At 31.9% G+C, this 530,081-nt stretch overlaps 10 protein-coding genes, 6 long non-coding RNA genes and 1 pseudogene across 19 annotated transcripts; 10 read left to right on the forward strand and 7 right to left on the reverse strand.

The window, feature by feature from the left end:
- Positions 1 to 1,172: 1,172 nt before the first annotated feature.
- LOC126735788 (uncharacterized) lies at positions 1,173 to 3,537 on the reverse strand. The gene is made up of 2 exons (XM_050439898.1): positions 2,945 to 3,537; positions 1,173 to 2,845 (listed from the first exon to the last, which is right to left on the reverse strand). The coding sequence occupies exon 2, from the start codon at positions 2,603 to 2,605 to the stop codon at positions 1,658 to 1,660; it is 948 nt and encodes a 315-aa protein (XP_050295855.1). The 5' UTR covers positions 2,606 to 2,845; positions 2,945 to 3,537; the 3' UTR covers positions 1,173 to 1,657.
- A 14,860-nt stretch (positions 3,538 to 18,397) lies between these two features.
- Positions 18,398 to 19,543, forward strand: LOC126735892 (adult-specific cuticular protein ACP-20-like). Its single transcript, XM_050439999.1, has 3 exons — positions 18,398 to 18,562; positions 18,873 to 19,079; positions 19,139 to 19,543. Exons 1-3 carry the CDS (start codon positions 18,554 to 18,556, stop codon positions 19,373 to 19,375), a joined length of 453 nt encoding a protein of 150 aa, XP_050295956.1. The 5' UTR covers positions 18,398 to 18,553; the 3' UTR covers positions 19,376 to 19,543.
- Positions 19,544 to 26,521: 6,978 nt separating this feature from the next.
- LOC126735911 (adult-specific cuticular protein ACP-20-like) lies at positions 26,522 to 27,484 on the forward strand. Its single transcript, XM_050440035.1, has 3 exons — positions 26,522 to 26,623; positions 27,003 to 27,086; positions 27,141 to 27,484. Exons 1-3 carry the CDS (start codon positions 26,615 to 26,617, stop codon positions 27,375 to 27,377), a joined length of 330 nt encoding a protein of 109 aa, XP_050295992.1. The 5' UTR covers positions 26,522 to 26,614; the 3' UTR covers positions 27,378 to 27,484.
- A 7,215-nt stretch (positions 27,485 to 34,699) lies between these two features.
- On the forward strand, positions 34,700 to 52,888 carry LOC126735698 (uncharacterized). Of its 3 annotated transcripts, none has more exons than XM_050439767.1 (6): positions 34,700 to 34,992; positions 40,250 to 40,397; positions 40,452 to 40,610; positions 51,968 to 52,287; positions 52,335 to 52,633; positions 52,682 to 52,888. In XM_050439767.1, exons 1-6 carry the CDS (start codon positions 34,825 to 34,827, stop codon positions 52,839 to 52,841), a joined length of 1,254 nt encoding a protein of 417 aa, XP_050295724.1. In that variant the 5' UTR covers positions 34,700 to 34,824; the 3' UTR covers positions 52,842 to 52,888. The 3 variants fall into 3 exon arrangements, with proteins under 3 accessions (XP_050295724.1, XP_050295740.1, XP_050295732.1); XM_050439783.1 differs by having other exon boundaries at positions 40,257 to 40,397; XM_050439775.1 differs by lacking the exon at positions 40,452 to 40,610.
- A 26,459-nt stretch (positions 52,889 to 79,347) lies between these two features.
- Positions 79,348 to 407,077, forward strand: LOC126735951 (uncharacterized). The gene is made up of 5 exons (XR_007660560.1): positions 79,348 to 79,709; positions 197,719 to 197,757; positions 264,785 to 264,955; positions 351,401 to 351,452; positions 406,496 to 407,077. It is a non-coding gene; the product is annotated as an uncharacterized LOC126735951 (long non-coding RNA).
- LOC126735958 (uncharacterized) lies at positions 163,569 to 166,420 on the reverse strand. The gene is made up of 3 exons (XR_007660564.1): positions 166,183 to 166,420; positions 165,619 to 166,121; positions 163,569 to 165,565 (listed from the first exon to the last, which is right to left on the reverse strand). It is a non-coding gene; the product is annotated as an uncharacterized LOC126735958 (long non-coding RNA).
- Positions 199,934 to 202,764, reverse strand: LOC126735946 (uncharacterized). Its single transcript, XR_007660558.1, has 5 exons — positions 202,535 to 202,764; positions 202,313 to 202,372; positions 201,956 to 202,252; positions 201,776 to 201,889; positions 199,934 to 201,720 (listed from the first exon to the last, which is right to left on the reverse strand). It is a non-coding gene; the product is annotated as an uncharacterized LOC126735946 (long non-coding RNA).
- On the reverse strand, positions 337,691 to 339,030 carry LOC126735964 (uncharacterized). Its single transcript, XR_007660569.1, has 2 exons — positions 338,939 to 339,030; positions 337,691 to 338,694 (listed from the first exon to the last, which is right to left on the reverse strand). It is a non-coding gene; the product is annotated as an uncharacterized LOC126735964 (long non-coding RNA).
- LOC126735933 (uncharacterized) lies at positions 390,643 to 391,215 on the reverse strand. The gene is made up of 2 exons (XR_007660553.1): positions 390,994 to 391,215; positions 390,643 to 390,938 (listed from the first exon to the last, which is right to left on the reverse strand). It is a non-coding gene; the product is annotated as an uncharacterized LOC126735933 (long non-coding RNA).
- Positions 407,078 to 412,002: 4,925 nt separating the features above from the next.
- Positions 412,003 to 413,847, forward strand: LOC126735819 (uncharacterized). Its single transcript, XM_050439904.1, has 2 exons — positions 412,003 to 412,353; positions 413,271 to 413,847. The coding sequence occupies exons 1-2, from the start codon at positions 412,003 to 412,005 to the stop codon at positions 413,835 to 413,837; spliced, it is 918 nt and encodes a 305-aa protein (XP_050295861.1). The 3' UTR covers positions 413,838 to 413,847.
- Positions 413,848 to 449,950: 36,103 nt separating this feature from the next.
- Positions 449,951 to 482,322, reverse strand: LOC126735624 (poly(A)-specific ribonuclease PARN-like). Its single transcript, XM_050439683.1, has 12 exons — positions 482,178 to 482,322; positions 475,477 to 475,672; positions 475,095 to 475,418; positions 465,371 to 465,653; positions 465,198 to 465,319; positions 464,989 to 465,107; positions 464,816 to 464,926; positions 464,684 to 464,759; positions 450,944 to 450,999; positions 450,717 to 450,803; positions 450,346 to 450,583; positions 449,951 to 450,113 (listed from the first exon to the last, which is right to left on the reverse strand). Exons 1-12 carry the CDS (start codon positions 482,194 to 482,196, stop codon positions 449,996 to 449,998), a joined length of 1,749 nt encoding a protein of 582 aa, XP_050295640.1. The 5' UTR covers positions 482,197 to 482,322; the 3' UTR covers positions 449,951 to 449,995.
- On the forward strand, positions 472,919 to 474,433 carry LOC126735920 (uncharacterized; annotated as a pseudogene).
- A 314-nt stretch (positions 482,323 to 482,636) lies between the features above and the next one.
- LOC126735855 (uncharacterized) lies at positions 482,637 to 493,651 on the forward strand. Its single transcript, XM_050439942.1, has 4 exons — positions 482,637 to 482,727; positions 482,780 to 482,976; positions 492,914 to 493,325; positions 493,508 to 493,651. Exons 2-4 carry the CDS (start codon positions 482,789 to 482,791, stop codon positions 493,580 to 493,582), a joined length of 675 nt encoding a protein of 224 aa, XP_050295899.1. The 5' UTR covers positions 482,637 to 482,727; positions 482,780 to 482,788; the 3' UTR covers positions 493,583 to 493,651.
- On the forward strand, positions 484,552 to 486,617 carry LOC126735981 (uncharacterized). Its single transcript, XR_007660577.1, has 3 exons — positions 484,552 to 485,385; positions 485,443 to 485,665; positions 485,823 to 486,617. It is a non-coding gene; the product is annotated as an uncharacterized LOC126735981 (long non-coding RNA).
- Positions 493,652 to 495,649: 1,998 nt separating the features above from the next.
- LOC126741887 (jerky protein homolog-like) lies at positions 495,650 to 498,147 on the forward strand. The gene is made up of 3 exons (XM_050448356.1): positions 495,650 to 495,747; positions 496,536 to 497,013; positions 497,473 to 498,147. The coding sequence occupies exons 1-3, from the start codon at positions 495,650 to 495,652 to the stop codon at positions 498,100 to 498,102; spliced, it is 1,206 nt and encodes a 401-aa protein (XP_050304313.1). The 3' UTR covers positions 498,103 to 498,147.
- A 1,502-nt stretch (positions 498,148 to 499,649) lies between these two features.
- On the reverse strand, positions 499,650 to 507,177 carry LOC126735833 (hydroxyacylglutathione hydrolase, mitochondrial). The gene is made up of 6 exons (XM_050439913.1): positions 507,010 to 507,177; positions 500,967 to 501,082; positions 500,784 to 500,905; positions 500,238 to 500,461; positions 499,929 to 500,161; positions 499,650 to 499,852 (listed from the first exon to the last, which is right to left on the reverse strand). The coding sequence occupies exons 1-6, from the start codon at positions 507,077 to 507,079 to the stop codon at positions 499,709 to 499,711; spliced, it is 909 nt and encodes a 302-aa protein (XP_050295870.1). The 5' UTR covers positions 507,080 to 507,177; the 3' UTR covers positions 499,650 to 499,708.
- A 14,256-nt stretch (positions 507,178 to 521,433) lies between these two features.
- On the forward strand, positions 521,434 to 527,730 carry LOC126735676 (CDP-diacylglycerol--glycerol-3-phosphate 3-phosphatidyltransferase, mitochondrial). Of its 2 annotated transcripts, XM_050439749.1 has the most exons (4): positions 521,618 to 521,763; positions 521,870 to 522,355; positions 524,538 to 524,910; positions 527,369 to 527,730. In XM_050439749.1, the coding sequence occupies exons 2-4, from the start codon at positions 521,911 to 521,913 to the stop codon at positions 527,610 to 527,612; spliced, it is 1,062 nt and encodes a 353-aa protein (XP_050295706.1). In that variant the 5' UTR covers positions 521,618 to 521,763; positions 521,870 to 521,910; the 3' UTR covers positions 527,613 to 527,730. The 2 variants fall into 2 exon arrangements, with proteins under 2 accessions (XP_050295700.1, XP_050295706.1); XM_050439743.1 differs by having other exon boundaries at positions 521,434 to 522,355.
- Positions 527,731 to 530,081: the final 2,351 nt, after the last annotated feature.

A 530,081-nucleotide genomic window follows, 5' to 3' on the forward strand; every position in this document is an offset into this window, starting at 1 on the left:
ATGTTATTAATGCAGTTTTAGGGTACATTAAAAACTTTCAGACAAAAACTGATTTTGCACATTTTTATGGAAGAAGCTTGAATGCCAGAATATCCATCCAATATTATGTAACAAAAAATTATGTAAGTTATTATTTTAATAAGTTTAGATTTTGCTTATACATTTTATTATGTAACATTTAAACGTAGAGATAGCGAGAAGCGAGAAGCTTACGTAAGTGTATCCACTTACGTTTGCCACTAAAAAAAAGAAATGCAATTTATCATATTTATATCCTTAAATGAAGTAACTTCAGACAATCCAATAGCCAGAAGTCTAAAGGCGATAAATTGCAAAAGCATGGAAATGACACTAACAGGAGCAAACTTATGCAAGATCACCAATGTATCAAGGACGGTTTTACATGTCGTCAAGATCAATAGTTTCCTAATGAAGCACAAAAACCTTTTTTGTTTTCAAAGAAACGTTCCACTTATTCCTCTAGATCAGCGTTATTTAAAGTGTGCTCCCTCCGGTAGGGCTCCGCTAGCAGTCATAATAAATGAGTGCATGTATTAAAGTGGACCCTATAAGAATAAAGTTACCTAAGATAAAAATTAACAACCAAAACGAAACGCCTACTTATAGGTGTTACTGGTACATATCTGAAAATTTAATATATGTATTATTAAATTAAAGCCCGATCTATTACATCGAAATGATTCAGCGTTACTCGTACGCCACCATTCGCCCCAGGACTATAAGCAATCGAATGACCTCGGAGTGTCGCGCTGTTTCTCGTGCTCGTGCGTCGACGCGTACTTCGGAGAAAATCGTCTGGCTCTCCGAAGTTTCTGAGGAATTCGAGATAATTCGATGGTTGCTGGTATAATGTAAAAAAATGTTTGGCGCTAAGAATTTATTAACCCTCGAGAAAACGCGTCTTAAAAAATGTACCACTAAGGAACGCGTTGGGTCTAATATACCCACGAAGGAAAAAAACTACATTTTTGTAAGTACAACCAAAAATTTATTTTTTTGTTAGAGATATTAATAGAACAAACAAAACGTAATATTCTAACAGCAATATTCTACTTAGTTAACCTAAGAAGTGAAAATTAAACTTGACACGCCCTCTATAATATTTATATGGCAATTTTTTCTTTGCAAACTTTACAAATAGGTAAAGTATGTTCGAGGCATATATACTTTTTTCAAAAACGGCAGGTATATTTTGTTTTACGATCTTTACAGAAGTTGCATGTTCCCAGTTTATTTTGAACGTTTTCGACAACTTCCACCAACTCAGTACCACTAATCCTCGCAGGAAGTTGTCGAATTTCACGTGGCAAGTATTGCGAGGTTACTCGACTCTTTATGTAGTCCAATATGAGATCCATACCAAGTTGTTTCAAAAAAATTCTTCTATCAATGCTGCTTTTATTAATATTATTGTTTCTATATATAACGAGAGCGTTAACACCAGCAACATTGAGCAGCCCATACAAGACTACCATAGGCCATCTACGCGTATTTCTGGCAACATTATACTTTGCGGTAAGTTGGTCGACAGTATCGACTCCACATTTGGTAGAATTATAAAAAGTAATGATTTCTGGCTTGACTGCTCCAAATAAAGCATCAATGGAATCGTCATGATGTAACGTCGATTGCAATATCACCTGCTTGTTTTTTTTGGGATATACGATACAATAGTTAAATCTTTAGTAAAGCCAAACATACTTGACTTTTCTGGTCGTACGGTAAAAAACTCTTTTTTTGTAATTTGACGCTTATTTTTCCTAAGGGTGCCCACTATGGTCAACTGATGATTATTTAGTAATCTGTTGGCCACTTCAACCGAGCTGAACCAATTATCCATTGTCACGTTCCTTCGTGATTTCGATATTGGTAGGCACAGCCTTTCAACCACATCGAAACCGTTGTTACTTACTGAATACGCCCCTGCAGGTTGTTTGCCACAATACATTTCCATATTTAGAGTATAAAAAGACTTTGGGTCTGTCAGTGAGAATTTGAGTCCATATCGGGCCGGCTTATTGGGTATATACATCCTAAAACGACAAGCCCACAGCATTTCGTCGATTGTTGTATGTTTTCCCACAGAGTAATGTTTTTGGCAATTTTGCATCACTGCTTCAAAAACTTTTCGAATTGGAGCTAGGTTGTCTTCACTTTTACGCTCTTCCCTTGTATGAATATCATCCATTCCCAAACACCTTAGTAAAAAACGAAATCTTCTTAGAGCCGTTATTGCTGGAAAAATTTCCACTCCTGTACCATCCCTCGACCAAAATTTAAAAATTAATGTCCTTTCTCCATGGTAAACTCCAGGTAGATAAAGTAAACCAATTAGTGCGCGCATCTCAATTACATCTGCCGGCCGTACATCAGATTTATTTTTGAATCGCTGAGAGATACTTTCAATATATATGTTTGTGCTGTTTACTAAATCCATAACGATATCATCATCGAAAAAAAGCTGCCACGTTTTGAATAGAGTTTGCGCATTTTGAGCTAGGCCAATTACTCCGGGTAATCTTACAATTATGTTTTCTTGTCGCGTTCTCACATTTTCAGGAAAGCATGTTTTATTCCACTTCATTCCGTCTTTTGAACTTAATTGTAAATGACTACGTCCACCTACTCTGGGTTGATCAAGTGGTTCTTCAATAAGTTCATCTCCTCTATCTCCTGCTCGCTATCAGACTGGTGATCACTGAAAATTTCATACTGTGGGTCCGCTTCTGAAGCCTCAGAATCTGAATAATTTTCAGGATCGGATGGAACTTCTTCATAAAGTTGGGTCAATTTTTGCACCTCTTTTTCATAAGGATTCATTTTTCTGTAAAAACAAACAAGCCGTAAATATCATTCATATTTTTTTCTAAACAGCAAACAAATCTTAAAATAAACCAAAATAATTAATAAAACTAAAACTTACCAAAAGAAACGCGTTGGGTCTGCGAGACCGAAATTAACTATAAAGAAGTTGTTTCTCACTTGACTGGGCCAAAACTACTGATAAATGCGTAGCGATGCAGCACTAAAAGGTACTAGAGCACGCACTAATTGGCGCGCTTTTTTTCAGAATTACAGAAATAAATATTTTTGTTTGGGTCTATTAGATCCGACGCGCTTACTGTAGGGTTAATCAAGTAACGTACCGCAAAATTTACTCACACCGCGCTCAGTACTTGATGTTCGTTTGTCTTGTTGTTCGTAGTGGTTGTAAAATCTTGTATTTCGTGCATCAAGAGATACCATTTGTCATAAAATTGGCCAAGCCAAATTAGTGTTAAAGAAGAATGGAGCGCTGGCTTAAAGGTGTTGCAAAAAATGTGGTTCGCTTGGATGATGCGTCAAATTAAAATCAAGGTGATATAACGGCGTCAAGTTCTAGTTTTATGGTTTTAAGTTCAAGTAGTAAAACATCTAATGACACACTGAAGGTGAAAAAACGAAAGTATGACGAATCATACATTAATCTCGGATTTGTTGATTCCAATGGCTCACCTCTTTGTATGTTGTGCAGCAAACTCCTTCCTAATAGTTCGATGATACCTTCTAAGATGCGCCGAGATTTAGAAACTGTACATCATGACTTCGAAACATAAGTAAATAATTTTTTCTACTTAAAAAAGAATAATTATTAAGAAGTTAAAAACTATGACGTGTGCGACTCAGACTGTGAATGAAAAGGCCACGGAAGCATCGTATTTGGCTAAGCAGGAGAAGCGCACACTATCGTTGAAAAGCTAATAAAACCAAGTGCGGTAGACATAACAAAATGTATGCTCGACGAAAAATCTGTAAAGCATCTTTCTACAGTGCCGCTTTCGAATGATACAGTTACGCGCCGAATTGGGGTATCGCAGCAAACATAAAACAAGAACTGGTTTTACGGCTTCAAAATAACAAATTCGCCTTGCAAATGGATGAGTGGACTGATGTTGCTGGACAGGCGACTGGTCATCTTGCTAGTAATTGTGCGATATCCATATAAACAGTCAGTCGAAGAAGACTTATGTGCTCATCGCTGCCTACTAACACACCCGGAGAAGAAATTTTTAACACGCGGGTGGCCGCTTTTGTGCTACACTGTGGAGGTGGAATTAACAACAACCCTGAACATGCGATTAGGGTTTTTATTCACTTCTTTACAACTTTTCTGATTAAGACTAAATTAACAAAAACAGAGAGAATTTCTCGAGATAAACAAACGTGACCGACTGACTTTTTTTTGACAATCCTGACCATTGACGTCTACGTGACATCGGCAAGGAGAAAAGACGGCAAGACGGCTAGAACTCGGGTCGCGGAATAAGCATTTGCTTGCGTTAGCAACGACTTTGTAGGGTGGCGCTGCTAGGCAGTGGCGCCACAAACCAACTCGATTGGAATGATTGCAAGCCAAGGCAATGACAGGTAGAAAAGCAGGAGCAATCAATCACGAATAAAAATGAAAGCGCCAAATTGTAATTCCAGCCACTGCATCCTGCATAGACAATCACTCGCGGTAAAGAAAATGCACCCAAATCTAAAATTGATTCTTGATGAGTCAGTAAAAATAATTAATTTTGTCAAGTCACGTCCACTACAATCCCGATTGTTCTCAATATTATGTGAAGATTATGGTAGCGATCATAAAACACTATTGCTCCATGCTGAAGTGAGATGGTTGTCTCAGGGTAAAACTTTGACAAGGCTTTTTGAACTAAGAACAGAATTAGAAGCTTTTCTTACAGATGTTCCTTTTAATCTAAAAGACCGTTTGTCCGATAAAAGCTGGTTATTTAGACTAGCATTTTTAGCAGATATGTTTGGAAAAACTTAACGAATTAAACCTGTCACTGCAAGGAAAACAAACAACAGTTTTCAATGCTAACAACAAAATAACTGCCTTTAAAAGAAAATTAGATTTTTGGATTATTTGTTTTGGAAGAAATCGAAAGATTTTCATTGCTAAGTGAGTTCCTTAGTCACTGTAGTCTTAGTGATACAAAAATATTTCAAAATGAAATATTTGTTGAATTGGTGCAATATCTTAATGATCTGCAAGGGACTTTTAAATCTTACTTTCCTGAAGAACAGAATACAAAATTGAAAATAAACTCATGGATTCAAAACCCTTTTTCATCTAAATTGCAGAAGCCAGAAAATATGTTAAATCAGATCTATGGATTATTTCTAGAAATGACATCGGATACAAGCATAGAACCATTGTTCAAAACAATTTCACTAAATGATTTTTGGTGCAGGGTTCGTGATGAATATCCACAACTTGCCACAGAAGCTTTAAATGTTCTTCTGCCGTTCACAACAACGTATTTGTGTAAAACGGGATTTTCAGCATATACAGCTACAAAAACGCAATAGACTAGATGCCGAACCAGACAGGAGAATTCAACTTTCTTCTATCAAGCCTGACATTACATAGTTGATGAGTAATAAAAAACAATTACATGCCTCGCATTAAATGAACTTAGTGTTTACTAACTACTTACTGTATTTACCTTTTTTTGTATGATTATTAACAAACAATTCACATATGACTGCTTTTGCTTTTAGTTTAGAGTTTAGGGTTCCATTAAAAATTTAGTTTTTTAAAAGGGTTCCGTCACGAAAAAAGTTTGAGTAACACTGCTCTAGATCATAGTGCACGGATGTACTGTTTTTTGATGAATTATTTGTGAAATTTCTAAGGTGCAAATGTGACAATTTTGGCCATTAACCAAGCCATCGAGGTGAAAATCGGCCTCATTTGGGAACATTATTTCGACCAAATATTGGACTCACTTCACGAAGAATAGCAACTAAACTTTCACAATTTTGATAATTTTTGACAATCAGATCGCATTGTTATACCGTGTAATGCTCCATCATAAAACACAATAAAGTATAGAGAAGTGGTCTGACAAATCTGCGAGCGTCCTCTTGCTACAGACAACGAAAGCTGTTGTAAATAACTTGACAGTTTAACGACTCAATTGTGCCAATCAAAATGGAAGAAAACAAATAGCGTTTAAAACAAATAAGAATTTACTTGAGGTATAATAGATTTTTTTTCTTTTCTTATGCCTAGAAGCTGAGGTTTAATCTATTAATCTCTAAGCTCGTTTCTTCTTTTTAATATCCTACCTAACTTTATTTTGAGTATTAAAATTAAAAAACGATAAAACCAACAAGACCTACTTTTTTAAAAAATACCTAATTTAAACCAACGCTTCGGTAGTTATATCTACTACCGTTATCAAGGTAATTAAGGTAAAAATTAAATTAAATTAAAAATAAAATATACTTATCTTGTAAATCTTCAGTTATACAATATTATTAAAATTTCTTCCTAATTCGAATATACTTTAAATATTTTTTTTAAATTTAAATACGTGAATAAATGTATTTTCTTCTTCTTTTCAATTTTTAAGTGTGTGTGATAAAACTTTCTAAATTGATTTTTTCTATAAGTGACATTAGTATTTGTATTATTACAAAGAACATCGCAGCAGTTAAATAGAGATTGTAATAATGGATTATATAAAAAGTATTTAGTCTTGGGTAGAATATGATCCTTTTGATTATGCAGACCTCTTAGACCCATATAAGCAAATTCGAGTTAAATTTTATTAGTTAAATTTAATATATATTATAGATCATAAAAAAAAGGCGAGATCAATTAGAATTCAATTTTAGATTAAGATTTTTGCATTATTTAAAAAGGTTAGAATTCGGAAAATAGAAATTTGAGATAAGAAATTAAGACGAAAAGCCGTATACAGTTGTAAATCATCAGCTATCAGCCATATATAAGAAAAATTATTAAGTTCCTTGAACAGAGCTTTGTAGCACTCTTATGGTGTTATTTAAAGGCATGTACATATAGTTTGATCTTCAAATTGAGTGTTGGCCTTAAATATGTATAACACGATTTATCAAAAAGATGAGAGCTTAATTGATTTAGTGTATTATTTAAAAAACCAAATTAGTGCAATTTTGCAAGTATCAACATTAATCAAATAATTAAGTATTTGAAATACTTTACCAAAGTCTAGACGACATAAATAACAACCGGTAAAATACTAATAGACCTTAAATTTAGCTTATAAATAGCTTTTTTAGACAAGTCAGAAAGTACATTTTCCAAAAAAATATGCGCATTATTAACATTTAAAGGCGTTTTTTTTGCCAAAAGGTAAGTTTGACGTGAAGTTTCTTAGAAAAAGATCATCTCCGATTTAGTTTAACTAGAATTGATTTATCCATCAACTTATTATTAATAACGTTAGAGATTATTGTAATAAAAATGAATGAGGAGATTTGAAATGCTGTTATTAAGTATCTCATTCTCATCAAGTATCTCATCATCATTAAGTATGTTAAAATTACTTAAATTATCAAGAATTTTAAAATTAGTACTATATACAACTTTTTTTTTGACAGTATTACAAAATCGTTCTATTTCGTATACCTCCTATTTCTAATACCTTGTGTTTCTGATAAACTTTTTAAGTAAGCATAGTTTACGGATTTTCTTTACGGACAAATTACGTTAGTAGTTTATATCTTTTTTCGTTTTTTACTTAAAGTATTGTTCTAAAATTTTATGTGCGTTATTCTTTAACTGAATAAGTATCTAATTTAATGTTAGTTATTATATTTTATGTTACTATTGATCCGTGGATTATGTGGCCTATCCGGTAATTTTTTAACTGCATATTCCTCATTTAGACTTTTTATATTGGGATTAAAATAAATTGAAAATATCTATTTTGACATTTATGGAATAGAAGATTTCCTGTGGTAACTGAGAAGCTTCTTTATTAAAAAGAGGACTGCTAATATTAATATAGTTCCTATACCTGAAATATTTTATTTTTGTGTAATGTTACATTGAATGTTGAATAAACCAAACAATGATCTGAGATTATATTTATATTTTTTTAAAGTAAATTCATTATTCGTCATTAGCAGTAATATTACTTTTAGTCTTCTTTTTCATATTTTGGGACAGAATAAATTTATTAAAAAAAATAATATTTTTGCCTTATATATTGCATTTCATTTTAAAATAAACCATTTTTAAAAACTTAAAAAAAAGACAAAAAACACCCAGAAAAACAATCTAGATATACAGCAGAACTACTAGTTTTAATTTTTAACAAAGTTCGCAAAAATCACCAGCTAATCTCACTTTGATATGTCAAATGGAAACCTTGTCGTGTGACATTACTTGACATAACATTCATATACATGCAAAAAAAATTAAATTGGTGGATGCACTAGCAAATTGTAAGCTAAAATGTCTAGTATAAGGAATATTTCAAGGACGTCATACTTTGGTAAGTCAAATAGCTATCCAATAGTGAGATACATCATTTTAAAAAGCCTACAGCTACCAGCCAACGATGTACGTAAAATCTAAGGTTATCGACTTATAAAAAGTAAGGGTCTAAAAAGGTGTTTAAAAAATAATCAATTTATTCAGTTAACAGAATTTATTAATAAAGTGTTGAAAATGTGCTCCTGTATTGGCGAGACAATAATAAAGTTTGTTTTGAAATTTGTCACAAACATTGGCAAGTATTTGTCCGCTAATATCTTCTCCTGATTTTTACATTCAGGTGGGTTTTTATAAACTTAAGGAAAAAATCTAGTGGTGTTAAGTCCGGCGACAGTGCGGGCCATTCAATGCACCACGCATTCCAATCCAGATCCCTAGAAACTGTTTATTAGGCCACTCTCGAATTGTTAAAGCGTAATGCGGAGGAGCCCCATCTTGTTAAAAATACAAATTATTTTCGTGTAGTATTTCAATACCATTTTCATACACTTTTCTTGTATACTCTTTCTCTTACGAGTTTCTAAAGAATGGATGATTGAAGAATATATTGTATTCTCGAGATGGCTTTTTTAAATTATTTGAAATCAATGTACTGTTTATTACCATACATTTTTACTGGTCAATCAACTTGCATCCATTTTTTTTTACGGAGTAAGATAGAGAATGGTTTGCTATTTAAAATAATATGTTACGCTATGCGGCAACTATTTGACTTACCAAAGTTTAAGTTGCTAAAATACCTTTTATTACCACAGATTTTTTGCTTAATATTGGCTTATACGTTACCCATTTTGTTTGGTTAGATGGAAAATTGTATACCCTTTCAAATGATGTATCATACTAAGGGCAACCATTTGAAATACAAAAGTTTGAGGTCGATAAAATATCAATTATGCCCAGACTTCTTAATCACTATTCGCTGGTACGTCAACCGATTTAATTTTTTTTTGACACTGTTGAATAGAAATTTTAATGCTGCTTACAATGATGGCCGTTCCCATTTGACATATTAAAGTGCGGTTAGCTGTAGCAAGGTATTAAAGGTGGTTCGTTTTAAAATAAAAGCACTATATAATTTTGACTTGTGTATACGCTAGTACGTATATTATTTACGCTATACTTATTTATTTATTCTTTATTTCTTGTTTACACGTCAGACTTACCAAAGGTTTTTAATTTATCAGAAATTCATCAGTATACCGACGATACGCAGTTTCTCCACTACTTTGATCCCAACGATAATTTAGTTGAATATAATTTAAATGCTGAACTTAATTCAATTTCAATCTACTCAAAGGAGCACAACTTAGTCATTAATCCAGCCAAGACTAAAATAATACTTTTTTTCAAATAAAAATACTCGTAAAAATATTGTTTCATCCGTTAAAATTTAATTAAATAATACATTAATTCCTTTTTCTGATAATATGAGGGTTCTTGGATTGACTTTAGATAGTTATTTGCGATTCTGAGAACATATCAGTATTCTGCTAAAAAGGTGTTATTCGAGAATGCGTATGCTTCAAGCTAACAAATTAATTTTAAATTATAAGACTAGAAAAAAACTTTTTAAGTTTTGTTTGATCCATTATCCAATATGGTTTAATAGTTATTTTCCCTGTTTAGATGAACAGGTACAGTTCCGTTTACAACGTGTTCAAAATACTTGTTGCCGATTTATTTTTAATTTAAGAAGGTTTGATCACGTCTCTCAAGGCATTTATAATTTAAAATAGCTCAAAATATTATATTTACTTAAGTTTTTATTTTCTACATTTCTATACCGTTTATATAATACCCGAAGCCCCAAATATCTATATGAAAAACTTTTACCTAGAAATCGAGTACATGGTCGAAATATTAGACATAATACCCTCACTATGTCACACCATTCAACTGCTCTGTTTACCCGTTCTTTTACATACAATATTGTTCTTTTTTATAATAGTCAAAAACCTATGTTTAATGACAGTTTGTATACATTTAAAAGAAATTTTCGAAATTTATTTTTCGAACAATCAATGGGATGAGGTATCTTGTTTTATGGTTTATTGGGGGACTGCTAGTATGGAAGTTGGTTGTTGTACTTATGGTGAACTATAATGTATAAGTATAGTTGCAATTAATATTTAATAAATTAATTAATTTGTTTTTTAGTTTTTTTAATGAAGGTTAAGAGTTTAAGAGTAGCTTGTAGCTAATCTTCGCCTTTGTAAGCAAATAGGCATTATTGTAACATTTGCTGAATAATTTATTATTATTATTATTATAGACGACTAAAACGTCGCTATATCGGGCACTATTTATCGGGAAGTGTAAGTCAGAGAAACAAACTCCCAAAGCACTTCTCTACTGAACAAGTCCAAAAGAAAAAGAAAATTATCCACAGACACCTTCATAGCTCTGGCGCTATTCGTTATACTCGAGTACCCTAGGTTTACCTGTTTGTGCTAGTGCATTCATTAAAAAAAAATCTTAATATATAATTATTCTTACTTAATTAGTTGAATTCACTTATGTAAAAAAGTATAATTTAAAGATTCATAGCAATCTTCCTTGATTTTAAGATAAATTTTCATGAAGAAAAACAGTCATTCTCAGTCATCTCAGGTAAAAAGTCATTTTCCGGTTGTTGCCAATTCTTATTTTTTCATCACGCCTCAAATTACTCTAGATCCTCAATATTTCTAGATCCGTTTTTGATTATAAAAGTTTCAGTTGATGCCTGTAACTGATGTTTAAATAAATTAAAAAAAAAAGCGTTAACCAAATATCAAAACCCCTTTAAAGTAAAATATTCATGACGGTCGGTCATGTATAAGTGTATGCAAATTAAATAAGTCATTCATTCAATACGCGTCAACATGACTTCCAGTTTTTAATTAAACTTTTATTGCAATCAATAAATAAATAAAATTGAAAAAAACCGGCTATGTGAAAAAAAATTGACAATCTTAATAAGAACTTTAATAACGACCTCATACAGAAGAAAAAATATGTGTACTTAACATGACCAGGAAGTGGCTAAACCTCCTGTAATCTCGACTAAATTACACGACCACTGACTTACGGCCCTCTTTTACTGACCGATCCGGCCGATCCGGCATCTGAATAATGGCTGCCGTCCTGTGTCTGTAATGGTTATGATGTACGGCACTAGTCGCGCTAAAATTAGCTTCGTACCGTGCACTTGGTTTATTTTTTTTTATTTTTTAGTAAAAACGAAAAAAATTAAATCATGCCGTATAGTCAGGGTGTCCGTATACATTTAATAGAACTTCGAGGTGATTCAGCAATTTCAGACCCAACGAGTTTTCGCTTTTTTCTTGGTATGTTTGTTTAGAAAGCCAACCTTAACACCTTATAACCTTAACAACACGTTGAGCGCCATGTTTATGAAACACTTTGTTAAAACTTTGTGTATCAAAAAAATTACACAAATACTATTTCGTTCTAAGTGCTGTTGTATCGTTTTGGCAGACGTATTTAATATAATTGAAACGGTTATTGTATAAAGGGAACAAGTCCGTAATAACTACTTTTAAGAAAAATTTAAAAAAAGTTTTAGTTTGTAAAGTTGAAAAGCTATCAATTGATCGTCTACAGATGAATTGTAGGTATGAATTAGCAGAATAATATGCGATAAAGTCAAATGTATTCAGAAAAATATTAAGGTCTGCAGGGTGTTTTTTAACACTTGGACTCGTTTCTTTTATAAAATAAACCCATAAAGATAAAAAAATAATGCTGCTGTTTTATTCATAATTTTTTATTAATAATAGGGAGATAAGTTAAATAGATAATAAAACCTAACCTACATCTTAAACACAAAAAAAACTAATCAGAGCCATATTCTCTATTGGTTGTAGGCCATTCCTTAAACTGCTCAAAAATCTGCTCAAAATTCTCTAAACTGCTCACTCATTTCTTCTTCTTCCTCAGGAATGTACATTAAAACTTTCATGGGATTCTTCAGTTTCTTATACTTGATAGCTACTTTTTCTTCATAAGCCCTTTCATTCGGAAACGGAAGAGCTGCAACATTCTTTGACAAATTAAATTTATTTAAGGCAAGGCCGTCTATAAAATCCCGTGCTACTACGAAACCAGGATTTTCGCTGGCATAAGTTAAATGTTTATATTTTGATATGCTAAAACTTTCTTTTAACTTTTCTTTAGTCACGACGATTTCTTTTGCGGTTTTTTAAAAATAAGCTGGCCACCATCCTTTAAAGTCTAGCACTTCATCTCTCCCCACCACTTTTACAGTGAAGCGCGGCATCAATGTTTTCGCATTTGCTATTACTGATACAGATTGCATTGGTGTATAAATCCGGTCATGGCGCCTAATAGCTCTTTTAATAAGTTCAAAATCTCTATCACATGGAGGATGCCCCCGAACAGGGAAATGTTGATGAACGACTGTAAATCTTCCACTCAGGTTAGATTTAGGAAAAATCGAATAAGAGTATGGTTTCGATTTCGACCCCCAGCAGCATCACTAAATACGTGCAATTCCGTGAATTTATCTGGAATTTGTTTAACATAATCATTCAGGAATGAAACTACCTCGTTTTGGCCACGATTGGCAGTGCCTTCATGATACGTGTAAAATTTTGCAGCATTAGTTTTTAAATCATGAATCCCAAAAACATATTGCCACACTTTTCGTAGGTGAAAGACATCATTTTTGGGCATAAAAAGTGATGGTAAATTTCGCATATAATCGAAAACGATAGCTTCTACATGCTCGTTGTTATTGCATAGATTTTTAACAAATTTAATTTTATTGTAAAACTTAGCAGCCCTTCTTTTATGAACAACTAATTCTCCAGCTGCTACTCTTTTTGCAGTATCGTTTAGTGTTTTTGACGTTAATTTCACCTAATTCCTCGCATTTTTGGCATACTTCTACCTGAGGTCTTCCAAACTTATATCCAAAATTTTCGTTAAAATGCCTTAGATAATACTCATATTTAACAGTTTTTTTCAAATCTGTATTTTCCGAGCAAAACATTTCGTACATCTTCTTTGCGGTCAAAGAAGCATCAAGGTAGGAAAGGGGTTACTACCATAATGAGTCTCTTTTTTTGGAAATTTCCTTATATGCTCATCTATTTTTAAAATGGCGGCGTCGGGTAAAGCATTGCCACGTTTAATGTGTTGACATTGTCTGTCAGTTGGCCTATCGCCATTTAATAGAAGCGAAGTTAAACAAAAAACTGCTTTTACTGACAAAGCATACAAACTAAGAAATGCTTTTTTGCATTCCTGGATACGTTCTTTTCCATGTAGTAAAATGTATGCCCGACGAAAAATCTGTAAAGCATCTTTTTACAGTGCCGCTTTCGAACGATGCAGTTACGCGCCAAATTGAGGATATCGCAGCAAACATAAACACAAAATTGCTTCGGCGTTCTTGCTTAGGCTCTTGATTCCTTGATTTTCGTCTCTTGACTTCTTTAGTATTAATAGGACCCATTAAAAAAGTGTCTTGTTCATTCTTTGGTTTTCCAGAATAAAGAAATACAAAAATGAATTTGTTTTCCTCTTCAAAAAATTTCTCTGTGCATTTAAACTTGCAGCTAAAAAAAACACAAAAATTACAAATCTATAATAAATTATATTATTATTATTATCAGAATTATATTATATTATTATTATAATATTATTAAAATATAGAAATATTACGTTAAATATTTGCGTCATTGAAATCTATGTAAAAAGATATGTATTTTTACTTTTATATTACCTATATAAATAACTTAAAAATAAATTAAAAAAAATACATTACAAAAACGATAACAAAAATTTCGTCTTCAAATGGCCACCCTGTATATACCGGGTGGTGCATCGAAAACGAAACAGAGCCAATTACGGGCAGTCAATTAACTTTTTAGAAGAACGCTCGGACCCGTCGATTTTATTTTCGAAGGTAACACTTAATAATCACAAAATCACTTTCCCATTTACAACCCCATAAGCGGGGGTGGCACTACCCGTAAAATCTTAAATGGGAAGGGGGCTCGAGTGATACCTCATTGGAAAGGTCTTTCAATTCTCTTTACAAGGCTACTTGGTTTGACGCAATTTAAGTAAGTACTTTTAAAAATGTTCGCATTTAAACCTTAAAAGGTAATTTTCAATATTTTTACTTTATCATAGACTACTAAAGGTACTTTTAAGAAAAACAATGCCAGGTAGTAGGACAAAACCATCAAGTATTATTAAATTATGAGACAAAAAATGAGATAGCTCTATCATATTACAGAATATATTGACTTTAAGTCTAGTCATTCAAAAAATTATCGCAAAAATAGATTTAAAAAGAATTTGCTTAAGTGTTAGCTTATAATAAATGTTCAAAATGGCCACCTCCATTCTCCATACAATAAACAAGATTTTGCTTAAAGCGTTGTCGCACGTTCTGCAATACTTCAGGCGTGATTTGAAGAAACTCATTTACAATTCTGCCTTGTAAATCTTCTAACGAAGTGGGTTCAGTCTCATAAACTTTGCTTTTTAAGTGACCCCAAAGAAAAAAGTCTAGAGGTGATAAATCCGGCGATCGTGAAGGCCATTCAATAGCACCTCTTCTTCCAATCCATCGTCCTGGAACCGTCCGATCCAAATATTCTCGCACGAATAACATATAATGTGGTGGGGCACCATCCTGCTAAAACATTAATCTATTCTCATCGAATCTGTCATTTTGAGTTTCAATGATAGCTGTCAATGCTGGATCAATGGTCTGTTGTAATAGCTCTAAGTACTTTTCACCTGTCAGATTTCCAGGTAAAAAAATGCACCAACTAAATTATCACCAAAGATACCAGCCCAGACATTTAACTTTTGTGTAGGTATTGGGTGTGTACCTCACGATACACTCTAGGATTATTGTCAGACCAATATCGGCAGTTATGACGATTGACCAAGCCATTCAAGAAAAAAGAGCTTTCATCAGAGAAATACGTATTAAACACAAAATTTGGGTCATTAATAATTCGTTCACTCATAATTTCACTAAATTGTGATCGCCGATCGAAATCATCTTCATTCAGCTCTTGCACAAGATGTATTTTGTTTGGATGAAACTTATGAGCTTTTAGAGTTTTTTGGCTAATACGTCGACTAATACCTGTGACAGTTTCCAATTGACAGGTACTTAATGTAGGATCTACATTAATATGCCCTAGTACAGCCACTTCCATACCTGCATTCCTTACAGGATTTTCAATATTGCGTTTGCGATTCGCCACTGATCCAGTTTCTCGAAATTTGGAAACAAGCCCCAATACATACTTTCGCTGCACCTTGCTGTTTTCATGTCGCTCATTAAATAATTCGGCCGTTCTATTAGCACATTGATTATTTCCGAAAAATAATTCAATTATTTCAACTCTTTCTGCCGTTGTATGCATCATTTTTATTTTTAAAAATAGGTATTACCTAAAAAAAACAAAGTCCTGCGAAATTGAGAATAATTTAATTTTTAGTTTTGGTCAACAATTTTACAAATATTTGTAAAATTTTTTGGCTGACCCGTTCTCTAGTTCATCCGTATTATTCTAATGATATTTATTACCTGTGGTAAATAAATTAATATTAATACCAACGTGGTTTGTGATTGCGATAGTGAACTAAAGCAAATTCTTTTTAAATGTATTTTTGCGATAATTTTTTAAATATCTAGACTTAAGGTCAAAATATTCTGTAATATGATAGAGCTATCTCATTTTTTTTCTCATAATTTCATAATACTTGATGGTTTTGTCCTGCTTCTTGGCATTGTTTTTCTTAAAAGAACCTTTAGTAGTCTATGATAAAGTAAAAATATTAAAAATTACCTTTTAAGGATTAAATGCGAAAATTTTAAAAAGTACTTACTTAAATTGCGCCAAACCAGTACCCTTGTAAAGAGAATTAAAAGGCGTTTCCAGTGAGGTATCACTCGACCCCCCTTCCCATTTAAGATTTTAGAAATAGTGCCACCCCCGCTTAGAGGATTGTAGGTGGGAAAGTGATTTTGTGATTATTAAGTGTCCCCCTCGAAAATAAAATCGACGGGTCCGAGCGTTTTTTTTAAAAGTCAATGGACTGCCCGTAATTGGCTCTGTTTCGTTTTCGATGCGCCACCCGGTATATAAATATGTATATATGTATGTAGTGCCAAGTAAAGCGTAGCTACGTACCTGCAATCTGGTCCTGTCTATCGAGCTGGTTTTGTAACGCCTTTTTGACTAACATAACTTTTACCAAGTAATCGGGATTTTATTCGTATATTATTTTTGTATTTTTCACAGTTTCGTACCCCCTTTTTTCGTTTCGGTTGTAATTCACTACTTCCCCCATAGGTATTAGACATTGTGCTAATAAATAAAGTTAAATAAAATATTTTTTGTTTATATTTACAAAATGGCAACTGTTAATAGAGCACACACTCACGCACATGTGCCGTCAACTAAATCAATAAACATCAAACCCAAAAATGGATGAGAGAATGAGAGATCGACGGAAACCCCTTTACCATTCATAGCGATGCTAGCGCCACGAGAATTACTGTATAAAAGTAACAAGTTTCGGAAAAATTCCCTTTATACAGTTAATCAAAATTTCATCCTATGATATTTTTCCTATCGCGAGCAGGAGAAGTTTCCTTTATAGACTAGGTGATCCGTTGACATTAATTCTACAATATCTGTATGTTAGTTTAATTTCGTCCAAATATGGACTTGTTCCCTTATGCAAAAATCGTCTGTTTTTAATTAATACCTATTATATTTAATTTCGTACAAATATCTTCAAAATATTAAATTCAATCTATTTACTTCTTATTAATAATAAACGTAAAAAAATCTCTATTGTTTGTCCAAATGTTTTGTGTACAGGGTGTCCTTAATACTGTCCTAAATACTATCCCTAATACTATCCTTAACTGCAATATGCCAGGTGTTCTATTTGCGATATGTAACTATTGCTATTTTCAAAATTATACGAAATACAAGGGCGGCTAAATTTAAAAAAAAGTTGCCTTTTACAGCATTGTAAAATTTTACAAAATTGCCACTCTTATATTATTTTAGCGTTTATAAGTATTTCTAAATAACGACCAAGAAGATAAACATTTAGTAAATAATTTACAATTTAAAAAAAATCAGGCGCGTATTAAGAAAAAGTTTCTGATGATGCTTCCTAATAAGTCAAACGTTATCTGTATCTCATAGGTTTCCCTATGAAATACATTATTTTAAAGGGAATAAAAAATGCTTTTAAAATAAGCTATAAAAATGCAAGTCCTAAATCTTAATATGGCGCCAATAATGAAACAAAGTTAATTATGGTCACAAGAATATGAAACATAACCACACCATTTTTAAATCATCTAGTTTTAGACATTTTAATAGGCTTTAAATTTTCGCAATTTTGCCTCAATTTAACCAACTTTATATCATTTTCAGTTTCCGGAATTCCAATGGTCACAATTCGGAATAACCTATACATTTTCTATAATATCCTTAAAAACATAAAATTCTCTATTTATTTTTTGGTTGCCCATTGAAAAAACATTCTTTTGATCTAGTATAGATTTTTTAAGGTATAATTAAAGGAATCAAAGGAATGTTCATATTTGAAAATTTCTATAAGGATATTTGCTACGCTAATTTTTATTATTCTAGGGAGAGTTTAGAAAAAATTAGCATGAAATCTTTTTTTTTATACTTAATAACTTAATGAGTGAATTTTGAATCTCTTCAACATTAAAAGAAATTATATAATTTTTTTAGTATTTTAAATTTGATGCATGTATATTAGTCATTTTTTCACACAAACCAGACATTAGGTATTATTTTTTTCATATTGACATTTAAAATAAATAATTAGCCAATACCATTTACACAAACAAGCACAAATACATACATTTACAAATTTTCAACTAATTTAATATCACGACGACTTTCAAATCAAATTTAAATATTAAAATCAGATGATTTTTTGCATTTATTTTTTTTCTCATAATGGGTATTTAGAGTAGCATATTTTCCGTTTACAGACTTTCGTATAATTATGAATACATTTAGGCATTTTTTGCAAATTAGTGTACAAATGACCCTATTTTAGTAGAGTTATATAAGACCGAGTTATCTAAGGCAAACGTATCAGTAACACTGCGTGAACTTACAATCACTCATACGCATTAGTTTAAATATTAATATGTTGAAGGTAAGTAGGACGGAAGTTTAATTAGGCCCTTTCATTATATTATTTTCTAATTAATATTTTATTGTTACTAAAATATATTTTTTATGTTTTTTTTAAATAAAAAATATTGAAATTTATATAAGGTATATTAATCTAAGATAATAAAAAAAAAGGATCAAAGTAACATTTGATAAACATGTAAAAAATTTCGGGTGATTTTGATATTAAAAAATTAAACCAAAGGATATAAATAAATCCTCATAATATATTTAAATAAACTTATTACAAAATAAATATAAAACAGATAAATAATTAGGATATTCCTCCTTAGTTTGTCGTCATTTCTGCCCTGGTGGCATGTGCTAGTGCCGCTATCTCCTTCAGCTCTGGAGGTCTTGGAGGTGGTCTTGGTGGACTCGGGGGAGGTCTTGGAGGTGGTCTTGGAGGACTCGGCGGAGGTGGTCATATAGGTCTTAGCTTAAGTGGCGGCGGTGGAGGTGGAGACTATGGACACGGATATAAAGACATTGACTATTACGTAAGTATTTACCATGAAATAAATATAGACAATGTGCTATGTTTGTTCTTTCATTCTAGACAAATCCTCACTACGAATTTAAATACGCTGTACATGACCCAAAACACCATGACGTCCACGAGCAAAAAGAAGAAAGGTATGGTGACAAGGTCAAAGGTGAATATTCCCTTCATGAACCCGATGGTACCATCAGAGTGGTGAAGTATGAAGCCGATAAGCATAACGGTTTTAATGCTATAGTAGAGAGAAAGGGGCACGCACAACACCCTCAACACTACAAGACTTATCACGATTAGATGAATTATTTGTTAAATATTTTTAATTGCGTTTTAGCGATTTATATTTGTTAATTTGTTTTAGCTTAGCTTATTATTTTGTACGGCTGTTTTGCTTTTTTTATATGAATTTGTTGTCATCCCCACTAAATTAGTTAAGGTTCTAAATAAAGAAGTATTACTACAGTTTTTATATTGTTATTTTTTTACAGGTTAATTCTCTTCTTGCAATAGGAAGAAAAAATAGTAAAATATAATGTAAAGCTTCTATAGTTCATTTAGCTTTAAGTTTTAAAATTTTAAGGCAGTTTTATGCAGGTAGATTGTTGAAAATTTCTATGGCAGTATTCGCTCAGTAATAATTTTGATATATTCATAGTTTAGTTCAATTAAACCCAAAGACCTAATTATAGAATGTAAAAGACATATATAAATAAGACTTCAGCTTTCAGCTATCAAATTAATTTAAAAAATCATTTACTTAGCTTTTTACAAAGTTACTCCAAAAAGGATAACACTTTGACAGCTATGAGTTTTTTAAATAAGAATGTTTAAAGAACATTAAAATTATAATAAAAAGTAAATCATATCCAATTAAGTTATGTATTTACATATTTTAAATTATTGTAATTTAACTAATACATTGTAAAGAGATTTAATTAGAAACCATAATATTAACTAATTTATCTTCTTGTAATAGTACTAAAGGGTTTATTATTAAAAAAAATATATATACAGGGTATTTTTTAGTTGTGACACAATTTATGGGCGTATTTTCTGAACGAAATGAAGTAAAAAAGTTCTCAAGAATAATGTCGTAAATGTTTTGGATTTTACACTTACTTATTACTACAGTTTTTATATTGTTATTATTTTACAGGTTAATCCTCTTCTTATAATAGGAAGAAAAAATGGAAAAATATAAAGTAGAGTGTCTACAGGGTGTTTCACAACTTATCTGAAAAATTTTAACCACATATGCGCTGTTGCGAAACAAGTTGATTTCTCAAAAAAAATTTAATAAAAGTCCTTCAGATATCGAGATAATAAAATAATACAGTTTAACAGTTCACTTACTTATAAAAGCTGTTCAAAATTGTTTCCATTGATTATAATGCAGGCTTGGGCATGTTTAATCCAATTTTGACGCACTAATTCAAATACACCTTCTTCCTGCTGTTCCTCAACTGTCAAATTATCGGCAGCCACTGTGATTCGGTCACGCAATTCTTCAATATTCTGAACTGGAGTACGGTATACCTCGTTTTTCAAGTGTCCCCATAAAAAGAAGTCCAGAGGATTTAGGTCGGGAGATCGTGGAGGCCATGCAATTGGTCCACCTCTTCCGATCCAGCGTATCTGGTGTACATGATTTAAAAAATCATGAATTTCTAAACGAAAATACGGAGGTGCTGCATCGTGCATAAACCACATCCGTGCTTGGACCGCCAATGGCACATTTACAAGAAGGACCGGCAAATCATTCCGAAGAAATTCCAAATACTGGTGACCATCCATCCGATCTGGTAATATGAACGGTCCAATTAGACGTTCATCGACAATACCTCCCACACGTTTAAAGACAAACGATGTTGGAAATTGTCTGGACCATTGCGTAAGGATTCTCAAAGGACCAAACGTGTGTATTATGAAGATTGGTTATACCATTACGAGTAAAAATAGCTTCATCGGTGGCCAAAATATCAGCTGTAAAACGCGCATTTCGAGCATTTCTACTCACAAAACGTTAGTCTTATGGGATAGTCTGTAGGTAGCAACGCCTGGACTCTCTGGACGTGATAAAGGTACAGTTGGGCCTCATCTAATATACGCCACGCTGTTGCATGTGACACTTCTGGGACCTGTTGGGCTAACCTCCTTGTGCTTATTCCTGGATTTTCTTCCACAATATCCAAAATTTCTTCTTCGGCATTTAAAACGCGTTGTGGGCGAACCCGATCCCCATCTACTCCACGTCTGGGGTGCAAATCTTCAATCGCACGTGCACGTCAAACAATTAAACTATTGTAAATGTTTCGTGATGTGGTATGTGCTTATTCGGAAATCGGTGTGCATACAAACGAGACGCCGCTAGCGAATTTTGCCTTGCTTCTCCGTACGCTACAACAATGTCCACTAACTCCTCATTAGTGTACACATGTGCCATTTTTATTAATAAATAACTAAAAATTAAACTAGCAAAATAAATTCACAAAAATTGACCGTACTTCATTCAGATCACCCATGATAGAGATTAAACCTTATTTACACGTTCTTATCGGTATGAAAACGCAAAAAATTCCTGGTATTTTGTTTTCGAAAGTTGTTTGGTACAACATTCGCTATAATAAATTATTAATGCGCATTCTAGTATCACGACGATGAACGCAAAATACAGATATTTATTTTTCAATTTTTTATTGAAACTCATGTTTATAACTTAATTTCTGTAGGACTTTTATTACATTTTTTTTTTGAGAAATCAACTTGTTTCGTAACAGCGCATATGTGGTTAAAATTTTTCGGTTAGTTCATTTGGCTTTAAGTTTTAAGATTTTAAGGCAGTTTTTTTCAGGACGTAGATTGTTTAAAATTTCTATGGCAAAACTGAAAATTAATATTTTAATAATAAGAGAGTTCTCTAGAAAATTTTGAATATTAAATAAAAAAAAAAAAACTTTAAAACAAAGTTTTTTAGTTAAATTTTAGTCAATTATAATTAAGAATATATGGTCAAAAATAAAGTAACTCTTTTGGTGCTTTTAAGTTCTCATAATTTTTCTTACTATCCACATAGGAGAAATGGGTTGCAATATAATCTTAGAAATTTCAGTGTCCAAAATGAGCAATAATTTTAAAAAAAAATCAAACTTATAGCAAAAAGTTCATCAGATCAATTAAAATTATATAAACTTTTTAATTCGTAAGTTCTTGATTTTTATACCTTTAGGTTGTCTTTAAGAAAACTTATTTGTTGCCTTCTTTTTTCTGTTAGTAATTATTTTGGTATATTCATATTTTGGTTCAATTAAACCCAAAGACCGAATTATAGAATGTAAAAGACATATATAAATAAGACTTCAGCTTTCAGCTATCAAATTAGTTTAAAAAAATATATATTAATGCAACTTTTTAAAAATTCATTTACTTAGATTTTTACAAGGTTATTTCAAAAAGGATAATACTTTGATCGGACCGCTATGAGTTTTTTAAATAAGAGTGTTTGAAGAACTTTAAAATTATAATAAAAAGTAAATCATATCCACTTAAGTTATGCAACTACATTTTTTAATTTATTGCTATTTAAGTTGAAGATATTTGTTTAGAAACCTAAATTTATTTTCTTGTAATAGCACTAGAGAGTTTAGTATTTAAAAAAATATATATGCAGGGTATTTTTAGTTGTGACACAATTCATGGTCGTATTTTCTGAACGAAATGAAGTAAAGAACTTCTCAAGAATAATGTCCTAACGTTTTAGATTTTAAACTTCGGGCTGGTAATGTTGCATGAAAAAAACATATTCTTTTCGATAAATTAGATACCCTGCAGATTTTTTTTGAAAATTGATACACAGTTTCTAAGTATCCATGCCGTTTTTTCTATATACAAATAAAATTTTTATATTGTCTATGTCCGTTTTTACGGGCTTCGAAAAAAAATTTTTTTTTTGAAAAAAGGGGTACGCTGTTGGTTTTTCATGTAATAAAAAGCATGTTTTGTCTCATGTAAATCACTTGAGGAGTTACGTGCATATAGAGACGCGTGCATAACCTGATATATCCGCTTTCAGAAAATTTTCAGGAAACACGTAAAACACCCTAGTATGTATTTATATTTAAAAATATTAATATTTTAAGAAAATAGCTTTAATTAAGCGGAGTTGACCAATTTATTAATATAAAAAGAATTAAAAAAAAAAATTAACAATTGGTCATTATCAGCAACAAAAGTTTGTATACCGGGTGGTGCGTCGCCGAGCGGAATATAAGAAATCCCATGTAAATTTTAAGGGGGTCAATTATTGGCTTCCCTGTACATTTTACAGATAAAATGTAAGATACCTTTTTGAAGAGACCAATCCGGCAAACGCTCGTGCAAAGTTTCAAAAAAATTTAATAAGCGAATCTTGAATTATTCAATTAAATTTAATTGCAAAATTACCAAATTTTCGGTTAATAGATGTCTTATAAACTTAAAACACTATAATAATAATAATAATAATAATAATAATAATAATACGTTTTTTTTCAAAATTACAAAATTTAAATACAAAATACTTATTCTACCTTACGTACAAGTACAAGGAAGAAATAAACGATTAGTACTGTAACTGCTCTATTTAGAAGCTTGTTGGTACTTTTTCTTTAGGGATATATATAGTCCAATTTGGGTTTAAAGGTCAATATCGGGTTTTTCTTGTCAAGTCCGAGAAAATATTCCATCAATGGTATTTCAATACATCACTCATAATTTATTTGTATCTGTCCATATTCAATTATTCTTATTGCCGGTTTTAAGACAACATTAAAAATAAGGACAACCACATCTTGCACAACACATACAATAAGAAAAGACAACACTATTTAAATTCAAATACTCACAGTAGCACATAGGAATCAACAAAAGAAGAACATGGGAATTATCAAATGTTTAATAAAAGTTATCGCTCTGTTATTACAAAAATAATAAGGACAAGCTACAAGTTATTCACCAAACGATGAAATATAGCCGCATCTGTTTGTTCAATCCATTGCCTTACATAAACTTTAAACGTTGCTGTAGACATTTTTTCCTACATGGGTCTTGGTATAATATTATATACTAAAAGAACACTTTTATTTGACTGGTCTTACAGGAGTTAAAAGCGCGTGGAATCACAACTCAACGTCCAAACAACAACTACTAGAATAAATAATAAAAAGTAAAATAGAATAGGAACAACTTGTTTATTTGAATATATCCGCTTTTGTTATCAAAATGTGGATATATCCGGTTTTGCTCCAAATGTCGAAGTTTACTTAACGTGTTCGGTTTTGCTTCCAAACAAATATATGAACCTATAGAAATGATAACAAAAAACCAAAAACCGTCAAAAAACGATTTTTGGTGAAAAGTGGATATATCCACACTCCTCACTTGTTCGGAAGTAAGGAATATTATTGTACAAGTAGATCGAGGAACAGAATTTTTAATCAATAATATAATTCTACAAAAACTATTAATTTTCACATACAAAGACAGTATTAATTGGTTTTTTTATTTGATAATTTTAATAACTTAGTGCACATAGGAGCAAGAAAGATTTACTTATAAGCTTCTTAATTCATATAAAACATTAAATGTTTAAAAAATTCCATTATAAATCTGCCTAATTTAAAATATGTTTCGTGACTTTCTACCCTCTGGAGGGTGTAGTGATACTATTTTAGGTGTGTTTTTGAATATATTGTTTCTTCTAGTTATGTACTAAGATATGCTTTATTAATTTGGTTAGGTGACGCCTTCTTTTTTTAATTTTTTATTCTAGAAATGTAATATATGTGTGTACGTATGTACAACACATAAATGTATTGTAATGTTACGAGTGTGCCGTTGTTTTTAACCCTTTATGGACATTTTGTGATAATATAATTTTTCTCCTCACAATGGTTTAACAACTGAGACGGGTCGGGATTTTTGAAATAAAGATTGTGAAGTAAACAGGACCCTTCGCCTATTATTTTGCCTTTCAATTATCTATTTGTTTATATTTCTTCTAAACATTGTTTATCGTGTGGTATGTTTTAACTGTAGTGGTAGTTTATTCAATATTTTGAGTCTATGTATATATAAATGATCGTTGGCCTTTAGTTTTAGATATTATTAGGGGAGCAGTTTAATTAAATTATGTGTAGCTTGAATTGTTAATTTATTTTTGGTAACGCAAATTAGTGTGTTTTTATAGTTATCATTATTGTAACATCTTAGTATAGTAAAGTAGTTTATCTGTACCATATTATATAGGCAATTTATAGCTGGTTTTAAGGATTCTTTTACGTACTATTTTAAGGATTTTATTATGTTCCCATATGCCCCACCCCAACGAATAATGCCATATGATAAAACGGACTGTACGAATTCATACTACACCATTTTTATTGTATGAATGTTTACTATTGTTGTGATTTAACTTAAACGAATATGATATAGATCTTAGCATTTTTGTACACGATTAATTATGCTTAATACACTTTTGACTATGATTGGGTCATTTTTAAACTTAGGATTAATGGTTATTTGGGTATATGATGGGAAGCCGGTAACGTAGATAGAGAATGAAACATACACTGTTTTTTCTGTGTTAATAGCTAATAGATTTTTGTCTAACCAGTGTATAATTTTTATGTCATTGTTTCTGTTTTATTTCACCTCTCATATATCACTCTTTATGTGGTAAATAGTATCATCTGCAAATTACTAAATTTTGCCCTTTAGATCAAGTTTTAGTGGGTCGTTTATGTAGATTATGAATAATATTGAAGCGATAACAGTACTGTTGGAAGCCCAAGGTTTAAACATTTTTTATTCAACGTACGTTCTCTGGTCTAAATAGCTTTTTATTAATTTAATTATTAAATATTTTTAGCTATCGCAAAAGCTTTCCATGACACATAGTATCGAAAGCCTTTTCTAAGTCTATAAATAGAGCAGCACCCTTTATAGATGTGTCATTTGATTGATATATCTTCTCTATTAAATTAAATAAGACAAAAAGTTTTTTACAAGTTTTTAAAATAATTATTGGTCGCTGCCATAGGTACTTTATTTTGGACATAGGTTTCTTGTTTTAAGTTTTTCCTGCATTGTCACTTTTGGCAGGATAAAAGCTTCGTTCACGAGTTGATATAATATTAGGATCATTTATATAAGTGTTTTTATTAAAAATATGCAAAAAAGCAATTAGTTAATAAATTTATTATATATAAAATTGCATAAATAAACCATATATTTTTAAGTAATATTAGTGTCAAATACCAGTGCTTTCGCCTGTAATGTAAAGCAGCTTTGTTGGCATAAATAATTTCGATTTTTCATATTATTATGGGCAGCCTTAATGAGATTAAATTAAATATATATTCATATGCCTACTCCAAAATATTATAAGTTAAGCAGTGATAGTAAGTTTGCGCTAATATAAAAGCCGACAACAAGTTGGTTTAATCAATATCACACTTAGTTTGAGAATAGTTCATTTGTGTTAAGCAAATATTTTTAAGTATGATGAAGGTAATTAGTAACAAATTAATAATTAGAAATTTGTGTTTACCAAGCTGTATAATGTAGTTAAAATTAAAAAATAACGAAAACAGCAAAAACGTGCATAATATGCATTTGAGTTATGCTCATCTGTTGTATTGTATTTTATAAGTCTTGTTTTGAAAAATTCTAGATAAGATCTATTAACTATTTAAATCTAATTAAAAAATTTGTAGAAAATTTTTGGATATTATAAATGAGTCATTTGAAAACGAATATTTAAATACTATAATTTTTGTAAAATATGTTTTAATTCTTTAGGTCTTTTAATTACTTAATTTTGTGAGAAGTCATTAACAAATAAAAATTTTTTTTTAAATTATTATTTATTATATCATTTCTATTTCAGCTTATGGTTCTTTTGTCAGTAGTATGTGCTGTTGTAATGGCACAAGATGGTCACCATCATGAATATAAAGATATTGATTACTACGTAAGTTTTAATAGTTAATAGTAGTAAGTTTTAAAGTAACAATATCATTTTCAGACTAACCCCCACTACCAATTTAAATACCATGTGCATGACCCCAAGCATCACGACGTGCATGAGCAAAAAGAAGAGAGGTATGGAGACAAAGTAAAAGGCGAATACTCCCTCCATGATCCCGATGGTACTATCAGAATAGTAAAATATGAAGCTGACAAGCATAATGGCTTTAATGCTCATGTTGAAAGGAAGGGACATGCTGTACATCCTCAACACTACAAAACATGGCACCATTAGGCAAAATATCTTAGACATTTTATAGTAAAATTGGTTATTTTGGAAATTGTTTCAAAATCTTAGTGTAATATATATATAATAAAAATAAAGCAAATAAAAATTAAAAAGCGTTAATTTATTAAAATTATTATATTTGACCAGTGCCTGTACTTCTTATAGCACCAGTTAATCTACCGTACATAAAAATTGACCAAAAAGTAACAAAAAATAATTAAGAATAAGCCAAACAATTTGGACATGAGATAAACATTTTATCTAAATTCACAATATTTATTCACATTCTATATAATTTCTTACACTTATACCCAATATACATAGAATCTTTATCGTTTCCACCATGCTCAATGCTATCACAACCTGAAAATCCTACTCTATGATAATTTCTTTTCATGCATCAAAGCTTCTACTTAATAGGACATAGCATAATACTCACTTCTAAAAACCAATAAGAAAAAAACATTTCTATACATTTTGTATCTGACACCATTCGATTGGTTTTCTATGGCATTTGTAAGGAATTGATTTCAATCTGTTTATTGTGGTCTGTGGCTTATCTGTTAAGTCGCTTCGTGGGTAAGATATAAAATACGTTCTTTTTAAAACATTTCTTTATTTAATTTTCTCTTATTCTAATTTATTAAGAGTCTAGAGGAAGTATTGTTTTAAAATCGATTATTTATTAATTAAATTATATACCGACAATCATTACAAAGCTAATTTTAAAATGTAATTTAATTTTAAAATAAGTAAGTACAACAACTTGTCTCGGCAGTGATTAATAAAAAAATTAGATCGGCATTTAAAAGAATTAATATTTATCTTAGCAGTGATTATGACCTTAATTATAAAACATAAATCTTATCAAAGAACCGAATTTGCTAATTTTGCAATTACATTTAATTAAATAATTGAAGATTTGTACAAGGATTTGCCAGATTGGTCTCTTCAAAAAGTTATCTTACATTTTTTTTTGTAAAATGTACAGGGAAGTCAATAATTGACCCCCTTAAAATTTACATGGATTTTCCTATGATCCGCTCGGCGACGCACCACCCGATATATACAGGGTGTTAATTTGAAAACTTCCCACCGCGGATTTATCGAAAACCACTGATTAAAAAAAATGCCGAAATACCTCAAAAGGCTTGTCAAGTGGGACAACTTTCTAACCTAAAATTACTTCACCCTCTGCCCCCAGGGGCATCACCTTAAAAAATTTTAAATGGCAAGGGGTATCGAGTAATAGCTTGTTTAAAATTTCTTTCAAAGTCTTTTATTTTAACGTTTGATTTTTTTAAATCGGTCGATTCGTTTTCGAGAAAATTAGAAAAATCTTTGTTTATCTTAATTTGTTCAGATAGAAAACAAAAACATGAAAATATCAGTTTTTATTTCAATAAGTGTTCAAAATGTTGCCCGTTTTTGGCCAAACAATGATATAGGCGATGTTCAAATTCCTGACGGATATTTTCAAAAACATTTTGTGGGATATCATGGCAGCTGTTGATGATGCGTTGACGAAGTTCATCCAAACTTTCAGGTTGGGGAGTAAACACAATAGACTTTAAATGACCCCATAGAAAAAAGTCTAACGGCGTTATATCAGGAGCTCTAGCAGGCCATTCTATAGGCCCCCTTCGCCCTATTCATTTCTCTGGAAACTCGACGTCTAGCCATTGCTGAATGGGAAGAATATAGTAAAGAGGAGCGCCGTCTTGCTGGAAATATATTTCAGACGACGAGTTTTTTGGCAGGAATTCTAGGTCAGCAAGTTATAAGTCTAATTTTCTTCGAAGAAAATTTAAATGACTTCCAGTTCTTACAAGAAGAACTAATTCTAAATCTAGCTTTTTTATTCCCTGATCCAATAGAAGCTGATATGCCGAATAGAAACATCTGGTTTCAGCAAGATGGTGTGCCCCTTATTTTGCAAGTTCAAAACTATCTGGATCCTTTTTTTTCAGGCAGATGGATTGGCAGGAGAGGTCCTTTTGAATGGCCACCAAGATCGCCCGATTTGACTCCGCTGGGTTTTTTCCTACGGGGATATTTGAAATCCAAAGTTTATGTAACCAAGCTGGCAAATATTGAGGAGTTGAAAACTAGAATAAAAAAAATCAGAGGTGTTTATGAAACATGAATTAAAAAAATAATTTTTTTTTATGAAAATTGTTAAAACAATAAGGTACACAAAGTGACAGTGACATTACATTTCAAACAAAATATGCGGGATTTACCTTCTCGAGGATGACTTGGTGGGACACTTGGATGATCGATTTTCCCCAATGGTTCCTGTGGCTCGGAAGCCTTTTTCTTTTAGGCTACACAAGAGGTTGTAGCTTGTAAAAAAGTTGTGAAAGAAAATAATGTGTCATTCAGGATTTTTTACAGTTTCCAGCATACTTGTTACGACTCTTGTCCCTAGAGGAATCTTGGGCTCTGCTGTTGATTTATTATCCTTGCCACAGTACAAAGCAAAGTTGTACCAATACCCATTATCACTACAAAGCGCCCATAATTTGTATCCAAACCGTATAGGCTTTTCTTTGATAAATTGCCATTAGGCCGTGGTGTCCAAAATATTTTACAATCATCCCATCAATCGATAAAAATGTATGGAAAACTCCGCATTGCTGAAATTTGGTATTTATTGCCCCAAATAATGGCTCTATTTTAAATGACTTGTCGTCTTTGTTATCATTTGCAAAGGATTTGTCAGCAAAGTGAAAACAAGATTTTATTTCTTTGTAGGCATTTCTAGAAAACGCATTTTTCACTAGAGGTACACCCAAATCTTCTCTTTCAGACCAATAACCTCTTTCACTTGGTAAGGCATGATAGCCAGAAAAAATCAAAAACCCGATAAAAATGTTGAGGTCCTCCGAAGTTACAAAAAAAACATGTTTATTTTTCTGTTGGGCGTATCTCATAGTCCCTGTTTGAAGAAGATTATAAAGATCGTCATCAAAAAACTTCTCAAATATTTGTAGTGGTGTTAATTCCTATAATTCCTCTTTTATTTTGTGGAAAGCTTTGGCACAACCTTCTTCTTCAATATTTTCATACATGGGTTCTTCCTTAGTCCATTTTGGTGTCCAGGATTTAGTGCTGCGTGCGACCTTTTTCCTTTTTATGAAACTTGACAGCGGTAGATCATCTTCCGATTCCCAATCATTTTGTTCTTTTACCTGTATCTCCACAACCCCTGGGATAGCCTGGACATCAACCGCCCCTAAGTCACCATCGTCGATATCGTCTACGTCCGTCAATTCATCCACCTCGGGAGGTAATAGCGCAATATCAGCATCTATTTAGTTAGAATAGAGATATTCCACCGCATCGTCTAAGTTCTTAAAACTATGTCTATTCATTTCTTGCCAGTCTGAAAATAATTTAAAAAAATATGTAATAACCCAGTGTCCTCATTTGAGGACACAGAGATTTAGGTTAGGTTTTCGGCTACAAAAATTCAACTAGAAATATCATAATATTTTTACAATATTTCTACATCTCTTTAGTTGTATAACACACTAAAGAAAGCATCTTACCTCTACTACTAAAGGAAATATGACCTATGGGCCTATAGCAGGTCTTTCTAGTCAAAATTTTTAAGAAACAACGTGATTTTCGCCGGACAAGTAAACACAAACACTAGTAAATACCACCTGCAAAATATTGCGCAGGCATTGCTCTAATGGGTTAAGCCGGGCTCAAACGACTCGTATACTTGACGAATATGCAAATAATTGAATATTTGGCAAGTATACGAGTAAGCAGGTAACTATAATTCACACGCCTTGGTAATTGAAGAAATATCAGAGCCAAGGTTACTCGTCAATTTTCAGTTAAAAGTACAAAACGAGCGGGTTTAATTCGTCTGCAGTCATCATGGAAAGTGATACTGACAAAGTTGTTGCTTGTGCTGCGTATGTAGTAATAAGTGGTGCTTATTTAAAATTACAACAAAAAAATAAGAGGCGATGGTGGATGGTGTCTTTAAATAAAAGTAAAAACAGGTACAAAAATAACTTACTTCTTTATACTTTAAAATAATGAAACTCTACTATGTGTTTTTTTAGATACAACGCTTCTGACATGTTGCAAGATTTAATCCGCGAACCTTCTGGACAGTTTGAAAATTTTTGTAGGATGTCCGCAGATGACTTCAACTTTTTTTAAATAAAATTGGTCCACTGATAAAGATACGAATATGAGAAAAGCAATCCCCATCCAAGAAAGATTTGCTGTTGCTCTAGCTTCTGGATAAAGTTTCAAAAGCCTTTCCTATCTCTTCAAGTTCTCAGCACAAACAGTTTCAACGTACGTATTTGACGTATATAATGCTTTGATAACTGTTCTACAGGATGAGATAAAGTTAAGTAATTTTTTTTCGTAATAATTATAAACTATTTTGTTACAAAAAAAAACTATATGAATATTTAAATCTTTAATGTCAAACGACAGAGAAAATCTTCAATTTAAATCAAATAAGTAAGATTATTAGGGTTATCGTTATCATACTGAGTCTGATAAGATTATGTCGGAGCTGGTAACAACCCTGTTGATTGTGTGGTACACTGTTTGGTTTCTGTATGTATTCCTCCTAGTGAAGATGGCTGAGGATCATAAGATCATTGCTGGTGAAGTTGGTTGTGAGAATAAAGTTAACTGTAAACCAGAATTCGGTCTGGTCACTGACATAAGCATTTGATCCTGAAGTGGCTGAGAATAGATGGTTGGTGAAGGTGATTGTGAAGTATAACTTAGAGGGGATGATTGTGGAGGGGATATCATGTAATATGACTGTTGACGTAACTGGTTAATTTTGGCCGGAAATAAAATATTGTCAATATCATGCATGATAGTGACGCGTGTAAATTCATCGAAGCCATCCAACTTCTCAGCTACTAGTTGTCCAAACAGCAGACACTGATTTGGTTTTGACTTCTTAGCATTACTGACATTTTTCATAAATTTGTATGCCTCATCCATACGTTGCTCTACTATATCCAAGGGCCTCTTCTTTGAATTTTTGCCTTTAAATGGTTCCTTGAAGGTTTCCTTCTGCAAACGCTCCTTCTCATCAATAAAAAATGGGGCATTTTCTTGAGTTTCTGAATGAACTTGACTTTGTTCATTAGAAGATTCAGCTTCCTCATAATCATTCGTTGAGTTTTCTTCATTTTCAGTAGTAATAACAATTGCCTCTATTTCCTGAAAAAAAATATATATTTAAAATTAATATGTTTTTTTTTTAAGTTTTACTATTAATGTAATTTTTTTTAGATGCCTAAAACATCGCAAAAATGGAAAGCAATAGCTCTCGAGTTTAATAAAAAATGGAACTTTTCCCACTGCTTAGGCGCCTTGGATAGGAAACGTATAGTTATCTAGTCTCCTATGAATAGTGCCTCTGAATTTTATAATTATAAACACAATTTTAGTATAGTTTTAATGGCCTTAGTAGATGCTAATTACTGCTTTACATTTGCTGACATCGGGTGCCAGGGACGAATTAGTGACGTTTTCAGTTAGCGATGTTTTCAGAAATACAATTTTATTTAAGAAATTAAACGCAGGAAATCTAATGATTCCCGAAGATGAGCCACTGCATATGACAGATATACCCATTCCATATGTATTTGTTGCAGATGATGCGTTTGCATTAGGACCTCATTTAATGAAACCATTTGCAGGAATTTATGAAAAAGGCACCAAAGAAAGAATTTTCAATTATCGTTTGTCGCGAGCCAGGCGAATAGTTGAAAACGTTTTTGGGATAATGGCAGCGATATTTAGAGTTTTTAGAAAACCAATGCAACTCGAACCCGAAAAGGCTTCAAAAATAGTTTTGACTTGTGTTTTGTTACATCATTTTTTAAGAGGAAGCAGATCCTCCACACGCACGTATATACTCCACCAGGAACTTTTGATACGGAAAAGGATGAACATACTGTTCCAGGATCATGGAGGCAAGACCAAAGGCTGGATTCATCTTTTTTGTCACTTAAAAAATTACGAAGAAAAGCTGGCCGCCAAGCGCAAGATATACGAAATTCATTTTCTGATTATTTTATAAGTGTTGAAAAAATACCATGGCAAGACAATTACTCATAAATATTTAGAAAAAAAATCTACTTACCTCTGTGTTTTCTGTAGTCCTAGGCTTATAAATTCCATGTAAAAAAATTTCCATTTTTTCATAGGCAAACCATACTGGCTTAAAATTTTGAAAAGCTCCACTACCGGTTCCTGAAGTAGCTCTTATTTTGCGGAATAAGGGCCGAAACGTGGCCATTAGTGAATCTTTCCTTTTTTTTAAATCTTTTACTGAATACTAATTTTTTCCTCAATTCTTTTCCATGCGTCCTGTACTTCGTTGCAATTTTTATTTTGTGGGTGTTTGGAAGACCATATAACTGGTTCTTGCTCATAAAGATCAAGAAATTCCATTATTACTTCGTTTGGCCACTCCATTACTGAATTCGTGTCTATTCGTATCCGCAAAAAGACTAAATAGTAAATAATACCAAAACTAACGTAACCACTTGTCGAAGCGTGCAAAATTATACGGCTTAACAAGTTCGGATTCGTCAAAAGCCGAAAAAATACTAAATAGTAAATAATACCAAAACTAACGTAGCCACTTGTCGAAGCGTGTGAGTGCTTAACTAGTCCGGACTCGTCAAATAAGCAATTAATCGCGTTTCTTTTGACTCGTAGTATTTTTACCGATAGGCAGTGGGAAAAACACGAGTACCGAATAATAATTGTCCACGTAAACTACTCACACGACTTGGCAAGTATTCGCTAGTGACAAATAATTGGCAAATACGCGAGTCGTTTGAGCCCGGCTTTAGACAGCCGTCGGCAATCGCCAACCTACTCGGGCGCTCTCATCCCCACCAATTTCTGGCGTCATCAAATGACGCTGGGCGCTAATGGGTTTAGTTACAATGGTTTGAGCGCAAAATAGGATTTTTTAATTACGTTAGAAACGTGCATTTTGAATCTTAAGTCCTCCTCGAAAATCACACCAAGATTCTTTATGTTATCAACTATTTTTAACTGCGTTCCCCCCACAAATAGTTGTAGATTATCCAAGACATTTTTTTTTCTTATTTTTTGAACAGAAGCACATTACAGAACACTTGCTAGGATTTAATTTTAAATTATTGATCGACAAGAAAGTTGAAATACATGACAAATCTTCATTTATGATAAACTTAATGATCAACGCATTACCGAGCGTTATCTTAAATAAACACCTTTTCCGCTTCCTTCAAAGTCATCTGGCTTGCCTCAAAGAGTTAAATGTCAAGCAGCCAGATGTCATGACATAAAAATATACATTAATTTTTTTTTTTAGTTTTTTTTTTCTGCGAAACTTAGTTCTTTCTGTTTTTTTTTAATATTTAATATCGCGATTTCATACCTGAAAAACTGAATGCTGAGTAAAATAAATGATTCTAAAATATCGGCGGGATTCACCATGTCGACACAGCCAGTACCATCGGAAAAGAAAATTAACATAGATTTTGGCGAAACGAGACGGAGAAGCTTTTTCCCAGAAGGTTTTGTAGATAACAAAGATCCTAATTTTCGATCCGTTAAGGTAACCGAATTTAAGTAATTTTTTTTGGCACAGTTTTTCAATTGTGTACAGAAATAATTTTATTTCACCATTCCTTAGTACAGTGTTACTCAAATTTTTTCCGTGATGGAACCCTTTAAAAAAACTAAATTTTTAACGGAACTCTAAACTCTAAACTAAAAGTAAAAGCAGTTATATGTGAATTGTTTATTAAAAATCATACAAAAAAAAGATAGATACAGTAAGTAGTGAGTTAGTAAGCAAATTTTAACACTAAGTTCATTTAATGCGAGGCATGTAATTGTTTTTAATTCCTCATCAACTGGGTAATGTAAAGGCTTGATAGAAGAAAGTTAAATTCTCCTGTCTGGTTCGGCATCCACTCTATTGCGGTATTTTGTTTTTGTAGCTGTATATGCTGAAAATCCCGTTTCACGTTATTGGGAACAGCAGAAGAACATTCAAAGCTTCTGTGGCAAGTTGTGGATATTCATCACGAACCCTGCACCACAAATCATTTAGTGAAATTGTTTTGAACAATGATTGTATGTTTGTATCCGATGTCATTTCTAGAAATGATTTATAGATCTGATTTGACATATTTTTAGGCTTCTGCAATTTAGATGAAAAGGGGTTTTGAATCCATGACTATTCTGTATTCTGAGTATTTTGTATTCTGTTCTTCAGGAAAGTAAGATTCAAAAGTCCCTTACAGATCATTGAAATATTGCACCAATTCAACAATTATTTCATTTTGAAATATTTCTGTATCACTAAGACTATGGTGACTAAAGAACTCACTTAGCAATAAAAAGTTTTCGATTTCTCTCTTACCAAAACAAGTAATCCAAAAATCTAATTTTCTTTTAAAGGCAGTTATTTTGTTGTTAGAATTGAAAACCGTTGTCTGTTTTCCTTGTAGTGAAGGGTTTAATTAGTTAAGTTTTCCAAAGATGTCTGCTAAAAATGCTAGTCTAAATAACCAGCTTTTATCGGACAAACGGTCTTTTAAATTAAAAGGAACATCTGTAAGAAAAGCTTCTAATTCTGTTCTTAGTTCAAAAAGCCTTGGCAAAGTTTTACCCCGAGACAACCATCTCATTTCAGTATGGAGCAATAGTATTTTATGATCGCTATAACCTTCACATAATATTGAGAACAATCGGGATTGTAGTGGACGTGACTTGACAAAATTAATTATTTTTACTGACTAATCAAGAACTAATTTTAGATTTGGTGGCATTTTCTTAACCGCGATTGATTGTTTATGCAGGATGCAGTGGCTAGAATTACAATTTGGCGCTTTCACTTTTATTCGTGATATTGCTCCTGCTGTTCTACCTGTCATTGCCTTGGCTTGCAATCATTCCAATCGAGTTGGTTTTCTTCAAAAAATATGTTAATCGTGTTAAAAATTTCTTCTCCTGTTGTGTTAGTAGGCAGCAATGAGCACATAAGCAAGTCTTTTTCGAGTGAATGTTTATATGGATATCGCACAAATACTAGCAAGATTACCAGTCCAGCAACATCAATCGACTCATCCATTTGCAAGACGAATTTGTTATTTTGAAGCCATGAAACCAGTTCTTGGTTTATGTTTGCTGCGATATCCTCAATTCGGCGCGTAACTGTATTGTTCGAAGCGGCACTGCTTTACAGATTTTTCGTCGAGCGTACATTTGGTTATGTCTACCACACATAATTTTATTAGCTTTTCAATGATAGTGTGCGCCTCCCCTGCTTAGGCAATGCGGTAACTAACCAAATACGATTCCTCCGTCGCCTTTTCATTCACAATCTGAGTCGCATACGTCATACTTTTTTGGCTTCTTAATAATTGTTCTTTTTACGTAGAAAAAACTCTTTACTTTTGTTTTTGAAGTTGGGATGTACAGTTTCTAAATGTCGGCGCATCTTAGCAGGTACCATCGAACTATTAGGAAGAAGTTTGCTGCACGACATACAAAGAGGTGAGCCGTTGGAATCGACAAATCCAAGATTAATGTATGATTCGTTATATAGGGTGTCTCAATAGGAACGCACGTTTCGAATTGCGCAGCATTCTTTTTTTATCGCAGTATGTCAAAAAAAAAACTGAAAAGAATAATGTAAACAGTTTGCAATTAGTAGCCATGGAACGATATGCGGTCGAACAACGAATTATTATTGTCAAAACACACTACAAATATGGAGAATGTTTTGCGGAAACAGTTTGTAAATTACGGGGCATTTCTGGTCGACACGATGCACCAAATCACACGACCATCCAAAGACTAATTGATAAATTTGAACAAAATGGTTCTGTCGTGGATGTAAAAACACCAGTGCGTCACCGTACTAGCCGTTCTATTAAAAATATTGCCGCAGTGCGTGAAAGTGTTGGCGAGAATCCGGGAACATCTATCCGTCATCGTGCACTGCAGTTGCACATTTCGAAGAGCACTACCCACCGAATTCTAACAAAAGATCTTTATTTACATGCCTATTAGATTCAATTGACCCAAAAATTAAAGCCAGTGGACCATGCGACGCGCCGTACATTTTCTTCTTGGGTATTGCAAAAACAACAAATGAATGTCGATTTTTCGAAAAAAATTTTGTTTACCGATGAGGCACACTTTCACCTTAATGGCTTTGTTAATAAACAAAATTGCCGAATTTGGGGCAAAGAGTCATTCATGAGAAGAAAATGCATCCGTTAAGAGTCACTGTTTGGTGCGGACTTTGAACAGGTGAAATATTTGGACCGTACTTCTTAGAGGACGAGGCTGAAAATGCAGTTACCGTGAACAACGAAGGCTATCGTAATATGCTCACTGAGTTTTTATGGCCTCAATTGGATGGTATGAATACGGGCGGTATGTGGTACCAACAGGATGGAGCGACATGTCACACTACACGTGAAGCAATTTAATTGTTGCAAAGAAAGTTTCCCGATCGTGTCATTTCACGAAATGGAGACCAGAACTGGCCCGCAAGATCATGCGATTTAACGCCTTGTGACTTTTTTCTTTGGGGTTTTTCAAAATCCCTCGTATCGCTAATAACCCAACAACAATTCCACAGTTGAAAAACGAAATTAGACGTATTATTGGCGAAATTGGGCCGGAATTATGTAAAAATGTAATTGAAAATTTCTCAAAACGAATAGGAGTCTGTCACGAAAGTCGAGGCGGCTATTTGCCAGATATTATTGCAGTGTATTAGCTTTACATTAAAATATAAATAACACTTAGTTTAAAATGAATTATGACTTTTATTTACCAATTAAAACGTGCGCTCTTATTGAGACACCCTTTACTTTAATTTTTTTACCTTCAATGTGTCATTAGATGTTTTACTACTTGAACTTGAAACCATACAACTAGAACTTGATGCCGTCATATCACCTTGATTTGAATTTGACGTATCATCCAAGCGAACGACATTTTTTGCAACATCTTTAAGCCAGCGCTCCATTCTTCTTTAACACTAATTTGATTTGGTCAATTTTATGACAAATAGTATCTCTTGACGCACGAAATACAAGATTTTGCAACCACTACGAACAACAATAAGACAAGCGAACATAAAGTACTTAGCGCGGTGTGAGTAAATTTTGCGGTACGTTGCTTGATTAATAAATTCTCCGCGCCAAACAATCCTCCTTTATATTATACCAGCAACCATCGAATCATCTCGAATTCCTGAGAAACTTCGAAGAGCCAGACGATTTTCTCCGAAGTACGCGTCGATGCACGAGCACGAGAAACAGCGCGATGAACCGAGGTCATTCGATTGCTTATAGTCCGGGGGCGAATGGTGGCGTACGAGTAACGCTGTAACATTTCGATGTAATAGGTCGGGCAGTTACTTAATAATACATATATTAAACATTCTTATATGTACCAGTAACACCTATAGGTAGGCGTTTCGTTTTGGTTGTTTATTTTTATCTTAGGTAACTTTATTCTTATAGGGTCCATTTTAATACATGCATTCATTTATTATGACTGCTGGCGGAGTCCTACTGGAGGTTTCGCGGAGCACACTTTGAGTAACGCTGCTTTAGTATATCTACTAATATACCTTACTGCAAAAGAAAATTGAAGACATACAAATTACTATTAAATACACTCTATTATAATTTAATAGCGATAAACAAAAACTAAAGTAAAATTGATTCAGTATTAGAACAGTACGCACTAATAGTGTTAACTATTAGGAAAATTATATTAATCAAATAAAGAGATATGTGTATCCTACAAAACAATATTAAATTTTCTATTTCCTTACAAACTTTAGCAAACAGAAATTCACCTACCAAAAATGCAGAGTAACCCAAATTGGATCTTTATTATTGGGGTCTCAAAAAATTTTTGGAGAACTTCGTTAGACGATTGCGTAATTTGACGTATATTTAAATTTAAAAAAATAAAGATTTTAGTTTTGGCATCCACCATTTCATCTTGTAGCATCAACTGAATCTTTTTTAATACAAACCTGTATTTTTATTAACCAGGTATTATTCTTATTATATGTTTTTGAAGTTAAGCCAAAAGGAGCTTATATACCAAAGTTATCTACGAAGTGTTCCGTTGTTCATGTTACAATGTTCTAGGGTAGATACATGAGTCCGGAAATACTTCCTCAAGGAGATTGAAGATAACCTTTATAAACTAGTTTTCGGTTTTATAGCTTCGGAACTACTTTAGCTACCGCAATCAATTTTGGGACATAAGTTATTGTTAGTGCGTTTATTTTTTTGAACCTACAAAACAAAAATATTTTTAACCAAGGGCGTCAAAACCAAGGGGATATTTGGTAAATTCAACACAATTTCTGCTCATTTGGGTATCAGATTATGATGCTCCTATGTATTTTACATAAAAAATGTCCTTTCAGAAAAAATCGCTAAATATCACCGTCATTGTTAAAATTGACTAAAAATAAATTAAAATACAACACCAGAATTAATTAGTGTATTAATAATAGTAGGGAAGCCCAAGCGGGGATTTTACGCGTTACTCCACAGACCTACGCGTAAGGCCGCTAGTTTTATAAAGAATAAAATAACGAGTTTTGATTAGTGATAAAACTTTGTTGTGTCTGAAAAATGTAAATTTTTTCCAAAACATTACCTTTATCATTATTAGGCTCTAGCATGTGCTCTAAATAAACCTCTTTTTCTCTATTTATGACATCAGTATAAAGAAGAACACTCTGAATCTTGTAGAAGTTGTATTTTCTAGCATAGTTGCGATAACAATTAAAAAAACATAATTTTATTTGCATTTAGGTTTTAGAATGTCAAGAAGACGACGATTTGTTTATGTATATGGGAGTGGAAACGGGCGACAGATCACTTAGAGACCAACCCCTTCGAAAATTTTGTACTGGTAGTAAATACGTAGGTCAATGGAATAAATTAGGAATAGCTGGAAAAGGTTAAACTGCTTTATTATTAAACTAATTAAAACTAAAGTTACTCTCATTTAAAGGAATATACAAGTTTCCACACGGCGTAATCTATGATGGTTTTTTTAATAAAAACGGCCAATTTCACGGAACAGGAGCCTTAGTATACCCTAACGGGTCAAGGATAGAAGGACTATGGAAAAAAGGAAAATTAACTGAAAATAAAAATTTTATTACAACAAGTATGCAAAAAAAATTTTTTAAACTTATCGTTAAGACAAATCAGTAATATCTTGTGAACCTTTCATCGGAATTTGTTCGTAAATAATTAACTTCTAGCAAGTCAAATCACAAATATTAACAATTTGCAGTAAAAAATTCAACGATCCAATTAAATATTAACTTGAATTAAAAATGGTTTAATATAGTTTTAAAGGGCATTTATTCCAGTAGTGATTTTAAAGTTTTGATTACTTGGAATCAGAATAAACTTTATTTTAGCCCCTTATAAGCTTAAAATTATTAAAATTTTTATTGCGGGATTCACTGCAAATCTTTCTCGATCCGTAAAATACGTATTTTGCATAAAAAAATTATTGAATTCACACTATGTTTTTTTTTTCATTTGTGCGCTAGCAAATGTCAAAATATTTATCTACTGATCTTTAGCTTTAATTATTGTTCCTTTAAAATTTTTACATCAACATTTTTAATTCCAAGAAATAGTCCATCTTTTCTCACAAAGAGACCGGCTTACATTAAATTATAATATTATTAGTTTGGGGACATTAAGAATATATTGTTCGAATGGAACGTACTCAAATTAAAACACACATTCTCTACTAAAACCAAAACTATATTATTTTCATTTAAGTATAATAACCTCTTGTTCGAACGATAGCTAACTTGCTTAGGCTATCATAATTAATCGACCTACTTATAGGCTAGAGGCACTTATTTCCTTTATGATTTCGCATAGAAACAATAAGCCATCACAGAACTTTTAAAAACTACTTTTAAGGGTCTTTAACCTATTGCATACTACTACACCTTTCCCGCTAAAAAAAAAAAACGATGTTACAAGTTAAATAAGTTTCCAACACGAGGGTGTTTTAAAAAACTTTTATTATGACAGGGTGTGACCGACTTACAAGACATACGAGCAAAGAGTTGTTAAACAATAGGTTACATGAGAATATATAAGCTTAAAGTGATTACAAAGCATAATAAATTGAATATAAAGCATAAGATAAATAATTAATTAATAAGCATATTTAAATATACAGGTCGTCAAAATTATACATATAACTCCTCCCGCCTAAGACGAAAACAACAGGGATGAAGGGCTGTTTTCGGGTTTACCATTGGTAGGGTTGTTAGCTTCTTCTTCTTTTTCTTCTTTCTTCTTAATTAGGAGTTCGTATACTGCAAAGGCAATAGTAAAAACAATTAGCAATAAACCAAGGGTAGTAGCGAAACTCCAAGTAATAGGGTGGACTGGGTCGTCATCTTCCGGAATGGTCTTCAGTAGTTTAGCTTGTTCCTGTAGTCTTTGGACATGTTTGAAATCAATGGAATCTAGTTGAATAGCATCGGAGTGAAGTTTAAATTCAATATTGTCGAAATTAATTTTTGGTAGATAGAAAGGGCTGCTTTCCACAGTGTCTTCCTTGTTCATTAATTTGGATCCAAGTAGACTAATACCACAATTATAAGGTATAGAAATTAGGCTTGGTTCTGTCACGAAGAGGATTTCTTTATTCTGGCACAGCTTCTGGATTTTAATCTTGGTAGAAGTAGGTATTACCAAAATATGTTGATTGGTAATAGGGCGTATAATTGGTGTGGTTACATTTACATTGAGTAGTTGGCATTTCGTCATCTCAGCTTTCTTGATGAGGGTAGTAACACAATCATTGAGTTCTGGATTTAAAGCATCTCGGCATACGTAGAGGTTTTCAATCTTGGGACAAGCTTCATCTTGGTATTGTTGTGAATAAGTGCCCATCAAAAGGTAGGGTGATTTGGGTACAATTAAGGATTGGTTTATAGGAATTGAGAACAGGTGAAACAATTCAAATGATTCTTTTACGAATATTGGAAAATAAATTGCAAAAATTATTTTATTTTTTGAAAAGCTGACTTGTAGTCCTGCTAATTGATAATAGTAATTAAGGTCCTCTAACATTAATATTTTATCGGTACCATAAAGGGTAGATAAATTTGAAACTATTAGTTCTAGTTGAGAAGCTGACAGTATTGTGCTGTGCAGGGTATTTAATTTTGCAAATGAGATTGCATCTTCAATGTTATCTAAAATTGTTATAAAACTTTGACAGTTAATAACTATATGGTTTATAGTATTTTGTAATTTTAGGAGTATTGAAATATCCGTTATTATTTTGTTCATTTGATTTTCAAATTGATTAACATGTGCCTGTAAAGATTTTTGATTTTTATTTAATATGCTTATAGTATTGTTGTAATTATTGATTAATTCTTTAGTTAAAGACATTTGTAAATTTAATTCTTTTTTATAAGTATTTTGATTATTACGTAATTCTTGAATAGCTTTTTCGTAGCGTTCTCCATCATCTGAGTCCAGAGTACCAAATAACCATTTTGAGGTTTTTCCTACAACGTTTAATAGTCCACGTTTCGTTCTATGCGGTTTGATATTATTTAATTTAATTTTTATTTCATTAATTAAATATTTTGCGTGCGTAAGCAAATTAAAAGTATTTATATGATGCATTAACATTAAATTGATTATATTGGTATTATTGCAAGAAGCATCTAAAATATTATAAGCGTTTTCTAAATTACTAAGTTCTAACAATAAGGGTTCTAAGTCTATAAAATTTATAAATGTATGCTTATTTTCTATTACTCGTGCATTACCAAGGTGGAATGGGAGTAAGGGCGTATTTATAGGGGTGACTGATAAGTCGTTCTTAGTCTGATCCGTCATCTGTTGTGTCGGTGCAGTTATCAGTAGTGCGATATATGTCATCATCAGGGGGTTCATTTTCCTGCGGAAAAGAAAGTCTTTTAGGTTTTTGAATCTGTGATTTATGTATGACTTTCTTTTTATTTGAAATTACTTTAGTTCCAATATCTTTCTTTACAATTTCTATTTTCTTTCTGGGTTTATCTTTTGATCTATGAGCTTGTTTGTCATTTACATAAATTTTACTACCAGAAGGAATGTCAACGGGGGTTTCACGTTTTTCATTTTGTTTTTGATTTTGTTTTATTTTAGTATTTAGGGATGTTTTAAATATATTGTCATATATTATTTTTAGGCGTTCTCTTCGATCAGTAATGTATTTATTCAGAATTATTTCATCAGTTAAATCGAAGGGGTCTAAAGATTTTACACGGCCATTAATGATGTCAAATGGTCTCTGTTTTGTAACACTCTAAGTTTCTTTTGTCGCCAAAACAATCAAATAAAGCGTTTTTAATTTGAAGCCATGTTACTAGTTCTAATCTACAACCTACTAGAATTTGAGCTCTTTCAATTAACTTCATGCGAATCGTACGTATCAAATAATTTTTTAATACTACGTCATTTTCATTTCCATAAGTTGCAAATAAGAAATCAGCGGCGGAAATAAAGCTATTTAAGGTATTTGGATTTCCGTTGTATGGTAGAATAGTGTCTACATACATTTTTAATAAAGTATAATTAACATTACTTGAAGCATTTGTTTCAGGCATTGTGAATTGATTTGATGTTTCAATACTTTCACGTATAGTTTCTTGATTTAATCTTAATGTTTGTGAAAATGTATTGATTAAACTATCAATATCTTCAAAATTAGTATTCATAAAATATTATTTTGACTAGAAATGTTTTCTTTAACTATTATATCTTAAATCTAAAATTCAAATTAAAATCGTCAAATTTAAATATGCTAAATAAAATGTGCAATTCAATATCGATTTGGAATATATCTTTTTCAATTTATAAAATCAATTAAAATAAAACTTAATACTAGACTATTAATTGCTCAATCGGAGAAATTAACAGAACTTTTCACCTGCTCAAACGGAGAAAATGAAAAGGGTTGATAGGAATTGGGCACTTACCGTTTGGTACTTTTCGGTCTTCTTCCTATCGGGTGAACACTGCTGCTTGCTTGCCAACCACAGCTGCCAGGAGTTCGTCTCGGTGCTGAAGAGTTGAAACTCACGTTCTGAAGCAATAATCGTCTCGATGACGTGAATTTTTATTGCCAAAACTGCCCCGATCCTACCGACTGCGCCAGTTAAATAAGTTTCCAACACGAGGGTGTTTTAAAAAACTTTTATTATGACAGGGTGTGACCGACTTACAAGACATACGAGCAAAGAGTTGTTAAACAATAGGTTACATGAGAATATATAAGCTTAAAGTGATTACAAAGCATAATAAATTGAATATAAAGCATAAGATAAATAATTAATTAATAAGCATATTTAAATATACAGGTCGTCAAAATTATACATATAACTTACATTGTTTTTTTTTTTTTTTACTAAAATCCAATAAACTTAAACTAGAACCTTATAACTAACTATTATAACCATAATAAACACCATTATAGCTCTACTTAATCTCATCACTATACAGTTTTACTCTATTTTTATGCACTTCCACACTTTTACCGTCAATGTCTAAAATAATGTTTACATCTCTTTCCTTAGTAACCGTATATGGTCCTTGGAACACTTTTTCACCTGGTTTATAACTAATTTGTTTACAGTTTTTATCAAAATTTTCCTTCCGCTTACATTTTGTTTCTAAAATATTAGCTCTTGCATCATTCCAAGCTTTTTGCAGTCTATACTTGATTTCCATAGGATAATTGTCAAAGTTATATAAGGGATCTATACCATGCTTAACATTACTTGGAATTATACAAGGCTTTCCAAAAACAAGTTCAAATGGTGTATATTTCGTACTTGTATTCACGCTGGTATTATACGAGAAAGACCAAAATGGAACCCAAGCACTCCAATTATTTAAACTTTTGGAAACTTGCATTCTAAGATATGCTGATAAATGTTTATGCGAGTTTTCCAAAGCTCCTAAGGTTTCATAGTGGTATGCGGTGGAATGTAATTGATTAATTTTTAATAACTGACAAGTTTCTTTAAAGATTTTTGACATAAATTCAGTTCCCTGATCAGTGATAATATCACGTGGGATACGATAACGCAATACAAACCCTTCTACGAATGCCTTAGCTGCAGTAATTGTTTCCTTATCTGTTAATGGATAACATTCGACAAACTTAGAAAGATCGCACTGGATTGTCAAAATGTATTTATTATTTTGTATGTCTTCAGGTAACGGACCTACTAAATCTAAGAAAACTCTTTCAAAAGCTGAAGTAGCTGTTGTAGTGATTGTCATTGGTTGTTTAATCATATTTGAATGTTTATACCTTTGACAGTCATCACACCGTTTAACAAAAGCTGCTACATCTTTCTTTAAGTTGGACCAAAAATAGTTTTTCCTAATATTTTTACACATTGTAGTTATACCTGCATGTCCACCTGTAGGTTGCATGTGGTAATCATTCATAATCAGTTGTTTTAATTCATTATTATCAACGCGTTGTTTATCCTTTATAACTATAATTTTTAGTGCACTATTTTTTAAAATATTTTTCTTTTTTCTTAAGTCATTTAAAATTTTTTCTGAACGTTCATTTCGTAAAATAACGACTTCCGGAATATTATATTCATTGCAAAATCTTATCAGACGTCCCAACGAATTATCTAAGTCATACGTTGGTCGACCATTCTGGATAATATAAATAATTTGCATATCGACGTCATATACTATATTATTGTTGCCTATCTTCTTCGTTTTATTACTAGCTAGTTTTTTGTTTTCTATTTTTAAATATTCTGTAGATGATATAGGTTGTAGTTCTAATAATTTAGCTGGACGTTTAAGCAACTCGACAATAACTGGTTGATCAGGCCTATTATTTATAGAATAACTTTCCACTTCTAAGCAATTTTCTTGTTCCTTATATTGTGCTCGAATCATCACATTCATAATACCCCTCACGTTTTCATTCATACTTTTTAATTCGTCAACATCTATACACACACGAGATAGGGCATCTAAAGTTACATTTTCCGATCCCGGCACGTAATGAATAGAAAATTGGTATTCTTCTAGAACTAATCTAAATTTGGTTAATCTGCTAGATGGATTAGTCATATTAAATAAATATAATAATGGTTTGTGGTCAGTTAATATTTTAAACTTTTTACCAAACAAGTATGGACGAAAATGCTGTACCGCCCACACTATCGCCAGAAGTCCTTTTTCTCTTATACAATAATTCTTCTCAGCATTGCTAAGTGACCGTGATGCAAAAGCTACGGGTTTGTCATCGAAATTTGACAAAATCGCTCCCAATGCAAATCCGCTAGCATCGGTACGTAAAATAAATTCATGATTTGGCGAAAAAATTGGGTATTGTAAAGTGGGTGGATTTATAAGAGAATTTTTTAATTTCGTTTCCACTTTTAGGAATAGGCAAATTTATGACAGCCTTGGTCTTTTCAGGATCCAGTAGTATACCTTCAGAAGATATTAGGTGACCTAAATATAAAATTTCTTTCTTCAAAAATTTGCACTTTTTAGGATTAAGCTTCAAATTATGATGTTGAAGGGAATTCCCAGAAATGCAAAGGTCATCTAAATAGACAAAACAGGCATCATTTAACCCTGACATCGCTATAGTCATGAGTCTTGAAAAAGCGCTAGGGCTAATTTTCAATCCCATTGGTAGCTGTTTAATTTGGAATTGACCTTGATTTGTTGTGAAAGATGTTACAGGTCTACTACTTTATTTAAGCTCTAATTGAAAATAAGATTGAGCTAAATCCAAATGAGAAAAATAAATAGAACCCGAAAGAGAGTCCAAAATTTCGGCAATATTTGGGAGAGGAAATTTTTCACCTTGAATTTGCCTATTTAATAATCGGTAATCTATTACAACTCTGTATTTTTTCTCACCGTTGGAATAAGCTTTCTTTGGAACCAGTAATAGTGGTGAAGAATATTCCGAGTTAATTGATGGTTCAATTATATCTTCTTTTAACATTTTTGTAATTTGGTTATCCAATTCTTGCTTTTGAGAGTGAGGTAACCTATATGGTTCAACATATACCGGAGATGAATTCTCTTTTACTCGAATTTTTTGCTTATAAATATTGGTTACTGTTAAGGGGTCATTGTCTAGATGAAAAATATCTGCAAATTTGGCACATATCTTATCGATTGAAAGTTTCTCTTCCTTGTTAAGTGACTTTGTATTAATTAAATTTAAAATTTTTTCTACACGTTCAACATATATGTTTGTTTTTTTAAATTAACATACGTCATAATCTTGTATATTTTGTACTCTAGGATGAAAATTTTTTAGTTTAATTTCCTTTTCACTTACATTTAATATTCGAACTGGCATTCTATTCTCTTTAACATTCACTATCATACTTACTACCAATACTCCTTCGCATAATTCTTTATTTGCAACTAGCCATTCACCCTCTAAGTTAGTGTCAATATATTTAATTATTTCACATCTCGGGGGAAGAAAAATAAAATTATCGTCTTTTGATTCCAAAGGAATACTAATTTTCCTATTATTTACCCATAAGGAAAAAGTAAAATTTTCATAGTTAATTGTAGAATTACATTTTTCGAAAAAATCCGATCCCATAACATAAAAGTCGTAACTAATATTTACATTGTTTACCGAAAATAAAATATTTGCTGATCCTCGCGAAACGGTAGACCCAGAGAATCCTATTATTTTTATCTTTTTTGTTTCGTCAGTATAATTTGATAAATTATTCAATGCATTTGAAAAAATACAACTTAAGCTTGCTCCAGTGTCACATAAAAATAATAAATCTCTTAAAACCACATTTTACTCGAATAGTATTTAATCCATTTATGCTATTTAAATTTAGATTTAAATCCTATGTTCGCATTTAAATTAGACTCGAAAAAACAATTTACTTGTAGGGTCATCGCCATCGCTACCTGCATTTTTTGCACTCTCAGTAAGATATACGCGACCTATATTATTCCTGATGCTGGTAAAATTTCCGCCTTGTGGTCTCCTAGAAAAATTTCTACCCCGACCTTGGTTTCGATTTATTGCTCACTGGTTAGTTTGATAATTTCGGTTTGCATAATAATTATTACTATTATTTCCCGGAGTAAAGTGCCTTGTACCTTGTCTACCCCTAAAATAACTATTAAATCTACCCCTATTAATATTAGTATTTCCACGAAAATATTGGGTACGACCACGAGTATAAAATAGATTGGACGAAGGGACACTCGAAAAATTTGGAACTTCATCTTTTGCTCCTGTTATAGCGTCTTTTAGATTCTCGTAATTTCTAGCTCTTATTATGGTTTTTAAATTACTGTCTCGCAAACCATTCGTAAAAGCATTTATAGCGTGTTTTTCATTTACCGACCTAAGAATTTGTAACGAATTATTATTGTCAGCTTCTGAGATGGTTAAATCAATAATTAATTTTTCTATATTACGCCCATAATCATCAATACTTTTATGACCTTGTTTTGAGTTAAATAATTGGGTTGCAAAAGCAGCCGATGATTTTTTCGTAAAAAGGTGTTTTTTCATATCATAAATTAACTCTTCGATAGTGTTATAGGTTGGTTCCAAGCGTATTTTAGCATTTTGTGTTAATTTTACCTTAAGCACATATTTGATAAGTACAGCTTTACCCTCATTACCTAGCATTTCGCTATACATCTCAATTGCATCAATTAGCTGTTTGGTGGAATCTTCCGATCCATCCATGTTAGGTAATGTGGATGCTGCTGTTTTTATGTCAAATGTGTCTGTTATTTTGGTCACTTATTTTTCGCCTATAACACTACTCTCTTCGACCACTTCCGTAGTTGCTCGTATATTAAATTTTAATGCATTAATGATTTCTACTCTTCCTAACAAAACTTCCTTACACTCATTAATATTTAAAGTAATTTCTTTAACAAATTCACTTAAACACATCTTTCTGGTGTTCAGATTTGTCAAAATTAATTTTTAACTCGTTAAATTGATTATCAAGTTTTTTTAACTTATTAAGAAATTTGTTTACGCGCTCAATATTTTCTCTACGTCCTTGAGGCTCTTTTCTAATATTACGTCTTAACTGTACAATATTTCCTAATAATTCTTTAAATTCGCTAACCATTGATAATTACTTGAGAAAAGAATATATAAAAATAAGCGTATATACTACTAAAACATTTAATCTGCTCTTACTCTTTAACCTGCATATAGACCATTCTACTAGAATCCATAACTATAGACTTCTCCATATTTACCTACTTAACACTAAAACTCACTAACTACTAAACTCATTAAACTAGTTCTTGACTTCGCGTAATTTCACGTCTTATTTTAGTCTTTAAGGTTTTCTTTGCCCGGCGACAGCAGTACTAAAGGATACAGATTACTACGACTCCAAAACTTCCATTGCCGATACGCCATTACGTCCATTAGCAGTAACGCCGCCGCTATTTCCACTTTGTGCTATTATAACTTCTTCCTTGGAATGTGTTTTACCCTTTTTAAGTATCGTTTTTAACTTTCTTTTCAGGGAATGTAGACTCTTTTCAAATGGAACCACAAATAGCAAACTTTTTAGCTAGTAGTCTTTTTAATCTGTGATGGAAATTGGAACTGTAGGCATTGTGCTACCACTATAAAACTTAACTTAAGCACCTGCGGCTGGCAGGGTCGCCATATAATATTCTTAGTTTGGGAACATTAAGAATATATTGTTCGAATGGAACGTACTCAAATTAAAACACACATTCTCTACTAAAACCAAAATTATATTATTTCCATTAATGAAATATTCCAGTAATGAAATTAACTCTTAGTCATAGGTCTCAAATTTATTAAATTAAGGTCAAAGGATTACACGTGTTGCGCTTTACTAGGTATTATCAGATCCACTTGTGTAAACACTAATAATAAGAAAAAAAAGCAGAGAACAAAATTATGACAAAAAACAGAGATATGTAGTAACTAGTCTCCGTCCGATTTTACCAATTTTACCTTAATTTCTACCCTTGGCTTGTATCATGCAGGGTTGTTCTTGTTAAAATAATCATCACTTCAAGTTTTTTGGTTAGAATTTTGCTAGTAATTAAGAATCTGGTTTTTGTAAAAAAAAGGAAAATCTCTTTTGTGCTTTTTTTATTTTCTTGATTATACAGGGAGTCAATTTAATATCGGGGTGCTCGATTGCGGCTAAATCTTGAAACGGAAAAAAACTTTAATAGGGGATATGTTAATTAAGTTAGAAGGGCTATTTTTTAGAATTAGTTTAATTGATACAGGGTGTGAGACAAAAGCGTGGTACTCAATTTGATATTTTTTTAATGAAACCACCTATATTTTTTTTCCGAAATAGGAGTCGCATTTGACTCTTTAACCTAATTTTACTAATTTCTTCACTATTTTTAATTAATGTTGTTAATGTTTTTGATGAATTCTTGCTGTAAATGAAATTAATGGGGGTGATTTAAATTTTTCTTGTGGCATTTTCTAACGGACATATTTGTAAGTCATTTTTTATCTTACTGTAATTTTCGGATTTTCTCCAACGGACTTGGTGAATGCCAATTTAATTTTTTCATTTAAAATTGTTTCTGTTCTAGTCTGTTTTGTGTACTCTACACTTACAGTATACTTTAATAATTCTCAAGTAAAATTAAACGTTGTAATGCCTATGAAAAAAATATGTAATTTTTCCTTAGAACGAATTTTGATAAAACAGTAAAAGGTAATGGAAAATTTATTGATATCAAATTAAAGATAAAAGAATGTTCTATCAAAACGCGTTACTAAATTTAGGGTGTTTCATTTAAAAAAATAGCGTAAAATTGAATTTAAAATATCATTATTTGAGTAACTGCATAAAAAAAATGAATTTTGTAATTTCAAAAGATAACATAAACTTAGCCAAGGACTATACATAGATTTTTCAAAAAGATAAAAAACGTCGGTGAGAAATATTAAAATTTTAGTGAAACTTTGATAAATCGTTGAGTGTGTACCTTACTTAAATATGCAGCGTGCAACCAATGTAACATAGCCCAAAAAGTGACAATTGACTTTTGACAAACAAGAACTTCAATTTTGGTTAGAATTTTGTTAGTAATTAAGAATCACGTTTTTGTAAAAAAAGGAAAATCTCTTTTTGCTATTTTTATTTTCTTGATTATATAATAAATAAACCAGTAAATGTGTTTAATTTAAAGCTCGGCAAATATCCATATTTATCAGTTCTCTGCTTCTTTTTTCATTATTTTTATTAGTGAATACACAAGTGGATCTGATGATGCCTAGTATGGGCAAAACACGCGTAATCCTTTAACTTTAATTTAATACATTTTAGACTAGTGACTTCAAGATTATTTTATTACTATTTAAGATTTTTAATATCTAGACGTATTCTCAACAACCCATTTAAATTATCTACAAAACTCGCTGTAATTATATCTCATATTCAACTTACCTTTTAGGTGGTGTAACGATGACTAAAAACTACTGCGTAATGCCAGATCGCCGATTCCAAATTGAGATCGAAAATGATTTTCGACCACCCGGGCAGGAATATTTAACCAACGAGCCCCCACCTGCCAGAGAAATACCCCCGGAATGCTACGATGTGGTTGAAGGCTATTTCGATCCAAGAACAAAAACTATTTATTCGTATTCCAAAGAAATGAGGAGTAGATCTAAGCTTAGTCAAACAGAAGATGCTTTGAAACGTACAAAATCAATGTCCGCTAGTGCCTTTATTTATGCCGGAGATGATAAAAAAGCTGAAGCCATAAGAAAAGTAATCGTTTACATTTTTATTGCCTAATTATATCTTTTGTATTACAGGTATCGCACAAAACAGAGAGTGATGTTGATTTCAAATATATGATGAAGCGAAAAATGTGTCAATCTAAAAAGGTGGTATCCTGGATCCCGTCACCTGTACAAGAAGATTGGGTATTAAAGAACTGTAGAAAAGCTTGGGATACAACAACCGGATACCGACCAGATCTTTTCGAAGAATGGACAAAAGGTGGAACAGGATTCGTAACGTTGAATAACATCGATGAAAATGTATCCAATTTCCAATCAAAACTGGAATATTTAAAATTGTCGATAAATCCATCGGAGGAACGCAATGAAAAGTAAGCAATATTTCTATTAAATAGTTTGGAATTAATTATTTATTTTAGGTTACTAGTAAGTTTTGTTAAAAATAATAGAGAAACGCAAGAGAACGTTCATGTGAATATACTTTCGAAAATGTTTTTGGAAAAAAATCAAACGAAAGAAGAACGGCCGCCTCGAGTGGATGAAATTGACAACTCGTACTACGATCAAGATTTAATATAAGATTTAAATATAAAACTAAATTTTATTAATAAAATTTGTGTACTTAAGTCTTTCTTGCATAAACATCTCTTAAACAAAATGTATTCTTAATGGTTGGTGGCACAACTTTCGTTGCTTAGCTTGGAAGCTTCCTCAACCGATTCATGCATTATTAAACCCACATAGTATGCGATATCGACTCTTTATACCTATAAAGTCGAGAAAGTGCAAAAAATAACGTGTATGTTCTATGATATATATTACACATTGAGATTAACTATTTATTTTTTATGTTCAAGTACAAGTACAAAAGTCTTTTATTTTGACGTTTGATTTTTTTGCGAGAAAATTAGAAAAATCTTTGTTTATCTTAATTTGTTCAGATAGAAAACAAAAACATGAAAATATCAGTTTTTATTTCAATAAGTAATCAAAATGTTGCCCGTTTTTGGCCAAACAATGATATAGACGATGTTCAAATTCCTGACGGACATTTTCAAAAACATGTTGTGGGATATCGTGGCAGCCTGCCGATGATGCGTTGACGAAGTTCATCCAAACTTTCAGGTTGAGGAGTAAACACAATAGATTTCAAATGACCCCATAGAAAAAAGTCTAACGGCGTTATATCAGGAGATCTAGCAGGCCATTCTATAGGCACCCTTCGTCCTATCCATTTATGTGGAAACTCGTCGTTTAGCCATTGCTGAACGGGAAGAACATAGTGAGGAGGAGCGCCGTCTTGCTGGAAATATATTTCAGCCTCATCAAGTATAGGGTTTCCATCATCATCGATTTAGTTTTCAATAGATTCAGTGATAAGCGGATTGATGGTATTTTCCAACATATCCAAATAAATGTCTCCATTTAAATTTCCGGTAATAAATAATGGCCCAATCACTTTATTTCCTAAAATGCCTGCACATACATTAATTTTTTGAGGGTACTGGGTATGCCCTTCTACAAATGCATGAGGATTTTTATTGCTCCAATATCTACAGTTATGCTTATTTTCATTTAAATAAACTGTGCATTCATCGCTGAAGCAGATATTCTTCACATGAATAGTAAAGGGTGGGCCATCTATTGGTTCGATTTTGACAGCCTGTCGATAGTGGCGCTGTTAACTTTAGCACCATACGTTGTTGATTATAGGTTAGTTCTAACCTTCCGCTGAACGAATATAATTTGGTTTTCTTTAGAACAATACTTTGAAATACTGAAAATTTATTTTGAATGTCGGTCTCTCATGAGTGAAACAGTGCGAAAATTGCGTAAAAAATTTGGAAGAAATGAAGCGCCCACCGCGCGTGCTATTGGAAAATTGGTGCGTAAAGTTCGTAAAACTGGGATGCTGGTCGATGCCAGACGTGTGCCGCATACATGTCCGATGCGTACAGCTGAAGCAATAGCTGCAGTGACTGAAAGTGTTCGTCAAAACCCCAGAACATCGACCCGGCGCAGAAGTCAACAAGTGGCCATTTCACGAACCACTCTAAGGAGGATTTTGCACAAAGACCTCGGTATGTTTGCATACAAAATCCAACTCATTCAGGAATTGAAACCGAATGATCTTCCACAACGTTTACGCTTTGCAGAGTGGGCTTTAAATGAGTTGAACGATAAACCAAATTTCGCACGAAAAATCATCTTTTCTGACGAAGCGCATTTTCACCTCGGCGGCTATGTTAACAAACAAAATTGCAGAATTTGGGGAACGGACAATCCACACGTCGTCGTACAGAAACCAATGCATCCAGCCCGAGTCACTGTGTGGTGGCGTGATTGGTCCTTTCTTTTTCGAAAATACGGAGGGTCGCACCGTGACAGTCGATGGTGAACGTTATCGATAACTAACTTCTTGTGGCAAGAATTGGAAGATATCGATCTCGACGGATTAGGGTTTTAACAAGATGGCGCAACTTGTCATACCGCCGGGCTTAGCATCAACCTTCTGCACACAATATTCAACAACCATGTGATTAGCCATTTCGGCGATGTCCATTGGCCTGCTCGCAGCTACGATTTGACGCCGCTAGACTTTTTTTTGTAGGGTGCATTAAAGAGTGCAGTTTATGCCAACAATCCCCAAACAATTGATCACTAATATTCATGCCGCAATTACCCAAATTGACCAGTGGATAAAGTGCTTAAATATTGGTGTTCCGGGATGATCTACTGCCGAGCCAACATTTGAATGAAATCATTTTCCATAGTTAATCGGAAGAAATACTATATCAAATAAAGCGAAATTCGTTGAAAAAAAAACAACTTTTGTCTATTTAATAATCTAATCAAAATGGGATCAATAGATGGCTCAACCTTTATTATCATTAATCGCTTCAGTCATTTTTTTCACAAAACTCAACTCGTCTATCGAAATCGTCTTCGGTTAACTCTTGTAATATTTTCATTTTGAATGGATGAAATTTATGAAGTTTGGTAACTGTGAATAAAGCCTAATGAAATACCAGTGGCAGCAACAATTTTGCGTAATGAAGTATTAGGATTTATTCCAAAATGACCCAAAACTTCTACTTGAGCGGCTTCATCCAAAATTCGCCAATGATCACGTTTTTTATTTGCAACGGATCCAGTTTCAGTGAACTTAGTAACAAGGTCCAAAATATACCTATTAAAAAACTTAATTGAGGTCACCTTGTATAAAATGAAAACGATATACAACAATGAACCCCAGTGTTGCATAACAAGAACAAGTAAGAATGCATCTGCAATACCTCGCTCGGGGGCACTAGTAGTTCCTACACTTCGCGAATAACTACTATCATATAAACAATACGACCGTTAACCAAAGGCAACTTTTTTTATGAAAACCCCCACAGACCCATAAGTTATTTGGCGATATCGCATGGTAAAATCTATTTTCAAAAAGGCACCGTATAAGAAGTAAGTTGTATGGTGCTCTATGTTGGTGCTCCGAGGTATGGGCGTATCATAAAAATATCAAATAGGGAACAAATTTGCATTCTCAATAAGTAATGAGGTGGAAAAGCAGTAACGATGGTTAACTTTATAAGACAAAACTTTTAAAATACCATCGTTTGTATTCAAGTGTTTAATACTCACGTTATTTCTTTTTAAAAGAGCGTGAACGTTATGTTATTATCTTTAAAAGTTTTTTTTATTAGTACTTTTATAATTAGCTTCAATGACTGGCCGAATTTGGATGTTCGGATATTTAAAACAAGATTTTTATACATCCCATTACCTACTTCTAGTGCTTCTATGATGGAACCTACTGATTTTATTTGTGTCGACCTCCTACCGTTTAATGTATATTTATTTTAATTAAATCGCAAATAAAAGTTTTTTTTTCTTGGGACACGATTTACTCGAAGCATCTTAATGGTTCATATTACTGTTAAAGAGCAATTATTTACAAATTAATAGATATTCTTAGAACATTGAATACACTAGAATAAACATCGGCGGCTTTAAATTAGAATAATTTTAATTTAGATTTTTTTAATTACCAAATTTCCACACACAGCGGCAACGCTGTAGATTTTGCCCAGATATATTCTCGCGATAAAAGTATTTGGCAACTGCGCTCATTGTTTACTTTTGGATATTTACATTTTACATTTATTATTTTTACATTTTTATTATATTTTGATTGTTTAGTGTACGAAAGGTGCACCATCCGAAAGTAAGCAACGAGCGCAGTTGCCAAATACCTTTATCGCAAGAATATTTCTGAGCAAAATCTACAGCGTTGCCGTTGTGTGTGGAAATTTGGTGATTTAAGGAATCCATATTAAAATTATTAATTATTATTAGTGTTTAGTGTAAATATACAAAATAGTTGTGATTATTTAACGCATTTTACTCTTTCTTTTGCTTTATAATAAAGAATGCAACTGAGTTTCTGCTATTTATATTAATTTATTATATATTAATAAATAATAATAAATAAATTTATTTGCCAGTAATAGTACAAGTTTAGAATGCATTATTGATATACATTCTTCATACATGATAAATGTATTACTGCAAAATGGAGTTTAAGGCAGTAAAACTGATATTGAATAAACTTCATAAAAATTTTGTAACTGTAACTAACAACAAAGAATATTAAATTAATATATAGATTCAATGTTAGCACAATAGCAAATCATAAGTAGTATGTAGTTTTTAAATTTCAACATAAGTAAATTACAACACTGGTTTTACCTAAAAAATTCTAAGAGTTCCTAGTTCTTATACTTATAGTAGACGTTTGTAAGTACACTATATCGTATAAAGAAATAAACAAAAAACAACAACAAGACTTAGTAGTGTGTCAGCAAGTTATTTTTATATAGATATTTGAATTTTGTTGGGGTAAGTATTTTCATTTCGAGAGGAATATGATTGTATAATGTATAATAGGTAAACATTATAAGAGAAAGATCTTGCAAACAAGGCAGTCTTATGGAAAGGAGGAGATATTAAGCCCCTATACCTTAGGTTTAAGTTGTGAATTTCTGTTCTAAACTTTATTTTGTTGTACAAATATGGTGGACTTTTATTAAATATTATTCTGTGGGATAAGACAGCGGAGTGAAATATACGGCGATTTTCCATATCCAACCAATTGCAAGTTTTGAGTTTGTGAATTACTGGCTCAAACTTCCTTACGCCAAATGCAAACCGCAAACACGACCTCTGAACTCTCTGTATCCTGTCCCTATCCTGTTTGGTTAGGCATGGACCATACAATGCATCACAATAATTAAAGTGACTTAACACAAGAGCATCTGACAATGTTAATTTTAGTTTTTGACTTAGTGCACGCCTATGTGGATATAACAACTTTAAATTTGCATACGCCCTCTGTACACACGCAGATACATGTTCGCTGAATCATAAATCTGTATCTAAAATTACCCCCAAATTCCTAGATTTTTTTTCAAAGGTAAGCTCTGAGTTCTTTAAATTAATTTTAAGTTGATTTTCTAAGTCAATTTTTTGTTTTCCAAAAGCAAGTATTTTAGTTTTATAGCAAAGCGAACAGGACTTGGTGGTTTACTTTATCAAACGCTCTTGTGTAGTCTAACAATATCAAAACACATGAGTCCAACAATGCTGTACAGCAACTGTAGCCTTTCCTAAATCCCGATTGTCTCAAGGGAAGGATATTGTGTTTATTCAGGTGTTCTATTATTCTAGCGGTTAAGATTTTTTCAAATATTTTCGAGCAGGGTGATAAAATGGATATGGGTCTTAATTCTGAAGGTTTGTGGGCTCGTTTTTAGTTTTTGGAAACGGAAGAACCCTAATAATTTTCCAAGAGTCTGGAAATTCAGATACGAGAATACACGAGTTATAAATATTAACAAAAATATTTAGAATCTGAGGGCAGCATAATTTTAGCATTTCACTGTTAAGACCATCCGGACCAACGGCATTTGATTTTATTAATGATAAGGCAGTGTAAACTTCCTGTTTATCCGTCAATCTAAATGAAAAAAGCTCAATAAAGTTTTTTACCGTACTAGTAGTAGGTATATAATAAAATCAAGTCCGGATCTGGTGGTTTAAGTTGAGAAAATTGAAGAAAAAAGTTGTTTATTTCATTCGGATTATTAAGATTTTTGGGAATGGTATCACCGGACTTTTTTGTTTAAAATATTAAGATTCTTGAGAGTTTTCCATAAAATTTTTCCGTTGCCATTGTTATTCTCTAGTAAGTGTTCTAGGCAGGCTCTTTTTTCTCTATTTATAACACAAGTAGTTTCGTTTTTAATGTATTTATAGTAATTCCAATTTAGAGGGGTTTTATTTTTTTTTTAATTTGCTATAAGCCTGATCCTTTCGCTTGATAAAACATTGAACAGCATAAGTACTTCATGGCTGGTTTCTATGTTTATAGTTAATTGTTTTATAGGGAGCTAATTGATCAAATAAGTTAAGTATTGTATTAGTAAAAAAATTAACTTTCAACACATGATTATTTATATAATAACTATTATTTAAAGGAGATACAGCCAGGCAATCGGGCACGCTTTGCTTATCTATTTTCCTTAAGCATCTTGTTCTTATAGATTTGTAGGTGTTTACTACATTTTTTAAAATAAGACTGGCCAAATACTAAATAATGATCAGAGAGATTATTTACTTTATTAGTACCGTAAAAATCTTGCCTGCCTTTCTGCGTAGAAACCAAAATAATATCGATTAGTGTTGAGCTATTATTTAAGATTCTAGTTGGACTATTAATTGTTTGTTTTAGATCAAAGAGTTCTATTGTTTTCATGAAATTCTGTGATTTTGTGTCCTCTATATTTAGCAGGTCTATATTTATATCTCCACCACATATAATATCATGGCAATTTGTATAAAGTTGTGATAAACTATTCTCAAGGGTATCCAGAAAATCTGAGACAAAGCCTGAAGAAGGCCTGTATACAGTGCCTATTATAACGTTTTTGTTTTTAAGTTTAATTTTAAGCCAAACCTCCTCTAGTACTGACGAACAATTTAAATGTAGCTGCTCGAATTCAATTGAATTTAAAATAAATATACCAATACCTCCGCCTCTGCCTGCACTGCGATCCAATCTTAAAAATCTATAACCCTCAACATTTAAAACATCGTCCGGTATACCACAATGCAACCATGTCTCACACAGACCAACAAAGTCAAATTTTTTTTTCCAACAAAAATGTTTTAAATTCCGCCAAGTAAGGTACCAATGATCTTATATTATAAAATGCGAATGAGAATTTTTTCATTTTTTTTCCCACTAAATCCGATTAACTCTTGGAAACTCTTCAAAAAATGGCAAATGTAATCATGTTAATAGTTAAATTTGTTAATTAAATTGAGTACTTCAGTAACGTATTTATGCAAAGAACGAGAGAAGAATACAAAAAAATTTTCTTTCTTTTTTCTTTTCTTCCCTTAAATAAAAAACGATAAGTTGATATAAATTACAGATTTGTGGCTACGTACATTGGATGTTCGGCAAATAATGTAGCTTTAACATGATGGTTTTCCGGCACACTATGATCGCGTTGTCAGGGAATATTTGAACCAAAGATATCTTAGACGTTGGATTGGGAGGGGAGGCCCAGTGGCTTGGCCAGCGCGCTCCCCCGATTTAAATCCCTGTGATTTTTATTTGTGGGGTCATTTGGACCAACTTATTTATTCTACACCTGTGCCAGATGAACATGATCTTTTGGCTCGCATTGCAGTAGCTGCAGACGAAATTAAAGATAGAGGCGAAGTTATTCAGAAAATTCACGACAATTTAACATTACGCTGCAGGCTCTGTATCCAACAAAATGGCGGCCAATTTGAGCACCTTTTAAATTAATTATTAATTATTATTATTTATTATTGAGTATTTTTTAGCGTTATCCAATACTTTTTTTCCTGTTATTAATTTTTAAATTCTGATAAAATGGTACCTTTTGGGAAAAAGATGCAGGATACCTTTTTTTCTGTTAAATAAACCAAGGATTCTTAAAATTTTTGATTATCAGTGGCGTACTATTTTTTTTTATTAAAAAATTACTCTAATGCCTAGCTGATCTACGCCACTGGTTAAAACTAAAACATTGTACTTTTTACATTTAAAGCATCTTTATTAGGTAGCTTTATTGAGAAAATTTGACACCGATATCTTATACAGTCAAAAACCTAAAAATTAATTTCTTAATTTTTTTAAAAACTTTAACCCCGTGTATTTTGCTTCTGAGGCATTTCCGACCCATAGTGTCTTATATCAAAAGTTATATTTGAACGTCCCCTATCATCCCCCAAAAGCATGACCTTCTTATAAAAATCACCCTGTATATAAAAAAACAGGATATGAACAAAAGTGCCAAAGAAAAAAAAAGAAATAAAAAATTCTTACTAAGTTAACGCATTTCACCTTTTTACCCCTAAAAAATTACAATGAATGTTCCAATTGTTTCTCAGTTTTTATTATTTCACTTTTTCTATTTTTCGTTACATAAATTTTCCCACTTTTTGACCAGGCATTTTCTTTTCCGAATTTCTCTTTAGCTAGCTGCAACAGATGGTACTTGTGGTTTGTTAGTTCTTTAACAACGACCATATTGGATCCTTTAAGTATTTGTTTCTTGAAAACAACTTCTTGCCTGGCTGCCACGGAGTTAAAAAACATTCTTACCGGCCGCGGTTTGCTGTTTTTCTATCCTATTCTATGACATGCATCTATATCTAAATCATCTATTTTCAATTTAACACCAAGGGTTTGCTGGACTTTTTCTTTTAGTTTTTCACCATTGGATTCCTTTAATCCATAGAGCCTAAGCTGTTTAGCTTTCGAATTTTGTTCTAAATTGTCTGCCTTTAAATGCAGCTCCGAAACTTCATTTTGACTTTCCTCCAATTTTCTGTTTAGATCGGTGACTTGCGCTTGTAGTTTATCTATTTTCTCCGAGAATGACTTCGAAATTATCTCGGCAACTGCAGTGGTCAAGGTCGCTATGAAATTCTTGTCGTATAAACATTCAGATATACACTGTTTAATATCGTCTTTTTGATTTTTGGTTAAAGGCATTTTTATGTTCATTACAGCTAATTACCTTTACTTTTTTCTCTGAAATTAACTCTGTTTTGCTAGCCTATCACTCTGGAGAACATTTATGTTTTTAAACTTGCAATAAACTGTAGATATTTGCTGTAATTTAGGAGCGGTGTAAAACACGTTCACTCTGCACCGAACATCAAATACTCTCACTTTATATCACTTTATTTTCTTCTGTTAAAATTGAGTAATCACTGGCAACATGTAATACGAAGCATGTTTATCAACAAAATATCCCCCCTGTATAGATGATGCGCTCAATCCAATGCAGCCAATGTTCATTCCAGTGTATTCAATGTTCTAATCCTTTATAGCGAAAAAAATCATTTCAATTTTGCACTAGCGACAGTGGAAGATATTGATACCAATTTAAGATCTATAAAAATAAACGCGTTGGGATTAGATGTCGTTAATATCAAAATGCTTAAGCTACGTAGTTCTTGTATTAAACATGTAATTTTTTATTTGGTAAATAACTGCGTTGAATATGGTCCTTAGAATGTTTACTTGCTGCACAGAAATTCTCGGATTTTCGGCTCTTAATAAATAAATAAATAAATAAATAAAAATTTGTATTTTACTTAAGTTAATAACTTCAAAGGTTTTAGTTTTTTATTTCTTTTGTAATTGACCAGAAATTATTGCCATTTTAGTTTTTTTAGATAACAAAAATTCCCAACGATGTTGCCATACCATAGGAAAACTAACAGGCAATCCTGGAGTGAGGAAGCAATGGATGCAGCTATAGAATCAGTTTCATCTGGACAATATGGATACCTGAAAGCGTTAAAAGTTTTTTCGGTTCCAAAGAGTACACTAGAAAGAAGAGATAAAAATTTTAATAAAGTTGTTCAAGGTTCAAAAAAAGTCCTGGGTAGCCGACAAATGACTTTTCCTCCAGAAATTGAACGTGATTTGGTATCGTATATAAAAAATATGGAATCAATGCTATTTGGCTTGACTACAAGTGCTGTGAGAACACTGGCTTACCAACTAGCAGTCCGTAATAATTTAAAAAACTTTTTTAATCCCGCTAAAGAAAAAAGAGGCTGGGTGTGGCTTAACTCATTTCTGAGAAGAAATAATTTATCTCTGTGGGTACCAGAACGAACACCGGCGGCAAGAGCCAGGGGATTCAATAAACAAAATGTATATTCCTTTTTTGACATGTATGAGGCCTTACAAGACAAACATAATTTTTCTGCTGCTAGAGTGTGGAATGTAGATGAGACAGGGGTTACCACTGTGCAAGGCCGTCAATCAAAAGTGATCGCTTTAAGAGGAAGAAAACAAGTAGGAACGCTAACTTCCGCCGAGAGAGGTACGCTTTGCACCGCAGTTATTTGCATGAATGCTGAAGGTTTATATATTCCCCCAATGGTTATTTATCCTCGAGCTCGAATGAAGGCGGAGTTTCTTAATGGGGCTCCCCCAGGTTCCATAGCAGTCTGTTACCCGTCCGGCTGGATGCAGTTTCATTTATTTGAGAAATGGTTTGACCATACTTCTTCGTCAAAAGAAAATCCATCGCTGCTAATTTTGGACGGTCACAAAACACATACGCAAAACATAGCTGTCATTGACAAAGCAAGAGAACATGGTGTGACTATAGTGTGTCTTCCACCACACTGCAGCCATAAAATGCAACCCCTGGATGTTTCATTTATGGCCCCTCTTCCTACTTTTTATAGTCAGGAAGTTGAAACTTACCTACGAAACAACCCAGGACATGTTATATCAATTTATCATGTGCCAAAATTGTTTGGAAGAGCATATTTAAAGGCTGCAAATCCTTTAACAGCAATCCATGGTTTCGAAAAAAGCGGCATTTTTCCGATTAATAGACATGTGTTTACGGAAGACATGTTTGCTCCAGCAGTTCCCACTGATGTTCCAGAGCCTGATCAGAATTTAGTGTTTGCTCCAGAAAATCCCACTGATGTTCCCGAGCCCGAACAGAGTTCATTGTTTGCTGGAACAGATAGCACTGAAGTTTCAGCGCCTGATGATCAGAGTTTAGCGATTTTACCTTCATGCAGTAGAGTCAACATAATTAGTGATGTAATAATACCGAATCCTATAACAAAATCTGAGCAAAACTTACAAACTGTTAACAACAATTCAACCTCACCTAAATCTAGAAATTGCGTTACTCCACCTCCTTCTACGTCCCAAACAGGCTTACATACCGAGAAGGCACACACAGAATATAATAATAATTTTAGAAGAGAATCAGATAGTGATGATGATAACCAACCCCTGGCCAACCTAAAAAAACCAACTGTATTTCTCCTGTTGCTATTTGCCCTTACCCTAAAGCGACCGAAAGAAAAAGAACTTTTATTAGGAAGAACAGAGGAAAAGCTGCAATTTTAACCAGCACACCCTATAAAGAGGAACTAAATGCCAGTTTGGAAGGAAGGGCTAAAAACAAAAAGTTAAAGGAAAAGCCAAAAGAGTCAGCAGAGCCGTATTTAAGAAGAAACCTCAAGCAGTTCAGAGAATGATGACGACCCCACATGTTTTTACTGCAAGAGGTCTTACTCCAAAGACACAAAGGGAGAAGGGTGGATTCAATGCACCGCATGTAAAAAGTGGCTTCACGAAGTATGTGGAAACGCGGATAGTGACGATGACTTTTTCATATGTACACGTTGTTTTTGTTAAGAAAAACGTATCCCATTTTAAAAATATGGGCTATCCCATTTTAGCGCCACTATGTTTCTAAAACGGGAAATATTCTTCATATTTACCTATTTTTTTTTTTTTTTGGAAGAATGTACTGTTATTTTTGTACGTTTTTTTTACGTTTAATAAAGTATTGTCACAAAAATTAAATGGCAGTCTCACTTCGCCTTTAATTTAATTTATGAAAAAAATTGTCACGCCCAAGTCTTAAGTATCCCATTTTAGGTAGACTTCCCCTACAAGTACTACGGTTTTGATAAAAATTCAAGAAAAATGTGTGTCGCTTACAAACTATTGAAAAAATGCTAGGTGCCAAGGCGGAAATTTGATGACTTGGGCTGGAATTTCAATAGTTTTATTGTTCCTACACGCTCTATAGAATGTAATTAACATTTTATTCTTATGCATGACAATGTATATTCCATATTGCAAGAATCCATGCCCAGGGTAATACACTGACTTAAATCCTATCGAGACGTTTGGTAAAGGTTGCAAAGGTGTTACTTAAATTAAGCAATAAAGTTCCAGATAAGAAGACAGTTTTTGAATCTATGGCTACAAACTAAGACAAACGACATTAGCAGTTTAACTAGGAGTATGCTAAACAAATGTCCAGCTGCTAACAATGTGGACATAAATTCTATTAAAAGGGACTTTTTATTTTTTATTAAGTTTTCTTTTATTTATGTTATTCTGAGTGTTCGATATTTTATTTCTTCAAATTGTTATAGAATAATAATCTGTGGGTATACTACAAATAATTTTTTAATTTTTAATGTCGAAAGTTTAGCAGTATTTCCAAAATCAGTTTTAATGCATTATTTTAGTTTTATCTCTTTGAATATTTTGACGTATGTATATAATAATAAAAACAATGCTAATTTAGCATGAAATCAGTAACACTATATAATTAAATGCTTAAAAGATTGCCTCTCTTCTACAACTCGGTGTATTTTTATATTATACTAAATAATTTTATTCTATTTTATGTTTATGATTTTTATATGGAAATTCTCTTATACTTAATTCATTTAACAGTCAGCAATAACAACAAAATAATAGGGTTTGCGATAATTAAATTACCATTTTTTACGAATTCAGGTCCGGCTATTAATATACAAATGATCTATTAATAAATTTAAATTTTAGAAGGACAGGGAAGCAAAAAAGGATAGAGAAAATGCGTTTCTAAACAAAACGTAGGGTGAGCTTAATTGAATTAAAGCAGGTTGCTGACGTACGTAACTGTTGATATTTATATAAATCATACCTTATTAAACAGTATAATTACGAGAATTTCAAATATCCGTATATTTAAAAAATATGATAAAATAGTTCATATTAGGTTAGAATTACAGTATATTATAGTATATTTATACTTTTGTTGCTACTCGCATTGGGAATATTAATATAGTGCATATAAAACTGATATTTGTTTGTCTACCATTTTTGGCTGTAATAAATGAACCGTGTTTAACCCCCTAAGCATTCCCCTCTAGGTAGCTTTAAGCACATCATCACGTCAAAAAAATGCAAAAATGACGAGTCCATTCACCCCCTTAACCAGTTACATTTAAAATTTAATTGCAGTAATAAAAAATCTTGCGTAAAGCGTAAATTTCGCAACACCTGGTATGCAAATGCGATTTAATCTCTTGGGGTGTCCGTTGTCCACTCTATCACTTGCCACATCTGCTGCCGTCCACCCTTCTCTTAGGGCATCTTGAATTAAAAATAGTAAAATAGGAAAAGAAAAAATATACGAGATCCCATTGCGAGTTTTCAGGACCCCCTTGTACAGGGTGTCCCAAATTCGAGGGTGACCATTGGGATCTCGGAAAACGTATGAGTTACAGGGTCGGTTAAATGGAGGCAAAGTTGCCCAACTTGGAGCTTAATAAAAGTTGAAAATTACGGATACTTCCGGAGTTATCCGAAAAAAATCGAAAATTGTCAAAATCGTTTTTACCTTCTACCGATTTTATTTAATGAGACATCGAAAAACTGAAAACAGTTTTTCATTGCCAATTTTATGCTCTATAACATGACGCAAAAAAAAGTTAATCCGACGTTTCGTTTTTTTTTGATCATCATCAACTTTATTTTTTCTTATAAGCGTTATATTGGATTTTCTCATTTTTCAAAAGTATTTTTAATTGCCTTTAAAATTAGTGCATGTCCGATTACTCCTTCTAGTACTTCCCATAAGAACTCTATGAGTGCAAGAGATAAAAATATATCAATGTGATTTCCAAATAAATTTATTTGTTCTTGTATACTGTGTTTTGTTAATAATAAATTATTTTCTATTATCCACCTTTCAATAAAGCCTTTAAAATAATCAAAATTATCTTTAATTTTTAACAACTCTAACATATTAAAGTTCTAACATGGTGATAAATAATAATGTAACATGTCCATTAAGATACTATTAGTAGATTTAAATAAATGACTATCGATTTAGTACTGGCCACTGGTTTTTTCTCAAAAATATTAATTACAATGTTTCGCCTTTATAATTAATGATAACATATGAATAAGTAATTAGTAAAATTTATATTTCTAAAAGTAATTAGGCCACCCGATAAATAGTTGAGAGCAATTAATGCCAGGATATACGCTAGGCGGAAAGTTGATAATATCTGCGAGAATAATATTAATAAGAACGATTAAAGAAGACATTTTTATTAAAAAAATAGCATTATTTATGCATTATGTATTTGATATAGCGTTAAAGTAAAAAAAAAACATTTTCTGGTTTCCAAACTTTTTATTTTAGCGTCCAAATTTGAAAAATTAATGGAAGTCTTAAGTAGATTTTTTCAAGAAGTTTAAATACTACATTTTTTTTCCACAAATCGGCAATAAAGGTCCACAATAGTAGCAATTCTAGTAATAATAGAATCAAGAATTTCGAACATATAGAAACTTTTTCAGGAATCACCCATTGAAATATCTCCGTCTATTTTTCGAACACCCTGTATAGGTGCAATCTTATGTGACTTCTCCAAGGGCTACGTTTATATATATGACATCATATATCCCATGATTTTTTAATCTTATGCTCATAAAATACTATAGATTTTATGGGCTAAATTTTGAGAAAAATTTAAATTGATAACAAAAATTAGTCTGAATAAATTTGAAATTAAAAAATAGACCGAAAGAGTGTAGGAAACCCTTTTAAGAGGCATTTTATTTAATCCACTAATAGTTAAACGTTAGGGGTTTCTTAAATTTCTCTTCTTTTATTAGTAAATTTTAATGACATCGAATAATAATGAGTTTGTTTTTTTTTTGCTAATAATATAACCGCACTTGCAAAATGTAAAAAAAAAATTTAGTTAGCGAAATGAAAAAGTGCTTGGATCAGATTCAATAATTGCTAGTAAAACTGAGATAATAATTTTTAGTCTGAAAAAGATTCAACGTAGAGGGTAGACCAGATAATTTTGGTACATATTTGAACTTTTGAGTGTTAGTATTTCAAGTGACCAGCAATCCAAATTTAACATCACATTTTTTGTTAAGGAGGGAATTTTGTCAACTGTTTATCATTACTTATTTCATTTACATGGTAACTATGCCATACTTATCTAGGGGCATTCAAGGCTTCAAGTTAAAAGGATTTTTAAACACTATAAATAAGCAGTTTAATCCCTAAAAGAACTATATTTTGGGAATGATTGAAATAAGATTTTATTGGTCTTATTACCATTAGCAAAAAATATGGACAGAATATCCTGATGCATCTATTTGCTATTTATTACAAATGTTGCCTTAAAGAGTGTACGTTTTCATAAGTATTAATGTAGTGATAGACTTGATAATTGTTCAATGTGTCTAAGTTTTTTATACACATTGATGCTGCTGCAATGTACTTGTAAACAAATACATGAAAAACATGCTTTTTCACATAATTTTCAAGTTCAACATAGCGTTGCTTTGTCGCGTGGGTAGTTAGTTGCTTAATATTTTATCAATAAATTAAGCTTGCCTATGTAGCTTTTTCATATTTTTGTACACTTTAGGTTGTTCTGTTTTTGGAGTTTGTGGTTTTCAGTCCTTTGCTTTTTTTACAAGTGAACCTTCACAAATGAGTTACATATCTACTGCGAATATGCGGAAATGTACTATGTTTATTGGTTTTATAATGGAAACGCTCCTCCTGCTACCCAAAAATATAGCAGATGTTTTCTCCATTGAAATCGCTATCCTAAGCAAAGAGTATTCGTAAATGTGCATCAGTATTATTTGAAAGGTAACATACCTGCTCACCTACGAAAAGTAGGAAGGCTAATGGATGATAACGATGAAAAAGACAATGTGGAGATTACAACAGGAAATTCAGTAATAAGTATTCATTGCATATCAAGACGTTCAGGTCTTATATCTTTATCATGTGCAATGTGCTCAAGCACTTCTGGTCAGTGACTATGACAGGGTGTATCTAGAGCATATTTTTAGAGGAGGACATTTTTTTCCAAAATTTATATAAATATATCAATTTACGATTAAAGCATTTTTTTGCTTTTAAAATAATTAATTAAAGAAAAAATATAGATTGAGGAAACCAGTTTTAAATATAATATACACAAATTACATTACTGGACTAGATTAATCGTAAAATAGTAAGAAATGATCATGTTCAGCATCAGTATTCAGTTAATTCAGTCAACTTATGGGCAAAGATCATTAAAGGCAAATTAGTTGGACTATTCGAGCTACCAGAAATGACTAAACGGTGAGGTATATTATGTATTTCTTGGAGACGTATCTCTAGCAACACGTCAAGGCTTGTTGCTGCACCACTATGGTATTCCTCCTCACTCTGCCCGAATAGTACGGCGCAAAATCCCGATATTACTTTTAGTAATCAATGGGTTAAAGGGAGAGGAAGCATCTAATGGCCGCCGCGTTCACCTGACCTAAGCTCGATGGACTTTTTTCCATAAATAAATTTAAAAGAAGTTGTTTTCATCAAGAAAATCTAGACTAAAGTAGAATTGCGAAGAAAAATAAGGCAAGCGGGCAACGTTATTACTAACAATGAAAGAGTCTTCCGGCGCATAAAAAGTAATTTCGTCCGTCATTACCGAATGTTATTAAGGCAAGAGATACACATTTTGAGCATTTCATCAATTTTTAAATAAGGGTGCCATAAATACGATGAAAGTTTTAATTTTTAATTAAGTAATTACTTCAAACTTATACACGCTTATTTAAAATGTCCAAACCAGTAATTTTGGCATTTACTTAATTTTTTTAAATACCACTTTATTAAGCACAACCACTTTTGAAATACAGATATTTTATACCATATTATTTAATAATATTTATATAATAAGATAAATAATATTTTATAAATAAGTCTATAAGAAGTAAAAACTAAATAACATAAATAAAGGCATTTAATTAATAAAAATAGCATAAAAGGCTTTGATTTTTTGGATCAGAGGGTGCGTTTTGAGGCATTCTTCAATTAGTTTTCAATTGGCATAATACATAACATATTGTCAAGTGAAATTTTAGTGTTTACCAATATTTGAAATATTAATGATTGCATTTGAAAAGTGGTTGTCCATAATAACATGCTATTTAAAAATACAATGAATATTTTATCATAATTATTTAATTGAAACTTTCAACGCCTTCATAGCGCCCTATTTTAAAATTTGAAAAACCGTTTTTTTCTATAAGTATAAAACAAAAAGTACCAAATGCGGTATCATTATTCTCAGAATATTATTTTCTATCACAATACATAATAATATACCCATTGTCCCATTTAAAATAAAAAACTTAGTGTCACTTACTGTTAAACTGGAAGTAACAAAAACTAACAAAATATGACAAAAGATGCTTTTGTAACTATTCTATCGATATACCAAATTTAATTGCTTTATCTTGAAAAGTAAAAAAGTTAATAAGTGTGCCCTTTTTCCTGTGTCACCCGGTATAGACGAGGTGGTCATTTCCAAAACTTACTGTCAATTACCTAATAATACTGTATTTATTTGTTATTGCTTTTTGTTAACTTTGTTTGTATTTTGTAATACCACTTGTTTAATTATAATAAAGTAAAGAGGCCTTCTATGTTTATAATTGATTGATAGCTATTACAAAAGCATAATTTTTTTGCTCGCCAGTCACTAGTCAGCAATGGTTACTAAAAAAAGTGAAATAAAAAAAATCAATTTAATTTTTCAAAATGTCTTTGAAAACTTATAAAACACGGTAAATAAAATAAAATTTTAATACCCTATATCTTAAAAACTAAGTTCTTTGCAAAATGGTAGGGTTCGTCGGAACTTACGAGTAGGAATAAAACACTATTAATTTAGTGCGACGTTTCGCCGGTTTAATTTTAGCTTCCTGAAATAAAGACGTGTTATGTCGGATGTGTCTATGTACATACAGAGAATTGACCTATGATCCAACCAATAGGCTCCAAGCTAAGGCGCATTCTTTCCTCACAACTCTGAGGGAACGTGATTATATTAGTGAGTTCAGGGAAAAATAATCAAAAATTTATAATTCAGTTTCTCCTAAAATGTATGACTTATGAAAAACAAGGTTGGAAGTTGTATAGGTTCCATTTGTTATAATTTAGCGAAACTTTGTTACCTACGAGAACGACTTTCAAGCACAATGTTAGGAACTCCTATGAGTTTGTTGAGTCGCTTAGAGATATAAAAGTGCCGAATGATCATGTCTTAGTGTCTCTTGATGTAAAATCGTTGTTTACTAATATCCCAAAATCCCTAGTTATAGATGTAGTAAATAAGCAATAGAGGTACATTTTATCTTATACTCTTGTGAATAAGGAACTACTAATTAAAATCATTAACTTTTGTTTTGAGTTCAGCTATTTTAGTTATAAAAGTGTCGTTTTTAATCAATTGGATGCTAGCGCGATAGGAAATCCAGCTAGTCTCATCCTAGTAAATCTTCAAATGAATGATCTTGTTTCAAGCATATGAGAAAAATTACTCAACAAAATACCTTTTATTAAATATTATGTTGACGACTCTAATAATTCCTAAGGATAAGTTACCTTGACATTCTTCACCACAGGTATCATAATAACGGAGGAGAATGACTCCATCCCTTTTCTCGACAATATGGTGACTAGAAATACGGATGGCATGATAAGTACGTTAAACCAACAGCGTTGATTGAATATTTGGAAATTTTGTGTTGTGTTGAATTTTCCACATGTTTTTGCTATTAACTGAGCACATTGTCCAAGGAAAATAAATAGTTCTATCAAAACTATATTTAGATAGTTAATATTAGTGCAAGGTTGCAATCGCCTTGCTACCTACTTGCGAGTTATTACAGCAGAAACCAATAATTAACAAATCTCAAAAACACATTCATAAAATTTTACCACTGTTGATTAAATTCACTGACTAATCTTGTTCTTTTAAAGCTTTAAGAAATGTTGACTTGTTTTCATGTAGAAGTATTCTTTTATATGTAAAAACAAATTTATTCTTAGTCATTTGCTTACCATTTATGGTTATTTGTTGTGCAGCATTATTAAAAGTAAACGATACTAAAACTTAACTATTTACATATTTAAAAATAACAATAGAGCGACTCGGTCTTGATTATATTTTAAAAATGTAATACTAAAATCACCAGTTGTCAATATTTTTTACCTTCATCAATAATGTTAATTAAGATATTTTCGGCATGTATCCATGTTTCCTAAAGGTTGTCAATAATTAATAAAACTATGTCATTTACAATTGATACAATTGATAATTTATTTATATTATTTCTAGATTTATAGTCATATCTCATATTCTCAATCAACGCCAACAGTTACATTGTTGTTTTTTAGTACAACTATACAACGTTGGTAATAGTAAGCATCTGACTTTAGTGGGAGTAAGTATATTATTTCGAAAAATATTACGATAAAGTTCAGGCGTTCAGGAGCAGGCTTTCAAACATAGGAGACCATTTAATATCGCCAGTCTCACTAAAGCATCTATTACACAGGGCGAGATTACTAGCCAGTCGCCGGCGAATTTACTTGCTGCTATAAAAGTCGCCAAATGTAGTCGCGGCTGCTAGTAAACTCGCGGCACGTTTTTCCCAGCGAGTAAAGTTGAACACTGGCCTACTTTTCTCGCTACTTGCTCGCAATTTTTCTCTCTGGCGAGTGAAAACGCTATGTGTAATTTAAAACAGGACTAGTACTAGTTGGATAAAATGGCGGATATAGTGCGTGCAGGAATTATTGTTGTATTTGAATTTATTAAACACTAGTAATTGTCTGCTTATATATTATAGGTATATAAAGAATTAATAATACTTTTTATTCTAAGGAAATAATGCATTCTGCGACTATAATTTTGACAATCTGTTTTAAATTAAGAACATTCTAAAATTCTAAAATAATTCGTTTATTCGTTTATATATTCATATAATACAATTACATATACGAAATAAGCATTTAAGTAACTTAATACTTGTTCATGCTTATGTTCTAATTACAATATCAGAAAAATCAAATTATACTTTAAAAAAAAATGATTGGATTCCAACTCTTTCCTGAACAATCAAAATAAACTTATTAACAGAATAATATACTTATTATACACAAGAATAAACTAGTAAGAAATATAACAGAATACATGTTTTAAATCAATTCAATACCAATAATCAAAAACAAAATTGAACCTAAATGAAAATAACGTAATTTCAGATAAATCTGTTACATTTAAAAATATACACTATTTACATTAAAACCACGAAAAGAAAAAATCAAACATAATACGCTGTTGAACCAGTAAATTCAATTAATCATTGGTCTAAATTTATTAAAATTAATATATACACTATCGGACAAAAGTAGAGAAACTTTTTAAATTTGCGTTTTATTTGAATACTTCAAAACTAATGCAGTTCTACACATAATGAAAATCAACAATAATTGTTAAGACTTAATTTGTATAAAGTAAAATAAATTGTAGAAGAAAATCCTAAGATTTAATTTAATTAAACAAAATATTTATGAGACAAAAGTAGAGAAACTAAATTTTATTCCAAAAGTACAAGTTATTTCTTATTTCTATCTTAGAAAAATTAATAGTAAGTAGAGTATCCCTTATTGGCAATCACCTCGCGGCATCGATTTGGCATGGATTCCAAGAGTTTTATAATGGTTTCCTCTCCAATAGAATTCCAGGAATCTTGTAAAACTTTTATAAGATCATTTTTATTACTGATCTGATGTTGCCTTACACGCCGGTCTAGTTCCTCCCAGAGGTTTTCAATCGGGTTAAGATCGGGACTTTGCGCAGGAAAGTCCATAACCCTAATATTTTCCGATAAAAACCAATCTTTGACAACCTTTGATTTATGTTTGGGGTCGTTATCTTGTAGGAATATCCAAGTCAAAGGTAAATTATCCTCAGCAAAGGGTAGCATTACATTTTGTAGGATGTCTAAATACACAAATCGATCCATGATACCCTCAATGATGTGTAATGGTCCTGTACCGAACCCAGAGAAGCAACCCCATACCATGCAGGAGCCACCACCATGCTTTACCGTAGGCTGTGTATATCTTGGATCGAATCTTTTGCCTTGTGGTCGATGTACCCATGAGATTCCATCGGACCCAAACAAATTGAACTTACTTTCATCAGTAAAAAGAACTTTTTTCCAGTCGTTGGTTGTCCAATGCAAATATTTTTGTGCAAAGTTGAGTCGGGCCTTCTGATTCTTCTTGCTAATAAACGGCTTTTTAGCGGCTCTTCTACTAAATAATCCTCCTTCCCTCAGTCGTCTTTGTATGGTCTTAGAACTAACATTAACACCAGGTAATTCACTTAAAATTTTATTTGCTGATTTGTGAGGATCAGACTGGGCAATTCTTTTTATCATCATTTCCATGTGTTTGGTTGTTTTTCTTGGGCGGCCACTTTTTTTAATGCTTTTTGTTGAATTTCGTGTTTTAAAATTAGAAATTGTCTTGCTAACAACGGACTTATGCAAATTAAGCGTTTTACTAATGTCCACTTGTCGTATACCACTCTTGTGTGCATCAACTATTTTTCTACGAAGGTCTTCAGACAAATATCTTCCGCGAGGCATGTTGATTAAAAAAACTATGCAAAACTATCAACAGAACTCACGTAAAGCGAACTAAATACTAAATTTGGACGATTGATATTTAGGTTTCTCTACTTATGTCCATCCGAAAATATTTGAATTCTTTTATTGTAAATAAACAACTGATAAGAGGCATGTAAAATGCGGTAAAAAAACGCAGTTGTTGAGAACTACAATATTTGTAGTAAATATTTAATTTAAATACATGGTTTCCGTAAATCAAAGAATTTTTAGAAGTTTCTCTACTTTTGTCCGAGAGTGTATGTAGTTTTTTATTTCTCTATTGAATATTCTATGGTTTTTTATATTTTTAATATAAGGAGGAAGTAAGTTATAAAATTTTGGCCCTAAATAATCTATAAAATGAAGGTTTATTTGCTTATGATTTTGTGGTAAATTCAAATTGTTGTACATATTACTTCTGGTACATTGGGAATGCGTGATTTGTCTCTTTGCTATATCAGTTTTATGTACAAAAGAGCATACGTTTTGTACATACAGATGACTTATATCACTAATATTTTCATTATAAAGTAACTCGGTAGAGCAGAGCTTATTTTTCCTATGAATGACCCTAAGAATGTAGTTTTGTACTACTTTTAAAAGTTGAAGAATAGTTTTATAAGTAACCATCAAGGAAAAACCATCAAGAAAAGTTAAACCAGAAAAAAAGAAAAGCAAGACGGGTGCGGGTCAGGAATTGGATTTCAAAACGCGACACATATGGGGCTTTTAATATTTTATTGAAACAATTAAAGGATGAGGATCCTGTGGCGTACAGAAATGTTTTAAGAATGAGCAATGAACAGTTAATAATTTATTGCAAATGGTTGACGAAACAATCCGCAAAAAAAAATACAAAAATGAGGATGGCGATACCAACTGCTACAAAACTAGAAATAACCCTGCGCTTTTTGGCAACTGGTGATTCGTTTAAATCACTAAAATATTTATTCCGAGTGCCTGAATGTACAATGTCACTGTGTGTACCCGAAGTACTTACATCAATTTGTCAGGTTCTAAAGCCATATATAAAGTTAGGCATAAATTAATAATCAATTTATTTTTCACACTCTGTTTATGAAACAAGTTACTTATTTATAAAAAATATTATTTATTCGTTAACAATTAAAATTGTGCCGAAAATGTATTTATAAGTGCTTGATGAAGAACATCGTGACCATATCCGTTATCTTCGTTATTTTGGATTTGGGTATGTGTTTCATATGTGGTTGAGGCAGGGCTGGGATCACTTGGGGAGGATAACGAAGAAGAGGTTTGCAGTCGAAGGGGTTTTCCGTAGTAAGTATTTACGTGTAATACCGTGTAATAGAATTCTGGATTTCTTGCTCCAATAAAATAGCCTGACGTTGCGGCAATTGACGTAGCTCTGCAGCTACATACTTCCCAAATTCGTCGTACAGTTTTACCTGTGATACATTTTCAGCAATTCTATTTAGCTGACAGCAGTCATCAGTAATTTCTGGATCTGCTTGTTTTTTCACCCTTTTTTTAGGTTTAGGAGGTCCCATCGCCTGTGAGAGTTTTACATTTTGTTCCTTGGGCGGTGTATCGGATTCTTCATCATCAGGCTGTTCAATTTGAGAGTTAAAGACTTTTTCAGATATATTCCGTGTGCAGGGTAGAGTCTGAAAAATTTAGAACAAATCTATAAAAAATGTGTTTACCTTTTGCTTGATTTAAGAAGTAAACAAATTTTCTAAAATATATATTTTTCTTCCAGATGCCTACAACAAGCAATGAATAGAAGAAAATACAAAGCAATTTTCTTCTTCGTTGGAATTTTCCGAAATGTTGTGGAGCGATTGGTGGCAAGCACGTTCTGATTAAAAAACCTCCCAGGCCTGGGTCAGTGTACTTTAATTACAAAAAAACCTATAGTATAGTGTTATTTGCAATGGTGGACGCAGATTATTGCTTTACTTACATTGATATTGGAGCAAACGGCCGAGCTAGTGAGCGAGTGCAATATTTAGAGATAGTACTTTAAACATCGCTATGGAAAATAACACTCTTAATATGCCTGAAAATTCGGTCATTGTAGGGGACGATGCCTTTCCATTAAGAACCAACTTAATGAAGCCGTACAGTAAGTCACAGCTTAATAATAATGAAAGGATATTCAACTATCGACTCTCTCGAGCAAGACGAGTATCAGAAAATGCATTTGGTATTCTTTTGTGGCGCTTCAGAATATTTTCAAGACCAATTCAATTAAAAGAAGCAACAATTGACGATGATATTTTTGCAGCATGTAGTCTCCACAACTGGCTGAGAAAAAGCAGCCCCGATACTTATGTTCCTAAAAATGCTGTGGATAGAGAGGATTTGAACACGGGAAATATTACTTTTGGACCATGGAGAAACCACGTGGATAATCTTTCATCGGTTGGTCATTTGGGAAGTAATAATTACAAAAATTCCGCAGAGGAAGTAAGACGCACGTACGCCAAGTATTTTATGAAAGAAAATCCTTTACCGTGGCAATGGAAAGAAGTGCGATTGGAATTATCTTGAATAATACTTTTTTATATTTTTAAGTAAATACAATTTATTATTTTCCAACGTAATTTTGCCCAAAACGTATGAGAAACTTAGACTTTATTTTTTATGCACAATTTACTTATGTAAAAATAAAAAATATCTAGCTCTAAAATCTACTCACCAAGTTTGAATTACTCTGCCTTGTTGACAAAACTTCTGCGAAAAAATGGGCAGCCTCAAACCATGTTAACTTTGGGGTGTAAATATCTTCTGTTCCACAGCCACTTTTTCGCTTCTTTCTATTTTGGCCAGTTTTTGACGAAACACATCTTTCAAATTTTTAATTTTGTTTTTCAATTGTTTTTCATCCATTCCTTTTAGAAGCCCTTTATCAACTAATTGTTCATGCATGTTCTTAAATAATACGTCTTGCAGTCTAATATTTAGATAATCATTGTGTTTAATATTTCATAATTCTGGAAATTGTTCATAAATATTTAAAAACTCTATAATTTGATTATTATTCCATTTAACAGACATTTTGAATTTTCGAACGAAAAATACAAAACACACAACTTCCAAAAATTCAATACCCTGCGAGTAAAGCGATTTAACTAGCCTGGTGTAGTTTGCGCTTGCTGAGCGTGTTCTAACTCGCTTACTCGCTTTAAATTTTACTCGCCGGCGACTGGCTAGTAATCTCGCCCTGTGTAATAGATGCTTTATATGATGGTTAGAAAAAGTATTTGTTAAAAATGCTATTACCATAACCGCATTATGATCAGGAGAGGCGTCTTGTTAAATATAGACCAATCCTAGGCTTAAATTAGGGAGGATTTGAATGGTAGGAATAACTTGGTTTTGCAGCAACTCAAGGTATTTTTACGATCAATTTATTAATAACAACAGTAGAACAGGGAGAGTAACATATTACGTTATAAAAATAAAAATGTTCTCTCTTTTAATAGTTTTTGGAATTTTTTATGTGCAGTAGAAAATGTTTGGGTTCGGTGCTAATCCATCTAAAAAAAGCCAATTTTTTAATCGCCAAATTTTTAGAGTGTTTGGAAGTAAGCAATTTTAATTGAATTAATATGGGTTCTGAAAATTTTAGTTTTGATTTTAAAAATACGTTAGGATATGGCATTTCACAAAAAAATTATAAATATTTCATAGAACGTATACACCCTATTGTTACTAACATTTGACAGTCACCAAATGTAATAAATAGTTTGACCAACTGTCTGCTGTTATTACTGTTCCCAAAGTACCATAGTAAATTCCGACAAATTAATATAGTACCTGTTTATGAAAAACTTCTTGAATTTTGTCTAAAAGAGCTTTAACTCCTAAATTACTTTAACAAAAATTCTATAATTAATAAAAATGAGTCCGCTTTTCGTACGTGTCACTCATGTGACTCTATTGTCGTTAATATATGTGATAGCTTTTTCAGAGCCATTGACGAAAATAAATATATTTTAGAAATCATCTTAGATTTTAAACGAATGGTTGAAACTATATACAGAGAAATTCCACTTAATAAATTAAAAAGTGGAAGAATTATAAATTGTTATTCTAGACATCTCATGGGTAACAAGGTGGAAACTGTGATGAGACTAGTCCATAGATTGAAATAAATTTTTGAAATAATACATCGTTATACCCCAGTTGTGTCTATGTTAAACGTCCTAGGTATGTTGTCTGTGAACCAAAGAATTATGTTTAATGTTTATCTGTTTATTTTTAAATTAAAACATCGTATTTTAAAATGAGGGATTTCTTCCTATTTTGTAAATCCATGTCTATATTTCAGTGCCTGAGGAAGCTGGAATTAAACCGGAGAAACGTCGCACTAAACTATAGTAGTGTTTCATTTCTAATCCTAAGTTCCGACGAACCCGGCCATTTCGCAAAGAAGTTAATCTAAGGGACGAAACTTTATAATTACAATATTAAAAACTAATTTTAGGACCCACTTTATATGATCTTCTGGGCTTAAGATCAGTTCAGGAATGCTCTCTTAAAACTATGAAATACCACTAAATAACCGACCGAATGTACAAATCAACTGAATGCCTTTGTTTTTGCTCTTATACCAGATTTTATTTAACTATTAAATCCTTTGTAAGTAGTAATTATCTGGTAAATATAATAAGTTCTAATTTATGGAGAGAGATTTAATTATACATTATCGGAATCTTTTTAGCGATCATTATTCCATAAATCTCAATAATTTATAAACTAATTTAAAATATTATATTAAATCTTGTATTTTAAATAGAAAATATTGCACATATGCACATATTTCCAAGGCAATTTTTTATGCTTTAAGAACGTAATTAGCTTAAAAAATGGCAAAATGCCAGCAATGCGAAAGCATATAACATATCCACGAACAATTAAGAATGATTATTTATAACGGTAATTATGATTGCAAACTGTACGTAAATACCGCCAATCTAAAGGCGAGATTATGCGCGGTACAGCAGCCCTCATCCCGATAAAAACTAGCCGGCAAGTAGAGTAATTCGCCACTCCCCTTACCCTACCCCTTGCTTGACCACTGACCACCACCTTCTACCCATACCATCATTAGAATACCTAATATAATTATTATTCGAATATAGAGTGCTGGGTGCACGGTAGTGGCGGGAGACCAGCTGAGATGCAGCAAAGAGGCCCGCGTTTGTTTTCTTCACTCGATGTGATTCTGCACAACGCGCAAGAGCATAAAGTTGAAAGAGTTTCTACGTACTATCGAGAGAAGTACCCGCGCGAGAAATGAAGAAACGAATTATTTTCAAAATTTTCGTATCAACGAGGCCACCAGATTTCTAAATGCGCCTTTTCGTCATGGCTTCAAAAGTCGCGAAGACGTCCTCTACGGTAATAATTTATTTTTTTTTTTGCGGGGTATAGTTTAAAAATTGGCTGATGTTAGTGAGAAGACTTTAAAAAAACTTTGAGTTGGTTCTATTTTAAAATATAAAAAGGTAAGTTTTTTTTAAATATTTCAATTAATTTTTTTATGTTATTACGACTTATTGAACGTCTCGCTTAAACAACTCTAGGATATCTGTATAGCCCTTTAATATACAACTTGTTCCACCAACATCATAGTCTAAGCTGAAGAAGTCAGTTCAAATCTAGTAAAGATATTTATATAACATTCGAGTCATTCCTCATAGTTTGTAAGTAATTCTGAGCAGATTAGCGCAAAATTCATGATTAGCAGCAAATTGAATAATTTTCACCATTTCCATTATAAACTATGTAAAAAAACCATTCAATTTGACCAGCAGAGTAAGCTGACTAAAAAACCGTTCTTTGCTTCAATTTTGCGAAGATGTTTAATAATTTCATTTTTTTTGAGTAATATTTAACATCTAAAATGGATGGTCAATTTGAAATCAAATGTGATCATCCAAAATTTAATTTTAAATTACTACTAACGCTACTAATAAATATTCTATAATTTATTTTTCATCACATCCCTGGAATGCTCCAAAAAATTTGAATAATTAATATTATATGTTAAAACGATTTTTATTAAACATGCCTCAGAAAACCTCCATATACCATAAATAAACGGGATGTCTCAAAATTCTAAATTAATGTTCAAATTGAAGGAAGTGATAAAAGAAGACATTTGTAATTAAAAAGTTAATATAGCATGATCAGATCTCATGTAAAATAGGAGTCTTTAAGTAATCAGGTTAGAATAAAATTTATAATTAAGATAAAATATAGTGTCATAAAGGAAGCGTGGTGGCTTTTGGCTTAGTTCTTTAAATTATTGCGTATTTTTACAGGAAAGAAATTAATAAAAAAACACAATAAGATTTTATGGAACCTATGGCATTATTACAAGCCGCAATGCAACAACTAGGCCAGCGGCAAGCCGACTTTTGCGTGCACTAACCCAATATTGAAGTATAACCAATTGTCACCAATACTAGTCGATTAAGCATGTCTTTTTACACAAAAAATGTTAATATGCCGACGTTCGCAGTTGGTCGAGACCATAGTTAGTAGAAAAACTTCAAAAATACGGGGTTTAAGAAATACTTACTTTTTAATATAAAATTTATAATATCGCCGAAAGTATTCGATATATCCTTCTAAATTTTTTTTTTATATTAAAGGGCATACATAAGCGCTGCAAACTATCATAAAATATTTACAAAAATTGTTTTTTTTTTCTGAAAAAATATTAAGTTGTAAATGTTTGAAAAATTTGAACTAAATTTTTCAGCAATCGAGAAACTTTTTTATTTGAAACATTATCAATATAAGGTCAGGGAGGAAGTTGCACAAAAAACTGCAGAAAAGTTAAAAAAAAAAACTAGAGTTCTCTATTTATAATACTTTACGAGAAAGGAGCATTCAAACTTGCAGCGCAAAATTCTATTACCGCGCAGTGGTCGCCTATGCAGCATTTACTGCTGCTCCAAAAATGGATAGGGTATTTGTTGCCAAATTTTAATTTTTTTTTAATCCCAATTTTAAATGTTAAAAAAGTTACTTTAAAGCAAATAAAACAAAAAGGCATTTTTGGGACACACCTTCCTAAGTGAAACTAAATAATAAATTATTGCACTTTCTATTTAGTAGGTACCAAAAAAATATTCCAAAAGTAACATAATAGTGTAGTTATAAACAACATAAAACATTTTATTAAATTATATTGTCTTCTATATCTATGATTTCTGTTACATTTTTGCATTCCATTTTGCATTTGCATTCAAGAGAGCATTGCACGCCCTCATTTTTGCACACACACTTATTGCTATTGCAGTCTTTTTCATTAGAAAAAAGACTTATAATTTTCCGTAGTCCTTGGGGTATTGGATCATTAGTAGAATACTTTGGCACTAAAATATAATTTTCATACCTTTTAACATGCAAATAAAATGATGCTTCAGTGGGAGGAATTTCTTTGGCTGATTTTGTAGTTTCCTTTGTCAACCTAAGTCTAACTTCATTTAAATCTGTACATTTTTCATTGCGGTAAAGATACAAAAAAAAAATTCTCGCAATGCTTACACTTTCATCTATAGTATTTTTTCCAAAATATCGCAAATCCAGAATTTCGTGATATCGAGAATATATTTGCCATGCAGATTTTTTTCCAATTTTAAAAAAAGAATTAGTTGTATCGCAGCCTGTGAGTGCATGAAAAGCTAGTAATTCACATACTGCTTTTCCAAAATGATTCGCTATAAAGTGAATTGGAATAAATCGTTTTTTGTTTGTCGAAGATGTGGCGTGTCCCTTTTCCATAATTATTTCCAATGAATTCATTTTGTCTTTATATGTATAAGTTATAAAACAATGATGGTCGCACTTGTCGGATCGATATCTGGTAATCGGTTGCACCTAAAAAGCATTCTTTTTTAAACTTCCTTGTAATGTTATTTACATTTCCTTCGCAGATTGTGTGTCAAAATTCCTTTAAATAAAAAAGTTTCTTCCTTGTTCAAAAATTCAGTACCAAAAATACAATCTATATTAATTATTATTATTTTTTATTATCAAAAACAAAAATACTTGGAAATCATTTTGGCTAGATATTAGCGCTTAAGTATGCTCTTTATAATAATTTTTAAAAAAATCGCATGCGTCAAGTAGTTTGCAAGATTTGACAAATTAATGTTAAAAAATCAATTTTTGGAATTTATGCTGTTTTTTTAGTTTTTTCGCTGTCAAGAACGCCCCGACCAATTGCCAACGTCGCCATAACAATTTTTATATGTAAAATGACCCAATATATCAAACGGTTATAATAGTCTCAATAAGTTACACCGTGATATTGGGTTTAGTCCTAAAACGACGACTTTTGTGAGCTCTGCCGCCGGTTTAAACTTACCTTGTAAAAAAATAATTAGAAATGGAATTGTAGAATTGTTTTAACAGAAAAATTAAATTTTTAAAAATGGTGAAAATTCCAAAAATCTCTATACCGAAAAAATTTGATAAAAATAAATGACATAAATAAAATAATCAAAAATTAAAGACACGCTAAAAAATTAAACACGTTCGGCACCATACGGATTAAGTTTTATAATTAATCAAATAAAAAAAAAAAAAACTTTTGGAAAGTCATCATAAAAATTGTAGACGAATAATTTGTTAACAAAAGTATACTACATTAGAAAAAATACGTAAGTAAACATTTTTAATTTTTTCAAACCCCATATGACCTTTCCAAAATTCTTAGTTATCCACAAAACCGAAATTGCTTTAGAATTACTTTGAAAATTCTCTTATAAAAATAATATAACGTCCAGTTTGAACTCATAATTGAGAGGAATAAAACCTTAAAAACCAGCAAAAGTATTTGAAAGAAAACATTTAAATTTGTTCTTGTAAAGAATGATTTTAAAAACAGTTTTATCTCAAAAAAAGTGCGGCTCCATTATAAAATGTGTAACATTAATAGAAATATGTTCATTTTTTAATGGACTTAATTCGTTTTGCTTAATTGGAATGCGGATTTATGTCATTTTGCTTAGTTAGTGTGGATTTATTTCTTTGTGCTCAATTCTTTTTTGGATTTATTGCGTTTTGTACAAAACAAATATTTCATATTATTTACAAGGTTAATAAAATCTGAAATTTTAGGGAAAAACTTATTTTATTAAGAAAATTACAAAGAAATCAAATAAGTCACAGGTAGCTCCAGCATTGTCGTGTTGTTCTTCCTCTATTTTATTTCCACTGGTTTCCAAAATAGTTTTGTACCATTCCAGTTCATCTTCTTGCTCCCATTCTTCACCAAACTCTTAAGCCAATAAATGTTTTAAAGATTTTTTTCTTTTTTTCCTTAAGAGGTCTTCCAAGTTCAAGTAGTTCCATTTGTAGCTGAGAGTCCTTTTTACCTTTCTTAAACAGAGTTTTTGAAGTTTCAGAAGTATTTTCATACCTAAAGTTTTCGAAGAGTGTTATGGAGATGGGTGAAGCTTGATTCTTTCGCAACACGACCCTTTTCATGTCGGATATACGGTCAGTCTTTTTTAGAAATTCTTGTAGGTGTTTGATGTCATAAAGTAGTCAGTCTTCCCCAAGATATTTTACTTCTGCAAACTCACTATATATATTGTTGTATTCTTCTGTAGTCTTGATTGTTGTTTGTTTTCTTAAGACTTTCTCTACTCGGCCAAATATCCTATCGGCAGGTAAGAAACTATGTACTCTTACTAGAAAGGTAATATTTATTTCTTTTAAACTCTTGGGTGATTGTTTTTTTTAAAAAGTAATAAAGGGCATGGGCATTTTTGTTTTGCCCTCCATACCAGCCATATTTTCGGTCCATGTATAAAACGTGGGTTTTCTTGTATTCATACCTTGTATGAAACTGGACTGTCAGGATAACAGGTTGTCTAAAATACAGGAAATTTTAATATTCACCTGAAAAATGTTAAGAAATGGATTTAATGCGTTTTGGATAGTTGCTCCTCAATTATGGTTATAAGTAATCATTCCGAATTGTTTGTGGATTTGATACATTTAGCGATTTTTAAAGTAATAACGTTCTTAAGGCATCAAATATTTTCTTGAAAATATATGTATATAATTTATTTTTTTTGCGAGGTATAGTTTACAAATTGGCTAATGTTAATGAGAAGAGTTTTAAAAATTTTGAGTTGGTTCTATTTTAAAATATAAAAAGGTAAGTTTTTTTAAAATATTTTAATTATTTTTTTATGTCATTGCGACTTATAACTACTTGAATGTCTCGCTTAAGTAATTCTAGGATATCTGTATAGCCCATTAATATACAGCTTGTTCTACCAACATCATAGTCCAAGCTGAAGAAGAAAACAAATAAGTTCAAATCTAGTAAAGATATTTATATAACATTAGAGTCATTTCTCATAGTTTGCAAGTAATTCCGAGCAGATTAGCGCAAAATTCATGATTAGCAGCAAATTGAATAATTTTCACCATTTCCATTCTAAATTATTAAAAAAAGTGTTCAATTTGACCAGCAGAGTAAGCTGACTAAAAAACCGTTCTTTGCTTCAATTTTGCGAAGATGTTTAATAATTTTCACGTTTGAATAAAATTGATAATTAAGATAAAATATAGTGTCATAAAGAAGGCGTGGTAAATTTTGAAAATTGTTTTGTCTTTAGGCTTAGTTCTTTAAATTATTGCTTATTTTTACAGGAGACAAATTAATAAAAAAACAAAATAAGATTTTCTGGAACATCTGGCATTATTACAACAACTTACCTTATAAAAAATTGATTAGAAATGGAATTGTAAAATTGTTTTAACAGAAAAATTATATCTTTAAAAATGGTAAAAATTCGAAAAACTCTATACCGAAAAGAAATTAATAAAATAATTAAAAATTAAGGAAATGTTAAAAAATTAAACATGTTGGGCATTATAAGGACTAAGTTTTGTAATTATTAATGAAATTAAAAAGGAAAAGATATTTTCTAAAATGATCATGAAAACTGTAGACTAATAATTGATTTAAAAAAGTATACTCCATCGAAAAAAATACGTAATTAAAAATTTAAAATTCATTAAAAAAATTAAATTTTTACTGTTTTTTAAACCCAAATATGAACTTTTATAAATTCTTATTTACAAAAAATCGCAAAAACCGAAATTACTTTAGAACTATGAAAATTCTCTCCTAAAAATAATATTACATCTAGTTCGAAATCATAATTACGGTTATCTTTAATTAATCGTTCTTAATTGTTTATGGATTTAATACATTTTGCGATTTTTAGAGTAATAACGTTCATATGGGTTAACGTGCGTCCTTTATTTAAAATCGCAAAGTCGTTCATTAGTTATTTAAAAATGTTAAATTATTTTTCAATTTAATATGGTTGTAAGTTTGTATTTTTTTTATTTAATTAAACCTTGATTATGTTTTAAAATATACCGTTTTTTATAAATTACTAAATTTGCTACCTGAAATTATCAATTTAAAATCAAATTTAATATTCATATTAAATTCGAATTAATATTCAAGTTAATTCTAAATTACAGCTAACGCTTAGTCTATCTTATCTATCTATAGACATTTGTGGGGTGACACAAAAAAAGTTCGATTATTCGTTAGTATAATTCAAAAATAATATGTTCGTTACATATGGTTCTATATATTCTTCGAGAAACCTGCATATAATATAAAGATACAAGGTTTCTTATTAGGGCAACTTAATATTCAAAGGGAAGAAAGAGTTAGAAAAAACATTTCTGATAAAAAAAAGTTTATTTAATATGATCAGAGCATATGCAGCCCATTAGAAATGTTCTCCTCTATCGCAATATTTGAGTAATCAGGAATAAAAAATATAAACGGGCCTAAATATAATATATTTTTACCCTCTTATCATCTTGCCTTTAGGTTTAATACTTTAACTTATTGTTTGTTGTTAAACGACAGATATTCAAAAAAATCAAATTAAGACTTTCTAGGAACCATGGAGTTATTTGCAAGCCGCACATAAAAAACCATACAATGCAGCAACTTACTTATAATAGCTAATAATACTCATTTTTATATTTACTTAGTTAAAAAAACGTTTTCAAAGTTAGAAACTGTATAATTCAAGCGAATAATTAATTATAATAAGTAATGTAATTGACAAAAAAAAACACTTGTTACAAAATTGTGAATTTTCTTTTAAAATATTTTAATTTTGACCTTTTTCAGACCCTTTATTACCATAGTAATTCATATATATGAAGATTCTTCAGATACGAAATTACTTTGAAAATTCTCCGGAATATTACGTCCAGCTTACAAACATAATTACCGATATAAATAATCATTCTTAATTATTCGTGGATACGTTTTATGCTTTTGAATTGCTGGCATTTTGCGATTTTTTAAGCTAGTAACGTTCTTAAGGCATAAATAATTACCTTGAAAAAATAAACATATATGCAGTAATATGTATTTAAAATATGGCATTTAATAATATAATATATTAAATTACTTTATAATTATTGAAATTTACAGAATAATGACTGCTAAAAGGATACAGATAATGTATAATTAAGTCTTTCTTCATAAATTATAACTTTAGTTATTTTCCTGATAATAACTTGTTAAAGAGGATATAATAATTAAATAAAATCTGGTGCTTAACAAAATTATTGGTTTAATTGGTGACTTAAGTCTTGCATCTTTTCAATGAAATTATTGCAGTTACTTTATCGGTTATAAATTGAAAATGCATATTTTTTAGACTTAAAAATAGGCAAATATTGGTTCTATTTAAGCTTTCAAATCAAGGAGCTACTAGATATTTTATGATTGTGTATTCTGGGGTTATCATTCTTTTATATTGCTTCTAATTTACGGACACTTTTTATAATAACATAATAAAATTATCAATCTGTATCATTTGCAAAGTAGACAGTGTATCACATTTAAATTTTTTAAAAGCACCAAAATTATATCATCTATCAGTTTTGAGCCATTTTTATTCAGTGTATAGAGCATAATCTTTGTATAGTACAAAATTGGTTGAATCAAAATTTATTGACAATAAATTTATACGTTTTTCTTAATCTCTACCGATCAACCAATAAAAACTCAACTTTTGGTTAATAATTCCAAAGTTTATTAACAAAATTATATAGTATATTTTTATTTCATAAGGGTAATGAAATAAGATTCTTTAATAAAAAAAGTTATGCTGACTTTTTTTTAACTTCTGTGTAAAAACAAACGCTTTAATTTTAATTTTTTATAAATAGATTATAAATTAAGTTATTTTTTATTTTAATTATTTAATAATTTATTTAAAAAATTTCGTTTAAATTTTTTTTAAATTCGGAGAATTTATCATAAATTAAGAAAATCTCTAAATTTTTAAATAACTAATATACTTAGCCAGTCTAAAATTTTGACGTTTTTATCAAAAATAACTAATTATTTTTAAGTTCAATATTAGTTTATAAAAATTCTCTAAAAGATAAACGTTATATATAAGGGTCATTCTTGTCAAAACCAAAACATTTTACTTTTTTTTTCATAATACATACATATATCTTTTTACATATATTTTTATAGTATTAGATAGAGTAATATGTCGTTTAAAAATGTTGATATGTTTACCAGCTTCCAAATAACAATTTCATACAAATCAAATCAAAATTTTCAAATTTATTTACAATAATTTACAATAATTTTACAAAACTCACAAAAGTATAAATAGATGTACACCTAGATTAGAATCTGTGTGTGTACAAAACAAAAGTAATTAAGAAGATAATATATATAATTCACAATTCACTTAAAGTTATATACTATATACCAAATATACCAACATACCATATACTATATTATACTATATACTAACTATATTAAAACCAAAGAATAAACCAAAATAATGATTAAATGAACTAATGATTTAAATCGCCCTAGTCAGAATAACAGATCTTAACCACAAATATACTGATAAAGCTGCATATACCCTATATTTAATCTGCAAATAAATAATTATCTACGCAACACCGTAGCAAAAACTTCAAAGTTTTCATGAAGCAACCTATTTATTTCTCTACTAAACATATGTATATTTCGAACTTCTCTAATACTACTTGGAAGAAGGTTAAAAAATTTTGGGCCAAGGTATGTTAAAAACCTTTGAGTAGTCGCTCTTGTCAGAAAAGGCACACTAACAGAATGCACTACTTGGCTTCTAGTATAGCAACCCAAGTTCTCTATCGGTCGCCGCAAATCAGGATATTTATAGACAAATATTAGCACTGACTTTGCATACATTTGCTGTATTGTAAAAACGCGCGCTTCTTGGTATAAACGGTTTGAGGAGTATCTGGGATGTTTTCTTAAAATTACTCGTAAAAGGTATTTTTGAGTAATGTTTAAAATATTTATGGTACTGGCAAATGATCCTCCCCATATTGGTATTCCATATCTAATGACTGATTCAGCCAAGGATGTATATAACATTTTTAAAATGTGGAGAGGCATACAATTTCTAAGATGATAAAATTTAAAAATTAGTTTACGAATTTTTATATTAATACTTTCTATATGTTTTTCCCATTTAATATTTTGATCGATAAAAATACCCAAATACTTTATACATGGAGTCCTACTTAAGGTTTCCATGCAAGCACATGGCTTCTCCTTTAATATGCACTGATATGTGTGTATTTTTAGTACATCTGTATTAATTTGATGGTTATCGAGAATGCTAAAACTCATAATTTTTGTTTTTTCAATATTTACTGCTAAACGATTTTCTTCCAGCCACCGACGAACCATTGCAAAATCTGAAGTTGCTCTCTCCACAGCATTCGCCCAGTTATCACCCTTTACCAACAAAACAGTGTCGTCCGCGTATGATACAAGTTTTCCAGATGTACTAAGAAAAAGAAGTTCATTAATATAGAGGGTGATAAGAAGACGCCCCAGTACAGTACCTTGTGGAACACCACAATTTATTGTTTCAAAAACACTATACTCATCCTCCACCCTAACACATTGCTTTCTTTCAGTAAGATAATTTTTTATAAGAGTCCAGCTTAATCCCCTTATCCCGTAGTCGTCTAATTTATCAAGTAGAATATCGTGTGATACCGAGTCGAAGGCTTTAGCCAAATCTAAAAATATAGCTAACGGTTTTTGATTTTTTTCAATAGTTTTACAAATATGATTTGTTACCTCAAATAGTGCCTCTTCAGTTGGCTTACCCTCTCTAAAACCATATTGGTTGGGAGATAAAATGTTTTTTTTCTGTAAGTGTTTTGAAAACCTAATGCGTATACAAGCTTCAAGTATTTTTGCTATATTACTAATAAGTGATATTGGGCGATAGTTGCCTGGACAACACACGTCATTTCCCTTATATACCGGAACAACCACTGACTTCTTTAGTTCATTTGGAATTATTCCTGTTAAAATAATACAATTAAAAACATGGGTCAAGGGTTTTGCAATATTATTCCGTATTTGCTTAAGTAAGGTACTCTTTAATCCATCTAACCCCGGTGCAGAATAGTTTTTTAGAGCATTTATATTTTTTAGAACTTCATCCTCAGTAAAAGGCGTTAAAAACATAGTGGTACAATTTAAGCGGGAAAACTTATTTTTTTTATTACAATTTAATTTACTTGACATTGTTTTTCCTACGTTTATAAAAAATGTATTAAAAATATTTGCTACATCTTTTTTATCAGATTGAATCGTGTTATTTTCACATCTAAGTGATATTTTGTTTTTATTCATATTTTGATTAGTATTCAGTTCCTCATTTATAATTTTCCACATTTTTTTAGGATTTTGTTTAGTTTCATTAAACTTTTTTTGAAAGTACGAGTTTTTTGTTTGTTTTATTAGCATATTTAAAATATTACGGTAACTCTTATGCTCATTCAACAGAGTTATATTATTTTTATTTTTTAGATAAGATATTTTTAATTTGTCTCGGTGTCGGATGGAATTAATTAAACCAGATGTGACCCAGGGTTTTAGTTTTTTATTTTTTGATGTAAAATTTACCTTTGTACTTGCCAATTGTATAGCATTTTTTATTATATTTTGAAAAAGTTCATATGTCTCCTCGCTTTGGTCTTTATCGTAAACAACTTCCCAGTTTGCCTCTTCCAGAGTTTTATTTAATTTATTATAGTCTATAGATATAACAAAAGTTTTATCGCATGATTTTTTTGAATTGTTATCAATTTTTTGTAGTTTCAGTGCAATAGGAAAATGATCCGTTACATCACTCTTTAGTATAAATGGTAAAAAGGTCAAATTATTTTTTATTTTGTTGGGACAGTAGATAAAAAAGTGGTCAATACAGGATTCACAATCTGATGTTACTCTAGTAGGTCTATTTATATAACTAAGAAAACCATTTTCAGTTAAAATATTTTTATAGTTATTTATTGTTACATTTTCGCTAAGCAAATTTAAGTTTATATCTCCCCCAAAAATACAAATGGCTTCATTATTTTTGTATTGCAATAATAAATGGTTTAGGTCATTTAAGAAAGCAGTGGTATCCGATGCAGGTGATTTATATAGAGCAAATATTTGATATTTGTTTTCCTTAAATTTAAAATTAAGATGTGTAAAAGTTACTTCATTATATTTGATATTAACAACATTTTCCACCAATATACCCTTTCTGACATAGACAAGCACTCCATCGTTTTGATTAAACCTTCCTTCAGAATAAAATACCTCATAATTTAAAATTTTAAAATATATTCAAGCAGGTAATTTTCCAAGTTTCGGTTAATAAAATGATATCAAAGGTGCAACCGAGGCTTTCAACAAATACCAAAAACTCTTCAAAGTTTTTACCAGCGCTGCGTATGTTTATATGAATGAAGTTCAGTAGATCATTTGCATCAGAATAATACTCAATCGGACTAATATCTGAGGTTATAACATTCGCATAATTGCTCAGTTCGTTATGATAGTCTATAACAGCATTCATCTATAGTATAAAAATTTTATATATGATTTACCCAATGCAACTAAAACAAGCATTACTCCCATGATTAGTTAAATAAAAGTAAAAAGAATAAATTAATTTAGCATATTATTTAAGTTTATATTAGTGTATATCACCATGTATATTTACCGATACTTTACAATTACCATTGGCAAAAATACCATTTTAGGTTTAGATGCGTGAACTACATTGCAATTTTTTTTTTTTTTTTTTTTTTTTCCTTTTTTTTTTACAAACATTTCTATTATTATTATTATTTGTATCTACCTAGAAATACCTAATACATGCTTCCAACCTTAAATAGCCAATGAGCGGGACCTGACCAGTGTTAATATTAGAGAGCCTCCGCCGCCGCTGCCTCCGTGTTTAACAAATTGATTGCAATTTTCTTTCTCGTTGTAGCATTCCAAGCGAAAATTCTACCGTTTTCCGTCCATGCCATATTTTTTCCATATTTTTCCTTGGTTGACATTAATAGGTTATATCTAAGTCGAGTTAAGTCTTCGAAAATAGAAACAGTAGTGTTCTTCAATTGTTTCTTCGCTAAGTAAATCTTATTCCGCATCATATTGTTTACAAAATTTATAACTATTGGGGCTGGTGCATTTGTCTTACGATTTTTTGGCTTTAATCGAAAGACATAGTCAATATCTTTTTGTGATATTTCTATATTTAATTTATCTGAGAAAAGGCTAGTTAAGATCTCTGATAGGTCTTCATTATCGGCTTCCTCAATTCCACAGATACGTATAGAGTTAGCCTTTGATTTTTGCTCTAAATGGTCAACACGAAACTGTAATTCAGTAATTTCTTTTTTATTACTTACTACTTTTGCATCAATGACTTTTAGGGATTCACAGAACTGATCAATTTTTGACTCTATTTTCTTGATTTTTTTATTTAATTCACTTTTTATTTCATTAGAAAAGGTTTCACATACCTTCCTAATCAACTTTTCCAAATCGTCATCAGATTTTCCATCGGTTTTGTATGCACCTCTCGTGTTAGGTCCAGAGGTAATGTCGTTACGTCCCATACAAAAACAGAAAATGTTAATTTTTGGACTTAACGGAGTAGAGGTTCGATGTAACGGAGTAGAGAATTAAGGTAACGGAGGTGAGAAGGATGGTAACGGAGGAAACTGTGAAAGAAAATACACAATTTTTTATGTATGTTATAAATGTATTTAAACAAAACACACTTTATTTTTCATGAACACAAGATTCAGTTCCTAAAGAAAATGTTTTAACAAAAATTTTAAAAAATTAATGGAAATTAAGCACTTTATAACTTAATATAAATTATCAAAATCTTTTATAATATAATTTTTAAAAGAGTATCTTTAAATTCATTAATATTCCACTTAGTTAAAATTTTCATAATGTCATTTTTATCGATTGTAGAAATGTCAGGTTTATCAGGAAATTCAAGAAAGAAAAAGATTATTACCGACTTTTTTCATAAACGAGACTGTGTATTCGTTATCTTGATCCACTGAAATTATTTTACCTACATAATGCCTAATTATTTCTTTTCCACAAAGTTTCACCACAACAAAAGTTTCTTGCCTAATGAGTTCTACAAGAATTTTATTTTTGTAATACTGTTGCAGAGGAATATCTTCATCGCTTGAACCATCGTAGTCTTCTTTTGCTGCAGGAACTTCCTCATGAGAAGATGGGTAGATGTCTTCATATCTTAGCCGATCTCTGCCTGTTGCAGTAGTACCTAAAAATTAAAGTCATACATAATATGACTTAATTTTATTATGATTATCATGTCCTTACCATCGCTAGATAAAAGCAGAATTTGACCAAGATGTAGATTGTAGTGTAGACACCAACATATTTCGTGACATTTCATTGTTCCTTTAAACAAATTATAGGTAGAAGAGTTTCGATTTTCAATATAGCATTCTTGTCCAGTCCCAACACTTTTACTTTTGAAGATCCATTAAAAACCTCTACCATTGCCGCGAAATTTGAAACACTTTCGCCGTAATGCCATCTTAAGATATCTACGTTCATTTGTTTTGTAAGATAACGAGCCATTAAGTAAAACATTTTTTTGTTCTGATATTGCGTTGTAGGATCGTCGCTTAAAAAATGCACTGTTGTTATTTGCGATACTATTTTCTTCATTTCTGTTATGATTAGATCGAAATGAGCACAAATAGCAACTGGATCATGTCGTAGATCATCCGACATGGTACAGAATGATAAGGGAATAATAGCTTCATTAAAAACAGGTCTGTAATATACGATTACAGTATTTAATGATATTTGAGGTTTCGAAGCTCCGAAGTGCGCAGACTGAACTTCTTCGCCATACTTACACACGTAATTTTTAGAAAAATTAACATGTATTAGTATCTCATCTGTAGATAGATTTTTAAAAATGTTGGTATAATGTCCTGAAGAATAGAGCATAGTTCTTTTTTGGTGCATAATACTCTCTCTTTGACAGTCTTGGTAGAGATTTTTTCTTGTCCCTTTATTATTAAGGTTTCTCTTTTCATTAGCCATTTTTGGTAGTTCGTATATTCATTTTCGTTGAATGGTAAAAATTTTACTTTCTTAGCTATGCATTCGAAACACTTTCTTTCCAAGCATAATTCCCTTTTTTCACTTGTGCAACATAAATTATTTACAAGGTCTTCTGGAGTGCCCTCATTAATTATTTTCAAATGCTTTAATTTTGAAATAATTAAACTTGTATTAGCATGAATCACACATGTGCAAGTGTTGCGATCTTTAACAATTTACAAAACGTTGTATATGACATTTTATTTGCAAGATAATTTGGCTTGAACTTCAAATATAGGTTTTTCAGGGTATCACTAAGGTATCTTTTTGGTTTTTTTATTTTTTTTTTAAGATAATAAATAAATAAATCAATCAATAAATAAATATGCCTTTTATTTTTACAATTACATAAACATAGCTGAGAAAAAAAAAACATTATTAAAAAAAAAGTAGCATAAACCACTGGCGCAGTTTAGCTTTAAAGAGCTACTCTACTGAACCAGAAGCTATACTTTACCATCAGTAAATAAATTAGGTAGTTAAAAAAAAAATTATCTTAGGGAAATTAATTAGTAAATTACAATAAATTATTAATTAAATATTACAATTAGAAGAAACTAGAAGAAACTTGCATAACAAACATTAAATTTGCCAGAAAAATTGCACAAATAACAAAAGCCACTAAAAAAAATCTCCATTAGTTTGCAAATTAAATAGATGTTCCTTGAATTTTATTTTAAAAGATTGAATTGATAAATTAATTAGGTTTGTTGGTACTTTATTAAAAATATTTGCTGCATTATAAGAATATGACCTCTGAAACATGGCACTATGATGAAGTGGAACCGTAATTCTTTTAGAAAACCTTATATTTAAACCATGAACAGTGTCCCGAAAAATTAGTCTTTCTTTAAGGGAGACAGGGGAAGATGTGTCATTAATTATTTTCAATAAAAACACTGCAAAATGCAATATGCTGCGCATATCCATTTTAAGCCATCTAATATCTCTATATAACTAAGATACATGGTCAAATTTTCGGAGTCCATAAACAAATCGAACGCAAGCATTTTGGACCCTTTGAATTCTTACCCGACTTTCCAAATCTAGACAAAACCCATAAACTACGTCAGCATAATTAAAATGAGACAGTACAAGGGATTCACATAATTGTTTTCTTAACTTTACATTTAACATATGGCGGTTATTATACAATGTTTTCAGGGATATAAAAGTTCTTTGAAAAATTTTTTTAAGGTGTTCCTTAAATCTTAATTGTTCATCCAAAATAACCCCCAAGTTTTTACCGTTGTTTACAAATTCCAATCTTGTATTATCGAAATTAATATTTATATTAGATTTTAAAAACTCTCTTTGATTTTTGTTACCAAATATCATAAGCTGGGACTTATTAGGATTTAATTTTAAATTGTGATTTTTTGAGTTTAAGCCTAGTGCTTGCAGGTCTTCATTTATGAGTGATTCGGCCTCTTTATAGTCGCTGTAATCAAAACAATAATAAATTTGCGTATCATCTGCAAATGCCTGAAGCTAAAAATATTTAAGCGATTTTAAAACATCTGAGGTATACATTATAAAAAGCAAAGGACCCAAAATAGAACCCTGCGGTACTCCACAACTAATATTTACTTGTTCAGACTTTCTGTTATCGGAAAAAATCGTTTGATATCTATTAGACAAATAGGATTTTAAAAGCAAATAGGAGTTATTATTAAAACCGTAATACTTAAGGTTAGCGCACAACAAATTATGGTTAATGGTGTCAAACGCCTTAGAATAATCCAACAGCACTAAAACGGTATGCATGTTTTTATCACAAGCTCTAAATAAGTCATCAGTTACATTACAAAGTGCTACCGAAGTGTTGAAATGTTTCCTAAACCTACATTATGAATTTGGTATTATTTCATTAGATAAGCAATAGTTATATATCTGATTATAAAGAATTCTTTCAAAAATTTTCGAAACGGCAGGCAAAATACTTGTAATGCGAATGTCATTAAGAGTTGTAGGAGTAGACATTTTAGGCAAAGGTTTTCCCATTGAAGTTTTCCATTGATCAGGAAAGTAACTTATCTCTATGCAACAATTTATAATGTGGGTTAAGTACAAGTCAACAAAGGGGCTACAATACTTAAGCATTAATGAAGAAATTTCATCGGTACCTATCGCAATTGTTTTTATATTATTTAAAATTTTGTTAACCTCATCCGGACTCGTTAAATGGAAACTAAACATATTCGCATCTCTATAAAAGTTATTATTATAATAAGACGTTTTTTCCTCACAGCCTAGATTGACTTGCGCAGTTAAGTAAAAAAAATTACTTATCTCATTGGGATCAGAGAGAAACGACGGAATTAGACCATCCTTATTCTTACAAATATTAAAACTTTTTAGTGCATTCCACAGCTGACTCGGTTCTCTCTTATTTAAAAAAAGTGAATCAATATACTTCCTCTTCTCTCTCCGAACCCGAGACAAAGTAAAATTTCTTAAACCTTTGTAAGTATTCCAATCTTCCAATAGTTTTGACTGTTTGAATATACGCAAGGCATCGTCCCTTTGTCTCATAAAGATTTTTAGGTTTTCTGTGAGCCATGGTGCTTTAGGCTTAGTAATGCGAGATTCTCGGACAGGCGCATGCCTATCGAAAAGGGTTAAAATAAAATTATTAAACATAGATATCTTCATATTAATGTCATTTTCGTAAAAAATATTATCCCACGGCAAATTGTGCATGTCTGCATTGAAATTGTATACATTAAAATTTTTAAAACAACGGTACCTAACAATTTTTTGACTGCAATTTATTTTTGCTAAATTTAATTCACAATATATAATTTTATGGTCGGATACGGCATCAGCCGATAACACACCCTTATTAGAAACCAACAGCACATTAGAAACAAATATGACATCTAAAAGAGTACTTACATTTGCCGTTACTCGTGTGGGCTCTTCATTTACTTGATGTAGGTTGTAGTTTTCAAAAAGTGTAGTAAGTGGATTTTGAAAACTCAATAAGTTAATATTAAAGTCCCCTAAACAAAAAGTTTCTTCTACAGCAGGATAAAGACATGAAAATATATTATCAAAGTCAGCGGTTAATGCACTAAAATTTAGCATTGGTGGCTTGTAAAAAACACAAAAGCCATAATACTTATTTCCCAACCTAATCTTAAAAACAAGGTATTCAAGTTTAGGATTTATATTAAAATCAAAAGTCAATATATCAACTTGATTATACATTTAACAAAAGCAGCCACACCTCCCCCCCTGCCGACCCTATCTTTTCTAAACATTTGGTAACCCGGAATCTTAAATGCGTCAGAATCATCCCCCTCAGACAGCCAAGTTTCAGACAACAAAAATATCTTAAAATTATTTGCTTCTATCATATCACGTAATTCAGCAAAACCCGTAAAGATAGATCTTACGTTTAAGTGGCCAACTTTGAATTTACTAGTAGTCATCATCCAGTAACCAATTTGATTCTTATTAACAATAATATATGTATGTATAATTATAGGAAAAATGCGGAAAAATTTAATGTTATGCAAGCTCGAAAACATATCAGTGTTTCCCTATACAGGTATATATAGATAATAAATAGCTTAGCCTAAAAACAAAACAATAGAAAACAAAATAGAAAAAACAGCGCTTCCACACAATGCCCCGGGATTATTTTGTAAAAAATAATAATTATTCATATAGAACCAAAACCAAGCAAAAAAATTAAGCAAAAATCGTAATAACTTCATGCAATTAAATAAATTAAACAACAAAAAAAAAAGAGAAAAACTGTTTCTTATCCCAAACAACACAAAATAAAATTGTAATTATGATTAAGTTATTGGTTAAAAAGTATTTTCTTACCGAAAATCGAAATTGCATGAGTATTGATAACAATAACAAAACGTATTAAATTACTGTCCATTATTAAGCTAAGCAGACTTTATTTTAATTAAGTCACTTTCACTGGGTATACGATGCACTTTATTGTTAAACTTAGTATAAATAACTCCATTTAGGACCCATGTGTTTTTGACACCAAACGAGTCAATGGCCTTATTAAGTAGAAAAAGGCGATTTTTAGTTAAATCTTCCTTTATAAATATATTACTGTTTTTCAAATTTTTGCGACCTTTTAGTACCGAAACACGAGCCATATCACTACCGAAGTTCACGAGAACTGCAGGAGGACTATCATTGCGTGCCTTGGCCAAAACACGGTAATTGTGTCTCGTTTTCCGGGACAAAGTCGGCTATTATCATCTTGCGTCAAAAAGTCACTCACAAGTCTTTTAATACGTAGAACTTTGTCAATAATGGATTTATTTTTTATTTTCTGTTTGCTATAAAATATATTGGTTGAAGCAATTTTACAAAGGTACCTGGTGTATCCATATTGACGGATACGGATATCACCAGAAATATTAAGTAAAAATTTCCTTGTTGGCTAAAGTTTTCTTTAAGCTGGAAGTAAGTATTTCTCCAAATTAAAGCCTCTTTTTTATTTTTTTGTCAACTTTTAATGAATCGACCAACTTCATGACTCGTTTTTTTTTCAGAACTTCCGTTTTCACTTTTATTTTTAGACCTTAATCTATAATAACGCTTTCTATATTTCCTAGCACGCTTTTCAGACTCTTCTAGTTTTTTAGTTAGTAGTTCAATTTTCATATTTAGTCCTTGTCTATTCTTGCGTCTTATTTTTTTTCCAGTCAAACTTTGTCTGCTGCCTGATCGAGAAGGACCTGCATCTACATCTTCTAAATTATTGTCCCTCGGAGTAATAGTTTCATCTAATAATGGGCTGCGTCTTGGAGTACTAGAAGGCGTGGTTTCATCTAAATAGGTCTCTAAACGTTGGTTTTCTTTATTTCGTTCATATCGCGCCTTGAATTTACTACGCCATATTTTCCTAACTCGTCGTTGATCCCTTGGGTTCAGATCGTTAATGCTTTCGACGCATTGATTCTTTGCTCTTCTCTCTCTTTTTTTAATGTCCGATTAACTTTTATTTTTTGTTTTTACCATTCTGCAACAGCAAAGGTATAAGAAATTTTAAAATAGTAAAATGACAACATAATAATCAATTTATTAGCAATTATCTCCACTCCGTTACAGTTACTCCCCTCCGTTACTAATAAAAGTAATGGAGGAGAGAAATTTTAAATGTCCCGGCATTTCTACAAAAATGGATGAGGTTATGTATATTCTAGAATAACATTACAACGGTTGTTTATGATTGGAATTCTCACTAATTATTAAATACTCTAAAATTATATTTAATAATTTACTACATAGGGTAACGGAGGGGCGTTCCATGCATGACAAAAACACTTTTATTTAAAAAACATCCTCAAATTTGCACTAATTACTCCAACTGAACGACTTAGCACAGATATAACTAGCTAACGCAACAGATAAATACTCCAATAGTAAAAATGCGGGCCCCGAAATGTCAGCCGGCTTTTTGAGCGGGCTGACCATCGAGGAATTACGCAGCCCTTGTTGTCAAGTTTAGGTGAAGCAGGCAGCAGACCGCGGTCAGCCGAGTAAAAATTTAAATAAATAGGGCGCTTTTGGGACTTAAAGGTAGTTTGACTTTGCCGTTGTGGTTAAGTGTTTTGCGCTGATCGAATGAGTTTCTTATTTCTGTTAATGCGTTGTTTTTTAATATTTAAGACTTATTATTTACCAAATTCCATGTTTTTCGATTTAAAAATTATATTAAAATGATGGAGACTCTTCCAAAAAAACGAACTGGTGGTTCTAGATGTGAATATTTTAATTGTCGAAATTCATGAAGAAACTCTTCAATTAGAATGTTTAGGTTTCCAGTGAAAATAAAGGATTTATGCGATAAATGGATAATAAATTCTGGTAAGTAAATTTTATAATTACTTCCGACATTACTTTATTAAGTTCTTTTTTACACTAAACTAAATTGAATTAACACCTTTACTTACGTTTTACTAAACTAAATAATAGTTAAGAAAAAAAATATAATAGTTAAGCAATAATAACAACTCAATTAACTCATGAGTACTTATACAACCAAAAAATTTATTTTTTGACATTTCAAATTGTTCAACAGCTACCTAGAAACTTAGAAACTACCGTCCTAATACAAAACTCTAATTTAGCAAATTTTGCAATACTAAATAAATTTAAAAAAAAGGTAATTAGGATGAAGATTTGAAGATCTTCTTTTCACGCGACGCTTCGTGTTTTGGCCACTACAATCAAATTCATATTGGCCCCATATTTATTTTTTGCATTTTTAAAACAAATAAATGCTTTAATAGTTTAACGTTATTTTTTTCTTAATATTAACAATCGAACAAAAAATGGAAAAAAAATAAAAAAAAGCAAAAAGTTATCTTTTATTTGTCTTTTGGCTACCTTGAATCCCAAATAAAAGTAAACAAATAATTTACTTTAAATACAAAAATATTTTTTCTTTGCTTTATATAGGAAACGCTACATTGGCTACAATTTTCGAAGAAACCGTACGCAATAAATACCTTTGTATGGATCACTTCACGAGTGAGGACTTTCGTACATCCAAGCAGTTTTACCTGAAAAAAGATGCCGTTCCCAGAAACTATGCGCTTAATGAAACCAGTCCTTTTGCTACTGACTGCCCAGATAGTCTAAAAGTGTTGACTCCAAAAAGAACATATGCAGAACAGGAAACATCACTACTTGATTTTAGTCCAAAAAGTTCTTCAACAAAACGAAGAAAACATAATAACAGTGTAGAATCCGAGTTTGTCAGCAATTTATGTTCGTTACCAGACAAAATTGCGACTCCAAGAAAATTAAAATTAAAAAAAAAAATTAGACGTGTTACTAAAAAGAATAAGAATTTAAAAAAAATAATTTTTAGATTACACAGAAAAACACAAAAATCCAAACTTGCAATGTCGTCGCCCTTACCGCTTTTAAGTTTCATCTCCAGTGGCAAAAACTTTTGTTGAAATGCAATTAAGAGGTAAGAAACGTGTGATTTGGAATCAAAAAGAAAGAGAATTTTGAAAAAATGAAAAAAAAAATGTCTTGTAGCATTTGATGAAATAAGTTTGAAAGAAAATTTGGAATTTAATAAGAAATTAGATTTAATAGAGGGTTTGAGGACTTGGGCCCTTTTGGTAGGACTCAAAATAAAGCCAACCACGCTCTCGTTTTTTCCATGAGAGGAATATATTCTTCCTGGAAATTTCCACTAGGTTATTTTTTTTTCAAAAAATGCAGTCTGTAAAGAAAACTTAAAAAATATTATTTTGTACGTTCTAACTGTTCTAGACAAAATGAGCTTTTTACTACTACTAGTACCAATAATAGAGGCGCAATGAAACTGTTGAGTGTTACGGCAGAAAAGCCTTACTTTTATTTAAAAGAAAAAAAGATCATTTCTTTATATGATGTCCCTCATCTTTTCAAAAGCGTCAGGAATAACTGGCACTCTTTAATAAGGTTTGAACTTTTAAATGAAAGTATCTGCTTTGATGTTATTAAAAAAATATACGAAATTGACAAAGCATCTCAATCAACGCTTGAATGCTTCCAAAAATAACAGATAAGCATATAAATCCTGACGCCTTTGAAAAGATGTCCTGCAAATTGGCACTACAATTATTCTCAAATACGATGGCTGCAGCTGTAAAGACATCCGTTCAAAAATCTATAGTTGATGAAAAAATTGGTACTAATACCTCAAATTTTATAACCATGATGAACAATTTATTTGATGCTCTTAATAGCAAACGTTTATATACTAAAAATCCTTATAACTGTGGAGTGAGTTTTAAAAACTCATTAGTTATAGATGTTTTGCAAAAAGGTAAACAGGTTTTTGAATCCATAATAAAAGTTAGCGAGGTCTTAAAAAAACACAATTAAAAGAAATATCCAAAAGTAAGCCACCATGTTTTAAAGGGTTAGTTCAAACTATAAATGCCATAGAAATCCTTTATGCAGACCAAAAAAAAGAAAATAATAATTTTTTATTAACTAACAGATTAAACCAAGATTTTTTGGAAAATTTCTTTTCCTTAGCTCGACAAAGCGGTGATTGTAATCTTAACCCAACGGCCAGATCTTTTCGATTTTAGAATTAAAAGTGTAACAGATTTACTAACTCCTTCAAAATTATCCAATTGTGAGAATGATGTCGACAAACAATTAATTTTAAATAATATCCCTAAAAAAGAGGCACATCAAACGACATCGAAAAATCATATTGAAATTTTAGATTCCGAAAAAATTAATAACATTCCAACAGTTAAAAGCAAAGAGCCCATTATCAAACACCATGCTTTGGAAGAGTGTGCAAATTCATATTATGCCGGATACTTAGTTAATAAAGTTTTGAAAAAATTCAATTGCAAAAATTGTGCCTCTATTTTAAAATCTGATTCTTATTTAACCGATCCATCCGAAATATTTATACTAAATAAGAATTACGGTGGCCACGAAAACAACTATCTGATAAGTCCTTCTGCAGATGTTACCAATGTTGTAGAAAAATGTATGTACATTTTTGCAAACGAGTTTGAAAAAATTAAGCAACAGGAATTTGTGGGTACCAAAATAAGAAACTAAATTTCAACTAAAAATATGAAGTGGTTGGGACCATCTGATCATAATTGTTACGAGCATAAGGTATTTTTCTTAACAAAACTTGTTTATATTAATTTATATGAATTTTGTAAATGGAACCGAAAAAATTTGCACAATAAAACCCAAAAAATTAAAAATTTAAAACATAAATAATAAATAAAAAACAATAAATTATACAGCGCATTTCAGGTTAAAGGCACAAACTCTAATGGCAACTATTAGGTCTTGCAAAAAGAAATTTACATTAACCTAGGCTCAGACATGGTTCGATTGGTACTTTTAGTACAGGGGTGTTAAAAGGGAAAACAATTTTAATTGGACAAAAAAAACGATACACTGATTTTTTTTCTAATTAAAAATTATTTCCGTAATCTCCAGTTATTTTCTAACAAAAATTACATTCTAGCTTTATTTTGCCAGCCAAACTGTTTTTGACTAGTTGATTTGTGTAATATTATACTTTCTTTAGTATAATATTACACAAATCTTATTTATTTTTTAAGTTATTATTCGATTTTTAGTTTTAAGTTAAAACCTTAATATATTTTTGATTATCTTTACACTATAATTTTGCAAGGGTTTTAAGTGTAGTTCTTAGCTTTAAAAATATTTTCATAACGCATGCTAAAGTAATAGTAAATAAAATGTTAGGTAGGTTAATAAATATAAAACAAAATTCGCTTTCTTTGATTCAGCATATCGTCCTTACGTCTTTACTTAATATAAAATGATCACTTACTTAAATTTTGAACACTTACTAAACCACCATGCTAAAAGTTTTATTGTGCCTCTTCTGTTATTTTGCCCATAAGTTTGTATTAAATAGGTAGTAATTTATAGTTTTGTATGTATTATAATGTGCTTTTATATACCTCCTATTCTAAGAAACTATATACGATATATAATTTTGTTTTTCTGGCACAGGCTTTTTGTATTAAATGCGGATTTATTATAACATACGGCAACGTTGCGCCACATTTCAGTATATTCTATTAGGCGCTCGAGTCTCGGTCAGGTGCGACCGTCGATTTTACGGGGGACAAGCTTTGCTATTCGAATATTTATCTGTTGCGTTAGCTAGTTATATCTGTGCTTAAAGTGTAAATTAAATCTTAGTGTTTTATGATATGTTTCACAAATTGGGTAAAGAATACTAAAATATTTAGAGCATGAATAAATTACAAGTTTATTATAAAGCATATAGTGAGACAACTAACAGAGGGGAGTTTTTGGATGCTTTTATTAAAAGATTTTTAGTGTATAATCTTTTTTTTATGTGGATTTTATTATTTGATGAAAAGAAGTCTAAATATAAGAGTATTAAATTACTTTTAATAAATGTGATTTATAAAAATATTATCATAAAAATCTTGAGGAGACCTAAATGTTTTGAATTTTTTTAGAATGACCCATAAGATTATGTTTATAACAAAATTAAAACTTTATCAACAAATCTTCCTGTACTACTAAATTATTTTGTATAATTTGGGTTGCAAAAATTAAAAAAAAAATAGTATTCCTTAAATCTAAATGCTGTATTTCGCTTAAATAAAATATATTTGTTATTTAACATAAATACACATGTTCAAGAAGATCCAATAAAAAATGTGACATTTTTAACTAAACCTTTCCTGTCGGCTAAATTATTTTATGTAAGATTTTAGGATAGACATTAATAAATTAAAACAAAATAGAGGAATCTACAAAGAAATCTCACAACATGTTTTTAATTAAATTTAAATTGATATTCAGAGACTACATTAATAAATTATCTAAAACTAGTATATATTTATCTAATATAAAATAATAATTTTTTACATGTGTCAGTAATTTAATGATTTTTCAAAACCTAAAATTATATTTTTTGCGAGAACTACTGAAATAAAAAAAAAATTATTATTAAAATGTATGAAACATTTTTGTCAGTAATTAATTAATCTAAAACCATTCTGCTCATAATGTAGAACAATAATTTATTTAAAAAATAGTGATCGTGATCGTAAATAGAATGAAAGAATATATTAAAATTATTATTAATATTTAAAAAAAAACTCTTTTTTTATAACATAGTGGCTTATACAATAGTTTAAATAATTTTAAATCTTAAACTAGTTTATTTGAAAATAAAATTTTCCTTTTAAAATATCACTTATTCAATTATTATACATTTATTACGGTAATTAATAGTTTTTTAAAATATATTTACTTAACAACAATTTTTTTTGTAAAAAGAAACTTATCGCTTGCCTTATGATTATTTAATTAATATATTTTTTCTATGTAATACTAATCCTAAAAATTACTATGCTCCAAGAAGTAAATAAAACCGTTTAAATCCTATTATCTTTTATGCAGGTAATTATAATTGTTATCGTAATAAAACAGCTTAATAATGAAAGTTTACTCATTTATAATTTGCGTTCAATTAAAATGGTATGGTCGGTAAAACGTGTGTATACTTTTTAAGTTTTTAAGGCCGGTAATTAGTTTGATAATATAAGATTAATAACGAACTTAATTATGATGGCACAGATTTGCTACCAGTTTTTATTTAAATCATATTCACTTATATTAATTAGGAAAAAGTCATTTCTTGGTATGTTTTGCATACACCCTGTATAAATATTTGTTACACACAATGAAGCAAAGAAATATCTGCTATTGTGTCTCGTTATCGGAACGCCTTGTACTATGGGGCAAAATACTGCGACTTAACGAGTACTTTGCCGTACTGTTAGACAGCATGGAAGTGATATATAGGTTATAATGCAGGTACTTTTGCCTAAGCCGTTTTTTATGCTTCGTCAACTTGCCTGAAGAAAGCAATTGAAAAGTCGAATGTAGACTATGCAGGGCGTGAAGGTGCCATGAACGAAACGAATAGAAGATTCTTTATAAATTTTATCTGACTTTGATCATTTACTTTGATCACAAATTTAAATGTTAAAGGAATTTTATTTTTTAATATAATTTTGGAAGCAAAAATAAGGATTCAAGTTTATACATTTTTCTTTTAAAGTATTACAGTTTATTTTAAAAAATTTGAATTTTTTTTTGCCAATCTGAAATTTGGATATTTTTAATCACAAAAAGCACTGACACTTAATTTTTTGTCGCATAAAACTTCAAAAATTTCACATAATTTAAAACTTTAGTGCCAATTCAAACATTTTACTTATCACATACCTCTAAAGGATCAATTGCATTGATAGGATCAAATAACACTCGTTGAAATCACAAATTACTAAATTCGTTTAAGGCAAATCATTAAACAAACAATTTAAAAAGGAAATCGAGAAGCTATCGAGTCGAGTTTAAATGAAATTTACTCGCTTCTGCTATTGGTCGAAGTGTTACCACGTGATGTTTCCATTCTACCTTTAACTGAATCCAAGTATAGCAAATATCGGGTGCAATAATTTGGCACCTTGCAGAGAATGAAGATATAATTTAATTAATCTGTTGTGTATTTCATGAAAGGTTAATTATTTCCGCTTGAAAAATTATTTAATTCTTAATTTAGGCACTGAAAATATATTTGTGAGAACATTATATGTAATTATAATAACAGATTTTATTGACACAAAGCCAGCTGAAAATTTTGGTTCAGTCACTATTTATATTAGTTACCATCTGATCAATATTGTTTCCTATTATATAAATCATTGTGTCATCTATAAATAACACAGTTTTAAATTTCTGCATAACTTTTACCATATCATTTATATCTAATAAGAACAATAATGGACCCAAAACTGTTCACTGGGGAACACCAAATATAACATTAAGTACCTGAAAGAGACTATTCCCATACTTTACACGTTGGACTCTATTACGCAAATAAGATTCAAACCAGTTCAAGACCTCTAATTCCCAATTGGTTTAATTTATATAGCAGAAATTTCTCTGTCTATCGTTTCGAATGCTCGTTTAAAATCTAAGAATAACGCTAAAATATATTTATTATTATCAATGGCTCTGAGAAAATTATCACATATATTAACAACAGACTCACACTCACGAAAACCAGACTGATTTTCAATAATTATCGAGTTTTCGTTACAGTAATTTAGGAGTTGCTCTTTTACATATACCTCAAGGAGCTTTTCATAGACAGGCACCGTATTAATTGGTCGGAACTCATTATGATTGATGGTATTTGGTACTTTGGGAACAGCAACAACAGTAGACAGTTTCCATGATTCCGGGAAGACTCCATTTTTTAAAGAAGTGTTAATAACATCCAAGACACGATCACCGACAGCACAAGATACATCACACAAAACTTGCTTAGATATGCCATTTTGCACACCTCCAACATTTTTTAAATGTTTAAGAATTTCTTTCATTTTTTTCATTGATACTTGACCAAACTTGGAAAATAGTTTACTAGGTTCAGAAGCTCTGGTACCATTATTTATTACATTTGGTGACTATGGGATGTTGGTGACAATAATGTGTAAGGTACTGTTGGGTAATAAGGCCGGGTAATAATCAGGAGTATTTTTGTTATAACCAAATAAAAAATATTTTTATTACAAAGTAAGATACAAAAGATAAATCAACATGTATTCTTTTAAAAAACATAACTAAAAAATGAAAACAAGAATTTTTAAACATTCATAATGCAAAAAAATAAAAACAACTCTTTTGGCCTTATTACCAGCATAGGCAGGTAATATGGCCACGGAGTAAAATTTGTAGAAGGTAATAAGGCCGATTTTTAAAATTTCCTCAGGGCATGCATTCAGGGCAAATAAATGCTTCTTTATCTTCTGAAGTTAGTCTGTTAGTCCAACACATTCTTCGTAAACCCAAGTACCACAAGATGAACATGCTCTCATATCGGCTACAAAGTCAAGCAGGCAAACAGAACACATCCATACAGCTGAAAGGCTCGTAGTTGGCGTATTGGCGGACTTCCTCTTCACAACAGAACCCTTTTTTGAGATATTGGTAACCTTTTTACCAGAACTACGATCCTTAAATATGTGCCTTTTGACCTCTTGAGCACGATAATTCAAAGCCTTTCTTCGATTGGAGGTTTTTATTGGTGCCATATTAGGTGTAACTAAAACTTCAGAGAAAGAGTTTTGATGTGAAGTTTCTCCTTTTTCAGCTAAATCTTCTGACTGAGTTGATTGAGACTGAGACTGATCTGCAGGGCTGGTACTGGAATGTACTGTTGAATTATCCTTAGTTGTCTTAAATAATGTTGCTAATGGAATATCATCTTCCGAATCCCAAAGTTCTTCCCTTACTATGGCACTTTCCTCACTATTTTCAGCTGCAATATTTTGACCACGATGAGTTGGAAGACTTGGGGCGAATGCATGTTCAGGAATGGCGTTTCTACTGAACGGGTAGATACCAGTTGATCTAAAACCATTGCAGATGTTATTAATAGTCATGCACTTTCCCCAGACTGGCGTGAATACATCAGAAAATCTCCCTTTACTCAACCTTCTATCAGGATGTTGACTCCAATATTCAAGAAGCTGTTGATCCCAGTGGGATTCAAAAGACCGGAAAACGGATTTGTCCATTGGCTGGAGCTCGTGAGTCGTATTACTGGATAGGCATAAAAGCTCAATTCCTAAAGTTTCTGCCTTTTCAGCAATGGACTCATCTAGGTGACTTGACGCTCCATCAAAAATTAAAATTGTTGGAGGGGAAGACATAAATTGTGAGAAGTGCTCCAGCCATTTGATAAATATCTCAGTCGTCATGCTGCCCTTTGCGGTCATGTGTACAGCTGAGCCTGCTGGTAAACCATCAGAATAGCAAGGTTTTCCACGTTGCCCTTTGAATAAAATCATAGGTGGTATGACATGTCCTAGGGCATTTGCACAAGCGAGTACTGTGACGTTTTCCGCATGTTCAGGCGCCACTAAGTGCACTCTTTTGGCACCTTTTTGGGCTAGTACTAGCTGCTGGTGATGAAGGGTTAATCTGCAACCCTTCTCATCCATGTTGTAAATTTTTTCGGGGCTATGTTTTAATCCGGTTCTACACAGCAGAGCATCCAATTTATCAAAATAATCATTTACAATGAAATGATTCAATTTCTGAGCTCGGGCAGGATTTAATTGCTGTGCTTTGAGTTGAGCTATTTGTGGATGACGTCTTAGAAAGGCACGGTACCATTCTTTACCCGCCAATTTTTTTTCCCGGTTAAATTTATGTTTAACGCTCATTTTCTCACAATAATTGAAAACACTTCGGCGTAAAACTTTCGAAGTTAACGGAAAGCCTCTGCTAGAAAATCTCAATATTTTCCTTTCTAAGTCCGTTTCCTGTTCCATATTTAATACTGGTTTTGCTTTCAATGACCTGTTTGAGGAACCGGATTTAAGGTGATTCCTTAAGGTACGACGCGGAATCCCAGATTGCTGTTCCACCCATTCTTGAGACCGACCACTCCTTAATAGCTGAAGGGCCTCTTCCATCATTTCTTCGGTCCAATTTGCTCGTATTCCTCGATTTTTTTTCCCCATAACTGAAAAATAAAAAAGTATTTTCTACTGCGTATGTAGGAGACAGATAATATGGCCGGAACATTATAGCTACAGCTATAATACTTACCTAAGCTAGAAAACTGCTCCGCGCTGTAACTGTTGCTGACACGTTGGTATAAAAAACTATTTTCTAAGACTTCCGCAGGAATCCTACATGGAAAAACAACTTTTAGACCATCTTGTAATAGGCCTTATTACCTGGCTAGAAACTTAAAGGTAACCATTTCGGCAGGCAATAAGGCCGGGAGCTCATTGCATTGAGATAAGGTGGGAAATTTCTTTAAAAAAATATATAAGTAAGTAAAAAATATATAAGTAATGGGATTATTTTTTTAAGACTTTTGCCAGCGTAAACAATTAAGATAAATTTACAAAAAATTACGCATTATTTTGTAGCCGGCTTTATTATCTGCAAACAAATTTAATGGTAAGGCAGGTAATAAGGCCGCGGCCTTGTTACAAGTCTGGCATCCATTTTCTTTTTGAGGTTAGATGTAACAAAAAAAGAGTAAATAAAACGAAACAACTATGTTAAGTTAATCTATATACCAACACAATTTGGAAAATATAATGCAAACAATACTCTAATCAAACTACCAAAAAATGTTACTCACCTTTTGCAGGTATTTTTTACAACACGGGCACGAAAACACTTCCAAATTTTTAAACACGTGCATGTAGGTAAAATGGAGGAATGTATACTAGCTCGCAAAGCGCCAACTGTTTTGTGTTAGATCTGTCTACACCTAGATGGTGCCACTAGGACCACAGAATATTAAGGTATCCGTTGGGATAACTTTGGCTTTATTACCTGCCCGGCCTTATTACCCAACAGTACCTTATACTTTCTATAAAATATGATCGAATATATGTACAAATTTAAATCATATAAATAGAGAAATATTAAGATTTTTCCGCTTGTTTGCTACAGTAAAAAAAACCTATTTTAAATGTAACACATTGATTATTATAAGATTTTTAAATTATTCAAAATTCTTTTAAAAAGTGCTTTCTTCCTGTTAAATAAAGCAAATAGTAAATAGTGCATGGATGGCATTATGTTGCAAGGGGAAAGTTGGTTTTAAGATTGGTGACCAATTTAAATTATAGATTTTTACATACATTTAGTTAAGAATTCCGCCACAAGGTTGTCAAACATAAAAAATTACTATTTTTAAAGGTTTTTCTATAAATAATTAATCAACCTTTAACGAGGACTAAGAGTAGTCTTAATATATTAAAAGCAATAGCTCTCTCTCAATCACTTTGACACATTTTCTGATTTCATTGTAGCAAAATGTGCCACTCAGTATTGGACTAATTACCATTTGACGAGTTTATAATACTGTCAGGTTTGCTTTTATATGCTCATGGGATTACTTGTTACAAATAAGACAAAATTTCGTAAAAAAAGGGCGACGCAACATAGTAGTCAAAAATACAAAGGCATTTTTTACAGTGTAACTTCCTTAATATACATTTTCCGCCCTATACTTATAGGATTGTTTTTTTACTATTTTTAGGAGTACCATCACGCCCCGAATTTTCTTTGAACTAATTCAATGACACTGCAAATTGATAAAGATATTGACATTTAATTGCTTAAGTAATAGTTTTTAATATATAAACATGCTAATCGTTAATGGATAAATTAATAAAATCTAGATAGGCACATCCTTATAGCGTCTGCGTTCGACTCTTAACTCATCAAAATCCCCGGCGCCAGAATTACATAATTAATTAACGGAAAATAAATTTTAAAAAAAGACCCTTTAATACCGAGCAAGCAACGACCTTTTTCAGTAAACGACTTCGGCGGCCGTGCGGCTCGCGTAAAGTTTGATGACTCTTTATGGCATCTCGGATGACCGATGTGGTCAGATATTATTAAGCAGGAAAGAAACAGGTTCGAGAATAAGAAATCTTGTATGAAGTCTGTTCTATTTTCGAATAACCGGAGCGGATCGGTTCCTCTCCAGCCGATCGAGGGATCGTCTTACGCAAGACGCTATTATCAACCCGACCTACGGATCGGTTACTTTTTTTGGTTTAATTTTACAACCAATTGTGACAGCCCACGGATCACACTATTTTATTTCTTGATTCCCAATAAAGAGCGTACATTATTCTACGTAATTTATGGCGCATCCTCATATTGCGAGAATATTGTGACCTATCTAAACCTGAGAGATGTGTAGTAATAAAATAAATGAGATTTAAAATAATTGAAGCAAAAGGGGGGCAGCTCCATTTTTATTACGTTGTCAGAAACTAAAAAAAAATGTTTTAAAATTTTAAAAAATATAGGAGATAAAAAAAAACGTTTTTAGTGCTATAGATAATTATATTACTGATAAGATAATGGATATTTAATTTTTTTTTATTAGGATTTTTTCAAATGTCATCATCAGTACCAGACACTAGAGCTGCTGTAGCTTCTGCGGAAATATTTTCGCTTTTTAAACGTCATAAAAATTTCATTTTATCAGGAGGAACATAGTTATTGGCTGGATCACGTCTTTATATTTCGCATTTTTAACGGGTAAAATGGAAAAATGCGAAAATAAAGACAAGCCTATAGATATACTAACACTGATCACGTCTGCATTGTCCTTACTGTACTAAAAAAGACGATATGTGGAAATTTTATTCGTTCCTAATTGTCATAATCAATTAATAATCACTTTTTTAAAATGTTTCTCATAATGCTTACTAAAGTCCAAAATCATATATTGAGTAACCATGATAGTAAAAAATGATTTAGATGCCTGTTGAATATATTTGGAGTATTCAGTAGGAGAAAAGACGTAATCTTTTTTCTTTAGAAATTTATTAGGGGTTATTAGGTTATGTCTGAACCTTGTGTTTACAAAAATTTTGCCCTATTATTTTTGGGAGTTTTTTAACTTTGACTAAAAAAGTATGTAATCAGTAATATTTTGTATCCTGCTACAGCACAGCTACTAGCGTACAGGATCTATAAGTATTTTTGGAGTTTTGTAAAAGTGTGGTTAGGAAGGCGAAAACATGGTCAATTTATGCAACACTTGCAATGAATCCATACCAGACGGATCTAAAATAGTGGTTTGTGACAGCTGCCACATAGTTATGCACAACACGGAAGGGTGCACTGGGTTAAATGCATCAGAGCTAAGGGCTGTTGTCATTCAGAAACAAACTATGCTGTATTTCTGTAAACCATGCAGAGAAGCATTTAAAAGCGCCCAAGCCCTATTAAGACAAGTGGGAGAGCTAAATAAAGAAATTGTATAACTTCAATTTCTTATTCTTAACTTCAAAAGGGAGCTGCAATCAGTAAAAAATCAGAAGTGTAAGCATGAATCTGCTGAGTTGGTTACCGAGCAGTTATTCAATGAGATGCAGGAAAGATCAACTAGATCTAGAAATTTATTAATTTATGGTGCAAATGAGTCTAATCGAACCGATTTAACTGATCGAAGATGACAAGAAAGCGTTACAAGATGTCTTTAAGCTGATGAAGGTAGATCGAGGACTCGATAAAGTTGAAAAAGTTCTTAGAATTGGCACTAAAAAGACAGGCTCATGCAGGCCATTAAAAGTTAAGTAAAAATTGTCAAGGACTAAGTACAGCATTAATCTAGATCAGATGATGATGCAAAGAGACCAGTTTAGGAAGGTAAAAACTGAGCTGCAAGAGAGGAATGCCGAAGAAAATGATAGTTACATCATTAGGTACATTAATGGATGTCCCAAAGTTGTAAGGAAAGACAGCCTGAGAGATAACACATGTAACACGAGAAAAAACTAGCCAATACCCCATTACAAATGTATTACCGGAATGTGGGAGGGCTTCGTACCAAAATTGCTGAGTTGAACTTAATGTTGGATTGTTCAAGTTATGATATTATTGTTATTACGGAGAGTTGGTTGAATGAGGACATTTTTTCGGAAGAACTTAGTTGCTGTAATTACAGTATATTTCGTGCTGATAGAAATGTGCAGATTACATCAAAGAGTAGAGGTGGTAGTGGAGTGTTAATACTGGTAAAAAATCACATACAAGCTTTAATCATTAAAAAGACAGAATCGCACTTTGAACAGCTGTTTTTGTTATGTAAATGTTCAGGATCAAGTTTTGTAGTTGGCGGTGTATATATTCCCCCAGGGTCCTCTGATGATATCTATAGTGATCACTGCATCACAATTTAAGAAATCTGTTCTATGTATCCTAGCACTAAGTTTTACATGATGGGTGACTTTAATTTGCCAGGGATACATTGGTCAAATGCTTATAATGGGGTACAAGTAGACTGTCCAACAAATTTATCAGCCGTGTTTCTAGCACAAATATATAGTTTTTTTAATATGTACCAAATGATTAATATGCCAAATAGCAGGGATGTGTTCCTGGATCTTCTGTTTACCAACGATAGCGCCATAAAATGTTTTAAGTCTCCAGATCCACTTTTTTGTGACTCAATTCATCATATTTCTTATACCTGTAATTTTAGAGTAGACAACAATGTAATGTTGGATTCACTTAAAGTTAAGGAATTTTATTTTGATTTTAAAAATGGGAACTATCAGGGTTTAAATGATTATTTTTTTTCTATAAATTGGGTTACTATTTTTAATGATAGCGATATTAACATTATGGTGTCAGAGTTCTATAACATTATAAATTTTGGTATACAATGTTTTGTGCCTCAAAAAAGATATAAGACATCTAGCTTTCCTCCATATTTTTCTACCGAATTAAGAAGATTGGTATTTCTTAAAAAAAATAAGCATAAAAAATACCAACTATCCCGTGATGAAAGAGATTATCATGAATTTACCGTTCTGAGAGCTCAGTGTAAAAGGTTAAGTCAAGAGTGCTACAGAAATTATCTTGCTACTTTGAATGAGAACTTGACTAGTAATCCGAAAAATTTTTGGAAGTTCGTTAATAAGAAAAGAGCATCTAACATTGTGCCAAGGGAAATGTTTTTAGATAATAGTGTTGCAACTGATGGTCAGCAGATTGTTGATTTATTCGCTACTCACTTTTCTGCAGTCTATTCAGATGCAAACACAACCCCACCTGAAAAGTCTTTTAGCCAAATTAATATTGACTGTCCTGTCATAAGTCTGGCTGAGGTGTTTGATAAGCTGGGGGCTTTGCCTAATAAGTTAATGATTGCTCCAGATGGAATCCCCAATATTCTTTTAAAAAACTGTCGATATGCACTATCATAGCCACTATGTAAACTTTTTAACTTATCTCTTATTTCTGGAACATTTCCAGACATATGGAAGGAAGGTTATATTTCTCCTATTTTTAAATCAGGGTCGAGGGATGATGTCAGAAATTATCGTAGTGTGTCCATAGTGTCATCCATCCCCAAAATTTTAGACAGCCTTATGTTTGCCCATTTAAATTGGCAATGTAGAGAAATTATTATTGAGGAACAGCATGGTTTTAGAGGTGGTCGGTCCACTCTTACAAATTTACTCATATACCACAACAAGGCATTGTCGGATGCCTTGGAGAGGGGGTATCAAATTGATGCTGTAAAAATCATTTGTTATTAATTGAAAAATTGAGAAATATAGGTTTTTCTGATAGATTGCTAAAATGGATGCTTAGCTTTCTTAATGATAGAAAGCAAGTGATTAAACTTGGTAATTTTATGTCTAGGGTGATTGAAGTTTGTTCTGGAGTGCCACAAGGCGGACACTGCTCTCCTTTGCTATTTAGTTTGTTTGTTAATGACCTTAGGGATGTCTTGGAGTATTGTGAATTTTTAATGTTTGCTGATGACCTCAAACTTATCTTGATTATTATGAATGAACTTGATATCAGCCTCTTACAGAAAGATCTTGATGGCCTTTCTCTGTGGTGCCAAAATAATTTGTTGGATTTGAATATTAATAAATGCTTCCAAATTTCATTTCATAGGAAAAAAAGTAGGATACCATCATTTTACATAATTAACGGCCAGAAACTTCAATTAAAGGATGTTGCTAAGGATTTAGGAATACTGTTTGATACGAAATTAAACTTCTGCAATCATATAGACCAAATAGTAGTAAAAGCTAATTGAATGTTGGGTTTTACGCTTAGAAATTGTAAGGGGTTATCATTGCGAGCTGTCAAATCTGTATATGTGGGATTGGTACGATCACAGCTTGAGTATGGCTCAATTATCTGGACTCCCCAGTATGTCTATAATGTCTATAAGTCATTACTGGAGAGTGCGCAAAACAAATTTTTAAGATATTATAACTACATGTTTAATTTGGATCTTATTGCTAATCATGATTATTCCCAAATATTGAATTATGTTAAAGTTTTGTCTTTGGATAAAAGAAGAACAATGTTTGACATCTGTTTTATCTATAAGTTGTTGAATGGTATTATATCCTGTCCGGATTTACTTTCCCAAGTTAAATTTTCTATTTTTTTTTTTTGGATCGGGAGGAGAGGCTAGATGTTTTTGGCAATTCATATGGGTCTTTTAAGGGTAGTTTAATGAAAATTTTGAATACTTAGTATTGTTCAATTAATATTTTTAATTAATATGTTGTTTGATCGGTAAACCAAGTGAGAATTTATGTTCCTAATCTGTTAGTTGATACAAAGATATTTTTTTTTTGTTTATATACTTTAGAGTCTTTTTTTTTAGTTAAGTACTTTAACTCTTAATAGTTTAAGTAAGGATTATTAATTATTGACATAACTGTATTTTATATTTTTTTTTGTAATGGGGGTTTCCCGTTTAATGATTAAAAAAAAAAAAAAAAGAAATGTCTCGATTACTCCAAAACAGCGGTCGCAGGAGACAAAACTGGCTCAGTTCAGAAAAACGGTATATATTCATTTCAATAACTGTAGTAGATTTAATAAGCAGATGAAAAAACTGTACTATGGTCATTTTTTTATTTTGGTCGGTGGCATTGTCGGATAACAGATATAACGATGATATAAGTTCATATCATGATGTCAGTTCAATTCGAGAGCATTTTGACGTGATTTCACTTATTCAGGAAAACAAATCATGGTCAGAACTCTTCATTATGTAGAATAACAAAAAGTTATAATTTGTACTGCCGTTCATTGGACGTTTTTAACATGTCACTTAGTACAGTCAAAAATACTTTAAAACGAAATATTATCTTTGGAAGTTTATGCGGCTAATGTAGAAATTTAGCATTAGAAAGTTGCTTTTTTATAAATTATGCAAATACATTTGATAATGATCTATTGCACTTAGAGCTTAATCTAAGATAACCCTTAACAAAATAACAATGATGTAATTCGTGTTAAAATAGTAAGTTGTTTAAATTGTAAGCCATCAAATTTCTGTAGTCGTTATGGTTTTATGAAATTATTTTTTTCATGTATAAGTCCTATTAAATAGATGTATTTTCAAATTGTGAAATCGGAAAATAGCAAAAAAATTTAATTTTGTTTTTATATAGTAGACTTTAAGTAAAGTTGTTTTGAGCCTGATTTACTCCTGCTTTTAAAATTCTTACTACTTGGTTTGTTCTGAAAGTTTTATTATTTAAATAAAATACTTGTCTAAAAGTGTTTGTTTAAATAGCTTGTTCAATAGACAAATATTGACATTTACTCCGTAGACGAAAATACCACTTCATAAAAAAATTAATGCGTCATTTTTGTTAAAATTTTAGCAGACAGATCGATCTGAAATTTGCTCATATACATCAATTTTATATCTAAAACAAAACTGTTTCAGACAACATTTTTATTTGACCTTTTCTCACTGAAATCTTGAAGTTCTTGAACAACTGCACTGATTTATTATTTAATAAAGCTTTAAAACCATAAAAACATATTTTTACTTTAATTTATTTTCAAATCTCCATTTAATACTCATAAATATAAAAGCTACACCATCTTCATGATTAAGACTAGTATCGCTAGTTTCGAGCGAAGTATTATGTATGTCACTTAGCACACACTGTACAAGATAGTCCAATGGTACTTGACCAACAAAACATGACACAAAATACCTATCAGTATCTCTTTCATACCTCGGCAATGTCGTACTTATCGGAAAAAGGACAAAAGATGTAAATGAAGCCGCGTGTCGGGACATTACTGTGAATTACAGAACAATAAGTGTCGTTTTTACATATACCGACAAGATTCCAACTATCTTAGCTCGTGGTGTGGGTTAGGCCCTAGTCGGATATATATATATACAGGGTGTTCAAAAAATAGACGGAGATATTTTAATGGGTGATTCCTTGTAAAAAAAAATATGAGAAGAAGTTTCTATGAACATGGGTCCGGAAATGCACAGTTTTCAAGATACAGGGTGATAAATTGTTTTAAAAATATTAATTTTTTATTAATATTAATTATTTTTCTAGGAAAACTGACACTTGTCAATGTCAAACCTTCATGCAGAAATGATTTTTGTTTTCCAAGGCACTTGTGATTTTTTTACCAAAAATTAATAAACCAATTTTGTCCAGTGGCATGCAATAAATAAATGCATGCAAAAATTTTTTTTTGTCGAAAACAAAGTGAGACACAAGATTTTCTGCAATTTGGTTTTGCTTGATATGAAAAGCTTTGAAGACTTTAGCAATAACGGGCAATTCAATATCTTTATTTTCCGTTATGGGTTTTCTTTTAAGATCCATGTTGTACTCAATAATTCAGGTTTCTTCAAATTGAGCCAACAGTCTTTCAAAAGTGGCCTTAGTTGGGTGATTTTTTTTTGGGAAGCCTTTCAGCCAATAAGCTATTTTGAAGACATTCACTAATAATAAATACCATGTCAATTCGTTCTTCTCTAGAATAAAACGTACTTATTTTTAATAAGGTAATTTAAGCAAAAAGAGCTGTTAAAAGCCTATTAAACGAAAATTGAAAAATGGCATTTAAATAACTGACAAACAAATTACAAACGCTATGTTTGTAAGTATTGAATAATTAGCAAAAATCAACATGTATTTTAAAAAATGTAATTTTCATAAAAATGTTAATGTTGAGGTGTAGGTAGGGACGCCATAGGCAAGTATTTTGAGCATAGGAACCCATGTCCGGAAAAGCCCCCATTCGGAGATGGGGCTGTTTTAAAATTGAACCCTTTGCGGCAGGTGGGTAGGCAACCCAACGTACACGAATAGTTTTTTTTTACTTTTTCTGAATACCATGTATAGTTTGTCAAATGTCAGGTTGACTTTGAAATCGCCTATTTGGCGGTTAAGGAAGTAATCACTGATTTATATCCGCACAGACCGCACTAGTCGGATCAAGTGTTGTGAATTGAGCGGTTCTTTTAAAATTGAAATTTTTGCGCGAGATGGGAAAGCAATAAGGCAATCCTGGCAACCTATCGTACACGAGCCACAAATAAAACGCGTTAGTTTAAAAACAAAAAGATGTAATAATTGCAATAAAGCTCTCCACGAAAAATACTTAGAGATAACTCATAAAACTAAAATTATTGTAATTAATTAAGTAAAAGTAGTTTTAAATTAACAGGATTAAAATAAAACGAAGAAAATAAAACAAAAACAAAGTGATGGACAGGGGCACTACAACAGATGTGATCAAAGTGCTGCCCGTTCTCCTAGATGCATTTATCGATCCGTTGGTGCCATGAAGTTCGCATTTGAGCGAAAACACCCTGCTGCTCTCGAATGAACTCTGCGGCCATTACGATTAGCGCAATTAAGTCCTCCTCTGAATCCAGTGGTGCTTAATACACCATTTGTTCCATGGTGCCCCACAAAAAGAAATCTGGTGGCGTAAGATCAGGAGACCTCGGTGGCCACGCTATGGAACCCCCACGTCCTATCCAACGATTGGGGAAAATTTCATCTAAATAGTCCCGGATCGGCCTTGGCCAGTGCGCAGGACAACAATCGTGCTGCCACCACATGTTATTAATAATCTGTAGGGGCAAATTTTTTAAATATTACTGTAACTGGCCTTGGAGAAATATCAAATAATTTTCTGCATTCAAGCGGTCGGGTAGAACGTATGGACCAAGCAAGTGGTCGCCGACAATGCCAGCCCAACATTAACAAAAAACTTCTTTTGATATCCTCGGACATGCATGGCATGCGGGTTCTTTTCCGACCAGAAGTGGTTGTTGTGGGCGTTGAACATACCTTATCTAGAAAAGCCCTTTTCGTCAATGGAACAAACATACCGCAGGAAATCAGGATTTTCCCCAATGCGTTGGCAGTAGTGAAGGCGCCGAGGGGGATCGTCAGGAAAAAGATGATGAACTTTCTTCAATTTAAATGGGTGTAAATTGTTGTCGTGAAAGATATTCCATACCGTCCCGTGGCTGCAACCCACTTCGGAAGCGACCTGACAAATGCCCTTTTGGGGATTGTCGGCAATACGTGCCATTACAGCATCTTCAAGTCCATTACGTGCCAGACGCAGTCGTCCTCGCTCCTGCTGTACGTAGTTAACAGTCCCGTATAAACGACTTACAATAAATTTATACTTTGGCAATAAAAAAATACTTTTAAAGAACAAGACTTACTTGAAATGATTCATCCCGTTTCCCGTAGTGTGCGGTCGACATTTACAAACACGCTGCGGTGTACCTGGTCACGCTGTGGAAATCGCTGAGCGTACAAGCGCTGAGCCGCCAATGCATTGCTGCCTGTAGCTCCATAAACTAGATGCACATCAGCAAGCTCGCGGAAAGTTAGCCGGTTAATCGTCTACTTTTTCTCATACAAACGTGCAAGAAACAGATTGTCTTTGACAAAAAAAATAAATGGTATTCAGAAAAAGTAAAAAAAACTTTTCGTGTACGTTGGGTTGCCTACCCACCTGCCGCGAAGGGTCCAATTTTAAAATAGCCCCATCTCCGAATGGGGGCTTTTCCGAACATGGGTTCCTATGCTCAAAATACTTGCCTATGGAGCCTCTACCTACCCTACAATTTTTGCCAAAGTTACCGTGGTCACCCCTGTATAATTCTAAAGAGTTATCATTGTCACATTTATTGTTGCTATAAAATATAGGATGTTCCATTTAAATCAAGCAACTTATTTCTTTGTAAAATCTGTTATAGAAATTTAAATTTAATAATTATTGAGTTCTCCTTAATGCAATTAAGAGAAAACTTATTAAAGAATTTATCATCGAAATTCTCTTAGTATTTTCACAAAACACAAAATATTTGGAAAGCTTTAATGCTTAGGCTGGGTAAACCGTAAAAAAATCTGCCTTTATTTACGATATCAAATCCAAACATCGAAAAATCTATAGGGTGTTCTATTAAAAAAAACTCAACTTTGATATGTTTCTGCACTTTGGAACACGCCGTATTTCATTAAAATAATTTAAAAAAATACTTCTCAAACTTCTTTGATATTCCTAATTTTTATTTTTTTTACTCTATATTTTAGCCAAAATATTCCGTGTCGTATGTTTTGAATAGCCCTAAACTGTAAATACTAGCTTCATAGATAACAAAATTAAATTGTGCATAACTTAAATCAACATGATTCTCACTTTTTTATAATAAGAAAAAATATCAATTAATGCTATTGTCTCTTCTTTCAAATTTTATTTTTAACGTGTATTCCTTTTTTGCGAAAAAAACGCATGTTTTTGAAACTCTTAACAATAAAATGTTCATCTTCATGACCGAATAAACGGCGCCGTACTGATACTCCACTAAGATCCAAATATTTATTAGGATCATTCGGATTTGTAGGTACAAGAATTGCCATTTAAATGCATGGTGGTCATTAACTTTTATGAAGACTTGATTTTACCTTTATGGAGAGGAAAACATGAGTTTTGGCTAGTGTTAATAAAACTCCGACAAGAGGTTGTGGGCGAGCGTGAAAATTAAACGTTTTTGTTGTCGGTAAAAAAATGCTAATGGGCTTGGGTTACATAGCATTTCTTGTAAATGATTAGATAAAAAACAACTATACTCGGATTTATTATACAAGCGTTACATTTTGACATATATTAAATCAGGATAGTAATGATGCTACCTATTAGAACGTACAAAAAATTAAACTACAAGGGTTTATCAAAATTTTAAAGTGCATAAATAAACAATGAGTTAATTTATGGTATTAGCTGTTAAGCAACTTAAATAAAACTGCTGATTCCCATACCTTAAATTTTTATAGTCCTTTAATATATACTAAAATTTACACTAAACTGGGGCACACTAAACACTGATGAGTTATTAAGTCAATCAGTTAAAAACAATAGTTTTGTAAATGTTTTTTTTTATGTTAATGAGTGTAATGAGTCAAGTAAACTAAAATTCAATATTAGTACTTACACTCATACATTGTTAACATCAACATGCTTAAAACCATACTCAGAAAGAAGTTTTAATTAAAAATGTAAAACATTAGTGTCGCGGAACAGAACTTAAAATTCACAAATAATTATTATGTTCATACAAAACAACAATTAAAATTACGCTTACATCAATAAGCCGTTAAATTTTGTTTTGAAGTAACTAACATTTTAAAGAAAAAAATACAAATTAAAAAGTAATGAGGACAAAACGATAGTAACATATAAATTAGTTAAGGAATATTACAGAAGATATAAACCAATATGAGGAATACATAAATAATATTCAAGGAGCATGCAAAGATTTGTATATACCTTTTTATATTACCTTAGTTTAACAATCGTTAATTATACTGTTTAAAGGTGCCTTTAATGTCTAATACCCTTTATTATATGAAAATATGAATAATTACTTAAATTACTGATAACTTTCTTTTTGTTAAAATGTTAAGGATCTTTCTTTTTTTCCATAATTTTACAGAGCAGTTTTTTTATAGTTTTGTTGTCTTATTAAAAAGTATGGTGTAAGTAAGTATAGTGTTGGTTGCTTGCTTACTAAGTCTAGTTTCACCTAGGTATGTTGATCTCATTTATATTTTAAACCATAAAACTAAAAATACGGGTACAGTAAATAAATCTATGAATTGGACACCAACGATATCCATGAATCGGACGTCCGATTTAAGGGAACCGGAGTGTCCGATTCAAGGAAACAAAGAATAAAGTTCTGGGTAAAATAGTTGACCGATTTTTTTCTTTTAGGCTTGGCATATTATTTTTTTTTTTTTTTTTTTTTTTTTCGAGTTGGCATATTATGTCAAAGCGAACAAGAAAGACTGACGAAGAAATTCGTGAAGCTGTAGATACAGTTGTAAACCAAGATTTGTCGATTCGGAGTGCAGCTAAAAACTTCGGCATTTCAAAGTCTTTATTAGCTGTACTAGTAAGAAAAGCGAAAAGTGCGCCTGGTAATGAATTTGTTTACAACCGCAATATTGGAAACAGAAGAACTTTCGGCAGAACAGGAACAATTATTAGTTTCTTATATACCAGTTTGCATTGGCGAACAACATATCTATTCCACCACAATGGAAAAAAAATTTTAAAGCTGGAATTCACTGGCTTCATGGGTTTATGAAACGCAATAAGGATTTGTCGCTCCGTAAGCCAGAAAATACGTCTTTAAGCAGAGCATCTAGTTTTAACCCTTTAACTGCTCCAGGCGTATATATACGGTATGCATAAAATTGCTCCTGACGTATATAAACGGTTGCGTCAAAGAAATTATTTAACGACAAGCTGCTCTGGCCGTATAAACACGATTAAAAATGGTGATATTTAAAGACGCATTGGAACCGCCTAGAGCCATCCACGCGCCGAAATATTTCAGTGGGGGGTGGGGTTACTTTTTAACTTGTGCGAACCGTCTCGATCTTATTTGTTTAGTATGCTGATTGAATTATTGAAGGGAGGTTAATGTTTTGCTGTTTCAAAATACCATTTAAACCAAAATTTTATACGGACGATGAGTTGTATCAAATTCTGGCTAACAGCGAAAGTGAAGATGATGATGTCGTCAGCAATTCAGGCGATTATGGCTGGTTAGACGACAGTGAACCTACTGCTGGTCCAAGTACTTCAAGTAAGCAAAATTACGTGGAAGAAGATAATTTACCGAGTATTATATCCTCATCTGATTCCGAGTCGGAAAAAGAAGATCTGGTTGTACCCACTAAAAAATTTAAATCAGATTACATTTGGAAATTATCTGATCTGTCTCCTGTAGTACATAATTTTGATAACAGTACGTCTGGCTGTCAGATTCCCCAGTTAGACATGTCTAGTACGGCACTGGATTGTTTCAAAATTTTTTTTGATGAAAATGTAACCCAATACGTTGCGGATTAAACAAACCTTTACTTCATATTCGTTACAGAGTTGTCCAAAAGTTCAAGGGTAAATCGTTGGAAAAATACCGATTCCAGCGAAATTTACTGCTTTATAGCAACAAATTTTCTTATGTCGCAAGTGAAAAAAAATTCAAGAAATAGTTATTAGACGAATGACAAACTTTTAGCCACTCCTATTTTTTCGCAAATAATGCCCAGGGATAGATTCCTTTTGCTTCTTTGAATGTTACATTTTACAGATAATAACAAAAAACCGGAGAATGACGTTTTATGGAAACTAAGATACATCATTGACCATTTGAGGGACGTATTTACTAAAACCTTATATCAGTTTCAAAACTTATGCATAGACGAAAGCTTGCTGCTGTTCAAGGGACGGGTATTTTTCAAGCAATACATACCTTCCAAACGACATCGGCTTGAAATAAAAATTTTTCTTCTATGTGACTGTGAAACGGGGTACGTTTTAGACTTTATTATTTATGTCGGAGCTACAACAGAAATAAAAAAAAAAATTAATATCTTGACAAGGATATTGGAATATCTGGTAATATTGTTCTAACTTTTCTTGAGCGATATTTGAGCAAAGGTCATTCGTTGTACGTAGACAACTGGTATACAAGTCCCGCGTTGTTTACCTATTTACATAAAAATAAGACAAACGCATGTGGAACCTTCAGGAAAAATAGGAGAAATTTACCGAATCTGTCTAAAAACCTAAAGTCAGGAGAAATTGAATATATGTCGACGGATCGGCTTTTAGCTCTAAAGTGGAAGGACAAACGAGAAGTTCGAATGCTTTCGACTTTTCACAACAGTGACATGAAGGATTCTGGAAAAGTAAACAGAACCACAAAAGAAGAAATAAGGAAACCAGTATGTGTACTAAACTACAATGAAAATATGGGAGCGGTAGATCGCAGCGATATGTTACTAAGTTCGGTAGAATGCGTACGTAAAACCGTAAAGTGGTACAAAAAACTTTTTTTTCATTTACTGGACTTAAGTTTATTGAACTCACATGCTGTTTACAAAATGGTAACCGGTAAAAACATTTCTCTGCTAGATTTTCAAGGGCAGCTCATAAAGCAGATTTTAGAAGCACATCATCTTCCACAGCAGCACAGCAGAAGTGGAAGAAGGTCAGCAGATGGAGATAACCCTTTACGACTAACTGAGCGTCATTTTGTTTCCATGATTCCCGCAACCGCTGCCAAAAAATTTGCACAAAGAAAATGCACTGTGTATTCAAAACATGGAAAAAGAAGCGATACGCGTTACATGTGTGCACTATGCGATGTGCCGCTTTGCCTTTTGATTTGTTTCGAAAGATACCATTCCTGCAAATATTACTGACTTTTGTAAAATATCATAGGAATTTATAAAGTTTTTTTATTTTGTTTTATTTGATGGTTTTTCTAACCTCCCAGAATGTATATTTTTTGTTTAGTTGTTTATTTTGTTTATAAATTTGATTTTTTGTTATTATAAATTTTTTGCATGGAATAGGTTTTTTTTATTCCCTAGCAAAAAAAAATTAAAAAGATGTTTTACAAATTTTTAACTTATACCAGGGTATTTTCAAAGTTGAGTATTTCAGTGAGAGTAACTCAACTTCTTTTGGCGAGTTCTACAAGCTGGTAAAATAAATATAATATATAAATAAATAAAAAAAAAAATACTAATTTAAATTAGCCATACGCTGCTCCGGACGTAGATATGCGTTTCGAGCTAGAAAGTGCCGCACGGCCGGCACGGCGTAAAAAGCTAACTTAGCAGTGAAAGGGTTAATAAATCAAACGTAGGCACCTTTTCTCCGAATTAGAAAGGTTGTACAAGAAATATGGGTTTTCAGCCAACATGATTTGGAACCTGGATGAAACCGGTTGTATGACAGTTACAAAATCACCAAAAGTTATAGCAGTAAGAGGTTCCAAATAGGTTGGTCAAATTGCATCTGCCGAAAGAGGAACGCTTATCACCACACTTTTTTTTATAAATGCTGCCGGCAGATCACTGCCACCTGTAATCGTGTTTCCTCGGGTTTATTTTAAGGACATTTTGCTTAAAGATGCACCGACAGGGTCTAAAGGGTTTGCAAATCCATCTGGGTGGATTACAGAAGAAATATTTGTAGAGTCTCTAAACCCACAAGTGAAGATAAGCCACATTACTCATGTGAATATACAAGTAATTAATTTTGCAAGGGAAAATAATATAATCATTTTAACACTCCCTCCCTACTGCAGTTACCGTATGCAACCACTTAATGTGATAGTAAACGGCCCTTTTAAGGCAAGGTACAAAGTGGCATTAAATAATTGGCTTGTCTCAAATCCTGGCAAAACCGTTAGTCTCTACGAAGTTGCAGGATTTGCTAATGTTGTTATCTTTTTCAATAAACAATATTTGTAAGAGCTTTCTGAAAATAGGAATATATCCATTTAATTCATCAATATTTACTAAAGACGACTTTCTGGCATCATCTGTAACCGACAGGCAAAATCCTTACAACAAAGAAATCCAAGAACAAGACAAGAAGTCCAATGAATTATCTGAAGTTGGAGGATTGAACATAGTTTCTCAGTCAACTTCTAACTTGAACACTTCAAATTCCTGTGGGCAGACCGCCAAGTTTAACAGCACCTGTTTGGAATTTATCCCCTAAACTAGCTCTGACCATTCTAGAGCTTGCTGTTCTAAAAGTGTGGAGAACTTAATTCGATCAATTACATTATAAGGTCGAGCTGAACTAAATCTAATTTCACCTGAAGTTCTTAGACCCTATCCAAAAGCAATGCCACGGAAATCAGTCCGAAGTAAAAGAAAAAAAGGAAAAAGTGCTGTTATAACTGACACTTCCGAAAAAGATGAACTTATGAGAGCATTTGAGGAAAAGGCGAAGAAACAAAAAACAAATATAGGCTCCCAAAAAGCAAAAGTATCAGCAAAGAAAACTAAAATGAATATAAAGTCACCAAAAGTTGCTAAAAATGATTACCATTCTGATACTGATATATTCTCGGAAATATCACTACACGATGAGTCTCCGATACCTGCTAACCCAGAAGAATTGTGTGAAGAAATGGTGGAAAAGAATAAAAATGATTCATGTGATTGAGCAGAAGAAAAGGAAAATTCGGTTTGTCTAATCTGTCAAGGTGAATATCAAAACAGCAAAGAAGAATGGCTCCAGTGCACAAAATGGGTTCACAATTCTTGTGGAGTTCTGGGAAAGTTAAATTTTTTCTGTTACAAATGTCTTTAAATTTTTATACAGTATTGTAATCAGTTAATTATGAAAACCGTATAAAAATCGTCTAGTGTCCATTTCATGGGAACAACCGTCCGTTTCATAGAAACCTGTTCATTAATCGGACACTTGGAAAACAATAAGAAAAATAAAATTTAAACATCTTGACTTACCTTTTTATAACTTTTAAGTGTAAAAATATAAAGCCTGATTTTCTGACAAGTGTTGATATAAATATTTCAATTCCTAAATGAATCGTTTAGCCACTAGAGCCATTCCAATAAAAATGAACTCTCCCCTACGCTTTTCTCCATACTGGGCTATTACATTTCGACCTGTGCGATTAATAAGTACCTACTTTTTTTTATTCGTTAGTTCAACTATTAAAGATGCCTTATGCACTACAGGAATATGCAGAAATGCATTATGTCTACGGGTTTTGTGACGGTAATGCTCGGGCTGCTGCTAGAGAGTATTATAGGGCACGATTTCCTAACAGAGCACATTATTTTGATTACAGAGTGTTTAAAAATGTTCATATTATATACGTGAATGGTCAAATTCCTGACCAGCATTTGCCCAGAGAAGTAAGGCCTAGAGTTGATATTGGTAAAGATGAGAGAATAAATATGGTAGCAGAAAATCCGACCATTAGTATTCGTCGTATAGCAAGACGTTTGGGATTATCATCTTCATCGGTGCATCGTATTTTGAGAAGATCTCTATTACATCCATATGATGTGCAACGGGTGCAAGCATTGTTACCCGGAGACTACCCCACTAGAGTACGATTTTGCAAGGATATGTTACGTCGCAACAGAACCGACCCTCAGTTTTTCCAAAGAATTTTGTGGAGCGACGAATCATTGTTTCAAAGGATAGGAATATTTAATATTCACAATTTACATCAAACATGTGGGCTGGAATAATTGGTGTAAGTTAATTGGCCCTTTTGAATTACCAAGACGACTCAATGGCAAAAGCTACCTCAATTTTTTACAAAATTATTTAAATAGCTTACTAGAAGACGTATCCTTAGAAACACGTCGAAACATGTGGCTGCAGCATGATGGAGCTCCTATACACTACGCTCGAATAGTGAGAGTTTATATCAACCAACAGTTTCCAAATCGTTGGACTTCTTTTTGTGGGGTTATTTTAAAGAATTAGTTTACGCTACAGAAAGTCGCACTAAACAGGAATTGCGTCAAAAAATAGAAGAAGCGATCAGAGTGATTAATAACAACCAGCGGGGATTCCAACGGTTAAAAAGAAATTATTTTATTCGACGATGTAGATTATGTGTAAGGGTAGGCGGCAGACATTTTAAGCATTTAATGTAATTAATACCTTATTAATAATTAAATAAAAAAAAATATCACAATTTCTTGTATTTTTGAAAAAATGTGGTAATGGTACAAATAAAGTATTTTCCATTAGAAATTGGGTAAGACAAATCTGTATTCAAGCTTTTAATTATGTTATGAAACTACAGCTCGGAAATATCGAAATAGCCAGTGAAATTTGGGTGCGCAGTGGTTAAATCCGCGAAAGCCCATTTTGGGCCGTTGGTTTATCATTTTGTATCTTCATCGCACACTGACTCTCTCACTCTTTCTTCCGGCATATCAATGGCCATTTCGATATGGGCGAGTTGTACATTAATTTCTCAAGATTTTCTAAGGACGGGTCAGTTTTTTAAAGATTAATTTCATTGAATCAGCCTCCATTAAATAAAATTGTTCATATTTTTTGAAAACAAAACTCGTTTTTAAGATCATATTTTTCTTGACTAGAAGAGAACAGAGTTTTTGAAACTATTTTAAAATTAAAAGGACACTCCTAAGAATTAAACATGACTAAAAACAAATCAGTAGAATAATCCGTTTATTTTGCATAACTTTTTTATTGTTGCCAGCATTCAATTTTAATAAAAAGTACAAAATATTAAATAACTTTTTAACTGTCAACAATTGGATGACAACATATATAGGTATTTTAATTAAAAATGACCTCCCCCTTCTCCCCTTTAAGTTTGATCGTCGACTTTTGGGACACCCTGTATATATTTTTAAAATTGTCTAATATAATAAATCTATAATATTTTAAGTACCTATTATATCTTAGTATTTCGTTTTAATGTATGGAAGTACTTAGAAAATGCGAGATGATAGAATACAGGGAAAAGATTGTCTAATAACGATTTAACAAATATTGATTATGTAAAGTTAAGCTTAGATCACAAAAACTACTGAAAAAAAAGTGTTTCTTAACGTTATAGTACTGTTAACATATTTATATTTGCAGTGATTTTGATGCTTCTTTAGTATTTTTTCTCAAAATTCTCAAAGTTCAATATCGTGGACAGGATATTACATTCTTATAAAAAATATATTTAGCAAGAAATAAAAAAACTGAGAACAATTACACTAATTACGTAATCCAGATAAATAAACGTAATTCGTGTTTTAAGATCGGTACGTGTTTATGGTACAGCATCACCTACACAATGCCGTATGTAAAATGGCTGGCGGAATAACTAATTTAAATGAGATGTGTGGCTGAAACGGTCGTATTTTTAGTGCTTCGTGAGAATCCCAAGAATTCAAGCATAAGATAGAAAACCAACATTGGCATGTTGCTTATTTATACGTTCGTAGTGATTTAAATGAGTTTTACGAATATCTTTAGGCTCCTTTGCATGTTGACTTACGTGAGGTTATACAACCAGGAGCCGGTAAACGTACCGCCAAGACTTTTATAAATTAACCGGTCATCAGGGGACCTGACTGATTTTTTTTTATTGAATGTATAAAGGAGGTTTAATTACTCATACGAGGGTGGTCCCAGAAGTACCCGACTCAAGAAAGAGAACACGAAAATTTTGGAAAAAAATGTATTTATTTTTCAATATAATCTTCTCTCAGCTCTATATACTTTTCCCAGCGATGTTTTATAAGTTCGATACCCTTTTTATAATAAGAACTGACTTGCGCCTCGAAATAGCCATTAACTGCAGACATCACTTCTTCATCCTTGGAAAATCTTTGACCACTGAGCCAGTTTTTTAAGTTTGGAACTAGAAAATAATCTGAGGGGGCTAAATCTGGCAAATAGGGTGCATGAGATAGCAATTCAAACTTTAATTCGTTAATTTTGGCCATTGCAATAACGGATTTGTGAGCTGGTGCATTGTCTTGATGAAACAACACTTTCTTCTTAACCAAATGCGGCCGTTTTCGCTTGATTTCTTCGCTCAAACGTTGCAACAAGTTCGCATTATACTTGCCGTTGATAGTTTTACCTTTTTCAAGATAGTCAATGAAAATTATCCCTCGCGCATCCCAAAAAACCGACGCCATGACCTTGCCTGCAAATGAAACGGTTTTCGCCTTCTTTGGAGCCGGTTCTCCCTTTTGAGTCTATTGTTTTGATTGTTCTTTTGTCTCAAGTGTGAAGTGATGGACCCATGTTTCATTTATGGTTATGAAACGACGCAAAAATTCTGCTTTGTTGCTATTAAATTTCGCTAAACACTCTTCACGACACTGTTTTTACTCGAGTGTGAGCAAACGCAACACCCATCTTGCACACAGCTTTCTCATTCTGCAGTTTAGCGGCTTTTGTTAAAACTAACGAAAAATGGTCGGGTTTCTTGCAAAATGGGTGGATTTGGATATATATTTTTCACTAAGAGTGGCGGAACGCCAAATTTTATCACGAAGAGGGTATTATCACGCACTAAATCACTCACTATGGGACATGAATAGAATAACGTCATTAGAATAACCCTGTATTTGATTAGTTTTGTCAGTAGGTGTATTAGTAGGTGTGGTGTTGCCAGTTCTGTCGTCTATTGCGTTTTGTCAGTCTGCAGATTCAGCCTTGTCCCCAGTGTGGCTGACTCATGATTGCCTTTTCTAAAGTGGCGAATTCACTCTATATTTTTTTAGTCACGTGAAATGTTAGGTATTATGCGTAAAATAAATTCACAAAAACTTAAAAACGTTTTTACCTTTTCTTGTAACTAAATCTGTTATTTTCGTGCAACAAACATACCGAAGACACCCATAATGTATTATTATTTTAGTAATTTTTAGATTTTGGTCCGAATTAAAAATAATACGATGCCGCAGCTTAGCGGCTTTTATCAAATTTGGCGTATTTTCACCGGTTTTCTTTTTTAAATAGCTTAATTTTATCTGGAAAAAATTGGTTGGGTTTGATTGGGTTGGGTTGCGTTGGGTTGAGTTGGGTTGGGTTGGGTAGGATTGAGTTGAATGAACTAATGTGGAAAGCAAATGAAGCATCTCCATACAATAGAGATGTGGATGATGGCAAAGAAGCTTCAAATTGCGCCTGAAAAAACAGAAGCTATTCTTCTGGGACATAAATGGCAAAAGGATATATACTTCAGACTAGGAAGAGAGAATGTCACACCACAAAAGCAGGTAAGGTACCTAGGAATAATCCTCGATAGACGACTGCAATTCGGCAAGCACATTGAGGTCACATGCAACAAGGCCAAAAAAGTAATAAGGGCACTAAATGCTGTTCTCCCTAATATTGGAGGGCCGACATACCAAAAAAGAAAAATATTGGCAATGGCTGTACAGTCCGTGATCTTGTACGGGGCACCAATATGGCGCGCATCATTAGCAAGCCAAAGAATACTCAGGGCAACAAAAACTATACAAAGGCCTATGGCTCTCAGAGTATGCAGCGCCTATTGCACCGTTTCAACAGATGCTATTTTGGTACTGGCAGGATTACCCCCACTCCATCTCTTGGCTGAAGAGAGAGCCAGACTTTTCCGATATGGAAGAACAACCACAGCTGCCGAAAAGGCGACTGAAAGAAATGACACGATGCGATTATGGCAACAAGAATGGGACATTTCGACAAATGGCCAATGGACACGAAGACTTATAAGAAATATTATGACATGGATCCATAGAAAATGGGGGAAATTAAACTACCACTTGACACAATGCTTCACGGGTCATGGCACCTTCGGCAATTATCTAAAAAAAAATAAAAAAGAAACAAAATGCACTTTTCTTTTGTGAACAAGAAGACAGCGCAGAGCACACGATATTTATATGCACAAAGTTTACACAAATGAGGACTACTTTGATAAATAACATTGGGACAATTAACCCAGAAAATCTAATTGAAAAAATGTCTGAGTGAGCTCCAACCCCACACTCCTCTGGGCGATAGAACAGCAATGCTCAGAGGGTCGTCTGATTGGGTTGGGTTGGGTTGAGTGGAGTTGAGTTGAGTTGAGTTGAGTTGAGTTGAGTTGAGTTGAGTTGAGTTGAGTTGAGTTGAGTTGAGTTGAGTTGAGTTGAGTTGAGTTGAGTTGAGTTGAGTTGAGTTGAGTTGAGTTGAGTTGAGTTGAGTTGAGTTGAGTTGAGTTGAGTTGAGTTGAGTTGAGTTGAGTTGAGTTGAGTTGAGTTGAGTTGAGTTGAGTTGAGTTGAGTTGGGTTTGGTTTAGTTGGGTTGGGTTGGGTTGGGTTGGGTTGGATTGAGTTGGGTTTGGTTGGGTTAGATTGGATTAGATTGGGTTGGGTTGGGTTGGATCTCAAATTGCTCAAGCACGGCTTATCAAATTTTGCATATTTTTACAATTTTTTTAAAATTTACTCTAATTTTTTTTTTAAATTTACCCCAAAAAAAAAAGTGGCGGAATGATACGATATAATTCACCGCGAATCTGTGAATTTTAATAGAACTTTAAAAAAAAGAAATTTAAAAAATGATGTACTCCTAAAAATAAATTTTCAATTCAAACAAAATTGTGTTTCTTACATGTAATTGACATTTTAAGTGATATGTAATGAAACTAGTGTATAATGTTATGATTATACACTAGTTTCATTCATCATGTTTTATATATTATGATAATGAATGACAAATACTAACTAAAAATAGTAAATACAAAGTGAATTCTCCACTTTAGAGAAAGCACTCATGAGTCAGAGTGACAAAACGCAGTTGACGACAAAACTGGCAACACCATACCTAACCTCACCTCAGTTGTCACCTATTTGTTGACAAAACTAATGGAATACAAGGTTATTCTAATGATTAATCGTGTCCTATAGTGAGTGATTTAGTGCGTGATAACACCCTCTTCGTGATAAAATTTGGCTTTTCGCCACTCTTAGTGAAAAATATATATCCAAATCCACCCATTTTGCAAAAAACCCGACCATTTTTCGTTAGTTTTGACAAAAGCCGCTAAACTGCAGAATTACCAACATTTTCAGTTAATATGCGATGTACCGCACTTTTGGAAATGCCTTCTATGTCCGCTAGCTCGCGCACTTTCAGTCGATGATCATCCAGTACCACTTTGTGAATTTTCTTTAAAATTTCTGGAGTCGTCAGCTCATTTGGTCGACCACTGCGATGCTCGTTTTGGCAGCTCGTATGGCCTCGTTTAAACTCTGCTACCCAATAGTTTACTGTTGTTAACGAAGGAGCAGATTCACCCTGAGTAGAATCCAGTTCAGCTTTTATATTGGTTGGGCTGAGGCCTTTCAAATAAAAGTATTGTATCACATAACGATGACCAATTTTCTCCATTTTCACAAATTAACTGAAAACGTTCACTATTGATGGCTGCCAAACAAGTACTAAACAATGTGACGTCTTCAAACATGACACATATGCTTTATAGATTGTATACTTTCTAATACATTGATATTTTTCAAACTACTTCCGACATCTCTAGGCTAGGCCGGGTACTTCTGAGACCACCCTCGTATATAGAAGTATCACATATCGGATTATTGTTGTTTTTATGCCTAGTTTGACACTTGACATATTATTGGTCAAAGTATAATCTATTTCACCATAATAAGAACTGTTTTTTCCACATAATTTACGATTTTCTCGCTTAATTCTCTCCTTACGTTTATAGCCTTATACTTATCTCGATCTAAATAAACATCTTGGCTATTTTATATACATGTAATTCACATTCTACTTTCAGGATATTTCCGAGGTTTTGTAGAAATACGATCCGCCAAAATTCTTTGTTTTGACAATAAACGTGTAGTTATTGTTGTATAGATCACTTCGGGTAATCTTAATACCGGAAATGTTTTAGCGCGTATAAAGGTGATGACATGTATTAGGTTTATTGTGGTTATAAACTAGAAGACTAAAACTAGATTTTTAACTCTCTTTAAATGAACTTACGTTAATCGTAAATATATTTTTCCTGAATAAATTTCGTATCATCTAGACATTTAGTTTATTATATGATTGATAATATTTCTCACATAAAACTAGTGAATTGCACTCACATCGCAGTTCTGAAAAATAAACTGAATTATCTTTCATTATTTTTGCTACCAGGAAAATAGCTGATAATTAAACTTAAAAAAACTAAAAGAATCTCTAAAATATTCAAAATCTTGAATACGTTTTTTGGTGGATTACGCTTTAGACCTCACAAAGGCTTTCGATTATGTCAAAAATTATCTGAACTAATAAATTGACTAAATACGCCTGAATTTTAACAAAAATGACTGTTTGGCGGATAATGAATGCAAATAGTTTTTTTTTTCCAAATGTTGCAACGCTCCTGACTTGTATAGGGTATCCTAACTTACAAAGGAATGAAATAATTCATTCATATATGGTATTGCCTTAACTTTTAATGCTGTTCTTTAAGTAACTTAAAAGAACAGGTTGAAATAACGACTTTACTATATATCTTAACCCGTATAAAACTAATTAAATTAAGTATCTAATAAAGTTTCAAGTTTATTGTGGCAATAAACTATAGAACTAAGCTTAGATTATTTAAAATGTTAAAAAAAAAAGTTATTTAAAACTCTGGTGCATAGGGATAATATGGCATCTGATGTAGAAAGACTGGCTCTGAACTTATACTGACTCATAAGACAGAATACTAAAAGCATTCAGAAAGGCTACAAGCCGTTTTTTAAGGTCTTTTTAAGAACTATAGAAAAAACAGATAACAAAGCAATAGGCTTGTATTTTTTAACAAGAGATGCCTCGCCTTTCTTATGCAGAGGTATTACTATGGATGCCTTGAGTTCCTCTGGAAAATACTCACATTGACGTAATGCATTAATAAAGAAAAGTCAAGTCAGAAAGGATACTTTTATAATATAGAACAAGGAACTTCATCAACACCACAAGACTTTTTGATTGAGGCAGATTTGATAATATTAAGTACTTCATCGTTAGATGCATTTGCGATGTTCATATTTCCAGCTATGGTACTTCCATTTGCAGTAAACTTTTTAAGAATAACCTTCTCGTTTGATTGCAGAAATTGCTGCTTGTATTTATAAGGTTCGTTGTTGAAGGTCGAAATTTTGTTTCAATTATAGGTTCGAAGTAAAGATTTTCTAGCACAGGCACGTAGTTCTCTTTTAATAGCAGTTAGTTGAAATAATCGATATTTTCATGAGAAAAAGATCTAGCAGTAACAGAACTAGATTGAAGGGCATCACCACAGGTCACGCGGTCTAAGTTAAAAATCTGTGATACTTAACCCTGGAATGCTACACTTATTTCCGACTCTGCATCTGCTACACAGGGGTACAACCGTACCCCAAATAAAACACGTATTTTAGAAAAACGAAAAATTTATTTACTTATAGAAAAATAATAACTTAAACCGAGTCTCTAAGAACACTTTTAACGTACATCCATAATAAAATGTTCATACGGCACACACTGAGCATATTTTTTTTTGATGTTGCAAACACACGAACTTTTTGCATACAGCACAGCTTACTCTCGATTTTCGATCCTCTCTTCTGGGACAAAGCACAAACCTACCCACTGTTGTTGTAAGCCTAGTAGGTATTTCTTCTGAAGTGGTTATCTTGGGGACTCTACATATAGTTTCACGGAGTTTGCGCCTCAAAATTGGAGCTTCCAAACGACTCATCATGTGCGGTCTGGACCAGGTCAAGGGCAAGCTTCTTGAGGTATTCTCTCCTGTGCTTTACAATTTCTTTATTCACTTTACCAGAGCCACGCAAAAGAATCATTGAATTATATCCCAGAATATCCAACAAATTATAGAACAGACATAATAGCCAGCGATGTGTTTTTCTACCAGTAGAATAAGTGTGGCACAACTGGTCTAAAGTATCCACTCCTCCTTTTGTAGAATTATAAAATTGAATAATTTCTGGTAACTTGATCGTAAATGGCTCATCACCTTTTTCGTGCATTGTCGAAAGCATAATTACTGCCTTTTTAGCACTCTTGGGTGGACAGTATGATAACAGTGTCAGATGTCCACTGTAGCAAAACATGGCAGAATTTTGATTCCTTTCTTTGAGTTCTAAAAACGACTTAGGAATTTCTTTTTTATTTCTTCTCACAATGGTAATTTTCCTCTCCAAAAGATGTTTCACGGTCTTAATAGAAGTAAACCAGTTATCCATGGTCAAGTTCCTATTTATTCCTTGGACTGAACTGGTTAGCTTATTACAGTAATACTGAGCTACAGGAACATCAGTTGGTGTGGAACCTTTTCCTATATAAATTTCAGCATCAAGTGCAAAAGCTGTTTTGGCATCACAGGACAACACAATTTTGATTCCGTATTTATTGGGCTTTGAAGGGATGTACATTTTAATAGGACATCGCCCTCTAAAACCAACCAATTTTTCATCAATTCTAATATATTCTGAAGGAGTATATAGGTTTTTCCTTTTAACAATTGACTTCTCAAATACCTCTCGAAAAGCTGCAAGCTTATCAATTTCTTTTCTTTCAGCTCTGGACTGCTTATCATCAAAGTGAAGACAGTTTATCAAAAACCTGAAACGTGCCTCGGGCATGGTAGTACGAAATATTGGAATTCCTGTGTCTTTATCAAATAGTTCCATGGTCAAAACTCCGGCCATTTTCATAACACCGGCATAATAAAATAGCTTGAAAAGTGCTTGGAGTTCAATGCTGTTTGTATCCTTAGTCCAAGAGGGTCTCTTACCTACTGGCGTAATAACAGGTGCATCAGTATCTTGGTCATCGTTCTTATTTGAATATTTCAATCCTTGAACTTGGATCTCGTTATTAGTATATTGGGTAATTTTATCGAGAGTGAAACATAATTTCCAAGCTTCAGTTCCCGATGTTATATGTTTTGCTTCGTTTTTGTTTCTAAGTAAATGCAAAACCAGATTTCGTTTTGGTGTACGATGAATTGCGCCTTTCTTACCTGACCACATAAACCCATTTTTACCCCTTAATTTGGTAGGCACTGGTAAAATTTCCACCATATCTCTGTTAATCGCCTGTATTTCTGCCAATGGTATATTGTCATCTTCCGAATCTGTATCAGATGGAAAGGTATCCTGAGTCTGTTTTGGTGCAATAAAAGAATTAAGATTGATTTGATTGCCGTGTATTTCAACCTCTTCTGGCTCCTCTCTAAAATCAGGTATAACGGCATCTTCCTCCTCGCTGTCATCCGAAAAACTGTCTGAATCAGATTCATAGAGAATGCGATGAATTTATCTTCAGGCTTTGTTAGGTCGAAGAACTTTTTCTGCCCAGCCATTATTCGTGCAGCCTAACATAGAAAATTAATAATAACTTAAAAATCAAAGAAAAATATAATAACTTAAAAAAAAAACTAAAATATTTTAAAAATATTATAAACATATTTTAGAAATATTTTTCAAAAAAAAAGTTACTTACTCATATGACTTATTTAGAGCTTGTGATAAAAACATGCATACCGTTTTAGTGCTGTTGGATTATTCTAAGGCGTTTAACACCATTAACCATAATTTGTTGTGCGCTAAGCTTAAGTATTACGGTTTTAATAATAACTCCTATTTGCTTTTAAAATCCTATTTGTCTAATAGATATCAAACGATTTTTTCCGATAACAGAAAGTCTGAACGAGTAAGTATTAGTTGTGGAGTACCGCAGGGTTCTATTTTGGGTCCTTTGCTTTTTATAATGTATACCTCAGATGTTTTAAAATCGCTTAAATATTGTAAGCTTCAGGCATTTGCTGATGATACGCAAATTTATTATTGTTTTGATTACAGCGACTATAAAGAGGCCGAATCACTCATAAATGAAGACCTGCAAGCACTAGGCTTAAACTCAAAAAATCACAATTTAAAATTAAATCCTAATAAGTCCCAGCTTATGATATTTGGTAACAAAAATCAAAGAGAGTTTTTAAAATCTAATATAAATATTAATTTCGATAATACAAGATTGGAATTTGTAAACAACGGTAAAAACTTGGGGGTTATTTTGGATGAACAATTAAGATTTAAGGAACACCTTAAAAAAATTTTTCAAAGAACTTTTATGTCCCTGAAAACATTGTATAATAACCGCCATATGTTAAATGTAAAGTTAAGAAAACAATTATGTAAATCCCTTGTACTGTCTCATTTTAATTATGCTGACGTAGTTTATGGGTTTTGTCTAGATTTGGAAAGTCGGGTAAGAATTCAAAGGGTCCAAAATGCTTGCGTTCGATTTGTTTATGGACTCCGAAAATTTGACCATGTATCTTATTTATATAGAGATATTAGATGGCTTAAAATGGATATGCGCAGGATATTACATTTTGCAGTGTTTTTATTGAAAATAATTAATGACACATCTTCCCCTGTCTCCCTTAAAGAAAGACTAATTTTTCGGGACACTGTTCATGGTTTAAATATAAGGTTTTCTAAAAGAATTACGGTTCCACTTCATCATAGTGCCATGTTTCAGAGGTCATATTCTTATAATGCAGCAAATATTTTTAATAAAGTACCAACAAACCTAATTAATTTATCAATTCAATCTTTTAAAATAAAATTCAAGGAACATCTATTTAATTTGCAAACCAATGGAGATTTTTTTTAGTGGCTTTTGTTATTTGTGCAATTTTTCTGGCAAATTTAATGTTTGTTATGCAAGTTTCTTCTAATTGTAATATTTAATTAATAATTTATTGTAATTTACTAATTAATTTGCCTAAGATAAATTTTTTTTTTAACTACCTAATTTATTTACTGATGGTAAAGTATAGCTTCTGGTTCAGTAGAGTAGCTCTTTAAAGCTAGACTGCGCCAGTGGTTTATGCTACTTTTTTTTTTTAATAATGTTTTTTTTTTCAGCTTTTTAATAATGTTTTTTTTTTCTCAGCTATGTTTATGTAATTTTAAAAATAAAAGGCATATTTATTTATTTATTTATATAATAATAATCACCAAAATCTACTGAGAAGCGAAATAATCACAGAGTATATTAAAGGACTTTACTAGTATTAGTAAAAATATTGTCAATTAAAGTGCGGTTGTTAACGTATATACAGAGAATAAAAATATATATTGTTTAATTTAACGTGAATAGCGAAAAAAAAAGAAAAATAACTTTAATATTAGGAAACGTAGAATTACCACGGGAATTGGTGATTTCTTCTACAAAGAAACCTAATTTTTTCTAACATAAGATAATATAATTAATGATAAGGCCCAATACTTAACTTTTTAAAACAATTAATAAAGCTTTTTTTTGATGGTACTAATTTAATACTTTTTTATTATTACTCAAATTTTTATAAATCCTATTTCTTGGTTTATATACTACATTTCCCAAAATGATAAAAACCCCTTCAGTGGCTAATTTTTTTTTATTTAGGCATAATTTTTATTACCATAGACATCTGGTAACAAAAAAATCTTATATTCTTTAGTATAGTATGATACATTGTGAATGGATTTTTTAATTATAGAAAAAAAAATTACAAAATGGACTTCTTGTAATATCTCGGTTATAAGATCTGGTCAAAGAAACTAGTAGTTCGCAAAGTAATACCCCATAAAATATACTTGGATCCTTGCACCACAGATTTTTTTCTGGCGATTAATTTAATTTATTTCATCATTTAAATCAGTGGTAAGCTTCAAAATACATTTCCTTATTTTTTCAAAGCAAATTACCATTCATGGCTGTTACGTTTTTAAAACAATTTAATATAAAAAAATATAATTTTTTGCGACTTTTGAAAAAAGATATTCAATAATAAACAATATGACAATTAACAGCTGAGATAATTCTTATTTTATTAAGCTCCAATTAGAGCTTAAAAACATAAATTTATTAAATTGATTAATTAAATGTGAGTTAACTATAGTCTGTATATTTAGCTACATATAAACCTATTTAAAAAACATGTCTCCATACATTTTTTTAAATTATTCTAGCACAAACAAGAATTTGACATTTTCATTTATGGAAATTCATTTGGTATTTATTTCCGGGTAACCTATTTCTAATACACAAACAACTATTGCGAAAATAATTGCGTGGATAAGAGCACATTTGTCATTTGTTCCATTACAAATCCTGACAGCAAGCGTCTATATAATAACACACTTATTACAATTCGTTATTCTAAAAATACTTAAGATATCTTAAAAAGGTGTTTCCAAGCGTTGACCCAATCGATTTTATCGAATATCTCTACATAAATTTGAATGGCTAATGTATTTTCCTCTCGATGGTCATTCGCTTAGCTCCTGTTCTCATCTTTTTTTTTCCACTTCTTTTTCAATAATTTCGTCTTTTTTCTAATCAAGTCTGGTCGCGCTTGATTTATTTCTAGTCCCTGCCAGCTGAGAATTAATTTTGCATTCGATGCGCCGATCAGTGCCGTGTAAGATTCATTTTTACTTGAATTTATTGGTTACAGTTGAAAGAACACCATGCTGCACGTGAAGTGAATATAACATAGGTTTCTAAGCCACTGAAGATCTCTGTATAGTTTAAGATTTTACGAAAAATTAAGAATATCTCTGAATGTTTTTTAAGGTTTAAATTTTTTGTACAATTAAATTTATTGAACGTGATTTACCAATGCACATCAAAGATCAAAGTGAACGAAAATAATGTGCAGGGTTGTAGGGTCATAGATCCGACCTTTATTTAGTTAGGTCAGGAATGCCAAAGTAGTCCAGGACGATTAGACTTTCCGTGCTGAAAAAATCCCATCTGGCTGAATTTTTTACCAGAGCTTCTTTTTGACATTAAAAATGATCCCTTAAAAGTCCCCATGAATCCAAGTGGAGCTTTTTTTTTATGGGGGGTCAAAGGTCACAAAAAACACATTTTTTTACAAATAACATCGAAACTATCAATCCTACGATAAAATGAGCTATTACCTTTTTTGTTCAGTATGAAATTCTCCACAAAAAAGGTCTTATGCATTTTTTTCGTAGAGGTCATTTATTATAGAAATTTTACTTTCAATGTTGGACATTGAAAAAATTGTACTTTTTTCCACATCACCATAGAGGTAAAGTACCAGACGCGTTTTTTTTCATGTGGTCTCCCCAATAGGCCTAATCCACGAAGATACAACACAAATATGAAGTAAATAGGATTTTTTTTTAGTCATCAGTGTGACATGATGCGGCATCTTCCAAGTCTTCCCCAACTTCAGTGTTGAGCACAAAAAATTCATTGGATCTAAATTTTCATCAAATTCAATGTTTTTGGACTCTTCATTGTCCGATTTTATGTTTAAACAGGATTGTCCATGGCAGTAGCCGCAAATCGGAGAGCAGTGTAGTCCAAGTTTCCTACATCCGCAATTAGCTCCACAACCTTTCGTACAATTACAAAAGATTGTGTTTAATAAAACATCAGGAGCAGGTGGCAATAATGTTTGTATTGGCTGTAAATAATTATCAACCATGGTCCATCCCCAAGCCAATGGATTCAAATTCTTGCCAAGCCATTTCTGGATTTGATAATAAACACGATATAAATGTGATTGAGCTGCACTCGATGTCAGCATTGAAAGTTTAATAGCTTTATCATATCTTGTCGACTTCGCGAAGCAATTATATCGATGATGGTCAAGAGATTCTTTGCGCGGTGGAGCACCATATATCCCTAATAACGCTTTGATACCGCTTGTGAAAATATTATCTGAGGAGCATTGTTCCTTGAACATTTGATTTGTAGGAGGATAGTAATCGCTATTAATAGGTGTGGATTGAATATCTTCGCGAATGATTGCTGCAGCGGCCTTTAAACTTCTGAAACGTTCTTCTTTTATATCGTATTTTCGATTTTCATACCAGGTTTTGTTCAAGATATCATGACGAACATCGGAGAAGCAAATCATAGTCGAACTTCAACTTTTCGTGGTAATGCCGATTTTTTTACCGTACTTTTCAACGAGTCTTGATTTCACGGTAACATCGTCAGAAACTGTACATACCTTTTTCAATTCAGATAACATGAATTGACAGTCATCATTATTTTCGATGTAATGAAAAATTTCTTCCATTGCTGACGAGATCCTCATATCTTGGGGTCTCCCATGCTTTTGGAATGATAAAGGTCGCGCGAAAGAGACGTAGCACTCACTATGATATTTCGCATTTACTGCTACTAAATCTTCTTCATAAGTAATACGATTCTTAACTAGCCTACCAAGAGAATCATTACGCTTTTGAGCTGTAGCAAGCACTGTCGATGTGGAGACCTGCTTGATTTTTCGCCGACGACTCATAAGAGCTCGTCTTTCATGTTCTTCAGAACACTACAATCCACAAAATAAACAATTTTTGTCGAATTCAAATTGCTCGCTCTCGGAAAAACGCATTCTTCGCCGAGGAGGGCTAGCAGTCGAGGTACTGGGAACAGCATCTCGCTCCCTTTTAGCCGCAGTAATACTACTTGCACGAGTATATTCCTTGCGACACACCGCGTGTACTTTTATCGAATCGACACTACGCAAAAATGCAATTTTTCCATCATTTCGCTCGATATTGGCGTCACGTTAAAACCTTGCGTTAAAACCTCACCGCAGTCGCTCCGTCTGACAGCGATTTGTCGCAAATTATGCAATTTTTGGTAATTTCTCGATAACTAGGTGAATAATATCACCAAAAAACTGTGAGAAATTATTCAACAGGTCTGTTTACAACTGAGAATAACAGAATACTGGCCTGAAGACTGGTCAAATGACGTCAATGTCCCACAGCTAGGTATACAGTGACGCACATACGACCATAGAAAAAAAAGGCCAGCTGTGCTCTAGGTCACAAGGGGGAAAACCTATAGAGCCCTTACCATAAATATTCAACGAGAAAACAATTTTAAAACACATTTCGACTCGAATTTTATGATTTTTGACAGTCACGACACTTTGACCGCAATTTTCTGCAAGTCGAAGGTCTCTACAAAAAAAATGCATAAGACCTTTTTTGTTGAGAATTTCATACTGAACAAAAAAGGTAATAACTCATTTTATCGTAGGATTGATAGTTTCGACGATATTTGTAAAAAAGTGTTTTTTGTGACCTTTGATCCCCCATAAAAAAAAAGCTCCACTTGGATTCATGGGGACTTTTAAGGGATGATTTGTAATGTCGAAAAGAAGCTCTGGTAAAAAATTCAGCCAGATGGGATTTTTTCAGCAGATTGATCTTCTTTTCGTCTAATAGTCCTGGACTAAAAAGGGCTCGGTACTAGGGCTCTTCCTATTCAATTTTCCTACTCAATTTTAAAAGACTATTTTAATATTTGGCTAAAAAAATGATACAGGGGGGTCAAAAACTATCATTAAAAGCTAAATGAAAAAATCATTAAAAGTCAATCTTTTTAGATAGAAATCCCCCATTTTTATTATTTTTTCATAAAGATAACTAAAAGTAAGGTTAACTTTCTATAAGGTTATCTTGTGATCAGTGTATCAAAAATGGCTATACTCTATTTCAGAAGTGTATAGAGCAATAAACTGGGGAATTCCGTTCTGTTTGGCTACATTTCGTGGTAGTTCATAGGCGCAGGTACTTATAATATTTATGAATTTAATTTTCACGGATTAAATGCCTTTATTTTGAAAGAGATTAAATACTAAATAAATACTTTTAATCCTTTTGTATAGGTACCTATCTTTTAACGCTTTGTAACATGCAAAAATGGGGTCAGGTAATATATACAGACTATAAATACTTTTAAATCATATTTTAAACGTTAGTAGTCACTGCTACGCTGCTTGTAGTGTAATCACAATATTATTATCCCAATATTTAAAAAATGGAGGTATTCAGTCCAACGAAAAGATGTACTAAAAATTCTCCACTATCGCTGAGTGAAAAAGTTATTATTTTAAATGTACATGATTGCATAAAACACGATTACCCTAGTTTTACTGTGCAAGAAATTGTTGAAAAATGTTCTCGAATGAGTGGAATTGGAAAGTCCACCATTTTCAAATTGTTGCGGGAAAGAAAAGTAGCAGGTCAAGTGGAATCTCCCAAGCAAAAGCCAGGACGACCTACAAAAGTCCTTGATGAAAATGCTAAATGTATAATTCGAAGAAAAGTTCACTCTTTTTATTTTAAAAAGGAAATACCCACCATAGACAAAATTTTAATGGAGCTTGGCCGAGATGACAGTATTCCGTTGATAAGTAGAAAACTTTTATGGAAAACTTTAAAAAAATATGGATTTTGCCTGGGAAAAGCATAACCGCAAAGCACTTTTACTGGAGAGCGACGAAATTGTTTGTTGGAGACGACAATACTTGAGAAGTATCAAGCAGTACCGCAGGGAGCAAAAGAAAGTTTTTTATCTTGATGAGACGTGGATTAACGAAGGTTATATAGTCCAAAAAATGTGGCAAGACAAAAATATAACCAGTGCTCGCCAAGCTTTCATAGAAGGCCTGTCTACGGGTATTAAAGTACCTTCGGGAAAAGGAAAAAGACTTATAATCACAGATATTGGAAGCGAAGAGGGATTTTTAAAAGAAGTTCTGCTAACCTTTGAGTCGACTCGCACAGGAGATTACCATGAAGACATGAACTCAGACGTTTTCGAGGACTATTTTGGTGAAATGATAAAATTTCTTCCGGCTATTTCGGTGGTGGTTATGGATAACGCAAGCTATCATTCACGGCGAATAGAGAAGACGCCAACTTCAAGTTGGAGAAAGCAAGAAATTATCGATTGGCTGACTGCAAAAGGTATTGCGTTTGAAGCAAATTTGATAAAAAAAAGAACTGCTGGCAATAGCAAACTTACACAAAACTCGTTTCATGAAATACGCCGTGGAAGATATAGCCGAAAAATATAATATAACTGTACTGCGCTTACCGCCATATCATTGCGAACTAAATCCTATAGAACTGATATGGGCGCAGGTAAAAGGATTTGTAGCAAGACAAAACACGACTTTTAAAATGAAAGATGTTAAGCTACTGTTTGATCAAGCCATTACGGAAGCGACACCAGAGAATTGGCGAAAAGCAGTCCAGCATGTAATTAAGCAAGAGGACAAAATCTTGACAACCTCATTGATCAGACAGTCGATCCTTTAATTATAATGTCAAGAGGTGATGACAGTTCGTCAGATGACGAAGAAGACTACAATCTATTATAATTTAAAATTGTTATACACTGTTCAAAAAGTGCCAGATCCAAAAGTGACATTTTCAACTGTTTTACTCTACATATTATGTTCAATAAATTTGTGAAAAAAATATATTATTCCATTTAAACAAAAGTAACTTTCTAAAATGAAATAGCATTTAAGTACATTAATTATAAGGTAAAAAACAAGTCCCAGTTGCACGCCTTTGGCGAACCGTTTTCAGTGTTTATCAGTGGGTAACAATGGGCAAAACTCATAAATTGACCCAAAACCGGGTGGCACTACCTGCAATCAACGAAAAGAAAGAATTTTACATTGAAACTAATACCCAACTAAGGTAGTGGCATAAAATATTGGTGGATCACCAGGTACCACTTTTGCATACCTAATGAAGTTTTATTGCTCTACACACTTCTGAAATAGAGTATAGTTTCCGAAATATTGACATTTTAAATTTGATCTCATATTAAAAGGCTCAAGAATTGTTAATGAGTTGGCTTTGACGGTTTTCCTAGCAACCGCTAGAAGCGCCAGTTTCAAATTAATTTATTATCTATGAAGAATGTAACAAAGTTTTATCGAGAACATGCCAATTATTTGCAGATAGATTCCCAGAAAAACAGAAACCATTATATTGCGCTGTTAGCCGAATAATAGAAAATTTTAAAAATGTTGATACTGTTAAGGCGAAAGCGTGAAAAAGGAAACCACTTGTTGACAATGAAAATATTAAAATTGCAATTTTGGGATATTTATGCAGCATATCCTATGACGTCCTTAAGACAAGTAGCTTCATAAACTAGATTCTCCAAAGACACAATACATAGGATTTTGTTAAAGCATAACTTCCACCCTTATTTAATATCTTTAGTATATTAATAGCTTAGAGAAACAGATTTGCCCAAAATAATTCAGTTTTGTGAATTTGTCTTAACATTGGTACAGTTTTTGAATATGGACTGATGAGGCAAAATTTTTAAAAAATGGTAGCGGGTTAACCAATTGGAGGTTGGCTAAGTACAACCCTGCCGTTTGACACCTGTCAGAAATAAACGACCGTAAGAAATAACCATATATGGTTATTTCTTAAATTCATTATTCTAAAAATTTTTGATCTATTCCGCACTCTAGCAACTTATTCGAGTACCATCTACAGAATTGAAGCCTCACCTCACCATCCACTGGAAATAAATCCTGGACTTTTTTCAAATGAAACGGATGCAAATTATGGGGTTGCCGTCTATTATAAATTAATTATATAATTGAGGGGCTTAGATGCTAAGGGGTACAAGCGTCAAAATATTGTTTTTGAAAAAATCGAGGTAAAAGTTATTTTTAAATAAAAAATTCTGCATTAAAGCAATTACATAGAATTTTTGTTACAATATTTTCGAACATTTTTTTTATTTTACGGTAAAAACTTTTTGAAATATGGTGTTTGTTTTTATAAAAAAATTTTAGAATTTTGAAAAAACGTTTGCACTTGTACCCCTTTGCATAAAAATTAATACTTGTTTCCCTTTGCCACTAAAGTATTTTGAAAATTCCAAAATACAAAAACAAAAATAAAATTAACTCAGACACATTTATTTTTTAGAAAAGAAACATTTTTTTAATCGTAATCTGATTCCAGCTCTTGTTCGATATTTTCTTCATTCTCCGAGGGAACATCCACCTGGGCTTCCTGAGAGTTTCATTCAACTTGAAGAATATTATTGCGTTGGCGAGTTAGAACTTCGTCGTGTCTTAGGTTGCGGTAAAAATCGTGGTGTATCGGGGGTACAAAGGGTAAAAGCTCCAATAAATTCTTATATTTTGGAAGCTTTATTTTAACGGGCCCTTGGCGGAGAGGCGGGAGTTCAATCGCCGAGGGAATTTGTGCAGGTCGTCCTATCGTTTTCGTCTTTTTCAAGTCAACAATAGTAAAAGGACATTCATCAGTGTGTCCTTAAAAAACAAAGTACAAGGTGTCTGCTCTGCTTTTCAAAGTGAAGCCATTGCATTTTTCGTAAGCCCTTTACATTATCATTCATAATATTGCACAAGGGAGCAATACTTTTGAAGTCATTTTCATTCATTTTGGTAACCAAGAATTTCTTACTAGACTTTGCTACAACATCCATCCATTCAGTGGGGACAAAAACAAACGATTTTTTTTCTTTGCTTTTTCAATGAGGCCAGAGTCTTGGTCACATTCCATGAATGAGTGACCTGACACCAAAAATCTGTGATCTATAGTTTCAATTTGGGTATATAATACAATATAGTTCCAAAATTTAATAATGTGCTTGTTTTTGTTCTGTCTCCCTGCATTGTCACTAAACGCATCAATGTGTTTGTCGGTGCGCGGTAAGCTTAAAATAAACTTTAGGAGACATGAAATTATTTCCCCAGCCCCTCTTGATGCCTCTCCTTCATGCCACATAAACATCTGTCCTTGACTCTTAGCAAGGCCATGTATACCAAAATTATAGGTCCACAACTGCCTTAGGTAAAATACTTTGCTATTAGTCAGTAAAGGCGTCGGTAGGGTCTTTTGCAGATCGAAGCAAATGGCTACTCGATCAGCAGAACTTGCAGGTTCAGCTTTTGCTTTATTTTTAGCCTGTCGAGCTATCTCTGCTTTCTTAAGATTAACTTCTTTATTGAGTTTTGCAACCGCGGTATCCTCTAGTTTTTCCTTTTTTTTTATTGTATTACTAAGCTGGTTACATAATGTACAAGTATCTGTATAAGGTCTATGGAAGCCTAAATTAAAGCAAGTATTAAAGATATGGCGATAATAGCTGATCTTTACAGGCGTTTTATTGTGTTGATTACAAAACTCTTTGTACAGGACATACATTTTGTTGACATTTAAAGCAGAATCCAGATATTTTCGATTTGGATTATAATGACTTGTGTAATGGCTCTTAAATTTGGGAAACGAGGTAATATGTTTTTTTACAAAGTTTGTTACAGAAATAACAAACTTGTTAGAAGGGGAATGTTTGCCTCTTTTGTCAGTGTTACCAGTGATACCATCAGATTTTTTTTTTCATAACGTTGGTAAACCGTTTGTTACTTATATTCAAAGTACGCAAAAAAAACTGTTTGCATACACGTTTCCCGGTTAATTTTATTGTTGTGCTGACCGTCTTATGACTTATGGCTCCTTGAAGTCTGCGGCGAGGAGCACTTACTCCAATACATGAATACAAAAAAGAAGTCTGAAGATTCCAGTTTTGCAATTCCCAAAATTTTGTAAAAATAGCTAGTCGCTCATTTTCAGAAAAGTCCTTACATTTATAACGACAGGAATGGGGATAAGGTTGCACTTGCTTACAAACCTGAACTTCCCCTTTTTGTCCCACATACTCTAGGCCACTATTTCTTCTTTTTTTAGCTTGCAAACGTTTCCATTGTTCCGGATTTATCCTTCTTTTACTAGGTTTTCTGGTTTCCTCCGAAATGGTTGAATTGTCTGAATTTGCTTCAGTACCGTGGTCAGAACTACTTGAACTTGTTTTATCCTTATCAGAGCTGTATGGTAGGAAATTGATGTCGCGATCGGAATCATCTTGTTCTTGATCACCTAAAAAATATGAGACTACAGAAAGAAACAGCAAACAGCAGCAGGCAGTTGCTAGCATACAAAGAAGCGAAATTATGCATAATTGCATAATGTACCTAAGTATTATTTTATAATATTTTTCTAGATTCAAAAAATCTTTCTTTTTTTTATATCCAAAATTTTGATCCTATATAAGTTTACTTGCAAACTAGCATATATATAGTCGAATAAATTCTTAACTTGCGGGTCCAAGAACATTATTGATATGAATAAAGTTAAAAGGAGTGCCCTAAAATTCTGCATAAAATAAAAGAGGTTCCTGTTTTGCCAACACTCTTATTTTGAAGAAAAAGTTTCTTAAATCTAACACCATTTGCATAAGTTTAAACCCTAATTACAAATTAATAAAATCTGACTAACATCAACATGTCAATAAAAACATAAAATATTGACTCTGTCAATAGATGCCTTTGTTTAAATATAAGCTTTAGATTTAGGAATGCTCTCTTAATACACATGCTGACATGCTCAGTAAACCTCAAATCACTGTTCAGAACCAGCCCTAGATTTTTAGCGTGGTCAACAAGTGTAAGTTTATTATTATTATTTAAATTTATTTGAATGCTATCCTTATGCAACTGTCGTGATTGAATTCTGCCAAATACCTGAGACTTGGAGGGGTTAAGAGTGACGCAGTGCTTATGAGAAATTAAGAGCAGTGACTCCAAATCTTTATTTATTTCATTTATGCACTCGAGAATACGACCCGGATTAAAAGATTTGTAGACCTGCGTATCATCTGCATAAAAATGTACATTACAAGATTCAATGTATTTTGCCATTTGGGAAGTATATAAGGTAAAAAGAAGAGGCCCCAAAACATAATGGCACGGATTCAGATACTTCGCCATTGACTTTAACCTAACTAGATTGCAAGCGGTAGTGTCGAATCCCAGATATTTTAAAATCGCCAAAAGAAAATTATGATTTATTCTATCAAACGCTTTTGAATAGTCTAAAAGGACTAAAATAGTTAATTCGTTATTCTCGATAGCTTGAAATATATCATCTGTTACTTTCAAAAGCGCTGTTGAACAACTATACCCTGGTCGAAATCCAGACTGGGTGGCTGGTAATAAATTGTACTGTTGAACATATTCTCGCATTTGATTGTTAAGAATACGTTCTAAAGTTTTAGACAGAGTAGGGAGAATGCTTACTGGCCGTAAGTCCTTTAGTTTAGTTAAATTATTTACCTTAGGTACAGGTATTACAATGGAACACTTCCAATGATCGGGAAAGCATGATGTTTCTATAGAGAAGTTCAGTAGGTGTGTAATTATAGGTAATATTAGCAAGCAGCAAAAGAGTAGCATCTCAATGCCAATGTCATCATTTCCAATGGCCTTGGATTTAACTAAAAATAAAGCATCTTTAACTTTCTCAATATTAGCCAATTTAAAACGAAAAATTTCCCGATTTGAGAATGTATTAGTTAAGTACAAATTTAGAATATCTTCATCTGGATCAATCTGCGGAATATTAACAAAGTAGTTATTGATTTCATCTGCTGACCAGCGACCGCTAGGAATTTCCCTACCACATTTCCCATAAACGTCCCCATAAGTTTCCAGTTTTCTTTAGATCCATTTGTTCTTATTTGATGCTCCAGAGAATCTTTCTGTTCCCTCCTGGTTGTTGCAGTAACTTGATTTCTTAGCTGTCTATAAGATTCCCAGTCTTCAGGAGAATTGCTTTTTTTGTATTTGGTCAATGCTCGATTTCCAAAGACATTAGATATTTTAAATTAGGCGTTATCCAACGAAGTTTTTTCTTGGTAATCCGTGCCGATCTTTTAGGAGCGTTAATATCAAAGGTATCAATTAAAAAGTTACTAAAAGCTTCCACCTTGGCATTTATATCTGGTAAATAATATATTAGATTAAAAGATTTCAAGAAAAGCGGGCCTATTAAAGTTTTTAAAATCTCTTTACGTGTAAATGAAAGGTTCTGGTTTCGATACTTTAATGCAATATGCTATTTGTTCAAGGCTTCTCTGATGGAAATTTGTGGAGTTATTGTGTTAGGGAAGATAGATCTATAAGTACTCACCGCATTGGTGCTCAAAAGATCAAGAAATTTAAAGTTTGAAAATTTTCAATTTTTGGGGTTGTCTTTCTTTTGCCCATGATATTGCTGCCCAAGCAAATAGCTAGCATAAAAGAAAGTATATCATTGGAAAGCATATTAAATGCTGTAGTTTTTACTGAAAAAAAAACATGTCCCTATTTACCAAATTTTAGAAAAACGACAACGAAGAAGATACTACTAATTTTGCACATTTCCCAAATGTTACATTTAACTTCTAATAACACCCGATATGAAAAACTACTCAAAAACTTAAATATACCCATCTTATAGCAAATTTAATTCTCCTTCAGATGGTATATCTAAATTTTATGTGCTGGTAAGAATAACGGCGATATTCTTGTTTATGTGAAAAAAAACAAAGAAATTTGATAAAATCAAAAAATGTTAAATACCAAAAGAACTAACAACTTTTCGAAAAAATGTTATATGACTTTTTTGTTGCAAATGACTTGTATAATCATCTCTTAAAGTTTGGCGGTTATTATAGTAGACACCCTGTATAATCTTTTCAATTATTTTGTATATCCGCTAAAAATCTTATGAAATTTTATTAAATACTCCAAAAATTCAATTTTCTTATTGTATGTATTTATTAATATTTTTTAGGCTTCTGAAGTAATTTTGTACGAATTTTTGGGAAACTAATATATTATTTGTTATGTCTTTGCGGCACTGAAACTGATTTTTCAAGTTTTTAAAGTATTTTTTATGCCCTTTAGATACTATAAATAATCGACTCTATTATTTAAAATGTTAAAATACTTTCTTTGTGACTTAAAAATTGAAAAAAAAACTATTTAGGATTTTATTTCTCTTGTGGAATAATTTATTTTTTTAACTTATCCTTAAAGTTTGATAAAAAAGAACCCGTGAAATTGGGACAAATAGGTAAATCAGCAGTAGCGAAACGAGCATTTCAAAAGTTAATTACTTAAGAAAAACCATAATTAACAAATACGGAAATGGAAAGCCGTACAAACAACTCAGCAGCTGATGATAATTGAATTTTAAAGCTTATATCAATAAGTTTCTCGACTACATTATTGAGCCGCTTCCAGCTTTTTCTCTGCTGATAATGTTGAGTCTCGAAAAGAAACTAAATTTATGACAAAACCTCATAAAAGAGATGTAAAAGCTATTTTCTTATCTAATGAAGCTTATAGACTTATATTATAATAAAAAATTCTTTTATTTAAATAAAAAAAAGTTCTACAGTGTTCCTTTAGCCCATAACTATAATTTACTACAGGATATTTTCATAGTTGAATTATTTATTTTAACTACTTGTAAGACTGGTAAAAAGGAGTTGATACGGATAGGAGAGTATACTAAAACCCTATATAAACATTTGTATCAAAGACTTATCTGATTTACCATATGCGTACAGAAATAAATTTATTCAAATCGCGTTTTAAAAGCTATAACATCGGTGTAACAAAATAATACAAACCGATATTGACTTAACTACTTAAAATTTTTTTAAATTTAAATTAAATCATTTTTTATAGTGGATAATCAATTCTTACGCTTCTCAACGCGGTAGTATCCAACTCTCTCTCAAACTTGTAATTAGTTTTATTTTACTACTGCACTTCAATCTAATCACGGCACGTCTATCTTCTTTTTAATTAGATTGATTTTAAAGTCAGACGTGTCAATCTAGAAACGACTAACAATGACTGTGATTCGATGAGGTGCAGAGGTGGATTTAAATAAATTTTTATATAATGGTTCTCGGTTAATTTATTCATATATTTCAGGTTTTAATTATTCACGGATCACAAATTCTGATATCACTTCGGTTAGTAATAAAAATATTAAAAAAAAGTAGTGATTTCTTATAATCGGTCTTTGCGCTTTCGCGCGTAGGCTTGCATCGTCATTTCTTATAATTATTTATTTATTTGGTGACTATATACAACAGGCTAAAAGCCCAAAAAAGTATCCACAAACTTAACTAACCTAACTATATTATTTTATTAAGAATAATATAAAGACTAAATGGTTAAGTACATAAATCAAAATAATTTGATTATAAAAAATATACTTAAAGAATATACTTAAAAAAAAAGTAATTTTTTAATGCTAAATTTCTACATTAGCCTCATAAACTTTAAAAGACAATATTTCATTTTAAAGTATTTTTGACTGTACTAAGTGACATGTTAAAAACGTCCAATGAACAGCAGTACAAATTATAACTTTTTGTTATTCTACATAATGCAGAGTTCTGACCATAATTTGTTTTTCTGAAGGGAATAAAAAATAATTCGCTCGATCTGATGTTGACTTGAAGAATGTCAAATTTAAAAAGTGACAAAATAGGAGGAGTGTTTGGCTGAGAATTCATTACTTTATATAAAAACGAAACATCAGTTATCAAACGTCTTTCGAGAAGTGAAGTCACACCAAAAAGCTCTCGAATTGAATTGACATCTGATATTATGAACTGAAGCGGGTTTTAAAAGAAAGAAATCTTAAAAATTTGTTTTGGATGCTCTCCAATCGATCAATTTAAATTCCATACCTCCAAATAATGCTTCCAAAGTTCAATTTGCCAAGAATAAATATATTAAATAAACATTTAGTAGCTCGAAAACTAGAAAACATTTCACATTTACGAAAAATATAACCCAACAGTTTAGAAGATTTTGTTACTATTAGATCAATATGAATTAGTTTAGAGTTCAATGTAATTCCCAAATCGTGTACGTAGTTCAATTTAGGTAAGCAAATATCATTAAATTTATATTGGTAATTTATTCCTTGAGAAGGTTATACTTTGAAATTTTTTAATGTTAAGCAAGAGACTATTTTCATCACAGTAGGCTCGTTGTCGATACAGATCACTTTGGATTTAAAAAAAAAAATATAAAAAACAAGAATAAAATAAACTTTATTGTATGACATAAAATAAGAATATCATACAAAGGTGGAAAGTACCGCTACGCGTATTTTAATAACCACCGTGCTTAAATATCCAAACCTAAAACTAAGACTGCTAATATTCCTACCTATTTATTCATACATATGTATATATTCAGTAAAATAATTATGTGTCACAATAAATTATTTGATATATTGCTCTCCCTTATTTATACTTAAAAGTAGTGTAACCTACTTCCTTAAAACTCACAGGCAAGATATTATAAGTATAGATCCCTGTGTAGGCAAAACAAGATTTAAAAAATTCAGTGCGATGCTGAGGAATAGAAAAAATATTTTTATGGCGAATATCTACTGAATGGGCATCTCCACGGCCCATCAAAAACTCCGACAAATAAGCAGGCTCTTTGAGATTTTTTACTTCAAATACTAGACTGCTAAGATTTGCAAATCTTCTCTCTGCCATATCTAAAGTGAAAAGATCTTTAGTAAACCGCACACATGAATTTTGTATTTTTTGAATTTTATATTTGTTAATTTCAGTTAGGAATGGACCGTATACAATATTAAGGTAGGCAGGTATACTAAGTACTAGGCTTTCAGTAAGAATTTTTTTACTAATTAGGGGTTTGGACATTTTTGAATTCATACAGAATTTTAAGTTTGTGATATGATTTTTGACAAACATGAGTTACATGAGCATCAAATGCAATGCATGTGCAAACCAAGGTTTTTTACTTGATTAGTCCAATTAATTTTAGAATCGTTAATTTTAAGTTTTACAGCTGTGGCAGTTTCTAAGTTTATCTCATTTTTAGAAAACAATATAGCCTGTGTTTTTTTTAGAATTAATAAATAAGGAGTTTTGACTAGCCCAAAGAGAGATACGCTCCAAGTCATCATTAATGAAGGCTAAAGCAGTGGACAACTCATTAGCCGGGGTTGAACTATAGATTTGTAAATCGTCTGCATACATATGGTATTTACAGTGTTTTATGTGTTGAATCAAATCTGATGTAAAAAGTGTAAATAAAAGTGGCCCCAGGATAGAGCCCTGAGGCACACCCCTGCCCACAACCCTCCAGCTTGAGATGCTCACTGCTCCCTCAGCATTTGTAATTCTTACTGCCTGTTTCCTATTTCCCAGATAGCTGCCAAACCATCCATTAGCCTTTAGGTTATAATGATTTAGCTACTAAAAGATCACTGTTTAAAGTATCAAAAGCTTTGGTCGTGTCAATGAGCACTGTTGGGCAAGAGTGACCATTATCAAAGGACCTTGCGATATTACTAGTTATTTTCAACAAGGCCGTGGCACAACTGTGGTTAGCCCTAAGTCCCGACTGATATTTAGGTATTATACATTTAGGAAGAAGATAATCTAATAATCTAGTATTTGGGTTTTTACAATTTTTTCCATTATTTTGGATGGAGTTGGCAGTATACTAATTGGCTGTAATTCACCCACAGAAGTTGGGCTGGATACTTTAGGAACAGGCATTATGAGAGCCCTTTTCCAGATATCAGGAACAACGCCAGCCATGAAAGACGAGTTTATAATATTAACAAGAGGGCCTAGACACGTCGAAATACAAGACTTTAACATGCGTATAGAAACTCCGTCTATCCCAACCGCACCGCTCCCAACACTGTTCAAGGCCCTAAGCACCTCAAGTTCTGTTACAAGTCTAAATGTAAATGGATCAGAATTTATAGATGTGCTGAGAAAATCATTTAAAAGAACAGGATCAACCTGCGCAGCAGGTGTAGTATCTATAAAATAATTATTTATTATATTTGGTTCTTTAATGCTACTTAGAATGGGAGTAAATTCATTATTAATAATTCTCCAATTAGCAACTTTTTTCCAAAAATCTGTACTAGAACCTTTACATTTATTTATTTCATTGGAAAAATATGCCTTCTTTTCTAATTTTATAGCCTTATTGGCATAATTTTTTAGATCAATATAATAAATTCTACTAGAAGCAGTTTTTACTGAGATATATTTTTTAAAGGCTTTATTTTTCATGGTGAACTGGTACTTCCAGATTTTCTCAGCTTTAATGGACAAAACATATCAAACAAATCTAACAGTTTAGAATGAAGTATTTCTACTTTAGTATTAACATCGTCAGTCTTATCGTCGTTCTTTAACTCACGCCAATCTAGATGCTCTAAATAATATTTAAATTCTTCAGAGTTAGTCAGTGTAAAATCTCTTTTATATATCATAGTCTTAATCGGCTTCAGTTTATCACATTTTATAGTACAGAATACAGCCTCATAATCTATCTGTATTGGATCACAGGGTATCACACCATGATCCTTGACTAGGTTAATATTATTTACAAAGATGAGGTCGATTAGAGATTCACTATTTAGTGTTATTCTAGTAGGCTTATCAATAATTCGAGTCAAATTAAAAGTCGTAAAAATATTATATAAAAATTTACATTCTACAGCGGTGCTATTCAAAATATTAATATTAAAATCTCTTGTACATATAAAGACGTCACAGGTACAAATCACTTCTGGAATTAAGTCATGCAAGTATTTTAATTCAGAGTATGCCACTGCTGGTGGCCTATAAACTACTCCCACAGTTATGTTTTGCCCCTCATGCTTAAAACTTATCCAAAGATGGTCAATGCCATATCCTGAGTAAGGCAGATCAATAAGAGTTGTTTTTAATTTATTAGTTACATAAATTGCAACAACAACTCCCCTACCCTCCCTGTCTTTTCTATATAACTTGAAATTTTTTATTGAAAAAGATTCAGAAAGGAGTTTATTGTTAAGCCATGTTTCAGAGAGTGTAATTATATCATACTTAGATTTTTCTATAAAGTGCCTAATATCTGAAAAATTATTACATAAAGACCAGGGATTTATATGAACTATATTTAATTTGTGCTTACAATTAGGTGTGGCTGGGTAAGGGTCAGCTTCTTTGGGCAGTGATGGAGTGGGGATTCCTAGAACTATTTTCTGCGTTGGTATTGGGTTCTCCTGTGAAAATTTCCACTGGTAGGTGGTTTAGCTTTATGAGAAGCCACTGAGCTTTGTGTCCTAAAACGATCCACGTAGCAGCCATCCGGCCAAAAGCTTTCGGAAAGGTATGTTGATTCCAGCTCTTCAGGTATTCCAAGTTTAAATGCAGCGCTATTTGGGTTTTTATACTTTGACTGAAGTTTTACATACTGATAAACACCAGCATATTTTGGGTTTAGGACTGCAATTATATCTTGGGGAATAGTGTTCACATCCGGGTTGAAGAGATAAATCCAAGTTAATTTAGCTATTCTCTTACCAATATATTTATTTGCCACGCGTAACTTCGGTTGCTCTGGACCTGTGCATATCTTTCCAGATGATGCATTGGATAGGTTAGTCTTGCTACTAGGTGAATTTCTACTAACTTGTGTGTCTTTTTGTTTTGGCACATCATCATTGACAAATATAAGCTCATTCATTTTAGTATTTTGGGCCTCGAGCAGTTTGGATGTTGGAGTTGGCCTTTTAGGTATCTCTGATGCATAGTTTGTTTGATTTTGATGTTCCAGATTCTTGGTTGTATCAGTTTTGTCAATTGGCTCACTTATTTGTGTGTGCTGCTTCCCTATGTTGTTTAGATTGGCGGAAATTTGGGAAATAGAAACTTTTATTTCACTCAAAGACTGATCTACAGTGGTAGTGAAAGTCTTAAAACAATTTTCAAGTTTCTGATTTTTAGAGAAAATCTTGCCTCCACCAATCACAATCGAATTTTCCTCCAAAGCTTTGGTTTTATCAGTTGACTTCAAAATTCGAAGAGTTTCAGTTGCTTCCATAATAGACTTTTTGTTTTTGTTAACTTCGCCTTTTAAGGATTCAACTTCAGCCTCTAGATGTGCAATTGTTCCATTAAGAAGCGGCAACTTTTTTACTAAGAGCCTACAATCTATGCAGATATGAATCAAAACACGACTTACTGATGGGATAACTCGGATCTCCGAAGCCAGAGCACCTGAACAGTTTCTACACACCACTTGCTCGCAGATGTCACATGGATATCCGAAGAGTGCATTTTTGTCCTCTTTTAAAATGCAATCCGCGTTATATTTAAAACACTTTGACATGTCAGTATAAATAATGAAACAAACAATCAAACTGGAACGCAGCTATGATCTCCAAATGTAAACATAAAAGATGGCGCAGGACAATTACAGATAAAAACTTTTGTTTTTTAGGTTGAAATGTGCGTTTTTCGATGAAATAAACACTCACAGGGAGTAAAAACTGTTAACAACCCTATACACACTATTTTCTATAATTATTTTGAAGTAATTCTATAAAAAATATGAGAAAACTTAGGAGCGTTTACTGGTACGTTGTATTGCGACTACGTTCGTATATCAAAACTTTTTAAGGCAGTCGGGGCGATGCTAAATATCGTACGGTAGATTTTAAGATCATCGGCGTATAATAGAAATTTATTGTAACGTAAACAAGATTTTATATTATTAATATATATAATAAAAAAAGGACTTAAGTGGGAGAGAAACTTTCTTTGATCCCTATATATAATTAATATATAATTATAATTATAATTACGATATAATTATTATATCTATATTTCACATACAAATTAAATTTTTCTTCGGCAGAATTTTTAAAAATGATTGCTTTAACTGTTTCTCAGTATATAATTTTTTTCTAATTAACATCGAAGTAAACTTTTAAATTTTCTTATGTTTTTCGTATTAAGTCCTATCCTGGCTTGACAAACCCGGTCTTATTTTTTCAAGATGTCCGTATATTTATGTCGGAAAGCATCCAATTTGTTGGAGAGATATTGATGAAGCTAGTTAAAAGTTATGCTGATTAAATCTTGAGAGCGCTGCGTGTATTTATTATTGTACGTACAAGGCAAGGGAAGTGCTCATGTATCCGACTAATTTCGTGCTTTCAAATTATACACTTTTCTTCTATAACGAGATCGCGATCGATTTTTTAAAAATAAGACGTTTTTTATTCTTTCGTTAGTGCTTTACCGCTTCGCTTATTGGTGCTATCGATGTGTCTTTCTGTCAGGAAAACCCATAAATATAAAGTAATATAATGTAGTTTTACAAATTTATTTTCTATTAACGATTGAAACTTGTGGTTAATATTTACTATTAGTTACTTATTTTATTGGTTATTAGGTCACTTATAGCAAAAATCAATTTATCGCTCAAAAAATTGAAAAAAGAAGAAGAAGAAAATAGACTTATTTACATATTTAAAAGAAATATGAATGAAATCTGTAATGATACCGTTCGATATACTTAATTTAAGTTCATTAAGTTTTAAGTACAATAATTTACTTGAAGTATAATAGATTTTTTATATACCTAGGAGCTGAGGTTCAATCTATTAAACTCTGAGCTCGTTTCTTCTTTTCAATATTCTACCTAACTTTGTTATGAATATTAAAATTAAAAAAAAATAAAAATAACAAGAAGACCTACTTTTTAAATAATACCTAATTTGAACCAACGTTTCGGTAGTTATATCTACTACTGTTATCAAGGTAATTAAATTAAATTAAAACTATAAGTAAAATATACTTATCTTGCTAATTTTCAGCTATGTAATACCATCAAAACTTCTTTTTAATTCGAAAATACTTCAATTACTTTTTTTTTTAATTGATGGTTTATTAATAGTTTGTCAAAATAAAAATTAAAATTTTTGTCAAAAATGGTTGATTATAGTTCCTTCTAATAAAATTAAATCATTTTTATTTTATCCAATTTTTTTAAAGCAGAATTTTTTGCAAAAAACTTGGGTCCTTTTAAAAGGTCGCCAGTAATATGGGGTACTAATAATACAACTAAAACTTTTTAAATCATTTATCAAGATAAAATATTCTATAGTATGTACTTAAATTTGTAAATAAAAAATTTAATAAACGAGATGTTGGAAAGAAAGAATAGGTCGAAAAATATTATAATATAATTAATAATAATTTATAATGTAAATGAGTCAAAAGCAAAAACTCAGACAGAACGGAATCTTGAGGATAGCAACACAATCAGGGACATATTGAAGAATTTTAATTTTAACAAGGATGGTGTGAGAAATGTTCGACTTGGTAAATTTGCGGCAGATAGGAATCGTCCTATTAAAGTTATTTTGGAGTCAGAGGAAGATGCCAAAAGTGTGCTAAAAAATAGGAATCATATAAACATTCCGTGTGTTCGGATAAATAGTGACCAAACAATTATGCAAAGGGACTACTATAAAAGTATCAAGGCAGAGTTACAAAAGCTTATTGAAGGTGGTCAAACTAACAAAATAATTAAATTTGTCAACAATAAACCAACTATTGTGGCATATTTTACCTTAATGCACAGAGTATTTTAAAAAATATAAATCAAATACGACAGAGCATTGCGTCTTTTAATCCAAAAGTTATCTTGCTAAGTGAAACACGGACAACAACAGACATTGACGATAGCGAATTGTATATTGAAAAGTATACATGTGTTAGGTGTGACTCAAACAGCAGACATACAGGTGGTGTTTTGATTTAGATTAATGATAACTATACATTTTCAAACATTAAAAAAATTGAGCTGAAGGATAACTTTTGGTGTAAATTTATTAAGGTGAATTTAGGATCTCTTGTCTGGGTTATTGGCTGCATTTATCATTCTCCATCAAGCTCAGATTCACAGTTCATTGAGGGATTTGAAGATATATGTGATTCTGTACTTTCTAAAAATAATAAGTGTGTTTTAGTGGGTGATTTTAATGTTAATTTTCTTAATAACAGCTTTTATAGTATTAAGTTGAAAAATTTGTTTACATCCTATGGAATGAGTCAATTAATCACTGTACCAACTAGAATAACGGATGTTAGTGCTACCTTGGTTGATTATGTGCTCACGAATCAAAATAACTTATTGGTGGAGGTGCATGATACTTCAAAAATTACTGACCATTCTGTTATTAGTGTTATATGTACATGGACAGGTCAAAAAGTATAGAAATATAAGTGAGAAAAATCTCAGCTAAAATTGTTTGAATGTAATTGGAATTTGAACTCTGTCAATGTTGAAGTTATTTTTAACGAATTATTGGAAAATTGTTATAAGGTGATTAATGACATTGCTTCTATCAAGAATTGCAAATACAAATCTAATTTGCCTTGGTTTGATAATGAGGTTTTTGATAAAATTAAAATTCGTGACAAGGCATATAAAATTTTTATAAATTCAAATGATATTGAAAGGCCAAATAAATGGCAGGAGTTCAAAGCTCATAGGAATAATGTTGTTAATCTTTTGAGATTGAAGAAAGAACATTACTATTTTGAAAAGATAGACATGTTTAAGGGTAATCCCAAAAAAATGTAAAGGACATTGAAGAGTGTAATTAATGGAGGGGTTTCTAAAGTTCCAAATTCAATTTTCTTTAATGGTGAGGGTGAATAGAGAGTCTTTACAGATAGCTCGGAAATTGCAAAAAGTTAAATTTTTATTTTGTTGCTAGTATTAAACAAATTAATGAAAGTATACCAAGCCAACAGAAATGGAATAATATTGATGCCAATTTAAATTTCGAAATGTCTAAATTTAAGTTATTGACTTTATCTGATGCTCAAAAAATAATTAATAATATTGCGGAGGGTTGTTGGGTGGGGTCAGAAATAAAACAGAAACCTGTTTACCTAAATGTCGACGTTTCGACTTATATTAAGTCATCCTCAGGACACTGAAATGGATTCAAGCAATTACAGAGATAAAACAAAGTAATTTCAAGTACATAAAAAACACTATTAAAATAAATGTTCTTTAAGTTACAAAAATTAAAACAACAAAAAACAAAAACCACGACACAGTTAAAATTACATTCAGTTACAATCCGTTAAAAAAAAAATTATAAAAAAAAACAATATAAAATATTTTTTTTTTTTTTTTTTTTTTTTTTTTTTATATATTCATTACACCTCTTACCTAAGTCTAGGTTTCTTAAGTTATAATTAAAACACATTTATAAGCGTAGAATTATTTTTAACATGGGTTAAATTGTAGGTGTTACTGTGGGCAAACTAGAATCAACAATAAGCCAAGAAACAAATGTTTTTATTCTTCCGAGCGTTTATTTATTTAATTTTTATGATTCAATGTTATGTTGATAAGTTAAGGATTAGTAGATAAGGAAGATGTATGTAAACGTCGACATTTAGGTAAACATTTGGAAATTGGCGAATTAGGGCAATAAACTAATGTGGTTGGTGGAAATTCATTGCGGCCCCTTTTTAAAGGTCTCTTTTATGTTTCCAGGAAATTAGTGGCAATTGCTCTTCGGAATGTAAGTTGATCCATTTTCCCCCCTTGGAGTCGGTGAATTTGCCATGCATTCTGTACAGCCATATTAATACAGTGAGAAAAGAGAGGAAAGTTTTCCATTCTTTCATTCCTCGTTTCATTGTGTGATACTTTGTAGATTTAAGTATTTATTTTTACCAATAGTATTAATTTGTTGATAATTGTGACATTTAAACGTGAAATAAACAGTTTTCTTTCTCTCAGCTGTGAATTCTAGTTTTTCGTTATTATATGTCTATTTTTACCTTTTTAACATTTAATTTATTACTAAAACTTCTTAATTTAAGTCTGAAATTTAAGCTTATAAAACTTGATTTTCTCTCATTTTTCTTTTACTTTCACATGTGTAAATACTATGTAAAAAGTATGAATAAACAAAATAATATTTGAATAATTAATAATAGTTATTTACACACTATTCGACTATTAATATTAATAAAAATAGTTAATGAAAACTTGATAAATTTGCCCACAGATTTTAATTAACACCTAATAACGTGATTAAATTGGTGCAACTTTTTAGATCGAACGACTGTTTCATCCTTTTTAACAAGCCAGATTTAATGACTTTCTTAATATGAATAATGTAATGCGTTATTTATTTTGTGTTTTATAAATTATTAATCAAACCCAAGCGAGTTATTCCCACACCAGATCACTCGCAGCTGTCAATCAGTACGGCTGTGATACAGTTATATTGACCACGCATTGCGGCCCCAATGATACATGCACATAGGTAAAGCCAGTTGATCAAATAACTTGATTATGACTTAAATTTTTATTTTTATCTTATGTAACCATCTTTGTACGCGATGTTGCTATGTCAATTATTTTTTTGTTAATTATCTAGATTAATGTTGATCGGCTTTATGCAAGGTAATATCTTGTTTATCTCATGGTAATCTGAACTAAAATTTACATATGAGCATAAAAACTCTAAGTTAGAGAAATTTAGTAACTGTATTAAGTCAAAAAGTAAAAATAGTGAAAAAATGTTTTAGGTGCCAAGTAAATCTGTTGAATATGTAATTTTCTTTTAATTGAGAATGAAGAGTCTTATCCTCGTAATCTCTATACACTAGATCTTAGCCTCACTAAATCTGAACACAGCTAATGAGAAAATTAGTGTTTTTTCAAAAGTTAGTTTCTAGCATCAACTATTCGATTTTTCTAAAGCTTTTAACTTAATTACTTATTTAATAATGGTTTTGAGAATGACAAGCAAATATTATTGCATAAAAAATTATAACAGACATTTTAGTGTCTTATTTGGCTGCTGCATTTATTGATTACTCTATATGTATAAAACAAGTCTAGCTTAACAAGTATTTTAATCTCTTAAGAAAAATAGTTATAGTTCTTTAAAATTTAAATCATCCTGGAGTAACTGTGCCTTCACATAATACGTTGAGTGACATGGCGAATTCCGGAAAACCGCCCTAGGAAACCAACTTCAACCATTTAACTTAACATATTGTTTTAAATGTTTCTGACATATTTTTTGTCTGGTAAACTGACTTTGACTATTTCTAAGCTTACTAGTAGCTGTCCAGTAAACTAGACATAGATTTATTTACAAAAGAAAAGACAGTAACAATTTGGTCAGGTGGTTTAATCAAAATTTAAAAACACACATCGTCGGCCCAATGCCAAAACCATGAATGTGAAAAATCGTGATTTGGAGATATTTGGGTTTGGAGGTTTTGATACTCTGTGAAAATTCAGATTTTTGTCGGAATAATTTAATTTCTTGGAAGACATAGGATCTACTTTGACAGTTTATAACTTGCTTATTATTTTTTCTATTTTTTAGCCCCCACCTTCCAAAACGTCACATTCGTGGACTTGGCATTGCAAAATTTTCTTTCAAATCACTTACAGTACAATAAAAAAACCTAAAGACACAATGATTTTTATAATTTTTATTGATTTGAAATATCAATAAATAAACATGTGTATTTTCATTGGGAAACTAGGATAAACTCTGGATCTATAAATCTAACAAAACAAAACTACTTAAACTTCTAAATCATTGGCAAAAAAAAACTATAAAACCGAAAAAGGTTTTCTCAAAAAATACTGTAAATACAAAAGGAACTAAATTCATATGCTTAAATGAGCTTGAGTATAAAGTGAAATGGTTTAATTTTCATCTGAGTCAGTATTTTCACTGTCATCTGGTTCTGGTAATCTATCCCTAATATTATTATTAATTTTTAGCGACTTGTAAAAACTGTGATGAACTTTTGGGATTGTTAAATCAGAACACATTTTTTGTAAATCCTGATATTTTGGCTTCGCAATGGGTAACTCACATTCATATGATTTTTTTAACTTCGCTGTTTTTGGTCGACCTCGAAATTTTTTCATGCAGTTTATGTAATGAAATTCTTGTTCAAAATCCATTTTGTAAAACACCTTCGTCATGTTCGATTTAAGATAACGAATCCAGCAAACCTTACGCCATGGTATTTTGTTCATCTTAAATTTTTGCGCTGCAAATTCTTTAAAATCATACACATCATCAAAACTTCTGCTCCTCACTTCAATAATTGGCGTGGTTTAATACGAGCATCTCGTATTGCTTGCGCCCAACCTTCAGGAATGTATACAGGAACATGCTTAGCTTTCTGCTCAATTTTGGAATGTATGGAATCGCATTCCATTTCAGTGTGTCCGCTTTCGAAAAATGTATGATCTATAATTTTCAAGCTAGGATGAACAGAAATGAGCTGCATACACATAGCAGCAAAATTAAAATTTTTTGCTGGCCACCACAGCCATCTGACATCATTCTAACTGTTACTTCTGGATTAGATAATACGTATTCATAGATACAAGAAGCGATTTCATTTGAACCCCTTTTGCCCTGGGTTTCATCCCATAGATAGCAAATGCCATCTTGATTTCCAATATTATAAACTGTCAAGTTATAAACAGCTAACTTGCGCAAGTAAAATATCTGTCCTGCAGATCCTTTTGGATTTGTGAGTACAGCTTCAAGGTCAAAATTGAATGCTAATATAGTAGAATTGTTTATTGCTTCCAGTTTATCAGCACTACGAGCCTTGCGTGCCAATTCCTTTCATCTCAAGTGTTGCTGAAACGTTTGTTCTTGCGCTTCTTTTTCTTCTCCAGTCATATTTTTCTGTGCCAAACATATCTTGCCCTGGTCCTTCTTTGGCTTGAAAACCCCCGCTATATTCTTTAAAAACTTGTCTGTATCTTTCGATTGAACCAGAGCGAATATTTTTTTCTTTGCATTGTGGTTTGTACAACATATTGTGCATTATGTACAAGTTTAGGGTAGGGTGCAAATATTTTTTAAAGCCCTGCAGTAGTGGGACTCAACTGCAGGAAATGATAAAATGTGATCACGTACCATTTGCAAACAATCCTCAGTTAACTTATTAGTAGGAGTATGTTTGCCATGGCGGTCTTTTTCTATTGTTCCAGTAGAAGATCGTTTTTGTAAAGATATTCTTATGAATGAATCTGTTACATTAAGTGTAGATATGAAAAATTCGCGGCACACTTTATTTTTTTGTCCATCAACGGTAAGAAAATAATTACAGGTGTTGACCCTTATCCGCTGATCATCTAATGATGAGAGTTGCCGAAATTCTTCATAAATGTTTGCCTATTCTCTTCTGAAACAGATTCGCGGCATTTATGTTTCGCTTTGCCACCACAAGGGCATGGTAGTAACGGCCTTGCTGGTTTCTCTATATTTTTAACACTTAAGTATGCCTCTCCTCTAAGTCTTTTTTGTTTTCTGATATTTTTTTTCCAAGTTCCAATGTTTTTCTTCTTCCTCTTTAGTGGAAGTTTTTCTGAAATAAAAAGCAATGAGTATTTTTATTTTTAAATATTTTTTTTAACGTACTTGTTTCTTCGCTTGTGTCCTTAGAAGAACTGGAAGAGCTTGAGGATGTAGAGCAAGTGGAGCAACTAGAAGAACTGCTTGTACTATCATATTTGTCACGTCATCTTGAACGACGTCTGTCAGAGCTATCAGTTTTTATTTTATTATTTTTCGGTCGGTTTTATATTCTCGGGGCCGGGTTAATAGGTTTTTTGCTTTTTCTGATTTTTATTTAATTTTCATACATTACATAGTCTTTAACCATCTTAAAACTGCCTGATTTTTGTTTGATAATATAAGTGTTTTTTTTTGTCTAAAGTTTTTGGCTTTTATTATTGGACCGAACCGCGTATTGTGTACGACGGGTAGTTTTACATTAATACGCACCCTACAATATTCATTTTCAGGATTATAATTATCTGACGACGATGCTCTGTTGTCATAATCACTATCAAATTCAGTTATTACAACATTTTGTTCTTTAACATGAGATAGTGTTTCTTTTTCATCTTCTGGACATTCAACTAAGATAATAAAATTAACTTGGTCAAAAAAATACACCTAAAACAATAATAAAAAAATTACCTGCTATATTATTGATTGTATGATTTTCATTGCTAGCAAGTATTGATTTGGTAGTTGAAACATTTTGAATTTCAGCCAGAGGTAGTATGTGTTCTTGAGCATCGGTGCCAGAAATTGAATCTAAAACAATATCTTGGCTTTCAAAATAATTCACTTATATCAAAAAATATTATCTCTACTTGTTATATAATTCGGTATTGGTAGGAGAGTGTCATAAATTTTAATGTCTCCTGCATCGCAGGCCACCTAAGAAAATTAAATAAAATAATATTTTCTATTTTGATGTAAAGTCAACCATAATTATTATTACCTTAGTTCCATTTTGGTCCATACTTTGCTTATCTCTTTCATGTTTAGACCTAACGCTATCTATTATTTTTTGTGTTCTAGATGTCACGTTTATCATTTTATAATTGATTTTTTACTACTCAAAATCTATACACGAATGTTATAAAGTATACTACCATATACTTACAATGTCAAAATAACGAATGTACCACATTCACTGTCTTGGAACTTTTAATGCAAGGCCAAAACCACAAAAGTGTCACATACACGATACGCGCGTTGCGACAGTCGAATACAAACTAAGATACGTCAAAGGCAGTACAGCTACCTCCACCAAAACCATGATGCTTGCAGACTCGTTGGTTTGGCATTGTCAAGAACTGGTTCAAGCACCTCTAGCTTGAAAATGTAGATAGGTAAAAATTGCCAATTTTGCACATTCATGGTTTTGTCTTGGGACTGACGACATGATATTTTAATAAATGTAAATATAAGTCTAAGTAGATTGCCCTCATGCCAATCTTTAAAGCAAGGATGCACACAAAGGCCTGGTTTTTCAGGACAGACGGGACAAAAATATCTTGTTTTTCTTGAAACTTTTACGGCTGTACACTGGCGACATCTTCTCATTGTGTATTTTTCTTTTTCAGTTGGAGGATTTGGCTCCAAAAAGTGAAATTTGCCTCTAATATCTGCCTCATTATCCATCACTTGCAAATTACTTCCTTTGATAAGGCGCATAATAATCTTTTCTCTAAAGTTTAAAAGTCTTATATTTTCTTTTTAGTGAAGATTGTATAATTATATAAAATCGATTAAATGGAAAAATATTTTGCGATAACTAACTGTTTTACGAGGCGTAGAGTAGTACGCCATCATCTGGTCGGATCGGTCAATTCCCGACATATGTTTGTTATAGTCGATTACAAATGCAGGTTTAATTTTTTTATTGTTAGCCCTTCTACCTTGAACTTCAACCATTACATGCTTGTGGATAGTACTTATCATCCTAACATAACGTTTATCCTTTCAATTTGTAAGTAAAACTGGTCCTTTTCTTTTCCAAACTGCCTCACCCTTTTTTGGCTTCGCTTTCATAGTGTCCTTATGGTTTCTCTTTCTGCCTTCACGAAGAGTTCCCACCATTCCCGTTTTTTTCTTAAATAAAAATTCAGCCAAACGAACACTTGTGTAAAAATTGTCAAGGTAAATTGTGTGGCCTTTATTCAAATAATCTTTTAATAGTTCTTTTACCACACTTTCTACGTGTGTAGAACCTTCGAAGACTAACGTTCTCTTTCCCGTATAAATAATAACGTTTAGAAAAAACCCATCATCCGTTGTTAGCTCATATAATTTTATACCGTATTTGTGGCTCTTATTTGATATATATTGTCGAAATGGCAATCTACCCTTCCAACCAATTATGGCTTCATCATTGGATAAATGCTTTCCAGGACTTTTTTAATATTTTCTAGTATTTTTTCTAAAATAGGCCGAATATAAGCGAATCATAGCGTTATTGTAAATCTAAATTTTTTTTAAATATTTTGAAACCGATTTCTAGATATAGTCTTTCCAAATACAGGATGAAAGTATAAAATATCTCGACTCCACTGCTTAGCTAAAAGAGGAAACTTTACAGTTCCAGATAAACACCATAATCCTACAATTTTTTTCATTTCATCGATAGAAATATCTTTCTACTTTGTATCTCTACTTGATCTCGTTTTCTTAGAAGCAAATACTAAATTTGCTCTTCTATTAGTCTCGGTGATAATTATTTTAAAAATATCTTCATCAAAAAAAAGACCAAAGTAATCTAATGGATCTGGATTGGGCGGAAGATCACTAACCCTAATTTCCTTTGCACCAGCAAAAGGAAACTCCGTTGGATCTTCTTCAACATCCGTCCACTCTTCTTCTGTAGTGGTTGGCACTTCCGGTGTCCTTACGTTTCTTGATATATCATCTAGGCTACTATATTCTACATTTTCTTCAGACTCTGAACTACTTTCTTCTCTATCCGGATTAAACGAACGGTCCTTATCATCATCGCTGGAAAACTCAAAATCACTTTTCTCTGAGTCATTCAAACACGCCTCCAATTTAGCACTCGTCAGCGGCCTTTTATTCTCATCAACATCCCTTTATCGTTTTCGGAGACCACTGCAATTAAAAAAAAAATTAACTTAATTTTACGAAATCACAAAGACTTGATAACAGCGCATTTTAGATGGTAACCCGCTTGTAATAAAACGAACCTAAACAGAACATTGCTAAAAAAAACCACGCCATAAATAAAACAATATTACAAAGTTGTGCACATATTTGTTGTAAACATATTTAAAATATATTTTATTCTACCGCGAAGCTGCAATGCCAAAAATATTGAATCCCGATAGTTGCCCCAAAATGTATCGACGACAATAAAAAACAATGAGAGTTATAAACAACACCACTTATAAACTTCTTTAATTTGACAACAAGAATTACGAAATAATGTACTAATGATAACATAAATAAACATTAAAACACGCCTTACCTGGGAGTTTCTTCATTCACATTCATATTAAAAACCCAAAACTAGTACACTTGTATAAAACCCGCCAAAACCAAAATATAAACACTTTCTTCAAAAAACCACAACAAACTAGGGTTAAAAACATGCCCGGCAGCGATACGCACGAAATAACTTCGTTCGTACTCGACGTTGCCATATTGTGCCTAATATGAGTTTGAGAAGTAAAATCATAAAATATTTACGTAAATCATATACTATAGCCCACACTTGACAATTCTAATCCATTCACATAGCCCGAAAACAAATCGGTATATCTACATTAAAGCGCGATTGTAAAATGTCCAGTTAACTGGACGCGGGCTATGAGTAAGAAACTGCCATGTCCAGTAAACTGGACGGTGGCACTCAACGTGATAAAAAAAAATGAAGAAGAAGTCTTTATTTTAATCTATGAAATTACAAGTTACTCATTCAAAAAGTAGACGAAAACAGTTCAAATGAACTAAAAGAGATAATATAATAGATTTAAATCAATTTAAACAAGTTTCTTCTTATGGATCTGATAACACTCTTGACGATAGTAAAACGTAATGGTTTATCTAAACAATTCAAAATACCGAGCACGTGTCTGTTACAATTGTTGATCTTTCCAAAGAGGATGACTCCATCTACATTAAATTCATTAAATCTAAAAAGTTGGCAGTATGAATTGAATTGGCTTTTCTTGCTTTGTTAGTTAGGTCTTGTATCTTTCAGTGCAATTAAGTTAAAATAGCATAGGTATGAAATCATTGTGAAAAAAAAATATTAAAAAATGTCACAATTACTCAAGAACTCAGGTGCTATAAGCACATTGAAATATATTGCAGATATAAACAGAGATCCTTTAATTAAGTTAACTTTTTTACCATCCTAAATTTAAAATTTGTTTAAAATACCCTAAAAGTATGTTTCTTCTTTTTTATTTGAAGAGACTAATTTCAATAAATCTCAATTAAATCAAAAGAGCTTCGCGAAGAAAGTTTGGCCTGTACAGGAAATGGCAACTTTAGACCAAAAGGATGCAATAAAAAAAGTATTTGCGTGTCTACGGTTACATTAAAATAATAAATTCTAATAAGTGGTAACATACAAATATAGTGGTTGCATTGATGTGCGTAATTATAAGTATGGCCGTCTCTGTGAAGATTGTGCGTGCCGATTGTGTTTACTCCATCTTATGTGCGATAAGCGTACATAGATTTCTCGCTTTTACCAAGGTGCAATTAATTTAGTTTTTTTCATTTTATGTATCTATTTAAAGCGGCAGACACGCTAAATATGTGGTAGTTAAGGAGAAACTACCGGACATTTGGTCACATTCTTTAGGATTTTTTTTGTTTTTGAAAACGGTTCATTTATGAGGTAGGTATTTTAAACTACTTTAGTTATGCAGGTATATAATAAAATAGTTAGACGAGTTATTTTACTATTATAAAGTCCATATTATAAATCAGTTTGGTACAAGTGTAAAAGTATTTAAAAGTCATAAAATTTTTCACTTCAAAGATTTTATGAGTAACGAGATAAGATTTGTGTTTTAAGAGTTATATATTCATTTAAAACTAACTACTCAGACTAAAATTAAAGAACTAAAATTTTCTTTGCTTTCTCAGGTTTTATGAAAAAAAAAACTTAAATTTTTGACCAATAATTATTGGTAACGGCATAGACATATTAAAATCTTAATTTCGATAGTAATTTTAAAAATCCAACAGGAATAGTTTTATCATTATTTTTTTATTTTTCTGACTGCTTTGGATATGAAAAACAATTGTCTTGACATATAATTACAAGAAACCGGTTATTTGAAAAAATTAATAAACTGTGTTTTTTTTTGGTTATTGGTTTAGAGCTGCAAAAAAATACTATCAAAAATAAAAAAATAATGTCTTTATTATACTAAAATATTTATACGCAAAGTCTTGCTAAAGGCTAATCAACGTAACCTACAATTAATTAAAGAGCGAAAAATACCAAATTAAATATACAGCAATTATGAAAAACACATAGATAATATTACTGATAAGAATTCATAAAATTTATTTTGGGTTTGAACAAAATAAATGACAAACAAAAAATACATTAAATCATAAGAGGATTTTCTGTAAAGCGCAAAAATACGACTTTGACGAAAACGCTACGGCACAAAATTAAAAAGAAAGCATGTATGAAATAAGGCTAAACGAGGAATCAACATTTCTTCAAAAACTGAATTTTCCACGAAGGTAAGCAAAAGAAGATGTACCAAGAAATTCACGCACAAAATAGCAAATAGATGAAAAAAATTCTCTACTAACGTTATCGTCCAAGAGTACCATTGTTTTCCATGACCCATTAAAATTCATATACAGATAGTGTTATCGTGAGCTACGTATTACCCAAAATAATGGCAACACCGCTTGGTTGCGGCTTGCAGGCGGCGGAATTTTTCGTTTTTTATTTTTTGAACCGGGAGTCAGCAGACCTCACTTTGCTGTGTTACTGCACGTTGCATTAATAATTTTTGAACGTTATTTTCGTGTTTTTTTTACCATGGCTGTTTATACCCCTTTCGAAAGAGTTCAACTAATTAAATGGTTTTATGGAGGCAATTCGGCAGTACAATGTAGAGATTTGTTTTCAGTGACATTTGAGAATAGACCGATTTTCAGTGACATTTGAGAATAGACCGATTCCTTGTGCAAAAAACGGTTTTTAAATGTGGTTACAAAATTTTGAGACATCTTTTTGTCTTCAAGATTCTAAAAAAATGCCACACAAAAACGTCAAGAACCACCTGTTGAAGTGGTCCAGGATATAGAACGGCGGGAAGAAATGAGTTGCAATACCCTAGAACTTGATTCGACACGGTCCACTAGAAGTGTTGGAGAGGAACTGGGAATGAGCAATAAAACTGTTGCTCGTATCTGGAAAAAAATATGGCTACAAATGTTTCAAGTATTCAAAAACTCAGGAAATATTTCCTGAAGACCAGTGGCGAAGAATGGAATTTTGTAAAAGCATGATGGAAAAGGCAAATGAAAACGAATATTTTTTTAAAAAAATATTTTTGTTTTCTGATGAATCTTTCTTTTCCATTACATGGCAAAACACAATCCTTCCATTGTTCGTTATTGGTCTCAGAAAAACGAGCACAGAAGTTTTCATTTTTCGTACCCAGTATCCTCAGAAATTGAATGTTTTAGGCAGGTATTTTGGACTCTCACGAGATGTGTCTGCAAAACCAAGTTCTTCCTGCCATTCAAATCCTACCTGATGTAGATCTGGGATCGGTTTATTTTCAGCAAGATGGCTGTCCTGCTCATAACGCGGCTAGGGTAAAAGAATTTTTAACAAATACTTTTCCTAAGCGCCTTATTAGTGGGACTGACGATATTAAATGGCCTCCTAGATCTCCAGATTTGTCTCTTAATGACTTTTATCTGTGGGGTTACCTTAAGCAGACCATTTAGAAGCATGAATTTAGTAGGCCAACAAATTCAGAGAAATTGCGAAATAAAATTGCCGAAGGTGCCAATTCCATTTTACCTAAAACTCTTTGTGCGAAATAGCTTTTACGATAAGTTAAGTTTTTGTTTAGTGAAAGAAGGCGGTTTATTTGAGCCTTTTATTTAACAAAATGATATGTTGTTAAATTTGTTTGTTAGCGTTTTATTTTTGATTCTTTTATTATATTTTTATCAGAGTTGATATTTTATTTTTTATTAGAATAACGCTTTAATTTTCATTATGCAAAACAAAGCATATTAAACATTCTAAGATTAAAATTCTTTGCGGGCTTTCCACATTGTCATGTCTGTAAAACCCGCATTAGAATAAATATTTTAAAAATGCCTGAATTTTCGCGTAATATTTTAGGACATTTTGTCGCCAAATTACGCAGCTCTCAGGAAAGTCAGATGTTTACTAATCCCGTCCTCGGGCCGGCCGGGGCGGTGCTCTGTCGCAGGCACTCGTACACGCGCGACGTTGCAAAATTTCGCCTCTATGCGGTTTCCTATAAGTAACGAACGAAAACACGATCTGTATAAGATTTTACACTAAATTTCTATTATACGCCGATGATCTTAAAATCTACCGTACAATATTTAACATCGCCGACTGTCTTAAAATCTAAAGTGATCTGGATCGACTACGAGCCTACTGCGATGAAAATAGCCTCTTTCTTAACATTAAAGAATGTCAAAGTATAACCTTTTCAAGAAATAAAAATAAAATATATGATCAATATAAATTTAATGATATTTGCTAAGGTTAAACACAAAATTAATTTTATACTCTAAACACGTACATAATTTTTTTTCTCATCACACCACATTATCTTCGGAATTGATATCGCTTAATTCAGCATCATTTGATTCTACCAAACGTAGGGCATTATGAAATATGGTATATTCTATTTTACTTTGTATATTCTTGATAGTCTCCAGGTCTTTTATTTTTAATGGATTTATTGGTAAAGAAGTTCATTCGATAGAGATATTTCACTTCAAAGTATGGATTGTCTCCAAGGTCCACTCTAATGGTTGACTATAATAATATAATTTATCCAATCAACGCTATTACTGTCCTTTATTTCCAAAAACTTGTTGGGCGCCTGAATTCGTTACATTCTAAACAATTTTAGCTTAACTGCAGGCCGAGAGTTCTTAAGAAAAAATTCATCTGTGAATAATTTTATGTTAAAAATGTTCGGGAATCTCTGCTATTTCAACTGCTTTTCGTTTTAAAATAACTGAAAAATCTTGATCGTTAGGTAGAAAAGAATGGCCACGTATACTAAATATATAAAAAATATTATGAAATAACTTTAATTAGTGGACTAATAATAAAAAATGCACCATAATATAATTTTTGCATTATCCGGGGCAACTATCATTTATTAGCACCAAGTTTCGAGAAGTGACGTCAAGCACGTGTGTAAAATAATAAAAAAGCAACGAAGTAACTTCATTTTGACCTTTTTTTGCAATTGTTTCATCATAGGTGTACATTGTTGCACTACCATCTTAGATTTTTGAAGCCAAAAATGTTATTCTAAAGCTGAAGGCATCTAAATGCTAAGTTGTCTCTAATATTATGCTATTATGCTAACCATATTTACAGTCTTGATAAGGTCCAAAATAAATTTCTCAGGGCTTGTGCCTGGCGGTTAAATGTACGAGATGGGTCTTTATCGGAACTTAAATCAAGGCTAAATATGAATTCTCTTGAGGACTATCAAACTAGGTGTGATATGACATTTCTTCACAAGTTGATTAATAATGCTATTAATTGCCCTGAATTGTTATTGCGGATAAACTTTAGGTGCAATACCAGAGTCCTTGGAGGGACGTCCCTTTTTCTGTTTGAATGTCACCATACAAACTATGGTAAATTTTTTTCAATTAGTCGACTCTACATGTTGAGAAATAAATTTAATCAGGCTTTTGACTTAGTGGATTTAAAGCCTTCAAAACTAAAAAAGGTATCTGAGTTAGTTTAGTCGTTAAGTACTATGTGTTAAGTATCAAATAAATTTGATTGCTTTTACTTTTCTTATTTTAATTATTTTCCTTAACGGTATGTTTTTAGTTGTTTTATTATTTTTCTTTTACTCAACTGGGGAAAACTATATATTGTTGTATTAATTTTTTTTTGGCCAAGGTTAGTTTGTGCTTAAATTTTTTTTGGAAGTTTTATCTTATTTGTATATCTTGAGCTGCTACATATTAATATACATTTAGATAGATATATTGTTGATTTATAGAAAATTTCGATATTTAATAGATTAGAAGTTCATTATGTATCTTATTAATATATTTGTTCATGGCAGAATAATTATATACATTTAGGGTTAGGATCTAATTTATTTTGTAATTTTGTTAGAATGGGGACATCCCGTAAATAAACAAATAAAGAAATAAATATGCGGTAAAGGAAAATTTTGCATAAAGTCAAAACAAATAACTATTGCCTCTTCATTTCTAGCATTTTCTTGTAATTTTTCAAGAAATTATAAAATTATTTCACTTTTCTTAAATGAAGTTCCTTTTTCGCTAGTGGGGAAACACTTGATTCCTTATTTTTTGCTGCAGAAATTTTTTGTAACAGAGTCGCAAGTTGAACATGTGTCAGTTCTCGGCATTCCAAATTTTATATCTTTTTTTATAAAAAAACTGTCCAATAAGCTTTATAGCTAACAATAATATAATAATCATTTAAAAATTATCTGTACAATTGATTTAAATGATTTAATGTGATCTTCCACTAAATTTTACAATTCACAAGGTAAAGCATTGGGCCTATTATGATGTTAACCGCTGTCATACAGTGATTTCGCTGTTTTTACTCCTTACATACGGGCACTTCCCTATAACAATCATCAGTTTGCTTTATTCGAACTTTAAAAGCATAAGAACTTGACTTTTCATAATTTGGTAAAGTCACATCTTCTTCTGAGTCGGAATAATAAACGAGCACGTTATTTCTTACAGGTTTTCGCGACCTTCTTTGCTTCACTGCTTGTAATGTAATAAGGCCAGACAGGTGTGAATCTTGTAAAGCTTTTGTAGGAATATAATAAACACTTTCCAGAATTTCTTGCCTTTGCTCTGGCAGCACTGAAGTATTTCTTACAAAAACACCTATGACCGATTTTGAGGTTAGAAAGGATAAACAAGAAAAAAAGCGTTCAAAACTTGCTTGATATCGTCACCAATTTGCTTTTCTGGAGCAAAAACACCTTTATGATTCAAATAGGCAGTACTTTTAGCTTTGTTACGTATTTTGCCACTTTTTTTGCTCTAACTGTCGGTACAACGTTTTGCCACTCGTCCATTCTTAAAAACTGCAACTAATCTTTAATTTCCAGCAAAAATACCACCATGGCAAGACAAGTGCGGTTTTTACCGAACGATCCATATCAGGTAAATGTACGATAATTTCTTAATATAATGTTGCCATAATTCAAAAGTGGACAAATTTAACAATATTAATAATAAAGTTTATTAAACAATATATGTAATATACTTATTAACCAATACAATAAATAAAAAATATAAACGTTTAGAAATATCACTGAAGCACACTATAAGCACTTGTGCGTGATTTGTGGTTATATAATCGGATAAATGTTAAATTTAGGTAATTATGTCCTTATTGGGTAAACAGACTATAACCGGCTAATATAAATCTTCAAAACACTCTGAAACAAAAAGCATCTATTAGATGTATTTAAGATTTATTAAATCATTAAAAACTTCTCTACCCTTCAAAAATATCCAGTTTTTGGCTTTGCGTTTAAAAGAGTTAAAGGGTTAAAGCCTTCAACCATCCTTATATCATTTGGGAGCATATTATACAATCTCGGAGCAAAATATTTTAAGCTCCTCTGTCCATGAGTTTTACGAGTCGTGGTTAGATATGCCAAGTTGTTTTGTCTACAAGATGAATTTTGGTTGATATTTAACTCTATCTTGTTTTTATTTATATATATATTTAAGGATTTCTAAATAATAGAGTTGACGCAAATCTAATATCTCACTTTCAGAAAAGAGGTTATCAGTGGGATATATTCTGTCTCTGCCAAAAATGATTTTTAAAACCCATTTTTGAATTGATTTTAATTTTTGTATATGTGTTTCAGAAATGCTTCCCCATCTCGAAATACCATAAACTAAATGACTTTATACAAGAGACATATATACAATTTTTAGAGGTTCGGTAGTCAAAAAGTCTCGAAGGTACATACATTTTGAGAGAAGTCCCCTTAATTTCTGAATCATTTCATCGACATGAAGGTCCCATTTCAACAAATTGTTAATTTTAATACCGAGATATTTAAAAGATGTGGCTTCGAGTATTTCACAATCCCCAATCTTAATGTTGCCAAGCCTTTGAAGGGAAGTTCTGTAAGTTGCAAAAGACATGTAGTTAGTTTTTTGTATATTTAAAGTTAATTTATTGTGTTGAAACCAGTTTTTTAATTCCACAAAGTCTTTTTTAATTTGGGTTGTTATAATTTGCCAAGGCTTTGATCTACAGAGTAAAACGGTGTCATCTGCAAAACTAACCAGCGTTCCATTTAGTTTAGGCTTAAGCATCTCGTTTACATAAACCGTAAAAAGTAAAGGACCCAACACAGTTTCCTGGGATACTCCATACCTAACATCTCTTTCACTGCTTATGGTTCCATTAAAGTCAACACGCTGCATTCTATTTGTCAGGTAGCTTTTAACCAAATCGAAAACTTTGCCTCGGAGTCCACAGCTGTGTAGTTTCTTTATAAGTATCTCATCACAGACAGTATCAAATGCCTTAGAAAGATCCACGAACAAGCATAAACAAGTTTCACTATTATCTAGTGCAACAGATATTTGTGATGTTAAAATTTTAATTGCATCCTGCGTAGATTTTCTGTCCCTGAAACCAAATTGCAAGTCTGATAATACATTAAATTTAGTTAAGAAATTTGCCCTTTTTTTATAATAATTCGTTCAAAAACTTTTGAAAATGTTGACAAAAGTAAGACAGGTCTGTAATTTGATATTTCTGTTTTATCGCCATTTTTATATAAGGGTTTAATAGCTCCGATTTTAAGACAGTCCGGAAAGCACCCTGTATCAAACGACTTATTTATTATCCAGGTCAAAATCGGTGAAATTTCGGTCGATATTTGTTTTAGGCATTCACTTCTTATATTGTCCCATCCAGTAGATTTTTTTTATCTTAAGGTTCATTATAGTTCTATTGACTTCAAAGATTGACACGTACCTTAAAACCATAGAATTTTCTAGATATTGAATGTCGTTCTTATAGTTTGGCAAGTTTTTAATCTTTTTAGCGAGATTCTCACTTAGGTCGCTATAGAAGTTATTGAATTCATTTGAAATAGTCTGTTTCTCAGTGTATACATTACCATTTGTTGTTTTTATTTGGCGTATTTCAGTCTTAAAAAAAAAAACATTATTACAGAATATACAAAACAAAATTCCATGAATATACAAATAATTAAAAATTACAACAATTTGTTTGATAATCGGAGTGCAACGCGATTTTTATAAAAAAACCGATACACATGCAAGTACATAGATTACTTGTACATGTGCTGTACAACCCGTGTTCCTAGATAAACTATTTTCTAAAAAACGTAATATTATGTATTTACAATAAGGTCCATACCAAAATCAACAGGGACAATATGTGTATTTTTACAGTGAACTAGCGAGTGGCTATGAAGCTGGGCAAAAAGAAAAAACAGAACGGTATAGGGGCGAGCACGGAGGGTAGATAACAGGCGAGTGAGAATTCAATTCTAATGTAAATATTTACAATTAGCAAGATCAGGTGTGCAGAACATTAATTAAAACAAAAATACCATTTTATAAAATACGGTCACATTAGGTTACCATAATTTGCGTGTTTAAGAGATATTTTTTTAAGTTTATAATAATTTTTTTAGGCGAACATTCCTTTATATAAATAGGTAGTTCATTCCACATCCGAACGCCCATATATAAAAAAGATTTTCCAAAGGTTGCTGTTCTATGTAAGGGAATTCTAAGCAAATGGAGATTTCTTGTATTATAAGGAATATCTTGATTAAAAAATAAATTTCTTAAATTTGTCTTTGGTTTAGTTTTATTACAAATTTTGTTTATGCAATCCCAAAGTTTTGTTTTTGACGAAGAATTTTGGTTTATTTGCATTTGAAAATATTGTTTCTTACTATTTTTTATTTGGATTTTTAATTTATTTTTATATGCGTATATATTTATTTTAAATATCTATATTATTTGGTTGTTAAAGTAAGTCATTGTATAGTATTTTTTTCCATAATAGTTTTTTGTAGATTGGAGTTCATCCATTCTTTCCGAAAATGGTTTTTGTTTTGTTTAAATTTTACAACCGTGGTATTCCTTTCTAAATAGAATTGCAGTTTATCTACAAAAACTTTCATACTTGCACTTCCATCATATGTGGCATAAACTTGATTCCATGTTTCTAGTATCAAATCATTCCTAAGGTTAGTGAAGCGTTTAATTTGAACTGGTTTTATTTCATTAAAATGTTGTGTAAAAGGAACAAATAATAAATTAAAATTAATTTTGAAATACAAATGATTTGGAATTTTCTAGTAATGTACTTTGACCTTTAAAAAAGATATGATCAAGACAAGTAGTCTAGACTAGGTCGTGTGATTTTGTTTATCAACGACTTAAACTGAAATTGCGCTAAAATATTTTTGTAGCTCTCAATATTTTGATCTGTTATGTTAAATAAATTCATGTTAATGTCTCCTATTAGAAGGTGTGTTTTGTATTTTTTACATTTGTCCAAGTATATGAGCAAACTGTTATTAAATGATTCTTTTTCTATTTGTGGAAATTTGTATAGTCCTGTTATAAGAATTTGTTTGTTTTCATAGAGTGCGAGAACTTCCAAAACCTTTACAATGCCAACTTGTACAATATTATAATTATACTGCAGATCAGAACGAATATATACTACTACCCCATCATTTTTTATTATAGTCACCGTGATTGTATAACATACTATAGTTCTTTATTGCAAAGGGTGTGTTGTTTAAATTAGCATGATTAAAGGTTTCTGTTTAGATAATGATGTCAAAATGTACAGTTAAACTATTTAAAAATACGCAAAGTTGGTCAAAGTTTTGGCTTAAACTAGATATATTAGGATGGAAGATTTTTAGATCCCTTGTTGGCCTTGAATATTTCTTATTAAAAATTTTAGTGCCTTACAGTTTTGCATCAAATTTAATGAAATTTGGAATACCCCCGTTATTTTAGGCGGTCTATTTACTTTTTATCTTAGAAAAGGTGTAAAACTAATTTTGAGGGGTAAACTGAGGGACTGCACACTTTTGACGGCCAAAATTTTATGTGTACATATTTTTTTTTTTAAATTAAGCTAGACCAAAAAATAAACTATACAAAAATTTAAATTTTTGGTCTCTTGCATTTTTTTCATACGACTATTAGTTTTAGAGAAAATCGCTGGTGAATAAAAGGATAGCAATATCGTAAATTAAAAATCAAAGAAAAAATTTAGGAAGTAGGCTGTGTTTGTTTTTGTTGTTTTTTTTTGTAATTTGTTTTTGTTGTAATTTGTTTTAGACATTTTTTTAACTTGTTTGACATTTGGTGTAAAATAAATTTACTGTCATTGTTGACTTTGTTTAATTCAAGTAGTTTACTTCCCGTTTTAGATTTAAAGTGTAGTTTTTATTCCCATGTTTTATTTCTAAACGCTAACATTGCTAAAATGGAAAATGAACCTTATTCATTCGAACATCTTGCAGACATCCATTTTGTTTATGGTCTTGCTGATGGTAACGCGTATAAAGCTCAAAGATTGTTAAGGTTTCCTAATTGCCGACTCCCGAATGTACGAACACTTTCAGAGTCACATCGGCATCTTAGGGAATACGGTAGTTTTCGGACCCCCAGGAATAATGCAGGCAGACCGCAACAAGCACGAAACCCAGTGACCGAGGAGCAAATTTTAAATGCCATCGACGACGATCCTGGCCTAAGTACCCGACAAATAGCTCGGACTTTGGATGTTTCTCATGCAACTGTCTGGCGGGTTTTGCACGAAAATAGCTTGTATCCATACCATATTCAAAGAGTTCAAGCTTTGCTACCTCAAGATTTCCCAAGGCGCTTACAGTTTGCAAGGTGGTTACTTTACAGATGCGCGAGAGATAATAGAGGAATTAGGCAATCTTACCACCAGGAGCACTTTAGCCTTAATGTATGGGCAGGTTTAGTGGAAGATGAGTTAATTGGTCCTTTCTTTTTTCCTAGAATATTAGTACTAGCGACACTTATTTAGACTTTCTACAGCACCATTTAAATGGTTTATTAGACAATGTACCTTTAAATGTGCGAGCGAACATGTGGTTTATGCATGACGGTGCCCCCCCCTCATTTCCGTATAACAGTGCGTGACTATTTGAACTTTGTGTTTCCTGAGAGATAGATTGGTAGAGCAGGCCCAATACCATGACTTCCACGCTCCCCGGACTGCAATCCTCTGGATTTTTTTTTCTAGGGATATGTAAAAAGCCTCGTCTATAATCCTGGTCAAGTGCCTTCGCTCGAGGTCCTAAGGCAAAGAATTATTGATGCCTTTGAAACAATAAGAAAACTCCCGGAATTTTAGAGCGAGTAAGACAATTTATGAGAAGACGAATGGAGGCTTGTATTGCAGCGGGGGGTGCGCATTTCGAGCACTTTTTAAAAAAAAAATATTTGTTTCTCAGAAGCTTATTGCTTATTTAAAAAATAATTAATTACTATGTTAATAAATGTTACATAATTTTTTAACCAATTTTTGTATTTTTATAAACCGTCATTCTTTAACGTAAATAATTGTTAATCAATTTATTGAAAAAACCCCAATAACAAAGTTTCAACAATAGCAAAACCAGTCTACCTATTTATTATTAAATGTCGTGCCGCTTAAAAAATGTCCTAAAACAAATAGTCACATCCTACTACTTAATATTATCTGTTTAAATTTTAATTATTACGTTATTGGTAGCGTTTTATTAATCGGTGATTTTTTCAAAAACTATTCGTATTATCAAAAAAATGTAAGAGACATAAAATTTAGATTTTTGTATGGCCCAAATTCTGGTGTAGCTTAATTTACAAAAAAATGTATGCGTACATAAAATTTTGGACGTCAAAAGTGTGCACCCCCTCAGTTTACCCTTTAAAATTAGTTTTACGCCTTTTCTAAGATAAAAAGTAAATAGACCGCCTAAAATAACGGGGGTATTCCAAATTTCTTTAAATTTGATGCAAAACAGTAGATACAGTTTTAAAAAGTCGATTTTTTTTACACTTCTTGCGATGGCTGTAGCTTGAAGGAAGTGCATTTTAGGACCCATGTTTATAGGAAAAAAAAGTCTTATTTTGACCTCAGGAATACGCCCTTAAAATATATGTAGTGAATTTTGAAACGCCCTGTATATCTTAATAAAATCCACTAAAGGTTCCAAAAATGTAGTTTTGTCCAACCTTTTTAGTGTTTCGACTGTACATTCGTCGTTTCCAATAATAAGCTAAATAACATAATTGATATTTGTTAGAAACCCTTTATATGTCCTGGTTTCTTTACTCAACTCTGCTTCTAACTTAAAGTAGTTAATTTACTTTTTTATAAATTAATTATTTTTAACTTGAGAGCTATTTTTTAAAGAATGTACTACATGTTGCTCAAGCTCTTGAGAAAATTTGTTCTAGAGATTTAGTATTTGTCTTTTTTATATTTATACTGTGTTATATCATTATACGTTTTATTTTATATGTTTAAATTATTTTATGTCATGTTAAGTTTTATTTATTATTTATTTTTTTTCACAAAAATATTTATTTAAAGCATCTGCATTTGCTAATTTATTTGTAATTTTTTCTGGAATGTAATAATTAAACTTCATCAATATTAATTTTTGAAATGGCTATTGGCATATGTGGTTTACGCGGCTTCGTTTTGATTTAAAGTACAGTAGAACCTCGATTATCCGGGCCAGCCGGGACCGAGCCTTCGCCGGATAATCGAAAACACGGATAATCCAAAGACTCAATTTTATTTTTTTAATACATAATTTATTTAAACAAATACATGTGCCAGACGAAGAGAAACAACGTGATAAAACATAATGCATCAAAAAAAATGTTTTATTACCTATTTAGACATAATGTATTTGCTATGTATAAACGTATACATACATTATAAAAAATATTATGTAGGTTATACATATTATATTACATATTATATGTATATACATACATATGTACATATATAAAAAAATCACTTAAAAAAATCACTAATTTTTGTTTGTTTTTGGGCCTCGTAACTTCTACACCCTATAATTTCCTTCATTTTTCTAAGCTGAAGTACATGAATGTCATCAGTTACAGGCTGTTCTTCAAAATATTGAATAAGTATGTTTACTGCATCCCTTGCTTCTCGATGACTCGTCATAATGACGCAATCATTTTTATCAAAACTCTCATTCTCATCACTACTTTTGTCAGAACTTTCTGCAGAGCTCTTGTTATGTAGATAATCGTCATCTATGATCTGATACCCTGTTTCTTGGTGATCACATTCTATCCATTCTTGTATTTCTTTATTGTCTATTTGTTCTAAACCTTTGATTTGTGAGGCAATAGTTGCTATATTTCGGACGGACAGCTCACCTTCATTTAAGTGATTTTCATCTTCAGAACCGTCTTCATGTTCTAAAGTCATTATTTTATAAAATGATTTTTTAATGTGATCCATTTTCACATCACTCTAAGCACGAGCTACAGCATAAATTGCTTCTTTCAAATTTAGACGTTTCCAAAATCCCACAATGTCATCTTCTCCCAACAGTTGCAGCATGAGGTCTTTTCTGTAAAGTCTCTTCATAGTCTCTATAACACCTTGGTCCATTGGCTGGGCAATAGATGTTACATTCGGAGGAAAATATGCTACGAATATGTTCCCATCTGTTGACTTTAGTTGCTCTACATCAGGATGCGATGGCGCATTATCCAGTAACAGTACAGCCTTTGGTGGAAGATTATTTTCTTTGAGATAAGCTCTAACTTGAGGTATAAATTTTTCGAAAATCCACTTTTTAAAAATTACTCGATCCACCAAGTAAGTATCCTTTTCGGCATTGCTTTCCAATAGAGTCCAGTTTCATCTCCGTTGTACACCTGCTCAGGTTTTAGGTCATGCTCTATTATGAGATTTTCCAAATCATAGCAAAATTCTACCATAGCTACATCATTAGCACTTAATTTCTCCCCTTGAACAGCTAATTCTCGTATTCCATGACGTTTTTTAAATCTGTAAAGCCAACCAGAAGATGCCGAGAAATTGCCTTTAATTTTCAACTGCTTGTGAAACTTTTCAGCTTGCCTAGTACACATAGGTCCTGATATCGGAACCCCCACTGATCTTTTCTGCAAGAACCACTTGGTCATAGCATCATCAAGTTCTCGAAACGTAGACCCTTTTAGAGATTTCCTGTCAGAAATAGCTTTTGCACTATCCTAAATTAAAATCCACTATCCTAATAGGAAAAAAAAGTATTATTTTGACATCAGGAATACGCCCTTAAAATATATGTAGTGAATTTTGAAACACCCTGTATATCTAAATAAAATTATAGTTTTAAAATCATAGAAGAAGATCCTAAAATATTAATGTCTAAAGGGCAGGTACAGTAAAATGAACATTGCAAAAAATATTAAAATTATATGCACAAGGTTACAATGGATTCAAAATAAAAATACCTCAACAATAGAAAAACGTACCAACGCTTACACACAAAAATCTTTCTTCGGTTTTTTGGTGTTTGGTTTTTTATTTTCGGACTACTCCTCGTTTGGTCGTTAAGGTCTTGTTTTGATGTTATTTCAGCTTCTTCGGTTTTCTTTTTATTTTCCTCCTTTGGGAGAGATTTTGGATTTCGGTAGTTCCGTCTTCGCTCGAGTCTTCAATCTGGTAACTCCTTAGGGCTGGAGTTGATGGCGCACTTGTGTTTGAAAATAAGACACTCTTATCCACTAAAGGTTCCAAAAATGTAGTTTTGTCCAACCTTTTTAGTGTTTCGACTGTATATTCGTCGTTTCCAATAATAAGCTAAATAACACAATCGATATTTGTTAGAAACCCTTTATATGTCCTGGTTTCTTTACTCAACTCTGCTTCTAACTTAAAGTAGTTAATTTACTTTTTTATAAATTAATTATTTTTAACTTGAGAGCTATTTTTTAAAGAATGTACTACATGTTGCTCAAGCTCTTGAGAAAATTTGTTCTAGAGATTTAGTATTTGTCTTTTTTATCTTTATACTGTTTTATATCATTATACGTTTTATTTTATATGTTTAAATTAAATGTCATGTTAAAATATGTCATGTTAAGTTTTATTTATTTTTTATTTTTTTTCACAAAAATATTTATTTAAAGCATCTGCATTCGCTAATTTATTTGTAATTTTTTTTTGGAATGTAATAATTAAACTTCATCAATATTAATTTTTGAAATGGCTATTGGCATATGTGGTTTACGCGGCTTCGTTTTGATTTAAAGTACAGTAGAACCTCGATTATCCGGGCCAGCCGGGACCGAGCCTTCGCCGGATAATCGAAAACACGGATAATCCAAAGACTCATTTTTATTTTTTTATTACATAATTTATTTAAACAAATACATGTGCCAGACGAAAAGAAACAACGTGATAAAACATAATGCAATAAAAAAATGTTTTATTACCTATTTAGACATAATGTATTTGCTATGTATAAACGTATACATACATTATAAAAAATATTATGTAGGTTATACATATTATATGTATATACATACATATGTACATATATAAAAAAATCACTAATTTTTGTTTGTTTTTGGGCCTCGTAACTTCTACACCCTATAATTTCCTTCATTTTTCTAAGCTGAAGTACATGAATGTCATCAGTTACAGGCTGTTCTTCAAAATATTGAATAAGTATGTTTACTGCATCCCTTGCTTCTCGATGACTCGTCATAATGACGCAATCATTTTTATCAGAACTCTCATTCTCATCACTACTTTTGTCAGAACTTTATGCAGAGCTCTTGTTATGTAGATAATCGTCATCTATGATCTGATACCCTGTTTCTTGGTGATCACATTCTATCCATTCTTGTATTTCTTTATTGTCTATTTCTTCTAAACCTTTGATTTGTGAGGCAATAGTTGCTATATTTCCGACGGACAGCTCACCTTCATTTAAGTGATTTTCATCTTCAGAACCGTCTTCATGTTCTAAAGTCATTATTTTATAAAATGATTTTTTAATGTGATCAACTTTCACATCACTCCAAGCACGAGCTACAGCATAAATTGCTTCTTTCAAATTTAGACGTTTCCAAAATCCCACAATGTCATCTTCTCCCAACAGTTGCAGCATGAGGTCTTTTCTGTAAAGTCTCTTCATAGTCTCTATAACACCTTGGTCCATTGGCTGGGCAATAGATGTTACATTCGGAGGAAAATATGCTACGAATATGTTCCCATCTGTTGACTTTAGTTGCTCTACATCAGGATGCGATGGCGCATTATCCAGTAACAGTACAGCCTTTGGTGGAAGATTATTTTCTTTGAGATAAGCTCTAACTTGAGGTATAAATTTTTCGAAAATCCACTTTTTAAAAATTACTCGATCCACCAAGTAAGTATCCTTCTCGGCATTGCTTTCCAATAGAGTCCAGTTTCATCTCCGTTGTACACCTGCTCAGGTTTTAGGTCATGCTCTATTATGAGATTTTCCAAATCATAGCAAAATTCTACCATAGCTACATCATTAGCACTTAATTTCTCCCCTTGAACAGCTAATTCTCGTATTCCATGACGTTTTTTAAATCTGTAAAGCCAACCAGAAGATGCCGAGAAATTGCCTTTAATTTTCAACTGCTTGTGAAACTTTTCAGCTTGCCTAGTACACATAGGTCCTGATATCGGAACCCCCACTGATCTTTTCTGCAAGAACCACTTGGTCATAGTATCATCAAGTTCTCGAAACGTAGACCCTTAAAATATATGTAGTGAATTTTGAAACACCCTGTATATCTAAATAAAATTAGAGTTTTAAAATCATAGTGAAGAAGATCCTAAAATATTAATGTCTAAAGGGCAGGTACAGTAATTTGAACATTGCAAAATATATTAAAGTTATATACACAAGGTTACAATGGATTTAAAATAAAAATACCTTAACAATAGAAAAACGTACCAACGCTTACACACAAAAATCTTTCTTCGGTTTTTTTGGTATTTGGTTTTTTATTTTTGGACTACTCCTCGTTTGGTCGTTAAGGTCTTGTTTTGATGTTATTTCGGCTTCTTCGGTTTTCTTTTTATTTGCCTCCTTTGGGAGAGATTTTGGATTTCGGTAGTTTCGTCTTCGCTCGAGTCTTCAATCTCGTAACTCCTTGGTGCTGGAGTTGATGGCGCACTTGTGTTTGAAAATAAGACACTCTTATCCACTAAAGGTTCCAAAAATGTAGCTTTGTCCAACCTTTTTAGTGTTTCGACTGTACATTCGTCGATTCAAATAATAAGCTAAATAACATAATCGATATTTGCTAGAAACCCTTCATATGTCCTGGTTTCTTTACTCAACTCTGCTTCTAACTTAAAGTAGTTAATTTACTTTTTTATAAATTAATTATTTTTAACTTGAGAGCTATTTTTTAAAGAATGTACTACATGTTGCTCAAGCTCTTGAGAAAATTTGTTCTAGAGATTTAGTATTTGTCTTTTTTATATTTATACTGTGTTATATCATTATACGTTTTATTTTATATGTTTAAATTATTTTATGTCATGTTAAGTTTTATTTATTTTTTTTTTCACAAAAATATTTATTTAAAGCATCTGCATTTGCTAATTTATTTGTAATTTTTTTTTGGAATGTAATAATTAAACTTCATCAATATTAATTTTTGAAATGGCTATTGGCATATGTGGTTTACGCGGCTTTGTTTTAATTTGAAGTAGTTAATTTAGTTAGTTTTAAACTCATTAATTTTTTCTATTTTTCTACTTAGTTTATTTACATTCGCTGTATTTTTAATAATTTTTCTTTTTTAATATTTGTTATTAATTTGATACACCTAAGTTTATATTAGTAAACATATGAAGAGTTTTTAGCGAAAACCGCATTTGTTAAAAAATAGCTTTTAACAGGAAATGAAAAAAAAATTTTATTATATTATGTTTGTTTTTCTTACCTTTTTGTATATTCCTACTCATATGTGAATGCATAATCTTAAACATGTTTATTTGCCGACAATACTCGTACCTCATACCAGCACTATTATTGTAATATTATTCTTATTTTTCGGTTTTGTTTTGGTTTTTTGATTTTAGATTATTGCTTTTTAATATTATATTAAATACCATACTACGTATTTTATTTTAATGCAAAAAATTTTGCTACATAAAGAAACATTGAGATTTAGTTCAAAAAAAAATAATGTAAAGGCACTTAGATATCAGCCTGTTATTTTATAGTAGGTAATAAATTAATGCATTTCTTCAAACTAATTTTTATCTTAACTTCATAAAATTTTTAGCAAAACCTGTAACATAACACAACACTGTAACACATAACAATTTAAATTATTGAAAGACCAAAAATTAATTTACAAACCAATATAGGAGCGATATAGGGTAACTTTTTCAATAAATTTTTTAATTGAAAATTACTACATATACGGGCGCTCAGATCTCGTCTAGTCTAGTCGATAATTAAATTTTAAATCATGTGAACTAGTTGACTATGCAAAAACTGTTCGCTCGAGCATCAGCTAAAATTAAAGCCGAGAACCAGCCCTGATTATAGTCGGTTAATTAATCAACATGCCTTTTGTAATTAAGGCTGAAGGAACGGTCAGATTGCATGCAAGATTCCGCAAAAGCCGCAAAAACTTCCTATGATGATATTCTCGTTTCTCCTTATTTTGTCTTGACTGAGTAAATATTTTAAAACGTGTTAAGGAAACTGAAGATATTTGGTTTTGATTCGTTTTATTACCGACGTTTTTGTTGGTTTTATAAGCCGGGAATTCTAACGATAACAGCATCGCGTGTCCTGTTGCCTGAGAACTTTTTCTCCAATATGTAACTCAAATTAGTCGAAAATTTCTATTCAAATAACAGTATTGAATCAGAAATGCAAATTGAAAAACAAATAAAGAAATCATCAATTTAACGCCACAAAGCCACGGATTTGCGGTTTCAGAGGCAATATTTGTTGGTTCTTTAAGTGCATTCAAAGCTGGGATTTGGTATAACGTTATATCACTTTTGTGCTACATTCGGAAAATGTATTTTATTATTTTATGCATTATATCTCTATAATTGCATCGTGTAAAAAAAAAGAAATAAAATTGTAATAATTTTTATAATCTATATAGGCTTTACTTATTTCAACCCATATTAGTAAATAATAAACTCAATTAATTAGCCTTTAAATTAACTATTAGAAAACATGGAACGGTGCATAAATATAAATTAATTTTTTTCACAAATGAAACACAAAATGGTAATTTTTAAATGTTTAACTTAAATTGACAATTAAATTTAGATCATTCTCCAACTTTTACAGTTTATTAAAGACATTAACATAATTAAATACATTAAGGGCAAAAAACAAAAATAAAATTAATACGATATACGCTGTCGAAATATTAACAATACCACTTATATATTTTCAATACAATATACTTAGTAAAGAAATAGAATTCTAACTTGCAAGAGTAATTGTCTACACGTAAATAAATAGTAGAGTAACGTTATAAAAATCGCTTCTCGCGTTTTAATATTGTCTACTAAACAGAATTCTGCATTTTTTATTAATTGTTGATTGCTTCTCGCGCAATCTTCAATTTTTGTTATAACAAAATTTGAAAATTCATAAATGATTTTATAAAATCAATAACGGTCGCCACCAAATGAAATAAAAAAACTTGAAAAATTCTACATCAAATAATATATAATATAGTCTAGGTATATAGTTATATTATGTTTGCATATTAATTTGTCCATATATCTGTCTTAATTTGTCCAAATGTATAGTTTTAATTACAATACCACACCTAATATTTTGAGTTGTTACAATTTAGTAGACAGTTCACTTTTGTTTGAGTGTATTATAGACCTTTTGTATGTAAGTACTCAACACTTTAGAATTTTTAAATTTGCCTTTTTAAAATTTTCAGTAACTAATATTTTATTAAAATCGTTAAAATGTTATCACAAGAGGTGCATATTATTGTAGCCTCAGACGGCGTGATAATGGGATGGATGTAAGTGTTAGTAAGACCCGAAACTAGAAGCGATTAAAGGAGGGATTGTGAGAAAAGACCATTTCATGTTTAATTTGTAAAAAAATATAAGAAATATTATACATGATATAATAATCATTTTTGTTACTAGCCGCATCAGTTAAGGGCAAGATCAAAATTAATTAAGAAAAAATAAAAAAATATAAGAATCTCATGCAAAGTGATCAAATCAGCTCAACCTCATAAAACCATTTTTTAAAATTACCTGGATAAAGAAATCACAAGCTGCAAATTTTAAATTGAACATTTTTCATAACCATTACTTAAAAAAGGTAAAAGAGACGAACTCAAACCCAAGTTTTGTTATTAAAATTTATTAATATTTAAAAAAATAACTATTTTTTATACTAATGGGTTAAAGTTCTTAAATTGCACTAATAGCATAATTGTTGTGCATTCTGCCAAATTATTATCACGCTCTAATTTATTTTCAACAATATTTCAAGTTTTATCAACTGGTGGACATTAGGAAAAAAGGATGGGTGAATCAAAATTATTTATGTATGGAGATAAAGTGTTTAGGATATTTTGTACAAGAGGTACTAAATAATTATGCTTTTAACTATAGGTCTTAAGGAAATATTATTAAGAGTGATGTTTTTCTTTTATGTGCAGTTAACTTGTTAATATTAAAATAGTTATTTATGTAACAAGTGTGTAAAATGATCCTTTTTTGATGAATGAGAAACATGTGCGACAATTCCCATAAATGCAAAAAGGGGATTTTACACACGTGTAATATAAAACATTTTTTCTACTACCAAAGAAAACATCAAAAAAATCAAATTACTTTATGCACTTAAACGACGTTACGTTAAAAAAAACGCAAAAATATTTGTTGAAAAACTATAAATTAAATGTGAAATAGACTCCAAATTAATTTTCGCACTAGTGCGTAAAAAGTGAAACTTTACACACCCTGGGAAGTGTGTAAAGTGAGCACTTTACGCACGGTATTAAAAAAAATAAGTTCTATTTTCTAAGTAGGCTCAGTTATGTTTTCCGAATAAGTGCTTGCAAAAAATAGTCTTTCTGGGATTTTTTCTGAGATAATTTAAAATAATTACTATCATTAATTAATAAATTTAATTTATTTTCGTTAATGCTAATATATAATAGAAAAATTGCATCTGTAAAAAATATTGTTTTTTTTAGTTTCAATTTTTTTACTTATTCTAAATTTTGTGTTCTTGATTTTTTAATAAATGTTAAAAATTATTTTACCAAATAATACGTCACTTGCTCTTTCTATGATTTGATATTATATATTTTACTATTTTCACTATGAGATATAGGTTAATATACAATAATATACTATGTTAAATATCTTACCATAACTTTGATTTAATTAAATCTACACATATTATCATAATGAATTTAAAATTACTTTTTTTAAAATATTTATTGTTTGTAGAGTTTCTTCTATTAAAAAATAAATGTGTTGCTTTGTATTTATTTTAACAATGTTGTATAAAGATGAAATTTAAATGATTGAAACTACGGAACTGGCTAACAAATGGAATACTCAACCAGAATTCAGGCAAAAACGTCAACCTAAAATTAAAAAACACTTTGACGAACTTTTAAGTAATTAAAGATTTATTAACACCGAAGTGTTATTTAAAGTGAATGTTGTTCTGGACCCAATAGATTTAAGAGCATGAAAAAAATAAATAATTTGTTCGATTTACTTACTTCAACGAAACATCTATTAAAAATAAATGTACATCCATTTATAACAAATATTCAGAAATATTTAATTTAAATAATTTAATATTTCAGTACACCAATTTGTTAAATATTTTTAAGACGGACCTTAACAATGATCTATCAATTAAGGAATATTTTAATATTATATTAGACAAGTATGGTGTACTTGAAAGCGACTTAAGTCTACTTAATGTTTTTCTATTTTTTACGTTGTCTTTAACAACTGCAACTGTTAAAAGATCATTTAATAAGATAAAACTTATAATATAAAACTATATAATAAAAAACTATGTTAGGTCTACTATAGGCCAAAGTAGGTTAAGCGAGCTTAGTTTACTCTCCATAGAGAATGAAGAAGCCCAAAATCTCGATATAAAAGATTTTATCAATGTACTTGCAAATAGAAAAGCACGAAAAAGGGATTTTTAATTTTATTTTTCTTAATTTTGGACTTTTGTTGTTTCTTTATTTTAAGTTTTTGTTTTTATAACAATAAATGCTTTTTTTATTATAACATAATATTTTTTATTTTTCAACATACTTATGAGGGCCTCCAAAAAAAAATTTTCCCGGGGCCTTATGAGTTCTAGCTACGCCACTGGTAAGGTAAATAACCAATTATTGACAGTACAAGGGGGGTACTTCATGAAAATCATGATAAATATTTTTTATATAATATTTTGCAGTAAAATTTTGCTACAACATATAGTTTAATGTTTCCTTTAAGCAATTAATACAACGAAACGCTTTAAAAATATAAATGTGCGTTGCAAAAAATATTAAAAATCAGTTTTATCAAAATACCTGTTATTGACATCATCATATCCAAAAAAACCAATGATTGACAGCCAGTATTAGACACTAATAAAAGACTAGTTAAAAGTACTGTGATATTGTATATTTTGGAAATATACTACAAAAGCTTCATTTAAACATACTGAAATACAAACATCTATGCGCATGCATACAATGACATGCATTGGCCTTGATATATTAATTTGTTTTAGTACTTAAGCTTCAAAAACATCCACAAGTGATTTGAATTTATATTCAATTCGCTCAGCAGAAGATAATAAATCAGGGGTAGGCAACACACCAATGACACAATTTTTTTTATATATAGCACATCATTTACATCACACACAAACTTTTTTTTGTCTCCACCCAAAGATTTCATTGACATTACCCTAATGTCATCATTGTCAACTAGTTCCTGCACAATACAAACATATCGGTATGTAGTGCTCTTTCTTTTGCCGCCAAGAAACTTCAATAAAATAAAATTTATTTGAATGTCTTCGTTAGAAACTTGGCAAAATGATTTGTTTGGATCTTCAAAGGGGTCTACATCATCCGAAATATTTCCACTCTCTATCTATTCTTTTTCCTTACCAGAACTCTCTTCTTGTGGCTTCTCTTTCTTCTTTAAAAGTTTTTGTTCTCTTTCGAATTTTCTTTTTTCTTTTTCTTCTAGTTTTTTTATTTTCTCGTTGCTGCTGCAACAATTATTTCCCGTGTCTAAAGTTAAATTTTTATATTTATACATTGGCAATACTTGGTTGGCACCTGGATGCGCAGACGACTTAGCAGTCTTGCGACTGAAGCGCCACAAGTCGTCTCTCTCTCCAAGTATATTAAAAAAGTAATTCTCAAAAGGTAGTTCTTCGCAAGTTCTTTTTCGCAGAAGTCTACATTGTTTTTAAGAAAATCTAATTTAAGTGAATGCCTTGAAACAAGCAGAATCCAGTCAAGTTCTCCAGAGGAAATTAGGGATCCCTGCGACACTCACATCCAGAAATTCCAAAGGTAAGGTGCCATTCATCATTTTTATTGCCAAATTATACCCTTTTCGCCTCGAATCTCAACAAAAAATTTGTCTTTTAATAGGAACCACCTTTTCGCGACACTCGTTTTCTTTTTTGGCGTGATACCTTCGCAATGTGTCAGACATGACAACAGATCGAATTTTTTCCTTCATTTTCCTTTTTTTTGTTTGAGGTTTTGGGTCGGGCCCAAATAACGCCTTCTTAAAAGGAGTTGGAACATTTGATGCATCAACGGTTTGAAAGGAGGTGCTTGGCTGGTCATCAGTTATTTTTGTTGGAGTGCAAATATCTTCGGCAACAGAAGCAGGAGTAAGATTAATGGGAGAATGGCTAAATTGATTATCTGCAACTGAGTCCATGGCCCCCTTTTCATTTGTTCCTTCTGCATGTTGAACATTTGAACATGCTTCTAGTGTCCAATTTTTCCAAATTTCGAATAAATGCTTATCTTCCACTGGACCATCACAAGAATGTTGGTTTAAGGAGTTCCTGAATGTAGTTAGCTTTTCTTGGTCAAACCTGCTCTCAAAATTTTTCAAGGCAAGCAGGGACTTATATTTTGTAGCGTTTGAAGCCATAGCAGCTACAGGGATGTCACTTGAATCGTCATTTTTAGGAGAAATTTTACTAAAATGTATATTGTCAACATTAAAGGAGTGTGAACCTGAAGATTTAAAACCATTTTGAATGGTTTCTGGTTTAATGTGTTCCAGGGCCTTTTTAAACACACCTCCAAAGTGCATCTTCTGAAGCCTATTGCCAAAGTTCTCCATCCTCCAATTCTGTAACGCAGCTAATTTAAGGGGTCTAAATACTGCAATGTCCATAGGCTAAAGGATGTGTGTAGAATTGGGATATAAAGCTATCAACTCAATGCCATTATCACTGCAGAATGTTGATAAATGGCGAGTTAAGTAGGACACATGGCCATCTAGTGAGTGTTCATCCAAAAAAGAGTGTTGAATCCCCTCTTTTATGAGCCATGGATTGAATATATTGGTGATATATTTATAAAAATTGCTTGAACACATCCACCCATTTTCGGATGTACCTAATGCCCAATCTTTAGGCACACTTGAACCTATGGCAGATGGAATTCGCTCATAGGCCAAAACTATCATCGGCGGTGCAATATTACCAGCTGCATTAGCTGATAAATGTTTTTGTCTCCTTTTTTTGCTAACACTTTTCCTTCTTTGGGTGAGAGGTAAAACGCGTTTTCGTCAGCACTGAATACCCTTTTGGGGTATTCAATGCTTGATAGAGATCATGGGACGTTAGATACTCCTTTATTTCCTGAAACCATTACACTTTCTCTGGATGTTGTCAAATTTTGTGATATTCTTTGTGAAATTTCCGGATGTCTCCTCGACAATAGCAGAAACCATTTGTCGCTAGGACGATTATTGTTAGTAAACGATTTTGCCCGTTCTGAATGACTCATGAATTTTTGAACTGAATCTAAAAGCTGCATTTTTAAAACAGAAAAATGTCTTTCAGATAGTTCAATAATCCATTTAACTAATAGGGATTCCTCATGCTTGCTAAGGCCCCATGGTCCAAACAACTTCAGATTTTCCTTGCATCTTATGAAGTAGGGTTGTCCGTGGAACATGGTGGTTTCGAGCAGCCACGGCAACTGGTACATCATTTCTTACTTCCGCCAGTGCAGCTGTCATTTGTATATAATTTGGTATAATTTCTTCTAGGCGACATTTCTGAAAAAGCTGAGGGACTTAAATATATTTAGTTTTGGCTCATTCAAATATTGTCATCATTAAAACAGTAATTCCCTATTTTGTTTGAAAAAAATGAAATATTGGCAACATTGTCTTGAGACGTATTTCACACTCAAAATGTGATTGGCCAAAAGTATTAAAAACTAATAGTTGACAGTTGTGTCGATAACTGGTGGAAGGAATAGTCCTTGAAACCAGTTATTGACACCTCCATTTTCTTGTAAACAAATAAATATAAGGAGATTTTTTAATTAATTTTATCCACTTTTAACTTGTTAAACAAAAATAAACCATAGAAAATAACAATACATACTAATGCTAAATTTTTAAAATGGGTCACAAAAATTTACTTACCTTATTTTTTACACTAAGAAGCACAAAAAACACCAAAAATTTGGAACACGGGTTTACAACATGAACTGATCTGATAAAATGACTGACCAGAAAATTCTGGAAATATGTGCCAGATTTACAGAGGATTGTATAGGTTTCACATTTAATATGAAATTCAAATTTTAGGGAAAATTGTAGAATGGTGTCAATGATTGGTGAAATGTCAATAACTGGTTGTTTACCTTACTATCCTGTATCATACCCGCTCGTAACTGTGTTTTACGATTAAAATCTTCCCTTTACATATTAATATTATAATTAAAATATTTAAAAAAATTGTCACTATACTCAAAAAGTTGTACTAAATATGTTTTTTAATTTAGCAAATATGCCTTGAAGAATTTAAACTATTTATTTGATATCAGCAAGAATATTTTAATATAATAAATGTGCAACAAAAATGTCCAACAAACAATAAACATATTTTATCTTCAAAACACACGAAATATGGTATTTTCTAAATATTTACAAATATTTATTTAAATAGTACCTAATAAAATAGGCAATACTCAATAAAATAGGAACCTTAAATTATACTAATAAACGAGAACCGTGATTAACTAAAATAATATAACCAGAAAAAATGAGAATGACCACACGTGGGTATCTACTTCTTAATCTAAAATACAACTTAATAAAAGCTATAAAGGAGCTATCTTACAAGAATCTTACACGGGTCCAATGAATTATACAACTCGTATGAGGTAGTAAGGATCACGCTTACGTAGTACCTAATAAGCTATTATGTGGTACGACCATTTTACTTTTTTTTTCTTTATAAAAAATATATTGTACAGTAAAATTTTAATACCGAAATGAAACAGTTACATAATTAACTACAAAAATCTAAGAAGTAAAGCGATTTACGATTTTTCAAAATGATCAACCAATAATATTCTGATTGATCTATAATAATGATCGATCGGTGCATGCAGACGGTTACTTTAGATGAGTTGCAAAACACATTGAGATCACTGGTAAAAAAGTGCGATTCTTGAGATTAAGAAAAATGCTTGATCGGTCGGTATGCAAGTATCATGATCAACTACAATGGCTTGAATACTAAAGCCTTTCTTTAATGGCGATGGATTTGATGAAGGTATTGTATAATTGATATTAGCTTTGCTTGAATTGGTTTTCTTCAAAGGTATTTTTTTGGCAATTACTGAGTAAAAAGCGGTCAATGGTCACTGGTCATATTCTTAAGGAATATATTTTAGAAAATAAATAAAAGTTCATGCTTATTAATATTAAAACTACTAATGGAAGATAAATGAAATCGGATGTAGTGCTGCTTACAATGACTTGACTGAACAATATTATTTCATTATAGTACAGTCTAGTTTCATCGAATAAACTTTACTTGATTTGATTTTCTTTGGTAATTAAGTATTTTCTTGATAATCACTGGATGGTCAAAGATCGTATGCTTAAAGAACAAAGAAAAAAAAAGCTTATTTCCTCTTACACTGATCAAAAAAAAAATGCATAAAAAGGGATAAACATGGTTCATAGAAGTAGTAAGTTTACGTAATACGACTTGTTAGGGCTGGTTTTTCACTATCAGTTCCAATGAGAATATAAGAGATAAAAACACAGTATGCTGAGTCGAGAGTACCAGTATCTATTATGTTAATAATCAATTTAACCGAGATTGACTTGATTAAGAATAAGTAATAAATGAGAATTTTTTCTCTGTATTTTAGTTTAGACTAGAGTCTAAATCTTTTTTTTTTTAGTGGCCTTGTGTCGATCAACATTTTTTTTTCTAATATAATAAAATAAGTATACATTTGCTTTTTAATATTGTTTTAGATATTCTCAAGATTTTTAAATAGAAGAGATAAATACCCAATGAAATTGATAAGAATCTGGACTAATAAAATTGACCAAAAAAATGATTATGATGTGCATAATTTTAGTGGATACATTGGGCAATAATTTCTAAATACATTTCATTATTTTTTCTATATTTTTAAAGTGGCACAATAGTGTAATGTGAAGGATAATTAGGAGTTTAAAACCACGTATTATAATAATTAATTTAGTCAAGTTTATACACACAACCATGCAATGTTTAATATATATTTTTTTAATTTCAGATTGAGGATAAGGAGTAGGCAGCCATGCTCTTCTTAAAGGTATGTATTATTAAAAATTAACAAAAAAAAATAAAATTGAATAAATAGGAAAATATATTTTTTATTATATTATATATATATTTGTTCTTTAATATTAGGGATACAAACAAATATACACCCCACCAAAATACCCACTAACAATATTAAAATATACTTAAATAATTATTATACGAATGAATATTTTAATTAAAAAGTAATAAATTACAAAATCTTTTACGATGGATCTCGCTTCAAAATTATTTTTAGCTGCCTTTGTGTAATAAAATAAAGATCTATATTTTTATTTTGATAGCATTCTAATTTTATGAAATCTTATATAATTTATTGACATAAAATTTAATAATCTCCTATTTTTCCTTAAAAAAGATACCTTACAATACCTGTTAAGTAAGTTTATTATTTTATATTTTGGGTTAAAAAAGTAAATCTAAAACCTCTCGTTTGCAGACTTTCCGATCTATTTTTATATACTAAAAAATACACAAAGGGCACCCAAAAATACCTTAGTTAGTATTAATAATAAATAATAAAATAAAATCTATGATAAAAGATATTAGGATTTTTGTTTATTGATTATTAAATCCCAAAAAAAAAACTATTATGAGCTTGTAACTAAATTATTTATATATTTATCAACAACTAACTTTTCATCAATCGTAAATTCCAGATCTTTTTCAAGATTGCTGCAGTTGCTTAAAAATTATTTGAACATGTAATCCTGTTGATCAAAATATGAAATCTCTGTCCTTTAATATAAGTTTATACACACCGGCTTGCCCTATGGTTATTTTAATATTTTTGTTGTTATCTAAAATATCTATAACTCTATATCAACTATTTTCGCTATTAAAAACTGCAAAATTTTGTTTGTGAAAATCTTCGTAGATTCATTGATATGTGAATTAAATCGATAAGACTGTAAAATGTCAAAAAGTTGTGGTGTGCGTGAGTTAGTTGGTCGCGTGAAAGTTCAGCGTGAATGCTAAGATCAAAAAATTATAATTTTTCTCTAGTTCCTATTAACAAATAACAATATTGTTTGAAATATAAATAGAAACTTCTCAAAATCATTTTGTGAGTCACCAGTTTTACCAGAGGGCCTTTAAATTACTACAACACATATCTCTGCAGACAGCGCAATGCCAGTACATTCGATAATACACTTGCATGTTAAATTTTTATCTGTGGAATTTTCTCACAAAATGTTAGGTAACGCATAGATAGCTACGCCTCCTTTAAGATTATTAAGCCTGCCACAGTAATTTATAATTATTTAAAAATATGTTTTTAATATTGTTTTTGAGAGCCTAGTACACAGATAAACACACAATCATTTTTAACAAAAATTAACTTTTGTAAAAATTCTTGACAATTGAAGTGAAAAAAGCACTATTTGACATCTTGTATAACATCTATTGCGTTTTTTACGCTGGTGGGTCCTGTGGAAAATTTATTCTAAATGATGTAAGAATTCAAAGGAAGAGTGACCACTATCCGTTTTGACTACGGATGTAGAACATTTATAACATAGTTCTTACTAAAGACTATTAAATATAGAGCTTTATTGTTATAATTTTTTATATTGCATAAGGCTATTTAAAAATAATGTATCTAAAATATATGAATAATCTGTGTTTCTCTATTGCAGTTATTTTTTCTTTAGTAATATTAGCCTTACAGATAGCTCCAGATAAATGAAAAAAGAACTATGGTAAGCCAAGGAAAGAAAAAATACCTATTACTTTACTTGATCCTTTTATGGGTTTTTTAAATTGACATTTTTGTAATATTTAAAAATGTGTAAAATTTGCTAAATATTGATCTATTATCGAGTGCCAAAAGAAATTGTATTGTATATAGATTATATATGTGCAGAACATATTTCCGTAAGAATTGAAGCTATTAATGCAAGAAGGTGTTAACTAACAAATTACACATTTTGAGATAATTAGGGTCAAAGTTTATTGAATAGAACTTTTTTGCTATTAATTTAATTTTCATTTTACAAAAACAAGTGTTAAGTAAATAAGGCCAACATTTTTTTATAGCACACAAACTTTTATTATTCAAGAAAGTCAGAGGATAGTCATAAAAATTAGGAAAAAAATGTAAGATAACACCTTTTTGCATAAACATATATTTACATTTGAAAATCAAATAAAAACAAAAAGGAGTTCAAAAAATTTATTTTTCAAAAAAAAGCTACAAAAGTGTAATTTAAAGTAAATAAGTAAAATAGTTAATCTTCGTCTTCTTTTCTGAGGCCAAGGTAAAAAGCACGGAAGTTTTCAGGAATGTATGCCATTTGCTGTTGGATATTTTCGTATTTTTTAGATGCTATCGGCCTACTTTTATCAACGGGCGATAATAGCTCACGTGTAGTTGAAGTTGACTGGCGAGTTGTAGTACCTTTGCCTTTTAGAATGGAAACTTCTTTCCAACTTTCTTCTTCACTTAGGGAATATCTATACTTTGTTTTACCAAATTCTGAAATTTTCATCCAGTTTACATCCTTAAACAATATTTTTTCACTACTCTGAGTTTTTTTTTATTTACTAATTTTAATTTATTAGCCAGTTGTTTAATATCCACAAACTTATCCTCCATTCTAATGAATTGAAATGGAGTTTTTTTTCTGCACTCTATCATGGTGTTTACATACTGATCAACTGTGTAAATATTCTGATGTTTTCTTACTTCTTTTTCAACAACCGACAAAATCTCGATCAGAATCCATAAATGTGTGGTTCACTTCAGGAAACTTATGTTCTATTGTTTCAAAAACTCCTTGCTGTATAAGGTAATGCCAAAGACATATAATAAACCAGTTTTTGTTTTGACCGCCTGCTGAGTCACTCCAGGCTACAAGATGTTTTTGTCGTGGTTCCAGATTAGTTAGGAACGCTAGTAGAGAACTTCCAACTTTCTCAGATTTACGACCTCCCTTGTCTTCTGTCCAAAGATGAAAATACCCCCTGCCGTTTGTCTCGTTTGTGCTAATAATGTGCACTCCATACCTGTCTCAAATAAAATGCAATGCTAGTTGAAATTTTGGGCAACGGCATAGTTTTCTGCATGTCAAAAGTAATGTATAGAATATTGTTAATAGTCTTGGCCAGCTCCCGATCTTTTTTTTGTTGTTCAAAGGCTTTCTTAAATTTCGCAGAATGTTCATCTGTTGCTTCACCAGAGTCGCACACTTTGCGAGTATCCGATCGAGGAGTACCAAATCCTAAGTTGAAATCTTCAAAAAATATTTTTCTGTAGATAACTTTTGACACAACAGTCTCCAGATTTCTTTTAACACAGTAGGCTTTGTATAACTCGTACATTTTATTTATTGATAAGGTGGGTGATAAATACAGCCAAAAAGGGTTCTTATTACAAGAATAGTGGGACATTTCTGCTAAGAATTACTTGATATGTTCATGAATAATCATTTTGGTTTCTGCAGGTATGGCTTCAGGCCGATTGTAGTGATGACCTCTTTCATCTCTTTTTGGAGTTGTTTTACCAGCTATTATTTGATTTCGAATCAAATCAATTTTTTTTCTGCCAATGTCAAGCTTAGATAAAACCGCATTTTTACAAACCTTTCGAGACTCTCCATTTATTTTTAAAAAATACTCGGAAGATTTGGAGCGAACTGCATGTAATGTGGGCCTCTTTACTTCAGTGGGTTTCATCAAACTAAATAAGTATAAGTTTTTCTTGTCAGTTCGTAATGCATAGTACTCGTTAAACAGTAAGCTTCTGTCTTCATCCGTGAAACGTGAATCGCATTTTAGTCGATAATTTTCTTTACACAATATCTTACCTACACTTGACACTTTAGCTGGCTGCACCTGACCTTTATAGTCTGTATATGATTTTTCAGCAGCCTTATTATTTTTTTTTTCATTTCTCTTTCAAGTTTCTGGTTTTGCTCTAACTTTTCTAGATTTTTTTTTGTTCGAGTCGAATCTAAAATTGCGTTTTAAATAATACCTGCTACGTTTAATTTTGTAAAAAAAAATACCTTGTATGATAAAATTATTTGCCTCTTCAGCAGAAACCACTAACTCTTCCATATCTAAAAAAATACGTTCAACGTTCTGTCTATCTTCAACAAAAGGAGCTATTTCTTGCATATCTAAAAATATTAAATTATTCTTAAAAATCACTATTCTAGAATTAGTTTTTCCTCAAAAAAAATTACCTTGTATTTCAAAGTTAAGTTCTTCAGCAGGAAAACCATTTCTTCCATTTTGGAAAAATATTTAATTTAATTTATTTTTCATTTAAAGATCAAGTTAAAGAAATATTTTTTAGTTTTGTTTATAAGTTTTTGCTTATTATAGAGAACTAAGAATTTAAAACATTTTTATATAAGAATTACCATTATCGTTCCCAATTTCCTGAGTAATTAGAAGACCTTCATCTGTATAATCGTTTTCCTTGTCGAGTGCTTGAACAGATTTACGAGTAATTTCAATATTACAAGAATTTCCAGTATCTAATAAAAAAAACTAATAAGAAAAGTGTCTTTTTGCAATACTTACTACAATCAACATACCCAAAAAATATCTTGCTCTTTTTACTCCTAAAACGGGCACTTCCTCAGATGAACTAGATTCTGAAAACAAAAAACTAAACTGGATAGGCGGTAATAATATCTCCTATCTATAACAATCGTTACCAAAGCAAATAAAAAAATATTATTACAGATATGTATAAAAAATGTAAACTTACAAAAAATAAAAACCGAGTTGTTATACATACATATTTAAAAACTTACCATGGTCTGCTTCAGGAATATATTCAGAACCAGAATCTTGAAACGGTTCCTCTTCTTGATATTCCCGAAGTGCCAGCGCTAAGATACGCTTGGTTCTGCTATTTTGGTTCATTCTCTTACTAATTTTGCGATCAAAATTAGGTTAGAAATATTTAATATTTATCTTCACCAAAACAGATTTGCACCAAAAGCAAATACAACAGTACGGGGGACTACGTGCTAAACGACTAACGAATAATGCTTCTGCGTGTTCTGCAAAAAGGTGTTAACTACTCTGTTGACACCTTCTTGCAGAAACGATGCTAGTTAATACCTTTATGCGCTTTAGAAGGTGCGATAATGGGATATTAACTCCTTTTTTATATAATTTTTTGGGGTTATTACTGCCATCTCTTGAAAAAAACTTTTTACTAACTGATAGAAATGGATGTTAACACCTTTTTGCACAATATAAAAACAAATTCACAAAAAATGTGAGTTAACACCTTTTTGCATTAATAGCTTTAATTTTTTAGAATTACTATATGCAATTAGTAAAACAACTCTTTTTTTTGTAAAATTGTTGAACTCAATCACGTGAAAAAATTGTGTTCTTATTCAAATAGAAAAAAGTTCTCCATCAGAGCTTTCCTAAGTTAATGAGTTGTAAATAGGTTTTTACTAATTTTAAAGTTGGACGAAACCAAAAACCTCTCTTTCCAAAACTGAAAGGCTACTGTTGATAAATTTTTATTTATAGGCCTCTGGGCACCAGCTAGCAAAAAACCAGAATCATTTGTCAGTAGCACACTCATCACTCTTTTTTAATACAGTAAATTATAAATTTTAGCTGATCATTATTACAGCAATATCAATTATGATTCTTAAATATTTTTTTTATTCCTTATTAACTTCTATTTACTCTTATGCAAAATTACATTAAATATATCCAGTAAAAGTTATTAAAGCCTATAAAACTTTGACAGCTGATGAAAATCGATAATAAAACAACTGGCCATAAATATACCTATATAAGTATAAAGATAAGCATCTATTAGTAATAATTATATGGAAAATTTTATTTAATATGCAAATCGAGCCTTCAACCTCTCTCGTAAATCTTAAGTAGATTCATATCTTAGAAACAGACATGACTCTTTTTAAATAAATTATTTTATAAATCTGATAGATAAGATAAACCAGATTAGAAACTTCTTAACAAAAAAACGAACAAAAAACGGTTTTATATAGGTTTAACCCATCAGAAGAAGTAACAGGCAGGTATTAAAATTACAGAATTCTTAAGTTGTATGATGTGTGAAGGTGTCAGTTGATGTTAGTCTCTTACGGTTAAGTTAGTGCATTCATTTATATTTAATTAGCATTAACGTAGAGCAATATTTCCTTAAGTTGTATAGATAAAAACATTTATTTCGCCTTTCTACTATAAATCTTGGATTTCCATCAATAAATTCCAATTTAGGTTTATTTGCATAGCTTTAAAATATAGTAATGCGATTTGATCAGGCCTAACCAGTCCTTTTAACAACTTTATTTTAATAAAACGTCGTTTCACTGCTACCATTTAAGGCATCTGCATCAGACATATCACGATGATTCATTGCAATATAGGCAATAAGATTTGCTTGAATATTACATATTTATGAAAACTTGTAGATATGCCTTTGTTGTATTTTAATTAAAATACACAAAATTGAATAAAACACAATTCCTTTTTTTAAGTAACAATTAAATTAAAGTGCTTCGTATCCACTTAGGTTATGCTCTAAAAGATATGTAGATTAGCATTAATTTGTTTTTCAGAAGAGCATATTTTAGTATAAATTTAATAAGTTTAAATTTAGGTCAAAACTGGACGTCGAGGTTGTTAACATGCCCCCCTTTAAGAAAACAGGCGTAACAGCTAAATTTATAAGAAAAGCGTAAACGTAACCAGCCATCATTTAAATAGGCCTTTTTTGCGTCGGTCTAACTTGCTTTTCATACATATATTTTACATTTTACTGCATATAAGTGTAAAATTTGCATATAATTTCAAGATTTAATGAGGTCTCGAGCCGTTTTAGAGCTTAGATGAAAACAACTTCGATCAAGCCATATTTCGTTTTACCTTTTGCGTTTTAAAATTATTAAATTATTAATGGCGGAAGATAATTATTATACGGCAATCAATTGCTGTATAATAATTATCAATACTGTATAATGCTTAAATTACCGTTAATTTATAACTTGAATAATTTTCATCTAAAAGCAAGGTGTTCGTTAAAAGGATATTTTTAGAATATTTGTTTGCGTTTGAATTAAGCATTCTATTTATTTCAGTTACAGCTTTTTACAATTTCAACCTAAGCTAATACACTCTAACAATTATGTAATCACTATTACGTGTGTGAACTCATGATAATACGCATGAATTTATCAAATGAGTAATATGTGGTAATATAAATGGACAACAGAGCAATATAAGCTCCAACTTTAAATTATCATGACCAATTGCTTTTGACTTAAGTTTTCCTAAAATTGTATTGATGGTATTTTGTGACTGAACATTAAACTTAAATGAATTATGCGTTAGACTATTCTGCCGTGTTAAGAAAAAACGCCTTACCTGTTGAAAAGGAAAATGTCCAGGAGAGAGTGAAACATATATAAAGTTGTAGCATCCATATTTTTAAACAAAAATAGTTTGAGACTAATTTTAAAAAATTGTTTAAAGAGAATGTTTCTTAATTTGGGCAGTTTTAGATCCTATTTAATTACCAAGTTTAATAATTATAGATAAGGCATTTTTGATACTTGTGTTAATTGACTTAAAACGCCTTATGTACGCATGAGAAGTTTTCATATCATATTATTAGGTTTTTAGACCTGCATTTGTTGCTTAAAAAGACCTTATCTATCATAAGGAAGTTTTTAAAAATTCATTTAATAATGCAAAAAACTGTTTTATACACGCCGCTTTAATTGAATACATCTAAACAGGGTGATCATAAAATAATAACAAAATAGGAAAAATAACTGGAACCATTTATCAGTCAATATCCTGAGACAAGTCTGTAGCTTTATTGGAAACCGGCAGTTCCTCCCAAAAATGTCTTTGATTCTCAGGCATCAAAAGACATAACTTTTTTATAATATCTGCCTTTCTCGATTTAGTGACAACTCGAAATTGTGATCTCACATTTGGTTCGGTTAAATTTTTCAGATATTTTGCTGTTAAAAAATTTACCTCGGTGTAATGAGAATTGTATTCGTTAGAATACCTCTTTCAAATTTTAGTTTGACAATATCACTAAGGTATGGTCTTGGTGAATACTTCTTAATTTTCATTAATGAGCTGTGGTCTTTCCAACCTCTAAAGTCACTTAGCTCCATTGATAGGACTTTTACATTTTTCATCTTGACTTGCTCGATGACACCTTGAAAATCATTAAAGTCTTAAATCTTCCCTCCAGCTCCGGTATTTAAAGACGAACCATAAGAGTTCATAGACTGCTCCACCTGATGGTGGAAACTGTCAGCAGACATAAAAGAATGAGTTAATGATATGTGCCAAAAAAGAAAATAAAGTCCAATTTTTATTCTGTGCAGCACAATTATCAAGCCAGATTTTAATCAAACTTATAATAATTATCAATTGATAATTATCAAACCAGACAAAACATCACGTTGCATAAGCAAATATTTATGAAAAGCGCTGCAAAGTTCGTCCTTTTTGCGTCCCGCTAATCCCTCATGCCATATTACAGCTGATGCCCACTGCGACAAAACTCTCATTAAACGCAATAATTCTTTGGGTGAACAATACCTAAAAAATATTATGTTTAAAAACTTTTTAACGACCTTTTTCACAAATGGATATTTGGGTAAATTTATTAAACTACCAGAAAAGAACTACTAAAATTTTGTAGTTCCTCCTTTTAGTTTAATTAAATGGGAAGAACATATAAATACAACTACTAAAGAGAAGAAAAACACAAACAAGAATAAAAAGAAACACATTTTTATAAATACCTGCTTAAATGTATCGATGCGAGGAAGCATTATGACTTTTTGGAGGTCTGCGGAAACACATATTTTTATTGGCGTCCATTCTGTAGTAGACTCGGTATCTTTTCTATATTTTTTTCTGTTATTTTTGGTATGAGTTAAGTGATGTTGTCCGAACGCCTCACACTGCTCGCATTCTTCGTGGCTCAGCTTTGCAAACGAAATCTTCATTTGGTCTCTAACAAAAGCTCTGTAGGTATAATAAGAACAATCAACATTATTATGCTTTTCTATAAAATCTTTATGCATTTGTGTAATAGTGATATCAGAAGGAAGATATTTACGAAGTGGCGCATGCTCTCTACGGTAATGAGAAACGCACAGATGAAACGAATTAACATGTCTTTCTAGCAATTCTCGGTCAACAATTTTTCTGTTTGAATGTTTACCTCGATTATCATTTATTGTTATGGAAGTCAATGAGTTTTTAGAGGATATTGATGATTTAATAATTGTATTATTATTTTTGGTGTAACCAAAGGTCGTTAGGAAAAATGTGCGACAAACGAAAATCAATATTCCTTTTTTATCTTTAAGCAAAAAATTATGTGTATTGTTCCTTTTTGATATGCTGTCCTCAGATGAAACAATAGTGGTGGTTTGCCGTTTAACAGCAATTTGCTCGATGCTTTGATTCACAAACATATGTCTCTCTTTCCACGTAGGGTAAGGTTCCAGTATTCTTGATTTACCTGATGTCTCGTTCCTGGTCTACTTTCGTAAAGCATTTTTTCTTACACGTATTTGTACATGGGGGCAATAAAGGATGAGAGTCTCGCAACTTGTCTTCCATTTTTTGTACCTCTTTATTCACCGCATCTCTTTCTTTTACGCAAAATTCCGTTTTTTGTGTACAACAAAATTCTGTCTTCGTCTTGCCCCGTATCTTTTTCGTTTTGATTTTCCCCCATGTCTGAGTTTTCTTTGTTTTCCTTTGTGCTTGCTTGAGTTTCATCTTTCCTTATCTCCGCTGCGATTTCCTGATGTTTCTCTACATTTATTTCGTCCTGATTTTCTGCTATGTCTGTTTCGTGTTCAATTTCCTCTATAATGATTTTCTCTTTAGTTTCACCCTTGATTACCCCTGTGTCATATTCATTTGTATTTAAATGACTTTCGAAGATAACACCTCCTTGACCATCACTCAGTAGAGTAAGATATATATTTTTCTTCTTTTCCAAGTTGCCTCCTAATGTCTCATCAACTACTGTAAAATCATGAACACTGCAGGTTCAATAAGAGCTATTTGATTTTCACCTAGGCCAACATTGTCGGCAAATAATTCTTCAAATTCTTGTTCTATTATATTACATACTTCAATATCTTTTTCCATTTCATCTGTCTTTTCGGACATATCTGGTAATTATTTATCATTAAAATTTAAATTAATATACTCAAATCTGCTGTCAGGATATGCAACCATATTTTGCAAAGTCAAAATATGGTGATTTTCGCTACAAGCAATTGTGTCTTCTTCATAACTATTTTTTAATTTGACATTATCATGAATAATAATTTTTGGGCACTGAACATTGTTATAATCGTTGCATAATGGTTGTTGGGACATGGTGTTTAGGTTTCTTTGTTAAAGTATATTTCTAGCAGGAGACATACTTTTACTACGAATTGGCATTGGTGGATCACTGTCCTCAAAAATCATATCCGAAGGTTCAAAATTTTCAATGAAATCAAGCTGATGTTCGCGATATTCTGGTTCAATCGCATTATCCCTAATCACTGCCAGTTTTGCCATTTCTAAGATTTTCTTGGCACTTGACATTCTACAAGTTTAATATCGATAATCAGTTGTTAAAATCTTTTATTACGGTCAAAAGCAAATTTTAGAAGAAAAAAAAATAGAAACTGTATTAACTAATTAAAAATTTTAGATAATATAACAATTGTATTTTTTAAGGTGGGTTCATACAGAAATTTAATATTATTTTTCCGTTAATCCAATTTAGGACTTGATTTTATTTAATTTTTAAGTGTTTATGCAGAGATATTATATTGATTTGATTTAATATTTCTTCCAATGAAATAAATATATTCTGGTCACATGGCCGCTGCCAAGGGAACTGCTGATTTTATAGCTTTTAAAACCAGCAGTTCCCTTTTCCCCAGCAGTTAGAATTAGTTAACTTTTAAATTACTTCTTAAATTAAATTAGATTTAGCCTTTATTAAATACCATTGGTCTAACCTTTAAAATAAAGTTAAACTAAATGCTAAATTAAATTCGCCGTAAATGAACCCACCTTTAGTTCCAACAATGACAAAAATATGCTTCATGCAAACAATTAATAGCATGAAACATTTACCTGTCTGATTCCTTATGGTGAACAAGTCACAAATTAATAATAGTTACAACACTTACAACAACTTTATTTTAAACTTTTGATAAATTAGCAAACATTCAATAAAGTCAAACTCGTTCGTAGTCAAAACGATTCCTATGTTTTGAGGCAAATGCGCCTTAACTGCAGAGTATACACGATTATTACGCATGCGTCGTAAGATAAGGCATTTTAAATTAACACGGTTCTTAATGCAGCGTTGACTTGAGGCGTTATTGTAACAAGTTGAGGTCTTTTTCTGCACTCTTAAATAACATAAATGTTAGATTTACACTTAAGGTGGATTTTTAAATGGCCATTATTCCCAAACCAAGGCAAGATAAGGTGTTTTTGTTTCTCATTTAGTTAGAAAATACCTTAATTTTTTAATGGCACTTAAGTCTCAATTTTGAAAAAAAATGTAGTTAAGGCGTTTTTTCTTAACACGGCAGTATTAGTACGGTAATAATTAAGAAGCCCTGTATCGATGTTAAGTGGCTGGATAGAAATATTGGAAAAATGGGAATTTGCGTCATTCAAGTTTTTTAATAAATTCTCAGGTAATGTAGAGTTTTTGGACTTTTCAATGAGAAAAATAGGAATTTGGAAAAACTTTTTGACAAATTCCTATTTTTTTCTCATTAAGTTCCACTTGTCCTTAGTATTACTATGTTTTAGTTCATGGTTAAGAAAAAAGCCTTTTTTTCAGCACGAATAATAGAAGTAGTATAATTTCTTGTAAGTATAAGTTGTTTGTAATACGACCAGTGATTATAATTTTTTGTCTGTCGAAACCTATTTAAAGCTTTATTTCATAGTTTAATCATTACCCGAATATTCTCAGTTATCTACGGTGCATACGGTTTCTTTTTACCTTTGATGGTTCTTGTTGGCGCATTACGATTAAAAAGCTAAAGCAATTTGTCTGTAAAGAAATTCACCTTTTCGTCAATATCGTTTGTATCATAAAAAATATTCCGTAAATCAAACTGTAATTTATCTTTATCAATATTTCGGATGTCACGATAAGTAAAACTCTAGGTTGGAGGTTTAACAATTTTTTCAGAATGCAAACTACAATATATTAAGAAGTGGTCCGAAACATTAGGGTCTCTAGTCCCAACCGCTCCACACAGGCGAATTTCAGCAAATTCCTGGCCAAAATGTATTATGAGATTTTTTGGGGCTTTAAAATGTTTATAACTTCGACAAAAAAATAAAAAATTTATTAAACAGATCAATTTTGTTAAAATATACAGGGTATACCAAAAAACTGTTCCCTTAATAAAATTATAAACGCAAAAAACATTAATTATAATTAATTATAACTGATTCCAGGGATTTTGGTATCTTATTTAAGTACCCAAAATTTTACAATATTATAAAATTAAGGAAAAATGATACAAATATTTGAGTTCTAGTATTTCTTATAATTTCACCTTTTTTTTAATATACAGGGTTTAATACAAAAGCAATATATACATACTTATAATACAATAAAAGTCTCAAAAGTACACTCAAGAATACATTCACTCACTGTCACTTTCTGAATCGGTTTTTTCTTCCTTTCTTTCTTCTTCTACTTCCTTTATCGGAAAGTGGGGCTCTTTAAAAAATATAATTATCTCCTGAGAAAAAGTCGTGAGTTTCTTTGTTTCGTTTTTTCTAAAACTGCTAATCTATGGATCAGATAAAATTAGTAAATTATGGAAAACATCTTCCATGTTTTGAAGTCTTGAAAACTTTCTGGAAAAGTCTTCCCTACATCTTTTAATGTCTTTATTTCTGCTTTCCTGTGCCTCTTCTCCGAGTTGGCCCATAGGTAAAATCGCTAATGAAATAATGTCAGAACTATGCAATAACATTTTATGTACTGTTGTTGGCATATTGTACCATGAATAGAGTGCTACATATTTTCTAACTATTTCAAGACAAAAATTTTTGAAAAAATTAACGTCTATTGAAAATCCAGAGGAAATGGTTGTTAGTATAACTTTATATCTTTTTATTATATCAATGTCTACTCCTGTTACTTTGGAGGAAATCTCTGAGTTTTCAAAAAAACGACGAGCAGTGTTCCCATCATTGCTGCTCCCGAAATCTGGTTTTGGTTTATCTACCAACAAACCCATTTCCAATCGAAAAGCCTCCTGAATTTTTTTCTTCTGTTCGGCAACTTTTTGCTTATTGTCTTCTCCGCGTGCTTGCCATTGACGAATTGATAGTTTGTACGCCAGGTGAAGAAGACTTTCAAAAAACCTTATCCAGGCATGAAATGACGACAATACAAAACGCAATTTAGATTTGTCAATATCTTTAGTTAGGATAAACCACATGAATAACATTTTTGCGTACAAGAATTTTCACTTACTGCATTACAGATTTTGTAATCGTCAATCATTGTAAAAAAGCTTATTATGTTTGACACAAACTTCATTTTCATTTACTTCGATTTTACTTGCAGCTAGTAAAGCAATTTGATTTTCAATATGAGAAACTTCCTGCTTGGTAAGCTCAGTAGTCTCTTTGACAAATTTTATTCTTATAGGCCTACAATACCTAGTTGAAGAAGTTCGTGGATTTTGCCAGATAACTACTTTATCATCACTGACTGGATCTCCTGATATTAACTAAATGGGCACCAGCGATGAAAGAAAAATACTTGCATCGGATACCGTAGGATCGGTAAATCTTTGCTTGTATTCAGTTAGACCTTGGCTTCCATCACAACCCCATTTTAAAATTAAACAAAGATTATCTAAATGGTTGCATGCTTGCAACACTTCTTTTAGGGATTTACTCAAATGAGTAATTGTGTGGTCAAGCAAATTCTGCAACGGAACTACAGCCAAACTTTCAGTAATAATTAAATCCGAAGAATAACACCGCTTTTTTGCTTGAGTTACTGCTTCATAATTTGGGTAGATATTAGCATTATGCTCTTTTGACGAGTTTCTAATTGTAAAGAGTGTTTTTTTAGAGGTTTGGATTTTAAGTTGTCAAAACTGTTTCTGGTGATTGTCAATTTGACAATTGGTGGTGTATTCGTGGTCAGTACAGTTTGTCATTTCACAATGAATAGACTTACTCCAGAACAACGCTTTTAAATGGTGCAAATATATTTTGAAAATCATAGTTCAATTCGCGAAACTTACCGTGCGCTGCGTCCATTTTACGGTCGACATAATCGGCCATCCGAGCAAGTTATTCGAAAAACCATGGATCATTTTCGTACCACGCATACTCTAGTTAGCATCCACAAAGACGCCATACAGTGCGCACAGAAGAAGTTATTGCTGCTGTGGAGCATAGTGTTGAAGAGGATCCGAATGAATTGATTCGCCATCGTGCACAACAACTGGGGCTGTGCCCATCCACTTTGTGGAAGATTTTGCGGCAAGATCTTGGCTTGCGAGCTTACAAGATCCAACTTGTGCAAGAACTGAAACCGCGTGACCATTATGCGCGCCGTACGTTTGGTGAATGGGCGGAAAACAGTATTCAGCTTGACCTATTTTTTCAATCCAAAATTTTGTTCAGTGATGAGGCTCATTTTTGGTTGAACGGCTTCGTCAATAAGCAAAATTGCCGAATTTGGAGTGGAGAAAATCCAGAAGCTTTTGTTGAGACGCCCTTACATCCATTAAAAGTCACAGTTTAGTGCGCTTTACGGTCAGGAGGAATCATTGGCCCATATTTTTTTAAAGATGATAACGACCAGAATGTTACAGTCAATGGAGAACGTTATAGAGCCATGATTGCCGACTTTTTTGTTCCTCAGTTGAACCGACTTGATGTGGCAGAGCTTTGGTTTTAACAAGATGGTGCAACATGCTACACAGCGCGTGACACTATCAATTTATTGCGAAAAACATTCCATGATCGCATAATTTCACACCCCTGGATTACTTTCTTTGGGGATATGTGAAGTCACATGTCTTCAAAGATAAACCACAGATGTTGGATCACTTGGAAGCAAACATTCGCCACGTTATTGCCGAGATACGGCCCCAGATGCTTGAAAAAGTGGTCGAAAATTGGCCTTCCCGATTACGCTACATTCGAACCAGCCGTGGCGCTCATATGCCCGAAATCATTTTTAAGCACTAATGGCATAACAATATCTTTTAAATAAAACCAATACCATGTCAATATTTTTTTTTTATAGTTTTATTTCACTTCAAATTTGTATACCTCTCAAAAAAACACCCTTTATTATACTGAAACTTAGTTAATTTTGCTTCAACCACAAGTAACTGGCAAATTTATTTAATTATTATATTATTAATTATTAATGCCTCGTCAGAAGAAAGCGGAATAAGTTTTATTTTAGAATAATAGGCTTTTTTATATTTTTTAGCACGAGCCGGTGTTGAAAAAACCACTTCTTTAATGACGTTTGAAACATTCAATTCTCCTTTTGCTCGATGTTGCATTTGAGCAGCAAAACTCAACTCTTGTACCGTAAAGGTGCTTCGTAAAGTTTCGGTCTTTCTTCTTTTTGAGCGGTCACTTGAGGCTGCAAAGTCAACGTTTTTTCTTCCACCAATACTAGGTGTCGCTGCTGTCGATATTTCTGCCTTGGAAGAAAAATTGATGCTTCCTGTTAGCCAGTTTTCATTCTGTTTCTCAAATCTGAACATAATATATCGGTGCGCATTTTCCCATTTTACTTTATAGACTTTGATAAAATTATCTATCGTGTCTACATCCTCTGCTGATAATGACTTGCATTCAATTGCCATTTTCACTTGCTGACGTAAAGAGTCATATCTCATCTTAATATCGCGCGAGGGACCACTTTGAATGAAGTCAACCAGTTGCCTCCTTGTTAAAGATTTAACTTTTTTTTGAGACCCTGCAACGAAAAAAATTGATAAGTAAAAAAATATTGTTTTTTTATTTATTTTATTTGTTTTTGTCATGTTTTATTGCTTTTGTAATGTTTTAAAATATAAAACACGCTTAATATTATATTTCTGCCCAGAAACTATAAAAACCAGGGAAACCGTCGCCCCGATAAAATATATCAAAGGTAACAAGATTGCTACACAAACTAATACCAATAAAGTCTCATTGAAATCGAGGCAAAGTTATGCGGTACCGACGCTATCTCAAATCAAAATCACGATCCGTCTTGTTTCGAACTCTCAATGAACCTGAAATAAATCCGTATCAAAGCAGATATGCCGCACTGAAATTGTTAAAAAGTGCAAAGCGAATGCGTCCGACCTGAAAAAAAAATCGATCGTTGATGGAAAAAGTTGTGATCGTTCGAGTAAAATGTTTAGCGGATGTACTTAAGATGAATCAAATATCAATTTTTTTTTTTAAATTTGAACAAGAAACGGAAATACGGTAATCGAGGATTTTTTGTAAAATTCTACTCACATAATATTGTATATGCAGGCTCCGAATAGATGCAATGAATGTTATTATACCAGATTATCATTAATCGTAAAAGAACTTGGAGACTTTGACCAAACTTGTAGTCTTTTGTAAGAAGTCTCTTAAAAAAAAATGGACGACTACTTTCAATTTTCTCCTAATATACTTATACGTATTATTGAAGAATAATTCTACAATCATCTTAACTTCACAGGATGGTCTTGGATATCAACAGACTACAATAAGACTAGTTAGAATCAAAATTTAAGATTAAGTTATCAGTTAACTATAGAAATAAATCATTAATATTTTATCTCTTTTAACTGCTAGAAGTCTGGATCATTACTCAATTTTTTTCCACTAAGAAACTTATTGGATCCAGTTACGTGTTTCTGATATTGCACTCATGAAGACTTAAAAGTCAAAAGAGACATAATAATTAAGAAAAATTGCCTGTATTGAATTTTATACAAATATCATGTACTTTTAATAATGTCCAAGATATTATAAAACTAAATTCTCGAAAAAAGAATTCCTTCCAAGGGTGTCTTCTTGAATGTTTTTCCCATGACTCAATTGCCTTTACTCTGACAATTTATTTATATGAAAACTAATAATAATTAAATTTCCTTTCCTCCGGGCATTAAATTCTCATAAGAAGAATTTCTTTCAGGAATATCGTCATAAATGTTTTGCTCCATAACTCAATAGTCTTTGCTCCTACAACTATTTATCTAATATGAGAATTAGAAAGAATAAAATTTCCTTTATATAGTTTCCATATAATTTAAATGCTATCCAAGATATCCAGGGATTAAACTGGTACAAAACTAATTCCCTCTAGGGGTGTCAACCCAAAACTTACCGGTCATTATTTTAACTATTGTTATTCTCATTAGTGTAACTATGGCAGCTTTACAGTCTCGAGACACAACTAATAATTCAACTTTTTAGTGCAGCTTTCAAAATTGTACGTACAGCTGAAGTTGACGAAAATATCTTAGATGCTGTCTTTGAAAATTCTATAGTTGAGGTTTGGACTGTAGCTCAAGACTTTAAAGTTTCCAAATAAAACAATAAATAAAAAAAACAAATAATAATACTTTAGTCTATATAATATATACTATAAATTCAAACTAAATATTGAGCTTATTATAGAATAGTATAGTATCCAAGTTAAACAAGTTGCGCTACTTATCGGTTAATGTTTTAATTCCAATTTTTTCTCGAATCTAAGCGGCTTACACATAGATATTTTTGTGCTCAATATTTACATTTTATTCTCAATATTTAAGAGGCTTTGGTATAACAATTTTATAAATATAATACACGCCTAAAAAATCTTTCCGGTCCAATATTCATACTTTTAGCTGTAAAGGACCGGATTTAAAATCTTCGTCGTTTAATTCATATATTTATTTCGATTCGATTTCATTACAAATGGATACATTATGAATTTAAACTAAAAATCTTTAAAATCTTAAACTAAAAAAAAGTAAATTTTTCTTAAGGTATAAATACAGGGTGTCCGAGGCAAAATAGTCCACCCTGCAAATCCTAATAAATAAATTATTTAGCCAAACTCGTCAAATTTAATATTCAGAGAGACATTTATTGAAAGAAATGGCGTTTCTCTGACGTCAACTTCTCACCCCCAGAGCTTCCACGTCAATTTTTTTTAATAGGAATAGGGGTCAAATGATACCTTGAATTAACGGTAATTTTATTCTTTACTCCTTTTTATTTTATTAAGTCGTTCTCAAGAAATATGAATATAAGTGGCTGACATTTTTCAAAAGTTTATTTCCTCCCATTTTATGGCCTGCATATTTTTTTACCAACCAGGTATTATCTCTAATCAAGAAAAAAAGTACATTGTGAAAATTGAAATTATTTTGACGAAAACGACAAATTTGCAGCAAATACCTGCATATTTCGACATTTTTGTTGATTTAGTTATTTTCATTTTGATATTGTCGTTTTTTTGAAGTGAGCAATAACAACAGTAGCACAAAGTATTTATTTAATCTGGTCCTAGTCATCTTGATAGTATTGATAAGTACTGTTAATACGCTGCATGAAAGAATTAAGCTAGTGGGTTTTTATTATCAACAAAATAAGTCTGTTAGAGCAGTAGCACCTACTTTTAATGATAATCATAAAAGGATAAATCATCCTTATATAATGTGATGATGTTAATTAAGAAATAGGATCAGTTTAAAAGAGAAAAAATGAAGTTCGCATCTAGTGAGAAATGAAGTTGTAGAAATTGCAGTGTTGGGTCATGTTGGGATGGAACCTAATACATCTTTTTTTCTAAATAATTTATTTTTTAAGATTTTATTATTAATGATTATATTTATATAAGTATTAAAAGAAACGTATTAAATTAGGATCGAACATAAAATAGAATTTAAAATTCGATGTGAAAAATCTTTTATAATTATATATTATACAGTCGCCGGCACAAAATTCCGCCACCCTGAAATATTGGCCAAGTTTGATGTTTTATAAATGTTTTTATTTTTTATCAGATTCTCACGATTTTGACATCAGTTTTTAGATACATTTGTTGTGATTTTTTAAAATCATTTTGTAAAGTAGTATTTTTCGATTAGGCTATATTATACAGGAGTAAAACAAACTGTTGTTTTTTCTCCTAATTTCAAAAGAACCTGTAGGAAAATTAAGGTGGATAATTCTGTTTACATACTATTTACAAGGAATCTTTGATGTACTCTAAACATTTCAATTTTTGATTCATTCCATTATCTCATTTCTGCTGCGAGCTGCAATTTTTTTATTAAAACGCTGATTTGAAGCGTATTTTTATTAGGAGAAACAAATACTAGGTATATCATAAAGTTAATTAAAAAAAACAAATTTAATAACGTGTATTTCCCCCTCTCGCAGCAATAACAGTTTGCAGTCTTCGCGGCATCGAATTAATAAGGTTCCTTATTCTTTTCCAAAAATCTCATCCATTTTTCTCTAAGAGACCAACATACAAAATTGACGAAAAACAAAGAAAAACACAAAGTCACGGTCTCACAACATGTAATTAAACGGCCTACACGTGTTTCGCTCTAGTTAGAGCATCATCAGGGCTTTAGAAGCCATCCACACACTTCACAGTATAGCCTCATATTCTTCACAGAATAGCCTCATATTCTTCGATCAGCGCTAGTCGTAAGTCTTGCAAGGTTTGTGGTTGTACAGGACGACGACGAACGGCCCTTTTAAGTTGATTCCAAAGATGTTCTATTGGGTTGAGATCCGGGCTACATGCGGGCCATTCCAATCTTGGGAGTCCAACAGACATTCCAGATATTCGCTTACTACATGTGCAACGTGAGGTCTAGCATTATCATGCATTAATGTAAATTGGTTCCCAATGAATGGAGCAAATGGGACAACAACTTCTTGAAGGATTTCGTCAATGTAACGGTGGGCCGTTAGGGCTTCTTTTCCAATAAATACAAGATTGGTGCGTGCTTCGGTAGAAATACCCGCCCAAATCATGACTGAACCGCCACGATATGAGATTTGTTCTGAAATGGTGCAGTCGGCATATCTTTCATTTCTACGTATGTATACCCGCTCACGACCATCCGGCGTCCTTAAACAAACCCTGGATTCATCTGTGAATAGTACGTTTGCCCATTGTTCTAGAGTCCACTCAAAATGCGATCTTGCAAACCTCAGTCGGTGTTGTCGATGCCGAGGAAGTAATTGCGGACATTTTGCTGGCCTTCGTGAATAAAGTCCAGCTTTTGCTAATCTTCTACGTATCGTTCTTTCACTTACACTTACTCCATGAAGTATTCGCAAGTCATTTTTTAGACACACAGCAGTAGATCTTCGATCTCTTAAAGAACTAATGGTGACAAAGTGATCATCAGCTGCAGTGGTCATTCTCCTTCTGCCAGATCCTTGTCGTCTAGTAAAAATTCCCGTCTGTAAATACCTATTTCAGGCATCTTGAACTGTAGACCGCGGAAATCTCAGAGTACGGGCGACATAACTTTTACTACGGCCATCGCAACAATTCTACCCACGTCTGCTGGAGTTAATACCATAATGATACACAACAAATTATAATAGTGACACTGTCAAACTTTATGTCACATTAATTGCGTCCTTAGCCAACGTCGATAATTTTTAACCGAAAACTTGACTTTAATTATCTAAAAATAGGCTTCATATCAGCGTTTTAATAAAAAATTTGCAGCTCGCAGCAGAAATGAGATAATGGAATGAATCAAAAATCGAAATGTTTAGAATACATCAAAGATTCCTTGTAAACAGTATGTAAACAGAATTATCCACCTTAATTTTTCTACAGGGTGTTTTGAAATTACGAGAAAAAACAACAGTTTGTTTTACTTCTGTATAATATAGCCTAATCATAAATAGATAAAATGTATCTAAAAGCTGATGGCAAAATCGTGAGAATCTGATAAAAAATAAAAAATTTATAAAACATCAAACTTGGCCAATATTTCAGGGTAGCGGAATTTTGTGCCGGCAAGTATATTTTTAATTTAATTTAATTTTATTTTATTTTATTTACCTTGATAACGGTAGTTGAAAAATAAATACGTTTTTTTCATTCTCTTCAATTTCAATAATCATAATAAAATTAGGTGAAATTCAGCTCCTGGGTATATAAAAAAATCTGTTATACCTCAAGTAAATTATTCTATTTAAGATTTATTGAACTTACATTAAATTAAATATAAGGAAAGGACTCGTTAAAGATTTAAGTTCAGATTTCTTTTAAATACGTGAATAAGTCTATTTTCATATTGTTTTCAATATTTGAGCATATCGTCGCCTTAAAGTGTAAACGTGCTAAGTCCATTTTTGGCTAAAATGCTTTTTCTCGAAAAACCGGCAGCACTATATATTCTACGTTTAGTTGACCTGCCAACTACAAATGTGTAATAATAATCCTTATTTTATATGATGAGAATAACAGCTAACTCCCGCCGACTCAAATCCACTTTGTAAACACAGCTAAATCCACACAGCCATTTGTGCATTTTCAATGGTGATCTTGTGAGAACGTGTCGCAATTGAGTTTAATGTGCATTATTTTAAGTTACCTCTAGTATTTTGGATGTTTGGAATATTTTTCTTATTTAATGACACAAGAGATAAGTTGTTAAAACATTGTTATCCAAATTGCATGCAGTAATTATTTTTTATTCAGCGGTAATTATCGTTTATTGTTTTAGTAAGACTTGGCAGTATTTCTTAAATGTTGTTTTAAATATCATGAGGAGAAAACAGTTTTTCTACTTGACAAAAAACTTACAAAATTAAATAATTTTATTAATTAATTTTCTTACAATTAGATAAATTAAATAAAACATAATATTTTAGTACAGCAATAAGTTACTGTTATGGTATTTACTTTTATAGAAAAGCGTGTTAACCACAATAAGCAATAAATTGTTTGCCAAAAAATTTATATTTATGTAAACCCTTTTTAAATTATAATAGATGATGAATGAAAGTTTTTTTTTAAATTTAAGATGTCACGTGCCAAACGAATCCTTGATATGGCCATCGGCCAAACAGCAAATGAAACCGAAGACTCAGAGCTGGGAGAAGACTCTGAGCATAATAATGGGAGTATTCTTTTGGGGAAAGTAGTGGTGTAAACTCAATTCCCCTGTCGTTGGAGTTACCAATGGATATATTAGACTCTCCCATAAAAGAAAATCAACCCTTTAAAAACTTCCAAATAGCCGAAAATGTGCAAAAATTAGATAATTGTGAAGAAGTTATTGTACTGAATGAAATTCCTTTACTGGACAATTTAAATGAAGCTCCTTGTGCTTTTACATCAAGAATCAATCATATTAAAAAACAATCCAATATAGAATCTACAATTTCTGATATTTCCGATGACGAAGCTAGCAGGTTGGTACCATATTCAGATTCCGACTTAGGCTCATCTTATAGTTACCCGACAAAAAGTAAAAGACGTAAAAAGCGCTTTTAAGTACAAGAATCAACGTGGTTTGCTGAAAAAAATAGAAAGTTAAGAGAAAGGGGTCAAAAACCTTGTACAATGAAGGAAAGGTGCAAATGTAAACAAAACCCTAAAGAAATGTTAAAATGCTCTGCAGTAAATGAAGGACAAAGGCAACTTATTTTTAACAACTTTTGGAAAATGGCTTGGGCGGAAAAAAAAAGTTTATGTAAACACTCTTGTCTTTTCTATACCATTTAAAAAACACAGAAACCGACAAAAAAAAGTGAAAGTAAAAGGGGACAAACCCTTCAATATTTTGTAAGAGTAGGAGAAGAAAACCTTAGAGTTTGTAGGACAATGTTCATTACCACTTTAGGAATAGGTCGCTGGACGATACTCCATTGGAAACGGTCTTTTCATTCCCGTTCGCCTAATGTTCAAAGAGAAACGTCAATGGAAGGTCAAAAAAAGCCATTCGAATTGCGTCGTGAATGTTTACTGCAATTTTTCAAATTATTGCCAGTCATGGAGTCTCATTACTGCAGATTAACATCAGAAAAAAATATAAATACCTTTTAGCTGAGTGGTAATCTAAACAAAGTCTTTATGATTTTTACATCAATAATTGGTGCGAATCAAAAAATGTGAAGCCGCTTTGTATAGCAACATTTTCCAAGGCTTTTGAAGAAAAAAATTATGCCATTTTTCACCCGAAAAAAGATCAATGTGAAAAATGCGTTAGTTACAAGGTTGACAACATCTCGGAAGATGAATACAAGAGTCACATACAAAAAAAAAATGCGGCAAGGTAGGAAAAGAAAAAGGATAAAAATACACAAAATTATTATGTATTTACGGTGGATTTGCAAGCTGTGCTAATGTGTCCCGTATCTAAAGTGTCTACTTTATATTATAAAACAAAACTTCAAGTGCACAATCTTTCTTTTATAATTTAATGAATTCAGACTCTTATTGCTTTCTATGGAATGAATCTGAAGGTGAACTTAAAGCTGAAGAATTTGCAAGCATATGGTTATTTTTTTTAGAAAAAAAAATATTGCCAAATATTACACCTTCAGAAGATCCTAATGAAAAAGTCACCCTTATTATATATTCTGATGGATGTGAGTACCAAAATTGCAACTGCACCATGTCGAATGTTTTACTTAACATTGCTATTGCCCAATACCTGCGCCGTATGATGTAAACTATCTTACTTACGACTTTTTTAAAAGTCTTAATTGTGTGCAATTTTATAAAAAAAATCAGACCTGGTAATGTTAAAGGAGACCTGAAAGTTACTGATATTCGTGCTCTGAGATACATGCCGGAAGGAGATATTTTCTATAAAATTCATTTTTCGGACTCGTGGGAAATTCTTCCACAAAGGAAAAGCCGAATATCTAGAACATATTTATGGAAAGATTTAAGTCCGCTTTCCTTAAAATAGCTTCCCGAAAATATGAAGATCTACAGGCTATAAAAAAAACTTTGCTCTGGGACTACCACACATTTTATGATGACTTGCCCCATAAAACAAAGTAATTTAGGAAAAAAAATATGTAAAGAATATAATATAATTTTTCACTTATTTTTTACTTTGTTACTTCAAATAATTTTAGTATTTTTTTGTAATAAAATATTAAACGATTACTAGTATTTTGGTTTTATTTAATATTAAGGTATTAATTATTATTATGGGGATAACCTGCCAAGTCCAGCCAAAATTTGAGTTCACAAAATGCAAACCTGCCTATTTTTATTTATTGACTTAAAACAGTTTGTTATACACAGTTTTATATTGTTTCTATTAGATTATCATTTATTTAATAAAAACCAATAAAACAAGGCAAGCATACAATAATTTAGGTAAAATATAGTTGATTTAGGCAGTTTTTTGACTTTTCTGTAAAATAGGTAAAATGTGACTTGGCAGGTTTACACTTTATGGCGATGATATGAGGTAGTATCTTCTAAATTGATTGTTACTACAAGTGACGTAATACCCAACAAAATAAGCAATCCATTATGAATTCGTCACAACAATACATATTTAACAAAACTCTTTTCTTTACATGTAGATGCCTACCCTATCTTTACCATTAAAATTTTATGTACATAAATATTCTTATGCAATTTACATTACGTTTGAAATAGATCAGGTTTTACGATGGTAATCGCACCTTTTATTTTAACCGGCATTAAATGATATTTTTATTAATTAGTTGTTATGCTTTTATGAGTATCTGGCGTTTTATACAGTGATTAATACGAAAGCTATTCACATTATTTATTTACAAAAATTATATCCATCCGGTAAATCAAATTTAGCTAAAAAAAACCCAAAACCTAATGGGAAATTAAATATTTGCTTCTATTCTCATTCTTGCTTTTGTCAATCAAACTATAGTTAATAAAAATAGAATAGAATTAGTTATGTAAATAGGTTCAATCGTATTTAAAAATTTTTGGGAGAGAAATTAGGGGAATTTTGGAGTTAAAGTTTTCAGGGCTGTCTCAAATAAGAAATTTAGAATAAATATTCTTGCATAAACAATCTACACGCACTTTATTATTCTTTACAAAATCAAATATTAGATTCAGATTCTTAGGGGACCCCAATGAGCAGAGATAATGAAATGATAAATGGATTCTAAGAATGAATAATTCAGGATTTGCGTAGCATTAAAACCTTTATCGTCATGATGTATCAAATCAAATTTATTCCACACAAATCTTGCTGACTTATTACATATTAAAGCAAAATTATTTTATAAAATTCTAGAGTAAATAAATTTAAATATTAAATTTAATCTAATTCATAGGTTAGAATTAACTTGGATTAATAATTAATCAATTATAGACGTGGTTAGCTTTAGAAATCTTATAGGAATACATAAGTTTTTTGACGTGGTAACGTAGTTTGCAGTTCCACTAGGATGTCATTTATTGAAATATTTTAATAATAAAAGATTTAAAATTTATTAGCTGAAAGACGAAGATATAATCAAATATTCCTTTCTATATTAACCATTTAATTCACGAGCAAGACTGTTGACAAAGACGCCTCCCAGATTGTTCGGTTGTTATCTTTTTTATCGGTTTCGCGTTCTTCTTAACGCACGGAGCGTCGATTAGTTTCGGTCGGGTGGTTCTTCTCCAGCTATATTACCATGACAACCAACGGTGCAAGCAGGTTATGCAGTCATTTTTTTTCTATGAAGCTGTCGCAATAGTTGTTCTTAGTTCATACTATGTTGTTGATGGTTTTGTAATAATGAGCAATAATGAGTCAAGGATTTTATTTTCTATATTAGCATTCAACAGGGCGTAGTTTTATTCTCTATATATATCAATAGATTATTTGATTTGTTTGATAGCAGTTTTAGAGTTTCATATTATGTTTATCTTACAGTTTATCATGGCTTACTGAACCTGCAAAAATATATTAAAATAATACTAAATATCTAAAATTGATGAAAACAAAGAAAGTTACTTATTTTAATGGGTATTACGTCGCTTATAGCAAAAATCAATTTGGTCAAACATCAACTATCTCATACGTTCAAAAAATTGAAAAGAAGAAGACAATAGACTTATTCACGTATTTAAAAGAAATATGAACTCAAATCTGTAATGATACCGTTCAATGTACTTAATTTAATTTAAGTTTAATAAGTTTTAAATACAATAATTCACTTGAGGTATAATAGATTTTTTATATACCTAGGATCTGAGGTTTAATTTATTAATCTCTAAGCTCGTTTCTTCTTTTCAATATCCTACCTAACTTTATTATGAATATTAAGACCCCGGTAAAGTTAAAGGGACGTCTAAAAATTGATTTTTTTTTGAAAATTATTACATAGAATGTTGAGTTTGAACATTTTATTGATAAAAAAGTGAGGATAAAGTAAAAAAATGCAAAATTTTAAAAATTATAAAGGATTTTCTACTTACGTATAATTCACAATTACACCCGGCTTAACTACACTCTATTTGCGACTAGGCATCACGTTGACCATTATATATGCTATTCATTTAAATTTAAGGCCTTAAGTAACAAAATTCTGTAACTTTTAACTTTAAGGATTTACATGACTTCTTTAGGTCATAAACACAAATTTCCACACGCGAATCAGGAATATCAAATATGTAAATACGGATTTATTCATAAATAAAAAAGAATGTCAAATGTCACCTACGTCAACTAATATTATTTATTGGGAGTAGCTTCTGTACTAGTACGATTATCGTAATTTTCTGTCCTGTTTCATTATAGGTAAGTATTTGTTTATTTATATAATCATAAAATATGCACACGGGGCTACCGCCCCGGTGGTTCACGGTAGCCCCGTGTGCGCATACAAGGCAAACGCACATGGGACTGTGTGGTTGGCGCACATGTGGAGTTGGGATTGGAACCTTGGGTTGGCGCTACATAGTGGGTTAGGTAGTCGTTTGAGCCCTACTTAGAGAATAGGATAATAGTTAGAAAATGGGAATATATATATATATATATACAGTATATAATTCCTATGTCTTATTCCTATTCCTAATCCCTATAATGAATTTAAAGATATTTACTGTTTTGACTATAAGTTAATGTATATTAAACCTCATTGTTATTATTTACCTATTAATAATTAAATATCTTAAATTATGGTTTCTTTTTTTTTAATTTAAACTTATTATATATTAAATTATACAAAATATCAAATAATTTAAATAAATAATAGCTATTTTTTAAGACCTGTTCATGTAATGTAAAATCTAACTAATTATGCCTTTATTATCTAAAATTGAGTTCACAACCAACCCATCTAACTAAAAAGTGTTCCAAGATAAAACCAAAAAATACTACTGGGGACATACTGAAGCCACTGCTATTTGTGTCAATAAGGTTGTTGTTTTATTTTTCTTGTGTGTAAATTACAAAATATGTAATTTACAATAATAGCCTCCAAAAAGTTCCAAAATTGCCCCAATATATATATTTTTTAAATATAGCAAAATTAAGAGCTAAAAAACATTGTGCAAGCCGGAAATAATTACGTATTTAACGTATGTAGAAAAATCTTCATGATTTCCAAAGTTTTTGTATTTTTTTCCAATCATCCTCACTTTTTTATCAATGTTTTGACCAGAATTTAAAATCTCGTCCCTTTAACTTTACCGGACCCGTTTAAAAAAACCTGATTTTTTTAACGTTTAACACTTTGTAGCTCACTTACAATACCTGCTGTACTAAGAAAGGTTTATTTAAATCGATTAATTTTTAACTGCACTTTATCTCGACTTCATCTTTGATTCACTCTGACAATTTATTTTAATTTATATCAACTTTAACATTTGTATCATCATTAGATGCGTTTTTCTCAAAAACTGGTGCTTTTATGTAGAAAGTGTACTTTCTTAAAGTAAAAAAGTTGTAAAAAATTTTTTTTCGCCTGAATCTAAAATACGAGAGTTATCGAAAAATATTAAGAAAAATGTGATATACTTTTTCAAGTGCAACACTCTGTATATCGGTTATTATCAAGTTTTAAACTAAGACAAGTAAGGTCAAATCGATCTTTTTTTGACTCCCTGTATAATCTCACATAAACATTTACCAACAAAAGTTAACATCCCAGTTTAACGTGCTGTCTCTAAGCCTTCCTAATGTATAATTTATTAAATCTATAAGTTATCTTAAGAGGTGGCACATTTTTATCATTTATCATAATTTTACCAATTTTATCATTTATCATAGGTACAATTTTATCATTTCACATCATAAAAGGTAATTGGATTCATGTGTCTCTGTGTTCTCAGCTGAAATAAACCTTTTAAACCTTCAATAGGAGTTTTTTTACATTATTAAAAAACAAACTAGATTCAAATCAATTTACTGAATTTTTATTAAAATTTTGAAAGTTAGGACCAAGAAAGTAAAATTTTATTATCTTAACATAACTGTTAAAAAAAAAAAAAAAAAAAAAAAGCTTGTTGACAGCTTGTTGAACCGTGGCGCTGCCATAATTACCAAAAGTTTTAATTTTACAGTTGTACTAAGGTGCCAAGATCTGGGCTATCACTCTCTATAAGAAGACTTTCTGAAATAAAAGACTTTTGCATCAACTTCGTTTAATAAACACAGAGTACTAATATCTATACAATATAAATGGCTTGTTACGTAGACAGCGTATTAAACCACTTACTATTGCCAGAAAATCATCCTAATTTTGAACACACTGTATAAAAGTACTTCCAGTAGTATTCAACATGAGTATGTAGCCTTTTGTAATAGTATAGGCGCCAACAGAGAAATACTCAACCACTTTTAACGTAGCGCAAAGCAAAAGGGAAAACCGGTAATCGGGATGCATAAAACACAATGAGTTACAATAATTGAATTAGTTATCATTATCAACAAAAGACGCATTAGAATATTACAATACAATGGAGATCGGGCATTAATAGGAATTACCATATCTCCTATAGAGAACAATATTCAGGTCTCTGATACCGGCAGTACCAATTACAGTGTAATGGGTGGTTATTGGAGGAATATCTATAGTACGTTTACTCCTAATTAGGACTTTACAATCGGATTATCATCTACTTGGTAATTAATGTGCAAATGGTAGTGCATTCGTGCATTTAATTATTTTAGTCATGAATTATTTACAAATTTGGTTTATTGAGAGTTATACATAACTAGATGCTTAAGAAATAGATTTCTTGCGTAATAAAGGTTACAGTATATAAACTAATATGCTTTTTGTACTGTATAAATAAATATTCGTCGTTTTTGAATTTTTTCTTAGTAATATCATTATGAAGTTTCTCATAAACTAGAAACAGCTATACCATGTAAGCAGTTGCTTCTTTTATGGAAATTTTAGGTCATGGGTTTAATGACCCTGTGAAGAAAATAATGCTAAAATAAAATAAGAAAATAATGAAAATAAATAATAATAATAATACGGTAAACCTAAAAAATATACTATAACTTTTCTAGAGCCTTAGAAGACCAAACATCAGCAGCTTTGAGCATAAAACCACAGAACAACTAAGTCATTTTCACGATAAATGCACGCCAGTGAGATTTGAAAATTATAAGAGCCGACTTGCCTCTAAACTCAACAACCCTGGTGAAGATGGGTATTACGTCACTGATAGCAAATATTAATTTAGAAATTACTATCTCGTACGCTTAAAAAAATAAAAAGAAGAAGAAATTAGCCTTATTTACGTATTTAAAAGAAATATGAACATGATATCTGTAATCATACCGTTCGATATACTTAATTTAATTTGAGTTCAACAAGTTTTAAATACAATAATTTACTTGAGGCATAATAGATTTTTTATATACCTAGGAGCTGAGGTTTAATCTATTATTCTCTGAACTTGTTTCTTTTTTTCAATATCCTACATAAATTTGTTATGATTATTAAAATTAAACAACGATAAAAATAATGAGAAGACCTACTTTTTAAAAAATACCCAATTTAAACCAACGCAACGTTTTGGTAGTTATATCTACTATCGTTAAGGTAATTAAAGTAAAATTAAACTAAATTAAAAATATAAACATAATATACTTATCTTATAAATTTTCAGCTATATAATATCATCAAAACTTCTTCCTAATTTGAAAATACTTTAAATACTTTTTTTATATGATTTTACGGTTTATTAATAGTTTGACAAAATATTTTGAAAGTTATATAACTATTAAATTTAATTTATTTAAAAAAATATATAAAAAAATTGAATAAATTAAATTTACAAATATTTAAATTTTTAAATATTTCTGAAAAATTGCTTTAACGAGTTTGATACTCCACGTTTAACATTGAATTTACCAATTCTTACGATAAATCTTATTATGCCATTTATTCCAGGTTTTTCTTATAAGATAAAAAGAATTGCTAAAAAATTTAATAAAAGAACTATTTTAAAATCGCAAAAGACATTACGATACTTATTAACAGAAAACTAAACCTTTCAATAAAAATGAATTTATTAAAAATGTAATCTATAAAATTCCTTGTACTTGTGGTAAATTTTACATAGAATATAAATGCAATCGAAGATAAATGCTTAGTTCGGTTGATTTTAATAATACATGAATTCCTTTGCTAAAAAGAGAGGTAGAACAGGGTATTCAATGATTTAAAATATTTGATATTCATATATTTTCACTATCATTAATTTACATTAAGATCACACCCCTTTAATTTTAAAGAAGTAACCTTTGAATTTTTTATTATCTTTTAAAATAGTTTGTCAAAGTATTAATAAACCGCGAAATCATATAAAAAATAATTTAAAATATTTTCGAATTAGGAAGAAGTTTTAATGGCATTATATAGCTAAAGATTTGCAAGATAAGTATATTTTGTTTAGAAATTTTAATTTTTAGACGTCCCTTTAACTTTGCCGGAGCCTTTTAAACTTTTATCAAATTTTACGAATATTGTAAATTATAACCTTGAATTAAGAATGTTAAATTTTGTAGATTAAAACATTTTACTATTTTGTACTGTAATCTTACAATTTTGTTTTTTTATTTAAGAGATTATAGTTTTGGAAAAATTTGATCATATTGATCTTTACGTGATGCATCCATCATTGAGAAAATTGAATTACAATTTATAGCCCATGTCAGAATTTTTTTCTAAAGGAAAACCTCCAAAAGTATCTAAAAATGCTACGCCGAATGTTCTATTAGAAACGAAGAATATTTCCCATATGGCGATTAATAAAATTTCCAAGAATTGGAATTTATGCGTACGATCGGTGGCAAAAATACGCCGTGTAAATAATAATAGTAATAATAATAATAATAACATTTATTAATTCCCAATACAATTAACAATTCAATATTTATATTGCTGTAAAAGAAATAACAATAATATAAGTAATATAACTATGCGGGCTTAAATGGCCTTATTTTCAGCATCCTAAATTGGTTATCTAATTTTTTTTTAATTACATATATAAGAATCCATTTACAAAATAAAGAGGGAAAAACAGAGTGAGATCGAAAAAAAAGAAGACGTAAGAGAAAAAGAAGAGATGACACTATAAATGCAGCGCTACGTCACATATTGTATAACTAAATAGGTTACATGTTAAACAAAGATTTTTTTCCAACTTGAGTTTTCAAATGAACGGACTGACGGTGTTTTTAATTATACTTATTTATCAGCTTGGCAGCATTGTAGGAAAAAGATGATTTAAAAATTTCCTTGTGATGTTCTGGAATGTCAACCTTATCTTGGTCTTAAGTTTACATGATGTGCTGAAGTTCTTAGTTTAATTTTATTAAAGAGGTAGTAAGTGCGATTTTTTAAAATTTTATAATAAAAAGAAACTTAATGTAGCTCTCTACGTGTTACCATATCTAACCATTTTACATTTTTAAGCCGTTTGAACGAACTTGAATTCGACGTTTTGTTTCATTATCAAGGCATGGGCCATAAATTGAGTCACAAAAGTTAAACTGAGATGAGACTAAGGATTTTTAGGGTTGAACAGGCTATTTTAAGTTTCGTAGTGATGTTAAATTGTATTTTATGATCTATAATTAGACCCAAGTTTTTTACAATATCTTTAATTCTTATCTTTTTCTTTCCTATTTTTAAGTGTGGTTCATTAAGTATATTTGTACGGTGAATGTCACTGGCAAAGACAATTCCTACGGATTTGGCTGGATTAACTTTGAGCCGCATATTGGTCGATTTTTCATATAAATACTAAAGGTCACTATTTATTTTTAAATTGGCTTGCTCAGTACCAGGAACAATAAAGCTGTAAATTAATTAGTTATTATCAGCATAAATATGGTGATCACAGTATTGAAGACATTTATAGATGTTACAAGTATAAATAGAATATAAGAGAGGGCCCAGAATGCTTCCTTGAGGAACACCAGCTGTTTTTTTACACTACTTGAAACAGAGTCACCGATGCACGCCCTTTGAAACCTTTGTGTTAAATATGATTTAATTAGCCTTAATGCCATGTCAGACAACCCAATATACTGCAGTACTGCCAACAACAGTTTATAATTGCATTTTGTCCAAATTGGACAAAATTGAGCTTGAAGCGGATTTGCAAATTAATTATTGTGTTCTACAATCCTGTAAAAATGAAACGTTTCAAACGGCATTATGTCACTGTGTAATCGACGTGCAAAGTATAGGGTTCACATCAAAATGCATTTTATCCACAGATGTACTAGTAGTCGAATCAAAACGCTCGCTTTATGTTATTTCGCCATTAGAAGGCGCTGTCTCGAACAAAACAGCTGATATAAAAAGCTAGTGTTGTGTTAGTTTTGTTTGTTATAATCTGCAATTCAGTAAGTTGCTGCAGTGGAACAGGTGTATATTGTCCAGTTACATTCTTTAAATAAAATATTTAGGAACTAGAAAGTGTAGGTGCTAAAGTGCGTTATAATGGAAAACCTCGATAACAGTGTTATTGTGGGCAACTATAATGAAGGGTCAAGGAAAAGGTAACGACAAAAGACAAAAGGGAAATGGATTATAAGAAGAGCCTTTGTTGCTTAATTTTCAACCACCCTGCCTCCACGGAGAAGGAAAATTTTACTGTCTCAGTATTTCAAGAAGCATCCTAGCAAAAGCAAAGAGAAAAGTTTTTTATAAACCAGACAGAAAGGAGCAAGATAAAAGACTGTCCTTTTTAATGGATGTTGCTCAACCAAAACGCAGCCGAGTTCGTGGTTAGGTGAGAAAAAACAAGCCACATCGCGTTGCAGTAAAACATTTCTTGATATCTACAGAAAAACAAAGACTACCTGTATGCTCCAAGTTTTTTGCTAAGTTGTTTGGGGTCGGTCAGCGAAGACTAAACGCAATTGCTGACGGAATTTTATCTGGAATCGGGATCGTAGAGAAACGAGACTTTACTTGCATTCATCTTTGAACATAAATCGACTTTTTCACCTTTATAATACTACCATTAAAGACGAGTTGAAAGTAAAAAAAAACGTTTTTCGTAATAATTTTTGAGACAAAGTTTAATCTAGGGTTTGGCTCTCCCGCTTCCGATACCTGTAGCTATTGCGCTAGACTTAAAAGTGAAATTCTGTCTGTAAAAATGGTGTTATCAAAGAAGGTTTAATTTCAAATATCGTAATTCACAAAAAGAGAGCTAAAGCTTTCCATACTTTGATGAAGCAAATCCCAGAGCCAGCATAACGTACGTGTTTGACTTGCAACAAGTGCAAGCAATTCCCAAAGTCAGTATTGGTGAGGCTTTCTATTCCAGACAAATTTCACTTTACTCTTTTTGTGTGACTGATGTTGCAACTAAAAACCCAAATTTTTATGTCTGGAACAAGACACAAGGTGCAAGAGGTGCTCAAGAAATTTCTTCAGCTTCGATAGACTTTTTAGAAAAAGTACATATTGAAGATTCGGTAACGCAAATTAGGCTTTTTGCGGACGGCTGCGCAGGCCAAAACAAAAACCAACACGTCATCCATGCCTTAACATACTGGCTACATAAAAAGTCCCCAAGAAACATAAAACAGATAGTAATATATTTCCCAGTTCGCGGCCACTCCTATTTACCTGCTGACAGGGTATTCGGTCGAGTTGAGAAACATCTACGAAAAACTGAAGAGGTGTTGAGCCCATAGTTTATATCAAAATTTACCTACAACACGGAATTGTCAGAGTTTTAGGCAAAGACTGAATCCTTAAAAACTACTAAGATCTCAGAGAAATAATGAAAAAAATTGATGGAATTAGTGACATGAAAAGTATATTTTTACAAAAAATTATAAAAAACAGCTACGTTGATATTAAGATAAAACTTGAGCCCACCTATATGTTTGACGACGCTTCGAAGCACCCAATGGTAATAACAAAACGTGGCTAAACTTTGATAAGGGGTATGCAGGATCGCTGTAACATACTACTGATAAATAATATCAAAGAAAAAAAGAAAACTGAGGTGCGAAAGCTGCTTTGTGCAAGATTTGGACAAGACTGGGAATTTAAAGTCCCGCTTTCTTCGCTCTTGTTTTTTGATCATGCCCTAAACACCACGAAGGAACCAGAAACTGAAATTCCAGATCCTGCAGATGATGTAGGTGAAGACAGTCCCATGTGCGACTGCCTCGAAGAAAACCCTAACCAGGAACAAATTTGATTTTTTTTTCAAGTGGATTTTGTATGTTGTCAACATTAGTATTATTTTGTAAGCTTGCATTTTTGAAGAAATTAAACAAAAACAAAAAAAAACATATTCCTGGTACTTAGTTGACATTTTATCCTTAAAGTCCTAATCCTAAAACAAACAACATTATGTTCAATTTTGAATGAAACAAAACGAATTTTATACATTATTACGAATCAACACGCATTAAGTCCAAACATTTTGTCGATTTTTCCAGATTTTCTTATAAATATTGATTTAACTGAGATAACTTAATGGGTTTTTTATGTTAATTTCTATCAAACCAACTCCATGTTGTAAAAATATATAGCAGGGTTTAAAAGAACATCGTTTTTCGTCAAAAACTCAAAAAAGTATTTTTTGGACAAAATGCGATTTGAAAAGTTGGACAACAGTATCAGATAAGATTTAAATTTAATTTGTCTTGGCCAATTGCATTTGATTTTAGGTTTTAAACTACTTTTAATATTTCCCTATTTGCCACAGAAGTAGAAATGAATTTGTGATATTGAGCTTGTTATTTAGATAGGATAATAAACATAACATAACTTTTTGAAAAGACTAATCTGGCAAACCCTTGTGCAAAGTTTCAAAAAAATGTAATAAGCGAATCTTGAATTATTCGGTTAAATGTAATTGCAAAATTAGCTAATTTTCGGTTCAGGTAAAACCAAACGGGCACCAGTAAAATGAATATTGTCACTGACGTGAGAAAAAGTGTCAATAGATCGGTGACAGTCGATATTTAAAAAAAACAAGTATGAATTATTCAATCGACGAAAAAATAGCCATAATTACGTGGCATTATGCGGGAAACAGTTTTAGAGCAGTATCTGAAATGTTTTCATTTTATGAATGTATAGTTGTGAGATTGATAAAACGAAAAAAAAACAATTCTTGTATTCATCTGTACGTCAGATTTGACAAAGCCTTATAACAAATTGTTTGCTGGTGGCTGATGTCTGGTTTTACCTGAACCGAAAAATTGGTAATTTTGCAATTACATTTAATTGAATAATTCAAGATTCGCTTATTAAAATTTTTTGAAACTTTGCACGAGGTTTTGCCAGATTGGTCTCTTCAAAAAGTTATCTTACATTTTTTCTATAAAATGTACAGGGAAGCCAATAATTGAGCCCCTTAAAATTTACATGGGATTTCCTAAAAATCCACTCGGCGACGCACCACCCGGGATATTGCGGTGAGTTGTTGGATGGAGTCAGAAATAAAACTGAAACCCCTTTACTTTAATGTCGACATTTCGAATTATATTAAGTAATTCTTAGGACACTGAAATAGATGAAAACCACAAAAATTACATTCATATACAATTCGTTAAAAAAAATTTAATAAAAAAAAATATTTTTTATACATTGCATCTCTTACCTAAGTCTAGGTTTCTTTAATTATAATTAAAATACATTTATAAGAGGAGCGGATTTATAAGAGGAGCTCGGAATCTATTAAGAGCTTTATTGCGAAGTTTTATCAGAGAAAAACAAACCACCGAGAAGCGACAAACCCCGCATTTACCGTTGATTTTCTGGGGTCCAATTTTGGTGCCCTTGAGCGGGCTTAAATGACTGGCGCTACATATTAAGTAACGGAGAAAAATCGTTTTAATATCGTATTAAATTCGCAATTTAATATTTCCGTACACGGAGAGAAATACAATTAATAGATTAAAAATTTTATTGGGAATTTGAAATCAAAACTATTACATTATTTTACTGTTGGTATAGTTAAGTTATAGGTATACCTAAACTATACCGGGTGATACAGGAAAAAGGGAACACGCAACAACTTTTTTATTTTTCAAGATAAAACAATTGAATACGTCAAAATATGCCTTTATAACCATTCTATTGACATACCAAATTTCATTTGTTTATCTTCAAAAATAAAAAAGTTATTGCGTGTTCCCTTTTTCCTGTGTCACCCAGTATAGTGCCAATTATAAAAATTACCATTTAGGATAAATAATGTAAAACAAAAAATCTTCTAAACAAACTTTTATTTTTTGAGGAAATAATATTGGCTCATTGTATAATGAAACACAAAAATACATTGGCAATAATTAAATTAAACCTAGGTACATTTATACATTCCGCAAAATTTTTAGTTTTCAAACATTTTTCTCCTTATTTGTTTTTAAGACCCTATTATTATATTTAATGGTGTAAAATATTTTCAAGCTTATAAATAATTTTAAGATAAAGGTTTTTGGAAAATGTGCACAAGGGTGTTCATAATTAATAGTTTTCATTATGTTAAATAAATTGTTAGATATTCCCTGGTTTATGCACATTTTCTCAAAATTACAATTGAATATTTCCTCTAATTTAAACATATATGAAATAAATTCTTCTCGAGGAGATTGTAAGCCACCAAAGTTGCATATACGGGAATTATAAGCCTTAAAATGAAGAAATAATCTATTTATATCCATTTCATCACACATTTTGCCGAAATTGGTGCAGGTATCACAGTTAATATGAACTTCAAGTGTTCTTTTCATAATATAGCCACAAACATACCGAAAGGCATTTTCTGTGGGAATATGGTCGGTCCGATAACTATAGTTTTGAAGTGTAATACCTTTTGCAACTTCAAATTTTTTTTATTGAAAATTTCGGGTCTATTGATGGATTTGACGTTCATCAATATACTATCCAAATCATTTTTCAATTCATTCTTTCCGAATGTAAGTAATTCTGACAGAATAGCTTTTTAAACGCTCTTTGAAATTGCAGTGGTGTTGGATTAACATTATTCCCACTTTGCTGCCTTACAGCACCAAAGAAATTTTCGATACAATCTGTATTTAACCTCCTAGTCTTGAGATACTTGTAACCCAATGTTGATAATTTTTCCCATATTTTTATCGTGCTTCTGATTGTAACCATCCAGCAATTATGAAATTTCACAGAATTTGTGATATCTTTATTGCTAGAGTTAAAAATTTTTAATTTGTTTAAAAAAAGTAACATCTCATGGAAAAATTCTATTTGGTATGGTGATCTATCATAAACATTTTTAAATTTACAGGTATCTCCCAAGGATATTGAGTTTAATAAATCAAAGAGGTTATTGAATTTCTTAATTACCTCTATGGTTCCAAATGCATCGGCAGGGAGTGCACCTACAGTTACATAAGTATTCATCCCACTTGCCACAGTATGGCTAAGAACTTGGCTAGCGAGACCTACTTTCATTTTTTCAAATGCTGAGGGACATATATGGGAATCTGTAAACTTTGGGGCACATCTATAAAACTGTTGTTTATCTGCACGATAGAAATCATTTATGAAAGTCCATGATGTTTTTTTTTCGTCAAAGTGAAATGAATGATTAAATAGACTATTTCTTGTTGCTTTGACTAGATGACATGGATCAAAAATATAAAACAAGTTTTGGTCTCCGAATTGAAATTCTGGGTTTTCATGTGTCACACCTAACAATTTAGAAAGTTCAATAAAATTTGACCCCATATCACTAGCAATACCTTCTATTTTAAGTCCAATTTCCAGTAATTTAGGAATAAGCTCCCCCATAATGGTTTTTAATTTGGAAGCTTTTAATTGTGAACCTACTAAAAAATACGCTAAAGGCTGCTTCCAGGAAGAATATATTCCTCTAGCCATAATAACTAACGCATTTTTACAAATAAATGGTTCTTCGGTTTGTTCACCAAGATCTGCAAATCCCACAATTTTATCTTGTGTAACGTTAAAAGCAATATTAGCCTTTAAAGATATTTCATCAATGCACAAAATGCTTGTCTTGCTCAAGCAGGGTGTTAAGTTTGATTTGAAGAGCTTTATATAAAACTGCATTATTAATACCAGGCTGGCAAGAAATATTTTCTGTAATTCTATGCAAACAACGCAATTTCTTTTTGTTGGTAGAGTAAGCAAACTACCTATGAATTTATATGCTTTGGGGCTTAAAAAATGCAATGTTAAGGCAAATTGTTTTAATTCCATAGAAAATCTATGAGATTTGCGTCTCTTGCCCTTTAGTGCAACATGAGTTTTAATAACACATGCCAAAGGTTTACTTAGAAATTTGTCACATAACCTGTTAAAATTTCTTACATCAGGATCTTCTTTTAGGCGTGCTTTAGCAGTTACACCAAACTTTCTCATTTTTTTAATTTGAAGTCGAAGTTTTCGCTTTCCGGGAGTGTTACTACTCAGCTGAGAAGAAGTCTGAGTAGAAGCTGACGGAGAAAGAAGGCCTGGTGGAGAATTCTCGGACGGTTTATCTATTTCGATAGATAGGAGGTTACCGAGGGGCTCGCACACTGAATATTGTGAAGTGCTTGGGCCTGCAAATAATAAAAAAATGCTTTAACATTTTAAAACTTTACATCTTTAATATGAATAAAATCAGAAAGTAAAACTGATAGACTATATGGTTAACTAAAATAAATTTGGAAATTCTGCTCAGGTAAAACTACCTATGTATTTGGATTTCAAACTTTAAATAAATTATAAATAAGTGATTGTGAAGTTGTTTTTCATAGAAATGGAAACAAAGACAAAGGGTATTATTTTACCCATTTTATATGGGGTCCAGACATTTTGGTACCTAATCCTAATCCTGGTACCTGTCCCAGACAAGTTTTGTATAACCATTTTATAACAAGACCTTGTCTGGGCCTTGTTATAAAATGGTATAAAACTAATTAGGGTTTAGTTTTCTGAAGAATAATCCATTCTTACTGAAATCTTATTCCAACCTACTAAACTGAAAGAAGAGAGTCTTACCAGAAAAAATATCCAATAATGGGTGTTTTTCAGGCGTCTTAGTTCTTTCATAAGGAGAATTTTTTTCGGCAATACTTTGCTGGGCCAACGTTGCTGGTTTCATAATTGCAGGCTGTATTAAAATCTAAAAAGAAGAAATATAATATATACAGAATATATTTTTATGTGCACAATAGGGTTGTAATATAGGTATAGGGGTGGTTTCAAGCATAAAATTAATATTAGTTAGTAGGTAAAAATTATAGTTAAGTTAACCGATCAAAAGCTAACCTGAAAGAATTTTTATGTCATTTTCCTTTGAGACTTTTTTTGGCGGTCCATCCTCAAGCTGTTCACCTTCACAAGTCCTTTTTGTGGGATTAGGAAATAATGTTGGTAACGCGTTAAATAACAAACGCTTTCTTGAGGGCCCTGCACTATAAAACTTCTCATCAAAATGGTACTCACAGAGCTTATAGTTCCTGGTTAGTTGTTCTCTAGGTATCGAAAACAAGTCTGTTCTATAGCAAGCTGCCAGCCATAACTTGGCACTGAAAGTCATAAAATTACACGTTTAATTCAAAAGCTAAATTTATGTTTTTTTTTTTTAATTAGGTACTGCATAGATAAATAACTCTAATTACTGTAATTACGAATTTAATAAAAAATAAATAATGAATTCCTGTAATTACGAAAAACAAAAAAAGAAACAACTTATTTTGAGTGGAAACAATTAAAAGAAAAGTTGAACAACATCCACGAAAAGCACAGGTATAAGGCATATTATAAAAGTTTTTAATAAAATAAAGAGCACAATGACAACACACACAAAAAATAAACATAGAGAAAAATTCAGGCAACACTTGACTAGACTAAAGTAGGCGTCGAATATTACCGGACTAACCGACGGCTGGGAGGGGACCGGCAATAAGACAGGTATACCAAATAAGCTCGCACATGCGCAAGAAAAATCGGTCCCGGCTTTGTCCCTTCTCGGTGGTTTGTTTTTCTCTGGTTTTATCATGAGACGAATATTTTCTATAATTCATGGTGAGTATAAAAGACATATTTGTCAAAGAATCTTAATAAACCTAAAGTTAGAAAATTTACTTTTTCGTTGACGTCATTTAATTCATAAAAAATGTTCCAGGGAATGTTTTCAAGGTCGCGTTCAAAGAGTTCTTTATTAATTAGGTTAAGACGTCGAATATTCGAGACGTGAATATTAGCAAAAGATTAGGTTATGATCTGTATATCCTTGGTGCAAACATCAATATTTCCACCAAGTGCAGTTTTGTGAGCAGATTCTTGAGGCTAACAACGACAATCGCAATTTCATTTAAAATAGAGTTTTTTCTAATGAGGCTGCATTTAAATTAAATAGACACGTTGATAAAATTGTAGATATTCAGCAATAAAAAACCTCATTGGATCTTAGAATACCATACAATACCAAACACGGCGTCTTTAAAAAATTAATGTGTGGGCAGGTACTGTAAAAAATCTAATCCTTGCACCCTTTTCTTCGAAGAAATATTAAACGCAGAGCACTACTTGGACTTTGTACAGTTTGAACTTATCCTTGCTTTAGTTGTTTTATTTTCTAATCTACAAGAGGCTGATTTAACGAGATATAGTTTCAACAAGACGAAGCAACTCCTCACTTTACCATCGTCGTTTATAATTTCTTAATACAATTTTTCCTAACACATATAGTACAAATTGAATAGCTGCCAAGGTCACTGGATATATCCTCATTAGATATTTCATTTTTCTTATAGGGCTTTTAAGCTTTTTGATTTTTTTTTATATGAATATACCAAATAATGTTAATGATTGATGATTAATGATGAATAATTTATTTTTATTTAATGATGATTTAAAGCCAGGAATTTAACAAGAAATTAGACTAATCGATCCGCAAGTGATTCAAAATGTGTAATTGAAGGTTCTGACTTCAAAAATGCATTGAATCAAATGGACAACAAATTTCACATTAATTTATATAAATCTATTTTTATGTTTTAATTTTCTATGTTTTGTTAGTCCGTAATGTCAAAGTCGACAAACCGCTGTATTTAGGCATATAGTATGCTATACAAAAAGTATTCAGAATATATCGTACAATTGTAAAATATCATCAAATATAGGGTGTTCTATTAAAAAAAAATGTTGACGCCAAAATTTCTACTTGAGGTCCCATTTATATAAAATTTTAGTAAAAGAACACGCAAGTTTTAAACGAATTTGTTCCTTTCATCGTGAATGCACTGTATATAAAGATAAAAAGTAAGTGTCGGATATGATACAGATCCTTGCAAAAGTAGGTTCTTCTGGCTCTCAACAAGTATTATCTAATTCAGATAGTCAAAAGCTTTTGAACAAACCCCACCATTAAACCTTAAAAAGGGCCGTTGCAAAAAAAGCGCGACATTTGCCAATTCCTACTCTATACTCCGCTTCGTTACTACCACAAAATGTTACACAAGTAAATTATTTAATAACTGATTGATCTTCAAAATCGTATCACCCAGTATAAACGAGTATCCAGGAAATCGCCATAATTTACAAAACTGCCCGTGGAGTCTTGCTCGATCTCTTTAACATGATTTTCTTGAAGCGAAAGATTCTGGGTGCGGAACACCGCGATTCCGAAAAGGTAAATATGATCTTGAGGCACACGCGTGCTCGTCCGTACATAAATTCTGCTCGCGATTGGCTCGTCCGCATCATACATGCGCTGGTTTCGTGTCGCCATTTATCTTTCTCCTTTGGCGGTCGTCTAACAACTCCCATAAACTTACTTCTCGAATCTGGAAAAATATAGACGACATCGGAGAAATTTTCTTTAATATCGGGACATTTCTTGCGCCGTATTTTTTAGTTTTTTTTTTTATAAATTGTTGCTCTCGTGGGAATTTCGAATCGGATATAAATTTGCTGGAAAATTATGATTTATGGGAGCTTCGGCTTCGGTAAATTAAATTAGTTTAATATGAGACTTACATAATTTTTTTTTATACAACCGCAGTTTTAAGAATGTTTTAAAGCTCTTTAATTTTTCGCTATAACAGGAAATGTAAAATGTTCAAAGGATGGTTATAAAATGAAGATCTGCGTATGAAGTACGACCAACTACATTAGAAAAATGCAATTTTCAGAGGATCCAAGCTATAGGACTAAAGTAAAATAGATTAGGAAAAAAAATGAGTTTTATCAAAATTGCATGAAAAAGTAAGTTTTTCAAAATTTTGAGGACAAATGTAAATTCACGGCTTTACAAACAAATTGTCGTTCCTTGTCCTAAAGTTATGGTTTTAACATACAAACTTTGCTTCTATACTAACTGTAATAGGTTATATTACTCATTTTAGAGTTTTTATAGGAATTTAAATTAATTCAAATTTCATTTAAAAAGACCGCAATATAAATATGGGTTTTTATATTCACATGTTGATTCTTACCAATTAAAAAAAATGCATTACAATTGCAAAAAGTTATACAGGGTGTCCCTAATTAATAATAATAATAATAATAATAATAATAATAATAATAATAATAATAATAATAATAATAATAATAATAATAATAATAATAAATGCATTTATATTACGAAAATAGTTACAAAACTTATTAACCAAAAATGCGGCGAGATCTAGCCTGGGGCTACTCTATTTAACCGCATACGAAAGTATAACAATGTAAATAATAAATAAATTGAATAAGTTTTAACATTATGAAGAACATACAGAACAAAAATAAGAAGAGAAGCCTAAAATTATAAGAAGCCTAAAATAGAATTTTCCTTAAATCACATGACGTAATTAATTATTAAAATAATTATAAATATATCTAGTTTATAAAAGAAATAAAAAAAAAGAAAAAAGTAATAAGTACGTTATTGTGATATAACTTAAAATTAAATGAAATAGATTTTTTATATTTTAGGTATTAGTTCGCAGTGTTAGAAAAGTAAGATTTGACAGCTGTTCGAAATAAGACAGCTGAGGTTTTAGCTTTAAGGTTATTTGGCAATGAATTATATACCTTAACCGCACTATAACTGAAAGACCCTTGGAATTTGGAAGTTCTATGATTTGGTATCAAAAGGTTTGCAGAGTGGCGCATTTCACGGCCATGTATGCTGTTATGACTGGATAATTTGTCATATAGATATTGGGGAAGTTTATTATGGAGTACCTTATAAGCAAGAACAGCCATATTGATTTTATACGGTCATCCAAATTCAACCAGCCAGAGGCAAGAAATAACGGGGTGACGTGGTCAAATTTTCTTCTATCGTAGCAAAACTTTAGGCAAGCATTTTGTAGGCTTAACTTGTCCTTTTGAGCAAGAGCTGGCCAGAAGAGTACACTACCATAGCTAATTAAAGAGAAAACCAGCGAATCACTTAATTTGAGTTTAACATCAGAAGATAAAATATCTTTATGCATGTATAGAATTTTCAATTAATAATAGGCTTTTTGTAAAATACTGGAAATATGTTTTACAAAATTAAGCTGATTATCAAGAAGAATGCCTAGGTTTCTTTCGCAGTCAGATGGTTGTATAATATTTCCATCGATAATAACATTTAAATTCAAATGATAAGATTTAGGCATTCCAAAAATTAATAGTTTATATTTAGTACCATTGAGAACCTGTACAATTTGATTTAAATCGGTATTAATGCGTGCTAAGCCTGTATTCAGTTCATTTACCGGAAAAACTGAGTAGAGTTGGACTTCATCTGCATATTGGTGAGACTTGCAGTTATGCAGAATTCAGAAAAATCACAAGTATAAATCGAAAATAGTAGTGGCCCCAAAATGCTGCCTTTAGGAACTCCCTGATTAATATTTAAATATTCTGAAAAGGTGGAATTTAAGCGCACTCTATTACTTAAGTAATCACAAAGTAGACTCAGCGCCGACTCGTGTAATCCAAAATATTTTAGTTTGGTAAGAAGAAGAGAGTGATCCAGAGTATCAAACGCTTTGCTATATTCCAGCAGCACTAATGCAGTAACCTCTCTATTATCCAAAGCACTAAAAATATCATCACATACATGCAATAGTACTGTCGTGGTACCATGCTGCGATCGAAACCCTGACTGAGTAATAGGAATTAAAAAATAATTTAATTGCATATACATGGCCTTTTCCAATATTTTAGAAAAGGTTGGTAATAGGTCGATAATGAGAAAATTCCGTAGGAGTATTATTTTTTTGGGTTGGGCAGTAAATCAGCATTCTTCCATTCAGATGGAAATTTTGATAATACAAGTGCTTTATTAATTATAAAAGTTATGTAGGGTGTTAAATTAGGAACTAAAAGTGAAATCATTTTAATGCCTATGCCATCAAAACCAGTTGCTGTAGATTTTATACTACAAATTATTTTTTCAACTTGCTTTTCAGAAATTTCTTTAAATTGAAATAGTTTCTTAACATTAGGGTGTACTTTATTGGTATATTTAGTTTTAAGGCCATTGTTAGTGCATACCATATTTACCTTGGGAATGCTAATAATAAAAAAGAATTAAGTCTATCAGGTGCGTTTCGAGAATCGCTAATAATTGTGGAAGGAGAAGCTTTAGATGTTATGTTAAAGTAGGGTTTGATTTAAATTGTTCATTCAAGTAGGCTTTCTTTTCGCTACGTACTGCACCCGTTACAAAATTCCTAATTTGTTTGTATTCATTAAGCGCAGCATCAGTTTTTAGTTTTTTATACTTCGTGAGGGCTTTTTGTCTAAGTTTCATCATAAATCGTATATTGTCAGTAATCCATGGAGCTTTACTTTTAGTGGACTTGGAGGTTTTAAAGGGCGCATGAATATCAAATACATCAATAACGTTTTTTTGGAAAAAAGATACCATTTCATCAATATCAGTAAAGTTAAATATATTTTGCCAGTTAATTTTTAAAATGTCATTAAGAAAATCTACGAAAACAAAATTTGAATAGTCCCTGTAAGTACGTAAAGACTTTGATGTACAGGTTTTTTCAAGTTTTAATTTACTTAATACTAAACAATGATCGGATATGTCATCCATATTAATAACCTGCACATTCGTGATTAAGCCAGGAGCCGAAGTAACAAAAACATCAATTAACTTGGCTCCAATGCTTGAAATTCGAGTTGGAGACTGAACTACTTGGGTTAAATTATATTTATTTAAAACACTATTAACACAAATATACCCAGGGCTGCCAGTATCCAACATATCTACATTCAAACCTCCCCCAAAAACTACATTATCAGAATGAGTTAAAAAACTAACTATAGAATTTTCCAAATCGTCCAAACAAGAACCAAGATTAATAGATGGTGGTCGGTAAAGTGAACCAAAGATTATAACTTTGCCATTAATTTTTGCGCGGAAGCATATTTGCTCTAAAGCACTAATTTGTGGTGGGGCATCTACAACTTCAAATTTTAAAGAACTACGTATATAAAAAGCGACACCACCGCCACGTCCATTTCTATCTTTACGAATAATATTGTAATTAGAAAGATTAATAACACCATTTTTAATCGAATCGTTTAACCAAACTTCGGATAGTCCAATTATATCATATTCCTCGGCCTCCAAAAACTCGTAAAAGCTGTCAAACTGTGAACAAAGTGAACGAACATTAAAGTGAGAAAAATAATAATTATTTTTTTGTTGCATGCTTCAGACATATATACATTTAGAAGCATTAAAGTTTTCTCCGCCAACTGCGATACAGTAAAATAACCAATGCTATATATGTAATAATATAGTATTCTTTAAAAAAGCGAGTTTTGTAGTTGATTAAGACTGGTTTCTTTTAAAAAACAACTTTAATATACAGGACGACTTTTTAATGTACAAAGGTTGATACAAGAAAGAGAAGTGTTTTCAAAATTAGTTTAAGGTATATTTATAAGTTTAAAAAGGCGTTGGGTACATAAGCATAAAAGTTACTAGCTAAGGTCCGGTTAACATGCTTGGTAAGGGCTACTGGTCACGTAACTAGCGAACAATCCATATAATATGTATATCTTGTAAATAAATACAAAAATCACTCAAAAAAAAAAAAAGAAAAAACAACTTTGCGAAAAAACTAAATTATATGCATTCTTTAAGTTTGAAAAGCCAAGTAGTTTTATATATAGAGATATACTATTCTAACCGATAACCTTATTTTACATCGTCAATTTTATTAATACATATTGTTTGTGAAGTTGCCGGGTTCCAGCAAAATATCTTACCAGATGTGGACCAGACGTTATTGTGACCATATTTTCGTTTAGCTTCCAGAAGCAAATGGTATCTACGAGACGTTAAATCTTCAAACAAGGATACGGGATGATTTTTCAGCATTTTCTTCTGCATAAAAATCTGGTTCCTTTTAATTTGCTAATAAAACCGGATATAATTGGGGAAGGGTGATCATCGTTGCCTTTAGGAAGACGAAAGACATAATTGAAATCATCAATCCTACATGAGACGCCTAAATTTTCTTAAAAGAATTTTGATAGATCGACACCCAGGTATTCATTCGCCAACTCTCTAAAGCCGCAAATTCTTAGGGAATCTCGTTTTGAAGCTTGCTCCAGATCATCCAAACGAGTTTTGACGTTATCGATTTCCTTACTGTTGTTTGTTACCGAATCTTCTATCTTCTTAATCGCATCACAGAGCCTGTTTAACTTAGTCTCCAAGGCTCCAATTTTAGTATCAAATTTTTCTTCAATTTTCTTCAAAAAACTAGCACAAACCTTGAAAATCAGTTTTTCGATTTGATCTTCTTCCAGGCGATTAGCGCTTCCGCTACAGGTTGTAGTACCACCTCCCATAATGCAAGTACTCTCTAATATTAACCAGCAGTCAAATCTCAAATAATTGGTACTTTAATTCAATAAAATTACTAATTATTAGCGAGTATGTTCTACATATATAGCAAAAGTATGCGGAGCTGAAAATGTGCTTCTACTCGGACGTAAACATCGCAACGCGTCTCAAATTCAAGGGTGACCATTGGAATCTCGGAAACTGTAAGAGTTACAGGGTCGGTTAAATAGAGGCAAAGTTGCGCAGTTTGGAGCTTAATAAAATGACGTTTAAATAATTGTAAAATTCCGGACACTTCCGGAGATATCCAAAAAAAACCGAAATTTGTCAAAATCGTTTTTACCTTCTACCGACTTTATTTAAAGAGATATCGGAAAACTAAAAATAATTTTTCATTGCCACTTTTTATGTATTACAACATGACGTAAAAGAAAAAACAATCCGACGTTTCGTTTTTTTTCGATCATCATCAACTTAATTTTTTCTTATGGCCGCCATATTAAATTTTCTTATTTTTAAAAAGTATTTTTAATTGCCTTTAAAATGAGGTATCGCACTTGCATGTCCGATTACTCCTTCTAGTACTTCCCATAAGAACTCCATGAGTGCAAGAGAAAAAGATATATCAGTGGGATTTCCAAATAAATTGATTTTATATAAACTGAAGCTAAAAAATACTCTGTATTTGATATAAAATCCAATATAGTATCCATAAGAAAAAATAAAGTTGATGATGATCGAAAAAAAAACGAAACGTCGGATTGTTTTTTTTTTTTTACGTCATGTTGTAATACATAAAAAGTAGTAATGAAAAATTAGTTTCAGTTTTCCGATATCTTTCTAAATAAAGTCGGTAGAAGGTAAAAACGATTTTGACAAATTTCAATTTTTCCAATCCTCTTATGGTTTCCGAGATTCCAATGGTCACCCTCGAATTTGGGACACCCTGTACATCTATCTTTAAAAACGTAGGTAAAATGTTACGATCCGATTTATATCTATGAAAGTTTTGCTTTCTAAATAAGTATTTATTTAAATTTAAGTCTTACATATCTACATTACTAGAAAATGTATTGCTCGAAGACTTACAATGACCAAAAAGTCATCTTTGTATATGTGTATATTTTATTTATTTTAAGCCATACAGCACAACAGTAAAAATCATTTACAAAGGTTACAATGATGTTTTAACAATTTCTAAGATATAATAAAGACATAAATAAATTAAAACTAAGATATTCTCCGCGACATCATAGTATAAACTAAATTTTAACATTTTATAGCAACAATCTAAGGCCTTCTATATAAAAATAAGCAACCATAAATTATAAACCCTAAACAAAATAAATACCTAATTTCAAAGAGAGAAAATAAAACATTAACAATACAAACAGCAAAGTTAATTGGATAATCCCAAAAACGCTCTTACAACTTTAGCATCAAAGCATACAAATAAATCACAATATTGTGAGACTCTATTAGCGTTATTGCACATTACATACAGGGGTGAATATAACAATATATTCGTATTTGCCTTGGTACAGTAAAAGGTTTTTAGTATTCCTAGAATTTAATCGTGGTACACAAAAATGTAATTTATGTAGCAATTCAGAACAGTCAACATCCCCACGCAAAATTCTATGCAACAACACAACTGAGGCTTTGTTTCTCCTGAATTCAAGTGATTCCACGGAGAATCGAGTTAAAAGCAGATTATATGAAATGCCCTGTGGAGGGTAGAAACCATCAACTTGAAAGGATAGATACTTTAGAAGAAATTGCTTTCGTTGAATTTTTTCCATCGAATTCTTATGAATTTCATAGTAAGGGCTCCATATAACAGAAGAGTATTCAAGTTTAGAACGTACGAAGCTAAAAAATTAAGTTCTAATTGCTTTTATGTTGTTAAAACCCCGACAGTTGCGTACTATAAAGCCCAGTGCCCTACCAGCGCGATCCGAGACAGACTCGACCTGATCCACAAAGGTTAATCCGATCCCAAATCCGAAATGGATTCACACCGATTTAGATTTGTTGATAAAATATATTTAAATTCAATTGGATTTTTCTTCCGCTAAAAAGTAGGCACTTTACATTTCGAGACATTAAGATTTAATTTGTTTTTAGTGCACCACAAACCAACACAAATCAAGTCGTTCTGCAAGGAACAACAATCATTTATGTTTACGATAGTGGAAAATATCTTGAGGTCATCGGCAAATAGGAGTTTCTTATTGATAATAATAATAATAATAATAATAATAATAATAATAATAATAATAATAATAATAATATGTCTTTATTTAAAAAAAAAACAATATTAATCTTACAATATTACTTAATACTACATTGCTAAAAAAGGCCAAAATTAGCTTAGCTAGCTACTCTTTAACTCTTCCTAACATTCACAAATAATTAAAAAGAAACAAGTATATATAAGTATTTATCTTCTAGAAAACTAGACTATATTTTGGATTGATTTAAAAACAAAAGTTTATAATATTTCCTATACACATTTAACAAAGTATTAAATATTGGTTTATAAGTATTAAAGAACTTAAAGCATTATAAGTAAAAGATCGCTCGAACAGAGCCGTGGAATGGTGCGGCATGGTCAAGATATTGTATCTAATATTTCGAGTGTGAACCTGGTTTCTTGGTATTAACTTTTTCAAAAAGATATTCAGGACTTTGAGAAACATATGATCGATAAAGAAAAGTAGAAGTGAAGAATTTGAATAGGTAAGGTAGCGTTAACCACCTCAACTGAAATATAGAGTCTGATACATGATCAAACTTTCCAAGGTTACAAATAAATCTACAGCAAGTATTCTGCAGGTGGTAACGACTTATTTGGTCTAAGCAAGGATAATAAACTATAAGGCAGTAATTTAAAATTAATAAAACAAGAGCCACTACCAGTTTTTTCCTAGTTTGAAAATTTAAAATGTGTTTATTGGCATAAAGTATCCGCATGCGTAAATAACACCTCTGCAGAAGGGTATTAAAATGTTTCTTAAACCTTAAAGAGTTGTCTATTTTAAGTCCCAGAACCTTCACAGTATCAGAGAACAAAATAGTTTCGTTATCCAATTGAATGTGAACAGTTTCCATTATATTTTTATGTGATCCTCCAAAACCATTTTTGTTTTATTAGGATTAATGACAAGGTTATGCTCTTTTGAAAATTGATTTATTACGTTCAGATCAGCGTTAATAGTATCAGCCACGTTATCAAAATTAGTAGAGTCAAAATAATGTATGTGTTGAGTGTCATCAGCATGCTGATGTATTTCAGAATCTTCAACTAGACCGAGTAAATCTGAAGTATATATAAGAAATAATAATGGGCCTAGGATCGACCCTTGTGGGACACCAGAAATAATATTTTTCGAAGCAGAATATTGATTATTCACCCTCACTTTCTGGGTTCTACGCCACAAGTAAGTTTTAAAAAAGGACAAAACAACCTCACTACAGCCATAATATTTTAGTTTCGCTACAAGAGATTACGGGAATTCGAGAATTTTGGAGATTACGGGAAGCAAACTTATCGGACACAAATCTTGAACACTTTCAGGACTGAAGGATTCGGAACTCGGACATACCACTGACTCACGCCAGGCCCTGAGAAAATATCCTACCTCCAAACAACAATTTATAGTAAGAGTGACATGATCCAGAATATCAGGAGACATAAGTGTAACATACGTCGAGTTATGTTATTCACACCAGAGGCATTGGACCTAATATTTTTTATAGTTTTTTTCGACAGTATTTTGGTTTACTAAAGAAAAATGAAAATTAACCTCGGTAAATTTATTACTGGAGTAAAAGTTAATTTTGTTTACACATTTATCAGATTTATTAAAGACGCTTACAAAAAAATCGTTTATTTGACTTGGATCAGATATATTAAACGGCAGCTCGTTACTATTCTTGGTTGTTTTAATATTTAAAGTTTCTAGACCTTTCCAAAGTTTTTTACCAGTTTTGTCAAGCTTGGAGAAGCTTGCAAGATATGTAGCTTTTTCTCGTCTTATTGATGCCAACGCAAAATTACGACACTCCGTGTAATATCTCCAATTTTCTAAACACTTGTGATTTTTGTATTTAGTCAAGTCTTATCACGTTCCTTTAAAATAAGTCTGTCAACCAGGTGTCTATCAACCAAGGAGCTGGTTTTTACTGACTCTTATAGTTCTGTAGGGTACATGAAAATTAAATAAACAATTAATATTTTGTTCTGAATATTGAACTTTTTTATTTATGTCCTCATGAAAATATTATCCCCGTAAATATGATAAATCGATCCTAAAATATATATCACTGAAATATTTAAAATTGCGAATGGTTATAAATTTTTATTTTTGTCTTTTAACTACTAATTTTAAAGTGCAAAAAGGTATTTGGCTGTGATCACTTAAACCCAAAAGCATTTAAACATTCCGGTATAGGATTTGACGCTTAGGCGAATTTGATTGGTCCATTTCAAATAATCAACTAATCACGAAGTTGTGCTGAAAACGATGGCAGAATGTTGAACGGTGCTTAAATGCAGGTCAGAATGTTGCGCATTACTTTTTGCATATACAAATGTTAAAATAATAATAATAATAATAATAATAATAAATGCGTTTATATTACGAAAATAGTTACAAAAGTTATTATCCAAAAATGCGGCGAGATCTAGCCTGGGGCTACTCTATCTAACCGCACTGCTAACTTAACATACGAAAGCATAACAATGTAAATAATAAATAAATTGAATAAGTTTTAACCATTATGAAAAATATACAGAAAAAAAAAAGAAAAAAAAAGAGAAGCCTAAAATTATAAGAAACCTAAAATAGAATTTTGCTTATACCACATGACGTAATTAATTATTAAAATAATTATAATTATATCTAGTTTATAAAAGAAAAAAGTAATTAGTGATATAACTTAAAATTAAATGAAATATATATTTTTTATATTTTAGTTATTAGTTCGCAGTGTTAGAAAAGTAAAATTTGACAGCTTTTCGAAATAAGACAGCCGAGGTTTTAGCTTTAAGGTTATTTGGCAATGAATTATATACCTTAACCGCACTATAACTGAAAGACCCTTGGAATTTGGCAGTTCTATGATTTGGTATCAAAAGGTTTGCAGAGTGGCGCATTTCACGGCCATGTATGCTGTTATGACTGAAAATAAACAGCTTATCTAAACAGCTAATCGTAGCTGCTCTTATTAAAAACAAATAATTATTTAATATCTATATTTTAATAAGAACCGTTAAAGTAGTTTGTCATAGTTTTTGGCAAATAGCACAACAATGTTTTTTCTTTTTTTTTTTTTTTTTTTTTTTTTTTTTTGGGTCGGTGGAGAAATTCTTTATGAACACTGGTTACGCGGCGCCGCCCCCAGTAGTGTGGGACTCAGTGTCGAGTCTGTCTCGTCCTATACCCACTAAAACTCCACCGCTGGGTGGTGCCTTGTGGCTCCCTACACTGCGGTCTGCTAAGAAGCAGTCCTATTGTGTCCCATATGTTTAGTCCCACAGGTTCAATTCTGTAGCTTCAAGGAAGTCCAGGATTGTGCCCAGTGGTAGATTTCTTATACCCTCTGGTGCGGGTTTCTCTTCCCCCAGGAGTGTTGCCCTGGTTTGATTAAATGCTTCACAGAAGCACAGTATGTGAAGAGTTGTTTCGTCCTCCTCATTGCATCCCCTACATAGCGAGGTAACTGATTTCCCTAGCGTATGCAGGTGTTTCCTGCTGGGTGCATGGCCTGTAAGTAGCCCTGCAACCTTTCGCAGTTGTTGTCTGGAGAGGCCCAGTATGTTCTCACCCTTCTTGAAGGGTGGGCTGCCTATAAGTTGTTTGTTGTTCCATCTTTGGCAGCTGCTTCCAGTAGAATTTGTTCTGGTTTGTTAGCCAGTTGCCGATTTCCCTCTTCCAGGTCTTATCGCTGACATAACATGTTGGTTCAGGGCCTACCAGGCTGTTGCTGGCTCCCTGGGTTGCAAGTTGGATAGCCCTTCTTGCAGCCTTATTGTTGCCCATATTCTCTGCTAGGATTATCTCTGGCCTATTTTGCGCTTCGGCGAGGTTCCTGAGATCCTCCCAGCAGCTTTACACAATCCTTGACTTAGTCTCGAACTGTTGTAGTGCAAGTGTCGCAGCCTGGTCTCCTGTGAAAATTGCGAAGGTTTTGCCTCTTGGCAGCCCTTCTCTCATCAGTTGGACACAGGTTTGAATTCCTATTATGCTTGCCTGTAAATTGATGTTTTTTCTTTATGCTAGGTATATGCTGACGCTATATGAAATGACTAGGCTTTTCATGAATTGACAAATTTAACTATAAGACTTATACATAAATATTCTTGAATTGAATCTCAAGGATATACAGGGTGTTTGGTAACATAATGCAAAGCCGAAAAGAGGTGATAGTCTAAGCCATTTAAAACAGTTTGATTTTATATAAGATATAGATATTTTAGTTTTTTTATAATCAAAAAAAACACACAAAAAGACAACTTTATTGTGATGATTAGTTGTGCTTGACATCCTGTATTTTTTGACTTTCCTCTTTTATTGTTTTCCATCTTAATTCTCTTATAGCTATTGTGATGGCAAATAAAAGTTTTTCTGAAAGTTAATTATTATTTACTGAGAAATATTATTAAAGGAGTTATGTACTTTCAATTGGCCTCCAGTTTATATTTTGAGTAAGTCGGCAAATTAATTACCGTTTTAAATAATCATAGATGGTAATTGTATTTTATGTAAAATATATCGTTAGATCGTGTAATATCTACAAAATTATTTACTGGATACAATAAAAATAATTATTTAAACACAGAACAGCACATTAAATTTTAAGAGGACTATCGTTTGCAAAATTTCAAATTAAAATTACTAATCAATGTAGTAAATATTTATAGTAAATATACAGGGTGTATCATTCATGACTACAAATATTTTAAGGGGTGAAAATACATTAAATTTTAAGCAAAAAAGTCAAATAACTTTTTTTAAATAAATAAAATAATTCGCCAACGGTTTTTTTTCAAATGGATTTAAAATTAAAATCTTTGCGAGTCACTATTTAAAGATTTATTGAAAATTTTTCATTTATTCATATTAATATCGAAAAAGTAATCAATTTAGCACAATTTAAAAAAAAATTCAGTTACTATGGTTAGACAGAGAAAGAGAATTTTTTAATGTTATTTAAAAAAAACCGTGGCGAATAAAAAAAAAGTTATTTGACTTTTTTGCTTAACTTTTGATGTAGTTTCACCATTTAAAATATTTGTAGTCATGAGTGATACACCCTGTATAATAATATAAAATAAATATAGTAGTGCATTATTATATCATTCTTATATTCACCTCTTACTGATACGTCATTATTCGAATTATATCAACAGAAAAATTTAAAAAAATCAAAAAAATTGAATAATAACAATTAGTTATTGTTTTAACATCGAACTAAGTGCTAACCCATTTTTGATACGACGTTTTTCCAATCATAAATAAAAAATGGTTCCTTCAATCAGAATAGAACGCTAACCTCTAATTCATTGTACTAAAACCAATTCTTGTTAAAAGGTCTTCATAAAATGCGTTTACTGCCAAGAAACCTTGTAAACGATAGTATACCGCTTATACCAATTAATAACTTATTACATACATTATTGGGAAGTTTTAGCTAAGAAATATTTAGATTACCTGTATGCAAATTTTTTAGCATTTTTAATACTGGACTTATAACGCCATGACGAAAATGTCTTGTGTCTTAGCACCATCCAACATTCTGACCCTAATTTTGGCACTTCGCATTTATTGGCGAAACGAACTCAAATCGACCAATTAAATTCGCTTGGGTGTCAAATCCTATACCGGAATGTTAAAATGCAACCCGAAACAACGGTGCCACTTTTATGACAAATATCTTTAGTATTAATAAGAATGGGATCTAAGCATGTTGCAGTAGTATTTGTTATACGAGTTGGTTCATTTATTAATTGTACATACCCAAAAGAGTTAAGCATAGAATGTAATGAATTGGGTTGTAACATATCAATATTTAGATCTCCGAGAATTATTGATTAATTATAGGTCACTAAAAGATGTGGAACAACTTCTTCCAGGAAATTTATAGTTTCAAACGCTTTCGATTTAGGGGGCCTGTATATTATAAGTATTGCAATATTGTGTATACCATAGACGGTGTGTATACCAATTTTAACATTTAGGAGCATAAATTCAAAGTTTACATTATTAACATTATTATTTACAATTTCGCACTGAAACATTGACCTGACATAGATGCCAACAGCACCCCCAACTCTGTCTAATCTATCCTTTCTAAAAAAATTATTACCTGGCATAGAAACTAAACTGCTTAATATAATAATAATAATAATAATAATAATATAATAATAATCCTTATAAGGATAGTAATTAAATCATTTATAAATATTAGAAAGAATAACGGTCCCAAGTTAGAGCCCTGTGGCACGCCCGAAGATGCAATATATTTATGTGAACGAAAGCCCCTGTGAAAAACATATTGTTTTCTGCCTAACAAATAACTTTTAAATAAGGACTTAAAATTAGATAAAAATCCATAGCTTTAAAGTTTTTTTAAAAGAAGACTATTTTTCAATCGATCAAAAGCTTTAGAAAATTCCAGGTAAATTATGTCTACTCGGCCTTGTTTGTCCAATGCTTCCGCTATATACTGCGTTACAAGGGTCAAATTTATAACCGTCGATATTCCTTTTAAGAAACCATGTTGATATTCCGAAAAGTCTTTTGAGATAAATGGTTAAATGCGCCAGTAAAGAATTTTTTCTAGTACCTTAGTAAAATTACACAGAATGGAAATTGGTCTGTAGTTTTTAATGGACTCACGGCACCCACTCTTGAAAACAGGACATACGCGTGCCTCTTTCCATAGTTCAGGAAATTTTTTTGTTGACAAGCAAAGATTGAATATTATTTTTAATGGTGTAATAATGGCGTGCGTATAGTATATATACCAGAAAAGATGGAATACCGTCCGAGCCAACGGTAGGTTTATTTTTAAGTGACCGTATTGCAATGAAGACTTCATGGTCTGTTACCAGTGAAATTTGAAAAGTGTTACATGCACCAAGATGTGATAGATTAAAAATTGTTCAATAGTCTACCAGACCAAACAAAGAACGTTAATTCTATCAACAAGTCCAGGTTGGAAAGTTATTAGTAAAAAAGGCTAGTTAGGCTACTCAATGCGTATTGTAAAAACTAATTTTAAGTTTGTTGCATTTTGTGAGCGTTTTCTTCTCGTTTCAACTTTACTTCATTTCCGATGCATGAATTGACTTTAATTAAAGCAGTTATTATTTAAAACAAATTCTTCCATTTTCAGAAGCCGAAATACAGATCGCATGTTAACCAAAAGTAGTTAATCTTTAAAGAAAAAAATTATTTTATATGTGGTGGTGCTACGTCTTGGTACTTCGTACTGCGTATCGGGAACTGGGCAGAGCTTCTGAAATTAGCTTCGGTCTGCGTTAACAGCATTAAATCAGCGCGATAATTATTTCAGGGGGCCCCAGGGGGCCGGCTCTCATAAATCGACCGTTTCCGCTATTTTGCTTAACGCGACACAGCAAGATGCGGCCGCGGCGAATCTAAAGAATACCCAAGTGATATATGCAAGGTTATTGGACACGACATTGCCTTATTGCATGTACACTTGGTACTCACACTCACCATAATTGATTCTTTTATTTTCGGTAATGGTCTTTAAAATTTATTTCATTTTATTCATTATTTCATATTATGAATCTATTGTTTTTGTCGCTTTCAATTTCTATCAAAATATTTAAATTTACCATCTTTTACATGTTCTCCAGGTTTATCTTATATTCACAGAGCAATAATTTTCTTATTATCATGTTGACCAACCTATTTAAATATGAATAAGACATATACAGGGTGTTCTTTAAAGACGTGCTAATATTTAAGGGAGTGATTCCTGAATTCATTTTAAGAAAAAAATATTCGATTAATATATGTCCTAAACGTCTTAACTTTTGAGATACAGGGTGTTAAAGCTTGCAAAAAAAATCAATTTTTTAATAATAACTTAAACAATATTGTAGACATTTTTATGAAAATTGGTACATGTATTCTATGTATCAAGATGCATTTTTTAATTTGCAAAAAAAAAATTCCGCTGCCAATGGCGTCTCTACAGGTCTTCTATGGAATATTTTTGGTGAAAAAAATACAACGGCTTTAAAAACCTTAATCACATTTTAGCAACTTTGATCTCCTGTTCTTTCGTCCGACGCATGGTGTTCGCTTCAAAACATAAAAACAATTTTAGTTCCCCAAAAAATCTGATGTGGTGTGAAAATGTTTGTTCGTCAATTGCGATCAAATTAAGGGATCAGATTTATTACAAGAAGTATGAAAAGTGAAAAAAGTTAAATAATTTAAAAAATACTCATGTTTCTAACGCGTTTAAAAAGTAAATGAGAGTAAAAAAGTGCCGTAACGCGTCTTTATTTAACGCAAATAAAGTCGCGGGGACGCCTATGCATGTTTTTTATTGCTCGTTTGCTACGGGCAACGAGCTGTGATTTTAAATGTCAAATTGTTAAAAACCATCACAGCGCGTCACTTATTTGATTTTTAACTATTTATTGAAGTTATTTCGTGTCCACGCTATTTTTCTTAATATCAGTAATGGCAAATTATACCAATGAAGAAATGGCAGCAATACATTTCGTATAACATGGCCTCGCCGATGGTAACGCAACAGAAGCTAGATGTTGTTGTACTTGGTCTGTCAAGCACAAAGCCAAATGCACAAAATCCCGGTTAAGGTTATTATTGATTTCATGAAACTACGAACCCAATTATAGCCAGCAAAGACACTAGCAGTATCTTCATCTCAAACTGGACATAATAACAAACAGTTTCATAATTTCAGGCAGTCCTCCCAGAAAAATACGATTTCCACATTATCCGAATAGGAATGGAAAAATTCAATGATGTTATTAAAAACGTGGATCTACATTTATTTTTATATAATTTTTAGAGTATTATAGCCTAATTGTTCCAATAATACTGATTTATATTTATAAAGTAACTATAAAGAGTGACTGCAGATTAAGTCGGCACTATTGATACCTATCATTGTTAATATTTTAGTATACAGACTTGGTTAAATGAGAAAACTGGTAGGATTTGTCTGTTGATTAAAATGGTAAAAATAGAAAAAATTAGTGTTTTGAGTCATAAGTCAAGTGATAAAAATTTTCTTAATAAAAAGGTGTAGTTCTTCTTCTTCCAAGTCATTAATATCAGCATGTTGATTTGGAAAACACGCGTCTTTGTAGCTGAGAATAAGATCGAAATTCCATGTACTGATCTGATTTTTGATACACTTCATTCTGTATGTAACCCCAAAAATAAAAGTCGAGACGGGTTAGGTCTGGTGGCCTACTTGGCCAAAGAATTGGGCCACGTGTCGCAATCCATTTATCGTGCGGTCAACAATTAACATATCTCCTTCCTGTTAAAGTTTCCTATTAAGCTGCACCAAATGTTTAAGCTAAATAGAACCTTTTAGAAAAAAAATTTCTTGTATTGAACCCAGTAGAAAAAAAATATAAAAAATAACTTATCCTAGTACCAGAGAGATATACTTGACTTTATGTAAAGAATATAATAAAATATGTGTGACACCCCACTATAATGTAGGTAACGCATCCAGAATAAAAAAATAAACAAATTTAAATTAATTCCCAATTAATTAATTACTAAAGAAATTAATTTACGAATTAACACAATTCAATCATTCAAATTAAATAATTTACATATTAATGATCAAAGTATGACCATTACAAATTCTGATCATACTTATAATTATTACTATAGAATAAAATTAGTTACGGTAAAACCATACTAATAGTTAAAACAAATTAGATTCTCACAAATAAGTAAGCGTCATGTGTCTTCAAATGAATGGGCAGCACAAGATCATAAATATTTCCTCTTTTCAGCTATAACCCAACATCAACATAAATATACCTTGTTAATTAGGACAATAAGTAGGACGATAATTTAAAAGGAGAAAGAAAAAAAGAAACGTTCTGCAAAAGTACCTTAAAATATACCAACTGAATATTCATGGTCAACATTGTTGCCATCCGGAACCAACCCATTATACTTCATTAAGCTGTCAAATTTATTGTAGTTTTCACTATTTCAGTTTTCAATATTGTTCACAAACACCTTAGTACCCCCATGAAGCACAAACACTCTTCCTTGCCTTGTCCAACAGGAATTCTTATAAAAACCGCGAGCTCTCTTAAAAATGCTGAAGGTTTCACTCGTAAGAAGTTCTGAAATCATTATCGTTGAACCTTTTAAGTTTCTCTTTAGATAGAACACCCGATCGCGAACCCACCGCTGAACAAAACTTACAGCAACAGCTCTCGGTGTTCTCGCAGTCGAATTCTTTCTTCCCAATCGGTAGCAGGAATTGATATCGGATTTTTTAACTGGAATGCCGATTTTCGTGGTCAATAATAGAACGATGGCCTCGCTGATATTTTGTGTTTTCTCGTCAATGCCATATACGAGTAATGTGTTTTAATAACTCGCAGCGCTTCCAAGATAGATTTTTTGAATATGGAAAATCTGTCTTCTAAATTGGATAATTCTCCTACCTTGGTTGTTAGGGACTTTAAGTTAGATTTACCACTATTTTTATCACCCAGCTCCTTTTTGAAATGTGATAGCTCTGACGTAAATTTGGCGGCCATGTCCTCTATACGTGCACTAAGCGATTGAAAATCCATGACTGGAGTTCCCTCAGGCTTTGAAGGTGTCCCACCAGACTCGCAACCCTTTCTGGACATTATTAACAATCAGGAAAATTACAACAATTTTATTACAAACCAATTTTTGAGGATGGTTTGTAACTCTTAGATCAGTGATTTAACTATTAGATTAATAAATTAGTTAGCTTTTCTCTTATAATTAAATATGAATAAAAAAATTAACTGGTACACAAAACGTAAAAATCAAAGTAGGCCTATGGTTATGAAATTCAGTATTCGGGCCTAATTTTGCATTCTAAAGAACTTTTTCTTATAAACTTTTATTATATCTTGCTTAGAAATACTACTTTACCTACTCATAAAATTTTGAAAATGGCTGGATGCCAAACGGTCAAATTTCAACTTCAAAATCTTTTGTAATTTTTACGTATAAATTCGCTCATCCCGGGACACATTGTATAAATTATAAATTTTATGGTATATTCCTTATTAAGTAAGGACTCTCATAACTTTATTGCAAAATCTAACGGCAGAAATATAAGAGAAAATGTATACTAGTATTGTCTTTCATAAAAGAAACCGATTTTGTTAAATATGTGGCAACAGTGCCAGCATCAAGCACATGAGTACTGAGCTGATGGAGTGTGTGCAGACCATAAATAATAAAATTAAAGAGAAGTGGAGGTTGCATATAAACCAATCTGAAAAATCTGGTAGCGTCCTCTTGCTTGGAAACGGAAACTGTTATAACTAACTTGACAGTGTGACGTGCCTAATACGACCAATGAAAATGTAGAAGGGCCTGGGGATATTACGGCGAGCGAATCACATTTATTTTAATAAGAAATTTCATAATTTTATTTAATCCATAATCAGTCGAAACAAAAGCTGTTCACTATTTAAATACCATGGAGAATATTAATTTTCAAAAATCGTAATTTTATTGTCACCAATAAAAAAGTTATATGGTTTTAAAGGCGACATTTTAAGTAATTTGAGAAAAAACATTAAAAAATGAATATCTTCGTAACAGTAACCCAAGGTTTTAAGGTTTCAAATGACCTCAAGTATATGTCAAAAAAATTTGTCGGTTTATGTGCCGAACACCCTGTATAAAAATTTGGAAATTTAAGGATTTTATGTAAAAAAAAAAACAAAAAAATTAGTTTTGCTATTTAAAAATAAAGAAATTTGAGGCATTTTATATAGAAAAATGCATTTTATCTACGTGGAAGTGTAAAAAACATTTAAGTAATTTAACTCATTTGGCCAAATAAATTTTAATGGATCGTTTTTTTTATATATAATTTGAACGCAAACTTGATCTTTAATTTAAGAAGAAATAAAAAAAGAAGATATTTTATGTATCTGTATTAGTTAATAATTTTACATATAATATGTTTTTTTTTAATAAAGACAAACAGATAAGGGAATAAAGAATATCTTTTAAAAAAAAAAAAGTTTAATATATTTTTTTTAATATATGAAGAAAGAAAGTAAATGTATGAAGTTATAAATGTTGCAAAAATTTATTTAAAAATGGAGAAAAGATCACTATTTGCAACCGTCTTAAAAACAATTTGATGTTAAAAACGCGTTATTGATTTATGATTATAGGTTAGGATTACATATAATAATAATAATAATAATAATGTTTATTTCAAAAAAATAATAATACAAAGTAACCTTCAGTTCAGACAAAATAAAATCTAATATTATTTGAACAGTATAGTGATTACAAGCTAGCAACAAATAACATTAACCAAACAATTGCTCAATATTAATATGAATGATCCAAGTTTTTATTCTATACTTGACCCTGACAAAAGGTTTATCTCTTAAATCAAGAGGCATCATATTATAAAATTTTGGAGCTATATAAATAAATTAACGATCTTTTAGTAAAAGTAAAATTTATTTTAGAAAAGGATAGAGGATTGTTACTTTGAAACCTGGTTGCCAAAGGCAATACTGGTCTACTTTTAGCTTCTTTATTATTACAAAGAAGTCTTGTAACTAAATTTACATAAATGTGATGCAGCTGAAAAACTCCTGCCTCATTAAACAAATCAGTTGATGGGTACAAATTAATTTAAATAAACAAACTTTCAGCAATGCTTTTTGAGCAACAACAAGAGGGTCAAGAACAGACCTATAAGAAGCACTTATACCATAACCAAGTACAGACTCCGCTAGAGTTTTATACAATGACAAGATTGTCTTTTTTAACCAAGAATGCCTTAATATGTAAAACTTATACAACAATTTACGTATTTTACCAATTATGTAATCAATATGTACATTCCATTTTAGTAAGTTGTCAAAAAATACTCCCAAATATTTTACACTATTGACACAATCAATTTTAGTGTTACACTGGTAAAAATTGTAATTTTGGCAATCAGAGTTATGAATTCTTAATGTAGTGTAACCTGGTAGACCAGAATTATTTTTGGCATAACACATAAACTTTGTTTTGTCGGTATTTAAAGTTAGCAGACTGAAATCAAACCAATTTTTTACCCTTGATATTAATGACTCAGCTTTATTTTTGACTCCCTCCCAACTGCTAATAATAATCTTCAATTATTAAGCATGTGTCATCGGCAAAACACACCACACTATCTTTTGGGACAACTAAAAAAAGACCATTGATGTACAGTGTAAATAAAAGAGACCCAAGCACAGTACCCTGAGGCACACCATACTCCACCGCACGTCCAGAACTCACTGTTTCATTAATTTTTACCTGCCGTTGCCTATTCTCTAAAAACGATTTTAATAATTGATATGGTAATCCAATTATACCCAGATCACTTAGACGTTTCAGCAAAATATGGTGGGACACAGTGTCAAAGGCTTTGGCTAAATCAATAAAAATGCCCATGCATTTCATACCCGAGTTTAAACCAGAGAAAATGTGGTTGGTTACCTTTGTAAGTGCATCCTCTGTACTGCAATTTTCCCTAAAGCCATACTGCTCATTAGATAACAAATGATATTTATTTATAAATTGAGTGAGTCGTAATTTTAGGCATTTTTCAATTAATTTACTAACTGAATTAGTAAGAGCAATCGGTCTACAATTAGACGGTTCTTCCCTACTACCAGCCTTGAAAAGAGGGATAATAATTGTTTTTTTTAAGAATATCAGGATAAATGCCAGATGAAAAAAATTGGTTTATTAAATAAGTCAAAGATTTTAAGAGAGGTTTATAATTTAGTTCAATTATTTCATTAGAAATATTATCAATAGTGCTAGAGGTTTTGTACTTTAATAAATTAACAATTTTTATAAGATCACTAGGCAGAATAGGATTTAAAAAGAAGTTACTGGTGGCCTTTATACTAGGAAAGTTGTAGTCATTAGAATTATTTATTTTGCTAGCCAAGTTAGACCCCACAGAACTAAAGAATTTATTAAACTCCTCAGCAATTAATGGATCAGTAGTAAGAGAATGGCCTGCTTTAATTTTAATATGTTTAATGTTATTATTGCCACCAGAAAAGTCTTCATTTGTACATCTTTTGATAGTCTGCCAGGACAACCTAGGATCTCTGAGTGAGAGGAAAAGAAGCCTTTAAAATAAGAAGCTCTAGCAACATTTAACACTTTAGTAAGCATTTTTCGATATTCTATAAATTGGGTTTTATAATCAATATTTAGAGGATTTAATGATAAACATTTCTTTAAATAATCCTGTCTTCTTATTGAATTCAAAATGCCCCTTGCTACCCAAGGTTTTAAAATTCTGTGCTTGCATTTGACATACTTCTCAGAACTACATAATTTAATATGGTTAGTTATTTTATTAATAAAATTTGAAGCACAAACATTTGGGCTTTTCTCACTCAAAACATCCTGACAGTTTTCAGAATTAAGTCTTAGACTAAGTTGAGACTTATCCAAATGTTTAATTAGTCTTGAACCAATGTTATTACCACTTAACAGAGGAATATTTAACAAGGTAGGGAATTGGTCTGAGTACCCTCCTCTCAAAACAACAGCTTCGGAGGTGAATTTTGACCTGACAAAAATGTGATTAAGACAAGTCAGACAATGACCCTGTTCCCTAGTACCAACATTAATTTGACTCAAAAATCCTTTTGATAACATTAAGTTTAAATAATTATTAACAATACTACACTTTTTATTTAAGAGATTCAAATTAATATCACCGCAGAAAATTTCTATTGCACATATTTGGCTATGGCTATGAAGATAATTCTCCAAGTTCAATAAAAAATCTAATTTTTCTATATTATGACAATGATAAAAGCCAGTAATACCAATATTAATACCATTTTTAACCAACACAGCCCTTAAGAAACTACAATCATTTACCTTTTTTATTTCAGCACTAACAAAAAACTTACTTCTTATGTAAAAAAACAAACACATCACACTTACTAACACAACTTTCATTATAGCAAAGGCGATATCCTGGAATTTTTTAAAATTTTGTGTTTTATGCTTAATATTATTAGTTTCTGATAATCCAATTATGTCAAAGTCTTTATTAAGGAATTAAAGATATGTTGTAAGGCTATTAAAGTTTTTACAGATACTGCGTACATTGATATGAATAATATTAAGATCACATTGTGATTTATTAAATATAGTAATATTAGTTAAATCATCATAATAATCAGTTTTATATTCAGAAACATCATCGCATAGAACATTTACAGCCATTTTATGTTTAGTAACTACAATTTTGTTTACGCACCTGTAGAAGCAACTTATTACTGTTTAAGTTCCCTAAAAATATCCTGAGAGTGGTACACACTAAGTATTTTAATGGGTTTGTCACCCTCTTTCATCCTAGCATAAATACATCCGTTTTTACTCCAAACAAAACTATACCCTACCTTTTTTAACTTATTAGCTTCCTGTAAAATATTTAATGAAATAGGAGTGAGATGTTCATTAACATAAATATTGTTAGCACCTTGGATCCTACACTTAACACCATTCAATGCACCAGCCGCTTTTTTCTTTTTCATTATCTGATTCTTTAATTCCCAGCTAGACAGAGTTACCAGAGTTAAGGGCTTGTCTTCCTTGGTTTTTTGCAACTTGACCAGGCTACTTGCATCCTCATTCAAGGAGCCGTCTATAACTTTCAGCACCTTCAAAACATTTCCCTTAACGACACTTTCATTTTGCTTCATATTATTACAGATTCCAGTTATGGCCAAATTATTGGCTATCTTTTTATGTTCTAAGTTAATCACAAAACCTGAAACAAAACTCGCATCACGTCTAAGAGCTATATTTTTTGTCCTGAGATCATCAACCAATTCTGAAAGAACTTGGGTTTTGATTTTCTCAGTTTCCAAGAGAGAATTCAAAAAGTTTAATGACTCCTTCATTTTTGAGATATTCGATCTTAGCTCCTTTACATAGCATAGTTAGCTCCAATATGCTGCCTTCCTCCTTACTACTATGCTGTTGTGGAATTATCTTTTTTACCGATGTGGATTGATTTTTATCTGAGTTGGTTTGCTTAAGTTTATCATTGCCACTATTAGCATGGCTTTCCAAACATCGAAAACAATTCCAAGATTTTTTTGCTTATAAAGAACCGTAGTTTCTACTTCTGTTATTTTTGCACAAGGAAGGTGGAACCAATCACTACAAATTCCACATTTCATTTTATAAACTGATTTACCAATTGTATTCTTACAAGCCTTGCATAAAATCGGCGGAGACATTTTGCGTTTAACGTTTAATTTTTGAAGATCCCTAAAGTAAAAATTCGATGTCGAGATCAAATCAATACAATGGAGCCAAGAATTTTCAAACACTTGGATTAATTCTATTGTTCATTAACAATGGTAACAATTGATTTGAAATAAAAAAGTATTACCCGAAGAGTAATTTATAATACGTCGCGTAATTTTAGGACTGTGGAACTGTTAATTTTCCACAACTTTTGATGTAAAACACAACACAATTAGATTTATATAACACACGAAAATTTAGCAAACACTGTAAAAATGAAAAATATGTGGTTTCCTTTTTTTTTTAGTTTTTAGTAATTTTTATTAAATTTTTTTAAAGTGTGAGTTACTTAATTGTAGTTTAAAATGATCCAAAACTTATTACACTGATTTAAAAAATGTATCTACAGGCCTGTTTAATATTATTTATAATATTTTCATTTTTTTTGTTTTTAAAACAAAAGATATTTTTAATGCAGCAATACCGTAACCAAAATTTAATAATTATACTGCTTTAAGATTTATATTTAATCTCTATTCTTTAATTTTTTATTGTCTGAAAAAACGACATTTTTATTTATATTATTTTTTTATATTGTATTCAGTAAAATACCTAAACATAACTTTAGTAGTAGGTAATAAAGTGTCCTAGGATTTTATAAAATCTTTTCTTTCCGAAAAATATTCCTGGCATTAAGGACAAATTACTAAGCATAAAATATGCATATAAAAAGATGCATTAGGAATCTCAATAACAGCATAATTTCGCAATTTTAATCAAACAAAATAACCAATTTAAATGTTTAAAAGGCCATAAAACAGTGGGGAGATATTTTATATTTAACATAAAACCGAAAAGAGACATTGTATTTAACTGCATTCAGCCATGGAATAAACTTAAGATATACTACTATACGGCCACTAATTTCCAATATTTACATTTTTATTATTATATTTTGCTAATTAAAGTGGTGAAAGCGGAAAATGACACTTTTAGTTTATTAAAACCACCGTATTTGGATGTGCATATGACTCAATTATTAGTACATATTTATAACTGATTTCAAGCATATCCTAATAAAAATCACATTTTTAACTCATTAGTGTATTTTTTCTGTAATAATTGTATGTTCTTTATTTCAGAATACTCTTAGCTGAGGACCAACAGACAATAGAAATATACATAGTGTTTTTAAAGAAAAGTCATATATTTTTACAGCTTGTAAAACGCAGAAAAAGAAGATTTATTTTAAGACTTAACTTTAAAAACACTCTGAATATACATATATGAGCTGAGAAGACTATAAAAATTAGGTAAGTTTCTAATAAAGAATATTTTACTGGAAGCAATATATAGAATTCCATCTATAGGTTATCGAGGCTCTCTTTCTAGCGTAATAGCATTGATTTATTGATAGCAACGAAACTGTTCGACCGTTCAGAATTAATCTCACAATTACTCATTAAAATCTAGCTTAAAGTAATTAAACGGAGGCCCGCAGAGTTGAATAGAGACCCTCCCATAAGGCCGTATGTACTCTTATATTTTAGATGGCCGCATCCGATAGCATCTGCGAGGTTATTTGAAAAATCGAGATGAAATTTTATATTATGTGGTGTATTCAGTCGGATAATTGTTTCCCTAATGCCATAGATGGTATGTTTTAAGAGGATGTGGCGTTTATTAATAAAATTTTATATTAATTAACTTTAGGCAATATAAAACAATAGAATGACTAAATTGATTGGGGCAAAATAAATAATTTTGTCTAAGAAAAATGAATTAAATATACATAATACAATTAAATTTTGAAACGTTGCGTTTGAACTTCATTTGCGAAATATCAAGAATTTATGGCACTGCTGAGGTTGCATCGCATAGTCAGCTCATGTTGATACTTTAAGTGTGTTACGACACATGTTTTCTAGGTGATATATGTTGACCAAGGCTAAACAGGACATCTCGGTTAATTTCCAGAGAGATATTAGGTACCATTCCGGTATTTCTTGGATAATCTCAGCCTCTGGTTTTCCAGAAATATCCCGTCAAGGCGTTAGGTCACAAGCCAAGTTTAGGGTAAATCGAAAAGCAACAAATTACAATAATTATTTATTAAATGCCCTCGAATTTATTAGTGATGCTAATATAATTTCAAACTTTTTAATACTTTCTGATTCACAATCAGTTTTGCAATCACTGAAAAATGGACACAATTTTAAACACCCAGTTATTTTTAAGATTCGAGAGGCTATCAGTAATCTTGATAAACATAATACTAAGGTAGCATTCATTTGGTTAAAAGGACACACAGGATTGCTAGGAAATGAACTGGCAGATAAAGAAGCCAAGGAAACAATTAAGGCAGATAGGATTCTTTCCAAAGTACACTTTAGTGATATAGTTCCAATTATCCGAAAGAGGTCTTCAGAAACTTAGAAAAGAAAATATCTTGCATATTTAGCAAATACTTTAAATAAATTCACTTTAATAAAAGCGTCCCTTAGCAGTTATAGTATGGTTTCCAAATGTAACTTTCGAAGATATTTGACAACACCTTTCTTCAGATTTCTAGTGGGTCATGGTAATTTTAATAAATATTTGCATAAATTAGGAATAAATGACTCTTATATATGTAATTGTGACAACCAGTCAATTGATGATTTGAACCATATTTTATTTGAATGTAAAAATAATATTGACGCAGTGATGTTTCTGCATAATAAATTGAAAGAGCTTGGCTTGCTTCCTATGTGTAATACTTCACTTATGGCAAACGTAATTGCGGACGATAGAATGGAGTCTAGTTTCATGAAATTTTTGAAATTGTCCAAAAGAAAAATATAACTTGAACGTATATGCACTAGTTAATAATTTTAGTTATTTGGAGATCCCTTTGTTTTTTCCCTATTGTTTACCTACCTATCCGAGCCCCCTATGTTCTGTCTTTTAAAAAATGTCCTGCATTGGCTCCAGGACGAGAAGCGTGTGACCCTGTCTAAGATTCCTAGTATTTATCTTGCTTGCACTATTCCCTTTTTTATACTCTTATTAGATGCAATGTCATACTACCCAATAATTTTTTAAATACTATTTTAGCAACCTGTTCTATTACGAATGAGTTCCTATATTGGAACACGTGGCTAAATATGCCAAGCACAAGGCCAAAAAACGAAAAAAAAACAATAATTATAATTTAAAAACTTAGTTACCAACTCCTTATACAAAGTAATAGTAGATCACTTATTAACTAAAAAAGTCAATTTCGCCAGGAGCATTTTAAGCTTTATAATTTTAAGGTATGAATTGTCATAGTTTTCGATATTCGTGGGCAAATTTGTAAATTTTATTAAGTGTTTGATAAGAACTAAGGTGAGCATTCGGGTCATATTACATCTATTGACCCCGATAAAGTCTGCACGATTTATTGTATAATAATTATGTTCATCTGAAAGTTGTCATCTTTTTTAACTTTTTTACATATTCAGACAGCTTTTGATCTTTGCTGAATCTGAGTTAATTTTTTTAGTTTACAGACATCATCCATAAAACACGTAACATGGATAAAACCGCTGTATAATGATTACATTTTAAGATTAGTCTCATTTGATCTAATCTATATTTTTTTTAGGTTAATTAATCTTGTATCGTTTGTAGAGCAACATTTTGTACGCAGCGACAAATTTTTACCTATTCTTGTCAAGAAACCAACATTTTTGATGGCATGTGAAATTGTGATCAAGTATTTAATTGCGCGTTCATGTTTTACCCATTTACAGTTATTCCCATATCGTCAACAATAACCAAATCCACCCTAGACATTTTGCCAAAAATACGAAATGCATTTGAAATCAATTTATTGTCGCAGAGCCAGGAAAATCAATTATTTAGTTTAATGCTCATGTCCTGTTGTATCTCAAGATCCCACCCACTTCACACAACATTGTGCAAATAGCAACACTTTTAAATTACATATACCATATCATTAAGAGCCTAAAACCATTCCTTATGACACATCATATTTAATATTATTAATATTGACAGGTGCGCTATTTTTATACACTTATTAAACTTAATCAGTCTATTTAGAAGTAATACCGAAACCACTTTGAAAACATAATTTCTATCTCCCTTTATGTTCTTATGGTGCCGTATCAGGTGCTGAGCTATCTTCCGTAAATCTAAAGAGCTATTCTGAACTTCGAATTCTATTTCACTCTCTGAGATTCCATAACCACGAGTTTAGTTTGCGGATGGCGTTTGCTCTATTTAAGACCAGAGCATACAATAGTATGGACTATATGTAACACTTCATAACTAACTATTTAATAAACTGTAAACTCTCAACTCCCAAATGCTCTAATGTTTTATCAATATCTACCTACTCACTGTTTTAAATCAGGACTCTACAAAGATATATCAGTTCTCAATATAGTATTAATAATATCTCAAAACAATCACCAATAGCATAAGTCACAACACATAAAAACTACTTTAAAATACTAGTGTTCCCTTTACCAATATTTTTTAGGTATTTAAGTATTTCTTTCATTCTTGCCATGGAAATTTTAATTGATTTTGTACAGGAGTTCCTGTAAAATCAGTTAGCCCATTAGCAGCTTGAATAGCTTCAATATTTTGTTCAATACCATTAACAAAATATTTATTGAATCTTTGTGCAATGTCATTTTCCTGTGTGCATGTGATACCGTTAAAAATTATTTCATTGAGCAAGTTTTGGTTCTTTCCGGGATTCAAGTTTATCCAGAGTTTCTGTGGATTATTTTTATTCGAATACATCCATTGTACGTAAAGTCTCTCATCATTTATATTTATTTTGTTAGCAATAATATTTCTTAGATTCTTATATTCATTTCTTATGATCACTATTTTCCATTGCAGCCTTTTTGTCGGTCCTATTGCTGCATTGAACATTTGGGCACATACTGTCAAAAATATTTCAAATATTCCCAACAAAACTATTAGCTAGTAAGTTGACACATGTATAATTTTTATTCCAATTGGTTGTACACACTTGTTCCTCAAGTTTATCACGTTTATAATTTTTAACCTATCTAGTTGGTTTCTTTATTATTTGAATAAATCTACTATTTACAATTTTGTTATCACAATTTTTCCAAACTAAAATTTTTATATAATAATGTTATTACCATCAAAATCATTAACTTGTACTCAGTAATATTCAAAAATCTTTATTCTGAGGTGAATGAAACAATACTGAACACAAATATTTAATGCCATTCATAGACAGCTCAATAGACAACAACCAAACATAACCTCCATCAGAAACTACAGTGTTACCTTCCTGTTAATAGTTAAAAAAATTGTTTTTTATAACTTCGACCCATCAATGGTCAGCTCACATGGTTCAATTTCAGGCGTTAGATGAGTCTCGCTCAATAGTAAGATTTTGGACTTATAATTAATTCCTAATAAGACAGTGTTATCACCATATCCGTACAACAAAGCTTAAAACACCTTCGAATCCCATGTTCGTTAATAACAGGTCGACGAAACAATGCATGCAATGCATGGAATTTTCGATTGTATTGATTGCATCGTATTAATATCGCATAAGAGGTTTTAAGGAATAATTATACTAAATCTTAAATTAAACCGTTAAATAAAGTCATGAAATTAAAATGAAATGTGAAAGACTTTATTATTTTTCCTAATTTTGTGTTTTGAACTAGGTAATAAAAATATAAAGTCAGGAATATCTAGATAGATTTTAAAGAGTGAGTGAGAGGATAAAAGGTAAAAGAATATAATTACCATAATAACTATTCATAAGAAAAATTAAAGTTAAAAAATTAAAATAGCTTTAAAAGAAATTAATGAAAAGAATAATAGAAAATAGATTTAAATTTTCAGCTGCTTAAATTACATAAAAACATAAATGTAATTGAGGAACATTCAGCAAGAAACCATCTTAAAAAAAAGCGTGATCAGATGAACGGAGAAAATAGAATAGTTACAATTTTCTTTATGACTACAAATTGAATAGAAACGAGAAAATTTTAAAAATATTTCGAAAAAAGTTGTTAAAAAAAAAAGTAAGAAAGACGAAAAATAAAACCAAAAATACAGTTTTTTTAACACGCTTCATTAAGTATCCATAGTTCCTATTTATAGCTATTATTTAATACAAGCTTTCACAAAAAATATTAAGCAAAATAAAAAATCACTTCTTTTTCCTGTAAATAATCCTAAATTTAAAGAAAAAAAGTCTTTCTAAGCCTACATGACACGTAGACTATAATTCATGTTTAGCCCTGGAGGCGTCTTCATATTTAGCAATACTCATACGCGCGCATACTATAATGTCTAAGATTTCCTAAGATACAGGTGCACTAAACAAAGTAGTAAATAATCTGTGTTTATTGAGCCTAACGTCCACTATATTTAAGGCATTATCAGATTAAAATACAATAATTTACCTGCTTTATTTGCGGAATGCACAGCTTGCACGACCGCTGCTATAGAAACCAGGCCAAAAATCTACATGCATGGGGATATCGTGGAGTTTGTTAAAGCCAAATTAATGAATAATGTTATTCCGATTTTTTTTGACTGAATCATATTTTCAGTTGTTATTATATTTGTTGATTAGTATTAGAATTTAGTATTTGACTACTTAAAACCTAATTGATGATCTCTTATACAGTGAAGGACAAAAGTATTGGCACACCATAAATTTTTAAAGTAATTTATTAATGTTTACTATATTTATGTAACCCAATAATAACTATCTAACTAAAAACATATAAAAGATTTAGTACAATAATAATAATGAAAAATAAAACAAATTTCCTTAAGCATAACGAGAGCATAACAAAAAAATAAAAATTACATTCTATTTAAAATGGACATAACTATTGGCACACCAAATAAAAATATAATTTAATACCAGTTCTAATATTTTGTAGGACCTCCTTTTCTTTTTATAATATGAGTGAGCCTCCTTTTCATTGAATGGACCACCTTTTGCATATAGGAAGGCTCAAAACTATTCCATTCTTGCAGCAAAACACGTTTAAGCTCTTCCTTACTGGAAATATGGTGTTTCCTTATTCGGTTTCCTAGCTCACTCCGAAGATTTTCGGTCGGGTTGACATCTGGAGATTGAGGAGGTGTATTTAAAGTATGAGGGACATTAAACGCAACCCAGTGCTTGACTATATAGGCTGTATGTTTCGGATCGTTGTCCTGTTGAAAGTAATAATCATTAGCCAAATTAAGTTTTTCCGCACTAGCCCTTAAGTTTTTTTATAGAATATTTAAATATACATTTTTGTCCATAATACCATCTATAAAAACCAGAATTCCGACCCCTCCCGATGACACTCCTAGTACACTGCCACCACCATGTTCCACAGTCTTATGCAGTTTTTGTGCATCTAGTTCACAATTGGGCTTACACAGGGCTCTACACAGTCACTTTCCCATCTGAATGAAAAATGTTGAATTTACTTTCATCAGAGAATATTACTTTGTCCCAAAATATATAATCTTGATGAAAGTGTGCATTCGCAAATTCAAGACGCTTTTTTTGGTTAACCTTATTAATAAATGGTTTATTCCGAGCTACTCTGGCACTATATCCAGCCCTATGAAGAACTCTTCGTACTGTTTTTGAGCTCACGTTGATGCTATCTTCTTTTGTCAATATAGCCGCAATTTCAGAAGCGCTAGTTCGAGAATTTAGCTTAATTTTATTGACAATTTTTCTTTCTTGCCTCTCCGTTAACTTTGGCGGACGTCCAGTTCTAGGCTTATTTTTGAAATTTTCTGCAGTTTCAAACCTTTTTAAGACACTACGCATCGTAAATCGACTTTTCTTCACAATTTGGGCAATCGCCGAATACGATTTACCGTATTTTCGCTGCTGTATAATTATTTTTCGCTCGGATTCCGTCGTTTCTTGGCCTTTGCGACCCATATTTGCAATGTATGCACTTAAAATAAGCACTAAACCTAAAGAAATATTTTACTTTATATAAATATTCTGTTAAAGAATGTAAAAAAAAACTGCTTCAAAATTCTCACATACAAGGCACCTATTTTTAAACACTTTGTAAACATGTGTGCCAATACTTTTGTACATGGCATTTTTGATAGAATTTTAATATGGGTTTTTTGGTAAAGCCTTTATTTATTAAATTTGTATTAAATATTAAGAAACGAATGCTCTTGGGTATACGCTTTAAATTAGAAAATATTTAAATGTAATAGGTCTAGTAGCTTAAGAGGACAGATACGAATTTTAATAAAAATCAATATGTGCCAATACATTTGTCCCTCACTGTATATCATAGCAATATTGGAATATTAGGCTCATTTACTTTCATAGTTTTTAATTTAATTTTTAAATTTGCCTAATACACTTCATCATTCCTTATTGTAATTTTTTCAATATTAAAAATATATTTTTCATTCTTAACAAAATCTTAAGATATTTCTATGTCCTGAAATTTTTTGTTATGTTTATGCATAACTAAAACGACTATTATGACACTTTTTTATATTCTCTGATATCACCGCACACTGAGAATCTTTTTTTTCATTTTCATAAAACGTCTTGTCTTTTACAAAAAAAGGATTCAGTCTTTTGACAGCATCGGAGCATACTCGATAAACAGTTGACAATATCGCAGTTCAGTGTATTATATTAGGCTTTTATAAAACCGATATTTATTTTTATCGGATCGAATATTTCTATCTCACTTCATGTCTTTAGGAGATGCTCCTCTGAACCTTTACATCAAATTTAGAATCCTTGTGAGCCCTACATAATACATGCCAAGTATTTTTAGTAAAATAATATATTTATGATACAGTGTTCCGCAAGTAAAGTTTCGCATAAATTCGATAAAAAATAGAGACATGATTTTTTGAGAAAACGCTCTGACTCGTCGATTTTTATTTTAAGTTGTCACATCATTTCACATAAATTTTTGCATACAGGATGGAACAAACAAAAAATCTAATACTATTTTTCTTCTAAATCTTCTACATTGTTTGGCTTCTCAATATAAAATTTACTTTTCAGGTATCCCCATAGAAAATAGTCGCAGGGATTTAGGTCTGGTGATCTGACCGGCCACTCTATTGGCCCTCTTCGTCTTCCTGGGAACACTGTATCCAAGTAATTACGGACATCTCGAAAGAAATGTGGTGGTGCGCCCTCTTGCTGAAACCACAAATTATCTGTCGGGGCAGCAGGGTTTTGTTCGTCTAGGTATAGAGCAGCCAAAGCAGGGATAAGATCTTCTTGAAGAAAATTCAAATAGCGTTGTCCTGTTAAGTTTTCTTTGAAAAAGTATGGCCCTGTTACTTTATTTTCCACGATACCAGGCCAAATATAATAGATTTACGGTACTAGGTACGTAGCCTCAGTTGCCCATTCTGGATTTGACACTGACCAGTACCGACAATTTTGCCAATTTACGACACCGTTTAAACAAAAATTTGCTTCATCCGAAAACAAAATTCGTAACACAAACTGACGGTTATTATTGCAAATGTTTATAATTTTCTCGCAAAATTGGTTTCTTCGATCAGGATCATCCTCATTTAGTTCGTGTAGTAGTCTAATTTTACAAGGGTGGTATTCATTTGTATTTTTAAGATGCGTCTTATTGACGTTCCGGCTACATTATTATCAACTGAAATTTGTGAAGTTGCATTGTTTGAATTTTCTTCGACGGAGAGCAGAACGTTTAATTTTGTTTCTTCAGAAATTTTTGGACGACCTGATTTTGGTAAATCCCCAACATGACCTTGTCGCGTCTTAGGGCCGTAGTGGCATAGTGACATATTTCCGGACATGGGTTCCTATACTCAAATGGATTCTACTGTTGCACTGAACCACCCCTAGAAGTTTGATCCCATAGTTCTGAAACACACTGTATATTGCAATGCAAAACAATAATTTTATAAAAGTCACAAAAGTATAAATAAATGTACACCTAGATTAAAATCTGTGTGTGTACAAACCAAAAGTAATTAAGAAAAGAATATATATAATTCACAATTTACTTAAAGTTGTATACTATATACCAAATATACTACATACTATATTATACTATATACTAACTATATTAAAACCAAGGAATGAACTAAAATAAACTAATGATTTAAAACGCCCTAGTATACCCTAAAAACACCAAAAGTTATCGGCTAATCTTTAAGCAATATCGCGGTTTCATGATGTGTCAATAAGTTCAACACTGTCAAGTAAATATAAGATCTCTATTTCCTGAATATATATTGTGTCGTCCTTAATATTTGGAAAAGATGCTGGTCTAAAACTATTAATTAAATTTAAAATTATTATGAGCTTTATATGTGAGCGCTAAATTATTATAATAAAATTATATAAATTAGTAATAAATATAAAAACATTAATGGGCTTTGGAACACTTTCTAATAAAGAAAAAAATATTTATTAAAAAACTGCTTGCAAAAAAAAGCCAAACATATATGCTAATCACTTGGCAGTAGCGGCGTTAATTGTGTTTCAAGTTTGTGATCTCAGTTGTCAAGATAAGAATATCATAAATGTCTACCTGTAATGTTATTTGTGAGCCTAACTTGACTTTAAGCTAAAAACTAAATTTTTATGTTATTTTACATAAATAACACAAAAATTAGGGAATTTGAGAATACTATACAGGGTGTCCTATTTGGTATGTGTGACTATTGCTATTCTATATGAGATACGAAATAGGCAGCTAAATTAGAACAAACTTTCCAATTTTAATGCTTGTTCTAAATCTTTTTACAACGTTGCAACATTAATTACCTAGTCTCATAATTTTTTGCGCTTTACAAAACTTTCCCTTTCATTATTTCTATGACGTTTGGTATCTTGGCAACGGCTATCCACTTAATTTTTTTAAATACGGACCTGCATTTTTTATAACTTATTTTAAAAGCATTTTTTATTCCCTTTAAAATGATATATTGCTTTTATATATTTGTCAACGTTTTAATTTATTCATGACCATCATCCGAATTTTTTCCTTAAGGCAAGTCTGATTTTTTAAAAATTGTCACTTAATTACTTATTTATACGGTAAAAAGTTTATCTTTTTGCCGCATTCTTGTTACCTAAAAGATATGTAAACGCTAAAATAATATAAAAGTGGGAATATTAATAATAATTTCATTTAAGACATAAAATAACTTGGTTTTTGAAATAACCTTTAAAGAGCGTTCAATTTGTTTAGCTGTAAGAAATTTATTATCCTCTATCGTTGGACTTAGGGTAATCAACATTTTCATCAAGAAACGGCTTTTCAAGAGAGATTCGGCACAAATGTTTGGCTGGGAATACTCGACACACGAGTAGTTGAATCTTTTTTTTCAATGAACATTTAACTGGACATTCTCTGCAAGATCTTTTGGATGATATCCCTCTTGGTGTTATAAGAAACTTTAAATATTTTCAACATGACGTTGCACCTGCACATCGAGATTTGTTAAAGCACATCGTTGGATTGGTAATAACGGTTCTATATATTGGCCCGCAAGATCGCCTAATAGAACCAAGAACACCCATGGTTTTTTTCATATGAGGTTTTATTAGGAACCAGGATTATTAACTACGCCTCAAAATTTAGAGTACCACCTTAGTTTAAAAATAAGAGAAGCGTGCAATAAAATTTCAATTTAACATTCAAAGAAAAATTGTCCCCAATGCGCAAAAATGCTTACAAATAAAATAATAAATGTCAAAAAAATAATTTAAAAAAATGGTGGTAAAAAAAAATAATGGTGGTCATTTCAAACATTTAAATTAATAGTAATTTATTTCATAATTGAACCCTATGCAAACGTTGTAACCGCCAAATATTGTTTTGTTGGGAAATCGAAAAAAACGAAAAATAACCGATTGCTGAATCAAATGAATTTAATATATGGCTAATATCAATAACACTAAAGAACTTAACCATAGAGAGGCATTGCAGACTTGACCACATACAGAATTCGGATTTACGAGAATATTTTCCTTATTTCAATAAAACAACATTGTATATCCACGTCGGTTACAACATTGTTTTAGGGAAATAAGGCTGTTACAACGTTGTTTTAGGATTAAAAATAAAGTTAAAGTTAAAGTGAAAAAATAATTTTTATTTTGCATGTCAATCAAAAATAAAACGAAACTACATATTTTCAGGCACCGGTTTTATTATTATGATAGAAATTGATATATTTTAATGGAATATAATCACACATATGTAATAAGTTGGCAAGTTTCTCTTTTTTGATTAGAAGAGGTTCATGATAGGCCTCCCGTAGGTCATTCAGAGATACTTCAACCATCGTTTTCTTGGGTGATTTAAGCGAATACGACATCCATGGTTGAATTATGTTATCGGATTTTCTTATCCGGATACTGTTCGAGTCATCCAATGTTATTTGAATACACACTCCCTGTGTTATTTTGCATTTAGGATCCTTCCAAATTGAATTTTCTGCATTAGTAAAATCTTTAAAAAATGTCTAATGCATGTAAATAACTGTGAAGGAATTGTTTACTTTTGATTTGGCGATCACATCTGCCCACTGGAATGGAACATAAACCGAGGAAAGTTTTTTGACCCTTTCAATCTGAGCAAAGTCTCTATCACAGGGTAAAAAGCTATGTCCACTAATCAAAAACTTTTGCTTCACCTGGGTAAAATATGTTTCTTTCAGTAATAGTCCAAACAATGTTATTATCTTCCAATTGTTATTTTGTCCTACGCATCGGTCTGACCAAACCACAAGTTTTCTTTCCTGCCCTCGACTAAGACGACTGAAATTTTGGGTGACATAAAATAGTAATGCCCATGCAATCTCAGTAGAACCTCGATATGCTATTACTTCATGCCATAACATCATTGTAGCTATACTATTTTCCATGTTATTAACACAATAGTTATAGGTAGAAAATTGCCTCTGATAGAAAATGGACGAATAATTTAGGTTTGGGCAAAAAAGTACTTGCTGCAAATCTGTGCATAAAACCAAATAATTAGGATTTATCTTAGCCATTTCGGTATCTTGTCTTAATGCCTGATAGCCTGTTTCTGCTCGCATGTGATGGATTTTACTTTCATTTTCGATTTCCCTTATTTCGTGGTTATCGTTCGTTGAGCAAAGTTTCATGAACAGCTTGTCACAGTATGAACAGGTGTCTGATCTGGGAAGTCCAAAACGTAGGTTAAATTTACTTTTAAATATATCATGATAAGTCCTTAATGAGACTTTACTTTGTGGGTATTTTTCCAAGAACAGTCTATACATTTTTGAGATGCTCAAATCAGCTTGGAGGCAGTTCTTTGTGGATGCATTTCTGCTATAATGATTTTCCTGCTGTGGAAATGAATTAATATGTTCACATATTTTCTCTGCATCTGTTAGCTTTAGTTTTTTTGGGCGATTCATATGCTTTCCACGTTGGTCATTTATATTTGCACCAGATTTTATTTTATCCACAAGGCACTGAAGTCGTCTCTGGGTGATTGAGAATATATAAGAAACTATTGATTTGCATACGGGTATATTATTTATGGCGTATTTGACAGTGGTTTGGCGGCGGGATATTGCCTCCTCAACCCTCCTTCTCTTCGGCTCTTGAATAGAAATAATTTGTGATAGGTATTGTGATTGACTATCATAACTTAGCTGCCTGAAATTTTGGAATAATATTTGGTGCTTTTCTATTAATAATTCCGCAGAGCATTCATTAAGCGACTGAGAACACTTGCATACACGTCTCTAAAAATTAACACTGTTACTGAATTTTAAATGGTAGGTACTTTAAATTAACTTACTTCATCTGGGCGTTTTAAAGCTTCTTTAGAGACATTTCTAGATGAAACGTAAGCGTCTCCACTGTCTCTGCACCGTTTTCTGGCATTCTGCTTCCAATTGTCAATCTGCATCTTTCGCCTTTTTCCCCTATTAATCTGTGTCATCACAGAGCTTGTCAAAGAAACATCCATTTCGGCTTATAACAATGAACAGCGCACCTAACACACGTATTAATAAAACACGTGTCTGAAACTTTAAAACGTTGGCGGCACATACAACGTTGTTCCACAGAACGAATGAATTAGACTAATTAAAATGGCGCCTAAAAACCACCAGAAAATTGTCCTATGTCCCCACTACTTTGTCGACGGATTATTTAGGTCGCATACAACGTTGTTCCAGCATAGGGTTAAATTATGTACATATTATTAAATAGCCTTTATTTATTTTAAATAAGTTCTGGTTTTATTTTTGTTCATTATTAGATCGTTTGTTAAAAATACATTTATTATATAGTTAGTCAGATCAATGCTGTAATATTTATTTTATTTAAATACCTCCTTTTGATATTGATGTTTAACATGTAGTAGCAATAATGTTATTCAGCAGATGATTAATAAATTAATAAATTTGATGACAGCTAAACAAATTGTACACTCTTAAAAGGTTATTTGAAAAACTAAGTTTAAATTCCTGATGATGGCTATTAATACGTCGTAACGTTGAGAAACATGTGAATGAGAAACATCATTTTAAAGGGAATAAAAAATGCTTTTAAAATAGGTTATATAAAAAATGCAGGTCCGTATTTAAAAAAAGAAGTTGATACAAAAAGTTATAAAAAGGTGAATTTTTGTGGAGCACAAAAAATTATAAAACTTTGTAATTAAAAGTAAATTTCTAAAATCAATAGTTTTAGATATAAAAATAAAAATATAATTTGGCGTTTTTTATAAATCACCCTGTCACTCACGAACTAAAAAACATTTTGCATTCGCTGTATAAGGATTTAGAATAAACATCAAAATTGGCAACTTTTTTCTAATTTAACCGCCCTCGTATCTCATATAATTTCGGAAATAGCAATAGTCGCACATGGCAAATAGGACACCCTGTATAGAAAGTAGAAGTTATTATAATTTTTGTGCTTGCAATTAAAGCAAGGTAATTTTGCATAACGTTACAACTGATAAGGCTTAATACTAAAATAGTTTTTAATAAACTTGTTTGCTATCATTAGGCAAAATCACAGATTATTTCGCGGTATAATTTTTCTCTAGACACAAGTCTGTAAAAAAATTCCGAACTGAAACCTTAAATCAAAAGTAAAATTACTTCGAGAGTCATACGTTGGGCGCCAAAATGTGCGACTAAATATAAAATACTATAAATTACCGAGTTATTCCAGTACATACATAAAAATTAGTAAACAAAAATTATTATTACAACATAAAAGTTGCCTTTTATCGCTCTAATACCACAATTAAGTCCTTCATTAAAATTTAAATTCAGCTGACAATCCCAGTCGCCTTACCTAAAAGCAAAACGGCATTAAACTGCGGCAACAGCAGGAGTCAGACTATAATTAATAGTAATTACCTTTTCCATGATCTATTTTTGCACCTGTACTAAGCTAGGCACTAAATAACCATATATCAATTGAGGATTTTTAATTGACTGTTACAAACCAAGAAACTGATCCTGCGAGGTATAAAGAAGATAATTCTACGGCGAATAAATCTTCTCTATCTTCGGACTTGAAGATAACTACTTGAAGGCATCGCGCATCGGTTCCGCTTTATAATTAGAGTATAAGAAAAATTTACATTTCTTATAATTCTGTTTTTTAGAAATAAATTTGTTAAAGGATGAATCTTATAGTATTTCTTGATAGTATCCTTTCTGAGTTTTAATATAAAATTGTGTATTTAATCTGAGCTGCTAAAAAATTTCCACTTTCATTTGAAGTCTGTTAAGATATTTAAAAAATTATAATACAAGGTGATTTTAGGATGTGATATGTTGTAAAAAGTTGTTATTTGATATAAAATTTTGGTGTCCACCTACAGTTGAATCAAATACCTTGAAAAATTCAATCTATGGCAATCAAGAATATTGTGAAAAAATAAAATGTGATGAAGGTAAAATGAAAATTCCGCAGTTTTCCACCACTAATTTATTGAACATCATTCAGTTTTTGAAAATTAAAGACATGTTTTGTACACAGCGGTATCCATCATCAGGAGATAAAAAGTTTAAAATCGGTACCAGTTATCCATCCCAGGGTTTGAGTTCATGTAAAAAAAATTTTTTCTTGATTATTTCTAATTTTATTTATTTACATTCTGTTTTTGACAAGGATAAATAGAGTCGTCAATAATTGGAAGTCGTCAATATAGTAAGTATAGCTTATACAGGGTATTACAAAATTCTCTAAATCTCTCTTCATTAACAAATTGCCATTATGCATCAATTCTTCTAAAAATTTGCATGTCTCTCTCTTTGCGTAATGGTGTAAATCCAATTTTAGGGAAAGATTTAAGGAAGCTTACCCTTCTGATGGCCTGTACCTTATGTTTCCAATAAGAAATTTAAAAATCTAAACACCATCTAGTTAGCCATGAAAAAATATAAATTTGTTGTCTCTTGCATTTTTTTGATATAATTAAGCGTTTTGGAAAAAAATCGGTGATAAAGGAAAGGGAGTATTATTAAACCCGATTAATCTATTAAATTAGAAAAAACCGAATGGGCAGTGACTGTTTTATTTTTTTATCAAATCAAGTTAATTTTATCCAACAATGCAATGAATATTTATTATAGAATTTTTCAAAAATAATTAGATGGTGTTCTACATTTTCAAGTTTCTTATTAGAACCATAAGATATGGGCCATCAAAAGGATAAGCCTCCCTGAATCCTTTCCTAAAATTGAAAACCAACATAAATTTAACTCCAACAATACGCTCTTAAAATATTTGCACCGAATTTCGTAACACCCTGTATGACGGGAATTTAAAAACTGAATGATGCTTAATAAATAAATAGAGGGAGACTGCAGGATTTTCATTTTACCTTAATTTACGACTCCACTGCAAGTATGGACTATTTCTTCACTATTAACATATAATGGCCTATGACTTTTAAATTATGCCTCCCGTCTGTAGTTAATTAAAATATGGTTAAAAAAATAGTTTAACGTCTTCCGGAATCTTGTTGGAATGTAATTTGCGATAGAATGTAATTAATTGACTTTTAAGCACTAATTTGGCATAAATAGATCATAGTCTGAGGTCCAGAAATTATGGTCCAGTGATATAAAGTTATATTGGTTTAAATATTTTGTAAATGTAATAACTCAGGGCGATCCAGAATCCTTATAGAAAGTGAATTGCTTAGTAGAATATAAACAATGGACTTTTAACCTCTGATTCGGCATAAATAACCGACTGAGGTACAAAAATCGTTGCCGTATATTATTAAATTATGCTTTGCACTCATAGCTTAAAATACCCTTGAATAATATTAATTCAAGATGATACAGAATTTTCTTCGAAAGCGAGATGCAGTAGAAAAATGCATTTTTATATATAACTCGACAATTGAGCTCCAAATCAAAGAAATTGATGATAGGTGTAAAACAATGCATACTATAATGAGGCGTCACAATTACTCAAAATAAAATATAGTAAAAACATAAAGAATTAATTATTTTAACTTTAATTTATTAACATATTTACCGGAAGATCCGGCACTATTACTGATGGAAATTAAACAGAAACTATGAAGTTAAAAAAATAATGAAAACAATGATTTCTCGATTTAAAGTCGACTTGTAGCTGACTTAGGCTGGACGCACACAGAAAGAGCAAGACAGTTTTAGTTAAAAACGTTTTTGACTAAAATTTTTCCATGTTGTTGTTCCCATGCAAATTAAATGAGTCGACACACACTGGTTAGTCGTGTGCCTTAAGGCACTGTTAGGCTCATTCCGTCATAGTTAGGCTGCTCGACGTCGATCGCTGGATCCTCGTTTTGGGTTAAAACATTGTGCACAGAATTGTTTGCTTTCAGTTTATTGTTGGATGGCTGCACGAGCAGTGCGAATTAGTACGTGTTATTTACCTTTTAATTATGGAAGTGGACGCAGAAAAACTTATTGTCTTAGTAGAGGCTAGACCACCTTTATACAACTACCAACTAAAAGATCACCATAATTGGGACTTGATAGATAAAATTATGGGAGGACATTTCAGTAGATATGAAAGCAACAGGTAAAAAAATATAACAAAGTAAACTTGAACGGTTTATTATTACTATAAAGGTGACAACTTAAGGGGGCACACTATAATATATATATATATACTCATAACGCAAAACGTATGCGTTTAATTCAATATTTATTCATTTATAAAAGCAAATTTGTTTTGCCATGGTACAGACCCTTCTGGCGCATTAAAGTATTGCATAAATGCATTACGTGTTCTCAGAGCAGCGTTTGAAGCTCTTCTCCAGTTAGGTTGTTTCGGCAGCTGGTTTCTTTCGTCTTGTTCAAGTTATAACAATTCTTCATGAATATCATTAACACTACCTTCCCTTGCTCAAATCATGTTATGAAGTACACAGCCGGCTAATGTAACCAATTCTACTTTTTCTGGAGAAAGTAACATAGTAGTTCAAATACGCGAAACTTTTTTGTCAACAATCCAAAGGCACATTCGACTATTCGACGAGCTCTTGAATGACGGTAGTCGTATATACGTTTATCAATAGTCAAAGGGTCTCATTAAATGTTTTGAAAGGGGATATGGTTCGTCTCCAATGAAAACAAAAGGATATTGTATATTATTAATACTTTCCGACATTTTTCGGGACTGTGGATTATTTAACTCATCCCTGAGAAATAATTTTCTAAAATTTGATTCACTAAAAACTCCACTATCACTGTATTTCGACCAAAATCACCAACATCGACTGCTATAAACCTTACATCAGCATCTACAACTGAATCTTGAAGAATAATGGAATTAAAATGTTGGCACTGCATTCGAAAATGCTTCCCATCTATAGATCGTAAGCAATTGGGATAGTTCCAAAGTTGCTCAAATTTTCTCGCAATTGCTAACCATTTGTCTGTTGTAGAAGTAGTCATATAAATTGGTGACAAATTATCCCAAATCGCCTTGCATGTCTCCATTACTGTTTGTCCTATAGTCGTTGCCCCAACTCGAAAGTAATAATGAAACGATTGAAGAATGAACGATTTGAAGTGCTCACCGGTCGCGAGAAATTTGAAAAAAAATTAAATTTTTATTTCTATTAGTTGCAGATTACAAATTAAAATGAAATTCATTGCGAAATTCATATGCACGACAGATACGAGAAATGAAAAATACACCTAGTGGTGCAGCTTGTCCTAAAAAGAAGAAATGGTACCTTTTTGATGATCTGTCATTTTTAAAATATTTCATGGGTCAACACAAAAAAACGAAGAGTAATTATCTTGAAACGTCAACTCTTACAGAAGATAATACGAATGACAATCTCACTGAAAGTATTGATGATCTTGAAGACAATAATAACTCCCAGCTTTCTGTCATATCCACGCCGACCTCCACGCCTTCCATCACACCTAATCAAAATCCACCTAAGAAGTTGAGAAAAGAAAGTGCGGCAGAGTTAGAAGCTGAACCAATGGTTGCGTTTTTGAAATCCAAAATGAAGACATTAATAATAGTGATTTAAATTTCTCCTGCTTCCACGGAAAGCTATATGTTTAGTACTGAAAGAAATATACAACCAATGCCAGATCAAAATAGAGAGTTTTCGATTTTCCCTAGTGAAGTTAATAATTATGAATACTTATAAACATAATTAAATTAATGTAATGTACCTAATATTATGTTGTAAATAAAAGCTTACCTGAGTGTAATCAATAGCCTTTCTTCCGGTGTTATGCTTGACCTCCAATTTGTACTTTTTTTCCTAATTTTATCAGATATCAGTTCCAATAGGTAGTCATAAAAAGCGGAGCTCATTCTAGTGAAATTTTTAAATTTTTTTCATCTGCCCTTAGTTCGTTCAGGAAAGATTGAAGAGTTTTTTCGAAATTTCTTATCTCATTTACTGAATGCTCCCACAATTGTATGTTAGGTGCTGTTTCATCTTGAAGTAACAACCGGTGCCAGAAAATAAGTGCAATCTCAACTGATTCGTCGTTCTCAGTCGACATCTTGACTTAAACTGGTTGTAGAAACATTTTGTTTCTGTTTTAAGCAAAATGTTACATGTAGAAACTAAAACGTTTTCATCTGAAGCAAAAACGTTTTTGACTAAAACTGTTTTGCTCTTTCTGTGTGCGTCCAGCCTTAGCGTGTGGCGGGATAGAGCAAAAAGCCAAAGACCGCGGCGTGAGGTAACATTAAGGACCAATTAATTGGCGTGATGCGGGGTCACGACCCGCGCCGCTCCAAGCCGCCGAAGAAGCAACTTTAACGAGAAGAACCCGTACCACTGCGGTACCGGCCGTCAGTACTCGGATGATGAGTTTCATTTTTTTTTTGGCCCATTGCCTCGTGCAACGGAATGTCTTATTTAAATAAGGTTTAAGAGAACAATAAGAAAAAATGCCATTAGGAAGGTGTGTGTTTTCACTTGTAGACCATATAAATATTTAAATTGTTTTTGTATACGATCTTTTCTTTCTTTTTCTTTCTCAGGTATTGCTTGTCCACTCCTGAGTGGAGGCCTTTCCAACTTCCTTGCATATCCTGTTCTATCTGACACAAGTTTTTACCTGCAAATTTATTTACATCAGAGAAATTTGGATCAATCTCCATCTTGTTAGTCTCGATGTCCAGCTATCTATGTCACTTCTTGCTATATGCCTTGCCCCTTATCATTTAAGTTATTTTTGTATCTATTTATTTTATTTATGGTTTATTTTTTCCCAAGTATACATGCTTATAAATGAAATAATACATAATAAAACTATTAACTATTCGGAATAAAAAGCAACATCAGCTTACCTCTAAAAATTATATAAAAAAATACATGGCCCCAAAGTTTTCAATTTACAAATTACAAGAGAAATTAAAGAGAAGAGAAAGAGAGCGAGAGATGGAGAGAGATTAATTCAAATAAAACAGAAGGTAACTAAGAGCAGATAGAAATGAAATAGCATAGTGAGATAATGTGCAAATTAATGCTCTTCAACCAGTTTGACTTTAAACTTTCTTTTGAAGACTGGTATCGATAAAGAAAAGTCCATTATTTTGTATTTATTAAATAGAGGCAATTTGATAGATAAATGACTTCTTAAATGTTTCAGTTTTCATGAGGTGGTATAGTTAAAAGGTTTAATTTTCGGATATTGATGTTATGAACATCGGTGCGATATTTAATTTTGCGGTGGAGATATGGAGGACATTGAAATTTAATAATTTTATAAAAAAATATTTCTCTCACTCATATTAAGCCATCCTATTTCAGACAATTTGTGAGATATTCTTTGCCTACGTCTTATGCCAAATATGAGTCTCAGGCAGCAATTTTGCACTTTTTGAACCCTTCCTATGTCCATGCTGTCCAAAAAAGGCCCATATACGTGATCAACAAAGTTGGAAAATAATAAAATGAGTGTTTCGCATAGCATAGCCTTATTAATACAGTAGAACCTCGATTATCCGGCACTCGATTATTCGTCAACTTCTGTTATTCGTCACCCCCACCTTGTTGTTGAAAACAAATTCGGAGAATTAAATTCGCAGCCCGGCGCCAAAGATTTAACAGAGCCGGACCGCGCGACCTACTAATTTGTTTTAACCTGCATGTATAATTCGGTTCGGAGATCTACTAGAATCTTTGATGTGCCGCCAATAGTCCGTGTGCCGGTGTTGCTTGTATTGTCACATGACATGCATGCTAAATCACTGTCCAGATCACTCTTATTGTTTTCATCACAAATGTTATTGTCTTTCTTGTGCACCCACGGTCTCCATAAGCCGGCACAAACACTTTCCTCTTCATTTGCACAATTTTCCTGGCTATTTTTCTAGGGTCGAAGCATTTTAAGGTCCTTAGTTATAATACCAAAACAAATCCACAAACACAAATTAAAGAAAAACACTTCCTTACAGTAAAAACTGCAAAAAATTTAGATAAATACATCAGGCCAAATTCTAAATTCTCCACTTTCACGAACATGTAAAAAGCAAAACCGGCAGAACCATAGATAGACCCATCCTTAAAGATCTCTTTAAAAACACGTCAAAAGTAATAAGGGATAGAGAGAGATACACAATCACTTGCACAGCCTAAAGTAGGAATCGCCAGAACGCAGGTGTTTTATATTTATTTAAAAGACTGGCTAAAAAGAGGTGACAAGTCTGTGAGTGCTAAAAGTGTTTAAAATATTTTGTAAGATGCTTAAATTTTAGTCCGCCATCAATTTTTTTATACTATTTTCTTGTGATATTATCTTCTTTCTAAAAATTGACATTTTCGAAAGAAAAATAAAAAATAGTATAAAACGTGGGGTTTTACTTATATTTAAAACGATTTCATAGATAAACTATATAAAATTTTGCCATTTAAACATGTATATCATGCGACAATAAATACGACAGAGGCGCACGGACTAGTTAGTCACACATCAAAGATTCTAATAGATCTCTGTTTCAATATTTAAGGTATAGGGTGCATTGTTGTACAGTGTTTGTGTATGTAAAACTGTTTTGTTTCACGTTTTACAATATCTGATAATAAAAGAAAGCGCGTAATGCTGGATTTGGCTAAAAAATATGAAATTGTGTGTCGATTAAGAAAGGGAGAAAGCGCTACAGCACTATCAAAAATTTATTAATGTTCCGCGAACTACAATTAATGATTTAAAAAAATTAGATGAGGTTGTTTTTAACTGGTTTGCCCAGCAGCGAAGTCAAGGAATACCAATATGATTATTCAAAAAAAGCATTAGAATTCAACAAAAAATTGCCAAATACCGACCAGTTTTTTAAAGTAAGCACAGGATCGTCGGACAAATTTAAAATTCGACACAGAATAAGGGATTTATTCACCCAAAACTACAACTATTTATATCAGCTTAAACTAACAATTCGTGGTAATTTTCAAAACTAAGATGTTTTCTCTTTACAATACTTCCTACATTCCCAATGATAAAACCTTGCAAATTGTTTTAAAAAACTAACGGGTGACAGACCTGTGTTTTTATAAACTATACTACGCACCTTGACGGACTAACATAAACAGTTTTATACAGGGTGTTTCAGAGTTGTGGTGCCAAAACCTTAGGGGAGATTCCGCTCAGCAAAATAAGAAAAAAAGTTTATATGAACATGGGTCCGGAAATGTTTCGTTTCCGAGATACAGGGTGTCAACTTTTTTCCAAAAATTAAGTTTTTTATTAATAACTTAGAAATGCGTTAGTCGATTTCATTGAATTTTTTACAGTTTATTTAAACCATTATCAGACATCTACTGAAGCAATTAAATTCGATCCGAAATTTCCAGGGGCGTACCAATAGAGCAAGTATTTTGTCTTTTTGTAGAAAAAAATATCACCCTGCAACTTTTTTGCGGTTTTTATTTACTTATTTTAAAAAACCCACTAAAATACAACTTTTTGGTCTCTTGACTTTTTTTAGTGTCTCGCTTCGTTTTTGAGAAAAAATTACAATACGGCTCCACGGCACGTCTCTGAACTCCATAAGGAAAAACAAAAATGCTTAGGAATTATCCAAAAATGTATCGCAGTGCGTTTGAAAACTAAAAAAAACATTACAACGTAGATAACATCGAAATCGTAAATAATCGTAACTAACATCGAAAATACCGAAATTACATTCCTATCCATTCTAAAAATTATTTTTGTATCAAAGTAAGTGTTTTTGTTTACAACGCTCTGCATTTGTTAAAGTTTAAATTTAACAGTGTTAGTTCTAAAATACCTATCTTGGTAGTTGGTGGTGAAAAAAAATGGAATACACTTTTGCTGACCTAACAGATATGCTTCTTGTGTATGGTGAGGCCCGTTGCAATTCTCGAGAAGCCGAACGAATTTATCGTCGAAAATTTCCCAATAGGCGACATCCCAGCAGAAAAATATTTCCAAATATCGAAAGGCGAATACGAGAAACTGGTACATTGAGTGTAACACGGCCTGATGTTGCTCCCAGAAGAACTGCCCGAACTGTGGCTGCCGAGGAGGAAATTTTGGAAAGAGTGGAAAATGCTCCATTCGTTAGCACTCGTAAAATAGCTAATGCTATGGGAATTGGACACAGTTCAGTCTGGAGAATATTGCATGAGCAGCTGCTGCATCCCTACCATTTGCAAAAAGTCCATGCATTGATTCCAGCCGACTATCCACTCCGTGTTTTTTTCTGCCAGTGGTATCTTCGTAGCCTTATAAACAATCCACAGTTTAATAGGAACATTTTATTTTCCGATGAAGCGTTGTTTACCAGAAATGGATATTTTAATAGCCATAATTATCATGTTTGGCATGAAGAAAATCCTCATGCAACGCACGTTACAGGCCACCAGCAGCGTTTTCATCTAAATATCTGGGCAGGAATTGTAGCTGATCAATTGATTGGCCCATTTGTATTACCACCGCGCTTAAATGAAGATGTTTACTTAGATTTTTTACGCAATACTCTTCCAGGACTCCTAGAAGAAGTTCCATTAAATAGCAGGCAGCAAATGATATTTCAGCATGACGGTGCACCGGCTCATTTTTACCGAGAAGTAAGAAACTATTTGGATGAAGCTTACCCTGGACGATGGATAGGTAGAGGAGGACCCATTGCATGGCCTCCTCGCTCACCAGATCTTACATCTTTAGATTTTTTCCTTTGGGGTTACCTAAAAAACCTTGTTTATGCTACCCCCGTGGAAACAGTGGAACAATTACAGCAAAGAATTTTCGATTCTTGTTGGACAACAAAGTATGGTGAGACGGTGCAATGCTTGCATCGAAGCAGGAGGTTGTCAGTTTGAACATTTATTGTAATTTTGTTATCAGTGATTACTTTAACAAAAATGTATTCTCGTACCTACTAAGAAAATTGAGAAATAATGTATTATTTTAGAGAAAATTTTATTTGATATTTTTTTTTAGTTTTCAAAAATAAACACACTGCGAAACATTTTTGGATAATTCCTAAGCATTTTTATTTTTCCTTATGGAGTTCAGAGACGCGCCGTGATGCCGTATTGTAATTTTTTCTCAAAAACGAAGCGAGACACTAAAAAAAGTCAGGAGACCAAAAAGTTGTATTTTAGTGGGTTTTTTAAAATAAGTAAATAAAAACCGCAAAAAAGTTGCAAGGTGATATTTTTTTCTACAAAAAGACAAAATACTTGCTCTATTGGTACGCTCCTGGAAATTTCGGATCGAATTTAATTGCTTCAGTAGATGTCTGATAATGGTTTAAATAAACTGTAAAAAATTCAATGAAATCGACTAACGTATTTCTAAGTTATTAATAAAAAACTTAATTTTTGGAAAAAAGTTGACACCCTGTATCTCGGAAACGAAACATTTCCGGACCCATGTTCATATAAACTTTTTTTCTTATTTTGCTGAGCGGAATCTCCCCTAAGGTTTTGGCACCACAACTCTGAAACACCCTGTATACTTAAGTAAAAAATAGAAATTTTAAATGTCGATTAGACAATTATTTTGTCCTATTTTAGTAAAATATTTGTTTAATTGGTCAACGTAAACAATGTGTGATCTGAAATTGTTTTATTTTTATTTTTAAGAACACTTAATTTTTTAAGCTCAGCCCATCTCTTTTTCAAACTACAATTCTTAAACTTGTTATTAACGGTATCCACTAATTTTACAAAAATAAAATAATACAAAAGATAATAATATTAATACAACTTAAGCTACATAATAATGAGACATAAATTAATTAAAACATCTTGTCGAACTTGATTGTCTTATTTATTTAATGTAACACGACGTTTCGGTTGGTAAGTATCTCCAACCGTTATCAAGTGTAAACTGACAGCAAACTACTATTCTATAGGCTTATATACTAGATGTGTGCAGCGATGTGGAAAGGAAAGTCATCCCTGAAAAGAGTTGGGAAGAGGACACGCCTCTCTCTAGATCCTACACTGTCCTGAGAGTAGAATCTTCCAGATGTTGGGTACATCGACGCTTGGCTGGCTGAAGATCTCCTGATTCCGTGAAATGAAAACTGCCTCTACGAACTTCCTCTTCCGCCAGTGCTGTTCCTTATGCAGAATCTTGGCTTCTGACCAATGGATATTGTGTCCATTATGCCACGCGTGCTCTGCTATTCCGGATTTGGAAACCTCTCCTCTTTGGGTCCAGCTGCGATGTTCCTTCACTCTGACTTCTTGGGGGCGCTTCGTTTCACCTATTTATGAGTCACCGCACTCAATTTTTGGTATCCAACAGGCCATCTGGTTTGGTCTTTGATACCACGCTTCTGATAGTGGTGCTAGATCTAAAGGCAGTTCTAATATTGTACTTGCTGGCAATGCGTCGGATTTGTTCCAATGTACCCCTAATGTAAGGTATGGTTAGAAGTCTGGTTGTCGTGGTGCCCTCGTCTCTAATTTGATTTGGACGCGTCCTTTGGATGGTTCTACTTATTAGCTTCTTTAGATGGACAAATTTCGTTTAAAAAAAAGTAATTTTTTTGAAAAACTTAAATTTCTTGAAAAATTGCTAGTGTATAGTACTGAAAAAAATAAAGATTCTTTAGGGTACTAAAGGGTATATTTATACCAAGTTTTATGAAAATTGCATAATTTTTGGATAAATGAAAAATAAAAAATGAAAAAAAAAATTTTCGCAATTTTTGCATTTATCTTAAACATTTTGAGGTTATGTTCAAAAGTGCCCTCTACAAAAATCATAGATTTTTATATTGTCTACAACTTTGCTATTAAGCACTTTTCAATAGGTCGTCAACTTTCGCCGGAAATGGCGATAGAAAAATGCTCCAGCTGTTTTTCTCAGTTTTCACCCCCGCAAAACCACCCCGCAACTACTCCAGGTATAAATTTATTTTTTTTGTATTTCTTATGAACCCCTTTACCATATCCAGTCATTCGTTTGCGGGTTGCAATTTTTTTTTTTCATGAAATATGGTACAGATTCCCCGGACTATTAGGTTTTATTATCTATTTAACCTATCTCCCTATTATTAATAAAAAATTATGAATAAAACAGCAGCATTTTTTTTTATCTTTATGGGTTTATTTTATAAAGGAAACAAGTCCAAGTGTTAAAAAACATCCTGCAGACCTTAATATTTTTTTGAATACATTTGGCTTTATCGCATATTATTCTGCTAATTCATACCTACAATTAATCTGTAGACCATAAATTGATAGCTTTTGAACTTTACAAACTAAATGGTTTTTTTTATTTTTCTCAAAAGTAGTTATTACGGACTTGTTTCCTTTATACAATAACCGCTTCAATTAAGAAATAATGCCGTATAAAGAGGATAAAAATTATCCAAAAAATCGTAAAGATATAATTTTTTTTTTTAAATATTTGACATGACTTGAAAAATAGTTTTCAACATCTTAAAGATTAAAAAATTTTCTCGAAATCTAACAAAGATTTCTGTAAAAACAAGCTGGATACAAGAATAATAATACCTGAGACAAAATTTGTTATTATATTAAGATTTGAATTGTTTGCATCAAAAATGCATATAAAATTACTCGCACATTGACTTTGAAAAATAACAGTCTTGAATAATTTATTATTCAATATTAATTTGATAAATAATTAATTGTCAAGGGTTGAAAATTTTAAAAGATAATATATTGCATACATTAGGAGGAAACCCGCAATATGAATAATGTAGTAATAAAAACTGTTACATCTATGTACTACTGCATATAGATATCTATATAATCCTTTACCTAGAAAATATTTTTGCTCCCATCTGGATAATTAAGACATATATATTTACTGGATTTCAAGAAGGCAACATAATAAAGAACCATAAAAAAGTAAACTAAATAGATAATATCAAATAAATTATGGTACTTAATCAACTAACTGCTAACTAAGCTATGTCCTTCGGTAAGTAACAATGGCAGAAACTTTTATGGTAGCCCTAATGAAAATTTAAGAGGCTTTTACTGCTCTTATTCGCTCTTAAGATAAGCTAAGTGGCTACTTTGGTAGCCGTAACTCAGGGCGTTAATCTTAAACACCTTTGGCTACCGAACGCCCAGTATTTATGTCCCTATATGACGAAACGGTATGTTTACTAATCTGCCTCGTTTAAGAATGATCATGGTCTCTATCTAGAATCGTGAATTCCTTCGGATGTATTTATGGAAAAACATTTGCATACTACACAATTGTTCACTATGGTATTACGGGTCAAATCGGTAAATAAGGAAATATTTCCTTAATTAGATATTTTATCAAGCATTTAGACTATTTAATTAAAATCTATATACATAAAGGACAATAATGGGATCGATTTTATATAACCCATTAAAAAAATTGGATGTGGCACTATAAATTATTATTCATAGTTGTAGGACACTAAAGTTCTAGACGTGATCGGAATTTATTCTCAATAAATAATAATTCTATGTACATTTTGAATGTACTCTCAGCAAATGTGTAATAAATACTGCGTTGGATTTTACAGCTGTCCTCTCCCAGTTGTATTAAACATTGAATGTGTGGGCGTCGAATAGTGACGTTTAAGAGTTCCATTTTCTACCACTTTATCATGGGTGCCTTATATTTAGTAAATGGCAATCTGGGGCGTTTTATTACATTCTGGTTGGCAACTTGTTGTAAGTAATAGAATTTTAATTTAATTATTAAACAGGGTGTTCCTTAATTTAAAACTCAAAACAAGTTTATTTTTAATTGATCATATAAAACGCGAACACATATTGGGAAATTTGGAGTTCATTTTTTAAATACCAAAAAATTATATTATCTTAGCACCTTCTATAGAAATCGCCCGTATAGGAAATAAATGAAATTGACTTAATCAACTTAATACCGGTAGCGATTATAGGGCAATAAGAGCAATTTTTGAAAATTAAACCGCAATTTGAGAGGAAGAAACTCTGTACAAAACCAACAAATAAAAAATTATTAAATAATAAGGACAAATATAAAGATCTAAATATATATTACTTATCTAAATTGATAATAGAAGCATCCAAGTTTGACTTAACCAAATCTGCCCCCAAAGAGAAGGATCAAGAAAGAAATCATAGAGTTAATGATCAAAAAAAAAGATGCAGGAAAGGTACATATTGACATCGGCAGCTTTTGTACTGCGGTCTGCTCTGTTGCAGTTTTGTTGTGCCACTTAGATCCTACATATTCAGTTGTTGCTTCGAGGAAGCCCAGTATTTTGCCTAGTGGTGCAGTTCTTATACTCGAGTTAAAATAACCTGAAATGTCTGAAAATGACCTCAAATGCTTATTAGAAATGACTCGAGAAAAGTTGCAGCTTCTCTTGTAGGTCTGTAAAGTAAACTTCCATTTAATTCCAGACATTTCAAGTAATTTATTGTACTTTGCAGACACTCTCCTCTTTGGGTCCAGCTGCGATGTTCCTTCGCTCTGACTAGGACATAAGCCTATAGAATAGTAGTTTGCTGTCAGTTTACACTTGATAACGGTTGGAGATACTTACCAACCGAAACGTCGTGTTACATTAAATAAATAAGACAATGCAAGTTTGACAAGATGTTTTCACCGTACCATTGTCTACCACCTGAAGACAATGGTAGAAAACTGCCAGAAACTAAGAGAAAAGCTAAGAGCAGGCCACCTTTCAAAACTCCAAAACCTTAAATCCAGACGAACCAACAGCACTCAACCAGCACCAACCTCTAACCTCCCCGCCACCATCATTTATGTGTCAAAAAGAACCCTTACCGATGCTGAACAAAAGGTGTTAAGCAGAGGACTAAACTTCGCCATATCCTCAAAACCACCATTTATAGACATAGTGTCTTCAGTAGAATCAATCCACCTACCACGTCCTGAGGCCGATGAATTTCGACACGAGGTAAGGGTTGCTCTGGACTCACTCAAAAAACAGAAACCTTCGCAGAACATCAGCAAAGAAGAGGAAACAGCTCTCAGGAATCTCAAAAGTGAAAAGAACATCAAAATTCTTCCTGCAGATAAGGGCAATGCAACTGTGGTTATGGACCTGGAAACCTACGAAAACAAGGTTAAGGAAGTTTTGAACAAAGGCGAATAAACGCTACTATCTAAGGATCCGACGACAACCATAGAATGTCGAATTTACAGAGCACTTAAGAAGTACTTCTCAACATTGTCGGATGCGGTACGCTCTAGGCTGACACCACATTATAGCAAACCTCCACACCTATACGGACTACCCAAGATTCATAAGGAGCAAATGCCTCTGCGGCCCATCATGAGCTCTAGAAATTCGCCGACATCAGAAGTCTCGAAATTCCTTTTGGAGATCATTAGACCGATCCAGGGAAATGCAGCGTCTTTCGTGCGAAACTCTGCCCACTTTGTAGACTTTCCTGGAGAGATCGAAGTCGAGACCAATGACAGATTGGTGAGTTTTGATGTCGAAAGTCTCTACACCAATGTACCCATAGGAGAGTCTCTTAACATCATCCGAGACCAACTAAGCAAGGATGCAGCTTTCTCAACTCGGACCACACTGCCTCTGGACGGGGTGATGGAACTTTTAAAGATCTGTCTTCGTAATTCTTACTTTCAGGTCAAGGATAGATTCTACGCCCAAGACGAAGGACTTCCGATGGGTTCATCTCTTTCCCCAGTAATAGCAAACATCTTCATGGAATGGTTCGAGGAACATGCAATAGATGCCTCCCATTGCAAACCCAAGCTCTGGCTTCGATATGTGGACGATACCTTCATCATCTGGGACAAAGAGGAAAAAGCACTTCAGGAGTTTCTGCTTCACGTCAACAACCTCAGACCAACAATCAAGTTCACGATAGAGACAGAGAAGGACTCAGCTCTACCTTTCCTAGATGTCCTCGTTAAAAAGGTCGGTGGAAATCTACGAACTTCAGTTTATAGAAAACCAACAAACACGGGCCAGTATCTTCACTATGAGTCCAACCATCCTGCAACCACCAAAGTAGGTATCATAAGATCCCTCTACAATAGAGCTCGAACCATCTGTAGAGGCGACGAGGATCTCAAGACTGAAGTGGATACCATCTACAAAGACCTACAACAGAATGGTTTTTCAAGATGGTTTAAAAATTTCATCAACTTTAAATATTTTCAACAATTTTTCAGTTACCAGATCTCCAATAATGACTACATTCCCGAACTTATACCACATTTTGTGGCTTCGCGTATTCTGGGATCTGAGATTTACGCGCGACTTATATACCACAAAATTTTTGGTCCGCATGTTTTGGTTTCTGTCATTTCATTTTTATCCTATTAAAATTAGATACATATACTTCGATTATGCATTTTAAAATTTGCCAAATAAAATGTAAGTAATTAGTATGATAGATAACAGATTTACCTATGTATGGCTTTTTATGTTTTTTTAGGTTACCAATTTTACTAAAATATTTAATATCATGAAACGGTTTTTGAAACCTGTCGAAAAGCAAATAGATTCAAACAGAGAAGAGCCTGACACTAGTTCCTCTGCCAGTTCCATCTACTTCCGCTTTGGACTCATCTGATTCTAATTTATCAGACACCAATGATGCAGAAGAGACTCCACAGAAAAAGAAATGCTCTGCTCACAAATATTATTCAACTTGGGAGCAACATAATGATTTTAAGCATGGGATTCAGAAAAGTACTCTAGGTCACACTTATTTTAAATGTAAAGTTTGTAACAAGGATTTTGATTTGCAGCATTGGGGCAGTAAAAAAACAAAACGCCTCAAAAAAACAAAGCTTAGTTTAAAAAACCAGTCCGATTTGCATAAGAACTTGCTTTTTCAAACTAATGAAAAAATTGTTAAACAAAATGAAATAAGAATAGCGGGGTTTATTAAAGAACACAATATTCCTATCAATGTAGCGGATCATTTGTCGAGTTGGTCAAAAGTATATGTAATTCTGGAATGAACTCTTCCCAAGTATCAAGACTATCATATAGCAAAACCGAGCGTACTGCAATAATTAATAATGTAATAGGTAAAGTAAGCTTTGAAACTTTAGTAGACACACTAAAAAAAGAAAAATTCTCGTTGCTTGTTGATGAATCTACTGATAATTTCGCGGTAAAAAATTTAGCAATGGTGGTACGCTTTAATAGTAAAGATTTGACAATTTTGCGTTAATTCCCGTGACCGAAGGTCTATATAATAGTATTATATATTTTTTTAATAATTACGAAATACCGTACAAAACAAATATGGTTGGTACTCATATCCATTTGAGCGATGCATAATTTTGCAGCAGGTTCAAAATACATGCTTCTATTCAATAAAATTACTGATAACTCTAAAAATTGGAAATCTTCAACAAAAATAATCGATTTATAAATTTAAAAAAAATTCCAGGCAGTTGAAGTATTTTTTTTCTAATTTCAACTGCCTGGTCAAAATAAAACATCCCTAGAATATTAAAAAATCAAATATCGAAAAAAAAACTAAATAAAAAATGTGTGTATCGTATTTATTTAAGTTATGCCAACTCTCTGGAAAATTATGTTTTTTTTTAATAGTCTTGATATTTAGAGTATTAATACTTTTTGAATATTTCCTTCAGGTAGTTGAATGATGTTTTTCTGATTCTAACTTCCTGGAAGAAATAAAATATTCCTAAAAATGTAACTGTCTATAAAAAATGGTGAAAAATAAAACACGGTGCTAATACCATGATGGGGCGAAAAAGTTCTCTGAAAACTCATTTACCGAAAGGCATTCCCCATTTATTCATTATGAAATGTATTTGCCATTCATTAGCACTATGCGTGTGAGAAGTTACCCAATGCATTAGAAAAATTTTGTTAGAAATACTTACATCCAGCACAAACGAGATAGTTGTCCTTAAATGTAGCAATATTAAGAGTAAAATACTTTTCAGAAATATTTATCACATTGAAAAATCAAAATTTATTTTGTTAAAAAATATCGGAGTTCTTATAATTCCTTGCGTAAATAAAAGTAATTCAAAATCACACAGTAACATCAGGGAAAATTTATTCAATTTGTATATTAGGTTATGTGCTAATAAAATTAAAATTTTACTAGCTTCGCTATCTCGTATCAAAAAAATTATAGTGAATTGCGTTTTATCAAACAACTTAATTACTAAGTTGTACACACACGTTAAAGATGCATTTTCTTTAATTAGATCTAGTAATACAGCTTTAAAAATAAAGTTTTAAAATTTCAGGTGATTTTTTTAAATCTGGTGATTTTTTATTTTTTATTGGTGAATTTTATTTTTTTGACCTGGCAACACTGCTTAGACGTTGGTGTAAACGCGTAAATATGGAATGATGAGGAATAACACGATTCGGGTAACGTTCAGCATAAATACGCAAGGCTTCTCATGCGTTTCCGTTAGCCAGCCCATAAATGAAGTGCATATCGCACATTTCATTATTTGTGTAATTGTTAGCAATTTTTTTAACAAATTAATCTTGTCAACTGGCGGACAGTGACTATGATTTAAAATTTAAAATATCACAAAATCTTACAAATATAAACTTTATCGTGGGCAGAGGAAGAATGTGGTAAAAAGATTAAACTCTTAAACAAGAATGTGATTATCGTTGCGGCGGCGTTGTCCGTAGTTACGTTAAAAAAAATTATGTTCACAGGCTGTTACTTCGCGATTTTGGAAGCGTGAAATATTAACACGTTACTCATATGTCACTTTTTTTAACGTGGTAAATAAAGTGACATATTATGAACTACAATGAAATTTAAAAAAAAAAAAACTTACTTTTTATAACGATCATAGAAAAAATACATTTTAGCGATCAGTCAAAGTAGAAAAATGTTTTTTAATTTTTTGTGCGAAAACCGTGCATCTAACGGAAAAGGGATCAAAAAGGTTGCAAATAAAACGGGGAATTTAAAATTATTTTTTAATACAAGAAAAACCAGTGGCGTACCATTTTTCTTTATAAAAGTATTCAGCGGAAAACCTGTACACACGCCACTGAAGAACATAAAAATGTTAAAAGTATGTTAGTAAATTGCTCTGGATACACAGACCCTGCATACCAATCTTTGGACAAATATCGACAGGGGTATTTAAGTTATCGAAAAAAAATCATGTTTTTGTTAAAACTTTACCACCCTGTAGCTCAAAATCTAAAAGGTTTAGAACCTATGTTTATAAGAACGTTTTTGCGAATTTTTGTCCAAAGAATACGTTCCTGAATTTTGTCGCAATATATAAAAAACACCCTGTATAAATACAACTATACATATAAAAATATAAATAGGTCTTAAAAAGACCCCATGTAAACCAGTTTCACTCTGCTATAGTTTAAAATATTATCTAATTAAGATTATTAACTGCAGAGAAGAACAATAAAGAATACACAAGTCATCTTTACCGCTAAAAAGCGGTCGCATTTTATCGGAATGATCAATTTTTGTAATAAGGCTGACAATCTCGTTGCATTAGATGACGGTGCTGTTGGCATTCAACTTGAAAAAAGACGTTCTCGCGATAACTTCGTTAATAGGGAGAATTCGTTGAATTCTTTAAGAAAATTGCAAAATGACTCTCAAAGGTAATAAGCACTTCTTATAGAGTAATTAAGAGGTTTATAATTTAGCCTTCTAAAAAACTCTTTAATTAGTTTAAGCACATGAATCTGTTAAAACCCTATTATGAATTTATATTGATACAGTTAACTGAGAAATAAAGTATATTTCTATCTCAAAACAAAAAAAATATATATAAACTCGGCCAAGCCTCCAAACATATTGTTCGCGGCGATTATGTGACGATAGAGTCAGAAAACGCGCCGTATCTTAAACGGACCATTTGTCTTTGTAAACCTTTCTTCTCTCATTCCCGTGCAATTTCATAAATCATTGCGGAACGTAGCATTTGCAGATTATTTACTATCATAATAAAATAAATGTATCTTTCCGCGTATATACGTTGAGTTGAACCTTATATGTTCGGTCAGGCCAGAGGAGTTTGTTAATTCATCCGTAAATTTTCTTGTTTGTCTTTGGTTGGATGTAATCAGTCATTATGAATATTATTTGTCATGTTTTACTCGAGTGTCCGCTTTAGGTCATTATCTTTGCATGTGGCATAATTCTTAAATGAACTAATGACAGTTTTCCAGGTCTGGTCATATCAATACCTTTAGTTTTAGTTATTAGTAATCTTTAGATAAAATGACTATTACAAACTTCTTATTTGAAAAAAAATTCTCTCTCTTGTCTTTTGAAATATAGGAGAATTTTAGCTCAAAAACAGAATAATCTTTCTAATGATTTCATGTTTAATTAATGGCATCCCACTTTTGTATGAAGTTATTAGTTATTACTTAGAAACTGTATCTGTAGAAAAAACCTGAATAAAGCTAAGAATAAAGTATGAACCATAAATTGCTCTTAATGGTTTTCTTCAGTAAATTCCTCTAGTTCTTAAAATCTTTCTTACAGTATTCCAGGTATACTAGTATTAGATCTACTTAATTTGGAAATCCAGAAAATCATGCAAAATAATTCCACGTGCCTGAATTACGTAAAAAATTACTCTTAAAGCCAATGACTACAAATTCTCGTATAGAATAAATAAAGAAATGGGAAAATAATTTTAAATGACTTAAAAATTATTTAAAATCTCCGAACCACATAAAAAATTACGTGAAATGCCTAGAATCCAATGAAAATACTTAAAAGAAATAAAAAATTATTTTCCATATCTAAAAACTGACGTTTTTAGATAACCATTAATTGATAAAAAAATTTTAATAAATTAATGGTTTTAACGTTTTTAATATTTAATTAATTAAGCAGGAGTGCGTAATATTGTTTTTTTTTTATGTATTTTAATCAATCAATGTTGCGTCTATATAAAAACATGTGTGTTTTTATGAATACGTTTTATGTTAAGCTTCACAACGTCAACTTCTGTTTATACATAATTTGGTGAGTGACTACTTTTTATATTTTTAATATTTTACTGCCCTGTGGTTTGTTCAAGCAATCACGTATTATTTTCAGCCTTAAAGAAGGAGTCAATATTAGTGAGTAAATTTTTATTGTTACTAATTCGCTACTTCTCAAGAACCGACAACGAATCAAGATCAGTTTAGATGCCTCGATTAAATGAAAAATTATTTCAACTAGCAAAATACGAAAATTTACGTAAAACCTCTGAAACACATAAAGGGTACAGGTTAAAAAAGAGGGAATGTCAAAAATCGTTGATTTTCAGGAAATCAATTTTTAATTTTAAAACCCAATAACTTATTATTTTATTACTTTGTATTGAATGTATTAATGGATTTAGTTTGTTATGTCTATTTGGGATTGAAATTGAGAAAATATTAATGAAATTCCATTTAAAAAAATTTTTAGAGCACAAAAGAAGAAGAAAGTACAGATTGTAACGAACAAGAAAGGGGAATGTCACATATTTTCACTGTAGTTTTGTGGTATCATCAGTTTTTTATACACAAGCAATTCTAAAGCAAAACAGCAAAGGTTAATTCGAATTTCTCATTTAATGGGGAACACTTTTTTTTGCGCTTTTTACACACGAAGCTTTTAGAAAGGAAGCCTTGTCTTTGACATTTCTGGTATGTTTTAATGTAGAGAAATATTTTCTAGCGGCTGGATTGCGATAAAATTTCATTAAGCACTGCAGGTCATTGTACTTGGCTAGTGTTATAGGCAGTAGTCCTGCAAATAGATAAAACATCCTTAACATTGGAAAATAATATTATGTGTATAGTTAGGTACTTTGTATAATTGGCCTGGTAATTCGAACAAATTGTTTGGTAAATTATTAATACATTTTTTCTTCGGTTCAATCAAAACAGCCGATTCCCACATACCATTCCATGTTGATCGATGGTAGACAAGCCTGGGATGATCTTTAACGACTTTTAGTTCATGTATGGGCTGGATCTTCATTAGACACTAATTTTTGTAAAATGTAGAAAAATGTGTAGTCCAGCATTTAAAAAAATCGAAAGTGATTTCCCTAACATCAAAAGGATTTGGTTTAACTCGTGTAGCTCTGAAAACTTCAGCCCATTCATTTGGCACGCGACTTTTGCTGAACTAGTCCAAAATCCTTGTCGCATTCCATAAATGAATGTCCTCTAATGGAAAAACTGATCTTGATTTCATCAAATCTTTTTTGCACATGCACTAAGTGATGGAGGTAACGGATAACTGTGTAATTCTTATTCTGTCCCCCACATGAGTCGCAAAATATATCGAGGACTCGAACACTACTAGGTGGAAAGTTGTAAACAAAATGATGCAACATCGAACATACATCGTTAGAGCCTTTTCGACCGTTTGTTTCAGGATAAGTATAGAAAATACTTTGACTAGTCGAGAAAACATGAATATTAAAAGAGAATACAGGTAACTGTCTCTTATAATAAACATCATTTGTGCTGATGTTGGGCACTGGCAGATTTTTAGCAAAATCCATGCATGTTTCTCCTTTGTTCTCATTTACCCGACTAGATAATTTTGCAGCCTTTTTTCTTGAATAAAACACTTCAGCTTTATGCTTGTGAAGTAGATTTTCCTGTTGGAGGGTAGTTTTTTTTTTTTTTTTTTTTTTTATGGTAAGCACAAGCACAAGAGGAAAGTTCTATGTCACTCTTAAAGTGGTGCTTGCGCGAAGATATTTGTGGGCATTTATCATGAATTGCTGTAGGTTGTATGCGTCGGGAAATATGTGAGGTGGAAGCCCGTTCCACAAAGAAGATGTTCTCCAGATGAATGAGTCCCGATACAGCGACGTCCTTGGGGTAGGCAGGTGGACTCGATGTTGATGAGCCGTAACTGCTAGACGCGTCCTTCTTGCCGGAACAGCCCTGGGTGGAATCAGGCCTGCCAGCTCAGAGGAGCACTTACCGTGATAATAACGGTAGAATAAACAGAGATCAGCCACCTTTCTCCTGTGCTCCAGACTATCCAGACTCTTTGTCAGTTCTGGTTTGTCGATGAGACGAATAGCTATCTTCTGTATAGAATTTAGCAGGTTTAAACTATGCTTGGATGCAGAGCTCCAGACATGCGAGCAATACTCGAGAGAAGGGCGTATTTGAGCCTTATAAAGAGTCAGCAGCTGTTCTGGTGTATACAGTTTTTTCGTTTTGAAAAGCACTCCGAGTTTTTTGGAAGCCATCCTGGCGACCTCGGCAACGTGGTCATGCCAGGACACACTGTTGGTGACCTCGACTCCTAGAAGATGTAAAGATGATTTCATTGGCAATGTTTTCCCTGCCATAACCAGCTCTGAGCCACCAAGGTTAGTCTTCATCGTAAATACTGCAGCCTGCGTTTTTTTAGCGTTAAAATTGACCAAATTGTTATCGCCCCACTCCAAGATTGCTCTAATATCGTTGTTGGTTAAAGCTACCTGTTGCTGCCTAAGATTCTGAGAACTTGCGGCTGTCGTTGGTTTAGCGGACTTAAATGTGGAAATAAGTGTGCTATCGTCCGCAAAGCTGTAAATTGGATTGACAGTGGTTCCTAGCAAATCGTTGATATATACCAAGAAAAGGGTGGGGGGATAGAATGCATCCTTGAGGGACTCCAGCGTTAATGTTAAATTTGTCGGAGAGGTATCCATCGCCGGCTACTTGAATTATTCGTTGTTCAAGAAAACTTTTGATCCAATTCAATAATGAGTGTTCGGAACTTTTGATATTCTTAGTTTTACCCTGCCCGGACTAACAATTTAGCAACCATTTATCGACCGGACTAATACAACGACGTCACCGTCGCGAGGTTTTATGCGCACTTTTCGGCCGGTTCACGCTGGGCAAAAAGAAAAAATATTGCGTCAGTTGGCTGGATGATTTGTCAGGGACCATACGTTCTCCGTGCCCAGTCAAAACACAAAACGTGGTTTATTTTTTATGTATTTATATATTTAAATTAATATTAAGTAGTAAGTCATTCCCTTCAATATATTATGGCTTTGTGTGTTTATAAAACTGCGTTTTATTAAAAGGGAATATGAAAAACCACAAGTGAAAATACAGTCCACTAAGATTCCAAAAAGGGGAGCAATCCCCCACATTTTTTGGTCCTTCGAGCCGGATAGAGTGAATTTGCGAATTGGTGAAGCTATTTTAATTGGCAGAAGCAAGTGGGTAAGTCCTGTTTATCACATCCTTTGCTTAAGTGGATTCGAAGTTGCTAATAAAGTTACTTTATTTTGTGTGTTGTAAATTGGTTTTAGTCTATTTTGTGTTTTTAAAATGGAGGAAAAACAAAAGTTTATTAAGAGTAGAAGTTCCTTTAAGGGGCAGTTAACTATTTTTAAAAAGGTTTTTGAGGGGTTTCAGGGTAAAACCTCCTTAAGTGATGTTGAACTAAGTGAGGTACAAGAAAGGCTGACTAAATTAGATATTCTTTACGATAAGTTTGAAAATGTTCAAAATGAGTTAGAGATGCTGGCTGAAGACATAGACGTAGAGCTAAAAGAAAGATCCATGTTTGAGGATGGATATTTTGCGTTAAAATCTCAAGCTAAAGTTATGTTAAAAGGTTTTACACTCGAAGTGGATGATTCTTCTAGTTTAAATGGTAGTGGTAGTCACAGGAGCAGTCACAGATCTAATAACAGTCACCGGTCAATGTCAGCTGATTTAAGGGGGGTTAAATTACCTGTAATAACATTGCCTAAGTTCTCGGGGGACTACAAAGCTTGGCTAGAGTTTCGTGATATTTTTAGTAGTCTTATACACGAAAATGAAACTTTAACATTAATTCAGAAGTTTCACTACCTACGTGCATCACTGGAGGGCGTTGCAGCACAAGTTATAAGTTCTTTAGATTTTTGTAGCACTAATTACAGCATAGCTTGGACAACTTTGTGCGACAGGTTTAATAACAACAAATTACTTGTTCATTTGCATTTAAAATCTTTATTTGATCTTGAACCGATAAATAAAGAGTCCGCAGAGAAAATACGGTTTTTAATTGACAGCGTGTCAAAAAGTTTAAATGCTTTAACCGCGTTAAAACAAGAAACAGAGCACTGGGGTACTTTAATTATGTACTTGGTTAGTACTAAGCTAGATCCAATAACAGATCGTGAGTGGGAAGAATTTAAGGGCTCTAAAGATGAAATTCTTTCGTGGGAAGATTTAAAGGGTTTTTTGAAGTCGCGTGCTGATTTATTAGAGACTTTGGAGCGAAAAGGGGGTCTAGAAGTACACAATAAAAAGGATTCGTCTAAGTTTCAGGAAAAAAGAAGGTACGGTCCTGGATCTAAAACTTTTCATGCTAATGAGGTAAAGTGTGTTTCTTGTAAGGGTAACCATTCGATTCTAAATTGCTCTGACTTCTTAAAGATGTCAGTAAATGACCGTGTTGACAAGGTAAAGCAATTAAGGTTGTGTATAAACTGTTTGAAAGGTGGGCATTACAGTAGATTTTGTCGGTTTAATGCGTGTAATAAGTGTAAATTAAAGCATAATATATTATTACATTTTGACACTCCAAAGGCTGCGGAGCCAGAGGTTAGTGCAGACCAACACCAGCAGCAGGTGTCGCTTTCTTCTTTTAATTCTGATGTGCATGTGCTTTTGTCTACAGTTTTATTGGAAATTCAGGATATTAATGGATCTTGGCATGTTGCTCGTGCACTTCTCGATTGTGGGAGTCAGTCAAACTTTATCTCTTTAGAGTTGTGTGAAAGATTGAAAATAAATAAAGAGGACATACACATCACTGTAGGAGGGTTAGGCCAGTCTTCTTCTAGGGTAAAATATAGGTGCAATGTAAGTGTTCAGTCTTTACACAATGGTTTTAGTACGAATTTGAATTGTTTAGTGTTGCCTGAGATAACTGGGTATATACCGAGTGTAAAGCTTGATGTCAGTAGTCTGGATATTCCAAAGAACATTACTTTAGCTGATCCTTCATATCATAGACCTGGAAAAGTCGATTTATTAATTGGGAATGAGTTATTTTATCAGTTGCTTTGTATTGGACAAGTAAATTTGGGTTCTAACAAGCCTATTTTGCAGAAAACTAGGTTTGGGTGGGTGATTTCAGGTCCTATAGTGGGCTTAAGTAAAAATCCCGAAGTGTTTTGCAATTTTAGTATGAATTCTTCCCAATCGAGTGTTGAGTTTGATTTACAGAGGTTCTGGGAGGTAGAGCACGATTTTTCGAGTGTTAAAAGGGTGTGGTCAGAGGAGGAGAGCGCTTGTGAGGCTCACTTTAAAGAAACATTCCAAAGGGACATCGATGGGCGTTTTATTGTTTCAATGCCTTTAAAAGGTCCAATAGATAGCTTGGGTGATTCGTGGGAAAGGGCACGCCATCGATTCCTATCTTTGGAGCGTAAGTTGCAGTCAAATGCTGATTTTAAGAGAATGTACCAGGGTTTTATGGATGAATATAGGGACCTGGGTCATATGAGTGAAGTTGTCTTAGAAGATGTGAATAAGTTTGCTTATTACATGCCACACCATGGTGTAATGAAGAAAGAGAGTTTGACAACAAAATTGCGAGTTGTTTTTGACTGTAGTATGCAAACTTCAACTGGTGTATCACTTAATGACTTACAGATGGTAGGGCCTGTAATTCAACCCGATTTGATCAGCATTTTATTAAGATTTAGGGAGTTTCAGTTTGTTGTATCTGCAGACGTAGCTAAAATGTATAGGCAGGTTTTGATAGCTCCCAACCAACGTAATCTGCAGAGAATTCTTTGGCGCGACTCGACCTCAGATCCTATTAAAATCTACAATTTGAACACCGTGACTTATGGCCAGGCATCGGCCAGTTATTTGGCAGTGCGGTGTATATCTCAGCTTGCTGATGACTGTGAAGCGGAAAGCCCAGGTGTATCTAAAGTAATCAGGAATTCATTCTACGTGGATGATTACCTCTGTTCTTTTGCTTCAGTAGAAGAAGCTATAGCTATGTCCAAGGCAGTTTCTGCAGTATTGGAAACTGGAAAGTTTCAGCTGCGAAAATGGATGTCTAATGACAAGGAAATTTTGAGTGGTATGAGTCACGATGATAAAGAGTTTAATGTGATAGAATTTGGTGAGAACGAAAACGCAAAAACCTTGGGTTTAACTTGGTCATGTGCGTCAGACTATTTGACTTATACCATAGGGAAATATGACATATGTAATAAGGTTTCTAAGAGGACAATTTTGTCTAGTATCGCTCAGGTTTTTGACCCGCTAGGGCTGCTATCACCGTGTGTGATCATTGTTAAAATTTTAATTCAAAAGCTGTGGCTGGAAAAGTTGTCGTGGGATGAAGCGTTGCCATCAAATCTCCATAATGTATGGTTGAAGTTTCGTATGGAGTTATACAGTATAAATGATCTTAAAATTCCGCGACACGCGTCGTGTCCAAAGGCTCTAGTGGTAGAATTGCATGGATTTTCTGACGCAAGCGACGATGCCTATGGGGGTGCTATTTATTTGCGCACTATAGATAGTGAGGGTACTATTACTGTGAGGCTTTTGTGCGCCAAAAGTAAAGTGAGTCCTTTAAAGCGATTAACAACGCCGCGCTTAGAAATTTGTGGAGCTCTAGTGTTAGCGCGTTTACTGGACAAAGTTTTGAAGTCATTAAATATGAAAATAAATAGATGTGTTCTCTGGACTGATTCAACGATAGTGATAGGGTGGCTTAGAACTTCTCCAAACATGCTTCAAACCTTTATTAGTAGCAGGGTGTCAGAAATTCAATCGTTGACTGCTAACCAGGAATGGAGGCATATTTCATCCAAACTTAATCCAGCGGATGTCTTATCACGCGGTGTTTCTCCAAAGCAAATCTTAAATTTGGATTTATGGTGGAATGGTCCACAATTTTTGGGAGGAGATGAAGATACTTGGCCCCAGTCTATCGTTAAGCCGGAAAATCTACCTGACTTGCGCACAAAAAAGAAAATTTTTTCTCTCATGTCTATTGAGTTTGATGAGTATATTTTTAGTAAGTTTTCTAGCTACAGTAAATTGGTTCGAGTGACGGCTTGGGTGTTGAGATTTCGTCAAAATTGTGTGGCTGAGAAAAACGGATATAATCTTCTTAAGGGTTCTCTTTCTACAAAGGAAATTAACAACGCAATATCATGCTTAGTGAGGGCTTCTCAAAAATTAAGTTTTTCTGAGGAATATAGTTGTTTAGAACAGGGAATACCTCTTGAGAACAAGAGCCGCCTTTTGTCTTTAAATCCTTTTCTAGACGGAAAAGGACTTTTACGGGTAGGAGGTCGACTGCGACATGCAGATTTTAGCTTTAACAAAAGACATCCCATGTTAATTTCTCCTAAGCATCCAATTGCCAAATTGATTTGTGATTACGAACACAAAAGGTTGATGCATGCCGGACCTCAATTATTGCTAGCATCAATAAGGAATAAGTATTGGCCAGTGTCAGGAAGAAATTTGGTAAGGGCTACAGTTAAAAAATGTCTAAGGTGTTGCCGGTTTAGCCCTCAAGCCATAAGGCCTATCATGGGTGATCTTCCTGCTGATAGATTAAATTCTCGAAGTGTTTTTGAAATTGTCGGTGTCGATTACATGGGACCTCTTCATATTAAAGATAAAAAAGGTCGAGGTGCTAAGATGTCCAAGTGCTATGTTAGTGTTTTTGTGTGCTTTTTAACTAAGGCACTGCACTTGGAAGTTGTAACCGATCTTACTAGCGATGCATTTTTATTAACGTTTAGACGATTCGTGGCTCGCCGCGGCAAACCTAGTCAGGTTTTTTCGGATAATGGTCTAAACTTTGTAGGTGCCAACCGAGAACTGAAAGAGTTGGGTTATTTTTTAAGGGAAAATGAGAAAAGGTTGGGTGATATGTTTGCGCAAGAAGGAGTGCAATGGCATTTTATACCAGCCCAATCCCCTCACTTTGGAGGATTATGGGAGGCGGGTGTAAAATCCACAAAGCATCATTTAAGGAGGGTTGCGGGAAATGCGAATTTGACATTTGAGGAAATGACAACTTTATTAGCTCAGATCGAGTCCATCTTAAACTCCCGTCCCCTTACCCCTCTCTCACCCGATCCAAACGATTATTGTCCTTTGACTCCCGCCCACTTTTTGATTGGGAAGAGCCTAGAGGAGCTGCCAGATCCAGAAGTTCTCCATATTCCTGAATCCCGGTTGACAGCCTTTCAACGGATCCAGCAGATGAAACAACACTTCTGGTCCAGGTGGAGTAAAGAATACGTCAGCGAACTTCAGCAACGTGTTAAGTGGAAGCAGACGCAGTCAGATGTGCAGCTGGGCGGTTTGGTGCTAGTCAAGGAGGATAATACTCCTGCGTTGAGGTGGCGTCTGGGGCGAATCGTTCGAGTATTTCCTGGTGCTGACAAGGTGAACCGAGTCGCGGAAATCAAAACTTCAAATGGAACTATTAAACGTTCTTTTGCTAAGATATGTCCGTTGCCCGTAGAAACTCAAAGTGACTAATTCAGTTTAGTGGGGTTGAACACAGTGCAGTGCTTCAAGGTGGGGGGCATGTTCGGAACTTTTGATATTCTTAGTTTTACCCTGCCCGGACTAACAATTTAGCAACCATTTATCGACCGGACTAATACAACGACGTCACCGTCGCGAGGTTTTATGCGCACTTTTCGGCCGGTTCACGCTGGGCAAAAAGAAAAAATATTGCGTCAGTTGGCTGGATGATTTGTCAGGGACCATACGTTCTCCGTGCCCAGTCAAAACACAAAACGTGGTTTATTTTTTATGTATTTATATATTTAAATTAATATTAAGTAGTAAGTCATTCCCTTCAATATATTATGGCTTTGTGTGTTTATAAAACTGCGTTTTATTAAAAGGGAATATGAAAAACCACAAGTGAAAATACAGTCCACTAAGATTCCAAAAAGGGGAGCAATCCCCCACAATGAGTTTTGTATGCCGATTGAGGAGAGCTTGGTTAGTAGTCCCTCATGCCACACTCTGTCAAAAGCCTTGGAAATGTCAAGAGCGACTGAGCGGGACTCGCCGTGCTTCTCCATGGCCTCCGTCCACAAGTGTGTGATGTAGGCCAGAAGATCGCCGGTGGATCTAAGCTTTCGGAAGCCGTATTGATGATCGCTGATTAGTCCAGATGATTCCAAATATCTTAACAGTTGTTGGTTGACTGTTTTCTCCATAATCTTCGATATTACTAGAACTAGTGCAATTGGGCGGTAATTGGAGGGCATCGTCTTCTTACCCTTTTTGGGTACAGCTTGCACTCGAGCAGTTTTCCAGCTTGTTAAAATTGGCCCTGTTTATACGATGCCGTGAACAGTCTACATAAGGGAGGAGTCAATTCGTCTGCACAACGTTTTAGTATTAGGGCTGGAATTCCATCGGGTTCAGAAGCTTTGTTGGTGTTTACGCTTTTAAGAATTTTTTTTATAATTCGTTGGGGAAACGAAATTTTTCCCATCGATGAATTCATCCTTGGCAAATATGGCGGTGTTTTGCCTTGCGAGTGCAGAGTAGAATTGGACGCGAAGAGTTTACCCAGTAAGTTGGCTTTTTCCCTAGTGATTTTGTCATCTAGTTGTTTTTTTTCTATGGCATTTTTTGAGACCTAGGGACCTAATATTTGCCAAGTATTCGTCACAGATACTGCACGTATCCGACCTTGGGTAACCAAATGAAATGTTGAAGTCTCGTGAGAAAATAGATCTATATATTTCATATGACACACAATATTTTTGATCTGTAGCGGTATTTTTGTACATATTGTACATTTTTCTGATATTTAAATCTTCGGGCAGGTAGGTTTTTGAAGAATCCTTTAGGCTGTAATGGCTTTGGCTAGATCTTTAGCTTCCTGTTTCAGCTTGAGAGGCCTATTTAAGTGTTTTTCTCGTTTATCAATTGGGGCGCTACCAATCATTTTTTAAGACTTCTGGATAATTTCAAGCTTTTTTTTGGTTATGCCATGTGAGGAAAGAAAAGCCTTAAAACAAACTGGTACTTCTGTTGTCTCACCATCTAAAGAGATTCTGACACGATAAGCAAACTATTTCTCATGTAATCTTGCGACCTCTTCTGCGTTACGTGGACGTCGCTTTTGTACAGGACAGAATAAGTTCACACCAATAGATGTTTTGCTCATCCACGGATTTTAATAAATTAAACTTGCTTATTATCTTTTGTCTTGCACTAAGTGGAACTTTATCAAAACACTTGAGACGTTTACATTGGCAGTCGCTTCCTGTCACGTGGCTTTGTAGGTTATGTTTTTTAGAAACATCGGTTAGTCTTCCGTAACTTTTTCTCTTTTTTCCCTGAACTGGCATCACAACAGCAAAGTCTTTACTTTCACTGATACTTGGATTCTTCACTTATATTGGACTTGTCACTTATATTTCCACAAGTTTGACGAACAATAAATAAACACCAGAACCGGTAAACACAATCAGAAAATAAAAGTAACTGCAGTCAAGAGAGCCTTCTGACAGTTCCTGAATAACGTGCATTTGTAACGTTCCCCCTTCTTAGCATGTGGCGCGCGGACTCTCCTCATTTTTAGCCAGTACAGCTTAATTTAAATTGTCGATATCTGGCGACTCTTCCCTTTTTTTGCCTGTATAATTTTACGGTGATACTTCTGTCTATTAAAAGTTGAACGGACTGAACAGCTCAAAATGAGCAACAAGTGACTTTCCCCCTTTTATCCTGTACCCTTAACATTAAAACTGCCCGGAACAAAATAAAAATTTAGGAATTACATAATTTACACAATTTATTTTTTATGCCGGAAATACATAAGAAGTTGTTCTAGAAGCTCACAAAATATGGAAAAAAAATGAAGTCTCTAAAACACAAAAAAAAAACGTTTAATGCCTAAAATAAATAATAAATATGAAGATTATCTTAAATGCTTTGGAAAAATTAAAAATTACTTTAAGAGCTTGAGCAAGAGAAAAAATGGAAATTGTTTCAATTCTCTCCAAATGATAAGAAAATAATGTCACATTCATGATATACAAAAAATACTTTAAATAAATATAATAATTATTAAAGCATATAAGAAGACTTATAAAATACAAATAATGAACTCTGAATAATGCCTATTTGATGATTATTAAATAAATGTAGATATTGTCTTTTAGTAAAATTATGAAACTAAAGTTCGGGAGTCTCTTGTAATGTTTTTATTTGATAAATATCAAGGGTTAAAAATGTAAAAATACAATAAATGCTTATTTATGATAATGAATAATTCAAGTCAAGTCTTATCTCAAGATAATGAAAGCAGCACCCGTATTAGTAAAACGGTTTTTAACGTCTAAAATAGGATATTCTATTTAAGTGGGCGTGCAAACCATTATTTGCGGAATCTTAAATATCCAATCAAGATTCTTGGTTTTGTTTTTGTATTTTATAGGTTAGGTAGTTTAAAGGTTTATTTATTGGTTCAGTTTTCTTAACATATAATTGGAATCGTTGTATATGACCTAAAATATATTATATTAGTATCGTATCAGGAACAAGATAATGATAAATAAGATGTTAGGTATAATGACTATTATTAAATGTATTAGAATTTTGCTTCTTAGTCGGCATTGTATAGAATTGCAAAAATTTTATTTTTATTTTTTGAGTTCATTCTTGCAGTGGAGTTAATAGATCAATAAGCAACTAAAAATATTTCGGTCATCGTCCACTTAATTTATTTGAAAAACTATTAATCCAACATGTTTTGGACATATAACATGTCCATCAATAGGGATAACAAATTAAGGGGCTCTATTAATTCTCTATTACTGTAAATACATGAGAATATCGTTAACTAGATAGTTGTATTATTATTGACCTATTGTTAATTATGTAGTTTTAAGATTTTGTAAAGTTGTTTGCCCCATATCCGTTTCTCATATATTTAAATGTATTTTAACCTTTTAACCTTGTCATGTTATATGTCCGAAACATCTTGGATTAATAGTTTTTTAAATAAATTTAACGCAGGATGACTGAAACACTTTTAGTTACCCATTGTTTTATTTTTTGTTTAAATAGCGATGAGTTGAGTTACTGCAAGAGTATATTTAATATAAAATGAGACTTGAAAACTGCTTTTTGTACATGATCTTAAAGTGTTTACTTACTTAATAATTATTTTCGATTTTTTAAATATTTTGTCGTGTCTTTCTGCTTGAATATATTAATTTTACTTTAATTTATTAATATTTTTTTAATTTTATTTATTAAAAAATTTATTTGGACCATTGTCGCTATAAAGCTAAAGGTTTAAGGCCACTATTTACGTAATCGTTATAGTTTTAAATAGATAATTTAAAAAAGCTGGTAGGTTTTTTTGGCACTATAATAAATCGGATACAAAATTATCGGTAAAGGAAAAATATGTACATATATTGTAATAAATTAATTATTTTGAAAGATATTTCATTAAGTTATTAATTATAAAATTAAATACAGTAATTTTTTATGCATTGCTTATAATATCTTATTCCTCAGTAATATAAAGTAATTTTTCATAAATTTTTTAAGCATTTGACATATCTTTCAGGTATTAATACTTATTTTCATAATATCATATTTATTCCAGGAACTTAAAGTAATTTTAAGAATGTTTAAGTAATTAGGGTCTTAATTAGGCATTATACCTAAATCTTTTATGTTTCAGGCATAGGATATCCCATTTTTCATGCTTTTCCACCATTCGAAGTACTTTCTATTTGATTCAATACAGAAAATTTAAATAAATTTATATTTATATCAAAGATTTCAAATCATTTTAAAATTCTTTTAGGCAGTTAAAGCTTTTTTTCTAAAAAGTTTATTTAAATTTTAAAGGTTATCTTCTTTCTAACTATCTTCATTAATAATTAAAAATATTTAATTTAAAATGGTATTTTACATATTAATTTAATTTATTGATTTAAATTTAAATATTTCTTTAAACTTTAATTATCCATTATATTAGGTTTCATATTTGTAAAATAAAAACAAACCCATCAAATAAAAAATATCAAAATTTCAAATTTTTTTTTTTTAGTATTAATTTAAAAATCATTTTTGAATTATATGTTAAATGCATTTTTTTTATTTTTGTGTTTTTCTACTTAAATATATCAATTTAAATTTTAATGTACTTTACAATTGTAATTTAAGTAGAATATTATAAGATATTTCTAATTTATTTTTTTTTAAATATAACTAAGAGATATCAAAATATAGCAGTAATACAATGAATAATAATTAAGCCTTTATATGGGAAATTAATGGGATATCCCAAAAATGTATATTATATTTGTTGTAATATTTAATATTTCATATACCATATATAAAAAAAAAATTAAAAATTAATGACTACACTTAATGCTCTTTATAATATGACTTAGGATAATCGTAAATTATGATTCTAAATAAGTGGATATACAGGGTGTTTCAAAATTCACTACATATATTTTAAGGGCGTATTCCTCAGGTCAAAATAAGACTTTTTTTCCTATAAACATGGGTCCTAAAATGCACCTCCTTCAAGCTACAGCCATCGCAAAAAGTGTAAAAAAAATCGATTTTTTAAAACTGTGTCTACAGTTTTGCAGCAAATTTAACGAAATTTGGAATACCCCTGTTATTTTAGGCGGTCTATTTACTCTTTATCTTAGAAAAGGCGTAAAACTAATTTTAAGGGGTAAACTGAGGGGGTGCACACTTTTGACAGCCAAAATTTTATGTACGCATATTTTTTTTTGAAAATTAAGCTACACCAAAAAATAGACCATACAAAAATTGAAATTTTTGGTCTCTTGCATTTTTCATACGACTATTAGTTTGTGAGAAAATCGCCGGTGAATAAAAGGATAGTAATATCGTAAATTAAAAATCAAAGAAAAAATTTAGGAAGTAGGCTATGTTTCGCAATTGTTGACATTTTTATTTTTGAGGTTTTAGTAGTAGGCTGTGAGTGTTTTAGACATTTTTTAACTTGCTTGACATTTGGTGTAAAATAAATTTACTGTCATTGTTAACTTTGTTTAATTCCAGTAGTGTACTTCCCGTTTTAGATTTAAAGTGTAGTTTTTATTCCCATGTTTTATTTCTAAACGCTGCTAAAATGGAAATAAACGTTATTCATTCGAACATCTTGCAGACATCCATTTTGTTTATGGTCTTGCTGATGGTAACGCGTATGAAGCTCAAAGATTGTATCAGTTAAGGTTTCCTAATCGCCGACTCCCGAATGTACGAACATTTTCAGAGTCACATCGGCATCTTAGGGAATACGGTAGTTTTCGGACCCCCAGGAACAATGCAGGCAGACCGCAACAAGCACGAAACTAGCACCCGAGGAGCTTTAATTGCATCATTAATTATTATTTGATCAGCTTTAAAAATTTTAAAACTAATCTTATTAACTTTTTTGTAGCGAATAACATTTTTCAGGAAATCTTACTTACGACAAACAACAGTATCACATAATAAACTTTTTGAAGTTTTCGTTTTGAAGGAAAATTGTTTTTTTTTTTTTAATTAAGAAATACTATAAAAATAATCAAAATCTTCTGTTGGCACTCAATTTCATTTGAAATTTTAAAATATTCGTTTTTCTTAACAAAAAAATAATAAAAAATAATCATGTCCATTTAGGTTATGCATTATTTAAGTATTATTAAGTTATGCATTAGTAAACGATATTGTAAAATTACCAACAAAATAAGTTAAGAAACTAAAACTTTTCCTACACATCAATTACTTACATCAAACTACTAATATAGGGACATTAGTAATTTGATGCAGCAAGCTATTACTTGTTACAACTGCAAACTTAAATATTCCATGTCTTTTATGCACTAAAAATCTAGTTTTCTTTATGTTTTCGATACAAAAAAGAAATAAATAAATAAGTTTAGCAAAAATAGTAACAATTAACAATGGACTTTAGAGGTATTTACTGTCTTTAAACATAGTTAAAACGGTACTAATGACTTTATATTCTGCGGACATATAAATTTCTTTTAAAGTTTTAGCAAGAGTTTAAATTGTATCCGGAGTAGAAGTCGTCGAGATCAGGAAATGAGTCACATAAACAACACCTTTTAAGAGCTGCCCACTAATCACACACATATCTTCTTTTACAGTGCCCATTGCGGTCTGCACATTCCTTACCAGACCGTGAGAATATTCGTTTATTTGATCAAATTGCTTTTAACTCTTTTTCTGCTACTCTGTCTACTCTCTGCCGATAGTATTACTGGTTATTTCTCGAATGAGAATTGGGTTAATTAACTTATTTTGATTTTATAAAATATTTACTCTATACTATATGAAAAATATATTTTTTACGTGTTATCATTACTGATACGTATTTCTAGATTAAATCGAATATTTGTCATTATTATATTTATTATTGATATGAAACATATATAGATTGTAAAAATTTACGAGAATTTTTAATGCAAATTAATATATGTAATTTTTAATGAAAGCCTTTATAAGCTTCTTTTTTACAGCCAAAAAAGTTATAAATTTTTTGTTTGATTATTAATTTCTGTTAATTAATTAATGTTAATTTAAGGAATGCAGATTGAATTTTCATTTTAAAAATCAATTTAAAAAAATATAATGTCAATAATTATCCTAAATTAAATAAGCTCTCCATACCATCAAACTTAAAGACACGAAAGCAGGAATATTAATTTAGAAAGAATATTGCAAAAAAATTTGTAATATTCTTATTCAGGGAATAACCAACCGAAAATTGCATATAACCAAATTTACCCTAATTCCTAGTTTTAGTGCAAAAGACCCGCATAAAGTTTTAATTTTTAGCCTAGATGTAGAATTGTATTGAATTTTAGATTATGATTTCCATCGTCAATGTACAGAAGATTTAAAAACGAAATAATTTCTTACAAATTTTAATACAATACCTTTGCATACAAGGATCACCAATATATTTAGCCTTATTTTTATTGAGTCACGTACCGAGCTAATTTTTTAAATTAAAATGTCTCTCCAAATCCTTTAAGTACCAATGATGTGTACTTGCTTGGACAAGAAAAAGAAAAAGTTAAGCTTTCTCACGCCGCACCACATGTCAATGAAAAAGATATATTTTTTACATTAATTATGAATACAAACGCGATTTCTAAGAAGAATAGATTTTTTTAATTTAGTCATGGAAACTTAAGAGCCACGGAACCCATAGGATAAAGTTATACTCAAAACAGAGACAGACGCTTTATTATAAAAGATCAACTAAGAACTAAACAGCTTAACCCGAAAGAAGAAGAAGAAGAAGAAGGCATAATCAAAATCTGTTTAGAAATTCAACGTATTTTCTACGTCAAAGAAAACACTCAAACATTTACCACCGAAGTTAAACACGTCATGGAAACCAATAACATCAGATCGATTTTTTCCAAATCTTTAAGCTACATACCCTTAAGGCTACCAATCTTCAAATCCACAAATCTTTAGGCAAATATTTATTTAGTTAATATTAATTGAATAAACGGAATAAAATGAGAATTTTTAGTACTTGTAAGAAAAATTAAATTTAGATTTATTCATAAAAAATAAAGCAATAATTTAGGAAAATTGCGCTTTTTGTAAATTTTAAAATTTGATTAGTTACACATTCTAAAACCATTTTAATCAGAATTAAAGTATTTTAATGAGAACTATTTAGAATAATGTAAAAAATTCCCTACTCATTTGATAAATTCTTAGAATATTTAATCACGGCAACACGGAAATGTACAAAAACTATTATTCGTATTTTTTGTACTGATATTATTGTCACTGTCAACAAAAAAAAACCAAAACACACTTTTATCGAAATTATCGCTCTCGCTGTAGATACGGCAGAGAATAACAATTATTTGTAGAGATATGCATGCCAGTGTTTTGGTATTCAGGTAATTATTTAATGTACCACCTTTTTGTAGTAAAGTTGTGGTAAAGATATTGAATTTATATTCTACGGATATAAAGTACTCTACTTAAATTCTACTCCTACTCGTACTAATGTTTTTTCCAAGATGGCGCGTAGCAGCCATCTTGAAATTTTCATGTGTCAATTTTGCTTTAAAACATAGTATTCATTCATCAATTGCATTACCTCAAGTTTCAATTTTTAGCGTTATCAAGCGTTATTTTCGTATTTTTTTCACTATGGCTGTTTATACCCCTTCCGAAAGAGTTTAATTAATTAAATGATTTTATGGAGGCAATTCGGCAGTACAATGTAGAGATTTGTTTTCAGTGACATATTTTGAGAATAGACCTATTCCTTGTGCAAAAACGGTTTTAAACATGGTTACAAATTTTGAGACATCTTTTTGTCTTCAACATTGGAAAAAATGCCACACGAAACGTCAAGAACCAGCTGTTTATTTGAGCCTTTTTAATAATTAACAATATTAATTACTTTATTACCAATTTCAAATTGGAACAATTTCATAGCACGCGCAATGAAAGTTTACTATAGCTATTTCCTCCTAAAATACGAGCCTTTTCCCCGTTTTTTCTTAAAGTTGCTGATTTTAAAAGTATATTGATCAATTGAGGGGGTCAGTGGAAAAGTGATATAAGTAACACCGACATGATTTTGAGTAATCTAAGGCCAAAGTTAATGGCTAATAGTAAAATCCTAGTAAAAGTAAATCTAAGAATGGTTACGTATATCTATATAAAAAATTCTAATGTTTTCTGGACTTATATATCCGGGTTTTAAAAATATTGGATTTTTCTAAACAACCTAGTTTTTCTCACTTGTACCATTTTGCCATACATGATGATTTGGGGTAAAAGAAGTATAAGTGACATAACAGATACTTTATTTAAACAATCTGAAACAAAGAAGTGAAAAAAAAGTATAATGAATACAGTTTGTCTTATCTAATCTTCATCAGATTCTAAAATAATCCTGTCACTTTCATCTACTATATCTTTGTCGCTGTCACGTCGCTCTTCTGTACTGCCAGCACCTGCTTTGGTTTTCTTTTTAGGTGCCGTTTCTTGCCTGCTCCGTTTTTTACTTTTTGAATCTTCATGTGCCAAATTCTTGTAAAAATTGTGGTATACCGGAGGTACAAACTGCAACAGCTCTTGAAGATTTTGCCATTTAAGAAATTTTATTTTTGGTGCCTCATTATACAAGGGGTAAAGTTTTGTGCCGATGGTCTTCCTTTGCTTCTTAGGGCCCAATCTGCTTTATAAAATTCAATTATTGCACTTAGAGTGTCTTTAAATTTCATTGTAAATGGTTGACCTTTTTCAAGTCTTATCCATCTAATTTGTATCCAGGCAATCTTCCTTTTTTCTTTGTCATTGCGAACAATGGTAGTTATTCAAAGCTCTGAAAAGCAAAAAAAGTCAGCCGATGTCATTTGTGTTACAGAGAATTTCTTGCAACTCTCTTTAATGTAGAAGTGAAGTATAGCGGGTTAAGGACAGAAATCAAACCTCAAGATTTGAAATTAGCCGACGTTTCGACGTTTATTTACGTCTTTTTCAAGGCTGAAAAAGATACAATTGCTACAAAATGGTGAAAGCAATAGTTATTAATATAATAGTTAATAAACCACCAAACAAAAACACAAATAAAACGGAGAACAAAGCATAAAAGTTAAAATTAAGATGACTTACCAAATTTACATTAGAGGTTTACGTAATAATTAAAACCCAATAACATCTCCATCATACATACACCACAGATACGATCGTTATACATTAAAATATGCAGCACAACCATTAAGTAAAACCAAAAAAAAACACACAGTATACATAAAATAAAATTGGCTTATATCACAGATTGATTCACAATGAATAAGTAGTGCGTATAATAATTATAGTAAAAAATAGCACCTTCTAAGTCAGTGTTTAGTAGTAACTGTACACAGAATTTATTGTTATAAAGCAGGAATGATGCACATTCTTTTTATGTCTGTAAAATAGGTTTAATATTACCTGGGCTCGTTGAAAAGTTAAGTACTTTACAGTTTGGATTTATACAGCTTTAAAATGTGATTATATTGTGTACTTAGGCCCTGAGTATCGGTTTGGTGATTAACAGAATTATGCAGTTGGATGTGTATCATTTCACTGATATTGCGTTTAAGATAGTGCCTCTCTCTATCAACTATGCTAACATCATCAAAATTGAAGTTATGCCCTGTGGAAAAGTGATGCTGTGCTAAAGCGGTCTTATCTTTTTTGTTCATATTTATGACTTTACAATCATATTGATGCTGTTATAGTCTGTTCTTTAAATGCTGCCTAGTGATACCTAACACTGTTCACAATTACGACAAGGTATACGGTATACCAAACCTGAGCTCAACTCAAGGGGAGTACGATCTTTTAATTGGGAAAACAATACACTACTTGAGTTTATGTTGTAAAAAGCCAGTTTAAAATTGTAATTTTTTTCACGGATATGTCGTTGGATTTGTTCTGAAAATGTTTTTACATATGGAAATCTGAAATATTTTGTTTCTTTATTCCTTACCAGTTGTGTATCTGTTAAAAGTTTAAAATTATTGATAACTCTATTTACTAATGTTGTGGGGTAATTGTTATTTCTTAAGAAAATTTTAATTTTCATTGTATTAGATTCATGATACTTCGGGCTACTCAATTTATAGGATCTAAACAATAGGTTTTTAATTATTCCTATTTTGTTTGACATTGGATGTGACGATAGGTAATTAATTACTCTGCCTGAAGATGAAGGTTTTGTGTACCAATTAGTTGTTCCGTTCTACCATAATATCCAAAAATGGTATACAATTATTATTTTCTAATTCCATGGTAAACTTAAGCTTGTCATGATAATCATTAAAATGATTTAAAAGTTCCTTTGTTTTGTTAGATGGGCACGCCAAAATTGTGTCATCAACATATATTTTAATAAAAGCTAATTTAAAAGGTAAATTAGGAACTATGTTAGTTAGGAGTTCGTTCATCACCAAATTTGCCACCAACTGGGCTGGCAGGGTTGCCCATAGCTGAACCATCCAGTTGTTGGTAGAACTGACCACCGAAAGAAAAGTAACTGCTATCGAATAAATATTCAATAATTCTCAGCAAAAGACTTTTAGGTATATCTGTGTAAGCGGATATAGTGCCCCATTTATTTTTTATAATATTTAAAACTAACGATTTAGGAATATTTGTGAACAATGACGTAACATCCAAGGACACTAAAATATAATTTTCTGGTATTGACACACTTTGTGAGAATTCTACAAAATCAAAAGAATTTTTTATGTTAAAACAAAAAGTTGATGTAACTTGGTTTAGAATACCATGAACAAAGACAGCTAAATTATATGATGGAGAATCAATACAACTGACCACTGGTCTTAGGCTCAGATTTGGTTTGTGTGTTTTCCGCAAACAATAAAGTTTAGGAAACACACTATTATTTGTACGTAACTTTCTGAAGAATGACTCATTAATGTAATTGTTATCTAATAATTCTTTAGCGATTTTATTTGCTTGATTTTGAAACCTCATAGTAGGATCAGATTTTAAGGTTTTATAAGTATTGTCATCACTTAATAAATCACGCACACCAGCTAAATATTCATTCTTATACATGACGACAGTGGAGCCACCCTTGTCAGAGCGCATAACAACTATTTCAGGATGTTGTCTTAAAAAATTCTTACATAATGCAAAATCTTTTTTAATTTTATTCAAGTATGGTTGTTGATTAAAACAAGAACCATTTGTAGATGTTATAAAATTGGTTAGACTAGGGATACATTTGGACCTTAAATTTTCTTGTTCTTCTTCACTTCTCTCTTTAATGGCTTTATTCCATTCAGTAGGTACATATACGTACTGAACGTGGCGCTTGTGCTTCTCAATTAATGCAAAGTCTTCATCGCACTTCATATAAGTGTGCCCTGGCTCTAAGAATTTATGGTCCACAGATTGTATGTCAAAATTTTAAACAACGTACATCTAAAATACTTTAATACATTCTTATTCTTATTTTGGCCCCCGCAGGAGTCACTGAAGGCTATAATATTTTTTGTCGTCTTTGGCAGTTGCTTAACAAACTTCAATACATAACACGCAACCTCGGAAGATCCTCTGCAAGCGATGCTTTTGTCCCATGTATACATAAAAGCCTTATTACTGCCAAGGTTGTGGACAGCAAAATTGTAAGTCCATAGAGTTCTCAGGTAACATACTTTATTCATCGTTAAACCAGGAGTTGGTAGTATTTTTTGAAGGTCGAAGCAAATGGCCACAGTTTCACCTGCAGACTCTTGAGCAAGCTTCTTCGCCCGTCTTTTTTCTTCCTGTGCATTCTCTGCTTTTCGTTGATGAACGTCTTTTTCTATTTGTACCTTCCTTCTCCGTTCCTCATCTCCAGATTTCAGTAAAATATCAACACTGTTGCATTTATTGCATGTATCAGTGTGCGGTTGATGAAATGAGAGATTAAATTCCGTGTTAAAAATCTCACGATAAAGCCACTCTTTAACCGGACGTTTCTCTTGTTCTTCACTAAACTGCAAATAGCATTTGTACATTTTTTTGACATTTAGGTAAGAAGGCAGGTATTTTTTATTGGGGCTATCCTTTCTACAATAGTGACTTGTATATCTTGGAAATCGGTTAATATGATCTTTGGCTAGATCGCGGCCTTCGTCTAAAATTCTACTAGGATTTGGCGCCTTTCCTCTTCCATCAAGTATGACAAACCCGACATCTGTCTTTTTGTTAACAACTCGTGAGTATCTTCCGTTACTCATTTTTAACGTTTTTAAAAAGAAATCCTTGCAAACCCTTTGATTTTTCAAGGTCACACTAATAGGTTTTAACTTATGGGATACTGCATTAGTTTTCTTTCTCAGGGGAGTTTCAATTTTAATGCAAGACGAGATAAATGCAGTCTGTAAATCCCAATTACCCAGTTCCCAAAAACCGTCAAAAATTCGCCGTGCGTCTACTTCAGAGATGTTATTACACTTGTATTGACAATCGTGGACAAAGTAAGTAACATTTTTAGCACCTTTGGGCTGATTCCGATATCCCACGTATGCTTTGCCGCTATTCCGCAACTTTTTTTGTACTTGCTTCTTATGGCCTTCTGGCTTTCTAACTCTCTTCTTTCCTTTATTTTTTATACCTTCAATAGTTGGACTGTTTGTGTGGCTCAGTGCTGTCAGTGGCAAATCGTCACTGTTCTCAGAACCTCCATCGCTTGAATCATTACCAGGAAAATATGTTTTGTCAGCATCGGAATCGTCAAACTCTGAAAAATCTGAAAGTAAAGTTAGAAATTAATAGTTTTATTTTACGATTTTAAATTTGGATCTGTCCACTGTCATGGATAAATCCCTGGGATTCGAACCCATCGAATTTCTAGAATGCAAGTCTAACATTTTACCCAAAACACCGTTTCACTTCAAACGAGGTTGCAGGCAAACAAAGTTTTTAAACCTTATACATGCTGCTGTAAGGGCAGACACTTTCTTTAAATTTACAACTTTAAACTTTACCTTCAACACTTGGACCTTGTCGGTTTCTTAATACTGATAATGGCAAATCGTCACTGTCTTGAGTATTCCCATTGTTAGATTTTCTTTCAGGAAAATTTGTTTTGGAAGTACCAGGCTCGTTAAAAATCGAAAACTCTAAAAGTAAGGTTAGAAAAAAATTTCGGCAATTTAAATTTTTACACGAACATGTGATGATTACAAATTAGTTAATAAAACAAACTTAGCATTCTCCATTTTAGTAAAAAATACCAAGATTATTATTTGAAAGTCACTTTAGTCACTGGCAAAACACTAGAACGTATTCATATATGCAAGCACTGTTTACTAATTTACGAAATAGATAAATGGTATAAGTGGATCGTCACCTAAGAACAGAACTAGCCTAAGTCACATTTTAGAGATTTTTCAGGAGGAGGTTTTTTTGAATACATTGAAATGTTTTAATTTAATTTTTGTTGAAATATGGGAAACGAAATTAATAAGCAAACTTGATCAAAATACATTATAAATAGTTATAAAGTTTCTACTGTATTTCTAAAATAATGGACATAGGCTACTCGAGTCATTTTGGTTATATATTCAATGTCCATTAAGAAACATAGGCTAATCTATAATTGGGTCTATCAGTGGACATAGAATAGTTTAAATAAAAAGGTTAAAAAAATATATTTGCAATTTTTTTGAGCATAAAATTAGACATTGATGTACTTACCGAGCAATGTATTTTGTACCCATGGGTACATATGTAAAGGGGATTTTATATATTTAATTTCAGTTTATTAATTTATTATTGAAACAAAATATTTATTAACGAAACAACATTCATACATTTTGGCTTAAATTAACCTTAAAGAAAAATTTTTTACTCTTTGGTACAAAAATAAACGTTTAAAAATTAAAAAATAAATCTAAACACTATTCACTGTCAGAGTCCTTATTTAAATCAGAGTCTGCTTGATTGGAATGTGGCAAATTACGAAAGAAGTCGTGATATGGTTTAGCAATAACGCTTTTCTGGCACAGATACTGAAGATGATCGTATTTTTTTTCGTCAGTGGAATTGCGTTACTATACAAGATTTTTAGCTGGTATTCTTTGGTGATGCTAGTCATTTTTTTTCTACCCTTCTCTAGAAGATTTAATATTTTAAATGACTCTTGTTTGTAGTTATATTTGATTAAAATGCAATCAGGGTGAATCGGAGTAGTTCTTATGATTTTAATATTATTCCAGTTGACCCTTTCATTATCTGTGTCTTTCTCACAATTTAAATTTGTTTTTGACTGTAAGTCCTTTAAATCATAGACTAAATCCTGAGATATTTCATGGACAATATAAGGCTGCTTTCTTTTGGCAGTCCTCACTAGGGTATACCATTGATCAGGGGTTGCTATAGGGAGACTTCGGGCTGCTTTTTCGATTACGCTATGAACGCAATCTCCTTCTGATTGGGTATGGCCACGTTCAAGGTAAGTATGATTTATTGTTATCTTATATTTTTGTGAAAGGTAGTTATAAAGGGCATACAAATTTTTGTTTCTATTCTGCCCTGCACAATTATCCGAATAGAAACAGAATTCATTGACACCCTTTTTAATATTATCTGTTATAAACATTAGAAGACAGCTCTTCCTATTTCCGAGGACCCTCTTTTTGCGATACATTCATACCACATAAAGCAGTTGCAGTCCTTCGTAGCCAAATCAAATATAGTAAAATTAAATGTCGATAACTTAAGCTTATAATAAGCAAGGTAAAAAACACGAAATCTACAGCATCACAAATACATTTAATAAAATAACGAAGGTTACATGTTTCGCTCGACTAGAGCATCATCAGACCTAAACAATAATTAAAATTATGTAACCCGAAAACAGGAGAATTCAACAAAAACTTACCATAACATACACAAAACACCTAATATCTAAGTAAACAAAGATTACAATAAAGTGGCACTATCTATGTACAAAGAACTCAACTAAACAATCAAATCCTTTATACATTTCAGAAATCTAACCATCATTTAAGAGTCTAGAACTACTTGAGGTTATTAAAAACTAGGTGGCCATCAAAATCAAACCTTTCATTAACACAGGACAGATCTGGGCTTTTAAAAGCTTTACTAATCTCCATTGTCTCCAACAAGTCTAGTTTTTTACTTTTGTTGCATTGATGCAGTATTTTTATATTTTGGCTGTCAGGAAAATCATGTCTGGAGTCGAGAAGGTGATTAGCAAAAGCTGATCTGGTCACTGTGATTTCGGTATTTTTAAATTTATTGTATTGGGCCTTGTGTTCACTAATCCTAGTAGAAATCTTCCTACCAGACTGGCCGACGTACACTGCAGGGCACTCTTTACACCTAATCTCATAAACTCCTGGAGAAGATAGTGGGGGTAGTTTATCTTTAGTTTTAATTAGATGTCTATTTAAGGTATTATTGGTTTTAAAAGCTGCGGTTATGCCTTTCTACTAGGATTAGTGAACACAAGGCCCAATACAATAAATTTAAAAATACCGAAATCACAGTGACCAGATCAGCTTTTGCTAATCACCTTCTCGACTCCAAACATGATTTTCCTGACAGCCAAAATATAAAAATACTGCATCAATGCAACAAAAGTAAAAAACTAGACTTGTTGGAGACAATGGAGATTAGTAAAGCTTTTAAAAGCCCAGATCTGTCCTGTGTTAATGAAAGGTTTGATTTTGATGGCCACCTAGTTTTTAATAACCTCAAGTAGTTCTAGACTCTTAAATGATGGTTAGATTTCTGAAATGTATAAAGGATTTGATTGTTTAGTTGAGTTCTTTGTACATAGATAGTGCCACTTTATTGTAATCTTTGTTTACTTAAATATTAGGTGTTTTGTGTATGTTATGGTAAGTTTTTGTTGAATTCTCCTGTTTTCGGGTTTCATAATTTTAATTATTGTTTAGGTCTGATGATGCTCTAGTCGAGCGAAACATGTAACCTTCGTTATTTTATTAAATGTATTTGTGATGCTGTAGATTTCGTGTTTTTTACCTTTTATAAAAGTGTATGACCAGCATCTTTGGGATAATGGATGAGTTTTTCGAGTTATAATAAGCAAGGCCTACCTCTGATTTTGGAACGGGCAATATCTGTTGCAGATCGAAAACAGCCACACACATTTGAGAATTAACTTTTGCATTTTCTTTATCAGAATTCTTTAAATCCCTTGCAATATTTTTGTTCTCTATATGATTCTGATATTGCACCTCCAACTCTATCTTTTCCTCGGATGTAGAATTTTGATATTTGTAGCAAATATCACACAGGTCTTTCTTTGGGCGATGAAACGACATGTTGAATTCCGTATTAAATATGTGTCTATACATGCTTTCTGTAGCAGGCGGAGATATATTATTTTCTTCACAATACTCAACATAAAGGCTATACATTTTTAGCACATTAAGTGACGCTGGTAAATACAATCTTGAAGAGTTTTTACGACAATAGTGACTTTCAATGGTCTCGAAGGAATTGATATGTTGCTTAATAGTTTGCTTCACTGCCTCATCTACGATGTTATTTTTGGATGCCCGGCCTCTTTTGTCATCTTGAACTACACCTGCACTTCCTAGTTTCTTAAAAACTGTTTTGACTACCTGAGGACTTATGTTTAATGTGTTGATGAAAAAGGTTTTGCAAACTTGAATGTTGCTGTTTTCAAATAGTAAAAAATAACGGAACGTAAATGATCGTCTGCTATCGGCAGCTTCATCAGCAGCGGTACCTCTTTTTCGTTGTCTTACTTTGCTTTTACGCTCAACGTACTTTGCTAGAAAATCTCTTTGTCTATTGATATCCCCCATAGACCAGTATTCCTCAAATACAACGACTCTTTGGTCCTCTGTAATTTTTTCGGTACATTTCATTCGACAATTTTGGCAAGCAACTTTTATACTTCGATTGGGTTGAGCATTTCCTTTCCAATTTCTATATGACTTTCCGGAGTTTCGACATTTTTTTATTATTGATCTTTTCCAGCTTTCTGTATTGCGCTTTCTTTTTCGTGACGATTTTGCTTGCTCACTGACATTTTCTTTTTCATTTTCTTCACTTTCTTCCACTTTGGAAGAGTTTTCCTTGTAGTCGGGATAATTTGATTCGTTATCACTCTTAAAAGGATCAGACTCTGAGGAAGATAAGTCTAAATCCATTTCAAGCTGTGTATTCTGTTGAAGCGGTCGAAGATTACTTGTGGAAGGTAAAACCGAGGGCAAAACTATCATTTCCTTCTCTTTAGGAGATTGTGCCAAATTTGCAGGGCTCCTAATAGCAGGATGATGAGAAGTATCATCAGGCAACATCTGTCTTCTTATTTCTTCAATTGTCTTTATATCTGGAGCAAAAATCGAATTGAAATAAGTGAAAGTTTCGATTATGTCAACTTCGGAAGGTGGTACCAAATCCGCACTTTTGGCCATTATAGATTCCATTGTCAAGGAGCTATTGCATTTAGTAGCTAAACATTCCATAGTCTCCAAACGTGTACCGAGGTCTCTTAATACATCTTTACATTTTGAATCTGAAAGCAAAATGAAGACTTATTAAGAGACTATTCAATATTCGTATAGGATAACACTAAAATTGTTTGCCTTTTTAATATACAGGGTGTTTGGCAGATGGTTGAACAAAAAAAAACAGCAAAAAGGTGTGGCGATAATATGCTACTTACTTAGCCTATAAATGTGCCTTAGGCTCAAAGGTTTAGAACTTTTATAAAAATGAATAAAAAAATCCGAAACACATCACCTAAAGCCAAATAACTTATAAAAATGCGGAAGTACACACAGTAGTGATCACATAAATAGCACACCCTAAAATTTGTAAAAAAAAATCTGTACCAATTATTATAAAGAACCAATACCGCATTTTAAAACTTCAATCCGTTTCTCAGTTGACGTGTTTCGGCAATTTTTTTATAAAGTTTTTATAGTGCCTTTTTGTCACCATTAAAAAAAAAGTATAAAAATAAAACTTTTTTTTGTGAAATTTTAGGTAAAATACTACTGTAAAATAACTTTAAGAATTTCAAGAGCTCTACCTATTTAATCGGAAATAATGAGTATAGTTATTATTTTTTTAAAAAATTAGTTTTTTTGCATGCGCACTCAAAAATTCTATAGGTTGTACTTACCTGTTTGTCTTGTAGATTCGAGGTTTTGCACTGCACCGACCATTCTTTGCGTCCGTTTCTTGTACATTATAGCTCAAATTTATTAAACACTTTTTAAAAAGTAAGGAAAACCTTTCCCTTTCTTTCTGCAAATTATGAACTTGTCAGATCAGAAGAAGCTTAAGTCCACTATTATGTTTATTGCTTAAATAGCCTAATTGTGTTACCAGAAGTAGCCTATGTCCACATTTATAATTTATTATATTCACATAGGCTTTAATTTGTAGTTAGACTCCTTCTGCACCAAATATTATTTTGTTTTGAGACTTAGGCTATTTATTTTTTCCTGACGCGCGGACTTGTGTATCGTTCGGGAGTTACGCTACTTCTGCACTGAACCCGGGCGGCCCGACTCGATGCGGTGGTGGGAGAATGTCATTTTTGGGAATTTTGGACATAGGCCAGTTCTGATCTGAAGTGACGACTTGTACTTTTTTCTCCTAAACAGATATGCCCTTTAACTATACAGTAGTGCACTTATCTCCAATTATGGAAAAATTTTACTTATACCACTTTTACACTGACCCCCTCAATTTTGGCTTAACTTTGATAATTTGAGAGAGGTTTAAGTTTTTTTAACAAACAAAACAATAATTCATAACTTTGTTGAAGATTTATCATCACACATTCCATAGTACATAATCATCACATGTAGGAATATTAGCTATTTCTTTTCAAACTTAGCTCCAAGTATTCAAATACGAATTGTCGCTTGTTGATGCACCCAACTTTCAGGCACTACAATAACGCATCAAATGCTTTAATAAAAAATGTTTCGACCAAAAACTATAGAAAATTCTATGCTCAACCATTTTGTTCAAATTATTTTTTTTCCATATAATAATTTATTGCTTTTGAAATATGCGAAACATCATCAATATAAACTGAGACAGCTGCTTTTTTCCTTCAAAAATGATATTGGCTACTTTTTTGATAAAATAAATACCATGGCTGTCATAAGCGATGTAAAATTTTACCCCTTCATGTAAGATGGCGGATAGCCTGCAAGGAGTTGATGGTCCAAACCTCGAATTTAAGCTTTTTAAATTATACCTTAACGATAACAAATAAATTCATTCTTATCCTATAAAATTGCAAATATAAATACTAAGTATACTGGACTACAGAAACATGAAATACCTGGAAGTTATTGCAGCCAAAAGATCTCATAACAATATCTATTTCTTCCAGACATGTAATGTCGCTTTTTATTACCTGTAAATAGTCAAAAAAATCGGGGGATGCTACCTCAACTGCCTGAAAAAAATAACATACGACCTTAAATGCTTAAATGTCTTGCACATTCCTTTAATTCGGCATAAAACAACTTATTAAAACAACATTCATTCTCCAATGTTAAAACTATAATTTTTAATTATTTTAATTTTAATTATCACTTTATATAAAATTATCATCATTAAAGTTTTATTTATCCACAAATCGGCCGCGCCCAATCATTTTTCATCCGTAAATGATTTATCGCGAAAAAAATTAGCCAATCGGTAGCACTTGAAAGAAATATGAAGGAGGCCTTCATTAATCTTTGTCAGTTATGTCATGTTGAATTTGACGTCATTATTTAACACTTAAAGCGGCCTCACTTATCAATCAGTGCAGTGGAACAAATGCAAGCTGATAGGATTGTTAAATATAATATTATGTAAACGTAAATAAGTTATCGATTCGATTATATATGTATTGGACAATCAGAATTTGCATTTTGTTTTTCTGAACACAACTGAGTGTGCTTCTTAAACGTAAATAATAGGAACCACTAGCATCCTATGTAATCAGAGATTTTACGCGTTTACTGTATAATAACGATAATATACCCTTAAGCCGTTACCGGTAAAGGTAGGTAGTACTTAAAAATAGTGGTCAGTTGCAGCAGCATCCTAACAATAGAATAAGGTTCCGGCCAGAGTGGGCGAGATACAGATCTCTAAAGATGCGGCTTAAGATAAGCTTTGCAAAGAGTCATTATTCTACTACGGTCTTGAGGTGCATACCGGTACACTTTACTTGATAGTAACAATGTTACATTGTTGCTTGCGATGCTAATGGGGAGAAGCAAGAAGTTGTAATGTCCTTTTCGTTTAAAAACCTCTGTAATGTTGACTTTTTTTTAGTTAAAATAATTTTGCATTGCTTCGAGGATGTTAACTTAAAATGCAATTGGTTTATTATTTAAATGGTAATTGGTCAGTGGTTCAGGAATTAATTAACTGAGATCAGCAGAAACTTGTCCAACCTGAGTAGGACTAAGAACTCCAAAAATAAAGTACACCATACTAAAGTTTTAGATCCTAATAATATATCCAAAAATGATACCAAAAGAAAATATCTTTTTTCCTAAAGTAAAGTGTTTTTTTTTGTAAGAAATTAAAAATTTTTTAAAAGCTAGAATTTTGTAATTTAAGAGAAGTATTAAATTGCATTAGATGTACCTGGACATCTTTATTTAATAAAATAAAGGCTGAAGATCTTTCCCAAGGATGCAAAGCGATATTACCGTAATATAACACAATTGGGAAAAAAATGTTACTGGAAAGAAATCAAGAATTTCAGGAAATTAAAGTAATTTTTTAAACTAACAGGCAGTTGTAATTAACAATATCTAGCACTTTTAGACTAGGAAGGTAATATTATGCAGCAGCAATTAATAGTCAAGAGAAGATTAATCAAAAAAGATTATCTCAATTGCCTGTAACTTATAGTTATCACGCCATTTTGCCAGCACTCTCTAAGTGCTAATGGCCCAATATTGGATTTGAAGATTGAAGATCTCTCTAAGCGTGCGAAGCCGTATTAATATAAAATAACATAAAATAATAACTAACAAAAAATTCCTTAAAGATCTCAGAAAATCTGCAATTTCGCCAGAAGAAGTCAAGAAATCCATGTAATTGAAGTGATTTTTTCTTTATGCAGTTGCAATTATTGAACACTAAAAAGAAATTACTTAATAAGCTTAGAACTTAAAACTTAGAAGATATTAGACATTCTGGGCTCCCTTATTTATAATGGAATTAAAGGTCTGATTTACTGATGGCACCTTTAGACTCGGAAACGAAGGAGATAATAAGCAGAAACTGGCCATAACCAAAGAGGATCATCTCAATTGTCTAAAATTGATTGAGAAAAAGCCAAGAATTTCAAGGAATTAAAGTAATAAGCCTGTAATTTATAGTTATCACGTCATTTTACCAGCACTTTCAAGTGATGATGGCCGAATATTGGATTTGAAGATTGAAGATCTCTTCGCACCCTCTTCTAAGGCTGCGAAGCGGTATTAACATAAAATAACATATGGAAAAGGACTACTAACCAGGCAAGCAATTCATGTAATTAAAGTCATTTTATCTATTTCCATGCAGTTGAAAATAAATAACTGAGTGTCTTTTCAAAAGGGGATATTCACATTTTTGGGTTTGGTTATACTAAGCCTTGAATCCATTTGTCAGTGCTAAACTTCATATTTTGCCCATCATAAATCGAAACAAAACGTGATATATCCTTAGTAAATTACATTGAAAAAATTGTGTTCTTTTCAAAAGGGGATTTACTACTTTGATTTTTCTCAAATGGTGAGATTTACATAAATTAATATTTACATTTAATTTTTTACATGTTTGGTTTAAATTTTATTATACTTTAAACTAATTATGTAAAAAAGAACAGATTATATTTAATAAGGGGCTTATAGGTCCTACGTTCTAGGCAGTGCAGTCTTGCGTTCCAACTGTCATTTACGTATCTATAATGTTGCAGTCAGAGGCACGATACTGTGCTCTTAACCACTCTGTAAATTAATAATAAAGTGAGAATGTGAGGATATAGTTAGTGTGATGTGGCGAATATACATAACAGGTTAATTCGCCCTAAATCTGATTGGCTGCAGAAGTCCGGCAACAACCAGCTGTTATTTGTCTTGTCAACGGTAGACGGCTGACAAGTGACGGTACACGGGAGGCTCTCCCGCGCATTCCGACCGACGACACGTATCGAACATTACTCGTGTTCTTTTTATAATTTAGGATTGTTATTAAGTGCAATTAGGTTATTTAAGGGTAATAAATTAAGTTCTTAAACAAGTGTGCCTTATTTGCTGACAGCAACAGCCACAGTGATAATGCTTTCATTGTTTTTTGGTTAGTTTGCATATAAAATCAATAATATTGAAGACAAAATATTGATAGAAAATGGAAGATAAAACGGTAGAGGCTTCAAATACTGGTGGTAGAAAGCAGAGGAGTATAAAGAAACTTCGAAAAAGGAAATTGTAAGTGTATAAAATAGTTCGCGTTTTGATTTGTTTGTCTGTTTTGTTTATAGTACTAGTGATATATTTTTTTATAGATACGTTGATAAAGATCCTCTGTGTACGGATTTCAAAAAAACTTATTTACATTGTTCTGGTAAAACTAAATTTAAGTGTGCTACTATTCATTTCTCATTGGTGATGAAAAATAAAAAAAAAGCTTTACGAATGGGAAACGAAGGTAGAACAAGATATATTTTTATCCCGATTAATAACGCCTTATGATGCACAAAAAAGGGAAACTATGCGGCAAAATCAAATATCAAGAATAGGAATATGAGCTGCCAGTATTACTTATTTTCAAAGAAAAAACGTGTGATTGTAGTGTGTAAACAATTTTTTATTATTGCTTTTGGAATTACAAAAAGAAGATTAAAGAACCTGTGTAAAACATTACATAAAGGAAAAACGCCGGCAGAAAACCGAGGTGGAAATAGGTATGGTAATCGCAACGAAAACAAAAAGCAAAGCCTTCGTTTATTTTTAAATAAAATGCCTACACAAGAAAATCATTATGGCCGACAAAAGTCAAAAAGGATTTACTTGTCATCACAATTAAATGCAAAGAAATTATGGCAACTTTATAATAGTTTTGTGACGGATGATTTGAAAGTTAAGAAAACAATGTTTTATAAAATTTTTATAGGAGAATTCAATATCGGATTTGCATCTCCAGCTACGGATGCTTGCAATGTCTGGGTGTTATGGCGTAATAAAATAAAAAATGGGAAAGATAACGCCAAAAAGCAACAGTTAAAAACAGAACAGAGGACGCATAAACTCCGTGCAAATGCATTTTACGACTATATGAGAAAAAAAGAGGACAACAGTCGTTCTGTATGTTTTGACCTACAACAGGTTCAGTGTTTGCCTAGGGCCCCCATACAAGATGCCTTTTTTCTGTAAGTTTAAAGAATGTTGTAATTCAATAGACTGGAATGGTATCATACTTAACAACGGTGATCCTTTTAAGAGTTTCCATTCAACTTTAGTGAATGTTTTTGAGGCAACTTTTCCCATGGTGACAATTAGGGAAAAAAGGAGAAGACCCTGGTATAGCAGGGGTCTATTAGTTTCTGATAAAAATCTTCGGTGTTTGCACTCCATAAGAAAGTTTGCCTTGGACAACTCCAAATTCATATCCTACTTTAATAGATATCGCAAAATTTACCGTAATACAGTGAAATTGGCAAAAAACTTATACTACTCAAGTAAAATAAACCAATCAAGAAATAAGTCTAGAGAGTCTTGGAAAATTGTTAATGACTTATGTGGCGAACATGGGAACCCTTCTGTTTCTAATAGCACGGTGTCGGCCGAAACACTCAATCATTTTTTCCAGGGTGTTGCTTTGGGTCTATCAATATTATTGCCTCAGTCTGTTGGAGATCCGCGCTCATACTTACACAAGATTAAGGTGCCTGAAACATTTTTCTTTAGACCAACAGATTCTAGTGAAATAATGGAAGCTCTATCCTCAATGAAAAACAAGAACTCCTCTGGATGGGATGGGCTGTCACTAAAGGTCCTAACAGCGCTACCGCTACCAACCCTTGATTCTTTGGCTGAGGTGTTAAATGTTTCACTTTCAAGTGGGTCCTTTCCACATTTACTCAAGGATGCCTTGATTATACCATTATTTAAGGGTGGAAACTGTAATGACCTATCAAATTTCAGACCCATAGCCCTGCTTCCCACGCTTGGCAAGCTTGTAGAAAGATTGGTAAAAACTAGGATGATGGAATTTCTGAAACGGCATAATGTTCTTAACCATCAGCAATTTGGATTCCGGACGAAACTGGGTACATCTGATGCTATTTTCAATTTTTTAGAGAGTCTGTACATGGGGTTGAACGCTGGGGAGAGTGCGGCGGCGGTGTTCTGTGACTTATCTAAGGCGTGTGACTGTGTAAGTCACAGAATACTGCTACAGAAGCTAGAAACCTATGGATTCAGAGGAGTTGCTCTCGACTGGTTTCGTTCTTACCTATCTGGAAGAACACAAAGGGTATTCTTTGACAATGATATGTCATCCCGTCTGAATATGGACGCTGGTGTACCCCAGGGTTCTGTTCTTGGACCAATATTGTTCCCGCTATATGTCAATGATATCTCTCAAATTCCAATTAGGGGCAAATTTACTATCTTTGCGGATGATACAACATTACTTTGGCATGACACTGACACCAAGAGATTAAGGAATATTGTTGATGAAAATTTAATTCTTGTAAAGTCATGGTGTAAATCTAATAGATTAACTTTTAATATTTCTAAAACTAATATTTTAACTTTTAAATGTAACCTTGGAACTGTCACTTTGCAAAATGAAACAATAAGTCCTTCTGAAACATGCAAATTTTTAGGCCTGACGATTGATAAGCAATTAAAATTTGAAAATCATATCTCCTCTTTATTAGGGAAGTTATCATCCAACTGTTATGCTATTAGAGTAATAACACATTCTCTGGGACGTGATGTGGCCAAAATTGCCTACCATGCTCTTATAGAGTCTTATCTGAGATACGGTATTGTATTTTGGGGTGTGTGCTCTCAGTATTTGTTCAGTTCTCTATTTATTTTGCAAAAAAGAGCCATACGCTATATGTGTGCAGCTCCCTTTCGTAGCCCCTGTAGGCCATTGTTTTTAAAACACTCTGTCCTGACATTGCCATGCTTTTTTATTTTAGAGACTGTTTGTCTTATGCACAAAAAATATCGCCATCAACTTGGCCCCCCCTCCTCGGGTTACAATCTCCGAACAATCTTCTCTTTACCTCTACCTATCCCAAAAAGTGAGCAGATTAAGTCCTCTTTTGTATATGGGGGCAGAAGGCTTTTTAACCCCCTACCCCTTTATATAAGGCTAATAAATTATGAAAAACGTTTTAGGAAAAATATAAAGAAACTCTTGCTTGCTAAAGCATTTTATTCTGTAGACGAGTTTTTAAATACAATCTTTTGACAGTGAAGAATTTTGCACAGCGTAATGTGAATTCTTACTACCCTTTCTTTGGGTATGTTCTATATTCTATGTATGTAAGAATTGTTAAAATTTTTATATTTTTGTAAAAGATTATGTTGTCAACTATCTTTAAGATTTTATATAATGCTTTGTTAACAACAGATGATGTTATGTAACAATAAAGCTATTTTTGACTTTGACTTTGACTTTTATGCCAGACAGCCCAGTGTATACAATTCTTGTCTTGTACCTTTAGATTCAAAAGATCCTGTTTTTTACTCATGGGATGAGTCACAATCAGCAAGAGGTTCTACCGAAGTGGAATCTGCTGTGTATGACTATTTAAAGAAATTAACACTAGAAGCTGATGTATTTCACCTAAGACTGTTTTGCGATGGTTGCGGAGGGCAAAACAAGAATAGCCACATTATACACATGCTCCTATTCTACCTTTTGAATGACTCCGCAAGACATCTTAAGGATATAAAATTATTTTTTCCAGTATGAGGCCTCAGGAGACCGGGTTTTTGGGTCGACTGGAGAAAGAAATTAGAAAGTATGTTGTAATAACCACCGAAGAGAATTATAATGACATTTTTAAAAAATTTGGCACACTAAGATTATTGGGGCACGATTGGATTCTAAAAGATGTAAAAAGCTTAGAGGAATATTATAAAAAAAGTGGATGGTATCCAGAAATTTAAACGAATAATTTTTACTAAAAAAAGGTTCGAGGTCATTACTCCGTTGATTTAAAAAGCTATGAGAATCCGTTGGAAAAACCTGTAACAATTCTTAAAAAGGGAAAAAGGCATCCTTTGTCATGGGATAATTTGAATTTGGGGTTACGTTCATTAAGCGAGAACAAAAAAAGGACATAAAAAACTTGCTGAACAAACAGTTTGGTGATGAGTGATTTAATTTAAAAGAACTACAGTGGTACAAAAAATTAATAATTGATGATCCAAATAGTGCTTCCGAGGTACAATCAAACCCCGAAATGGAAAATATGTGTGATTTTCTTACAGATGATATAGGTGAAATAAAAGTTTAACAAATTTTCAACTTCTGATCACTAATATTTTGTTGTTTTGACCTAGAATTTGTGTTTTGTTTTTTTTTATAGCGTCTAAGATATTTGTAATAAAAAATATTAAAGATCTGCTCCATTTTTTATTATCCTGATAAAATGTAGTTAAAACAAAAACTTCTTACTAAAAATATACTTCTTACTAAAAATAAACAAAACAAAAGGGGATATTTACAATTAGTTCAAGACAAAAGGGGATTAATTGAAATGGATTTTTCAAAAGAGGATATTCAACATTTTTGGAAATTTCTAACATCAAAATTAAAAGGCATGATTTTTTTCTGAACATTGTGTTTTAATAGTAGGTTTATGTACTTTCTAAACAGTAAAACCACTTATCCGCAAATATTTTCGTATTTGTTCTAAAAATTTTTTTGATTTCCTGAAAAAAAAAGATAAGATGTAGATATCCCCATTTGAAGACACTTCTCAACTCTAGTTTGACTTCCTGAAACTAACAAAAAATTACATAAGCAACTTATAACCTTAAAGATTTCAGAAAATCTGCAATTTCCCCAGAAGTAATTGAAGTGATTTTCTCTTCATGCAGTTGCAATTATTGAACTCTAAAAGTAAATTACTTTATAAGCTTAAAACTCAAAATTCAGAAGGTCTTAGAAATTTAGGGCTCCCTTAATGCCATTGGAAAAAAAGGCAAAAAAAACAGCAATTTATGATATTGATAATATGTCATAGGGACTGCAATATTTCAACATTAGTGGTGATCCTTTATCTACTCCAGTAGCATTACTCTTTATATTATTTAATATTCTATTAACTGTCGATGCGTCTGATACTTGAATTTTAAATTATTGTCGTAAAAATTATTTGAATAAAAGTTGATGTTATTTGTGCAGTTCGATTGATTTTCTAAGTATGTGCTAAATAGTTATTGAGATCATTGGGATTTGCCAAATTTTGTGGTATTTCAACATTTTTTTGTGTGCAACCATTTAAGTTTTTTAAGGCTGCCCAAGATTTCTTTGAATTGCCACTCATCGAGTCCAAGTACTTCTTCTTTTCTTTATTATTGCACCTAGAATCTCTTAACTTTTTGTATGTTACCCAGTCCAAATGAAGTTCAGATCTTTTAAATGTTTGTAATGCCTTATCCCTTTGTGTCATAAATATTTTTAAATTGTCATTTATCCATGGAGCCTTAGGCTTTGTTATAAGAGACTGTTAACCTTTAACCACTCGCGCACTTTTTTTTACGCTACTACTCGCGCGGTGTATTTTGTACACCATTGCATTTTATGGTCTAAATTTGTTTTTGTTTTATTTTATTTTCTCTATGAATTATAAATATACGTGTAATAGATAATTGCCTAATTTAAGTGCATATTTTTGGCAAAAAATCAGTAACTATGAACAGAAATAATATTACACAAGTAGTAACTCTATTCTTTTTTCTGCCGCAGATAAAGCATCTTCCTCTGATTTTTCTGGGTGGCTCTTCCTCTACGTCGTTTACTTGAGTTTTTCTATACCTAGATAGAAAATGTCTGATATCTATAGGTAAAGTAGATATTGTAGCTCTTTCAGACAATTGAGGTCTCATCAATGACAGAGAAAGCGATTTTAGGAAAAGTCTTCTGTATTTGTGAGGAGAATAAGGATGAGTGGCGTTAAATAAAATTTGGCTATTGATTCCTGCTATATTTAGTAACTGAAAGAAAAAAGCCAATGGCCATCTCCTTGTTCTTCTTCCAATAGAAAACGTATTGCACATTTTGTCCACTGTGTCCACACCCCCCTTTGTGATATTATAATCTAATATAATTTCAGGTTTGTTGGTATCTGGGTCCATGGAAGAGTCGTCGTGCATAGTGGAAATCAAAACAACGCATTTATTTTTTTTTGGACACTTGAAACTATGGTTACATCCTTTTGAAATCCGAAAATGGGTGACCCAACCAATCTATTTTTATTTGGCAAAAACTCTATTGGAGTCCCGATAAATGTTATTTTATCTTGTAACAGCTCCAGTGCCAAAGGGTAACTTGAATACCAATTGTCGCAAGTTAAATTCCGGTTACTTCCTTTCTGTTCTTCCAACAATCGATGAACTATGGCAGTTGGCGAGTTTAATTGATTGTATTGACCGTCTGGTTGTTTTCCACAGTAGAGCTCTAATTTACTGACATAAAATGTTTTAGCATCACAAAGCGCAAACACCTTCAACCCATATTTGGCAGGTTTGTTGGGTATGTACTGGACAAAGCTGCACCTCCCTCTAAATGCAATCAACATTTTATCTATGGTCATAAATTCACCAAGAGCGTAGTTTTTTCCTGAATTATAAACAAATTTGTCCAAAATAAATCGCACCGGGGCCAGCTTATCGGTTTTTTTCTTTCGTTCCTTGTTCCTTTGTCATCAAATCTAATATTTGCAAGCAAAAAAAGAAATCTTTCCGTTTTTGTAACGTCCTTTGCGTCTCTTTCTCGATTAAAATTTGCCCGAACTTTTGAAATTTCCAAATTAGTATACTGAATGATATGTTCAATCATTTCATCATCAACAATTTTTGAGAAAGCACTCATCTCATCAGTTATGTCACGGGCGCATTGCTTTGGCCCTGGTAGTATTTTTATTATATTTTTGCTTTTGGATTTAGTAGATTTACACATAGGGTTACATAACTTTTATACCAAATAGTTGTTTTATCCTTGCCAACATACTGACCTTCTCTATTTGCCACTAACACGGAGAGAGGAACATCTTCAGAGCCTGAACTTTGATCACCTTCCACTTCATCTTGTTCTTCTTGCTCGCTTATTTCTTGTTCGGAGTTTGAATTGTGTTTATCTTCCTCTATATCTTCATTTTCATCAGATATGTCACCTTACCCGCCAATTTCTTCTTCGGAATCCGTATCACATATAACCTGGGCCACAGCTTTCAATTCATTTTGGGTTAAGCTTTTCGGATTTTTTATCTTTATTCGGTGCCTGAAAATAAAAAATATATAAATTAAATATACAAACGAGTATAGGTGGCACCAACAGAGGTAATCTTGTACTCCCACTTATATTTTTACTTTCAAACTACATACCTATCTTTCAACTTATTTAAATTTTTATTTAATCACACTCAAGACAAATCCATTACTAATAATATTTACATATGCACACACTTCAAAATAAACGATTTTTTGTTGAAAAACTAAAAAATATATTATTTTAATGTACTTACATAATGAGTCGCGTTGGTGTATTCTGTACACCACGACAAACTTCTCGGGATATTCGACCTTCTACTTAGGCGATCAAAACCGTATTGGCACTGCATTTGGAACACACATCGAGCGAAGCATAGCTAGCTCGGTGACGCCGAAAAAGTGATCGTATGGAATCGGCAGCGGTTGGCGCCAATTTGGTGTATTTTTTACACCAGTGCGAGCAGGTTAAACAGGCGCATGATGATCAAATAAGGTCAAATTAAATTATTTAAAATAAATATTTTCTGGTCAGTATTAGTTGCATAAAATATGTCATCCCACGGTTAATCCCTCATATCAATCAAAAAATTGTTTAAATTAAAATTTTTAAAAGATCGATGTTTTAGAACTTTAAGTATTTTAATAGTTTTTGTTAAATTTAGATCGCAGTAAATTAATTTATGATCAGATGTATTGCCGGAGGGAGTCACGACAGATTTTATTACTAAAGAATTATTTGTCACAAAAATCGCATTGACTAATGAGCTAACAGTACCCGAGATGCGTGTAGGCTCATCAATGATCTGCACAAAATTATAGTTTTCAAATAAGGGCACCAATGGGTTTTGCAGATTAAGTAAATTAATGTTAAAATCTCCCATACTTAAGTTTTCATCGACGGTGAGATAAAGGTGTGAAAAAATAGTATTAAAATCGGAAATTAAAAGAGTAAAATTTAATTTTGGTGCTTTTTATAGAAAACATAATTTTTATTAGAAACGTTTATTTTAAATATTAAATATTCAAGCTGTGCATTAAATTCAAAATCGAAAGCTACCATTTCCAGAATAAAATTAGTTTTTTACATGGGCCGCAACACCTCCATCCCTGCCTGTAGTAAGATAAAACAATCACTTATTTAGATATTTCTATATGTCAATTAATTAACGATTGTCTTGATGTTATTTCGTGAAAGAAAAACGTAATAAAATCTCGTCGGAGGACACAAGTTCCCGCCGTAAAAGCAATAATTGAAAATGGCATCGGGATCCGACACATATTGGCATCAGGTACACGCCAATAGAATTTTAAATGCCTAAATAACGATTGCAACACACATTTCGCTTCTTCGTTTGTCATAACGACTCCGTGCAAGCAGCACGTGAAAAAAGAAGAAGAGTTACGGAGTACTAACAATTAAGGATAAGATTAACTGCTGACAATTACTTCGTTAGGTAATTTCTGTTTTTATATTGTAATTTAATTAAACAGCAATTGATTAACGTTTTTATTGACGCTGAAACACTGCGGAAATTGAATTTAATGGTATTGGGAAAAAAGTGGATTTTTGATCGGTGCACTTTACTTGGCGTTGGTAAGTAGTCCGTTAATTTAAAGTGATTTTATGGGTTATAAATTTGCCCTGTTTGTAATAGAAGTCAAACGTAATTACAAGGAGTAATTAATTCATTTTTGTTTCTTACGCTTTGGAATTTAATTTGAAGTATTTTTATAGGATATTTTACAATAGGAATTCATAATATGGTTCTAGACTTTTAGGATCTTGAGGTAAGTTAAGAATAAATAAAGGTCTGGCACCCTTCAGTTGCCACAGATTCCAACTAGTTTAAATCATTCTCTGTACTTTTCAGTAAGATCCAATCACTTCTTGATTCTTCCATATACCTATGTTAATTTAATTGTCCTAAATCAACAAGAAATTATTTCAACTCTCTGGAAAAAATAAATAAACTTCTTAAATCTCCTAGTTGTCATAGTTTCCAGAAACTTAAAATTATTCTTTTATATACGTGTTTTGCTTATACAACCTAAAAGTATTAAAAAATGTCTGTAACTACCTGTAAAGGTGATGTCTTTAATTATCTATTTCCTTATCTTTTAAAAGCGTTAACATAACTCTTAAATGACTAAAAAAACTCCATGGTATTATTACGGTAAAGCCATTAGTTTTCGGTTTTTCTAGAATGTGTCTTAATATCAGCATTATTTTTTCAGCAGTCAATTTAGATACTTAATCTTTTATTCTTTTCACTTTAAGGACTTCGGAACGGTTTTTCTATCTCAACCACCTTTTAAGAAGAAATTATTATTTTAATAATCTAAATGAGACTAGAGGTTGATTTATCTTCATCCTTAGGTAGTTTCGCGAAATAACTTATTTCTGATGAAACACTATTAGTTTAGTGCGACATTTCGACGATTTAATTCGAGATTAAAGGAAAAGAAAAATAATTGAAAAATCCAACAACACAAGAGATATATCACTAATTTTAGATAAATAAATTGCCTAAGTTTCTTTTAGACAATTTGTACTTACGAATAAACAATCAATAGAATATTCCGAAAATGCGTGTGTTTTTTTAAATTATTTTTCTTTTAAAACTTATCGTCTATTAAAATTTATTTTACTAATTATTTAATGACCTCGATATTTTTAATTGTTCCGTTTCTAATTCATTCAATTGTGTTGTCGTTTTTGTTTTATTATTTGAACAAAAGCTGTAATTTTTGTTTAATCCATTAATGCCCAAATTATTTTTTTTTTTGAAAATCGTTCAAAAAATATTATTTCCATGTTATTTTGGATAATTTTTAGCCAAAAAAAAATTAAAGAATTTTTTTTGTTTTTTAGTTTTTTCAAAAAAAGATGATCCATCGCTGGGCAAATAATTGATTTTTTTTTATAAAAAAATATGTTTTTTATTACTGTAAAATTGTACAATATCTAATTTTTGCGGTGATATTTTAAAAAACAAGTAGTGCAAAGCGTAATGTTACATTTTTTGCAGTAAGTAAGTGGGCGACTTTTACAAGAAGTGTATTGGCATCTTCTTTGATTGGTTCTCTTTTCTAAAAAATGCCTCTTTTCATCAAGTCTAACTTCATCAGGTACGCATGATTTGGAGGTTGATGGTAAGCTCAGGGGTCTACCTTTCATAATACTTCGTCCATGACCAAGCTTGAGGTAGGTTACTGCAATCTCGCGCCTAAAATCTTTTAAATTTATTAATTTCTTCCCATTGATTCTTCGGTAAAGCTGCAACGAATTTATTACTGCCATCTCTATCATCCTTGTGAATAAATACCAGTACCACTTTTTGCCTCGGATGGTGACGCTATACTTCTCCAAAAGCCAGTCATGGTGATCCACTCCTCCCATGTATTTATTGTAGTTGTATATCAGTCTAGGTTGGGAAACTGGCATGCGAGCTTTTTCCTTCCTATTCCAGCGTGGAACTGAGGCTACTGGCTCTACGTGATCAAAATTAGTGGCCATTGAAACACACTTATTGTCCTTCCATTTAACAATTAGTATTTCATTTTTGATGTCGAATCTAAAATCATATAATCCACGAGGCATTTTTTCCACTTCCTTGGTTGATTGTAATGGGCACTGGGCAGACCGATTTTCCCTTATCGTGCCAGTAGCTCTAAATTTAAATTCTTTTAGCTTATGAAATAGCCTATGGCTACTAAAAAAATTATCGAAGTAGACGGAGTAGCTTTTCGGGTTTGCCACAATTGATAGCATTTCTACAACTACCCTGGTACCCAAAGGCTCTTTTTGTTGATTTTCTTCTTTTCCAGCATAAAGTGAAAAATAAAAGCAATATCCGTCTTCGCCACACATTGCCCATAGTTTATAGCCAAAACGGATTGGCTTGGCTCTAATGAATTGTTTTAACGAGTGCCGACCATAATACATAACAATCATTTCATCAATTGACAGATTTCCTTGAAAAATTCCGAATTTTTTAAAATTATTATTAACTTTTTCAAATAATGGTCGTATTTTAAAATATTTATCATTTTTGTTGTCTTTAGCTTTAGTATTGTCGACAAAATGAATACATGATTTTATTTCCAAGTAGGCATTTCTACTCATAGCATTTTTCACGATTGATTGGCCCAAATCGTCTTCATCGGACCAGTCATCTCTTTCAGAGGGTAAAGTATGATAGCCACTAAATATCAAAAAACCAATAAAAATCCCTATATCATCTTTTCATATTGTAAATCCATGTCGATTCTTTTGGGTAACTGTATATTTAGTAGTTTGTTCCCTTATCATGCTGTAAATTTCATCATCGAGAAAGTGTTGAAATATGTTTACCTACCGCAGAGGAGTCTTTCAATGTAGCTTTCATATCATTCTCAGCTTGTAAAAAATGCTGTTTGGCTGTTTGAAGATTATATTTAGGGTCAGTTTTGATCCATTTGTGGTTTTTCAATTTTTGCTTTTTTTTCTCAGGGTGTAGACGTGCTAATGGTAAGTTATCTTCTTCCTCGCTTTCGTCATCTTCATTTGTCTGTATTTCTACATAACCAGCAATATCTTCTATGATAGGGATTCCAGTTTCTTCGTCGTTAAATACTTCCTCATCGGTTAGCTCATCAACATCGGGTGGCAACGCTAGTGTGTCCGCATCTATTTGCTCTGAGTACAGGTACTGCACTGCATCTTCTAGATTTTTAAATATATTAGGTTTTCTCATTTTTATATCTGAAATAAAAAAAAATCTTACAGAAAAAACATTTTTTATATCTAATATAAGTTATAAGTATTTTTAAGAAATTAAATTTAAAAAAATCTCTGTTTATCCCAGCGATCTATTTATAGATCACCATAAAAATCAGTGTTATAAAAAGTAAAAAAAATAGAAACATGCAACAATAACCATTTAGCTACATTTATTGAACCTCTCCTAATAGAAATATAATACATAATTTAACTTACCTTAACAATTTTTAAAGCTATCTCAAAAGATAATAGTCGATGCACTTAATAAAAAAAATGTCTCCAACGAAGGGTCCAATAAAATAAACACTTTCGGTCGTACAATGAAGTAACGCACTAAATAGGACCGATTTACAATCAAAGTAACGATATTGGTGGTAGGCGCGGCTTAAAATTCACCAGACACATTTTGAACACCTGTTTGATGTTGTGATCTATAAATAGATCGCTGGGCGCTAATGGGTTAATTCTTAAAAAATAGGACTCTCTATTTGGCTATGTAAGTCCATGTCTTTATTTCAGCGCCTAAGGAAGTTGAATTTAAACAGGCAAAACGTCACACTAAAATAGTGTTCCATTCCTATCCCCTAAGACATACCCTAATGTTTTATAAAATAAATAATTGAAGGACACGAAACTTACTTAGCACAATTCTTGCTTATTTTTCTACCTCTAGTACTTACTTAATATTATTTGGTATTGAGTGAAGTATCAGCTAGATGGTTCATCGCCTTTCTTACTCCACTTATTATTATTTTGCTATAAAAATTACAAAAATGCATGCTGAATAGTTTAAGACCTAAAATAAACATAAGGATTTAATTAAGGATTTTAGGTCAAACTAGGCAAGTGTTTCAGTTAATTTTTGAATCCTAGTATTTTAATCCAAGTTATTCAATACTCCAACTACTTTTATCAATTTTAAACTACTACATTTTTCAATTTTAACTAAAAAATCGATAAATTTGTACAGTATTTAATGTAGTCTCCCTGTATTTAAGACAGGCAGCGGCAGTGCGACAACGGACGGGCGCAAGAAGAGAGGACAGACGAGACAAAAAAGACTCCAAAAAATTACCCCAAGATGCATGCATCGGTCTAGGCTATCAAAAAATATACGTATGTATGTTACGGAAAAAGAATAAATGAAACTAAAAACGGAATTTTAAAATATAGCTCGGAACATTTCACTGGAAATTAGCATATTATATACACATGTATATCTTATGTTACATGTTACTATTTCTTGTATTATGTTATTATACACATTATTACATTTTATATATCACACTACTTGAATTAATTGCCAATTCTTTGCTCCATAAGTAGTTTAGATTTTATTTGACCAGAGAAAGCTCCCAAGGGCATTTGCTTAATGTCATTGTTTAAGCCATTCCACATTTGAACAGCCACATACTTAAAGGAACGTTGAAATGCTGCACTTTTATGCAATAGTACGACAAAAACGTTGTTATTTCGTGTAGCATGCGCATGTTCAAATTCTTGAAACTGACTTCTTAAATTAAATGGTTTATTATTATTTACTATGCGATATACAAAATTATACATATGTAGCTTTCTTCTATTGTTCATATTTAATATTTTATTGTTATTGAGATAAGGCGATATCTGGTTTTTGTAGGGGATACTATAAGAGAATCTCATACAGGAATTTTGGACTTTTTGTAAAATTTTTTTATTTTGTGAAGATAAAGAATTTCCATAGACTACGGCACCATAAACAATGACAAAATAAGACTATCGCACAATAATTACTTTTGTTTTACCGATAGATTTTGCCGATAAATAGAGAACAGTAACGGCGATACTGTAGAGCTTTGAGGAACTCCCTTAAAAGGTGTAAATTTTGAGTAATGCTTTTCAGACTGCCGAACCACCATAAAATACTCTCTGAAATACCAATATATTTTAATTTCACTAATAACATATCATGCTTAATGGTGTCAAAAGCCCTACTAAAGTGCAATAAGGCCATACATGTTGGCTGACCATTCTCCTCATTTACCCTAATATAATTTAAAATACCCATCAAATTTGTAGACGTGCTAAAGTTTTTCATGAAACCGGATTGAAAATCGGGGATAATTTTATGAATATCAACAAAATTTGAAATTTCATTGAAAATATATTTTTCCAGAATTTTAGATGATGCTGGTAGAATACTAATTGGTATGAGATCTTTATGCTCTTTTGGATTTGAATTTTTTGGAATGGGTTTAATAATTGCCCTTTTCCACACATTTCGAGATTTTTGTTGAAGAATACATTCGTTAATAATATGCAATAAGGGACTTAAGCAAAAAGGCAAACACAATTTTATATCTTTTATAGAAATACCATCGATTCCCGTTGCATTTGATTTAAAAGTCGAGATTATTTTAATCATATTGTCTTGGTCCAAAAGCTGGAAATTAAGTTTTATATTATTTATGGTATTATTTTGATAAAATTCAATACATTCTTTACTTGCAGTATCAGGTAGGGTGGAAACAGTATTAAAAAATTCCCAATATCTGTTGGATTTAATATGTTAGTAGGTAGATCGTTTTGATTTTCCTTTAGTTAAGAATAGTTTATCTGCTATTCTCCAAAATTCTTGTCCTTTTTTGTCTGATAATTGATTAAAAAATGTTAATCAATTTGTATAAATAATTATTGTCTTCTATCAATAAGTGAAAAATCATTACAAATTCTTTGCTCTTCTTACGTATAGTGAACATACAATAATGGTATATATAATATGCTAAAAATAATTTAATTAATTAATTTGCACCAGACATAAATTATATAAAAAAAGATTTGTTAGCCCAAAGATTAGAAGGCAAACACTAAATTTTGACAAAAAAAAGAACATTAAACCCATTTCTCAACATTAATATTCATCTATAATTCATATTATATTAATATTTCTCTTTATTCATCATTATATCATCTTATCATTCATATTAATATTCATCTATATTCATTAATATTCATCTAATCTATTATAGTTGAACTTATCAACATTAACTAATTTGCACAAGACATAAATAATATAAAAAAAAATTGTTAGTCCAAAAATTAAAAATCAAACAGTAAATTTTGACAAAAAAACAATAAACCCATTTCTCAACATTAATATTCATCTAGTTGAACTCATCAACAGCCAAAATCTATAAAAACAATGATTAAGTCACTTTTTCAGAATTTGCATATTTTTAAAATTACATATTTTTTTTCAGTAAGGCAGAAAAGAACATAATTTTATTATCAGTATTTATCGTATCTCAGACTGGATTTCCGAAATAAAAATAAAATAAAACTTTTATATCTTGTCTAAATCGCTGTTTTATTTTTATACACCTGTGCGGATCTTCTTCAAACAATGATATTTTATCACGTAAATTGCACGATTACAAAGAAAAATATCATTTTATTTTAGACTTAATTGGCGATAATAAAGTACAGACGAGTTCTATTATGCTTAATAGTTTGCAAGCTTTTAATCCACAAAAGTGTTTTTTAGTTTAAAAAAATGTGTTATTTCCCAGCAACATGACTTTTAAGAATAGGTCGACAGTTAAAAAATGATACAGTTTTTTACGAGCATTTGATAGTGGCGCTTAGGTTAATGTTTTATACTTAGATTTTTTAAATGCCTTTAAACAGTTGAATGACATACTAGTTTCTTAGTGTTTGGCCAACTGATCTTTAATTATTTTGTTAATAATATTAGTGTCCAACTTGATTGTGATTTTTTAGCTTATGCGGATGGTATTAAATCGTCAGTATCATTTTTCACTTTCATACAAAAATAAAAATGATAATGATTGCATTAAATTATAGTCTAGTCTTAATTTGGTGCATAAATAGTGCTCTATTAAATATCTAAAATTAATACCTTTAATATTTAAAAATCCCTGTAAGGTAAAGCTGATTCGCTTAAAGTCCTGGATATATTGATTAGGCCAAGACTTTCCTTTAAATTGCGCATTGAAAATATAGTCTACAAAGAATCTTATTCAAGAGATTTTAGAATTCTAGATGTAGTATATTACATTTTTTATATGTATGCCCAAAATTAGAATATACTGTAGCAGTTTGGTCACCAACTATTTCAATTTATTATCAACTAAAACAATTGTTATAAGGTATGTAAAAAATCAGTTAAACGATATCTTTGGGCGGCTATCATCAAACTTATTTTTTAATTAATTTTTAAAGACAATTCTTTAGGTCTTGATTTATTAAGAAACCTTTAAGGATTAATATAAAATTCATCAAACAATGTTTTGTAATTTTGGTAAATCTAATTATTTTTTAATAATAATTAACTTGCTTAAAGCTTTATCGTCAAAGTACCGATATTTTAGCAATGTTTTTTTAAATAATTTTAAAACGATTTTTAAGCAAAAATAAAAAATATATAAATTTATAAAAAGGCAGACCGCACAGTAGCCTTAATTAACATAAATAACAAGAAAAAAATCGTAAATGGAATTAATCTATAACCAGTAACTAGCCATTTCAGCACAACAGCAAAACGACTTCCCTTAATTAAATCATTTAGAATTCCAATTAAAATGGTTCAAGGCCTTTAGGGACCCTGAGAGCTCCCTATTGGAGCCGTCGAAGTGATCGACATTTTTAACCTACCTAGGCGCGTTCGTCGCGATCCCAGAACACCAGATTACCCGACTAATAGCCCCATACAAATGTAAAATGCAACAGAAATTAAAAGAATCGCTCGCTCGATGGCGTCCCACCAGACTAGATGCCTCCAACTTTTTATGGCCTTTTAACATGGAAATCGGCACACAAGGCATACCACTTAGCCGGCTATCGAATGGCCATCGTTATTATAATGTTTTCTAGCTAATATATCGCAATCAAAATTCGTGTCTGGATTGACAATAGGCCGGTTTAGCGGTTTCCGTGACACGCAATGATCGCCCCAAGTGTAAGTCGATATAATTCAACAGAGAGGTGTGGAGACAGGCGATAACTGTTTATTAAAACCTCTTTCTAACTAGCGTGTTAAAGAGATTTTTTTTTGGTTTTTACAAATTTATATAAGCTTAAGGGATTAAATGGTTAACGAATTAAGCATTAGTTTTACGAAAATTTAGCACATACATATTTTAACGTTATAAAAGGGTGGCCAGACCGGTCTCTAGATTTTTCTCCCTTCAGTTTCTTTTATTGGGGTGCACCGCTTACGAACTTTGCTTGCAAAGATCTCAACTATAAAGGCCTTAAAAGTCAGACCAAATGCTTATTGTCATTAGTGTAGTTAAAGTAATTATTTAAAGGTATGGCTTATATAACCCTGAAAATTTGGGTAAAATATCTATAATTTGATCTATACTATTAATAAAATTCATCTGCTATATCAAACTCATTAGTAAATGTCTGCCCCTTAAATACAACCTCATTTGGTAAAATGGAATTTTTACCCGGTAGAAGTGATTTAGATTTTCCAAAGCTCTACTGAATTATTTCTATCATTATCGATAACTTTTCGAAAATATTTATCTTTTTCTATTCTTATTTTATTAACTATTTGATTTTTAATACTCTTATAGCTATCCCATAGATCTGGAGTGCCCTAATGAATTGCCCTTACATATAACTTGTCCCTATCTTCCATTAACTCTAAGATATCCTAAGTTATACATTTTTAATTTTTATATTTTAGACAAACAGATATTTTTATCTTTGGACACATTATATTTAAACTATTTTCTAGATCTTAAATAAAGGAATTTGCCAATATATTAACATCTGTTAAATTATTGTTCCATGGCCTGTCAGACAAAACTTTCCAACATGTCCAAGGTTAAAACCTATCATTAAAAAAGGCATCCAGGTTATAATATGCCTTAGCCAATAAAAGCGTCTTTAATTCTCTTTTAAATTTCTTAACATCCGGTATATGTCTAACACATAGAGGAACATGATTGTAAATTTTTTTACTTATGTAAATTAAAGAGTTTTTGGTAAAGGAAGACGTAGGAATAGGTAGGAGAACATCATTTATACGACGAGTTTATTATTATTATTATTATTATTATTATTAATATTATTATTATTATTATTATTATTATTATTATTATTATTATTATTATTATTATTATTATTATTATTATTATTATTATTATTATTAGTATTATTATTATTATTAGTATTATTATTATTATTATTATTATTATTATTATTATTATTATTACAATGGGCCAGACAGGCTGTTAGATGATAATGATGATGATGAATGCTTACGCACATAAAACTGCTGGTTGTCATTGGGTTAAAAATATCTATTGTATGTTTGGAAAAATTGCCCATTTTTGCTTTTCTTGACTCTTTTTTTTCTCTTATTGATCAATTCGAAAATGGTTTAAAATCGAATTACAAAATGCGCCTAAATAATTTTCTTTCCATAAGCCTAAATATCGTAGTGCCAATGTAAACCGAAATTGCCACATCTTGTGCTTATGTATTTTTTTTTTTTAATAAAAATGTCAATTAACAAACAATATCAGTAGTAAATAGACAAATTTAAAACAGTTTACAAAAGAAATATATAGTTTTTTAACAAGTACAAACGTTGTGTAAACTATACCCAGAAACAAATAACCTGGCACCTTGCCGATATATTAGAACCGTTGTACAATTCGTGCAAATACCAAACTGACCTTAAGCAATTTACGGCATCGTGATCAAAGTCTCCATCAGTCAAACAGCTGCCGCCGACGCCATGGCGAAGGCCTCCTAAGGCCATTTAAAAATGGACCCCAATAAATCCCTTCATGTCTTTTTCGCTTTTGTTCCTAAGCCAATCTCGGTATTTGATTATTTTTTTCTCTATCTATTTTATTCCGTAAACCATTTATTTAAATGTCAGTAACTTGGCATTCATTAAAATCTTAGGTTAATTGTATATCTTACTTTGCATTCCTATATAAAAACGTTATTTCTATTTTTGTAAATTGTAAAGGGCTTTTTCATCCTTTCTTTGCTTGTGCTTACTAGGGAAAACGGTTTTATAATCGAGAGAATAGTCCTATTTGTCAATGTAATTTTTTTTCTTTGTAATTTTTATTGGCCTATAAAACTGTAAATTTTGACAAATAAACCATTTTGATTTGATTTGATGTAATTTTTTCCTGGTATTTCCTTTGTCAATCATCTTAACAAATGATTGTTTTCATACGTAATCACGTAAAATATTGCAATGATTTTCTACTATTGCTGATTTTAAAAAGAATAATTCTTCTTGCTTAAAAACGTTTCACAGGCACTTTCTTTTGATGATTAAACATTTAAATCTGCACACTACTTGTTTTCAGTTTTTCGATGTTCAACAACATCTACTTTAATCATATTAGTATCCTCAGAATTCGGATAATTCAGACAACCTGACTCACATAAGTCAACTCGCTCTGGAAACTCATGATTCAATTATACCACAAATTTCGAATCAACTACTGGGTAATCGAGCCAATTAATTATTTCCGTAAATTAAAATAGGACAATTTTCTAGCTGACACAACTCTCATTCTTACGTTACTCGGCTCACTCCAGAGCCATTGTATTTCACAGCTGCCGGCCATTTAAGAACAACGGGTCTGTCGTGAGGAATCTTTTGTTTTGCCGCTCATTTCGAAGCGCAATTGTTTTTGGATTTTGTTACAGCTCGTGCCGGGCAGAAAGACTGCTGACCCAAAAAAGAAGAAGTATGGTTAGGTGGTCATGATCAATAAATAAAAGGGGTATTGTTGGTAGGTCCGCGAAGATCGTTATATCGGGTTAGTTAGCGTTGTGCTTAAATGGGCAAAGAGGTTTTCCTGTTCATTTTAAAATACGTTGGTTTATACATTTTTAGGATTTTTTTTGAGCTTATTTAATAATGAAAAATATTAATTATGTTCGATTCTAATGTTGCTTTGATTTTCAGAATGAAGAAGCTAATACTCATGCAAAGAAACTGAGGACCCATGAAAATGATTGTAAGTGAAAACTTTTTTTTATAAATTTCGTTAGGAAAAGCTGTAAATTTATAGCAAATAAAACATTCTGATTTTAAAGAATTTTATTAAATGAAAAAAATCAGCTTTGCATGCAAGCCCGAAATACATTCAGCTTTTTATTGAAAAAATTAACACACTTATAAGTAAACAAGAAAAAGGCAAAATTAACCATAAATTTAATAGTAATAATAATAATTATTATCCATCTAACAACAGTTTTAGAAGCACTTTTAAAAATTTGGGTATTAACGAAATTATTGTCCAGGACGTAAGTCATTTTTTAAGTAAATAAGTATTTAAATATTTGATATATTGAACTGTGTATGGACCATAAAAGTGTTATCAGTATTTGGAAAAAACATGGGTACAAATATTCCAAAACTCTGATTTTCTGAAAAACAGTTGTTGGGAAATAACCCAACAACACCCTTTACTGTCAGCGAGGTTTTTTAATTGGCCCATGTTCATAATTTTAAGGATATCATCGATCCCTAGAAGGTCAGAAAATAATCAATTTAAAGTGGTTACTTTTAAACGTTTCAAACTTTTAAAGAAAATAAATATAACCCATAAATTGCCATGCAACTGTTAGGTTTTAAGCCCGTTTTCACAGCCCTTGTTGATAAAAGATTAATCAATTAATTAAACTCTAATTACAATAGGTTAAAGTAATTAACCCATTGTAACTGGAGTATAAGCACAATTGTTAGTAGTTAGTAAAAAGTGAGTGAAGTTACCTGCTAAAAAGCAAAGTGAGTGTATATAAGGTAAAATTAAGTATACAAAAGGACAGCAAAAACAATTCTCTAATAAATGAGCAAATTATTTTGTATTGTAAAAGTTTTGTTTTTTTAATAAGTTAATAGGTTCAGCGCCATATAAGCTGTGGCCCTTCGATAAACATACAAAATAAACAAGTACAGTCCACTAGTACTCTCCAGTGGCACAATTTAACAATTGTGTCTCCCTCTATTTGGAGAAGAAACCAGGCAGAAATTCTCCCCCGAATAAATACGTTAATTATTATTCTCCTGGTTTTTGTACTATTTTATTAGTATTCTGTAGTTAAAGTTGATTCGTAGGGTTTATTTAGGGTTCTACTTACGTTTGGTTTATTATTTTTATCTATAGTGCTTAGTTTTTAAGTAGTTCATCTTGTTCGAGAGCCCCAGTTTGGCCCCAATTTAGGTTAATAAAAAATGAAGGTATTTAAGGGACAAACCTAATTAGATAAAAGTATACAGGGTGTGTATTTAATTTCAGCAAGTTTGAAAGTTCTTTAAAAACACCCTGTATTAAAAAATTACAAATTATCATAGTCAGCCTAGAGGAGGTAGTGACTAACTGTGGTACAACTTTCATAGGCTCAGAATAAATTTTAAGTTAATTATGATTTTTTAAACGAACCCTCTAAAAGGCAAAAAATAACATAAAAAAATTAATTACGTTGCAATGCCGAACGGAAATTTTAAAAACGTTATACCAAAGTAAAGTACTCTTTTTGCCTCATATTCTAGTACTATAATATACAGGGCGTATTATTAAAAAAAAAAAAATATTTTATAGTAACTTTTTTGTGACACACCCAGTATACATAAAAATATTTTTAGTTCGTAGGTTTTTGTAAACCCTACTAAACTTTGCTGTAGAACTTTTTGTTCTATCTCGTATAGTTAAGGCGCTATCTTAGCCGTACACCTTGTTGGCACACCCTGTATTATTGTAAGTCCCTGTAGTTTTAATTTTCTAGAATTTGTATACTTGCTTGCTTTGACTGTCAGTATTCTTCTAAAATTATTGGTCTCTTTCGGCAAAAACAATGAAGATAATTCTAAATATTTCGAAACTGTTCCATCGGGTTTTAAAAAGGATGCACTTCGTGACATTTCATTCAATTTTAATTGTTTAGTCAGTTTTTACCTTAGAAACAATTAAACGACAGTCAAGTCAGTGTTCCTCTCTATTTTCGGATAAATCCTGGAATCTGGCAAACACAATCCTTCCGATGTTTAGTATTGGTCTCGGAATTGAAGAAGTCGGAAATAAGAACAGAAAAACATATTTCGCCTTTGTTTACCTGTCTATGCCTAATGATTCCCCAACCTGTATATACATTGACGGAAAAAATTAGAGGATGTAAGTATATTTTTATTTGTAAAATTATTGTGGCTATTGCCATATTGCCGGTTGGACTGTGGTCCAAATCTTTAAAGAATTTTTTAGATTCTATTACTATCCGAACATCAAATAAACACTCTCTTTTGCTAGATTAAATTTAGTTGACTTTGACATCAGTTTCAGAATTCGCTTATTTTAGTCAAGTGCCGTCGTAAATTAAGAGTTGATTTTTTTGCCATGCCATTAAGAAATTTAACACCCGCCAAAGCCAACAGAGCAGTTGAAATAATTCAAGCGAGTTTACGAGAAGTTGATGTTGCTATTGAGTTCAGAACAGAGTTAGAGAAACAGAAACAGCCTCGAGGAGGTGTTGGCATGGTCGTAGAAGGTGCACTACATAGCAACAAGCTCGTTACATAACCTTCAGTATAAGAAGAAACCCAATTGTCTCTGCAAAACAGTTATGATGTCAGCTTGAACATCACATAGGAGTCCCAATTTAAAGCACAGTGTTTGGAATAGGCACAAGAAAGAGTAAATTGGGCTGAAGAATGGAATTTGGTCCCTTTTACTGACGAATCTTTGTCTAGTTTTGCTTTGAGTCACTACTCAAGAGCCTGGAGAAGTTAGCAAATCCCTTGACATCGCAGCTTTGTCCAAGAAGTGCATCCCTTTAAAGATGGCATAATACTGTTAGGGTGTGGGGAGAAATTGCTCTGGGACGTCGTACACCTCTCTATATATGCCAAAACATTATGACAAGAATGCTTCTGACATTATAAGGGATATCGTCGAACTGATACGGCAAGCAGTCGGGAAAAATTTAATTTTTTTGGATGATAATGCACACCCGCATCGCACTCTAGAAGTTCTAAATACTCATTAAAATTTGAGCATTTCGAATCTTCGGCTACGACCTCTTTTTTTCGATCTAAACCCAATTGAGCATGCTTACCCCAGCTTTATACCAGACAGGACCTAGTAAGAATACTGCCTGAAAGTAATTTCTGAGATATACGATTTGCTATTTTTAATTGTTTTTTTTTTTAGTTTTGCAAAACTGTGACCTTTGTACCCATAAAACTTTTAAAATTTTTTAGCTGTTTAATTTTTGCTGCCAGTAAATATCGCCCATCGTTAGTGTAGAAATTAAGTTATTAAAAAAAAAATCAATAATTATCTGGTTCATGTTTTTTCTCTATTTATTAAACAAATAGAAATTCGCTTCAGTTAAGTGATGCATTATTTTATGCGCTTTTTAAAATTAACAATTTTAAAAAGATTCTTGTATTTCATGTGGCGATATATACACACTTTCTCAAAATCTAGGGATATTTAATTATTTTAATTACAAGTATAGAAAAAGTAGATAATTTTTTATATTAAAATTATTCCATTATAAGTCGAGATACCCCAATAACAAATATATTATGACGTGATATCTAAATACTATTTTGCTTGAGAAAAATTGACATTTATTTACGATATATGTAACCCAAAAAAAATTGTAATTAAAAATTTACAAAAAAAAAATTATATGGAATGTGACTCCCTCGTGCATTGATGTTGGTTCTGTAACATCTTTCCATGCTAAAGATTAGGTTATTCGGATCTTCTTTGGAAATTGCTCTCCAACACTGTTGAAAGTACATGTCCTTTTATTTATAACGTTCTTGTTCTATCTCTTACATTTTTATTTTTCGTTTTCTTACAAACCATAAATAGTTTTTTATAAATAGATTTTATCGCGTACTTTCTCACTATTTTGTATAGTTGCTATTTATGCATAATGTTCAATTGAAATTTATTTTGAAACTTATTGGACCTTAATTAAGTAACTTACATTATATTTGCATCTAACCCCTTCAAACCTGATTTTTTTTTAATAGAGCAAACAAATTTTTTGATAGAAATTAATGCTTAAAGGGAGCTCAAAAGTGATAATATATATACAATATATATTTTTTTTAATCATTTTAACAAAAAAAAGTGTGTGCATAATTGTGCACAGGGGGCTTGTACCACAATGTAATAATACCTTTGCAAAGTAAATAAATAGATATTCGCATACTTGCAAACATATTTATTGATGAAATTATACATTTTTATTTAAAAAAAATGTGTAAAGAAAAATTTGACATTAGAATGGAATACATGTGGTATAAGCATGGTATAACAAAACAAAATTACTTTCTATGATACAATAAAAAACAGTTTCTTTCTTTTTTTATACAAATGTGCATTACATTTTTCTCAAAAAAACGAGTCTTCTTATTGCAATTTGAGTACTTGCATCGTTTTCCTTCTTTGGCTCCATCAAGTTAAGGCATATGATCAACCCTATCATACCGAGTTGCAGGAATAGTTTTGGTTTCTTCATGTCCTAATCTTTGTTTTTTTCGCGGTATTGGTGGTGTCTCGTTGCCACTAGGTCTACCTCTTTTATTACCTTGAACTGTCTTATTTGCCTTGATTAAACTTTCACCAAGCCGCATTTTGAATTCGAAAAGTGATAATTGTTCTTTTATTGGAATATTGAGGATCTTATAATCTTGTCGATATTTAACCCAACTATTTACTGCAGGAAAATCCACTGCATGAAAAATCATTCTTAGAGTCCATTTTCTTGAACGAATATAAATTCTATACAAACTTATTATCTGATCCAGAAGATCAACACCACCCATAGAATGATTATAAAGTTTTACGATTTCTGGTCTTGGTACATCTATATAGCATTTTTTATTCTTATTCCATCTAACAACAGTATCTTCATTCCCAATGGCGACAAAATTTGAAGCCAAAACTACACTGCGATTGTCCATCCATTTTACCAAAACAATATCATTATCCTTACTCTTTAGTTGTTCGTAAGTGCCTCTTCCTTGCCTTTTCATATCTTTGTCGCTGCTCAACGGTGGGTTGCTAAATCGATTGACTCTAACGGTTCCCGCCGCTGATATTTTTTTTGACTTGAGAACTTGAAGGGCAGCATAGGAAGAAAAATAGTTGTCAAAGTATAGTTTGTACCCTTCATTTGTTATTCTTTCGGAAAATTGAAGTACTATTGTGGCACCAAATCCAAACCTTTTCATTAAATCGGCACTCAATCCTGTAGACCCGCCTTGGTATAAAATAAAGTCATAGGCCATTCCCGATTTTCCACATAGAACAAACGATTTTATTCCCCAGGGTGTAGGTTTGTTTTTTATGTATTGAACAACAGAAAAATGTCCTCTGAAGGAAATAATCTGCTCGTCGATGCAAAGATTCTCTTCCAATTTGAATTCCAGACATCGTTTTCGAACACCTTCATATAAAGCTCTTACCTTATAAAATGTATCTGTTGAATCTTTGAAAATGTTTAAGTTGTTTACACAATGCAAGTTATAACGAAGTTGAAAAAAAAATCTCTTGACATAGTTTCCCCAAAAATGTTGATACGCAAAGTTTTATTCCAATATAAACGTATTTGCGGAAACTTCAAGCACCCTGCTATAATGTGTAGACCAAACAAGCTTTTTATTTCATCTGAAATTGTAGTTTTGAATCTAGTTTTATCATTTTAAAAAGCGTACATGTTGGTAAATTCAGCCATTTCTTGAAATTGAGCATCGTCTATATATTTACCCAAGTATTGTAATGGATCTTGAACCTCAGACTCAGCAGACGTATTGATATCCGTTTCTCCTTTCCATACAAAGTCGGGGGGCAAAAAATCATCTTTAATCCATTTTATAGATTCTTTCGACGTGACAATTTTGCTGAATTCGTACTGTTGTGATGTAGGGGGATGAGCAAAAATTGACAGGGACAAGTCATCCTCGTCATCCCAGTGCAACTCCGGTATTTCCACTGTAGTGGGCCCTTCTTTGTCAGCACCAAGGCGAACGATATTTTGCGCACTGGGTTGAGATTCTTCAAATTTATATAAATTATTACACTTCCATTCCTCCTCACTAAGTTCAATGTCGGAGGTTGATTTCAAAAATTGCAATAAAACTGCAGCATCATTTTCATTTTCTGGGTCGTACATTTTCCCTAAAAAAATACACCCTGTATCTAATAACGTCAAAATAAAATAAACACTAATAAGATATAAAAACAATTATTTTATTATTCTTAAGCCAAAAATGTATATAAATCGAATAAGTATAAAAAATATAACGTCGAGATCGGGTGTGCATAATTATGCACAAACAAAAACAGATTATGTTTTTATGCTTATAAAGACATATTTTTATCAAAATACTCTAGAAACTAAATTTGTCTATCCCTGTGCTAAATATTTGTGCAAAAAATATTATTTATACTTACCACTTATTTTTACTTACCACAGCTGATTTGGTGCATGGCGGCTATTGCCAATAAATAAATGAAAATTCTGATACTCCTTCCATCTATCGTATCCCAAATCGATAAAACTTTAGAGAAAACTGTAAATTTTATTTATCCAGAGTAATATTACAGACTAGTTTAAACGTATACCACTAAAGGGTAACACTTGAAATAACTGTGCATAATTATGCCCAGAGGGTCTTAAAGGGTGAAACCTAGTTTTATTGTAATTTATGTTATTGAAAACAAAAAAAAACTTATTATGATTTTTAAAAGAATTTTCCTACACTATATATTAAGGTCTATGTACCACAGCAGATTTAGTGTTCACTCTTTCGTCTTCTTTTAAGCCAGTTTTAGGCACCTTTTATTTAGTTAATTAGAATTGTTAACAATGTAGTCAGCTTAAAACTACGCATATAAATATAAAATCGTAATCGTATTCATTTAATTAATGCATTGATAGATTTTTTTAAAACGTTTTTTTTTATAACGTGTTCTGTTAAAACAATGAGTTTTCTATTATGGGCTGCCTGACGCGCCTCTTTAGCTATTAATTTTTTTTTTACAATTGTTTAATTTTTATATATAATCATAAGGTGGATTAATTAGCGTGTAACCCCATAATAACTGTTTATGTTTTTACTTTAAGGTAGGTAATGATATATATTAATTCATTATCAACTTGTTTATGTGATATTAGAGTGGAATTTATAGAATTTTTAAATTTCTTGGAAATAGCTATAAATGTAAAAAGATAATAAGGAAAACTCGATTAAAATGTATATTTCTTTTAAATAAATAGGGGGAAAAAGATCATTAGTGTTCATTTTTTTTTATGGATTAAAAGTAACTTCTTGTCAGTTTACCTTTAAACTAATTGTTAATTTTGTTTTAAGTTTCTTTTAAGTATTTAGTTAAAATTTTGTTATTGCGATTTCCAGATTTTGTGGAGTAGTTTTTTAGGTCTTTCATGCATTTGACGTAATTTTTAATTTTTTCAGATTAATTCATAGTTGAATTTATAAAGTATAAAATTAATGATCTCATAAAAAAAATTATTATTAATTTAAAAAAATATTTCAAAAAATCAAAAACTAAAATTAAAGCACATCAACTTATATCTTGGGTAAAGTAAACTATGGGGTCATAGATAGTTAATTTTGATGTTTTTCAATGGCTTCAGCTGAATTTCGTAGGAATTTTTTATGTCTTTTAGCGATTGATAATTTTTATTAAAATTTTCCAGGCTTTAGAAGTTAATTTTATATCTTTAAAAAAATATTTTTAACATACATATCTTAGGCATTTTTTTTTGCTTCAGGTATTATCAGGCATTTGGTGACATGGTGATAAACCATTTCTTATAAAAATAAGAAAAAACGTGGTATTATCTGATTTTATTAAATATTGCGATTACGCAATTCCTCCACATTATCAATTGGATTTCTATAAACCGTTATTTTCGGAAAATCACCTGGTAAAAGTGCCTGCACCCGCTGAATATGATACGGGTATAAAAGGTTTCTTTTAAGAATATTCCAAACTAAAGTTACTAATGTGTACCGTCTGAGCAATTTTCCTAGTGCTTGTGGTGGGATCTTCCTCGAATTCATTGAGCACCTGTTCTTCAATTTGAGGAGTAACTGTTCGGGGATGTCCGTTTTCAGCGGTGAGTTTTTTAAAGCTGCCGGTTTCACTTAGACGTTAGTGTAAACGCGTAAACATGGAGTGAAGAGGAATAACACGATTCGGGTAACGTTCAGCAGAAATACGCACGAGAAGCCTTGCGTATTTATGCTGAACGTTATTCCTGAATTTTGTCGCAATATATAAAAAACACCCTGTATATACATAAAGTTTAAGGAATGGTTTTTTTTTGATAATTTTAGCATAATTTTAAAAAGTTCCTTAAACAGATCTCTAATATTGATATTTTTATTATTAGAAATAAAAAATTTCCCCGATACAAAATTGCCGCTAAGTATAATAAAAACTGGTATAATGGCAAGGCAAGTCTTCTTGTTTCCTTGCAAAAAAGCAACAGATAAAAACGGATTTATTATGTCCGATTGCGCAAATCCGCCAGAAAAACTTATACTGGATAAGTTATAATGGCAATAAAGAGAATGTTAGCATGGTCGCGCAGATAGGCCATCTGCCGACGGAATAATTAGGTTATCTTCACGTGTCTTGCCATAATTGCATGGATGGTACTGGTACTTTCGTTCTTCTGTCGCCCCAGGCTTGGTTTATAATGAAAAAGACAGAAGCTGTTATCAAACATATGTATATTATAGCTTTATTAATTAAAAATTACACTTAGGTTGCCCATTTGAATAATCAATATAAGGTACAGATTACAAAGTTAATTTATATTTATGCATGTAAAATTAAAAAAACCTTGCAAATTTTCACGAAAAAATATTTTTAGTTTAAGGCCTGTGCATTTTTATTTTAAACTTAAATAGTTCAGAAAATGTAATTTCTCTGAAAGAAGATTTTTAGAAACTATTACCCACTTCGTTCATTGAGTTGGAAAAATGACATGCAATATTTACTTTTAAAAGCTTCAACCTTGCATTAATTTAATAGCTCACAGATTAATTTTCTTGTTCTAAGTATTAATAAATATTCACAACTATTCTGGTACGGTTATTACACAAATTCACAAATTATGCAGTTGAATTAACCAATTGGCACCTATATCATAAAATATTACTTAATTTATAAATAAAACAACGAGCAATATGATCAATTTAAAATCCAAATGTTGTTTAACGCAATAATTACATCATGTATACACCTGCATATAGAGAGCATAAAAAATAATTTGCTAGAAAATTTACGTTCGTATGGTCTAATTGACTTAACATTTACATGTAAGCAAGATAAATCAAATAATATGAAAATTTTGCATTGCTTATACATAAATTTATTAATTTTGAAAAGATCTGTTTTAAGGTTATAACGGAGTTTTTTTTTACAAAATTCACTTATTTAGTACGATTTCTGTAATAATGTTGCTTAAGGCTTATGCAATATAATGTAAAATAAGCTTGTGGATTAAATTTTATAATTGAGATACCGGGTGCTTTACTATGGGTGAATTGCCGAGATATACACATCAAAATGGTCTAAGGAACACTTAGAAAAATATGTAGTTTTTTTCGCCTTATAAATTTTTATTAATTTATATTTTCATAGATACTACCTTTAATATTAAGATACCAACGAAGTAAAATAAATATTTGGGTACAAAAAATCATGCCAGAACAGCGTTTTTTGCTACTTGCACATTTTGTCGAAATAACGCAGATTATCATTCGGCTTGCGATCGCGAAACAGGCTACATTAAATTTTTGGAGGCTGCGTTTCGATCTTGTCCTACTAATTTATTTTCTGTTGGTGCGCGTGTGAAAGGTAAGTTGAGCTTATTCTAAGTGGTTAAAGCTTTCTACCCCCCCCCCCCAGCCCATGGCAACAATGCCAAAAGAATGTGACGGTATAGATAATAGCAATGTTGATGTTTGTAGTATTTTAATAGAGGCTTCAAACATTAAAAAAAACAACCTTGAAAAAGAACCATTTCTTGTCTATTTAGAATCCACTGAAAAAGTGGGTTTTAATGTAGGCAAATTTAATAATATTAAAATTGCTAGAAACATTTTTAACCTAAATCTGACAGACGTTAAAAAAATTAAAAATAAAGGCTTAAACAGAATCTCTGTAAAAATCATTAATTTCCTGTCTGCAAATAATTTTGTTAAAAACAAAACCCTGTTAAATAAGGGCTATAAAATCTACATTATATTTAACTTTGTGACTTGTAAAGGGTTAGTCAGGCAAATTGACATAGAAATAAGCGAAAAAGAAATATTAGAATGTTCTAAAACTGATACCGGCATAGAAATTCTAGAGGTTAAAAGATTAAACCGATAAATATTTAAAGACAAAGATATAACATATGAACCCACTGGCTCGGTTCTTATTACATTTAAAGGTGTTTGTCTTCCCAAATCCCTAAATATCTATAGACTGGAAAGACCCATTTCTATATACATCTCCCCTGTAACGCAGTGCTTTAGATGTTTACGGTATGGTCATACTCGCACTAACTGTAAAGGCAAAGAAAGGTGCTTCACATGTAGTGAGGATATAAAATCTGATTTAGAGGAGCACCCCCCTTGCGAAACTAGATGTTTTTATTGTAAAGGTCCTAGTATTGTAAAGAGTTAATGGCATTCGAAAACATTCCCTTTTTTGATGCAAGCGAAATTGTTAAAAATACCTATTTGACACGTAATGAATTTGTATATCATCCTTCTGACTTCCCTAATATTAAAAACCTAAATAGTCCTGAAAAGAACAATCTAAAAGAGAATATAATCCAACCATCACAAAGACGAACCCAACATGCAAAAACTGACCCTATTAAAAGATCATACCAACAAGTAGTCTCTGAAAATAATAAAAAGAAAAGAATAATTCATAAAGGTTATGATGTAAAGGCACATAATGATAACTTAATTTCCCCTAACTCTAGACCCCAAAAAGGAACTAGCTCTCCAATTTTTTCATTAAGAAAAAAAAACAGTCTCAAAACATAAATGCCTTCTACAAGTGTAGTTCATAGTTTTAATTCTCATGAATCTTCTTGGTACCCAGATGAAGTTAAAAGCATCATCGATGCATTTTTAAACATGTCAGAAAACAATAAAAGAACAATAAAAACCTTTTTATTCAATCAAAATTTTGATATGGATATTGATCCCGGCTCTCAGTCAGATTCATTTAACTAAAATCAATTCTCCCTTCACATTAATGTCAGGAGTAAATAATTTAAGGATCATCTTTTGGAATCTAAGAAGTATAAACTCTAACAGGGGCAACTTAATAAACCTAGTTTACAAAGAAACCCCTGACATTTTTTTAATAAATGAATCATGGCTGAAAACCTCTGATAACTTTAAACTAAATTCTTACAACATAGTTGGACATGGCAGGATAGAAATGATGGCTATGGCGGAGTGGTCACATGTATCAAAAATAATCTGATCTTTAAGATAATTAAATCATTTTCCTCCGACCATATACAATATATTATAATTGAGATAGGTAAATTGCAAGTGGTTAACTTTTATTGTAACTCACATAATCACATTAATGAGGACATCCTTAATGATCTGATTTCTTTTAACCCTAAAAATATTGTTATAATGGGAGATTTTAATTCTCATTCTCCCTTGTGGGATAAAGCTACACCCAATAAAGGAGGCAGAATAATAAATGATTTTATTTCAAACAATGTACTTGTAATCATGAATGATGGTTCACCAACACTTTTTCAACTGTCCCTGTCATTGCCAAGTGCTGTAGACTTAACAATGGTAAGCGGAAATTAAGCTTTACAAGCAACTTGGAACACCATCAGGGATTGTGGAAACAGTGACCACTTTCCCATACGTTTTATACTTAACAACCATGACAATAATGACTTACACAACATCTTTAGGCCCTATAATTTTAGAAACTTCAAAAAAGTGGATTGGGAAAGTTTTCATGATAAAGTGTTAATAGCCCTTTCAGATTTAAATTACAACCTGTCTTATAACGAATTAATTGGTCACATAAACATAGTAGCCGATCAGGTAATCCCAATTAAAACAGTTGGCACATTTAAAAAAAGGGGTAATCCGTGGTGGGATGTTGATTGTACATCCTGGATCAGAGAAAGAAAAACGGTCATAGCAACATTTAATAATAACCCATCAATAGAAAATTATATTGCAGCCATAGCCATTACTAGAAAAAAATTAAATGATAAAAAAAAGGAAAAGTTTAGACTGTTTTGTGAAACTTTAAATAGAAGTTCTAGCATTAAATATGTTTGGAACAAGGTCAACAAATTTACCAACAACTCTAAAATAAACCGATTTAATGTTACAATTTCAGACAACTTTAAACAATTGATTCTTAATAATATGACAGTTGTAAACGTAGACCCCAACTTTAACTTTGTTCGGGACAATGATACTGAGAATATAAAGCTTTTTTCATTAAATGAGTTAAATCTAGCCTTAAAAAATAAAAAATCATCTGCACCAGGTATGGATGACATGTCATCTCAAATGTTAAAATTTTTACCATTTAAAGCAAAGCAAATTCTCCTGAATATTTACAATATCACTTTGATGGGGGGTGAAATACCTATATCGTGGAAAAAATTCAATGTCATTAGTTTCTTAAAGCCAGAGAGGGATCCATCAAATCCCGAAAATTATAGACCAATTGTTTTATCTTCATGCGGAGCCAAAATCTTAGAAATTATGGTTCGTCTAGACTGGCAATTGGAACATAACTTAGAATTTTCACATAAACAGACAGGTTTTCGCAAGGGAAAGGGTATATACAATAATATTGCATATATCACTTCATACACTAACCTTGCTTTTCAATCCTCCGAATCAGTTATTGCCGTTTTTTAAGATATCAAGGCAGCATACGATAACGTAAATATATACAAACTTTACGACAAAATTAAAAAACTCCAAGTGCCTGGTTTATTGTGTAATTTAATTTTTAATCTCCTGACGGAACGGTCTTTATTTTGTAGGGGTAATGATGGGTCTTTTTTAGGGTCAGTTCGATCAACTACGGGGGTACCACAGGGCTCCACCCTAAGTACGATTTTATTCAACATATATGTATATAAGGGACATTTTTAATTTAAATCTGGGAGAAGCATCTATAATTGGGTATGCTGATGATCTGGCAGTAATTATTAAGGGTAAAAATGTCACTTTCATGGTGAATAAAATAAATAATGCCCTAGAGCGCATACACTTATTTTTCAGTGAACATAACCTATCTATCTCTTATAACAAAAGCGAGGCAATTTGATTTACTAAAGGGAGGAGAAGCAATGCTCCACCACCTATACAATTCAACAATTCAATTATTTCTTATAAATGACAGGTAAAATATCTGGGTGTAATTCTACATAAAAAACCTAAAATGGGCACCTCATATTATTAATATTAATAATAAGGCCAAAAAATCATTAAATGTCCTAAGAGCACTTTGTAGGGTATGGTGGGGTGCTGACCCAAAAACCTTTCTAATTGTCTTCTCTGCTTTAGTACAATCCCATCTGAATTTTGGATCAATTTGTTTCAAGCCTTGTTCAAACACTGCACTCAATAGATTAGATGTGGTTTTTTATGAAGGCTTACGTATATGTCTGGGATGTATGCGTTCTACCCCTAAGGTTGCACTTTTGGCAGAAGCATCTGTCATGGATCTAGAACACAGAAGAAAGATAATTGCCCTTAAATTCATTTCTAAAATCCTATCTATAACAAATCACCCGACTATACAAATAATAAATAATATCCGAATGAAAGTAATCCATAGACCAGAACTCTGGAATGGGAACAAAATGCCATATTTAGTGGAAGCATTACAATCTTATAAGACACATTTAAAATCATTTTATAGGGGTCCAACTTTTCCCTGTTATGAGATTGACTTTCCTATTCTTTGCGAACCTTTAAAACCCATAAATCTTAACTGTAAAAAAGGGGATGGTAGATCTAAAAACATATTTGCGGCAGAATCCAATAAATTAAAAGCCCAATATACATTTATTTTTTCTGATGCATCAAAAAAATGTGAAAGGGTGGGGTTTGGCATATCCATCCCCTCTTTAAATTATAAATTCTCACAAAGACTCCCCAACAATTTAAGTATATATAAAGCAGAAATAATTGCAATACATGATGTCATTAAAACTGCTATTAACCAAAAAATTGAAAATGCGATAGTTTTTTCAAATTCAAAGGGAGTCATAACAAAACTCTGCAACCCTTCCTTTGCAGCTAACTCCGAACATTGGTTTTTGTCCACAAAAAGGCTGAATGTCACAACTAACAAAAATGATTATAACATCAAATTATCCTGGATCCCAGGACACTCTGGTATAACCGGAAATACGGAGGCAGATACTCTGGCCAAGATTGGGACAGACTTAGATATTCCTAGAAAAATGTTATATGACATAAAAGATATTTTTAATCCTCTTAAGCAATAAATTTCAAACGTCTTTAAAAATAAATGGAAAGCTTTGGTTACAACGAAACATCACGGCTATGCCGGGGTTCAATCTACTTTTAACAGTAAAAAATGGTACGCCAATTTGACCTATAGGGATAGAAAACACGTTACAACAATAATTAGAATGCGCACAGGTCATTGCCTGACTAACGCCCATCTATATAAGATTAAAATGAAAGATAGCCCTTATTGCGACTGCGGTATGTTTGATGACCTAAACCACATATTTTTTGAATGCCCTATTAATAATATACCCGATCTAGACTTGTATAAAATCTTTGTATTGAAAAAGAAAATTTCACCATTATCCATAACTCAAATTCTGTCTGCCCCCGACGACGAATCAATAGAAATAATCATGCGATTTATAAACATCAATAAGATTAAACTTTGAAGCTCAACTATCCAATACCCTTTTTATTTTGTTGTAATACTAACGTTTTCCTCCCGTATTATAGCCACAAACCATAAAGCAGACGGCCGATACAGGACAAAGCTATAGTCACAAGCTAAACAGAACGAGCAAAGTTGTCATATAAGAAGATATTTCGGAGATTCCTGCATGGTCCAGAGCCAGACAAAGAAGGAGTCTCCCCCAAATCGGGCTGGCAACTGCCTTGTAGCAAAGCCATCAACTAAACAAGACAAGACAACAAGACATTTTCTGTGGTTCCAACCGAACAATTGTGATTTAGTTTTTATTCAATAAAAATGGAAAGACGACATTTAACTCGAGAGGAAATGCTAAGAGCAGTCGGAATGCTTGAGGCAGGAACAAGTCAAAGAGACGTTGCAAGAGCTTTGGATACATCTCCCAGTGTAATTAACCGTTGGTGGACAAATGATGTTAGAGAACGGCATCAAGGCCCGGCGCGAGTTACCACACCTGATAAAGACCGTTTTATAACTTTGCAAGCTCAAAGAAATCCCACGATATCAGCCTCTGTTTTGGTTCAGCAGCTCTCTCGAGTGCATAACGTCGAGGTTTCAGAATCGGCGTGAATTGATATATATGTCAAAAGTATTTTGAACTAGTTTACTATTATTTTCTTTGACCATATATAAAAGCTTTAAATTCCGCGACTTCAGGGAATTTGCGAAAACAATCGGAACAAGAAGTTCATGATGATCATGAAGAAGAAGAGTCGGATGATTCCCAGACAACACTTCCACGGACAAGTTCTGTGTCCCTGCCAGCACCATATCCACAATCAAATTCATTGCAATTACCATCTCCTCACTCGTATGCTTTGCCATCTGAGCATCCACAATCATCAATTTATAAAAAAAAAATCATCTTCAAAGCGCAGAGATAATAAACAATCAAAAGATAATGTAGATGAAAGCTTTGATGAATATTTAAAAGCAAAAAAAAACTTGATGCCAATATGGATCCGCTACAGGAGGCCAATAAAATGTTTTTACTGAGCCTACTGCCCGACTTGAACGAGATGTCTTCCCACCAAACAAGAATGTTTAAGCGAAAAGTAATGGATTTAATTGATATATCATCAATCAAGTGCATAGTACGCCAAAGATTTTGAGCCCAAATTCAAATATATCGACAGGGTCTGAAGTCTCGGCAGAGTTGCAACCTACAACCTCAACAATTCGAACAGAACCCCTTTCATATTGCAACACATAATCCACAGAGAGCCTCATCTTATTATGAATTTGTGGGAAATATGTTCTATACTAATGATGTTTAATCTGTTTTTGAAGGTGTTAGACAATAGTACAGTGAAAACATCTTGTCGGACTTGCATTGTCTTATTTATTTAATGTAACACGACGTTTCGGTTGGTAAGTATCTCCAACCGTTTTCAAGTGTAAACTGTTTACTGTTATTAAATAAATAAGACAATGCAAGTCCGACAAGATGTTTTCAATGATGCTTAATTTAGTAAGTAACACTTATTTATAATTCTTCAGTTTTTATATTAAAGAAAATAAATTTGTTTTTCTTACCTGAGGGTTATTAAAATTATTTCGTCTGCTCCAACACATTCTCGCATTGGAGTATTTTTCTTGTGGATAGCAGGGACAAGCAATTGTACTAAATGTACATATGATTCCTTTGATATTCTATAAAAGGCCAGAAACTTGTCGTCAGTTTATTGTAGTTCTTTTGCAGCAACAAAAGCTCTGCATTTTATATTTTTCTCAATGTAGGGGTGAATCCAATATTTCCTTTTCTTTTGTCGGTTTCTCCTTTTTCTATAATAGTAATAAAGGATAATATCCTCATCACTCGAATCACTAGACATTTTTTTAATGCGCACTGTACTAAAATAATAGTTTAAGCAAAAAAATCCCCCGATAATTCAGAAGCGAAGTGATTTTATCAGTTGCATCGTGTGCGATTCTTAGTCGGTAACTAGTTTGTGATTTAAATTTCCAATTAGTTGAGTTTCTTTTTAGTTTCTTAATGTGCGGAGGGCCTAAGTCTTTTTTTGTAAGTTCGTTTTAATAAGTATTGCTAGTATATGTATGTCTCTATTTAACTTTTAATTATTAATGACTTTAGTGTATACATTTAGGTAAGGCTTGCAATTGACGCATGTTATATATGTTCATTGTTGAACCTTTGTAATGAAGAATTTTAAATAAATAAATAAATAAACAGTGTTACTAACTTTTTATATTAGATCGATTGTTAACTGTCTTTATTAAGTTCTTGGAAATATAAGAAAAAAGAATTTTTTATCTTTAATATTAAAAAAACCTCTATATTATTACTTGAAAGTAAAAGACACAATTAGATAATATAGGGTTACACACCAATTATTATACATTATGATTATAATTGTAATAACTAAGTTATTGTAACTAATTTTAATAGCTTTAATAAATACCTTTATAAATCCGCGCGCGTAGACGAGAGGCGCGTCAGGCAGCCCATAATAGAAAACTTATTGTTCTTCCAAAGCATGTAATAAAAGAAAATCATAACAAAAAAAAACTCTATACATGCATAATTTATTATGATGTCAGGCTGCGTGGATTGCCAGTCGATGGCAGATAACAGTTGAAGAATAAATCATTTAGCCGTATCTTATTTGATAAATGCGCTGCCGTGAGAGGTTGTGGCCACATCACGGTAGCCCTTGTTCTTATTTAAACTTATCTATCTCCACACTGGCTGGCTGGTTTCTAATGTGGAAACAGAATTTAATATTGTCGGTTGTGGGAGGCAAATTCGAATATTCAGTTAATGATTTGTAGGCTAGCCGTAAGGGCCGTAAAAAACTTATTGGTGCCAGTTTCAACGTTTGTCACCTACACAGTTATTACTATTTATTTATTCTGTAACCAATTAGTAAATTCTCTGGGTATTAGAGTTTTTCAAAATAAATGGAGATTCACAATTCATACTGAATGGAAAGATAAAAAATAGCAAATAAATTGAAACAAAAAACAATTTTTGCAAACCTCTCAAAAACCTTAAAAAAAGAGAATAACATAAAGGTTAAATTTGCAAGAGATCATTATGAGATCAGAGGAAAGGTTGCAGGAACATGAAAGGAGAATAAAAACAAAGATGAAAATAATGTAGATTTGTTTTCAGATTTATATGAAATGAGGAAGAAATAATCTTGGATAGACGAAAAAAGAAAGCAATATAAATCCAATAAAATGCCTGCGAATTAATAAGTAATAACGGTAAGAAGAAGCGTAGAGAACTCAAGAAAAACTGAATATAAAATGTCTAGAAAATGCAGCGAGAATCTCATTAAAAAACTTAATATCATCAACGTTCAAAAAAAAATTACGGACAGATACAAACAGCAACAAGAAAGAACCTTAAGAAATAATAATAATGAAGTAGTTATACACACATACGAAAAACTCATGAGAAGGAAAAAATAGAAAAAATTACTTTAAAAATGACGAATTAAAAAATAAAATATGCATTCTTTTGTTGACTTTTAATGGACATGGATAGAGAGAAAATATTATAAATAAAAAATTGTTAAATATAAGTCCAAAAAAAACATAAAACATGCATAACTTAAATGGATACGAAACTTATTTTAATATTTACTATTTTTATCCTAATTGCAAGGTCAAAAATGCGAAATTATACGGCTAGAAATACCTCGCTAATTAATAATTAAGAAAAATAAAAAAGTTAATTTTTTATAAACCTTATAATTACCCCAATATATAATAAACCAGTTTGAAATAATACAAAATAGAGCTATGAGACTGATCCTTAAATGTAATCGTTATGCCCCAGTTGTGTCTATGTTAAACGTCTTAGGTATGTTGTCTATGAACCAAAGAATTATATTTAATGTCTATCTAATTATTATTAAATAAAAGACTATATCTGTGATATATTGGCAATTTTTAGTGATGTTCACAATTATCATACTGGCAACCGAATTTCCTAGTTGACAGATGTAATACAACTCAATTGCTCAAGTCAATATTATATTATATTATATAGGGGCTTAATAGAGTTCAATAAATTACCGGCTAGTCTTAAATCCTGTGATAGTTTTAACGTCTTTATAAGAGTCTAGAGATTTAGTATTTGTCTTTTTTATCTTTATTCTGTGTCATGAGTTTTATATTCTTCGTTTTATTTTACAGGTTTAAATTATTTTATGCCATTTTAAGTTTTATTTATTATTTATTTTACTTTAATTTTATTGTGTGTTTGTGTTCTGATTTTATTAAATTTTATACTCATTTTATATTTTAAAATTTTATTTCAACTTATGTTTTACTACTTATTTAGGGTAAGTGTGCCTGTGATGGACCTCTTAAGAAATTATTGTTACCATTTCTTTAGTTTTGTTGTTTCCATTTTTTTTATACAAAAATCAATCTATCACTGGATGTCAACTATTGGAAAGAGTGAATTTTGTATTAGTATATATTTTTTTAATAATGAAAAAAATATGAGGGGTCCATCAATGGCACATTATGCGCCCATGTTGGCCCCTGTTGTAAATAAATATTATTTTATCTTATTAACTTCTTTTTTAAGCTTTAATAAAAAAAATAATTTGTGGGGTACAAAAATATACATATAAACTCAAAAAATTAAGTACATAATTCACAAATAAATGATTTGCAACGGTAACTAACACCCGCACACTCAATGTGGCACCACGATTTACATACTTGACAGCGAATCCACTTTTCTTTGCTACGTGAGTGAGAGAATAACTCGTTGCAGTAAATGCAACTGGCATTATATGTGTCTTCTTTACCTTTTCTAAGGAATTTCTCCAAGATACAGTCAAGAACTGTCATTTTCAATGACAAGTTGCCGTTTTACTGCCCTACCTTGTTGTTTTTTAGTTTTGTTTCCTTTTCAATAACTTTTTCTTTGAGTTCTTGAATTTCTGGAGTGGAATTTAAATGACCAGTTTTTGCACGAGTTTTGCATTTTCTTTGTCGCCCCCAGGTACCGCTTGAGGTGGAGGTAAAATTTGTTTCATTGACACATTTAAAACTGAAGATGAAGAGGTGTTAAGACCAGAAGTACTTGGTTGATTTTGAATGTCTAACTCGATGGTATTGAGTTGAGCCTCCAATGGAATCTGCCTATCCGTTGCTAAAGCTGATGCAAGCTCCTAATCTTCAAAAATATCGGGATTAAAAGGATGAATTCCCGTCTATTTAAATGAATTTATTGCGTTAGATGGATTAGCACTCTTTAAAAAGGCTCGATTAAGAAGTCTTGCTATTTTATATTGTGTGACTGCCTTTCCTGGGTTTTGACGCAGCCATAATTGGATTTCCTGGTCAAAATAGGTGTGAAGAGGACGAAAGAATCCGACATCTAATGGTGGTACGTGATGGGAACAGTGCGCCGAAAAACAAAATACTACAACCCCGTTTTCTTTAGAAAACTGGCTAGAGACAAGGCTTTTATGGCTACTGTGGCCATCTAAAAGTAAAAGAACCTTGTTCTCAATAGATGCTTTTGAATATCTTACAAAGTGCTTTAGCCATTTACAAAAAATTTCAGTGTTCATGCATCCTTTTTTTTGCACAAAAGCTATGCTACCAGCGGGAGCACCATTCATAAGGTCATCACTCATTCTTTGACGAGGATAAATAAGAGCAGGTGGAATATAAGTACTTATGGCATTCACTGCGGACACTACAGTGACGTGTTGCCCCCGCTCTGCACTGCTGAGTGCCCCAACTTGCTTGCATCCTTTTGCAGCGTAAACTTTCTGACATTTCTTTTGGACTGTGGTCAAACCTGACTCATCCATATTATATATGTTGTCCGGAAGAAAGTTAAACTGCTCTAGAGTATTAGATAGTGCTTGAAAATAGGCTTGAATATTTGGCTTTTTAAAAGCCTGGGCTCTGGCCAATGACGTGCTTTCTGGGCATCGCAAATATATTCGTGGATTGTCTTAAAAATCCCCTAACTCACTTCCAACCTGTCATTTTTATTTATCGATTAAAATCATGTTTTATATTATTCCTCTCGGCTACTTCAGATACCATCCGTCGCAAATCTTTAGAAGTTAGTCCAAAAAATCGTTTTTCCTTTTCAATAATATATTCGGCAATCTCCTCTTCGATGGCTTTGGAGAACGTTGCTTTTCGTCCTCCCAAATATCCTTTAGAACAGTCCCGCTTAGCCAAACGTCTTCTTAAAGTTGTCTTCGGTACCTCGAAGGTTTTGGCTGCTAACTTAAAGCCCATTGCTATTTCTTACATTCTCAATAGCTTGCCGCTTATGATCCTCATTCCACCTTTTTTTGGATGCCATATTTAAACCTAAATAGGAAAAAATATATCAATAAAATATATAAAAAAAATATATAATAATAATTAAATTTGTATATTGTTGCCAATGACGGACCCCTGGTCCATTATAAGACAATTTTAAGGGGTCCGTCATAGGCTGTTTAGCAGAAATCACATAAAAATTAAAAAATTCTTTGCCATAACCTCAATTTTTTCCCGGTAGCTAAAACGAAACAGTTTTCCTAAACAGCAGTGAGAAAAACAGATTCTAGCAAATAATAAAACAAAAGTAATCTAACATTGGGTTAACCTACTTTGTTATATCAGTACTTACCAATTTTAACTTTTCTGTTTATTTTCATAAAATCACTTTATATTTGCACGAGTACATATAAACAACTAAAGAAAAGCTTTAATCAATCTAACCGATGCGACGAAAATGTATTTTGCGCGGTAAATTTAAATATTTACCTAGTGGTCCATCATGGGCAGGGATCCATCATAGGCATATTTCCCCTACGTTTAGCTTAAGATTTTATTTGTATGATTTTGTTTTTACATTGTATAATATGTTCGTTTTTCCTACCTTTTTTTGTATTCCCATTCATAAGAGAATGCATAATCTTAAACATGTTTATTTTCGAATAATATTCGTACCTTATACCAGCACTATTATTTTATTTTTATCCTTATTTTTTGGTTTTGTTTTGGTTTTTAACTTTAGTTTTTAATATTTTATTAAATATCATACTATCTATTTTATTTTTATATAGCAGATTTAGCTAAATAAAGAAAGATTTAAAAAAAACAATGTAATAGACAGATCTAAATATACTATAAGTGGATGTTAAAATAATAATAATATTTTTTTTAAATATACATACAAAGAGAATCTAAACTATATTATGAATTAAAAAATAAATTGAAGGTTCAGTAGAAATAAAAATAATAGAAAATAGTATAAATTAATCGGCTATTTAAAAATAATAAGACTAAGAAATACAAAGTATAAAATTAAATCACTAGGTATAGAGAAGAAATCAAGAACTTATTAATTATAAACTCATGCATAATTTAAATGAATCCGTGTCCCATTTTCCTTTTAATACTTATTTTTTTTTTTTAATTTTTCTGTGTGTGTGTTGCTTTAAACCAATTTAAATAAATAAAATATTGATGTCATTTATTTAAATTGGTTCCTAAAGTTGATTTATCATGAATGGATACGATATTCGATCTATTATCTAGATAATAAAATTGGTAAAAAATAAAAATGTGAGGTAATAATTGAAAATGGGTATATATGTGGTTATTTTTATTAAGAGAACTTTTTTTAGAATGTATAAAAAAATCACTGGAATGAACCTCTAGTTTTTTAGCAATAATTTTAATAATTTTAACTTGATAACACCACGTTATGTTAAAATGTTACAAAAAATTTTGCTTAAATTTTTAAATATATATTTACTATTTTATATGTAATGGCAAAGTAAATAGCATCATAAAAATTTAAAAACCTCATGATACATGAAACATGCATGATACGATCCATATTTTCTTCATTAATCCCTCTTAATAATAGATAAACCCACTATGTAAATTAAAAACATTTTTAATTTAAACTACATTTAAAAAGAACGCTTCTTAATTTAAATGTTTGTTATTCTTCTTTCTAGCTTTGCCTTAGAATATAACATGAGAAGATTAGACGGGCTTTAAATATTCATTTCGACTCAGGTTTAATTTAGTCTATTTTTACCTTTTCGCAATATTGAGTTGCGTTGGGGGAAACTTTATCTTATTTCTTTTTTACTTAAGAGGCCTCTTAAATAACTTTATTTATATTTGCCACTCTATTTTTTATATTTAAAAGTCTTAAAAAAATATCCTTTTAATTATCAACTAGTCTAATATTAATTATATAATTTAACGATTTTATCTATAGCGATTTACTTATTACTTATTTAAAACTGAATATACATTGCATGGAATTTTAATTGCTCCAACAAGTATTCCTTTTTCAGTTCAATTATTCGTTAATTGATTCGATTTTTAAATTTTTTTCTGAATTTATAACACAGGATATGGCGTCATAATGATTATGCATTTTCGACGAGAAAAGGTTAATAGGCTTTCCAATAACATTAACAGCTATGAAAGAATATTATGCTCGCAATCTTTCTATCTTGTCTTTTTTTTTTAAATAAATTTATTTTTTCATAATTAAGACCTTTTGCTTTATAATCGCTCTATTGAAGGTATGCAGGCTGTTGCATTAGGGATATAATTTATAATGAAAATGTTCTACTTAATGTATTATACATGTTCTCATTAGTATTATTATAAATGAGGTGATGAAATTCTCCTAATATGTCAAGTGTTATGCAACTTTATATTGATGTTTTTCGTGATAATAGTAATATTAATATATGAGAAATGAGAAAAGAAAACGATGACGTCGAAATATATTAAAACGAAATAAAACAAAAAATACATATGTAATCGAGCAATTAACAGAAAAAAGAGTAAGAATACCATATAAACCAAAAATGTTATACTTGTTGCATTAATTTACAAAAAGAAGCCGATAATAAATTAAAAAACGTCAAATTTGAACAGAGAACAAAAAAAGAAGAAAAAATTTAAAATTATAATAAAAAAAAATAAATACAAAAATATTACACACCATATTTACATTTTTATTTTATACTTATATAAAACCTAAGGCAGTTAAGTTAACTAACTACAGATTTCTTTGTAGGGATTAAGGTCAACAAAAAATGGTGTAACCATTGAAATTAATTATTTATACTTGCTAACTCTTACTCTAATTATTTATTTTATTCTTGACACATTTTTCGCTTACGATGTTAGTCAAAAAAAAAAACTTCGCTAAAGCTGCTTACAAGTAGTCACATGTACTAAAAATATTCCTAATAGAGCCAAAAATCTAACGAAGTATGGCTAAACGAAGTCTACAGTAAAATATTGGATTGGATCTTTATCACTATGAAGAATGGTTTTTTTGATTCTTGAATAATGCTGAATTTTCATGTGTCTAATTTTCGATATTAACTGTTTTAAGTAATAGAAACGTATCATCCATTTTTCTTTAAGAGACCAAACGAAAACAAAACAAAGGTAAGAACACAAAGTCACGGTCTCATCAAATCCATATACAGGCTGATTCAAAAGTAAGCGGCATCCTTTCAGGGGCGTAATCCTTGTATGAAAATAAGGCAAAAAGTTCATATTAATATGGGTTCGAAATTGCTTCCTAAGGGAGCTACGCCCCCTTGAATAGGACCCCTCGAAGACAATTTTTTCTCTATAACTTTAAAACCCTTTAGAATTAAATTTTGAAAATTGGTGTACTGCATAAACATTTGGTTGTGAATAAGATACTAAATTCAAATTTTTAAAATTTTATTCAGGTGCGTCACATGCAGGGGTTGGTAAGGGTAAAAACTTCCCTTTTCTTTTACTCTTTAGGCTATTGAGATTTTGTTTGAAAATTATAAAATTTTAGAGTCTTATACGTAAAAAAGGTACTCTTAGTTCAATTCGATAGAGCGTACCATTTACGAGAAAAGCGACTTTGAAAATGTTCTGATTGCGTATGTTTATTGATGAAAATTAATTCGCATTACGATCGACAAAAAAGACACTTTTTATTTAACAATTTATAGAAAGTGTTCAAAATTATAACCATTCGCGTCACGGCAAGCTCTTAATCTTTTTATTAGATTATGGTGCACACGTGGTAAAAACAATTCTTGGATTGTTTTTAATTGTCTGAAATCCTTCCTCTATTCTTTGCCTGAGAACATCAATATTGGGTATAGGGCGGGAATAAACTAGTTGTGTTAGGTGTCCCCATAAATAAAAATCAAGGGGGTTTAGGTCAGGAGACCGTGGTGGCCATGGCACTGGACCCCCACGACCTATCCAGCGGTTTTGATAGGCATTATTTAAATGTTCTCTAGGGAGAATGCTAAAATGTGGGGGAGCACCATCGTGCATAAACCACATTTGTGCTCGTAATTGAAGTGGTAGATTTTCTAATATTTGTGGTAATTCATTCTGTAAAAAAATTGTGTAAATTTGTCCATTAAGTCGTTGCGGCATAAATACAGGTCCTTTTAAATGCCCATCGATTATTCCCGCCCACACATTTAAACTAAACTGCTGCTGATGTGCCTTCTGTACCATAGCATGGGGATTCTCATCCGTCCATAGGTGGTTGTTGTGGAAATTGAAAATTCCGTTTCTTGTGAAGCCGGCCTCGTCAGTAAATAAAATTTTCTTCTCAAAATTTTCAAAAGCAACGCGGTTTTTTTCTAGCCAATTACAGAAGTGTACACGAGGAAGGAAATCTTGCTCTTCCAAAGCCTGAACCAGTTGAATATGATAAGGGTAGAGTAACATATCGTGCAAAATTCTCCATACGGTTGACTGAGAGGACCCTTCTTGATTTGCGATGATGCGAGTGCTCAAAAATGGATCTTCTTCAATACGATCTAGCACGCGTTCTTCTAATGCTAGGGTTCTGGCATTTCTTGGTCGCCCAACAACTTTCTGTCTGAAATGTTCCTTAAGCAAAATTTAAGTAGATATTATGCGATATTACTCACATTTTTGAATTTCGATTTACTCTTGCGAAAACCGTACGGTGTGGCACTCGTCGATTAGGAAATGCCTCATGATACAATCGTCTTGCTTCAACACAATTACCAAATGCTCTTCCAAACATAATGTAAATATCAGCTTGTTCTTGATACGTAAAATCCATGTTTGCTTTTTAAACTTAGAAACCCAAAGTACCAAACTCAACAAGGGCAATGCCCTTCTTATTAATAATAAATAGTAATTTGTAAAACACTCTATGAAACAAATTTTACTTTGACAAAGTAAATTATATTTTACAATGACATTTATCAGTCATTTAAATGCCAAAAACTAAAAAACAACCGCCAACTTCGTTTTAAATGCGTATCCAGTAATTTTATTATGTATTAAACATACGCAATCAGAAAATTTTCAAAGTCAATTTTCTCGTAAATGGTACGTTCTATCGAATTGAACTAAGAGTACCTTTTTTACATATAAGACTAACATTTTATAATTTTCAAACAAAATCACAATAACCTAAAGAGTAAAAGAAAAAGGAATGTTTTACCCTTACCAACCCTCGCATGTGACGCACCTGAATAAAATTTAAAAAATTTGAATTTAGAATCTTAGTCACAACGAAATGTTTATGCAGTACACCAATTTTCAAAATTTAATTCTAAGGGGTTTTAAAGTTATAGAGAAAAAATTGTCTTCAATCGGTCCTATTCAAAGGGGCGTAGCTCCCTTAGGAAGCAATTTCGAACCCATATTAATATGAACTTTTTGCCTTATTTTTATACAGGGATTACGTCCCTGAAAGGATGCCGCTTACTTTTGAATCACCCTGTATATATATATATATATTTTTTTTTTTTTAAACAAGTTTGGTGGACAGGTACAGCGATACTGACATGATTGAAACTAAATCGGCGTTTGCAAATCATTTATTGATTTATTAGCCTCCTCACATGGTTTTTCTTTAACTTAGGGAGCGGATATTTTGCATGAGAGCTCAAAAGGCAAAAAACTTGACTTGTTAGAAAAAATGGAAATAACTAAAGCTAAGAGCCTTGTCCTTGTGTGTATGAACGATATTTTCACGTATGAACCTCACCTCATTTATAACAACCTCTCTCAAAGAATTTAAAAAGTCTTTTCCTTTTCGATTTTAGATTTTTTTAGTTTTTATTGTTAAGATTGTTTGCTTATATTCACACTTATTAGTATAGTTCGGATTGTTCCCCATGTTTGATTATGTTACTTAGTGGCCTATGGGTTAGACGCGCGCTTGTGAATCTAAAGGTTGCTGGATCGTTCCCCACTGGTGACATTTTACATTTTTACTTTTTTATTTTTTTAAGCATACATTTTTATCTATGGTGTGAATTGTTAACTTAACCTAGCTTTTCTTTTGCTATTAGTTGTAATGTGCTTTATGTAGGTCTAGGTAATGAGTTTTATCATAATTTATAAGCGTTCTTTTTGTGAAAAATATCTTAATGTATTTTTTAGTCCTGATGATGCTCCGATAGGAGCGAAACACGTGTAGCTTTTAAAAAAAAAATTATATGGATTTGATGAGACCGTGACTTTGTGTTCTTACCTTTGTTTTGTTTTAAGTAATCTTAAGTTGTCTATTTCTATAAAGTGGCCAGTCTGTAAAACATGTTCAGCCAAACTTTACCCTTTAATCAATACATATTTGATCGTTACAGTTTTAGTCATAAATTCCGGTCTTTTCATTAGTTTTCTAAAATATTTCTTTAGCTCATAGATCATTCTTAGACCTAGGTTTTTAAAAACCTAATTACAGTATTTTGTCAAGATAGGAACATATTTTTTCACAACGAAGGTTGCTTATATTCATCGTTTTTGAGTGCGGTTGGTTTTTAAGATTAACATTAAGCTTATGTCTTCATCAGCTTATCAAGAATCCTATTGACTCTAGCAATTGTTTAAATCGTTATTATTTAATGACTATAATTACTTAGAGAAAATGAGCCATGTACTAAGGAAATGAAACCATGTACCAAAAAATGCATGGCAGCCACTTTATGTTAAAAACAATGATTAGAGTCACTGGCTCTTCGTCGAAAAGTATTTGTTTCTTTTCTATAAATATAAAATTCTAATCTATTATAATTTTTGATTACTGGAATATGAGAATGATTATTTATTTCTTATTTTAAGGTAATTTTAATATATTAAAAACAGTTATTTCGTTGTTCTACAAAATTGCATTTTGCTTTTGTCGAAAATGATAAACACATCATCAAGGTCTTTACGAATTATTGTATTAAAAAATATTTTGTGACCTGCAGAGTTTTGTTAATTTAATTATTTATCGAATAATATCGAAATCATTACTTTTTAAAAGTTCAAACAAATATTCTAAAATTTCTGGCATAACCAGAATCTTATCTTCACTTAAAATTAAATTATTTAATTTTAAAACAAAACTTTTGACTTGAATTGAAATTGAAAGATATTCAGAAAATAATTTAAATTATTTTACCAAGACTTCGAAATGTTGTAAGTAGGAAATTTTTTAGTGGAGATAATGTGACTTTTGATTGACATATGATTGACAAATTTATGGATTTTTGAGAAACAATATATTTTTAGAAAAGAGAGAGCAAATTGCATTCGGTTTCCTAACAAAATTTAAAAACGCAAAAGCTTTCAAAATGTATTCATAATTAAAATGATTTCTATTATATTTTTAAATTTTAACCTACAAGGTATTGATTAGTAATATTAATTGCTATAACGTTTCCTTGTTTATTTAGACATTTCTGTTATTGCGTTTTAATGCAAATTGATATCAAGGTATTTACTAGCGAGAGCGCACCTGATTAATGTAATAAAACAATTTCCTGCGATAATATTATAATCTATTAACAATTTTTGTTAATTTAATTTTGTGACGATGAAAGACAAGTATTTGTAATTTTTCATTAAATGGTATCAGTTTTATGATAAAAATTAAAAATCACAATTTTACTACATATTTAAACAAAACTTTCTTAAAACAAAATTAAAATCTATTTTTTAAATTATTTCAGAAATAATTCTCGATTTAAAAAAAAATGAATTTTTATTATTTTGAGCTTCTGTTGGACTAGTTGTAGTGTACATGTAATATAAGTACCTAGTTCATTAAATAAGCCCTAGGGAAGAAAGAAAGAATAATTTGTCAGTTTTTTAATAATTTTAGTGAAAAAAAAAATTCTTAGCTTAGAAAATTAAAATACTACCATAGCCATGGAATTATGGGTAATTTATTTGCTTGCAACATATCTGTTGCAATAATGCTTATGTAGAAATGGCAAAAAACATTTGTCACTTAGTTTATTAGGCATAAAACAATAATAAAATATGGAGCATTTTTTATATTATAATAATATACTCTAAAAAGAAGTCAATATTCAAAAGTAAATGAATATATATTAGAAAAAAGAGCAACAACATCGCAACGTCGCACGGTTGCAATGTTGATACTACTGACGCAAGGAATTCTTACTAGTGGCGTCGTTAATATTTGCATGATAAATATTTATTGATAATAAATGTAAGCAATATAACCGTTTATGAACTCTATCCGTTTTTTTTAACATACTTCATTAGAATAAAGGGGCCTAAAAAGCATTTTTATGAAAATTATATTTTTCTTTATTATTATAGATTTTTCAATCATTCATGTTTTAAGATACAACTTTTTAATATGCAATTTTTCTGTCAAATCAATAAAAAAACATAAAATCAGTCCTCTTAATAAAACTATGGACATAACCCGAGTTTTTTATGCTTTATAGCCTATTAATAGATAAGTATTTAAGCAAAAATATTTGAATTTAAAAATATAAAAATTATTACGTATTTCACAAAAACTTCACATTGTGTGAAAAGATCGGCTTAAATGATCTTTTTTCCATAATGCGACACAAACGACAAAAATTTTTCCCATCGTAACAGCACTCACATGAGACGTTTTCCCATTTTCAAAAACTTAACAAAAAACAATTCAAATTCAAAAAGAACTTCATAAATGTTGAATGTAAATAGAAAGCTTCATAAATTTGACAAGATGGCGGTTCATGCATCACTGATCTTTTGCTTGCTATCATCAACTAATCAACTAAATGATGTAAGAATATTACTTAATAGACTGTTTAACGATAAATGGATTGCGACACGTGGCCCGATTCGTTGGTCACCAGACCTAACTCTAGATTTTTATTTTTTGGGTTACATAAAAAATTAAGTGTATAAAAAAATACAGAACCGTTGATGAACTTCAAACACATATTAGGCAAATAATTGGATCATATCAATAAATAGAAGATCAATATTAAAAGCTACAAGACGTGTGCTTAAGTGTGCTCAGAAATGTATTGAACAAGATGCCGATGTTTTGCTCATTTATTGTAAATTAGTAGTTTTACTTGATATTATTTATTTCAAAGCTAACTTGCCTAAATTTGATAAAATTATTAATATCGCTATAACTTTGGTATTTTTTGGGTTTAGGTTATTAGTGTAAATAAACTTTTTTATTAAGAAAATTATTATCTTTTGATTTTTGTAAAAATATACAGGGGAATCCATTTAACAAAAGTACATTTCTCACATTTTCTCGAAAACGCGATATTCAATTTTTTTTCTGTTTTCACCATTTTAATCAACAGAAAAAATCCTTCTAGATTGCTAATGTAACCGACCCTGTATCTAAAATATTAACAAAGATACCAAAAGTGGTGACTTAATCGGAGGCACGTTGTATAACATGCATAATTTAAATGGATAAGATTCAATATTTTTTATAATTAAATATATCTTAATGACTTCAGTTATTTAGATACTTTGATGTTAAGAATGTATTCAATATTTTTGTTCCAATTGAATGAAAAAACTTATCTAATTGCGGAGAAAGATTAGTCGTAAAAAAAGAGTAAGTTGAATTTGCTTCCCTAATAAAATAAATCGAAAAGCTAAAATGGATATCATTATTATTTTCTAAATAATTGTTATGAACTTCTCTAATATTGACCTCGTTTACTTTTTTCTATTGCATTTTAATGACAATTTATAATAATATATTTATGAGCAATAGAGAGAAAAGTGCAACAGCTTTCCTTAAGATTTTATCTGGCATTCAATGCGGTGAATGTAAGAAAAAATAATTTCTTGCAAGAATAATATTGTAGTAAATTATGATTTAAGTAATTATGATTGAAGACATATGGTTAAAATGAAACAACCTTCTCGTTAAGTATGATCTATACTAAAATATCAAAAAGCTACATCCAAGGATCGTTGAACTTCCCGTTGACCTGGTTTATGGTAATGCTTACTAGACATTACCAATGTCTAGTAAGCATACATTAATTAATGTATTATTACAATATAGTAGATTCCTATTTACACAATATTTGTTATACTGGGTGATACTTCCATACTACAATATAATTAATTAATAAGATTTGTTAAGTTTATTTTGCGACGATAAAAAAATTTATTTTTAATGTTTGGTCAAATAATTTCAGTTATGCTAATCAGTTTTGTGATAGGTTGTGAAGATCTATTAGATGTTAAAAGATTAGTGCAAGAATCTATTGACAGTCTTTAATGTAAAAATAATGTAATGTAAAAAAATGGTTTATAAATAATGAACTTTTTTTAAACCTGGACTTTTTTAAATCAGCTATTTTCTTAAAAATTACACTTAGTTAAAAAACTTTATCAAATACAAATATAAATTTTTTGTTAAGTTTTAAAATCTGCTAAAAAGTATTTAAAAGAGCAAAAATAATAAAATGTGCATAACTTAAATGATTAATAAATAAAACTTACACAGTTTACTTAAGTTGGCTAAATATAATAACTATTGTCAACAAATTTTATTAAGGGTAGATATTTTTTCTAATTTAATTTCGAGGTTTAGGCTAATGAATTAGAATAATTTATCAAAGAGAGAGCAAATTACATTTGCCTTTCTAATAAAATATAGAAATGCAAAGGCCTTCAAAATGAATACATAATTAAAATGATTTCTATTTTATTTTTATATTTTAACTTATAGAGTATGTATTTTATGTTATTTATTAAATTTATGGTTTCTAATTAACTGCTCGAATATTTGCCTTATGTAATTAGGCATTTCTTGTATTGCATTTTAATGCAAATTTATATAAAGGTATTTACGAACGAGAGAGAGAAAAATGCCTTTGCTTCTCTTAAAATTTAATATGGCAGTGAAAACGATTAATGATATAAAACAATGGTCTGCAACATTACTATAGTCGATAGAAATTTTTTGTTAATTTAATTTTGTGACGATAATAGATAAGTGTTTTTAATTAAATACCATCAGTTTTTTGATAAGAATTAACACTTCGGATATTATAGGTTTTTAAACACAAAATAAAAAACATTTTTCCTCAGTTCAGAATTTATTCTCCTTAAGACTTTATTAGTCTAATTATAGTATTAATCCAAAAGACAAAAAAAAGTACTATTGCCTATTTTTCTAGACAAAAAAACTAAAAAATTACTGGCAATCCCCAAAAGACAAATCTATAAAATATATGGTCAAAGTTAAATATATTTTAACGCTGTTAATTTATATTTGACCTTTAGGAATTCATTCAATTTGTTTTATGGAATGAAAAAAGTTTCTAATAAATCAAAAAATCTAATTGCAAAAGAGAGTTATTTGTAAGAACAAGAGAGCAAATTACATTTAATTTTGCATTTGCTTCCCTAATAAAATAAAAAAATCAAAAACCCTTTTTTACGGTTTAATACTGTAAACTGACAGTTTTGTAAATAAAATATTAGTAGCTATTAAGAGTGTTATAATAGGAACTTTCTGAAAATCTATATTTTAGACTTAAGTGGATTTTATATCTTTTTAAATATAAAATACTATTAAGAAAAATAGATTTTTTTTTTAAAATTGGCTTTTACTAATTTTGATCTATTTCTAACAAAAACGTAAAATAAGTCCTTAGTCCAGGATACAAGCTCCAAGTAGAAAGAAAGACTATATTGTCAGTTTTTTACATGTACTTTGTGGAAAATATAATTATATTTAAAAAAAAAACAAAATATATTCAACAAACTTATAATTCTATTGGATTCTCTAGAATTTTAATATACGTATGTTTTGCAATTTCGATACGAATAATTACTACTTGAGAGAACGTGAAAGAAAAAAACTATTTAAAGCCAAAATTTAATAAATTTACAATAACTAATAATATCGTAAAATGCATAACTTAAGTGGATACGAGTCCATGTTCTTTTTACTTTAATTTCGAAAATTCATTATTATTATATAATTAATGTAAAGAAAATTATTTTTTAAAAGTCAGGTCTAAAATCTTAAAAAGAAGGAAGTAACGTCAAAACAACACATAATATTCATTAGCTGCTTAAAATACGATTATCTTGCAGCAATTATTTAATCTTATTTTCCCAAATATTATTAGCTATTAAGAGTGTTATAATAGGAAATTTCTCAAAATCTATATTTTATACTTTAGTGGATTTTATATCTTTCTAAATATAAAATACTATTTAGAATTTTTTTTTTTTTTTTAAATTGGCTTTTACTAATTTCGATCTATTTCTAACAAAAACGCAAAATTAGTCCTTAGTGCAGGATACAAGCTCCAAGGAGAAAGAAAGAATATATTGTCAGTTTTTTACATGTCCTTTGTGGAAAATATATATTAAAAAAAAGCAAAATATATTTAACAAACTTATAATTCTATTCGATTCTCTAGAATTTTAATATACCCACGTTTTGGCAATTTCCAGTAGCTTAAGCACCCCTACAGTAAGTTATAGTGCTTACATTTACCTACTCCAACTACTCCTACTTTTTTATTTTTCATCCTTACTTACTAAGTCATAGTCTTCTTAATATACTTTTTGCCTAAATAGGTCTGAAACACCCTCTACATCCTACTTTTAACAACTATAAGACATCATCACAAACTATTCTATAATATGTCACAGCATATTCGCCATAAGTCGAATGAATAAATTTAGATCCTAGTGCAAAAGAAGGCTGTCGAGCGGCGCGGCGAGTACCCTCCCATTTATATCAAAAGTTTAATTTAGTATTCGCGTGTAGTAAAGCAAAGAGTAAAACATACCCAACAAGTCGCTGCTATATTTCCGGCTCTAGCAAATATAAATAACAAGCGAGATGAAATCCTGCGGTCCATTACCGTGAGGTCACACCCAGATCAGCAGGAAGAAAGCGGACTCGGACTGCTGCCAGCATACACCTGCACCTGCCGCGAATCTTCTTTTTTTTTCGTCTTGTCTGCTTCTTTCATTTCTTTGTTGCTTTTGGGAACGTGAAGTACTTTAATGTAGTAACCGAATGAGAATTCTATTTCTTTACAAGGAAATAGAATAAGTACCTATTAAAAATGGTAAAGTTGCATAGAGAAAACGCATTAATATATATCTTCTTAAATAATTGGATTAGGTCTTAGGAATATAGGCCATCTTATCTTTATCTAAATTTACTTTATTTTATTAATTCATATTCGATAGTAAGAATTGACTTGAGAGAACGTGAAAGAAAAAACTATTTAAAACCAAAATCTAATAAATTCCAAATAACTAATAACATCGTAAAATGCATAATTTAAATGGATACGAGTCCAAGGTCTTTTTACTTTAATTTCTAAAATTCATTATTATTTTATAATTAGTGTAAAGAAAATTAAAAAGAGAAAAGTAGCGTCAAAACAATACATAATATTCATTAGCTCCTCGACATACGATTATCTCACAGCAATTATTCAATATCATTTCCCAAGGTATATGGTTAGAAAGATTAAAGAAATCTTATATATCTTTGTGCTTCTTAGGGTTTTAGAATTCTTATTATTCTGCCCTGCTAAGGCAAGTTGTCCTAACTGCAAAAAATCGTTTTTAAGGTTAGGACGGTTTTGCACGTAAATGGCGATAATCTTTCGGCCTACTAAACGAGAAAGTCCTATGTGTATTTGAAATACCCGAAATAGTACTATTCATTTTGGCCTAACTGCAAAAGCTGCAAGGATTCCTAAAACGAATTGTCCTAAATAGATTTTAGAAAAAGTTTATGATTTTACCGATTTTAGAGACTCAGTTCAAAATGCCAATTCAAGGAAAGATAATGTCTTGGAAATTACTGCAAATAATTTTTTTACTTTTACTGATTATACTTCAAAGCAGAAGCTACAGAAACTTAATGACCGCGTTTATTTAAAAAAAATATAATTCAAATAAATTTTAAAAGAGGTTGCTAATTTTTATATTATAAAGAAACATTTTCTGATGAACTTAAGTAGTTGGACAATATATTTTTGGTTAAGTTTTGCAAATATGAGGTAACCACGCCAAAACAAAGAAATGCTCCTTAATTAAGGGAATTAATTTAATTAGAAAAAACAATTTAATCAGTAAATTAAAGGATCATATACAACCAGGGCTATCCAAACAGGCTTTTATTTTGAGAAAATCTACCGATTTCAATAATTGATGATTCTGGTGACATGAACTGAAAATGAATAGTTTTAAAAATAATAGGGTGTTTGGTGCATCATTTGGCAAATTTAATTGGCTGAAAGAAAAGTTAAAAAATGTCTTCTTCTTTAGCAAATAATGAACCCAACACCCTCTATATGTACCTTGTCATCTATTTTTGTTTAAGTTGTTTTAGGCTGTCAAGTTGCTATTATTTCATTTGATATTATTTGTTTTTCACTTGGGATATTTGAGCTTAGGATTTTGTATTTTTCTGTTATGATTCACACAGTACACTCTATTGCGAAAATTCTTATTAAAACCCAAAATCCTAACAAAACATGAAGAACTAAAATCGATGGCCTTGCAAAAATCTGGCTATAGGCTAAATAGGAATGTGTTCTCCTTTTGATGGGCAGTGACTATATAGCACCCGAGACAGTGTATTTTAAGGGTTTTGTGACTCGTCTCACAGGCAGAGAGGAGTGGCAGGACTTTAATGAGCCTCTATTGCTATGTAAGGGAACCATCTGGTATACAGATGGTTCGACAATAAACAACAGAGCTGGTGCAGAGTTACATGGTGAGGCCCTATATACCAGGAATACATACTTATTGGGGAAACACCCTACTGTTTTCCAAACTGATGGGTTCATTTTATTGAAATGCAAACAGAAAGTTTTAAATTGACGACACCGCAGTTATTATCAATCCGTTCGGCCAGCAAGGCTGCCATAAGGGTTATTACAGCCAAAAAGATAAGTTTTAAACTCGTACTGGAGCCCAAACAAGTTCTAAAAGATTTGGTAAAGGTAAACTGTGGGGTTTAGCTGAGATTTAATTATTTCTTAGATAGTCTGGATGCTTGGCCATTTAGGCTTTGCTGGAAAGGAAGAGTAGGCTCTTTTGCTAGACTGGGAAATGAGCAGTAGCTCCCGAACCTATAATTGCTATAGCCAGATATGAACCTGTTATCTTAATGAAAAACTGGTCAAGTGGATTCTTTGGGAACGGAAGGAAACGCCTGACATAAGATAAGCTACTAGTCCTATGGTTAGAACCTTTGATGTGATGCTCAATAATACTAATAAGACACATATAGATAGGCCTGTATCGCCAAATATCTGCTGTGCTTAAAAAGATGCAAAATCCGGCTAGTGAGAAATCTTTTAACCAACCCTAGCTTTTTCACTGGCATGTAAAACTCAATTGCCGCACCAAAGATATTGCGAAAAACTTAAATTGCCAATGATATTAAAAGGAGAATAAAACCTTAGACAAGTTAATCAAAGAGTTCCCAACACTCGCGCGAACCAAGTTTAAATATCTGAGTAACAGCGACAGTTTACTCAGCAATATTAATTCTTTCAAACTAGAATGCCTCATTATTTTTTCCAAGGCTTATGGCTTCCATTAACCTTCTTTGAAGCACAACCGATCCATTAGGAGACTATGTTCATAACAATCCCGTTGGCTGCCCGTTGCCTTACAAATCATTCAATAATTCAACTGTAATGGAAAGGATTTTTTATTTTCTTGCACAGTAATCTTTAGCATAGGAATTTTGCGGTGTTTATCAAATTTCATAATGATATTTGTCTTTGATATACTTAATCCCAGCTTATTTTTAATATATATAAAACTATGTTTTTATTAGAAAGTAAAGCTAGTTAAATAAAATTATAAGAAATGATCAGGAAAATATTATATATGAATACCTTTATTGAATACGATGTATACTTCCTTTTTACGTTTGCTTTATTTTACCTTCGTAAAGTCAATATAATTTTTTTTTAGGAAATTTAGGTTAAAACTTTACCCTGTGTATTTCGAAATTTCTTATTAATATACTAGTTTAATAAGCATAATTTAAATATATACGAGTCATTAAAATTTAAAATTTAATTTGAATCTACGCAGTAAGCATTTTTCTATTAAAAAATATCATTAATTACACTATTTTACTACAATTAATATAAAAAGCCGAAGAAAAATTAGAGGCATAACTTAATATCATACGCTTCCCATTTATATTTTATGTTAATACATTTACAGCAAAGATTATATTCGAGTATTAAACTTCATAAATATTTAAATATACAGTATCGGACAAAAATAGAGCGACGCTTACAATAAAAATAAAAGAAAACATTATCAGATTGCGCCCTTAATATTTAGTTCACAAGCCTTTATTTGCGATTACCTGGCGGCACCCTTGAAATTAAATTATCAATTATATCTTGATCAATATTTTCCATATATTTTTAATTTCTTCAAAAATGTACTCTTTGTTTTTATAGGTTTTACTTCTAAGTTGCCTATCCACACAGGTTTTCGATCGGGTTAAGATCGGGCAATTGGGCTGGCCATTTAAGAATGGCTATTTTATTTTCATTAAACCATTCTTTTATACATTTTGCTGTACGTTTTGGATCATTGTCGTGTTGGAAAACAAAACGTAGTGGCATATTCCATTCCGCATAAGGTAGCATGATATTTTCAAGGATATATTTATACTTAAACCTATCCATAATACCCTCAATTTGGTAAATTGGTCCCATTTCATAGCCAGAGAAACAACCCCACACTAACACGTTGCCACTTCCATGTTTTACAGTACCTTGGACATACTTTGGGTCAAGTCTTTTACCTGCAATACGACGAACATATTGAACACCATCACTTTTATACAAATTAAACTTTAACTCATCACTAAAAAGTACTTTTTTCCATTGCTCTGGTGTCCAGTGAGCATGTTGTTCTGCAAACAGAAAACGTGCTTTAATATTCTTCTTACTAAGAAGCGGTTTTTTGGCAGGTTTGCATGCTTTTAAGCCTGCTTCAACTAGTCTGCGCTGTGAGCCCCCAGCTTCAGCCAGAATTTGCTTTGCTGATAGAAAAGGATTTGCCTGGGAGATCCTTTTTCTATCCAGTTTCTTTGAAGTTTTTCTCGGTCTACTTGTCTGTTTTCGGTTAACTACTTTTCCTCTAATTCGGTAGTTCTGAATGGTCCTCGACACAACAGATTTTGAAACTCTTAGTTCTTGTTTTATTACGTATTGTGGTGTTCCCATCTTATACGATGCAATAATTCTTTCTTTAAGATCAATAGAAAAACTTTTACCAGGAGGCATTTTTAAACAAAATATAGATTTGATACCGACCAAAATCGATGTTTATCTACTAATGGTATGAACAATATCGATCAAGTCGCTTTATTTTTGTCCATGAAAAAATGCATAAAAAACATACAACATTTTACTAATCTCTTGCTGTTCATCATAAGAGGCAAAGAATGTTTAAATAGGATTAACAAAGGTATGTACTGATACTACAAAATTGTTCCTAATAATACGAGGTACAGTCACAAAGTTTTTTAGGAATATTATAGCGTCGCTTAATTTTTGTCCGATACTGTATACTTAACCTATGTTTTGTTCAAATCATTACCGAATATTAAATCAAAAGGATATGCATAAGTTGAGTGGATACGATTCCTATTTTCTTTTTATATTTACTTTTTTTCGAACCTATCTATGGAGGACTTTTATATTTTTAACTAATTTTAATTACTTTACTAATTACTTAACTAATTTTACTAACTTTAATTACTTTTTAAAATTTTAATCTTTCTTCAGTTAAAATGAAGCCATTACTATAAAATCATTACTTACCCCAATATTATTAGACTTGCCTATAAAAATAGTTAAACTAATTAAAGTAGGAGCATAAAATTTATTTACATGTGCATTTTAGTCATTCCAAGTACGTAAACCTAATATTCAAAGATAAAACAGTTAAAATGCTAAATTTTATTGATATGCTTATAGAGCTCTTCTAATTCAGGTTTATTTAATAGTTCTGTAACCTCGGAGGCAATAACTTGAGTATCCTTGATAACAATAGTGGTTTATACTCTTTTTGTAATAAATTATTGATATTCATTCTGTCTAGGATATCTTCTACTTCCTTTTGTAATTGTTCGAGTTTAGCAAATATATGGTTTTTGGATTTTGCCTGTAAAATACATACTTTCTAATACAAAAGTTAAGAGTACATATTGAAGACTTACCAAATCACATTCTTCTTCCTGCGACATATGTACTATAAATGTTGTCACATGGATGAGCTCTTATTGAAATTATATTTTGAATTTTGATATTAGGTACAGCAATTTTGGGACAACATTTAATTGCTAAAAATTATGGAAAAATGTCAAAAAACATGTATGTCAGTGACATTAAAAAAAATAAAATATAGAATTCGTTCACTTTTGAAATCATCATTATGTCGACCTATACAGTCTGGTGACTTTAATTGGAATAAATTCAGTTAAAACTAATCAAATTTTATCTCGCAAAATTCCTGAGACCCGTCGATTTTTGTTTATTTTTTTTCACATTTCAAGATAGTTTTTGTATTTTTTCACCTACAGGGGGAATCCAAACTCCAACTTTTTTTTTCAAATAGAAAGCCACTTTTTTTAAACTCTCATTGAAAAGAGCCCTTTTTTCCTGATTAAATTGCCCTATTTACTTTTGTGATTATCTAAAGGAGAAATACGAAAAAAAACAACATTAAATTATTAAAAGTTGCGTTTAATGTATAAGATGCTCAAAATGAACACTTCTGGAGATATTTGTCGGATTTCTTGCCTAATACGTTCTTTGAGTTCGTCTAGGTTTCCTGGTTTGCTCATATAAATTTAACTTTTCAAATGTCCCCACAGAAAAAAATCAAGTGGGGTGAGATCGGGAGAACGTGCCGGCTACTCGATTGCACCTCTTCTACCAATCCATCTGTTTGGAAAATTGTCATCTAAATACTGGCGTACATTACGGGCATAATGTGGGGGAGCACCATCTTGTTGCATCCAGATTCTTTCATCATACAAATCTGGATCGAACTGACTCGGATATAAGGCACGTAAGACTGGAACTAGTTCATGTTCAAGAAATTCTAGATATCTTTCCCCAGTTAAAGTATCATTGAAGAATATGGGCCCTATAACTTGCCTGCCAATTATGCCAGCCCAAACATTAGTTTTCTGGGTATATTGTGTATTAGTTTCCCTTACCCAGTGTGGGTTCTCGTCAGACCAGTAGCGACAGTTCTGCTTATTAACATGGCCATTTAGGGTGAATGTAGCCTCATCATAAAAAAGGATCCACTCCGAAGATAATCGATTTTCGTCAATGGCGTTCATCATTAATTCACAGAACTAAACTCTGCGATCTGGATCGTCTTCCAATAACTCTTGAACGTGTTGCATTTTATAAGGTCGTTTGTTTGCACTTTTTAAAATTTTTAATGAATAGAGTTTTCGCGAGCTACTCTTCTGGCTGCAGTTACCGGATTTTCTTCCATCGCTAACAATACATTTAATTGGGTGTTTTCATCGATTTTGGGAGACCTTTGTCTTGAAATATCCCTCACGTGCCCAACTTCTCGAAATCTGCTTTCGATTTTACTAACCGTACCTTGGTTAATAGGTGGCAAATCTAGATATTTCTGCCTGAATAAATGGACAACCTCTAACTGAGTACGATTTCTATCCCCATAACCAATCATCATTAAGATTTCAATCTTGTGGGATTCGGACAAATATGGCATTTTTTCAATATAAGTTAACTTATTTAACAACTGGTTGAAAGTCACTTTAACAGTGACACTACAATAATGTCAGAAAATGTCTCGATACCAATAAAATAAACATACACGCCAAAAATTTACCAACACAAAATATTTCGAGACTTTTAATAATTTAATGATTTTTATTTTTTTTCGTATTTCTCCTTTAGATAATCACAAAAGTAAATAGGGTAATTTAATCAGGAAAAAGGGCTCTTTTCAATGAGAGTTTAAAAAAAGTGGCTTTCCATTTGAAAAAAATAAGTTTGGGTTAATTTGTACCTCCCCTGTAGGTGAAAAAATACAAAAACTATCTTGAAATGTGAAAAAAAATAAACAAAAATCGACGGGTCTTAAGAATTTTGCAAGATAAAATTTGATTAGTTTTAACTGAATTTATTCCAGTTAAAGTCACCACACTGTATATTAACAGGCAGTAATATCGTTAGGATACTGTACAAGATATGCATAACTTACGTGTACATGATTTACATTTTTTTAAGCCTATTTTTTTTAAACTGTATAACTTTTAATAAAAAACAAAATAATGGCACACAGACTAAGTTAGAAAAAGTGTATAGTTATGTAGATTACACAGGTTTGGACCTCTAGTGGGACCTCTAATGAAAATAATTTTTTAAGATCTGGTGATGTCCTGATAGAAGAAAAAATACATGTGTAATCCACACATTTATACACTTTCGTGACTTTGACTTTGTATTTTATATTATTATTTTAGTGTCCAATAAATTGTTATCAATTTTTCCTTGATTAAATTTTTTTTTGTTATCATGTTTTTTATATTTCTAAATAATTATTGTTCTATATTTTATTGACAGTTATAATAATAGAAATAAACTGAACGTAATTGGATAAAAACAATTTGTTTTTAATTAAACAGAGATGAAAAAATTAATTTTCAAATGTTAATAACTGTAAAATTATGTTAAGTTCAAGTATTATTATAAACATTATATTAAATTTTTTGCTAAATTTCAAGTTAATGTCTTGTTTAAAAATTAAGGTTTAAATAAAAAATACATAAATTTAATGGATGTGACTACTATTCTTTATTCTTATATTTTTTTGTTACTTTATTACAAAAATTTAAAAAGTAATTTTTTCAAGAATTTATTAAATAAAAATTTAAAATATTTTCTTGATTATTACATATAAATTTATTATTTTAATTAAAATTAAATTTAAAGTAAACTTTAGTATTTAAAATAAAGTAGTTATTATTTCGAAAATTTGCCAACTTTGTGAATTAGTTTTTAAATTTCTATTTAACTTTATTTATTTTTTCATTTTTCTTAATTTTTATTTAATTCCTAGTAACCATAAAATTAAAACAATTACGAAAACTATACAAAAATATTAGTCAATACTATTAAAATTAAAAATTGTTCATAAAAAATTCAGATGCAATAGAATATGCATAACTTTATTGGATAGTATTCATGATTTCTTTTAGGTTACATATTTATATAGTGTAAGATTTCCATTTAATTGTTTAGCACGTTTGTTTCATTATTCTCTTATTTTTAGTTTAATTAACAAAACTAGAATGAATTTCGAAAACAATTACCAACTCCCATTAAAATATGCATAATTTAAATGAACAAAAAAACGTGCATTTTAAGAAAATTTGGTGATTATTTGGTTTCGTAAAATTCCAATTTGTTTTAGTAATGGTTTGCCTTTAAGAATAATAATTATTTAAAATACAAAAAAATAATTTAGGCCAAATATGCAAAATTTATATTTCACAAATTTAAAATTGTTATTTAAATGTAAAAATAAAATACGAATACAAAGAAGTCGTTTAAAATTTAACTTTATTTTAATGATTATTGACAAAAAAGTACGTAGTACTAATTAAGAAATAGAGCCTTTAGATAAAATCGTTTAGAAGCCTGCATAAAACTTAAAAAACAATCTTAATTATATCTTGCTATTCTTTCTAGACAAATCAGCAGTTGGCCTTCCTACTTTCCTTGTAGCCATCGGAATATTGTGTACCGGTATCATATAGCCTAACAGAATATTTGTGTTATCCGTGTACCAAGTACAAGAGCCTACAAACGTGTCTAAATTGTATTGTAAAGATGTTTTCCTAGATCAGAACAATGCGATTGTAACGAGTAAACATAATAGTTTTTCATTCGTTATCATCACGTTTAAGGAAGCATTTTGCTCGGGGTTTTCGCTAGATGATATCTATCAGCACAGCACGCGTTCCCGGCCGAGATAATTAGGGCCATTTTGGCCTGGAATTTCGAACAATGGCTCTGGAGGCCGCGGCTAGCACGTGATCACCCACACGACATAACCAACAGAAACCGTTTTGTGTTTGCCTTCTTTTTTTTTTTTTTTTGCTGATGGAATGCGGCACGAGGTCATCATATCTGATCGATTTCGTTAATTTTAGTTAATTATTGATTGACTTTCTATGGTTAATAAAATTCGTACCCACCGACAAAATATGAATATTATTTTCTTAAAATTTTCATCAAATCAGTATTCTACAGGGTGTATCGTAATTAATTGGACATAGGTTAATATAGGATACCTGACAAGAAAATAAACCGTTTGAGCTCAATATCGCTTAGCAAAATGTTATTGGTTTTCGTTCTACAGGGTGTTACAACTAATTTTTTACCAAACATTTATTGAAATATTTTGGAATCCACTGGACAGATTAACCTAAAATTTGGCGTACTCTTATTATTTGGGATGAGGAACACGAATATGATATCTATTTTGCCATTGCCACTAAATAACGCCACATACAACAACATTGAGTGATTAAAAAGGTCATAACTTTTTTGACCTTCCTGTACGTACAGTTGCGAGTAAAAATAATAAAATAGCATTTAGTTCTAGTCAAAAAAGGTATACTTCTTTGATCTCCAAAAAGTAGACCGTTTTCGAAATTCTTTCGATTTCTTAAGACTCCTTCCACAATCTTTTGCCACAATTCCTGATGGTTATTTATTTTATTTTTATACACAAGTGATTTTAAGTAAAGTAGCCCCAAAAATAAAAATCTAAGGGATTAAGATCAGGACTACGCGCAGGCCACGGATATTCACTACCTATACCAATCCATTTATGAAGATAAATTTCGCCCAAGTAATTTCTGACTTGCAGTGAATAATGTGCCGGTGCTAGAAGAATGGGCTGATCATTCCTCAAGAAATTTAGATAACGTTCTCCATTAAGCTTAGCTGGCAATTCAAACGGTCCCACAATACAACCCCCAGAGATACCACACCAAATATTTAGTAAAAACTCATGTTGAAAATGGTGTTCTTGGAAAGCATGAGGATTTTTCATCGAATAGATATGATTGTTACGCCAATTAAAAACACTTCTCCTTGTGAAGGTGGCTTCATCCGTAAATAAAATTTTATTACAAAAAAATGGATCATTCAATTGGCGCTCTATTAAAAATTGACTGAATTGGAGTTTTGCAAAAAAGTCTTGAGGAAGAAGATTTTGAACTGGAGTGAAATGATACGGATACAGTTTTTCTGGGCGTATAATTTTGGACACCGAAGATTTCCTTACACCAGTGGCTGCCTCAATACGTCTTGTGCTGGTTTCAGGATTTTCGATAACACGAGCCAAAATTTCATCTTCCATATCTGCTCGAATTATCCTTGGTCTTCCCGCATTTACGTTTTTTGAACGAAATGAGCCCGTTTCGCCTAATCTATCGTACAACGCCTTAAATGTTTGATGATTTGGCTGCCTTCTATCCGGATACAGATCTAAATAACGGTGCGCTGCTCTTCGACTACGAAAATTTTCTTGAGCCATATCCCGCATCTGAGCATTAGAAAAATCATTGTGACGCGGCATTTTTATGTGAAAATAACACAACAAGAACACGAGCTTTAGCCAAATTAAAGACTAACTTATTAATACTTCACCTTGACAAATTTTAGGTTAATCTGTCCAGTGGATTCCAAAATATTTCAATAAATGTTTGGTAAAAAATTAGTTTTAACACCCTATAGAACGAAAACCAATAACATTTTGCTAAGCGATATTGAGCTCAAACGGTTTATTTTCATGTCAGGTATCCTACATTAACCTATGTCCAATTAATTACGGGACACCCTGTACATTCGCAGCTGCATAACTTTTTTGATTTAAATTAAACTCGAATTTGGAAACGTGTATATCGCTTATGTGATACAATTTTTTGACTAATCCTTAATCCGCAAATGAAAAAATCGCTTATAAAATACATAATAAAAAATTATTTAAGTTTTGTTTCTATTTTTGTAAACTCAGTAAACTGCATAAAGCTTTTGTATACTTAGGTGTTTCAAATTATTTCTCTCTTTTTCTTATTTTTGCTCTTTAGTTTTTTTTTCCTCATATATCTAATCATCTTTAGTATTGTTAGACCTTTTTATATTAAGTTAGTATTTTATTGTCACAACAAATAATATTTCCTTTATCTTGTGTAATTTCTGATATTTATCATAATTTAAAGAGTGGTGACTCTAAAGAGTGTTGTTTAATATTTTTTATTGTGCTTGCTAAAGATAGAGTTAGTAAATTATGATTGGATTTACAGACCTTAAGCTCTCATTACAATAAAAATCTAACCTATAGGGGAAAGCATTAATTATCTCTGTATAATTAATTAAACGAGCAAACTAATTAAATATTATCAGCGAAATTGAGTCTTAATTAAACATAAGTTACAAATTTTAAAACCAAGGAATGTTACATTTGATGGGATAAAATTGACTCACCTGGTTAACAAGTGAAGCTATTAATATTGTTTTTGTTTAAAATGAGATAAAAATTGTATAGATTAAATATTTACGTTTATCCAGTATTTAAATTATGTATTACGTACATTTTGCATAACTTAATTGGATTGGGCTCACTAGTTTATATTTAATATTTTTATTTAAATTTATTTAAAATCACCCAGACGACGTAACCAACAGAAACCACGTTTGTCTTCTTTTTTTTTGCTGATGGAATGCAGCACGAGGTCATCATATCTGATCGATTTCGTTAATTTTTAGTTAATTATTGATTAACTTTCTATGATTATTAAGATGCATACCCACCAACAAAAATTGAATATTAGTCATTTTTTCTTAAAAATGTTCATCAAATCAGTATTATATATTCGCAGCTGCATAACTTTTTTGATTTAAATTAAACTCGAATTTGAAAACGTTCATGTGATACAATTTTCTGACTAATCCTTAATCTGCAAACTTAAAAATCGTTTACAAAATATATAATAAGAAATTATTTAAATGTTTTGTTTCTATTATTCAAGTTTTATTCATAATATATGATTTTTGTAAACTCAATGAACTGCATAAAGCTTTTTTATACTTAGGTTCTTCAAATTATTTATCTTTTCCGTTTTTTTTCCTTATATATCTAATCAACTTTAGTATTGCTGGATCTAAGTTAGTATTTTATTGCCACAACAAATAATATTACAGAATACTCTAATAAAACAAATTTCGCAAATCTAGCTGAGATCTGTCTTCTAAATTTAAACTGATGCTTAATATAATTGTATTTGTACAACAAGAATAATTAAAATTTTTTCCTACAATATCCAATTATGATTTAATATTTAAAAGTTTAATTACATACACTATCGAACAAAAGTAGAGCAACACTTACACTTTTTAAAATTATAAATGCATGATAATTTTTGTTTTTTTTTTTGTTTTAAGGCTACACGTGTTTCGCTCCTATCGGAGCATCATCGGTCCTAGACCTACACAGATTTACAACTCCTACTGTTGTAGGGTTGTAATGTGATTTGTGTAGGTCTAGGCCTGATGATGCTCCGATAGGAGCGAAACACGTGTAGTTAAAAAAAAAATATATATATATAGATTTTATGAGACCGTGGCTTTGTGTTTTTACCTTTGTTTTGTTTTCGTTTAGTCTCTTAGAGAAAAAATGGATGATACGTTTCTAAAGTAGGCTATGATTATTAATGTCAACAAAAAATTTCGTATTCAGAACAAATGATTTTATTTTGACGTTTAAGTTTAAATGCTTCATAGTAACGCGTCAAAAGTAAAGCAACATTCAAATAATTTGTTCAAAAGAAGGGTTTTAGCAAAAGTAAAGGGATAAAATAATTGTGTAAGGTGATTTTTATGTTTTTCTGAACATTTCTGTGTAAGATTAATCATGCCGAGAGGAATTCCAATTTCAAAAGACTTGAATCAAAGAGTTGTGAATGGATTCATGGAAGAACAAGCCGATATTACAAGACAGTTTGAGTTACCCCGGTACACTGTGTCCAAAATAATATCATCGTATAATGAGAGGGGACATTTAGAGAAGTTGCCAAAATCGGGAAGGCCAAGGAAACATCACTAATGACTGACAGACGCATCAAAAGGATTTCGCAAAATAATCCTTGGAAGTCCGCACCTCGAATTATTGCCAGAAATTCCGGTTGTTATACGAACAGTACAAAGAAGGTTAGTAGACGTCCGGCTAAAAAGCCGTTAGTTTCAATAAGAAATAGAGCAGCAAGATTGGCATTTGCACTCCGGCATTTAAACTGGACCGTCAATGACTGGAAAAAAGTTCTATTCAGTGATAAAACGCGCTACAAAATATTCAATTCTGATAGAATGAGGCGTGTGAGGCGACCAATCAATACAAACCATCCTAAATACGTAACACCTACAATTAAGCATGGTAAAGGTAGTGTATTTTTATAAGGTTGTTTTTCATGGAATGGGGTAGGACCTATGCACTTTATTAATGATACGATGGACCGATTTGTTTATAGGCATATCATGCAGAATGTTATGCTTCCTTATGCAGAATGGGAAATGCCATTGCGTTTTATTTTTCAACAGAACAACGATCCAAAACATTCTTCACAAGTTGTTCAACAGTGGTTTCGGGAAAATAATGTTCGTGTTTAACAGTGGCCAGCAGAATCCCCGGGTCTTAACCCCATTGAGAATCTCTGGGAAGAAGTAGAACGTCGTATTCGTACCCAAATGTTTCCAAATAAACAATCCTTAATGAATAAAATTAGTGAAGTTTGGACAAGTCTTCCCGAAAATGTCATTCAGAAGTTGATTGCTTGAATGCCGCGCCGTTTTCAGTAAGTAATTAATAATAATGGATATTTTATCAATTACTAATGTATTACTTTCAATTGTTTTTGTTGTTAAATGTGTTAAATATTTTTTGTTGAACCAAAGTAAAATAAAATACTGTTAAATACAATTTGTTGCTCTACTTTTGTCGCCCCCATTCTTATCAATTTTTATAATCATTAATATTTACCGTTCTTAAAATGATTAAAAGTACACTAAAATGTAATGAAATATTACTTTCAGTGTAAGGATAGTGTGACATTAAGCTTAGCGAAAAATCACAACCCAATATTTTTTTTTATTCAAACATGAATAAAATTGAACTTTAATGCTCTACTTTTGTCCGATAGTGTAGATGCATCATTTAAATGGACCATTTTGTATTCCATTAATGATATCTAAAGAGGGTTTTTTTAATATTTGTTATTATACTTACTAAAGATACAGTTAGTAAATGTTAATTGGATTTACTTAAACTCTTATTATAATAAAAAACATAATCTATAAGGGAAAGCATTGATTATCTTTGTATAATTAATTAAAAGAGCAAACTAATTAAATATTATCAGCGAAATTGGGTTTTAATTAAACTTAAGATGCAAATTTTAAAACTCGAGAATGTTACATTTGATGGGATAAAATTGACTAACCTGGTTACCAAGTGAAGCTTTTAATATTGTTTTTGTTTTGAATGAGATAAAAATTATATAGATTAAATATTTACGTTTATCCCGTATTTAGATTATATATTAAGTTTTTTTTGCATAACTTAATTGGATTTAATTTAAAAGGCTTTTTTTATAAATTATTCTATTTATTTATTTATATTTTGGCTTAGGATAAAGCAAAATAAGACGCCTATTTCTTAGCTTATTTTTCAGTGTTAAAGAGTTAGTTAAATAAATTCGAGCATTGAACATTTTCTCGAACGCTACTAAGATACTTAACTCCTTAAGCATCTTAGTTCCTATTTGCCCAATCAAAAAATAAAACGAAGAATAAATTACTAGAAGAAGTCAACCTCTACAAGAAAATTTTTAATGTATATTCATCAAATTTCAACCTTAAAATTTTGCTAAAGCAGATTACCCTTAATGATTTCTCAAATATCTTTATTTTTGTTGGTCTATTTAAGCAACTCTTTGATGTCAAAGTTATAGATGTCAAGCTCTATAAAAAGTGCTTCAGAAATATTAGTAAGTACTTGAAGAAGTTTAAGTAATTGCATGCATAACTTAAACGTATTCTATAACAAAATATTATATACAATTCTTATACACATGTCTAAAGAGATTTTTCACAATTTGGTTTATATTTAAAGAGGGAGTCATTGCACAGAAGTTATAGCAAGTCATTGACTAAATTTAAAATGTCCAATCTAATCAAAACATAGCTTTAGAACGAGCCATTAATTATAATTAAATATGACCAGCAAAGTTAGGTCCTATTAAAATTTAATTAATAATCAAGAAATTTTATTGTTGCTTGATATGAAATAATTGTTTTTTTAAATTAAAAATTATTAGCATGAAATATTTTTAATTTTTTGTATTGAGTATTTTAGCCTGAGAGTTTGATTCCCTTTCATGCAGAATTTGTTTCTAACAATCGATTTTTTTATATAGCTTTACGCCTAAAGACTGTAAAGCAAACTATTATTGCAAAAAACAGAAAAAAGTAATTGTTACGGTAGACAAACAATAACCGCCAATAATAATTCAGTATTACGTCCCAGAACTAACTAGGTCTAGATGTTTCACCGAGTTTAAAGAGAAGAATCAGTAAATCATACAAACCAAGAAATTCTTGAAAAATTATTGAGTTTTTAGTATCTGAAAGTACTTTTGGTTTATATTTTATTAGTGGACAACGTTGGTATGTTCGTTTGTTTCCTATATACGGATGAATATGTTAAAAAATTTTAAAATAATTAGTTTTAGAGCTATAGCCGTGTACAACTCATGTTTTTTTTTGTATAAAAAAAGCCATTAAAATACGAACCTGATGTTTTACTACAAAGCGAAAAAAAATTAAAGTTTATTTAAAAAAACCACCAGGCATAAAAATCTGGAAAATGCTGATAGATTTATGAAAAATTACAGGTTAAATCTTTCAGTGTAAACAAAAAATACACTATCTCATCCAGCTGCAGCTAAAGAACTCTAAACATCTCCTACTGAGCTCAAAAATCTCATCATATACAGCTTTAAATAATATTTTATGAGGAAACCAGCTAATAGCTTGCAACTTTGGCATGAAAGAAATTGAAGATTCTTGATCAACTATTCATTAATAATTTTCAAATTAGTAAGTCATGCCAGAAAGCAAAGATTTCCTATTTATTGTTCATTTAGGACCATCAGGTCAATACCAAGGACTATCTGAACACCATAGCAGATATTTTTATTTTGATAAAATATATATTTTTTAAAGAATAGTGATAAGCATCTTAAATGCTCTTTTTAGATCTTCCATAGAAAGAAACCTCGTTGTCTTACTTGACTTGTGGCTGTGTTATGCTATCTCCACGAATAAAATGGGTAGTGAGTCACGAACTTGGTTAACAGAAGAATTTAATTTTTTTGCGACCATGATTTTATAAGCTTGATGTAACTTTTAGGTCAAGTTTGAAAAAGAAATTAAAAGAATTACTGAAAATTATCGGGCAATTTGGAAGGTCCAAAGGAGCAGTCGCAGCAATAACATATTTGTTAAATAAGGCAAAGGTTTTATTTAATGTTTCTTCTTTATTATAATTTTTTTAGTTCCTCTGAGCTAAGGTTTTATAGGATCTTTGCCCAAATTGGATAGATATGCCTATTTAAATTTCGTTAGATTTTTTGTAGGCAATGAACTCAAACTATTTTATAGGGCATTTTTATTTTAAATTGTCTTTCTACTAAATTTATATTATATATCAGGCAATTCAGTATAATTGAATTTACTCATCATTTTGCTAATTAAGTGTAATGAGCCGCCTAATTTTTATTCATGTAAGAAATGTTCCGTTATTATTTATTATAATATTTTGAAATTTTAATAACTTAAATTTTTTTATTACTTACAAAAACGTATATTAATTTTTATGTGTTCTTTTCTAAAGCGTCTAAATCAGTTTTCTAACATAAGCTTCTTGAGGATGGCTTAATATAATCCGAGGTATCCACAATAATAAAGTCTAAAGATCTTGACGTTGTTTGTTCTCAAACCTAACTCAACAGCTAAATATATCAAAAGTGAAAACCATATTTCCAATACAAATAAAAATATTCATTAGAATAACGAAGAACATGCTTTAAATTCCCAATAGTGACTTTAATTAAAGTTATTTAAAGAAATATTTTGGAGCCATAAATCTGTTCTAGTTAAAAGTAAAGAGTTGAATCAATGAAGCTCGTAAGGAGATAGAGTCCGTCTGCGGATGGGAAAATCGGTGCGTGGGCCGCCTTTCGATTGACATTTTATCGTGTTCATTCTATTTTATTCGCACATAACAATATCTTGCTGGCGAAGAGTTACGTGCGACTCTAGACTGCTGTTATGTGACATACCGGTACCACGCCATGTTTTATGTATTATGGATCGTGCATTTTTCTTGCATTATGTAAGAGCCCAACCACTTTTTTCCAAGTTTCAAGTTGCTAGGCAAGCAAGTCGCCTATTATTTAGAAAAAAAAACGTTATTAAATATAAACGTTATAAAAATGTTAAAACTGAAAATGAAGAAAACCATACTGAACAAGAAAGATTATAGTAGCAAGAAAAATATAAGAAAAAACGGTAAACAATTAAGATAAAACACAAAATAATAGAGCACTTTTAACAAATGTATATTTCATAGTAATGGTAAATAATGGTAAATATAAATATAATTTTTATAGAAGGGTGATGGATTGCATAATCTTCATTGACAGACCCGTATGTTTAAGCTTCACAGCATTTATGCGTTCAAAATGTTAAATCTTAATAATAATTTAGTACCAAATATTATTTTTTTCGATGAAGCTCAAGTGTATCTCGATTTTCTCTAATTTGAATTAGTTCCAGCATTACTAGCTTTATTTCCAAATCCATTGGACCCAGAATATCCTGACGAAACACTAATTTTCTAGCAAGATGGCGCTCCTCCGCACTATGCTGCCACTGTGCGTACATTTGGATGAAACCTTTCCCAATCGGTGGATAGAAAGGAGAGGACCCATCGAATGGCCTGCTAGGTTACCTGACCTAACACCAATAGACTTTTTTTTGTGGGGATACCTCAAGTCGAAGGTATTTGTTAATAGGCCAAATAATCTAGACGACTTGAAAGAGAGAATTCGCAGAGAAGTGTGCGCCATAACTCCGGAAATGATTGAAAATGTGCAACGAGACTTTATTGATCGCCTTGGATATTGTCAAGCCGTGAATGGCAACTATTTTGAACATTTAACTTAATTTTTGTTCTTTTTTTATTTGTTACATGAATCGTCTTTTTTTCGATAACTGTTGACTTTAGGTATAGGACATGATGCATGAAACATACGTAGAATTCCACGCGAAATTCAAAAATGAAATTAAAAAAAGTGCTTTCATTTGAAAAAATTAAGTTGGTGGTCGTTATTTATTTTTGAGCAACCCTGTATATACAAACTTCACGTACAAAAATGCGCAACCTGAAATAAAAATCGACGGGTCCAAGCGTTTTTTTTTTCGAACACACCTCTGAATTTTCAATGAATTTAGACATAACTTTTGGGATGCACTGTATATACAACGAAACATACTATTATACCTACATATTAATTTGCCAAGAATTCAACTAAACATTTATATTGTTACAAATTTTTCGTGGGTTTATTAAATAAGCACATTGAAACACTGAACACTAAACTTTTATTCACTACTTTACTTACAATTACTTACTATTTCTAATCACTTATTGGTTGTTCTACTAAGAAAAAAAAAACTTTTTCTTTTTTTTATTAAAATTGTTATTAATATTTTTATTTAAACACAAGGTGGATTTAGACAATTCAGTGAGAGATATAAAGTGGACTGTATTTTTGTTAAATTAGGTTTAAGGTTAAGTTTGTTTGAATAAAAGTAAATGTGGAAAGTCGAAAAACCAGCCTTTAAACATCCTTACCTTAAGGTGTGTGTATCCGGCTTCAGCAGGCCTGCTTTGGACTTCTTGGGTCTTCTAATTCGGGTTTAATCACTTAGAGTGTTGCGGGTTTGATAAGTAAATCACGATATGTGATGTGGTAAGATTAAGAAATAAACGTGCGGCAATAAACGTATAGATCACGACACTGGAATCAATGCGCCATGCGTAAAAGTGCTAACAAGGAAGTAAGTCTTCTCTCTGGTCTCCGTTCAGCACAAACCAAAGAAATTTAGAAACTTAAAGGCTATCATACATGCGCAGATTTGTTGTTGTTAAGACTTAGAAAATATTAATTAAATTGGTTATAATAAAAGGAGAAAATTGAATTAAATGAAATGGTAGTTTTAATTTGGAGAGGAAACAAATAAATATTATAAGAAGAAAAAATTTAAACTATTTGGAGGTTCACAAACTAAATGTGGACGGACCACTTATTGATTATTTAACGTACTCCGATCATAACTATACACTTAAACTTGACATCTAATCAGGTCCCTATATATACCCAATAAGATTCTTCTACTAATTTCTATAATTTTAACAGGATCTTCTTTGGACTCTTAATTCTTAGTATAAAGGGGTAAAAAAAGCAAGAAGCGAAACATGTAAAATCCTAAAAAATAACAATCAAAATATAAAATAATTTAAAATCTCTTCTGGTTTTGTATTATTTTTTTTAATTCTAATTCAACCGTAAAATCTTAAACAACTGAATTATTGTGTGTTTTTTTTTTAATTTAGTTAATTTTCTACCTCAAAATTTATTATTTAAATCCCTCTCACTTAAATTTTGAAAACAAAGTATATTTCCAAGAATACATGGAATTACTATTAATATCCTTAAAAAAAAAGTATAGCAAGAAGGGTAGCATAGAGTAGTAAAAACATTATAAAAGAAAAATTTCTGTTGTCTTAAAAATTATATATTATTAGTATTAACATTTATAATATATTTATATAAGCGTTAGGATAATTTTAACTAAACCCTAATCATAGCGAACCAGAATTACACGGGAACATAATTTCATATATCGGCACAAATATTTCAATATGTTATTAAATTTACATTTTTATTTAAACTGCACTAGTCTTCATACATAAAACTGGTCTATTTTATTTACATGTGCGTGTAAATTATTTATAGCCTCCGGTGTCATTTATTACAACATTTACATAATTCATGTGTACCGCAGCCCATTTTGTAACGCAACCAATTGCGTGGCGCCATTCCCCCTTTTTTGCTTAAGAACAACAAAATCTAATGCAAAATTCGCCAATTAGAATTAAGTGGCATGTAGAAGGGAGATTTCTTATAACATATTTACCGGCGGCTACGCAAAGAGAAGGGAAAAGATTATCTTATAATAAAGTTTTTCTATGCAACCATCATAGTAGTTGAATGGAAGTGATGCGGGTTCATGATTTCAATACATTTAAATGATTATAAGTTATCACCCTGTATATTTATGTATCGTAATAAGCATATAAACTAAATATAATTTCTCTTAAGGAATTGTAATTTTAATTATGGTTAATTTCTTTTTATAAGCTTATTATTACTGTACTGTGTTTTATATAGTTTTTCTATAATTATTAGAAAAAATATTTTTTAATTATAGGAACTAATTAGACGTAATTCTCTAGTTTTCTTTTTGTTTTAGATGGTTCTCTGAAATGACTGGGTTTTCATTATTGCTGCTAATAAAGCTTTGAAAAGACTTTTTTTCCTACAAATCTTCCGGAGGAACTGGTGTATATGAATAAATATCGTTATAATATATGTGGGTGAGTATTTAGAAAATTATAGTTATAAGCGGAATTTTTTAAAATAGACATTTTTCCAATATTTTGATAATAAATTATCTTTGAATGAAAACAAATACATTAAAAACATAATACTTTTATCGATATTTAAAAAGATAGTCCTTTGGTGTAACGCTCAAATTACGAGACAGTTTTACCACTAACCAAAACTCTTTATTTTTGTTCTTGACGCGTGTTTCGCTAAGGATGTTAGCATCTTCGGGAGAAGATTAAAACTAAACTATATAAATCGCAAAAAAATGCAATGAATACATGGCCAAACAAGTTTTAAACACTAACTGAACTATATAATTGACTATAAGGGATTGGACCTTTATCCCTGTTAAGAATGTTTTTTTGATTTTTGAATATTGCTGAGCATTTAATTTTCTATTGATATTAACCGGTTTAAGTAATTTTAAGTTGTCTACCCCTTTAAAGTGACCAGAAAATTCCAGACAATATCTATCGACTTTTTCAAAGTTCTATTGAACATCTTGTCAGAAAATTTTTAATCTAAATTTGCAATTTTTTTATTGGCATTTAAAATATCTAATATTAAAAATAGAAGTACAAAACATTAATAAAACCTACTTTTTTACTAGAGAACTGTTGTTACTTTGAAAATTTCATTTCGACAAAAATAGTAGAAATTTTCATATTATAAATCCCCAGAAGATTAAAACTTTCCTAAATTAATTTTACTATAATATAAATATTATTACTTAAAATTGGATAATACAGGGTGATTTTCAACCTATGCGCATAAACTTGGGAAATGATTGCTGATGAGTAATAATAAAAAAAAATGTAGTAAAATATTTTTAGTTTTGGAGATATCCATATTTTTTAAATAAAAAACGTGTATTTTTTAACTTGTTTAATTTAAACTAATTTAAAGCAACTTTTCGAAGTTGTTTCCATTATTTTCTATACAAACTTGAGCTCGTCGAATCCATGAAGACGTACATGCACGGGCCAAACCAGGCTGTAGGCGAATTGCGTCACTGGCAGCGTTTATGCGATGTCGTAGCTCTTGCTCAGTATCAACTTCGTTTACATACACCATTGTTTTTATATGACCCCACAAATAAAAGTCTAATGGATTAAGGTCAGGCGAGCGAGTGGGCCACCCAACTGGACCATCACGACCTATCCATCGTCCGGGAAACACACGATCTAAATGTTGTCGCACTGGTCGTGAAAAATGTGGTGGAGCACCATCATGAAGAAACCACATGCTCTGCCTAACGTTGAGATTCACATTTTCAAGGAGCACTGGTAAATTGTTGCGGAAAAATTCTAAATACCGAGTACCAGTCAAACGATTTTCCAGAGTAAAAGATCCGATGAGCATCCCGTTCAGAATTCCAGCCCATACATTTACAGAAAAACGTTGTTGAAAGTATGTTCTCCGTGTAATATGCGGATTTTCCAAAGCCCAGTAATAAGTGTTATGAAAGTTGAAAATTCCATTGCGCGTAAAATTTGCCTCATCCGTAACTAAAATGTTCATGGTAAAGTTTGGGCTTAACTGCTGGTGATGTAACAACCACTCACAAAAGTGTACTTGAAGCGGCAAATCTCTTGGAAGTAGGGCTTGTACACTCTTGAGTACAGCAACTCGTGCCTTAAAATTTGCCAACTTGTAGATTGCGATATTCCAAATCGCGCTGCAATTGTCCTAGTGCTAATTCCAGGTTGTTCTTCGATAACTTCTAAAATATCCTCCTCCAGATTTAGAATGTGCCTAGGTCTAATAGCTCCTCCATCTTGTCCAGGCCGCGGCCGCAAATTGCCAGTTTCTCTACCCCGCTGAATAACACGTAAGAAAGCTCCACGTCTCGGGTGATATCTTCGGGGAAATCTTTGGGCATACAGATCAGCTACTGCTACTGCATTCTGATGCGTTTCTCCGTAAACCAAAACCAAGTCGACAAGTTCTTCGTTTGTAAAAATGTGCGCCGTTACATTTGACGCTTTTATTTTGTTCGTGTGAAAATAACGATCGAAAACGATCACAGCCACCAACAAACTAAGTACTGCTAAAGATTCCAAACAACAAATTCCAAATATTATGACTTGTTTACTATCAGTTATTAATAAACAAAATAAGTTCGTCTAATACACGTTCTGTTGACATTTGTTTAACTTTATTTCGGAAACCAAAAATATTTTACTACATTATTTTCTTATTATTACTCATTATTGATCTTCATCTACCATTTCCCAAGTTTATGCGCATAGGTTGAAAATCACCCTGTATAAGTCAACAAAAGCAAAAAAATTAATATTGTATATTTTGTTTTTTTTTTACTAAAAAGCTATAACCGCTCCGAAGATCTCTGCCAAAAGAAGTGAAAACTTCTAAATATTATTTCCAGGCACTTAAAACCACACAACGGAAATTCAGGCATAAAACTAATATAAATAAATTATTTTTATTAAAAAATTAATTTACAACTGCAAATAGTAAGTGTAAGTTCATTTATATTAAAGGGATATTTCCAGGTAGTAACCACTATTTTGCAGTTATTAACTAAGCATTTCGTGTAGTAATATGATAATTAAGAGAAATTTATATCCTAAGTCTGTAAATTTTGTATTTCCCTTATGTGAGCCGTTCAGCGGAAAAGTGGTCCCTTAAAATAGAAATTTAGAAAATTGATATTTTGCATCTGGATGATTTATTAATTATTATATGATTAATTAAAAAATCACAGTAACATATTCATTACTTTTTTATACATATTTATAATAACCCTGTACTAAAATTTCATATGGTAAACATTTTTACTGATTGCGCCCATTAATTACATTTTTGCCGCCCAATGGCATTCTTTCAGTAAGTTTTTTTCAAAAACATGGAAATTGTGGTATTACTTGGAAAGTTATATCACTTTTCCTCGTAAAAGTTAACCAAATTTCACAAAACTGATGAACCAAAGAAAAATAATAGCTGTGGTATGTTTACTATGATAACTATTACTGATAAAAGTGTTCAAAAAATATAGAGCTTGAAGAGCAAAACATTACTACTACTTATCTTACATACTAAACTTACAGTAAGGAGAGTAAGAACAAGTTATTAAACAAATTAATCTTCATCAGAATCGGACAATGGACCACTGTCAACAGCATCTTCTTTTGTCAGTAAGTCCAGGAAGAACTGATGCTTAATCGGGGGAATCCACTGAAGAGGTTCTATCATATCCTTTTTCTTAGCTACAGTAACTGATCTAGGAGTATCATACAGTGGTTGTAAGCTTGCAGAAGAAAAGGAAGTACGGGGTTCTTCCCTTGGCTGATTTTTTTAGATCCAAACTACTAAATTCCACGTCATCAATGTTTCCTTATACAAGAGTTCGTAAGGAATGCTGTCAAACTGTAGCCACTGGACTTGCAACCACTTGAAAGGCACTTTATTATTGTTTGTTTTTCTTTTCGTGACTGACTGTTCCAAATTCTTAGTCGAAAAAAAGTTATTTTGTTGCATTTCGTACACCTGAAACTTGGATTTTTTTGCATTGCGAATTACTCGAATCCAGTCATCTTTACTGTAGATTGAGGCCGGCTCGGCTGCCCTTTCTATGTGCCCAAAATCTCTATCGTTAGGTAAATAGGAGTGACCAGACACCATAAACTTGTGATCAATCTTACTAACGTTATTATTAGGATTCTGAACTATCGCTTTCCAAATCAGTGACAACTTTAGATTTCCTGAGAACCCCTAGAGGCCACTGTTTCATCCCAGATATACATAAATGCTTGGCCAGTTAAAGTGTGATGAATACCCAAGTTATAAACGTACATATTACGCTTATAGTATGCATTTGATGTAGAAAGTTTGGGGAAAGCTAACGCTTTCTGAAGATCGAAGGTCAAAACAACAGTAGAGTCTAAGTCTCTTGACGTTTCTGTATCTTCCTTTAAGGCTCTTCTTGCCTGTTCGGCTTTTCTCAGATGCAGCTGATGCTCAGTCTCTAGTTCGTTCTTATGAGGTCCGTCGTGTAAAATGGATGTTTTAATTTTGTACTTGTCACACCTTGCACAAGTGTCCTTCCTAGGGCTATGGAACGACAGGTTGAATTCCTTATTGAATACGTCCCTATAGATATGTTCTTTAATAATTTGCTCCTGAGGTAAACCTTTTTCATCGCAGTATTGTATATACAAATTATATAATTTTCGAATGTTGAGATTAGGGCTTAAGAATTTCCTGCTTGGGTTATGAGCCCTGGTATAGTGACTTTCAAATCGCGGGAAAAGACCAATATGTTCATTAAGTGCTTCTTCAGATGTTGTGCACACATTCCTTTTTTCCACGAAGATCTTCTCCTGGTATATTACCCATTTCTTCCTTTTTTAGAAGTCTTTGAAGTCTCCCGTTTGAGATAACAAACGTATCCAAAAAGTACTTTTTACAAACTACGATACTTTCTGTTTTATTATTTAAAATGTATTTGTAAGTAATAGACTTAGGCCCCTTTGATGTATCAGCCAGCTCATTAGGACGGCGTTGTTTCACGGGAACTCTTTGGACAAGTCCAGAAACATAAGCATTTTGTCGAGAAAAATCGCCCAAACTCCAAAAACGAGAAAACATGCCGTTTCTTTCCTCCTCGCTAAAAAAGTTATTGCAACGCTTTACACAGCCACACGTGCTGTTTTCAAAACTCTCTGCAGGAATTATTATCGTGCCTTTACCAGTAACATACTGCTTGCCGGTGTTCCTCAATATTTTTGCCTTGGTTTTCTTATGATCGTTATAATGTCGCACACGATTTTTCCCCCTTTGTACACTATTTTCGTCACTATCTATACGGTTTTCAGGAATATCGTTTAAATCACTCATTTATTCCGTAAACAAAACCACGTTTTTCAACAAACTAAAGAAATAATAAAACTTTGATGCTATCTAGTCAACCACAAAATACACACTACGTACCATAACACTAAAAAAACCTGACTAAACAAGAAAAAGCGAGTTTAATAGGACCTGGCGCGACATCGGAACAGCGTGGTGCCTTGACTTATACCACTATTCCAGCGAACGAATCCGTTAAGGGGGGTTTACACGATGCCAGTGACTTGAACAAGTTACTAAAATCCAGCACTGGATTTTAGTACTTGCTTTGTGTAAACATATATTCCAATACTAAATTCCAGTACTGATTTTAGTAACGATTCCAGTACAGTGAATAGAAAGCATTTCTATTTACTGGAGCAAGTGGTTACCCCCACTCCCACTATCCTCTTAACTAAACCTGTGTAGACACGATGATTCCAGCGTTCGATTTTAGTAAATAAATCAGTACGTAGTTTTAGTAATTGTTTTAAAGTGTAGGTGTTATTATTATTCAAAATGTGCGCAAAATGGACTGAAGATACCACAGTAAAGTTTGTAGAATTATATAGGAAGGAAGAGTGCCTTTGGAATACACAGTTGGTAATCTATAGAAATAAACAAGCCCGTGAGTCGGCTATAAAAAGAATTGTGGAAACAATGGAAATCGAGAATTTTGGCCCAATAGATGTAAAAAACAAAATAAAAACTCTAAGGTCGACGTATGTACAAGAGGTAGCAAAAATTAAGAAATCGCAAAGCTCTGGGGCCGGAGCCGATGAAATATATAAACCAAAAATGAAGTGGTTTTCAGTTATGCATATGTTTTTACAAACAATGGATAAGAGAAGGGTAACATGCAGTAATTTGGTAAGTAAGAAGCTACTATATATTTTTTATTATATGTACCTATATTAGTAATTGAATACAAAATATATTAAAATGAAATTAAAAAATCATTCGTTCCTGCCATGAAACGGCCCCTGTAGTCATAAAATAGTGTTTATATTTATCCCTTAAATTTCTTGCAAATTGTGAAGAATGATTACTTCCTATACGTGAAACTGATGGCAAACCAGCTACTTCTGACCTCCAACTTCCAAGAATAATTCTACCTTGATCGATATCTTCTTCGTCAACGGATCCCTTTGGCAAATATTCATTTACAGTAGTGCATCTAAGCCAGTTATGTAGGGCACAACATGTTCTGACTATTTTATCCACTGATGATAGTCCACAAGCTATGGGTTTCTCAAAAACTCGAAATCTAGACACTAAAATACCAAAACCATTTTCCACAATTCTTCTTGCACGAGACAATCTATAATTGAAGATTTTTTCATCAACAGTAAGTACATTCTTTGAATATGGTTTAAGTAAATAATGCTTTAACGGAAAAGCGTCGTGTCCAACAAGAAATCCACCATCCGGTAATATATTGTTTTCTAAAGCAGCAAAAATAGAACACTGCGCAAAAACTCCTCCATCTGAGGCTCTTCCATTGTAGCCAACATCAATGTATATAAAATTGTAATTTCCGTCTACAATTGCCATCAAAATAATACTGTTTTGTCCCTTATAGTTGAAAAAGTTACTGCCACAATTCTCAGGAGCTCGAATAAGTATGTGTTTTCCATCAATGGCACCATAACATCCTGGAAAATTCCATCTATGGTTGAAATCACTTTCGATAGCTTTCCATTCTTTGTTACTTTTTGGTACCTAAAATAAAAAATACTAAATAATTTCTTATTATGCCAAATGTGTGAATATGAGATATTTTCTAGGCTTCAGAAACATATAATGGATCGAATACATTACAAGTAGAAGATGAAGTTGAAGAGGCAACACACGAAGAAGTACCATTAGCAGCAGAGGTAATAAAAGCGAATGTTAGTGGAGCTATTAATGAACCTACTCCAAAACGCCATAAGGCAGCGAAGTCCAAGATTAAAGAAGTTGCTGGTTGCATCAAAGACTTAAATTCTTTAACGACGTCTATTCGAGATCTACAATCTACGGAATCATCTGAAAATGAATTCGATATTTTCGGGAAGAGCGTAGCTGCACAATTAAATAAGTTGCCCCTTTTAGCGGCCGTCACGGCTCGAGCTGAAATTCAGCAAATTTTGACTCGTTCCAGAGTGTCAAATATAGAAGGTACAAGCACCTCATTAGGTTCTTCCAGATGCACCAGTGCATTTAGTACTTTGCCGATCCCGGAATCAGGTGAAACCTTGATTTGTCCAGAATCACCCAACACATCCCTACCACCGGCAGATAACAATACAAGCAATATTCTTTCCGAAGCATATAGATCCGCTTTTGATCTAGATACTGATAATTGGGGTTAGAATCATATACTTTATTTTCATTCATACTTAATATTTAGATTTCAGTTTAAAGAATAATGTGTTATTTTACGTTTAATTGAATAATATGATAACTTCTGGAATAAACGTGGAAATTGCAGGCCGGGAAACGCGGAATTGCTGCTGCAAATTTCGGTAACTATTTCCAGTAGCTAAATATGACAGAGTAATTTCTAATTTTGTTCTGGCAGGTAAAGCCATTCTCATTGTGGTGTCAGATCGCTGTATAGCTGGCGATATTTTTTTCAAAAGAACGTCAAAGGAAGCAGGAGACATTCTCATACAGTTTCTGTATTCTTGAACGTCTTCGATGGCAAGTTCCTTTAAAAGCATGTTAGATGCACCATGCGTGCTTCTCCTTGCCAGCCATTTTCTAACCCAAATTCTTTTCTTGGGATTTGTTGTTAATTCACTCTGAACAATGTCAATTAACTCCTCTATCAGTACTTTAACACCTAATATTAAGCTTCTTTTAAGTAAAACATATTCCTTCTGCTTCGCACTCATCATTTAAATTTAACGTTTTTAATTCTCGCCTGTAACCTACACTACAAAATGGATTTATAAAATAATAATATCTTGATAAAATGGATTTTATGCAAGTTACTTGATCAAATGACTGGCATCATTTAGACAAGAACTATCTTCCAAAGCACTTGCTTTTGGTACTGGATTCTAGTAACTTGTTCAAGTCACTGGCATCGTGTAAACCCCCCTTTATGTTGAGAGGAATAACGTTAGGAAGCTCTTATCTTAGCTAAGTTAAAATTTTGACTTATACCAGTTTTCGACTGAATATATTAGACCAGTAGAAACATAATTAATGGTATAACTCAAAAATTAAAAAATACTGATATATACCACTTTTCCTCTAAGCGGCTCATGTAAGATCAATTTCGGAGTATACAGTGTTGTTACCATAATGCAAAAATCATATGAATGAACTAGGAAATGTTCAGCGTAAGTTTTTATTTATGTAAATATTATGCAGTGTACCCAGATTTTTTTTTAAGTTTTTCTTCTGTAGCCTTAAGGAGAGGCAAAAATCGGTCGATCTGAAATTTTTATTTAAGCTTTTAAATAATTAAATTAATTCACTTAACTTATTGCAGCATTTAAATCTTCTAAGGTGCCCCCGCATAGCATCTAATAATTCGGAAACTTTAACCTTAAATTTATTTTTTTATATATCATTGTAGGCAACTATTATAATTATTATTAATGTATTCTTTTGTTTCTCTTTAGAATGTAATTTGTCTAGGGTATGTCACCCTCAATAATTGGAATTTTTTTGTGAAATGGTGTGAATAAAATAATATGTGTAATTTATAATATAAGATAATAAATAAGCAATAGGGAGATTTTTTGCTAAATTTATATTTATATAGAGTAAAGCGGGGGAATATGCCGCATCGGGTAATATGCCTCAGTTCGCTCATAGCTCACTCTGGCGGTTACGCCATCGTACTACCATAGTAACCTGTCGACATTAACGTAGTCAACCACCTGTTTACTGATTTCCTATAATTTTCATCATTTAGTGCACGATAAACCCGAAAAACTGGTAAGTACCCACCAAAAATTATTTTTATACGATATATGGTAGGAGTTTTTAAAAGTTTTTGTGATCCGATTGAAATCATCCACGTTGCTGTGGCGAGGTATGATTCATAATCTAACATTTAACACCTTCGCCAGTGACTGTATTTACACCGGGTTTTTGCTTTAGGTTGAAACGTTGGTGTTGCACCGTGGGGTAATATGCCGCATGAAAATGCAAGTGCGGCATATTACCCCAAGTACTTTTTTGATAGGTATAGCTCATGGTGATTCGTATTTTTTTATCATTCCAGATAAACACAATGCCACGTTCTTATATTTGGAAAAATAGAAGGGCCCAATGGTCAGAAGTAGATCTTCGAAATGCAGTAAGTGATATTCGTGCAGGCAAAGGATCGGTTCGGGAAATAAGTCGTACTTATAATGTTCCAGTTAGAACCTTCCGTGCGTTCCGGAAATTTGGATAAGATGGCATTAGGTCGCAAAGGCTCACTTACTATGGAACAAGAAGCAAGTTTAGCCAAATATATACAAAACATGGCATTTCACGGCTTTGCTTTAACTGCTCTTATAAAAGCTTGCTTATTCTTTTGTGGTCCAACAAAATATTCCACATAAATTCAATACTAACCGGAAAATGGCAGGACAAGACTGGTTTCTAGCCTTTATGAGAAGACACCCTATACTGGCCGTTCGTAGGGCTTAAGGTATGTCTACTGTCAGGGCCAAGGGCATGACAAAACAAGAATGTACACAATATTTTGAATTACTGGAAAACGTTCTTAGAGAAAATAATTTATTGGATACCCCACAAAAGATTTTTAATCTCGATGAAACAGGATTGCAATTGAATAACTATAATATAATATAATAAAATGGTAAATTGTATCACAAGCGCTGAAAAAGAAGAAACTATTTCCGTTATAACCTGTGTAAACGCAGAAAAAACTTTTTTTCCACCCTGCTGCATATTTAAGGGCAAAAGTACAAAACGGGAATTCAAAGATGGCCTACCACCTGGCGGCAAGGTTGTTATGGGCGAAAAGTCAGCTTATGTCACATCTGAAATTTTCTTCCAATGGTTTAAAGACTTTTTTATTCCGCGGAAAGGTACCGGTAAGGTTCTATTAATTATGGATGGACATTCCTCGCACTGTTCCAATGTCGAACTTTTAGATTTTGCTATAGCGAATGACGTGATCCTGTTTTGTTTGCCCAGCCACACCACTTATTGGCTTCAACCGCTTGATCGCTCATTCTTTAAGCCCTTGAAAGCTTATTGGGCTTAAACTTGTAAAAACTGGATATATAATAATCCTGGTCGAAAACTAAGCCGATTGCAATTTGCCCAACTATTAAATATTGCCTGGTGTAAGGCTGCAACAATTCAAAATGGGACAACCATCGGTTGAAGATAGTCTTAACCCAGAACAGATTTCCAGTGAGGAGGAGAATGATCCCAGACCAGGTAATGTCACTGCGGTTGAGGAACCTGAAGATACGAAACCCTTTGAAGCAATTGTACCGGTTCCACGCGTCGAACCAGGACCAAGTGGCTATAAACGGAAACAACATGCCGAGATACTAACTTCACCAGAAACAATTTCTGCAAAACGGGCAAAGAAAGAAGAAAAGAACAGAAAATTAAAACAAAAAAAAAGAGAACGGAAAAAAATACAAAATATTAAGAAAACGACGAAAACCGGGATATCAAAGAAGAAAACCAAAGAACTACCAAGCCCTTCTTCGTCAGATACCGAAACAGAAGTAGTAACGTAGGAAAGCGACGAATCCGAAGTCGATATTGATGAATTAGAATTTTGCGCACAATGTCATGGATCATTTTACGACAAAAAAGGTCCCAAATGCGACTGGCTTCAGTGCGTGATATGTATGAAATGGATCCATGAGATATGTACGAGATCTGACAGATTTTGCGAAGAATGTACGCCATTATCCGAATTTGCTTAAAGAAACAGTTAAATTAGAGGATATCTACTAGTAGCCACTAGGAATTATATTGATAAGTTTTCATGTTTTGTATTTGACTTCTTTTATTAGAAATAAATTTATGTTTTTGGGATCATTAGCATTTTTTATTAAATATATAAAAACTCCTAATTCCTAATTTTTTCATAACGAAAACATGTTGCCATATTACCCTGAGCTAGATGCCATATCTAGCTCAGGCTACGGGTAATATAGCAATACCGTATCACTGGACATTTATGATTATACTCTTTCTGACGACGAGAATATGGCAACGAGAGTTTTCACGTCGCAAACCTACATGGGTACGCTCTAAGGTTCAGTGTTCGTATTGCGAGTAGGTCCGATGGAGGTCAGAATGTGAGCGATTGACATTTATGTTGCCATAGTTCCCCGCTTTACTCTATAAATTGTAGTTTATACTATAAGTTACTGAAATATTCCAGTGTTAATGTTTTCCTTATTTTTGATTTTTTTTTGAAGCTTTATGGGATTTTTCCATTAAAAATGCAAGGTGTACAATGGCAATTTACCTTTTCGAGCGTTTTTGCCAAACCATTATTTAAAACCAATTAGATTAAGTTGGAAACCTGAAAAAGTGCTCAGATTTTTTTCTTATAGTTTTCATACAGGGTGATCCAGTTTAAACGTCATTAATTTTAATACGTGATAGAGAATAAGTGTTAAAATTAAGAATAATTATTTGTTTATTTATCATAACTTTTAAACTACCAGCTTAATTTTAATTAAATTTTGCATGCAGGTTATTGTAGTGAATTGTAAATTACTGATGAAGCCAATTTTTTTAAAAATTGTCAAACTGGCGTAACATACGGAGGGACTTTTTTTTTGTCTCAAATCTACGAGGTGATAAAACTGTTAGATTCTCCATTTAATTTGGAAGAAAAAGTTACTTTTGCAAAATTATGATTTAAGGCACTGTTTTTAAAATATCTTAATTTAACTGTTCAGAAATACCTGCTAAAATTTTGCAAAAATTTTAAATAAAAAGGAAATCGGGCTTGTAAAAGTTGAATATAAAAGATGATCAAAAGTTACCTTAAGTCATTATTTTATTTGATACGTTTAATTTTAACTGGCGTTCTGCATGCGAAATTTAATTAAAATTGAGCTGGTAGTTTAAAAGTTATCATAAATAAACAAATAATTCTTCTTAACTTTAACACTTATTCTCTATCACGTAATAAAATTAATGACGTTTAAACTGGACCACCCTGTATAATCACTTTGAAAAATTAATTAAATCTATTTTTAGCTTTTAAAGCTTATATACTTTATAAATCGCCCTATTTGGATGAGGTTACTGTAATACCTGACTGTCGATAATTTTTCCTTTTCCTTGTCTTTAATAACTTAAAACTGTATTATAGTATGTAAATGTAAGTTATTATCTCTCATATAAAAAATAAATAATATTACAATTAAACAAAACAGTTTTTTAGTCCTCATAGCTATTAAAGGTCTACAATTTAATATTAATTTTTTTCATAGTTTTTCCGATGTTTTTTTATAGAAAATTGTAGTATTTAATTAGTATTAAAAGTCAAGATTAATGATGCAATTCTAATCGCTATTTATGAATTAAATTTTTTTATATATAGTTACCTAACTGAATGCAATAAATTAATGAATAATGAAAAATCTTTTATAATAATAGTTGTTTTTAATAATATAAGATTCCTACTGTGGCCAATATTACAAGTTTTATTAATTTTTTTATTACATGGAAGTGGTAGCTTATTTCTAGTGTCAATAAAAATTTTTAGATAATTATTGAAAAGCTAATTACTGTCTAAAGCTTTTAGGTATATGCAATCACTCTCTGAGAGTTCCTAGACAATATATAGGAATTGCTTGATCCTAGTCCTAATAAATAATTAAGAAAAAAGTTTTTATTTATTATCTAAAATTATCTACTTATTTAAGTTTTTTTATGTTTTGGAAATGCCTATTTATTATCCAGCTAGAATGTGCACTTAAGACCTAAAATTGTTTAGTTATTAAAAATGTTCACGCAATATCTGGAGAATTTTAGTTACCACCTCAACATTTTCACTTAGTATAAATAAATTTGCACTTAATATCTGCAATTGTAAATAAGTTTTTTAGTAAAATGTTGCCGTTATGTGGTTTAAAGTAGGTATTGGGGAAAATCACATATGTTCTCTAGAAATGTTGATTTTTAATATTTAGTTAGTCTGATTAATATTCTATTAACTGAAATTAAATTTAAAAAAATGCAAATGCTCTGAACTTAGAAAACATTTGGCATTTTCTTGGGGATTTGCAAATTTGCAAATATTTTTATCATCTACCAATATTCATTTACTGCTAATCATCTGCAAAATTAATACTTGCTATCAGGTAATTTCTACTGTTATCAGATTGAGTAATCACACACAGTTATCTGGTAATAAACAGGTCTGGATTATATTCCATAGGACTTTTGGCTTGAAATTCTCACATAGTATATATAAATTCTCAGTTTCCATAACTGATAAGTAAATATTTATAGATAGCTTAAATTATCTACTGAATATCTAGAAATATCCATTTACTTTTTGGAACTTTCCACTTGTCTGAAAATCAATAGTTATTACCCAGAAATCCGTTATTCCATTTAGCACCTAGAATTCTCCAGCAACTGAACTTCAATATTATACTGAAATGACATTTTAATTAAATAACTGTTAAAAATAATAAATGTTCATTCTGGTAATTTCCTTAAGTAAGTCAATCATGAAGTCAAATAAGAAATCCATTACTAAAAACAACAAACACATCGGGATTGTAGCGAATAAAGCAATTCAATAAAGATGTCCCTCGTGGCGAACCGTGAGGTCCGACATAATAGCTCTTTTATAGAGGTCTCTATCATTCAGTGAAGTTAACATTCGAGTCACTTTGACAATGACCCATTGTGCATGGCGTTTTATTTAAATCCACTCGGTTCCGCTAAAATATACGCTCGAGCTGTTCATAAACCTTATTTCCAGTTACTTTGTTGCCCACTTCTCCAAGACAGTCAGCAGCAGCACGACACATTTACTTTTGTATAAGAAATACTTTGCAATTATTTCGAGATCCTGATTGGTATCTCATTTTTGTTACTATTATTCTGTCTATTGGTACCGAAAGAAGTATTTCGCAATTCAAATATAAAAAATTTAATAAAACTATTATATTTTCTTGGCTTTCTTGGAGTATTTTGAACATTTAAATAAACCTAAATAAACACTATTACGTTATTAAATCCTAAAGGGCAAATTCTAGCTTGTTTACGTAATAAAACGCTACTCTTAAATTAACCCTTAAGTTATACACGCATTTATTAAATGTCTATAAGAAAAAATAAATAAATACTAATACGTCCTCTACTATTACTACTAAAAGTCCACTAAAAGTTGAACAATGAATTTTATAATATGCATGCAGTGTAAAACTGGAATCTTAGTTCAACTGCAAAAAAAAACTAACTATACATTTTGATAAAACAACAACACATTCTTTATACTTTTTCGGAAAATTGAGATAGAATTAGAAATATAAAAAAAATTACAAAAATTATTATATAATAATATAGCTATGAACGAAAAACTTACATACTACTGCATTATTTCAGAGATGAATTTTATGTTTTAGATGGGTCTCATCCCTAAATATTAATTTATATCTTAAATATAAAGGCAAGTTTGTATCTAGAATTTTATAAATAAACATTAAAAGAAAATACTTAAACAAATTCTCGACATTCAGCCAATTTTACTATCATATCTTTGATGAAATGTGGTCAAATTTCTTGAGTCCATAAATAAATTGACAGCAGTTATTGTGCATCCTTTGAAGCCTCATTTTTTTAACCTGAGTAAGACATGGGTAAAAGAGAGTTAAACCGTAAATCAAGTTTAAGATAAAAGATATGTTTAAAATATGTTTGTTTGCGTATAAAACTTTTAAACTTACATATGTTCTTTTACTCAGTGTTGAAATATGTTCCTCTAACCTAAGCCTGGTGTCATATACAATTCCCAAATTTTTAGCTGTATTCGAGTAGACAAGCTGCTGATCCTCCATCTCAAGATTAATGTATCCCCTGAGAAACTCTGAGTCGGGGCTTGATGTAAAAAGCAAGACTTTGGTTTTATCAGTATTTCTCCTCAGTCCATGCTTTCTACTACACTAACAAATATTGAATAAGTCACTGTTTATTTTAGTTTCTGCATCATTATGTTTAGGATTAAAGGTGTATAACACTTGTGTGTCATCAGCATATGACTGTATTTGGGAGTATTTAGTTACTTTATTCATATCAAAGGTGTATAATAGAAATAACAGAGGTCCCAAATTGGATCCCTGTGGGACTCATTTTACAGTGCCCATTACACATTCCCACTTGTGTACGTACCATCGTGCCGAAAAAAAAACTGGGACGTTAAAATTTAGGTAGAGAATTGTCTGCTGGCCTATTATAGTAAATCGCATTCCTTAAGTATGGTAGGGTAACGGGTACAGTCATTGGCCACTTAAGGGATTGCGAATTATATTAATCTTGTAAATGGGAATGTTTTTAAATAAAATATTTTTTTAAACAGCAAATTTTACAAAAAATCAATTTATTTTAAGTAAAATAATATTGGGTATAAAAAATAAACACACATTTAAAAACTTTTAAAACTTCACAGTTAATACATACAAATATAGTTATTGGCATGTAAAATTACAGTTATTGGCCATTATAAATTTCTTTATTGTTTTATGTTTTTTTTTTGTTATAGCATGTAGAGCACACAAGATATTCTAAGTTTTCAATGTCTTGTTGTTTCTTTGCACAAGTGCCGATGTGATAACTTCTAAAACGAAATTGACATCTTATTCCAACTTTGGATTTAGTCATATTATACGAACAAGAATAACATAATACAGTATACAAGAGATCCTTTACAGATGGTTTGGTGTCTTCTGAGCGTTTCACTGTTGTATCTGAGAGAATACGTATTTTTTCCTGTTTTGGATACCTCAGTACTTTCTTAGTTTTAAAAAATAACTTTCTTTTAGCCGACTCACCAGCATGTTTTTCTATCCTGGTTTCCAAATTATCATATTTGCTACTCAAAAGATCAAAAAATGTGTCATCAATTGTGGGATTAATATTTTCCTCTACAGTATCAGGAAATTGGTTCTGTTCTGTTAATAATTCTTTGCTATCATCTTTGGGGCGAATTACTTCTGGTATGTGCACTCTAACTCCACTCCACAATAAAACTTTCCAGTCACACAATTAAAAGCACTAAAGTAGTGCTTTAATTTTTCAATTTTTTTCAATTTATTCAAACTTAATACATTTGTTTTTTGTACAATTTACTTTAAACTGCACAATGGATTATAAATCTGTGTGTGCAGTAGTTAATACTTACATTTTTAAGAAATACTTAAGTAAATGAACAATAAACAATAATAATAATAATAATAATAATAATAATGAGGTTATATAATGTTAATTTATGGAAGGAGACTAAACTAATTTAGTGGAAAAAGAAATCTAGTGAGAAGGAATTAACAAGTTAATAACTAGCCAAAATTATTAATAGCTACCTCCCTATCAATAAGCCATTTTTTAAATCTATGTTTAATTTGACGATAGTTTCCTGTTCTTAGTGAAAGAGGCAGGAAATTGTACAGTTTGGGACCAAGAAAATAGATATGTCTCTGTATGGCTGAACTATTTACTAAAGGTATATTAACATTTTGCCGAGATGAATTTCTAGTATTTAATTGATGAGATATTTCCTGTTTATAACAATCTGTTTTTAACATAAATCTAAGTGCTGCCACTATGTAGAGTTGTTCTAATGTCAATAATTTGCATTCATGAAATAGCAATTTAGATGGGTATCCTCTGTTTTTAAAATACATTATTTTAATTATATACTTTTGTGCTACATTTAAAGCTGACATAAAAGTTTTTCGAGCATTTCCCCAGACAATAATACCATAGTTTAGAATTGATTCAATTAAAGATAAATATATAGTTTTAAGAATTTTAATTGGTAGGATGTTACGTAGCTCATAAAACTTATAAATCAACTTCCTTATTTTAGCAGTTACAAATTCTATGTGTGATTTCCAAGTTAAATTTTCATCCATGAATACACCTAGATACTTAATATTACATTTTCTTTCAACGGTAGATTGACATTTGCAGTGCAAAGATTGTATATCGCAAAGATAATCATGTAGCTCTTGAACTTTAGGAAGGGTTGCCTGAGTCAATGCAAACATCATAAAATGGGTCTTATCAATATTAAGTGATAACAAACTAAAATCCAACCATCTCTTTATGTCTGTTATTGCTAATTCTGCTTTTCTAATAGCTGATTGCCATGTATTGCCATTTACTATAATGACACTGTCATCTGCAAAACAGAGAACCCTTCTCTCATTCAACACAAAAAAAATCCCATTCATATAGATGTTAAACAAGACTGGCCCCAGAACTGTACCCTGTGGCACACCAACTCCCACTTTTACATGATCACTCTTCTCCTCTGTTAATTTTACTTTCTGAGTTCTGTTACTCAAGTATGAACTGAATAGATTATTTGCTATTCTTCTTATCCCCATATCATATAATCTGTTTAATAAAATGTGATGTGCCACAGTGTCAAAGGCTTTGGCCAAGTCCAGGAATATTGCTACTACTTTCTCTTTGCTATTTAAAGATTTTATAATTTGTTCTAACACTTTGCACAATGCATTTTCTGTATTAACATTATCTTTAAAAGCAAACTGACTTTCGGATAATAATTTATGTTTATTCAAGAATATCATTAATTTATGTTTAAGGCATTTTTCTATTATTTTACTAACAGTACTTATTATTGCAATTGGTCTATAATTATTTATTAACCTTCTATAACCCTGCTTATAAAGAGGAATAATTTCAGCTTTTTTAAGAACAGTTGGATATACTGCCGAACTAAAAATGATGAAAAAATATGATTATCTTTTATTACTTCTGATGTAATGCCATATTCTCCACAAGAGATTTTTACCATTCTTAAGATTTTTTATTTGCTCTTCAATTGGAGATAGAAAAAACGATTCATTGTTATTTACTTTTTGTTGAAACCCTGGTTCACAGGATGGAGGATTAATTTTTTCTGCTAACTTTTTACCAACATTGCTGAAGTATATATTAAATTCATTTGCCATCAAATTCTTTTTAGTAATTTCAATGTCATCATCGTTACAAATTGCTGTTATATCAGATTTAATAATGAAATCATTTGTGGCTTCTTTTATTATTTTCTAGATTTTTTTTGAGTCCTGTTTTGTAATAATTATACTTAGATTTTTTAATTAATTTGCATAAACTATTTCTGTACTGTCGGTAGGTATTTAATGCTTCAGCGTTATTTGGATTTAATGTACATATTTTTGTTAGTTTGTCTCTTCTACGAATAGATGTTAGAGTCCACCTGTGATCCATGATTTCAATCTTAATTGTTTGTTATTTATCTCATGACCAGTCGAACACATCTCCACATACTGCTGCAACAGATTCATGAATTTTTCCGTACAAGAGTTGGAATTGTTATTTTCAAGAACCAAGTTTCAAGTTTCAAGAGATAGTTTTTGTTTCAAAGTAGTAAAGTTGACCCTCCGAAACACTGGCATATACCGATAAGTTTCCGATTTACTAATTGCATCATGTTTGATATTCAATAAAATGGGGTAGTGATCAGTGAAATCTTGTTTTAATATAACAGAGTTTAGATTATTATATACAGCACTATTACATTTTACGAAGCAATGATCAATACAGGTAGCACTTTGATGTTGTATGCGGGTTGGTTTATTGATTGTGCTCAAAAATCCATAAGAGTTTAACATTGTTATGTAATTATTTACTACTGGGGAGGAAGTGTCAAGTAGATTAATATAAATATCTTCCATTAAAACATATATTTGTTTACTATCGGAAAAGCCAGTATTCAAAATGTCCCCTAAATTACCTATAAAATCATTCACATCTGTTGCAGGTGACCTATAGATTCCCAGAATATTAACAAAAATATTGTTTTTACACAAAGACAGGTAAGCATATTTAAGATTATTTGATTGTTTAATTTGGTAACTCTGGAAAAGCTGCTGCTTGACATATATTATACAACAATCAAACTTATTAAGGGTACTTTCATTCCAGAACATAGAATAGCCAGGAATATTAAAATCGCTACTGTTATAAATGATATGGGTTTCGGTCATAACTATTATGTCATAGGTTTTACCGGTTGATTCTAAAAATACTAACAAATTATCAAAATTTTTATGCGCACTTCTTATATTAACATGAATTATGCTAAGGCCTTCATTATCATCAAATATGGCTAATTCATCTAAGGTATCACAAGTAATCACATCATGAGTTTTATACTTATCACAAATATTATTTTGATCAGTGAATTTTAAGGCTTAATTCTTTGGCATTTCTATATTATACATACCTTTTAATTGTTTTTACAATGAAAGCAGGTCCTTTTCACAGACTACCTTTATTGGTCTTTTATCATCACTTTTTTTAACAAAGATGTGCCCACTGGAGCAATACACCGCCTTGAAATGTCGAGATTGTTTCAGTTCCCTGGCCTTTTTAAATAGTGTGTAAGCTAAGTGTATCTGCCTTTAAAATATCTACGTCTACAGTATCACCTACATCAACGTTCAGATCTCGGGAACTATTATTTAGATCATAATAAAACTTTTCTTTGCTGCTTCTTCCAATTTGGTCTACTCGTTTGTCAGTAGATAAAGCAACAATTTCCTTTTGCTTTAGAACAGTTCGACTTTTTTTGCGTTCAGCATTGTCTTTCCTTGCATTTTTTTAATTACTTTGATCTTGGTGTTTTTGTTTTTTTGACTTGTTTGTTTATTAGCTTTTGCATCAATTCGCTTTTGTTTCCGTTCTAATTTAATTTTTTCTTGCTCTGCTTTTTCTTTACGCCTCTCTGCATTTTGACAATCCGAAGAAGTGAGCACAAAAGGCAACCTTTCTGTTTGTTTTTTACCCTTTCTTTCTGGGGTTTTGGGCCAAAAAAAGTCTTTTTCTATTGAGGTGTCAGTTTCTTTAGACAATGAATTGTCCTGTGGTAATTGTTGTTCAGAAGCATCTCCAAAGGATTGATTATGTAAAGGAATATTGGATGTCGATGGAATGTCTAAAGCCATTATATTATCTTCTGTGATACTAGTACTATCTTTTATGCCGGTGATATCACCGTTTTCTAGAAGTTATACTCTAAAATCCCAAAGTAGATCGTCTTCCATGATAATAGGGATTTAAATGCGTGTCTTCTTTCGCCTTTATTGCTGTTTCAAACGGATTGTTTCTTAGAAAGCCAACTAACTCTCTATCTTGAATGTCGTTTGAAATTTTTGGTCGACCAGAAGCTGGATTTCTTACAATAGGTCCATATTCTGCAATTCTTGCCTTAACTAAGAAAACCGTATTTTTACTAAAGCCCAATTCTTCAGTTTTTGTTCTTATAGGAACTCCATCCATTAGACGAGTATACCTATTGTATCGCTTTTTGTTGAGGAGATAATGCGGGCATTTTGAAAGAACAATTTTGTTGACGCGGTTGTCACAAAATTAAATTAACTTTGACATCAAAATATATTATTCTTATAGACCAAGAGATTTAGGAGATTTTGCTGTCCCAGTTTTTTTTCGGCACGATCGTACAACCTGCTGCCTACCACATAAATACAATTTAAAAAAGCAAACCCCTCTATCGGAAAATCAAAAATACTTTAATTTAGCACACATAAGATTATGATCAACACAATCGAACGCTTTTGAATAATCGAGTAAGACTAGTATAGTAGCCAGCTTTTTATCCATGGCTGAAATTATTGAATCATTTAAGTTCATTTTTCAAGTACTTGTCGTACTAAAACCTATACGAAAACCTGACTGAGTGGTAGGCAGCAAACCGGCACTATCAACAAAATAAAACATTTGTCTGATGATTTACCGTTTTTGTTTATCCAGTGGCATCGTAAGTGTTTTTTAACTGTATTAATATTTATCAAAATTAAGACTTAAGTATCTTGGTTAAAAGGGATTCAATATAATTTAACAGATTTAAAATAAATAGTGTTCTAAAGGTAATTTTCTCTTAAATCTAAAAATATCAAACCTCATTAAAGCTTACGTCTATAAATTATTGCATTTGTTATCCTGGGCAAAATGTGTGCAATATAGCCATACAGCCTCCTACCAAAAATAAAAAAGATCGCTTTATTATTTTATTTTGACTTTCCCGATGTCTATTCCGCGTCTAATTAAATCACTAAAGCAACAAGTTTTGTAAGAAAACCCTAATATAAACATAACATTTAAAAGGTACCCTACAAATTTCTGGCGCATAATTAAATAACTCACAGGCATGAATCTAATAAGTCTGAGATTATACAAATGATAATTAGCGATTTTTTTGTTAAGCCAGTTCCGCAAATAATATAACAATAAAAACTTTTTTTAAGACATTCGTTTATTTAATTTTTTCTCTGTCTCAACAGAAGAAGTAGAAAAGATATTGTATGCCTTTAAATCTAACTCTATAGGATACGATAATAAATATCCATAAATATGCTTCTTTTTCTAGTACCTCCTTTACTATTACCTTTTTAAGGCACATTACCTTTTTAACTAATCATTGTCTTACTACAAGTATATTTCCTGAGGACTGGAAAGGTGCATATGTGCTTTCTATCCTAAAAGTATTCCACATTCTTGAGAAGGTGAGAAGGTGGTAGGTGAACAACCCATTTCCTTTAGGAATAATATATATCCGCAATCAGTCTGATCTTCGTAAGAATCACAGTACTACTACAGCTTTACTTTAGATATCTAATGACATTTTTAGGACTTGGAATGCAACCTCATGTATTTGCCCTATTCTTTTAGATTTTATTAAGGCTTTCGATAACAAAGAATCTTAACTTTTATTAACTAAATTAAAATGTGATAGTCTTGGGAAGCCAATTTACAATTCCTTAAAGGTGACCTTATTAATATAACACTGTGGTATACAATGGCTTCAACTCTACAATTAAAATAATTAATCAAGATGTCTCCAAAGGCAGTATGCGAAGTGCTCTTCTCTTTTGTATATAAACAGCATACATTTCTGAATTTCAACATTTTAAAAGCCAAGCTGAGTTTAAACATTTTAAAAGCCATCAATATGCTGATGACACACAAGTCTATTACTGTTTCAATCATAATATTATAGGGACATCAACACGGATTTGCAAAGTTTCCATATCTCATAGACTCAACCTTAATAAAGACAAAACTCAAACTTTTTATTTGGTAAATCTGAAGACACTCTTTCGAACAATCAGCGTTTTTCGAACTTTAAATGAAATTTTGTTAAGCTGAATAGACAGTTTCAAGAATTTGGATCGTCATGTCGACTCGATATCTAAGAATCTCAATTCATGTATTATCAGTTGTACAGAAGAGTTTTAAAAAAACTTTGATTATTGTGTATGCACAGAGAAGCCAACACTGAATTTGAATCAGCAGCATATGCTCAGTTTGTGTAACTCTCTTTGTAAAAAAATGAAAATACATACCTGAGGTTTGATTATGGTGTTCGTAACTTTAATGATATATCGCCGCACCTAAAAGAATCCGACTAGCTTACTATAAGAGTAAGATATTAGTTACATATTTGTATTTGGTCTTTAATGTACGACAAATCTAATTCCCAGAGTTATATATCAAAAACTGTCTTTTTTCTGATTTACATGCTGCGTGTTTGGTTAATACTCGTCATGGTCAGTGCTGAATACCAAAACACAACAATTAATTCTTTCAAGGCTTCAATTCGCTGCCTTCTAGCATTATCAGGACTCCCTCTTTATTCACTTTTTGTAGAAAAACAAGGAAATTCTTACTATCCCTCCACCGTATCAGTTAATCAATACTAATAAAGTTAATTTAGTGAATAGTAAATTCAGTGACTATTGGCTTTAACGACTAATTATTTTATATGTGTACTACCTACATAGCAACAGAATTAAGTGATTATTTGATAATGTATTAGGGTGGTTGTATGAGAAGTTTCAGTTGGATAATTTTCATTTTCTGTATAAATAAATAAAGTCATTTATTATTACATTTTTCTTATATTAAAAAAACTATTTTAAGTTTTTAAATGTAGAAAATGCTTTAAAGTTTAAAAAAAAATATGATAATAATAAATAGGTTTTATAAATATTTTTTTTTAAATATTTTAGAAAATATTTTATTGTTATAAATAGAACTGATAACAAAGTGATAAAACTATCAACAATAACTATAAAATGATTAACCCGTAGTTTTTTCTTACTTTATTTAATTTATTTTGCTTTAAAAAAGTTTATTCAGTTCATTCTGAACATTCACTTTAAGTTTATTTTTTTGACTAAAGTCAATGTTTTTTCAAGTGCTCATAGGTTCAACTCAAATTTCCATTCTACATAAACATTTCTCATATTCTCGTAATCGTTTATAGCTGACCAAAAAAAAAAAAGAACAATAATCGAATAAATTTTCGATCGGCAATACGGTTCAATACCATATCGATAGAATACCATAAGAGTGATCAATCGATGTCAATTGGACGCAAAACGTGAAATGCGACGGCATCGGCATCACACGGTATGTTGCGCTTTACCCGTGGCCGTTACCGCCTCATAAAGTTCGCTGCCTTACGAATATGGTCAATTCGCATCCTCAATCATACGTATGACTGTTCCGGCTCCCGTGGGAACACTACCCAGATAAATCAAATTGGTATTACCTAAGAAATATATGCTGTAGCTATATCGGATCCTTATTCGCTACAGACAATTTATTGGTTATACAGGGGGTCTCTAAATGACCTAAACAACTTTTAGCACATATTCCTCAAATAATAATTAGTACAGCTTAAACTGAAAAAGTGTAATGACCTGAAAATATTGGGGTTTTGCAGGCCGAAAAGTCCTGGTACCAGTTTTAGTTAAAAAAAAATCTAAATTGAAAAAAGGAATGACAATTAGATGCAGACAATCAGACCAAATTAATTTGTTTCTAATTGTGTTTCTATGGTCAGTCTCTCCAATCAATACTCAATTCATAAAAGTTGAAGAAAAATGTATATTCTTGAAAAGAACCAGACTTTAGGATAGCACCTACCTGCTTTAACAGGTTTGTTGTTAAAGACTTCTTCAGGCAAGGTTATACTGACAAACTGTACAGAGTGTCCTGCAAGGTAAGGGACAAAATTTCACTATATCTTCTTTAAGTAACTTCGAGTCGAAAATATTTTATGAACATGAGCCGGCAAATGTTTCAAAAGACCTGATTTTTTTAATGTGCCATAAACTACAGCCTATAATAATAGTCTGTGGCAATAGTTGCGTCAGCTTGACAGAAATTTGCACAAATTAGTGTCACCGTTGTTTTTACAAATGAAGAATACGCATATAGCTGCTAGTATACGGATATTGCAATGAAAGTGGTTGAATACCGCTGTCAGTATCCAAATCGAAGAATACCTGATTGACGATTGTTTGGAAAAGTTTCTAATCAACTGAGAGCAACAGCATCATTTCCAAATATCCGAATGCTGCTCTCATAGATTCATCGGCAGCTGGCAAGATGTAATAGTGGATAGTGTTGAACATTAGCCATCAACAAGTGTTCGCAGAATATCCCGTCGCACTGGTTTTATCTGTATGGAAATAACTTTGGTTTGTACCCATTTCATCTGCAACCACTCACTCAAGATTTTTAGCTCACTGATCTGGCTCTCGTATGCAGTTCTGCAATTTGCTCGTTGCACGTGGTTATTAGACTAACAACATTTTAGTGAAGAAATAGTCCATACTTGCAGTGGAGTCGTAGGTTAAGGTAAAATGAAAATCCTTCAGTCTCCCTCCACTTATTTAAATAAGACTTGATTGAGACTGAAGGATTTTCATTTTACCTTAGTAACATTTTGTTTCCCGATGAGGCTTCATTCACTCGACACGGTGTCAATAATTTAAGAAATTCCAATTCTTAGCAGCTTGGAAATGCCCATTCTTGGTACATTTCCATTCCAGGTTTGGAGCAAACTCGATAATTGGTGACATTTTTGGTCAGACTTACATGACAAATGTTCCTCCAAGGATGGATTCAATGGAAATTTAAAAAATCTATGATTTCTGTGACTGTCTCGGCAATTCCTAGTATACAAACCAGTGCATAAAGAAGATTTGCATGAATATCTTAATCTAGATGAGAAGGAAAGGAAATACTAGACATTTTCCCAGTGGTGGTCCAAGAATTAAAACCGAATTGTAAAAAAAAAAGTTGAATTGAGAACAGTGACATGATATATCCAAAATAGGATTGAATCTATAATTAAAACCCTGAAAAAAGATAATACATCTAAGATGAACCTCAACTTTATTAGAAAACACTTAGATACGTCATAATTTAAATTTACCTGTCTCCTGTTTTATGTAGTTGCACGATGATTCGATGATGGCACGTTTGTAAAATAGTTTAACAACCCATGACTGAAAAAACTACAAAAAGCTATAAAATTACTTAAAAACTTTTAATTGGAAGAAAATCATGAGGCTTGGCTTGTTTTCCACCCAAAGAGAACTTAAAAAAGACAGTCGTTAAATACGACAGTTAAAATGTCATTAACGTCACTATTGTCATATTTGATGTACGTCAAAAATTAGTCAATCGGAATCAATCGGCCATCTTGGGTGGCAGACTATTCCGCCCCGCCACATTCAACCTTTATACCGGTGGCCAAGTACCAATTACCTAGGGTATTGGTACTATTCTATTCGTATAGGTTCTATTCTATTCGTATTGGAACAAACTTCTTGCGTCAACGTTCCTTCAAACGTTCTTGTGATTCACTGCTAAAAATCTACGGAGCAGCTTATCGATAGTATTGAATTTTTTTTAAATAATCTTTATATTTAAAGCATAATCTATTATTAATAAATATTTAGAATGTAAATATTTTTGGACGACGTCACTGGTAGAGTACTAAAAGTAGAATCACTGATAAGAGTCTTTGTGTTGGTAAGATCAGCAATGCGATCATGCAGCGTTGCAATGTTGTTGCCCTTTTCCGTAATATGCGTTATCTACATTCATTTAACTCTGAATATATAGATTATCTTACCATATTTAATTTTTTTTTAAATGCTTAACGTCGTCTTGAACAATTTTAAAAGTCGTACCAATATTCTGACTTCAACTTACTGCTCTCTCGCGGCTCCTTATATACGCTGCAGACCACTGCTCCGGAAGATTCGCTAATCTTTCACGCGTTTCCAGAGATGTCGTGCGATGTGCTCACTTGCGTCATTCTGAAGTGATGAAGATCAGATGGTATTCGCAGCATTGACAATATTGTTACAGTTTGAAATGTAGCTTCAATCACAAAACAAAAATATAGAGAAGTGGTGGTTGCATACAAAGAGATAATAGTTTTCCTGAAAAAAAAATTACTTAAAATGATGTACATAATATACAATATAAAATTAAACTTAAAATGTTTAAAAGTATTTTGTTAGCACTGAACTACCCTAATTTTAAACAGATTAGAAAAGGTTGTCAAAATGTTTGTGTTATTTTCTCATCATACATCTAAAGGCATTCCCATTAGGTTAATAATATCCTCATTTTATTAACACATAGTTGCAATAGAGGGTGAATTATTCTTATTTTATATGTATCTGTTTCCTAAAGAAAAATTAAACAGATTTTCAAATTATTTAAATTATAATTTAAATATTATAAATCAATTTACTAAATGATTCATGTGAATAAAAGAGAAAATAAATGTTTAAATAAATATGTATTGTAGTGTAAAGCCAAGTGTAAAGCCAGCATTATTAAAATTTGTGGAGAGAACTAATCAGAAGAAATTCTATAGCTCAAAGTCTTATTAAATTTACATTGCATATCACTCTCCATGTTTTTCTTGTAATGGGAACTGAAGGAAATTCAAAAATCTGTTATTACTATGTTTCTCAGAACCATTTAAAACATACATACAATACATATACATACATCAAGGAAATTTTCAGGAAAATGTTAATCAGTTTTTAATTGTTGAATAGAAAATGAGAGGCCAGACATTTTGTAATATTTATTTATAATGATCAAGTTAACATTACTCCCAATATTGAAAGAGAACTTTTTGGAAAAAAAAAAACATGAATTTAAAATAACATCCTTAAAACAAATAGCAAACTCAACCCACGCTTGCATTCATTGAAAAAAAAAACAAACTCAAATGGTATGACAACGAATCAGTCAATGTCAACAACTGTCTGTCAGCTCCCTGTCAATTTTGCCAAGCAAGATGGCCGACATACGATTCCGATTTTCATCATGCAAGCTTCATACATGTGGCTTCAATTATAAAATGTAAAAGTGCGGAAACAAATTTCTTGACTAAGCTTGTTTAGTCCATAAATTTTATTTTGTTGGTAACTCTTAAATTTACTAATAAGTTAGTCTACATTATGATATTAAAACAAACAGATTAGGAACTTTTTTTTACTTCTTCACTCGCCTAGTTTATAAAAGCAAGACTAGAAGCAGGCAAGTCTTGGTCTTACTAACTTTTTGTAACTAATCAATTACTTCTAAAATTATCATGTTACTATAGTCATATTTTTCCTTAACCCTAGCCGTTCCAAAATAATAATATTTCTTTGGATCCCAGAACAGGGTCAAAATTGGCCCTTTTTTTTGTAAATTTTTTATTTGAAAAAATATGGGAATCATAATAAAAGATGTTTCTATATTTTGCTTTTCATTTATTACAATAATAAACAACTAAAACTTTTTATTCTAAATACATATACCCTAAAAACTTCCGAAAAAGAATAACAAACTAAATATTTACTTTTATTTGTCTAAAATATCACATTAGTCCTTATTCTCCATCCTCGTCTTTTAAACAATAGAAGCATACTAGTGTTTTAGAAATTTTAATTTCTGAGTGTGTGGGACAAAGAAATTTTTAACACTTGTCACATTTTGTGGAATATTTGTATTATATCATTTCCCCGGCATTGAAAACATCTACTTCTTTTTGCGCCCGCGTGTGGGGGGACTGCTTCTTTTTTACTGGAACTTCCGTTTCAATAGCTTGACATGTAGCTGCAGAAAACCGTCTACCATCCTCATGAATTTTTTCTGCTCGCCGAACAATATTATCATGGGTCAACATGTTACCTAGTTCTTCTAAAAAAAGTGTCCTTCTTATTTTCAAGTTATCATTAGAACTTTTCTAGTCTGGGTTTTTTATAATCCAGATGACAAAGGCATTAAATGAAGCAACATCAAACGAATTAATAAATAAACGTAGAGGCCATCTTCTTGTGCATCTTTTGGAAAAGTACTTACATACAATTTTGTCCAAGCAATCCATTATAGGAGGTTATTATATCAGGTTCAAATTTCAAATCCTCCCCCGCAATGTCATGTTGGTGATGCATTGAAGATTGAAGAAGCCCTACCACACATTTTTTGGGTTTCGTAACGTAGGATACTAACGTAACATTTTGTGTGAAAAGAAACTGTGAAGAATACGTTGCTCTTTCGCGAATATCCAGTAAGCACTTTGGCAGGTCTTTGCGAGTTTTGCGGACCGTCCCCACAATTGTTAGATTCTGGAACAAAAGATCTTCTGCTAAAGTGATGTCGTTAAAAAAATTATCAGTGGTTATATTTCGTCCACTACGATACCAGTGGCTTGCCAAAGTTTTAACAACTCGAGGTCCTTGATTCTTTTCTACTATTCCATTTATTTTTCCTAAATACACTTCAAAATTGCAGCAATAAAAATTTTCAGCATCACAAAGTGCCCATACTTTTATACCATGTTTGCCCGGTTTACTTGGTATGTAAATTTTGAATGAGCAACGACCCAGGAAAGTTACCAATTACTCATCAATAGTTCCAAAAGCTAAAATTCTCAGTAAATATCTCAGTGATCGGAGAAAGTTTATCCTCCTTTTTTCTCTCAGCCCTTGTAGATAGATCATCGAAACGAAGGTGACGTAAAATGTCAGTGAACCTATTTCTGGACATAGTAGCCTGATAAATAGGCCTGGTGAATGCATTGTTTGTAGTCGACCATAAACTACGTACACTTTCTCTTGATTCTCGAAATCTACCATTAAGAATAAGGATTCCAAGGAAAGCGAGAAATTCTGTAGTGCCTACCTCAATCCATGATTCCATCTTGACTTCATGACTTTCATTATAGGTGTTTATAAAGTATTTAGCTTTTTTGTTTATGTATTTTATAATAATATCTAATAAATCAATAGAAAAAAACAGCTTAAAACAGTCAATGATAGAATTTATATCTTTGCTTTTATCTGTGAGACCTTTATTTTCTTGCAAGATATTGCATGTTCTGGATTTTCCTGTTTTATGTGCAACAGTATACCAAGTGCGATTATCAACATCGTACGACTGTTTATTGCTCACTGTTTCGTCTTCTAATGGATCAGGTAAATGTATTTGTTCTTCTTCTAACTCTTGAAATGAAAGATTGCCGTCATGTATCTCAGGCTCTTCATCCGAGGTGTCCTCATCATCTGACAAATCACTAAATGCCTGTTCCAAAGGTATTTCGGTTTCGCACTCGTCATCTGAAGAATCCATCAATATTTCGCAGTGTTCCTTGTCGGATAAATCCTTATTTTTAGAACACATGGCACTTTACTATTTATTATTGAAAAATAAAATAACCCTCTCACAGTAACGTTCGACAGTAAACTAAATAACAAAGCAATAAATTGGACATATACGCAACTTATCTTGTTAAGATCTGTAAAAAAGGGAGTTTTAGCATATACCTATTTATCCCAAAACCGGGTCGTCGGTCCATCATTTTTCGAAGAAAAAATTAGTTTTTTCTTAAATTTTTACCAAATAAAGCATTGTTATGATAAAATTTGTGAATTCATGGACGCTCACTGAAAAAAAATCAGGGAAGTAAGAGATATTTCAGGATTTTTAAGTTTCGGGTCATCGAAGACCCATATTCGGTACGGCGAGGGTTAAAAACCCGCCTACAACCACTCTTTAAACTCTTATGTTCTTCTTACCCTAGTTAAATAATAAGATCGACGGAGCTTCTTTTAAAAAACATTTATTAAAATAAGGTTAACTAGGAGTACAAACGTATGGTGAACAATAATCCCGAACAGCGAGCTTTGACACGGAACTAATGCTAAACTTAACCTAACGACGATCGTATATATAGAGACAATTTACATAGTCAGCTATAATGACTATTCTAGGGATATGACTCCTCCACCCTCAGATTTTTCAACGTCCTCGTTGAAGATCTGCCGAAGCGTCTTCACTAGAATGGCCTTCAGGGAGCTGTATTTCTTCCACTGGTATAGTGTTAGATACTAATATGATACATACAACTAAAACTATAATATAGTGAGTCTCTTTTTGCGAGATAATTTCATCAAAATTAACAGGTTCTAAAAAATCATCTTGGATTTTTGCAGGGTTTTCCAAATGTTTCAATTGCAAATGAATAGAAAAATTTCATGTTTGCATATTTGTGATGATTAATAATTAAATCGCACTGACTTTATACCATGCTTTTCTTTGAAGTCCCCCCCCCCACTTATTTTTTGAACGGGTCAAAAAAAATTTTTGAAACTTGGCATAAGTAAATTGGTCTATAGATACTATTTTTCACTGTAAACTAGGTAGTTGTAAATTCCAAGATGGCGGCAGGGCGACATCTTGAGAAAAAATTTTAAATAGAAAGGGGGGTCGTGTGGTACCTCATTTTAAAGGTCTCAATGAGTACTTTATAACCCTAAAATATTAGACCCATATCTTAACTCGTTTCAAAATGGCGGCCTAATAAAAAAGTATTTTTTTTATTTTAACGTTTTACGTTTTTATGATTTTTGAATAGGTAAAAATCAATGTACGAAAATAAATGCATCACTATTTGATTTTTAAATAAAAACGACAGTTCTAAGTGTCAAAATGAGGTTATTGAACATTATTAAGACATTCCAAAAACCAAATAGCTATTAAAAAAACTCGAAAAAAAATTTTAAGATATTTTTCCTTAACCGGTAAATTACTCTTGTATCGGTCATTGTTAGATATTGTTTAGTGTGTTTGGCAGTTTGAATTTATTGTTTTTTTCAAAATGGTTAATTCTCGTCCATTGGAGGAAAAAGTAGAAGCAATTTTTATTTATGGAGCAACGCGTAATTTTCATGAGACTGAAAGGGTTTTCAACGAACGTTTTTCTGATCGTCCTATTTGCCGTAAATATTTAAGGGAACTTGTAAATAAATTTACAACTACTGGTACTGTCCAGGATAAAAAACGCCCAGGCCATATGTCTATTTCAGAAGAAAAGCAAGTCCAAATAATTGGCGAAATAATAGAAAATCCCCAACATTCTACTCCAACTGTTGCTGATATCTGTGAAGTTTCAACTTCGACGGCATGGAGAGTTTTAAAAAAAATAAGTTTCACCCATACAAGATCCAAATGGTCCATCAACTGACTGAAGATGATCCTGACCGAAGAGTGCAATTCTGTGAAATTATGGCAGAGAGAGTAGAAAGGCAACCTACGTACGTGCGCAACATGGTAATGTCCACAGACAAAATTGTCGATATTGGAGTGATACCAATCCACACATTTCTTATGAACCCCGATCTCAGTATCCGCAAAAAATCAATGTATGGGCAGGAATATTAGGGAATCATATCGTAGGGCCGCTGTTTTTAGAAGAAAATTTAACAGGTGAATTGTACTTAAATATGCTGGAAAATGCTATCGATCCTCTCATAACAGAAATTGTTGAGGCTAATGTACAAGAATTTGACATGGAAATTACATTTCAACAAGATGGTGCTCCTCCGCATTTTGCCAGGAATGTGAGAAATTATTTAAATGATAATTATTTTGGTCGTTGGATAGGGCGTCGGGGTCCTATTGAATGGCCAGCTCGGTCACCAGATTTAACGCCGCTAGACTTTTTTTTGTGGGGATACCTAAAGCAAAAGGTATACGAAACAGAACCTGCCTCAATTTTTGAGCTACGACAAAGAATCACTAACATTTGTCAAAATATTGAGGCAGATGTATTTGAAAATGTTCGACGTGAATTTTCAGATAGGTTATTTATGTGTCAAGAGGTACAAGGAAATCATTTCCAGCATCTTTTAAATTAAATATTGTTTTTCTTTTGATAAATTGTTTATTTGCTAATTGTAAATTATTATTTTATTGTATTCTATTAAAAACGTTAATAAAATCGCAACAGTGTATTTTTTTGGCTGTTACTTTTAGACAGGTCATTGAGACCTTTAAAATGAGGTACCACACGACCCCCCTTTCTATTTAAAATTTTTTCTCAAGATGTCGCCCAGCCGCCATCTTGGAATTTACAACTACCTAGTTTACAGTGAAAAATAGTATCTATAGACCAATTTACTTATGCCAAGTTTCAAAAATTTTTTTTGACCCGTTCAAAAAATAAATGGGGGGGGGACTTCAAAGAAAAACACTGTATAAGAGAGCAACCTACTATATTTAGTTTTTGGAACTGGAAACAGTTTTCGTAAACGATGTCTTCCTTCTTGGCACAGAACATTAAGGACTTTTTGTACGTTATCATATGTACTTGATAGTTATTGAGAACAGTCACATATTGACAGTTTTCTGGTAATTTACAGTTATTAATAAGAGGATTTGAACATAATCATTTTGAATTAATTTCTATACAGTTTTGGTACCAAAGGTCATTACAATAATATTTACTAGGACTAAATAACATTTTTGATTGATTATTTGGGATCGGGTATACAAAATTTAGATTACATGCATTTTTCTCAAAAATTGGGATTTTAATTGCTAAAATTGCCTTTGCGTCGAATATTAATAATCCAGTTTTACAAATAAGTGTTAATTCTGAGAGATGTTCAATGGACCATAGGGCATTTTCAGGATAGTGTAAACTTAAAAATTGCCAGATTTCCTTTATTTCATTTACTGTTAAAATCTCTAAATCAAGTGTTTTTAGACGTGTAAAAGTACTATCTAAATTAATTTCTTTTACGTTTGAGTTTTCTGAGCTATCTGAATCACTATCAGAATTAATGAAATTTAACCCTAAAGCAACTCTATTTTTTAACAAAATCTTTCTTAATCGAGAAGAAGCGTCAGACATTAAATGGCAATTACTTACAGTGGTGACATGGTTTGATCCACAGAGTCTATACGGCAACAGTTTTCCTCAAATGGTACCAATCTTATGCCTGGATAACGTCGAACTGGTCTAGATAGGATGTGGTTTAACACACTGCTACGGATATGTTTTACCAATGTCCGCAGAACTGCAATCTCTATTTTTAGTTGGAAAAAAAAATTCTGTCTATTTTCTACTAAAAATGTTGAAACACCTTTGCAGTTCAATGTTTTTGGTAGCGCATGAAGAATTGAAATTAACTTTCGATAAAGGACGAAATTGCGCTTTCCTGTTCGCAGCGCCAGTTAAATAACACGATCGACGGAGCTTCTTTTAAAAAACATTTCTTAAAATAAGGTTAACTAGGAGTACAAACGTATGGTGAACAATAATCCCGAACAGCGACCTTTGACACGGAACTAATGCTAAACTTAACCTAACGACGATCGTATATATAGAGTCAGCTATAATGACTAATCTAGGGATGTGACTCCCTAAATCATTCATTATATCTCCGCCATTGGATTCCGGTCCCCGCTGATCATAAAATCTGTAGACTCGATCCATTACCTGATTACATCCGGCAATCAGTAATAGCTCAACGGACCTGATTAGTTTAATAAATCCAGGGCCGGTCTGCCATCAAGTGCTTAGTTATGGGCCATTCTTTGTCGGCTCGCGCCCACATGGTTGCCGCGATTTGCTGCCCGCTGCCCCATAGACAAACTTTACGAGGCCCCTCAGAGCCCCACCGTAACAAACGAGCAACGGCTTAAAATATTTTAGGACCATAACGGGGATTCCATTGTGTAGAAAGCCATGTTTATTGCATAAGGTTAAATGTATATCGCTAATTTTTATTTTGTTCAATTTATTGGTGATATTTTCTTATAGATATTATTAATGACTTCACTTATTTAATTTTCTCAGTTATCATTCCTCGTGCAACGTGCATGCGATGGCCGCTTAAAATAATTAAAGATCAAACAGCTTGTAACGTTCTAAGTAATGATACAAAAGCGCATACACTAATTTAAGATGTGCATACATTGAAAGCGCTTCAGTTCTATATATTTATCTATTGAAAATAAGGCATTCTAGAGGGCCTTATACGTACTGGCCGTATATTATTTTAAACGACTTAATATTGAAATGAACCCATAAAAGACGCTTTTATTCAGTTTGTTTTCCGATTTGTGTCTTTAGAGTTTATTTATTGCCTACGGCAAGATTTATGGGAATATCTTTGTTAATGCTAACGGCGTGTGTTGGCCTTTAAGGGAAAAGTTTTTTTTCGGTATGGTAAATAGCGAATTATAATATCGTCCATCTCTATGCAAAACAATATGCAAATTATAAAAATGCGTGCAAAACCTTAGGTAGTCCTTTAAGGGGATGATAACTCACGTAATTTCCAACATTTCAAACTTAACATGTACAGGTCGAAATCTATAAATCGAAATTCATACCTAGTTATAGTTTAGGTAAAGTTACTTGGACAAGTATAAAAACTAAAAACGTTTAGCACGCGGCGTTCTCTTTATATAGCATTGGCGTGCATATCATTTTTGTTTCTCTGGCTTAATATACATATATAGTAAATATGTTATTTTACAACCAACATAAACATTTAAGTCACGCAAAACTCATGGTTAGATTTAATGACACATATTTTCTATACAGTTTTTTTAAATTATTACAAAAATTGTCAAAAAAATAAAATTAAATTGACTAAAAATGCAAATAAATTCGAAAAAATAGTGGATGGTTTATTGTAACATAGGTATAAAATAATGTCGCGGTTAAAAACGTCAAAAAATGCTTACTTATTTAGCAACACTATCCATTTCTTCAGAATTTAAATATCTTTTAAATATGTGAATAAGTCTATTTTCTTCTTCTTTTTAATATTTGAGCGTATGAGATTGATAATTAATATAAGTGACATAATACCCAAAAATAAGTGACTCGTTAATTTTAATGTCAAAAATTCAATTTAACCTTGAATTTTTATTAAAAAAAAAACCGTACTGTATTTTTTTATTAAACAAATAATAACGATATCTTTTAACGTATATTGTATTTAAAAATTATAATACAGGTTTAAAATATACTCAGGTCAAAAATGACAAGTGTTAAGAAATTGATACTTTCTTAAAATTTGATCGGTAAAACGATCATAAACAAACACATTATAAAATGCCTAAAAATATTTACCACAACTATTCGATTCGTTATCACTAGTATCAAAAGGCCGCAAAAATTACATTTTTATTGTTCAAAAGTTAAGACGAAAGTAAATAAAACAAAACATTAACAGCATATAACAAATACAATAACAACAAGAACTACAGTATACTTAATATAAACGCGAAACCGATTTTAGGGTGAGCCAAGTCTGCGCCATGCTAATTTTAACACACCGACAAAATTCAAAATTGTTTTAACTATTGCCATATACAGACCTATATATTACGGCACGCATCCTAAGAAATGGTTGATTCTTCGAAACATTATTTCCACGTACAACAGAGGTGATCCAATAGCGCCCCAACAAGAAATATAAATTTAATTATTTTTTATACAAATTTTCAAATGGCACATTTTTAGGGTTAAAAATTGCGAAACTTTGCCCTAAATTTAACCATCTTCGTATCTCTTATATTTACCGAGATCCCAATAGTGAGCTAGGAATTTGTAACACGTCGTAGAATATCTAATATCTAGTAAAAAATGACGTTTATACATAATAGAACGTAATACAAGTTAATATTTTACTTATATTCGTTTATTTGAAGGAAAATGTAAAACAACAATAATAAAACGTATAAAATAATTAAATTTTCTATTTTTGACCGCGCGACTCTGGCTAATATTCCCGGCCTGTTTACAATTCAATCCCAGCAGCATTGAGAGAATCTCGTATCTCCGTCTGTTTCACGTTATCCGCGCCGAACTTGCCTTTCTTTATCTGACCAATATTGATTGTTGAACGGGCCGGGCACGGATGTAAATAGCTCTGCGGAGCTATTTACATCTGTGGCCGGGGTGCCGTGGAAAGACTTGAATCGACCGTAAATATATACGGGGATCGATCACTAAATATCGTAATATATTTTGCAGTTCATTTTAATGCGTATATTTAATATGTTGATTGTATTTTGTACATACTCAATTTTGGAGCTTGACCAAGTAACTTCACCTAAACTATACCGTACCATAGTACCCCATACCATTATTACCACGCAAATTGCAATTATTATCTTTTGTTTTGTCTAATGTTCTCAAGCAACTATGTAAACTGCGAAAAAAAAATAGAGAAATTGAAACCAGAAAAATAATTGTACAGTTTGAAATAAAATACTTTGTTTGATGCTTGAATAAAAATTTAAAAAATTACGCCTAGTTAGTGTCCTTTATTTTATGTGTCCATTCCTGCCAATGTCTGTGCAATTCACAGAATTATAGCTATTATGGGGTAGCATTTTGTACCTGATCTGCGCTAGGATGGAGAGCCCACTTAAAAAATAAAAAAGTATTTTTAGTCTCTAGTTACTATACTTCTTCTCTCGTGACTAATTGTATTGTGTATGGCTATCACGAACTTAGTGTTGCATCTACCGTTCTTTTATTCGAGTTCTTTAACGTTTTATTGGACACCATTGTGAAATGGCTTTTACCAATAAAGAGTACGCCAACATTGTCTTCATTTATGGAAGAGGTGACAGTTATGTAGCTTGAACCAGGAACGTTAACCAAATCAGAAATTACCAAACTTCAGAGTGTTTGAAAACGCCTCTCGTCAGCTTAGTGAAGTTGCCATTGGAACAACCCGGTACGTGGTGAAAATAAATAGAGGCGCAGAATTTTTTTTTTAAGTGTCATGCCTTAATTATGCCACATTTTAACATAAAAAGTATGAGAATGTTGTTATAAAACATAACTTTAATTAACTTAAAATAAAGATAATTTATTTGAAAACTATTTAGCAAATTCTTGACCAATTTTTCGAGGAAAAAATAAGTAGAAACAAATCAAAATGTAAAAAAAAATTCTTAAAACGTTATACTAAACAAAAAAATTATTACATACAAAAAAAATAAAATCTTCCTAAAAAGTGGGACACACATGTATGTAATGTAATAGCAAAAATAAAATATCAGTAAACGTTGTTAATATTTTTGGCTAAATTTTTACCCTTAGCCTTAAAACCTTTTTTATAATATTTCTACAACACTTTCTTAAAAATTTAGCAAGTTATTAGCAAGATTGGGTAAAACTATGTTTGACCATTAACTCAGCTTCTAATGTTTTTATGTCCAGTCTGTTTCTCCATGCCAAACCCATTAAATTAAAAATTCATCATCAAATCATACATCAAAATTTCTCGAAAAGGGAAAAAAACAAGGTAGCGATATATTCTTCAAAAAGTAAATCTTCGTTAACTTCGATATGGAAATCTTTATAAATTTTCAAAAAAATATTCATATTTGGCTAGTTTTGTAAAGCCATTACAGTAAGAGATTTAAACTTATTATCATGATTTAATTTAAATATATTTTTAACATATATCTACTATAGTATATAAAAAATAACTACTATTTTTCAAAAATACATCTGCTTCTGCCACTTTCTTATAGAGAATAGAAAAAGCGCTATGGATCCATAAAATTGTTTTTCCTTTTTTGGTTTCAATGAGCTTCTTAATGATTGCATAATATTAAATAATTCTGTTGATATTGTTTTTTTCAAATTCTAAGTTAGTTATTGTATTGTGCATCGATATTAAGTAATTGCCGATAGTAAGTAATAAACCTATAAAAAAAGCATGTAGATTACAAAAGCAAAACTAATTTTATAAAGATCTTTATCATAGCAAAACTTTCACTGGCAAAAAATTAATCCCTTGAAAAAGAACTGGAAAAAGTCCTTAAATAACAAATTTTAAGACGTTGAAACTTCAGTAACCTCATCTTCAAAAAAAATTTCCAGTAGTGGATGGAGGAGTCATTTTTGTGATTGAAAATAAGATATAACGTGAGTAAAATATTTCAGTGGCATTCTAAAGTTAGCAGTTCCTAATAAATTGGGCCTTTCTTCTTCGCAAAAAATGAAAAATTCGTTCACTTCTTTTGTGCTAGTACTAAATTCATTATAACACCGAATAATTAAAGATTCAACATCATACTTAAGTGCTACTTGTCCGTGCTTCCCCGCATTATGACATACAGAAACAATATTTTGATTTAATTTTTTGAATTCAATAATAACACTTTGTTTTTTGCCGAAGTTTACGGAAGCGTTATCTGCGCAATAGGTTGTAATGTTTAAAATATTTAAGTCAGCTTCTGTCGAAACATTTATGAACAATAACTTCCGATTTTTCTGAAATCGCCCAATAAAATTTCAACAATTTGTACATACACCAGCGTCCTTTTTAAGATATGTTATAACAAGGGGAAGTGTTTTATTTAACATTACCTTTATTTGACGCATCAGTTGGTATGCAGAATGGCTGAGTCAAATCTAAATTGGCTAAGTCATTTAATGTTCGGATTCTGAGCCAAGAACGTTTGTAACAAGTTTTGTTGCTTTGTTGCTATCGCAAGAATAATGTTCGAAAATTTTTTAATTATCTTATATTAATCGTTTATTTTTTTCTCACACAGTTAGTTGATAAATAACTACGAGCATATTTCATAAAGTGAAAACCGAAAAGCACATTCCGATTGAGCGTTCAAATTTAAGTCTAAATTGTTTTTGAAAAAAATATATTAATTTTTTTTTCCTGTGAATCTTTAGTCAAACTTTTCTTGTGTTTTTCCGTTTTCAGCTGTTTAATTATATCGTTTTCTCCGCCGTGATTTTTTTGTAAACCCCAATCAATCACATCACTTAAATCACTACTGTTAGAAAAATTTATATTATTAACGTCAAGAAAACAGTTATAAGCTAATAGAGAGAAAGTGGAAAAAATCCTGTATGTATTTTTTACTTGCCAAAAAGCGGGAGATTTGTAAAAAGTAGAAAGTTAAAAGTCGAGAGTCTAAAGCCTAATTCTGGTCATGATGTAGAGATTGACGAACAAATATTAGAAGCTTTTACCGTGGATCCCATGGTAAGCGTCAGAAAATTAACTGGAGACTTTAGACTAGGCCTTTTTAGAGGAAAGCTGTGGGCGACTATGCACAAAGATGGAAAGTATCCTTTTCATGGTCAAGCGTGTAGATTGCTCCAAGAAGAATCCAGCTTTGCCGCTTTTTATTCGACATGGACATTGAAGACCCGTTGTTTTTAAAAAGTATTCTGTGGACAGAGAAATGAAAAAATTTTCAAGACAGAGGATTGGAAAATTCCACAACGTCCACGAATGGGCTCCTAAGGACGCACTGGAAAAAAAATCAATTCAAAGCAGGTTTTCTGCACCAAATTTTCTACCAGAGAATTTAGATGAAGCTTACTATTTAAAGTTTCTGCAAAATGATATCAAAAGCTGGACTCGTGGATTAAGAAAGGCAAGTAATCTTCCAAGAAGACGGGTGTCCAGTAACCAATTTCCTCCTTGTCCAATCGCTTTCTCCAGAGGTTGTATCGGCAACCTTTCCTTAGCACCCTCGATTGCCTGATTTAATTCCGTTGGATTTTTTTGTCCCAGGCCGGACAAAGGACCTTGTATACACAACAGGAAACGCGGGAATAGTTGGTTGATAGAATCAATTAAACATTTATGAAAATGAAAGAAGGGATGACGATAAGGGTTACCACACGTGCCTGTACAAAGCCTGTATTAGATGTGGCGGATCACATTTTTAGCAAGAAAAATAAAGGGCTTACAAACATGTGTTTTATTAACATTAAAACTTGAAGATATCCCAAATACACTAATTTTGAGAATTGACCAGACATCGGCATGAAGAAAAAATCAAGATAAAGAACAGTTACTTGGCGAATTATTAAAAAAAGATTTATTCAAACATCAAAAGTATTTTAACTCTACAATAATTTTTCATGTTTCAATGTCTGTATTTTTACTCTCGGATAACACAGATGCTTGGAATTATTGGTATTTGATTAATAAATTATTATACAAGACATAATAAACTGAACTAAATTTTGAAACAATTATTAATTGTAACTTGCGCTGTATTAACAATTAATTGTGAAATTTAGGTATTTATTGAAAAAATCCCAAAAGCTGCAATTAAAAATTTAAAAGCGGATTTCCACTTATACAGTGTGTTTCAGCCAAATAGAATAAATTAGCTAATAAATAGACGGGAGCGTGTCGGAAAAAACGCTCGAACACGTCGATTGGTTTTTATAGTTGTGCATTTTTTTTCTTAAAAACTTTTTATACAGGGTGTATCAGATAACGGTGGTCAATACCAACTTGCTTAGTTTAAACATAACACCCTTTATGTTAATTAATTTTTAGATTCCTCAGATCATTTTAGACATATTTTGTATACAATGACTGTTTCGGAAATATTAAGTAAAATTCAAAAAATAACATTTAGAAAAGAAAATTATTTATTTTTCAAGATTCTCTATAACTCACTTAATACTTCTTGGCAATTTAGGTCTTGGTAATGATAAAGCAAGCAAAAACTATTTCAGCATTCCTTTTTATTGATATGAGAATAAAAAAAACTAAAAATTGTTGTTTAAAATGTTTACTTTGGTTTAAAATGCCAGACTTAATGTTACTCATGTTGCATGACAGAAGTAGTCGTCAGCGCTATAGTCGTTTCAATTTCATTAACTAGAAGCCAGAAAAATGGTCATTTAACAGAAATGCACAAAATAACAATTCTACAGATGATTCGCTATGGAGATAATACACGGACGCAAATGGAAGTAGCTCGCTTATTTCACGAAAAATTTCCAAATTTGCCGCCTTTAACCCAAGTGACAATTAGTAAAATAGAAAAGCAATTCTGCGAGCTGGGCCATGTTAGGCAGGTAAAAAAAGCAGCTGTCAATGCAATAAGTGAGGATACCAAATTGGCTGTTATGCTTGAGTTTGAGGAACACCCACATACATCTATTCAGAAAGCAGCCCCAGTACTCGATATTAGCTATTCATCAGTTATTAGAATATTAAAAGAAAACAAAATGCATCCCTATAAAATTATACCCACATAGGAGCCCACGGAAGACGATTTTCACAGGAGAATGTATTTTTGTGAACAAATGATGGCAATGTTAGACAGCAATGTGAGAACATGTTATGTTTTCTGATGAGTACACCTTTACTCTTCACGGTCATGCCAATCGTCAAAATTGCCGCTATTGGTCCAAGGAAAATCCTCGCTGGACGAGAGAAGATAATACTCAATAGCTTAAAAAGGTTAACGTGTAGGCAGGAATTATTGAAGATCAGATCATAGGTCCCTTTTTTATTCAGGAAAATTTGAATGGCGATAATTATTTAGAATTGCTTCAAAATAATGTAGTGCCAACGTTGGTCAACTTGTATTCTGATCCAGGAAACCCACAAGTTCCAGCGAATATGAAATGGGTTCAACAAGCATCACCCCACTACCAAATAAATCTCCGGCAGTACCTCAACCAAATATTTCCAGATCGGCGGATTGGGAGGCGAGGATCGATGTCATGGCCAGCACGGTCTCTCGATCTAACGCCATTAGACTTTTTCTTATGGGGATATATAAAAACTATTGTATACAAAACTAAACCCACTGACTTAGCTTACTTACGAAGACGAATAACCCTGGCAATTAGATCGATCACACCTGAGATGTTGAGTAACGTTTGAAGAAATTTCTATTTACGGGTAGGGTGTTGCCAAGACGTTCGTGGCGAGCATTTTGAACATCTCCTACATTGACATTATTGTTTAGATTTGTATTATGTATAAGTTTTTGAATATGTTGTAACAATTTTCGGCAAATAAATAATTTTCTTTTCTAAATGTTATTTTTTGAATTTTACTTAATATTTCCGAAACAGCCAAAGATAGGTATAAGACATTGTATACAAAATATGTCTAAAATAATCTGAGGAATCTAAAAATTAATTAACATACGGGATGTTTAAACTATGCAAGTTGGTATTGGCCACCGTTATCTGATACTCCCTATATAAAAAGTTTTTATGAAAAAAAAATGCGCAATTATAAAAACCAATCGACGTGTTCGAGCGTTTTTTCCAACACGCTCCCGTCTATTTATTAGCTAATTTATTCCATTTGACTGACACACACTGTATGTTTGGCTTAAAGTGTGTAAAATTAGGTGAGCTATTATCCTTTTAAATCGCAATTTTTCCAGATTACCTATACATATAATAAATATATTTTCTGTTTAAAAGTATTCAGTTATTTTAATAGACTAATAAATTGACTTAAAATAATAATTTTTGCTTTTTAGGAACGTCATCCAATCTTCAGGAAAGCTAATTACGACTTGGGCCTTATAGGTTCAGATAGTTAATTTAAATGCTACTGGCCTGTTAAGTCCCAAGTGTTAAATAGCATTAACTACTAGAATACAGGGAACATTTACCATTCATCTTACATCCGAAGAAATACATCAGAATGATGTCTTACATCAAAACGAAATATGATGACCTCCATTGAAATGATAAGTTGAAGCAAATTTGGGGTTTCTTAGCGGCATTTGCCAGTATAACTAAATTGCAATGCCCTTGGAAATCCCAAAAGTGTTCAATATAGCATCGATGAATAAAATGGGAACATCGCTAATTGCTTTGTTTAAAAAATCAAAGATTACGCATACTTTTTGATTATATTATTAGCATTTTTCATAGAACTTTTCGAAGTAAATTATCTGGCGTTGTTGATCTTTTTAAAATATTAGATAATTTATCATTTAATGCTACAAATCTTAACTAGCCCACATCATTTCATATTTAAAAGGAAAATCGGTCACAAATTATTAAAAACCCTTCTGTTGTTTTTAATATTAAAAATATTTAGTGTCTCTCTATAAATTTATCTATTTATGTATTGACTTTACCGTACACCTTTAAAAGTTGAGTAATGAAAATTAATCCTTTTATTAACAAAAGAGCTAAATTAAAAAAAAAATTGGTGAGTAGTTCTGATAATAAAACTTAGGTTCAATTTTAATATTATTATAAATAAATATTTTAAACCTTTCTTGTCCGATACATTGTGTCATACCAAAGGTTGCAGGAATAAATAAAATGCTGTTTTAAAAAATAAATCAATTGTTTTACTTGAACTAAACAAAAAGTTTAATCCCAAGTGTCACATTCCGCAAATGTTTTCGAATTGGAATCCGATTCTTCCTCGCATTCGGCCTGTTCTTCTTCGTTGATTCGGTCTATGGATCGTTTAGAATGGGATGAATTACTAAAATTGGAAATAATCATTAAATAGTATGACAAAAGATTATTTAAGAGTCAAATTTAACTAACGTTTAAGCTAAAAAGTCAATAAAAATTAAATTCAAGTTTAATTTTGCTTTTCTAAGCATTTATTTGTACACACAGAAATCGATTTTAAGTAGGATAAACAGTTCCTATTTTAAACCTCGACAAAATATCACAATTTATATTAGTCCCGAAGCAAGTATCGGTTTTACCTATCTAAACTATTTGTTTTTCGCCTTTTCAATGATGGCAAATCACTGGACTTCCTTCGTTTTATTGGGCTGGGTAATATTGGGGGTTTTCCGGCTAATAGGGCCTGACGTCGAGCGTAGGGTATAATGGTGTAAACACTGCTTTGACTTAAGGTCTTAAAAGCAACACCCGCCTGTTCTCTCTTGTAGAGTCCCACATATGCTGAATTGTCTGTAAGCCAGGAAATATGTACTGAGCCTAAAACAGAAATGGAAAAAAACTTTTTTAACAACAGATCTAAGTCGGAAAATAAATATGAGATTACCAAGGGCACAAAAGCATAAAAAATGTAATAAGAATATCATATCAAGCTAGAATTTTTCAAACTTACCAAAAGGACTAAATAATTGTACAATATTACTTGTGGTCCACTCTTTCGGAAATGTTAAATAAAAGACATGCTCTCTCGAAGGATTAACTAAAATAGAAAAAAATTATGTAAATAAAATTCTGATTAAAAAAGCAAGAACTTTCTATTGAGAAATTATCCAGTGGAATGGCATTTTTAGTATCCATATAACAAATATTTTTTCTTTTCAAATGTTGAGTTTTACTTACGATCTTCGCCTGCCAAGTGTAAATATTGACCGTCGGTGAGCATCATAAGAAATATTCTAAAAAGAAAAAACACTTTTATGAACAAAATTAATATATTTATAAATAAGGAATATACAGTAAGGTGTCCATTTATGACACATTTTAACTGCTTATAAGTCGAAAACGAAAAATGACAACAATGTGCGGTTTTCACAGAACTTCATCAATATTTTTAAAGTTTTTTTTGACAGTGTTGCCAAGTTTCAAAATTTACCTGAAATAGGAGGAAAAAAATTGATGATTTTCAAAGGCCGATTTCTCAAAAATTTTAAATGTAACACCCTGTACTTTTTAATTTCACATGAAAGCCTGTTAAATCCCCTTTCCGAAAATGTATAAATTGTCTTAAATTCATTATTTTTTTTACAGAGCCAATTTTAGTAAATGACACCTTTTTGAAAATTTTCCTAGAATACATATTCGGTGATTGATGAACATTTTCTGGTAATTGCCTATCTATCGCTTTAGCATGATCATAATTAAATAATTTGCGCTATTGCCATGTCTATAAAAAGTATTTATTCTCTGTATTAAATTACAACTATTTACAACAATTTTAACAGCAAACAATTGAAGAAATTAATTTTAATTTATAAGTAATAAATTAGCTGCTGAATATGACCCCCATTTTGCTCGGAACACAAATGTAGACGGAGAAATAAGTTGCCGAAGGCGTTTTGTAGCATTCGCGGTGTAATTTGGTTGAAAACATTTACTATGTTAAAGGGTAACTAAAATAGTTTCGGTCCAGAAAAAACCAGTTATCCTACATGTTTCGGACATATAAGATGTCCATCATCAGGAATATACAAAGAGGGTTTTCATCACAACACATAAAAAGCCACAGTGCTTCTGGCAAGGTCAAAGGTTAAAATTACTAACAATAAAAACTAAAAACTACTTTCCCAAATGCTGGAAAGAAGCCTTTGTGTTGCCATTGCCGAAAGTGCATAATCCAACAGATTTTAGTCAATTTAGGTCTATCAGTATTTTACCAACGCTTTCAAAAATTCTCGAACGCATTCTAGACTCTCAAATTCGTAGTTTTCTTAATAATAATGATATTTAACCACCTAAGCAATCTGGATGTAGAACAAATTATAGTTGTACTTCGGCTATGGCGGACGTTATTGATGACGTAATTCGGGCTAGGGATGATGGTAAGATTTCTGCTCTGGTGTTGTTGGATTATACTAAAGCTTTTGATTTCGTTGGCCACTCAATTTTAAAGTCTTTGTTTCATTATATTGGTTTTTCTGATGCTGCTATTAATTTAATTGCCTCTTATTTAAACAATCGGATTCAACGTGTTAAAATAGATAACGAAATATCTGATCCCTTGGAAGTTGAAAGTGGTGTGCCTCAGGGTAGTATTTTAGGACCCTTGTTTTTTATCATTTACACGTGTAGATTTTATCTTCAATTAAAGCATTATGCCCATCATTTTTACGCAGACGACACGCAGTTATATTATTCATTTTTACCAGGAGATTTTAAAATGGTTGAGTTTAAAATTAATCAGGATTTACAAGCTATTTGTGATGTTTCTTCAAAGCATTTATTAAAATTAAATCATTCGAAGTCATCTATAATATTCATAGGTAATCGAACTAATGTAAATAATATTTTAAATGGTATAAACATTCAATTGGGGGACGAAAGAATTCCAGTTGTTGACAAATGTAAGAGTTTGGGCCTTATAGTAGATATTACTATTCGTTTTAAACATCACGTGTCTAATATTCTTAAAAAGACATATCTTGCTTTGAAATTAATTTATTTGCATAGACACCATTTAAGTAAAGATATTAAGAAGCTTTTATGTGATTCATTGGTCCTTTCACAATGTAATTACTGTGATGTAGTGTATGGCTGGTGTCTTGATTATGAGGATAGGGGTAGACTGCAAAAGCTCCAAAACTCTTGCATTCGACTAATATTTGGCATTCGCAGGAGAAACCGCATTTCCCATAAACTTCACGAACTTGGATGGCTTAATATGCATAATCGAAGAATTGCTCATTCTTTAACATTTTTTTATAAAATTTTAATATATCGTAGCCCGCCCTATCTCTATCAAAAAATAACTTTTAGAAATGATGTACACCATTTAAATTTAAGAAGAAATACTATTCTCATTCCGCGACATAAAACACAGTTATTTAAACGATCATTTTCTTACAATTTTGCTTATCAAATTAATTCTTTAAATTGGGATCCGGACCAATTATCAATTTCTTGTAATACTTTTCGTAATAAGATGATTGTACATCTAATGAATCAGCAGGGTATATAATTTAGGTTCTTCTTTTTTAACTTTTTGAATGGTTGTTTTTTTGAGTAAATTATTACAATTTTTGGTATTGGGATCATTTTATTTATTTATTTATTGTCTGCAATAATTTTTCTATTGTTTGTTATTTAACAAAAAATTTAGTCTGTTTTTTGGGTATTTGCAATGTGTATTATTTTGCTTGATGTTAAACTGTCAAATTTAGAATTTAGAACTCTTATATGTAGGTTTATTAGGTATATGATTAAAGAAAAAGCTGTATTTAATCAGTTATTAGTTAAGCGTTACTGTTAATGAGCGTTACTGAAATTACCACTTTTTTTTAATGAAGTGTGGGGCCACAATGTTAAAGACCAGAATCTGCCATTGCAGAATTCTGAATTTTTAGGCCTTTTATTTGCGTAAATTTATTACTAGATTTTGTAAACTTGTATTTTTTTTGTTTCTTCTATGCAAATAAAAAATATTCATTATTATTATTATTATTATAAATAAAAAGGGCATATTAAGATGCACGAGAAAGTGACTAAACAGGGTCTACACAAACATTAAAATTACATAATTACCACACTAGGATAATTGTTATGTCGACCAATTTTTACTATGTTGTTGCGCAGCTCATCCAAATTTCTTAGGGTCGGATTGTAGCAACGGTCTTTTACATATCCCCATATACAGAAATCTGGTATGGTTAAATCGGGAGATTAAGGCGCCCACTCGATTGGATCTGCTCGCCCTATCCATCTGTTTCCTAAAGTAATATCTAAGGAATCACTTGCGACCCTGGAGAAGTGTGGTGGTGCACCGTCTTGCTGAAAGTAGACCGTGTCTAAAATTCCACCCTGCTGAAGTTGAGGATAAAAAAATGTTTCCAACATATCGGTGTAATTGTTTCCATTCACTGTTGCTTCTTCAAAAAAAAAATGGCCCATAAATTTTAGATTTCGATACTGCACACCAAAGGTTCAGCTTAGGAGAATCTCTTTCAAATTCGTTATACACTCGAGGATTTTCATCTCCCCAAATTCGGCAGTTATGCTTATTTACTCGACCACTGATGTGAAATGTTGCCTCATCAGACATTATTAAATTGGTATCCGGCTCATTATTAAAAAGATCTAGTAGTGTTTCGCACATTAAATATCTTTTTTCAAGGGCGTGATTTTCTATTTTTTTAAAAGTTTGAATTTTGTAGGGTTTAAACTTGATTATTTTTAGAATTTTATGTACTTTACTTTTTGACATATTTGTCGTTTGAGCTTTCTTCCTAATAGATCTTTGGTTATTGTTTAAGGACAACACTTCTTTTACCAGCAAAATATCATCCAACAGATTATCTTGGGCATTTAGGTTTGTTGTATAGAAGAAAATTGAAGTATAGAATTGCGTGAAGGTGGAGCCCTTTCAAAAATCAGCCTAAATCTTCTTCTCGTCTGCGTAACTGATTTGCATTCACTGAATAATAACACGCAACGTGCCTTTTCCCGGGTGGTAAACATATTTAAATCTTTCGAAATCTTTAAAAAATGCAAAAATACATATAGAAATCAAATTATTGGGACTGCCCAACGCATGACGTTAAAAAGATTTGACAGTTAAGTAGTTGAAGCCCACAAAATAAATTGTGCAACTCACAGCCTCCTTGACAAGCTACAATTGTTGTTGTTGTCACTTTATACCGATTGTATGTTATTTAATAGGTATTTATTGTAGGCAAATTTTTAAAAAGGTGTCATTTACTAAAAGTGGCTCTGTAAAAAAAATTATGAATTTAAGACAATTTATACATTTTCGGAAAGGGGATTTAACAGGCTTTCATGTGAAATTAAAAAGTACAGGGTGTTACACTTAAAATTTTTGAGAAATCGGCCTTTAAAAATCATCAATTTTTTTCCTCCTATTTCAGGTAAATTTTGAAACACTGTCAAAAAAAACTTTAAAAATATTGATGAAGTTCTGTGAAAACCGCACATTGTTGTCATTTTCCGTTCTCGACTTATAAGCAGTTAAAATGTGTCAGGTTATAGATGGAAACCCTGTATTACGCATACTAGTTATTGCATACTAATATAGAAAAAAATATATTTGCCATAAAATAATAACCAGGGTTTTCTATAATGGAATAGATTCTATTTAGTATATGAGGTTTAATCTTTAAAAAAATGTCTTGAAATTTAGCAGTTATTCTATATTTTGTAGCAAGGGGAAATAAAATTAAAGTATGTGGAACAAGTAAATATGTACTTTGCTTGTCACGCGAAAAAGTAAAATTTAATGTATTTGGTATTAACAAATTTTAAAGATAATATATGTGACTTACAGGATAACTCGTCAACTGGACCTAGCGGTATGAATGAAGTGTAATCAATCAAGTGCTTATAAATATTCTTTCATCTAAAATAATGAAATTTTCAGGATAAAGGAAAGAAGTGAGTGAGAATTTGAATCACTATAGGATTATTCTCACAGCAGTAAGAAACAAGTTTTCGACAAATAAACATGCGCAATAGAGTAGGGGAGAGTGGGGCAAGTGAATCATACGAGGGCAAGTGCTTTTCTAGAAATATGTCGAGCAACCGGCATCATAGCACGACAATGATCAGTGTAGTGTACATGTCTATTAGCGCGTATTGTGTCCTTAAGCATTTAGCTGAAAATTACTAAAATTAAGGTAAATATTTAAATTTTGCGTGTTGTTTTATAATATTTTAAGCGAAATCAATAAGGATTTTCCCCAATTTAAAGGCATTTTCTTAATATTGTATGAAGTGCATACCATAACCTTATATTTGTTTAATACCGCGTTATGCTTAGAATGTTGCCACATTTATCTGCCTTTTCAAGATTTAAATTTTTATGTTTTAGGAACGATTGGGGTAGGTGAGTCAGACATGACTCACTTACCCCACTGTAGTATAAAAAGTTCTTATAAATATATTTTATATATTGCAGAGGAAAAATGGTGCGTAACTACGTGCGCAAAACCCAAAAAGGATCATCCTCAGAAGATGCCATCGTGGTGCCTTAGAAGCGATTCAAAATAAAGAAATTAAAAAAGCTAGTGTGGTTTTTAGTATTCCGAGAACCACCTTACAATCCCGATTAAAGCGTTGACAGTTCACTCCACTTGTAATCAACGGCAGGTTCAAACCCGTATTCACTGAAAAAATGGAAAAGGAATTATGTGAACACATAATTTTGTTAGAACAACTGTTTTATGCACTTTCGACCACAGATCTTCGAAGGATTGCATTTCAATTTGCTGAAGCCGAAATAGCAAACTTGCAGGAAAAGACTGGGTGAGCTCATTTTTAAATCGTCAGAAAATCCTCTCCATTTGAAGACCTGAAGTAACCAGCATTGCAAGAGTAACAGGATTTTCCAAATGTAGGGTTTATGATTTTTTTCAAAACTTAAAAAAGACCTTGGACAAGTTTAATTTTCTGCCGCATCGGATTTTTAACTGTGATGAGACGGGGATTACCTGCGTTCAAAAAGCATGAAAAATTTTAGCAGAAAAGGGAAGAAAGCAAGTCGGACGATTAACTTCTTTAGAGAGAGGAAAAAACACAAGCTTTATTAGCTTGTGTCAGCTCTACAGGTACGTTTATTCCACCATTTATGGTCTTCCCTCGTGTTCGAATGAATCCTGGTTTTTTGAGCGGTTCATTTCCTGGAGCAGTAGGATTTCCTGCTCCATCAGGCTGGATAGATGCTGACCTATTTCTCAAATTTTTAAATTATTTTATAGGCTGCACTAAAACAACAACAGATTGTCCAAGTCTACTGATACTAGATAGACATTCAAGTCTATAAGTCCATTAATATAGTAAACCTGGCTAGAAAATCAGGAGCTTTTATTATAACCTTACCTCCTCACACATCAAATAAGTTGCAACCGCTGGACGTAAGTGTCTTTGGACCATTTAAAACCTATCTGGCAGGAGAAATGGATCACTGGATTACAAATCATCCAGGCTCTAGGATCACAGAATATGATATGGCTCCTATTATTAAAAATGCGCTTATTAAGGCCTTTACGCCAATAAATATTATTCAGGGTTTTGAAAAAACAGGAATCTACCCATATAATCCAGATGTGTTTCAAGACAGTGTATTTGCGCCAGCCGAGAACATTCTTCAAAAGGAATGTAGGACAGAAAACATTAATCCCGTCGAGGGTCCCGTAATAAGTGATGAAGTCTTGTTGAGAAAAGATGATATACTTCTAAAGAATAAGTAACAATTTTGAGCAAGAGCAACCATCATGTAGTTATGTTTCAGTTTCAACTTTAGGCCCAGTTCCAAAACCCTTTCAAAAGAAAGAAAATGCCAAATCCAAATCTAGGCGCATAGAAGGATCTAAAATAATAACCAGTTATCCTTCGATCAATTGGAAGAAAAATTAAAACCAGTGAAAGCTAAGTAAGTAAAAAAGAAACTAGACGACGAAGCAGGGACAAGTACTAGTAATGGAAAAAAATTAAAAGAAGGAATTTCTAAGCAAAAGAAGCAAAGTGCCACGTCAAGAGCAGAAGAGAAACAACACAACATAAAAACAATGCCGGACGAAGAGAAAAACACATTATGCATTTACTGTCATGAGACCTACGAAGACACTTGTTATGAAGAATGGATAATGTGCATGCAATGTGCTTGGTTACATGAGGATTGTTCCGATAATGAGCCAGGTACTAATAATTATGTTTGTGACAATTGTCGTTGATTAATTAGCATTCGGACTCACTTGCCCCATGTGGGTGACTCACTTACCCCTATAACTTGGGGCAAAAGATTCATTTTTCTTTTTTTGTTTTAAGTTTGATATTTTTCCAAAGAGTTAATGTTTAGTTTATTTTTAAGGCTATGTTAGTTTGAAACCAATTAAACTCGTGTTACAAACGATGAAAGTTTTCTTATTTCTAAAACTTAGTAAGTTATACGCCGCAGAGCCTTAATGTAATGTAGAGGTAGAACACCCTGTATATTTAATATAATTATAGTTTTTCGTGCACGAGTATACCGATTAAAAAAACTATATATTACATTATTATAACCAGTGATGAAATTGCATAGCTAAGCATTGACCAATATACACTGACACCAATTTTGTAACAAAGGTAACACAGATTAAAATCAGACTATGTAGAAACGAGATGTTTCTTTTGATAACCCTTTACCACCAAGTTGTCAAATCCTTACACTAAGGTGTCTCACTTGCCCCATCCTCCCCTACGTAGAATGCATTCGCACAGAAACCGATCAGTTTCAAATCAAAAGTTTGATGTTCTTAAACAAATTTCTGATCGGCATCTGATAATCAGACTTGTTTTCGGATTTATTTCAAGCAAAGTGTCAGACAATTCGTGTAGCCAGTCAACGCCGATCTTCGGAATATGAACATAACCTCTAAATTGTTGTTTGTGTTTTGTCGTTTTATATAGTCCCTGATATTCTTTTTGAAAAATTGTATTTTAAATTGTTGGATTAGTCTAAAAATACACATTAAGGAAATTAGTGATTTTGAATCGTTGAAGGAATCTGAAGTATCAGAATTTTGTTGATTCTGAGTTATGTTGATTCCGACACAGACTTTTAAAGAAGATTTACTTGAAGAACGGATAAGACCCAAAAATCAAAACTATTTTGATGAAACTGTCTCCCAATTTAATAGAATAAAATTTGTCAACCATTTTAGAGTAAACCCTGAAGTATCAAACAATTATACAATTTTAAACTCTATTAATAATTCCCATTCCAATATTAATATTTCCCATTTCCCACTGGCATAAAAAAGTGAGGTTATTTTTCTTGTTCCTCTTTTTTTAATTTGGACTCCACTCGACCCGTACTTGATGTTCGCTCAGACGGTTTCAAATCGATCAGAAGTTATAATATTTTACGCATGCGCATCAAGAATGGTTTGGACACAGTCTCAAACTTGTAAGAAATTTACAGTGAGAACAAACTTTATGTTGAATGAGGCCCAAGCCAACTTTTATTTTTCTTAAATGCGCCATATTGAATGTTTGTAAATTCTCCTAGAGAAATGCTCTTTAACCATGTATAACATATTTATAATCGGCCAGGATAGTTGTGCGGAGTAATTCTGTTAACAGTCTTAACAACACCGTGTCTCAGCTCCTCTTGGGTTTCGTATTATATCAGGATATCTCGGAGGCCATCTTACTGGTCGGAGCTTACCCATCTACTTGTTGGAAAATTCACTATTTAAAAACTGTGTGATATGTTCTTTATGTGGCAAAACATGGTTTTGTTGGAAATACAAGGTTTGCAGCTACTGGAAGTAGACACAACTTTAGTTAGTAAGAGATTCAAATATCTCTCGTAATTTCTTGTAAGTTCTCATTAAAAAAACAGGACCAATCACGTGGGTACTCACAACACCTAACCAGACGTTAAATCTAAATATAACTTGACGAACTATTATAGGTGGATTTTCATCTGACCAATACAAATATGTTGACAATTAAATAGTCCAAAGTTAGTAAATTGGCTCTCATCTGACCAAAGGACTTATCTCGTTATTTTTTTGAATAAGCCATTAACAAAATGACATTCATTTAGTGACATCGCCATTCTGAAGTCCCTGGCAGAACCGTTTGTTGAAAATAAAGCCCAAAGTATTCAGATCTATAGTTACGCCACTGTTGTTTCTGATTATAGAAGCATCGGCATATTTGTCTTCTTTATATTTTTACTACTGAAATAAAGTCAGTCTGTGCAGATAATTCAAGAAGCGCGTTTTATTTCAATAACTTTCAATACTATTCGCAGTTGACCGAGCAACACCTTTTGTAATTTCAATTTGCGTAAAGACGTACGAGGTCTCTGAACCATCACACTTTGCATTACCAAATTATCTTTATTTTCATCTGGATTTTTTTTTCTTCAACTTATCAAAACTCCTGTAAGCCACAAGGTTCTCCTTCAGACATCTAAACATATCTAGCCAAAGGAGGGAAAAAAGTAAACTCGAGGTCTCATAAATCAGCGTCTATTAAAGGTTACGCGTTTCGCCGCATTAGGACATCATCAGACCTATCGAAATACAAAAACCACACACTAACTCACTCTAACATAAATAAAAAATATAAAATAAAATTAGTTTACACCATCGTGTATCGTTATTGACTGATGGTGTGTTTAGTGCGGTTAAATTTGATAATGTTATTGAAACGTCGTGAAAATATGGATATACAATTCGAGTAAGTATAATTTATTTTTTATGTGTAATAGTGGAGATATTTTGTTACACTGTGATGCTCAGAATACTATGGCTTATCGTTGGCCAAATTTGGAATAAAATCCATTGATAAGTTAGTGAGTTACAAGGGCGTAAACTTGTATGTTACCATATGGCAACACTAGGCGTTTGCACTAAGTGATTTCAAATAATTACAGATATGGCTTTTCACTTGCGGAAGCGCTTGATATGGTGTATAACGATGATCTTGACGGCGATATTTACATTGAGCCACCAGAACCCAATGTAGACATAGATGAGGACTCAGCTGACGAGGACGATGGCGGGTCAACTTTTTATCGTAATTTGTTATTTTATCATTTTTTTTTTCGTAGGCTAGTTGACAATTTGACAGCTCGACAGTTGCGAGCCCCGGCCGAAATAGGATTATACAATAACGAGAGATTGGGTACCCAATATGAGGTTGAATGTGATGCAAATATAGCAGATCAGGAAACAAATACTGTGCCTACTCCGGTTCTTGTGCAGGAATACACAACTTGGCTAAAAGATAGGCGAAACCAGTCTAAATCATTTATACCTCAGTGGGAAAAAGGAGCAGACTATGCAGTTGTACCGCCAAAATATTTCCCGCCACCAGATTATTCCAGATTTGAGCAAATGTCCGTAATTCAAATTTTCGAAGAGTTTATAGATGATGAATTTATAAAACATTTGGTGGCGGAAACTCGCAGTATGCATTATTTTTTTAAACTAATATTACACCAGATGAAATTCGTTGCTTCATAGCAATATTATTTGTAAGCGGCTATAATAATTTGCCATCTAAAAGGCAATATTGAAGCAGTGGCGAAGATCTTAAAAATTTAGCTGTGTCTCAAGCAATGCGCCGTGATCGATTTTTACAGATCACTCGGTTTCTTCATTGCTCTGATAATACAAAACTAGACAAAAATGATAAGTTCTACAAGATTCGGCCTGTCATAGAAATGTTAAAAAAAACTGTTTGAAAAATTTCGTTCCGGAACAAAATTTGGCTTATGATGAGAGTATGGTTCGATATTTCGGGCGACATAGCTGCAAGCAATTTATTCGTGGAAAACCCATTAGATTTGGGTATAAAATTTGGAGCCTAAATACTACAGGCGGCTATTTGGTAAATTTTGGTGTTTATCAAGGTAAAAGTCCCAAATCTAATGCGGACTACGATTTATTGTTTGGCAAAGCTACAAGCCCTTTGGTAGTAATGTTAGATGAATTGCCGCCAGAGATAAAAAGATATCTCAAAAAGGAATATGATAAATATCTTAATATTCAGATTAACATTCCTGAAACTAATTTAATTAATATTTTATTTGAATAACTATTCCCTCCCTTTCCGGTTAATTGATTTTAATAAAAAACCCCGTTGTTTTCTTAATGTAAACTGGTGGAGACATCTGTTCAACTGTTTTAAAAAATATTTTAAAGTTACTGTGGGTACCGCTATCTAGTACCCATTCGGTTATATGATATATATAGATTTCTTTGTAACATTCTTTCTTAATATTATATATAAATTAATAATACTTACCAATGGACCTGTAAGATGGCCCCCACGATCTCCAGATCTTTCAATTTTGGAGTTTTTTATGGGGGTATCTACAAAATGAAGTGTATTAAACACGTTATGATGGAATTGCCGAACTTCGAGAGGCAATTAATTTAGCCTTTCAAAATCTGCGAAGGAGACCAATGTTTCTATTTAATGCCATTGAAAGAATCACAAAAATGTGCCAATTTTGCATTCGAGAGAATGGTCATCATTTTGAACATTACCTTTAATTTTTTTTTCTTTTTGTTAAATACAGTTGAGTTTTTTGTTTTGTTGCTTTATGCTACAAACCAAGCTTATGTTGTAAAAATTGGAGCTATACTGTTGTAGTGTATTTTTTTTAATAATATGCTTTTGTCTCAATAGGTATATTTTGATTGCATCCAATGTATTTGCAATGAATCCAATTCTTTGTTAGTGATTTGTGTAAGTCTTATCTTTGTTATTGTTATTCATGGCCTACTAATAAATGTATGTCCTTAATTTTAGAAAATTGTCATTTATTTGTATGTTTCTTAAAAAAAAGTGCATACCATTATATATTTTTGAAAAGGTAAAAAGAAGACAAATTTATTAGTGCATATATATACAGGGTGTTCCATTAAAAAAAACATAAGTTTGGCTTATAACTCAAAAACAGTAAATATTAAAAAAAAATAATCTACGCCACTGCATTCTACGGAAAAAAATCTATAAAACTGTTTTTTTACATATTCGATAAGTTAAAGAATAACCGAAATACAAGGGGGGGTCCCAAAATGTCGAATTTTCACAAATGGCCTATATCTTAAAAACTAGGCTTTGGAATTTTTGTTAACGGCATCGTTATTTTCACGGAAAAGTAGCACACTGTCGCAAAAACCGCATCACGCTAACGTTAAAAATAATGGAGATACCCCGCAAAAGTACCCAAAATGGCACACCCTGTACACCCAATTTGGGACACACTGTATAAAAAACCTAGCCACACTGGAACAATCATACACAATGAGTCATTCCATCCTTTTTCACATAAAGTAGCAGCTTTAAATAGTTATGTAAATAGAGCACTACAGATTCCTCAAACAACTGAAAGCAGGGATAGAGAGTTGAATATTATCAAACAAATTGCCCAAACTCATAATTTTTCTCCCAATTTAGTAGACAAAATAAAAAATAAGTTTCTATTACGTAATGCGCTCCAAAATGTCTACATAACACATCAAACAACATTAAGTAATCAGCCAGTAAATAAGTTCATTTCACTTTTCATACAATGGAGCAGTTTCTTATAAAATCCAACGAGTTCTAACTTATTTAAATCGAGCAATTCACTAGTGACTAGGTAACCTATTGATTAATAATAAAGACAAAACGGATGCATTATCTTGTAAAGGAATTTATAAGCTTTATTGTGAGTGTGGTTATTTTTATGTAGGTAGAACGAAGCGTAGTTTTAAAGCTCGGTTTAGCGAACATGACCGATGCATTAGGCAAAATAATCCTGAGTCATTAGTTGCTAAGCATATTATGGAGACCGGTCACCCATCGAATCTACTAAATAATTACAAGATCTTACATAGAGTTCATGACAACATAAATCTAAATAATCTTGAATTACTTCAAATAAAAAGATCTCTCTAATTAAACTAATTTAATTAATATTTTATTTGAATAAGTCTTCCCTCCCTTTCCGTTTAAATGATTTTAATTAAAAACCCCGTTGTTTTATTAATGTAAACTGGTGGAGACATCTGTTCAACTGTTTTAAAAAATCTTTTAAAGTTACTGTGGGTACCGCTATCTAGTACCCATTCGGTTATGTGATATAATATATAGATTTCTTTGTAACGTTCTTTCTTAATTATGACAACTAGATATAGATGACTCTGTTGGTCAGATTAGTTTGAATGGCGGTTATCATAGTTTTTAGATCGTTTTGTGTATTGTGTTGTAACGGTGCTTTTTGAGCTTGAAATTGATCGAATTTTTATTAATACATATTAGACAAAACAAAATAAACTTTGAAACTCCGATACTAATTGCAACTTGCGCTCTATTACCGTTTAAGTGTGAAATTTTGGTATTTCTTGAGAAAAATGCAAAAATTGCCATAAAAAATTTCGACCTACACATATTTAGCTTAAAATGTTTGAAATTAAGTCAGCTATCACCCCCTTAAAGGATTGCATCTAGCTTCCGGACACCCATTGTATATCCATTGCTATTCCGAGTTTAAAGAAGTATATGACAAATTATTAAAAGAATTAAAGCCAGTTGACTTTGCAAGTTTTTCCCCATTTGGTCCACCCTGTACCATTAACAGTTACCAATATCACCATGTATATTATTTTAAAGTGTTAATCTTGTATAGTGAAAAATTTGTTGGTATAGCTGTCTAATCTGCTGAGAAGAAATTGAATGAGAGCCTTGGAGAAGGGCTTTCAGGTAAATTCAATTTACATGGACTTCTCCAAGGGTTTTGACATAAAAACTGCTTTATGGCCAACCTACAGGAATCAAAGACAGTACTCTAGATGCCTGATAAAGGGCCTATTGTAAATGCCCATCTACACACTTAAACTAATAGACAATTCAACTACTTACTTATTCATGTAAGGTTTCAGTAACCTTATTCCTGTTGAACTAAATATATCATTGTTAGATAAACTATGTTGAGTACCTAAAAATAAAATGTCAAAATATTAGAATAAAAAAATTAAGTTCCCAAGTACTTACCTAAATATTTCCATAGTGCAGAGAAGATGAGACCGGTTATAAACGAGTCATATCCAGCTTCATGATCCCTGGTGTCATTTAAATGGTAGCTCTGCCCATCTTGTTCACATTCTAAAGTTTAAAAAATTTGATTACAAAATATTAAGCAAATTAACCAGAAATAATTAATTCACCAAATTTTGGCAACTCAAAAGGTTGCTTTTGTACAGTTTCCAGCAATTGTCCTAGAATTGTTGAAGTAACCTTATCTTTAAATGGTTCTGAACTTGAAATGTACTTTGTATCTAAAACACTAATAAGAGGAGTTACGACAAACAAAAAGTAAAAAAAAAGAATTAAAAAATTATATTCTATTTGTAAATAAAGTGATAACTAAACCTACTTCGTAAATAAGGAATTAGCACATTCCTTGAATTCCAAATAGTCATTTGGTAATGGGGTCAAAAATTTATCAATTGTATGCAAAAAGTCTAATAGCATATTATGTCCAACAACAAGCTTTCCCTAAAAAAAACATTATGAAACAACTGATATAAGTTAACATTTGTAACATACAGATTTCACTATTATTCTGACTACTTTACTAAAACCCACATAATTTTCTAATTGCTCAACTAAACTTTCATATTTTTTCTGTTCCAATTCTATTTTATCATGTTCACTTTTTTGCTTGGTGGCAAACATTCTTCTCTCCTTATCTACTTCTCGAGTTTCTAACTGGATTTTGTCGGCAAATCTTTGAGAATTTGTTTGATATATCAGTTTTCTCAAGAATGCATTGCACTTGGGAAGTTGAAACTCTGAATCATCATTCTCTAGGAAAGTATTAAGTTGTGTTCTGGAATAATCAACAAATCATTAATAATTGCTCAATATTAAATGGAAAATAAATTTTATAAATGAACCGATGTAAGCAGAAAAGGCACAAGTCAATATTTTGACAAATTGCCATTATACCTAAAATGTGTTCTCCTATGGTAGACGCAACGGATTTTGCATAAGGGGCACAAGTCCGCATCCCCGATGTCTTAGAAATGTCGGGTGATAATGCTAGCGTTATGCATAAAAGGCACACGCAGGGGCGCCTTTAGAGGGGGGCAAGGGGGGCCCCCACCAATAATTGGCCGAGTTGGTTTACCTCTGGTAAAAAACGTATATTTTTTAAATAACATATTCGAATATTTTTTTATTTCCACCGGATTAAGTAAACACAATAAAATGTATAATTGCATATACATATACCTAATCATTAATTTCATAGTAGGTACTATTACGAATTTTCATGTTACCTTCCATTAGATACATTTAAACAAATATACTAGGCAACCAGCAATACAGGGTAGGAGTTTCATTAACGACCTGTAAAAGCAACTCACATTGTTATGATGATTACTCGGGGAATCCCCCGTTCCAAACCTTGAATTACATATTAATGAAACAAAGCAGGCAAGCAGCTTATTTTCTTACAGTGTTTTAAAGACAATTTTTGGCTATTTGTATTTGTTTAATTTCTGTATTTGTATTTGGCCTTTTTGTTATACCTACAGTTGGTTTTTATTGAAATTAGCTTTAAATATTAACCCTCTATTGCATTTTGTTCCCAAACGGGAACAATATCATTTTTCAATAATTTCTATTAAATAAAACTTACAAAATATTGTTTTTATGCATGGAGTGACTTCTCGGGAACATTATTATTTAAAACTTTGTCATTCTCCCACTAGATGGTAGGCCAAGACAAAATATTCCATATTTTGGTTTCTACTGTTCTGACGAGACGTAACGTGTTTTTGTGCGAGTTTTAGTGGTAAATAATTATATTTTTAGGTAAGTAATAATTACTATTTTTTTAAAATATCATTTTGTAGTATATAAATTAGTATAAGGTACATTTATTTCAAATACTTCTTGAAAATAAAGTAATAAAAAACATATTTATATTTTTGTTCCCATCCGGGAACATTATGCGTAGAAATTACTTCGGTACTAGATATTTTTGTTTTTTTTTGACAAGTATATTTTTTAGCTAAATTATTGTTTTTTTTTCAGAATGGATCCAGATGACTTTACGCCAATAAGTACCAAAAATTTTTATGGAAAAAAACTTCAACCCGTTTTTCACGTGAGGAATATTCCTGATGAAAGCGAAGATTCGGAACTTTCTGAAGACGAAATTCGGGAGAGCCCTAAGCCAGAAAATGAAGATTTATACACTACTAGCAGCGATGAAGAACCAGATGACAACATACCATTGTCCGTCTTACGACAACGTCTAAATTATATAGATATATTTCAAATAAAATGGACAGAGACACGCAGCCAAACAGATGAACTAAACACACAATTTCTTGGAAGTGAACAGTTGCCTGATTCAATTTTGCAACTGAATACTCCGTATACATTGTTTTCTTTTTTTCTTTCCGAAGAATTTTTTGAAGAAACTGCTCGCCAAAGTTGCCTGTACAGTGTACAAAAAAATCCAAATGTACCTTTCACAACAGGAGTTGAGGAACTACAACGATTTGTTGGAATTATTTATTGGTCATCTCTCGTTCGACAACCCACAACAAGAAGACATTGGTCCCCAAACACTCGATTTCCGCAAATTGCAGATGTAATGACCGTAAACCGCTTCGAAAGGCTAAAAAAAAATATCCACTTTGCAGATAATTTGACAAGTGATAAAAGTATTGATAAAATTATGCCAGTTCTGGATGAAATAAAAATTGCCTGTAAAAAATTGCCTCTGGAAGAAAATTTGTCGTGCGACGAACAAATAATACCGTTCAAAGGAAGGATTAGTCTAAAAACCTATAACCCGAAGAAACCTCATAAATGGGGCTACAAAATGTGGGTACTTTCTGGAGTTTCAGGAATTTCATATAACTTTGAGCTTTATGGAGATAAGGATGCAACGCAGATCATACAAGGAGAGCCAAATTTAGGAGCAGCAAGTAACGTTATTGTTCGATTATGCAGAGATGTTCCTCCAAACATAAATCATAAAATTTATTATGATAACTATTTTTGTTCACTACCTCTTATAGCTTACTTAGCGGATAAAAGTATTCAAAGTGTCGGCACTATTAGACAGAACCGCCTTAAAAATTTCAATCCCAAAACCGAAAAACAAATGAAAACAAACGGAAGAGGGACAATAGAAGAAAAGTCAGTAACTTTGGGAAAATCTGAAATAAGAGTAGTTCAGTGGTATGACAATAAAATTGTTACCTTGGCTTCGTCCTATTGCGGTACGGAACCTGTTAGAAAAGTAAAAAGATTTTTCAAAACCGAGAATACTAAAAAGGAAATTGATTGTCCCGATATTGTTCGAGTTTATAATAAACACATGGGGGGAGTGGATCTCCAGGATTCGTTACTTGGCCTTTACCCTATAAAAATGAAGAGTCGCAAATGGTACCATAGAATATTTTATCATATGCTTGACGTGGTTGCCGTAAATGCCTGGATATTAGATAAAAAAATTAAAAAACAACTTGGACAAGAAAGCAATATTATACCACTTTTGACTTTCAAAACTGAACTTGCTATGCAGTTGTGCAATAGAGGCTTTCCAAATAGTCATAAAAGGGGACCACCAAGTAATGAAATTCTACCTATACCAAAAAGAAGATGCCAAGAAGCTGGACCATCCAGGACAATTCAATTAGATAGTGTTGGCCATTGGCCAAACTGCACAGTGGAAAGGGAGAGATGTAAATTTCCACAATGTAACGGCAAATCAAGAGTTAAATGTTTAAAATGTAAGGTTCATCTTTGTTGTAATTCAAAACAAAACTGTTTCGTTAAATTCCATACTTCCTAAAATATTATACTTACATAAGAATTAAAATAATTTTTACTTAAAAAAATGTTTTTAATACGTATACGTCGAAAAATAAGATATACAGCATAAAAATATATTTTTTCCAGAAAAAAAATTTTTTTTTGGAAAATTCATGCAGTAGAGGGTTAATTGAACAATGGACAAAAAAATACGCCCCGGTCGGGTACAGGTGAAATGTGTGAGATGTGGAGCAACTTTTAACAGGGACTATAAAAAGACCCATGAACAAAAAATTCACAATGGGGATACAGTGCAAATTAAAAATGTCGGAGCGCTGGACAATCCTTTTGTGATTGCAGCAAAAAAAACAAAAACTTGCTTAAGAGAGAAAGACTTGGAGAAAGATGTTCGTTTGGAATCGCTCAAAGAAGGTAAAAAAATTAGGTATTGATGTATTGTTTTTATATTTAATTATCTTCTTGACTAAAGGAATTTTAAAATTAAAAATGTTGGCTTATTTAATAATTTTTAGGTTGTTCAGTTAAAGAACCTAATTCGACAACTATTGACGAATGCAACAAATCAAATGCCAAGTCCATAGAGAACTTTAACTCCAATTTAGGTAAATTTATTTATGTTTCGCCCTTCCATACCTATAGTGTGATCCGTTTGTTTACGAAACGCGAACCACCCTTATAAAAAGTTATTTTTTGTCTGATTTGGATCCGATTTTTTTTTTATTTTAAAGCTAGAAAAAATGCACCTTCTCACTGAAATTGACTTGTCCTTTAAAAGCCAATGTACAAATTATTTTTAGGAAAATCCCTAAGTAATATGATTTCATCAAAATATTGCTCATAAAAGACTATCATGGCATCCTTGGCATTTAATGAACTAAATTTAATTTTAGTGAGAAGGTGCATTTTTTCTACCTTTAAAATTTAAAAAAAAATCCGATCCAAATTGGACAAAAAATAACTTTTTATAAGGGTATTTCGTAAACAAATGGGTCACACGATTGTATATTAATTAGAGTTTTTTTTTAAAAATATGGTTATTGATGAAGACGCTGACGTTTGTAATAATGATCTACAAGAGGCAAGTACTTCTTATGAAATACAACACTCAAAAAACCCTAGATAAATAGTATTGATTATCTAATTTAAAAAAAAGTCAAATTTTTGAAAAGATTATTGGCAATAATTCTTAAACGGGTTAATTAAAACTAGTAATAGGTATTTGATTAGTTGCAGATTTTAGTGTTCTTTAATTAACCTTAATACATTTTTTACCTAAAATAATTAGGGGAGCCAATATTTGACCCCCTTAAATATTAGTAATATTACATGGGTTTTCCTATGTCCCGCATGGCGATACAACATCCTGTAAATTTACATATATAATTTTTTTGTAGAGGTTCAAGCTGATATGCCAGAAACCAAAGTCACACTTGAAGAAGATGATATTTCAACTGTCAAACTTTCATCATTGTGGCTAGAATGCGTGGGGAAGCTAGCCTTCTTGGTAGAAAATCTTAACGAAGCAGCAAAAATTTTAGATAAAACCAAAAATAAGGAAATTGTTGAAGAATACTTTTCCGTCATAGAAATAAGTGAAGCGGCTGATCAAATACTGGAGGGCACCAAAAACTTAAGAAATCACTGCCAAACATATTTCCAAAATTTTAAAGAATCCAATTCTAGCCTAAAAATTGACGATAAAATAAAAGAAATGTACGTTTAGAGCATGATCCTGGACTACGGCAATCAGTAAAATCTGCGGAAGAAATAAATTACCTTATTCAGCTAGGACCACACCAACCGCATTTACATTTTTTCCCTAGTGATGGCCCACAACAGATTTAATCCACATTGGTATAGTGATTTTAAATATCTTGAGTATAGTATTGCAAACGATTCGGCTTATTGCTTTATTTGTTCCTTTTTCCCCAATGGTCCTGGACGGGATAACTCAGAATCTGCATGGGTAAAAGGTGGCGTTCGAAACTGGAGAAAAATGAAAAGCGCTGGAGCAAATAAAGCCGGTAAACTTCAGCAGCACTTTAATTCGATAGCTCACAAGTCGGCTTTATTGGATTATTGTACTTTTTTAAAAACATATCAGCATGTTAATATTTTGCTTGATCGTAAAGAAAGGAATCTCATTATCGAGGAACAAGGATACTTGCAGGACTATGGCAAAGCAAGGGATAGCTTTCCGCGGACATGATAATGAAAGTGGAAACTTTGTACAAATCATTAAACTTATATCTCGCCATAATCCAGTACTTAAAAAGTGGTTAGATGAGTCGAAATTCCGGCCATATCATACAAGCTACTTAAGTGCAACATCGCAAAATGAATTTATAGGGCTGTTAGGAAAGGAAATTCAAAAACAAATTGTACAGGATGTTAATAATGCCCCATTTTTTACTGTTATGGCAGATCACACTCCAGACTCATCTAATAAAGATATATTATCTGTAGTCATAAGGTACGTTGACAATAATGGTAGCCCTCAAGAGCGTTTGCTGTCGATTCTAGAAGCAAAAGATAAAAGTGGTGAAGGTACGGCAAACGATATTTTCAGGTGCTTGACAAATTGTAGTATAGATGTATCAAAATTATCTTTTCAATCCTATGATTTTGCGTCTTCGATGTCAGGTAAATAATAAATAAATCTGATTTAATTGGCTACAATATACCGTATATTCCTTGTCAAGCCCATCGTACCAATACCGCCCTTGAACACTGTGTTGAAGCTAGTTCCATTATCGCTGAAACTTTTAAGAATCGTATGTTTTTTTCTCTTCTAGTACCAAGCGATTCCAGCGTCTTAAAGAAGGGCTAGATCAAATTGAAAACTTACTACTACTAAAAAATTTGTCCAAAACCCGTTGGACACTAGAGCGGAAAGCATCAAAGCTATAATTATCTCATTTAAGTCGATTATTAACGTGCTGCAAATTATTAGTATTGACATAACTTTGGATGCTAAAAGTAGGGCAACTGCAATAGGCTTATATAGGCGATTACTCTCTTTTGATTTTATTCTTACTTTACATTTCTTAAAAATAATATTTTACAAAATGAAAATTGTAACGGTAACTTTAGAAAAAGATGACTTAAATATTTTGGATGTAGTGGAAACAGTTTCCTCAACTACAGCTGTGCTTAGAAAAATACGAAATGATGATATGGAAATCGACAACCTTATTGAAAGTTCAAAAGTGTTTGCTGAAAAATTAGGTGTATCGCCGTTAGAAGATTTCAATCGTCACCATCGACGACGATTAAAACAAAAAAAAATTGATGATAATAGGGACACCGAATGCGTTTTTACTTTAAACAGTTTTTTTAGAAAAGAATTTAATTTAGTCTTGGATACCTTAATCAACTTTCTTCAAAATAATTTGGCAACCGTTCTGAAAAATATTGAAGGGTTTTCTAAATTGTTTTCTTTTCCACTTTCAACAAATAATATTAAAATGTGTAATGTATTGCTAGTTCTTAATCTATTTCCTCCACAACACAGGCCCGATGAATTTGCCTTGTTATCCGAGTTGGAAGTGTTGCATGACCTATGCATTAAAAACGAGGTAGACACTATGCAAAAAGTAATGGAAATAGCTGAAAAATATAAACCTGCTTTGAAAGTTGCATACCGTTTATGTCAACTAATATTAACAGCTGGATATTCAGTGGCCACTAATGAACGAAAATTTAGTCTCTTAAAACACATTAAAAGTGTTGGTCGTTCAACTATGGCTTACGAGCGTCTTGACTACTTAATGAGTTTGTCTAGTAAGAAAGACATTTATGACCTAATTAATATTAAAGATCTTGCTGTGCAATGGAGCAAATTAAAAAACAGAAAAATTAAAATAAATTAAATCAGAAATAGATAATTTTAGTTTTATTTACATGTAGGGTACCTACTTTTTAATTAACTTAGTTATTATACCTTAGTTATAATACCTCGATTATCATTAAATAATTATTTATTATACATCACATATGTATAATTTTTATTTGAGCATTAAAAATTTCCCAATAGAAATAAAGTATCCGCATTAAAAAAAAATGTTTTTTTTATTTAGTTGGGTTTTTTAACTTAACTGCCTCCCCCCCAATCACAAGTGCTTAGAGACGCCCCGCACACGTCAGTGACATGTGCCGTTTATGCCGTGTTAGTGCGTCAAATGGTGGGGTCAACATGTGTTTGTCGTGCGTTTTACGTCATCAGCAAAAATTCGACTTCAGTTAATCTGTTGGTTGCTTCGGTGACAGTTGCACGTGGTTTTAGTTACATTTGACATGAATGACAATTCTGAATTAACACCTAATAAAAGATGAAAAGCAGAGCCTTCTAAGTATGCTCGCAACATACAGAAAAAGACAAGATTGGAAAGAAAGTCTTATAAAAACAGTAAAGGAAGAGACGTTTGTGAGAAAAAAATTAATAACGAAGTCCTTTGCAGGTAGGTTCTTTTATAGTATTTTTGGCACTTGGGTTATTTTATTATTTAGTTGTAGAATAAAATGCTCTGAAAAGTTCTCTGATGCAGATAGATTGGCGATTTTTCAACGATTTTATACTTTAAGCTCTAAAAACGAACAAGATATTTTTCTACAGGGTCTTGTGGATATGATGGAAGTAAAGCAGCGGCGTCCTCGACCAGGTGACAAAAATAAACCCAAATTAAAAAGTTTCAAGTACTACTCATTTAAAGGAAGTTCCAAAGTAGAGATTTGTGTTAAAGCATTTTTAAATTTATATGCTATCACGTACAAACGTATCAGGAGAATTAACACCTTATCTTCACGAGGCAAGCCATCGAATGACTTACGCGGAAAAATGACAAGTGCTAATACTTTATCAGAAGAAATTCGGAATTGTGTAAAGGAACACATACAATCATTTCCTACAAAAATCAGCCACTATTCAGGACGTGAAAAATATTATTTGAATAGCCAGCTAAATTTGACAAAAATGCATCAGCTTTACCTAGAGAAGTATCCAAACCAAAAGGTAAGCTTTTCATTTTATAGATGATTTTTCCGTGAAAATTTTAATCTCTCTTTCGGAAGACCACAAGTTGATGTTTGTTCGACTTGTGAATTACTAAATAACAAAATAAAAGACCAAAATTTGACAAAAACGACACAGCCAAGCGTACTGCCGTCGCAGAATTGATAATTCACAAACGAAGGGCTAAAAAATTTTATTCAAAAATAACCAAAGATATTGAAGAAAAGGAAAATAAAGACCAAGTTCTGTTATTGGCCTTCGATTTTATGCAAAATGTCCAGTTACCCACAACGCCTGTGGGTGAGGTATTTTACTACCAGCAGCTTACTGCGTCCGTATTTTGTATTCACAATCTTAAGACAAATAAATGCAGGATGTACGTTTACCACGAGGGACAGGCAAAGAAAACATCTGACGAAATTTGTACGTTTGTTCTCGAATATCTTAATGAATTCAAGAAAAATCAATCGGAGCTTCATCTTTACAGTGATAATTGCTGGGGCCAAAACAAGAATCATACTATGGTCAGGATGCTTTTGGCTCTCACAGATTCTGGTAAGTTTAGCATGATTTGGCACTTTTTTCCCAGTTAGGGGGCATTCATTTCTCCTGTGTGACAGGGACTTCGCGTTGGTGAAGAAAAATTTACGGAAACATGATAGAATATGCACCATTCACGAGATCTCCACGATTATTATTACTAGTACAAAAAATAATACAAAATTTTTAGTCAAAGAGGTTGCAACAAGTGACGTATTAGATTTCAAAAACTGGTGGGGAAAATTTTATAAAAAAACCTGTGTCTCTGAAGAAACAAAAGATTTTCCTCGTAATGAAAAGGTCAACTTTCAAATAAGCACCTTTTCATGTTTTAAATACACAACCCAACACAAAGGCACTGTTCAAGCCTATCCTTTTACTGACGGTTTGGTGTCACATACATTTAATTTATCACAACCTGGAATAACCTGCTCAACGAGCCTTGCGCATCCCTTAGGAAAAGTTCCTATTAAGGCCAACAAAATGGAGCATATAAGGAAATGCACTGCTTTTGTTGCAGAAGAACACAAACCATATTTTGATGCTATTCTTCAGTGGCCTACAATCAACAATCAATGAGTGATCTGAAGATTAGTTTTTCCAAAACATTGTACTCTTCTATTGAAATTAGCTGTTTGACTTGTGCTTTACATAACTAAAGCTGTATTAAAAAAAATAAATATTTTTCAAATTTACTAAATAGCATTATTTGCAAAAAGGGCACATGTCAATTCTTTCAAAGTCTTCTGGGGGAGCTACAATCAATTTTTTAATTTAAAATATAAGGAGACAAATCGTGCTATTCAAACTAAAAATCAATTATAACAATAAATGTTAATAATTTTACTTAATGAAAAAACAGTTTTTATGTGTTTTTTTGACATGTGCCCTTTCTGCTTACATCGATTCAAATGTTCTTACACAATATCCTCGATAAAAGCTTCATGTTCATCAGGTACTGGAATAATATTATCACAATTGCCACTCTGCTGAGATCTTATGAAGTCCACACTCTTCTTCTGCTGTTCCTCAAGAATACTGCGGTAAGTTTCTTCCTCGTTTTCATTTAAGTAAGAAATGCCCATTTTGAAGAGTTTATTAAAGTCAAAATTATGATTTATCAGAAAATCTATGCTAGATGTTTGGCACAGGAACCTTTGATCTGGTAAATTTTTGTTAAGAGGTCTACGAAAAATGTAAAAATTAAAGCTTTTATGTCTGAAGGCATCTTTGGCTTCATCAAATCTAAAAAATAAATGACGGTTAAAGAGGCATGTCATAACTTAAGAAATATGAATTCTACCTAAAAACAGTGATTCCATACTGAATGGTCAAGAACTCTTTGCAGTCTTTAAGAACTTTTGAATAATACTGTTCTGGGGTGTCAAATGAGTTTACTTGATTCAAAGCAGTTTTTAACCCTGTAAGCTCACAGTCTATACTTAAAAAAGTACAGTTTTCTATCGCCTTCGTGATTTCTGGTAGTAATGTTGTAAAATCTACAAAATTCAAAAGTTAGAAATACAAAACCACGACAATTTCTTAATTTAATTTCTTTAAATAACGAATTTAATTTAATAAAAAAAACTAACATAACTAATAGGAAGATTATTAATTATACTAACCTAAATAAGGACCTGGAAAGAGAAATATCCCAGGAGAAACTTAAATGTAGACTCTTTTTTGCTGAGCACCAAACAACAAACTTATAAAAAAATTAAATTGATTGAAAAACCATTCTACCCTATATGCTTTTTTAATAATAATATCCTGGTGCTAATTAAATTTTAAGTTTGATTGCAAATAAGCCCCCAAGTCTTGTCATTAACTCTTTTTACTAATTATTATTATTATTTATTTATTTACGGAATCCATTTACAAAGGTGTAACATAGCATACCCATACAAACATATATATTCAGATACAAAACCATCTATAAATCAAGGAAAGGTGTAGATGAGTTAATTAATTAAAGCCCCTATGAAATAATATTCTTTAACTGCCCCTTAAAAGATGTAATCCTAGAGTCAAAAAAGCTTATCTGTCCTGACAGACCATTAGCACTTCGAGCCATTCGTGTAATTGGCTCATTAATACAATAATTGGTACGGTGGAATGGGACTGAAAATATTTCTGATTGTCTATTCAATCTCGAAGGCACCCTAAGTTTAAAAAGAGACAATAACTCGGGACAATCTATAGTAGCATTTAAAACCTTATGCATAAAACATAAGTCGAGTAATGTTCTTCGTGACTCTAATGTGGGTAAATTCAGGTTATCCCTGACCCACTGATAGTAATACTCCTGTCTCCTGTAACCACATCTAAAAGCAGCCACCCTTAAAAATTTATTTTGAGTTTTTTCAATCTGCTCAATGTAGCAGTTATATGATGGGGACCACACAATTGAGCCATACTCCAAGATGGGCCTAACTAGAGAGCAATAAAGTAATCTAAAAGTAAACAAACACAAATCAGTTGTAGACCGTTGGATAAAACCCAGCATTTTTATTGCCCTACCAGTCACCTGATTGATGTGACTTTTAAAAGACAACCTGGGGTCAATAAATATTCCTAAGTCAGAAACCTCTGTTTTGACACCAATTATTGGCTACATTATTTATTTTATAAAGAAAAGCAATAGGGTTTCTTTGCTTAGAAAAAGTAATCTTATGGCACTTATTGATATTAAGGGCCATTCTATTCAAGTGGCACCAATCAAAGAGCAAATTAAGGTCTTTTTGCAGAAGCACAGCATCGGAAAGGGATGTGATAGGCCTAAATAGCTTCACATCATCAGCAAACATTAGCACACGACAATTTTCAAGTTTCCAAACTAAATCAATCAAAAAGAGGCAAAACAAAACAGGGCCTTAGTGAGAGCCCTGTGGCACCCCAGATGGCACCAAAATTTCAGACGAACATGTACCTCCAAGATTAACAATCTGGGTTCTACCTCTCATGAATCCCGAGATCCACTGAAGAAGAGGCCCCACAATATCTAAAGCCCTAAGCTTCTGCAAGAGTACCCCATGGTTAACCCTATCAAAAGCCTTGAAAAAATATATTGAGTCAACCTGAAGTCCCTTCTCCAAGCTGCGGTAGAGGTAGTTGACATACAGCACCAAATTAGCATCAGTAGATCTGCCTTTTATAAATCCAAATTGCTCAGGATTAAATAAAGATTTGAAACTCCAGGCAATCCTATGACTCACCAGGCAGTCAAGCAGCTTTGGCAACTCAGATTGGTTACACACAGCTCGATAATTGCAAATTTCATTTCTACTACCAGATTTAAAAATGGGTTTTAGAAAACTTCTCTTCCAGAGAGTGGGATAAGAACCAGTACCTAGAGATTTGTTGAAAATGAACAGTATTGGTTTTGTAAGAACACAAACACATTTCATTAGGAAGAATGCCGGAATCCCATCTGGTCCAGCACAGAGCTTATTCTTAGAGGAAGTAATAACCTCATAAACATCCTGCGTTGACAGAGTTAAATTGCTCAGACAAATTGATTTATCAAAATCAAAAGATGGTATGTCATTCACTTGCTCATCCGAAAAGACCGATGAAAAGTATTCTGCAAACATATCTGCAGTATCCGAGATATTCATACTAATCCTGTTATTGTATGTCATTCTGGAGGGAAGGCTAAAACCAGTTCTTTTATTTCGAATATATGACCAGAAGTACCTCGGATTGCTAGCGAGATTCATTTCCACCTTATTAATATATTGTTGATAGCACAACTCTCTTAAGTACTCACATTGATGTCTCAAAAATAACCTTATTATATTAGATTATATGACTATAATTTAAATTATTTTATTATTTAATTTATAGTCATATAATATAGGGCTATTTTTTTGGGTAAAGCTGATTAAATGACAATTGCTGATATTAAGACACATTTTATTGTCCACAAACCATTGGTTCATAATTCCTTCTGTAAATCTTTAAAATCATTAAGAGAACTAATGTGAATGAATATTTTAAAATCGTCAGTAAAAACTAGGCTTTGGGAAAAGTGAACATACTCTCAGGTAGATTATTAATGAAAATTGCAAACAGTAAAGGGCCAAGATTACTACCCTCAGGCACTCCCGATGTAGACACAAATGTATTTGAAAATGATTTTCCTACTTTTACCTTTTGATTTCAATTTTGAAGAGAAGACTGCATAAAGCCACATGCCAATTCAGAAAAGCTAATTGCACAAAATTTATCAATTAATAACTCATGATCAACCCTGTCAAATGCCTTCGCACAGTCAGTCATAACAACATCTAGTTGAGCCTTCTGATTCTATTTTGCACAAAAGATTGGCACACAGCACAGAAGAACACCTCACTCCACAAAGGGTTCTACTTTTTTACAGAACAAATACTGTATTAAAGAGATAATGGGCTCGTGATTACCAGAAACAAATTAACAGCTAAAATGTGACTCCACAAGGGCATCATAAACATTTTTGCCATGTATCAAATCAAATCAAATGGTTTATTGTGTCACTACAAAAAAAAAATGTTTACACTTGTCAAAATATATAAATCGAAAAATCTTACAGCTAAATATAAAACATTAATAGTAGATACTACACTCACATAAACAATTAAAATATGGAACAATACACTAAAATATAAACACTAAAATTAAGACTAAAAAAACACATTTACATTAAAATCATCAAAATACAAATATATGTAATACATTTTTAAACGCTAATAGAGAGTGCATTGAGATGCTATGGCGGACGATTAAAACTGGAAATCAAGAAATTCTTGTACACTATAAAAAGGATTTTTCAATAGGAACTTTTTGATGTGGCATTTGAATTCTTTTAAATTTTTTCCCTTACAGAACTAGGCAGCTTGTTAAGCAACTTAACACCAATAAAGACAGGCCTTCTCTGACACTTTCCCCAACGGCAAAACATAGGAACACAGCGAGCCTTGTTTCTGGTGTCGTGTGTATATATGTCCTGATGAGTAACTATATTGCCGTTTTTCTTGATGTAAAGGAGGTTTTCTAATATATATAGACAAGGGAGTGTCAATATTCCTAACAGAGGGAAAGAATTTCGGCAGTCCTCTCTATAGCCCATACTACACAGAATCCGAATGGCCCTTCTCTGAAGACCAAAAACCCTCTGTGCGTGATAGGATCATCCCCATACAAGCACACCATAAGCCATAACGGTGTGGAAAATGCCCAAGTAGGAGGTTTTCAGGGTGGTAGTATCAGTTCAACAAGAGCCCTCTTGCTAAAAATCATTCCTCCACCTGCTCTTTAGCCTCAGACAGTTTTGCGAATGGCTTCTGCCTCAGACTTACCAAATGCAAAGGTAGCGGTATCATCAGCAAAGATTAGAAATCCCCATATTTGCCTTCCAAGGGGAAGATCATTATTAAAGATGAGGAAGAAAACTGGGCCCAGCACAGACGTCTGAGGAACTACCACACTTACCCTGGCTTGTCAGAAAATTTACCATTGACCTTTACCATCTGCCAGCCATCCTGCAAGTAGCTTGATAAAAGATTTATGGTGTTTTCATCAAAATTGTAGTATTTAAAATTTTTTAACAATAAATCATGAGACATACAATCGAATGCCTTGCTAAGATCACAGAATAAGGCAGAGAGATAAAGGCGGTCCTCATATTCGTTCATGATGTTATTTAATAGGTCAAGCACTGCATTTGTGGTGTTTACCTTGTCTAAAACCAAACTGAGTGTCAGAAAACAAGTTATTGCACTTAAAATTCACAATTTGATTGGCTATGACTTTTTCAAAAATTTTAGACACAATTGGAAGCAAGGAAATAGGCCTGTAGTTATTTACAGAGTTTTTGTCTCCCTTTTTAAAGATGGGTGAAACTACAGCTTGTTTAAGGCAAGATGGAAAGGTGTTCTCACATATGCACATGTTAATTAACTTAGATAATGGACAGATAATTTGGTTTTTATTTTTATTGATAATAAGGTATGTACACAGACCATATATATAACAGCTTCTTTTGGGTTTCAAACCATTTCATCAATTTCCCTAACATCATTAAAGCACACTTCCTTGATTTTAAAATCTCCACAACCAAAGCCTGATCTAGAGGGATGAAAAAGGGGGTCAGAATTGCTTGATGAAAAATCTTTTAGAATGTTCTTTGCAATGGTCACAAAGAAAGTATTAAACTGCTCAGAGCTTATGGTACAATTCAGATCTTTAGATTCATTTGTAAGTTAATAAGTTTCATCAACTTTCAGCTCTTATTTATTTATTTATTTATTTATTTATTTATTTATTTATTTATTTATTTATTCATCAACGTATATAACATTTCAAGTACTTATTAATAATTAACAGTAGTCTTAAGTAAAAACTATAATACTAATAAACAATACTGTACTAAACATAATCCAAAGAGTGGGAGTAGGGCACTATCCCAAGATAGTTGCCCTAGCTGACGACTTAAATTTATTTAAAGATGTACTGAAAAAATCAAGATCTTTTGCAAATCTATTCACTGTAGAAGCTATTCTATTTATAGGACTCTAAGTCCTGGAATTCTATTTTCGATTTATCTTCCTTTCACACAAAAATTGTTAAGCTCTTTGATGCTTCCTTCCCAATGATTAAAATCAAACCGAAATCCAAACCTATAAAATCTTGGTTCACGAGGGGTTTGAAAGTATCTTCAAGAAATCTGAGATCTCTTCACACAATAAGAAAGTTCACTGACTCCAGTTTTTCATAACTATTTCAATTCTTACCGAGCCTTGTATCGTCGTCTGATAAAATCTCTAAGCAAACTTACTACTCCAACCGTTTAAGTGGTTCATCTAACATATATAAGGAGAGTTGGAAAATTATTAATGATATTCGTCACAGTTGTGGTAAGCAGTCAAGACAATGCCCTGAAGTCTCTCCCAATGATTTTAACAATTTTTTTCTACTATTGCTCTACAACTTCAGCAAAATTTGAACCCTTCTGTGGATCCTCTTCCCTTGCCAGCCATTCATGTTCCAAATTCCTTCTTCTTTATACCTACAAACCTAAACGAACTCAAGGATATTCTGTATACTGAAAAAAATAAAAATTCAACTGGAGAAGACAACCTTTCAGCTAAGATTTATCTCAACCTTCCCGAAACGGCGCTAAAGGCACTAGTTGACGCAATTAACCTTTCTTGGAGCAAGGGGATATTTCCATCTTGCCTAAAATCAGCTAAAGTTATCCCAATTCACAAGGGTGGAGCTCTTGATAATTCCAACTTTCTTCCCATCTCTCTCTTGTCTACGCTATCAAAGGTAATCGAAAAACTGGTTAAAAATCGAATAATGTCCTTTTTAAAGTCCAAAAACATCCTCACCAGACTTCAATTTGGCTTCTGTGAAAATACCAGTACCCATGATGCCATGTTTAATTTTTTTCATGAGCTTTACTCCCAGATAAATGCTGGCGGAGTTTCGGCGGCAGTTTTTTGTGATTTGTCGAAGGCTTTCGATTGTGTCTGCCACAGGATTCTGCTGCGGAAGCTTTATCATTATAGATTTCAGGGAGTTTCATTTTCTTGGTTTGCTTCCAATCTGCAAGATCGGCAACAATGAGTGCTTGTAGGATCTAAGTAATCTGATTACCATCCTATCATCTTGGGAGTTCCTCAGGGTTCAGTTTTGGGGCCTATACATTTTCTCCTATACATAAATGATCTTACCAATCTTAATGTACAGGTCTTTTAAATCCATAGCTACCAAGTAAGTCAATAATGGTCAGCATCAGAGACTTATTATCAGCCTCAGCTCTGCCTATTCCAAAAGACACCCATCAATGTAGAAGTCCTTAGACGTGAAATTCAGACTTATAACATGAAATTTATGCCTACTTATTTATTATTATATTATTATTCTTATACTACCTATTTGTTATTTAAAATGTAAATTTTATAATATAAATTCACTATTATCCTTGTAGAAGAGTTAAAATATCTAGTTGTAAGTACTCACTTTCCTGTGTAACCTCCATCCTGTAGCATATACTAACACAGTTAGAGCACTGGCACTCACTTATTAGTCAGCAATAAGCAAAAGCTGAATAAACAGTAATCAAAACAAACACAATAACAAAATAACTCCGAACACGTGTGTAGGATTTGACAGCTATTGACATTTATGTACGATTGGAATAGCAATACGCTGGACAAATTTGTCGCGCAACATCTGTTAAGCGACAATTTATGCCACCACATATAATTTTTGTAATAGATAATTAAAAATTTAGTAATTATAATTAAAAAATTTATTTGTGGTTTTATTGTCCCCTTGCGACTGATACTTAATATCGCCTACGAGAATGGCTATTGCAGCTGCAAATATAAACGCTTCTTTAGAACTTGTCGTAACATGTTCAAATTGTCACAGCCGTGACGTTTGTTTGTGATGTCAAAACTGTCAAAAGCAAACAAAATATAAACAAACACTGATTTAATTTTTTTTTTCACTAAAGGTTTAATTTTTAATATTTTTGCAGTTTTCGGCTATTTTCTTCATCAAATAAGTAAAGGCATTAATAAAATAAAGTATAGTATCTAGAGAATAGTAAGTATCAGTTACAGATCATGTCTGATGAATCAGAAAATGATGTTGATTATGAAAACAGTCAAGAAAATGATGTCTACTATACCAAATACAAGTTGCTCTTAGAGGAATGTTCTCAGTTACAAAGATCCAATGAAATCTTAGTTTTTCGTATACAAGAAGTGAACAAAATCACCAAGAGAAGGCATAAAGAGGTCCAATTTTTTAAGTAAGTGTGATTCATTCATTGGCATTTATTGATTTTAGCAAATACTATTAACATTGTGTATCATGTTCCACTTTGTAAGGGCTTCAAATGAATATGTTTCACAGTCTTACTGTTTATCAAATATCTTCATATACTTGAATCCATATATGTTTAGTAATTAGGTTTGTAATTAGACCCTTAATATTATAAAATCTCATTGTCACTGATCCCTCATCATGTTGTCTTTTGTTAGAGCTCAGAAAGGTCATTCTTCACTTCCGTCTATAATGTGCGATGCCAATGATAATTCTTTTCAAGGAACAGAAAATATTGTGCCAGCTTTTGCCAAACTTTTTCAGAATGCCTATAAAGATCCAATCAACCTCGCAGAAACCTATCCTCCTTCTAATTCCTCAGACCTCATTGACATTCTTCCATCAATTACCACTGAGGAAATTATTGCTGCTAGTCGGAGGCTAAAAAACATGTTGACAGCCGATCCAGATGGTGTTCCAAGTTTTGTGGCTAAAGACTGCATGTTCCTTTGTCAGCCTTTATGTCATATTTTTAACCTTATTTTGAAAACTGGCAAATTTCCAGGCATCTGGAAATGTGCTAAAGTAATACCAATTCACAAAAAAAAGACAATATTAAAGATCTAGGGGTTGTATTTGATGATAGGCTCACATTTGTGCCACATATTGAACAGACAGTGACCTCCTCATTGATACTTCTGGGTTTTGTCATTCGAAATAGCCGACTCAATAAAACTATTGTACTTTTTCTTTGTTAGATCAAGACTGGAATACGGTTCCCGTATATCAAATGTGCAGAATTTTTAATTCAGTATCATCAACCTGTGACATATTTGTATGCTCCATAAAGGAACTAGTTTTGTCTCTGACAAACCAATAGTTACCATAATTCCTTTTCTCTTCCTTTTTTCCCTTGTCCCATGAATCCCTTTCTTTGTTCATTCTAATGTTAATCTACATCTCCTTTAATTTTGATACATACATGATGTTACTATAATAATTTAAGTTTTCCTTATTTTTCTTTCTTGTTGTTATTTAATTTATAGTAATTTAATACTTGTTTACACTTTCAAAACATTAATTGTAGATTTTCCTGTAACTGGGCTTTGCCTGTTGGAAATAAACTGCTAAATAAATAAATTCTGATCAATATTATTTCTTTTAACAAATTTCAAATAGGTAGTTCATAAATTTACAATTGTAACAATTTGTAAAACTGTGCAAGGGCATTGTTACCAAGGGTATATAGCATTCACAGTGTGTAATCTTAACCAAAACAAAGAAAAAGAAAATGAATTACATTTTCAGCCTCAGAATTTAAATACATACCATTGAGAGATTTACAAATACACCAGCAACAAATATATATTATCTATTTATTATAAAAAATAATTTGTAATAAGTTTTTCCAATTGAGTCCATGTGTTTAATGACTTCTGTAGGGCCGTAGTGACCAGGGGATGCTCCTCCCCCATTAACTATTATAAGGGGCACAAAATTTGCTGCCCGTTACAGAAGTATTTAAAGATTTTAAAAATGAGATTTAAGCTTAAGAGCATTTTTTTAAATTTTTAACACAATTCTAACTTTATTCAAATTGCTTCTAAGGTAGGCATAAACGCTGAAGACGATTTTAAGAAATATCATAGGCGAAGATTAATACCCAAATGGTTAGATGAAAATAATCAAACTCAAGCAGATTTTGACTTGTACACATTTTATAGAAAAGAATTTAAAAGCGTTATGGATACTTTTATAAACAAAATTAGGGCATCAATTGAACATATTGTTTCCAATTTGTCACCCTTTTTCAAAATCTTTAATTTCCCTTTCACATCAATTGAAGACCACAGGGGAAAAAGGATGAGGGTCCAAAAAACGAAAAATTGAGATAGACACGCCAAATCGCGGAAAAAATCCAGTATTTTACGTCTATTATACCGTACCGAGGAAAACAAATGAGATGACCATATAAGGTGCGTTTTGGTATATGCCATACAGGGGAAAAAAGATGATGGTCCACTCGATTTATACATATTTTTGTCTGCTTCACGTGTTTTTCACGGAATTTTTAAGATGGCTGAGTGTGAATCTTCAAGCGTTACTAAAAAAAGGCCAAAATTAGGTCGCGTTTTTGACTCGTACTAAGATTGCTAACTAAGATTGCAAACACATGAAACTGGTAGCAGTTGTAATTTCAATGTTAAAATGTTTTGAAGTAATTGGTGTTCAAGACCGTTTGGCGATTATTAAAAACTTTAATGAAATAAAATCCTATAATGAGCAGACCTTATACTTGGCAGGTCTCATTTCGCATGAGCCAGTTAAAAGACGGCGCCAAAGAAAAGCTAACGATGAAGATGTAGTTTATCACTCATTCTCCTACAAATATAAGGTAAGTTGTATTATTGTTCTAGCTCATTACTTGTTTTACAGTAGTTAAGCTTTCAAGGTTCGAGTAATGCGAGATAATGGAGCCAAAGAGATTCCTGTTTGCTACAAAACAATGCTGTCGTTACATGGAATATCAGCGAAGCGTATTCAAAACATCCAGCAAAAGCTTGTTAAAGATGGACATGTTGGTGAAGATGGTCTTGGTCGACATTCCAATCGACCAAACAAGTTACACCAAGAAACCACTAATGCTGTCTTTGCTCATATTCGATCATTTAAAGGTAGACAGTCACACTATTAACTTTACGAAAAAAAACCTACCTACCAGGAGGAGTTAAACATTAAGAAAATGTTCCAAATGTTTAATGAATTATATCCGACTAGATCAATTTCATATGAGTCATATCGTTCTATCTTTGTAAACAAATTTAACATTAGTTTCAGTTACCCACGCAGTGACACATGCAGCAGTTGCGATGAATATAAAGCAAAAATTGCAGATCCTTCACAGGCTTCAAACCTTGCTACATTACATGTGACAAATCAACTTCACCTTAAGAAGGCAGAGGCTTTTTATCAAAGAAAATGATCCGAACGCAAAAGAGCTCAACAACACCGCCATATTGAAGCTATTGCTATGGATTATCAAAAAAACTTGCCACTGCCAAACATTAGCACTAATGACGTATACTACAAACGACAGTTATCCTTCTACTTATTTAATATTCACGTTTTAGCCAGTGGTGAGCATTTTTTTATACGTACACAGAAACCGCCGCAAAAAAAGGAGCAGACGAAGTTGCTTCTATGCTGTTTAATTACATACTCAATGAATTGAATCTCGAAGTTCAAGAACTTTCGAACAAGAGATTTTTCGAAGCTGGACTGATCATTTAACAATGTACAATATGTAACAAAATGTCTCTTTGAAACCCGCCCAATCAGAGAACTGCTCATAAAAAAGAAGAGCCCAGAATGATCGATCATCGTGATTCGTACAATGGAGGCTTTATTTCAAGCGTCGTAGTGCCTACAAAAAAAAACTAGGAACTACCAAAAAAGGAAAAGCGAGGGAATAAGCAGCCAAAGGCAAATTAAAAAATGCAGACAATATAGTTGGTATATTAGATCTACCTTCAGGACAATTTGAACTTCCAAATTTCAAATATGAAAACAGGATTCCCATCAATGCTAAGAAATACCAAAACCTGCAGGATTTAAAACGTTTTTGTAGTGTCGAAGCTCAACTTTACTTTGAAAATTTAAATGTAACTGAATAAAAAATTTTTGGACCCATCTTTTTTTTCCTGATTTTGTGTACATAACCATAATAAAAATTTTTTCTAGATGCTTATGTTAAAAAAATAGTAGTTTTAAACTCTTTTAGTAAAAACATATACACAAGCCTACCTTTAAAAAAAAAATCTTCCAAAAAGAGTTAAGCTATAAGAAAATAAAAGGTTTTTAAATTTAAAATCTGTTTTGCACAAAACTTTGGATTTGTGACCTTCATCCTTTTTCGCCTGTAGTCTTCAATTATTGATTAAAGATGTAGAGGCATTAGTTGATATGATTCTTCCAAACTTACCTAAACCGGATGTTGTATGCTCTATATTCTGAATTAGAGGTTTTATTTACTATGTGTTCTCAAGCTTCGCGTCTTTAAGTTGTAATACAAATTTTAACAACAAAATATAAAATGTTAAAACTAGCAACTTATGTCATCCAATTCATTGTCACTGCTGGTTACGGAACTGCTTCAAGTGAAAGATGTTTCAGTCAACTTAAGATTGTTAAAAATTTTCTTAGAACAACCATGGATGACGATAGATTGAATGACTTAATATTATTAAAATGTGAGAAAAAATTAGCAGAAACAATAGATTTTACAGAGCTAATTAGCTCCTGGACAAAACTTAAGGAATGTAGAATTAAAATAAGCTAAATCTATTTACCTTATTTTTAAATTAAGGGTATACAATATTTTTTTCTAATGCTTACTACATACCGATACTTACTTAATGATCCTCCAGTAATAACTCTAAATATATGTACCTATTATTAGTCTTACGTCATAAAGGTATTCTCCTGTTGCCCGAAAAATCTTATTAAAAATTTTATGTACTTACAATAATTAATACACTCAGATTTTAATTTCTGTATTTGTATTACGTATTTTTGGTTTCTGATTTTTACCTTTAAAATATACTAATTTTCATATTGATGAGTTTTATATTAAGCCTTAACTAAGGAAAAGGCTGTCATTAGTATGAGTATAGTTCAACTGCCTGGAATGTTTGCATTAATTATTTTATTTTATTTGTAATTACCGGTAGTCAAACAGCTTAAACACAATCACCTTGAATTGAAAAAAAGGATTTACGACTATATAGTCTCTGTAATTCCTGAATATTTTGTCAAAATCCAGGCAGTTGAGGTAATTCCTAGACATGCGTTCAACTGCTTAAAATTTGTTATTTTATTTTACATTATACATCTTAGTACCCTTTATATATGATGTTATTTTATTTGTAATTCTAGGCAGTCAAACAGCTTAGTCTCAAATGCCCGAATTTGAAAAATAAAAAGGATTTACGATTATAATAGCCCCTATATGTATATGTAGGCATATTAAACATAAAAAATATCGACTTAAAAAAATGTATTAACCTAACATAAAGAGACTTAGCTATGGCCCTGGACTTCTTGTAAACTATTAGGTGCTGTTGCAGCTTAAAATAAGAAACTACACTGAGAAAAAAGTTTTTATATTATTTCACGTTTGTCTAAAAAATTTCGCCCAAGAGAAAAATTAAACCTTTGAAAGCTCACCCCTTCTGGCCAGAATGACATAAGAATTTGTAGTAGTACGTGCAATACAATTGTATCAAACCTGATTATCACTCAAAAATATATATATACTAAAAATAAGAAACCAAATAAATTTTACAATTTGTCAATGTCATATTGACAAAGTTCAGAGTCAAGAATCTTTAATCTTTTACCATTTATTAATAAAAACCTTATCTACTTGTAACTGAATGGGTAAGGTCTAACTATGAAAATGTTTTCTTAAAGTTTCCAGATTAACTATCCAGTAGTCTGATGTAGCCTAGTTATAATTACTAGTATATGCGCTAATATTATTTATGGATAGAATAAAAGAATAGATACATTTTAATATTACTTTTTATAAATTTAATCTATATTAATATAATTTGTTTTATGAGCTCTCAAATTTTTTGTTAAATAATTATTGTATTGAAAAACACTAACTTTGTAACAATACTGTTAAATTTTAAGTTATATATTTAAGTTTGACTTAGTGTGATACAATGTTTTAAGAACTATACTGAAATTTATCCATAAGGACATATTTATTTTTAAAGCCCAGCATTCACCATTTTAGGACTCATTTTATTACTTTTTGTACTTATTCTTATTAAACTAATTGGTCTATAGTTACCCATGGAGTCTCGAGAACCCAATTTAAAAATAGGCGTAATTTTACTGAATTGTAAAAGTCTTGTTAACCTGTCCTATAAGTCAAAGTCAAAATATACTTTATTTGCTAAGTTTACAAATTTGTGCTAAAAGCTTCCTAATCCTAGAATTTATAATACAAGTATTTATTTGTTTAAACAGGATACAGGACAAAAACATAATACAGAATGGATTTTGATTGTACATAGAAGCATATTTTATATAAACAAAGAAAAAACCAAAAAAGAAGAAAAGAAAAGACAAGAACCAACATAAAACAAGAATAATAAAATATAATAAAATAAACAAATATATAATTAATTTTAAATATTAAAATAAGTCGTTAAAATACTCTTCAATGCTGTAGTAAGCTTTTGGTAAGATTCATTTCTTTAGTTCTCTCCTAAACTTTTTAAGGTCTGTAACAGTCCTAATCGAAAAAGGAATATGATTAAATATTTTACGACTAATAAATCCATACTGATTAGGGGACAGCAAATTGTATTTGATCAAAAAAGAGACAATTCTCTTTTTTGCAAGCCACTCAAGAACCTTGGAGAGGGTAGACAAAATTGATATGGGACGGAAGTTAGAGGGTCGGTCCAAGCTTCCACCCTTATGAAGAGGGATAATCATAGCTTCCTTTAAACAGGATGGGAACTCGCCCTGAAGAAATAACTGATTGATTGCCCAAACCAAAGCACCTAAAGCGCTCGCAGGCAGAAGTGACAGTAGACGTGAAGAGATACCATCGGAACCCGAAAACCTATGATTCTTCAAGCACTGAATTGTTTCAAGGACCTCGGTGGCATCTACAGCGTGGAAAAAGAATGATTGGTTGATAGCATTCCGATTAAGATATAACGATGGATCGCCGTCACTAGGAACTGCTTCCGGTAACTTCTTAGCAATATTAGAAAAATAGTCATTGAAATCACCGGGCCCCAAGTCCGATTCAACCAACCGCCGACGAGAAGACTGCCTACATTCGTTAATCATTAACCAACTTTCCTTCTGTCTGTTACCAGACGAATCTAAGCGCTCATTGTAATACAGTTCCTTTCTAACTTTTATCAGATGCCTATAAATTTTCCGATAATCCTGAAAATAAGACCTGATGAATTGATTGTCTATAGATTTGCGAAGTCTTGCTAAGCATCGCAAATTTTGTTCAAATGTTTTTAGTCCCGCGGTGATCCATGGTTTTCGTCTCTTGGATTTAAGTCTAACCAAGGGAAAGCAGATATTTATCACGTAATGTATAATAAAAGAAAAAAATGGTTGTGGAGCAGCCCGAATTGCTTTCCAGTTAACAGACGAAATGGATTGAGAAAATAAATTCAAATTGTTCCCACTAAACACTCTCCCAATGCGGCGGCCAGATTTGTTTTTCAAGTCACCAGAGAATTGGACATACACCCCCTCGTGATCCGATATACCCACTGAGTGCACTGAACAGGTAACACCGTCCAAATTACTGCAGAAATAATCAATAGTGGTCGATGAAGAGGACGAAATACGAGGGTGCATTAACATGCATGGTGAGTGCAAATGATTTGAAGATTCCATCAAGAGAATTTCTTTGCGGTAAGGAAACCTCTGAATAATTAATATTAAAATGTCCAGCCAAGATAACACGCGAGTGAATAGGGAGCTGGGACAGAAGACAATCTAACCTGTCAAGAAACACAAATATACAAACAGGGCGGTATATACAAATAACGTACATATTAAAAAATTTACAAAAACACACCGAACACTCAAAAACCCGTTCAACTGAGGCATCACCATCAACAGTACAGAAAAAGCTTTGAAAATGTCTCCTTATTAGAATAGCAGTCCCTCCATGCATAGAGTTTTGTCTATAATAAACTGACAGTGGTACATACTCATCAATACAAAAACATTCATTAGGTCTAAGCCAATGTTCTGTTAATATAACAATGTCAGGAAAATTAAAATTAGCAAGCAGAAGTTGAAGCTCATCCACCTTATTCCGAAGGGATTGAATATTTAATAAAAATGCACTACAATGCTTTATTTTGATATTGCAGTTGAATGAAAGGGAGCTTCAACCTCTACGGTCTCATCTATAAAAAAGAGTCAGAACCAGTCACACGCTCAGACGCAGTTCATACGCTTTCGACAAAATTAGGTGATCTATTTAGTTTTAGATGCTTAGATTTATGCAGTGGGTTTAGAAAATATTTTTTTATGTGGCCATGTAATATACAAGCCAAATCAGCAAAATGATTAGCATAATTTCATTCAAGTATTCGACTTAGGTCAATGTTGTTTTTATGGAAAGCTTTATATAATAACAGAATACTATTATATATAACACTGCAACTTGGACAACTTGGGGCAGCAAAACAAGGGCTTGTCATAACGACGAGGAAAGTAGTGTTTTTACAGGGAATGATAAAATCGTTAATAATAGATGTAGGAGAATATGTTCCGTTCAACCACAAGATCACCAAATCGTTCTTGGTAAAATTGGAAGCAAAAGCTGAAGCAGTTAGTACCAAATCACGAGTCAAGCAACCAGGTTTTAGAAAATATTGAATGTTGTACACATGTCCCATTTTGTTACGTAAAAGCTTAAGAAACAATCTATTACATTTTCCAGCTACAAACAGAAGCTCTGGACGAAAAGCTTTTTTTTTCTGCTTCTAAAACTCTTATAGAAGTTACCATCCCTTCATTAATAGAAGAATACTCATCAACATCTCTTTGTAGCAAAGAAATTTGATGTTTATATGCAAGACTCTCGTTTTCTATAGCGTGAATGTTGGTAATTAGGTCCTTATTTAAATCCGTTAATTTGTCCATTTTGAGTGAAAGGTCCATTTTTTCCTGTTCCAGAGACTTTACCAACAAATTCAGATCATGTTCCTTAGTCTTAAAATTGTCAATCTCGTAACTAAGTTCATCATTTTTTTTATTGAGAATATCAAGTGTCGATGAAAACTTTCTTTCCGCTTCAAATAGTTCATCCTCAAAAACCAGACTATTTCTACGAATTCTCTCTAGGTGTCTATCCTTTTCCCTAAGTTCCTCCATCATACTCTCACTTTTCTCTTCATAGGCCCTAGTTTGACCTTTTTCTTCATTAAAAGTTGTCTGACATCTTTCCGTACACAAAATTTTATAGCCTCCCAACCTTATAACCTCAGATTGTCGCTCGAGGCAACTAGGGTGATAGATTGAGTTGCAGGCTACGCAACAGTAATTTAAAAAATCCTTATTTTTACAGCACTTAAAGCTACGATTCATCTTATAAAACTAATATTTCTAAGAATTTAAATGTGCTGCTAAAACCTGAATTTCCCTAAATCCTAATTATAATGTGAAAATGTAAACATAAATACTGAAATGTCAACAGAAACAAAAATAATAACAATACATGCCTTAGATAGTCCATAAAGATTTAGTTCAGTCTTTATCTAGTGAATAATGTTAAAAATGCCTAGTGGATCCCAGGTGCGAGAATAACAATGGAAATACCATCAATTGTTAGCAGAACTGGGCAGAGCAGCCGTTTAAAAGTTGAAGTGGAATTTCTTTATTTGAGGCTCCCTGTATTGAGAAGCACTCCTCTCGTTTTCGTAGTCATCTTCAAAAAAAAATTTCCCATATGATGATATAACATTTACTATGAGCGGGCTACTTTAAACCATAAAAATGTGACCAAATAGTGGAGCCTTGGAACATACGTCTAGTATGTGAACGTTTTTGTGCGCAAGCTGAATTATAATCAAACTGGGACTCAAAATGCAAAGATTATTAACTGTAACCTGATCTACTCTGAAGCAGAAATGTCAAACTATGTATTTGCTATGTCTAATATTTCCTTGTCGGTAACTACTTATAAATATAAACTTTTTACACACAATCATGTTCATAAAAATATCATATGAACTTATTTAATCTGGCCTTTGATTCAAAACCAATTTAGAAATTAAATCGTAAAAGGTTCTTCAAATAATATTTTTACCAATTAAAGTCAAATATATTTGTAAATCCTATGTATTTTTTTCTTTCAGACAACGCCTTATAAACATTTATGGAGAAGATTTGACAATCATCCCTATGGAAGTCCTAGCAGATGAAGAAGAAGATGTTAAACCCAGCATTCCTCCTCTTCTTACACCTAAAAAGGAACCCATAGAAAAACCTGAGGAGCCTACGGTAAAAGAAAAACTGGAAAAATCAAAACCTGAAAAGACAAAAGCAACCAAAAGACCTGCAGGAAAGAAAGTTCCAAAAAGTGAAAAAGATCCAAATGCTCCCAAAAGACCGGCAAATCCATTCTTTCAATTTTGTCAGGAACAGAGACAGATTTTGATGGAACAGATATCTGCAGAATTGAAACCAGGTGAAGTAGAACCGTCCAAGCAGGAATTGACCAGACAATTAGCATTAAAATGGAATTCATTAGCTGTACCAGATAAAAAGGTAATTTTTATTATATGTACATCCCACTTGCTGTGCTGCTTTTTAATTATGTTGCTAAAAAATGCTTCAATCAATCAATCAGTTCATAGTCAAACAAGCGAAATCAAGTCAATTGGTAAAAGAATTATTATAATTGAGTTTATTTCCCCTTATTATCATTTTGTTTATTCTAAATATTTTAGGTGTATGTGGATAGATATGAACGATCCAAAGAGAAATATAATGCACAAATGGAAGATTATAAAAAAACTAAATAAATGAGAGTTTTAGATTAGTCTCAAGCTTATGTCCGGAAAAAATTTGGTTAAATACATTATTTATTAATATTAGTAGATATGGTAGGTAGTTTACTAAGATGAATGTAAATATGTACAACTGAGATATGTACAATGTAAGATATAATTTTTGTTTATTAGAATCAGTGATATGATTTTATTTGTCAACTATTTGATACGCACATAAATAAATCAACTTGTAATATAACACATAGTATAAGAAAAAGTAAAAAATAAAAATTTAACAATGAAAAACGAGGGATTCGTGAATTCCTTGGTTTTATTTAAATTTATTGATCATCATTAATGGTATTAGAACTGTGAATATTTAAATTATTTATACTCAAAGTAAAATAAGAGCCACTTTTGTAATTAATTATTTTGTATATTTATATTTCTTTCTAAAAACTATTAAAAATATAACAACAAAGCAATCACCTCAACAAAAAAATTACAGTTATCAATTTTTAAAGAACCTAAAAAAAAACGGGGCATAGATTCAATTAAATTTGCAATTCTCTCCCTTCTGATAAGATGCCACTCTTCCTGAACTAGTTGGTCCAAATTTTGGGGGGCTGGCGATTCCTTATCTTTCTTTTAAGGTGATCCCGAAGATGTTCAATAGGGTTAAGCTCGGGAGAATTTGCTGGCCACTCCAAAACCTCAATATTTTGCTCTTAAAGGAATTCGGTTATTAGCCTGGCAATGTGGGGTCTCGCATTATTGTCGTGCTGTAAAATGAAATCTAGATCTTCCTCGTAAGCAAAAGGCAATATGTAAGGTTGTATAATGTCTTCTAAATGTTGGCGAGCGTTTACATGGCCTCCACGTGGAAACACATGTAAATTGGTTCGTGCGGTTGAACAAATACCGCCCCAGACCAAAATGAACGGTTTCCCTTACATTTTGATCGGCAGATATCGTTCACCTCTTCGTCTCCAAGCTCTCACACGTGCATCATTGTGACTTAGTCTAAATATTTTTTTTTTTAATTTAATTTAACACTCATCCGTGGATCCATTGTTCCATGTTCCAATTTAAGTGATTGCGGCAAAAATTCAGTCGTGCTCTTCGGTGCGCTCTGGTTTAATTAATTGTCAAAATTCTTGATGATGTAAGCACAATAGTTACAAGAAACCCCTTTGCGCTCGGTCAACAGGGGTTCGGCAGAAGGGAGGAGGCGGCACACATACATTTCCTTAAAGTGCCACCTGTCCCCTTCAATGTCATGTACTTATTTATTTCATTCCTAAATACGTTACGAATCAAGATTTTCGTATGTTTCATTAATTAATTACACTAATTGGCACAGGATTTGCCCGGTCGATAAGGGTGTTCCATACTCGCCCGTGTCCAAGCTATATGCACTGTTATTATTCATATCACAATTCCCGATGACGTAGGGTCGTGTGTCGCTGATTCCCCTACTAATAAAACTACCGAGTGTTTTAACTCTTTAAGTATTCATTGTCGAAAATTTAAACCACCCTGACTAATGGTTTAAAGGCTCGGTGGTTCAAAAAATAGACCATATTTTGATGTTGCTTTGCAATGCGCTGCCAAAGCACAAAATTGAAACCACCTATTGGAGCTCGCTCCGTGGACATTTTAACGTTTTTTTTTTTTTTACTTTGGCGGTTAGATTTCTTATTCGGTGGATAGCAGCATTGATGAAACACCTATTACGAATTAAATTTGGGGTTAAAATAAACAAAAGTTAGTTATCTGTGTCTAAATTGATAAATACTATTAGATCCTGCAAAAAGTGATAGCTTACATCATTCCAGTAAGTATAGATATTTAATTAACATATATTCATTAGTATGTTGTAAAAAAAACATTGTTTTTATGTGGTCCTTTTTTACTACCACCGCTCCACTTAGAATATTGAGTTTCACTCATTATAAAATACCTATACAATATTTTCTTACAGTTATAGAGCCATTGCCATTTAAGACGGTAGGAGGTTTGACTTACGATGAAGTCAACACACAAATTGACACATTTTATGTCGATACACTGCCTTCGGGGTCTGAGTCAGAAATTGATATGGACTACTCCGATATAGAGGACGAAACTTTAGTTCCTACAGTTATTACAGATATGGAAGAAGATCTGCCGGTTTCTACAACAACAGTGGTCAAAAGGTAAAATTCCTGTTTGGTCTAATGTTCATAGACCTGATCCTCTTCCTCAATTTACCGAACCTTCTGGTATTTCTCAGTTTATCAAAGACATTATTGATCCAACACCGTATATGATTTTTGAACTGTCTATTACTAAGGAATTTATTGATACTTTAGTGTTTCAAACAAATCTTTATGCCGACCAGGAAAAACTTTCAACTGGGAAAAGCTATGTCCCTACAAATCAGTGTGAAATTAATGCTTTTCTGGGCATAAATTTGTTAATGGGTATCAAACGTAGTCCCAGCTATAAGGATTATTGGTCAACTGCTTCCGAATTGCATGATGCTTTTATCAGCTCAGTAATGACCCAAAAAAGATTTGGATGGCTCTTGAGTCATCTCCATCTGAATAATAATTCTCTGATGGGATGCCTCCAAAATCTTCCCCAGACTATGATAAGCTCTATAAAATTCGCCCTATGCTAGAACTGTTGACTCATAACTTTGAAAAATGCCTAATTCCTAATCAAGTACAGTAGAACCCCGATTATCCGTGCGCGCGTTATCCGGGCGGCGGATTCTCCGTGCGGCATTTTAAATTGATCATCCGTGCGCGGATTATCCGTGGCTGACGGCTCGAGATTGACAGCGCCGGCGCCGCCTGAATGCTGAAACCGTGCAAACGCTCGTCTCGGGGAATCCCCAAGTTTCTTTCGGGGAATCCTTCGTTTATGTTTTTACCTGTTATTTTCGCCAACTGGCGAGTATTGGCGACCGGCTCATCGCTTATTAGTTAAACGTAAACAGGCGCACAAATCAGCGTACGGGTGCTAATGAAAAGCGTAAACGCAATGTTTTAACTATTGAGCAAAAAATGGAAATTTTGAAACAGTCTGAAAATAACATAAGTGTTGCTATTTTGGCTAAAACATATAATATTGGAAAACAAACGGTTCGTGACATTGTGAAGAAAAAATCCCAGTTACAGAGCTTTGTAGCAAAAGCGGATAGTGCAAAAGCTATTTCTGACGGGAAATCTCTAAAAGGGTCTACGTTTCGAGAACTTGATGATGCTATGACCAAGTGGTTCTTGCAGAAAAGATCAGTGGGGGTTCCGATATCAGGACCTATGTGTACTAGGCAAGCTGAAAAGTTTCACAAGCAGTTGAAAATTAAAGGCAACTTCTCGGCATCTTCTGGTTGGCTTTACAGATTTAAAAAACGTCATGGAATACGAGAATTAGCTGTTCAAGGGAAGAAATTAAGTGCTAATGATGTAGCTATGGTAGAATTTTGCTATGATTTGGAAAATCTCATAATAGAGCATGACCTAAAACCTGAGCAGGTGTACAACGGAGATGAAACTGGACTCTATTGGAAAGCAATGCCGAGAAGGACACTTGTTGTAGCCTCAGAAACTAGTGCACCAGGTTAGCGTTACATACATATTTTTTTACGTATAAAATATTTCTCAAAGTTGTATTTTTTTTTAGGTAGCAAAGTAAGCAAAGACCGTTTAACAGTTTTATGCTGTGCTAATGCCTCAGGAACCCATAAGCTTAGGTTAGCCGTCATTGGAAAATCCAAAAATCCTAGAGCTTTTAAAAATATAAAAAGATTGCCTGTGGATTATTATAATCAAAAGGCAGCTTGGATGGATCGAGTAATTTTTAAAAAGTGGTTTTTCAAAAAATTTATACCTCAAGTTAGAGCTTATCTCAAAGAAAATAATCTTCCACTAAAGGCTGTACTGTTACTGGATAATGCGCCATCGCATCCTGATGTAGAGCAACTAAAGTCAACAGATGGGAACATATTCGTAGCATATTTTCCTCCGAATGTAACATCTATTGCCCAGCCAATGGACCAAGGTGTTATAGAGACCATGAAGAGACTTTACAGAAAAGACCTCATGTATTGGAAACGTCTAAATTTGAAAGAAGCAATTTATGCTGTAGCTCGTGCTTGGAGTGATGTGAAAGTGGATCACATTAAAAAATCATTTTATAAAATAATGACTTTAGAACATGAAGACGGTTCTGAAGATGAAAATCACTTAAATGAAGGTGAGCTGTCCGTCGGAAATATAGCAACTATTGCCTCACAAATCAAAGGTTTAGAAGAAATAGACAATAAAGAAATACAAGAATGGATAGAATGTGATCACCAAGAAACAGGGTATCAGATCATAGATGACGATTATCTACATAACAAGAGCTCTGCAGAAAGTTCTGACAAAAGTAGTGATGAGAATGAGAGTTCTGATAAAAATGATTGCGTCATTATGACGAGTCATCGAGAAGCAAGGGATGCAGTAAACAGACTTATTCAATATTTTGAAGAACAGCCTGTAACATTATGTCTAAATAGGTAATAAAACATTTTTTTTTGTTGCATTATGTTTTATCACGTTGTTTCTTTTCGTCTGGCACATGTATTTGTATTATATAAATTATGTATTAAAAAAATAAAAATGAGTCTTTGGATTATCTGTGTTTTCGATTATCCGGCGAAGGCTCGGTCCCGGCTGGCCCGGATAATCGAGCTTCTACTGTAGTTGTAGTTGATGAGTCAATGATTAAATTTAAGGGTAGTAGTAGCCTTAAGCAGAACATGCCAAAAAAAACAATCAAAAGGGGGGTATAAGATGTGGATGTTAGCTGATAAATCTGGTTATTGCCTAAAATTTGATTTGTACACTGGAAAATCACCTACTGGTAAGATAGAAAAGTGCCTTGGTTCAAGAGTCGTTACAAATTTGATAAAACACTTAGAAAATAAAGACCATGTGTTATAGGTTGATTTTTTTTTACTAGCGTCGATCTATTTTAACAATTGAAAGAAAGAAAAATCCATGCTGTTGGAACCGTGTTAATCGTCGTCATATTCCAAAATTTAAACCAGACAAGAATTTGAAACGCTGTGATGTGCAATGGTTTACAAGCAGTACCGGATTGTTAGCTGCAAAATGGAAAGACCGTCGATGTGTTCACATGTTATCAAATTTTCATCAGCCAGAAGATGTAGGAACAGTAAAAAGAAAAGAAAGAAGTGGACAAATTACTGAAATTCCATGTCCTCAATCTATAATCGACTACAATTCTAATATGAATGGAGTCGACATATTTGACCAAAGACTTTCTAACTACAAGATTGACCGTCGCAGTAAAAAGGCATGGTGGCATCTAATATTTTTTTACTTATTAGATGCATCAATTGTAAATTTCAATATTCTTTATAATAGGTTATGGAGTTACCAAAAATGTCTGCTAAAGATTTTAGACGAAGTGTCATAAACGATTTAATCTCAGAAACGCTTGTAAATCGAAAGAGAAATTTGGTTGCACCATCAGATGTTGAAATAAAAAAATACAAACCTTACGTACCCTTAGAGATAAGACAGCAGTCATCTGCTCATCAACCTACAAGGAGTACCAGAAGAAGATGCGCGCTTTGTAGCACTAAGGCTAACCCAGTAAGGACGGATTGGGTATGTTCCATATGTAAAGTCCCTTTGTGCTTGGGAAGTACAAAGTAAAGAGTGTTTCCAAAGTTATCATGCAACGTAATTTTTAGTACCCAAGTTTGTATGAGTTTTTAAATAAATTTGTTATCTTACTCTTAGTTTTTTTATTTTGTGTCGCGGTGGTCCACAATATGATCCACCGAATTATACAAATTTAACAAAAAACTGATTGGCAGATTTTCATTTTTGTTTTTACTAATGTGTTAAATTACTACAATTTTACAAAAATTATAAAAATTCATAAAAAAAATATTTTGGCTCCACTACGTATTTCTTTACCAACTAAATTAGGCGCCACTAAGAGTTAATAGTGGTCCTTTTGTATTAATATTTGGACATATTAATTAGATTAAATGATTCCATGTTTTCAAAATATTGAAAAAAAATGAACTAACTTGACCACAACATAGTAAAAAAATATATTTACACTGATAATCACAAAAAAATTAATGTTTTATGCTTTGAAAGTATCTTTCTCCTTTCTAATAGCTTGCATTGTAGATACGGCATCGATACAACTAGCGTGTCTTTGCACACTTCCCATCATAACTCTCATAAAAGGATTAATTTTCTTTTCTTGTAAAATAGTTGAGGGAACCTGGAAATAAAATTAAATAAAACAAAAATGCCAGTTGTGGCATATTTAAGAAGGATGTCTAAGTAGCATTACTTACAGTTGGTATACCCTTTTGCCTCTTTTCGTCAGCATCCGCAATAGCTTTCATAATATCTCTGTTTTCGGCTTCAACAAATTTTGCAAACTTCAAATTTTGTTGGGTGTATTCATGTCCGCAAAACACCAACGTATCATCGGGTAATTTTGACAGTTTTTCCACTAACGCTGTGTACATTTGCTGTGCCGTTCCTTCAAAAAATCGACCACAACCGGCAACAAATAGAGTATCCCCTGAAAAAAGAATTTCTGATAGAATTTCCTTTTTTAAGTTATCAGTTGGCAGTTATTTAATAAATGTGTCGCATACCAGTAAAAACAGCCGATTTTCCTTTGGGATCTTTCAAATAGTAACAGATATGGCCAGTTGTGTGGCATGGAGTAAATAGGCATTCAACATCGATATTTCCTATTTTAAAAGTATCGCCATCTTTGACCTGTTTAGTGAGTGCTCCAATTCGAGAATCTCCTCCGTATACATCCAGCGAACTGCCCGCTTTTTTAACCAGTTCTTCATTTCCTCCTGCATGGTCCCTAAATAAAGAAGAGACTTAGTATATATTTAACCTCTACCCCATATTTACTAAAACTTGAAAAAAAAAACACTTGATTCTGACTAAATCCAATTTTTTTTTTGAAAAAATGATCGTAAGAAAATAGTATATTTCAACACTTTGAAGACGGAATTAATTAAATTACGAAGAAAACAGTTACTACCAAAAAATCTTTATTTAAATGTTTATAATACTCCCATTGTTCAGGTAAATAGATGTCTGAAAATAGATGATGAAATTTTTGTCTTTCAATAAATTTGTTTCAAGAAAAGTCGTTTCTCTTAATGTTAAAATTTACATACCAATGATGATGTGTAGTCAAAACTTTAGTAAGTTGAACTCCTTCTTTTTGCACTGCTTCCAATACTGTATCTGGTGCTACGGGGTCTACAATTGCTGCTTGATTAGTGGCTTCATCAGTAATCTACAAAAAAAAAAGTTGTTTCTTCAAAATGGAAATGTATTGTAGCAAAAAAGTTCCTTACCAAATACATATAATTATCAGACAAGGCAGGTAGTACTGTAACCCGCATTTTTGAAAAAGCAACCGAAATGCTATTACTGTGAGTTCCCCTAAAACCAATATTTCGTAAGGCAGCAACTAAAATTAATAAAAAATTAATGAAAATCTCTTGCTAATAAACTTTATCGCACGATCCATATTAAAGATTTTACTACTTAAGGGTTAATTCCGCAGTTTAGCAACCTTGTTTCACAAAAATATTCTTTAAAAGGACTTATTTTTTTGAGGTCAAACTTTATTTAAAAGATGATGGAAAAATACATTTTGGCAAGTATTTTGATTTTTTATGAATATTTTAGGATAAACATTTCATACAAATTAATGTGATACAACAAATAACTTTCATATTTCCAAATTATTTGGCACTCCAGTTTTAAAACTGGAAGTTTACTCCTTGCTTCAAAAGAATGTAAGTTCAGACATGATCTAACACACTAATTATAAGTTTAATTTAGTCTTTGAGGTGGTAACAAGTTCTACTGATCTTGAAACTGCTCTTTCAAAACTTGATACTGAAGTCCTGATTAAATTCCAACAGGGTACTGAAAGTATGCCGCAATTTTGTTTATCTCTCTTTGTGCAAAATTTAGTGATTTGAATTCTGGAAATAAAAGCTATGTCTAATTACTGCCCCATCAGCATCTAACATATTCCTAAGCTTTTTGGGCAATAAATCAAGGCTTTTCTAAAGATGGGTTTTTTGGAGATTTTCGGTTGGCCAACAATCAACAGTACAAATTGGTCAGTGGCCATTCAGTCAATACCAACCTTTTCATATATGTAAATTTTAATTTTTAGTTCCATCCATGAAGGCTATAAGATACATACCCTTTATACTGATTTTAGTAAAGCTTTTTATCTTGGATTAAATCATATTTAAGTAATTGTGAGTAATATAGTAGTATAATAATTAATAGTATAATAGTTAATATTGGGGATGGCTGGTCTTGATGCTTTAAGGCTTTTTCAGAAGTTCCACAAGATTCACATCTTATTGCTCACCTTTTTAATTTTTTCCTGAAGTCAAAATATCTTCTATTTGTTGACAATTCTTAATAGGCAAGTCTACCCTCCTCTAAATATTGAAATTCTGCAAAATGGCATTAGTATAATCTTTTCTTGGTGTCAATTGAATGTCATATCTCTAAACATTAATAAATGTTGCTTCATGAAATTCAGTAGAAAGAAGAGTCTATGTCCTGTGTAGAATACTCAATTAATAATGAAACTTTAAAGCATGTGGCGTCTATTTGGACCCTAAGCTTTATTTTTCACATCATTTTGATAAAAAATTGTATACTATATCTCTGATCTGATCTAATCTTGAGTCTGCTAATTTAATCAGAATATCATAACTATCAGATCAATGAGATTGAAAATATGCACCACAAATTTATTTTATGAAATTTAGTCTTTCAAGATTAGGTACATTTCTTTCTACTGATCAGACCATTAAATCTTTTGTCAAGTAAAAGGGAATATTATAATGTAAGTTTAGCTTTTAAGGTTCTAAATGGAATAATAACATGTTCTACTTTGCTCTCTTCTCAATCTATGTTCCACCTTACTCACCCTGAAATCACTTTTCCATATCCCTTTCTGCTGAACATATTGCTTACAGAATCCTTTTAACAGAATTTCTACAACAGTCAACAAGCATCCAGAAAATCTTGATTTTTTCTGCTACTCATAATACAGGGTCCTGTATCTTAAAAATTAACAAATATACCAATAATACCACTGGCTAAATCAGAGGCACCCAGTACCATAAACCTTTTCATTCATTAAATAAAAAATATAATACTGTCAACTTAATGTGATACTGAAAATCTAGGATCTGCTCAAATTTAGTATGTAAATTATTTACTTGAATACCACAATCAAGCAACAACACTGTAATCCTAAATTATTACATCCATAAATATAAATATTTTTGCTTTAGTTTTTAATAGGGAAGTATCTACTCTGCTGACTAGTTAAAATCATATATTTTAATAATATTCCTCCCTATATATCGTCAGTGATGTGACAATACCTCCTATCATCCAAAAATACATATGTTCAGTTACTACTATAAAATTATTCCTGACAATTCTGCGCATGATTCAAAAACCTCCTAACTTGCAAAAACTGCACTGTTTTCAAGTCCCTGCGTAAAAACAATACCTCCTATCTGTTAGTGCTTTTTATTATACAACAAATACCGCCTATCTTGTTGCGTGTATAGGCTCGAGCAGATCGTTTGCTGGGCTCGCAGTTTTTTACAATAAATAATGTTAATTTATAAGATAATAGAGAAAAATAGTAAGGTGTTTTCAAGATAATATTTCTGTTAAGTTGTTTTAACTATCTCAATCTTAAGATTGCCCTGTTTTCGAGAAAAAAAGCCGGTAAGTAATCATTGTTTATGTTAAGGTTAGGTTACATTTTAATTTTTCAGATTTTTTTTAAGATTATTCCATTACTCTTATAAAATACAAGTGCCCATTTTTAAAAATCATTGTTTTAAGATATTTTCTAATTTATTTCATTTATTTTTTTATAAAATTTTCTTACTTTCTATTGTTTTTTCAATGGTTAGTTAGGAAGATAGGAGGTATTAAAAAAACCATTAATTAATATAAGCGGTAAATAGGAGGTTTTTTTTTCAGACCATCTACAACATGAGTTCACGTATGCTAAAAATTTTAAACCTAGTTTCCAAAACTACACAAAATAATATGATACCCGTACCAAAGTTTTCGGATCATAATAAGCTTCTCATGCAACAACTTCTGATAGAAGATCTTCCTGTGCAAGAGCTTCCCGTACAAGACACTACCATGCAAGAGCCTTCTGTACAAAAAGTTCATGTACAAGAGCTTTAAGAAAAAGAAAATAACTTCGCAATCAATATAGATCAAATTCCGATTGTTTTCTAAGATCAGTTATCAGGACATTTTTGTGGAAATATTCAAATCGATAATCAAAATTCTGATCAATGTATGCTTGAAAATAACCAGACCTCAGATCATCCGGATGATATCAACGAAAGGCTTCCCCACATTTAAGTGAGAATATAATATAAAGAAATGTAGATGAAAACAGTGAGTCTGCAAGGAGCTCTTCTAGTGGATCGGTTTATGAGCCGGAAATAGCTGAAGAAGAAACCAGTCCCAGTGCTGCAGAGGAACGACAGGCAATCGGTGAGCGGAATGAGGTTCAGTTGCAGCCTATGTATGGAAATATGGAAGAAGGTCGTAAAAGAAAGAAAAAAGCTATCCAAGCAGAGTGGAAGAAGAACAGAAATGAATAATTGCGTGAAAAGGGAAAGGAATATTTAGGATACGGCAGGAGCAGAGATGGGACTGTTAAACAAGATAGCATGAGACCTGAAAGGAACATGGGAGGAGCCTGTAATTCACTTTTCTGTAGAAAATCTTCCAAAAGACAATGTGACGCATTTTCCGAGGAAAAAAGGAATGAACTTTTTATAAATTTCTGGTCTCCATTAAGTTGGGATCAAAAAAAAATCTACGTTTGTTCGCATGTAACAAGGGTGGAAACTAAAAAAAAAACTGCTACTCTAAATGAAATATCTCGTAGAGAAGGAAGTTTCAGTTAGCAATGCTCTGAGCAATGGACAAAAAAAACTACCCGTGTGCAGGCAGTTTTTCTTAAGCACTTTGGGCCTTTGACCTTTTACAGTGTAAACTTGGGTAAAACAAAGTATAAATGGTATGCGAGAAGAAAAGCAACAACAGAATGAGAAAAGAAAAAATAGAAATTATCGTGTTAAGCAGTTTAAAGAACAGAATGAGTACTTAAGTATTTTTTTTGAAGAATTACCCAAACAACCATCCCATTACGTAAGAAAAAATACTAACAAGCTGTATCTTAAAGAACAGTTTACATCAATGAAGCAGCTATTTGATAAATACTCAAGAAGAAAAGAAGAAAATGTTACACCATTGGGAAGGTACATTTTTAAAAAAATATTTAAGGAAAAAAATCTGTGTTTGTTACCCCGAAGAAGGAACGATGTGATATTTGTATACAGTATAAGCATAAAAATGTGCCAGAAGATAAATGGAAATTTTAGATCGACAAAAAAGAGAAAGTTTGTAAAGAGAAAGAAAATGATATTAAAAAAGCTAGAAAATGATATTAGAAAAGAAATGCATACTATTAACAATGGATTTACAGGCTCTAAAAGTAACTCCTTATTTAAATGCCTCCTCCATTTATTTCAAAACCAAGTTATCCTGTCATAATTTCACTGTATATAATGTTGAAAATCATAAAGTGTCTTGTTACTGGTTTACAGAAATTGACACAAACCTAAATGCTTCTACTTTTTTATCTTGTTTGTTAGATTATATCAGAGCAAACTGTTTGAATTTGAATCTTCCTATTATAATCTACAGCGATGGCTGTACATTTTAAAACCGGAATGTGGTCATGTCTAACGCCCTTCTTAACTTCTCAACTGTTCATAATGTAACCATAATACAAAAGTTTCTAGAAAAAGGTCATTCACAAATGGAAGTGGATTCAGTACACAGCTGCATAGAGCGAAAATTAAAAAATCGCAAAATCCATTTACCGAGTGACTACTTAATGGCAACAGAAGAGGCACGAAAACATCCAGAGCCGTATTAAGCTATAAAATTGGAGTATGATTTTTTTAAGGATTACTCTGATGTAGCAAACTTTCAATATACTTCTATAAGACCGGGAAAAAAAACATCAGACCCTACAGTTACAGACATTGTAGGGATAAAATACTCAGATGATGATTTACAGATCAAATTAGATTTTGGAAAGGAATAGAAGTTACTGCCTATCAAAAAAAACCTATAGGTTCTGATATAATATATCCCCAAGCCCATATGTCTCAATTACCAGTCAAGAAAAAAAAGTGGTAACACTTACAAGCATTGGAAAGTGTTATTCCAAAAGACTGCTGGTCTTATTATGATAATCTTCCTTATAACAACGATAATTAGTTTGGTATGTTCTACAATTAAGTGTAAATTTAGCTGAAGTTAACAAAACTGTTTTGAAGAAATTTTTTATAATAAATATACCTATTTTCTTCTACAAATTTAGTTTCATTGTCGTAGTCTTAAAATAATATGTCTATTTTAATACCTCCTAACTTCCATCCATTTAAACCCAATATCTCCTATCTTAATTATAAAAAAAACAAAAAAATAAATAAAAATTTATTATTTTTTAGCTTTTATTTCCTTTTTCAACACTATATTTGCCAAAAAAAATATTAATATAAAATTGTCATGACAATAAATTTTTTTTTTTGTTTCCTGTTAAATTATGTCTAAGAGAGATAGAAGGTATTGTCACATCACTGATGATATATATCTGACCCTAAACTTCGAAATCATTTTTATCTCTGTAATATGTGTTATTTTAATTTAACCCTAGAGAACGAAAATATGAATGTGGAAGTTGTCTTTTCTCCCCTGATTGAAACTCTATGACATGCATAGGTATTATAATTTTCATACATAAATGTAAACCTATAGTTTTTATAAAAAATGTAAAAAAAAATTAATTTTAAACTCCATTTCTTAGTAATTTACCTATGAAAGACACCACTTCTAATCCACAATTGTTGGTCACCAATTCACAAAAATTACTGGAAACATTACAGATTTTACATAAAAATTAAAGGCTTAATGAAAGAAAATTGAGATACTTGAGCCTGTTGTGGCTGAGCCAGTTCTAAAAACATTAACCTATCAATATAATATAAAGTCTAAGGGCACTATGGATCAACAGTTTCTTTTATGAACTCTGCATTCATGTGTTAAGCTAAACTTTTATTTTCCAATGATTCATGTTAATCTTTGATTATTCTAATCTATTGATTATTTTGAGACTCTATGTGATAAACTTAAGGAGTAGGTAAGATCAAAGCAGATATTTGATACACTTCAGCTAGTATTTAGGTTTGTATCCTTATTCTACTAAAACCCTTTTTTAGACTTTTAATAGCTTACCTTTGAAATAAGCCGCAGTAATACCTTGCAGTACTGGATTCGGTAACAAATTCGACAAAGCACTTAACATTATTTAAACCAGAACAAACATTTTTCTTCAATTTTTGACAAACATTGAACTTTGACTTGTATTGTTGACATATTTCTCAGGTGGTGGCCGCATAGATATTACGGCGAAAAGTGAGAAAACCAATCCTTATCACTAGTTATCTCTTTCTTTCAATAGGGCATTAAGGCCGATTTACACGATGCCAGTAACTGGCGCCAGTCTCACTGGCTCACTGGCAAGCCAGTTTTTTACTGGCCAAGTGTTGTACCTAAAGTTGTTTACACGATGTCAGTAAGTTCAAGTCAGTTGTGAATTTGTACTGTGTTGTTTTTAAAAATGAATTCGAGAAAAATTGAACTTTTCAAAAAAAGAACAATAAGAACCGTGATTATGTTACTAAAAGATGAATTGAATAATATGTTAGATGAAGAATTTAAAAAAAAAGAAGCGACTATGGGTGAGAAAATGGGTCAGTGAGAGATCAATAATAGGAGGTTCGGCTTTGCTGTTAAAACAGCTTAGATTAGAAGATCCCTCTGAGTACAGATTGGCGTTACGACTTACAGCCGAAAATTTTGACGAGTTACTTTCTCTCATAGAACACCCTATTCAGCGTCAATACGCCATAATGAGAGATGTACTACCCGCAAAAATAAAGTTAGAAATAACGTTAACATATTTAGCTACAGGAATGTCTTACCGAAGCATAAGTCACTTTTATCGTGTTTCCAAATATGCTATATCACAATTAATACCAGAAGTGTGTCGGGCAATTTTTAGAGCATTAAAACAATTTATTAAGGTAAAGTTTGTTTAATATATTCGGAATAATTTACATTACATATTTCTCAAAGCAGTCGCTATTATATCACTGGCTTGTGTGCTTTCGTCCAGGCTATCATTGTGATATGAAATTGGGAAAAAATCATCGTTGTGGTGAGAAGCCGAAGAAGAACTTGTAGTGCCTGTTGAACTAATTTCTGGTGGGGGGCAGTATAATGCTGGCTGGTAGCTCGAGTGCTGATATTGGACGCTGGTATACGCTTGAGAGGGCATGTTTAATTGCACCGGTTGCTGAATATTAAAATATGCGGAATAAGGTTTCTTGGCTTTTATATCAGCAAGTCTGCATTGAGTTAATATGCTCTGTATTTTTTCTTGAGCAATGATTGCTTGTTCTTTGGATAATTTCTTTAATTGAGCTGATACACTCGTTCCAAATACGTCATGTTCTGTTTCTTCCATATTTTTATCTATATTTTTTAAATCGTCAATTAATGAAGACATTTGTGAGAGTTTGCTGCGCTTAGATTTTAGGGATGCTGTAGTAAGTGGCCGTTTTTCTGCGCTTGATTCATTCTCCGCGGGTGATGTTACTGCCGGAGCAACCTGACACCTATTTTCCGAGCTTGGTGAAACTGAACGTTCCATGTCGTTGATAGGGTTTTCTTCGGCATTTTCTATGTTATCCTTTAAATAAAAGAACAAAATATATTAAGAAAACTGTAATTTCAATAGGTTACAAAAAGAAAAAATATCTAATCATGTTATTTCATTTTTTAGATGCCAAATACAGAAGAGGAATGGAAAACCATTGACGCGGGCTTTAATACAAAATGGAATTTTCCAACGTGTTATAGCTCAATAGATGGAAAACATGTAGAAATCAGAGCTCCCTCTAATAGTGGAAGTGAATTTTTTAACTATAAAAAAACAAGCAGCATCATATTGTTACCTATTGTTGATCACAATCACTGTTTTTTCATACATAAACGTTGGCGCAAGTGGCAATGCATCTGATGGTGGTGTTTTCAAAAACTGTTCAATTCACGAGCAACTAGAAAATAGCCTGTTACCTGAAGATGGAGTTTTATTTATTAAAGCCATATCCAGGCGTTAACCTCAGTGCAGAAGAAAAAATATTTAATTACAGGCAGAATCACGTGCCAGACGTATAGTCGAAAACGCTTTTGGGATTTTAGTCAGTAGGTTTCGAATTTTTGAAAAGGCAGTACCGATTAACTTGAATACGGTAGATGCAATCATTTTTGCAACTTAAGCACTACATAACTGGCTAAGAAAAAAATCAAAATCCTATAGCACTGCAACTTGTATAGATAGGGAAGATCAAGATGGAAATATTATACCAGGCTTATGAAGGCATGATGAAATAACTCCCTTAAAAAGTATCTCGAATCAAGGAAGTAATCATTCAGCAAATATTCCTAGAGAAAAAAGAGATAAATATAAGAATTTTTTTATGGACGACGGTAGTGTTCCGTGGCAATTTGGTCACATATAGTATTATTAAAATAGTAAATAACGTTAAACTAAACTTATAAATATACATATTATTTTTCTTACCGTTGTTCTTCGTCTTACTGCCACATTTTTGATAAAGGAATTTAATTCCTCAAACCATGTTACTCTCGGTATATAGACATTTCCCCCAGCGCCAGATCTAGTAGATTTCTCGATTTTATCGACTTTTAATAAATATTTCTAATATTTTGTATCTTATTTTTTATGTCCTCAATCGTAATACCTTCGATACCAATTTCGGTCTGAATTTGTTGAAGAGCCGATGTTCGGTTTTGTTTGTTTTTATATTCCTGGCATCGAATATTCCATAGGCATTCATGCTCTCTATACAGTTGAACAAGCTTTAAAGTTTCATCTGCACTAAACTTACGGGCCATTTTTTCAAAAACACCCAGAAATAATTACAAAAAATAAACTAAATAATTCAACTTTCAAGACAGCCTTCCTAAGTATGCTACTGACTGGCGGCAACGTGTTTAGACGCTGCCTAAGCACTGGCGCGGGTGTTGCGGAGCATGGAGGTGAAATCGACTGGCATGAAAAATAGGCGAACCCTCTATTCTCGCCAGTGCAGTCGGCCAGCACTGGACTGGCACAGAATAGTGTCTATACAATACCAGCGCTGGCGTGCCAGTGAGACTGGCGCCAGTTACTAGCATCGTGTAAATCGGCCTTTAAGCACACGAATCATGCACCTTTCCTATCCGGCTCCGGTCCGATCTTGCCCCAGAAGAGGATTAATAAATACATGAACGGAGTCGAGTATGAGCAGGAGTCAATCCCGAATCGAAAAGATGTCAAGTACGGTATTTAAAATGAAGTTCTATTTTCCTCTCACACAGTCGTCCGAGTGTATGGTCGGAACGGTGCATGATAGGTGTGTCCCGGCCTTTAGGGGATATGATGAACTAATGGAGAACGCAGCATATGACGTTTGCCAGCAATATGCCTATAATGGCACAGCCGACTTTACACAAGCCGCGAAACGATAACATCGTCAACATGGCTTACAGATCCGTTTTTATTTCAGCTCTCATGGGACTTAGAGCTTAGAGTGTTTGTACACATGCGTCGCACGACGAAGACCAGTTATTTTTGACCAAATGCTCAATAATTAAAACGTATGAATTTCGTGTGAAATTATATTTTTAAATCTGTCATTTCTAAGTGGACCAATATTCGAGACCGACAAGTCAAATATTTGAAGAAGCTGGATGAGGAAAAGGGAACGGGCTCAGCAGCAAAGTCAAATAAAAAATACATTTATAGTGACCAATTAAGTTTTCTGCTAAAGAATACAAACAGAAATTCGACAACTTGTAGTATGGACTATGAAAAAAAAAAGAGTCGCCTAAAGATACATTAGGAGGTGAAAATTTTAATAACAAAACAGATGATGAGGCTTTTTGTAATCCAGTTCCTTTTAAAAGTAGTCAAAAACGAAAGAGACCTAAATCTGAAATGACAGATATTGAAAAATCTATTTTACAGAAATTGGAACAGCCAGAAGATCGCCACATTAGCTTTTTCCAAGGTATTCTTCCCAGTCTTCAAAAACAGTTTCAATTCAATACAGTTTTAAGCGGGAGTATTGAATATTCTTCAAAACATTCACCGCTCTCAACCTCGATTGCCTTCGATGGATGTCAGCGTTCCTTCTCCTTACTAAAAAACAATAATTCAACCTGCGCGGAATTATTCTTCACAACGATTGGAAACGCGCCCTGACTCACAAAGGTACCAACCACCAGTTAAACGAGTTTTAACTGAGTACAGTAGCTGTTCTACTCAACCCGGATCCTCTGTCTTGACTGTAGTACCTATAACTGAAGACCAAAGCTTTGTTTGTCAGCCACGCCACATTCTCACTACACTTCAGCCACTAGTGTCACCTTCAACAGAAGGATGTAGTACTCCTTCACCTTCATCAAATACTCATCAGACCCTAGAGTCAGATCTTTCAACTGATGGCTACTATTGGAGGCTCTCAGTATCAAATGTTTATATAAGCTTTTATAAGTTTAAGTTTATAACATTACCATGAATAGGTTAGAATGACACTGATTTCAAAATAAATATGCCTAAATTTGTATATCATATATAAAGCCTGCTTCAACCAGGAGTTAAAAACGAGTCAGAGCCAATCACCTTATTGGCGCTGACTTTTTGGAGATTTTTAATAAAACTAACCTATATTGTACCTACCGCTTCAAAATTAATTTTACAAAATTTAATAATCTCATCTTAATGGCACAGCTAGCTTTTCAGTGGGCGAAACAGCATCTCTCATCTTTGTGTTTTGCTTACAAAGGAGAAGACCCAGTCGATTAAGGAGTTCATCAAAACTTCTTGTTCTCATTTGGAAGTAATTAAAAAATTTATTTTCATCTTTTCTTAAGTTTTGGTATAAAGTAACAAATGCCCCAGTAATTGGTCTTTCCAAATTTAGAGGGTGAACCCACCACTTCCTTGGCCGACAACGTTTTTTCTTTTTGAGGTATAAATAATAAAGGTACAGTGCTTGAAGACCATTTATTTTGAAATCTTGAAAATAACTGGGCTAAATGGAGGCTATACGTAACGACGGTAAGGCCGTGTCACCAAAAAAGTACGCCGTTTGGTCGACGGCGCAAACTTTAATAAGCACGGCGTCGTGTCGCACGGGGCGCACGGCTCAATGCCGTACCGTCTGAAAGAAGCCTTATGGTAGCTTGCACACGACCGTCCGATATTATCGGATCCGACAAAAATTCCCGCCGATATTTTGAATATTTGAATAGTCGGACGGTCCGCTAAATCGGACCGGTAAATTCCACTACGATTGCGCTTTGGCTTCCAATAGTCTGCAATTTCTAGCATATTAAGTGGCAAAAATGAGTGCTGGAACATTTAATTTTGATACTCTCACATTGATTGAGCTTATGGAAGGCAGGAGTTGTTTGTGGGACAAATTTGCTGATGGCTAGAAAGACAAAATTCTTGAAAGAAATGCTTAGAAGGAAGTGTTTGAATTCTTAGAACCGGATTTTAATGCCATGGACGATAAAGAGCAGAAAAAAATAGGTATGTAAAACAATTATTATTGCAATATAGTATTGTAAAGAAGTCAAGTTATAAGATACATTAAATTTTTGTTAGTTGCCAAGGCAAAGATCTCCCGGGGCTTGCAAAATAGGTAAGTCGTAACATGTTACGAATCTCATTAATACTTCTTCCTCCCTGTTGTACCATCTGTCTCTTAAATTCTGGAAACCAACGTTAGGACTTATGAATGTATCATCAGAAGATAAACCGTCTCTTCTACGCACAATATTATGTAAAATCACACATCCTTTTACAATGGTTTTAGAAAGATCCTTTAATGTGTTCAGTGCTCTATGAAAAACTCTCCATTTGTTAGCAAGTATCCCAAATGCACATTCTACTTATCGTCTTGCACGACATAGGCGATAATTAAAAATACGTTTCTGTTGATCCAGATTATGTCCCATGTCCCTATGGTCTAAGTAAATTTTGCGAAAGACCAAATGCTTCATCGGCGACTGATACAAATGGCAGCTTTTCACGCGTGTGATGAATGACAGGTGTTGGTATATTCAATTCACTTTTTTTAAGTAATTTATAAAATGGTGTTTCTTTAAAAACTGCAGAATCGCAGTCTTTTCGATGGGATCCAATTTCCACATAAATAAACTCATAATTTGCATCAACTACAGCCATTAGAACCATTGAAAAGTAATGTTTATAGATGAGATTCATTGTACCAATGTAAGAAATTTTGTTACACGGATGTGTTTGCCATCCACAGCCCCAATGCAGTTTGGAAATTGCGCTTGTTTCCAGAATCCTTCCTTCAGCTACATCTAACCATTTCTGTCCCAATCGAAAATAATAATGTAGATTTGTAAATGTATCCCCACTTGCTAAGTACCTAAAAAAATATTCAATCAAAATGTGTTTTAATCTCAAATTCTTACTATGAATTTTAGGTGACATGATATTAACAAAATGGAATAACATAAGGGACGCGTTCATTAGATTACTTAAAACTAAAAGCGGGCAATCTGCAAAAAAGCGTTACATATACTACAACCAGTTACAATTTTTGCTCAAAATTACGAAGATGGATTCTACAACATCCAGTATTACACCGGATCCAGGCAGTTCTGATGATACTGAACACACTGATGCATCCAAAACAAAAACGGCTGCTACACATTCAGGAAAGTCTTTTAAAAAGAGTCGCATGTCTGAGAGAAATGTCGAGCAAGAAATGATCAAACTTTTGTCCCAGAAAGAAGAGACTCCAGCACCGCCTGATGAGGATGAGGCTTTCTTCATGCCTATTCTTCCAGCAGTAAGAAAAATGAATGAAGTTGAAAAGTTCGACTTCCGTATGGATGTTATGGAACTAATAAAGAAATATAGAAAGCGTAAAGGTGCAGCAGGCCAACAAACTTATTTTACCCCTGCCCTAAGTTCACAGAGAAGTAATACAGGAATTTATTCACCTGATCGACAGGTTTTCTACCCAAGATGGATTTCAAATGTTACAAACTATGCCAGGTTCATCAGGAAGTACAATGGAAAGTCAACAGATATATACTGAGGAACACAGTCCAAAAACCTTTACTGAACTGTTTGCTTCTATTAATAATACCGATAATAATACTTAGTTACATTTTGATATTATAAAGTGAATTAAATTCAATTTGCTATTTTCTTTACGAGTTTAATATTTTTGCAATGAAAAAGCTTACCTTAAAGTTACCATTAACATTTCTTTCGAAGGAATAGTCAGCCTCATGTTAATATCTTGGTGACAGATATGTTCATGTAGATGCACTAATATGAAGTCAAAACTGTTGATACTCATTCGGAAGTAATTAAAGAATTTCGTATTATCTTCTCGTACCTTATAAAACATTGTATAAAAGGCAGCTTCCACATAGCGCTCGACTACTAGTGGATGAATCCAAACGCGTCTGTTGTTATTTCTACGCTTTCACCTGTAGATCCAATATAAAATAACAATTCTATTTTTCAGTGATATACGCATATTTACTAAAGTTGTAGCTGCTAAAACACTAAAAACGAGTAACAAACTTTCAATCCAAGTAGTCATAAAATGAAAATGGCGTAGAAATCGGGCCCAGTGTACAACGGAACACCGAAGCACCGATAATTACGGTTCCGGTATCCGATAATTATCGGTATGTGTACAAACGCTCTTAATAAGGATCGTTTGAATTCCTCTTTTAAATTTGACTTTTTAAATGAAATTTCGGAAAGGAAAGTGGATGTAGTTATTATTGAAAACTTATTAAGTCTTTATTTTACATATCACTTTTAAGATTTTTGTGTTGTGCTCTTATCTGTGTGATTTGGGATTTTTTGTGAATATCTTGTGTACCACTAAAACTAGAAACTTATGCCTAAGAGCCAAGGTTAATGCTTTATTCACATCAAAAAATTTAGGTTTTGTTTTATTTGGTAAGGAATACCCATAGTATTAGTAAGTATAGGTAAATCTATTAGCTTTATTTATATATAGAAATTCATTGATGATTTTTTTTTACCTTTTGAAACATCCCAAGTCCCTGCTGTGTTCTCAGATGTAAATCTAATTACAAAAGTAGTTTAAGAGCAGGCGAGGCAAGTATTTCTGTTTTTGGCTTTCCAAAAAATGAACAACTTAAAATTAAATTGCTAAAAGCCATACCTAGAGATAATTGGGCTCCTACTTAATACGAGTATCTAAGGCTTGTGCCAAGCATTTTGACCCGAATGATATTATCTAAAGATGATTATCCTTTACCTGATGGCACCCTCACTAAGATTAGAGTTAAAGCAAGATTAGTTTGCTCAGCAGTGCCTCAAATTTTTTCCAAATTTACCTGCATATTTAACAAAAACAGTGCCTCTTCCTAGAAAAGTGCAGACAAAAGAAATAGTGAATAACAAAAACATAAAGAACTTGCCAATGAAGCCTCTGAGCAACTTGCATTTCCTAACAAATTTTCAAGATCTTATGAGTAATTATTCCCCAAAAATTCTAATATCTGACCTGTGGAATGTAAAAATTGTTGGTGATACAAAACTTTATTTCTATACTTTAAACTTGAATGATGCTTGTATAAATATTATTAATCAAATATCAATAGATAGTGACCTACATGTTAAAGTCTTTTTAAAAAACAATGAGTTGTCCAAAAAATGACATAAAATGGATTTTACCTTTCGAATTGAAATTAAGTAGGTGGTCTCAACTCGAAAATCTATTAACTAGGTATAATTAGTCTTCTGATTATTGTGAGCTTAATAAACCATACTCTTCATCTCTAGAGAAGTTTCATGACTTAATGAAACATTAACCAAAATTCAGATTTCTTAAAACAGGTGTTAAATTTATTGGAAAGTTCTGATTCACACTAGTTAGAGGATGAAAAAGATATTGGCATTTGTAATCGAGTAATACTTTTAATAGACCAAGTAACTTTACTTATTTTAAAGCAAAAACGTTATTGCCCAACAACTATAGTAATGTCTTTTATGTTATATATTATATCCCCTTGCGCATATCAATTGCTTAGAGATTATTTTAATCTACCCACCAAGAGGTACCTACAGTATCTTTTTTCTAGCTTTGATGTGTCACCAAATTCTGACTTAAATAAAACTAACGACACCACTAATTATTTAAACATTGTATCCACTTCTTTAGCACCGACTGAGAAAGTTGTTAATTTATTAATTGATGAAATTTATATAACTAAAAGGCTAGACTATAGGGGAAAAAGTCTAATAATGCATTTATATAATTATTAACGGACCCTATACATATTTGAAACAATAGATCAATCATATAAATAAAATATTCTCATTTGTAAATAAAGCAAAATCAAAATTGAACGTCCATCTCGGCAGAGCCGCGCTTTTAAAGCGTAAACGGATCCGAATCTCCTACGTGGAGCGACGTTGCCAACTGCAATTTCGCGGCTTGAGTAAAGTCGGCTGTAAGTGTACACACACAAAGAAAGCGGGATTCCTGCTTACTGGCAGTCGGCGCCTATAAGCGCCGATAATTAAGTGTACTTTTAAATTTGCCCGCACATAGAAAAAGCCGGCCGGAGCTTGTTGCAAGCGTGAATCGGCACCGACTATTTTACCGGATGAATTTTTAATTCTTGGCTTATTATCGGAGTCAGACGTGGGGTTTTAGTAGAGTTTTTGATTTATTTTATAATAATGGATGTCGAAATTTTAATATCTGCTGTATGTACAAGACCTGCGCTGTGGAACAAACGGCTAAAGTCTCACAGCAATAGGAACGTGACTCAAAGTTTGTGGAATGAGATAGCAGCTGAAATGGGGATCAATGGTAAGTTTTTATTATTAATAATAAAAGCCTGTTTTTTCCATTATTTAATAAAAACTACAATACTGTAAGTATAGATACCTCTATAATTACTTAAATACACAAACCAGACAAGAAGAAATTACGGATATGATTACATTGTTTAATTACGATAGCTTAGTGGATTATTAGAGAAAAAGTGGGTAAATATATCTCTAATTGTTTTAGCTGTATTTGGCGGTCTCCCAGCACCATGATTTTCATGATTTCTTTGCGCAATTTCTATATTAGTTAGGTGTCTTTCAAAACGTTCTCTATTAAGAATCGTGTTATGTAGAATACAAATACATTTGATAATCTGCTTGCTAGTCTGCTGTTAAAGCAGTCATGATCCAGGCATTTTCTGGAGGCAAATTTTTTCCGCCGTAAGGTTTGAGTAAAAAATCTAAAAGTGGATAGGCTTCATCACCTATAAAAACATATGGTGCCTTCGTATTTGTCCCTGGAAGATTAGAGGGTTCAGGTATTTCAATTTCCTTGGTAGTTAATAGTTTATAGAAATCTGAGGTCTGGAAAGTGCCGCCGTCACTTTGCTTTCCGTAACCACCTACGTCTATAGCAATCAGTTTGTAATTGGCCTCTGAAATCCCTTGAAGTACAACAGAGAAATATTTTTTATAGTTAAAAAACATAGATCCAGAATTTTTTTGGACAAATAACACGGACATGTTTTCCATCAATAGCACCTATTACGTGGGGAAAGTTCCATATATTGTAAAACTCTTCAGAGATTTTTTTAAAAGTGTCTTTTGTTGGAATAGGCATATGTTCGGGCTGTAAGTCTTGCCATATTACTACTACAGTTTCGGCTTTAATATTCCCTACAGTCGAGGCACCCATTCGAAAAGAAAATCCCAGAGACTTAAATGAACACCCTGTAGCTAAATACCTGAAACAAATAATAAACGTTAATCAATTCCAACACGAAAATGAAAGCAATTTTTTTTTCAGAAAATGTGTTACGAAAAAATGGAAGTATTTGCGTGACCAGTTTGCAGTGGAGTTAGAAAAAATTCCAAAACCTCGGTCAGGGGATGCAGCACCCTCCAGTTACGTATCAAAATGGCCATATTTTCATTCGCTAATTTTTTTGAAAGACACAGTAAAAACCAGAGACTAGTGGAAATTGTAGTATACAAACTGCAGAAAGTATGCAAGACGAAAACGCAAATAGTCACAAATGAAGAAATTGACCAGGTTCAAGATGAAAGTTTAGATATCGAAACAAACACATGGCAAAATGAAGATAACGCTATCCCAAAAACAAATTAAATAAAAGAAGCCGAAGCAAATAATGGTGGAAACAAAACAGAACGCCAAGAAGCATTAAACAAAAAAACAAAATCAATTAAAAGAAAACGGGAAACTGAAAGTTGGAATGAACAAATGATAAAAATGGAGAAAAAAAATTGGAATATTTACAAGAAAAGGCTAAGCGATCACAAGTGATGGAGAAGGAGGATGATGATCACATCTGTTTTTTTAAAAGTTTGCTTCCTTATGTACGACAAATTCCAGTAAACAAAATACTATCATTTAAAGGGCGCGTTCAACAAATTGTCGAAGAATATGCATATTATGGACATGAATCACCTTTTGTAACAACTCCTCAAATTTCTCCTTATTAAATCTTTTAAAACTTTTTTCTTAGAATTATACTTTTGTTCAATTAATTATATTTAATTTGATAAAAAATTAATTTTTTACTCACCTAATAGTAATCATCAGTCTTTCTTCGGGGAGTTTGTGCCAGTTGCACCATGTTTTTGATAGACGTTGCTCAGTTTTTCCCAACACATAATTAAATGTATTTAATGTCATTCTCATATACGAAAAAAAACCGTTCTTCATGTTGTTTCAAAGTCAGAAATAGGTGATGATATTCTCCATAAACTTTTCGCTCCTTATTTAGGGGATGAACTCCTTGTCTTCGTCTTTGTATTTGGAGAAAAACGTTTTCCAAAAGCACAAATTCGTCATCGGAGAATGAGCTGGACATCTTACCTTCACTTTCGGCTTTATACTAGCAGTTAACCAGCTTTCTTTATGAACGTACAAGCGGAAAGACCGGCGCCGGCTAACCTGCTTTCTTTGTGTGTGTACCTTAACACCGCTAACAAACGCTTAAAGGGCCTTATACAATGACGTCATGACCTGATCGCTCGAATGACATGTCTGAGTCGCTTATAGGCGCTTACTCGCTAAAATACAGCTTTAAGAATTTGTCAATTGAATCGGTTATTTGAGAAACCCCGTAAGTCCAAAAAATACAATTTTGGGAAAACTGGATATAACGTCCTACAAGAAGTTACAATAAATTTAAAGTTGTTTCAATACTAATTTAATGAAGAATTTAGTGTTAAAAATTAAAGACAACATAATAGCACACCAAAAAAAAAAATTTTTTAGCTCAAAAAAAATTTTGAAATTTGGAAACATACGGGGTTTCTCAAATGAATGGCAATTTTCAGAGTATTAAGGTTAAGGTAAACTAGTATAATAAATACAGCCTAAAAAATTTATGATTAATTCATGTATTTATTACTACGTAATCTACAGAGTATCCCACTGAGTCAATTCCCCATAAAAGTTTTGCATTTCTTCTTCTTAAGGTATGTACTGCATCAAGCTCCTAACGTCATTCAGTTTGGTCACATTGATAGGAACAAGGCCATTATAAAGTGTCTCTTGGGGCAAACTAATCCTCGCTGATGCCAATAATTTCAATGAAAATGAATGAAATTTCAATCCATCAATGAAATTTCGAGCTACAACGACTCCGTCTTCACAATATTCAAATTGGGTAACTTTGGGTAACTTTCTTTGATATGACTCATTAGAGAGCACATTCTTCTTAAAGAACTTCCACCATTTTTGAAAAGTTAAGACCTCATGAGTTTGTAAACGTTTAACAGTGAATTTTCCACGAATTGAACAGGTATTTGCAATTAATGACACATATTCCTTCATTGTGTAGATTCGATCAGTTCGTCTAATTTTCCATTTAACGACACTAAAGTCTCTGTCACATGGCAAGAAAGAGTGACCTCTGACAGGAAAATATTGAAAAATTCGTTGAAACCTACCAGTTGATTGCAAAGCCATCACCAGTCGAACAACAGCGTGGTTTTTTATTCTGGCTCCAGGCTCCGTCTGAGAATACATACAATTCTTTAACAGATGGGTTAATTTCTGTATTAATATAATCCAGCATCATGGAACATACTTCATCGGGTCCTTTTTTTGCCATTCCTTCATGATAGATGTAAAATCTAGAAGTATCATTGCGCAACTCATGAATATTAAAAACATCTACTGTTAGCTGTCGTAAATAAAATGATTCCTATACTGGAATTACAGGAAGTTGCAAATTTTGCATAAAGTCCATGCAAATACCCAGAATAGTTTGATCTTCTAAAAATTTTTTCTGAATCTCTGAGATTTTGGAATAAAATTTTTTTGCACGGCGATTATGCATTTCGTTTAAGGTAGGACTTTTAATTTCAACTGAGAGCTCCTCGCAAGTACAGCATGTATCGACTTGCAGTTGTTGAAACTGTAAATCAAAATTTTCATTGAATATTTTCATACAAAATTTGTATTTGACCCTATTTTTTAAATCTGGGTACTTTTCTATAAAAAGATTCAGGCATTACATTTCCGGGAGTGTTTTTGCCTCTCTTATCTTTGGGAGCACTGCCAGCAGCTGAAAGTTTACATATTCTTCGAATTCTATCATCGGTAACACCATAGGCACTAAGAAATGCTTTTTTACAAACATTGATTCTAGTCTTTCCGGGGACATTTACCAAATACCTAAAAAAATGTTTTGTCGGATTACCTTTTAGTATTATCTCATAAATTAGGTACCTAAATGATGAATTTCTCTGAGGTGCTTCTTCATTTCTTTTGCCACGTCGTCTTTTTATATCAAAGATATCTATGTTGTTTTGCAGTAAAATATCTTGCTCGTCCTTGTTTTGTAATAAAATTATTCCATTGTACACGATTTCAGCATCTTGCATTGTAAGCGAGTTCGGTATACACTTTTTTTTTTTGCAGCTATAACAAAAACATTATTGCTGTAGAACATAAAACAAAAAAAAACATATTAATACATACTTGCACGGATATAAATGGTGAGTCGGTTGAACAACATGGCCCCTATAGTTTGTGTATTTCTCATTTTTCACTCTCGATTTCTTTATTTTTTCACACTGGTACTCTACTTGTTTCACACCCTTCCTTCTTTTTTTCGGAGTCGTTGCAACACTTTCGTCGATATCACTATCACTAGACATTTTATTCAGTAGATTTTTTAAAAGGTAAAGTGATTATAAGTTTATAAAAAATAATAAACGCAAGCCGGCCTGTTTACTTTTATAATACTGACCACCACAGAACACAAATATATAGCCTGCACTTAAGGGGTTTCTTAAATAAATAGCAGAAGTCCATATTTATTTGGAACGTTAGTTATATGGAAACAAGCGGGGTTTCTCTGTGAATCGATGCGTCTAGACCCTCAAGTTATAATAATGCTGAAATGTCATTTTCGCCAAAATATGGACTTACGGGGTTTCTCAAGTGACCGATTCAATTATGAAAACTGACAATACTGCCGCCACATATGACATTGACATAAACCTAACCTAGACTAATCAAAACAAACCCGAAAATAGGTTTTGTTACCTGAAAAATGTGATAAAAAATAAGCTTTTCCATCATGATTAGAAGACTTTTTAATACAGTTTTCGAAGGGGCGATAATAAATCCTATAGAAGCTAATACTCCATGTTACCCTCATCCATTTAGATTAAGTGACACAGTGCATTTTGGATGGCTTTCGAGTGTTGCCCCTTGTTTCCCTGTATCGTCACATAACATTAAGATAATAACCGAACCCAAGCAGTTCTACGATCATTTACTGCACTACTGTAAAAATGCCTCTCATAGGCTTACTTTGGTGAGTTTATACTTGGGCACTGGCGACTTAGAAAACCAACTAATTGAGGCTGTAAAACAGAACAAGCAGTTTCAAAACAAAAAATTAAATATTAATATTCTTCTAGATTATACCAGGGGAAGTAGAGGTAAGGTAAACTCTCGCACAATGCTGAAACCGCTACTTAAATGTAATGAGAATTGTAACATTTCTTTATATCACACTCCTGCCTTAAGAGGTATGCTTAAGAGATTTATTCCAAATCGATGGAACGAGCTACTTGGCCTCCAACATATGAAGCTTTATATATTTGATGATGTATTAATTATTAGTGGCGCCAATTTGTCTAATGATTATTTTACAAACAGACAAGACAGGTATATGTTAATAAAAGATAAGAAATTGACAGATTTCTATTGCGAGCTGGTTACCAATGTAGAGAGTTTCTGTTTAAAAATGGATGAGGAGGATAATCTAAGTTTTCCAGTGGAGACATGGAAGTGTTCACCTTATGAGGGTAGTAAGAAAGCATTTACCAGTAAAGCTAGGGAAATAGTGGAAAGCTTTATTAATAAGTCATTTAATGAAAATGTACATTCAATACAAAAATCTGGTAAGATATTTTATTGTATTTATAGTGCACTATTTTTCTTTACATTAGCATGTAAATCAATTGATGAAGTTTAAAATTAAAAAAAATATATATTCATAAATAAGGAAGGTTTTTTAAATGTACTGAATGTTAAATCCATCAGATAGTATCAGAATCATTTAACCCTCATATATAGCTGGAATACATACTTATGGCAATAATATGATGACAGCATAGGGTTATGTCTTGTAGCACTAATATATTTTAAAACCAAAAAAGGAATAGGTATAATAGATTTTAAAATCATTTCCAAAAAAATGATCCACCTTCCAACTAAACTATTAGATATTAAAAGAGTATTACTATACTGTTATTTGAGTGTTACGACTGGCCTAGTGTTACTATTTGTGGTGAAGTTAACAAGGGTTTTGATGCCTCCTATTCATGCATGTATGAGTGTTTGGATGCTTTTGTGCCTAAATTCAGGGTAAGGCACTTTGAGCCCATTAGAATTTGTCCCCCTTGTTTCACTATCACTCTGCTTCATAAGATTAAAAGGAGAAAATATCTACATTCTCTAAGGCCAGGGTAAGTTTAAGGTTCCTTGACAAATTTAAAATATTACAAAAAGAAATTGGAGATCAAACTAAATTAGATTAGGTAAATTACTAAAAAAATAATCCTACAACATTATTGTCATTTCTGAGAACTAAATCGAACTCTGTTGATGTGCAGAGAGAGATGGTTTCGCACATTATTTTTAGCCTGTTTTTGCTCATTTAACCATGAGTCTGGTGACTATAATACTGGTACTAGTTACTGAAGTGACAGGAGTATGTATAAAGTTTCTTTTAAATCTCTATTGCTGGCTATGATGTTTTCCAGACAGGCAAATAAACAAATAAAATCCATTGCTATACCTTTTTTAAACATCATAGGAGAAATAATATAATTTTATTATAATATAATATTATCAACTTATGAGTATATTGAATAGTCGGGGCAGTATTTTTAAAAGAATTGTACATAAATCATTATCACATCTGTTTGAGGAGGTAACCTATTTCAAAGGTATTCAATAAGGTTGACCATAATAGCATTTTGGTGTGAAAACTGGAGAGCAGGTTTCTCTGGTAGGTCATTAATGCGAATGACTTCATACTTATCAAATAAATCAAAGCCAAAATTGCTAATGTATCATCTAACAGGTATGATTCTCAGAAGATACATTAGCAATCAGAGGTTATAGTACAACCCCAGGTAATAGTAACTTAGGACCACCTGATTTCTGATTGTTTTCAATGATTTGCTTGCAAGCCTATTTGTGAATCTTTATAGATTACATTAAATTGTTTAGAACTGTAAGTTGGTACAGTGATGTGACTGCTTTAGGATGGCTTGAATTTTTTCCTGAACACGTTTAAAAACAATAAAATAATTGTTAATGGTGAGAAGTGTTGTGTTGTTTTTTCTTATTGAATGATCATTGTTAAGGATTATTATGCTTTGACAAGGAACTTTAAAGATGTGATTTGGAGTTGCTACAGCATTTAAAGTACTTGGCTAATATAATATGAAGCAGCAAAGACTTTAGTACAGGAACAATTATAAGACTGTTTTAAGATCACAACTTCCTACAGATGAAATCAAAAGGGTTTAGAGGTGTTTCATGGGATATGTGTGTGAAGAAGAATAGGTTATATCCATTAATCATATCTTATAGGCCTATATTAGAGACATTTCAGATTTCTTCTCTTAATAGTAGGAGAAAATATAAGCTGTGATTTCTCCATATAATATATTAAATAATATGAAGGATAGTAATTGTAACCTTATTAATTTTATTCCATTTAGAGTTTCTAAATCAACTTAAAGGTCTTATCACAGGATTTATTGTTTATTGATATCACCAGTTCCTGACCTCTTTCTCACATGCTCAGCATTTGTAATTATATGCTTACAAATGTTATAGTAGATGATGTTTTTGCTACCTGTTTTAAGGTGGTAAGGCATAATCTTCTCTTGCATCAGGCTCATAATCCTATTTAATGTGATATTTGTTTTATTTTAGTTAAGCTCCTTGTTTTTTGTTTATTTATATTTTATATATTTTTAAACTAATTTAAATTAAATTTATTAATTATTTATTCCTAATTTTGATTCTTCTTTTGTGAACTAATATTTTTTCAATTAATTTTTTCAGATGATACATGGATTTTTCCAACTCTTCAAATGGGCCAATTAGATATTAAACAAGACTCTTATATAACGGATAGATTATTAGCAGAAGCACCAAGTGAAAGTAAACTGAGGATAGCCACTGGATATTTTAATTTAACAAGTCAATACATGCACACATTAGTTCATGACTGTAAAGCGGAAGTGGAAATACTTATGGCTCATCCAAGAGCAAATGGATTTCTGGATGCTAAAGGTCCTGCAGGAGGAATTCCATATGCATATTCTTTGATTGCTGAGAAATTTAGGAGAATGTGTGAGGTGCATCATCAGCAGTACCGAATAAAGTTATTGGAATATATGAGGAAGGGGTGGACATATCATGGAAAAGGTTTATGGTGAGTGTTATGTAAATAAAAAAATTATGTTTTTCAGACTAATACTGATAGTGTAGGGGAAGGGTGTACAAAATGACATAGGGTTTTTAAAAATCAAAATTGTCTATGAACAAAAAATATTTTAATTCTACAAGAGTAACAAAAAAGTACAGGCATCTCTACTCTATTTTCCAAAATAAAAATCACTAAAAAAACTCAAAAAGAAATTCTCATTTTAAAGTATTTAATTTAAAAAGGTAAAAGTTTGTTTTACCCTCCTAAGTGGGTAAAATGACATACCTATTAAATATTGCCAAAAATTTCTGTAGAAAATTAATTATCGCAAGTTGTTCACAAATAAACATCTTAGTTTTTTTGTCGACTCCAGCACACTCAGCGTATGCCCATTTCGAGCAAGAACAACATTGCAGCCAAATTTCCTTTGCCTTTGACCTTTTAAATTCTTGCACAGAGTAAATGCAAGTATAATCTTCGTCGTCTTCTATTGAGAATGGGTTGTTTTCCGATGCAGAGTCAGTGTCAACAAATACCTTTTTAGTTGCAGCTCTTTTTTTATTTTCGACTGTGGGTGTAGCTCTTGAATTTGCTTCCTCCAAATTTGGAGTAGAATTTAGCACGCTAGTTCCCTGACGCTTTCTCGGCTTCCTCTTTCCCTGGCCTGAGATAAATGGTCCTATTGGAATGGGACTTAGATCGGAGACAGTAATAGCAAGTAAACTTTTATTTTGTTGATCTGATGTACTGGGGATTACTTTTTGAAGATTGGTTACGTCCTTTAAATTGCCCATCCCGCTTGAAGTTTGTAGAGATAGTGCTGCGAAAGGTTCTTCAGCTAGAGTGTTTTTTATATTTATATTACCTTCAGATTCTGGAATATTTGTTGTCTCTGCTGCTTGAAACATGTATTCTGGAAATACATCAGGATTTAGTGGGCATATTCCGGTTTTAGAAAAGCTGTTGGTTGGCAGCTTTTCCATATGCTTCAGTAAGTCAGGCACCTATTTGAAATTGCGTTACAACTCTGCCTGGGTGTGCGTTAAGCCACCATTTGGTTATAGCTTGATCGAAATAGGTTTTTAAGGGACCGGAGAATGAAACATCAAGGGGCTGCAGTCGGTGGGTGCAGTGAGGAGGCAAGCAGAACAGAACAATACCATGTTCTTTGGAGAAAATCAGACCATCAAGGTACTTATGGCTGGAATGGCCATCAACAATTAAAAGCACCTTTTCGTCTAATGAGGCCTTCATAAACTTTTGAAAAAAAAATGAAGAAGAATCTTCATGTCTTTTCTGGGAAATATTAAGGCTGGTGGGATAAAATTACCATTGGAACTCATGCAGCAAACAACGGTTACATGGGATCCCCTTTCGGCACTGGTTATAGCTCCTATTTGCTTACGACCTGTTGTTGCAAATATTTTTTGAGGCTTTTGCACAATAGAGAGTGCTGATTCATCGACCTTATATATGTTAAGTGGGTTGATATTTTCTTTTTTAATCACCTTTTCTAGAATCTCAAAAAAACGAGCAACTTCTGGTTTGTTGATAGCCTGGGCTCTAGCAGCAGATGTCGCCTCTGGCTTACGTAATGCTATATCCGGATTTCTTCTTCGGAATTCTCGCAGCCAATCTTTTCCTGCTGTTTTCTTCTCACGGTTAAAGTTGTGTTGAAAGCCATTTTTAAAAACTGGTAGGCCAAGCTTAACACATCCTTCCTTGTGAGTCCAAAAAATCTTGACTCTAGAAGTTTTAGATGTTCAACTAACTGCCGTTCTACTTCTGGTGGAAAAGTAGGCTAAAATCTACCGAGGCGTTTTTTCCCCGTCTTTATTGTTTTATTTGTTTTTAAAGCATGTCTTCGTAGGGTTGCTTGTGGTACCCCGTAAGTCTTAGATGCCTTTAACCAGCCCATTTCAACATTATTGACCGCTTTTATGGCTTTTAACATCGAATCTGTACTCCATGAGTGCCTATTTGTCTTTCTTTCGTACAATCGGGGCATGACAATCTGCAATAACAAATAAAAAAATTATTTCTATAAGTCGGGCAAAATGACCTACTATGTCATTTTACACTAGAGAAAAAAAAATGTTCTAATATTTGCCTTATTCCTCTTGTAAATCTCTTATTACTAAATGTTAAAAAAAATAGTTTAAATAATCAGTTAAAATAAAACAACTTACCTAGCGAAATGTTGTCTAGTATTATAACCAAATTAAACAAAACGCGAAAAATATTTTTGCACCACAAATTTAGAAATATCGAGCGTACACCTCCGTTAGTGAGCAGAGACAAACTGAAGTGGTTGGAACCTCTTGGTTAAATAATTTATAATCTAATTTAGCGCATACGTATATTCTTACGACGTTAGCAAGTTACATAATTATAATAAGTATGTCATTTTACCCCACTATGTCGTTTTGTACATCTTTCCCCTACCTGTTAACTTTATTTTTAGGTACTATCCACCCAAAAGCAAATACCCTTGTTTATCAATAATAGGTTCACCAAATTTTGGTGATAGGTCAGTTACTAAAGACTTAGAAACCCAATTGGTGATAGTCACAGAAAACAACGAACTGAGAAAATGTTTTCACGAAGAAAGCCAAAGACTTTACAAATTGGGACTAGAAGCAGACACAAAACGTCAAGTGCCACTTTGGGTTAATGTATTCGTATTGCTGTTTAGAAGTTATTTTTAAGTGATTTATTGTTTTAAGTGTGTAGGAATCGTTATTTTGTTGTTAATAACTTTATTTGACAATTATATGTAGATTAAGCTTCTTGTGTTTATTAATAAAAGTGTTGATAAAAAAATTATTACTATCGGTTTCGAAATGCTTTCTATGGACTCTTTTATATAGGTGCACTATTTGCCCAATATGGAAAAACAAACTTAAATTTTCAACCCAAGCATTATTACTATGAATATCCAAATATGAATGAAGCAGTTGGTGTTTGAGCTTCGTATTTTATTTTATTCCAGGCTTTAAAATTTGCCTCCAGGAATTTAAAATGTTTTTTTGATTTATTACTTAAAACATCATTTTGTACTTATTAGTCCCAGGCATTGGAATTATTTTTTAGGCTTTTTAGAGATGTGAAATAGTTTCTCATTTTCTTTCAGTAATTTCTTCTCTCAGACTTTTAGTCTTAAATTTTTTGGGATAATTTTTATTTCATTCCAAGTCATTAACATAGTTTTTTTTGCTTTCTGTAATATTTTTTTCATTTTATTGTAAATGTTTATTGATGTAATTTTTTGTCCTCTAATTTTAAGTTTTTTCCTATAATTTCTACTTTTAAAATAAATTTAGCAAATAATAATAGAAGTTTTAACAAATAAATATATTTTTGTTTAAGGATCATTGACTGAATGGGCCTATTCCTTATATTAAGCCACGGTCTAGACCTAAAATATTTTTATAGCTTACCTGTTTTGTTAATAATAATTGTTTCCCTTTTTTTATGTCAACAGTTAAATTACCCAAAGAGCAAATATGTCAAAAACTACCGATGATTTTTTTCAAAATCACTAGAATATTTTTAAAATCTTGGGGTAGCTTTGTAGGCAAGTTTCAAGATAGAAATGTTCGCTAAATTGGCCTTCCATAATAAATACGAATAATATTATTTTTAATTATCTAATTATTTAATAAGGAGGCTCCTATAAAATCACGAAACCAAAAACTTAAAGGCCCATTATTAACGGATGTATTCTTGATTCTCTGACTCTTTAAATAATCAGCTTAAACTAAAATGCGAGATATCTCATGAGCATAGTTTAATACTACTTTATAAAAATATCATGCAGAATTCTTGTGCTCGTTTAATTTTTGAATTAAAGAAAATGATCATATTTCTGAAAAAATTATTGATTTGAAAACAAAATTTTTTTATTTACAAATTAGGCTGTTGGATTGAAGAGTGGAAATTAGAAAGGGCCTAAGTGCATGCCAAATTACATTTTTACCTTTATAAGAGTCCCTCGTTAATGTCAATAGTTTTATGTGCGCAAGCATTTTCCTTAGAAAGGTCCTAAGTCACATATATTTATTACCTTAGTTATGTCTAGACATTTGCACGTGTACGTTGTGTGTGATAATTTCTTGATTTGAAATACATTATAATGAAAGAAACCCAAAGGAGAAGTAAAGACAGTGGTTCATTTAGAAGTGAACAGAGTCGTTTAAAAACAAAAAAACAAGTGGAAAGTCATACAAAACTTATAAAAAGAAGATAGTACCTGAAAAAAACTATCCAGAACAGCAGGTATGGAATACAAACTTATTAGCTATTTTCGCGGAGATTATTCCGAACCGGTTCTCAACGCTAAGGCAGGAATTACACTAAGAAAATGGTATGTGTGTTGACGTTGGTTTTTTATTTGTAGGATAGGCCTTAGTGTTCAGAACCGGTTCGGAATGATCTCCGCGAAAATAGCTACTATTTTCTTTTCCGGTTATAACTTTGTTTATCTTTTTGTAGATTACATGCAAATGTAAGTTCAGCTGCAAAGGTGTTACCTACGAAAGAAGACGTTCTCTTTTTGAAAAGTACCATGCACAAAATATGAAAACACAAAGCACTTTTCCAATGGGGCTGATAAGTGTTTGTGATGTTCAAAGAAGGCGACATGGTTCGTATGTCAGCAGACGTCAAGCATATCAAGACGTCAAATATATTACTCCCTTCCTAATGGTCAAGGAAAATTTGAACGGGTATGTAAGAAAACATTTCAGAATACATTTGGTGTTAACGATAAAAAAGTACGGGTCCTCATTGAAAAGAAGAAAATGGGTCAGACCTGTTATAATGATAAACGTACCAGACATGCTGCTCCAAAATTTTCTGAAGCTGATCGTCTTCTGGTAAAAAATCATGATACCAAGGGAAATTGGTCATTATTCAAGGGCCAAATCCGAAAAAGAATACCTTAGTCGGATGAGTATATTAACACTACCAAGTTAAATATCAGTAAAGCTACAGTAGTTACTGCAGTATTATGAACGATCGAAGCTACGAATCCTACACTTATTAAGATAAAAACTGAATTTTCCGATTTTGAAGAAGGGATGCAAGTTAATGTTTTAAAGAAAGGGAAAACTATAGCTGGACTCGGACAGGCTAATATAATGAAGCTGCCATCAGAAAGCAAGGTGTCGGAAAAT

The sequence above is a fragment of the Anthonomus grandis genome, chromosome 1, assembly GCF_022605725.1.
Source record: "Anthonomus grandis grandis chromosome 1, icAntGran1.3, whole genome shotgun sequence".
NCBI lineage: Eukaryota > Metazoa > Arthropoda > Insecta > Coleoptera > Curculionidae > Anthonomus > Anthonomus grandis.

Coding starts and splice junctions, on each gene's coding strand:
- LOC126735788 (XM_050439898.1), bottom strand. CDS start 2,605: ATGAAGTGGAATAAAACATGCTTTCCTGAAAATGTGAGAACGCGACAA.
- LOC126735892 (XM_050439999.1), top strand. Junction 19,080..19,138: donor ATAAAGACATTGACTATTAC/GTAAGTATTTAC, acceptor CTTTCATTCTAG/ACAAATCCTCACTACGAATT.
- LOC126735911 (XM_050440035.1), top strand. Junction 27,087..27,140: donor ATAAAGATATTGATTACTAC/GTAAGTTTTAAT, acceptor TATCATTTTCAG/ACTAACCCCCACTACCAATT.
- LOC126735698 (XM_050439767.1), top strand. CDS start 34,825: ATGCTGAGTAAAATAAATGATTCTAAAATATCGGCGGGATTCACCATG. Junction 52,288..52,334: donor AAGCTGAAGCCATAAGAAAA/GTAATCGTTTAC, acceptor TTTGTATTACAG/GTATCGCACAAAACAGAGAG. Junction 52,634..52,681: donor TCGGAGGAACGCAATGAAAA/GTAAGCAATATT, acceptor TATTTATTTTAG/GTTACTAGTAAGTTTTGTTA.
- LOC126735819 (XM_050439904.1), top strand. CDS start 412,003: ATGTGCGCAAAATGGACTGAAGATACCACAGTAAAGTTTGTAGAATTA. Junction 412,354..413,270: donor GGGTAACATGCAGTAATTTG/GTAAGTAAGAAG, acceptor GATATTTTCTAG/GCTTCAGAAACATATAATGG.
- LOC126735624 (XM_050439683.1), bottom strand. Junction 475,419..475,476: donor TATGGAATCACTGTTTTTAG/GTAGAATTCATA, acceptor TTTATTTTTTAG/ATTTGATGAAGCCAAAGATG. Junction 450,584..450,716: donor ACAATTATTTAGTCCTTTTG/GTAAGTTTGAAA, acceptor TTTCTGTTTTAG/GCTCAGTACATATTTCCTGG.
- LOC126735855 (XM_050439942.1), top strand. CDS start 482,789: ATGTCTGATGAATCAGAAAATGATGTTGATTATGAAAACAGTCAAGAA. Junction 482,977..492,913: donor AAAGAGGTCCAATTTTTTAA/GTAAGTGTGATT, acceptor TTTTTCTTTCAG/ACAACGCCTTATAAACATTT. Junction 493,326..493,507: donor TAGCTGTACCAGATAAAAAG/GTAATTTTTATT, acceptor TAAATATTTTAG/GTGTATGTGGATAGATATGA.
- LOC126741887 (XM_050448356.1), top strand. CDS start 495,650: ATGGACTACTCCGATATAGAGGACGAAACTTTAGTTCCTACAGTTATT. Junction 495,748..496,535: donor ACAACAACAGTGGTCAAAAG/GTAAAATTCCTG, acceptor AAACGTAAACAG/GCGCACAAATCAGCGTACGG. Junction 497,014..497,472: donor GTGCTAATGATGTAGCTATG/GTAGAATTTTGC, acceptor CTTCCACTAAAG/GCTGTACTGTTACTGGATAA.
- LOC126735833 (XM_050439913.1), bottom strand. CDS start 507,079: ATGTTAAGTGCTTTGTCGAATTTGTTACCGAATCCAGTACTGCAAGGT. Junction 501,083..507,009: donor TACTGCGGCTTATTTCAAAG/GTAAGCTATTAA, acceptor TATTAATTTTAG/TTGCTGCCTTACGAAATATT. Junction 500,162..500,237: donor AAAATCGGCTGTTTTTACTG/GTATGCGACACA, acceptor TTCTTTTTTCAG/GGGATACTCTATTTGTTGCC.
- LOC126735676 (XM_050439743.1), top strand. CDS start 521,524: ATGATTAGAAGACTTTTTAATACAGTTTTCGAAGGGGCGATAATAAAT. Junction 522,356..524,537: donor ACATTCAATACAAAAATCTG/GTAAGATATTTT, acceptor TAATTTTTTCAG/ATGATACATGGATTTTTCCA. Junction 524,911..527,368: donor TATCATGGAAAAGGTTTATG/GTGAGTGTTATG, acceptor CTTTATTTTTAG/GTACTATCCACCCAAAAGCA.